At 45.6% G+C, this 472,513-nt stretch overlaps 10 protein-coding genes and 1 pseudogene across 27 annotated transcripts; 6 read left to right on the top strand and 5 right to left on the bottom strand.

Moving 5' to 3' along the window:
• Positions 1-28,320: 28,320 nt before the first annotated feature.
• CPLX3 (complexin 3) lies at positions 28,321-40,317 on the bottom strand. Its single transcript, XM_035114231.2, has 3 exons — positions 40,157-40,317; positions 34,954-35,041; positions 28,321-28,545 (listed from the first exon to the last, which is right to left on the bottom strand). The coding sequence occupies exons 1-3, from the start codon at positions 40,315-40,317 to the stop codon at positions 28,321-28,323; spliced, it is 474 nt and encodes a 157-aa protein (XP_034970122.1).
• A 27,462-nt stretch (positions 40,318-67,779) lies between these two features.
• On the bottom strand, positions 67,780-142,231 carry CSK (C-terminal Src kinase). 3 transcript variants are annotated; one of them, XM_035112428.2, is made up of 13 exons: positions 141,689-142,231; positions 93,044-93,121; positions 90,341-90,454; positions 88,064-88,176; positions 85,182-85,401; positions 80,754-80,847; positions 80,571-80,636; positions 78,998-79,097; positions 76,609-76,699; positions 73,853-73,926; positions 70,424-70,619; positions 69,463-69,549; positions 67,780-69,133 (listed from the first exon to the last, which is right to left on the bottom strand). In XM_035112428.2, the coding sequence occupies exons 2-13, from the start codon at positions 93,056-93,058 to the stop codon at positions 68,951-68,953; spliced, it is 1,353 nt and encodes a 450-aa protein (XP_034968319.1). In that variant the 5' UTR covers positions 93,059-93,121; positions 141,689-142,231; the 3' UTR covers positions 67,780-68,950. The 3 variants fall into 3 exon arrangements, with proteins under 3 accessions (XP_034968319.1, XP_034968322.1, XP_034968318.1); XM_035112431.2 differs by having other exon boundaries at positions 69,463-69,552; XM_035112427.2 differs by having other exon boundaries at positions 69,463-69,552; positions 141,637-142,231.
• A 17,934-nt stretch (positions 142,232-160,165) lies between these two features.
• Positions 160,166-161,632, top strand: LOC132592686 (ADP-ribosylation factor GTPase-activating protein 2-like; annotated as a pseudogene).
• Positions 161,633-170,712: 9,080 nt separating this feature from the next.
• FKBP4 (FKBP prolyl isomerase 4) lies at positions 170,713-189,919 on the top strand. The gene is made up of 10 exons (XM_060279019.1): positions 170,713-171,046; positions 178,585-178,729; positions 179,954-180,096; positions 181,027-181,147; positions 181,421-181,577; positions 181,796-181,886; positions 183,430-183,513; positions 186,064-186,249; positions 187,822-188,061; positions 189,001-189,919. The coding sequence occupies exons 1-10, from the start codon at positions 170,936-170,938 to the stop codon at positions 189,091-189,093; spliced, it is 1,371 nt and encodes a 456-aa protein (XP_060135002.1). The 5' UTR covers positions 170,713-170,935; the 3' UTR covers positions 189,094-189,919.
• A 6,856-nt stretch (positions 189,920-196,775) lies between these two features.
• On the top strand, positions 196,776-220,751 carry ITFG2 (integrin alpha FG-GAP repeat containing 2). Of its 6 annotated transcripts, none has more exons than XM_060279022.1 (13): positions 196,863-197,125; positions 199,213-199,308; positions 200,713-200,754; positions 203,187-203,361; positions 204,053-204,192; positions 205,267-205,403; positions 206,325-206,419; positions 207,083-207,136; positions 209,528-209,619; positions 211,985-212,102; positions 216,352-216,525; positions 217,877-217,988; positions 219,116-220,751. In XM_060279022.1, exons 1-13 carry the CDS (start codon positions 197,030-197,032, stop codon positions 219,135-219,137), a joined length of 1,353 nt encoding a protein of 450 aa, XP_060135005.1. In that variant the 5' UTR covers positions 196,863-197,029; the 3' UTR covers positions 219,138-220,751. The 6 variants fall into 6 exon arrangements, 5 of the variants coding, with proteins under 5 accessions (XP_060135008.1, XP_060135005.1, XP_060135004.1 ...); XR_009558190.1 differs by having other exon boundaries at positions 196,866-197,125; positions 217,877-218,271; XM_060279025.1 differs by lacking the exon at positions 219,116-220,751 and having other exon boundaries at positions 196,776-197,034; positions 217,877-218,283.
• On the bottom strand, positions 219,567-222,625 carry TEX52 (testis expressed 52). The gene is made up of 2 exons (XM_035113604.2): positions 222,111-222,625; positions 219,567-219,819 (listed from the first exon to the last, which is right to left on the bottom strand). Exons 1-2 carry the CDS (start codon positions 222,623-222,625, stop codon positions 219,567-219,569), a joined length of 768 nt encoding a protein of 255 aa, XP_034969495.2.
• Positions 222,626-225,362: 2,737 nt separating this feature from the next.
• FOXM1 (forkhead box M1) lies at positions 225,363-248,050 on the bottom strand. Of its 2 annotated transcripts, none has more exons than XM_060279020.1 (9): positions 247,868-248,050; positions 241,799-242,358; positions 239,755-239,903; positions 236,601-236,801; positions 235,104-235,232; positions 232,309-232,353; positions 231,250-231,328; positions 229,805-229,974; positions 225,363-227,971 (listed from the first exon to the last, which is right to left on the bottom strand). In XM_060279020.1, exons 2-9 carry the CDS (start codon positions 242,310-242,312, stop codon positions 226,910-226,912), a joined length of 2,349 nt encoding a protein of 782 aa, XP_060135003.1. In that variant the 5' UTR covers positions 242,313-242,358; positions 247,868-248,050; the 3' UTR covers positions 225,363-226,909. The 2 variants fall into 2 exon arrangements, with proteins under 2 accessions (XP_060135003.1, XP_034970054.2); XM_035114163.2 differs by lacking the exon at positions 247,868-248,050 and adding an exon at positions 244,744-244,890.
• Positions 248,051-253,183: 5,133 nt separating this feature from the next.
• Positions 253,184-276,820, top strand: TULP3 (TUB like protein 3). The gene is made up of 11 exons (XM_035113266.2): positions 253,184-253,363; positions 256,192-256,243; positions 256,605-256,767; positions 263,071-263,247; positions 264,096-264,226; positions 264,609-264,806; positions 267,550-267,662; positions 268,760-268,874; positions 271,197-271,295; positions 271,831-272,002; positions 273,667-276,820. The coding sequence occupies exons 1-11, from the start codon at positions 253,320-253,322 to the stop codon at positions 273,798-273,800; spliced, it is 1,398 nt and encodes a 465-aa protein (XP_034969157.2). The 5' UTR covers positions 253,184-253,319; the 3' UTR covers positions 273,801-276,820.
• A 544-nt stretch (positions 276,821-277,364) lies between these two features.
• TSPAN9 (tetraspanin 9) lies at positions 277,365-381,337 on the top strand. 3 transcript variants are annotated; one of them, XM_035113603.2, is made up of 8 exons: positions 277,365-277,495; positions 314,115-314,194; positions 364,414-364,605; positions 366,236-366,310; positions 367,726-367,827; positions 369,385-369,522; positions 372,150-372,233; positions 374,560-381,337. In XM_035113603.2, exons 2-8 carry the CDS (start codon positions 314,132-314,134, stop codon positions 374,629-374,631), a joined length of 726 nt encoding a protein of 241 aa, XP_034969494.2. In that variant the 5' UTR covers positions 277,365-277,495; positions 314,115-314,131; the 3' UTR covers positions 374,632-381,337. The 3 variants fall into 3 exon arrangements, with proteins under 3 accessions (XP_034969494.2, XP_060135016.1, XP_060135015.1); XM_060279033.1 differs by lacking the exon at positions 277,365-277,495 and adding an exon at positions 277,610-278,098; XM_060279032.1 differs by lacking the exon at positions 277,365-277,495 and having other exon boundaries at positions 311,214-314,194.
• Positions 381,338-384,242: 2,905 nt separating this feature from the next.
• PRMT8 (protein arginine methyltransferase 8) lies at positions 384,243-432,436 on the top strand. Of its 8 annotated transcripts, XR_009558191.1 has the most exons (11): positions 384,692-385,901; positions 390,903-391,070; positions 392,046-392,201; positions 404,445-404,508; positions 407,910-408,052; positions 408,424-408,511; positions 409,295-409,410; positions 412,984-413,134; positions 413,597-413,718; positions 418,004-418,192; positions 432,394-432,436. XR_009558191.1 is itself a non-coding variant. In XM_060279026.1 (10 exons), the coding sequence occupies exons 1-10, from the start codon at positions 384,409-384,411 to the stop codon at positions 415,132-415,134; spliced, it is 1,167 nt and encodes a 388-aa protein (XP_060135009.1). In that variant the 5' UTR covers positions 384,243-384,408; the 3' UTR covers positions 415,135-416,027. The 8 variants fall into 8 exon arrangements, 7 of the variants coding, with proteins under 7 accessions (XP_060135009.1, XP_060135014.1, XP_060135012.1 ...); XM_060279026.1 differs by lacking the exons at positions 384,692-385,901; positions 418,004-418,192; positions 432,394-432,436 and adding exons at positions 384,243-384,483; positions 415,051-416,027; XM_060279029.1 differs by lacking the exon at positions 432,394-432,436 and having other exon boundaries at positions 418,004-419,446.
• Positions 431,518-469,458, bottom strand: CRMP1 (collapsin response mediator protein 1). Its single transcript, XM_035112043.2, has 14 exons — positions 469,078-469,458; positions 460,956-461,044; positions 454,917-455,101; positions 450,996-451,160; positions 449,049-449,110; positions 448,030-448,110; positions 443,926-443,994; positions 443,170-443,290; positions 439,430-439,586; positions 438,482-438,623; positions 435,028-435,198; positions 434,361-434,540; positions 433,134-433,299; positions 431,518-432,486 (listed from the first exon to the last, which is right to left on the bottom strand). The coding sequence occupies exons 1-14, from the start codon at positions 469,456-469,458 to the stop codon at positions 432,395-432,397; spliced, it is 2,061 nt and encodes a 686-aa protein (XP_034967934.2). The 3' UTR covers positions 431,518-432,394.
• Between the last annotated feature and the right edge of the window lie 3,055 nt (positions 469,459-472,513).

The following is a 472,513-nucleotide window of genomic DNA, read 5'->3' on the forward strand; positions in this document are numbered from 1 at the left end:
GGAGAGACAGAAATGCCTTTGTTTTGCCTTGGCTGGGCCCACAAAGGCTGCTGTAGCAAAGGCTAGCCAGGCCCATCTGCCTTCTGTGCTCCCAGGGCGGTTGCGGGAGGCTATTAATAGAGCTCTGGGAGAACCTTGCCAAGACCCGGCTTGTCTTAGCCACAGATGATGGAACCCCCACTCCGCCCCTGTCATGGTTTGGGTCGGAGAAGCTTTTGATTTGTCTGCCTTCAGCTCTCCTCCTCCTTTCCCCACCCCCCTTGAAGGGGAGGGTGGGCATTTTCCCCTCCCCCTTAACATCTGGCTTGTGCTGCTTCCCAAGACCCTCGAGGTCTTTAGCGAGGCTGCGCTCTGTAGAGTCACAGCGCTGCCAGTTGAAGCCTCGCTCAAAGGAAGCAGAGCGACAGCAAAGATGATCCTGTATGAAATCCTCTCTGCAAAAATCTCTCCCAGGGTGGCGCCCAGCGTGAAGGGGAGCTTGCCGAGGTCTCCCTGCCTTAGTTCAGCACCGTCGTAAAGCATCATTTCAGCGGCACCGACCAATGAGCAGTTTACACCTTTCGTCCTGCGCAATTAGTCCCCTTGACTGCTGCCTTATTTTACACCATCAGCGATGCAGAAGTGCCACACCTGCAGTTCTCTCTGAAGCTTCTGCAACGGGGTTTGTGGCACCCTCCATCTCCTGAGGTCTCCTAAATGCTTCTTTACCTGTGACATAGCTTGCTCACTCCCTTTCTCTCGTGCAACATACGGCCTTGTTCTCTTCCCACCCAGCAGTTTCCCTTCCAAGAACACTATATGATTTAACCATTTCAGTCTTCAATTATGCATGGAAATGTGCAGAACTGAATTTAGGGCAGCAGGAAAACTGATCAGGATTCACAGATTCACTCATCCCTTCCTCTCTGCTAGTGCTCGGCTGCCCACTGCACCAACAAGCTGACCTGGTGACCGATGCCCGTTGCAGGCCGGGGGGGGGGGGGGCAACAAAAGAGGCAGCGGGTGGTCGAGCGAGCAAATTCTAGTTTTGTCCCATTCTGCTCCCTCCTGAGCCTTACCAGGGTCAGTGCTGAGCCTAAGAAATAGGAGAAAGCCGGCAGGCAGGCGGCCACCATGGCTAGTGACGGCACAGACGCTGTTATGGATTCCCACAATGCCCTAGAATCATAGAGTTGGAAGAGACCACAAGGGCCATCCAGTCCAACCCCCTGCCAAGCAGGAAACACCATCAAAGCATTCTTGAAATATGGCTGTCAAGCCTCTGCTTAAAGACCTCCAAAGAAGGAGACTCCACCACACTCCTTGGTAGCAAATTCCACTGCCGAACAGCTCTTACTGTCAGGAAGTTCTTCCTAATGTTTAGGTGGAATCTTCTTTCTTGAAGTTTGAATCCATTGCTCCGTGTCCGCTTCTCTGGAGCAGCAGAAAACAATCTTTCTCCCTCCTCCATATGACATCCTTTCATATATTTCAGCATGGCTATCATATCACCCCTTAACCTTCTCTTCTCCAGGCTAAACATACCCAGCTCCCTAAGCCATTCCTCATAAGGCATTGTTTCCAGGCCTTTGACCATTTTGGTTGCCCTCTTCTGGACACGTTCCAGCTTGTCAGTATCCTTCTTGAACTGTGGTGCCCAGAACTGGACACAGTACTCTGAGCTTGGTGCCTTTCCTAGCTGCCTGCCCTATGGGCACTTGTGAGACTTCAGCTCCCATGATCCATGGCCATTGGTCATCTTTGCTGGCGCTGCTGATGGCAGTTTCTGATTTGATCCCGGAATGTCCCGCTTTCCCTTAGGGTGTCCCTATTTTCATTGGTGCATAAAACTTATGAAAATAAAGAACAGTGAGCACCAGAATCTTAGTTTATTTTTAAGGGAAGGGCCACAGCACACTGGTTAGACTGAGCAACTGCTTTGCATGCAGTCCTGGGTTCATAAAATCAGAATGGTAGAGCTGGGAGGGACCCCCAGGGTTATCTAGTCCAACCCCCTACAATAGGGGTTCAGTAACCTCTCATCCTCTCTCCATGTCCTACATTGACTTTACAAACTTCTATCATGTCACCTTTTTCTGGCCTTTTCTCCCAACTAAAAAGTCCCAAATGCTGCAACCTTTCCTCATGGGGGGAGTCATTCCATCCCTTGGATTGTTTGGGTCTGCCCTTTTCTGAACTTTTTCCAACTACTGTATCCTTTTTGAGATGAGGCAATAACAAATCTATGTGCTTTGACTGTGTGAACTCAAGGCCAGATGTTTCTGGCTTTTGTCTAAGACCAGCTTTTGGGGTTCCTGTTAAATCATCCCTTTCTCTGCCACCATGAGAACTGAAATAGAGGAGACCTTGATGGCAGAAAGTGAGAAGGAATTAAAGAACCTTTTAATGAGGGTGAAAGAGGAGAGCGCAAAATATGGTCTGAAGCTCAACATCAAAAAAACCAAGATCATGGCCACTGGTCCCATCACCTCCTGGCAAATAGAAGGGGAGGAAATGGAGGCAGTGAGAGATTTTACTTTCCTAGGTTCCATGATCACTGCAGATGGTGACAGCAGTCACGAAATTAAAAGACGCCTGCTTCTTGGGAGAAAAGCAATGACAAACCTAGACAGCCTCTTAAAAAGCAGAGACATCGCCTTGCCGACAAAGGTCCGTATAGTTAAAGCTATGGTTTTCCCAGTAGTGATGTATGGAAGTGAGAGCTGGACCATAAAGAAGGCTGATCGCCGAAGAATTGATGCTTTTGAATTATGGTGCTGGAGGAGACTCTTGAGAGTCCCATGGACTGCAAGAAGATCAAACCTATCCATTCTGAAGGAAATCAGCCCTGAGTGCTCACTGGAAGGACAGATCGTGAAGCTGAGGCTCCAATACTTTGGCCACCTCATGAGAAGAGAAGACTCCCTGGAAAAGACCCTGATGTTGGGAAAGATTGAGGGCACTAGGAGAAGGGGACGACAGAGGACGAGATGGTTGGACAGTGTTCTCGAAGCTACCAACATGAGTCTTACCAAACTGCGGGAGGCAGTGGAAGACAGGAGTGCCTGGCATGCTATGGTCCATGGGGTCACGAAGAGTCGGACATGACTAAACGACTCAACAACAACAATTGAAATTAACATGCAATTGCAATGGATCTGCTGTCATTAAGACTAGCACCGAGTGCAGTCCCTTCTTTCTTCAAATATGGAAAGTAGTACTAGGTCCCCCAAAAAAGTGCAGGATAGCAAGGCTTTCTGTGTCTGGATCACAACCGCAAAGTGCATTGTGCACAACCCACTATTTGCTGCCCCTGCTATGCAGGCAGGTGGAAGATCGTGGCAAAGCACATGCAGTCTGTCAGTTCACAGGCTGCTCCCGGGATTCCAGTGCAGCAGAAACAGCCTGCAGATCCCACTTCAGGTGTGGCCTATAAAGGCTGTGAACAGGTGAGCAATGCCTGGAAGCAATTTCCTGCTCACTGGACAAGTCACTGGATATTTTATGGCAGCTGCTATTTTTGAACTGCTAACCTGCTGAGACTTAGCTGCACTCCAAGAGCTGTGGGGTCCGGAAATGTCCTTTGGTCTTAAGTAAAGTTTCTTGGCTTTAAATTCATTTATGGGCTGGCAAGTGAAGCCTCCCTGTTGCATCTGGGAGTTCTTTGGAAGGTCGTCAAGAGAAGATGTCAACCATCTCTTTATTAAGTCATCTGCCGCCGCCACCACTCTGGCCAGCATTTGGGATCTTGTCTTTCTAAATGGTGCTGGAGGAGACTCTTGAGAGACCCATGGAGTGCAAGAAGATCAAACCTATCCATTCTGAAGGAAATCAGCCCTGAGTGCTCACTGGAAGGACAGATCGTGAAGCTGAGGCTCCAATACTTTGGCCACCTCATGAGAAGAGAAGACTCCCTGGAAAAGACCCTGATGTTGGGAAAGATTGAGGGCACAAGGAGAAGGGGACGGCAGAGGACGAGATGGTTGGACAGTGTTCTCGAAGCTACGAACATGAGTCTGACCAAACTCCGGGAGGCAGTGGAAGACAGGAGTGCCTGGCGTGCTTTGGTCCATGGGGTCACGAAGAGTCAGACACGACTAAACGACTAAACAACAACAACTTTCTAAATTTGCATTGCTGCAGACCTCAGGTGCATGTACAGAAAAACGTTTTACTATGCATATTTTTGTATATAGAATGGCCTCAAAGGCATGAACATTTTGTTGCTGCTAAAGAGTCAAGTAGCATTAAGGACCAGGCTGTATGCGGATATCATGAAGGGTATCATTTAACATTCCACCTGCCTTTGGAAAATTGTTTATGCGTAGCAGCTGTTTTCTCACATGGTTACTGGGACATCAGGGGGTGGGAGGGATTTAGCCCTTCTCTCCCGTGCTACAGTCCCAACCCACACACAATTCACACCCACCCACAGCTCAGAACTGCTGCTCATCCCAGGTGAGAAACTTCCATCAGCACTAGCCTTATACTGTATATATAATCTCCAGTTGGTGCTAGCAGTTGACTACAAGGCACCAACCCAGTTAAAGGGAGAGGGAGGAAAAGATCACTCATTGGTTCTTGCCATGCTGGCCACTGTTGAGGCAACATGGAGTCCTGCCTGCCATAACCTCCCTGCTCCTCCACAAGAACCTTGGCTGGGTGTGCAAGACCACCCTCCCCCCGCAGTTGCCTTCAGGGTGAGCAATGTGCTCTCACTTCACCTTAGAGCTGTGGTAGGACATTGGAGATTTTTAAAGCAGAGGTTGGATGGCCATCTATCATGCTTTAGTTGAGATTCCTGCATTGCAGGGGGTTTCCCTAGATGACCCTGAGGATCCACCACAACTCTATGATCCTATGGCGGTTGAGGATATTAATGCAGAGGCAAAGTCAAAGCACTCTGCAAATGCACAGATACTCAGGGGCTCTCCTCTCTCTCCCCGCAGCAGTTAATGTAGGGGCTGGGTGGGTTGAGGAAAATACTGAATTGCACTTTGCAGCAAGGAAAGGTTGGTTGAAAATTGCTTAGAGTTGCCTTGGGTAAGGGAAAAAGTGACTAACAAATTTTAATAATAATAGTTATAATAATGGGCATATTTGCTTATCTTGCATTGTGTCATGCGAGGCGCTGGAGCCCTGCTGCTTCCTTTCTGATCTGGCTCAGCCCAGCCACATATTCCACAGCTTCTGAAAGTTCACTGGGCATTTTCTCTACCTTTCAAGCATCTTAACTTAATCAAATTGGGAAAGGAGTACGACAAGGTTGTATATTGTCTCCCTGCTTATTTAACTTATATGCAGAATTCATCATGTGAAAGGCAGGACTAGAGGAATCCCAAACCGGAATTAAGATTGCCGGAAGAAATATCAACAACCTCAGGTATGCAGATGACACAACCTTGATGGCAGAAAGTGGGGAGGAATTGAAGAACCTTTTAATGAGGGTGAAAGAGGAGAGCGCAAAATATGGTCTGAAGCTCAACATCAAAAAAACCAAGATCATGGCCACTGGTCCCATCACCTCCTGGCAAATAGAAGGGGAAGAAATGGAGGCAGTGAGAGATTTTACTTTCTTGGGCTCCTTGATCACTGCAGATGGTGACAGCAGTCCCGAAATTAAGTCGGGAGAAAAGCAATGACAAACCTAGGCAGCATCTTAAACAGCAGAGACATCACCTTGCCTACAAAGGTCCGTATAGTTAAAGCTATGGTTTTCCCAGTAGTGATGCATGGAAGTGAGAGCTGGACCATAAAGAAGGCTGATCGCCGGAGAATTGATGCTTTTGAATTATGGTGCTGGAGGAGACTCTTGAGAGTCCCATGGACTGCAAGAAGATCAAACCTATCCATTCTGAAGGAAATCAGCCCTGAGCGCTCCCTGGAAGGACAGATTGTGAAGCTGAGGCTCCAATACTTTGACCACCTCATGAGAAGAGAAGAATCCTTGGAAAAGACCCTGATGTTGGGAAAGATTGAGGGCACTAGGAGAAGGGGACGACAGAGGACAAGATGGTTGGACAGTGTTCTCGAAGCTACGAACATGAGTTTGACCAAACTGCGGGAGGCAGTGCAAGACAGGAGTGCCTGGCGTGCTATGGTCCATGGGGTCACGAAGAGTCGGACACGACTAAACGACCAACAACAACAACTTAATCAAGCTTAATCAAGCTTCTAAGGATACCAGTGTTTCTGCAATCAGCACCAAACCCCAGAATGTCGGAATGTAAACTTTGCCCAAGGCAGAGGTAGCTGACATGGTGTTGGGCAGATGTCTTTGACATCCCTGACCACTGGCCATACTGGTGGGAATGGTAGTACAACAATCTCCAGAGGACACCTTGTTGAATATCTCAGGTCTTGGAGCATGTCAACAAGAGAAACGCGGACAGCAGTGATGTCACTTTTGTCAAAAAAATTATAAAAGTTGCACCAAAACATTGCCCCTAAAGTTCTGCATCTTCTCTCCCACAAAGATGGTAAGTCAAAATGCATTAACATTATTTGGTTACCATTTAGTTCCTACAGGTCTCCTAACTTTCTCTATACAACATGTCCAAGTTTGTATATCGTACATACTGTATGCCCAAAAGGACAGCAGCTGATGCAGACTTTGGTCTACACACATGACAACTGAGCGACCCGTAGCCCAGCCGATTGTGCTCAAAACTGTCAAGGAAGAGCCCAGCCTGGCAAAACTCAGCCACTGGCCATAAGTACCACCTTGTATTACCACCACAGCCACCGCCTCAGACAGGATGAAGGCAACACCATCTGCTGGCTTCTCCATTCCTTAAAGGTAAAGGGACCCCTGACCATTAGGTCCGGTCGTGGACGTTTCTGGGGTTGCGGCGCTCATCTCGCTTTACTGGCTGAGGGAGCTGATGTTTGTCCACAGACAGCTTCCAGGTCATGTGGCCAGCATGACTAAGCCGCTTCTGGCGAACCAGAGCAGGCACACAGAAACGCAGTTTATATTCCCGCCAAAGCAGTACCTATTTATCTACTTGCACTCTGCCGTGCTTTCAAACTGCTAGGTTGGCAGGAGTCTCTATTCCTTAGGCACAGGTAAAAAGCCTCCACCAGGAAGAAGGTGGCTCCACTGCGCCTAAGGGAAGCTGCGCCCGTTTGATGTGTCTAAAAATACTGATGCAGCTTCTTAGTGGGAACCATCTGTGGGAGGTAACAAAAGGAAGTATTACTTTGCTGAAGTGCGGTGTAAATGCACTCTCTTGCAAGGCACTTAATTTTTCGTTTAGAAAACCGAAATCAGATTATTCTTATCGATTACATTCACAACTGCGTTGAGGCCATTCACACGTTCCCGGAGAAGCTAAGGGCCCAGATGGGGCCATCCAGATGGGGAAACGTTCTGGCCCTCGATCCATGTAGCCAAGGAAAACACGCGCCACCCTGCAGCCGCTAGCAACTCGAGGGGTGGGTGGGTCCTGTGAAGCGCCCACTGCCCTCGTCCCATTTTGAGCAGAGCCCGTCGGGGTGAAGGGCAGTGGTGCAGAGGGAAGGCTCTTCGGGTCATAGGCTCACAGGGCTGCAGAGTTGGGAGGGACCCAAAGGTCATCTAGTCCAGGCATCCCCAAACTGCGATCCTCCAGATGTTTTGGTCTACAACTCCCATGATACCCAGCTAACAGGACCAGTGGTCAGGGATGACGGGAATTGTAATCCACTCCAAAACATCTGGAGGGCCGTAGTTTGGGGATGCCTGATCTAGTCCAACCCACGCAATGCAGGAACCAGGGCCCAGAACGCCAGCGCCAAGGAGAGCCGCGCCCGCGCTCAAAGCTCCTCCGAGGGCCCCAGCCGGGCGCCCGTCCGCGCTCCTCGTCCTCGTGCCCGTCGTGGTCGTGCTGCTCTTGCTCCTGTCCGCCGAGAACCAGGCCGGACCCGAAGCAGAGCCGGTCCACGTTGGCCTGGAGGACCTGCCAGAAGGATCGCTCAGCGCTGTCGCGGCCGCAGTACTGCCAGAGCAACGGCGCCGTTGTAGAAGCCTAAGTTCAGGCGGAGGCAGCCCGCGTCCTGCCTGCACGCGTTGCGCCCCTGAGCCAGCCAGCTCCGACTCAGGTTTAGCCGCCCCGGCGATGCGGTGCACTGGCTCGGGCAAGCCGGGCCGCCGCTTCCTCCCAGGCCGAGCTCCTCCCCGGCGGCCACAACTGGCTGGCTGGCAGGCCGCCTGGGACTAGCTGTAGGCGGAGCCGCAGGCCGGCTTGTCGTGCTCTGCAGCGCTTCCCAGCACGGCTCTCCGGCGCCCCGGCTGGCGAGGGGCTCCTCAACACTGGCGGCGGCCAGCTCGGAGCGCGTCTCGAGAGGGCTTCCTTCCCGCCGCCCTCTCGGGCCCCCTCGTCGGTTCCGACGCGCCCGGGGGGGAGCCCCGCTTGCGGTTCCCACGCCATTCGGAGCCGCTCTCGCGGCGCCGTCCCCCCGTCTGGTGCAGCTGCTTTGCGCTACCGCGGGGTCAGTCCAAGGAGTCGCCCAGCGTTCTTGCAGGACTCCTCGGGGCCTCCGGCCGGCTTGCTTGGCCAGGGCACGCTCCTTCACTAGCTGCAGTTCAGTTTAGTTCCGTCGGTCTGGGCTCGGAGTCGGTTGCAAGTCTCCGGGCGCGTTGGTGGGCGAAGCGGAACCCGGGCGAGCGCTCCCCGCTCTCTCCCAGAGGTTTGGAGTTGCTCCGCAGAAGCGGCCTCTCCTTCGGGCACGAACAGAGCGGAGGGACGCGGGTTGGGGGCTCCTTCCCATTTATCTTCCTTGCAGGCTCTTTGTTCCCTCGAAGCACCCTCCCCCTCCCCTCCCCCTCCTCTTTCCCGGCCGACCTCTCCGCCTCGCTCCCCCCCACTCCCCGAAATTCCGGTGTGGTCTCTCTTCGGGTCTCGCCCTGAGCGGGCTGCAGCTTCCAAGCGGAGGGCGGAGCTGGAGAGAGAAAAAGACACTGTTTTATAGGGTCCCCTTATATATTGGCGAGGCGAGCATCGCCCCCGTGCTTAGACGGTGCGCTCGTCCGTCCAAACTGGAATAGCCACCTGTCTGAATAGAGAACACTGCATTAAAGCTCCTGAAATCTCGTGGGGTGGGATAGGGAACAGAGTGGGCTGGTGGGGGTGGGGGAGGCTGGGAGACCAACAGTAGGTGGCACTAGAGAGCCAAGGGCAGGCAGAGCCCGGCCCCCTAATCCTAGTTTGCCCCCCCCTTCCTCGTTTGCTGCGAGGGCAGTACTGAGATTAACGAGGAAGAGGCATCTGACAAGGGGTTGGCTTATAGAATTGCAGAGTTGGAAGGTACCCAAGGGTCATCTAGTCTAACCCCCTGCAATGCAGGAATGACACCAAAGCATCCCTGAGAGATGGCCGTCCAACCACTTTAAAACCTCCAGTGAAGGAGAGTCCTCTGCCTTATGAGGGAGGCAGCTGGCCAAGGGCAGAGCAAGCTGGTGGGGCAGGCTTCCATTTTCTCCAATGAACCAACCTCCGCTGGTGGAGGAGAGTTACTGATGTAGGATGGTGCCTCGTACCAAGTAAAAGCCAATGGTTCACCTGACTCAATGATGTCTACGCCATGGGTAGTCAACAGAATGAACTCCAGATGCTGCTGGACTACAGTTCCTATCAGCCATCAGGGACAATGGGAGCTGTAGTCCATTGACATCTGGACAGCACCACTTTGGCCACCGATGGCTACACAGACTGGCAGCAATGGCGTGCCAGGTTTTCGGACAGAGTGTCTTTTCCCCAGCACTACCTGGAAATGCTGCCAGGGTAACTTCTGCAGGCAAAGCAGGTTCTCTCCCAGTGCAAATGCCCCTGAACCTGCAGCCAGCTCTAAAACTGTCTGGAGTTCTTTGATAAATCAAAGTGCTAGACCAGCTTTCAGTCAGGGCCAGAGAGAAGGGAAATGAAGCTGGAGGTCCAGAAAATCCCACTGTCCCCCAAAAAAGAAAAGAAAAGAAAAAAGAAAATGGTGACAATCTGCACAAAACTTGGCCTCCAGCTATAGACCCCCCCTGCCCCCCACAATACCTGGTTCCTATGCTGGGAAGTGAATTAGATTGTGCTGAAATGTTTCAGGAAGTCATGGGCGTAGCCAATGGGGGCAGGGGGCAGCTGCCCCCATCAAGTAAATAAATAAAAATACTTAACTGACCCATCATGTTGCAGATAGCTCAGTCCCCGCCCCGTCCCCCAACATAAATGCTGGCTGTTGTTGTTTAGTTGTTTAGTCGTGTTCGACTCTTTGTGACCCCATGGACCAGAGCATGCCAGGCATTCCTGTCTTGCACTGCCTCCCGCAGTTTGGTCAGACTCATGTTGGTGGCTTTGAGAACCCTGTCCAACCATCTCATCCTCTGTCGTCCCCTTCTCCTTGTGCCCTCAATGCTGACTATGCCCATGCAAGCAGTCCCTTTTGTGATCAGCTTTGCATGCCCAAAGGCATGTGACACTCAATTGTTGTTTCTGTTGAGAACTCATGATAAATCCCTCCCCCCAAGTCAAGTCTTAGGCGGTGGTGCAGCTTGGTCATTTTAGATACTGGACTTCATGGTGTTATCAGAATGGGGGTGAGGCTCCTTTGGCGGATTGTGTGTTGCTTCACTTCAGAATGTGGCATCATGCACACAGAGAGAGCCACAGCAGGCCCAGGCTGCCTCCGAAGCCCAGCCACACCAAGAGGTGAGGCCAGATTCCAGATGACCTGGAAAAGCTGTGCTGGACGGTTACTTGGTATACATAATAAACCATCAAATAAGCTTCTTCGCTGCCCTGTTGCCACATGTAGCTGTGCTTATGTGCTCTATCTGGTGAGTTATTTGCCATCATCCAGCCTGCGTCATTGCATAGAGCTCCCTAGGACACCAGAGCCCTGCACAGGGTTCAGGAGAGATGATGTCAATAGTCTTCCACATCTAACCATTCCGCTCTGAGATGAAACCTTCCACAGGATCACCTGGTCTGTCCAGGAACCGCATCCAGGAACCCATCAAGATCAGTAGGCTTCTGGGGGCAGGCCATCTTAATCAGCCCCCCACCCCCACCCCTGCAGAGGACAATGGCTACTGTGAGTCCAAACTTCACCAGAACCAGAATGTCCCACCATGGCAACGGAGTCACAGACAAATACCCCACATCCCATTTCCAGACTACTCCTCACCACATTTGGAGCAAAAGTCAAGTCAAGGGTATGTCCTGCTCTGGGCATCAGGCCAATGAAAACAGTCCCACAGTCTCCATGGACGCCAGACGATCCTGGGCTATTTTAACCACAGCCTCAGTGTGGATGAAGAAGTCACCCAAAATTATTGCCCCGGATTCTTCCAACACCATGTTCGAGACTACCTGGATCAAGGAGGCTGTTGGGTAGTACACCAAGAGCATCTCTAACCTGTCTCCAAGGCGCAGTGTCAGATGCAGGCTGCCTGGACCCCACTCCAAGGCAGCAACCTCAGTTCCCCGGCCTTGTAGCCTGGGTTGGTGCTGCACTGAGCATTCTGTGGGACAAAGGTGGATAAGATCCAGCCCACCCATCTCTCCCACTCATGACTCGGCAATAAGTGCCAGGTCAGAATCCTCGCTCACAATTATATCATGAATGACTCTGGTCTTATTACATGCTGGCCTGGCATTTAGCCCCACTACCAAGGTATAGGGCACAGCAGTAGAGCACCCAAGGGGCTGTGGGGGAGTTGGATATAGGCACCAGATTCAAGCACCTGTTACCCTGTCTGTTGCTTTTCTGTCCTCCCCACCCCCAGCCATCCCTACCTCTCATCTCCATTACTGAGATACAGGATGCCACTGCCTCAATATCCTGGCCATGTGCAACTCTTCTCAATGCATGTTGCAAAAGGATTTCAACTATTCAGAAGATCAAGCCTGCCATGTAGATTGAGCTATTAGAGAAGGCTAAGTTCAGATGATGGTGGTGCATGGGTATGTGTGCTTCCTTATAAATTAAATACCTGCCCTAAACCACTACATTAAATCCAGAACTTTGTGTAGAAGACACCTTGGAGAGAAGCTGCTTTGGTGCACTTTAGCAGTGCCTTTTTCCTGCGTTGCGGTGGACTCAAACTTTCCACCCACCCGTGGGTCTCCAATTCCATTCCTGAAGCCAACTGGAGAGCAGATTGTGCGTCCACATGACAAAAACACAGCTCCTTTTCACACACAAGTGACAGTCTGGTTCATTTTGGAGGTGTTTTATCATGAAAGGAGAATGAACCAGCCAGCTAGTGGAGCACTCCATCAGACTGGCTGGGTTCAAATTCTTTGGATGCAATCCTGCATTTCTTATTGTAGAGGGTTTTAGGGGGGGCAGGAAGATAATGGGATTATTCTCCTTAAGCTACATAAGATGATGCATCCTTACAATGCATAATCCCTTGAGATTATTTTTTGTTGTTCTTGTTACATAACCCTTTGATCTAAGAATAATAAAATAGATGATGAGAGATTAAGTCTTTGTGAAAGCTGTCCTCTCTTTAGGGTTTTTTTTGGATTGAGGGTGGGGGCTCACAGTCTCTGTTGTTGTTTAGTCGTTTAGTCGTGTCCGACTCTTCGTGACCCCATGGACCATAGCACGCCAGGCACTCCTGTCTTGCACTGCCTCCCGCAGTTTGGTCAAACTCATGTTCGTAGCTTCGAGAACACTGTCCAACCATCTCATCCTCTGTCGTCCCCTTCTTCTAGTGCCCTCAATCTTTCCCAACATCAGGGTCTTTTCCAAGGATTCTTCTCTTCTCATGAGGTGGCCAAAATATTGGAGCCTCAGCTTCACGATCTGTCCTTCCAGTGAGCACTCAGGGCTGATTTCCTTCAGAATGGATAGGTTTGATCTTCTTGCAGTCCACGGGACTCTCAAGAGTCTCCTCCAGCACCATAATTCAAAAGCATCAATTCTTTGGCGATCAGCCTTCTTTATGGTCCAGCTCTTGCTTCCATACACCACTACTGGGAAAACCATAGCTTTAACTATACAGACCTTTGTAGGCAAGGTGATGTCTCTGCTTTTTAAGATGCTGTCTAGGTTTGTCATTGCTTTTCTCCCAAGAAGCAGACATCTTTTAATTTCGTGACTACTGTCACCATCTGCAGTGATCAAGGAGCCCAAGAAAGTAAAATATCTCACTGCCTCCATTTCTTCCCCTTCTATTTGCCAGGAGGTGATGGGACCAGTGGCCATGATCTTGGTTGTTTTGATGTTGAGCTTCAGACCATATTTTGCGCTCTCCTCTTTCACCCTCATTAAAAGGTTCTTTAATTCCTCCTCACTTTCTGCAATCAAGGTTGTGTCATCTGCATATCTGAGGTTGTTGATATTTCTTCCGGCAATCTTAATTCCGGTTTGGGATTCATCTAGTCCAGCCTTTCGCGTGATGAATTCTGCATATAAGTTAAATAAGCAGGGAGACAATATACAACCTTGTCGTACTCCTTTCCCAATTTTGAACCAATCAGTTGTTCCATATCCAGTTCTAACTGTAGCTTCTTGTCCCACATAGAGATTTCTCAGGAGACAGATGAGGTGATCAGGCACTCCCATTTCTTTAAGAACTTGCCATAGTTTGCTGTGGTCAACACAGTCAAAGGTCCCACTTTATTTCCACAGTCTCTAGTCCCACTTTATTTCCTTCCTCCAGTTACATTCAGCCAATAGATCTGACGCCTTGAGGGCAGTTCCCTGGCAAATCTGGCCATGGTGTGTTCCCAGCCCAGTGGCGGAAAGGCTAACGGGAACTGATATCTGAAGAAGTGTGCATGCACACGAAAGCTCATACCAATGACAAACTTAGTTGGTCTCTAAAGTGCTGCTGGAAGGAATTTTTAAATTTTGTTTCGACTACGTCAGACCAACACGGCTACCTACCTGTAACGGGAACTTAAACAGGCAGCGGTTTCTGCAATTGCAGTGCTCTGTCTGGCAGCTTGGTTGGAATGTGCTTGGTTGAGGATCGAAGTAAAAGAGAGAGAGATGACAGCCAGACCAGTGCTTTTGTGTACCTGCACACAGGTGAGGCCATGCACATCTCTAGTTACATGCCGAGGAAGTCTGTCCCAGCTCAGGAGAATCAGGAAGTTCCGACTGGCTGGTGCAGACATCCCCTTCTATGTCCACTCTAGGGATGTTGAACTTCACTGCTCTTGTGTTTCACATCCCACACTCCATGGCTTCCACCAGCCACCATGGCTGATCTACCTCCATGGTGGGAGGCAGTTTGCCTCTAAACACCAGTTGCTGTGAACCACAAGTTGTTACATTCAAGTCCTGCATGCAAGCTTCCCCTTGAGGCCCCTGCTTGGCCACTGTGAGGACCAGATGCAGAACCAGATGGACCTTTAGACTGATCCAACAAGGCTCTTTGTACACTTTTATGCTTACGGCAAAATTCTTGCAATCAGTCAGACTTCTACCTTCTGTGTGCACAAGTTTTCCTCCCTTGTGGAGTTGATAGCTGGTCCCAAAGCATAAATCTGAACACTACACTGGAGAGATGTTCCATAAACCACCCTCCAGTCCCATCTCATCCTAGAAGCTTTTTATTTCTTAGCTCCAAAAAAAGAATGCAGGTGGTATAATGCAACAGACCATCAGTGACAGGGAGATTTTCAACTCCCTCTTTGCTCTGAAGATGCCCTTTTGGGATTTTAAAATAAAAATACTCTCCTCCTTCTGACTCTCCTGGGCTCTGGCAAGTAGAAAAGTCAGCTTTGCCCCCTGTGCTGCGGGTGATGTGGCTGGCTTCTGTCCGAGTGAATCCTAGTCATTGTGCACTGGGGCCTGAATTTTTTTTTTATTATTTTTTTTAAAGCTTGCAAAATGTCACTGCACATACCGAAGCGCATGATGTGCCTTTTGCAGCAGCTGAGTGAGCATTTCACATCCAGCACTTGCCCTGGCAGTGTGGAATCAGCCTGGGTAGCAGGCATCCAGGACCCACACAGGGAAGTGGCTATAAAAACTTATAACTTTATATATATATATATATATATATAATGGGTGCTGAATAAAAACAGGCTGCCTAGAGCAGTGTTTCCCAATCAGTGTGCCTCCAGATGTTTTGGGACTACAACTCCCATCATCCCTAGCTAGCAAGACCAGTGGTCAGGAATGATGGGGGTTGTAGTCCCAAAACATCTGGAGGCACACTGGTTGGGAAACACTGGCCTAGAGGAGTCCAGAGCATGGCCAAATGTCAGAGGAAGACCAGAGAGATCCAGATTCAAATCCCTGCTCAGCCATGAATCTCACTGGGTGCCCTCTTGGGCCAGTTGCCTGACCTGTGAAGATAGTGATGGCTCTGGGCCAACATACAGGACGTGAGACTTTTTCTCTCCCGGATCAAATCGGATAGGGGACCTAGCATGCAATGACTGAACAGTCAGAACTATGATTTCTCCCCTAGAGATTTGTATGCAAGAGTGCAGGCCAAGACTCCTTTTTCATCTTTTCCCTGGGTGGTGAGTGAGATGGCTCAGCTGTGCTCGGCTGTGCAAGGCACAGAGCCGTGTAGAATAATGTGAGATCACATAGCTCACCTAGGAAATTCTGCTTGGGGTATCACACCCTACAGAATGCCACAGGGTGGTGACCAAAAAACTGGCACTTCCTGTGCTTGCCCCTGTGCTGTGATTACCCCCTCTTCCCTACATGAAGCAGAAACCATCAGTAGATCTAGATGACTAGCAAAGATGTAATTTTCTGCCCAGGCTTTCCCTGGACCCTGATCCATATGATTGGTCCCTGCAGAGCCCTCTTACCCATAGGCGCTAGGGGTGTGGGGCGCCGGGCTCTCAGGGGCACCAGGCCGAGAGTTCGTGGCCTGAGAGTTGAGTCCGGGGAAGAGCCCGCCCATCAGTCGGAGCTCCACGGTGGGCTCTTCTGCTGCGGGCGGCTCTGCACCGCACGTTTGGGAGCAACCGAGCCAGCAAGATGCTGAGGAGACCGGTCAGCTCCGCCCTCCTGCATGCCTGGGACTGGGCAACGGGGGGGGGGCAAACCAGGCGGATCTTTGCACCCTGGCACTGCATATGCTTGAGACAACCCTTGGGTGCCTGTTTTTATTTGTTTTTATACGTTTTCATGCTACTGTTCTAATGTTACTTTCTAGTTTTAATGACTTTGCTTACTGTTTTTATGTTGTGAACCACTTACAAGATTTCTAAACTATTGAGCAGTTTGTAAATGTTTTAAATAAATAAATTGTGGGTTAACCAGCCTCATATAAGCAACATAAAGGTAAAGGTACCGCTGACCGTTAGGTCCAGGCGCAGATGACTGGGGTTGTGGCACTCATCTTGTTTTACTGGCCGAGGGAGCCGGTGTTTGTCGCCAGTATGGCGAACCAGAGCAGTGCACGGAAACCCCGTTTACTTTCCTGCTGCCGGAGTGGTACCTATTTATCTACTTGCACTTCATGCTTTCGAACTGCTAGGTGGGCAGGAGCTGGGACCGAACAATGGGAGCTCACCCCGTCACAGGGATTCGAAACACCGACCTTCTGATCAGCAAACCCTAGGCTCTGTGGTTTAGACCACAGCTCCACCTGTGTCCCAAAAGCAACATACTTCTTTTTAATAAACATTTTTATTAGATTTTCCAATTTAAACATCTAATCCATTTACAAATTATACAAATATCAATTAAACAATTGATCCAAATCTTCTGCCAAATTATACTAATTTAAATTTGACTTCCCATGCTTCAGACTCAGAAAGCCTAGTCCTCTTACAGTCGCTGCTTTCTAATCAATAAAATCCAGATCTTATCCAATAATCTGTTAAAACCCTTCTATCTTCTTTCAAGCCCCTGAGTTTTTTCGAGCAAACAAGTTTAACCAAACCAATATGTTTCTGTGTGAATTTATGCCTATGATTCCTCTATAAATTAGCACTGTCTCTTCGCACGCTGGTATCTTGCCAAGTCCGTCCAAAAATCCAAAGATCCTTCTCACAGCCAGCAGCAGCCATCTTTCGAGCAGTCCCCATAAATCTTTAAGCTCCTGTGATGTTTCTCTCCAGATCGCTCCAGATCGCTACTCAATATAGTCTTTCAAGGGGAGATTTGCCAGACCAAAACTATAAACACTCATCTAATGTCTTATTTATGGCTCTCTCCCCCTTTGACTAATATCGTAGCTTGCTTTATTGCCAACATGGCAGACTCTAAATTATAGCTGCGTCATAACTCAAAAGTTTCTTGACAAGTTTCCAACCGCTAATGAGAAAGCTTCTCTTTGATGTCCATATCTCGAGGAATCCCCAACCACATTCCAAGCGAATCCAAGAATACGGCTTTGATTATTTATGTTTTCAATTCACACAGTTTAAATATTTAAGAAGACCATATTAATTCAGTAAATTTCCCACTTTCCAATCTCGCTTGCTTTATAAATGTTATTTACGGTTCTTCAGGCGAGAGTTTTGTTAAGTGAATTGTAAAGCACAATAAAGCAGAATTATAAAGTTCTCGCTCTCTCCTTCAGTCCGTCACATACCATTTTCTTGCTGATTGCATTCCTCTGTTATCTTTTGTTTTCTCAGCGGCTGAGCTTGGCAGTATAAACCTTCTTTTCTTGTCTGAAGCATGTCCACGGCTTATATCCAATCTTTCTCTTGTCGTGGAGCCTGTTTTTGCTCGTAGACTCCGGACTCCCATGGGGAGTTACCATCCAGAGCCCCCAGCTTCTCCCTCCTTCCGAAGTCGAAGCTGGTAGTGGGCAACTGCGGATGAAACTGCATCTCCCCATACCCCTGGGGAGACTTCGGGAGGCTGCATACTCCCCTCTACAGCCTCATAAATTTCCCCATGGGGGTTGGAGAGATGGAATTTTCAACCATCTTCTACGGCGATCCAAGCGGAAGTGCCAAAAGCAACATACTTAAGTCAAATCAATGCACAAAGGGTTAAGACCACAGAGTAATTTGTCTTACCAGGTTTAGTACACCTTGGGAGGAAATAGGTTATCAAGGCTTTGTTCCTCTAGTCTACCTGAGAGGCTCAGTGTTTAACGAGGTTTGAGCTGGTTGCTCCAAACTCAGGCCGCATGGCGCTTACAAGCCATTATTTTGTTCCTATATCAATAATTTGGGAACTTTCACCACTGTAACTAAGCCAAGTTTTTCTGCCTCAGTTTTCTGTCTCATGTATGGGGAAACACATGAATCTAACTTTTGAAGAGTTTATAAGTAAACCATTTTTAACTTAACAAATGTGTGGTCTTTTCTATGCTAAGGGAAGGGGGAAGTTTTGGAACTCACAAGGACATATTTTAAAGGTCTAATAGCCTATATCTTCATATATTTTGTGGTTTAAAATCTTTTCTGGGATTCTCTCCCCAAAGAGTACTTGCACCAAACTTGTATCTTGGCAACCAGGGAATTCTTTCTTTAAAGAAAAATACAAAAAACAACCAAACACCTATTTTTCCTTGCCACCAACATAAATAAGGTGCTGCAGCACATCTAGCTTAGAGAAGGGAATTTCAGCAAGTGCAATTTAAGAAGAGCGATCCTGCAAAGTCACCTCAGTCGTTATCACTCTGGATTATGAAGACTTTGGGGCTGGAGTATTATTTAGGGGTCCTTGTTGCTGTTATTGATATTTTCTTTTGTGTCTTTACTTTAGATCTTATTATGATTCATGTGAAAATTGTTCAATTTTTGCAGTTTTATTTCTTGTTTATGACTATTTTTGTTAAGTTGTAATTACTGTATTTATGTGAATCTAAAGCAACTTCAAATCTAATGTGCACCCTAATTTTCGCGATGTAAATTGGCCCAGTTTTATTTTTTTATTTACATTCAAGTACATACAGTATTCCCAACCCCCTTTTGTAAGGCATCTTGAGCATGGTTTGAACTGTGGGAAAGCGGCATATACAGTAAATAAAATGTATGTATGCATGTATGTATGTATGTATGTATGTATGTATGTATGTATGTAGCAGCAATCTGGAGTCTATGTGTCAGCTCCCTTTTGCTTTTGGGGCTTAGTTCATGGTGCAGATGCTGATTTCCAAAGCCCTCAGCAACTGAGGCCTCCAGCATGTCTGTGCTACAGCTGTGCCACATTTGGCCCCTTAGAGATTGACTACTGGAGCTGCTCTCTCAGGGATGTGCACAGCTGAGCCAAAAAATCATAGAACTTTAGAGGCGGAAGGGACCCTGAGGGTCATGTAGTCCAACCCCCTGCAATGCAGGAATCTCAACTAGAGCATCCAAGACAGATGGCCATCCAACCTCTGATTAAAAACCTCCCATGAAGGAGAGCCTACCTCTGCACAATCTTCCAGCTTGTCAATATCCTCCTTAAATTGTGGTGCCCAGAACTGGACATAGGACTCCAGGTGCGGTCTGACAAAGACAGGGAGTGGCTGTCCTCAGAAGAAGAAGAAGAAGAGTTTGGATTTGATATCCCGCTTTATCACTACCCGAAGGAGTCTCAAAGCGGCTAACATTCTCCTTTCCCTTCCTCCTCCACAACAAACACTCTGTGAGGTGAGTGGGGCTGAGAGACTTCAAAGAAGTATGACTAGCCCAAGGTCACCCAGCAGCCGCATGTGGAGGAGCGGAGACACGAGCCCGGTTCCCCAGATTACGAGTCTACTGCTCTTAACCACTACACCACACTGGCTCTCAAGCTCTGCAAGACTCAACTGAGCATCTTCTGTAACAGACGGGAGATTAAAGTTCAGTCTAGATTTGAGTGACAAGGGAGCAGGAAGAATGGGGAAGGGCAGGGGGGCAAATGAGTGACCTGGCAAGCTTTTGTGGCAGAGGTGAGTTTCACACTGAGTCAAGGAGCAGCATTATCTTCACTAGGCCACTCCCATGTACTCGTTCTGTTGAGTGGAGGGCTCGGATCCTGCCCTCCAAGCTGCAATGTTGGTTGACATCTCCAGCGTGAGTCAACGCCTGCCCTAGAAAAAAGGGCACTGCAAAAGCCATTGGATGGCTGCCCCCTCTCACTCTCTCTTGCTGCAAGCTGTGCATTAGGGAGGCCTGGGCAGGAAGGGACACATCCTCACGCTGCTACAGGAAGCATCTGATCATCTTGCCTGGCTTGAAAGGGCTCAGATTAGATTATAGACATTCCTGTGTGTAGCAGATTATTGCTCCAGACAGAATAAAATGCACTGTTTCCTTTTCTCACAACTGGAGGTCATATCGGCTCCTAAAATAAACCAAGGAAACATCACATGGTCTCATCAGAGATGAGGTTTCAGAGCTAGTTGTGAAAAGGGAAAAGGGAGAGAAACAGAGCCATGGTGCGGGGGAACACAACTTTAGAGGAAAAACAAAAAGGCTGGAAAGAAGACAAGAATAATTATTTTTCATTTGGGGTGGTTGCAGAAAAACACTCCGCTGGGGCATGTATACTGTATAGGCTTGCTTCATCAATAGATCAAGCAAGGCTTGCTCTTGGGAAGACCTACCACCTGTCAAAGCAATCATCCTGGCTGCTCAATGGTGCCAAAATGGCTCTTCCACAAATTTCTGAAGAATTGCCACCAATGAAGTGGGGATGGGCTTTGTGAGGTCTATTAGCAGCACTCTTTCCTTATGAATGAAGCATTTGGCACTGGAATTAGCTGTTGGGTGGAGGGAGGCCCACCCTTTAGCCTGGAGAGCACCATCACTTAGTTGTTGCTCTTCCAACCTCCCTGGTTTTTGGGATGCTGCTGAAGACACTTTGAATGGCCAGCTGAAGCCATGACCTTAACCTGAGAACTGGTTGGGGTGGTTTCACAGCCTCTTCCGTGAGATTCTATCCCTTACTGGCTAAAGGATCACAAGCCTGGAAGGGATCCAATGATATCATGCTGATGGACACCTGCCGCTGCCCCCCCCAAGCTCATAATATACCTTTAAAGTGTGGGAGATTTGCATTCAAAGCCGGTCTTCATGCTTCATGCTCGCTCTTCAACAGAGGTGTCTCATCTTAGCTCCTATGCCTGAGGCTGCTTTGCTATATTTCTAATACTGTAATATTTTTACCTACACTATTTTATTGCTGTTGCATAAGAAAATGCGAGTCTGAGACCTAGAAACTGTAAGTAAAACATTTTAAACTTACTTTGCGGTCTGTGGTCAATTTTATTGAAAAATAAAGGGGTCAGCAGCTTCACACAGCCAAATGTGTTACATAAGGCTTAATAGCCAGAGCCTATGCTTCATTAATCTGCTTAATTATACTCTGCTACTGGGGCTCTCTGTGTGCTAGACTTGAGGTTTTAAAAACAGGCTCCAGCTATTTTTTTTTGTGTCCAGCCACACAGGTGGATCTCTAGAGCATTAAACATAAATAATATAGCCTTATAATTGGCAAGACTGTGGTAATATTGGGTAAATATTGGAAAATTAATTTTAAAAAAATTAAAAACAACAACCCATAAATAATATATCCTCTTACCCATCATAAAGTGCTGTGATAACCAAACCACACCTGAATCCAAACCTCACCTGCAAACAGACAACCATCAGAGGGGCTTGCTGTGCTGTCAGTGAGTCCCACTTATCAAGGTGCCACAAAGGAGTGCTTTTGTCAGCTGCTAATTGTTCCTTTGCAGGCATGTCTTTGCCTCCCCCACACCTAATGTCACATATGATCTAAGGAAAAGGTGAGGAAGCTTTGGTCTCTTATAGAATCATAGAATCATAGAATTGTACAGTTAGAAGGTACCCCAGGGTCATCTAGTCCAACCCCCTGCCATGCAGGAATCTCAACTAAAGCATCCATGACGGATGGCCATCCAATCCCTGCTTAAAAACCTCTGATGAAGGAGAGTCCACAACCTCCAGAGCTGTCAAACAGCTATTACTGTAAGAAAGTTTCCCCTGATGTTTAGTCAGAATCTCCTTTCTTGTAACTTGAAGCTGTTGGTTTGAGTCCTACCCTCCAGAGCAAGAGAAAGCAAGCTTGCTTTATCTTCCATGTGACAGGCCTTGAGATTTTTGAAGATGGCTATGATATTTCCTCTGTCTCCTCTTTTCCTGGCTAAACATACCCAGCGCATTCAACAATTCCTCATAAGGCTCAGTTTCCAGACCCTTGATCATCTTGGTTGCCCTTCTCTGCACAAGTTCCATCTAGTTACCATACCTTCTTAAATGTGGTGCCCAGAATTGGATACAGTATTCCAGGTGTGGCCTGGCAAAGACGGAATAGAGTGGTACTATTACTTCCCTTGATCTGGACAAATAGACTTACGTTGATGCAGCCTAGAATAGCATTAGCCTTTTTGCCGTTGACTCATGTTCAGCTTGTGGTCCACCAAAACCCCTAGATCATTTTCACAGGTGTCACCCATCTTATATTTGCGCATCTGGTTCTTCCTGCCTAAGTGCAGAACCTTACATTTGTCCCTATTGAAATTCATTTTGTTAGCTTGTGCCCAGTTCTCCAATCTGTTATGGTCACTTCAAATTTTGATTCTGTCTTCTGTGGCATCAGCTACTCCTTCCAGTTTTGTGTCATCTGCTAATTTGATCATCATTCTCTCAATTCCTTCATCCAGGTCATTTATAAAGATGTTGAACAGCAATGGGCCCAGGACAGAACCATGTGGCAACCCACTTGTCACTTTTTTCCAGGATGACAGGGAACCATTAATGAACACTCTTTGTGTTCGGTCAGTCAACCAGCTACAAATCCACCTACCAGTTAGCTCATCCAGCCCACATTTTACCAGCTTCCTCACAAGAATATCATGGGGGCCTTTGTAAAAAGCCTTATTGCAATCAAGATACACTATATCCACAACATTCCCCTGGTGCACCAAGCCTGTAACTCCATCAAAAGAAAGAAAGAAATGAGATTCATCAGGCATGACTTGTTTTTGGGAAACCCCTGCTGGATCTTGGTAATCACACAGCATCATTTTCTAATCTAAATGCTCACAGACTGATTGTTGAATTTTCTGTTCTAGGACCTTTCCTGATATCGATGTCAAGTTCAGCGGTGAGTAGTTCCCCGTGTCTTCTTTTCCCCCTGTTCTGAAGAAGGGGACAACATTTGCCTGCTTCCATTCTGCAAGGACACCGCCTGTTCTCCAAGAATTCTCAAAGATTATAGACAGAGGCTCTGAGATTACATCTGCAAGCTCCTTCTGTACCCTTGGGTGCAGCTCATCAGGTCCTGGAGATTTGAATTCATTTAAAGTAGCCTGGTGTTCCCTTACCACCTCTTTTCCTATATTGGGCTGCAACTCCCTCCCTGCATCATTCATTCTGTTATCACTAGGTTGGGCATCCTTTCCTTTTGGGTGAAGACAGAGACAAAGTATGTGTTGAATAGTTCTGCCTTCTCTCTGTCACCCAATAACATTTGTCTTCTCCATGCAGAGGACCTACCACTTGCTTGTTCTTCCCATTGCTTCAAACATAGCTGAAGAACTACAGATCTCATTAGCCGCAGCAAGCAGGGCCAATGGCTAGGGATGGTGGGAGTTGCAGTTCATACCTTATGGGGCTGTTGGACATGATGCAGGGAAAACTATCTCATGGGCCAAATTAAGGTCTCCGCCGGGGTTAATCAGGACTGCAGACTGCAGGTGGTCCCTCACTGCTGCTCCACCCAACTCCTTTGGAGATGGTTCACCCCAGCCCATTCCCTCCTGAGCAGGGGACCCTGTGGCCTTCCAAATGTCATTTGACTTCAGCTGCCATCAGCCTCAACCACCTCGGGCAATTGTCAAGGGTGATGGGTCCTGGAGCCCAGTAATAGCAGGAAGGCCACATATTCCTCATTCCTCCTCTAGAGGCAGATCTTTAAAAACAGTAGAACCAAAAACAAACAAAATCACCTTCCTAGAATTATTCAGGAAAGAGCTATGGCCAGCATACTAGACTGTGGCCAACCCCTAGCCACATATCATCTCTTTTAAGTCCACATGGCTCTTTGGTCCCACAGCCGCCTTGTGCCTTAATGAGATGTGCACCCAAAAGCGTACCCCATGTTGGAAAATGTGATGTCAAAAGGCACTCGTAGTTAGATAACTGGCCTGCTCAAAAGAGATGGATTTTGCTCTGATGCTTGTTTATGGAATGATTCATGTTCAGAAGTGGTGCCACTGCTATTTTTAGAGCAGACAGTTCTCCAGTTCCCCAAAGGCCACTTTCTGCTGCTTGCACTAAACCAGAAAAAGCTACTCGGTGGAGGATGGCAAAGTGAGCCTCTCTCTGTGCGAAGCTAAAGAAGAGGCCCTTAGCCGCACCTTCTGCGTCAGGAGTGGGTAAGCTCAGGTGCCAGTGGCTGAATCTGGCCCTCCAGGACTCTCTGTAAGGCCCTTGGGGCTCTCCCTAGACTACATCCCTGCCCCATACCCTCCTCAAGTGCTTTGGCCTGGCTGGAAGGTGCCCTTGAAGCGTGGTCATGCCTCTTGCTTTTCTGGGCGGAGGAGTGTGGTCATGTATGTATGAGTCTCTGGCTTTTCTGTGGCTACAGTGCAGCCTAAAGGTAAAGGTAAAGGAACCCCTGCCCATTAGGTCCAGTCGTGACCGACTCTGGGGATGCGGCGCTCATCTCGTGTTATTGGCTGAGGGAGCCGGCGTACAGCTTCCAGGTCATGTGGCCAGCATGACAAAGCCGCTTCTGGCAAACCAGAGCAGCGCACGAAAACGCCGTTTACCTTCCCGCCGGAGCAGTACCTATTTATCTGCTTGCACTTTGAGGTGCTTTCAAACTGCTAGGTTGACAGGAGCAGGGACCGAGCAACGGGAGCTCACCCCATGGCGGGGATTCATACTGCCGACCTTCTGATCGGCAAGCCCTAGGCTCTGTGGTTTAACCCACAGTGCCACCTGCGTCCCAGTGCAGCCTACTAAGGGCCAAAGAGAAGAGCTGCACCTGTTGCTCTGGCCATGTGCACCATTTGCATCCCAAAAGGTTACCTGTGAGGGAATGTGGCCCTTGGGCAGGGAAGAGGGTCGCCATCCCTGCCGTGAACTGAAATCAGGGAGGCATGTTGGATGGGACTTGACCTCACAGCACCCCGTCCCGTGATGACATAGTGACTTCACAGGGGCAAACATGAGCCCTCTGGACCCAAGAGGTTCTAGACATTAAGGGCAGTGGTGGTGCTGGATGCGTACCCAAGTCTATGCACAGGCCCTGTGCGCTGCTGAGCCTGCCATTTCACGTGCTGGAGAGACTCATTCTGAGCTGCTGATAACAGATTGTTGGACAATGGTGCTTTTCTAGTGTCTCCCAAGCCAAAAGAACAAAGGCTGCCTTGGCTTTTGAAACCAAGTAAGCTGAGCAACCAAAGAGCATACGGGAACTGCAGGCAGCAGATGGAGAAGGGCCTTCCACAGTCTGCAGTGCGCTTTCTTGGGCACCAGTCAAGAATAGTGGAATTTCAAGAGTGTCCTTATTCTAATTTGTGGGAGGCTTGAAGGGATGGCACATAACACGGGCAGTGGCAGCTCGACAGCACTGAAGACACAAAGCTCTCCTGTGCTCTGCTCAGGCCATTGGCCCACCCAGCCCACGGCTGTCTACACCAGGGATGTGGAACCTGTGACCCTCCAGAAGTTGCTGGCCTCCAATTCTCATCAGCCCCAGCCAGCATGACCAGTGGCTACAGCAAATGGAGCTGTAGCCCAGCAACACCTGGAGAGCCAAAGCTTCCCCTTACCTGATCTAAGACCAACTGGCTGTACCTTGTCAGGGTCCAAGGCAGAAGACTTTCCAACCATCTGGCACATTTAATAGTTGGGGCTGGGAACTGAGCCAGAGGCCTCTCACATGCATAGCATGAGTTAGAGAAATCATGGAGCTATGGCTCCTCTAGATGGAAGTCCCATTGGCCCTACGGAAGGAGTGGGGGGCTTGGAGCCCTCCAGATGTTTGTGGGACTACACCTCCCATCAACTTTGGCTGGCTGGGGACATTGGGGCCATAGGTTCCCCTTCCCTGTTCTAAGAGGAAGAGTGGGGAAACTCATGCTTTGCCTGCAAAAGTTGTCCAGGTAGGGCTGGGAAGACTCCAGTCTGCAAACCTAGAGAGCCACCAGCAATCAGAGTGCACAGTCCGGAGCTAAATGGGTCAGTGGTCTGACTTGGTATAAGGCGGCTGCCTCTGCTTTGCCAGTGATGGAGCACATGCTCTCCCTTATGGAAGGTTCAGGTCCAGGCCTCTCCAGTCATGAAAGCAGAAAGCAGGGTTAGGAAGGACCATTCCGTGCCAGAGACCCTGGAGAGCTGCAGCCAGTCAGAGCAGGCAATGTATCTTCCTTCAGAGTAAATATGCACTGGATCCAGGCTAATAGGACCAGTTTTGACAGAGACTAGATGTCTCCTTGTGAGAAAGTGTTTGTACAACAGATCATAGTGCAAACCAGGCAGAGGGACCTCCTGGTCTGCCTCTGCCATTCTCCCCAAGCCACTTCCCTTCATTGGGCCCACTAGTACATCCAAAGAACTCCTAATGATGCCAGGTATTTTTCCTGTGCTTCTTGTAGCACAAGCAGTTCTAGCAGCAGCAGCAGCAGCAGCAGCAGCAGCAGCAGCCTGGGACCTTTGGCAACAACCTGAACTTCCTGTGCAGTTTCAGACGTCGGCTGCCCTCCTCAGCCCCGAGGAGCTTCCAGGAGTGCTCTTGCAAGCACTGGAGCCACTTTTCTCTTGACAAGGACGCTGGTGAAGCACCCAGCCCCATCCACAGCAACAGGTCTGCTAGGCACATTTCAAGGCTGGTGCGTCATTGTGTGTGTTTGTGTTTCATGAATCAGTTGGTAGATGAAGCGGTTGCATCTGTCTAAGCTTGTAAGAGAACAAAACAGCACCAGGTGCAGCATAAATGGAGAACCTCAGGTTTTTTGGGGGGGGCAAATGTGGCCCTTGAGGTCTCTCTGTCTGGCCCTTGGGACCCTTCCAAGGCCACACAGCTCACTGGCTGGGCTGGGTCCCTGCCTTTTTGCCAGGCCTACATATGCCCTTGAACACTGATCATGCCTTTTCCTTGTCTGGATGGAGGATTGAGAGCAGGTACAGCTTGCTGTACAAAGGTAAAATTCCCATTCCTGGCCCACCCACTTTTGCCTCTGGCCCCACCCACATGTGGCCTGCAGACAGTTGCTCAGAAGGGAAGGCGGCCCTTGATGGCTCCCCATTCCTGGCATGCACAACTGGGGAGCCATAGCAGGCAATCCAATCTTTTGCGTACAAAATGGCAAGACAAAGAAATGCATAGAGAACTCTTGTCATTTATTCCACCAGTTTTCAACAGTACCATGGGAAGAGGGCGTCACGGCAGGTAGAGGCTCATACAGGAGCACTGCATGGTCACGTCACAACATACAGACTGACTGCCACATTCATGACACGGAGGTGAATGTCCCCCTTCTCCTCTTGTTGGAAGCAAGGATGGTGAGAGGTCCCACGACAATGTAGCACTACACACGGAGTTGAAACAGGTCACACTCACAGGGCAGCCATTTCCTTCAGTGGATTGAGCACCAACCATCCTTGTCATACTGTATGGCCCGGGGCAAAGAGCTGGGCTGCATTGGGGCCTCAGCTTTCCTCACCTGTAAAATGGGGGCACAACTCTGCTTTCCTTTGTAAAGCATCTGTGGTGCCGTAAGTGCAAAGTATTGTCATTGTTTGATCCGTATTGCTATGGTTTAGTGTTGGAGGAAGGGATGGGAAGGAGGGTCTACCCCCTCCATGCCTTGTCCCTGGAAGACACAAAGGAGGCAAGAGCATCATTTTGATTGGTGGCAAGTTCTGTTCCTTGAAGCCGAAAGGAACGGAAACATCCACCTGCAGCCAAGCCCTTGCTTCGAATCTCCTTCATTTGAACTTGAGCAAAGGCCAAAAAATGGTTCTTCTACATAAGGTAGAGGGTTTTGTGGGGGGCAGTTTGCCCACATTCAGGCCCGTAGTCCTGAAACGGCAAATGGCTCTCTTCCTGCTCTGCTGAAAGGGCTTACGTCAGCCCTGGGAAAAGATGGAGAGAGAGAGAGAGAGAGAGAGAGAGAGAGAGAGAGAGAGAGAGAGAGAAGGCAGCACTTGGGCATCACCCTGCTGTGTGGGGAGGAGGAGGAGAGTCTTGTTCTAGAACTTGAGACTTCCAGACACACCTCACATTCACTTACAGGGGCGGGAAGGACTGAGACATCTTTCACAGGGAAGAGACGGTGGTTTAGAAAAAGGGTATCCAGCCCACACACACCTAGGTGGGGGAGACGAACTTGACAGGAGCCTGCTGGATAATTTTAATAAACCACCAGCACCCTCGCACTCCCCTTTTGTGCCCACAGCCCACCCCACAATGGGACACACTTTACAACTTGGGAGGGGGAGGGGTTTATTCTGCTGAAGAGCAACAGCTGGGTCACATGACGGCACACTTCTCGGCGGACTGCTTGATGTCGTCCAGCGTGGCCTGGGCCTTGTCCTTCAGGGAATCCAGGTCCAGGTTCTGGATGCTGGTCAGCTGTCCGATAACAGAGTCCTTTTCCTCCTCCTCTTCGTTGTCCTGCTCAATCATCTTGGCCAGCTCTTTGGGGAGCTCCACGTCACCCCCGACCAGCTGGATCTGGTTGTCATCTGTCTCATTCTAAAGGGAAGGGTGGGGATTAGAGAAGAGAGGGAGAGATTAGGCTCAGGGGTCATAATAGTCCATAATGGTCTAGGGCCCAAGCCCAGCGAGCTGAAGGCCCATGCCGGAGGTCCAATGCAATGGCCACTCAATGCCAAGTTGCTGAGGGAAATAGCAACTGCGTCTCCAGTTGCTATGGCGACAGTGGGACGAAACTGCAAAGCCAGCAGGAGGTAGCAATGGGGGTGTGAACATATCTCCTGGCTCACCTCCGAACAGGAAGACATGGGAGAGGCAGGACAAGAAGGTGAGTACTGCCAGGTTTGCTGGCAGGTATTTAAAGGCCAGCAAGCCCTCAAGAGGTTGAAGTGAAGGGAGGGGTTTGCCAATTGTATTATTGAGCTAAATCTGATCATATAGTTTGCATTGTATAATTCTGATTGTATGGCTTAGCCCCCCCCCCCCATATCCCTGGGATGCTTTCCTCCTAAAAATGCTTCTTAAAATGCTTTCCTCTTTGCCTCTCTGTGTGCCAAAGTGTAATGTAAGTGAGACAGCTTCCTATCAAGGCCGAATAAGCTGGCCTTGTCTGGAACACAGAGAAAGGCTTATCAGCGGATGAGCTTGACGGTGGAAGTTGCTAGCTTGACGCATAAACTAGTCTTACTGAAGGCTTTGTTGAGTCAGCATGTGTTTATGCACAGGACCGGACACGGATCTTCCTTATATGTACTTGTGACCCCCTTGCGTGCGCACATTTACAGAGGAGGGGGGAAGGAGCCCAAGAACTGTATAAGAAGCTTTGCAAATTTGTGTTTCTTTACTCTTGTCGTGAGCTGATCACCAAGAGTCTCTTAAATTTAAGAATTAAATTCTTTCTCTGAATTAAACCCTCGGTGTCATTGTTGACTGTCTCTGTCCCTGCCTGGGAGCAACTTAAGGACCCTTATCAGCTAAAAAGGCTACAGAAGCACAGAGAGTGGGAAGGGAGAACAGGGTAGATTGACCCCATTCTCCCTGGGGGTTGGGGAAGCAACTGCTGCGTCCTGGAGCTGGCAGCCATGACAGGTGGCCTCAAGAGTGGGAAGATCTGAATGATGCTGGAGAGGGAGAAAATATGTTTCCATTCAATTCTCAGTCCTGTTTTAACCCCTCATGCCTGACTGACTCAATCAGAACATAAATGGATGTGATGATCATACTCTGGAAGTTAAGAGCATGAAAACAGGCTTTGATTAAGTGGAACATGATGCTGATGTGTTGGAGGAGCCTGGGACAGATTGAAGTAGAGTGGCATTGGGCAATTGTGTTGGAAGGTTTATGGTTGGTGATGGGAATCAGCCATGGTCCAAAACATATGAGGGAGGCAGTGTGTGTGTGTGTGTGTGTGTGTGTGTGTGAGAGAGAGAGAGAGAGAGAGAGAGAGAGAGAGAGAGAGAGAGAGAGAGAGAGATCGGTGAAACTCAAATTCAATTCCCACTCAGCTATGAAGATGGCCTTGGGCCAGTCACCATCTCTCGTTCTAGCCAACCACATAAGGCTGTTGTGATGATGAAATGGAGAGGGGAGGAGAAGATCTGTGCATGGAGGAGAGCAGGGATAAAAAAATATATAACAAATAAATTCTCAACCACAAACTCATTGGGAAAACCAGAATCATTTGGTGTCCTCCCGTCTGTAAAAAGAAAGAGAGAATTATAATGACAGTCAAGAGCATTTTGATATTGATGGAAAAGATATTGAACAGTATGCTAGATTACTTCATTGGATACCATATGGGTAACACAGAGAGTAATGAATATAACTAAAAAAACTTAGCAATAGCACTTTAAAAGAAAGACGCGATTCTCAATTTTTGTGCAACCAATATTGCTATGCCGTAAAGCAAATAATTAATTTTTAAAAGCTAAAATTTCAGTGAACAACCAAACAGTTCTCTCTAGCTTTAACATTCACTCCTTCACCATTGGCAAGTGCCACGTGCCTGAAGGCCAGAATGTTCTCATTCTGCTCTGGTTCTCACATCACCAGTTGCTTGAGGTGTGAATGCAGCAAACCAGAATGATTTGGTATGCTAGAAGTGGCCCTTTTCTTTAAAGGATCATCTCGACAAACAATTATTCGCGTCTCCGCTCCTCCACATGCAGCTGCTGGGTGGCTTGCGCTAGTCACACTTCTCTGAAGTCTCTCAGCCCCATTCACCTCACAGAGTGTTTGTTGTGGGGGAGGAAGGGAAATGAGAAAGTTAGCTGCTTTGAGACTCCTTAGGGTAGTGATAAAGCGGGATATCAAATCCAAACTCTTCTTCTTCTTATGACATGCAAAACCAGAGCGAAATGAACATGAAGAAGGATGCAGGTTTTGGACAGATGGGTATGCCGGGTGCTAGTGGGGAGGGAGCACCCAAAATTCAGTGGTATAAGAGGAACATCATGTTAAAATAAGATGCCTTTATTGCCGAGATCTTTGCGTGGCTTGAATTGGATGGCCCTGGACCAAGACCACCTGAGAGCATCAGAGTTATCTTTGCCCATCTTTCACTGCCTGAAAGAGCAAAGATAACCAGGAGGCTAGAGGCTAGTAAGAGACCCATGAAAAAGATAATTAGGTGAACAACACCTAGGCAGCCCTTGACCATGTGGGACTTTTTCAGAGTGCTGGAGATGAGCATGCTCTAACCCTCTTGATAGAGCTCTGCTTTTGTCTGATGTTTAGAAAAACAAGAATATTAGATTACAATCTCAACACTAGAGCAGCTCTTGTAACATTTATGGAAAGATTCTAGAATGAATCTTTCCATGCTTTACTACAAAATCTGTATGATGATGATGGTGGTGGTGGTGGTGATGATGATGATGATGATGATGATTATCTTCTTTAAAGGTTTTTTCCAGCTCTCTTTCTATTCTGAAGTTGCTCAAGTATTTAAAAATACACAACAGTGCAAAACACACACACACACAGAGGCCCCAAATGAACTTGTAGCTTTAGGCCTGATGGAAGCTAACTGGACTAAACCAGCTTAAACCAAAACGATCAGCTGTCTAGGCATTTCTACAAGCAAGACCTCTGGAACTGGAATGATGTCATTCCTGGATCTAAGATCTGGAACTGGGCAGATCTGAGCCTGGAAAACACCTGGAGGGTCTACTCCAACCTAGGCCTCCATGATGGTAGATTGGCAGAATATAGGTCATATGTATCATCACACTATTAGATTTCTGACACTCCAAAGATCAGACATAAGTATAAAAAATAAGAAAAAGCATATATCTCATTAAAACTATGAAGAAATGTTTTTATATATAAAAAAATGCAATTTAAATATAATAATAATGGAGTCTTCCAAGATTATCTGTCTGGCTTTGGGGATTCCTCCCCCCCCCGACCAAACCCCCTTCTCAGCAACTCCCTGTACTGGCTATGTTTTGTGCCCTCCATTGCTGTATTGCCTAACTGAAATGTGTCTTTGAACTCCGATGATGCCTTTTGATTCCCTGGATGAGTGGACCCATCTGTACTATGCGAGTGTGTGCAGAAACGAATACAGTGGCAAAATTCACATTCATTGTCCAACCTACTTTTGCCTCTGGCCCTGTCCACCACTGGCATGTGGCCCCCAGAAAATCGCCCAGAAAGGGATGCAGCCCTTGGGCTGAACGAAGCCCTCCACCCCCGTCCTAGCCTTAGGGCACAATCCAACAGGTGTTAATCATGACAAAGTCCCACTGAAGGTAATGGGATGGAATTTAGTTGTACCTATTTTAAGTCCCACTGATTTCAATAGAACTTTAACTGATGCAAAATTTTGTTGGATTAACCTGATTATGTCTGATCTTAGAGCCAACTAAACCAGTAAACCAGCTGTTTCGATGGCAGGTAATGATACATTTAAAGTCCAGCGTCACTACTTGAGGTGACCCAGAAGATGGTGACGCTCACAAGTGGTTCTAATGCTGGGATGCCAGCATCAAATGCCAGCATCTCTACATTGAGCATAGCAATGCCTTGCGAAGCTATTTCATGGCACAGAAATGAAAGCATACAAATGGCGAGGAATTGAACACCTTTTTTGTTTTTAAAGGTGTTTTATCCATAAGAATATCTTATTATATACTACAATAGTCTGAACTTCCTATAACTTGATAATCATTTATATTTCATGTATTATATTTCTATCCTGGCAGACTTCTGCCAGGGAACTCAGGACCTGGAATGCCAAAGAGGCCTCCCGTCCAGACACTGACCAGATCCAGGCCATCTTAGATTTAGCAAGTTTGTTGTATCAGGTACCTTTAGAGTAGACCATGCCCAAGTTGTTCCCAGATTCCCAACACCTTCTTGCTCAACACATAGCCTTAAATCCTATTGGCTGTCAGTTTATTTCCATGCCAGCCAAGTGCTTAAAGCCCTGAATGACCCAGGCTGCCCCCTTCTCAACAGACCATCTTGAGTGACAAGACGGGCAGAGCAGAGGTGGCCTTCTTGGTAACTCCACTGCCCTCAGTCTGTCTGGGATAAGTGTGTTTTCAGGATCTATCCTATTCCTGTGACTGTAATCTGTTTTTAATTCTGAATTTTAAATTGAAACAACAACAACAACAACAACTTATTACTTATACCCGCCCATCTTGCCGGGCCTCCTCAGCCACTCTGAACAGATTCCAACAGGATATTAAAAACACAATCAAAGATCAAACATTAAAAACTTCCCTAAACAGGGCTGCCTTCAGGTGTCTCCTAAAAGTCTGGCAGTTGTTTCTTCCTTTGACATCTGGTGGGAGGACGTTCCACAGGGCGGGCGCCACCACCGAGAAGGCCCTCTACCTGGTTATCTATAACCTTACTTCTCACAGTGAGGGAACCGCCAGAAGACCCTCGGAGCTGGACCTCAGTGTCCGGGCTGAACAATAGGGGTGGAGATGCGCCTTCAGGTATACTGGGCCGAGGCCATAACCCACCCTGGGACCTGAAGGGCTGCTACTACACTTAAGTGTCAGTCCAGAGAAGTTTTATCTGAAATGCATCGCACAGGAAATAAGCTTTGGGCTGGAGACAATGTATGAAAGGTTTGCCATAGTCCTGCTCATTCATTTCAATAGTTCTACTCTGTGTAAAAATTAGTTGACTATCACCCACAATTTGGAGTGGCCCAGACCTTGACCCTAGATCCAGAGATGTGTCAACTTCAGTCTCATATTCAGACAGTTCAGGCAGTTCTGTGCCAAAGAAGAAACATAGGGCAGCTGCCCTTAAACCAGGCCAGGTGACTTGCCCATCTTACCTATAGATCCATCTACTCTGACTGGCAGCAGCTCTAAAAAGTCTTAGGCTTAGAAGGGGCTTCCCCATCACTTGAACCTTGATCTTTTTCATGGAAGATGTCAGGGATGGATCCTGGACTCACCTGCATGCATAGAGCTTGCTCAACTGCTGATCTACTGTGCCTCCCCAACAAGGAACTGCTGACTGGTTCCAGCCTCATTTTGGAGTGAACTTTAAAAGAGGGTCATGTTTTCCCATTAGCCATTTCCAAGCACAGGATGTCTCTGGCATTTTATCAGCACCAGCCACTCTGTGCATGGTGGCTTGTGACTCGTAAGGTCGACATACTGACTTCCACCCTTCTCTTCAGTCCTAATGCTCTGCCTCCATCAACAGTAGGGGTGGGGAAGAGCTGTGGTTCTCCAGATGTTGTTGGACTGTCCTGGATAGCAGAGCCAATGGTCATTGATAATGGGAGCTGTAGCAACATCTGGAGAGCCACAACTTCCCCACCCCTGCCCTACAGGAAAGAACAAAGAAGCTGTGAGCCTCAAAATATTGCCATCACCCTTGCCCATTGGTCAAGCAGGCTGGAGGCAATGGAAGTTGAAGTTTCAGCACCATCTGGGCAGTCGTGTTTCCCCACCCTGGCATCAAAGGTTCTGGTTATTTCTTCCTCCACCTCCTCTGGTATCTGGCTATTAAAAGGTAAAGGGACCCCTGACAATTAGGTCCAGTCGTGACCGACTCTGGGGTTGCACACTCATCTCGCATTATTCGCCGAGGGAGCCGGCGTATAGCTTCCAGGTCATGTGGCCAGCATGACAAAGACACTTCTGGTGAACCAGAGCAGCACACGGAAACGCCGTTTACCTTCCCGCTGTAGCGGTTCCTATTTATCTACTTGCATTTTGACGTGCTTTCAAACTGCTAGGTTGGCAGGAGCTGGGTCCGAGCAACGGGAGCTCACCCCGTCACAGGGATTCGAACCGCTGACCTTCTGATCAGCAAGCCCTAGGCTCAGGGGTTTAACCCACAGCGCCACCTGGGTCCCATCTGGCTATTGCTCAACCCTAATACAACCAGCAATATCCCTGTGGAAATCTGCCCTTCATCCTCCTACCTTCATCCTCCTACTGCAGCAAAGGCCTGATGGCTTACCTTGGGAAGTCTGTATTTATCCCGAAAGTGGGTCCTTAGGGTGGCTCGTTCTGCTTTGCGCTGTGCAAACTGGGCATCCCGCTCCATTCTGCAAACAACATTGGGAGAAGGTGTTGTTGATTAACTGCAATGTGTGTGCCCCACTTGGCATGGCGAGCAAATGTCTTGGTCACTAGGTCAGAGGAAGCCTTAGACGTTTCCCAGTACAGGCCATTAATCTCTGCTCCAAACCTCAGCATTTCACACAGCTGATAGGATGCTAGTCAGAGTGCATCCACAAGATCACACTCTGTTTAATCTTGCCTAATTAATTTGGAATAATTGCCAGTGCCCTTTCTCCACTCATACTCAGTAATGCTGCAGATAGATAACATGCACATCAGAGATAGATAGATAGATAGATTTTTTTTACACAGCCTTGCATGTAAAACTCATTCTATTATTTTATGTATTCATCCCCAACAGAAAGGGCCATAGCTCAGTGGCAGATCACCTGCCGTGCATGCAAAAGATCCCAGGTTTGGGTCTTGGTGGCACCTCCAGGAAAGACAGGGAGACTCACTGCCCGAAACCCTGGCAAGCCACTGTAGGTCATTGTGGGCAGTATTGAGCCAGATGGACCAAGGGTCTAATTCAGTGTAAGACTTCTTCTCATGTTCCTGTGTAAGTCGTAGTTGTTAAGCGCCATCCACACAACACTGAATCTCAGCCTCAACATTATACGATCCAGAACACTCACCACCTCAGGGTTTTATACTTACAATGGCTAAATCACACTGGGATGCCCATACTGGGACAAGCTGGAGGTGCGGAGAGAAAAATCCCTATTTTTATCAATTTTTTTATAAAAAAAACTGTGATGGAGAATAACAAACTATGTGGTATGGAATTAATTCAAATTGGAAGTAATTAATATGAAGAAATCCTGGGATATGGTCTCAGGGTGCTCATTTAACCAAATGACTGGAGTGTAGGATAGCTGTGACAGTTCTTTCACCCCAGGTATTCCCATCCCCAAATGAATCAAAGCCAGCCCATAATATCTAAGAACATAAGAGCCCTGGGGCTGCATAAGACCAAATGCCCATGCCATCCAGAATTCTGCTTCCACAGTGGCCAACCAGATGCCTATGGGGAGCCCACAAGCAGGACATCAGCACAAATAATATGGCCATAATGACTTATAGCCATAAACCTCCTCCTTATCTCCCTTCTATGACCACAGTAACATGGACAGGAGGGTTGTGTAGTTGGATAAGGACAGAGAAGCTTAACATTGGCCACAAGCAGACCCTTGTTTGTTAACTTCTAAGACAGGCTTCCCCATTTGGCCAGTGAGGCCATTTCCATCAAGCCATGCCCACTTGCCCTACATCTGATGTCATATATGATGGCAGGTGTGGGGCAGATTGGGGTGTGACCTGGACAAAAGCCTCTTGTGCCACCCTTCCTGAGTGCCTGACAACCAGCTGGTGCCCAGATGTGCAAAGGTGTCTTGCAAGTCTTGTGCGTGACTCACAGTAGCAAAGTTCTCGGGAGAGTTTTTTACTTCCACTAAAAATCAATGGGACAACTGAATACATTTCCTCTCTCCAGGTGCTTTGGCTAAATTCATTTGCAGCTCTGGAAATATCTAGTACCTCTGGCTGATTTTGGTACAGCTTCTGGGAGTCAGTAGTGATGGGGAGATCAAATGATACTGAGCAAAACAGGAGCTAACTCTGTTGTACTGGGGGTGGGGAACTTGTGCCCCCCCAGATGTTGCCTGGTTATCACTTTCATCACCCCCAAACCATGGTCCATACCAGGCACCCCCAAACTGTGGCCCTCCAGATGTTTTGGCCTACAACTCCCATGATCCCTAGCTAACAGGACCAGTGGTTGGGGAACATGGGAACTGTAGTCCAAAACATCTGGAGGGCCGAATTTGGGGGTGCCTGGTCCATACATTCTGGGGTTGATGGGAGTTGAAGTCCAGCAACATCTGGTGGGTCACAGGTTCTAAGACTTGAGTTAAATGGACTATATGAACAAAGCATGGAGGAAAAGAAGAATTTGCTCTTTTTGACACCTCATTTGTTCCTCAGCTAAAAAGGACCATTTCCAACCAGTTTAATCATTTTGTGAGCTCACTTTGCATATTAGTAGGGTTTAAATATATATATTTCTATGGAAACATTATGATCAGAATTGAATATATCCAATGTCTTTCAACAACCCAGCCCAGCCAATTAAAAAAAAACACTAGGAATTTGCTCATGAATGACTTTTCTAACTTTTTATGGTTTTATGTTTTAATCGTTGTAAACTCATCTGATATATATATATATTTATGTTACAGTGGTATACAATTTTTTAAAAAATAAGTAAATAAAACAATTCAAGAATAACTTTCCTGGATCACTAATGACATAATGCTTCTATCAATGTGCCCCTAAAGGGTTATGCCTTGCAGTGGTAGGTTGGTCTTCAGCAGGCACCCCCAAACTGCGGCCCTCCAGACGTTTTGGCCTACAACTCCCATGATCCCTAGCTAACAGGACCAGTGGTCAGGGATGATGGGAATTGTAGTCCAAAACATCTGGAGGGCCGAGGTTTGGGGATGCCTGGTCTTCAGTATGATTTAGATGTTTTATTCAAATCCAGGAGTAGATCTAAGTTCCCCAAAAGACCTGTGCTTGACCGTTCAGTAGGGCTTCCACCCAGACAAGCGTGCGTAGGATTGCTACCTAAGTGATAGTGCTGATGTTCTCTGTTCTCCAGAACATAAATTGCAGCATAGAATGTTTCTTTTTATTTTATTTATTTTTAAAAAGTAGATTACTTTGTCCTCTTTGCAAAGAGGAATGTAGTGATGTAGACAAGGGTAAAAGGTAAAGGGACACCTGACCATTAGGTCCAGTCGTGACCGACTCTGGGGTTGCGCACTCATCTCGCATTATTGGCCGAGGGAGCCGGCGTATAGCTTCCAGGTCATGTGGCCAGCATGACAAAGCTGCTTCTGGCAAACCAGAGCAGCACACGGAAACGCCGTTTACCTTCCCGCTGTAGCGGTTCCTATTTATCTACTTGCATTTTGATGTGCTTTTGAACTGCTAGGTTGGCAGGAGCTGGGACCGAGCAATGGGAGCTCACCCCGTCACAGGGATTCGAACCGCTGACCTTCTGCTCAGCAAGCCCCACCTGGGTCCCCCTGTAGACAAGGGTACACCAGGGTAATTGATGGGTTCTTTTTGCTCTCGCAAGTGAATGAGGTGATACTGAGGCTTTCAAATTTGTTTGTGGCAGATTAGCATGGCAGAAGGGTGAGGATGAAGAAAGTAATTGAGGAGTCTGGATACTTCTTTCCTTTTCCTCCATGGAGTTCCTACTAGACACAAGCAATTTAAATGGCAAGAGTGCTTTGCAAGATTTGTTTTCATTTACAGTTAAATGCTAAAGGTTATGTTTGAACTGGCTGGAAAATTTTTGTTAAAGCTCATTGTGTTTACCAGTCAAATTTATCCTGTGACTGCTGGCAGACTATAACAAACTGGGTATAGTGCTATTTATGCACTGCTGCTCTTCGGGAGGTGCAAGGACATATGTGCATATATGAATCAATACAGCTGCCTGTGCATTTGTAAAAAAAAAATCCTCAGGGGTGGAGTGACTACAGGGGCTGCCACAATCAGTTCTTGCACTTCAGAATTTTCTGGAATTCCACTTGATGCATTAAATGGACAGCAGGGGAAACTGCTCAGCACAAGGCTTCGAAGCAAACTGCAGGTGGGAGGGACAGGTGAAACACAGTGAAATTATGCATGCAAACTACTACAGGAAGCAAACGGTTGCTGCAGGAGCAAAACAGCATTTAAAAATTGTGTGTAAATGCAGCCTTAGATATTTTTTCCCCTTTTCAAAATCAGAAATGGTGAATAATCTAAACTCCAACTTCCAGGGGTGGGGGGTAGGGAGGCAGGGAGCTATAGTGAGATGTAGTTTTTCCTGAGAAAACAATCCCATCTCTTGAAGGCAAAAGCGGATTAAAAGATTAGGGGTTCATTAAAATGCATTACTAACATTCCCCGCCTTCCACAACAAATGTAAAGTCCTGGGTTCACTTCCTCTTTCCCTTCACCACTTATTTGGGAGGAACTAAGGCAGAGGATCTCTTTAACACAGTTTAGGTTTAAATGGAAAGATCAGCTTCCACAGGGTGCCTTCTGTAGCCCAGATTCATATGTCGACATCTAAAAAGGGGAGGATTTGGGTCTGAACTTTGCATAAAAACTGCTTAGAGCAAGGGATTTATTTTTGCACAGACACTGCTTAGCGCTATTTTAAATTTATTTTTAAAATTGCCCTATTTTTATTGTAGGCGTGGACTTTTTAACATCCTGCTAGAATCAATCCAGTGGAGCCAGCATGAGGTTTTCGGATGTCCTCTCTTTTGTATACCACTGTTTGATGCTCAAGGTACAATCCCAGGACAACAATACAAAAGCAGTTTCTTGGGAAATAAATTTTACTGTGTGTGTAGTATTGGATGTTGGTGGAGGGATCTTTATCATCTCTGTGTGTGAACTTGCATGCCCTTCCTAGATTCCCTTTAGCTTATTTCTCTCCTTTCTTAAAGATATAAACTGGAGTGATCAGTGAATAAGCTTAGACCCACACTTGTACTGTTGTTCAGATGTTGATTCACTGAACTTGCTCACAGCAGCCCAGACATCTCCTGATTCTGAGACCCTGATTCTAGACCTGGGAATAATAGTCATTTACCTCAACAGGGTTGATGGTGGGATGAGTCTGAGATGAGGCAAAGTTCAGAATCTCCATCTCAGATTTGCTTGCCTTGAGTCTTCTGGCCAGGGTCTACATTGAAATGCATAATACGTTGTGAGCTGCAATCAAATCACTCACATTTCCCTGGTCTGATCTTGATTTTGCTCAGGAGCTTCCTTAAAGGGGGTTATCAAGCAGTTTCTTTCTCCATCTCCTCTCCTTTGTTTGCATCTACTATGCAAACAAAGACCATAAAAGACGCGTGCAGCTAAGGTTTCTAAAAGTTACATACAGAAAGAGTCATGTGATATTCTCCAAAGGGGTAGCCATGGCGCTCATGAAGTGGGCTCTTCTCCATGAACACTTGTGCCAAGGCTCTTGGTTACAATATAACTGGACAGACACAAAAAGGAGCCCTTCATCACCCAATACTTACTTTTCTTCCACTAGCTGCTTCTGGTACTCTTCGTATTCTTCCTTCGTCATCCCCTGGGCTTCAGCCGGGGACTTCTCCCCTTCTCCTTTCTCTTCTCCTCCCAGGCCGCCGGTGAGGTTCTTCAGTTGCCCACCAACCATGGACTTCACCATGAAAGCCATGACTAGCTGTGTTCAGGAGGGGAGGAAGTTGCTGGAGGAAGAGTTAGGATCAAGGAAAGAAGAAAAGATGGGATAGCGATGGGGACTTGAGCTTGGCCGGCTTGTCAAAGCTCAGCGACCAGGTTTGCTCTAAATCAGCATCGTCTCCTGTTGGGGATCCCGTTGCACATTGGGAGATCTGGCTCTGCTGCAGAAGGAATGGCCCGGGATTCTGCTGGGCTTCAGCACCGGCGGGAGGCGAACAGTTCCGAAATTCCCAGCAGTGCCGAATGAATCCGCTCCCTTCCTTCGGACCACCGCGCAGCTTTGCGTTCAGCACCACGGAGCGCGGACAGCGACTGCTGCTTCCTCTGAGCGTCCGCGCGCGCCTGTGGCTGACGGAGCCGGCCGCGAGGAGGGTGCGCCCCCTTGCGGTGGGCAGTAGCTCACTTTCCAGGGACCCTCAAGCTCATCTGACCTCGCCTCCGATGGTGTGGCAGTTTGGCTCTGCTCGCCCACTCCCCCCCCCCCGCTCGCACTCCAGGACCGCCTTCTTCTTTGCCTTCGTAAAAAAAGATTAAAACGGTTGACTGGTGTGACGAACCTCGCGCATCTTCCAGAGGGGGTAGCTTTGTGTTTGTTGTTGTTTAGTCGTTTAGTCGTGTCCGACTCTTCGTGACCCCATGGACCATAGCACGCCAGGCACTCCTGTCTTGCACTGCCTCCCGCAGTTTGGTCAAACTCATGTTCGTAGCTTCAAGAACACTGTCCAACCATCTCATCCTCTGTCGTCCCCTTCTGCTAGTGCCCTCCATCTTTCCCAACATCAAGGTCTTTTCCAAGGATTCTTCTCTTCTCATGAGGTAGCCAAAGTACTGGAGCCTCAGCTTCAGGATCTGTCCTTCCAGTGAGCACTCGGGGTTGATTTCCTTCAGAATGGATAGGTTTGATCTTCTTGCAGTCACTGGGACTCTCAAGAGTCTCCTCCAGCACCATAATTCAAAAGCATCAATTCTTCAGCGATCAGCCTTCTTTATGGTCCAGCTCTCACTTCCATACATCACTACTGGGAAAACCATAGCTTTAACTATACGGACCTTTGTAGGCAAGGTGATGTCTCTGCTTTTTAAGATGTTGTCTAGGTTTGTCATTGCTTTTCTCCCAAGAAGCAGACATCTTTTAATTTCGTGACTGCTGTCACCATCTGCAGTGATCAAGGAGCCCAAGAAAGTAAAATCTCTCACTGCCTCCATTTCTTCCCCTTCTATTTGCCAGGAGGTGATGGGACCAGTAGCCATGATCTTGGTTGTTTTGATGTTGAGCTTCAGACCATATTTTGCGCTCTCCTCTTTCACCCTCATTAAAAGGTTCTTTAATTCCTCCTCACTTTCTGCCATCAAGGTTGTGTCATCTGCATACCTGAGGTTGTTGATATTTCTTCCGGCAATCTTAATTCCGGCTTGCAATAAAACCACAAAGTATCTCGTGGCCAAGACAGGTTTGTTGTGGAAGTAACTTGCACGGAGTACAACCCGCTTCGTTTGTTGCAAGAAGGGTTATGCTCAGTTGATAGATAACCTACACAGAGATCTGCGACAAACCTGTAGTGTAGCTTAAATGCATGCAAAATAAGCAGTGTGTGTGTGTGTGTGTGTGTGTGCAGGTGTGTATGTAATGCAAACATGCATTTAAGCTGTACATAGAAGTGTCATAAACTGTATATATTGTGAGATACCTCAATTTCCCAGCAGTTAGAGACTCCTGGGGCTTCAAGTGCTTGGTTTCCTTGGAATGAAGGTGAGCAGAGACTGTGGGGTCTTTAGAATATATAGATACACATGCACACACAGGGGGAGCAGAGGCTGGAGGTGCTCAGTGTTAACACCCCAACACAGTTTACTTCCCCATTCTGTTTTAGAGGGTGGCATGGCGGGCAAGCACAGAGCAATCTATGTGTCTCTTCCTCCAGCACTGAGCTTCCAGTTCACTCTTCACTCAACTCAGCCCATTGTTCTTCTACCTGCCAGGTGAGAGAGGTGGGCCCACCACTTTTTTCCTATGGCAACCTCTTTGGACTTCTAAATCACAGTACTTAAGTAGCCAGCAAAGTCTCTGTTTTTTTAAAAAAAATTTAATTTTCTTTTCTCTCATTACAAATATACTTATAACATACAGCTTATATAAACATCTCTCCCTCCCCCCTTTGGACTTCCCTTGACTTCCATTTCTGGTTTATTAACCTCATTGATATATTCTGCTATTTTCTACAAATATCATATTTTTCCTTTTATTGCATTACCCTTTAACAAATGAACTGGTTGTCTCCTAGATCAGGCATGTCCAAAGTCCATTTCAGGGGCCTAATCCGGCCCACTGGCTGGTTTAATCTGGCCCCCGTGGCAGTTTATTTCCTGGGGAAAAATCCTTTTAAAAAAAACTCAACAGCTCTCCAACCCTAAAAAAAGATCAACAACAACTTTGGTCGGCCCCTTGGTTGGCCCTCATGGCCCTTCACTTCATCAAATCTGGCCCTCTTTGAAAAAAGTTTCGGCACCACTGTCCTAGATCCTACGATGGCACTTTTGGAAGGTGTCATCCAGCCGGATCCCTCCCCACATAAACTCATAACACTATTGCAGTGGTTTTCAACCAGTGTGCCAGGGCACCCTGGGGTGCCTTGAGTGGTGGTCAGGGGTGCCGCAGGCCTCCCTCTGTCCCACTTTCCTCTGATGCCCTCTTGCGTCTCTGCCTCTCAAAGGCTTGTGCATCTGTTTGTTGCAGCAGCCCTGGCTACAAGCTCTCTGGACAAATGATGGCTCTGGGGTGGGCCAGGGGTGCTGGGTGCCAGGAGCTGAGGAAGCAAGTGGGTATGAGAGCCCAGTTGGGAATGGATAGACAACTGGGAGGCCAGGCAACCAAGTGCTGAAGCTATTGGGGGGAGAGGGGGCTGGCTTGTTTTTTTGCCCTGGGTGAAGCCTCCAGAGGGGTGCCATTGAGGCTCCCAGCCTGTGTGCGTGCGTGCGTGCACAAATGAGTGTGGGAGGGTGTGCCAAACTGGGTCTTGGACTCAAGTGAAATAAAGCCTAGTTTTGCCAGGGGTGGGGTTACATCTCACGAGGAATGGCCAGGGGCCTAACCCCACTCCCAGCACCACCTAATGGTAGGTCTGGTTTTGCTTTTGAACCTGCCAGGTGATGGTGTTGCAAATGCAGGATGTCATCACCGAATAAAGGTGGGGCACCCAGAGAAGATCAGTGTGCCCTCAGTTCTGCTGCTAGAATCAAATGAAGATCTCTTTGGCACCTTGAAATAACTGTAGCTCAGTGGGAAAGCATTAGCCTCTCATGTCTCCCAAGTTCAATTTCTGACATCTCCAGGTGGAACTGGGAAAGCACTCGGCATCTGAAACTCTGGAGAGCTGTTGCCAGTTAGAGCAGGCTATGCTAAACTAGATGGGCCTACACCAGTGATGGTGAACCTATGACACGCATGTCAGACGTGACATGCAGAGCCCTCACTGCTGGCACATGCCCCATCGGCCCATTCACGCTGTTGTTTCCCCTCCCCCATTTGTTCTCCCGCTTCTCCTCACGCTACAGCTTGTCTCCGCTGTTAAAACCCGCTGTTAAAACCCGGAACCTTTTTTGTTGCTGTTGTTGCTGGTAGCTAGAGATTGGTTTTTTAACCCTTTCTGTGCTGTTTTTCCTGGCGCTTTGGCAGACGATGATTGGGTGTAACAGCGTTTGTTTTTTAACCCGTTCTGTGCTGGGGTTTTTTGGCGCTTTGGCAGACTATGTCGGTGCTGCGTGTTAGTTCCAGCGAAGGTATTATTCGTCATTTATTTCTGTTCTCTTTCCCCCCAAAAAAGCTCAACAACTCTGGGCACTTTGTGATAAATAAGGGGTTTTTGATTTGGTTTGGTTAAATAATTAGTTTTTGGTTTATTAAATACAGTTATATATTACAATTATACATTTTTGTTTTTAAAACTATAAATATCGTGAAATTATGGTTTTTTCCCTCGAAGTGACACACCACCCGAGTTATGCTCGGTTTTTTTGGCAAATTTTGACACACCAAGCTCAAAAGGTTGCCCATCACTGGCCTACACACTGACCTGGTATAAGGCAGCTGCCCCTCATGTCACAGAACTGAAAGGAGGCTCACAACCAGAGATGATAGATAGATTAGATTGATAGATAGATGATAGATAGATAGATAATAAGATAGATAGATAGATTATAGATATAGATAGATCCTGTTTTCAACCATGTTTGGGTCCCAAGTATGGTTTCCAGCAATGGAAATCTAATACAATTGATACTGGAAGCAGCCTATTTGGGATCTTGGCAGTTGATGACATCGTCAAGGGTCCCAGCTCTCCACTCCATGAAGGAGGGGGACAAAGGGAGCCACATAAGGACTCACAGGGGGTGTTTGGGCACTGCTGAAAGGATGCCCACTGACAGAAGCTGGAGAGTTGGTGACATCATCCAGAGCAGAGCTGTGCTTTCCTGTTTTATTTATAGATGCTGTTATTATTTGCAAAATCCATGCAACACTTAAAATATATTTTTTTTATATCTCCAGCGCCACCAGGATGCTTCCTTTCACTGGCTGGGATGGCTGCTGCCTGGGCAAGCAAGGCGTCCTCTTCACTTGTTTGGAGGCCTCCACCAGGAACCTTGCTCAAAGCAAGAGGGAGATGGAGGTCCATGAAAATCCCATGTGATGGGCACAAGCTCAGCAGAGGACAGCCTTGGCGCTCTCCTATTTTCATCTGTGGATAGAAGCTGAAACCTATGGGGGGGGGGTGGAGGACGCCAAGCAGAACTCCAGACTACCCTTTGAAAACTAGATTCATCTCAAGGAGACAGGCCGATCTTCTCCCCCGCACCCCCCTTCCAATCGAGGCAGGGCAGCCTTCAGATTGAATCAGGGCTCCTTAGGAGAATGCACTCTCTCCGATGAGACTTACGCCGTTAAGTCACACAGAAGGCAGCACGCAGTTCAGCTGCCTCCAACAAGAGCCTCTGCAGGCATATGGGCATGTGGGAGAGAGGTGTCCCCCCTCCCCCCAAGTTTAACTGGGATCTGCAGTGGTGTTTTTGAGGGGCAGAGAGAAATGCAAAAAGGAAGGGCCCAGGGCCCTTGTCAAGGCAGGGGTGGGTAGCTCAGTACATTTTTGTACCACATGCATTTCTCACACAGTTATTTGTAAATTCATTCTGCCCTGTTTCCACATTAACAGGTGATTTCTTTTTAAAAACAACAACAAAAACTCTGTACAAAAACTAAATTTAAATATATATGTGTGTTTTTAAATCCCTGCTTAAATCCATTCTTCAATACACATTCTTTCAAAAAACACACATTGAAATGTGCATTTTATCCCCATGCATGCACTTCCAAAATAATGTTATCCTAAACCAGGCACTTAAAAAAAAATGTTGGTACATTTCTTGAGCCAAGAACTGTATTGCAAAAATCTGGAAAGCTGCAAAATTCCAAGTCTGTGCATTACTTCAGGTTCAGGAAGAAACATTCATTTCATATTTATTTCCTATTTTTTTATCCTGATTTTCAGAGTTATTGTCTTCTCAAGACAAGGCTAGGGAGATCTGGATTCAAGTCTCACCTGTGCCAAGGACTCACTTGGTAATGCTGGAGAAATTCCTTCTCTCCAGCTCAGCTCCCCCTTTGCAAAATGGTAGTACAGGGACCTAACTTGCATGACTGTTGAAAAGACGAACGTAATATTATAATTTTCAGAGCAATTATTGCAGATTACAAGCTGGCATGTCAATGGAAAATGGTAATAGCAAAATGCAGCACTTTCCAGATGGCAGCAGCGTCCTTGGAGTTCTCTCTCTCTCTCTTCCCGTTGAGTGATTTAGGTAGCAGCAGTGAAGAGGAATCCATTTATATCTGCTTTGATTTTTCAAGATTACAATGCACTATGTCTGAGGATTAAAATGTCCAAAGAGATGTAAATCTACAGAGCTAAGGCAGAATACCTATCTTTCAACAGAAGGGGGGGAGGGGGGAGTGTGTGTGCACCAAACTACAGTCATCTATACCTGCAGGACTGCCATAGGCAAAATTTCATTTACTTCCCTTTTCTTTCTTTGCTTGAGCAACAGTCTGGGATATGATGGCCGTTCCTTCACAAGGATTCAGTTAAAAGCAGAATGTGCTGCTTCTAACAAGCCCTGGTCTTTATTTTCTACAACAAAAAAGACTTGTAGTTTAAGCTTTGCAAATTCCATTGGGCTCAACATGCGATGCCCTTCTCATTTTTCCTAAACAGGCACTCTGCCACTGAGCTGCACCCTTACCCTAATTTGATTCTTACATACACCACCCTGGACTTCACAGTTTGGGTGATGGTGCAGTTTAGAACATTTCCAAATAAAAAAATTCCTCTCCCAGCCATTCATTCCCTTGCTTCTCCTGCCTTCCTCCCTGGTTTCGGTCATTCTTTGCCCACCCTTGGCTCTGTTCTGCTGCTGCTCTCACCTGCCCTGTTCAACTGTTGGCAAAGAACTGTATGCTCCTTGGGGCAAGGCCTTGTCTTTGGGGCTTATGTGTATTGATGGTGCTGCATTAAACAAGAACAGCAGCAACAAGGTCTTTCTTTTTTTAATGTCCTGAAACATCTCCAGAACCAGAAAAATGAAGCATTTGTATGTTTCTAACCCACCTGCTTCTTAAGTGCCTGCAAAATGCACAAAATGAATAGTCTCTAGTTTTTTGACAGGCTACCTATTAACATAATTCCCATTTCTTTCCTTACAGGTTTGGGCCCTGAGCTTAAGCATGACTCACGCTTGCTCAAGAATATGTCATGGATGGAGAACAGCTTAGTTCCCCAGCACAAGGGGGGTGAGGGTGAACGCATGTGCCTCTACCTTAAGCTTACATACTTAGAGTCAAAAGGGACATGGAAAGAGGATTTTGACAGTGCAGATGTGTGGATGTTGTAAAAGGAACAATTACAAAATGAAGAGGAAGCATTGAGTGTGGACATGAACTGAAGTCAACTTGTTGCATGAGCTTTATTGAATGTGTTGTTGCTGTTTAGTCGTTTAGTTGTGTCCGACTCTTCGTGACCCCATGGACCAAAGCACGCCAGGCACTCCTGTCTTCCACTGCCTCCCGCAGTTTGGTCAAACTCATGTTCGTAGCTTCGAGAACACTGTCCAACCATCTCGTCCTCTGTCGTCCCCTTCTCCTAGTGCCCTCAATCTTTCCCAACATCAGGGTCTTTTCCAAGGATTCTTCTCTTCTCATGAGGTGACCAAAGTATTGGAGCCTCAGTTTCAGGATCTGTCCTTACAGTGAGCACTTAGGGCTGATTTCCTTCAGAATGGATAGGTTTGATCTTCTTGCAGTTCATGGGACTCTCAAGAGTCTCCTCCAGCACCATAATTCAAAAGCATCAATTCTTTGGCGATCAGCCTTCTTTATGGTCCAGCTCTCACTTCCATACATCACCTTGTATGTATGTATTGAATGTGAGGCCTTTGCTAAAATGAGAAAAGTCTGAAAGCTCTGCAGATTGATGCCTGCCTGGTTCTGGTGCTTTGTTACCAAAAGGAAGACTTTTGTGCTTCTTTTGCTCTGAACTGGTTAAAAGTCTAGACCTGGATGTTGCTATCAGGTGGGCCTGTGTGCTTACTCCTCCAGCCCCTGAACTTCAGGCTAAGCTAAGCTTGTGAAGCACCTGCCCTGTGGACAGCTGCTGCCCTTTGTGACCAGACTGTGGTCTTCAGTGCCAAGAAGGTGAATTGCAGGCAACTGGAGCCAAGAGGCAGTGTGGCATAGTGGCTAGCAAGTGCCGTGCTTGAGCTGGGTGAGACCAGCTCCAGGGTTCAAATCCCCAGGAAGCCATGAAGCTCCCTGGAGAGGGTTTGGATGAGTTGCTGTTTCTCAACCTAGGCTACCTCATGAGTTGCTGTGATGCTAAAACGGATCCATCCATTGTGCGTGCAATGGTGCTTTTAAAGGTTTTGATAGGTGCCTCTATTCCAAGCGAGACTGTGGCCACATTGCCCTGCCTTGAGCTCCAGGGAATTTCGCTTTTGAATTATGGTGCTGGAGGAGACTCTTGAGAGTCCCATGGACTGCAAGAAGATCAAACCTATCCATTCTGAAGGAAATCAGGCCTGAGGGCTCACTGGAAGGACAGATCCTGAAGCTGAGGCTCCAATACTTTGGCCACCTCATGAGAAGAGAAGAATCCTTGGAAAAGACCCTGATGTTGGGAAAGATTGAGGGCACTAGGAGAAGGGGACGACAGAGGACGAGATGGTTGGACAGTGTTCTCGAAGCTACGAACATGAGTTTGACCAAACTGCGGGAGGCAGTGCAAGACAGGAGTGCCTGGCGTGCTATGGTCCATGGGGTCACGAAGAGTCGGACACGACTAAACGACTAAACAACAACAAGGGCAGGGAGCATATTTCAACTTGTGAAACTTTGCTCACAGGAGAGCCACTGTGTGCCAGTATGTGCCTTCTCTGCAATTTACTGGGCATGGCAGTTAATTCTGTCCCTGACTCCCAAAGGGTCCTGGCACTGTTTTCGGTAGCCCAGAGGTCCCTCCTGGTTGCCCAGGCACCTGCCCCTTCCTCCTCAAGAAGGCATCTGTTTAATCACAACAACTGCCTGAGCAGGCTCCCTCTCCTCACTGGCCTGTCTGTCACCCTTCATGTGCCAGGCCTTGTCCCCCCCCTGAACACTGACCCTCAGGGGCTCCCTGGGTGTGCACTGGGCAGGCTGTCAAAGGGAGGAGCAGAAAAACCCTCCAAGCAGGCAGGCAGGCATGACATCACGAAATGGCCCCATGTCACCCAGCCTTGGGAATATGCATGTGCTGCCGAGCGCTCATGGAGGGGAGGGGAGCGCATACACCCAGAATGACACAAACATGCATGGACAGACACATACTGTGGCAGAGCCAGCCATGTAAACAGGCACATGGGGGTGACATGTGCTGCCGAGATGCCCTGTGGCTGGGAGTGAACCCTGAGTAGGAACATGCACACTAATATATATATATATATACGTGTGCGCGCACACACACACACACTCTCCCAGGGCTTCCCCCAAAGGGGACATCTCTATCCTTGTGTAGTTTTCTTTGAGATGCAGGATGGGAGGTCAATGTCAGAGGATGGGGTGCCTTTCTGCACTGCTGTACCATAAGCACATGGCAAGGAAGCACTGGGGAATGTTGCAGGAAACGGCAGCCGTGCGTTTGCCCTGGGAGGGCTCCCCAGCTGGGCCACCGGGGATGCAGCAGACGGTTCCCCACTCTTGCCCTAACTGGCCCTAATTAGGAACTGCAAATAATTAGGCAGCCAGATGGCAAAGGGAAGCCGAGTGAAATTGACAAACACCATCCAGTCATCCCCTCTTCGCTGCTTCTAACTAGAGCAAGCCTCTCCATACAGTGATGAGGTAGTTGTGTCCGGATTCAGCTTCCTCTCAGCTTTGCAAATAGAATGGGAAAGTATCCCTTTCCAAAACAGAGAGGGTGTGATGCTCCGCACAAGAATTGGCTTTGCCAGACACCCAGCCAGCCACCCCAGCATTCGCACCTATCCAGAGTGTGCCTGGTGCTGCTCATATATGGGTGACATTGTTCCTGGGAAGAGGCAAAATCAACCTGGCTCTTTCTGCATTTAATACAGGATAGAATCATAGAATTCTAGTTGGAAGGGGCCCTGAGAGTCATCTAGTCCAACCCCCTGTAAAGCAGGAATCTCAACTGAAGAATCCCTGACAGATGGCCATCCAACCTCTGCTTTGTTGTTGTTTAGTCTCTTAGTCGTGTCCGACTCTTCGTGACCCCATGGACCAGAGTACGCCAGGCACTCCTGTCTTCCACTGCCTCCCGCAGTTTGGTCAAACTCATGTTCGTAGCTTCGAGAACACTGTCCAACCATCTTGTCCTCTGTCGTCCCCTTCTCCTAGTGCCCTCAATCTTTCCCAACATCAGGGTCAACCTCTGCTTAAAAAAAGAAAAAGAAAAGAAAACTCCATGGACAAAGACAACAGACCAACCTCTGCTTAAAAACCTCCAAAGAAGGGGAGTCCACCATCTTCCAAGGGAGTCCATTCCACCGTCCAACAGCTCTTGCCATCAGAAAGTTATCCCTGCTCTTGAGTCGGAATCCTACACTCCTACACTCTGGAGCAACAAAACACAGGCTTGCTCCATCTTCTTCTGACAGCCCTTTTGGCTCTCCTATCTCCTCTCAGCCTCCTCTTTTCCAGGCTAAACATACCCAACTCCCTCAACCATTCCACCTTAGGCTTGGTTTCCAGACCCTTGATCATCTCCATTGCCCTGCGCTCCCCACGTTCCAGTTTATCAATATCCTTCTGGATTGTGAAGCCGTGCACTGGATGTGGGAAATCCAGGTTCAAACTCCTGTCAAGATGGAGTTTGTGACACTCAATTGGGCATGAGAAGTCACAAATGCATTTTAAAAACCTAAAAAAAAATATTGTAAATTGAGTGGAGGTTGTTGTTGATTTTTTACAATCAAGTGGTGTATAAATTTTTATGAAATAAATAATGTAAAAATAAATGAAACCTTGAGCAAAATATTGACCTTTAGTGACCTTTAAATCATGAACCAATCCATGGTATTTTAATCATTTTTGCACCTCTATTTCTGTACTTTTCCTGCAAGTGAAACAAGGGCATGTGAGAGCCAAACTGTCTTTAATTCTCACAATATTTTAACGCCTTGGCACTAAGCCCTCTTCTGTTGCATGAACAAAACTTGCAAACTTGAGGACTATTAAGACTACAGAAACTATGAAGTGGTATAAATGTAAGCAAAAAAGGTATCCACTAAAACACCTGCGGATTTCAACTGAAATTTGGGGTGTCGGTTGTATATTGTAATAAAGCAGGGGGTGCAGGTGGTGCTGTGGTCTAAACCACTGAGCCTCTTGGGCTTGCCAATCGGAAGGTCAGCAGTTCAAATCCCCACAATGGAGTGGGCTCCCATTGCTCTGTCCCAGCTCCTACCAACCTAGCAGTTTGAAAGCACGCCAGTGCGAGTAGATAAATAGGTACCACTGCAGTGTGAAGGTAAACAGCGTTTCCGTGCGCTCTGATTTCTGTCACTGTGCCAGAAGCGGTTTGGTCCTGCTGGCCACATGACCCAGAAAGCTGTCTGTGGACAAACGTCAGCTCCCTCAGCCTGAAAACGAGATGAGCGCCACAACCCCATGGTCACCTTTGACTGGACTTAACTGTCCAGGGGTCCTTTACCTTTGCCGTTTACCTGTAATAATGGCAGGGCCAGCAGAATTAGCCCAAACTTGAACTTGCTGATGGATTTTCCATGGAAACCTCCTGCTTGGAGAGTAGCAAATGAACCCCAAACTGAAATTCCTCCTGCTCTAGACCTAGGCTCTGGTACCTCTCACTCCAGACACTGAAGTTTGGCCATGGGAGTTGGCAGAGAGCCACTATGGTGTAGTAACATCGAACCTTGAACAAAGACTAAGGGGACCCAGATTCAAAGCCCTACACAGCCAGGAAGTCATTGAGTGACCTCAAGCCAGTCACCATAGCCACATCCACTTCCTGCACTCAAAGCCCATTTATGGACATGTCTCTCTCCTCCCCCCCAAAGCATCCTGGGAACTGTAGTTTGCCTCACACAGAGTTACAATCCCCAGCACCCAAAACAAACAACAATCCCCCCCCCCGGATCATTTTGGGGAAGCCATGTGCTTTAAATTTATACTGTGGATGTGAAGAGGCAGGAAAGTGTGCTTCCTTGAGCTCCTTGGGATAAAAAGGTCATGAATAAAGAGGCTTGGGCAAAGAACTGTCTCTGAAGGGAAATAACTGGTGTGCATCCTCAAAAGCTTGGTGGCAAGTATACGCTCACTCTGCAGACAAACTCAGGTGTATCATCAGACACTTCACAGTCATCAGAGTAGGATGTCAAAGAGGTAAGATCCTGTGAAGGGTGAAAGACACACAGAGGTCACCAGGCATCTATTTGCACCTGGAATTTCCATAGGAACAAATTACCAGTTGATGGAAGCCATGGGAGGGCTCTCATGCTTGGGTTCTGCTTCCAGGTTTCCCATAATGGGCATCTGGTTGACCACTGTGAGAGCAGGATGCTGGGCCAGGTGAGCCCCCTTTGGCCTGGTCCAACAGGCTCTTCTCATTCAAAAGGGAGCCTGCAGCAGCTCTATTTAGCTGATTGTAGCCTCTGGGACCTCACAACCAGGACTTATAAACAAGGAATTTGTGAGGGCATTTTGAGGGGGATGTTCGTAGGACCAAGAGATGGCGAAGGAGCTACTGTAACTCTTAGTTACTCTTAGTTACAGTTGCATAAGCGGACTAAGGATTTGTAGCAAAGTAATTGTTACCCAACATGATAACACTATTTCCCCCAGATTTTGGTTTGCAAAGGGCTGGGGATGGAGCAGGGAGTTCCTCCTGTTTTACCAGCTTCCTAAACCTAGTTGAGAACTGAAACAGCATCTCCACAGACCATTTTCAATTCCTGAACCGAAAAATCATATTCCAAACACAGGAAATAAGAGCATCCTGGTTGAGGAGCAGGGTGGAACAGGACATGTTTCAAACATTTTGAATTTAGAGGGATAGATAAATAAATAGGACAATAGCTTAAATTTTGCTATACTTGACAATGATGTTGCACCAAGGTGTTGGGAATGAGAAGGCAAGCTAGAGATTGCAGAGCTGCGATGAACAGGCAGGGAATAATGAAGGGGCATGGAAGGAGAAGCTGGAAGCTGAAAATATAACCCAATTTTAGCCAGGGCGGATTTGGAAGGGGGCACATGGATTTCTCAGATGGGGATAGGAAAGCTGGCAACAGGGACGGCTGCACTCTACAGTCTCCAGCCCCAAGCTGTAGCAATTTCAGGGCTGCATTTGCAGGCTGAACTTCACGTGGAGGGTAAAAGGCCCGGTTGTTTTTTGTGATAATTTGGTTTATTTATAAGTAATACAGTTGGAGCAGGTGCTACGGGGGTGCAGAAGCAAGCACACAAACAGGCAGTGTTTGTGCCAAGGAAGCATCCTTGCTGTTCTCTCAAAAACTTCTGCTTTTTTTCTGTGACGTCTACAGCCGTGCTGCATGTTGAGCTACATTGGTAGTTTGCTGGTGAATGTTCTAATGCAGCAAGGTGGAAGTTGCAGGATATGGGTGGGTGTTGGGGGGGTAGCCTTCCACCCCAGTGGTTCAGGCTAGAGGGCTATTAAAGGTAGGGGTGGCCAAATCTGTCACTTTTGGTTTCTCTCTGTTTTAAATTTTTCTAGCCTTAAGTTCTATTCTCCATATGCCCACATCAGTTTGTGTTTTTTGTTAAAGTCCTCGTGAAAATTCATCCGCATTTTTCACCCCATATACACATTTTTGTTCGGAATTTCCCCCAATATGCACATTTTTGCAAAGCAATTCCTGCTAATATAATGCATTTTTGCATGTTGTTTTCACTAATATATGGGCACTTCGCCCTAGTACATGCGTTTTCTACACATTACTTGTCCAGAGGATTGCATTGCAAAATTTGGAGAAGTGCAAAGTTTGAAGGATGGGTGTGTTTCAGTTCAGGTCCTTTTTCAGAGAAAAGTGTGATCAGGTAGATTCTCCTTGAAATGCAAACTGAATCCTTATGTACTTCCATTTAAATTAGAACCACAATTTCTAAATTTGCATCTATGCATAAAAATTAGTGCATGCAAATGCTTTGTGAATCTGCAATCTCTTCTCCCCTCTTATTTGGGAGACGAGTAAGTGTACCCATGCTACTGGCACACCAACTGACTGAAGGGGGTCTACAGTCTTGCCTCAGTTTTCTCTTCACTTGTCACACCCTGGCTAGGCTACTGTAATGTGGTTTACACAGGGCTGCCTTTAAAGATGGCTCAGAAGCCTTGGCTGGTCGCCAGTGGCTTCCCAAGCCCAAACAACAGTTTGGGACCACCTTCAACCTGCCCTTCAGCAGAGGCCCTTCTCACATGGCTGCTCTGACAGCAGCTAGGCTGGTAAGGGCAAGCAAGAAGGCCTTTGGTGCAGTCACCCCGTGGCTGTGGGGTGCATGAATATCAGGCAGGCTCCATCACTCCAGCCGCTTGGGGAGAGTGCCAGGGACCAGGAGTCAGTTTCCTCTTCAGACAATAGAGCCATGGACAAGAAATCCTAGAGCACCCTCTTGTTTTCAGTTGCTTTTCCTTTTGCTTAATCACAGTGCCAATAATTTCTCACTGTTATCCTGTATTTTGGGTGTGGGGTGTAGATGTTTGTTATTGTTATGAGTTGGGGAGAGAAATAGACCGTGATGCTTGACTTCTGTTTGAATCCGAGGCTGAGACTATGGGGGAAGTGAGGCCTTCTTGGGGTGTAAATGCCGTGAACCCCTCCCTCTAGACTCAGGTTGTATATATGTGTAAATAAACCCTATATCTTAAAGACACCATAGTCTCTGCTGTGCCTCAGTTCCAAAGGAAACCCAAACCCTGGACAAATGTCTGTAATCCCTAGACTCCCACACCACTCACGAGACTGAGGTGGCATGCAACATTGTATTATCATTGCTGGCTTTTTAAAATGAATTTATGCTGTTGGTCCCATCACTGGTCCCATCACCTCCTGGCAAATAGAAGGGGAAGAAATGGAGGCAGTGAGAGATTTTACTTTCTTGGACTCCTTGATCACTGCAGATGGTGACAGCAGTCACGAAATTAAAAGACGCCTGCTTCTTGGGAGAAAAGCAATGACAAACCTAGACAGCATCTTAAAAAGCAGAGACATCACCTTGCTAACAAAGGTCTGTATAGTTAAAGCTATGGTTTTCCCAGTAGTGATGTATGGAAGTGAGAGCTGGGCCATAAAGAAGGCTGATTGCCGAAGAATTGATGCTTTTGAATTATGGTGCTGGAGCAGACTCTTGAGAGTCCCATGGACTGCAAGGAGATCAAACCTATCCATTCTTAAGGAAATCAGCCCTGAGTGCTCACTGGAAGGACAGATCCTGAAGCTGAGGCTCCAATACTTTGGCCACCTCATGAGAAGAGAAGACTCCCTGGAAAAGACCCTGATGTTGGGAAAGATTGAGGGCACTAGGAGAAGGGGACGACAGAGGACAAGATGGTTGGGCAGTGTTCTCGAAGCTACGAACATGAGTTTGACCAAGCTGCGGGAGGCAGTGCAAGACAGGAGTGCCTGGCGTACTCTGGTCCATGGGGTCACGAAGAGTCGGACACAACTAAACGACTAAACAACAGCATGCTGTTGGTTGTATTGTCTTTCATTTTGGAAGCCACCTTGGAAGGACTTCATCTTTGAAGGACTAAATCTTTGAATGGTGTAGCTGCGACCCTGACCCTCTCCACAATGCAAACATGCTGCTGGTCCTAGGGGCAGCATGGCATGTCCTGTTTCACCCCTTGAGAAAAGACAGGAAATGCCACCCCTCCGACCCTGGCACCTGAACTGCTGCCATGCCATCCGCCTCTGCCAACACCACCTCTGTGCCGCCTCTGCCACTGGCGGAGAAACAGCTATGGTACCAGCACTGACTGCCAGCGGGATCTTGTGAAGTTTCCCTGAAATGAAATGCTCTGTGAGACCTCGTAAGATTTCAGCGAGATCTCAGAATATCTTGCTGGAAATCGCAGAGGGGGCAGGGCAGGTGGTGCACCCGTGGGGCGCTGCCTTGGGAGCTCCCACTGCCTGAGACAGCTGTTTCACGCTGCCTCATCCTACCTGGACTGGCCACTTGTCTGCTATCAATCTGTATGTTGGTTTCCAGCACCCTGGCAGCCTCGCTTTGGATCAATTGTACTTTCCAAACTGTTTCAAAGGGAATCACCACACAAAGTGCATTGCTATACTCTCACCCTGCTGGTCTCTGATCTGCCATTTGGGCTAACAAGGAGCAGCAGGGAAACACCTGCAGTTCTTGGATGGCTTGTTCAGGTGATGGACCTGACACTCAGTTCACCACACTCTGCTCCGGGGGGGAAACCCCTGCGCAATATGACCAGAGAGACAGGAGGAGAAAAGAAAGGTTGGCCAAACAGCGAAAGGTTGCTACGGCATGTTTTTCTGCATTAGAATCACTTCTGACCTTGGCTTTGGCTTCTGCAGACCCCGAGGCAAGAGGTCAGAGGAACATTCGAGGTGCCGCATGCTATGATCTCATGGAACGGTTTGAGCCGTCTTGGTGCAGCTGGATCTGACAAGTCTGATGCGGGTGGGGGAGAAGACAAAGGAAGGAAATGCACCCCAAACTTCCTTCTGCTACCCCCCCCCAGCTGGATTTGTTACCAGGGGACACTCTTCTCAGCCCCCTGCACCCCCCCCCAAAAAACAGCTGGCACCCATGAGAATCTCTGCACCTTCTTCCAGTTCTGCCATGCAGCTGACAGCCTGATACACTCACCCCCTCACCTTTCAAAAAACCCGTGAATATAGGTATTTTGGGGGGGGTGACTTTAGGCAAATCACTCTTTCAGCCTTAGTTCCCTGGTCTGACAAATGGGAATATTATTATTATTATTATTATTATTATTATTATTATTATTATTATTATTTTATCGGAGACTGTCCATTGGAAACTACATTAGGTTATGCTCAAAAGAGCACCCAGGCCCCAACGTGGCAGCCTCTGCTTGCCCCCACCAGCATTGCATGTGAGCCATGGAGCTTGGCAGATGTAGGGTGGGCAGATGCCAGGACCCCATCACCCTGGCAGTGTTGATGGGTCTCTTTGAATCCACTGCCTGCCCCCTGCCCCCCTGCTGGCCTGGTGCTCTGAGCTGTGCTAAGTGGTGCTATCCTTTAGATTTCCCACAGGGCCCCTGACCTACCGTCACCCCAGGGCATTGCAGGGCATCTAAAGGGGTAGCTTGCCTGGTGCTGCTTGTGAGTTCTGCCCCCACAGCTAAGTAAGACTTCCAGGGCCCACAAAGCCCACTGGGGAACACTTTGCCCACGGGCCAGACCCTCTAAGGGTCCCTATTTTCCAGGGACAGGCCGTACACAGAAGCCGTCCCAGTTTCTGATTTGATCCCAGAATGTTCCGCTTTTCCTTAGGATGTCCCTATTTTCATCTGAGAAATATTGGAGGGTATGGTTGTTGTTGTTGTTTAGTCGTGTCCGACTCTTCGTGACCCCATGGACCATAGCACGCCAGGCACTCCTGTCTTCCACTGCCTCCCGCAGTTTGGTCAAACTCATGTCTGTAGCTTCGAGAACACTGTCCAACCATCTCGTCCTCTGCCGTCCCCTTCTCCTTGTGCCCTCCATCTTTCCCAACATCAGGGTCTTTTCCAGGGAGTCTTCTCTTCTCATAAGGTGGCCAAAGTATTGGAGCCTCAGCTTCAGGACCTGTCCTTCCAGTGAGCACTCAGGGCTGATTTCCTTCAGAATTGATAGGTTTGTTCTTCTTGCAGTCCATGGGACTCTCAAGAGTCTCCTCCAGCACCATTTAGAAAGACAAGCTCCCAAATGCTGGCCAGAGTGGTGGTGGCAGCAGATGACTTAATAAAGAGATGGTTGACTCTCAAGAGTCTCCTCCAGCACCATAATTCAAAAGCATCAATTCTTCGGCAATCAGCCTTCTTGATGGTCCAGCTCTCACTTCCATACATCACTACTGGGTATGGTAGGTTGTCCCTATTTTCGTCAGAGAAATGTTGGAGGGTATGGAGTTATTTGATCCCTGAGCCATCTGAAGGTAGCCCTGTATAGGGAAGTTTTTTTAATGTTTAATGGTTTATTATGGTTTTTATATATGTTGGAAACTACAGGAAGCTCACTGGGTTATCTTGAGCCACGTGCCATTCTTCTCAAGCGAACACAAGGTTGTCTTGAGGGTGAAATGGGGAGGAGGAGCTCAATAGAAGAAAGTTTGACTATAAATGTAACGAGTGAATAAGAAGTCCTGCTAGTCTACCTTCCATGGGATATATTTGTCCCTGAGTGGGTTGAACCAAGCCTTGTGCTAGTTTGCCTGCCTTCTCCATGGGAGACCATTGATCATCACAGGCATCCTCTCACTTGAGCAGCAGTGAGGTCACCTAGCCAACTGGAGCGCCCGGGGAATGGGCTGATCAGGGAGCAGAAACAATTGTGTCTGATTTAGTGACTGATGACAATAGCTGCTGAAGATTCCTGCAGGTGCTCTGAGAAGTGATTGTGAAGTTCACCCAGGGACTGCAGCTGCCGCAAGATGTTGCCATCCTCCGTTGTTGACAAAGGATTAAAAACAAAGATGGAAGAGCGGGAATTATTGGTCTTTCTGGAAAGAAGCTCAGTAGCTATCTGGCTAAACTGTCCTTTCTCAGTACTGTATTTCCAAACACGTACAGAGGTACCTCGGGTTAAGAACTTAATTCATTCTGGAGGTCCGTTCTTAACCTGAAACTGTTGTTAACCTGAGATACCACTTTAGCTAATGGGGCCTCCCACTGCTGCTGCACTGCCGCCGCACGATTTCTGTTCTCATCCTGAAGCAAAGTTCTTAACCCGAGGAACTATTTCTGGGTTAGCGGAGTCTGTAACCTGAAGCGTCTGTAATCCGAGGTACCACTGTACCTGCAAACGGCCACCCAAACTGCCAGGCCCATTGGGCAGCCCCCTCTGGCATTGCCACCAGCAAGGTCCCTCTGCTTCCCATGGGCTGACCTTGGGGGGAAAGCTCCTTCAGGTCCTTGGGTACCAAGCCATTGGGGGCTCTCTATGCTAGCTGTAACACCTTGAATGGGGACCAGTAGCTCCCTGGCAGCTCATGCAGTGCTTTCAAGATGGGTGACACATAGGTGAACTCAGGGAAACTCATAGCAGCCTGCTGCTAGAAGGGACCATGGAGGATCTACAGCACAGGGTGAATCCACAGCAGCTCTAAGAAAGATGTATCAAGGGTTTGCTGATATGGGCCAAGCCCTATTGAGGCCCCTGTGATGCCTTCATTTCTGTGTTGGCTGCCCTGCGTGGAAATGCATGAGAGGCTAGAAACTCACCACAGCACTCCTCACACCTAGGATCTTCCTGAGGGTTCGTTGCACCTGAATCCAGGGGGACACATCATAGTGGATGGAGATGGAAGTTGCAGCAGTTCGAAGGCCCGTGTTCCAAGGCTGCATTGGCAAGTTGACCACCTGTTGTTGCTCAATGATGATCTACCATGTAGCTTCATTCCCAGTCGGCGCAAGTTCTTTTATCCACCTGAAATCCTGTAAATTCTTACACTGCAAATGTTCTGGGGCTTTTATTTTTCACTCCACTTTTGTTGCACAGATTTGCCCCTTCAGATGACGCTGATGCAACAAGCGGGATGTGATGTGTGGACAGTCCTGTGTAAATCCGCCACTGGTGCTTTCTTATTGTGCCAACATTGCAGGATGCACCCATTTTGGTTCCCGCATTGTTTTGGAAAATGCAAACCAAGTACTGTAAGTTTGCTTTAGGATGCAAACTGAATCAAGATTCCTCCCTCATCCTTCGTTCCAAACTCCATGTGTGAATCTACCTGCTTGGGCAGCTGACATGCATATACTGTACTGTAAATTCCATTGGCCTTGTTTTCTTCCTCACTTACCTACGATAAGTGAGATGATCAGGATGGAGCAAGACAGGTGCAAAAAAATTATTTGAAGCAGAGAGAGAGAGAGAGGCAGCAGGTGAGATGTAGAGAAAGGGGGTGGGATGAGGGAGAGAGATGGGCTTGTTTTTATCTCAAAAGGGCAAAGCAGCCATTGCATATTCTGTGTCTTAAAACATTTCAAGCGTCGCTCATGTGGCTTTGACTGTAAATTATTTTAATCTTCATAATCCTCAAAAGGAAAGCTGCTTATGTGCCTGTGGTTGTTGGAGCAAAGAATATTTTTTTGGGGGGGTGAGGAGGGGCCTTGTGGCAGGCGCAGGAGGAGCTGCGAGGCCTAAGGAAGCCAGCAGAACCAAAGGGGGAGGAAAGGGTTAAGGAGCCCCACCCTCCCACCAACCCTCTGTGCTTTTCAAAATGAGAAAATAGGAAGCTACCCTGCACTGTCAAAGCATTGGTCCACCCAACTCATTATTGTCTGCAAAGGACTGACAGTGGCTCGTCAGGGTTTGGGTCAGAGAGGTCTCTCCCAGCCCCAGCCATTGGGGACTGAACTTAGGGCCTTCTGCATGCAAGACACATGACCTGCTCTCTCTCTCTCTCTCTCTCTCTCTCTCTCTCTCTCTCTCTCTCTCTCTCTCTCTCTCTGTGTGTGTGTGTGTGTGTGTGTGTGTGTGTGTGTGTGTGTGTGTGTGTGTGTAATGTCACATCACATCACTAAGCATCTAAATACATCAGGGATGGGGAACCTTGTCGTCCCCCCCACAATGCTGTTAGACTACAACTCCCATCAACCCCCAGACATCGTAGCTAATGGTCATGGATGATGGGGGTTATAGTTCCACAGCAACTGGAAGGCCATAGTGATCCCCCCTCCCCATCCCCACCCCTCCCCACCCCTTCTCTACATAAGTGCCTGGAAACTTCCATTTCACTGTATCTGAAGAAGTGTGCATGCACACGAAAGCTCATACCAAAATAAAAACTTAGTTGGTCTTTAAGGTGCTACTGAAGGAATTTTTTTATTTTACTTGGAAGGCCATAGGTTCCCCATAGCCACAAGACCATTTGAGCTTCCTATGAGCCTGCCATATGAGTCTCCTGAGTTTAGTGTGCTCTTTACCCCCATGCTGACCAGCCAGGTACCTTTGTGAAGCCCACAAGTTGGGCACGAAGGCTACAGCCACCCTCCTGCTGCTCTTCCCCAGCAGCAACTGGCATTCATTGATCCCATACTGGAAAATGCATGTCTGCACGCACAAGGGCACTTTTGCTAGTGGACAGGTGCACTTCAATATTCTGCGAGCAAGAAATCCAAAGCAGCTGTGCCAGTGGGAACATATTGCGCACAGTCTATTTATTGTTCAACAAAGTTACCAGCAACTTGCTTGTCCATTTCCTTACACCACAACATCCCACCTGCCCGTCACCACAGGATCTGAAGCTGAGTTTCAACATCACAGTATACAACCAGTAAAACCATTAGAAATAGGTTTGTGTTTTTTTTTAAAAAAAGTAAGGTGCCAAAGACTGCTCAAACCTAAACCACGTGTGTGCCCAAAACAGTGGTGTAGCGTGAAGGGTGGGGCCAGGGGGGTTGTAGCCCCGGATGCATAATCTGGGGGGGAAGCAAACCAGGTGTGCCCCCTGCAGAGATCTCCTTGGTGCCCTGCCTGGCTCCGGCAGCAAAGGCTGGGTGAGTGTGAAGGGCGAAGAGCATCCTTCACACTCTGACTCCACCTGGCAAACAGGGCAACGCCCCTGCCCACAAAACAAAACACACTTAATTGTCAAAGAACAGGATAAAGAGAGGCATCACCAGCAGCCTATGGTGAAAACTGTACAGCAAATATGCTATATGCACCTCTGGGGGGGGGATATCCACAATTCAAGGGAGACCCCAGAGAATGCCCTCCCCTGTCAATCTTAACACCTAAGGTTTCCGTAGTGTAGTGGTTATCACGTTCACCTGACAATCTTAACGCCCAAGATGGTCTGTAGGGAAGAAAGTGGAGTTTCAGATACTTGGGACTCAAGCCAGTTAGAGCTCTGTTGTTGTTGTTGTTGTTGTTGTTTAGTCGTTTAGTCGTGTCCGACTCTTCGTGACCCCATGGACCAGAGCACGCCAGGCACTTCTGTCTTCCACTGCCTCTCACAGTTTGGTCAGACTCATGTTGGTGGCTTCGAGAACACTGTCCAACCATCTCGTCCTCTGCCTTCCCCTTCTCCTAGTGCCCTCCATCTTTCCCAACATCAGGGTCTTTTCCAGGGAGTCTTCTCTTCTCATGAGGTGGCCAAAGTATTGGAGCCTCAGCTTCATGATCTGTCCTTCCAGTGAGCACTCAGGGCTGATTTCCTTAAGAATGGATAGGTTTGATCTTCTTGCAGTCCATGGGACTCTCAAGGACATATAGGATCAACTTATACAGTCCAGCCACGGCTGTTTACAGTTCTCCTCTAGAAGGATGCACACACAAACAAACAGATTTAAACTTAAATGTGCTAAAATGCCCTGAAATCTTCCCATCTGTACCCAGAGGAAGCCCACCCTCTATATGCATGAGTTATGTACAACAACGCCCGCCCGCCTGCCCTGCTAATCTGCCTCCTCTCTGACAGCTCAGATCCTGAAGCCATTGGCAAAGTAGGAAATGCAAAACCAAAGAGCTTTAGGTCATTGAATATTTGTTTAACACTGAATAATTCTTCCTGGTGGAAAGAAAACTATTTTAAACCTCTCCTTGCATGTGAGAGACGCTTCCTTGCAGAGGTGGATTAGAGCCCTGTTGTGGGGGAAGCATCCTACACGGAATCGCAGGCTCCATCAGTAGGGCACGAGACTCTTCATCTCAGGGTTGTGGGTTCAAGCCCCACGTTGGACAAAAGATTCCTTCATTGCAGGGAGTTGGACCAAAAGACCCTTGAGGACCCTTCAACCTCTATGATTCTATGAAATAAATGCCTCTGTGTCCCGCTCTCCTGTTTGCCATTTCGTATCTCTGCCTGCGCTCCTGCAAGCGCACCTTAAAGCAAGGACTTCATGCAATAAAGTCACACCTGCTCCCCTGTTTAGCCCTACCTCTACCTCTGGTCCCACCAGAATGGTGGAGCTTCTCTGCATGATAGTTTGCCCCATACTATCAATATTTATAGTCAATCAATATTTATAGTCAATCAATATATATGCAGGGACCCAGGTGGCGCTGTGGGTTAAACCACAGAGCCTAGGGCTTGCTGATCAGAAGGTTGGCGGTTCGAATCCCTGCAAAGGGGTGAGCTCCCGTTGCTCAGTCCCAGCTCCTGCCAACCTAGCAGTTCGAAAGCACAAAGTGCAAGTAGATCAATAGGTACCACTCCGGCGGGAAGGTAAACGGCGTTTCCGTGTGCTGCTCTGGTTCGCCAGAAGCAGCTTTGTCATGCTGGCCACATGACCCGGAAGCTGTCTACGGACAAACGCTGGCTCCCTCTGCCTATAGAGCGAGATGAGCGCCGCAACCCCAGAGTCGGACACAACAGGGGCCCCTTTACCTCTACCTATCAATATTTATAAACATTACTTGGCTGGAGAATTGCATTGCGAAATCTGGAGATGTGTTAATTTGGAAGGGTGGCTATTTGGGTTTCTGTGTTGTCTCAGATAAGGCAAATCAGGTAGACTCACCTATAAAGGCAGTGTGACTGGGATCCCTCCCCCTTCCCCACAGCACAAGAGAGAACCTGGACAAGAGAGAACCCCAGCCGTGCAGTTGATTCTGTTGGTAATTTCCTCTGCCTGAGACCCGAGCTCTTTTTCAGCCAGCCATGGGACTGTGCAGCCAGTTTATTGAGTAGCACTTGCACGATCACAAATACCCTCAGTCTATGAAAGCTATTCTGGGAACTAGGAACATGTTACGCCATTGATTTTCCTGCCAGGGGACTGGAAGCAACACATTTTCCACAGAAGCATAGTCCCAGGAGGCCCCCACTGCCTTTTTGGGCCTCGCTTGGGAGAGTTCTAGGGCGCCACAATAGTCCGTTGCCACAAAACCAGAAAGAGAAAAGGGGGGGAGAGAGAAAAGAAAAAGAAAGTCATTTTATGGCACCTTCAGGACTAGTGACTCTAATCTAGAAGCAGGTAGGTAGCCGTGCTGGTCTGAGTCGAAACAAAATAAAAAAATTCCTTCAGTAGCACCTTAAAGACCAACTAAATTTTTATTTTGGTATGAGCTTTCGTGTGCATGCACACTTCTTCAGATACACTACTGGTGAGTTTGGTCTCTCCCCCCAACCCCGCCAGATACAGAAAATATTAACAGCTGGGACAGGAAGGAAGGAAGGAAGGAAGGAAGGAAGGAAGGAAGGAAGGAAGGAAGGAAGGAAGGAAGGAAGGAAGGAAGGAAGGAAGGAAGGAAGGAAGGAAGGAAGGAAAGAAGAAAGCTGTTTTGGTCCTTAAGGGTGGGGGGGGCACCAAAATCCACAAATAGGCAATAAAGGCATTAGGAGCAACCCAAATACTGACAGGGGGAATGCAAGCTTTTGAGCTCCAGAACTCACCTGAAATTTTACACCAAGTGCAAGGTGTGAGGAGGTAAATAAATTACCGGTATCTTGGCTGGATCCTGTAGCCCCAATGTCTGCATTTAGATTCAGCCTAAAGATGGAGGCCACAGAGTGAGTCCGCCTCTGGTACTTGCAAGCATCAGGTTCCACCTAGAAGGACGAAGCAACAGTTGATCCCTGTTGTTGAAAACACAAAGCCTGGCGGTTACACAAAGCGCACACGAGACCTTATTAGTGCTTGTGCACAATTGGTCCTAATGAACACATGGAAGGGAAACAACAACAGCAGTGTGTGTGTGTGTGTGTAGCAACTATCCTACTATACAAAGCTCAATTTTACATTTCTTGCTCTGGCCACTTTTGTCTCTGGCCACCCCAGCCCCCCATGGCATGAGATCACCAGAAGGCTGCCCAGAAGGGAATGTGAACCTTAAGACTCTATTGACCCATAAGAGAAAAATAAAAGATTATCACCTTTACTAGGTAAAGGGGCCCCTGACCATCAGGTCCAGTCGTGTCAGACTCTGGGGTTACGGCACTCATATTGCTCTATAGGCCGAGGGAGCTGGTGTTTGTCCGCAGACAGCTTCCGGGTCATGTGGCCAGCATGACAAAGCTGCTTCTGGTGAACCAGAGCAGTACACCTTCCCGCCGGAGCGGTACCTATTTATCTACTTGCACTTTGATGTGCTTTTGAACTGCTAGGTTGGCAGGAGCTGGGACCGAGCAACAGGAGCTCACCCCATTGCAGGGATTCGAACTGCTGACCTTCTGATCAGCAAGCCCTAGACTCTGTGGTTTAACCCACAGCGCCACCTGGGTCCCTATCACCTTTACTAGGCCAACCAAAAGGCTGCACAATCGTGTGCAAGTTTTTAGGTTCTACAGAACTCTTCAGCAGATTAGGTGGGAGAGGTGCTCCTCAATGTGGATTTTGTTTTGGAGATTTGGGGGGGGGGCAAACATGGCTACCTTTGCTTCTCAGGCAAAGGAAGAAAACCTTTGGTAAGGGGGGCCATCTAGTGGCGAAAGATTGCAGACAGCTATGTGGGTCCATTAGAAAAAGGGACAATTAAAACAGTCCAAAAATGCACAAAAGCACATTTTCTGATAAATGTTTGGTTTTCCTTGTATACTGCTGAGGAATGTCCCTCTTTTGCTCCTCCTTCCAGTCTTTTCCTTTGATCCATCATCCACCTACAGACTTGAACAAAAGTGTTCTGTTTAACATTAAGTGAGCTGAAATTTCTCAGAAGTTTTCTAAGAAATGTTTGAGAACACTCATTTTTCTTTCCCCATCCAAACAGTTGAAGGAAAGTACATGCTGTGGCATTGCATTATTTTCCGTAAATGAACCAAAGTGAAAATTAAAATTGAATTCGGATTCTGATTCCTAGACGAAGCTGTGTAGTGTTGGACGTTGCATTTTGGGATGAGGTGAAATGATTTGGGGAGCAGAACATTATAAGATTGTCTCCAAGGATGTAGCACAGGTTGTTTGCAAGTGTAAGTGGCCTGATTCAGCAGGGCTGTTCTTCACAAAGCATAAGGCTATCAGAAGTATCTAGTGGGCCATTCCATCCATACGCTTGTTGACATTCTCAAAGAACCCTGAAAGCAAAGTTACACAAGGACATGTCCTTGCAGAAGCCATGCTGGCTCCTCTCCAGGAATGCTTGTTCTTCGCTCAGCTTGGTAAGTCTATCTTTAATCATGCTTTCCAGAAGTTTTTCCAGAAGAGACCAGCTAATTAGCCTGTAACTTCCTATTATTGTTATTATTATTTATTATTTATACCCCGCCCATCTGGCTGGGTTTCCCCGGCCACTCTGGGCGGCTTCTAACAAATATAAAAATACATGAAAATATCACAGATTAAAAACTTCCCTAAACAGGGCTGCCTTTAGGTGTTTTCGAAATGTCAGGTAGTTGTTCATCTCCCTGACCTCCGATGGCGCCACTACCGAGAAGGCCCTCTGCCTGGTTCCCTGTAGCTTTGCTTCTCGCAGTGAGGGAACCGCCAGAAGGCCCTTGGCACTGGATCTCAGTGTCTGGGCTGAACAATGGGGGTGGAGACGCTCCTTCAGGTATATAGGATTCCCTGGATCCCCGTTTCAAAAACAGTGATACATTGGCCATGTTCCCATCTTCAGGATGGAGGGAGATCTTAGGGACTAGCTACCTAATTCTGTTCAACGGCCAGCAGTTCCACAGCAGGCCTCTCGGGTGGGTGGCTCCGGACAAGAGGACTGGAGTAGAGGTGTGAAAGACGCATTGTCCTGGTGCACTCACTGTTTTTCTCTTGCCCGCATGCCTCTGTGAAAGTGCTTCCAGGTGATGCCTCCACACATGGAACCTGAGAAATTTGACAATGCAAACATCCATAGCCCCCCAAAGATGCAGGTATTATGGGAGGGAGCCTGAAGCAGGAGACAACAAAGGTTTTGTGCCAAGAGCTATCAACTCGCCGTTCACACTCCATTTCAGAAGTCAGCCCATTAGTTATAATCACACATCCATACAAAGTTTTCTCGCTGACTAACCACATTAAAAATCCTGATTGAAAACGTACCTACAATTAATCAGGCGTGTGTGTGTGTGTATATACGCACCTGATAGCATCCAATATAAGCACAAATATAAATCTATATTTATATATAAATCTATAATTATATTAGCACATTGCAGTCAATCACATGCTGAACACGAGCCAGCAGCATGATGCAGCTGTAGGAATGCCAACTTGACCCCGCAACCATGGGGGCCCGAGGCTGTGGCTGCCATGCAGTCTGCATGGCCCTGGCCCTCAAATCTGTGGGTGCCCGGTTCCTTCATGGGGAATTTTGTGGGTGCTCAGGCACCCAGGGAGTTGGCACCTATGTGCAGCTGGGTAGAGTTGTCGTGTTGCATTACTGATTGCGGGCAGAGCCACAAACAAGAGTGGGTGGCGTTTGTAGTGCTATATAGTCCCCCCCCCGTGCCACCCCATTCTCTGTGTGCCCCGCCTCGTGAGGTTCACAGGCTCCTCAACGCAGGCCGACCATTTGGAGCAGAAGTCGCCAATCTTTCCAGGCTCAGGACTCACCTTTAACCCACAAATGCATGTGGGGACCCGTTTCTTAATTCTTTCACCCTACATTTCCATGTTGGTGCTGCCTTGGATGACCCACTCGGGGGTCTTGACCTACCAGTCAAAGTCCAGTGGATTTAGAGCCCCGTCATTTGTAACCAGGCAGCCCCAGCCTCCTCCTCAAAACCACCCCCTGGAGCTTACAGACGCAGGGAAAAGATGACAAGCAAGGCAGGAGCTCATACGTGTTCATATGGAATGATCTTTATTACAGTTTAATCTCACAGTTGGCAGCATTATATGAGCATAAAGCACTAGACAGGACTGGAAAAAAGGCCTCTGGAGACAGCATGCAAACACTGTTTTTAAGCAAAGAAAACCCAAAAAACCCAACAGCCGTCCTTGGTGGCTTTGCGGTTTTAAACTTGCCCTGCCTTCATTTGGTTGGGGGTGGGGGGTGAGTTTGCTAAATTTCAGAGCGTGTGTTCTGTTTTCTTTTCTCTTTTTTTTAACCTTTTTTTTATTACTTTAAAAAATAAGATTTGCAACTTTAGTAAAACCCAGCAAAACGGCTGATTTCCGGTGCAGTTTGAAATAACATTAAAAGGAACAAAAAATAAAAATAGAAACTGAACAAAAAAATCTTTTTTTTAATTAAAAAAAGGTGTGTTGTGGGCTGCGGGGGTGGGGTAGAAGATACTGGATTGGTAATTTGGGTATTTCCAGCAGTCACAGAAATACTGGGGGAGGGAGAGGGAAATCCCGCCGTCTCCCCCACCTCATGGGGGCTCCCTCTCTCCTTCCCCCCATCTTCCCATTGTTTTGGTGCTATGTGAACATCTTACATCTCCCCATGGAAAAACGGGAGGCATGGAGGTCTAAGAGAAAGTCAGAGGGGGAAGGAAGGAGGCATGGTGGGGGGAGGGGGAGGGAGAGAGGCTCTTCTGTGAGGAAGGGGTCAAATGGGGAGGAAGTGTAGGGTACATGCTACAAACGAATAGTCAGGGTCTCTCCCCGCTATAAGAGAACCGGGATTCCTACAGGACCAGGAGAAGATGTTGGGGTCTCCCATATTTTCTCTCTTCCTCGTGCGTCTACTGGTGACCCCACTGAAAAAGATATGGGGGAGCCTTTTCCACAGAGGAGGGAAGAGGAGCTGGACCCCCCCAATCCACCCACCAGCTGTGGGGCACAGGGGTGGGGGGGTCAATATGCACACAGTCCAATATGTTTCTCTAAATACAGTCCCTTGAGTGGAGGAATTCTGCATTCCTGGAGGGGTGGGGAAGAACCGCTCCCTCAGCCCCCTCGCCCGTTATCCCCGACCCCCAGACGCATGTGCGTGGGAGGCGGGTCGCAGGAAGTGGTGGAGGAAGAGGTGTGTCCAAAGGAAACCCCGCCCTCCCGCCCACCTCACAGGTAAAGCTCGCTGGCTTTGATATGCTCTAGCTGTTCCCGTAGTTGGTGGAAGGAGGGCCGGTGTGTGGGGTCCAAGGTCCAGCACTTTTTCATCACCTCATAGACGATCTGAGGGCAGCCATCGGGGGACTCCATTTTGTACCCCTTCTCCACGCGAGGCACTACATCCTTCAGAGGCTGCAAGGGATGGGAGGAGAGGGAAACAAAAGCAAAGGGACTATATCAAATGGAAGCAATACTGTGCTGGGTTCAGGACCAGGGTCAAAACTCCCATCATCCCTAGCTAACAGGACCAGTGGTCAGGGATGATGGGAACTGTAGTCCCAAAACAGCTGGAGGGAAAGTTTGGCCATCACTGCCCTAAGGCAATCCAATTGCTATGAAAAGAGAAGGCAAAGCAAAAACGCAGTTGCTCCAAGAGTTGGCTGCAAAAAAACGGGGGGGTGGGACGACAGGGTCCCTGTCAAAACATCAAAAGCCAGCTAAGCTGAGCTTCCGTCACTTACAATTCTCGGATAAGGCACTCGCCCAAAGGAGTAGATTTCCCAGAGGAGGATCCCAAAGCTCCAGACGTCGGACTTGGTGGAAAATTTCTGCTAAGAGAAAGGAAGTCCATCGTTTAGAGAAATGGTCCCTGGGATGGCGAGATACTAACCAAGCCTGGAGATTATCACACAGCCTCTCACCACAGTGGTGGATTTGGGCTCTCAAATTTCAGGAGCGTCACCTCCTGCCTCTTGCGCTCTGCTCCATAGCCCCCCACAGCACAACAGCCAGTGCAACCAAACCAGTCATGCTGTGTCCTAAAACCACCTCTGCTCACCACCCTCTTTTTAGGGAACTGGATTTTAGCACTTTCCCAAAGCCACCAAATGCACCCCAAACTACACCCAGCCTCCTCTGCAATAATACGAACTATCGTAGCCAGGGCCGGCGCGTCCATTAAGGCGAACTAGGCAGTTGCCTAGGGCGCCCAAATGGAGGGGGCGCTGGCACTACGGGGAGCACTGCTGGTTTCGCAGGACTCGCTCTGCCGCGCAGCCGCTGCGCCCCAACACCACCTACCCGCGTCCAGCGGCCAGAGCAATCCAGCCGTCAACGTCACAGGTAAGCGGGAGGGGCACTGGGAAGGGAAGGGGGTGAAGGCTGGGCCAGGCCTTTAGGGAGGAGGCAGGTGCCCGGGGGTGTGGCCCAGGTGGTGATCTCGCCTAGGGCACACAAACCCCTAGCACCGGCCTTGATCGTAGCTCATGGCTGATTAAGTCCATTTTGCAAATCAAGCTCATGTCGGCCAGTAAGGGGTGGGGCCTGGGAAGGGGCACCCCCCCAGTCAGTCCCAAGGGCTGAAGAGAGGGGGCAGGAGGGCCCCACTTGCCCCCCAGGTTGAAGTTCCCCTGGACAGACCGTCATGCCTCTGTCTATGATGGCTCAGGGGCCCCCCAAGGTCACCCCCGTGTTGTGCTGCACCTTTTCTCTAAGTGCTTCTGGCGCTGTCCATTTTACTGGCAGCTTGCCCGTGTCCTGGGTTGACGAGGCTTCTTTCGTCAGCCCGAAGTCACTGACTTTGGCAATGTTGTCTTCCGAGACCAGGACATTCCGCGCTGCCAAGTCCCGATGGACGAAGTTGTTTGCCTCCAGGTACTCCATGGCTTCACAGACGTCTCTGTGCGGGGAGAACAGGCAGGCAAGACTCAGGAAAGGGAGCTGTTGCTCCAGGAGATGACGGCAGCGCAAAGCTGTCTCCCTGCACGAGCCTCTTGGCAGACAAGACCTGCAAGTGAGGCTCTGAATTGCAATTTGCAGCACAGGTTGGATTGCAAAGCAGGGCCTGTTTCTGTAGTGGCCCCCAGGATTTGGAATGCCCCGACCACATTCTCTTTCTTCGTATGTAGGACCAAAATACCCTTTACCTGGTTTTGCTGCTGTTGTATTCTGCACTGATTATTTGTGTTCACTAGAGCTTGCATCTGTTAAACCGTTGCATAATCCTATTTATTTTATTTTTTTACATGAAAAGCAGTGCAGGCATTTTAAGACTGAATGAATGAAACGTTATCATCACAGGCCGTAGTTTTGACACTGTGATGAATGAAAGGCCCATCAATCACCTGACATTCAAATCCTTCGCAGTAACTCCTTATCCATTTTCCTCTGTTTTAAGCTCCCATGAAAGGAGGCACACACTATCACCCCCAAGCAGATTCTCAAGTGCTTATAGATGCGTCCTCCAAATGGTTAGCTGGGAAGATAGAAAGTTCCCTTATACCAGGGGTGGCCAACTCCCAAGAGACTGTGATCTTTCAGAATCAAAATCTGGCGGTGATCTACCCCCATTTTTGGGGGTTCGGCTCAAAGTTGTTGAGCTTTTTCAGGGAGAAGGAAAGGGGGGTGACCAGATTTGGTAACCTTTTTGAGGGGAGCACTGCCCAAATACTTTTCTTACGGGGGACAACAGAAACTTTTAGAGATTTCTTGGGAGAGAATTGCATAAAAGCACTCACAAAACTGTACGCCGCACAAACTCCTTGACCCACTCCATTAACCTACCTATCAAGATTTCTTTAAAAATACATGCCTTCATCCATTGTTAGTGTGACACCTGCACCACCATTTTGGTAACCAACTGTTCAATATCAGACAAGTACTGTGTCAGGGTCAGCTTCAGGGAATCCTTAAGGTGCTCATCTGTCATGTTTAAACGTTGCTCTCTCTCTCTCTCTTTCTCCCCCTCCCCCTCAGCTAGGGGCACCCATCCACCCCCCTCTCTTTTTCTCCCCCCACCCTTCAGCTAGGGGCACCCATCCACCTCACTCCCTCTCTCTCTCTCTTTCTCCCCCACCGCCTCAGCTAGGGGCACCCATCCACCTGCCTCTCTCTTTCTCCCCCACCCCCTCAGCTAGGGGCACCCACTCCCCCCCCTCTCTCCCCCCACCCCACCCCCCAGCTAGGGGCACACACCCACCTCTCTCTTGCTAGCTGGCTCCCAGTGGCTCAAAGAGACAGGGGGGAAATCCCTCTGTGAGTCGCGGCTCCCGCTTTCCTCCCACGCACGCAAACTCACACACACCCCTCCCTCTCTGCCGGCATGAGGGAGGAGGAGCCAGGGAGCTCTAGGCAGGCAAGAGGGACAGGGAGCAATCCAGCACTTCTGTGCAATGCACTAACACAGTCACACACATACTGGTAAGCTCAGTATCGGGAAGAGGGAAGGAGCTCTCCCTGCAATTGCTCACAGTTATTGAGCTTTTTTGTGGGGGAGAGACAAGAGTTCTTGAGGTATTTTTTTAGGGGGAGAGCTCTTTCTTTTCTTTTAGGCTGGCGATCACTAAGGAACCCGCAATCTATCAGAAACGTCCTGGGGATCTACCGGTAGATCCCGATCTACCTGTTGGCCATGCCTGCCTTATACCAAAACAATAACAGTTGCTTATTTCTAACAACAACAGTTATAAGGTTGAAGCGACCTGTGCTTCAGAGTATCTGACGAAGTGTGTATTACACACAAAAGCTCATACCCTGAAAGCTTATATTTAGCTGATCTTTAAGATGCCACTGGAATTATTAAAAAAGATTTTTTCATCTTTCATCTTGTTATTTATTATACCAAAACAGCCCATTACTTCATCTAGGTTAGCTCTGGCCACACTGACTGGCAGCAGCTCCGCAGAGTTCCAGACAGGAGTCTGTCCCAGCTGCCATTGGGACTGAACCCGGTGGCTCTCTGCATGGAATACTTGCGCTTGATCACTGAGCTGTGGCTCTTCCCTGTAATTTTAAAACCAGGGTGTCTGGCATTGTATAATGCTGTAGGCAATGTATTAAAATGCATGTGATTTAAGCCTCGACAGGTATTAAAGGTGGGCCGCAGAATGCAATAAGACAATGCAGAGCGGCAAAACATTATCTGAAAAGTATAGTAACCATTTTTGGTCGCTGGCCGGTTGCCAAAAATGTACAACAGGGATGAGGAACAACCAGCCCACAAGCTAAAACTGCCTGGCCAGGGTTCTTATTTGGCCGGCAAGGCTGCTTCCCCCAAACCATGCTCATATCTGACGTTGCACATGGTGCCCAAGAAGCACTCAGCTGTCAGGCGCTTAGGGAAGTGTTGCGCAAGCGGCATTGGTGGGGGGACATGTCAACCCACCTGCCAACCATGTGATGTTATGAGGGCTCCATGTGATTGACAGGTGGGCTGCCCCATCCAGCTATCAAAGTTGTCCTGTGGGGGTGGGGCTAGGTAATGACCCGGCTGGCTAGGTCACTGAACAGTTTTCTTGAGGGTGTGGTTGAACATGCCTCCTCCAGCAGAGTTTTTAAGGGGGGTCTCAGTCCAAAACATAGCTGTCAAGTTCTCCCTTTTGTAAAGGGAAATTCCCTTATGCTGAATAGGCATCCTCGCGAAAAAAGGGAAAACTTGACAGCTATGGTCCAAAATCATGCATGTCCATGCGAAGACTGTAATACTGACACATGGTTTTATGCGTGGCCGATCTGCCCGCTGTACAGACATTTACATCATCAATCCACTGCCAACATCTCATCCAGAATGTGACTTTTTTCGTTGCGGATCAAGACAAACAGGTGACTGAAAAGACAGCAACAGTTCTAACAACTGCCATTAACATAAAACGGTTGACCCACAACGATCCTCTCTTGAATTTTAAACTGTGTGACTTTACATTTAGCTTTTGGCAATTTTATCTGCTTAGTGATGTTTGCATACGTTTGTACTTGGCACCCAAATTGCAAAGGTTGGTGGCTGTTGCAAACATCTCTCTATCTCTGCCTATTGATCCATCTGTCTACACACAAACAAGTTCTGATTGTTGTTTTGTACAGGCACAGATCCTGCCAGTTGGGTGTGTGGCCTTGTCTCCCCCGCACCATACTTACAAGGAGAACTTCAGCAGACATTCTCCCCCCAGCACAGACCTCCCTCGGGAGCGAAGGTAATCGACTAAACTTCCCTGCAGACAAAGAGAAATGGGAAGAGAAGGGTTAATGTCACAAACAGGGTCGGGGGTCAAGTATGGACCGCAACTCCCTCAGCCCATTACAAGTCTGGTCAGGGGTGTTTTTTTCCAGCTAAGCAGAGGCCTGCAAGGCACCTCCTGGCCTCATTGGCCAGCTCTCTCTCTCTCTCTCTCTCTCTCTCTCTCTCTCTCTCTCTCTCTCTCTCTCTCTCTCTCTCTCTCTCTCCTTAGACACCAAGGCCTCTTTTGTTACACAAATTTTAAGATGCATACATAGGAGACCCCCCCCCCCAAAAAACCCAATCCTTCACCCTTCAAAATGAGGAAATATTCGGGGGGGGGGGGGAAGACACTTCATCTTAGTACACAGAACCATCCCAAAACCATCTTGGCCTTCTTAATAGCCCCAGATATTTTCTTTTCAGAAGAAGGAAGCATCTTGGGAAACCCTTCCCAATAGTTCTTTTCACTTGCAAATCCTTTCCAATCCTGTAAACAGATAAACCTCTTGGAATGAATGGGCTTGTTATTGTTTAGTCTTGCCCAACTCTTCGTGACCCCATGCACTCCTGTCTTCCACTGCCTCCAATGAATGGGCTACCCCTCTGCAAAACTGTTATGGCAAGTATCTGTTACAAAGATCATCTTCTGAGTATGAAAGGGGTAGCCCTCTGAACTGGATTAAATAACAATGGTATATAACATTTCAAAAGAATGGCCCAGACTGGCAAATACAACACTGACAGACAGGAAACAAGCCCCATTCTCAACTTTCTGTTGTAGACAGCCTCTTTCTGTGACCTGGTATGATACTTTTGGGTGGTCTTTGGCTAAGGAGTTGGGCAATTACTAAAGCCTTTAGAAGTTGTTACACACCTTTGTTCTGGGGGGTGGGGCGGGCTCTGTTGCAACAGAAAAATAAAGGCATGGCTTGCTTTGATGGGTTCCTGCCATTATTCATTATTCTCTGACTATTGGGCTGCGAAAGCCAACCACAGCTTTTTCTCATATCACTCCGCAATGGTCAGTTTCCTTGGAATGAGGGGTGCGATCAAAGCGGCTAGTGGCAGTCTCCTCCATATTTGGTTTCCACGAGCTTCCTCAGCCAAACCTCTTCCTATATATATATATATATATATATATATATATATATATATATATGGACCCAGGTGGCGCTGTGGGTTAAACCACTGAGCCTAGGGCTTGCTGATCAGAAGGTCGGCAGTTCGAATCCCTGTGACGGGGTGAGCTCCCATTGCTTGGTCCCAGCTCCTGCCAACCTAGCAGTTCGAAAGCACGTCAAAATGCAAGTAGATAAATAGGAACCGCTACAGCGGGAAGGTAAACGGCGTTTCCATGTGCTGCTCTGGTTTGCCAGAAGCGGCTTTGTCATGCTGGCCACATGACCTGGAAGCTGTACGCCGGCTCCCTCGGCCAATAATGCGAGATGAGCGCGCAACCCCAGTCGGTCACAACTGGACCTAATGGTCAGGGGTCCCTTTACCTATATATAAATATAATCAAAATTATAGAGTCATAGAAGAGCAGAGTTGGAAGGGACCCCAAGGGTCCTCTAGTCCAGCCCCCTGTAATGCTAGAATCACCACTAAAATGGCAAAAAAGACAATCACGGGAATGTATAATCAAAGCAACAAAACAAAAACAAAACTATGCCGTGATAAATCCCTGAAACGAGATAGTGATAAAGTGAATAATACTAAAACTCAACTAATGATTACTCAAAGAAACATAATAGGTTTAAACTTCCCAAAAGAAACTTTAATATAGAAAAGACATGAATTTCTCAAAGTAACCTCTGAAACAAGCTTAGCTTGCTCCCTCTTCTTGTGAGACCCCTTCAGATCTCGGAGACGCCTCTCCTATCTCCTCTCAGCCTCCTCCACTCCAGGCAGAGGAGCATTCCCTGCTTCCCTCAGCGGCCTCAGGCAGCGCTTCCAAAAGAGCACTGTGAGGGGCCCTCAGCAGTAGGGGGCGCTCTCCTCTTTGGACCAGGGAGCACAGCCAGAAGGAAACAAGCGTAAGAACCACTGCCGTTTAAGAGGACAGGTGGGGAAACAACAGCAGTAAGGGGGGCTTGCAACAAGGCGCTGTTGCTTGGGGCACTCCCGTTTGCCGTGCCAGCCAGCCATGCCCACCCTCTGACTATTCCATTCCGTTTCCCCTCCCCTTTTCCATTCCACCCTCCTCATAGGTCAACTGGAGCACGTTTGCCCTCCCTGAGCTGCCTGGGGTTGAGAAGGAAACAGCTTGGGTTGCTGCTTCAGCTTTGGGAGACAAGGCTGAGGAAGAGGAGGAGGAGGAGGAGGAGGAGGAGGAGGAGGAGGAGGAACCGGGTGCTGGAGGAGAACAAGCCCCACGTTGAAGCCTCCCTGGCGAAGATGGAACAACCCCAGGAGACAACCTTGAAGAACTAACCCTACTTCATCAACTCAAGTGTTTTGAGATCTGAGACCTGCTTTTCACCCAAACATGCCCTTGGGGACCCATTTTTAAAAATTTAGTTCACCATGTCTTTATACAGCAGTCGTGCCCCCCCCCGCCGCCGCCTTTGCTCAGGCCACGGCCTGGCCGTGGGTCCTGCCCAGCCGCTGAAAACTGCCTGGTAGGGTGGCTCAGCCTTCTTAGCACCCCTGGCCAGCAGCACCAGCCCCTTACCTTTGCCATGTACTCTGTGACGAGGTAGAGGCCGCCCTTCTCCTCCACAATCACCCCCAGCATCTGAACCAGGTTGCTGTGCCTGAGCTGCCTGCAATGAGATTGGCCGGGGTGGGAGGGAAGAGAAGGGGTCATCCACAGGCCACTGGGTGGTATCAGAGGCAGCGCAGTGTAGTTGTTAAGAGTGCCAATCTAGGACCTGGAGAGACCGGGTTCAAATCCCCACCCCACCCAGCCATGAAGCTTACTAGGTGACATTGGCCCAGTCACCATCATTCGAGGAACGCTCTCCCAGGGGAGGTTTGGCTGGCACCTCCATTACACACCTTAAGGCGCCAGGTGAAAATGTTCCTCTTCAACCAGGCCTTGGGCTGACTGTTATTCTAACAGCCTTTTAAATGTGTTTGCGGGAGGGGGTTTATTGTTTTGTTTTGTTCTATTTATTTGGTGCTTTTATCCTGTATTTTTATCTTGTGAAACGCCCCGAGATCCTCAGATGAAGGGCGACATATAAATTTAATAGTGGTCCCTCGACTTACGAATTTAATCCATTCCGAATGCACATTCGTAGGTTGAAAAGCTCGTAAGTCGAAACGCAGCTTCCCATAGGGAAAAAAAATATTCGGAAAAATTCGCAAGTTGACGAAACCGCATATAAAAATTAGCAAGTCGAGGAAACCGCATTTAAAGCTGCCGACGGTTTCCTTTCGGATGTAGAAAAATTCGTAAGCGTGCGGCCATTTGTCCCGTTTGTAAGTCGAAACCTACGGGTGTCGAGTCGTTCGTAAGTCGAGGGACCACTGTAACTAAATAAATGACTGGTGACACAGCAGGGATACTGCTGACACCCAATGGCCCAAGGGAGGCTGTGACCCCCCCCCCACTTTGCAGATCCTGCTCCCAAGTGTTGGGAGGCCTTGGAGACCCCAGGGAGCCCTCCCTACACTCATCTCTCAGAAGAATGTCAGGAAGGACACAGGATGCTGCCCTAGACCAGAGTTGGACCCCTGGTCACCTAGCTCAGAGCTGCCAACAAGGGGGCATCAGGTGGGAGTCTTTTCCATCTCTACTTGGAGATGCCGTCGTGGGCTGAACCCGGGTTCTTCTTCAGGCAAAGCAAGTGCTGAGCTGTGGCCCCAGTTCAGGGTCTAAGTCAGGCATAGGCAACCTTGGCTCTCCATATGTTTTTGGAACTACAACTCCCATGATCCCTAGCTAACAGGGCCAGTGGTCAGGGATCATGGGAGTTGTAGTTCCAAAACATCTGGAGAGCCAAGGTTGCCTATGCTTGGTCTATGTCATGCCGAAGTCAGACTGGAGCCCTGGAGCCCCACCCGCCATGGCGCCCAGCACTCTCCTCCCAACTCTTAAGCAACCCGGGTGCTTGCTCTGGGAGAAATCCCAAGCAGACCTACTGACTGGCTCTTGCCTCCATCCTCAGTGCTATCAATCTCACTTCCTTGGGCAAATATCCGTCTCAAGCTGGCATCCTGCAGATGTTGTTGGACTCCAACTCCCGTTCATAGAATCCTAGAAACGCAGAGTTGGAAGGGACCCCCCAAGGGTCATCCAGCCCAACCCCCTGGAAGGCAGCAATCAGAGCTAGAGAATCCTTGACAGATGGCCAGCCAAGCTCTGCTTAAACTCAGCCAGCATGACCAATGGCCAGGGAGGAGAGCTGTTCCCAGCACCATGCCAGCCTCCCTTGGTCATATCTGTCCTTCAACTGATGATTCTGCCCTGCCTGTTTTTTTAAAGAGACGGACAGAGACAGAGAGAAGCTGGCCCAGAGGCAACGGCACCCTCATCTTTGAAGCCAGCTGACTCAAGGGAGAGAGACAGTGTGATGCAGTGGTTGGAGAGACCCTGCTCAGCCATGAAGCTCCCTGGGTGAATTTGGTTGCCAGTACTCTTTGCCTGTCACCCTAGCCTACCTCACGGGTTTGTTGTGAGGATAAAATGTGGAGGACTAGAAACTAGGTGCTACCATCCCGATCTGCTTGGAGGAAATAAGGTAGGGTGTAAATGTGATATATATATATATAAATAAACAGATCATCACCCGACATCTCAGGATCACCTGGGCATGGCTACACCAGGAGGATAGTTTGTGAGTGCTGCCCTCAAAGGACCTCCCTGCAGCCCCACAGCACCTCTGCTTCTTTCGGGAGGCCTCTGACCCCCCCCCCAGTGACATATTTTTCAGGACCCACCCTATACCCAAGACTGCAATTTGTTTTTAACGCTGGGTTTTTTAAAGGGCTGCCACCAGCGCTGGGACCTTACGGCGAAATAAAACAAATCCATGGAAATTCTCCCTTGAGCTTCTCCAACCTTTGCTCTCATGCTGGGCTCCCACCCCCCCACCCCACCCCCCGCTGGCACTCACGTCATCACCGAGGCCTCGGCCAGGAAGGCCTGCGCGGTGGCATCGTGTTTGATGCACTTCACGGCCACCTTGTTCCCATGGTAGTCGCCCAGCATCACATCTGGAAAGAAGAAGGGCAATCTGAAGGGGGGCACAGGGCTAGGAGACGCGAGCGCAGGTCAAGGGTCCCCTTGGACACAGCACCCTGCTTCCAGGGAACAGCAGCCAGGTGCCCTCAGGGAGACTCACAGCCCAGGCCATGAAGCCACCCCTCTCTTCTCCCTGAATCTGAGGTTTGGGCAGATAAAAAGGGCTTCTTCGCGCAGCACAGAGTTAAACAGTGGAACTCCCTCCCACAGGAGGCAGGGATGGCCACCAACCTAAAGGTAAAGGTAAAGGGACCCCTAACCATTAGGTCCAGTCGTGACCGACTCTGGGGTTGCACGCTCATCTCGCATTATTGGCCGAGGGAGCCGGCATATAGCTTCCAGGTCATGTGGCCAGCATGACAAAGACGCTTCTGGCAAACCAGAGCAGCACATGGAAACGCCGTTTACCTTCCCGCTGTAGCGGTTCCTATTTATCTACTTGCATTTTGACGTGCTTTCGAACTGCTAGGTTGGCAGGAGCTGGGACCAAGCAACGGGAGCTCACCCCGTCACAGGGATTCGAACCGCCGACCTTCTGATCAGCAAGCCCTAGGCTCAGTGGTTTAACCCACAGTGCCACCTGGGTCCCCTAGGCCACCAACCTAGATGACTTTAAAAGGGAATTGGACAAATTTGTGGTGGTGGTGAAGGCTGTCAATGGCTCCTGGCCAGCATGGCTGTGCTGTGCCCTCCACACTGCTTCTGAATAGCAGTTGCTGGAAACCACAGAAGGGGAGAGGGCCATTGGCTCTCACATAGCTTATGTCCAGGGAGAGAACACCAGTCCACAGCCTTTCTCTTAAGGGAGGAACACAGGAAGGGTGCCTTACACAGAGCCAAATCACCTTGGTTTTACCCTGACTAGACGCAGCTCTCCCAGGTTTCAGGAAGGGGACCTGCCCACCTGGAGATGCTAGTGTGGATCGAACAGGGGACCCTTTTACATCTGAAGTGGGCCCTCATGAGCTTCCAAGGTTCTTAGCTGAGCCTGGCTCAGGAAAACTTTAAAAACCTAACAGCCGGCTGGATCAGACCCATGGCCCCCTCTAGCATCATCTTCTCACAGTTGCCAACCAAATGCCTGTGGGAGACCAGCAAGCGGGATTCGAACACAAGCCCTCTTCTCTCCTGTGGCTTCCAGCAACTGGTATCCAGGAGCATTGCTGCCTCTGTCCGCAGAGGCAAAGCTAGCAGCCATCAATAGCCCTCTCCCCCATGAATATGCCTAATCCTCTTTTAACGCCACCTGGGTACGGCAGTTTAACTATGTGCTGCATAAAGAAGTCCTTTATTTTATCTGTCCCGAATCCTTGAGCATTCAGCCTCATGGGATATCCATAAACTTTGACCATGACCCTTAACAGAGTCGGGGGTGGGGTGGGGGGCTGACTTCCCAAGCCGCCAGGAGAAGAAAGATCTCCCTGCGCCACCACTGCCCAACTCACCTCCGAACTCCCCTTTCCCGATGATCTGCAGCAGTTTCAAGTCCTTCATGTTGAGGGACCACCCACCTGGAAGAGGGCAGAGATACAGAAAGGGAGAGGAAGTCAAATCAGCCATGCATGCGCCAACTCCCACGGAAGCCCAGCCCAACCCAAGGGCCTGCCCGGTCCTGGGGCAATGCTCACCGCGTGAGAACTCATCCTGAGCAGCCACTGTGCCCTCCATGACCTTTGGCTTGATGAGGCGAGTGCAGAGCCCGTCAGGGTCCGAGGTGTAGTGCTGCCAAGCAGACGGGGTGGGGGGTGGGAGAACGTCAGATCAATCCAGAGTCCAGCACCCGGATGCCCCTTCCCCACCCAAAGGAGCAGGCTGGCTTGGGTGCTGCTGCTCGAAGGCACCCTGAACGCCTTCTCATGGGGCGTCCACCAGGCCCTTACTGAGCACCAGCCCTGAGCACCTCTGCAAAGGAGGACCGGCCCCCTTGGCATGCTCGCCAGCAGGTGGGGGTGGACTCGCCACGGCGGATGGAACTACTGAAACCCAGGAAAGTGCCGCTCTGACTCTCTGAAAAGCACATGCTCCGCCACCCAGCTGCGGCCCATTCGTGCAACCTCCTCTCACAACCGCAGAGCTGCCACGTCGGAGTCGAGTGACTCCTGGCCCAGAAAATGACTGCCAGAGCAGCGGAGGCTGGCCCTTGAGGGCAAGCGGGCAGCAGCAGCAGCACCAACCTCTGCTGTCCCCGCTTGCCTTCTCACTTGCAGTCAGCGGTCCCTGCCTCTTGGCTGCCTTCCCCACTTTGCCTCAGTGCTGCTTTTGCAGAACTCATCCAGGAGGGCAGAGGAGGGGGGCAGAACTAGAACTGGCAGCTTGCCATTGTCCGCCCCCCCCTCCGCTGCTTTCCAGCAGCCACCACAGTCCCAAAGGGACAGCTCTGCAAGTTGCATGCGGGAAAATCAGCAAGCAATCTTGTGGCCAGATTTCTTGTGCTGGAAGTCTCTGAAGCAAACGCGGCCCTGGATGGGTTAGAACAGGCATCCCCAAAGTTCGGTCCTCCAGATGTTTTGGACTACAATTCCCATCTTCCCCAACCATTGATCCTGTTAGCTAGGGATCATGGGAGTTGTAGGCCAAAACATCTGGAGGGCCGCAGTTTGGGGATGCCTGGGTTAGAAGAGTTTGGGAGGCGTCACAAGGTTTTTTGGGATAGGAAAAGAGTGCGGGGGTAGAGAAAGATAAGGAAGTTGGGCAAGGTGGGAAGGAGGAGGAGGAGGAAGAAGAAGAAGAAGAAGAAGAAGAAGAAGAAGAAGAAGAAGAAGAAGAAGAAGAAGAAGAAGAAGAAGAAGAAGAGGAGGAGGAGTTTGGATTTGATATCCCGCTTTATCACTACCCGAAGGAGTCTCAAAGCGGCTAACATTCTCCTTTCCCTTCCTCCCCCACAACAAACACTCTGTGAGGTGATTGGGGCTGAGAGACTTCAAAGAAGTGTGACTAGCCCAAGGTCACCCAGCAGCTGCATGTGGAGGAGCGGAGACGCGAACCCGGTTCCCCAGATTACGAGTCTGCCGCTCTTATCCACTACACCACACTGGCTTGGGGTAGAATCTTTGTCTTTGGAACTCCTTCCTTAGAGAAGCCAAACTGGCTCCCTTCTTGCTGTGCTTCTGACAGAATCACTTTGAGACGGGGCTGCAGCTCAGCAGAGGAGCATTGCTTTGTGTGCAGATGGAGTCAGGAATTACTCTCCTCCAGCATTTCCATGGAGAGCTCGAGAAAGACACCTTCTTGGTCTTTTTATTTATTAACATTTATACACCACTTGATTGTAAAACAAAACAAAACAACCCTCAAAGAGTTTTGCAAAAAGATTTTTTAAAAAGAAAATCAAGAAAAAATTACAACAATATTTTTAAATATACCAAAGGTTAAAATACGAAAACGGATTAAAATTCACACCAGCATTTCTAAGCATCTGGGTGGGCTCATCTAAACAAGAATGTTTTCAGCAGGAGCCGAAAAGAGTCCAGGAAAGGCACCTGCTTGATCTCAAGAGGCAGGGAGTTCCAGAGTCTGGGTCCTGCAACACGAAACAACTGACTTTGTGCAAAGGCATAGCAGGCATCACACGGCCTTGAGCTTCTTTTGTTTTTAGAGTGCTGATTCTACTGATATTCTGTTTTATTATGACTTACATTACTGTAGTTTTATTATTGAAAGTTGATGTTACTCGTACTTTACAGTTACCCTAACTTTGGGCCCTGATAATAAAAATAATTAAGTCTATTCTATTTGAGAGAGGCTGAATGGAATACATACATATATATATATATATATATATATATATATATATATATATATATATATATATATATAGTGGTACCTTGGTTTACGAACTTAATCTGTTCCGGAAGTCCGTTCTTAAACCAAAACCATTCTTAAACCGAGGCACACTTTCCCTAAAGAGGCCTTCCACCACCGGTGCCCTTCCACCGTTTGGATTCCATTCTTAGACTGAGCTAAAATTCTCAAACCAAGATACTATTTCCGGTTTTGCGGAGTTTGTAAACCAAATCGTTCTTAAACCGAGGTACCACTGTATAGCCCAGCCAGATGGGTGGGGTAATATAATAATAATCATAATTAATTAATTAATAATATTCAAAGGTCTGTTGCACATCTAGCCTGGTTGCAGTGGCGGCATCACCCCACAAGGGGGCAGTAGGAGGTCGACTGTGGCGCCAGAGAGCTTGACAGTGGTTCACGGCCCTACATTCTGTGGGTTCTGCTGTATTATTACCCCAGAAGAGCAGCTGGTGGGGGTGTCTCCCTCTGTCGTGTGAGAGAGGGAAGAGGCGTTTCACAAGGGCTCACCTCCTATTTGGAAGAAGGGTCCCTGACTCCTCTGCTTCTTCCCGCCATCCCATTCATCACACAGTCCTCTCTCCACACACACACACACACACACACACTCCTGGCTGGGCCCCACACCTGCTTTGCAAGTAGGGCACTTTCGGAATTGCTCAGAGCATCTTCCTGCCTCTGCAAGAAACAGGAAACCCTCCACAAGTCTGAGCTTCGCAGGCCGTGACCGCTGAACAGCCCTAAGTGGGGGGGGGGGCTGCTGATCTGGCAACGCATCTAGCAGCAGCCCAGCTCCCTAGTGCTGGCAAGAAAGGGTGGCATCTCAGGAGCACAGCACTCTTGATTTCCTTCTGCTTAACAAAATGTGCGTGCCGCTTCCGAGTCAAGTGAACGCAGGTGGTCCTGCATTTGACTCCCAGCTGCACCTCTAGGTAGAGGGCCACAGCAGGGATCCCTGGACAGCTGCTGCTGCTGCCAGTCAGTGTGGGCAGCAGAAAGCGAGATGGCTCCACCGTCTGACTAGGCCCAAGGCAGCTTTGGTGCTTCTGAATGGCTTCAGCTCATGCAGAAGGTTCCCGGTTTACCCTTGGCGCAACCAGCTGGAGCTGGGAATGTCCCCCCTGCCCAAACCCTGCAGAGTCATTGCTGCCAGTCAGTGTAGACAATACTGAGCTACAGGGACCAAGGATCTGGCTCAACATAAGGGCAGTTCCTTACATCCCTATGGCCACCTGCCAAGGATTCTTACTCACTTACTTATTTATTTCTTAGCTGGCCTTCTTGTATTGCAGAGGGTTGGGTGATGACCCTGGGGGGGGTCCTTCCTAACCCTACAACTCTGTTTCCAGAAAGGCCTGCCAACCCACCAGTCTGTAAAAGTTTTCCGCCTCTAAGGAAAAACCAGAGATAAACCATATTCCTTGGCGCAACTAGGAAGAAGGTTTTGTCCCCACTGACACACACACACCCTGGGTGTGAGGGAGAGCCTGCCCTCTGTGGGCTTCCGATTCCCAGGGGTCCCAAGTCTAGGAGTGCCCCCCCTCAGGCCAGCATAAAACACACCACGAGTTAACAGGCAAATGAGCAGCTGAGGAGATTTGAAAGGGAGATTTCCTATCCAAATTTAGGCTCAGTTGCCGGGGAAGGGGCACAAACCCAGGAAGCCACCAAGCATCACAGGGATGCCTTGTGCCCCCCCCCCCCGAGTCTGGAAAAAAGGCATCGGAAGTGGGCTGCTGCCCCACACGCTCGCTCTCCTTAAGACAAGTGTGGGGAAGCATCGTTGAGCAGTGGTTTAGAGTGCTGGACTAAGACCTGGGAGACCTGGGTTCATAGAATCATAGAGTTGGAAGAGAGCACAAGGGCCATCCAGTGCAACCCCCTGCCAAGCAGGAAACACAATCAAAGCATTCTTGACATATGCCTGTCAAGCCTCTGCTTAAAGACCTCCAAAGAAGGAGACTCCACCACAATCCTTGGTAGCAAATTCCACTGCCGAACAGCTCTTACTGTCAGGAAGTTCTTCCTAATGTTTAGGTGGAATCTTCTTTCTTGAAGTTTGAATCCATTGCTCCGTGTCCGCTTCTCTGGGGTTCAAATCCCCACTTGGCCATGAAGCTCACCGGGTGGGACCTTGCGGGGTCAGCCGCTGCCTCTCAGCCTAACCTACCTCACAGGGTGGTTGTGGGGATTAAATAAGGAGCCCCCCCTAGTGATTCTGAAGCTCTGCCCCCCCCTCGCTGAAGCCTCACCTCCACCAGCTGCATGAGATTCTCAAAGTAGACTTCCTCGTCGATGCTGAGCTTGCTGGAGGAGTAGATGATTCGGTAGTGCTCCACCTTCCCCTCGCAGCTGACGCAGAGCGTGTAGTCCCCGGGGTAGTTGGTGCTCTCGCGCACCAGGAAGAGGCCCGTCTCCGGAGGGTAGAGGAGCCTCTCCGCTTGCTCCCGCGTAATCTTCCCGTGGAACCAGCTGGGGGTAGGAAAGGAGGAGGGAGTCGGAAGGGAAAGAGAGATGGAGAGAGAGGGGGAAAAGAAAGAGTGACCACGGCAGTCTCCATGAAGCCCACATAACTACAGGACCATAGCACTGTAGGTCTGGAAGGGACCCAAAGGGCCACTCAGTCTAACCCGCCCCCCGACAACACGGGAATCATGGCTACCCATTTTTCTAACACTTCCATGGGACAGCCAAGAGATTTAAAGCCAGTTGATTTATCTGTACACCCAGGCCAGGTATATTTGTTTGTTTATATCTACTATTTCTTTATTGCGTTTATATCCCTGCTTCTCCAAGGAGCTCAAGGGGGTGTGCATGGCCCTTCTCCCTGCTCCTTGTGGAATCCCCACAACAACCCTGTGAGGTAGGTTAAGCTGAGAGGCAGCGACTGGCCCAAGCTTGCCCAGGTGAGCGTCATGGCTGAGCGGGGGGGATTCGAACCCTGGTCTCTCCCATGTCCTAGTCCTGCACTCTAACCGCTGGCTCTCAGGGCTCAAAGTTCCCAGCACTGTGCTACCACCATTAGGAAGATGCAATGCCTTCTTGTCTGTAATGCCCACACTGAAGGAGCTAGGAATTGATCCCCAAGCTAATACCTTGTCATAACTGGAACTACATCTGTATCTGTATAGTTCTATTTATTGGCCTGTTGATTCTACACATGCGCAGAGAGCCTTCACAGAGAAAGAAGCAGCTGTATGTTTCCGAGGACAGTTCAAAGTGTTGGTGCTGACCTTTAAAGCCCTAAACGGCCTCGGTCATGTATACCTGAAGGAGCGTCTCCACCCCCATCATTCTGCCCGGACACTGAGGTGCAGCTCCGAGGGCCTTCTGGCGGTTCCCTCATTGCGAGAAGCCAAGTTGTAGGGAACAAGGCAGAGGGCCTTCTCGGTGGTGGCGCCTGCCCTGTGGAACGCCCTCCCATCATTTGTCAAAAAGGAAAACAGCTACCAGATTTTTAGAAGACATCTGAAGGCAGCCCTGTTCAGGGAGGCTTTTAATGTTTAAGAAATTAGTGTACAGTGGTGCCTCGCTAGACGAAATTAATTCGTTCCACGGGTCTTTTCTTATAGCGAAAAATTCGTCTAACGAATCCCATAGGAATGCACTGAATTTTTTTCGACTTTTTTTTTTTGCCTATAGGAACGCATTAATTGAATTTCAATGCATTCCTATGGGAAACCGCGATTCGCTAGACGAATTTTTCGTAAAACGCATTCGTCTAGTGAGGCAACCTCTGCTCGAAAAATCCTTTCGTTAAGTGGAAATTTCGTTAAGCAGGGCATTCGTTAAGCGAGGCACCACTGTATTTTAATGTTTCTGTTGGAAGCTGCCCAGAGTGGCTGGGGAAACCCAGCCAGATGGGTGGGGTATAAGTAATCTATTATTATTATTATTATTATTATTATTATTATTATTATTATTATTATTATTATAGCTCTGTTGTGTGCCAGCACCCCTTGTCACGGATCAGGTCTTGCGCGTCCTAAGAACATGCAAAGCACCTTCCGGATCATGCCATTAGCTCACCTAGCCCTGCATCCTTTGTTCTCACAGAAGCCACCCAGGAGCCCATCAGGGGAATCCTGCAAGCAGGACCCGAGTGCGAAAGCATTCGCCAAATGTTGTTCCCCATTATCTGGTATTCAGGGATAGACTGTTCCTGGACATGGAGGCTTTGCTATCACAATAGGCCTCAATTAAGAAGAGCCCTGCTGGATCAGGCCAAAGGCCCACCTAGTCCATCATCTTATTCTCACAGCGGTCACACAGATGCTGTTCTGCTAATTTAAATCCTGGAAAACGGCAGCCTTTCCCTTATTGCGGAATATACTGATCTGTGGACGACCTCGAGGGTACCCATGGCCCGCACAACTCAACCTTAAGGGCTGCATCCCCCGCGCCATGGCACTTCTCCTGCAAGCACAGGCCACTAGTCCATCTAGTGCAGTTATCTCCTGCACTGACTGGCAGCGACTCTGCAGATTTTCAGGCAGGATTCTCCCCAGCCCCACCTGGAGAGGTTGCTGAGGATTGAACCTGGCACCCCTTCCTCCTTGAGCTTTGAGGAGCATGGGCGAAAGAGGCAGAAAAGTGTGTGGGGTGCTTACCGAGGGGAGCTAAGGGCCGGCGCGATGTCACAGACTGAGACAGAGAACTAGACTAAGTATATCTGCATTCAGGTGCCCACTCAAGTCATGCTGCCCTCCGAGTGGACTTTGGGCTTTTGCATGCACTGAATGGGTGCTGGCTGGCACCCCCTTCCCCAAAGGCCCTTGTGTTCATCTAGGCCAGGCCTCTCCAACCAGGCGCCCTCCAGGCACTGCTGGATTCCAGCTCCCATGGTGCCTGTCTACTGGCTACACTGGCTGGAGTTGGTGGGAATTGGAGTCCAACAACATCTAGAAGGCCAGATGCCCCAATCAGATGCCCCCCCCAATAGCCTGATGCTCTCAAGATGTTGCTAGATTACAACTCCCATGACGCTGATGGGACTGTTGGGAGATGGGAGTCCACAACACCTGGAGGGCACAGGGTTGGGAAAGGCTGATCCAGACACCTGCCCATGCCCCCCCCTCCCAGAGCTGTGCGCAAAGCTCAGCTAAGCAGGCGTCTCCAGTCTGCCCAGACTCACGGCATCAGGCTGAGCTTGGTTCCGGCTTTCACCCCTTCCCGCTTCTGCACGTAGTTGGCCGGGATGATCCCCTCGCGGCCCACTTTGTTCTTCGCTTTGTACCAGTTGGGATCCTGGCAAAGGGAAAGCAATTGTGAGCGTAGAATTGTGGAGTTGGAAGGGACCCCCCAAGGGTCATCTAGACCAACCCCCTGCAAAGCGGCAATCACAGCAATCCTAGCGACCTTCCAACACCCCCCAAAGGTGGACTCCCCCCATCGTCTCCTCAGACGGGTGCACACAATGAATACATCCAGTGCTTTTCTCCTAGAAAAAAAGGTGTTGGTATTGTGTATCCTTGAGTACCCCCAGAAAAAAGCAATGAATATATCTATACTCTGTTGTTCATTTTAAAAAAGAAGATGAATTATACATACAGTGGTACCTCTACTTACGAATTTAATGCGTTCCGAACGCACATTTGTAAGTCGAAAAAAATTGTAAGCCGAATCCCATAGGAATGCATTGGGAGAAAAAATTCGTAAGTAGAAGCAACCCTATCTCAAGATTCGTAAGTAGAAAAAAATCCTATCTAAACCGCATCCAAGATGGCGGACGGAGCTCCATTCGTAAGTAGAGTTATTCGTAAGTAGAGGTACCACTGTAATACAATTAAAACCATATAAAAATCTAAGACCAGAAATCAGTGTGGTTTTTGTGGAACCCCCTTTTGTGCTGCCCTTGTGGAAAATGCACAGTATATAAACATGCAGAATCTCTTTCCTCCATCATGGGCTATAACCGACGATTTACAGGTTCGGCTTCTGCCTCTGACGGGATTCATCTCCAGCTCTGTGTCCTCTCAAAATTCAAAGCCACCAGGCAGCTTGACACTCTGCCAAGGTTGAGACTCTTCTCACAATTTGCTCAGCCTGCAAATTCTCTCCCTGGGACTATAGTGGCTTACTCTTGAAGAACTTTAAATAACGCTCACATCAATTAAAACATATTGCTTTCCCTGTCCTTTTTTCAGGTCACTAGGGAGGGAAGGAAGATCACAGCCACAGTAGGAAATGCCTGGATCTTGCGGCTAGTGCCACATGAGCATCATGTGAAGAGCTCTCTTGGAGCCAAACAAATACCTGCATCTCGTCCAGGATCTGGTTGTGACAGGGTCCAACCAGACACGTAGGAGAAGCCCACAAGCAAGAAATGAGGGCAGCAATGCTTTCCACCTGGGATCTCTGGCCACTGGAAGCAATTTATAGTGCTCATGAGTAGGGAGGGGCGATATCAGTTTTTTCAACAACGTGATGAATCACCAGCCATACACCGTGATATAGTGATACACTGCAAGGTTGAAAAGCAGAGGGAGCAACAAGCTGCACTGGGCTTGGAGCACACCAGGCGCTAGCCTTGGTCGCCAGCACCTGGTGTGCTGAGGGAAGAATGAGCTCTATTGGCCACGGCGCCTTCTGGCTCGTCCCTCCCTCGGTTTGAGGACCAGAGCACAATGAGTCAGGAGCAGCAGCAGTTTCACCTGCGATATACTGCCAGGTAAAGGCTCCATCGTGCTCTGGCCCTCAAACCAGTCCTGGGTGAATGTATTGATGCATCGCCCAAGCCTAAGTTTTATTGCTAGTGGGTAGACAAATGCTGCATTCGGTCAAAGACTTTCCATTTGGGCTCTCCTCTGCCCTATTCCTTAGAAGGGGCCGTATCCAGTCCAGAATTCTGTTGCCTTGGTGGCCAAGCAGATGCCCCAAGGGGGAGCCCGCAAGCAGGAACCTAGAGCAGGGGTAGGCAACCTAAGGCCCATGGGCCACAAGCAGCCCATAGGTGTTGTTTACTGGCCCACGAACTGCCCCCGAACCAAGCCACCTGCTCAGCGAGTCACCGTGTGCTGGACTAAACCAGTGTGGCACAGCGCGGTGCCGGGACTCACTTCCGTAGCGCTGGAAATCGCGTCTGCGCATGCGCAGGTGCCGGAAATCGCATCTGCGCAGATGCCAAAAAGCGCGTCTGCGCAGGCGGTGGAAATCGCAGGCGCAGGTGCTCATGCGTGAGTGCAATCCAGCCCACGGAGGGATCTCTGTTGGAGTGAACTGGCCCAGGCGAGGTAAACCTTGCCGACTCCTGCCCTAGATAGAACACAGCAACTCTCCCCACTTGTGATTCCCAGCAACCTATTTTCAGAGGTATACTGCCTCCAATAAAGGAACTAGTCGGCTTTGCTGATGAGCACCCCCACTCCCCCAACTTCTGATTTCTCCCTGGTACCCGAGACGGGTGGGTTACCTTGGTGACAGAGATAATGGTGAGGACATCGCCTTTGCTGAACGGGAGGTCCTGATCCGCCGTGCCATGGAAGTTGTACTTAGCAATACATTCCGTACCAGATGGCCAGACGGCCTGTGGGAGAGAAGAGGGACGGGGCTGACTCAACAGGGTCTTGGCACTTCACAGAACCACAGAATCGTAGAGCTGGTAGGAGGGGGCCCCCAGGGTCATCTAGTCCAACCCCCCGCAACTCAGGAATATCAACTAAAGCACCCCAGAGAACTATTGATCCCTCTTCACAGGGATTTCTGGGAATTGTAGCTCTGAGAAAGGGAAGAGGGGTCTTGGCACCTCTGCCAAACTACAGATCCCATAATTATTTGAATGCTTTTGACTATTTAAAGTGATATCATGGTGGTTCAAATGCATGGTGTGAATTTGGCCTTTGTGATTATGCTCAATTGTTTCCAAGAAACAAATCTGATTGACAGACAGACACTGGTCATCTAATTCTCTTTTGGAGGACTGGGGGGGGGGGGGAATAAGAGACCAGGGAACTAGGAGAAGAGGAGGACTTCAGAGCACAGCTATAACCTGGTAAAAGAAAGCCGAGTCTATTAAAATCAAATGAGTTTTGATTGTCTTTTTTCCTGAAACATAGCTGCAAAAGGATTGAAAGGATCATTTTGAATGAAAAACATGCTTTCTTTTTTTTTTAAGGGGAAAAAATACCAGGATGGAGATTCAGGGGCCCCCTAGATACTGTCCCATGGACTGCAAGGAAGATCAAACCTATCCATTCTGAAGGAAATCAGCCCTGAGCGCTCACTGAAAGGACAGATCCTGAAGCTGAGGCTCCAATACTTTGGCCACCTCATGAGAAGAGAAGACTCCCTGGAAAAGACCCTGATGTTGGGAAAGATGGAGGGCACAAGGAGAAGGGGACGGCAGAGGACGAGGTGGTTGGACAGTGTTCTCAAAGCTACCAACATGAGTTTGACCAAACTGCGGGAGGCAGTGCAAGACAGGAGTGCCTGGCGTGCTTCTGCTCCATGGGGTCACGAAGAGTCGGACACGACTAAACGACTAAACAACAAGAAGAAGATACTGTCAGACTACAACTCCCTGCACCTCTGACTGCTGGGCTTTGGACCAACTGAATTGTGCCCTTGAACTTTGGCAATGACCCCAATCTCATCCACCCAAAGGAGCATCATACCAGCCTCTGGAAGGCTGCCCACAAAGGAGAGATGTGGCACACCCCTTCCCACCAATCCAGCTAATTAAATGTTGCAGCCTAGATTCACGTTAGGGATGGCAAAGAGGGCAGGGGAGTTACACCTTTCTTTGGGCCCTTGCACCCGCCACGTTCAGGAAGCCACACACCCAGCTCTCAAAAATGATGCCTCTGCAAAAGCTGGAGACTTCTGTAGATTCAGGATGTTGTGCAAAACTCAGAACCTCTCAAAACCAGAGGAGGGGGGTGGGGAGGAAGAGCACAAGGGCTCCCACCTTTGCACAGCACTGAAACCAAGAGGTGCACACACCCTGCCCTGGTTCTCTAGCAGAGTAGACCAACATCTGGGTGCTTCCCAAAACTGTGCTTATTACAAATGCACCCAACGTTTTGATTCCTTACTTAGAGGGGTGCTAGCAAATCTCACAGCATTTGCTCTGCTGGGCGCATGGGAAGCTCTACTAAGAAATTGTTATTTGAGATCAAGAAAACCACACAGATTCCACGGGGCTGGAAACCTTTTTTAAAAAAAATTAGCTTCCTGGGTGGGAAGGGGAGATCGCTCGCTGGTGTACTGTGACACCCCAGTAATCGTTTCAGGAATGGATCACAAGCCCACCCGCTTTGTACTTTGAAATCTTGCCTGTCTCTTGCCCCTGCCCCCCACTATTCACTTGTCCCAATACAGTCCCCATGTAAAAGATGTGGGGGGGGGCTCTTAAGCACCAGGAAGCTGCCTTGTTTCGTCAGAGCACTGGTGCAACTAGTCCAGTTCTGTTGACTTTGACCGGCAGCAGCTGCCCAGAGTCTCAAGCAGAGAACTTCTCCCCATCATACCTGCCAAGTTCCGGCCTGAGAAATAAGGGACTGGACCGGAAGTAGCAGACCGGAAGTAGCGCTGCCAACATTTTGGAACTGGGCGGAGCATGCTCAGAAGCGACTTTTGATGCTGCTCTGCCCTGTTCCAAAATGGCCGCCGCACCAGAAGTTGCGCTGCAGCCATTTTGGAACTGGGCAAAGCAGCATCAAAAGTCGCTTCTGAGCATGCTCCGCCCAGTTCCAAACTGGCCGCCACGCCAGAATAAACCGGGAAAAAACAAAAAAAATCGTTTTTTCGGCTGGGGACAGCCGGAAAAATGGGGGTTTCCCGGGGAATACGGGAGACTTGGCAGCTATGCTCCCCATCCCTTGTGACCTGAGAGATGCTGCTTTGGGGTGGGGCCCCAGACCTCATGCGCCCATCTCCTCCACAGTGTCATTTTTAAACACACAGACAAAGCTACTGCTACTCAGAGCAGACTCGTTGAAATTAATGTAGCTACCTCCAGTTCATTCATGTCAATGGGCCTACTCTGAGTAGGACTAGCATTCATTGTAACTTGTTTTCTGGGAGACTTCTAACAACAATAATTGTAATAACATTACAACTTCTCCTAAAATCGACGCGTCTATGATTCTACATGGAGAGCCTTTTCCCGCCTTACCTGCACTCCTGACATTTTCTCGGGGGGTTCTGGGGACTGGATCTCACAAGAAGGACACGTCACTTGGTACCATGAGACCTGGGAAGGAAGAAGAAACCTGAAGTCAAGCTCCACTTCCTGCGACCAGAGAGCATTCATGCGCACAGACATGCACTACCACCCTCTCTCACAAAGGAGAATGAGAGGAGAGAGACCCATGGAAGCTTGGAAACCAGGGCAGCTCTTTCCTCCTGTAGTATCATTCTCTCATTCATATCATCTTTCTCTCTCTCTCTTCACATAATACTAAAAACATTGTGACGTCAAAACAGCAGTGGTTTGAAACAATGCAGAATATCACACATAAAAAAGCAGCGCTCAAAGTTTTCAGGGTTCATTTTGAAGCCAGTAAAGCAAATTCCACAGGTGTGGAGCCACCATCAAAAAGGCCCTGTCTCCTGTGCCCGCCAGTGTGATGGATCTCGACAGCCATTCTTAAAGCCCAGGGCAGGCTAAGGTGGGTTTAAAGTCCTTCAAATAACCTGGTTCCAAAAAGTCTAGGGCTTTAAAAAGTCATTACCAGCACTTGAAATTAGGTATGGCATCTTATTATTTGTGGTTGTGATATAGAAGTCTCCTGACACTCTCTCTCTCTCTCTCTCTCTCTCTCTCTCTCTCTCTCTCTCTCTCTCTCTCTCTCTCTCTCTTTGTGTGTGTGTGTGTGTGTGTCAGACATCTGGGCTTTAAATCCCTCCTCAAGCAAAATCAAGCCACACCCCTCACAAGAACTAAGAAGAGCCACCTGGATCCGGCCAGCGGCTCATCTAAGTCCAGCATCCTCTTCTCACAGCGGCCGTCCAGGTGCACCAAAGGGAAGAAGTCTGGATCTGAGCACAAGAGCAACTCTCCCATCTTGCGCTTTCCAGCAACTGGAATTCAGGAACATCATCGTGGCAAGGAGTCACGGACCTCACTCTCCCCATGAATATTTATCAATCATTGAAAACAACTGATGCTACACGAGCAATGAAGCTCCGTAACATGGTGGAAACGAGCAATATCACATCACATCGTATCATTTATGATATGAGGCAGGTTACACCGTTAAAAACCATTTAAAAAACTTTAAAAATAAGTAGCTCTCGCTGCTACAGAACACATATAAATATAATGCTATTTTCCCAGCTGAACAGCTGCCACCCTCCCCCCCCCAAAAGCAGGATGAAGTGACAGGCTGTCTTCCTTTGCAGTGGGAAAGGAAAGGTTTTACCTGCCCCTTGAACCCCAGGAGAGGCTGATGGGGACAGATCAGTGCAAGCAGCTGCCTCATTTTGGCTCCTTTCTCACACCCCACAGAGCAGACTCCCACAGGGTAGACCCAAGACCTGCCATTTACTTAAGAGAGAAAGACAAAACCCCAAATCTTCTTAGCACCCAAAGAGGTTTGGCAGATGACCGTCTTCAGAAAATGCCGAGGATCCATTAGAACACCACTGATGGTGAGGGCGAAAGCTGTCATGAATATTGAGCGAGGGGAGAGCACTGTTGGGGGGCATCTCTAAAGAGGTGTGAATTATCAGTCTGCAAAAAGGGGTGAGGACCCACAAACCCATCTTTTGCTCCAAAAGCAAGGGAACCAAGAAGCTCTGGACCTTCAAAGGTGGCTGAGCTCCAACTCCTCTCAACCTCAGCCAGCACAGCCAGTAGCCAGGGAGGACGGGAAACTGGAATTCACCCGCCCCTGGAGGGCTACAGGGTGCCCACTAGGGCAGGGGTGGCCAACTTCCAAGAGATAGCGATCTACTCACATAGTTAAAAATTGGCAGTGATCTACCCCCTTTTTGGGGGTTCAGGTCAAAGTTGATGAGCTTTTTTTTTTTAGGAAGGAGGAAGGCCCATTTGGGGGGGGGGTTCAGGTTGAAATTGTTGAACTTTTTATAGGGAGGGAGGGGAAAGCCACGTTTTTTAGGGGCAAAAATTTTGAGCTTTTGGGGGTGAAGCCAAACTTGTTGAGCTTCTTGGGGACCCCCAGTGATCTACCACAGATGTCCAGTGATCTACCGGTAGATCACGATCTACCTGTTGGACGTGCCTGCACTAGGGTGATGACTTTTTTACAACCTCATTTCCCTGTGTCATAATTTGATGAGCTTTCATTAAAGATTAGATAAAATCTTACTTTCAAAGAGATTTGATATAAAAAAACAACTCACGCACAAAACGATTTTAAAAAATTTATTTATCAGTTTTTTTACCATTTTTGAAGTCACTGTAAGCAGATATAAAATTGAACCCAAGCTTTAGAGTCACATATATACAACATTATATAGGGTCATCAAACACACAAGGAAGCTTTTTTTAGCTGCAGTAACAGTATAGACGCCGCTAGAGGACGATGTTTTGCTACCTCTCCTGTAGGTTCTATTCCCAGCATGTCCAGCAGGGTCTGCTGGCTGAGTTTTGAGGTCCCCAAAAGGGGCTTTTACGTCGCGCAGGTGTGACATTTGTATACCCTATGTTGCTAAGAACACTCCCCATTGTGGAACGTGGTGTTGTGTCCAAATCTGATACGAAATATATATAGAATTGTTAATAGAATTTTATGAAGTGGTAAAACGGCATACAAAAAAATTAAAAACGGTTTGTGCGTAACCTTTTTAAAAAATATTTCAATGGAATATACCTCATTTTAGTCATTAATAGGCAAAAGCTCATCCATTTGTGATACAGGAAATAATTTTTGAGGGGGAAAAATGAGAAAGTCATCACCCTAGTGCAGGCATCCCCAAACTTTGGCCGTCCAGATGTTTTGGACTACAATTCCCATCATCCCTGACCACTGGTCCTGTTAGCTAGGGATCATGGGAGTTGAAGGCCAAAACATCTGGAGGGCCGCAGTTTGGGGATGCCTGCCCTAGTGCTCACCTCTGCTTTGAAGTGCAAGGCTGGGTTTCCACAAAAGGTCCACATACCTTGAGAGCCCCCTTTCCTTTTCTTCTTGCCATGCCCCATCCCCTCCTCCAGAGGGGGGCAAAAGAACCTTCAGAAATGTCCCTGAACTTGAAATCCAGCCTAAGTGTGTGGGGCGCGAGCCTGTGGTCTCCTCCTCAGCTAAAGGAGCTTGGGGAGGGGGGGTGCAATTCTTCTTCTTTTTTAAGCGATGCATTGAAGTGAAAGTGCAGAAAAACCACAAGTGCCCAGCAGTGTCTTCTAGGAGAAATGTCGCCTTTAAGTGTGAAATAAATTGGATTGCTCTACCATTCTGTATCCTAACCCAAATTCACAGAATCCCTAAATATTCTGAAAGCTGCGGCTGCCCAGCTTTATGTAATATTGTTATCCAAGTTGCTCACAGCACTTGAAATGATACAAGCTGATGGGCTTTTAAAAAATTAATGCATTGTTCCATCATCACATTCACTCTCTGAGCATTTGCCCCCTTCAGTTGTCTAAAGTGGGGGGGGGGAGACCCCCAGAGAGTTGCTGCAGGAGAGCTTTCCCCATCCACTAGTCTTGCTGCCTGGGGCTGGCAGGAGTTGGGTTTAAATGAGGTGCTTTAAAAAAATAAAAAAAACCACAGTAACATAAACCCTTTACTCAACAGCCTTCCTTTCTTCGAAGTTTTAATTTTTTTGCCTCCCACACAAAATTGAATTAATTTCCACCTTCCAGCTGAAATCAGCAAAAGTGTTTCAAGTGAAAGCTTTGGAATACAGTGGTGCCTCGCTTAACAAATGCCCTGCTTAACGAAATTCCCACTTAACAAAAGGATTTTTCGAGCGGAGGTTGCCTCGCTAGACGAATGCGTTTTACAAAAAATTCGTCTAGCGAATCGCTGTTTCCCATAGGAATGCATTGAAATTCAATTAATGTGTTCCTATGGGCAAAAAAAAATTCAAAAAAAAATTCAATGCATTCCTATGGGATTCGCTAGACGAATTTTTCGCTATAAGAAAAGACCCGTGGAACGAATTAATTTCGTCTAGCGAGGCACCACTGTAGCTCTATTCTTTTCTAAAATGTGTGCCATCCTCTTTCCTTTGCAAGGATGTGCTCCATGCTTGTAAAGCACCATGACTGCGGCATGCTATTAAAAACACAGGAAAACATCACTGTCTCACAGCAAAAGGGGGGGGGGAGCTATTTATGCCCCAGTCACTCTAAGCTGCTTCCAACATAGTATAAAAGCACAACTGTACATCAAGCATTGAAAACTTCCCGATACCTTGAAGGAGACAGCTCAGATATGAAGTCCATAACATTTCTCAAAGTAAAAATGTGCTCAACATATTAATACGGTAGTAAAATTCAGAACCTGTTGGGCTTCGATTGCTGGTGGGCTTCCATTGCAAAGTATTTCCCCAGTTGCTGAGCACCCTTACAGCACACCTGCGGCAGGAGCTCCTACAAGTCATAGAATCATAGAGTTGGAAGAGACCACAAGGGCCATCCAGTCCAGTGCCCTGCCAAGCAGGAAACACCATCAAAGCATTCCTGACAGGTGGCTGTCAAGCCTCTGCTTAAAGACCTCCGAAGAAGGAGACACCGTCACACTCCTTGGCAGCAAATTCCAAACAGCTCTTACTGTCAGGAAGTTCTTCCTAATGTTTAGGTGGAATCTTCTCTCTTGTAGTTTGAATCCATTGCTCCGTGTCCGCTTCTCTGGAGCAGCAGAAAACAACCCTTCTCCCTCCTCTATATGACATCCTTTTTTATATTTGAACATGGCTATCATATCACCCCTTAACTTTCTCTTCTCCAGGCCAAACATACCCAGCTCCCTAAGCCGTTCCTCATAAGGCATCGTTTCCCGGCGTTTGACCATTTTGGTTGCCCTCCTCTGGACACGTTCCAGCTTGTCAGTATCCTTCTTGAACTGTGGTGCCCAGAACTGGACACAGTACTCCAGGTGAGGTCTGACCAGAGCAGAATACAGTGGTACTATTACTTCCCTTAGATGCTATACTCCTATTGATGCAGCCCAGAATTGCATTGGCTTTTTTAGCTGCTGCATGTTGACTCATGTCAAGTTTGGGGTCCTTTGCACATTCCTCACAGGTGAGCATGTTCAGGGGCAAACCCTCTGCTTTAAGATGCAATTGCAAATAATGATTACAACTTCCCTCAGCTCTGACTATTGGCCATGCTGGCTGCAGCTGATGGGACCTGGAATCCAAAACAGTCCGAATAAGACGCTCAAGACGCTCACAAGCACGTCCTCATTTTCCTCTGAGCCCAGTATCTTTCTTGCGCTGCGTTTTGCCTAAGCCTGAGGTGCTTATTCAGTTAATCAGTTAGATTTTTAACCAACTAAAACGGTATCCCCTTTCATTTGCCACCCCAAGAAAGATGACAAGCCACCGAATCACAGAACTGTAGAGCTGGAAGGGACAGCAAGAGTCATCTCATCTTGGTTGCTCCCTGCCTTGCAGGCTTTTGGTGGTTTGATAACGTTATGGTGCCCCCTCTGCAATGCTCAACCTTGGCCACCCCCTCTTTTATCCTGCTGAATCTAGAAGTCAGCTTGCCTTTCCCCTCTTGCTCCGCAGCTGCATGTGAAAAATCTCCGCCGCCCCCCCTCCGGGCCACACACCTGTTTGTCGCAGCGCCTGCTATATTTAGGATCGCGCTGTTCCACTCTCCAAGGGAAGCCCCCCTCAAGACCAGCAGCTGTTATTCATAGCAGCCAGCGCTCCAATGCATCTGCTTTGACAGGTGTGTGGTGGCACACTTGCCCATCAGGGCTGAAGACAGTGCCCAGAGGCTGGCTGGCAAAGATGCCTGCAAGGAAGGAGGAGCAGCAGCCCTCGGTAGGACAAGGCAGACCGCAAGACGCCCAGGGGGAGCTTCACAGCAGCTCAACTACATCAGCAGCTAGGTCTCTGGGGCTACCACTGTGTGGACCACGATGCCTTTCTGTTTGCCACCTGCCAGACTGGGCTTCACAAGTATGCACCAATGCAGGCTGGCAGAGGATTAAGAGGGACCTCATGGACCATCAAGTCACAAGAAGCCTAAACTGTTATTAACCTTATTTTTATGCTGGTTTCTATAGACCTAGCCAGTGGCATGCTAATGCAAAGCAACTGCTGGATTTGGCCAGTGGCCCATCCAGTCCAGTCCAGCATCCTGTTCTCACAGTGACCAACCAGATGCTTCTATGGGAAGCCCGCATGCAGGGCCTGGGAGCAACAGCCCTCTGTCCCTTTGTGATACCCAGCAGCTCATATTCAGGAAGCATTTACTGCCTCTGACAGTGAAGGTAGCGGTCACCGAAAGCCACAAACTCCACTCAACCGTTCCGCCTATTGCTGATGTCCAGGTTGCACATGCTCAGCGGGAAATCCTCACTTAAGATCTATACGTACAAGTGGTAAAGGTAAAGGGGCCCCTGACCATTAGGTCCAGTCGTGACCGACTCTGGGGTTGCGCGCTCATCTCGCATTATTGGCCGAGGGAGCTTGGCGTACAGCTTCCAGGTCATGTGGCCAGCATGACAAAGCCGCTTCTGGCAAACCAGAGCAGCACATGGAAATGCTGTTTACCCTCCCGCTTAGAGTAGTACCTATTTATCTACTTGCATTTTGACGTGCTTTCGAACTGCTTGGTTGGCAGGAGCTGGGACCAAGCAACGGGAGCTCACCCCGTCACAGGGATTTGAACCGCCGACCTTCTGATCAGCAAGCCCTAGGATCAGTGGTTTAACCACAGCGCCACCTGGGTCCCTGCAGGTACAAGTGGTACCTGCAACAAAATGTTGTTGTGTGGGGTGCTCCTGTTTGGGATTCAAGCAGACCACGCCCTTTCCCTGAATATCCCCCCTCCCCTACTCTTTCCTGCCCTTCACTACTCAAAAAAACCATCTGGCACCATTCCTTGCTAACTGAGAAAACTCATTGGGCTGCTTTATCTTTTGGGGGGGAGCGGAGAAAATATTCCCTCTTAAATATTCCTCTTCATTTCTGCAAAAAAAAACCAAACCTGCTAATGCCCCCCCAAAAAAATGCACACACTTTGCACGCAATGCAAGGACCTAGGCTTGGAGACTGAACAACATGCTAATAGCACTAGGATTCGGTCCACAAAGGGAACACCCAGACATGATTAACTGGGAAGCCCTTAAAACTCAGCCTTCGCAAGGGAGAGTGAGCAGCAGAGGCAGGCCAGCCGGGCTTGACAGACCCACCAGCTGGGTTACAGGCTCCTCCGAACAAACCCCACTTTGTCTGAACTGCCTTGAGCCATGCGGAAGGATGAGATCACTGGCAAGAGGCGTCCATCAGACAAGGGACCTTCTGACTCCCCTCAGTCTCCTTCTGAGATGGAGAAAGGCGTAGGTAGGTGATGAGGGAAGAAAATGGGCTGAGCCAGTGCCCAGGATTTGTGCAGGAGAGAAGCACTTCCTCCAGGGGGCAGTCACAGAATTGTAGAGTTTGGAGGGACCCCAAGCGCCACCCAATCCAACCCCCTGCATTGCAGGTATCTCAACTAAAGCATCCATGACAGAGGAAGTTGAGTCCGCAACTTCAACTGTTCCACTGCCAATCAGCTCTTACTATCAGAAAGTTCTTCCTGATGTTTAGTCATGAGCAGCAGAAAACAAACTTGCTCTATCTTCCCTCTGACAGCCCTTGAGACATTTGAAGATGGCTATTGTACTGATGCTTTTGAATTATGGTGCTGGAGGAGACTCTTGAGAGTCCCATGGACTGCAAAAAGATCAAACCTATCCATTCTGAAGGAAATCAGCCCTGAGCGCTCACTGGAAGGACAGATCGTGAAGCTGAGGCTCCAATACTTTGGCCACCTTATGAGAAGAGAAGACGCCCTGGAAAAGACCCTGATGTTGGGAAAGATTGAGGGCACTAGGAGAAGGGCACGACAGAGGAACCTCAGGCCCAAGGGCAGAATGCAGCTCTCCGAGCCTCTCTGCACAGCACTTGGGGTTTTTCCCAGGTCACCCCCCCAGTCTCCAGACCACAAAGCCCAACGGCCATGTTCTGCGCCCTCCTTGGAAGGTCCTTGATAATGCCTCTTGCTTGGAGGGCAGAGAGACATATGCAGGTGCATGTAGAAACCCCTTGACTTTTACCGCAGAATCATAGGATCAGAGTTGGAAGCAGTGCTTGAAACTCTGCAGGCGTTTTGCCAGGTGCGGGTCCAAATGTGACCACGTAGAGATCTCTGGGTGCCAGGTTGGCAACCATGCAGCGCTGCAACAAATGATGCACATCTTGTGCTTCTGTGTGTTGCGAGAGTCAGCTAGCTCACTTGGCAGCAATCCGAGGCGCACTTTCTTGAGGGTAAGAAAGTCTTATCTCATGCCCCTTTGGGACGTATCCCCTTGCCCCACGCGGGATGCTTTTTAGGAATAAGGGGAGGGTGTCCTCTGCCCCCCTCCAAACAGCCTCTTCGCCTTCTGCCCACCATGTAAGCCTCAAAACTGTCTTGTGTCTTCTGCAGACTCAAAGAAACAAGATGAGAGAGTTCTCAAGGTAGAAACCAGAAGTGTTTATTCACTTACAGCAGCACAGAGCAAACGGCTCCTGTTGGCTTCTTTTTGGTTCAAGGGGCTAAAAATAGCAGGGAAAGAGGAACAGAGATAAGGTAGAATCATGGGGCCAGCAGAACAAAAAGCAAGAGAGAAACCATATATTTAAAGTAGTACAACACCAAACAGGCATGGCTTTCCCCTCCCAAAGAATCCTGGTTCTGGTTTGTTAAGGGTTCTGAGTGCTGTCGGGAGACCGCCTTCTTCCCCTGCACAAAACTACAATTCCCAGAGGGGTTAAACCATAAATAATCCTCTTCACCATTTGTTAACCATACCTGTTTAAATTGTGCATACTTTTGCATCAGAAATTATTTATTACAAGCATAGGTTTTTAAAACAGGTACAGTTAATAAATTATTATTATTATTATTATTATTATTATTATTATTATTATTATTATTATTTACTAAATTTGTATAAAGCCCTATACCTACAGGTCTCAGGGCAGTTCATAGTATAAAATCACAATATAAAAACACAGCATACATAATCAAAATAAAAACAACTCAATAACTCACCCCCAACACAATTTAAATGTCAGTCAACCAAAGGCCTGGTTAAAGAGGAACTTTTTTGCCTGGCACCTAAAGGTATATTATGAAGGTGCCAGTGACTGGCCCAAGGTCACCCAGCTTCGTGACTGAGAAGGGATTTGAACTCTGGTCTCTCTCAGGTCCTAATGTGACACTCTAACCACTTCACCACCTGAGAGAGTCTGCTTGCTGCTGCTAAAAAATATAATAATGCTCAATAGGTTTTTAAAAGGGAACTGGGCAAATGTATGGAAGGCAGGTCTATCAACGACACTGCTAAATGAAACCTCCATGTTCAGAGGCAGTTTACCTCTGAACAGCAACCGCCAAACAGTGAGGGAGGAATGCCACCTTCATGGCGTCTCATTGACTCCTCTGAGAAAGCGAAAGAGGAGCTTGGTGGCCAGGCTTCATTTTACATTCTCACGAATATTCACATTAGGAAGTCACCTGGTTCTGCACTCTGCAGTGAAGAGCAGGTGAGCTGGGCAGGAAAAAGGATGGGGGAGGGCAAGCAGAGCTCAGACCCCCAAGGATCTGTGATTTGATTTTAAAAATTAAAAACAAGAGTGAAGTTCTCAGTGGCCTTTGGCAACACGATTGCAGCCAAGCAGGTTCCTAGGCTAGGTGCCCACGTCAACGGCCAAAGTCCAGGCTCTCCGCCTTTGGCTCTGGGGAAAGAGATGGATTCATGCTGGAGCAGAAGATGCAGAGAAAGTTCTCACTGCAGGATTTCATTACGAGCCCCCAAAGGCGTGCTGGTAACCTTGCACACCCCATTCATTTAAAGCACATCCACACACATTCAAAAATATTCCTGGGAACTACAATACCCAGCACCCTCAACTGTACATATAAGGCACAGAGCGCCCAGCTTCCCCCAAAGAATTCTGAGAGCTACAGTTTGCTGGGAATTGCATCTCCGTTGAGGCAAACGGACCCTTCCAGGATCCTTGGGGGGGAGGCTGTGTGTTTTCAGTGTGCTTTAAACACACTGTGCGGCTGTGACCCCAGCGAGAGGGAAGTTCCCCTGCTGCAGAGCATGCTTCCACAACACAATTTTTGAATGTGGTTGCCAGTCTGAACTCCTATACCAGGAAATGCAAAAACGTCCCCATGGTAGCCGCCCGGGAGTGACGGCAGCTCAAAAAGCACCGTTTGTTCGGAATTAATCCCGGGCTTGTCTTCTTCTTTGTCCAGTGGTTGATTTGTTTAAGAAATGCAGCTCAGTTTCACAAATTCAACACCACCTTTAAAAAGAAGTGTGTTTTTTTTACCCTCACCCCCGCCCAAATTCCTGCTTGTCCTCTGGAAGTCCAGGTTCCCTGTCCCTTGCACAATGTGGCCCCCAGGCTGTGGAACTAAAACTGGTTTCCGAACCCAGGTTTAAGGACACTCTTAACCAGGTAGCTAGTGCTACATGCACCAAACCATGGTTAAAGGGGAATGGGAGACATGGCTGCACCCAGTGTTCGAAATGAGCCAGGCAGCAAGCGCATTTTGCACCTGGCTTTCGATCATTTGCAACCAGCTGAAGATGCCTGGGCGCCAGGATGGAGCCTGACATCTTCACCATCTGGGGATCATGGTATCTTGACTGTTTTCACACACTAATTACCCATATTGTAGAATTCTACCAGTTATATCTTATCTGCACAATCGGAATGAATTTCTGGAACCAAATTGCTTTCCCTGGGCAGCCTGAGCAGGATTAAGTCACCATTAAGAAAGAGTTCAGAATAGCCCAATATATATGTGGTCTGTCCTTGGATCAAGTGACTTTTCTCTAAGTTCTCAAACCTAATTTCTAGACTGTCATCTGAACTGGCCAGTTGTTTAACAGAGAATCAATGAGTAGAATGTGTGCTTTTATTAAAAAATGCATCTCTGGGTTATTTGTGGGGCATAGGAACTCATTCATCCCCCCCCCAAAAAAATAGTCCGGCCCACAGCATGGTCAGAGGGACAGTAGACTGAAAAAGGTTGCTGACCCCTGGTTTAGAGCCATTTGACGCCTGGCTTATATTTCTGAGTTTTGAACACTGGCTGCACCGTGGCTGCAGGCCTGAAAGCATCACTTTTTTGCTGGACCACAGAGAAGGCATTCCTTATTCGGAAGGGCTGTAGCATAGCACAGTGGTTAGAACACATGTTTGGCATGCAGAAGGTCCCAGACTTGATCCCCAGCAACTCTAGATAGGGCACTTTAAGCAATCCTGGCTTCCCCCAAAGAATCATGGGAGCTATAGTTCATTATGGCCCCTATTACCCACAAACAGCTACAAATCCCAGAGTGGTTTAACAATCAGTTCCTCCTCCCAGGGAATTCTGGGAATTGCGGCTCTGGGAGGTGAATAGGAGCCTCCTAACAAACTCTCAGTGCCAATAACAAACTACAGCTCCCATAATTCTTTGGGGAGAAAGTGGTAACTGTTTAGAGTGGTATCATAGCACTTTGAATGCATGGTAATGATGAGGCCAGTATTTAAAATGCTAGGAAACTGCAGCCACTTGATATAGAGAAGACAACACTGAATGGGGTTTGACAATGGCCTGACTCTGCAGTGGGGCAGCTGTTTTGTGGTTCTGCTGGATCTCTCAGCGGCTTTTGATACCATCAACCATGGTATCTTTCTGGGCCCTCTAGGAGGGCTGGGAGTCGGAGACACTGTTATGCAGTGGTTCCACACCTTTTTCCCTGGGTCAAGTCCAGAAAGTAGTGTGGGGTGCTTAGACCCCTGGGTGCTGACTTGTGGGGTGCCTCAGGACTCTGTCCTCTCCCCCTTCCTTTCCACATCCATATGAAGCCACTGGGAGAGATCATCAGGGGGTTTGGGCTGGGTGTGTTCATCAATATGTAGCTCTGCCTCTCATTTAAATCGGAACCAGTGAAGGCAGTGATGGTCCTGTGTGGGTGTCTGGAGGCTGTTGGGGGTGGTGGTGGATGGCAGTCAACAGACTGAAGCTGAATCCTGACAAGACAAAAGTACTATTTGGGCAGGCAGGGTGGGGAGACTCTCTAGATCTGAATGGGGTAACTGTACCCTTGAAGGACCAGGTGCGCAGCCTGGGAGTCATTTTGGACTCACAGCTGTCCATGGAGGCGCAGGTCAATTCTGTGTCCAGGGCAGCTGTCTACCAGCTCCATCTGGTACGCAGGCTAAGACCCTACCTGCCCACAGAGTGTCTCACCAGAGTGGTGCATGCTCTGATTATCTCCCGCTTGGGCTACTACAATGCACTCTACGTGGGGCTACCTTTGAAGGTGACCTAGAAACTACAGTACAACTAATCCAGAATGCAGCGCTAGACTGGTAACCTGGAACAGCCACCAGGACGATATAACACCAGTCCTACAGGATCAACATTGGCTCTCAGTATATTTCCTAGCACAATTCAAAGTGTTGGTGCCAACCTTTAAAGTCCTAAAAGGCCTCGGCCAAGTATACCTGAAGGAGCGTCTCCACCCCCATTGTTCAGCCCGGACACTGAGGTCCAGCTCCAAGGACCTTCTGGCAGTTCCCCCACTGTGAGAAGCAAAGATACAAGGGAACCAGGCAAAGGGCCTTCTCAGCAGTGGCGCCCTTCCTGTGGAACACCCTCCCTTCACATGCCAAGGAAATAAATAACTATACAACGTTTAGAAGACATCTGAAGGCAGCCCTGTTTAGGGACGCTTGTAATGCGTGGTGTTCTGGTGTGCTATTGCTGAATTTTTGTATACCTTGTTGACAGATTGGCACCATTATTAATAATAATAATAATTCCAAAAATCCTTGGCAGGAGGCCATCTGAACTCTGTTTAGAAACCTCCAATGAAGGAGAGTTCACCACCACCTGCTATTTCAAGCAGAGGTCAATACCCCAGTAGAGGCGAGGTTAACACCGGGCAGAGATACTTCCTGCAGTCCTGAGGGCCCCACCCTTGATAGCACTGCTAACAAAAATAGAGAACCATACAGACTCATGAAATTATTGGAGTTTGGTTCACACCTCCCCCCCCCAAAGCACACTGCAAGTTTGGAAGCAGCGCAAAAAGGGGGGTGAGAATAATCCCCCTGCCTTAGCCAACGGAAACTCTCCGTCTGCTAGGGATTAGGATAAACTCTTCCAAAGCGAATGTGATTATTTCACATCTGGCTCCCAGGGAAGCCTTACATTTTCTGCCTGGGCATCTGGCACAGCCTGGAGAGGGAGGCTGAGAAGATGGGAGCTGTGCAAGGGGGGCACCTGACCAGCAGTGCTGGGAAGAGCCCGGGAATGAAGGCAGGAGACTGTCTGATTACACGCTGGACCAATGGGCCATCCATCTCAGTGTTGTCTACACTGACTGGCAGCAGCTCTCCATGGTTTCAGGCAGGAATCTTTCCCAGCACTGCCAAAATACGCCGCCAGGGATTGAATCTGGGACCTTCTGCATGTAGAACAGATGTTCTGCCACCGAGCTGCAGCCATTCCCCTAAAATTAAGTTTCTAGTCCTTGTGGTTCTAAAAGAGAGAGAGAGATGGATTAAATAGCTAGCTGCCTTATATTGAAGAGACCACTGGGTCAATCAAGCTCAATATTGCCTACACTGACTGGCAGCAGCTCTCCACATTTCAGCTGAGGGTCTCTCTCAACCCTTCCTGGAGGAGCCAGGGACTGAACCTGGGACCTTCTGTATGCAAAGCAGATGCTCCACTGCTGAGCTATGGCCTTTTCCTCATGGAGGGGGCCTGGCCCTTAAAAAAAGAAATCTAGGCCACAGAGTGCTTGTTTATAAATTTATATTTCATTCTTCCTCCCAGGGAGCCCAGGGCAGCAAACACAAACGTGACAAAACAATGCAATTAGAAATAAAATAAAAACGTATTTTAAACCAATTTTTAACATCTAAAAAAGATGTAAAACAGTAACAAGTCATAAAGACATGTAGATCAACAGTCTTTTAAAAATATATAAAGATACATAAAGGATAAATACAACTAAAGGTGTTAAATCAGGAATCTAGTGTGGTGCTTTAAATAGCCTCCTTATTATAGCCTACTGTAGAAAAGTGAGAGGGGATTCTTATTATGCTATTTTTATTATTTACAGCCCTGGCCCTAAGGTCCAGGAAGACGTTACACAAATTTAAAATGCAACATGAAAAACTGTTTTAAAGAAACACAAGAAACGCAATAAACAGGGGGGGGGCTCCAATTTACCCCCCTTGTTCTGTTCACATTTGCTCTGACCTCCCTCTGACCTATGTCAGAGCCTGGAAGGGGTTAGGGCCCTTGTGGTGGAAAAGGCCCCCAAACCCTGCCCTAGCCTCTAGGAGTTCGTTTTTTTCAATTTTCTCTTCCACTTTTCAAACTGCTCTTCCTTCCTTTGCCAGATCTATTTTTAGGCCCTGCAAGACAGTCAAAGATTCTCTGAGAATAGAGAGGGCAGCAGATGGAGCCCCAAAGCCTAGGATCATCACAGCAGAGGTTGGCCGGAACGAGGGACATGTCTGAACTGCGCTACCCCGCACCAGGGACCGTTCCTTACATCCAAGTACGCCGGTACTTCGGGTTAAGTACCCAATCCGTTCCGGGGTGCCGTTTGCACCCCAAAAAGTACTTAACCTTAGCGGCGCTTTAGCGCATGCGTGAAGCCCCAATAGAGCGCTTCTGCGCATGCGTGCATGGCGAAACCCAGAAGTAAACACTTCCGGGTCCACTGAGTACGCAACCTGAAAGTACGCAACCCGAGGTATGACTGTATAGCATTCTTGTTCCGGAACACAGTCTCCCTCCCCGCAGGACGAAAACCAGGCCCTGTAGCCACAAAATGAACACGTTTCCTCCCTCTCTCCAAGTACTCTAACTCTGGACCATGTCATAGAATCATAGAATCATAGAGTTGGAAGAGACCACAAGGGCCATCCAGTCCAACCCCCTGCCAAGCAGGAAACACCATCAAAGCATTCTTGACATATGGCTGTCAAGCCTCTGCTTAAAGACCTCCAAAGAAGGAGACTCAACCACACTCCTTGGTAGCAAATTCCACTGCCGAACAGCTCTTACTGTCAGGAAGTTCTTCCTAATGTTTAGGTGGAATCTTCTTTCTTGTAGCTTGAATCCATTGCTCCGTGTCCGCTTCTCTGGAGTCATGAAGTTGGATGTTGGGAGACTCAGGACAGACAAGACCTGCGGCTGGTGAGGGAGGATTTCAACCCTGGGTCCCAAAACACCACCCCAGCCTGCTGGAGGAGGCTGACGGCGGTGGATGGGAGTTGCAGATTTGTGGCCAAGAAGAGTAGGCTTCTCGCCAGTCAAACTCCTGGCCCACATCGCGCCATAGTTCCCCCCACTGACTGTCTGCAATGACCCTCCAGGATTTCAGGTGAGGGGCTCCCCCCACCTCCCCCTGGAGTTGCTACTGAGGATTGGGCCTAGGGCCTTCTACATGCAAGGCAGCTGCTCCACCACTGAGCCATAGCCCAACAGAGCATCTTATCGAAACAGAAGCAGGACTTGTGTGACTCAGGGAGGCCAGCCAGCTTTTGGAAGCATCTTAAATCAGGGGTAGGCAACCTAAGGCCCGGGAGCCGGATGCGGCCCAATCACCTACGGACGGTCCAGGAGTCAAATTGTTTTTACATGAGTAGAATGTGTGCTTTTATTTAAAATGCATTTCTGGGTTATTTGTGAGGCATAGGAATCCGTTCATATTTTTTTCCAAAATATAGTCCGGTCTACCACATGGTCTGAGGGACAGTGGACTGGCCCACGGCTGAAAAAGGTTGCTGTCCCCTGTCTTAAATGAACAAAGATTCATAAAGCTAAAGACTGAGGGAGAGAGAAATGGGCATAATCTGTGCCGGCAAGCCCTCTCTCTCTGCCTTTGAGGAAGGGAATCTGGTTCAGAATTGATCCTTCAACTCCTTTCTGATTCTCCCATGCTACGCCAAGTGGCCTAACGTGACAGGGAGAAATCCTGATATGAGGGAGAGGGGTGCCCGGGTGGGGGGAGGTAAACGCAAGAATGACTCATGGTCTTGGGAGCAAGGATGGAGGCAACTGCTATTGGGGAGAGGGATTCCATCCTAATGCTGGCACAACAAGTTGTGCAGTTCAACTTGGTGCTGAGGCCCTTGTGCAACCAACTTGCTTCCCCTGCCCCGTCAAACTTTTTGCAATAAAGGAAATTTACAGGGAGACGCACTGGAGAGTGTGGGATGACCCTTGTTTTGATGTAACGGAATCTAACTCCCCTGCAAACAATTTGGAAAGAAGGTGCAATAAAATGTCCAGAATCTTCCTAACACTGCAGTCACTCAATTTGTTGAATTCTGCATTGCGTCCTCTTCACTTTAAGGAGTAAGTCCGGGCACGTTGTTTTCAAAGGAGCATTTGGAGAGCTTCTTCCCATGTGGCACAGCAGACAGTACCTGGAGACCTCAGCACAAATCCCCACTCAGCGACAAAGCCCATTGGGCAACCTTGCAACAGTACTAACCCTCAAGCCTACCTTCCAGGGTTGCTGAGAGGAGGGAAAACGAGTGCAGTTGGGCTCCTTGGAGGAAGGCAAAATGTAAAAGGGGAAAATAATAAATGCTGCCTGTGAAATACAGTGCTTAAGAGCAGACTCTGCTCCTGGAACAGCAGACATGAAGCAACTGAGACGGGAGCATGTGCAGAGTGCCTCTATTTTATCACCGAACAACAGCTGGCTCCCTAATACTGGAGATTAGAATACCTTCCAGGCAAATAAGGGCTACCCCCCCACAAGCACCTCTTACACACAAATATACAAATAATGAAGAGTATCCAGCTGAATGAGAAGCTGGCACACAGCCAAGTTCCTTATTCCAGGTCAGGCTCCTTGGTCCATCTAGCCCAGTACAGTCTGCTCTGAATGGTAGCAGCTCTCCAGGGTTTCATGCACAGACCTTTCTGATTACTTGCTACCAAAGCATTTTAAGTCAGAGGTTGGGAGTCACTGGCCTGCGTGTGGCCCTTTGGGCCTCTTTCACCTGGCCCTCAGGACTCTTCCTAAGCCTTACCAGCCCTCCTTCACAATCTCTGCAAGTGTTGTTGCCCAGTAGGAATTTGCCCCCGAACTCTGAGAATGCCTATGACTTGCCTGGATGGAGGAGCATGTGTGTGCAAAGCAAGCCTATTGTCCAAAAAGGTAAAGGTTACATAGAATTGTAAAGTTGGAAGGGACTCCAAAGGGCCATCTAGTCCAACCCCCTGAAATGCAGGAATCGCAACTAAAGCATCCGAAATCTGGCATCCAACCAATGTCTTGTCACGACTCTCACCTCTGCCCCTGGTTGTGCCCACCGCTACCAGCAGATAGCCCCTGGGTGGCTGCCCATCAATGAATGTGGCCCTTGCGCTGTGGGGAGGCAGGGATCAAAGTGGGAACCCTTTGCATGCCAAGCAGGTGTTCTCTACCCACTACCATCTTTTCGACACAGCCCTGGCCCTGCCCAACCCCTTCCTCCTCCTCCGCTCTCTTCCAATTACCTGTCAAGGTGGACATGGCCAGCTGGAGGGCCAGCTGGGAAGGAAAAGTCTCACCTGCCACCACTCCCCATTGCCCTCCAGGCTGCACCTGCCCTTCTGCACAAGCGTCAAAGCGCCATGCAGCCGGCCAGCCGGCCTCCTCTCCCACTTTCTGCCAATTCAGAGCCTGCAGCCATCAAAGCAAAGAGCAACAGCGGCCCTGCCAAATCGCTCCCCGTTTGGACCTTCTGCTGCAACGGCGTAAGCGTAACGGGATTCACTGGGTCCATGCAGCGGTGGTGGAGGAGGAGGAGCGCTGCGTCGTGGGGCCCAGCCAGCAGCCTCTCGGGCAACTTGAATTACAGATGAAATTTTAAAGGAAGAAGGAGGTGGGCTGGGAAGGGTGGCGGCGGCAGCAGCAGGGACGGATCTTGCCAAAGAGGGGAGAAAAAGGAAGATGCACTTACAAGACCAGAACAGAAGCTGAGAAGCATCTTGTGTTATATAACAAGTGGAGCAAGGAACCAAGGATACATGACAACTGTCGGGGTGTACTTGGAAGACGTCCGCTTCACACACACACACACACACACACACACACACACACTCCTCTCTGGGGAGGAGGGGAGGTGGGGGAGGGAGAGCAGGCGGGAAGCAGCAGAGAGCCTGCAGCAGCCGTGGCAGAAAAGCTGAAACTGCAGTAACCCGGGATTCTCACGCCCGCCAGTTCTCCGGACACGCCACAGGGATCAGCTGCAAGGCAACTGCTCACGTCCGCCAGGGATGGCTTCAAGAGCCATTCACACCCGCCACAAGCATGCACACACCAGAATGGTAGAGTTGGAAGGGATCTCCAAGGGCCATCCAGTCCAACCCCCTGCAATGCATGAACCGGAGCTAAAGAATCCCTGGCAGAGGGCCACCCAACCTCTGCTTAAAAGCTCTCCAAGGAAGGAGGGAGTCCGCTCCACTGTCAAGCAGCTCTTTTACTGTCGGAAAGTTCTTCCCAATGTTTAGCTGGAATCTCCTTTCTTGTCATTTGAATTGGTTGGTTCGGTTCCTCCCCTCCGGAGCAGCAGAAAACAAGTTGGCTCAAACTTCAGCCCTTCGGACATTGGAAAGTGGTTCCCATATCTCACTCTCTCACACACACACTCTTCCGTGTTGCAAGAGGCCAGTTCACTCAGGCTGGGCTCTCACCCCCAGGCCCAGTGCAAAGAGATGCTCTTCCTCAATAGGGTGGGGAGGGGAGAATAGAACGAGAGCAATTTCACCTGCAAGCCTTTGATTCAACATCCATTGAAACTTGCCAAATTGCTAAGGATTAAGAGTGAATCAAATCTGCAAATTTATTTTTTTTGTGGTGGCGGGGGAGCCAGGATAGGGGAGTTGGCAATGGAAGGAAAAATACAGAGCACCAAAAGGGAAGAGAAACGGCGGCTTTTGCATAAAAAACCAACAACAGCCCAGTGTGCTTTCCTTGATTCCAAAGGAAAAAAAAATATGCATAGCTTGGCAGGAATTATTGTTCTTATTGTATTTCCTCAGTGCCGCAGCAAAAGGGGTCCAAGTTAAAAGGAGAGATTTTATTGTTCTAGACTAGAGGAGTGACTGAAGACCCCTGACAGAGGTTTGAAAAATGAACTCTGGCCATGATTTAAAAAAAGGTGCATAAACTCCTTGGGAGGGTCAAGTGGGGAGAACTGTTAGCCCAGAGGCAGAGTTGCTGCTTGGCATGCAGAAGAACCCGGGTTCAATCCATGGCAGCATCTCCAGGTGGAGCTGGAAGACACCTGTCAGAAACACTGAGGCCCCTGAAGAACTGCTGCCTGACAGTGTGGACAATACATCGTAACACCTTTTAAATGTGCTTGTAAAGGTAAAGGGACCCCTAACCATTAGGTCCAGTCGCGGACGACTCTGGGGTTGCAGCGCTCATCTCGCGTTATTGGCCGAGGGAGTCGGTGTACAGCTTCCAGGTCATGTGGCCAGCATGACTAAGCCGCTTCTGGCGAACCACAGCAGTGCACGGAAACGCAGTTTACCTTCCCGCCAGAGTGTTACCTATTTATCTACTTCCACTTTGATGTGCTTTCGAACTGCTAGGTTGTCAGGAGCTGGGACCGAACAACGGGAGCTCACCCCGTCATGGGGATTTGAACCGCCGACCTTCTGATCGGCAAGCCCTAGGCCAGGGGTCCCCAGACTTACCGTGCGGCGGGCCGGAGGGTAGGGGAGTGCGCGCGCAGCGGGCCGGAGGGCGGGGGAGTGCGCGCCCGTGCGCATGCGCACACGCACACGGGCGGGGGGGAAATCGCCGAAAATCGCTTGTGCGCATGCGTATGGGCCTCCCCCGACCCGGAAGTGCACCAGAAATGACCTCTTCCGGGTCGGGAGAGGCCCATACGCATGCGCACAAAGGATTTTCGGCGATTTTTCAGATCGTCGCTGCGCCGCGCGCCGTGAGAGCGGGCGGCAGCAGCGGGCGGCGGGGGTTGTCGCGGGCCGGATTGGAAGGCTGATTGGGCCGCATCCGGCCCGGGGGCCGTAGTTTGGGGCCCCTGCCCTAGGCTCTGTGGTTTAACCCACAGCGCCACCGCCGTCCCTAAATGTGCTTGTAGGAGGGGTGTTTTTTTGGTTTTGTTTCAATTTGGTTTTGTATTCGTTTTATTATGTATTTTGTGTTTTTATATTGTATTTTGACCTTGTGAACCGCCTTGTGATTAGCGGATGAAGGGTGGTATATAAATTTAATAAATAAATAAAATACAAATTTATATCCCACCTTCCCTACAAGGAGCTCAGATAAAATGCAGCGAACGTGTGACTGCTAGGGGAATCCAGGAGAGTGGGGTGGGGTGGAGGGGTCCAACCCTTCCCAACCCCAAACATACTTTTCATGTGCTAACTTGCTATGCACCCTGTGAGCTCTGTTTCAGAAACTGCAGGCACAGATCAGGACTCTTGGGATATTTTGTTCCAAATTTCCTGGTGTCAGTAGCAACCTTTAAGTCCTTTGCTTGCCTTAATAAGAAAATATCCATGTTTGCATGTGTGGCATTCACACAGAGATCTGCATGTGGTTCTGTTTAAAGCAGGCATCTCCAAACTGCGGCCCTCCAGATGTTTTGGCCTACAACTCCCATGATCCTTAGCTAAGAGGACCAGTAGTCAGGGATGATGGGAATTGTAGTCCAAAACATCTGGAGGGCCAAAGTTTGGGGATGCCCGGTTTAAAGCATGGGTAGGGCAAACTAAAGCCCACGGGCCGGATCAAGCCCAATTGCCTTCTGGATCCGACCGGCGGACAGTCCAGGAATCGCCAGCTCACACGTTCCTTCCCTCTCCCTCCCTCGGTGCTGCCTCCGCCTCCTCCCTCCCTCCTCCTGGCTTCTCCCTGCCCTGCCTAGAGGAGGAAGGGGGCTGGACTTTGTTGCTGCCAGCAGCAGCAGCGCTCGAGCGGCCGTCATTTTTAGCAGCCCCTCTCTGGAGCCCTTTCGCGTGCCCCTCATCGTTCCCCCGCTGTCGCCACCAGCTCCTGCTGCTCGCAAGAGACACAGGTAAACAGTCACCAGGGCTCGTGGTGCTCTTGCATTATCCTCCCCCAAAAAATAATAGTCCGGCCCCCCACAAGGTCTGAGGGTTTAGAGTATATCTGGAATGCTGTTAATGTGTACATTTGGCATGTGCTCCTCACAGAGGTGAATCGGGTGCCCACTCATGTGTCTTCCCCAATGCCAAGAAGAGGGCCTTTCCTTCCCATTTCCCCAGGCTGCCTCTCCTTTTAAATGTCAACTCTTACTTCATTCTGTCATGTACTTAATGCTACTTTCACCGATTTGCTATTTTAAGCTTATTTTCACACATTAAGTTTCATCCGCTTTCTGATGAACGTTTTGCCAACATGGGGGCGACGTTCATGTCTTTCCCCTGCCGCCCACAGTCTCTGAACCTTCTCTTTTTTCACTGCCCCCTCGGTATGAGTGGTTACCCTTACTTCCTTTGAGAAAAACCAAGGAACTGAAGGAGGAAGTTGGACACTCTCCTCTCCCACTTCCCTCTTCCAGCTCTAGGCACTTTCCAAGGCTTCAATTAACTCTACTCCAGCACCCAGAGGGCATGGCACCCACTCAGAAACCCAAATGGGCCTGAAGAGGTAGACAATTCCTGTTTATCATAAGCTACTGAGATAAATTCACTGAAGGGCAAAGTCTCAGTAATATAACTTGATGGAAGGGCAAAGTTAAAGTCTGAATAATAAATAACATTTATTTAATGAAATTATTTAACCGATATTTATCGTGCCTTTCTTCCGTATTAGTAACTCAAGGTTTCTTGCAACAAAATCCAATACATTTTTTAATAAAAAAAAATAGAAGCACTTGTCAACATTTTGGGTGTCGTTCATCCCATGCTCTGGAACACTATTCCAGCAGAGATTCAGCATACAGTACATCCTCGCTGTTGGCTTCGGAACTGACAAGCCTTTGCAGCTGTTTTATGCTTTTAGTTTTGATTAGGCAGCCATCTTAATGATAATCTGCATTTTTATTTTTTAAATGGTGTTTCACATTTTTAATTTGCCCTTATATTTTATGGTATGGCAGAACAGAAATATTTATGAACACACACACACGCACAATCAAAACCCAACAGATAATACCAATCAAAGTAACAAACGGAACAAGAAAATGTCAGGAAAAATATAATAAACTGGAATTTTTGTTTTATTTTAATTTAGCAATGTCCTTTTTTAAGTAAACAATTTAAGGCTGTAAAAAAGAGCGTGATAATCAACATTCCTTATGGTACAACTAGACAAATATTTTGTTTTTCAAAAAAGATGGCGCCTGCAACAGGATGTTGCAGTGTGGAGTGTTCCCGTCCAGGGCCAACCATGCCCTTTACCAAGGAACTCCATTCCATCCTCCCATCCAAATTTCCTGTTGTGGTTTTCCCCTTCCTAACCAACAATCAGTATTGCAAGCATGCGCAGTTCTAATTGGGGGAGAGGCTTCCCCTCCTTTAGGGTTTTCCCTAAATATTTTGCATTTCTGTAAACCTTGGGATTCCCCTCACCAAAGTCTGTTGACACCTACCTCTTGAGCATGGATGGCCCAGCTCTGGCCATATAAGCACATGTATTTAAAGGGTGAGTTCACTATTAAATAAGCTAGCAAGATGTTGTTTTTCTCAAGGGCAGATTTGCCAGTCCAGAACACTACAATGCCGATTTTGTGCACCTGGTAGCCTCCAGCCAACAACAAGGTTAAGGGGTGATATGATAGCCATGTTCAAATATATAAAAGGATGTCATATGGAGGAGGGAGAAAGCTTGTTTTCTGCTGCTCCAGAGAAGCGGACACAGAGCAATGGTTTCAAACTTCAAGAAAGAGGATTCCACCTAAACATTAGGAAGAACTTCCTGACAGTAAGAGCTGTTCGGCAGTGGAATTTGCTGCCAAGGAGTGTGGTGGAGTCTCCTTCTTTGGAGGTCTTTAAGCAGAGGCTTGACAGGCACATGTCAAGGATGCTTTGATGGTGTTTCCTGCTTGGCAGGGGGTTGGACTGGATGGCCCTTGTGGTCTCTTCCAACTCTATGATTCTATGATTCTAAGGTTGATGCTTTTGTTTCTGTGGCTGCTTTTACGCAGCCCAGCAACTTGCAAGGGGAGCAGAGTGCACTTGGTCCTCGTATCTCTGAGCCATTTCAAAATTAAATTTTGACCCAGTCTAATTGGCAAGTAATTTAATTGCCTGTAAACAAAATACAGAAAACTCACCCTCTAGTCAAGGAATAGAGTGCTCTGACGCTGAGTAGGAGACAGCGTATTCTTTGACATAAAATTAGTGCTTGGATGCTTATCTCACATGCAGTAAAGGGCCCAGGTTTTACTGCGCCACGAGCGTCTAGACCATAATCTAAAAATCTGCCAACTCTCAATCTCATGGCGCTGCAGGCTTCCTAGCACCAGCAGCACTCAAACGAGCATTAATCTCGTTCTGTCCTCCCTACTACTTAGTCAAATGTTCCAACGGAACGTAGAATTCTAGAGTTGAAGGGACTCCATCTAGTCCAAACCCCCTGCAATGCAGGAATCACAACTAAAGAATCCTTGGCAGATGGCCATCTAACCTCTGCTTAAACCCTCCAAGGAAGGAGAGTCCACAACCTTCCGGAGGAGTCCGTTCCACTGTTGAATGGTTCTTACCCTCAGAAAGTTCTTCCTGGAGTTTAGTCAGAAGAACTTCCCTTCTTGGAATGTGAACCCTCCGGAGCAGGAGAAAGCAAACTTGCTCCCTCTTCCATGTGACAGCCCTTAAGATACTTGAAGATGCCTATCTTATCTCCTCTCAGTCTCCTCTCCTTCAGGCTAAACATACCTAACTCTTTCCACTGTTCCTCACAAGGCTTGGTTTCCAGACCCTTGATCATCCAGCTTGTCAATATTCTCTGTAAATTGTGGTGCCCAGAACTGGACACAGGACTCCAAGTGGGGTATGAACAGGGCAGAATAGGGTAGGACTGTGGTTTCTCTTAATCTGGACACTATACTTTTATTGCCCCTTCATGGATCAATGCCTTGTCGTGGCGAAGGGGCTTGAATAACTCAGAGAAGCTATGAGCTATGCCATGCAGGGCCACCCAAGATGGACAGGTCATAGTGGAGAGTTTTGACTAAACGTGATCCACCTGGAGAAGGAACTGGCAAGCCACTCCAGTAACCCTGCCAAGAAAACTCCATGGACAAAGACAACAGGCATATAAAAGTTATGACGCTGGAAGATGAGCCCCTCAGGTCGGAAGGCGTCCAACATGCTACTGAGGAAGAGCGGAGGACAAGTACAAGTAGATTCAGAGCTGATGAAGCGGCTGGGCCAAAGCCGAAAGGACGCTCAGTTGCGGATATGCCTGGAAGCGAAAGGAAAGTCCGATGCTGTAAAGAAAAATATTGCATAGGAACCTGGAATGTAAGAACCATGAATGGAGGTAAGCTGGATGTGGTCAAAAATGAGATGACAAGAATAAATATCGACATCCTGGGCATCAGTGAACTAAAATGGAAGGGAATGGGCGAATTCAGTTCGGATGACTATCATATCTACTACTGTGGGCAAGAATCCCGTACTAGAAATGGAGTGGCCCTCATAGTCAACAAAAGAGTGGCAAAAGCTGTAATGGGATGCAATCTCAAAAATGACAGAATGATCTCGATACGAATCCAAGGCAGACCTTTTAACATCACAGTAATCCAAGTTTATGCACCAACTACCGGTGCTGAAGAAAGTGAAATTGACCAATTCTATGAAGACCTACAACACCTTCTAGAAATGACACCAAAGAAGGATGTTCTTCTCATTACAGGGGATTGGAATGCTAAAGTAGGGAATCAAGAGATAAAAGGAACAACTGGCAAGTTTGGCCTGGGAGTTCAAAATGAAGCAGGGCAAAGGCTAATAGAGTTCTGTCAAGAGAACAAGCTGGTCATCACAAACACTCTCTTCCAACAACACAAGAGACGACTCTACACATGGATATCACCAAATGGGCAGCATCGAAATCAGATTGATTATATTCTCTGCAGCCAAAGATGGAGAAGCTCTATACAGTCAGCAAAAACAAGACCTGGAGCTGACTGTAACTCAGATCATCAGCTTCTTATAGCAAAATTCCAGCTTAAACTGAAGAAAGTAGGAAAAACCACTGGGCCAGTAAGATACAATCTGAATCAAATCCCTTATGAATACACAGTGGAAGTGAGGAACAGGTTTAAGGATTTAGATTTGGTGGACAGAGTGCCTGAAGAACTATGGATGGAGGCTCGTAACATTATACAGGAGGCAGCAACGAAAACCATCCCAAGGAAAAGGAAATGCAAGAAAGCAAAATGGCTGTCCAACGAGGCCTTACAAATAGCGGAGGAGAGGAGGCAAGCAAAATGCAAGGGAGATAGGGAAAGATACAGGAAACTGAATGCAGATTTCCAAAAAACAGCAAGGAGAGACAAGAGGGTCTTCTTAAATGAGCAATGCAAAGAAATAGAGGAAAACAATAGAATGGGGAAAACCAGAGATCTGTTCAAGAAAATTGGAGATATGAAAGGAACATTTCGTACAAAGATTACCATAATCAAGGACAAAAGTGGTAAGGACCTAACAGAAGCAGAAGACATCAAGAAGAGGTGGCAAGAATACACAGAGGAATTATACCAGAAAGATATGGAGGTCTCGTACACCCCAGGTAGTGTGGTTGCTGACCTTGAGCCAGACATCTTGGAGAGTGAAGTCAAATGGGCCTTAGAAAGCACTGCTAATAACAAGGCCAGTGGAAGTGATGATATTCCAGCTGAACTATTTAAAATTTTAAAAGATGATGCTGTTAAGGTGCTACACCCAATATGCCAGCAAGTTTGGAAAACTCAGCAATGGCCAGAGGATTGGAGAAGATCAGTCTACATCCCAATTCCAAAGAAGGGCAGTGCCAAAGAATGCTCCAACTACCGCACAATTGCGCTCATTTCACACGCTAGCAAGGTTATGCTTAAAATTCTACAAGGCAGGCTTAGGCAGTATGTGGACCGAGAACTCCCAGAAGTGCAAGCTGGATTTCGAAAGGGCAGAGGAACCAGAGACCAAATAGCAAACATGCGCTGGATTATGGAGAAAGCTAGAGAGTTCCAGAAAAACGTCTACTTCTGCTTCATTGACTATGCAAAAGCCTTTGACTGTGTCGACCACAGCAAACTATGGCAAGTTCTTAAAGAAATGGGAGTGCCTGATCACCTCATCTGTCTCCTGAGAAATCTCTATGTGGGACAAGAAGCTACAGTTAGAACTGGATATGGAACAACTGAGTGGTTCAAAATTGGGAAAGGAGTACGACAAGGTTGTATATTGTCTCCCTGCTTATTTAACTTATATGCAGAATTCATCATGCGAAAGGCTGGACTACATGAATCCCAAGCCGGAATTAAGATTGCCGGAAGAAATATCAACAACCTCAGATATGCAGATGACACAACCTTGATGGCAGAAAGCGAGGAGGAATTAAAGAACCTTTTAATGAGGGTGAAAGAGGAGAGCGCAAAATATGGTCTGAAGCTCAACATCAAAAAAACCAAGATCATGGCCACTGGTCCCATCACCTCCTGGCAAATAGAAGGGGAAGAAATGGAGGCAGTGAGAGATTTTACTTTCTTGGGCTCCTTGATCACTGCAGATGGTGACAGCAGTCACGAAATTAAAAGACGCCTGCTTCTTGGGAGAAAAGCAATGACAAACCTAGACAGCATCTTAAAAAGCAGAGACATCACCTTGCCTACAAAGGTCCGTATAGTTAAAGCTATGGTTTTCCCAGTAGTGATGTATGGAAGTGAGAGCTGGACCATAAAGAAGGCTGATCGCCGAAGAATTGATGCTTTTGAATTATGGTGCTGGAGGAGACTCTTGAGAGTCCCATGGACTGCAAGAAGATCAAACCGATCCATTCTTAAGGAAATCAGCCCTGAGTGCTCCCTGGAAGGACAGATCGTGAAGCTGAGACTCCAATACTTTGGCCACCTCATGAGAAGAGAAGAATCCTTGGAAAAGACCCTGATGTTGGGAAAGATTGAGGGCACTAGGAGAAGGGGACGACAGAGGACGAGATGGTTGGACAGTGTTCTCGAAGCTACGAACATGAGTTTGACCAAATTGCGGGAGGCAGTGCAAGACAGGAGTGCCTGGCGTGCTACGGTCCATGGGGTCACGAAGAGTCGGACACGACTAAACGACTAAACAACAACAAACAACAACAATACTTTTATTGATGCAGCTTGGAATTGCATTAACTTTTTTTTGCTGGTGCATCACACTGCTGACTCGTGTCAAGCTTGTGGTCACCTAAGACCCCAAGATCCTTCCTAAACATCAGTGAAAGTTTGGCATGCTCTCCCTTAAAAGCAGGAATTGCCTCATTTTGCATTTCCTTAATGCCTTTCAGTTGTCTTGACTTCATGCTTCAACTTTGCCCATAGGAGAGGGGGAGGTTATCACTGGATACAAGTGCAGAAAACAAAAAATAAGGAAACAGGTAAAGACCAGTATTTTCACAGAAAGTTTTGCAACTATCCCAAGAAGCCAACAAGAATTTCTGCATTCTGTTTGCATGGATCATGGCGTAAGAATTTAGACTGCAACTTGTTTTGTTTTGTTGAAAAAAAGCAGCCATCATCACAACCTGTCCAAGTATTCTTCAATAAACTCCAATCAACATTTGGTGCCGGAAATGAGCATTTGACCTTCTGCAAGAACAGCCTCAGCTGTCCTGTTCTGTGCCTCCGTCATACTCATTGGCTGTAATTTCTCCCTATTTTGCTCTTAACCTGTGAAAAAGAGACCTCAGACCCCACCAATGCGAACACTGGAACATAGGATTGGACTGCATTACCCCAATACGCTCTATGTGCGGCTTCTGCAGTGAGTGCAGAATGCTGTAGCACAATTGACAGGAGCGAGGCCTTGTCAGCATATAACACCTGTACTCAGACATCTCCACTGGTTACTGATTTGCTCTGGGGCAGGTTCAAAGGGCTACTAAAAGCCCTTAGCACCTTGGGACCGGTGTACCAATAAAACCGCCTAACCCCATATGTGCCCACACATAATACCTGTTCCATATTTATAAGAACTTGATATTCTAGTGTGGCAGCACCGACACCAGGAAGCTACATTCCCTGTCCTCCTTTCGGCGCCTGCTAAAAACATTCCTGTTTAGAGAAGCCTACCCAGATGGTTAGAAAATTGATGTGAGTTCTAATTTGCTTTTAATCTATTGTTACTTTAAGTTGTAAGACGTTCTTGTTATTTTTTAATTCATTTTGTTTTGTAAGCTGCTTTGAGGGGTTGTTTTACAATCAAGCGGCATATACATATTTATTTATTATTGATCTAAGGTCAATGGGGTCACGAAGAGTCGGACACGACTCTTCAACTAAACAAACGACTAAACAACAACAACAAATAAATATGAAGGAAGCCTCCTTACGCTTAGTCAGACCACTAGGCCCACCTAGGCCAGTACTGTCTACGCTGAATGGCAGCAGCTCTCTAGGGTTACAGGCAAGCAGTGACAGGGTCAGATCCTGTCCGCTGAATCACGTGGAACCTACTGTGTGAACCGCACTGCAATTCACACCCCGAGGCACCTTCACACACATCATGCAGCGGTTGTGCTTGATGCAATCGATACGTCGGGTACTAGTGGGATTTCCACCACCTTTGGCTCCCTGGAACATGCCCATGAGATACCCCAAAGTGCTTAGAAACTCGGATCTCTCCATTTTCCAATTTACAGATTTAACCACAGCAGGCCCCAGGGGAAACACAGTCAAACATAACCAGCAAATTAAAGTGCAAATAGGCTCTTGTTGCTGGCTTATTTAGAAGCTTCAGAAATTAACTATTGCCCAATGAATATTCAACAAGACAGGCAGGGTTTTTGGGGGGGGTATGCCTAGTTGCAAGCAATTAAAAGCGTCACTGCTGGGAGATTCTCTGAATGGCTGGCCTAAAAATAATGTTTCCATTTTTAGCACCTACGACTTCCTTCCTTCACAGAGGCAGACTCGAGGGCTGAATGAGTCTGCCTGCAAGAGCCGCTCGGTCACAGCACCCCTAGAGCTGTGAGCCAAGAGGAGAGCTGCATGCCTATCAGCTGGCTTGCCCTTGCTGAGCCTGCTAAGAGGGCTGCTTCCCCTTTTCAGCTATTTTAGATACTTCCCACTTTAAAGAGCTGGGCAGGACTTCTGACAGCCATGTGATTTTTTGCTGCTGACAAAATACTGGGAAAGAGAGGCAGTAGGAGGGACAAAGCCTATCTTGAAATGCAGCTTCCCTCTTGGGTCGCAGTCGCACTGAGTGTTTAAAATTACTGTACTCTTGTTCCACTTCAAGAGCCATGGAAAATTGCGGGAACCATAGTCTGTGAAGGGCGCTGGCCTCACACAACTACAATTCCCAGCACCTTCCACAAACTAGTTCTTAGGATTCTCCTTGGCTGTTGGTAATACAGTGCTGTCAATGGAAGGTGAGGATGTGACCTTTGTTTTTTTCCCCTTTGCCTCCTGCAATGTAGGAAGCTGCCTTACAGCCTAAAATGCCATTTGCACATACACACACACACACACACACCCCTGTCACCAGCTCAGTGAGAGGGCAAGTGCTTTTCACGAAGAAGGCCTGAGACTCAGTCCCCAGTCTCTGTAGGAAGCAGTGGGGATTTCCCTGCCTGAATGCCTGGGCAGTAGCTGCCAGTCAGTGTAGAAGATAGACAATACTGAGCTAGATGAACCAGTAGCCTGAGTCAATATAAGGCAGCTTCCGAATTAACTCAGCTCTCTTGCACCAGCAGGCCCATAGATTTGCAGAACTGGAAAGGACCCGAAGAGTTTGAAGATTAATTTGCACGCTACAAATATAACCGGCGGCTGCGTTTGTGTTTATAGACGATCCCTCCAAGCAATGCATCAGGGACCAAGTGTAAAATCAATCTTTGAAGCCGCCTTATGATGGCCTAACACACTCTACTGCCCCAGGAAAAAATAACGTCACAAGTGACAGCACAAGGTGTGGCGATCTGAAGGGATGGAACCACAACTTCAGACAGCAAGCAGCTCCAATTGCCTTCAGTAGCCTAGCTTAAATAGATGAAGGAATGGCACATGCTAAGGCAATACATAATCCCATGATGGCAAAGATGGAAATCAGTAGCAGTATTAACAAATTAAGTAACTCCTCCTTCTCACTCTTATCACTACACTAACCTTCGAAATGCAGGTCTGGTGGAACATCTCTTGCTTTTAACATACCTGCCAACACAATTTCATTCTCTTCGAGCATTAAAGCTCACCCAACTGATGGGAAAATGCATCAACCCTATACTGTAGCCATTATCAATCTTTGCTCCCTCTCCTGGGGTGTTAATGCCAGCAGAATAATCTCTTTCTCTCCCAGTATTAAACCCGAGAGGAGGGGGAAGAGGACCAAGCACATCACGTTGAGCACTTCGGAGGAAAGGTGGGATATAAATGCCATAAACTAAAAATGACAGCGCATGAAACCGCTGGAAAAAGGCAACCGCTACCAATCTCCATTCTTCATGTTAATGTGAGCAGGGGGAAGCAAGACAAAGCAATCGCAGAGGCCCTGCAAAACTGTGTGCTACCTTCCCATCTGGCAAACCACAGTCCAGCTGCTAGGGCTGGATGATAACTGGTTTTCAATATCGTGATACATCACCAGGTAAACATTGTGATATATTGATATATCACAATATCTGAAATAAGGAAGGAACTATGCAGAGGCGAACGGGACAGTGTCCTGGCAACTGCTACCTAAGGGTCTAAAACTGATAAATGATTATATTATCAAGCATCTCGTGGTCACTTTCAGCAGCAGGCAAGCCAAGATGAATCCAAATGAGACTTTTGGTTTTGGGCTTGGCTACCAAACGGCAGTATTCAGAACAATCCAAAGTACGGTGTTGAGTCATAGTGAATACAAATAATCTGAGACTGCCAGACTGCCAGCAGGCCTGCTAGGTGGCAGAAGCGGTGGCAGCAGCCTACAAGGCCTTGTCATGGTGGCCTGCAAGGCCTTGTGGCAGTGACAAAGGCGGCAACAGCCTGCAAGGCCTTGTCACAGCGGTGCCAGTAGCGCCAGGAGATGGTGGCAGAAGCAGAGGTGGCCTGCAAGGCCTCGGGAGGCATGCTGCCACAGCTTCTGCCACCATCTCCCCTTACCACCAGGAGGACTTGCAGCCTGCCACCACTTCTTCCCACCATGGTGAGGCCTTGCAAGTCCCATTGCTTCTGTCACCACGAGGCCTTGCAGCCTGCCACTACTATTGCCACCATCTTCCGTCACCACCAGAAGGGCCTCGCAGGATGCCGCTACTGCAGTCACCTCCTGCCACTGCTGCGAGTCCCTGCAGGTCTCTGCTGTGAGGACTCACAGGCCACTGCCACTTCTGCTTCCAAATCCTGTCGCCACTGCAAGGCCTCACAGGCCAATGCCGTTACTGCTGCCATTTCTTGTCACTGCCACAAGGCCTTGCAGTCCACTGCCGTGAAGCCTCACAGACCACAGCCGCTGCTACTGCCACCTCCTGTCACTGCTGTGAGTCCTTGCAGGCCGCTGCTGCTGTCACCTCCCGTCACCTCAGATAAAATAGCCATGATCAAAATGATCACCCTCCCAAAATTAACCTACTTATTCCAAACCTTTCCAATCTGGATTCCGTCAATCCAACTCTGCAAATGCCAGGAAAAAATAACAGTCATTCATTTTCTCAAACAAAAAGTCAAGAATAAGCCCCAAATATTTGTACCTCCCTCCCTTCAGAAGGGGGTTGGGGAATTCCCAACATTACATCGCTAATCAAGTGTGCCACATAATCCAATGCATTTTGGAAGACGGGACCAAACAATAGGTACACTTGGAGATGATGCACACATTGGAAAACGCTCCCACTACTGCATTCCCATTCCTCCAACACGAGCTGAGAAAACTCCCCTCAACACTGAACAGATTCACACTATCCATGCTTAAGACCTGGAAACATAAAGAAGGTACCGTACTTTGTCACCAGCCCCACTATTGCCCTTGGCTCATCACCCGTTATTCCTCATGCAGCTCAAACCTTTCACATAGAAACATGGCAAACCAAAGGCTTATGCCGTTTAGCAGACATTTACATAAACAACAAACCAATATCAACACAGGAAATACAGGATAAAATAGGGGACATTCAAGTACCCTGACTAACACACCATCAACTACATGCTTTCCTACATGCTTCCAACAGTAAAAGCAGCGGCCACAAGGCCCTTGACCACCTTTGAAAGGTTTCTTTTGTTGGCAGATGGACATGGTAGGGGGGTGGTATCTGCAATATACTGCTTCACAACGCTGCAATCTTACTCAACACAATTAAAAAATAATGGGAACACGACATAGGTTACAAAATAAATTCTACCCAATGGACTACAATATGGTCCAAACCTCCCTTTAAATCCATCTCAGCCAAAAGAAGGGATCTCAGTTTGAAACTTATCTATTGATGGCATCCTACATTGAGGAAATTGGCATTAATACATCCAGGAACCTTACCAAAATGCTGGAAAGGCTGTACTTCTACAGGTAAATATCTCCACATGTGGTGGAAATGTCCCCAAATCCAACCCTTTTGAACAGCAGTCCTCTAATTTGTATAATAATCTTTGAAACAGCTATTAATATTACTCTGATCTGTAATCCATTTTTCCCCTACTTTGATTTTATGATACGTTGGTCTTTCCTTTCTTTCAATTGCCAGGCTAGAAGTCTGCCTGGCCTATTACCAGGCAGCTAAAAACCATACAAAAGCCTGAAAAATCTCGTAAATGACTGGTTTACCTACCATCAACTCTTTGAGAGATACAAAATTGACATTAAAACAGGTTTTGAGAATGAGCAGTCAAAATTTGAAATGGAAGTGATAAACTCCCAGGAGAAAACTCTCTCAAAGGCCTATCAGTTATTGCTAGATTGGTCAGTGATGGAAGAACAAACTAAATCCTCAATGATGCACTGGACACAAGACATAGGCCATAATATAACGATGACAAGGTGGGAGGGCTTATGGAAAATGAGCTGGAACTTCACGGCGTGCAACTCTATTAAAGAGAACTTAATAAAAAATGTTCTACAGATGGCATATTACACCATATAAGCTCTCGAAAATGTATAAGAACGTGAGCAATTTATGCTGGAGATGTGAGGAAGCTGGTATCACATCTAGTGGGAATGTGAGAAAGGGGCAAAATTCTGGAGTGAAATCCATGAAGAGGTAGAACAGATCTTTAAAATCACATTCCGAAAAACACCAAAAGCGTACCTTGTAGGTATAACCACTCCGTATATACCCCCCCAAAAAAATGCAAACAAATTTTCTATACGCTTCTGCTGCTGCAAGGACACTGATAAGCGTCTCACTGGAAAGATGTAATAGCACCTAACAAAAAAGAATGGTTCTGTAAAATCTTCGAATATACGGAACTGGCTTACCTGTCAGAAAAAATAAAAGACAATCCAAGAAATAGTTTCATTGAGGAATGGAACAGCTTTTTGTATTATCTAAAAAAGTGATGCAACACCAACACAACCTTTGCAATAGAATAACTCTCATTGTATAAGGAAAAACGATAGAAATATAAAAATCTAAAAAGATGATATTATGATGAATAGAATCAAAATGTCAGAAGTCTATGTCATGTTTTATATTTTGCTTATCTTCTTATCTGAGTTTAATGGAGAGATAAAATGGGGAAGTTAAAGAACCAACATTATGGTTAAGAAGTAGGAATTATTTGAGATGATATTTATATTGATTTTGTACTGTAATGGTATAGTTGTATGTTTGTATGTATGTTAATATGTTAGTATGTATTTTTGTTGTGATTCATGTGTGTTGGTGGTTGAAATAAAGATTATTTAATTTTTTAAAAAATGAACAGCAGTCCTACAAAAAATATATATACCATATCTAAACAGGTATTGAAACCCACCCTAGAATTGGCCCTATTAGGTATTTTCCAAGACAATAACGCTCACTTGCACCATAAAGAGCTTATGACCCACCTACTCTCAGCGGTCAGAAACGTTATAGTTAGACACTGGAGACTTTTCCGGAGTAAGTATGGACCATTGGTACCAAATTGTATGGGGAATGACCTTATTAGAAAAGTTAACCGACAAACTGAAACTGACACAAGGATACCTTCACCCCAGTATAGCTCCCTTTTATTACACACAGAGCTCAAACTGAAGACAAATCTCACTACGGTTCATCAAAGGCAATTAAAGGCAAATAAACATGCCCTGCCTCCCTAATCTTCTCTCATTGCCAATATAAACCAACAAACATACAGAAAGAAAACCTACTCAATTGACACTGACATGAAATACCAAGTTGACAAAACAACAAGATACGGTAGTTCACCACCCACCCTCTTCCCTCTTCCCCTGCCTTTGAAATCATTGTTTTACATTCGCATTGAATGTAAGGTAACCAAAAGACTTTATAATCAGGTCAAGAGAGAGAGACACTGCACATTCTTGGTAGTTCATGAAAATCTTCAATAAAAATTATTTCGGAAAGAAGGAAAGCAGGGAACAGACACCAGCACAACAGCTCTTTGCTGTGCTTTCACAAGATCCCCAAGGTGAAGCTACCTTCCAAGTCGGTGGCTCATGCCTGAGAAGAACTTTCCAGTGACTGCGCTCAGGCTCTCAAGGGACCAAGGCTGAGTATCGGAGCCTGCACTTTCCACACAGGAGGACTCAGCTTCAATCCCCAGCACCTCCAGAGGGGCACTGTAGAGCAGCATGGGGTCAAGCTGGGAGGGGTAAGGCCCAGGCTTGGTGGCAGCGCCTGCTCTGCATGCCCAAGGCTGCAGGTTTAATTCCCAATGGCACCGCCAGGAAGAGGCAGATAAGACTCTTGTTTTAAACCATAGGTGTAGGCAGGGGGGGCAGTTGCCCCCCCAAGAAGCAAAAGGCTGAGGCGCAGAGGAGGCAGCCACAGGCTCGCGCTCCCCGCGCGCCTCTGGAGCGGGAGCCTGGGGCCGCCTCCTCGGAACAGCTGGGAGGCGCGGAGGAGGCAGCAACAGGCTCACGCTCCCCGCGCGCCTCCGGAGCTTAGCCCCGCCCACATTCCCACTGTGGCCCCTCCCATGCCTTGGCCCCGCCCCTAATTTTGATCCTGGGTACGCCCGTTTTAAACCATAGAAAGGCAACTGCCTGGCAGTGGAGGCATCCCAGGAGCCAAACATCTGGCAGTGCACAAGGCAGCTCTTGGTGGAACTATCTCCCCAAGACCTGCAGCTGCTCTCCTTTCTCTTCTGTCCTCCAGCAGATGGATGGCAAAGATCCTTCAACTTCAAGAAGACTTTGGGCCGCGGGGGGGGGGGATGTCAAACGTCTGCCGATCAGGATATTTATTATGTGCTTGCTGCTATTGATCAATTGCTCCCACATCACCACGCTGCTGCTTTTAACACTATTTTGAGGATATGTTGTGATGATTTAAAACAATTAACTGACTGAGTGATGCTCGAGTGTTCCAATTAGGTGAGGCAACAATTTGGATACAGCAGAAACATTCGTAAGTAGAATAAAAAAATTCCTTCAGTAGCACCTTAAAGACCAACTAAGTTTTTATTTTGGTATGAGCTTTCGTGTGCATGCACACTTCTTCAGATACACTTGAAACAGAAGTCAGTCCCTTATGTATATACAGAGGGTGGGTGGGGGTGGGTGGGAATGGGTGATGGGCTGATGGGAGTGGTAAACCTGTAGATGGCTGTTAACGACTGCAATTGGTCCTGTGGGGGAAAAGCAAGGGCTGAGGCACTAAAGAAAGCTTGATCGTGCATAATGAGATAAGAATCCAATGTCTCTGTTCATCCCAGGTGGCTCCATGGTTTTAAGCTTGGTAATGAGTTCCAATTCAGCAACTTCTCTTTCCAGTCTGTTCCTGAAATTTTTCTGTAATAAAACAGCTGCTTTGAGATCTTGTATAGAATGTCCTGGGAGACTGAAGTGTTCTGCTACTGGTTTCTCTGTCTTGTGGTTCCTGATGTCAGATTTATGTCCATTTATCCTTTGGCGTAGGTAGAGTTATTCGTAAGTAGAGGTACTACTGTATTTTATATAAAAAAGCGGAATAAAACCCTTTTAATAAATCAAACTATTAAAATTAGAATGAATTGCTTAGCAGGATTTTTATGTTCATCCTGTTCTCAGAGCTAGGCAATTGCAAAAGTGTGCACTCCCTCTAGCAAGAGACCGCGTGTCACATACCCTTGAAATGTTGGTTCCCAAGAGTGTTTATCAGAGTCGGTTCCAGGAATCACAGGAAGATGGGGTTTTATCCCAACAAGTTTTACTCGGAGTGGACACATACAAATCAATGGACCTAGGTGGGTCATCTTCATTCATTGCAATAGGTCAGCTACGAGATGCCACTGGGGGTTGAACCTGGGACCTTCAGCATCAAGCAGCTGCTCTGCCATTGAGCTACAGCCCTTTTCTTCTCAGAAAAATTACTTCCAGTCTAGAAAGCAGACTAAGAACTTTGATATATTCTCCCGGGACTTAACCACAAGATCCTCTTCCTGCAGAGAGGGAGAGGGAGGAGAGGGGAGGTACTTCTGGACACAGCATGTGGGAAACTGTATTCCTAGACGGCCATGTTCTATGTTCGTGGGTGCAAGCTGCAATTCTGACCTGCTGAAAATTGCCAAGGGAATTAATTTGATCAGCACTGGTCATCTGCTCCGTTTAGGATTTTATAAACAAAATAAAAAAAATTCCTTCCAGCAGCACCTTAAAGACCAACTAAGTTTTTTATTTTGGTATGAGCTTTTGTCTGCATGCACACTTCTTCAGATAATTTAGATTTTATAATTTAATTATTGTACTATACACCACCATGAGACTTTTTTCTTAATGAGCTAGTGGTTTAGAAATACTCTCATAAATAAACTAACAGAACACACACACAGGAAGGAGCAACAGCACATCCTGATAAATGGAACAGCCATGCAAGGCGCCCCCATCTTCTGAGGTCAGGGCCTTTAACTGTCCTCCAGAAGACTCTCCCTGTTCCCACGTTGTTCTCTTTCTGATGCCAGGCAAAGAGCTGCTCATTCACCCAGGCTTTTAGGCCAGGCTTCCACAGCCCGGGGCCCTTCAAATGTTGGACCCCCATAATGAAATGTGGGGGGAAATGCCTAGAGTAACCTTTGCTTTAAAAAAAACCAGAAACCTTTTTATTAGGTATTGTAGGAGTAGAGATTCCAAATGACCAGAAAAATTTGTTTATGTATGCTACGACGGCCACCCGAATACTGTTAGCCCAAAGATGGAAAGAGGAAACCGTCCCGACCAAAGAAGATTGGCAAACCAATTTAATGGACTATGCTGAAATGGCGAAACTAACTGGAAAGCTCAGAAATCAAGATGATAAGAAATTTAAAAAAGAATCGAAAATGTTTATTATGTATTTGCAAAAGTATTGTAAACAGGTAAATACATTGGCAGGATTTTAAGAACACTTTTAATTTTAGAATTAATATAGGAAAGTTGAGATAGAAAAAATAATTTGGAGGAGAAATGACATGCAGTTGAAAAGGGAATTTAAAGAACGGGGGGGGGGGAGTTACGGGATTCAGAGAATCCCATTTTATGGATTTGATGTTGTTGTGTATAATTTTCCGTTTGTTGTTGTTTGTTATTTTTGTTGAAAATTTAGTAAAAATATTATAAAACAAAAACAAATGTTGGACCCCTAACTCCCATCAGCTCCAGACAGCATGACCAGCGCGGCCAGGCGTGATGGAAGCTGGGAGTCCAAAATATCAGGAAGTTGCTTTAGGTCACACTGAAAGTGTATTTGTGCTCCCTTTTTGTTTTGTTTTTAACTTTACTGGTCATGCTTTTTTCTGCTGTTTATCTTGTTAGGAACACAGAATCACAGAACTGTACAGTTGGGAGGAACTGAAAGGGTGATAGTCCAATGCTTGCAATGCAGGAATCTTAGTTAAATGAAGCACTTTGCCTGCCTAGCCCGCTTTGGCCGTTTCCGAGTGGCAAAAACTCTCCTGCGTCTCAGACTGGGCTCTGTCTCTCTTCAACTCTTCCTTTTAAAACCTGGAAGCACTTGTGGAGGCTTGCAGGAGAGATATTTAGCAGGCAAATCAGGCGTGAACAGAATGCTCCTGAACAGATTCTACAGAACCACCCTGCATGCCTTTGCACTCTTTCCAATAAATGCAGCATTTGGTGCTGAAATCTGTGAAGGTGCTACAACGCCACCACTTTACTAAACAGTTTACTTTTGGGTACACCCTTGTTAAATGCCCCAATGCTGCTATAAACCCAGCTTCATTTAGGGCTGCAATGATTTACTGGCTAATCAGCAACACCGATCAGCTCAAAGGCTGCAGACAACTTTTTAAAAGTGTCCTGATTAAACTGCAGATTTAAAAAAAATTGCATGAATTTACAGTAACTGTGGGTGATGGGCACACCATACCAGAATATTCTCATTCTCTCTCTCTCTCTCTCTCTCTCTCTCTCTCTCTCTCTCTCTCACACACACACACACACACACACACACATACACATTTATGCATGGCAATGCTCTTTCTTTCTTTCTTTCTTTCTTTCTTTCTTTGTTGCTGCGTGGAGTTCTCTAGTTCAAAAGTCCAGCCAGGCAGCCATGCTGTCTTTCAGGATACTCCATTTCAATCTATTCCTCCCCAGTTTTCTGTTATTTGGATTTGATATCCCGCTTTATCACTACCCGAAGGAGTCTCAAAGCAGCTAACATTCTCCTTTCCCTTCCTCCCCCACAACAAACACTGCAGCTGCATGTGGAGGAGCAGAGACGCGAACCCGGTTCCCCAGATTACGAGTCCACCGCTCTTAACCACTACACCACGCTGGCTCTCTATTTCTCCCATCACCAGCTGGTAAGTATTCTGCAGCTGCTGAGCATGCTCGTCTCATAGGGTCATTTTACCCCCAACCTTAGGAGTCTCTCTCTTTCTCTCTCATCAGTACTTTTGCAAACCCTGAAGTTCCCCCAGGCCTGGAGGTAACTTCTCCAAATTGGTGCCAACTGGGCCACATAAGGTCCCATGCTTAGAGAAGAGTTTGCTATTCATATACAGCAGGGATGAGGAACCTGCCATCCTCCAAGTCTTGTGGGACTACAACTTTACGATGGGAACTGTAGCCCAACAACATCTAGATGGCCCCATATCCCTGGTATATATGGGGTGCTTTCATTTTTCAGTAGTGTTGTTTTCATCTTTTGTACATTTATCAATCTTTTAACTGATCAATTGCCTAAGGTTGATTTGGTCATGTGACAGCCCTGATTTAAAGTACCTCCAAAAAGTGGTCCTGAGCACCAGTGAAGCAGGAAAACTACAGCCCTCTGGCCACTTTTGGCCCAAGGGATCTTTTCATTCATTCAGCCCTTGAGAAGCTCGAAAATCCTCCTCCTGGTCCTCTTCTTAGCAGGCAAGTGAGTCCATCTGCGTCCTCCATGGCCTCCCTTGTCTCCCTGTAAGGCAAGCCTGCCAATCTTCACAGGCATGGTGTGGGCACCAGAAGTCTCCTGAGAGATTTGCAGGGGGTAGGGAGAAATGTCATAGGACAGGCATCCCCAAACTGCGGCCCTCCGGATGTTTTGGCCTACAACTCCCATGATCCCTAGCTAACAGGACCAGTGGTCGGGGATGATGGGAATTGTAGTCCAGAACATCTGGAGGGCCGAAGTTTGGTGGTGCCTGTCATAGAATCTTAAGAGTTGTGGAGTTGAAAGGAACCCAAGGGTCATCTAGCCCAACCCCCTGCAATGTAGGGATCACAGCACCCTTGACAGATGGCCACCTAACCCGCTCAGAAACCTCCAACAAAGGCAAGTCCATCACCCTCCAAGGAAGTTCATTCCACTGTTAAACAGCTCTTCAGAAAGTTCTTCCCAAGGTTGAGTCAGAATCTCCTTCCCTGTAATTTGAATCCATTAATTCCCCCTAGAGCAGCAGAAAACAAGTTTGCTCCCTCTTCCATGTGACAGCCCTTCAGATATTTGAAAGTGGCTAACAGATCTCCTCTCAGTCTTCTTTTCTCTAGGCTAAACATCCCCATCTTACCATGGGGCTCATCACAACTCCATCATCTTGACAAGGGAGGCATGAGCAGTGGAGATCATAGAGGGCACCCCTATTGCAGACTCAAGCAGTTATGGATGGGCCATTGGTCCACCTAGCTCAGTCTTGTCTACACAGACTGCCAGTTGCTCCTCAGGAACTCAGAGCAGGTTCTCTCCCAGTCCTACCTGGAGATGCTGTTGGGGATTGAATCTGGGACCCTCTGCATATCACTGTCAAAATGAGATGGAAGAAGGAATAAAATGGGAAATAATTGCCATTGAAATTATGGCTGTTGACGCATTTAAGCCTTGTCACGTAGGCTTCTAAGCCAGGATTCGGCCACCCCCGCCAGCCAGAACAATTAGCCTGCTCCCAGTAGAGAACAGGGTGCAATGGCCTCTATTAATTTGGCGGCTAGCAATCCAAACAGAAGAACAAAGCTTGTCTCTTCCACTAACTCAGCAGGGCACAAACAAAAAAGCTTCCCACCAACAGCACAAAACAAACACCACAAGTGTGAAGCACCAAAGTGCTGTTTTAACAGAAATTGCTCTGTGGTTGCCTAGCTGCAGACAGCCTGGCTTGCATTTGCCACTAGCAACGTGCTTTATCGAGCCTTGATTACATGCAGAGTAATTGCAGCACTCACTCACAGCACAAGCAAATCACACGGACACTGGCTTCATCTCAGGAATAGCATGCAGGCAGCTATCCCTAACAGGAGGTGGGCAAGCACCAATGGACTCTTAGCTACGCAAGGGACTCACATCATCACAAAACAGTCACATGAACATCGTTTAAGGAGCACCACCAGGCCTCAGCTTCCATCAGGAATGGGGAACCTCCAGACGTTGCTGGACTACAACTCCCATCATCCTTGACAGCTGTGCACACAAGCAAGAGCTGATGGGAGTCAGGAATCCAGCAGCACCTGGAAAGTTGCAGGTTTCCCTGGTTTCCAGAGAGAGAGAGAGACATCTCAGGCCACAGCAAAGTGCCCTATGATCTCATTGCTGGACAAGGAAGTACTGCACACAGCTGAAGTAAAGATGGCTAATTGAGGAAATAGAGTAAAGGTAAAGGTAAAGGGACCCCTGACCATTACGTCCAGTCGACTCTGGGGTTGCAGCGCTCATCTCGCGTTATTGGCCGAGGGAGCCAGCGTACACTTTCCGGGTCATGTGGCCAGCATGACAAAGCTGCTTCTGGCGAACCAGAGCAGCACATGGAAACGCCGTTTACCTTCCCGCTGTAGTGGTACCTATTTATCTACTTGCACTTTGACGTGCTTTCGAACTGCTAGGTTGGCAGGAGCTGGGACCGAGCAACAGGAGCTCACCCTGTGGCAGGGATTCGAACCGCCGACCTTCTGATCAGCAAACCCTAGGCCCTGTGGTCTAACCCACAGCGCCACCCGCACACAACCTGATTCAGTTGGGGTGTGCAATGCAAGGACTGATACAGGCCGATGATAGATGATGGATAGATAGATGATAGACAGACAGACATAGATAATCCCTATCCTCATTCAAGTTTAACATCTCAACAGACAGCGCATATACTACTGACTCAGCAGAACACCTCTAAGCAGCTTGACAATCTAAAATGTAAATTAAAATATACCAAAGTATTTTTTTTTAAAGTTGATGCAAAAGTATTGGCCAAAATAAAAATAAAAACAGGAATTTTAATAAATTATGCACAATAAATTACATGGTAATTTCATGGGTATGCATGCTGGCAGTGGAGGAGGGTGAAAGCTTTTCAGCAGGCACCCAAAATAATGTGACGATACCACCTGGCAGAACAAACCTAACACATTTCCTCACACTATCAGAACAGCAACCCATCTGGACCAGCACTCTGCCTTCAACAGTGGACAGATGTCTAGCTGTTTGCCATAATACTGAAATAATTGTTTTAGGATAATGTTGGGGGGGGAATTTAGAAATCATTTGGTTGATTTAGCAGTCATATTTTTCTTTAGACCTTTTAGGATTTTGCTGTTTAGTTGTTTATTTTTATTGTTATGCACATATTTACTTACTATATTTCAAAGTATTTCATTTTTATATATTACTAGCTGACCCGGCCACACGTTGCTGTGGGGGTTTTGGGGGAGGGGGTATTGATGTAATTTTTGTTTTGAACGGTAATAGTTGCATAACCTGTTTTTGATTTTGATGTAATATGCTTTTCCGGATGTATGAACTTTGTCCTTGGATTTGTTGTTTTAATTATTTTTGTTTTCTTATGATTGTTTGCAGTGCCTGACTCAGGGTCCTTGTTTCCCGGGAAAGGGGGAGGATGTGTCCGTTCCCCCCTGGACTATGTATTTTTTCCTCCCACCCCCCATTGTTGTGTCTCATCCCTGTGATTACAGTAGTACCTCGGGTTATGAACAAGATCCGTTCCGGGTCGCAGTTCGTAACCCGAAAAGTTCGTAACCCGAACCGCCATTTTGCGCATGCGCAGAACGTCCGTGCGGCCGAAAATACTTTCGGGTTTGCGCAGTTCGTAACCCGAGGTGTTCGTAACCCGAGGTACAACTGTACTCCCATCCTGTAGCGACCCATGATGTATCCCGTCCCCCCTCCCCCCACCCTGTGGCTCCCCCCTCCCTACGTCAGCCCATGACCTATTCGGGCCCCTCCTCCCCCCACCCACGGCTCCACTCGGGATAGTATTTAAAGTAGAGTAGTGGCCTAGTTTGTAGCCTGTAGAGCTGAGGCCTCGTCTGTAAAGTGGAGCTGATGCCTAGTCTGTAGGCTGTAAAGTAGAGGCGAGGCCTAGTCTGTTGGCCTTGGCTTCGGCTAGTATTTAAATGCAAGCCGAGGCCTCCGCCCTGCATCTCGCATTCCTTGTCCCCGGCCTGACTCTGTGGGCTGTCTGGTAATGGCCGCCTTGGTGGTTTCAGTAGCTCGGTTGATGATGTCATTATTTGGCGCTGCCCTTCAGAGCTTCTGCTGGTGACAGCGTGAGATCTGTCTTTCTATTGGATGCTGCTGGAGTCTTCAGACCTTCTGCTGGTAATGTCTAATCTGGGCACCATTTTTTGTGTTTAATCATTATTTTAGGTGTGAAAGGTGTGGGTTTTGGGGGGGGAGGGATTGCGCCAGATCCCTCCCTGATGGGCAAGGTACGCTTTGCCCTAATTTGATGCAATTTGGTTCAGCAGTTACGGTGAAAAGCTGTTACCTCCACGCACACAGTGCATACATTTATATATACAGTATACATAGAAGAGCTGCTAACACAGCCCAACTAAATGAAAACTGCATTCATATTAGAGGAGACTCTTGAGAGTCCCATGGACTGCAAGAAGATCAAACCTATCCATTCTTAAGGAAATCAGCCCTGAGTGCTCACTGGAAGGACAGATCGTGAAGCTGAGACTCCAATACTTTGGCCACCTCATGAGAAGAGAAGAATCCTTGGAAAAGACCCTGATGTTGGGAAAGATGGAGGGCACAAGAAGGGGACGACAGAGGACAAGATGGTTGGACAGTGTTCTCGAAGCTACCAACTTGAGTCTGACCAAACTGCGGGAGGCGGTGCAAGACAGGAGTGCCTGGCGTGCTATGGTCCATGGGGTCACGAAGAGTCGGACACGACTAAACGACTAAACAACAACATTAGACCACATGGGAAACAGGAAACAGGGTTTTTTTACACACACACAAAAGAACACATCAACAGATCAACAATCTATAGATCAATAGATAGATATGGAAAGGGATGAGGCTCAGTGGTACATCTGCTTTGAATGCCAAAGATCTGAGTTGAACCCTCTGATTCTCCAGTGGGGCCAGGAGAGACCCCTGTCTGAAACATGGGAGAGCCACTGCTAGTCAGTGTACAGTACTGAGCTAGATGGCGTGACTCGGCATACTATATATGAACATATAGAGCTGTCAACCAAAGCCTCAAATGCCTGCTAAAATGAATAGTCTTGGTCATCCTGCAAGGTGCAAGCAACAATTGAGCCAGCCAGTTCTTCTCCTAGGAGGGGACTGTCAAATCTAGGTGTTCTCAAATACTGTTTATTGCATTCAAAGTTGGGCACAAACTGCACAATGAACCTCATTTCTTTTAAATCAGAGCCAGGGAATGTGTCTCCAACTCCCATCCGTCCCAGCCAGCCTGGTCAATGATCAGGGATGGTGGCAATTGGAGTCCAATAACGTCTGGAGGGCCACATTCCCACCCCCATTTTAATTCCAAATTACAAGGGCCAGCATCCAACAAATATCTCGTCAGAGCAAGGATTTCCAGTGCTTGCTGCTGTTGTTATTGGGAGTTGCTTTATTTATTTTTAATGAACGGCACATGTTTTGGAGATATGCGTTATAATATAAAATATCTTACATATAGTATAAAATATTTTAAAAGGTTCCAAATTCTTTTGAGATGTTTTGTGTAACAAGCGACTAACAAATTCAATAAATTAACAATTTGTTCCTTGTAACTAAAAACTTTAAAAAGTTACAAACCAAAAAATACTAGATCACTCAACATGTTTTTCCCTGAATAATTTTCAGGTGACTTCCTCTTAATCTGTTGAGCATCACATTTTTATTCAGATTCAGAGACCTGCAAAAGAAGGCTCCTCAAACACTGTGTGGTGACTAATGTCTTGCAAAAGGTCAAAATGATAATGCCTACATAATTTTGTGGCCTGCCACTGAAAAGTACAGCTAGTACTTCCATAACTCAGAAGTGCACACAGGTGTCTTGAAAAACACTCCTGATCTTATGTGGCCTTGTGTGAATCCACATTGGATTATGGTTACAGGTGTAGGTAGTTCCAGCCGAGAAGCTATTAAGAACATAAGAAGAGTCTGCTGGATCAGGCCAATGGCCCATCTAGTCCAGCATCCTCTTCTCACAGGGGCCAACCAGATGCCCTAATGAGAAACTCAAAAGCAGGATTCAACCACAAGAGCAAACTTTTCTCCTCCTCGGCTTCCAGCAACTGTTCTTCGAAAGCATTGCTGCCACTTGACTGTGGAGGCAGAAAATAAGCTGTTGAGGCTAGTAGCCATTGATAGCCTTCTCCTCTTCCATGAATTTGTTTAATCCTCTTTTAAAGCCATCTAGGTTGGTAGCTATCACTGCCTCCTGCAGGAGTGAGTTCCAGTTTAATTACCGGTATGCACTGCATGAAGAAGTACTTTCTTCTCTATGTCTTTCAACATTCAATTTCACAGGATGTTCAGGAGTTCTAGTGTTGGGATGGTTGGAGAAACTCTTCTCTTTAAATTACTTAATCCGGCTTTTGCCAACCTGGTGCCCTCCAGATGTTGTGGACTACAATGCCCATCAGCCAGCACAGCCATGGAGGGCACCAGGTTGGCACAGGCTGGATTAATCTGAAACAGATATCCAATACCTCAGTCACTCCCTCTCTAATCTATCTCCATTTGAATGAGGCAAGACAAGCCTTTGGCAAACAGACTTGAAAGCGAAAATACATGGCGGAGACTCGCAAGATCTGAGCCACGGAGTGTTCTTGACTTTGCCCTCTCAAAAGTTAGCTGCCTTCTGCTGCAGCCTAAGAGCTACGAGGCCGCGTGCCAACAAAGACAGGCAAATCAGCTGCACTTTCACTTTTCTTGCCATTATGCATTCACCCTCCAAAATCCCCACAATTCTTCCTCCTCACACACACACTCACAACAACCCTGTAAGGTAGGCTAGGCTGAGAAAATGTAATTGGCCCACAATTATTCCAGGAGCTCCCCAAGCACACTGAGATTTCAACAAGCAAGGCTATGACTTGGGAGGTCCAGGTTCAGCTCCCTGAGTATGGATGACCCTGAGTCTAACATACCCAACCAACCTCACAGGGGAGCTGCGAGGCTTAACTGAGAGGGTGAGAGAACAATCCAGGGTTTGTTAGAGGAATTAAGTAAAAATAAAAACCTAACAGTAGAATTCAACTTTGTGCATGAAAACCTTTGTTCCTGCATTGCAGGGGGTTGGACTGTTATCCTTGGGGTCCCTCCCAATTCTACACTTCTAGGATTATTCTGGAACCAAAAAAATATACATGTATCTCTCCATGCAGGTATTTAAAGCGTTGACTAAGGGCTGGTTTTGGATTTTAATCCATTGCTGCATTGTTTAATGGTTGAATTGTTTTTAGCCCCACTTGATTATATGTGTGTTATGGTTTCTTGGACACCACGCTGAGATCCCGTAGGAAGAAGGGGAATATAGAAAAATAGCAAAGAAACAAACTTTTCAGCCCACAATTTGACATGCATTTACCTGGGAGAAAGTTCCACTGAACAGAACGAGCATTATTTCTGAGTAAACATACCGTACTTTTGTGCTCTGAAAATGTCATACACACACCACAGAGTACACTTTAATAAACTAAAACCACAAATGATGAATTGTATGTAGTTAAAGAGGTGAAATAAGCTGAGGAAAGTCTTACACATATTTCAATCCTTCCTAAAATCTCTATTGCTCCCTCCCCCCTCCAAGGTGGCAAGAAACAGGCTTTTCCCATGGGGGGAGGGAGATCAGGATTTATTGAAATTCTACATCCCCATTTTGAACAGGAATAGCAGAGAACAACTTGTAGGCGATAGTCATAAAGGGCTGTGCATTATTTAAAAAGCAATGGAGTAAGTAAATCTCCTTCCTGATGCTCGGGGCATCTGAAAAACAGGAAGAATCTCACCTGGCCTCCTACCTTGAGCAATGCAGAGCTAGCGGGGACCAATCTTTGCCCTTCCTTTAATTTTTATGCACTCTTCTCAATCTCCAGTAAAAAACAACTCCTGCCTGGAAAACATGTAGCATGCAAACATGCATATATATGAAGAAGCCGCTCTCTGCCCACTAATCCTGAGCACCCAGCGCCACTGAGCCCTCACAGGGGCAGCTCTAATCAGATGTTGCCAAACCTTTAAATTAGCTGTGGTTAACAATAAGCTCCTACCCACCTGTCCCTGAGCCTTTTAAACCCTTTATCCCATCAAATGCCTATTGTGGCGGCCGGGGGGGGGGGGGTGTTTGCTGCATTGTGCCCCCGCCTGCCCCTAGGCCTGCTGCTGTGACAATGGCTGTTGTGAGGGCGGCAGGCAGCACAGATCCCTTCCCTGCTGGCCGGACAAGCCACTCCACACACAATATGACTCACGGATGGTGACAATGTGAGTCTGCAAAGGCCCAGCTGGGGAGGACTGTAGCACCACTGTCCGCGGGGATGGACGGCAGCCATACAAAGGCAACGTGGATCTCCAAGCAGCCAGCCATTCTTCACACCCGTGCAGGCTCCGGCTCTGTGAGGCGCCCAAAAGAACCTCACAAGCGGCATTTCTGCTTCCACACACAACCTCAAAAGAAAACTTCACTGAAAACCCCAGTGAAGTTAAGAGGGAGCTCTGCATAAGCAACACATAGTGGGAAGGGTCTGCCAGATGTGGGCAGAAAAGGGAGGGGTAACCAAGGGGTCAGACCTCTATAAGCGACAGGGAAGAAATGGGTAATCAGCATTCCAGGAAGCATCTATTTATTTAATTATGTTTTGCTGCTGCTTATGGGCCCCCATTGTTTCATGTATCGCCTTGGGCTCCATGAAATGCTCCCTTAAACCATGTCAGTTACCAAGAACCACTGAAGGGAAATTTCGTTAATTCTAGGAAAGAGGGGAGGGCGAAACCATCCAACATCCTAAAGACGGCCTTTCCCCATGGCACTGATTCTCGCCTCCTACACAGCTGAGGTCCCTCCAGGAAGACCAGGCCACTTTCTAAGGTGTGATTTGAAAATATCCCTCCGCCGCTGGTCCTGCATCAGGTCCATCACGAAGCCGGACATCAACATTCAAGGCACACACAGAGAGGACGCAGATCAAAAGACCTCAGAAGCGCAGCCCGGCGGATCTCGCCCACCCACGAGACCCCGACGGGTCTTACACCCAGAGAGAGAGAAGCAGCAAGGGGCCGAAGGGAAGTAGAAGGCCTCGTCCAAGTCGAAGGGAGAGCGACTCTCCCGGAGGCAGCGGCGCGAGACAGGAGCACGCCCCGCCGCCTCCTCGCACTCTGGGGCGGGCTAGGGGAGGCAGATCGGCCGGCCTGCCACTTCCCTTCGGCTTCTTTTCGGAAGCCTTACGTGGGAAAGAGCACTTTGGTGAGTGTGATGCACTCCCCCCCCCGCCGCGCAACGGCTCTTCCTAGTCACTTGAGTGGAATATCCTCCGAGTTCCCACCCACCTACAAAGCGCCAGAAAAAAGGCGTGAGGAAGGATGGGCAAGTCTCCCCTTTCCAGGCGGCCTGCGAGGAAGCGGGGGCACGAACCTTTAGTTCCTTCCAACGCACAGCAGGGCGGGAAGGAATCTGCGCTGCTCACCTCTCTCCAGGCTCCGTGTTGCCTCGGCGGCCCGGCTGGTCTCGGCGAGCCGCTGTGGGGTTATTCCATGCAGCGGGAGAGCCCCGGGGGACTCGGGGCCACAGGGCCGGCGGAGAATGCAGCTCCGAGGGCCGGAGGGTCCCAGGAGCGGGGGCGGAGTTCCAGAGATGCAGCAGGAGGAAGGCAGAGGGCGGGAGGGGCGCTCGGGCAACAGCGGCGGGTCCCGGGGGCGGGGAAACAATGTAGCCGCCGCCGCCGCCGCGAACGTTCCGATTTCGAACGCTGCCGGCTCCCTTTGGAACGTTGGCGCCGCCGGAGTTCCAGGCGCGTTGCTGCAGCCTCGGAAGCGGCGCGGTGGCTGCGAGAGAAGGAGCGGCGCCGGAGGCCCCTGGCGAGGAAGGCGCTCGTCCTTCGCGTCCCACGACCGCTTGTTCTCGTTCCGCGCCCGCGCCCCAGCTTCAGCGCCGCCGCCGCCGGGAACCTCGCAGGGCCTGGCTGCGGAGAGAGAGGGAGGAAGCCCGGAGCGATCCTACAGCGCCTGCGCCGCCCCAGCTCCTTCCTTCCCACCATCGCCCGCCCAACCCTCTCGGCAGCAGGTCCCTCCCAGCCGGCGGCGGAGAGAGCGCACCACCTGCTGGCCGCTAGGAGAAGCGGAGGTGCCAGACCGGCGCGCTCGCGCTCTCTCTCCTTGAGCCGCTACGGTGGTGGCTCGGGGAACAAGCTTTGCGGCGGGCTGCGACAAAGTGCGGGGTTGTTACTGGGAATAGAATATTTTGTGCTGCAACCGACTCCGTTGTGCTCAGAGTAGACCCGCTGAAATGAGTGGGCATGCATTGGTCCTGACCATTCATTTCATTGGGTGCGCTCTGAGTGTGGCTGACTCACGAGATACCTCTTGTAAGTGACTTGGAATAAATGGTTGATCAACAAGCCAAGGAGCTTCTATTTATTCAGTTATGTTTTGCTTATTATTATTTATTTCCTAAAATCTATACACCACTTGATTGTTAAAAAACAAAACAAAACTCAAAGCAAAATAAAAAAATTCCTTCAGTAGCAGCTTAAAGACCAACTAAGTTTTTATTTTGGTATGACCAACATGGCTACCTACCTGTAACTAAAACTCAAAGCAGTTTACAAAGAGAACAAAACAATAAAAATATCAGTGAAAAAACCTGTTTAAAACATTCAAATTCCCTGGCACAACAAATCCAGTTCTTCTTTTTTTAAAAGGGGATTTATTGTAGTTGGAAAAGTGACAAGCAACTTCACATTTATGTGTATTTGAGCCACGTGCAATTGTGCCTGAAGTAGCACAAAAAGGGGCAAAAGCAGCCCTAAAAGAGCATTTAAAAAGACATGTGAAAATAATATCTAGCAATCCCAGGAGCCTTAGCACCAAGCTTTGAGGCCTGTGGATACTTGGGAGTTTGAGCAAGGAGGTTTGGCTTGGTGGGGGGGGTTGTTTTGGGGTTTTTAATGATTTTTTGATGGTTTCCAGAGGTTTGGAGGGTGTTTGCAGACTTGTCCAGTGGTGTTCCCAATTTACGCAATTTCCCTTAAACTTGCGGTGCCTCAGAATGTAACCCCCAGATAATATGGGAGTTGCCTGAGCTGAGTGGGATGAAAGAAAACTTTATGGGAAGACCCGGAAGCACCTCTCATGCAGATATGAATGCTTGTTGTCATAGAACGCCCCTACAAACCGATCAGAGCAAATGCTCAATGAAAACTGTATGTATTCTGGTCTCCATGGAAGCTTCGAACAAGCATTGTCTTCTCTGGCTTTCCAGTGTCTCTGGTCCCTGTCCTGTCCCCCCGCAATTGCCTGCCACCTAATCCCTTCTTAACCAGACAGGCGTGGGGAGCTGGTATTAGGACCTTCTGAGCTTTTGCCTCTTTCCAATTGGAATTGGTGCTGCCTGTTGGGATACAAGCGCTGACTTCATCCTAGCCCAGGCCTTGCCCAGGGCTCGGAGAGTGGAGTATTGAGGCTGCTTCAGCCAGCTTTAGGCTAAGCCTTATGTAGGGGCTGTAAACTTTGCCTTTTACCGAAAGGCACCATTTCTCTTAGAGGGGCCCACCCCCTTTCAGCAGCTTTTTCCTCTCATAGAGCAGGGGAGACTTTAGATCAGGCATAGGCAAACTTGGCCCTCCATATGTTTTGGGACTACAATTCCCATTGTCCTTGACCACTGCTCCTGTTAGCTAGGGATCATGGGAGTTGTAGTCCCAAAACATCTGGAGGGCCGAATTTGCCTATGCCTGCTCTAGATGGACTGGGGCTCCTGAGACAGAGTCTTCCAAGTCAGAGGTAGGGATGTAAAATGCATTGTTTCCCACCCTGCCCTGTGTTTGACACACACAGCGATGTTTCCGTTCCACAGCAGTTTGTCATCTGCCAAAAAATACGTTGTTGTACTTTGCTGTCCATTGTGGCGAGATTATGTAGCTTACATAACTTGCGTTGTCATTACTTTGTTCCATCCCATTCATTTCAGCGCAAAGGAATCACAGTACAAATGGTGGTGGTTTGCGGTGGGGAACATTATTTCATTATCGTTTACAGACTGAAAGCAACAGCAGCAGCAAACATCAGGCGTTTTCACTGGGTTGACAGGAACTGCCTCAGGGGCGTAGCCAGGATCAAAACTAGGGGGGGGGCAGCCATGGTCGTTCAGGGGCGGGGCCAAGGCATGGGAGGGGCCACAAAGTGGGAATGTGGGCGGGGCTACAGGGCCAACGGGCCCGAGGACATTGTGGCGGCGGCGGCAGCGGCCATCTTGTGCTTCTGGGGCTGGCAGCGTTGGCGGCTACCCTGCTTGGCTGGAGAGGACGGGAGGGTCGGGCAGGCGAGAGGGGGTGGCAGGGCGGGCGAGGGCGAGGCAAGGCACGGCCGCAGCCACGACGGCTCCGAGGCATTGCTGCATATCAGCATAATATTTCAACTATATCGTGGGTTCAAGTCCCACCTTAGGAAAAATTCCTGCATTGCAGGGGGTTGGACTAGATGACCCTTGTGGGTCCCTTCCGACTACAATTCTATGATTCTATTGATATATTACCATAGCATATGCATCATTCTGCTTTCTTGAATTGTCCTACTCCTAGACATAGCAGTCAACTCCTACAGGCCTAGGTGCCTCCCCCCCCCAATTACTGGTAAATACCGTATTTGAAAGAGTCATCCCCCACCCATGTTGATGGGCTTTCTATGTGGGGCTTATCTGCCCCCGCGTATTTTATTAAGGATGGAAGAGGGAGGGAGGGAAGGAAGAAATAGAGAGAGGGATAACTCATATTTGTGGGTGTCTCTGGGTGATGCTGTGATGCTGGAACTCTGCAGCAAGAGGACGGGAGGGTCGGGCAGGCGAGAGGGGGTGGAAGGGCGGGCAAGGGCGAGGCAAGGCACGGCCGCAGTCACGACAGCTCCAAGGCGTTGCTGCATATCAGAATAATATTTCAACCATGTTGTGGGTTCAAGGAAACCCACAAAATGTCATGGGTTCAAGGAAACCTTAGGAAAAAATTCCTGCATTGCAGGGGGTTGGACTAGATGACCCTTGTGGTCCCTTCCGACTACAATTCTATGATTCTATCGATATATTACAGGGGTCCCCAGACTTACCGCGCGGCGGGCCGGTGCCCGCCGCGCCGACCGCGCGGTGGGCCGGAGGGTAGGGGAGTGCGCGCGCAGCGGGCCGGAGGGCGGGGGAGTGCACGCCCGTGCGCATGCGCACACGCACACGGGCGGTAAAAAAATCACCGAAAATCGCTTGTGCGCATGCGTATGGGCCTCCCCCGACCCGGAAGTGCACCAGAAATGACCTCTTCCGGGTCGGGAGAGGCCCGTACGCATGCGCACAAGCGATTTTTGGCGATTTTTTTGGCAATTTTTTAGATTGTCGCTGCGCCGCGCGCCGTGAGAGCGGGCGGCGGCAGCGGGCGGCGGGGGTCGTCGCGGGCCGGATTGGAAGGCCGATTGGGCCGCATCCGGCCCGGGGGCCGTAGTTTGGGGACCCCTGATATATTACCATAGCATATGCATCATTCTGCTTTCTTGAATTGTCCTACTCCTAGGCATAGCAGCCAACTCCTAGAGGCCTAGGTGCCCCCCCCCAATTACTGGTAATTACATGTTGATGGGCTTTCTATGTGGGGCTGATCTGCCCCCCTCCGGCAGTATTTTATTAAGGATGGAAGAGGGAGGGAAGGAAGGAAGAAATAGAGAGAGGGATAACTCATATTTGTGGGTGCCTCTGGTTGACGCTGTGATGCTGGAACTCTGCAGCAAGAGGAAGATACCGGTACGCCTGTACAGGAGCCTTGTAAGCAGCTTTCTCTCTGCTTGATTTACAGCAGGCACGTCCAACAGGTAGATTGTGATCTACCAGTAGATCACTGGGTGTCTGTGGTAGATCACTGGTAGGTCACTGGCACCCCTTAAAAAAGCTCACCCAAAATTTTCCTCCTCCCTAAAAAAAGTTGAACTATGACCTGAAGCCCTAAAAAAAATGGGCCTCCCTCCCTCCTAAAAGAAGCTCAACAAGTTTGACCTAAACCCCAAAAAACAGGGCTTCCCTTCCTTAAAAAAAACTAAACAGCTTTGACCTGAACCCCCCACAAGGGGGTAGATCACTCCCAGTTTTAAACTCTGAGAGTAGATCAGAGTCTCTTGGGAGGTGGCCACCCCTGATTTACAGTATACAGATGCAGGAGGAGGGGCAGACTGGAACACCACTGCTTTTTATAAACATCACTGTGTCTGTCAAAGCTACAGCCCCCCCTTTCTTATTCACTTCCTTTTAGCCTTGCAGAGCCACCTTAGTCAAATTGAATCCTCTGCACCCTCATTAAATCGCCAATAGAACTCTTAACATGATTCCTGAATGCTCATTAACAACTCCCACTGAAGAACAATAGGGTGAAGTGGTCAGCTATCAAATATTGCCTGGGGATATCTGCTCCATTGTCTTAACTGCTTAACTACTGGTAGCCACTTTGCTTTATTTATTTGATGTGTTTTTGTTACAGCTGTGTGCCCCCCCCCCTAGCAAGCGGAGACTTAGCTGCTCTTGCTAAAGCAAAGCCCTTTCCACTTCAGTTTTTGGAGGGGAAAAGTGCTGGTTATGGTCTGTAAAATACATTAATTTTTTGCTTTGGGGGGGGCAGCTGCCCTCTCCTGCCCCCCCTGCCTACGCGCATGACCAGTATTGGTCTTAATTCTTGTAGTGAGATGGCCGGCAAGATCCACCTTTACTTGTATCGATGTATCAGTATACAATGTTCTGATAATAAATAATAGACGGCGATCTATATTTGTCTTCCCCAATTTCTGCCACAATGCGTGTCTCGGAATCGTATCGAAAGCTGATTTTAGATCAATAAAAGCAACATACAGTTTTTGCTTCAAATTATGGATGTATTTACATAGCAGAAAGTTCATCACAAAGCACTGGTCCAATGTGGATTTCCCTCTTTGGAAACCTGCCTGGGCTTCAGATATCACCTTATTTGTATCTGCCCATTCTTCCAGTCTCCCAAGGAGCAGTGTGGCATATAATTTAGAAGCTACATCTAGCAAACTAATAGGTCTATAATTGGCGGGAATTTTCTTATCACCCTTTTTATATATTGGGGCAATTATGCTCAGCTTCCACCCTTCTGGTATGCCACCTGAGCTGTTAATATATGAGAACAGTTTTGCAAAAATGGGTGGCCAGAAATCCAGTCTTATCTTATAAATCTCCGCTGGGATCATGTCTTCTCCTGGGGCTTTATTGGCTAGTTGGCTTATGATTAGCCTCTTAATCTGGTTGGGCGTGACGTCTGGCCATTCTGGCAGTTCTGATAACTGAATGTGGTCAACTTGTGAGGGTGGGTTGGTTCGGGGGGCCATATATTCCTGTAAAATATGTAACCCAATCCTTTCCTTGGACTGATGCTTCTAGCGAGTAGCCCAGCCCATTTGTACCTTGGGCGACCAGATGCCCAAATTTCCGTGAATACTTTTGAAGTGCTGCATCTCCCAATGCTTTCCACTGTTGCTCATACTGTATTTGTTTCTTGCTTGTAAGTAGTAATTTATAATCATAACGTAATTGGGCTACCTCAGCTTGTATAACAAGATTGTGCTTATCATGTTTTAACTTCAATGTTCTGAGTTCCCTATATAAGCTTTTTTTACTATTCTGACACTCCTTATCAAACCAGGTATGTCTTTTAAACTTTTTATTTTTAGACATACTAGTTGTGGTCATCAAGGGGCGCATTCTGTTAATTATGTTCTCATACAGACCAATTACGTTTCCTGTTTCTAAAAACAATTCCCCCTTTGATGAAACAAATTCATGGGAATCCAGGATCTGAATCGTTTTTTCTTGGACCTGTGCATTCCATTTTCACCTCTTATTTCCAAGTATCAGATATTCTGTTTCATCCAATAATTTAGGAAAAACAGGAGAAACGAATGATATCAGAGATAACTCAAGTGGGAAGTGGCCACTTTCAGCTCTGGGAATTATCCTAAAGGTGTCTCGGTTGCTGTAGGGGAAATGCTTGGCCGTGCCTGACCCTACAATGCTGCTGCTGCGCGGGGAATTCCGTTAAAGGAATTCTGGGGCTGGCCATGCTTTCGTCTGTACCCCCTACAAGGGGCTAGGGCCACGGAAGAGCCCCTGGGAGCAGTTGAGGAGAGGAGAGTCTCTGACCCCCGTCTCCATTCTCTCCTCAATTTCTATTCCTCGCCCTGACTTCCACAGGCGGGCGGATGTCAGATAGTCGTAACCAATGCCTAAGCAACCACTCACATTTTGTATTTGAAATAAAGTTGTGGCCAAAATCATGCCAAAACCCTCAAACTTAAATTTCTGTGTGAAGTGTGATTTATTGGGGGGTGTTTTGGAGACCTCTACACGCAAAATCGATTTTAAATCACGGACACCTTGGTTCTGAAAATGGTGTTGCCTGTATTGGTGTGACTGATGGGGTCCCATGGCACAAATTTCATGTGGTCCCAGTGCAAAGGAAAAGAGCTAAGATCTTGTCCCTTACTATAATGTCCAAACAAGTTGTGATAGCCAAGAAGAATGATAGGTTTGTAAGGAGTCTTCAATAATTTTGCCAAGGAAATTATGATTGTTCAGGGCCTAATGCTATTAGCCTCTCTTGTAAATGGAGGTCCTTTATGAAATGCATGCAGGACCATCAAACAAATCTGTACTGAGATACACCAATCACCATTTTTACTCCTGGAACTGCTCTGAATCTGACTTCAGGAAGAACGTGTTTGAACTGCACAGTGTCCTGGAATAGACCCTCTACATTCGGAAAGAAGGGAACTGAGTTCCCTCCCATTTCCCACTTTCCTGCTGTTCCAAATGACCAGTACCCTGGAGTTATGATTTGTCTTGCTGTCAGGATTCTAACTGGACTGTAACTGACCTAAGAATTCTGCAGAGCAGTTGCTGCTGTGGCCGGCTGCTCAGGTGAACGTCAGCCCAGTGGCCAGCAGCTGAGTCTTTTTGAGGCTCAGGAGCACCTAGCAAATACCTGCTCTATTCCTGGCCCGCTAGACTCTAGCTGAGGAACACATTTCACGTAAGTGTAGGGATTAAACATTCCTCACTATGCCATCAGGTGTGTTTCTGCTCTGTGGGAAAGGATAGCTGCCGTAGCAGATAGCAAAACAGCGAAATCATGAGCAGATTCCCATCCACAACAGGTTGCTGTGGTTAGGGCCATTTTCACAGGAACAATGCAACAGTATATTCAATCAGGAGCAGTGTGCTGGAAGAAAGTATGTGTGTCGGCTTCTCTGGATCAGATGTCTATACCTAACCAGGGGGTGGGAGAGAGCAGGGGAACTCTTTCTTTTGCTGCTTCTTTCTGGCCAGGAGGGAGGATGTCCTTCAATGACTAGACATGCTTGTTATTCCCTCCCTCACTGTATGTTGTCTTCTCTTTTGTTTCCAGGATGTCTGCCAAAGTCTCCCTGGGTCCTCTATTCTCCAAACCCCCCCTGTGGGTGAGAGAAGGCTCCCTGGTGGAGAGATTGCTGAGCGTAGTTTCTTGCCTCCAGTTCTGTGGGTTCTTGATGAGTATTTTGGCCTGCATTCTGTGCATTGCAACCACAGCCAGTGTCAACTGGAGAGTGTGGCGTGGAGAGAACGGCTCTGGAAACGTCTGGATTGGAATCTGGAATGTCTGTTTTTGGAGAAACCCTTCTGACGACGGCAACTCTTTTTGGCATTGTGAAGGTCTCACTGAACGATATCCAACCCTCCCAAGGGAAATTTTTATTGCTCAGGACTTAATGGCCTTAGCTTCCACTATGAGTTCAGCCGCCCTAGTATTAATATCATTTGCCTTGTGCAATGTGTTCGAGCCCGGAAAACACGAGGATTTCCTCTTAACTTTTTTTAGGCTTGGAGCATTCCTGAACATACCTGCAGGGATCCTTGTCCTGATTTCTGTGATATGGAACATGTCTTCTGTCTTGCAGAATGGGAAAATTGACTTCCCAGAAACTTTTGAATTGCCTCCAATTTCCAGCGAGCAGCATATTGGACCTTCAATTTATCTTGGCTATATCGCTGCGGGTTTCCAGCTGCTGAGTGCAGCATTGCTTGGGATGGAGAGATTTTGCATCAGGACCACCACAACAGATCCATATCGAATAGACATTGCAGTGGTGATTACCCCAAGAAATTCGGTAAAACGCAAGAGACTAACTACTTGTTCAAAGTGTGGTTCTCTGCTGGATCTGATAATTAAAGAGAAATCCTCCACAGTTGAGATACAGGAAAGCCAGGCAGAAGATCTTGACACTCGAAACGAATCCTGCATCATAGAGATACCAGAAAGCCAGGCAGAAGATCTTGAAACTCGAAACGAATCCTGCATCGTAGAGATACCGGAAAGCCAGGCAGAAGCTTCCTCCTATTCTGGATATCTTTCCTGTGTCTACTCATAGATTTACATTTTTTTATCAGCTCTTTCATTTCCTAAGCCACCACTCACATTTTGTATTTTAAATAAAGTATTTTAAATAAAGTTGTGGCCAAAATTATGCCAAAAACCTCAAACTTTTCTGTGTGAAGTGTGATTTATTGGGGGGTGTTTTGGAGACCTCTAGACTCAAAAGCGATTTTAAATCACGGACACCTTGGTTCTGAAAATGGTGTTTCACTCCTTGCATTTATTTAATATATGGTTGATTCATCACCAGGGGGCTTGCAATTCCTGGGAACTCACTCCTTGCCTTTATTTAATATTTAAAGATGCCTTCTTGCTCCAGCTCTGGGTTTTTATTTAAGCTGTTGCGTTTGACCTTGCTATGCCTGCCATGGGGTCATCTGCTTTTGGGGCAGGGGCCTAGTAGGAATTTTTCCATTTGGCTGATTGGCTGGTGCCACTTGGTTTTCGCCTACTGCGCCTACAATTCGTCACAACTTGTAAGGTTGCAGTTAGGCATTGGTTAATAAATTGGTTGGTGGAGGGGCCAGGATTGGCTGTGCCGGCTCCTCCAATGGTTGCTGTAGGTATCAAGTTTATTGCTTATAGCCAAAGGCTGCTGCAATGTATACAATGTAATTCAGTAAAATATATACAAATTTGGTAGAAAACTTAGGACATTTACATTATCAAAACATGACCTAATCAGCACAAAGCTATGGAAACACTTTAATATACCAGTTGAAACATTAAATAATAAAAAATAGTTCTGTGGGGGTTCCAGACCAGAAACGTTTGAAGTGCCCCAAACCTCTGCACCATATAAAATCTGGGCCATTGATTTTGCTTTGTACACCGATAGAGCTGGATTGACTAGGTTTCCCCCATTGCAAGCAGCAAATTTCAAAATAGCTTTTACCGATTTAAAGGCTTGCAATTTAATATGAGCTTATTTTTGCGAGCAATCGCCTCAGGCCCAACTGGGTTTTAGATACAAGTACTAGGTCATTGGCGTACATTAAAACAGAGAGTTTCTGATCAAGAATAGTGGCAGGGGCAAACTGCAGGCCCTCCAGTTCTTTAACTATGTCATTAATATAAAAATTAAACAAGAAAGAGGCCAAAATGCATCCCTGTTTAACACCAGTAGCAGGGGCGTAGCCAGGATCAAAACTCAGGGGCGGGGCCAAGGCATGGGAGGGGAGGGGCCACAAAGTGGGAATGTGGGCGGGGCTACAGGGCCAGCGGGCCTAAGGACACTGTGGCGGCGGCGGCAGCGGCCATCTTGTGCTTCTGGGGCTGGCAGCGTTGGCGGCTACCCTGCTTGGCTGGAGAGGACGGGAGGGTCGGGCAGGCGAGAGGGGGTGGCAGGGCGGGCGAGGGCGAGGCAAGGCACGGCCGCAGCCACGACGGCTCCAAGGCGTTGCTACATATCAGCATAATATTTCAACTATGTCGTGGGTTCAAGCCCCACCTTAGGAAAAAAATCCTGCATTGCAGGGGGTTGGACTACATGACCCTTGTGGGTCCCTTCCGACTACAATTCTATGATTCTATTGATATATTACCATAGCATATGCATCATTCTGCTTTCTTGAATTGTCCTACTCCTAGACATAGCAGTCAACTCCTGCAGGCCTAGGTGCCTCCCCCCCCCCAATTACTGGTAAATACCGTATTTGAAAGAGTCATCCCCCACCCATGTTGATGGGCTTTCTATGTGGGGCTTATCTGCCCCCGCGTATTTTATTAAGGATGGAAGAGGGAGGGAGGGAAGGAAGAAATAGAGAGAGGGATAACTCATATTTGTGGGTGTCTCTGGGTGATGCTGTGATGCTGGAACTCTGCAGCAAGAGGACGGGAGGGTCGGGCAGGCGAGAGGGGGTGGCAGGGCGGGCGAGGGCAAGGCAAGGCACGGCCGCAGTCACGACAGCTCCAAGGCGTTGCTGCATATCAGCATAATATTTCAACCATGTCGTGGGTTCAAGGAAACCCACGAAATGCCGTGGGTTCAAGGAAACCTAGGAAAAAATTCCTGCATTGCAGGGGGTTGGACTAGATGACCCTTGTGGTCCCTTCCGGCTACAATTCTATGATTCTATTGATATATTACCATAGCATATGCATCATTCTACTTTTTTGAATTGTCCTACTCCTAGGCATAGCAGCCAACTCCTAGAGGCCTAGGTGCCACCCCCCCCCAATTGGTAACTGGTGAATACCGTATTTGAAAGAGTCATCCCCCCCATGTTGATGGGCTTTCTATGTGGGGCTGATCTGCCCCCCCCCGGCAGTATTTTATTACATCACTGTGTCTGTCAAAGCTACAGCCCCCCCCTTTCTTATTCACTTCCTTTTAGCCTTGCAGAGCCACCTTAGTCAAATTGAATCCTCTGCACCCTCATTAAATCGCCAATAGAACTCTTAATGCGATTCCTGAATGCTCATTAACAACTCCTACTGAAGAACAATAGGGTGAAGTGGTCAGCTATCGAATATTGCCTGGGGATATCTGCTCCATTGTCTTAACTGCTTAACTACTGGTAGCCACTTTGCTTTATTTATTTGATGTGTTTTTGTTACAGCTATGTGTGTCCCCCCCCCCCAGCAAGCGGAGACTTAGCTGCTCTTGCTAAAGCAAAGCCCTTTCCACTTCAGTTTTTGGAGGGGAAAAGTGCTGGTTATGGTCTGTAAAATACATTAATTCTTTGCTTCTGGGGGGGGCAGCTGCCCTCTCCTGCCCCCCCTGCCTACGCCCATGAACTGCCTTGAGTCAAAAATTTGGAACATATCTATGGAGTGGGCTGGATGGGACTTAAGTCTGGAGAGTTTGCAGCTTAGTGATTCTTTATTGATCTCCCTCTTGTGTTTAGACTATGAACTGATGGATTCCTTCTGGAGCCTTGGAACTCATTAATTTATTTTTCCCTCTGGACACCTTAGAATTATTCTTGGGGCTCAGCCACTGGGTTCAATGTTGACACCTTCGGGGGGGGGGCATCTTATCTCCTTTTCTCTTTGTTATCTTATAAGGCAGTGTTTAGGAAGTTTGATTTGGACAAGTCGGGGAGCATGAGTGTCTACGAGATGCAGATTGATCTGGAAGCTGCAGGTGATCTGCCCCTTTTTAATTGCATTCCGTTTTCTAGGCAGCCTCTCAACTGAACTAGTCCTCAAGGTGGAATTAAAACCAACTCATCATTCAGAATCAAGAAGCCCAGCTAACACCTGGGGATCGTGGGTGGTTGGCCACTGTAGGAACAGGATGTTGGACTAAGATGAGCCTTTGGTCTGATCTAGCAGGGCCCTTCTTGTCTTCTTTAACACATCCAGTTCCTTTGCCCTTTCCTCATTAATTGTAACTGGAAGCTGTGCATGAACGATGTAGACAAATGGGCAGTTCAGGTCCTGTGAGAAAGGAGTAGCAGGGGACAGCAGTGTTGGCCTTGGAGTTTAGAAAGCTGTTGGCTCTGCATCCCCCAAATGTTCTACTCCAGGGCTAGAGGGATTCTTTAGGCGTGCCTCAAAGGCTTTGCAAACCACCAGCAACATTTTAAATCCCCATGCAATGTTGCAAAATGTTCCCCACACTGTTCCTAAAGTCTTTCCAAAGCAGCTTGAAATGGGTAAGGAGGAAACAGGCCAGCAGCCTGGTGCATCTTTGAGCGTGCCAAACTGCCAACCACCTGGCACAGTTCTTTGGACCCTGTCCCTGGAGTCAACAGGGTTGATCTGGGTTTGTTTCCCACCCAGAGAAGTCCTGCAGTGAAATATATTGATTTAATTCCCACCCTCAATTCTCCCACCCACCCAACAATCTCTCTCTCCAGGGTTTTTCCAAGCACTGGACTTGGACAAGGATGGAATCGTCACCTTTGACTTGGTTACGGTAATGCATCTCTGATCGTTGAAAATAAAACTGCCGGTGTCATAACGCTGTGACACAAATGTCTGGTGAGATCACACTCAGGATACCGTGTGCCATTCTGGTCCTGGAACTTCAAAAAGGATATTGTAAATCTGGAAAAGGTGCAGTGAACGGGAACTAAAGTGATCAAGGTGGTGGAACACATTTTCCTATGAGGAATGATTATGACATTTGGGGTTTCTGAATTACTATGTTTTTAATCCTCCTGAAACCCCACTAGCATTTTGGTGACAATTTATCCTAATATACACATTTATTTGCATGCACTTTTTGCCTGCTGTTCACATTTTTGCAAAGCAGTGTTCCCCAATGTGATTGCACATTGTATCACAGCCTATGATACTCTGGAGATCCCGAGCCATAAGGTGGCTAGATTGGTCTCTAGGGCCTTTTCAGTATTGGCCCCAACTTGGTGGAACGCTCTTTCACAGGAGACCAGGGCCCTGCGGGATTTGTCATCTTTCTGCAGGGCCTGCAAGACAGAGCTGTTCCGCCTGGCCTTTGGGTTGGACTTAGTCTGACCCCTGTGTTTTCCTCCCTCATGGCTTGGATTTATGGACTACTTAAAATCAGGCTGCATTTTAAATTTTAATACTGTATTTTAATCTGTATTTTAATCAATTGCTTTTTATGTTTTATTGTAATTTTATTGGTGTGAGCCAGCCTGAGCCTGGTTTTGACTGGGGAGGGTGGGGTATAAATAAAAATCTATTATTATTATTATTATTATTATTATTAATGCAATTTTCTACAGGTTACTTGCAAAATTTGGAGAGGTGCAGATTTTGAAGGATGGGTCTATGTTTCAGGTTATGCATTGTTTCAGGAAGCGTGAATTGCGTGTCAAGGACCCCCAGGACACCCTCAAATAAAGACACAATTCACACCAAACTTTTGTTTTGGTTTTTGGCATAATTTTGTCCACAACTTTATTGAATTACAGTATGTGAGTGGTTGCTTAGGCATTGGTTGCGCCCGGGGACAGAACTGACATCCGCAAGCCTGCCACGTCAGTAAGGGTAAACATATGGGGAGAGAATAGAACTGGGTGTCAGGCTCTCACCTCTCCCCAGATGCTCCCAAGGGCTCTTGCGTGGCCCTAGCCCCTTGCCAGGGGTTCAGACAAGAGCATGGCGAGCCCCTGGATTCCTTTAATGGAATATCCTTGCAGCAGCAGCAGCAGCAGCATTGGAGGGGCAGGCACAGCCTATCCATACCCCTCCACCAACTAACCACAACCTTACAAGTTGTGATGATTTGCTACGCAGTAGGCAAAAACCAAATGGCACCAGCCAATCAGCCAAATGGTGAAAATTCCTACCAGGCCCCTGCCCCCAAAGCAGACAACGCCATGACAGGCATAGCAAGGCCAGCATGAACAACCCTAAATATAGGGAGGGTGGGAGGGTGATCCGATGCGTGCAGCGAAAAGAGGAAGCTCAACGCTGCACGCAGGGATGAAAAAGCACCCCAACCTCAATCAATTTTTGCAACATAAACTTTCCCCCAGCAACAATTGAAGGTGCCCAATCGGATTAGTGGCCAACCATACTAACCCGCCCAGCAACAGGGGATGTCATGGTTCCCCCCCCCCCCGCAACACATGCTCTCCATGAAGGAGAACCCGCTTTGCTTTTGACTGCGAACTGAGCTGAATTTCTCCTCTATCCATATTTTTATCTCTCTCTCCCGCACTGCAATGGATACAACTAGCCATGTTTGCCTAAAGAAGAAACGGCAACACCCTGCATGGCTATCTGGCCCTTCTCCTCAGACATCTTTTCCCAGAATACACTGCGCACTCAGTGCTGTTCCACAGAGCTGCCATTGCTGCTCAAGCTGGTGCTGTGATAAGCCCCCATTTTGAAGACAAGGATCCTGAGGTAAAGCCAGGAAGGCCTCTTCTGTGCCAAGCTGTGCGGCAAAAGTCTCACTATGGATCGGTATTCAAAGCAAGAAGCAGCTTTGGAGGCAGTGCAGGATCCGAAGGGCTTCCGAGGTCACAGGTCATGATGACCAGGCACAGCGGCAGGGAGCCAAGAGAGTCCACCTTGGCAGGTGAGAAGTTGCTTGTGCCAGCCTTGCTAATCTCTGATGTTGTTCTGCCTAGAGGGTGCCTTTCTCGAGTGGGAAATTGAGAACCCTGCAACGCCTGGAGGGCTACGGGTCCTCCATCCCCGGGATAAGGAACTGACACTTGGAAATCAAATAGGGTCCGGCACAAAATGATCAGCAATCCTGTTTTGCCAACAGTTGGGCAGGCTGCTTCCGGTCTCTGGAAGCTTCTATGAGCATTCCAGTGCCTGACCTCAATACCTGAGGGGCAGAATTCTCCTCAACCAGAGGCCGGTTTGGGGTGAATTCGTGGCCTCCAGTCTGCAGCAGCTGAATGCCCCATACCCGTCACCCCACCCACTTTGCACTTGCTCCCAGAAAGCCTTCTGAGGTGGTGCAGAACCCCCCTCGCTCCCCTCGGAGGCTGTTTCACGTCTCCCTTGAGGTGCCCAAATGGGACACTTCTGAGGTGATGAGTTTGCTTCTATAATGGTGCTGGAAGATTCTGTTATCGGGGATTATTTTACACTCCTATGAAGCAACTGGGTACTACTGTTTAAACTTTTTGTTTTTGCTTTGTATTGTAGAAACAGACTTGATTTATTGCCCCCCCCCCCCAAAAAATAAAGTGTCATTATTAAAACAAGATGTTTAAGTCCCTATTGATTTTGGCTGGTTTTTGTTAAATTTATTTTTCTTTAAAAAAAAACAAAAAACATTTATTTATTTATTTATTTACATACAAACAAAGATAAACACACAAACGCTACATACCAAGAAAAAAAATAGAAACATTGAACAACCTACTTAAACATACAAAGAAATTAAAATTACCTACACCCATGTGACTTCCCTCTACCAGTGCTTGTCTTCACTTAGCCTATAATTTTGTTATTCGCATTGCAATTTCTATCTCTGATCCTTAAACCTCTCGTTTTACTATTGTTTTTTTCTAAATCAACTTTACAAACTCCGTTCAGCTCCATGTCCTCCTAAGGAAAGGGAATCGGGAGTCCTTTGGCTGTTTGGCAGGCGCACAGCGCGGCTGTCTGACGGGCGCTGCACAGCTGCCGTGGGCGCAGCAGTCTTGCGCCCCTGGCGGCCCGGCGCCCTGGTGCAATGCATCACCCAGCCTTGCCTTAGAGCCAGCCCTGCTGAGGTTCTTGATATTTCTTCCGGCAATCTTAATTCCGGCTTGGGATTCATCTAGTCCAGCCTTTCGCATGATGAATTCTGCATATAAGTTAAATAAGCAGGGAGACAATATACAACCTTGTCGTACTCCTTTCCCAATTTTGAACCAATCAGTTGTTCCATATCCAGTTCTAACTGTAGCTTCTTGTCCCACATAGAGATTTCTCGGGAGACAGATGAGGTGATCAGGCACTCCCATTTCTTTAAGAACTTGCCATAGTTTGCTGTGGTCGACACAGTCAAAGGCTTTTGCATAGTTAATGAAGCAGAAGTAGATGTTTTTCTGGAACTCTCTAGCTTTCTCCATAATCCAGCGCATGTTTGCTATTTGGTCTCTGGTTCCTCTGCCCCTTCAAAATCCAGCTTGCACTTCTGGGAGTTCTCGGTCCACATACTGCCTAAGCCTGCCTTGCAGAATTTTAAGCATAACCTTGCTAGTGTGTGAAATGACATTCTTTGGCACTGCCCTTCTTTGGAATTGGGATGTAGACTGATCTTCTCCAATCCTCTGGCCATTGCTGAGTTTTCCAAACTTGCTGGCATATTGGGTGTAGCACCTTAACAGCATCATCTTTTAAAATTTTAAATAGTTCAGCTGGAATATCATCACTTCCACTGGCCTTGTTATTAGCAGTGCTTTCTAAGGCCCATTTGACTTCACTCTCCAAGATGTCTGGCTCAAGGTCAGCAACCACACTACCTGGGGTGTACGAGACCTCCATATCTTTCTGGTATAATTCCTCTGTGTATTCTTGCCACCTCTTCTTGATGTCTTCTGCTTCTGTTAGGTCCTTTCCACTTTTGTCCTTTATTATGGTAATCTTTGTACGAAATTTTCCTTTCATGTCTCCAATTTTCTTGAACAGATCTCTGGTTTTTCCCTTTCTGTTGTTTTCCTCTATTTCTTTGCATTGCTCATTTAAGAAGGCCCTCTTGTCTCTCCTTGCAATTTTTATTTTAAATCTGCATTCAATTTCCTGTATCTTTCACTATTATGTTTAGGATTAAAAATATAGTATTGGATATATGTTGGAGTTTAATAACAGGAACATTCACAGCTCCTACCCATGTTCCATAATCAAAAGGTTTTTTTTATTTGTTCTGTTTTCACAGGAAAATGCTGAAGCTCATTGCCAGCACCTCCCACCCCTCACCCCTAAACCCCACCCCGAATCTGCCCCCCTCGCCCCTCTCCTCTGCTCCCCATCCCTGCCCGTCCCGGAATTTGCCCCCTACCCACCAATGATCATCCCCCAATATGCTCCCCCGCCCCCAGACATCCGCCCTGAAGCCATCCCCCTCCCCCCTAACACCCCCTAGTTGCCTCCCTGAAAATACCCCCTCCCCCTGAGTCCCCCTCTGAATTTGCCCCTCCCCCTGCTCCCTCTCCCCTCAACCCATCCCCGAATATGCCCCCTACCCAACAATCATCATCCCCCAGTATGCTCCCCCGCCCCCATACATCTTCCCTGAAGAGATCCCCCCTCCCCCCTGACACCCACCCCCCTGAATGCCTCCCTGAAAATACCCCCTCCCCCTCCGAAATTGTCCCACTCCTCTGCTCCCTCTCCCTTCAACCCACCCCTGAAAATGCCCCTTCCCCCCTTACATTTTCCCAAGATATGCCCCCTACCCTCCTGATCCCCTCCCTAAATATACCCCCTTGCCCCTGACACCATCCTATATGTCCCCTCCCCCTTAAACTCTCCCTAAATATGCCCCCCTTAATCCTTCCATGACTATGCCCCCTCCACCCCTTCCCTCCTCCCTCACCTTGCCCCCTCCACCCCTTCCCTCCACCCTCACCTTGCCCCCTCCACCCCTTCCCTCCTCCCTCACCTTGCCCCCTCCACCCCTTAGCCCCACCCTCACCATGCCCCCTCCACCCCTTCCCTCCTCCCTCACCTTGCCCCCCCCACCGCTTAACCCATTCTCCCTCAATTTGCCCCCTCCACCCTTTAATCCCTCCCACATGCCCCGTCACCCCCTGAAATGCCCCCTTTACATGTCCCCTTGCCCCCTGAGCCCTCCCTTCAAGAGACCCTTTATTTCCCTTTTAACCCCTGCCCCCATCCCAGCTCTGTCCCCTCCCCCCCTTAATACCTCCCTCAACCTGCCCCCTCCCTCCCTGGTACCTTCCCACAACGTGCCCTGTCCCTCCCTTAAACGGCCCCATGCCATGCCCCCTTGCCCTCTGAGCCCTCCCTTCAAAATACCCTCCCTGAACCTGCCCCCTCCCCCCTTATACCCTCCCTGAACCTGCCCCCTCCCCCTAAACCCCTCCCTAAACCTGCCCCATGGGTATACCCCTGAAATGTGGCACGAGTACGATGAAGATTGACTGCGGTATGAAGAACCCGAGCTGGGCCAGCATCACCTATGGAGTGTTTCTCTGCATTGACTGCTCTGGGGTTCACCGGTCGCTGGGTGTGCATCTCAGCTTGATTTCAACTGGAGCTGGTTTCAGCTGAGGTGTATGCAAGTGGGTAGCAATGCCAATGTGACTGCCTTTTCCCGCCAGTATGGTTGCACCACCACAGATACCAGTGCCAAGTATATTAGCCACGCAGCCCAGATGTACGGGAGAAGATCCGGCAGCTGGCAGCTGCTGCAATAGCAAAGTATGGGAATGATCTCCTGATTGGTGGGATGAGTGGAGCTCCAGGCCACTCTCCAGAAAAGAGTGATGCCGATTTCTTCTTGGAACATACACAGGGCTTGTAATACCTGGGATGTCACTGAAACAGGCCAGAGCACAGTGGAGCCTTCACTAGAATTGGAGAGAACAGCAAAGTCTACTGAGAAGAATGAAACTCAACAGCCTGACCAGGGTCCATCCATCGACCTGCTGAGCACTTCTCCTAAAGGGTCTCTTGAAATAAAACCTTCACTCATTGGAAAGAAGAAGCCAGGTGCTACAAAGAAAGGGCTGGGGGCCAAAAAGGATCTTGGAGCTGAAATTCACTGAAATTGAACGACAGGCCCAGATGGCTGAAAAGATGAGGGAACAACAGGCTGCAGAGTGCAAGAAGCAAGCTGAGGAGTCCCTAGTTGCCTCAATGAGACTGGCATACCAGGAGTTGCAGATTGATTGGAAGGAGAAGAAACTCCAGAACCTGGAAGGAAAAGAGCGTGAACAAGCTGAGAGGCTGGGCATGGGATTGGTGTCCAGGAGTTCCATCTCACACTCTGTCCTTTCCAAGATGCAAAAGATAAAATAAGAAACACCAGTGACTGCAAAGTCCTCTCGGTCCCAGCTGGATATGTTTGAAGACACTGGAAGTTTTACATCCGGACCACCCAAGTACAAAAATAATCCCTTCTCGTTAGGAGATGCTTTTGGCTCGCAGTGGGAAACAGACAACACCTGGAGGATTGACAAAGGGGAAGAGGAGACAGACATCACTATCTCCAGTATTCGGCCCATTGGTGAAAGACCCACTAACAGAAGAGAGACAGAGAGCAAGATCTCAGTAGTAGTCCAGTGAAGCTCGACAGAAGTTTGCTGGGGCCAAAGCCATCTCTGGGGCCAAGCCGATGCTGAGTATGAGGCCGCATCCCGACTCCAACAACTCTCTGGCACCAATGCCATCAGCTCTGCTGATCTGTTTGGAGAGTCTGAGACAGGGAACTCAGGTGGTGTTTCAATTGGAAATGTACTGCCTGCTGCTGATATTGCCCAGTTCAAGCAAGGGGTGAAGTCTGTTGCTGGCAAGATGGCTGTTCTAGCCAATGGTGTGATGAACTCCCTTCAGGATCGCTATGGCTCCTATTGAGGATTCAGGAGAGACTTTGCAGCTTGTGGCCATCAGCAAAACACCAAGTGCACCTTGAGTCTACCTGGAAGAATTGAACAGGGTTACTTTTTAGTCGAGCATGGCTGGGGGCTGCTTGAGGAGAGAAGGAGAAATGGACATGCCTGGCACTTGCTCAAAACTCTCTGAACATTATTTTCTGTTTGGAAATGACCCCAACCTTCACCTAATGGAATATTGGCCCTTCCAATATATGACTCAGGTTGGAGTGATAATATTTTTTGGTATATTTGGTTTATATTAGGCCTTCCAAACAATTTTGCTAAAGATAAGATGAAGGACAAGAAAACCTATAGATTAAAGCCAAAATGAGAATTCTAGGTATGAATGTCAAGGGGTTAAAAGAAAATAAAAAAACAAATCCTAACACTCAAATATCTACAGTCATTAAAGGCTGATATAGGTCTATTACAGGAAACACATTTGACAGAACAAGGGGCTCAAACTTTGAAATGTCAATGGGTAAAAGAAGTTCTTTCAACAAACTTAGATGAAAATGCTTGGGGAGTCACAATTTTATTTAGGAAAGGCTGGCCTTATGAAATACAAGATATAATAAGAGAGGAAGATGGTCGATGCTTAATAATTGTAATTAAAACAGAAGGGACAGAAATAGCAATAGTAAATGTCTATGCCCCAAACACTGGTGACCATAAGTTTATTCACAACTTCTTTAAGAGATTAAGCTTTCTATCGTATCAGCACTTACTTGATAATGGGTGGAGACTTTAATGAAATTTTAGATCCACAGATGGACACCACCTCAGTTAGGTGGAAATATGGGAAAGTTTGGAAGGAAACGGCAAATAGGTTTCTTCATCATCACACCTGCCCTAGAAAAGGGCTGGGTTAGAACCGCAAATGTTTAATGGTTTTTGTATTTGTATTTATTAAAAAAAACCAATACAAACTTGTTTTTTTAAATAACAAAAAGCAAGGAGAGTACTTACATGCTGCCCCCATGCTCCTGAGCTGGATGACTGAGGAACTGTTGGTGGGCTGAATGATCCCTTAAATCCAAGCAGGCTGTTTTCATGCCCTGCTTAGGGAGTATTGATGGTGTTGGCTCAGGACAGCGTATGCTGCAACACCAAATGTCTAATTAAAAGTTGCAAACTGAACATTCTCTTGACTGTATCCATTACACAAAGGTACTAGAGGATATGGCTCTTCATAGATTTAATCTGACAAATGGCAGCCTGCTTCCTACAACAACCACAGAACATGTAACTTTAAAATCGCAGGTGAGATCTGCGGATCCTCCCTACTAAATACAGCCTGCCAGCTATACCTTGGCAGGGACTCGGCCAACCCTTCAGATTTTGCTGTCTGCTTCATCCAGTTTGGTGGGTCACAAGTTATGGCGGCTTGACGTATTCACTCAGCAGTCCTTGTTGCACTCAGTAAGGAGAGAAGGGAATATGAAGAGATAGACCAGGCTTCCCCAACCTCGGCCCTCCAGATGTTTTGAGACTACAATTCCCATCATCCCTGACCACTGGTCATGCTAGCTAGGGATCATGGGAGTTGTAGGCCAAAAACATCTGGAGGGCCGAGGTTGGGGAAGCCTGAGATTAGACCCTTGTCCCAGTTGGAGGATCAGAAGGAGTGACTTATCAGTACCACTATTTCTTTTTTTAACCATCCTCAATCATCATTTCACCATACCCTCCAACATTTCTCTCTTGAAAATAGGTATGTCCTCGCTCCCAGCTGGACCTGTTTGAAGACACTGGAAGTTTCATATCCGGACCACCCAAGTACAAAAATAATCCCTTCTCATTAGGAGATGCTTTTGGCTCGCAGTGGGAAACAGACAACACCTGGAGGATTGACAAAGGGGAAGAGGAGACAGACATCACTATCTCCCTCCAGTATTCGGCCCATTGGTGAAAGACCCACCAACAGAAGAGAGACAGAGAGCAAGATCTCAGTACAGTAGTAGAGTCCACTGAAGCTCGACAGAAGTTTAGAAAATAAGGCACTCATTTCAGTCTGCACATCCAATATTTTAACCATAAATTTTCTTCCAAAGTAACTGACCATATTTCATTCATTTTAAGTCTATTGCAGAAACTTATATAATTGTTTAATAATAAAGTATATGTGTCTATGTCATTTTCCCTTTTTTCAGAAATTATTTACAGAAGTTGTTAAAAGGCTGCTACAGAGTTTAAGTTATGAAATACTGTAGGAGTAAATTTGTGGCCCCTGAAAGGGGTTCAGCTCCTTAAGGAAGGCTGGACCTTTGAAGCTCAAACCGGTTGGTAAACAGAGACCAGACCTGGATTTTAAGAAAGCAAAGTGGCTGGAAGCCTGATCCTTTATTAAAATTATATGCAAAACATGGAGGGGGGTGTAGTCTCTTTTTGATTTCTTTGAATCACAAGGCCTAATTTGGAAAACAATATGACAATAAAATCATGTTAAAGTTGGAGATCCAGTCAAGGTCAGGGCATCCCATGCCAAAACACCAGCACTAACCTGGTCCTCCATTAACCCACCGAAACAAGGAAGGAAGCATAACCAGTGAAAACTACAGACTCAAGACTTCAACGGAAACAAATCATTTGGTTTATTGGGATGCAAAGTTGAACGGTATGATGACAATCATGACGCCAGAGTCAGAAACTAGTTTATAAGGTGGCTGTTGTCAAAAAGCCCACTGTTCCTTAGGCTGATCCCATATATATCTATGCTGATACGTTCTACGTGATGAGACCAGAAGCCTTTCTCATTCTGTTGGTGTCAGGGTCTCAAATACACTTGTGCCAAAACTCAAAAAAGGGTTATTCAATCCCAAAAGATAAAACCAGCAATAAAGCAAGCACACACAAACATACATATACACACATTTGATGTGTCTTCATAGGTTTGTATAAACAAACATGTTCTTATATTCCATCTTTCCTACTAGGAGCTCTCGCATTTTACCCTCCCAGCAACTCTGCAAAGTAGGTTAAGCTGAGAGAAGTGACTGAGCCAGCAAGCATCCTGGCTGAGTGAAGATTGGAACCCTGGTCTCTTCCAGGTCCTAGTCCAACATCCTAATCACTGCACCACACTGGCTCTCAGTTGGTGGTGCATGGATGGCCCTTCCGGTGTTGCTGGATAAACTCCTATGACCCCGGCCCTGACCACTGGTTATGCTGGCTGGGGCTGATGAGAGTTACAGTCCCACCTGGGTTAGAGTCCTCCCCATCTCTGATTTACCATTGAAGGTTTTACCATTGCCATCACTCAGATGTAATACAGAGATGCAGAGCAGAAGTCAAGCTGCAACATCGCTGAGACGGCTAGAGCGCCAGTGGCGGAAAACTCATTCTGAATCAGACCAGACACAGGTTAAAGCTCAACATCGAGCCTACCAAGTTGCAATGGTGACAGCGAAGAGGACCTTCTTCACCGTTTCTATCACATCTGCAGAAAACAGCAGCAGGAGACTGTTCCAGGTGGTTCGCAATCTATCCGAACAACCTTTGTCATCGGGGCCTGGTAGGGACCTCAATATCTCCTGCAATGCTTTTGCAAAGTTTTTTACAGATAAAGTCGCTCAGATTCAGAAGGAGGTAGACTCCACCGTGGGAGCAGGGCCAGGGCGGGAGAGTGCTAGAGCCCTGTCTAGCCATGTTATATGGGATCAATTTCAATATGTTACCTCCGAGGATGTGGACAGGCTGCTTGGACGAGTGAAACCGACCACCTGTCTCCTTGATCCTTGCCCATCCTGGCTAATAAAAGTGAGCCGGGAAGGACTGGGCGATGGGCTTCGCGGGGTGGTGAATGCTTCCCTCTACGAGGGAGCCTTCCCAGACCCACTGAAAGAGGCGGTCATTAAACCACTTCTTAAAAAAACATATTTAGACCCGGCCAATATGGCCAACTACCGACCAGTCTCAAATCTACCGTTCTTGGGCAAGGTGATTGAGCAGGTGGTTGCTGAACAACTCCAAGCACGCCTGGAAGAAGCGGACCATTTGGATCCCTTCCAACCAGAATTCAGGCCTCACCATGGGACTGAAACTGCCTTGGTTGTGCTGGTCAATCTCCGGCGAGCTAGGGACAAAGGTGAGAGCTGTTTCCTTGTTCTGCTGGATCTCTCAGCGGTCTTTAACACCATCGACCATAACATCCTTCTGGACCGTCTAGAGGGGCTGGGAGCTGGGGGCACTGTCATACAGTGGTTCCGCTCCTTCCTCCTGGGCCGTGTTCAGAAAGTGGTATTGGGGGATGAGTGTTCAGACCCCTGGGCACTCACTTGTGGGGTGCCTCAGGGTTCCATTCTCTCCCCCATGCTTTTTAATATCTATATGAAACCACTGGGAGAGATCATCAGGGGGTTTGGGCTGGGTGTTCATCAGTATGCAAATGACACCCAGCTCTACCTCTCTTTTAAATCAGAACCGGTGAAGGTCCTGTGTGAGTGCCTGGAGGCGGTTGGAGGATGGATGGCAGCCAACGGATTGAGGTTGAATCCTGACAAGACAGAAGTACTGTTTTGGGGGGACAGGAGGCGGGCAGGTGTGGAGGACTCCCTGGTCCTGAATGGGGTCACTGTGCCCCTGAAGGAGCAGGTGTGCAGCCTGGGAGTCATTTTGGACTCACAGCTGTCCATGGAGGCACAGGTTAATTCTGTGTCCAGGCCAGCTGTCTACCAGCTCCATCTGGTACGCAGGCTGAGACCCTACCTGCCCGCGGACTGTCTTGCCTGTGTGGTGCATGCTGTGGTTATCTCCCGCTTGGACTACTCCAATGCGCTCTACATAGGGCTACCTTTGATGGTGACCCAGAAACTGCAATTAATCCAGAATGCGGCAGCTAGACTAGTGACTGGGAGTGGCTGCCGGGACCACATAACACCGGTCCTGAGAGATCTACACTGGCTCCCAGTACGTTTCCGAGCATAATTCAAAGTGTTGATACTAATCTTTAAAGCCCTAAATGGCCTCGGTCCTGTATACCTGAAGGAGCGTCTCCACCCCCATCATTCAGGCCGGACACTGAGATCCAGCACTGAGGGCCTTCTGGCGGTTCCCTCATTGCGAGAAGTGAGGTTACAGGGAACCAGGCAGAGGGCCTTCTCGGTAGTGGCACCCACCCTGTGGAACACCCTCCCAGCAGATGTCTCCCAGCAACTATTTTACTTTTAGAAGACAACTGAAGGCGGCCCTGTATAGGGAAGTTTTTAATGTTTGACGCTATACTGTTTTTAATATTTGGTTGGAAGCCGCCCAGAGTGTCTGGGGAAACCTAGCCAGATGGGTGGGATATAAATAATACCGGTAAATAATAATCATTATTATTATTAGATCAATGAATCAGTTAAAATTAATTGCTATAAAAAACAGAAACAATGAACTTTCAATTGACTAAAATAGTGTGTCCTGATTTATCAACCCAGTGACACTACCTGCCTACCTACCTACCTACCTACCTACCGGTACCTACAACAAGAGAGTCATGTGGCACGTTAAAGCCTAATATTTATTATGGCATAAGCTTTTATGGACCACACATGAGCAGTGACATTCCACTAAATAATAATAATAATAATAATAATAATAATAATAATATATTATTTATACCCTGCCCATCTGGCTGGGTTTCCCCAGCCACTCTGGGCGGCTTACAACAGAAAAATGAAATAAAATAATCTATTAAACATTAAAAGCCTCCCTAAACAGGGCTGCCTTCAGATGTCTTCTAAAAATCTGGTAGCTGTTTTTTTCTTTGACATCTGATGGGAAGGCATTCCACAGGGCGGGCGCCACCACCGAGAAGGCCCTCTGCCTGGTTCCCTGCAACTTGGCTTCTCGCAACGAGGGAACCGCCAGAAGGCCCTCGGTACTGGACCTCAGTGTCCAGGCAGAACGATGGGGGTGGAGACGCTCCTTCTGTGTCCTTATAAGTAAGCTCCTTTAAGTGACTTAGGTAAGTGTTATATAGGATTGCAGCCTTGGATATATTTAATTTCATGGCAGGCCTAAGTATATGTCAAGGCGAGTGCTGCAATTCCTGGGTCCTGTGCAGCTCTACAACTCTACTATTCTAAGCCAGTTAATGTATGAATTATCTGCAGATGGTGCACAGGAGTCCAACCCAATTGAATAGAGACCCTATGGCCTTTCCAGAGACTGCTGTACTCCAACTCCCATCACCCCCAGCTAGCATAGCCCACTAGTCAGGGATGATGGGAGCTGTAGTTCAGCATCGTGAGGGCCATGTGCTCTTATGCAGATCGGGAATAGTTACAAACCTGAAACTGTTCTTAACTAGAGGCATGCTTTCGGTAATGGGACCTCTTGCTGCCGCTGCGCCGCGGGCACACGATTTCCGTTCTCAGCCTGGGGCAAAGTTCTCAACTCGAGGTAACTCTTTCAGGCTAGTGGGGTTTGTAACCTGAAGCGTTGATTATAGTGCATAAGCCAACATGCAAAACAGGATCTAGAAAGAGCAGCAGCTCTGTTGGCACTAAGTGCCACTGAGGATCCATGGAGGAATAAACATTGCTAAAATGTACTGTAGATGAGGTTAGGATTTGTATGAGTTGCTCTAAACTTTTTGCAAAAGTACAGTAGGTGGTATCAGAGCTGAATGCTGCTAAGCAGGCCCACATGTTCACCCACCCTGGGACAGGGAGAGGGGCCCCCAAATGGATCTTCTAAATTGTGTACCATCTACACCACCCTAATTCAGTGCTGCAGTTGATGCTGAACTACAACTCCCAACAGTTGGTGTGACATGTCCTGATGCTGGGTGACAGGGTCAAATATCGTGTGGCAGGTCACATTTACAGATTGCAGTGCACCTCCACCCTGAATTCTAGACAGTGTCATTCAACACAGAGAAGGCCATGTTGAGCAGGCATGGTGCACCCCGCCCTGTATTGCTCAGAGACTGGTCCAATATTGTGTCTGTGTCATGCCCCACCCTGCGAGCTAGGTGATAAGGTCCAATATTGCTCAGCAGGCCGCATTTGATGGTGGAATATGGTTAGAAATGTGCATTTCTGTGTTTGGCCATTCTTCACTTCTTCTGACCATTTGCGTTTTTCAGACCACCTTTTATATTTTCTATGACATAAAGATTGTTCTGAGCATTCCTCACCATTTGTGGGATTTGGCTTGTTTCTCAGTGTGTTCTGCTTTCTTGGACATTTTGCTTCTCAGCATTCTGCACTGGTTGGAATCTGGGGGTTTCTGAGGGGGGGGTTCCTTTTATGTTGTTTTTTGGCATTTCAGGTTTTTCTGACCCATCTTTCACCTTTTCTAGGACCTTATGCTCCATCTGTGCATTGACAGGATTTTGCTTGTTTCTGAGTGGTTCTCCCCCTTTTAGGGTGAATTGCCAGAGAACAGCATTTGGTATACAAAGTACTCACACCCCATTCTCGCTTTCCTGTGTGCAGCGTGAGGTGGTAGACAATTCTCTCTACCTGGGTCTCAGCATAACCAGCAATCTATCCACCATTGCTGAGCCGGACAAGCGTATTGGTAAGGCAGCTGTGGCAATCGCCTCTTCAAAAGGGTATGAGAAAATGTGGTGCCAAATGCCAATACCAAGATGAAGGTCTACTAGGCTCATGCGTTGAACACACTGCTTTATGGGAGTTGTGGGCAACTTACAACCGTCATTAGCGACGCCTCAACGCCTTCCACGTGCACTGTGTCAGAAGGATTCTAAGAATCACATGGCAGGGCAGAATTCTTTTTTAAATTTAAAATAATCTTTATTGAATTTTAAATCAAAACATACAAATCAAAACCAAACATATACAAATAAAGCCAAATAAAGAAAAACTAGCAAACAAACAAATATGCTACAAAGATGGCTGCAACCACGACATGAAGGCTGGCAATATCAACCCTGCAATGTGGGAATCCTTTGCAGATGACCACAGTGCCTAGAGATAGGCAGTCATGTATCCCTAGCAGTGACCAGAGGAGAAATGACCACTGGAAGGAGTGCGGAGATGAAACACCATGGTGCATCTGCAGCAAAAGAACTGGGCATTTTCATCTGCCTCATCTGCACAAAACATGTCTCTCCCAAATTGGTCTGTACAACCACAGCAGGTATTGCAATCTTCCAACAGCCTGACCTCACCTGCGCAAAGACACACTCTTCCACTGTGTCCCGCAACAGATGAATGCCAACAATGCAATGTAAATAAACTTCTTACATGAATACGGGAGGTGAGGGACAATAGATTCAAAAACGGAAGTATTTTACCATTTCATAAGATGGTTGTCTGTCCAGTATAAGGCAATCAGCAAGCTATCCGGTATCCTGACAGACGCCAGACAAGCCACACTCTCAAATTTATGTTGTAGACCTCCTCTTTCTGTGACCTGGTTATGATGCTTAGGTGGTCTTTGGGTTGGCGGTTGGGCAATTTCTAAAACAGAGCTTTCCAAATTGTGTGTCGCGACATGTTCGTGTGCTGGCTGCAGGATGTAGGTGTCATGCGAGCACCGAGTAAAACTGAATTACACAAACACACATAGCTTTATTGTGGTCCGCAGACCTAAAATACACAGTACAGTAAATGTAATATATCGAATTATTATTGAGGTATAAAAGCGGCCTTGCTAGCCAAACAGAGGGGCTTTACCCCGTACATACTGTACTGATTTCTGATTCTTGCTGCCTCCCAGTAATTCTCGTGTCGCGAAATGGTGCATGTCTCAAAAGTGCCACCGACGTGGAAAGTTCTGCTTTTAAAGTTCTTACACACCTTTGTTGTGAGTCCGGGGGAGGGGAGGGTCTCTGTCGCCGCAGAAAAACAACAACAAAAGACCTACTACTCCGTCTCCTGTGACCCATCATGAACTTGGGGCCCTAAGGGGCAACCCCAAATGTTTCAGATAGAACACTCCAGCGGCACATAAATTTCATGAGATAAATAAACGAGCAGACTGCGGCGGATCCCTCAGACACGCAGCGCTTCCCTAGCGGAGGGGCGGACGAGGGGAAGAGGCAGGCAGCCCCTCGCGGCGCTTCCCCGCCTCCCGCCGCGGCCTCCGCTCCTTCAGGCGCCGCCTCCCTTTCTGGAAACTTCTCCGCCTCCTCCGCTCGGCCCGCCCGTTCTAGGAGGCGCTCGAGAGGTGAGCGCGGGCCCGGCTGCCGAGCGGAGAGCCGAGAGGAAGCAGGCCCAGCGCCTCGACGGAGGAGGAGCCGCCGCTGTTGCCGTCAAGGGCCGCCTGGCGAGCCCCGCTACTGCTGCTGCCGGATCGCCGAGGGAGAGAAGCGGCCCGTGCTTGCCCGCCAGCCCGTCGGGGAGGAGCCGCGGAGGCCGCCATGACCGCCGAGGAGGGCAAGGCCGAGGCGATGAGCGCCGCGCCGCCGCCGCAGGAGGCAGAAGCGGCGGCCGTGGACGTCACCCCCGGCCTCGACGGCGGAGTCCTCAAGGTAAGCGGTACCGGCGGGCGGGGGTGGCCGCTGCGGTTTGAACCCCGAGGCCTGCGGTGGGGAAAGCCTGACAAGAGGCCCGCGGAGTAGGACAAGCCGTGGTGACGCCTCCCGCCCCGCGCGCGAGAGCGGGAGAGGCCTTGGAAGCACACGCGCCGCCCTCGCCCGCAAGGATCCCGGGGAGCTGCGAGAGGCGAGGCCCAGGGAATTCCCGGGAAGGGGCGCGCGGGTCGGTGTGCCCTGGCTGTAGGGTAGAAGATGGTCTGGAAGGTGCCCGAGACTTGAGGAGGAGGAGGGAGGCGCTGCTCAGTTTGCACCCGGGAGGGAAGGGTCAAACTCGGGCTTCAAATCCATTTCAGTGTTCAGGCTCAAGAACTTGTGGAGTAGCAGCAGAGTGCCTCTGAGCATGTGCAGAATGCCCTTCTGGTCCCCGATTTATATCCCCGCAAGTTTTCTTGGTCTGCCTTCTGCGCTTTTAACAACATGAGAATGAGGGTACGGTGTGCGTCTCCCCAGTCCTACACAGTCACTTCACAGTCACTGTTGATTTTATTCATCCTACATACATACATTTTTCCTGGAATGCCAGGATCACTTCAGACCACTGAGTGTGGATGGATGAGGGGGTAGTGACACCTAAATTAAGACATGACTTGCAAAGGAATGAAGTGCATATTGAAGAGGGTAGGTGTAATTGCTTCTCTTGGTGGTACCTTATGTTTCTTTAACATCCACTTAACTGTGTGTTGCACACAGGTAGGCCCTGCCATGACCAACTACAAGTTTTCTACAACACTACTTTCCGGAGGGGTAGGCAGTTACCAGATCACATCTTGCACAAGAGGCTTGATTCTTCTCAGTGGTTACATATCGGATTCTGTGTTAGAATAAAATAGTCAGACCACAGAGAAGCCTTTTCTTTGCTGTGCAGAATACAGTCCCTTGTGAGCAGGCAGGAGAGTTGCATATGCATTACTGAACCACTTTTGGTGGTAGCAAAGGGATGCTGTGTTTTGCTTTAGCTTTTATTTAAACTTATATTTTATAGGTTCCTTTAAATTAGTAGAAATCAAAAAACAAAATGCGGATGGACGATTGATGTATTTCTGTTTACAATTATTGTAAAGTGTTTGCAATCTATTGTAAGCCACTCTGTGATCTTCAGATGCTGGGCAGTATAGAAATATCACCATTATCTTTATTGTAAGAAGATGTTTATATTACTGTTCTTTAGATAGAAATTGAAGTTGATGCACCCAAAATTTACAGAGGTTGGGATTTGATCTAGTTCAGATCCAAGTCTGATTTTTTCACCAGTGTGCCTCTTGTAGTGATATTACCACACCTGACAAGTACAGTATGAACCTTTGTGAATCACAATTTGAAAATGAAACTAAAAGTTAACCATTGCAGTCTTTTGTGGAATGACATAAACTAAGACGCATGTGCCTTAAACTGAAATTATAGGCCTTAAAACTGCAGACATCAAAATAAACCCACAGCTTGCAAGGCATCCAACAGTTTCTTGGGAATATGGACTGTGCCTTTTTTATTGCAGTTGTTTTAGATTAGTATGTTAAAGGGCAGCACCAGTACCTGGAACTGGGGTCAGAAACAGATGGGCAGCCAGTAAAAAAAAGTACTGACAAGATGCTCCCAGTAAACTGTCCTAATTAAAAGTTGCACAGCTACTTTCTGTACTAGCTGCAGTCTCTGATCTGTCTTCAAGGGAAGCGCCATCATACAGTGCATTGCAGTACTGTAGTCTTAACTCAGAAGTTACCTAATTATTGATAACTGTTTGGTCACTCTATCCCTTGATTAAAAGTCACTTTTTTCTGAAAATTGACCAACTGAGGTCAATTGAGGAGTCACAGAGACCACAGAGGCATGAACAGGTAAGAAGGGGCAAGAGAGAAGCTACTAATTAAGGAACAATAGCTCTGAAAAGCCTCTAGCACCAATCTTCATTATGTAGGCTGGTGCGGCAATTGTGTTTTAAGACAAAAATTGCCACAAATGTTTAAAAAAGGATGGGAAAATAACATGGCAATCACCGAGATATGAAACGCTGATGTCATCAAGATTTCCTGTAAAAACATAATGATTAAAGCATGGAAGCAGTCTTATTTTGCAAAACTAAATTCTGGATTTCTAAAGATTATACTCCCCCCAAAAGGGGGTTAGGGAGCAAAAAGTCAAAAAAGGCCTAGGATTTTGTTCTGTGACAACAGAACAGATCAAATGGTAAAGGAATGGGATGCAATACAGAATCATTGTGGAGTTGAAAGGGATCCTAAGGGTCACTGTTGGTTCCACCAGTTGCAGCAAACCCCCCTCCGTAGACCCCATAACCACCAAAATGTAGCAGATCCCACCTCTCTGTGTAACACCATGCCCAAAAACCTCCACGGGCTATCTAAGGTAAAACTTTGAGACTCAGGCAGAAGTTGAACAAATAAGAAAGATTTGTTTTACAGAACAAAGTTGGCAAAACAAATGATGTGTCAGGAAATGATTAACTTAATAATTATGCTAAATATCGTGGTTGCTACAGGGTTCTAAACAAAGTAGTAAACGCACAACTTCTTTTAAACTTCAGTTGCTTATTTTCAGTTACTACTCTTCAGTTAGGTGTTACAGGTTTCTAGACTAGAAGGTAAAAGTTCAACTTATTTCTAGTTAGGTTACGGTACTTCAGTTTCTTAAAACGTAATGGCATAGATGTTAAATGCTTTGGTTCTTAAACAAGGTAGTACTTTCTGTCAAGTTTCCCAACCTTCTACCAATCACACCCATGAGGTACTTCTGGCAGTATAACAAACCCAGGGGGGTCACCACACCCCTCTTAACTTCTCCTTCTAGAATATATCTCCCCTCCTGACTGAAACGAGACTCCTTGTATGGAGGAACAGTGGTACCTTGGTTCTCAAACTTAATTCGTTCCAGAAGTCCATTCCAAAACCAAAGTGTTCAAACCAAGGTGCGCTTTCCCATAGAAAGTAATGCAAAACGGATTAATATGTTCTAGGCTTTTAAAGACAACCCCTAAAACAGCAATTTAACATAAATTTTACTATCTAACGAGACCATTGATTCATAAAATGAAAGCAATAAACAATATACTATAAAATAAATAAGACAGTATTGTAGATGATAATAATTAAATTTATTTATTTTTCTTACCTGCACTGATGATAGTCATTGTTTGGATCAGGGGCTTTTATCCATTTCCACAGTCACACAGTCAATCAGTAGCTGAACTGTGATCAGAAAGCCTCAAAAACAAAAACGCAAAATAAATAGTAGCAAAAACAAAAGCACCAAACTTAATCCGTTCCGGAAATCTGTTTGACTTCCAAAATGTTCGAAAACCAAGGCGCAGCTTCTGATTGGTGCAGGCGCCCAGGAAACAATAGCCGACAGCCTTATTGGATTTTCGGCTTCCGAAAAGCATTCAAAAACCGGAACACTTATTTCTGGGTTTTTGGCGTTTGGGAACCAAGGCGTTTGAATGCCAATGCATTTGAGAACCAAGATACCACTATAATTTCCATTTCCACGTGGCCATCTGTTTCCTTCAATTTGGTCTGGGGCCTCTGCATGTTTTCCATTTCCATTTTCTACCTCATTTTCCTCTGGCTCATTTTCTTTGTCATTGGTTCATTTTCTTCATCTTCATCAAACATTGATCTGATCATTTTTAGTTGTTCTGCCATCAACTGCTGAACAATAGTATACCATACTGGATGCTTTTAATGTTTTGATTATTATTAGCCACTCAATCCACCTTAATGTTTTTTCCTTAAAATCACAGTCTTGGACTTCTGCAGCTGTAACTTATCTCAAAACATTTTTTCCCTCTCATGGCTAACAATCTTTTTTCCACTTTCAGTTTCTCGAGTTCTTTAGTGGCAGGGAACAAGAAAAAAAGGATATCAGAATATATTCCATATATATATATATATTCATATATTCGTATATAGGATATAGCAGGCATCGCCAAACTGCAGCCCTCCAGATGTTTTGGCCTACAACTCCCATGATCCCTAGCTATGAGAACCAGTGGTCAGGGATGATGGGAATTGTAGTCCAAAACATCTGGAGGGCCGAAGTTTGGGGATGCCTGGGATATAGGGATTCATTTCCTACTGTCCATTGTGATCTTTATTGTTTTTTCCACAACAGACGGTGGTACTCACAGATTTTCAAATTATAGATTTTCCCCAGCAGATGGAGGGGGCTGGTCTCTCATTACAGTTTCCTGTCCCTAACATATTTTGAAGGGTTTTTAAATGAGAGGGTGCCGTTCTTTTCTTTTCTTATACTGTAAGGTGATTATGTGGTGTTCTTATACTGTAAGGTGATTATGTGGTGGGCATGAGGGCATTCTCCTTGACTTGCCAGCTCATTATAACTTCTATGCAAACTGCAGGGCATAGACAGCAGAAAAATGGCTTTGATCCAAGTGTCTTGAGGTTAACGTCCAGATCAGTCTTATCTCCAGATTGATTTAAGAGCCAGACTATTTGTCTGGCTATTAGCAATCACCATGTGATTATCTTCTGTCAGTTGGAGCTAGCGGAACAATTTCCAAACCCCTATGCCTCTCTCCCAGAAACCAGTGTCCCTTTTTGATGAGTGGTTCCCAGTTTTGGAGATTGGCAAGTTCTGGATGGGGTTGCACTCCCTCTGAAGGATACTCCTGGATTCATCTTTGTCAATGGAGGCCCAGGTGTCCTCTGGGGCTAGGAAGGCCTTTTACCAGCCTCATCTGGTTTGACAGCTAGCGCCATTCCTGGACGAGGATAGCCTGGTCACTGTTGTCCAAGCTTTGGCTGGATATAAAAGGTAAAGGTAAAAGACCCCTGACCATTAAGTCCAGTCACGGACGACTCTGGGGTTGCGGCGCGCATCTCGCTTTACTAGCCGAGGGTGCTGACGTTTGTCCGCAGACAGTTTTTCCGGGTCATGTAGCCAGCATGACTAAGCCGCTTCTGGCGAAACTAGAGCAACCCATGGAAAGGCCGTTTTACCTTCCCGCCGGAGCGGTACCAGTTATCTACTTGCACTTTGACGTGCTTTCGAACTGCTAGGTGGACAGGAGGAGGGACCAAGCAACGGGAGCTCACCCCGATGCAGGGATTCGAACCACCGACCTTCTGATCAGCAAGCCCAAGACTCAGTGGTTTACACCACAGCGCCACCCACGTCCCCCTGGCTGGATATAATTGTGCTCTTATGTGGGGCTGCCCTGGGATATGGTTTGGAAGCTCCCGCTGGTGCAAAACGTGGTTGTCAGATGGCTGCTGGGAGCTGCTGGTTGGTAACATGTGACACCATTGTTAAAAGAGCTGCCCTGGTTGCCTATCTGCAACTGAGTCGGCCGTTTTTACATTTATATATATATATATATATAGATGTACAGTGGCATACAAGTATTTTTTAAAGCAAACAAACAAACCCTTCAAGCAAGCAAGTGCATTCTCTGTGGGTTATTTATTCCTTACTATATTTTCTTTGCCATAAAACATGTTTAAAGAACAGTTGGTTGAGTGAGTCTGAATCATAGCTGTCAAGTTCTCCCTTTTTTTTAAGGGAAATTTCCTTATGCTGAATAGGCTTCCTCGCAAGAAAAGGGAAAACTTGACGGGTATGCTCTGAATACCTTAAAAATTCCCAGAAAGCACGACATTTGTAGATACCAGAGTGAATGGCACCTGCTGTTTCCCAAACTCTTACCTGTGTTAATGAATGTGAGCACAAACACAGGTAAGAGGGTAAGAGTCCTGCTTTTGTTAATATGGCTTGTGGAAACAGAACATAGTACAGTGGTACCTTGCAAGACGAAAATAATTCGTTTTGGGGTCACTTTGTCTAGCGAGATTTTCGTCGTGCGGAAACAAACGGCAGATGGCAAAAAACCCAAAAACGTCTTGCGAGACGCGGCTATAGAAAGCTTCGTCTTGCAAGGCAACAAAGAATCACTAGACGCTTTCGTCTAGCGAGTTTTCCGTTGCGCAAGGCATTCGTCTAGCGAGGTACCACTGTATGCTTAGTATAATTGCAGGACAGGGAATTGGAAGTCCTCCCAATTTCTTTCTTTTCAGCCTCTTTTATATCTTACTTTCTTATGGTTCCTTTTTCTTTTTCCTCCTTCTTGTTATACTTACGTTTTGTTCTGTAATTTGAAGTTCCCTATCTCAAGATGAAGGGCCCTCTGTGAGGGACAAGGCAAAGAGGATCTCCCAGAGTGAGAGGCTGGGGGAAGAGTGGGAAGCTCCCAGGTGAGAGCTGGGAGGGCTCACTTTTTTGTGTGTGGAATAAGGGTTAAGACTGAATTTTGATAGAGGACATTGTAAGTTCCTTTTCTTTTTTTTCTCTTCCTTTGCTCATCTTTCCCCCGATCTTTTTCTTGTTTAAATTAGTGTGATTTTTATTGTATCTTATGTGGAAAACTTCCAATAAAATTGATTTAAAAAAAAGAACTTAGTATGCTCATTCTAATTGATAAATACTAAACTTAAGGAGCACACTGTAAAAATCCAGCAGTTCTGGCTGCTGGCACGTCTTTAGTGCTGAAGCTGGTGATGACAGAGTGGTCCTTTTGTACATGCATTCCTTCTCTGTGCACACCTGTCAGTCTGGAGATAAGTCAGTGAAGAATAACTTTTTTTGGAGCTGATGAACCTGTGTAATAGTAATCATCCTCATCAAACCTTTTATTGGCATCGCATACAAACATCCATAACAAATCAATACAGAATTACCACCTCCCCAGTGGCACAAAACATTAGCCAAAAGAAAAGAGGCAAAGCAGTCGATCGTCACATCTCTAGGTCTCCAGGGAGATCAGACGTCTGCAATGTGTTTTGACGACAGAAAACCAAATAGAGATATTTAGCGACTAACTTGGTGAGCTCCTGATCATTCCCTAGTAATAGAAAATGTATGACCTCCAACTCTGGTTTTCATTTGGGGATGCAGAGTTGGTCTAGGAATTGCTGGAGGAGATCAGCATACAGCATATAGTTTACATTTAAGAACCATATGTGTAAGGGTTTCCACCAGGTGGTCTTCACATGGGCAAATTCTTTCTCCTTCCACCATGCCGAGAACCTTCCCCAAAGGAGGTTTGATGGATTTGAGTTTGATGGATTAGAGGTAATAGTAATCATGAGTTGCTTAAGTTTGCAAGGGGAGGGGATTAGCTGCTATAGAAAATCTCATTTTATAGCGAGGGTTTGTGAACTGAAGCCTTGTAACTTAGAGGTCCCATTAGCTGCAGTCAAGATGTCTTAAATCTTTAACAGCAGGAAATGGAATTTTGCAGTGTTGATTACATTCAAGAACAGTGAAGTACAACCCTTTAACACTTGTTGAATGAATAAAATTCTGTAAGTGGTAAAATGAGTATCAGATGGCATTGCCACCCACAGCAAGCTGTAAAATCTTTCTTAACAAACTTGGTTTACTTCTTAGGGTAGCATGGCTTCCTAGTAGTTCATATAAATATTGTTTTGTTCTCCCTACTACAGATTATCAAGAAAGAAGGAATAGGGACAGAATCACCCATGATAGGTGATAAAGTGACTGTTCACTATAGTGGGTGGCTTCTAGATGGCACAAAGTTTGACTCAAGCCGGGACAGAAAGGACAAGTTCTCGTTTGACTTCGGCAAAGGTAGTGTGTTCTATGCCTGGTACACAATAACATGATCTCTTCAATAGCATTAAAAAAAAAAGATGCATTGCATATTCCATATTGAACGATGATCCTCTTCTTAACTTGCAGTGTAAAATGTTCGTTGTCCTATGCTTTTGTAGAGAATTGTCTTCTCATTATGGGAACAGAATTTAATTGTTATGTGGTTTCATAAATACAGTTGAATAGAAGCCACAATAACATATGCAAGTTCACTTTCACCCTTGTTGTTTGTCGGGAATGCCACACAGGCTATTTTCACTTGTTGCTCTGTTACATAGAAATGTAGCAAGCTAATGCGTTGAGTATAAATTGTTAGGCACAACTACAGTTTGCACAAATATAAGTGTTAAAGATAAAGGTAAAGGTACCCCTGACCATTAGGTCCAGTCGCAGATGACTTTGGGGTTGCGGCGCTCATCTCGCTCTATAGGCAGAGGGAGCCGGTGTTTGTCCGCAGACAGCTTCCGGGTTATGTGGCCAGCATGATGTAAGCCGCTTCTGGCGAACGAGAGCAGCGCACAGAAATGCCATTTACCTTCCTGCCAAAGCGGTACCTATTTATCTACTAGCACTTTGATGTGCTTTCGAACTGTTGGTGGGCAGGAGTTGGGACTGAACAATGGGAGCTCACCCCGTCGCGGGGATTCAAACCGCCGACCTTCTGATCAGCAAGCCCTAGGCTCTGGTTTAGACCACAGCGCCACCTGCCACAAATATAAGTGTAATGAAGTACAATATGTACAAAAAGCTGCTTTGGCTAGGGACAGTTTTGAGCATAGAAGTGATGAGGTTCTTAAGGTGAACCCAAGTACTTTCCCTCAGCAGAGTTCCATTTTTTATGTTTACTGCCTCAAATACATGTCTGGATCTCTGCAGAGGTAAAAGCGGCTTGGATGGAGGATGGTTAATTGGGGCAGGAAAAACAGCTTTCTGGGACAGAGTTAAGTACCTATTCCACCCTGCTGCCATGGAGATGAGGTTCCATTGATGGAGAAAGGAAGTATTCAGCCGTACAAGTGTCAAAGAGGTTTCCTGGTTCTTTAGTTCAGTTGGAGTTTGTGACCTGCTTTGGGGCTTATTCCTGCAATGTCTTTGCTTTTTGCTAGCAGAGAGAATGTGAATAAATGACTACTGGTGAATAAATGACTACTGATTACAGGTGCTTGCTTTTTAGTAACGTGGCCAAATTTTTCTTTTTAGGTGAAGTCATCAAAGCTTGGGACATTACTGTGGGAACTATGAAAGTTGGAGAACTTTGTCAAATAACTTGCAAACCAGAATATGCCTATGGCTCTGCTGGCAGTCCCCCTAAAATACCTCCCAATGCCACACTGATTTTTGAGGTAAGTCAGAGAGGCTATTCTTTCATCTGTAGCAGAAGCAGGACAACTGCTGTCCCCAGTGGCTGTACATGTTTGCCAAGGCTAAAAGCTGAGCAGCTTGCGCCAAAGGCAGCAGAATCAATGAGTCCCTGTAGATATGGAACTTGGTTGGCGAAAGCAGAACAATATTTGAAGAGTACAGGCCCTGTATTTCTTACCTTTGTTGTAAGAAATGAAATAATAGATTTATTCATTCAACTTTACTGCTTTAGGTATAAAACCAAATTCAGAAATAAAACAGAAAAGATGACCAATTGATAGAGTAAAAGACCTCAATGTAATTAAAACATAGAACCTTAGAGTTGGAAGGGACCCAAGGGTCATCAAGTCCAACCCCCTGCAATACAGGAATCTCAGCTTTGGTTTAAGAAATGTCTTCAAAATGTCTTTCCAGTAAAAATGGTTTAGTCAGTCATACAAACTGCAAGAGAAGCTGCTGGAAAGAGAATTCAGTTTGAGGGCGCTGCCTTCCTACACCTGCACATGAAGCAGAACTGATGGTCTTAGCATGTGGTAATGGAAAGGGACTCAAGTGGGAAGAGGCATTCTCCTAGGTACCCATTCCAAAATTGTGGTAGCTGAATACTCCTTTCATAGTTCTGATCAGTGGACTGGCTTTTCAAGAATTCATTGGTTTTTTTTCTTGTTCATTTTTATTTTAACTTCATTTGGTATCGTACCTGTTCAAATTATCTGTTTCAATTCCCCACCCCACCCCCCACCCCGGTTTTAAAGGAGAGTTAGTTAAATCTTTACTACTACTACTACTACTACTACTACTGCCTCTTCAGTTAATGCTACTTTTCCTCCTACTTTTGTGTGATAAAGTCAACCCTTCCGAATTTCACCATGGGCTAAATCTGAATTTGCATTATTTTTTCATTCCTCTAGATAGAGCTGTTTGAGTTCAAGGGTAAAGACCTCACAGATGATGAAGATGGTGGAATAATCCGAAGAATTCGTAAGAAGGGAGAAGGCTACTCCAAACCTAACGAGGGAGCTATGGTGGAGAGTAAGTACCGTAGCAGTAAAAAGATGATGGATGGGGATGTTGATCTGGAATTTTAGTGTACTGTTACTTCTTGTTGACTGTATTGCAAGCCATCTTGTGAATGCATCCTAAAAGTCATGGTATGGCTCTATTAAGTAACTATACCCCCCGTCTCCTCTCATACCATGCTAGATAATCATGCTTAGTATTGATATAGTGCTTTAAACTGTTGAGAGAGGATAATATATAATATCCCAGTAATCCCGTCTAAACATGCCATTTTTTTTGTATCAGTTGAGGTGGAAGGTCGGCATGGAGACAGACTATTTGACAAACGGGAGCTGCGGTTTGAAGTAGGAGAGGGAGAAAACTATGACCTTCCTCCTGGCGTGGACAAAGCACTTCAGAAAATGGATAAGTTGGAAGAGTCCGTGGTGTATCTCAAGCCCAGGTATACGCCTTGCTTTGAAGCAGTCCTGACACACCACTTTCTTTTGTGCATGAGGCACACTCTATTATTGCCACTGCAAATGGACTCAGCTTTGGGGATTGGGTATATCTGTCAGCACTCTTATGAGGTTGCTTATCTAGAGGTGGGTGATGTGATGCCTTTCAAAGGAGGAAAAACAAGCAGATCTGGATCTTAGAAGCGTCTCATTTCTTTCACAGCTATGGTTTTGGAAGTGCTGGGAAACCAAAATTTCAGATCCCTCCAGATGCAGAGCTACAGTATGAAATCAAACTTAAAAGCTTTGAAAAGGTAAGTAAAGGAGGGGTTTCTTTTAATGAAAAGGAGATAGAGGGTTCACATTCATCCATCCATGACAGGATGTGCATGGTGAAAGAAATAGAAATGTATTACAATAACTTGCATAAAATGAAGCTACAATATATTTTCCCAACTTTTATTATTTTTACTGATTTAAACTTGTTTGTTCCATGTGAAATTACTATTGCTTTTTGTTGTAATATTATACCTGGAGAGGGTTAGGGTGGGGATGGTTTTAAAAATCCGCTGCTACAACCTTTGGAATCCCTGGTGAAGGGTGGGAATGGCCTCATCCTGTTTGGGGGGTGGGTTTTTGATACTGCCAGCTATGCACATCGTTCCACAATGGAAAGCCACAGCACATCAAAAGGCTTCATGGAGAGTAGCATTGAAAGGGAATGCCAGAATCTCAATAGCGGGTAACAGCTTTTCAGCTTTTGTAGTCAGTCAGGAACGTTTCCCTCACTCTCTCTCCCGCAGTGTTTTCACCAGGGTGAAGTATGTCATTAAACTGTGATCATGCCTCTTGCTTGCCTGCATTGTTGAATGGAAGGGTATGTTGTGTGTGTGGGGTGCTATTGTGTGGTTGGAATGTATTCTGCTGTACAAAAGGCAAGAGTCACATTTCAGAATTTGTCTAAAAACTGGAAGAAAGGGAGATTGGTAGATCTCCCTGGGAAAGGAATTCCACAACTGCCTTATCTATCACACATAAAATTAAATTGTATGATATGACAGTTGTCAAATTTAGGCTGCAATCCTGTAGTTGTATATCTTGGAGCAACTGCTATTGAACTCGGTAGGACTTCTGAGTAAACATGGTTGCAATTGCACTGTTAAGTAATAATATATCTGTCAGAGATGGCTGCGGCTACTCTTGAGTAAAGACGTTCCACTCCGTCTTGTCTTTCGGAGTTTTATTGTGCATACTATTTACAGTGCAAGAACATCAGCAAACATGACTGCTCAGTCCGTGTCAGAACCCCGCAATGGCTTCTTGCGGGTTTTCGCCCAGCATAAAAGCCTGGGCACCCCAAAGCGCCGCCCCCTGGCCCTACGGGTGGGCATGAGCCTCAATTTGGGCGTCGGAGGGAATGGTCACCTTCCTGACTGCCCTATGTCTGAAAGCTCTCAGTGCTCTTCCTCCCTCTCTCCACTCCACTAACTTCCTCATTCCTTTCTCCTGACTCGCTGCTTGTGCTGACGCTGGGCGAGGAGCTGGTGAAGATGATTGGTGGGGGCTCTCTGTAGAGAGACCCCGCTGACAAAATCCTTGAAATATTATCATCTCACATTTCAAATCAGTAGTTTCTGATTTGAGCTTTCAATTTTATCTTGCTTGCTGTTTCCATTTTCTTTTGCCGCATCGTCAGTGTGTGCTTTATGCCCAGCAGTAGAGGCAGTAAACTGACGTGTGTATCTGCTTGCCTGGTGTCTCCACTTTACGCTTCTATACAGTTACATGCCATTCTTCCATAGACGCCTTGTCTTCAAAAAAGCACCCTGTTGATTGGTTTCTTTTTTATCTGGACAGGCTAAGGAGTCGTGGGAAATGAACACCAGTGAAAAGCTGGAACAAGGGTCCATTGCAAAGGAAAAGGGTACTCAGTATTTCAAAGTGAGTGTAATAGGGGATTTCAAACACCCCTGGCAGATACTGAAGTAATGTTGAGTGTGCCATATCTTTTGATTTGCATTCCTCTGAAATTGTGGTATGGGTATATGATTGGAATTAGGATTATTCATGATTAAAAGAACAGTATGTTGGAGTAGAGGGAAACTGTTTACAATGCTGAAACTCGCTTATAGCTACCATAGTCATAAAAGTGAGGCCCATAGTTTCACTAGCTTGTTCTAGTGCCCCCAAACCTACCTGAGTGTGACGTACAACAAAGTTTTCAAAGGTTTATTAATCTATATTGTACTTTGCCTACAGCCAGGGCCGTCTTACCCATAGGTGCTAGGGGTGCGGGGCACCCAGGCGCCGGGCTCTCAGTGGCACCAGGCCAAGAGTCCAGGGCTCGAGAGTTGAGGCAGGGGAAGAGTCGCCCGTCGGTTGGAGTGCCGCAATGGGTTCTTCTGCGCTGTGAGTTCGGGGGCGACCGAGCCATTGAGACGCTGAGGTGGCCGGCCAGTTCCGCCCTCCTGCGCGCCTGGGACTGGGCAACCTGGGGGGGGGGGCACCGGGCAGATCTTTGCACCCCGGCGCCGCATTTGCTTAAGACAGCCCTGCCTATGGCAGTGAAATTTCTGGCACCTGTTGGATAGGCTGAGATGATAGCATAAAATATAAATACTACAACTTCAAAAGGAATACAGTGGTGCCTCGCTTAACGAATGCCCTGCTTAACTAAATTTCCGCTTATTGAAAGGATTTTTTGAGCGGAGGTTGCCTCGCTAGACGAATTCGTTTTATGAAAAATTCGTCTAGCGAATCGCGGTTTCCCATAGGAATGCATTGAAATTCAATTAATGCATTCCTATGGGCAAAAAAAATAAAAAAAATCAATGCATTCCTATGGGATTCGCTAGACGAATTTTTCGTTATAAGAAAAGACCCGTGGAACGAATTAATTTCGTCTAGCGAGGCACTACTGTAAAGCTGTCAACATTTGTACTCCATTGAGGGAAGACAGGTTAACTCCTGTGCCCCTACAGCAGAAGGCAGGGCTTAAAATCTTCTGATATTAAGAGACAAGGAATAGTCCTCTCCCACTCAGCTAATTCTTGCCTTCTAGATAGAAGCTTTTGTGGCCTTATAGGCCATATACTCCCTCCACTGTCTTTTTAACTAGAGGCCACTCTAAATAGATACAAGTCCCTCATTCAGCATAGGTAGCAAGGATTTCCCCATGGTACAAGGAGTGATACAGTTAGTTGTCCTAGGGGGGGGGGCATCCAGCCAGATGGTATGGCAGCCCAAGTAGCCATCATCTTCATTTTTATAAGGTGAGAGAGGACCAGGATCAGAACAGGGAGCCCCTTTAATGGGCCTTGAGCATTCTGTTTCCTCATCTTCTCTGACCCCATGGAATCATATGGAATCACCATAGGTGAATCTAGGGTGCTTTTGATCTTACTCAGAATTGGGCATAAAGGTGGGAGATCCCACAAAGCAGTATGAGATTCCCTTGAATTCTCTTCTTATAGCCTGTAAATTCCTACTGGCATCAGGTCAGTCTGAAACAGTGTGGGAATCTGTCTAAGCATTGGGACTCCTGGCAAACTCACAGCTATCCAGCAAGAATGTAAAAGATGCATGTACTGACAAGAGGCCATCCCAGTAGGGGAGCCACTACTAAGCAATACTACCCCATCTGGTTTTTTTTAAAAAAATAATGTTTTAATTCATTGATGCAAAAATGTTTTGGAGAGCAATGATAGCCCTTTCCCTTACACCCCTATGCTGTGTGTCAGGGACCTATTCACTTTGGTCTTCTGTGCCAGAGCCTAGAAGTGTGTCATTTAAGGTCCCGAACATTGCCAACAAGGCTGAACAGTTGAGGAACGTACACTACTCTGCTTCTGTGGCAATTATTTTTTTAGTTGGTCAACGCAACCAAATGTTAAGCAGTTGGAAGTCAGAAATCCTTGCTGACTTACTGCAAATGATCCAGAGATCTACTAGTAAATCCTAATGTACCTTTTATCTACCCTGATCTACACTGTAAGGTGGGTTAGCGTTAAGTGCCACTCTGTCCATTATGCAATGAGAAACTAAGGAGTCAAGGAATATATCATAAAATAATTGCCATGAGTGCTAGGGAAGAGGTGGGTGCAACAAGAGATAGATAAGCAATATGTTGAGCTGAGCTACTCATTATAGCAGGGATGGGGGGAAAATGTGTCCCTCCAGATGTTGGATTCCAACCTCTGTCAGCCAGTTGTCAGAGATGATAAGTGTGATAGTCTAGCTTTCCTGAGACACCTGTTAATGCTTCCTTTCCATAATCACAGTTGAGGTAGAATCCACGTTCTGCCCAACTAACCATGCGCGGCTACCTGCAACTAAAGCTACATTAGAATTTTTGCCCTATTTTAGCTTCAGTTGAACATAATGGGGCATTTTGTCAGCCTGCCTGCTGGGGGTGGGGTGGGGGGATCTTCTGGGTAGGGAATATGGCCCTCTAATCCATTTGAGTCTGATGCCATACTGATTGCATTCCAGGAGGGAAAATACAAACGGGCAGCATTACAATACAAGAAGATAGTGTCATGGCTGGAACATGAAACAGGACTCTCAGATGCAGAGGAAGCAAAGGCCGAGAGCTTGAGACTTGCTGCCCATCTTAACCTGGCCATGTGCCATCTGAAGCTGAAGGAGTATTCCCAGGCCTTGGAGAACTGCAACAAGGTAAGCAGCACTTTAGATATCCAGGAACGCAGGCAGGAGTGTCAGCCAGTAATAACAAGCTTTCAGGGCTGTGCTGTGCTTGAAGATGTGCAAAGGGTACCCGAATGGTACCCTTTATTGGACTGGTGATATGGTGTGTATATGGGTTTAAAATGATTAAATCCTTTTATTTGTGAAGGGTTTATTGTGAAAAATTCAAACCAGTTGGTTTTCCAGCTAACACAGCAGCTGCTGCACTCCTGTGACATGAAAAACTGAGTTGCAGAAGCTGGAAATGGGAATACTATTCCATAAAACTTTTATTAATTGTAAATCCATGGCCTGTGCCAAGTTGGGGGACTTGAGAAGAACTCACTAGCTTAGCCTTTGCCTCCTTTCTCTTCTCTTATTGCATCCCCAGTATGTGCAAATACCTCCATGCTGATATAGAAGAGGATAAACAAACTAGTGTCATATGTGAACAGCTTTCCAAAGCTTGATTGAGCCCCTAAAACTGCCCTAACCCCATCAGTTACAGAATGGATGCCCAGGCAGATTGTTTCAGCCTGCATGCTGTCTGCCTCAGAACACCCCTTCCCCCAACATATTCCCACTCTCCCAACTGCTGTAAAACTAAATGAAGGGGAGGGGGAAGCTAAGAACAGCCTTTGTAATCTGGGCATTTGTGTGGGAAAATGGCTGAAAGTCGCTCAGTGAACACCTTTTCCAACCTGACCTGTTTCAAGTGGGAAAGGGTGGTGAGCCGAAAAACAGAGATGGAAAGTTAAGCAGCCACTTTCTCCCCCAAACTCTTGCTTCAACTGTTCAATTCTCGGCATCCAAAAGCTGCTTTTTAAAGCTGCTTTTGCTTTAAAATGGTTCGGGAGAAGATGCTTGCAACTGTGCACTGTACCCAGTTTAGGCCCCTGCCTCCCATTAACCATTGATAAACCACTTCTCCATGAATTTGACTAATCTTTTTTACCTTGAAGCTATCTAAGCTAATGGCCATTGTACCTTGTGAGTGAGTTGTGAATAGCGTAGATGGAGTCAAATAATGAGAAGGCAGCTTGACAGAGGAGAGGTCTATCCATCCGTACTAACCATAATGGCAGAACCTATAGAAGCAGCAGGGGAAGAGATTCATGCTGATCATCTGGCTGGTCACTGCTGAGAACAGAATGCTAAAGTAGCCTCATGCAGCAGAACAGTTCTTTTTCTGTATCAATACTTTTCTTCCCAGCCCCGCAAGCAAGCACATGCTTCCTCTTTTCTCTTTGCTGCTGCTCCCTCCCTCCCTCTTCCTTTTGATAAGTGAGGCTGCTGCTGCATCTCATCCCCTCTCTAAGGCTGCTGAGCTGTATCTGTCACACACAAACCTTTAAGAAGTTTTAGGTCTCTTACTAGGAGATCTTCACATTTTGAGAGCCTAGGTTATAACAAGTACATTATAGTCCATTTTGTGTTGAAACACAACATTTCCTTTAAGTGCATGCTTCAAAAGCACCAGAGATGTCTAGCTGTATGTTCTCATGATGATGTTTGGATGTTTTTCCTAAAAAAATTATTTACCTTGTCTCACCTGCCTGCCAGGCTCTGGAGCTAGACAGCAGCAACGAGAAAGGCCTCTTCCGCCGTGGGGAGGCTGAGTTGGCTGTCAATGACTATGAACTAGCCAGAGGAGATTTCCAGAAGGTGCTGCAGCTCTACCCAAGCAACAAAGCAGCCAAAGCGCAGCTAATAATTTGTCAGCAAAAGATCCGTGAGCAGCATGAGAGAGAAAAAAAGCTGTATGCCAACATGTTTCAAAGACTTGCAGGCAAGGAAGCAAAGGTAAGCAGGAGTGTTCTGCAGAATCACACCTATGTTTTCACTAGTAAACAAAATACTCTTGTCTTCACCCAAACTGTTGTATACTATAAGAGGACGATTTTATTTTTTTCTCTATGGACTATCAGTGTTTCAGCAGTTTTCCTAAAATACATTCCTCTTGCTAAGGGGTCAGCAAACTTTTTTAGCAGGGGGCCGGTGCCCAGTCCCTCAGACCTTGTGAGGGGCTGGACCGAATTCCTATGCCCCACAAATAACCCAGAGATGCATTTTAAATAAAAGGACACATTCTACTCATGTAAAAACACGCGGATTCCCGGACCGTCTGTTGGCTGGATTTAGAAGGCGACTGGGCCGGATCTGACCCCCGGGCCTTAGTTTGCCTACCCATGCTCTTGCTTCTTGGAACATATTTAGGGGCTCCCAAGCCATTTCTTACTTTTAAACCCTCTAAAGTCCCCAACACCCTGGGTGGCCATGAGATGAGGGTGGTTACCTTTTCCTATCTTGAAAAAGTACCTTGAGGGACAGGAAGAATTTGGAAGAGGGAAACTCTTTCTCACTCCATCTTTCAGCTCTACGTGCTGAACATCTACTGGATACAACTTCTATCCAGATCCCTTCAAAAAGTGAAGTGTGTGACCCACTTTCTCTTTTTGAGTGGGGAAGCTCATCCAAGGGGTGGGGGGAAGTGATAATAAGAGATGGTACTTGCCGCACTTGCTCAAAAATTAAAATGTGCTCTCAGGCCACACAAGGTTGACAGCTCCTGATTTAAGCCCCCTGTTAGTTGTTTCATAACTCTTCAACTTGGATTATATTCCTTTGGTTTAGAAGATTACTGTATCAGAAACTGGGAAACCCTGCTTTAATAACACTCAAGCAGCTTAAGAGGTGTGATTCCTTCTTACCGTATTTTCCTCTGCCATATCTTTTCCGTAGGTGGAAGCTGATGCAGTCTGCAGAGAAGAGACAGAAATGAAAGATGATAAACAGAATGGAGTTGAAGAAAAAGCAGATGGTGTAGAAGCTTGAAGCTGAAATGCAGTTCTGTTAGTTTTGTAAAACTGAAGAATTTCCAGTGAACTAGACCTTTATTTTTCTATCTGATTGAATAAGAGGCAGGGGCTGGGGCTATGGTGCTGCTTTATGTCTGTCTGCATAGGAAATGTGAGTGGCAGAGCAGACCTGGAGTAATCTTAGGGATGTTATTTATTCAATCATGCATTCTGACTTGGTTGCTCTTGATCTTGGGAATTCTATCAGGATCATTTCCTCCTTAGTTCCATTTTGTTTTTTCACTGACATCTCTCTTGGGTTCCACTTTAATCTAATCCCAAATCCCACTCTTCACTTTGTTTCTTTGGCCTTTTTTTAAAAGTAATCATCTTACCCACAATAAGGTAAATGTATGGGAGACTTATGAACAAACAAAACCACTATGTCCCTTTCTACTATAGCCTCATCCTGTCTTATTTCCTCTGTCAACACAAGCATCCTTCTCCCATGGGCAAGTGTTGTCACCTTTCTTGTAATGCCTCCCCTTTTGCACATTGCTGAAGATTAAGACTGTGAGGTCCAAAGCTTGAGCAATAAAGTACCAAAAGAAAAGAAAAGGTTGAGGAAGTTTTGAGTAGATGCCATGTTCTGTGAAACTTTGAATTAAACTACCACGAGGTGTTCACCCAGCATCTATAAAAACAGTGCTGAAACACACCAGCCAAAGAGTGATGCCTGCATACTAGCCATGAATGGAAAGATGCAATCCATGCACATCAGGAGCAGCCAACGCCCACCCCCAGTGTCCTTGGAAAGGATGGTAAATTGCAATACGATGTCCTGTGGAGGCATTTGCTGGGAAATGGCTACAAACCAGGCTAGGAACACCACCAGCCAGTAGTATTTAAAGAAAATTGAGGAAGGAAACCTGTGTTGCCAACCCCACCCTACATAATTATACTGGTCATCCCTTAAAAAATGTTTAAAAAAATCATTACACTTACAGAGCTGTGTAATGGGGCTGTGAGGGAAGGAGGCATCTTCAGCACAATACTGGACTATATGAAGAAGAAGAGTTTGGATTTGATAGCCCACTTTATCACTACCCTAAGGAGTCTCAAAGCTGCTAACAATCTCCTTTCCCTTCCTCCCCCACAACAGACACCCTTGTGTGGTGGGTGGGGCTGAGAGACTTCAGAGAAGTGTGACTAGCCCAAGGTCACCCAGCAGTTGCATGTGGAGGAGCGGAGACGCGAACCCGGTTCACCAGATTACGAGTCTACCGCTCTTAACTACTACACCACACTGGCTGGTGGTGTGCCATAATTTACTGTGGAATCAATTGAAATATTGGGGTCCATTCAGTTTTGAGTGGGGAAAATGGGATGGCGGGGGTGGGGGTGGGAAACTCCCCTGGGTTAAATTGGAGTGTGTTAATTTATACTAGCTCCTCCTTAATCTTTGTCAAAGGTAGGAACAACATCTGAAGAAGATTATGTCTCACTTGTTCCCCATGTGTATTAGGTCTGGCCTAATACACATGGGTCTAGCACACATTTTCAGTCAAACAGGCCTGCCATCCTGTTTTAACATAATAAGCTCAAATTAAATATTAACATTTATTGAACCCAAGCATTTAGCACGCACACACCTAAGAAGCAGCAGATGGGAATTCAAGTGCCACCAGGAGGAAGAGAGACACATGCCTCCACTTAACTCCCCCCCCCAAATGTCAGGAACAAAAGATCCTGGAACTCAACCCCATATTACAAGCTTTACAGAACAGCTCCCTTACCACCAGTCAGAGCTGCAGACAGGTATCAGACATGGAGCAGTTGTGAATACGCCCAGCTCCAACACCCAGTCATCACCAGGCACCAAGGGCTGCTTATTTGTTATGCGTAAGGGGTGCCTGGCTCAAATCTAGGGCCAAAGGCCCTTCTGCCTGTTAGGCTAGCCCTGCACAGCTCATTGCCCAGATCCCTCATGACTAAACAAAAGCAGTGCTCACCCCACATCTGACCCCTAAAAGCCTGGTCCCCTGACCATACGGCTCCATACAACTCATCTGACTGAAGAAAGAAGCCCTGAGCCCACTGGGCTGCTGCCTCCTGGGTTCAGCTGAAGCCACTATTAGGGCACCACATGTGGTCCACTATATGTTGTGGGGCTCAAACTCCCATCAGCTCCCCAGGCAGCATGGCCAACGGAATGAGTTGCAGTCCAGCAACCTCTGACCAGCTGCTGATTCCCCACCCACATGCCAAGGTGCAGGGGGCAACCCCTGTCTATCACTATCCTACAATAAAGCTTAGTTTGTGGTGTTTTTTCAAATTTTATTTTTAAATTTCAAACTCGGATTGAAATTTAGATAGAAGAAGGGGTAGGATATCTGAACTTTTATGTTTTAAGTCCTAGCTTTATAAGCTTGCTGTACCCAGTCACAGATGCACACTTCTTTGGCAATTCCTTGCAGCCGAGTAAGGTTGTCTTCCATGAACACGGTTTTAACAGTGAGTCCGTAAGTGGCTGCAGAGGCCAATTCTGGATCCACATCCTTTCATAGTGGGGACATAGGTTTCTGGGCGGGTGTTGATCGCGGTGAGGGTTTGCTAAACATGCCTTCCTCTTAGCATGTTTATCCATTTCGTGCTGAGTTCGATTGTCTTCAAAGCATATGACACCTTTGGTAAAGGCTGTTCTCCAACTGGAGTGCTCTCAGGCCAGTGTTTCACAGTTGTCTGTGTTTATACATTTTTTTTTAAATTTGCCTTGAGATTTACCTCTTGTTGACCACCAGCATTATGCTTTCCATTTTTAAGTGCGGAATAGAGTAGTTGCTTTGGAAGACGATCATCAGGCATCCGCACAACATGACCAGTCCAACAAAGCTGATGTTGAAGAAACATTGCTTCAACAGTACATGGGTATTACTTCGCCTGTCTTCCCAAGTATGTGTAAAATGTTTCAGAGACACCATTGATGAAATCTTTTGAGGAGATGGAGATGGTGTTTATATGTGGTCCATGTTTTCCAAGCATACAGTAAGGTTGGTAGTACCTTACTGGTAGTAAGGTAGTTGGTAGTAAGGTTGGTAGCTTTGTAAACAAGCATTTTGGTTTCCTTGAGAATGTCCCGGACCTCAAACACTCTGCACTTCAATCGGGAGAAAGCTGCACTCTCAGAGCTCAGGCGATGCTAGATTTCAGCATCAGCAGCCCTTGTGGAAAGATAACTGCCCAGGTAGGAGAAGTGATCAACACTTTCCAACGTTACATCATTGAATTGGATTTGTGGTGCTGCAGAGGGCTTGTTTTGTGCTTGTTGGCAAGGGCGTACCCACCATGGGGCAAGTTAGGGCAGCTGCCCTACTCTAGAAGCCAGCTGGCAGCTGCCCCTCTCTAGAAGCAAAAGGACGCAGCGAGGGAGAGGAGGGGAGAGAGCGCAACACCCTCCTGCTGGAGCTCGCCCGGGCTGCCTCCCCACAGCCTTCGCTCGTTCAGCTCATTCTGCTGCTGCTCTTACTGGAGCAAACAAGGAGGGGGGAATGGAGAACCAGAATTGGAAGAGCTGGGGTGTGGATTAAAACACTGTACGTAAAACACCACACTCACTCTGATGTTCCTCCCAGGGATCGCGGTGGGAGGGAGGGGGGAAGAGAGCGCGCGCGCGCGAGAGAGAGAGAGAGAGAGAGAGAGAGAACTTGAAGCTGGCTCCTGAAGGATTGAAGTCTCTCTCTCGCGCGCGCGCGCAAAAAGAGGAAGCTGGACAGGGCGAGCCTTCCAAAGCTCCTGTGCCAGTATTTAAGATACAATTTGTTTCCTTGTTTCAGGGCACCACAGCTTTTACTCTTGTCCTTGGGGAGGGGGGATCTTTATCAGTTTAATGAAACCTCCAGCGATAATGAGGTGTGAAAGGAGTTCCGTTTTAACTGGGTGGTTTTGCATAAGGAGGCTTGGAAGGCATGGGAATGCAATGGTGTTATATCTTTCCCAATTGTCCTCCCTCCTTTGTGTCTTTTATCATCCAAGCTGTTTGGGCAGCCACTGTGTGATGTGATCTTAAAAGATGTGTGTTAGAAAGGGTGGGCATGGATGTCTCAGTTTTCTCTTTCAGCCTTAAAGGGCCAGCACCCCTTTATTGCTATAAAGCAGGCATGTCCAACAGGTAGATCATGATCTACTAATAGATCACTGGACGTCTGTGGTAGATCACTGGCTCCCCCCAAAGAAGCTCAGCAACTTTGGCTCCCCTAAAAAAAGCTCTACATCTTTGCCCTGAAGCCCGCAAAACAGGGCTTTCCTTCCTAAATAAAGCTAAACTTTGACCTGAACCCCCTAAAACATGGATGGCTTTCCTTCCTAAAAAAAAGCTCAACAACCTCAACCTGAACCCCCAAAAGGGGGTAGATCAATCACTGCCAGTTTTTAACTCTTGGAAGTTGGCCACACCTGCTATAAAGAGTCTGCATGTAGCTTCATTTGAAGCGATGGTATGTTGGCATTGACAACAGATATTTTTTATGTTGTTATGTATTACGGTTTTTAGTTTCTTTGCTGTCTCACCAATAGAAAAACCTGGGTGGTCACTGTTAGGGAATTTTATAGGGGGGGGGGCACCCAAACGAGGCTTCATTTGGGAATCAAGATTGGCACAAATGCCCTCAAGGGGACCCCATTTGATCCTACAACACCACTCTAGTATCGCACCAACACGAACCCCCTCAAGATCAAGCCCTGTGTAATAAAGGCTCCCTTTCCTACCCTTTCTCTGTTGCCTGAGACTCTATGTAACCATATTTCTTTATGAATGAATACCGTGTATCTGTATTTCTAAATGAAACCCCCCTTTTGCGACTCTGGCCAAGGGCTCTCAGGGATGCAGGGAACAGCCATAATCCTTTAAGCAAGAGTTCAGGTAGCCAGGGTGGTGCTCCTCTGCATATCCATAATGCATTCAGGTACCATCTCCTGCCATTCCCAACCCTCCGAAGCCAGAGGCAATACTCACACCTGGACCCATTGTCCCCCCCCCCCCCCGCCAGGTACTCAAGGATCCCCTCCCAGATACTTACTGGTACTTGCTTAACAATGTCCTGGGACATCGTGCATTGTTACCGTATGTTAATCCTGTTTACCTCCTGTTTACCTGTATGCTAATGCCCCTTGCCCCTTCCCCTTTTCTGACGTTTTACCCTGTCACAAGTGATGTATGTATGATGCTTTCGATGTACATTATGGGATGGTGGTGGGAACTTTTAAAAGTTCTTGCAGCCCTGTTCATGGTGTTCAGTCTGGCATTGAACCTGCTGCGCAGTAATAAACCTTGCTGTTTGCTCCGGATCGTGGCTGGACTCCTTCCTTTTATACTCTGCAACGACCACAGGCCCTTGCCTGATGAGCTGGGTGGCTGAGCATTCTCGCACCCAGAATTTTGCCCTAACAGTCACTTTTTATCTTTGGGCAATGCTCAGAACAAAACAGGAAGAAAGCAGGTGGTGGACTTTTGGGGGAATTGGAGTCCTTTTACTTCTTCTTCTCTCCTTTAGGAGGAATATAACTTTCCATCTCCCTCTCATAACGAACTTTGCCACTGTTTGCCATGTCTTCAAACTTGCCTATTTGTTTTGCTGACATTGTCCACCATTCAGACGATTGGGTTGCATTTCGCAGGGCAGAAGAGTCCGGACCTTGGTGTATTCAGCTTGCTAGGCTTACAGGAATCCGGACGTATGAAAGGGGTCGGTCTTGCTGTGGGCAGGATTCCTGCATTACCGGGGGGGGGGTTGGACTAGATGACCCTGGGGGTCCCTTTCAGGCCAGCTCTACAGGATTTCTGTGAGGGGTTCAAGTGAAAGGAGTGGCTGTAGATAGTGTCTGTGCTTCAGGCTGCTATCCTATACAGACTTACCTAGGCATAGACTGATTTCTTAAGATGGTTGTGTGAAAATTATTATGGACAAAGTATAATTATGTAGCGCCTGTATTGTAGGCTCAGCTTATAAATATGTGTAAATAAGCAATACATCATAAAGACACCACTATCTCCACTGTGGAAATATGAACCCTGGGTAAGTGCCTGGGCCCCTGGAATCTCACTGTTGTGGATATTGGGGTGGCATGGAACAATATTAAAACTTACAGTTTGCCCCCCCTCCTCCATTCCCTCAATACTTTTCATATAATCATAGAATCACAGTACTCCAGGTGAGGTCTGACCAGGGCAGAATACAGTGGTACTATTACTTCCCTTGATCTAGATGCTATACTCCTATTGATGCAGCCCAGAATGGGATAAGGCAAAAAGATGGGATAAGGCAAAAGCAGGCAAACTTTAATTTATTTCTGTACAGCAGGCTTTGCTAAGCTGATTCCCCTCCGTGTGCTTTGGACTACAACTCCCCTCTGCCTCTGGCAGCGCAGTTGTGGTCCAAAGCACGTGGAAGGTGCCAGGCTGGCAAAGGATGCTGTTCATTCATAATACGAGTGCCCATGTGCGTAGTATGGGATATGCCTTGTCCTTGCTCTTGCGTAACCACAGCTGGTCCTCAGCAGGCTCATTGAGAATGTCCCTTTTTATAGCTGCTTGTCCTGACCTTTCTCTGATCCTCCTTATTATTTCCCTGGATTTCCCCCCTTTTGGTGTTATTAGACTGGAGTCAGTTTCACCTGGGCTCTGTAGCCCCACCCACGTCCCCACTTTGTGGCACCTCCCCTCCTGTGCCTTGGCCCCTCCCCTTGCCCCTCCCCTCCCGTGCCTTGGGCCCCCCTTGCCCCCCCCTAGTTTTGATCCTGGGTACGCCCCTGCTTGTTGGTACAGCACTTTGGGTTTTTTTTGATGTTTAGTGATAGGCCAAGCTTTTTGTAAGCTTCTGCAAATATATTTAGGATGGTTTGTATTTAGGATGGTTTGGAGGTCATCCTCTGAGCGTTCGCACACTACATTGTCATCAGCATATTGAAGTTCTATGAAGGAAGTTACAGTAACCTTTCTCTTTGCTTTCAGCCTGCTCAGGTTAAAGAGCTTTCCTTCTGTTTGATAAATGATTTCTACTTCGGTGGGGAGTTTCCCTTTGACAAAGTGTAGGATCCTGGCAATGAAAATAACGAATAGAGTTGGGGTGATAACACAATCTTGTTTAACACCTGATCCCACTGTGAATAGTTCACTTAGAGCCATTGTTATCTGCGATTGTTGCTGTCATATTATCATGGACAAGCCAAATGATGTTCACAAATTTATCTGGGCAACCAATTTTCCGAAGGACAGTCCACAGGGCATTACTACCGGTATTTGCAGTGTCAAAAGCCTTAGTGAAGGTCAATAAACACCTTATACAGGGGTTGGTTTTGCTCTCTGCATTTTTCTTGGAGCTGTCAAGCTGTGAAAATAATGTCCATTGTCCCCCTAGCTAGAAGGACTAAAACCATTTTGGATTCAGGAAGGATATCCTTGGATATTGTTAGGAGACGATATACTAAGATCCTTGCAAGAATTTTGCAGGCCGCAGCTAATAAAGAGATGCCTCGATAGTTTCCGCAATCCGTTCTGTCACCTTTTTTAAAAGAGATTGATAATTTTGGCACCCCCAAAGTCTGCTGGGATCTCCTCTCTCTCCCAGATTTCATCGATGAGCTTGTGTGAGGCTGCTGCCCTTTTTACACCAATTCCCTGTGATCTTGGAAGGGTTTTTATCTGAGGAAGGGCAGAGGCAGCCCTGCGAAAGCACAGCCGTTCCGCGAGGCACAAAAATGGCGGAAGGAACCAGGAAGCTTTGCCTTCACGCATGAGTTGGGCGACTCTTCCATCGCCGTATCTCTACGCGCGTTCCCTCCGCGGACCTTTCTGAGCCAACGACGCTCCCTTACGGCGGTCTCGCTTGTCCACCGCGTCCTAGAGCGGCTCCCCCCACCACCACCCACGCTTCCGCTCTGGCCAGAAGGACTCGGGCCTCTGTGGTGGACGGCGCGCCATGAGGTCGGTCAGCTACGTGCGGCGGGTGACGCTGGAGTTCGGCGGGAACCTCTTCCCACGCGCTGTGTGCCTGGGCGACGCCGACAACGACGCGGTAGGAGCGCGCGCGGGTCAGGCCGAAGCGCCGCCGCCGCCCCTCCTCAGCCCGGAGCCCCGCGAGCTCCAGTCGCGAGCCGCTCCTCTAAGCGGAGTGACTCAAATGGGCAGAGAAAGTAAACAACCTAGCGAGGCGAGAGCGGGATTGGGAAGGGGCGAAGGAGACGCCCTGAGGATCCTCCAGGATTATGGCCCCGCGGACGGCAGCAGCCGGAGGGGTTTCCAGAGCAGGCCAAGGGCTTCGTAATGGGACGCGTTCAGACTGACACGCAGAGAAAGGGAAAATAATAAGAGCGCCTCATCTGAAATCCTATGGAAAGTTAGATGCGGTACTACTGACACGAATAGGAGTCGCCCAAAATGCAGCTGTTGTCCGAATGATTAATATACCAACTGAAATGCAATTAGAAGTGTATGTGTGTATATATAAACCGCAGCAATGTAAGAACGACAAAAACAATGATCAAGGAGCGTGGGAAACCACTTTGATATTTGTATAAATTTGGAACTATTTTGATATTAAGTGGTATCTATAATTGGCAAAAAATGTAATATTGGGGATTAAAAAATAAAAAAATAAAGGCTTCCTTTAGCCTGCAGTGCATTCCACCCCTAAAGGGACGATTCTCTTTGCTGTTGCCCTTTGCTTGGCAGCCCCACTAGCGTAGGCAGTTTCAGAAAATGTCAGACAGACCAGGCTTAGGAACGGGGGCATACCCAGGATCAAAACTAGGGGGGGAAGCCATGGTCGTTCAGGGGCGGGGCCAAGGCACGGGAGGGGAGGGGCCACAAAGTGGGAACATGGGCAGGGCTACAGGGCCAGCGGGCCCGATGACATTGTGGCGGCAGCGGCCACCTTGTGCTTCTGGGGCTGGCAGCGTCGGCGGCTACCCTGCTTGGCTGGAGAGGACGGGAGGGTCGGGCAGGTGAGAGGGGGTGGTAGGGCGGGTGAGGACGAGGCAAGGCACGGCCGCAGTCACGATGGCTCCAAGGCGTTGCTGCATATCAGCATAATATTTCAACCATGTCGTGGGTTCAAGCCCCACCTTGGGGAAAATTCCTGCATTGCAGGGGGTTGGACTAGATGACCCTTGTGGTCCCTTCCGACTACAATTATATGATTCTATTGATATATTACTATAGGATATGCATCATTCTGCTTTCTTGAATTGTCCTAGGCATAGCAGCCAACTCCTAGAGGCCTAGGTGCTCCCCCCATTACTGCTAAATACCATATTTGAAAGAGTCATCCCCCCCATGTTGATGGGCTTTCTATATGGGGCTTATCTGTGCCCCCCCCCCAGTATTTTATTAAGGATGGAAGAGGCAGGGAAGGAAGGAAGAAATAGAGAGAGGGATAACTCAAATTTGTGGGTGCCTCTGGGTGACGCTGTGATGCTGGAACTCTGCAGCAAGAGGAAGATACCGGTACGCCTGTACAGGAGCCTTGCAAGCAGCTTTCTCTGCTTGATTTACAGCAGGCATGTCCAACAGATAGATTGTGATCTACCAGTAGATCACTGGATGTCTGTAGTAGATCACTGCTAGATCACTGGCACCCCTTAAAAAAGCTCACCCAAAATTTTCCTCCTCCCTAAAAAAGCTGAACTATGACCTGAAGTCCTAAACAAAAATGGGCCTCCCTTCCTCCTAAAAGAAGCTCAACAAGTTTGACCTAACCCCCCCAAAACAGGGCTTCCCTTCCGTAAAAAAACTCAACAGCTTTGACCTGATCACTCCCAGTTTTTAACTCTGTGAGTAGATCAGAGTCTCTGGTTATGGTCTGTAAAATACGGTAATTTTTCGCTTCTGGGGGGGTGCAGGTGCCCCCCCGGGGACGCCTATGCTTAGGAATACTGCCCCCTTTTTTTGTTTCTGCTTCTGCCTTTTATTAGAAAGTGGTCATGAAGTGGGGTCATCCTATGGAGATCATTTTGATCATAAAATTGGCTTGCAGGGAAAGGGTTCATCGCCTTCTATTCTAGCACCATTGTTCTTGTTTATTATTTTTTATAAAAATGCAATAAAACTATATTAAAAACCAAAGGAGGGAAACTCCTCTTTAATATCTGTTCTTCTTTCCAGCTAAATGAGCTAGTGGTGGGAGACACTAGTGGAAAACTATTCATATACAAGAGTGATGAAAGCAAGCCTTGGAATGTGCGCTTATGTCAAGGAATGGTAAGTAGAGATTTAAGTTTGTAGTCCTCTGAATTCTTCCACCTCTGGCGATCTTCGTGCAGTTTCTAAGTAGATGCCGTACATAGGCCTGCTAGATAGAATCATAGAATTTTTGAGAGTTGCAAGGGGCCCTAAGGATCATCTAGTCACAGCTAAACAATCCCTTGCAGATGGTCTTCTAACCTGTTTAAAATCCTCTAATGAAGGAGAGTCCACCACACTTGAGGCAGTCCACAGACACCAACAAACTCAAATCCAGCTTTTTTCAGATTAAGGCTCTGAATTACCACAACAGTTTATAGCGATTTTATCTAACGCCTTTTTCCCGAAACCCCCCCCCCCGCTAGTTCATTGAGGGCCCACTTTGGCATGTTACAAAGCTATTATCATCACTCAGAAGAAACCAAACAATTTCTGCCAATGTGTGCCTGCTTGCTTGTGTGAAGAAAGGTTTCAGAAAGTCATCTCTTGGATCTCTATATAAGGGGCAGGCTAATAGATAATGAGTGATGTCTCCCACCTGAAATTGACCACAAATACAATGACTGACTGCATATGGTGGGCATGACTTGGAGACACAGCCCGATAATAGCATTTTTTAAGGAAACTGGTGAGAGTTTGGTCACGTAACTAGTCCTAAAAGGCTTTGTTCTCAAGAGTGGATACCAAGGGGAAAATTTGATGTTTCTAATTAGTGGTAGATCCCTTCTGGATCCTATTCAGAACAGTCTCTTAGTTGACACTTATTCAAGGTCAAAGCAGGGCTCAGCTCTGGAAAATAATAGTTCAAAACATCTTTCCAGAGTAGGCATAGGCATTGATACTGCTTCTCTACTCACAATTAGACAGGTATTTACACTGTAAACCATTTATCAGCATACTTACCCACCATCAGTAGCTGTGGGTCTGAAGGGGTTAAGTTGAGTATGGAAAATGACTCCACCAAGTACATCTCTTGAGCATTCATATTGGTGTAAAAACAGGTTTCTCAGTTCAAGTTTCAATCTTGATATATGTCATTTAATTGTTTGCTTACTGGATCTGATAGGGACTTAGCAAACTCAGGTCTGTCTCCATCTTGATGTACCTTCAGACCATCACTAACTTGATTTTAGTAAGGTTTTGACAAAGTCCCCCATGATATTCCTGCAGAGAAATTCTGGTTAGATAATGTTACCATTAGGTGGATTTGTAGCTGATTGACTGTCCCAAAGAGGATTTCCAGGTAAAAATGGCAGAGAGTAAGGCTGCTTCTCCTTGAGCTCCATTAGAATTTAGTGCTTATAGTTTTATTTATTTGCTTTGATTATCTGTCTTTATCACCCTTCCCTTCTTGTTGTTAAGGATTTTTATACTGAAAATTGTTATACTTATTTTTTAAACTGCTTTCTGTCTTTCTTCCAGCTCACTTGTGTTGGTGTTGGGGATGTATGTAATAAAGGAAAGGTAACCATTTTTTTTAAAAAATATATTCACAGTTTCTATTTATGTGCTATGTCTTTGCTGATATACTACTAAATAACCTCAAACTCTTCTTGCAATTCTGGGAGAGAAGAAGGATAATGAGTTCCTCAACATTGGGCTCAAACATTGAAAAAGTTGGCCTCTGTCAAATGGCAAGAAAAGTGATATATTTCATATTGTTGTGAAAATATTGGGAATAAACACTGAAATCTTATGTACATGTCCATAGAAATATTGGGAATTACTTCCCAGTAACAATGCTGAGGGACCCAGGTGGCGCTGTGGGTTAAACCACAGAGCCTAGAGCTTGCTGATCAGAAGTTCGGCGGTTCGAATCCCTGCAATGGGGTGAGCTCCCATTGCTTGGTCCCAGCTCCTGCCAACCTAGCAGTTTGAAAGCACATCAAAGTGCAAGTAGATAAAGAGGGGCCGCTCCGGCGGGAAGGTAAACGGCGTTTCCGTGCGCTGCTCTGGTTCGCCAGAATCAGCTTTGTCATGCTGGCCACATGACCTGGAAGCTATACGCCGGCTCCCTCGGCCAATAATGCAAGATGAGCGCGCAACCCCAGAGTCAGTCACGACTGGACCTAATGGTCAGGGGTCCCTTTACCTTTACCTAACAATGCTGAACCTTAGAATGAGACTGAAATAAGGGTTGCATATTGATGATAATGATGAATTTATATCCCACCTTTTTTCCCTGACAGGGACTCGAGGTGGCTTACAGAAAATAAGAACAGCTAAAAACAAAGAAAAACCCCAACCATTAAAACACACACACACACACACACACACACACACACACACACACACACACACAGAGAGAGAGAGAGAGAGAGAGAGAGAGAGAGAGAGAGAGAGGAGATCTGTTAAAAACACAATTACAATAAGAACAGCACAGCAACAACCTCTTCATTAAAAGCAATCAGTTGTTGGGAATTTGATATAAGATGTACACACAGTGGAAGTGTTCACAGTACCAGTCACCACACAAAAGCAGAGTAAGGTTCAAATCTTTTACTGTTGTAGAAGTAATATGCTCAGCAAACAGCTCTGGACAAAGCTATACATGGAAAAGTTGGAGGCTTTTCAGATACAGATATTTTCTGATACATACAGATATAGAATATCACTGTTGCTCTAACCCACACCCACTAAACAAGACAACTAGCTGACATAGATCAATCACTGATATAGTCAGGGCTCTTGAGCCGTTACTACAGCAACTGGCTCGTTTGACCTTGCATCTATGATTACCTCACCCATTGGGTGATTTATGCTCATGAAGGAAATTAGCTCTTTCCAAAGTCCAGCTACTCCCAACAGTTCCCAAAAGGCTGTTGGAATAAGAAGGTCTTCAGTTGGCCTTTGGTGGAAGGCCAACAAGGGAGCCAATCTAACTTCTCTAGGGAGGGAGTTCCAAAGTCTGGGAGCAGCCACAGCAGATACGGCATTATATAAATAACAAGGCACTTTAGAAGATGAGTGCCTTTCTTGAGGGTCTTATAATTGAAAATAGACACAAAGGAGTTGGCACAGAAAGCGGGGAGAAATGAAGGCTAGGTAGAAAGGGGGGGGGAAAGGCAATTATGTCAGTTAAATTAATTGCAGTAGGGAATGGGGATGAGGAGGGTGTTCCAGTGGTGTAGTTAGAAGGGGAACTTGGAGGACGTGAGATGTGAGATGCAGTTTGAGGCATAGGGAAGAAAGGATGGGGTGGCGGGGGAACAGGAGAGCTTTGGATGACAGCGTGTTGGAGCAGGATGAGCAGCCCTGTGGTTTTAAGGGCAGATTATAAATGATTTATGAAACGAGAGGCTACTAAAGCACACGCTACCGTAAATTCTATACATGCTTTGTCACTGATAAACTTGGAAGGGAATTGCGTATAGTAAATATGCAATAAATATTTTCCGCTTTAACTAATAATGACTGTTTCATATGTTTTCATATTATTTTAAAAAAAGTTTTCATATTATTTTGTGTCTTTTTATATTGCTGTTTTACTGGTTCTAGGTTGTGTTTTTGTTATTTTTAGACTGTACACTTCTTGGAGATACTTAAAATATTAAGTGGTATGTTAGTGACTATGAATGAATACTTAAATAAGCACTATTACCTGGAAGGTTGAACCCTAAAGCCTGTCCACAATTAGGTCTTGCTGTTTCTCTGCCGCCTAATTTGATGTTGTCTTTTTTTTTTAATAGTATTTTAACATTTTTATTGTAAGCAGTCCAGAGAACTCCAGTTATGGGGTGTCATTAAAAATCATTAATAAATTTGTTCTCTGTCACTGCCAGTGGGGTTGCCCAATACTTTTAAAATGCATGCTTATAGTTATGAGTGTTAGTTATCTCATTGCTCATACTGTCCTCTCTTACCACCTCTTATTTATCCATACATTTCCCTGTCAGAATGTGGTTGTTGCTGTGAGTGCTGAAGGGTGGTTTCATCTCTTTGATCTCACTCCGTCCTCCAAGCACCTTGATGCCTCAGGCCACCATGAGCTCCCAACAGCAGAAGACCAGAAGCTTGGATTCAAGCAGCACATTCCTGCCAACACCAAAGTTATGCTGATTAGTGACATTGGTGAGCAATGGCAACATGGAGTACAAGGGCTTCATAGAGCATAGGAAATTCAGTGTGAGTGCGTGGGAAAAGTGACACAAGCCAATGGGGGAAGCAGAAGAAGAAAAAACCTCAAAGAACTTCTCTGTCTTTCTGAAGCCGTGAGTGTTCTTCTGCAACTTGAGACAGAGAAAGAACAAATATAAGAGCAAATCTCAGCCAGCAGAAATAATCATGCAAATTAAGCACTTGTACTAGGGGTTTTTAAGGAAAGATTTTTTTATTTTTAGTTGAACTTGGTAGTGAGGGCTTTTTTTCTTTCAGTGTTGCACTCATGATCAAACCGTCCCTTAAAACTAGAAAAGTTAGACTGTGGCTCCCCAGTGTTTTAAACTGTTGGAGAGGTTCTTCAGCTCATTTATGAGTAAATCATAGATAGCTAAGATGCTATGGTTTAGGCCTTCTGTAAAATGTAAGGAGCAGATTTCATGAAAGTGGTTGGTATTCAGCAGCCGAGAGACCTATCCACGTACTGGTGAGTTGTTAGTGTCCACCCTTTAAAAGGTACCAAAGGAGAAAATGGCAGGATCTCATCTCCCACTCCCACTTTTTATTTTCACTGTCTCTCTCCACCCCACCCATCTTATCAACATATGCACATTGCGGCATTCTGCCAACTCACAAGCCTTAAGCTGTATTTTGCTTTCTGCAGATGGAGATGGGAAGAGTGAATTGGTGGTGGGATATACAGACCGTGTGGTGCGAGCCTTTCGCTGGGAAGACTCATCTGAGAGTTCAGAGAATATCACGGGACAGTTGGTGCTACTCAAAAAGTGGTTGCTGGAGGGACAGGTAAGAAATGCAGTGTGTGGACACCTCTGTTAGGACAACAGGCTTCGGAAACAAGGAGCCAACTTCAGAAGAAAACCTCCTTCATGTAGGTGGTTGAGACTATAACCACTTGCTTGATGGATCCTTGTTCTTCTAGTAAAATCTCTCAGGGCTGGTCTGCCCATATGGATATTTGAGGTATTAAATGCTTTACGAAGGACTGGTGTAGTCCGTGTAACATAGAGTTGTGTGTCACCAGCATACTGATATCAGTGCATTCCAAAAGTCCAGATGACTCCACTCAGCAGTTTCATGTAGATATTAAATAGCATGGAGGACAAAATTGAACTTTAATGAACCTCACGTTGGAGGGTCCACTGGGCCAAGCCATATTCCCCAAGCACCACCTTCTGGAGACAACTACCCAAGTAGGAGCAGAATCACTGTGAAAATAGGTCATCTACTTCCAGCTTGGACAGTCTCTCCAGAAAGATGCTATAGTTAGCAGTCCTGGAGAATCAACCATGGAGAACAGACATGCTGTCCCTGTCCCTTGCCCAACACAAGTTGTCACACAGGGCGACTAAGGCAATCTTAGTGTCAAAACTGGGCCTGAGCCCTGATTGAAATGGCTTTTGAAAATCTGTTTCATCCAAGAGTGCCTTGCCCAGGAAGGGGCCATTTACAATAGGCCTATAGTTCAAATCTTTAGGATCTAATGAGGGTTTCTTAAGGAATGGGCTCCTGCCTCTTTCAGATACCTTGGGACCATCCTTTTAGAAAAGCATTCATTACCTCCTTGGTCCAGTGCTGTGGAGGGAGTAGAAACCAGACTGGACAGGACTGAGGGTAGAGTTGGAGGAGAGAGCTGAGAGAGCAGGTGTGAGCAGCATGTTGCAGGAGTTGGGAGCTTAAAGGTAGAAAGAAGGGAATTGGGGTGGTACTTGGAGAAGAAAGATGGGTTAAGGGGTGGCTTTTTGAGAATAGAGGAGACAGTCACATGTTTGAATGCATGGCAGTCGGCTCATTCAGCAAAGGCAAGTGGTGGTTTAACCAGTTACTTGGGTTCCATTTTCTCTCTCTTGGCTAAAATAGGTGGATAGTCTATCTGTAAATCCAGGCTCAGACTGTTCTCCTGAGATGATGGTGTCCCAGCCTGGGTGTGGTTATGCAGTCTTACTGTGTACTTGGAAAGCAGAGCAGCAGAGGATAGACAGTTCGGCAGCAAGCAGGTGAGACTACTGGAATCCAGTGGGGCAGAGCAAGACAGTCTAACCATCTCTATTTATATTATGGAGGTGCAGGAACAGCTTCATGATTAAAATGGCTTGGAGCAGTATCCAGCTAAAGAGTTCTGCTAATGCAAGCACTTTGGATGTTCAGGGGAACTTCCTCTCTCCCTGTTCTCCTCACATTTCCCCTCAGTTATGTTCTGGATTCCCCCCAACTTTCTGGAACAGATCGGGAAAGGCATACAGGGAGAGGAGGGGGCAGGAAATTGTGTAGCGCAGATATAATAAATAATAAATGCTTGAGCTAACAGAACTATTTAGCTGAATGCATCCTTTGGTGTTCTGTTACAAAGCCTGAACATTTTTTTCGCCATCAAAATCATGGCTATGTGGCTATGTATTATTCAGTCAGAAGTTTGATAGGAAAATCTACTTGTGGGGATTCCCCTGTTTCACTTTTTACTAGTGTTTGCCAAACTAAAGAATCTTTCCATATTGCTGTGTTTTAAATTTAAGCATGAGACCCGGGTGCAAGAATTCTGGAAGTGGAAGGAATAAAATAGCAGGCAATGTTAGGCCCAAACAGACATCAGTTGGCCATAATTGGTTTTTCGAAGCTCAATGATAGATGAACATCAGCACAAAAGTTTGCTAACCTAACACTTACATTTTGGGGATTTGGTAGAAAGAAGGTTATCATACCTATAACCCAGGGAAAGAATTCTGTGTCTCTGCTAAGACTTGCCACTCGTCCACTTTAAATGTTATTTCTATTTACCCAACTACCCCTTTACAGATATGCAGGAGACCCACATTTTGACAAGAGTCACTTAACAACATCAAATCTAGTTAAGAGTATGAGACTCCAAGATGTTACTGCTATCACAACCAGATATCTCTTCAGGTTTTGCTTTCTTCTAGGGAAGCCCCAATCCGGGATGTCATTCTCCATCAGACATCAGGAAGAATTCACAACAAGAATGTTTCCACTCACCTCATTGGCAGCATTGGCAGAGGTAAGTGGAAGAAATTCTGGCCTTAGTAAAAATGAGGAAATCGAGTGGATTTGTGTGGAGAAGAGTTCAAGGCTGCATGGTCTAATTAGGTTCCATTTTTTCACCTAAGGCAGGTTGCCCACCTAGAACTTTTCTGTGCAGCTGCTGTTCCTCTTTCCAAACCTGCTGTCACAGAGACATACTTGTGTTCTACTAGATTCTCATTCTAACCCATGCACAATTGCAGCCTCATTCCTCCTGTGACTAGCACTCCTCCTCCTCTCAACTTTGGCCCAGCAAAGTCAGCATGTCACAGGGTGAAAACGGATTGTAGTGAGGATGACTTAAAATTTACATAGCATTCTTGGAATGTTCAGAGCACTTCACATACAGTATTTTGCTTCCACCACATCTTTTACTCAATCTAAACAACTAATGGAGCACCTTCCTCCATTAGTTTGCATAAGGGTGGGTAGAAAGAGGCTCCTGTTTCTTCAGAGATGGGGTGGAAGGGGGGGTGGGTTTCCAGGCTTTTGACTCAGTAAAAAATACAAGAGTTATATCATATGTTTTCTGCTTTGTAATTTTGAGGGATGAAAACACTTAGAGAGGCAGTAATCGAAACAAAATGCTGCACTCAAGTTTGGCTCTATTGCTTTCCCAACTTGGGTCCTGTCTTTGCAGGAACTTCCAAGAAGCACGCTGGCTCGGGTCTGTTTGCACTCTGCACCTTGGATGGTAAGCCCTCTTGCTTTCCTGGAAAGGAATCTCTACAAAGGATTTGGGGCCTGAGCTGAAATAGCTTTCATGGTTAAGAAGCTGCAAATTAGCAATCAATCCCCAAATAGAAACTGTTTCAAAACATTTTAATTCTGGAGACTACTTCAGGTACTTCCAGATTATCACTATTTTGCAGGAGAGATTCGAGTACGTGCATGCCAGAAATCTTGATTTGCACAATTAAAGTAGGTTAAAGGGCTCTGTTGCCCTAATGCAACAAATTCACTTTTTTAAAAACAGGAAAGTGATGGAGAAATGCATTGGAAAGTGTGGAATAAACAAATGATTAACAAGAAGACATGTAAACATCCCACAAACAAAACAGAATGATTTCTCATTGTTGTGCAACCACCCCATTAAGAAATTGGAACAAACGTTCAGTAAAGACTGGAGATAGTCTAACCACTGTATAAACTTCATGCAAGCAAATCAGAATGAAAGCCAAATAAATAGGTTGTCTGAAGGAGCCCTTAGAAATAATTTCCTCTAGTGCAACCATCACATCCAGAAATATTGGAAGGAATATAGACTGAAAAACTTAACATCCCAGTTTGGAATACAGTATTTAATTTCTATCTAGCATTTCAATTTATTTTGTCAAAGCTATCTTGCACATGCCATACCACTTAGAATTATTCTATTGTGTGCAGTCTGAAAACTCTCATCTTGGCTCACTTTGAAATAAGAGCTATGTTACTAAGGAAGGTTGAAGTCAATTTGCTTCAGTTGTTTCATCATTCATATGTCACAGTTACCCTACTTGAAGATGAAGGAAAGAGAGTGGATACAATCTTGAGGCTACTGAAGAATGCCCTGGAAATAAAAGGCAATGCCTACATAGCATTATTGCCTCATTCTAGGTCAGGGGTGAGGAGCCTTTTTCGGCCTGAAAGCTGCATTGCCTCATCAATAATCTTCTAGGGGCCAGAGGCAAAAGCAGGTGGCATGACAGCTGGTGGTAAAGGAACAAAAGTCCAAAACGCTGAACCTCCCCGGCCAGTGACGAGGGACAAAGGGTAGAAAGGTAGAAAAGTTTATTTCTAAGCAAACGATGCACAAAGCTTTTATACAATTGTAGCAAACTCACAAACCACAGAAATGTGTGATCTCTTACATCACTATTGGCTAGGAAAGCGCATGGACGAAGCATGCTTAAGTCAAGTATTTTTCTTCTTGGCTACAGGACAGTTTCTTATTGACCCTTGATTGAGCTCAGACCAGGCTAGGCGTAGCTGGCCCTGCAGTTGCAACTGTAGGTAGATCTTGCGGTCTAAGCAACTGTGAAATGGAGGAACTTCATTTCTTTATACTCACAGCGGTGGTAGCTTAGGCACTCTCAACAGTGATGCTTAATGAATGTCTTAACACTTCAGCCCCTCCTGATCTTCTCCTCAGGTAGACTGAACCTTGTCTATCTAGGCAGTCCCTCAATGACTTGACAGCCACTTCACAATCTGTTCACTCGAACAGATAGCCACCATCTTAATTGTTCAGACAGAAAGTCCCTAGTTTAACCTAGGTCCTTGTCTAACCCACAGACAATCCCTGCCTCCTCTAAGACATCCCTTACTCCTATCTGACTTAACTGTCAGCTTTCAACTTAAATTCCACCCTCTCTCTCATGATTAGCTGATCTGCTTGCCAACCCCCACGGGTTGTTAGATCACAAGGAGGCAGACCCAAGGCTTGTCCCTCTTAGACTGCTATAGTTTTATCTAAATCAGAATGGATGTGAGTGGATTGGTCACAGTGATCTATTGAAGGCTCATCTGGGCCAGATTATAAAAGGCCACTCATCACTTTGGAAAGCTGGCTGACATTGTGCAGATGTACACTTTGTATAGAAAAGGTGTTTTGTCATGAGCTCAACACCTGTGATTGGTTGAAGGCATCACAAGTCTTCTACCACTTGTGCTCTAGCCTTTTACCCAGCTGTTTCCTTGCCTCAATAGATGAACGATTTCTATGTTTTGGGTGAGGGTGCCTAGGTCATCTTCCATTTTCAGAGAGAGACAGAGGCCCAACAAGACCACCAGCCGTATGGGGGGGAGACATCCATTTGAGACTTAAGTAAATCTTAATGATCTCCAAGGCAAACCATCTTAATGCCTCTTCTTCATTGCATTGAAAAGGAAGTCAAAACAGGCTTCCCCACTCACAGAGTACAGTACTAACATGAAATCAAGTGCACGTCAAGCCAAATATAATGAAAGACATTGGAATGGGAATCTGCTGGACCCAAAATAATGTTTCTAATATAAACTCTGTGGCACAGCATAGGGATGGAAGAAAATGGTTGTTTTTTTATGCTTGTTTAGAACTCTGCCTAACTTTCTCTTTCCCCTGTAGGGACACTGAAACTGATGGAGGGAGCTGACAAGCTACTGTGGTCAGTACAGGTTGACCACCAACTTTTTGCTCTAGAAAAACTGGATGTTACTGTGAGTTCTGTTCTAGCTTACAATAACCAGGTCATTTGTAGTACAAAGTCAAACAAATTCTCCAGGTTCATGCTACTGCCATAACTCCTTTGGAGGAGAGATTGTTACCACCCTTGCCACTGTAAGAAGAGCTTATTTCTCTAAACTAAAAAGTCCCAAATGCTGCAACTTTTCCTCATAGGGGAGTTGGTCCATCCTCTTCATCACCACTAGATGAGGTCTATGAGTGGTACTATGAAATTAATTTCTTTTTGTCCTGACATGAATCACTTTGCACGTTTTGTAGTGATTTGACTTTTCTTTGCTTTACTAATCCTAGTTTGTTTGACAACACCTACAAGTCACACAAATTCCTGGGCACCACTCAAGATTTAAGTTCAGGGTTGCTGCACCTCTGGTTGATTCGATGACACAATCACTTAGGGTATCTAATAAATGTGCCTCTTTTTCATGACTGGAACTCATATGTCTATGTGAGAGTAGCTGAAGTCATCCATTACTACAGTTCCTCTTTTGGATGCTTCCTTGAATTCATTCTTCCTCTCAATATGTCCTTGAGCAATTTGACCAGGACAACAACAGAATGTCCTCAGTACTAAATTATTTTTTGAGCCCAATATCACACCTGTGGAGGGCGCTGCCTCTTGTGGGATTTCTAGCTTGCTGGACTCAATGCCCTCTTTGACATATAGAGTGACACCACCTCTGGTACATCCTTCTATGTCCTTTCTATAAAGTTTATAACCAGAGAGATAACTCTGCCCACTGGTTCTCTCTGTTCCACCAGGTTTGTGTTATGCCCACTATATCAATGCTGTCCCCTAAGATCAAGCACCCCAGTTCTCCCATCTTGGCTCAGAGGCTTCTAGCATTAAACACATGTACAGTGGTACCTTGGCTTACAGACGCTTCAGGTTACAGACTCCGCTAACCCAGAAATAGTACTTCGGGTTAAGAACTTTGCTTCAGGATGAGAACAGAAATCATGTGGTGGCAGCGGGAGGCCCCATTAGCTAAAGTGGTACCTCAGGTTAAGAACAGTTTCAGGTTAAGAACGGACCTCCAGAACGAATTAAGTTCTTAACCTGAGGTCTCTCTCTTCAAGTGTCTTTGGCAGTTTTGTTTTGACTTGTGGTGTTTTCGCTTCTCTGACTTAACTATCCTGTGCTCTAAGCCTCCCTCTTTAAAATTTTCATAATTTAAAATTTCATGTTTTTTAATCCCAGGGGTGGGATTTGTTGCAAACTGGACCTACTCAGCTACCAGCTTTCTGGCTCCCACTTCATTTTTCTCGCTAGATTCAGGGGAGAAGGAACTGATGCCCCAGAAAGGGGGTGGGGAAGCAAGATTGTTATTAGAATGAGGTGAATGAGCAGCAGAGGCAGTTGTATTGTTCTAAACAAGATGGTGCAAAGGAAGGTTGAAAGGAGATATTTTAGCAACTTGTACCTGGAGAACTTGTTTGAATAAGTAACACTTACAGGAAACAGAGATTTCTGTTATTCTGATGGCTTATGAGAAGACAAATGTCTAAGCTGAGATTCTGTATTCCTTTGTTTATGACACTTACGTACAGCGGTGCCTCGCTTAATGAATGCCCTGCTTAACGAAATTCCCACTTAACGAAAGGATTTTTCAAGCGGAGGTTGCCTCGCTAGATGAATGCGTTTTACGAAAAATTCATCTAGCGAATCACGGTTTCCCATAGGAATGCATTGAAATTCAATTAATGCGTTCCTATGGGCAAAAAAAATAAAAAAAATCCAATGCATTCCTATGGGATTCGCTAGACGAATTTTTCGCTATAAGAAAAGACCCGTGGAACGAATTAATTTCGTCTAGCGAGGCACCACTGTACCACTTTTCCTTCAGAAAGTTCAGAGCATCTTTACAAAGCTCCAAGGAATGTCTCACACTCACTGAACAAGCTGAGAGTTACTTTGTTTTAACACTGTTAACAACACAGTGTACTTCCGAATCCATTCCCTGGGCTCCAGCAAAAGAGCCGGTTGCATGAATATCTGGTGTTGATGCAGGGAGCTATAAAGTTGACTGTTCTATTTTCGCTTCCCATAATGTTTTGCAGCCACCATATCCTTTGGAAATCTATTTTTATCTTGTGAACAACCCTTAGATCTTATGATGAAGGGCGGTATATAAGCCTAATATATATTAAAAACGGGAATCTAGACTGGCTATATTCATTAGGCTAGTTTCTTGTCTTGTTGCATCAACCTCCCTTATTTAATGTTAGTGACAAGCTGGGGCCAGATGAAAACATGTATTACTATTGCGCACAAAGGTTGATGGGATTTCTACCCTACCACAAGGAACTTCTGCTAATCAGAAAATTTTGAACTCTTAGGGAAATGGCCATGAGGAGGTGATTGCCTGTGCTTGGGATGGACAGACGTACATCATAGACCATGGACGCACTGTGGCTAGGTTCCAAGTAGATGAAAATGTGAGTGCCTTCTGTGCAGGTGAGCTGCTTTCCTATCAGCAGATCCCCAGGGGTGGGAAATAACTGATGATTGTATGTGATAAAGTGTTCCTACCTCATTGGTAGAGCACTTTTTTTCTTACAAAAGGTCCCAGCTTCATTCCCTATCATCTCCAGTGAAGGGGTCTCAGGTAGTGGGACTTGGAAAGACCACTAAGACTTTGGGGAGTCACTGCAAGGTAGAGTAGACTGCTGGGCTAGATCAGGCACAGGCAAACTGCGGCCCTCCAGATGTTTTGGGACTACAACTCCCATCATCCCTAGCTAACAGGACCAGTGGTCAGGGATGATGGGAGTTGTAGTCCCCAAACAACTGGAGGGCCGAGTTTGCCTGTGCCCTGGGCTAGATGAATCAATAGCCTGACTCGCTATTAGGCACTTTCGTACGTTCATGAGAAAAGCTTTCTGCTGAACTCTTCTACATTCAGTTAGGTAGACATAGCTCAGTGATAGAGTTTCACATCCAACTTTCATAAGAACATAAGAAGAACCCTTTTGGATCAGACTAAAAGCCTATCTAGTCCAGCACTGGCTTCTCTCGTGGCCAACCAGATGCCTATGGGGAGCTCACTACAGGAGCTCAGCAGCACTCTCTCTAGTTCAACCTCTCATATTCCTTGTTAAAAAGGATCTCCAGAGTTAGAAGGACTGAAAAGACACCTGCCAAGACATTTGAGAGCTACTGCCAGTGAAAATAGACTGTTATGGGCTAGATGGATGCAAACGTCCCTCCATGTGCCCATTAGGCCTGGCAGAGCATCCTAATTTGTCCTGTGAGGCTTTCCCCCCTTGCACTCTTTTTATTCCTGTAGTTGTTAGACTCCTCCATTTATCATGGCCAAGGGTCAGGGATGACATAAACTGTAGTCTAGCAAGGTCTCAGGACCGAAGATTGGGAAAGACTGCTATAGATGAAAGGAAGGGAATTTATCTAGGTAGACCACAAGCTTAACAAATCTAATGCTATTCTAGGCTGCATCAACAGAAGTATAGTGTCCAGATCAAGGGAGGTAATGGTCCCACTCTATTCTGCCTTGGTCAGACCCCACCTGGAATACTGTGTCCAATTCTGGGCACCACAATTTAAGAAGGATATTGACAAGCTGGAATGTGTGCAGAGGAAGGCAATCAAGATGATCCAGGGTGTGGAAACCAGGCCTAAGGAGGAATGGTTGAGGGCATTGGGTATGTTTAGTCTGGAGAAGAGACTGAGAGGAGATAGGAATAGCTATCTTCAAATATCTAAGGGGCTGTCCAATGAAAAATGGGCAAGCTTGTTTTCTTGTGCTCCAGATTCATGTTACAAGAAAGGAAGTTGGGATGTTGGGATGGAGAGGATTTAATTATCTAAGAAGTGATGCTCCAAATTAGATCTGCTGGAGATATGGAATATGCAAAAGGCTCTTCTGTATCTCCAGCAGATCTACCACAAAGCCAGAGCCAAGGTGAATACATTGCTGACAAGGCATTTTTCAGCCAGACTGACACCAAATAATATGATACTTCAACTCGCAAGGAGAATAATCAAATAATGAAACACTGCTAAATAAATTTATGGACGCTCTACACATCAAACACAGGCATTTTGTTTTGTTTTAAAAAAATATATTTATTGATTTTATAAAACTGAAAAGAAAAACACATAGAGCACAAAAATACAAAAAATCACATACAACACAAAAATACATGGAAAAAAATCATATTTATCATTCATCTATCCTAACATTGACTTCCTCTTGTCCCTCCTGACTGCGTTTCATTGCATAACATCCTTAGTAATTTCTATATCATACTTCAACCATCTTGTTTCTTTACCTTATCTAACACATTTCAAACAGATCCTCCTCTACAACCTCCCTGTACTTCCAGATCTTATATTATACATTTCCAAAATTGCAATGATTTCTTAAATAATCTTTAAATTTCTTCCAATCTTCTTCCACCGACTCTTCCCTCTGGTTACGAATTCTCCCAGTCAGTTCAGCCAGTTCCATAAATTCTATCATCTTCATCTGTAGGTAGATTTTCATTCTTCCAATTCTTAGCCAGTAAAATTCTCGCTGCTGTTGTGGCATACAGAAAAAACGTAATATCTTTTTTTGGTAATTCCTCTCTAACTATCCCAAGTAAGAAAGCTTCTGGTTTCTTAATAAAGGTGTTTTTCAACACTTTTTTTCATTTCATTATAAATCTTTTCCCAGAAGTTCTTTACTTGGGGGCAAGTCCACCACATATGGTAAAAGGTTCCTTCTACATTCTTACATTTATACTTTAACCACTTGGTTTCCGTATTCAATTTTTTATGTGCCTTAGCCTCTAAAGGTGAAATCCACCTGGGTGTTCTCCTTTCTAACAGATCCTTATATCTATTCCACACATTATATAATGATTTCCTGATAATATGACATTTGAAACCTTTGTGAACCTTAATCTTATCATACCACAAATATGCATGCCAACCAAATGCATTGTCATGACCTTCCAAATCTAATACATCGGTATTATCGAGTAGAAGCCATTCTTTCATCCAGCAAAAGGCTGCTTCTTCAAAATATAACTTTAAGTCTGGTAGGGAAAAACCTCTATCTTTAGTGTCCATTAACAATTTGTATTTAATTCTTGTTTTTTTCCCCTGCCAGAGAAATCTTGATAACACCTTATGCCATTCTTTAAAACATCCTAGATTATCAACAATAGGTAATGCTTGAAACAAAAACAACATTTTTGGCAATACATTCATTTTTATCACAGATATTCAGCCCATCAAAGATAATTTCAAATTTGACCATGTCTCCAAATCCCTCTTGATTTCATTCCACAATTTTTCATAATTATTTTTAAACAAATTTATATTCTTCACGGTCATATTTACTCCCAGGTATTTCACCTTTTTAACAAACATCAAAGCTGCAAACACAGGCATTTTGCTACCTGCTATTCAAGATTTGATTAGGGAGTATGGTGCAGTAGCAGGGTTTAAAACAGGGTGGATAAAAATCAATGATTTTTTAAAAAAAATCAAAAAAATCGGATTTTTTTTATTTAAATCGGATTTTTTTGATTTAAATCGATTTTTTTGATTTAAATTGGATTTTTTTAAATAAAATGCTTTTTGAGGAAAATATATTACCATCCAAAGGTTATTCCATCATGAAATAAAGATTAGTTTTTTAATTATGTAGAATAAGGTTGTATATGTTTAATTTTTTTGGTAAATAAATTCCATTAATCCATTCACAATGTCATGCTCTTCCAGAGGTTTTTGTAAGATTATTGGGCATTTTCTAACCCTAACCCTAACCCTACAAGATATTATCACAGATGCTTGGTTTACTTTTGCAGTTCTCAAAACTGAATTTGACTCAACAGAGATCACATGCCTCTTCTTCACAGCAAAAATGTTATAACATGAACAGAGTTGAGAAAAAGACCTTAATCCTATTGTTCTACAAACCTACGAATACAGAAACAACCCCTTCAGTGCTAAGTTTCAAGAAGTTCAGTGAATAGAATAGAAACAATATTTTTCTGATTGTTTGGAGTAGACAGTATTTAAGTTTTTCATGTGTAGGCTGGGCTGACAGTCTTAAGTTTCTTAAAATATATTATTTTGTTTAGCCAAATTAGTTAAAAACATGGATGTTTGTTTAAGCAAATAACATATGCTGTAATGTTATTGTTTCAGTTGAATAAATCTATTTAAATTGTTATTATTAAGGTAATGATTATTTTTAAGTTGTCCAAATATGAATAACCCATTAAACTGGGGATAAAAAACTAATATGAAAAGTTGTTATTCTAAAAATCTTCATCTACTTGCATATTAAAGTTATACCAGGAATAATTAGTCTTTATGTAGAAAACTATGATTTAAATCAAGCCTTACTGACTAGTGATTTAAATCGTGATTTAAATCGTGATTTAAATCAGATTGATTTAAATCAAATCCACCCTGGTTTAAAATAAATTGTGGTAAATCTGAATTAAATCATAAACTTTAATGGAAATCAACATATTAAGGCATTGTAGAGATTTAAATCTGGAGGCATGTGGACATGCACTTCACTGCATCTCACACAAACCTTAATGAGAATTATGGGGAATTGTTTGACTCAATAAAACGAGATCTTAAGGTTTGGAGAGTGCTGAATCTTAGCTGGGTGGTGCCTCATCTCACTAATGCACTTCTGGAGTTTCCTCTCCTTTGATGGCTGCTTTCACTTCTCTAGGTCTCTATGCCTGCAAAGGAGGCTGCAATAGCCCTTGTCTGGTATACGTCAGTTTCAACCAAAAGATCTACATCTATTGGGATGTGCAATTGGAGAGAATGGAATCTACCAGTTTGCTGAAGATGCTAGAGAGTAACTCCGAATACAAAGATCTCCTACTCCAGCTGGGTGTGGGTATGTCCCAAGCCTCATATAACCTGAAGATGGTGAAAGTGTTCCTTGTAATAAATAGGACAGAAAGAGATGAAAGAAAGGGAAAAGAACCATAAGCAGAAAATTTAGAATTCCACCCTAAAATTGCAAAATTCTATGATTATATTTATGCAAAGCATTTAAAACACACATTGGTAACTCTCCCCCCCCTTTACAGACATTTCAGTATTTTTCAAAACTAGGTTAGTGGGCTAAATTAACGAAGCAGAATGCATATGTATTGTTAGTTCCTTGGTTGAATATTGAGCCATCTACATATGGGTTATGTTCCACTATTCACCCAAGGCAGGGACAAATGACTATTAGAGTTAATTAGGCTTCCTCATTCCAATTTCGGTCCCTCTCTTCATCCGTTGTAGACATGTCTCTTCCTCAATCCTCCATTCTGCCTTGGGCTCAGGGTGCTTTGTGTAGGTACAGATTCAGAGATGGGCATGGATTTGGATTTGGAGGAGAAGAGCCCTAGCACTGTGGTAGAACATGATTTGCACGCAGAATATCCCTAATTCAGTCCATGGCATCTCCAGGTAGGACTGGGAATGGCCACTATCTGAAGCATTGGAGAGCTGCTGCCAGTCAGTGCAGACATTACTGGTCTGACTCTGTAAAAGGCAGCTTTCTAGGTTTCGTCCCCTGAAAACAAGAACACCTCTTTCTTCTAAACTGAGGACAGGTGTTGTCTGTACACTTAAAAACATTTCTCTGCAACTGAAATAAATGGAGCACAATAATTGCCTTGCTGGGAGCTCAGCAGTCTTTTTGTGATACTAGTGAGCCAGATGCCTCTAGGAATTCATGAAGCAGGGCACGAGGAAATAGCTTTCCCCTGCTTTTTGTTCCAAACATCTGGTTATTCAGAGACTGTGTCCTCTGTGCAGATTTCATGGGCAGCAATCTATGAAATACCAATTTTCCATGAAGCTTTTAGATATGGATGCCAAGACTGTACTGAGTGCACAGTGACCAACTTTTGCTGTCATATCATAGAACCAATATTGTGAATAGATTGAGCATGCATTTGGATGTCTAGCAAAGATCAATGGTTGAATCTGTTCACAATATAAATTCTAGATCGGGTGGCTGCACAAAAGCCAGCTCTTGAATGCAAGATAATCTTGTGAATACAGCCTGAGATTCCCACAAACCACTCTCATACTTCTGAAGGGCAGAATATGAATTACAAGAGGTAATTCCTATATTCATTTTTATATGTTATGTTGATAGGAGAGCCAGTCACATACTGATTCTTAAGTACCTTGCTAAGACTCCAGTACTTCTCATCAGTATCTCTCTCTTTCTCTTTCTTTCATAGCTGGAGATGATGTTTCTGCGGTCAAAGATTTGATTCACAAGACACTCTACTTTCCAGAGGAGCAGCTAAATAGCCCTTCTCAGTTCATGCCCACAGCCAGATCCTCTTCCAGGTGCTATCCTATTTCCCAAGAAATCTTATGAGCAGATGACATATACTTACACAGTGAACAGCTCTGCTTCTCATTCTGCTACCCCTCATTTGTGCAAATTAAGCATTGTTAAGAACCAGGACTTTGAATGAAGGGGTTGGAGGTAGCAGCATGAATCTTCAAGTGAAGCTGCTGACTGAAGTCAACGTAATAGGAAATGCCCTTTTCACATTTGTCTCAAGGTCCTCATTGCTTGTTGTTACTTTCTCATCAGTCACTTTATCTTCTGAAAACTTTAATAAAGGTAATTTTAAAAGATCCAGGGGAAAACAGATGTGTTTGATAATGTGTCTAGTTTGGATCGGTATTAGGATTGTTGGAATGAGCAATCTTTTGCCTTTTTTAATTAAAAAATGGTCCCACCAGTTAGATCAGGCATCCCCAAACTGCGGCCCTCCAGATGTTTTGGCCTACAACTCCCATGATCCCTAGCTAACAGGACCAGTGGTCAGGAATGATGGGAATTGTAGTCCAAAACACCTGGAGGGCTGAAGTTTGGGGATGCCTGAGAATCATAGAGTTGGAAGAGACCACAAGGGCCATCCAGTCCAACCCCCTGCCAAGCAGGAAACACCATCAAAGCATTCTTGACATATGGCTGTCAAGCCTCTGCTTAAAGACCTCCAAAGAAGTTAAATCTTCAGATGTTAACAGAGATGTGCAGGAGCTCATCACAGCTGCTCCCATAGCCATGCCTCCGCTGTGGCTATAAGAAACAAAAAAAGGCATTTCTCTAAAAAAAGACACACACCCCAATCTATGAAATTCTAAGAATTCTGTGTAAGAGAGTATGTGGGTGGCCCTACCTACTTTTTTATTTGGTCCTGCCCACTGCTGTCATGCGGCCCCTAGAAGGCTAGCATCAAAGTAATGTGGTCCTTGGGCTGAAAAATGTAAACCCACTAATCAGTTCTGTGTACAGGAACACCAGCAAAGAGCAAGGCAAAAGTTGGCAGTAACAACTGATTGCTGCTTATACAGCTTCTTTTAACATTTTTTTGATAAGCCACTAAACAGTTGCCCTCTATTCTAAAACTGGATGGTGTTTCTCTTGTGTTGTTTATCTCTGCTTCTTTTCCCTTGTAAAGGCAACACAATTCATGTCTCTAGAATCACCTTCCCAGCCCAGTGGAAGCTCCCCTCTTCCGCAGACGGATACAAGTACTCTCTTCTCCAAGACCCTCCTTCATGAAAACAGAAAAATTGTCACCCTGGCAGTGAGACATCTTTATCAGCTCTCAGCTTCTCAAGGCCAGCCCTTGGCATTCAGGACATCAAATTTGTAGCCTGAGATGCAGAACCTCATTACACTGAACACCCGCATACAGTTCTGTCCAGCAGGTAAATCGCCATACATGTGACACTAGGTACAATCCAAAAGTTAGCCCCCGCACCCCTGTTATGGCCAATGGTGATCATTATGCAACAATTGTTTCGCCTCCATTTAGATTTTAGAAAAATTGTTTTACTGATAGCAGGATTGAACTTCCGACATACTCTTCAGTAGCCCTGTGAATTTCAGGCTTCACCCCCTTCCATTTATTCAGTGACAGGTGTACATGGCCTTACTTTGCTGATTTTGCTCCCAGAAAGAGCCAGTTCCTGATATTTTTCTACCAACTCTGGGTAGATGGGGCTGCTGTTCTTCAGGGCAAACTTGACAGCAGCCTCCTGGTAATGGGGTTGGGGGTTTGGGCAAGGGTAAGCCCAGCAGTCCCTAGAAGGAGGTGTGACAGGCTGCAGTTGGACACAAAGCGAGGCTGGGCTTTTCCTTGGAAGCAGGCGCTTGTATCTGTACAAAATTAAGAAAGCAACATAAATGATAATGCTTATGTGGAAGGTTTTGAGAACTTGAAATGTATAAACAGTGCATGATTTCACTTTGCTGATGGGCATAGAAGCTCAAAAAAGAAGAAGCCCAAAACTACCTAGGTGGGTCTACACACCGGGGGGGGGGGAGCTATTAATAAGTCAGAAATCATAATAACAAAGGGGGGGGAGCGCTATGGAAAATTGCATTGATTTTTTTTTTAAAAAAACACTCCAACACCATTTGGTGTTGCATGTTTGTAACACATTCAGAACACTCTTTTTTGACTAATGTAGCTGAGTCCCTTGTGTGTTTGAGGCCGAGGCGAGATTTGAACTGGGGATTTCCCATTAAGTAGAAGGGTAATATTTTGTGAGACTGCAGCTTAGTTGGGGATGAGGCTAGAGAACAACCATGTGGGTGTTCTGGGAGTTGCTTGCTGGTGGGGGCAAAGCCACAGCAATAGCCCTCTGGCAGTGGTGCCACTAACCAGGATGGACGTGGGCTTGGGGCTCTGTGGGAGCACAGGATTGGCTCCATTTGTGCATCATAGTATAGTTCAAAATTACTCTGAGGGTCATCGAGTCCAAGCCCCTGCAATGCAGGAATCTCAACTAAAACATCCACGACAGATGCCCATCCAATCTCTGCCTGAAAACCTCCAAGGAGAGTCCACCACTTTCCAGGGGATTCAGCACCTCCCAAAACATTACGTGAACCAAATGGCAGCTATCCTTTGAACTTTGCACTTTCCAAGTTCTGCAGTGCTATTCTCTAATCAAAAAATGTATACAGCAATATATTTTAGAAAATGTGCATAAAAAGGTATATGTGTGAAAATAACATACAAAAGTGCACATTATTCCTGGCCCAATATGTATATTAGGAGAAGTGTGCCCTAAAACACTCACAATATATATATATATATATATATATATATATATATATATATATATATATATATATATATAATTTTTATTAAAGATTTTCCTTGTTTATAAAAGCTAGTGGACTGTCTCTTTTTTCAGGTTGCATTTTCTACAGATCAGTTACATTTGTCGTGAGACATTGGTGTTATATGCAGCATAAGGTTGGGAAGAAAAGGGGGAGGGACGGGAGAGAGGGGGTGGGGTGGTGAAGATTATATTATTTTGCTTAGTACATGGGTAGGCAAACTAAGGCCCGGGTGCCGGATCAGGCCCAATCGCCTTCTAAATCAGGCCCACAGACGGTCCAGGAATCAGCGTGCTTTTACATGAGTAGAATGTGTGCTTTTATTTAAAATGTGTCTCGGTTATTTGTGGGGCATAGGAATTCGTTCATTTATTTATTTTTTCCAAAATATAGTCCGTCCGCCCCCCCCCCCAGGTCTGAGGGACAGTGGACCGGCCCCCTGCTGAAAAGGTTTGTTGACCCCTGACTTAGTATATTTGGGGGGGGGGTTGTGTCAGCGTCACTTGGGTAGGTTCTCTTTTTATTCGCTTGTTAGGTTTCCTTGGTGAGAGAGGTTGGGTGGGGTGGCCTAGGGTGTGGTTGATTGTCTTTGGTTGACTGCAGTGAGATTTGTTTGTGCGTTGGGGGGGGGGGGGTTGTTGGGTCAAGATAGCCATAATGAATCGTATGCTGTCAGTCAGTGGGTTCATGTTGTTGTCTTGTTGGGCTGTGTATTTGATAAAGGGGAGCCATACCAGGGTGAAGGCATCCTGTTTCTCCCCATGTCAGTTTCAGTCTATTGGTTAGCTTTTCTAGTAAGGCTGTTTCCCATACTACATGATACCAGTGTTCCATGTTTATCCCTCCAGTGTCTAGCTACGATGTTTCTGGCTGCTGAGAGTAGGTGGGTTATGAGCTCCAGGTCCCGGAGCTTTGTTGGGGTGCATTCGGTCCTGGTGGGATCGAGATCATTGGGTGGTGGTGGTGGGGGGCTCCGTGTGGCCTCTTTGCTTGTCGTTTTGGACTCGCCTAAAAAGAAATCTTTTTAAAATCGTAAACTGATGTGGAAATGTGGCAAATTGAATTTAAGATTGGAAAAACTGAAACTGGTGGTTTTGCCCTATCCCTACCCATTGATCTTCCACCTGAGGAGGGATACTTTACCTTTTCCTAATTATATGGGAAAAGACCCACAGCGTTGCCCCCACCCATATGATAGCATTATCGCAGCACTTAGCCATGTAGGATCCAGTCGAGGAAAAGCTGCTCTCATGTGGTTGGGGCTTCATCTAAAGGGCACCTGCAACAGTTGGTAGAACAAAGAGAGGAGTATATCTTACCGTATGAAACCTTTCGGAGGCAGGATATTTCCTTCAGCGTCCAAAGGAGGAGCTCGGCACTCGCTCCTCAGTTTGAGTTGATCACACCGTTTCATTTCGTTCTTTGTTCGGGTCAGAACTCTCTCTTTAAATCTCCGATCCACAAACAAGGCGTCCCCTTCAATGAACTTAACGTAGGTGTTCCCATCCAACTGTGAAGGAGGTGGGACTGGTGGCACAGCCATGAATTCTTTCCTGGGAGCGGTGATCCATCGCCATGTGTTGCTATCAAAAGGCTTATCCGGTCTTGGGCGATAGATTGCTGGCAACCTCCCTACATCCAGCCATGTATGGTATCCCCAGACGTGCCATAGGCCATCCTCCACTGGGCAACGTGTTTTGTGGCTAACACTTATTTTGGCATCTGTGTGGGGTGGTCTTTTAACAGCCAGTTTATGGTAGGGTCTTGGAGAAAACCCTGGCCATGACACATACTTGTCTTTACAGAGGAAGTGCCTCTCTTTCCATGTGGTCATCTTGAACAGGGATTCAGATTAACCCTAGGCAGGGGGAAAGAAGGGGCATTCAGAGACATCAGAAGCCCCAGTATTGGCCTACAAGATGATGCCCTACTGCAATACCCAGCTTCAGTTTGTTGAAGATCCTAAGGCACAAGAAATGTAAAATACCCATCATAACATAGCCCTAGCTATGGAATCCTGCTTCCACATGTCCCAGTCCCATGTTCTCTTCCTTCAATCCTTGGCAACCATATAAGACAAGTTGCAGTTAACAAGGTGGTCTACAATTTAGGAATCCTTTACAAGAAAAACACTTTGCTACCCTTTCCTGCATTTCATTTGCTGTCTCCCCAACAGTCAAACTTCAGATTGTAAGCTCTTTGGAGCAGTTTTTCTTTTATGACTCTGTTTAGTGCTGTCACAAAATGCATCTGCTCCTGGTATGTGTTCTCTCCTCAACAAAGATGAAGTGCATGTGATCATTTACTGTGCATAGGCCAAGAAACCGAGAATAAAGTGTTCCCTAAAATGGGGAACAGCTGCTTCCCCCGTCCCCTTGACTATTTCCCAAGTAAAACGGACAACTGAGGTTTTGCGAAGAGCGAAGAGAGATGAGCAGTAAGGCTGCACAGGTAAGCAAGCTATTTGATAATAATTGCAGCCACAATATTTACATTTTTTAAAAAGAGAGTTTAATTAAGAGGCTGACTTTTACAGTGCTTACGGAGAAAGACAAAGAGAGGTTTAAACACATTTCTAACTCATTATGTAGCTGCAGGAATAGGGCAGACATTAAGAGGAACGGAAGCTGAGGAAGTTACCAGCCACTGTGCACGCTCACCAGGCATAATGGAAAATGTGCACCTAATTCTTCTACAAAGAGGGACTTGTGCAAATTTCCCAGTTGGTATACAGAATCCAGGGGTGGAACTAGGCTTTATTTTACCTGGGTTAAAGATCCAATCTGGCACCCTCCCACATGCAGTTGAGTCCACACACATACAGGGTGGGAAGCCTCTGGAGGCTTCGCCTGGGGCAAAGAACCCGGCTGGCACCCCTGCATAATCTCCAGCAGGCTTTGGAAAATGTGCATTTACCGGTACTTCACTTTGGCCCTGTCAAGGATCCTTGATCCTTAATCCTTGATCCATAATGAGGTTTGTCATACCTTACAGTGGCGAATTTGCTGTCCTTCCCACAGCAGGAACGCAGAGCAAAAGAGGTACATGAACTGCCACCTGAGACTCCTGTATATCTTGGAACATAACATTTCCAGAGAGATATCAAAGCAAGTATTGGGTCACCTTGAAGACTAAGCAATCCATTATGGCCATAGCTTTCCTGGATTCAGCAGTTGAGAGGTATATAAAGAAGTTGAGAGAAAACATTTAAGTGATAATCAGAGCTTAAATATACCGTATGCTAAATAGGCATATATATATATATACCAGATTGGTGATAATTTACTCGGCATTACTAAAATGATTTTATTAACAGAGAACCATTCAAAAGAAACATTGACAACAGATTTATCCTGCAATTGGTCAGCTCATTAACATGTGCAGTGTGGTGAAAATGATGGAAAGGATTTGTCTCACGTGTCAGGTAGGGGTGGCAACTTGAATAAAATATTGGGGGGGCAGGTAAGCTCCACCCTGCAGAATTGGTGACATGATATGGCACACACACACCATTTTATGGCAATGCACATCAACGGGGGTGGGGGGGCTGGCCCCCTCAAATATTTTATTTTATGGGGGGGGCACAAAGGGACTTCTGCCCCTAGGAGTTGGCTCCTATGGTGACAGCACTGAACCTTTTGGTGAATTGAGATCAGTTACAGAATATCCCAATAGGATGAATTGTTCTCCCACTGATTTATGGTTATTGCCATTTTTAATTTCACATTTGTTCATTTATTCTTTTGTATGGAAACTGACCAGTTGCCCTGGGTACAATTGTAGAATGCAGTAGAATGCATTGTACATTGAATCTATGTAGAATGCAGAAGGGAATTGGCGGCATATGATGGGATAAATCATATTGGAAGACTAGCAGGTGATTGTGGTTGGTTTTATACCATGCCCTTCCCCCCCCCAAATAACTGTAGTTTAGTGAGGCTGCTGAGAACGTTCACCTTGAGATTCTTTGCTCTCTTTCACTTACTATTTCCCATGGCTCCCTGGGAAGATGGAGTGTCTGGAGTACACCAGTTTAAGTCTATGCTGAACGTGACCAAATCACTCGGAGCTCCTCAGACGGATGTTCCCTATGCTATGCTGCCATTGAGATGGGAATATCACATTTGCCCCTGGAGAAGATGCTGGGGATTTGCTTGCCTTTATTCTTCTGAACGGCTCCTTTTCCTTCTGTCTGCAGCTGTGTTCTATTCCATTGTGTGCTTTGACGTTTCCAAGCTGGCTTCCTGGCTCGCATAAATTCCCACAGCAACTAGTTGTGATGTCATGTACCAAGAACTGTGACTTCAGGCAAAGTTTGAAGGTGAGGGTGGCATATAGAAGGGAATTAAGAAAACATCCCAGGCTCTTGATGAACAGCTTCTGCTTCTGAATGAATGGCTTGGTGATCCTAAAATCCTCATAGCAATTATTGAGAACAATCCATAGGAAGGAAAATTAATCTCTTAAGAATAGAGGAATGGGGACATCAATTCACAAAGGTTAATGATGGCCCCTTGCAGACTCATGAAAGATGCTAAGGAAACACACTGCTCAGAATCACACTTCTACTCTGGCTTTATTGCATAGGTTGTTAGAAGAAACACAAACACGGACTGTGGCTGAAGTACTTCTATGCAGGGCTTATTGATTCATTTATTTTTTAAGGCCAGACTAGGCAATGCATAAGACAAATCACATTTCACACAATTGCTTTCTTTTCTTTTCACCCATATGATATAAGAGAAGGGGAACAAGTTTTAAAAATGTGTGTTTGAAGTTTGATCTCCTGCTTAAAGCGCTCCCTTTCCCCAAATGAAGATTGCGGGATCAATTTTTGAAGCTCTTCCCCATTTCTCTAATTGCTGAAGGTTACATCAAGTGCTCAAGTTGGGAAGCTAAGTGGTGCCTGGGATGGATGGCTTGGATCTGGTTCGGCCCTCCAGATGTTGCTGGACTCCCCTCACCCCTCAGCCATGCTGAGGCTGATGAAAGCTGGGTCCAACAACAGTTTAGCCAACCATTCTCAAACTTTGAATGGCATGTCCCCATAAAGGAAGCAGCCCCTGACCTGGTTTGACTACAGCGGCAGGCATTCCTACCTGGTAGTGGCCATGTTTTTGCCAACCCTGCTTGCACGAATCACTACTCGGAAGTGGTACCTGTCAGTGTGGCTGTGCTGGGTTAGAAGTTACTTTTGCCCTACTGGGAGGATTTTAGAGCATCTAAGCCAAACTACTGCTCTGCTGGGCATTTAAGCACCAGGCGTTTCAGGAAAAGTGACATCAGCAGTGACAGTGAGATTTAAAACGCAGCAGCTCCAAATCCCACCCAAGCATATTTATAAATCGTCTCTATGGCAATCAAAATCTCCCTTTTCTGATTGATTGGAGACATTTCAATCTGCTTGCATATGAATTCTGAATAGGGTTGCCAGTGTATTTTTTTCTGGTCCTACTCCTGTTCCTTTAACAGGAGCCTGGAATAAAAACTTGCGCAGCTAAAGCTTTCTCTTCATATGGACGTAGAAATGGGAAATGCTTTGGCTGCTAAATTCCTTCATGCTAGGTTCCTATTAAAGGCACAAAACAATGTGGCGGTCCTCAAAGAATAGTTATTTCCACTTATGGAAATAAGTGACCGAAGGCCACATAGGATTTCAGAGCACTTGCATTTAATGTGTAGTGTAACAGAGAAAACCTTTGGCGGATGCATGTCTTTTCTTTACAAACAGAACCAGCTGATGTTCCCTCTGCAGTTATTAAACATACAAGAATCTCTCATCTTCTTTTACATTTACTTTAAAAGACATTAACATATACAAATATATACAAAGACCAACATATGTACATTAGATGCTCTAGCAAATGGGAGGGCTATTAAAAGGGATTTTCACTATGTTTTGTAAGGAACTGACCTAGATTTCATTGATTGTCCAGTGGATCAGCCTTGTCCACTCAATAGCAATATCCATTAGGACTCCAAGCAGCTTCTGGATCATTCTGTGATCAGCTATATGATAGGATCATCCTAATGTGATAATAGCTTGGGAGTCAGTTTAACCCACAAACTGCATCCCTTGGTTGTTTGCACTTAAACAGAATCTATAAACCAAATGTGGTCATTTCAGTTCAGGAATTAACTGTGACCAACTGAGATCAGTACCCAAGTTGTCATCCTCAAGGCCAGGAAAACTGACATCTAGTAGGATTTTGCTCAAACTGTCATTCATGGTGTCCAGGACCAGGCCTTCCAAGAATGAATGGTTTTCAGGAAGAGCAGAAGATTGAAGCTCTGGGGACGACTGTTTGCTGGATGCAGGAGAGCTCGTCAAGGGCCCAGAGACCATGTCATTGGTTTCTGCATTTAGGAGTGGCAGCTGTGGAGAATCACATAACGATGGCCTTAAGGGAGTGCTTCCAAGTCCCAGGATGTCCACGTTCCCCTGAAGGGATATTAATGAGGTTGGAGGGGTTCTCACAGGACTGCAAAGCAGATCACTAGTTTCCTTGACAAAAGGTGCCAATCTCCAGGGGTCAGCAGTTGTCAGGAATGGTGCTGGGGTGGTTATGGGGGCTTTACTAGGTACAGAAGAAATGGGCATCTTGCAGAACATCTCTTTTATTACAGATTTAAAAGGATTGACTTCTCCCTGAGAGCAACTAAATTGAGATGTATTTTCCAGAAGATGAGTATCCGTTTCAAATGGAGGGTCACATGACTCTGACCTACTGGTGGGTTGCAGGAGGAGGAGGACTGGTTCTTCAGAGGAAGGCAGGGCTAAGTGCTGTTTCCTTCTGGATCTGCCCACTTCTTGCCTCTCTTGTCTCTTGATAACCAGTGTGTCCAACTTGCTCCGGGATGGTGACTTGAGAGCTGTAAATGGTCTCTTCTGCTTTGCAGGTGGTGCTGGAAGGACTATGTCTGGCTGTTCACCCAGTTGCACTGGCTCTACCTTTGTGGACACTGTGGGGAGGAATTGGGGGGCCCATGTATTGGAATGAAAGTTGTCGCTCTCCTCTTTTATATGCAGGGCTGCGGTGAAGGATTCTTTGCTGATCCAACAGGCGTCCTGCTTTATGGACTGCTGGGATGTAAATGGAGATAACTCTCCATCACAAGTCTCCTCCTTTATGGGGATGGGCGCTGGGAGCAGGGCTGGCTCCTCATTGGACGGCAACCCCTACAATAGGAAGAGACAGCAAAGTATATTGCACGGCAAGATACTGGTAAAAAAAAAGCCTCACAAATCAAGGAAGTGACAGAAAAGTTAAGGACATTACAATAAGATACAGATGTGTGTGTATGTGTGTCTTGATGGGTGCTCTGCTTAATATCATTTAACCATTTGTAATGAGCTTTCTACAAATGTTCACTGTTAGTGAGGAGAAATCTCTTCCTGGCAATTGACATAGGAAGATGAGGGCAAAGCAAGAGGTTGCTCTCTCTCTCTCTCCGTATTGGGGAGTGGTGTCAATCTCATCCCCTGAAACACTCCAGTACTTGGGGGACCACATGCCAGAGGCAGGTATAGCCACAAGCAGCACATATTCATCAGGAATTGACTGTAAAAGAAATGCTGCCTTTTACCCCCAAGTCTGATCAGCCCTCGTAGGCAGCTGGTAACTGGAAGCTATTCAGCTCCTTATTTCAAGCTCTCTGAATTCTGTAGGACTGGTTCAGAGCGCTGGGCTTTTTTAAAATGCTCATCCTTTTGCCTGGCTCACTTGATCTTCCCTGGGTGACTCCAAACACTGACAGATATAATCTCTCCTTTAAAAATTGCCAAGAAGAGCCAAAAGCTTCTGAGAGCTGTAGAAGGGCCTGTCACTGAAGCACAGGCAGCGGCAGGGGATGTGCAATGCTCAGCCAACATAGCACTGAGCAGGAGCCATTGGAGGGGGGGGGATCACAGGATTAAGGACCTAGAATTGCCCTCCGATTATTCCAGGCTACACTGCAGAAGGCAATTCAACATCTGGAGGGACAAATGTTAGCTGCCTCTAATCTAGAGCTCCTTCTCCCACACTGTGGAACTCCCTCCTCAGACAGGTTTCATTTTAACCCTTTAGGCCCCAAAATTCATCCTTTTCCGTTAATCATATTTGGGATCCCTATATGCTGGCTTTAGGTTTTCAATCCTACCTGGGAGTAAGCCCCATGAATCCAATGGGACTGCCTTTTGAGTAGATAATGCATAGGGTTGTGCAGTAAATGTCTTTTATTTTTATTCTTTACTAATTAAATTTGTATATCACCCTTCATCCAAAGATCCCAGGGTGGTTCACAACAGAAAAATACAAAATGGGAATATAAAATACAACTTTTTTTTGCTCTTCCTCTTCTACTGGTATATACTGGTAATTAATTTGTTTTGTAAGCTGCTTTGAGAGCTTTTAAAACCATTTAAATAATTTCATAATTTTGGAGGGCTTCTTTATGGGTCATTGAAGTGGCTTTAATGTATTTATTTTATTTTATGCTATGCCTTTTTGGTTCTTAATCTTTTGTAAGTTGCTTAAAGGTGTGATGCATAGTATACAATAAGTGACACATACATTTGATGATGATAGTTACAGGTAGGTAGCCGTGTTGGTCTGCCATAGACTTACAGCAGATGAACACGGCTACCTACCTGTAACTAGAACTATGGAAGGCACCACATTGAGCCGCATGAAATGGAACTCCATCAACAAGGTATCTGAAGAAGTGTGCATGCACACGAAAGCTCATTCCAATAACAAACTTAGTTGGTCTCTAAGGTGCTACTGGAAGGATTTTTTTTATTTTATCTGATGTTGATGATGATGATGATGTTTTGGGTGATTGTGGCAATTATACCCAACGAGTGCAAAATCCTTTACAAAACAGCACTATCAAATCAAGGCCTCAGTAGAAATGTGGAACGAGGGGAACCACCCTGGAAGTGGGAAATGCATGCCCCGACAGCCAGGCTGCAAATTTATTCTCATTCTCAGGCACATGCATGGAGTTGGGTACTGATACACAGTCTGACCTTTGGAGCAATGCACACCGGTTTGCTGCTCTGCATGGTCTCTGAGGCTCCCTGGGCTGCAGGAAGAGGCATCTTTGAAGAAGGTTGAAGGATGACGGACTGACTCAAAGGAAACTGAATTGGAACTAGGTAGGAGTTGACACGTGGCAGCAAGGGTTTCATTTTTCGGCCTAGCAAGGAAAAAAGAAGTCTTAGCCCAGTATCTATAAAAGGTACTTCCTCACTTTTAATTGATCAGCCACCAGAGCCTTCCCAGTTTTGCACTGGGAAATCTCTGCTTTCATCTCAGTTGCATCTGAGATGATTCCTCCGAATCAAAACTGCACACAAGATCAAATTCTTGCTGCTTTTCTGGGAATGGAAGCACTAGACCAGGGGTCCCTAAACTACAGCCCGCGGGCCAGATGCGGCCCAATTAGCCTCCCAATCCGGCCTGCGAAGACCCCTGCCGGCCGCTCTTACGGCGTGCAGCGCGGCGGCGCACTTCCAGATCGGAAAAAAGCACCGAAAATCGTTTGTGCACATGCGTATGGGCCTCTCCCGACCCAGAAGAGGTCATTTCCGGTGCACTTCCGGGTCGGGTCCGGGGGGGGCACTTCCGGGTTTGGGGGGGGGGAGGCCCATACGCATGCGCACAAATGATTTTCAGCGATTTTTCCGACCTGGAAGCACGCTACCGCGCCAGTAAGTGTGTGTGCGCATGTGCACGGGCGCGCACTCCCCCGCCCTCCAGCCCGCTGCGCACGCACTCCCCTGCCCTCCGCGCGATCGGCGCGGCGGGCACCGGCCCAAAGCCGGGTAAGTCTGGGGTCCCCTGCACAAGACTGACTTGTGAGTATTCTACTGACAACTTGTTGTGGCTTGCGAAGCAGATCACTAGCACTGTGTTTTATGGTTGTACATAGACCATTTATTTCAAACCTGGGAATTTTTCAGTGTCTCCACATACACGGAAAGTCCCAGTCCTTAGCCAGTTAATGGGTATAATACAGACAAACGCTGGGGAAGAAGCTTGAAAAGATCTTAAATAATGAAGCTGCCTTCTGTAGAGTTAAACCCAGGATCCTGCCAGACCAGTGCTACTCTGACGGGCAACAGAGGCCTTTCACTGTACTTTAACTGGAGAAGTAAGGATTGAACTTGGGACTGTCTGCAAGTAAGCGTATGTGCTCATGTAGCAGGTACTGTCAGGTATTCTGCCTGGCCCTTACGGAGGACTGACATTTACCCCCTGAACTTTGCTTTGCTGGTCTCTGCTTCCTGCCTTGCTTTGCCTTTTCCATTACAGCCCTCCAGCCCTCCCATGCACATCACGTGAATATCTCCAACATATGTAGAAAACACCCTTGTCACAGTTCCCATTAAATCAACTGCTGGGGTTTTGTTAGGGAGAAGAATCATGCCACTTTCTCTGGGATTGGTAGAGATGTAGAGTATAGACTCACGTGCAGTCTGTGGCTCATTTTTACGACCACTAGTGCCTCTCATATTCTTCTGTAGATCCGGAATGTGCCGTTTTTGCTGCTACATTAGTTTTAGATTAAGAGAGACAAGAAAACAAAAGTTAGAGAAGCTGCAGTTGCCCAACTGCTTTGTATGGATCCGGAGGGCAGCGCTGAACTAATATAAGGAATTTAACTGGCACAGTCCTGCAGAGCTATGGGGCGATATGTGTCACCTCCTGCTGCAAGCAGACACCATTGTCTTTGCTGACTGTCACCCCATAGAACCCCATAGAGCCTGACAGAGGTGGCACAACAGAACTCCTTCCACAGCTGTTCTTCAGGCAGGAGGGGGGGTGAAGAGAGAAAGGAGCTGAGTTTGATAACTCTCACTGCCTGAAGAAATAAAGATAAAAAGATTAATTGTGCAGTGTGTTTCGTTCTACCCAAGTTCAACATGCTTGAGCACAATGGCAGAAAAAAAGGAGCAGCAGCAGCAAGCAGAGAGAGCACCACTTGATACACGGAGTCAGTCAAACTAGCTATTTGCAAACTAGCTATTTCCATCACATGGAAAACAGTTTTTAGTTTCAGTTCTATCAGCATTGTTTGCTGCTGTCAGGATGCAAGCGATGATGCCATGAGTCTGCCCTCCACTCATCCACCCCATTGTGCTCTCCTCTCTCACCGTGTTCTAGAAAGATATATTAAGAGGTTTCATTTGCCCATTTAAACCAAGCATTACAACAGAAGTAATCTAAAAATGCACTTGCAGTTTGTTTATTTTTTATGTACTGAAAACCCACCATTTGACCAAATATTTGCTTGTGCCCCCAAATTAATAGGCGGTGAATAAACTTAAGTATCCACTCATTGGTCCAAATAGCATGACTGCAGGTAGCCAAGGCTGCCCCATCCATTTCCCACACACTTGAAGGAGGCACAGAAGGGGAAGCTGCTGGAGGATCTCAACTCTTGACTAGTAAAGCAACCTCTATACATCTGCAGGCACCGAAAGAGGGAAGAAAGAAACCCAAGCCCAACCAGGAGGGAAGGTCTTACTGATTCCAAGAGCCCGGGTGATGCTGGTGACTGCACATCCAGTGGCTGGTGGTGGCCAAGTATACAAAAGGAATGAAAAGGAAATCGTCAGCTAAACCGGAGAACAAAGGAACATTTGGGCACAGCAGGCAGTACAGAACAATCTGTCAGTCCTCAGCGAGAAAGTAAGCTGAAAATTTTGTACAATACCATACGCTTCCAGTGATCAGAAGGTTAGCCCTGTCTGAGGCTAGATTGGGGGAGAACAAGGAGCAGACTCTTTTCAACAAAAACTTTTACAATAACCAGGCCAAACCACAAAGCGGGGTTCCAGGTTCATGTAACCCGCTGCCCCCAAACACAACTTTCTCTTAGCAAGGGAAGAAGTGTGGGTTGTCCATAGCAATCCATGGAGAAATGCAAAAATTAGCCCCTTCTGTTCCTGACTTAGGGTCTTGGGGTGTGTGTTATTTTTAAAATTTTGCCAACCTTTATACACACAACCCATTTCCATCTACACGGCACTGGAGTGCAAGGCTTCTATAGGCAAATAAGCTGTGGATTTTGGCTTAGAAGAAACCCAAGAAATATTTTGTACAGAGGAAATTTGGTGGGGAATCCAAACCTCCAGCCTGAAGCATTAACAGGGGACTACATCACATGGCTGCCGTAAGTAAGACACTGTCAGCCAAAGCCCTTTACAAACGGCAATGGGGGATAACATTCTGGATTTGACATTTTTTTGAACATTTGTGAAAAACAAACTTTTCGGATGAACACCTTTTGCTTGAGGGTAGACAATGGCTACCCAATGGCTACTGTGTTAATATATCGGATTTCTCCATTAATTCCTGGGAGCAATTTTCATCCAAATGTTTAAAAATGACTTCTCAATGGCAACCAGGAATTCATGTGTCTAGATTAGAGGTGGGGACCATAGAATCGTGGTAGAGTTGGAAAGGACCCAAAGAATCACCTGGTCCTATCCTGCAATGCAGGAATCACAGCTAAAGAATTCCGGGCAGATGGCCATCCAAGATGTTTAAAAACCTCCAATAAAGGAGAGTCCACTACCTTCCAAGGCAGTCAGTTCCACTGTCAAACAGCCCTGTCAGATAGTTCTCCTGCACATATTCTAGCTTGTCATTATCCTTCTTAAATTGTGGTGCTCAGAACTGGTCGCAGTATTCCATGTGGGGTCTGACCAAGGCAGAATAGAGTGGGACTCTTACTTCCCTTGATCTGGACACTAGACATCTGTTGATCCAGCCTAGAATAGCATTAGCTCTTTGCTGCTGAGTCATGTTAAGCTTGTGGATCCTTTTCACATGTACCACTGGCAAACCAGTTGTCCCCAATCTTATATTTGTGCATCTGATTCTTCCTGCCTACGTGTAGAAACCTTTTATTTGTCCTATTGAAATTCCTGTTGTTACTTTTGGCTCAGCTCTCCAATCTGTTAAAAGTCACATTGAATCCTGATTCTGTCTTCCAGAGCACTAGCTACTCTCCCAGTTTGGTGTCATCTGCTAATTTGATAAACATCTCTTCAATTCCTTCATCCAAGGAGACCTACATTGGCTCCTAGTACGTTTCTGAGCACAGTTCAAAGTGTTGGTGCTGACCTTTAAAGCCCTAAACAGCCTCGGTCCAGTATACCTGAAGGAGCGTCTCCACCCCCATCGTTCTGCCCGGACACTGAGGTCCAGCGCCGAGGGCCTTCTGGCGGTTCCCTCATTGCGAGGAGCCAAGTTACAGGGAACCAGACAGAGGGCCTTCTCGGTAGTGGCACCCGCCCTCTCGCCAGATGTCAAAGAGAACAACAACTACCAGACTTTTAGAAGACATCTGAAGGCAGCCCTGTTTAGGGAAGCTTTTAATGTTTAATAGATTATTGTATTTTAATATCCTTCTGGAAGCCGCCCAGAGTGGCTGGGGAAACCCAGCCAGATGGGCGGGGTATAAATAATAAATTATCATTATCATTATCATCATCATCATCATACAGTGCTACCTCGTGTTATGTACCAGCCCCTTATGAATGCTTCGGGTTACGTGCTGCTAACCCAGAAGTAGACACCTCTTGTTGCGAACTTTGCCCCGGGATGCAAGCGGAAGTCGCGCTCCGGCGGCATGGCAGCAGCAGGAAGTGCCATTAGCGAAAACGCGCCTTATGTTACGAGCGGTTTCCGGTTACAAACGGACCTCCGGAACCAATTAAGTTCATAATCGGAGGTACCACTGTATAAAGACTGAGAACAACAACGGGCCCAGGACAGAACCCTGTGGCACCCATTTTTTCTAGGATGATGAGGAAACATTAGTGAGCACTCTTGGGGTTCGGTCAGTCAACCAAATCCACCTAACAGTACGGTAATTTTCTGCAGCCCAAATTTTACCAGCTTTTCTGCAAGATTTTCATGGAGGACTTTGTCAAAAGGCTTACTGAAATCAAAGTACCAGTATGTTAGTTCCATGTGGTCCTCCGGATATTCCTGGACTACAATTCCCATCACCCCTAACCATTGGCCATGGGAGTTGAAGTCCAGTAACATTTGGAGGGCCACATGTTCCCCACGCTTATCTAGACAATGAGATAGCATTCCTTAACCCTTTTACAAGTTTATAGCCACACTATTACTTAAGAATTTCCTTTCTGTGAATTCAAGTGATCCATTTCCCTTTAAATACCAAACTTAGGTGATCCAGTGCTCACCAGCACATCTTCATCTGCCTCCTCAGAATGGGAATAGTCAGGTGCTTGAGAAATCAGGAATTGGTAGGGCAACCTCCTTTTCTGCATGAAAGGTACTCACTTTGAACACCTGGTCCAATGTCAAATAGCGGTTGGCTTCAGGGTGAATGGTCCAGAATGAGATTTTGCCATTGGCAGATGTCTCTCGAACAAACATGTCATGAAGAGAAAGATTGTGCCTTATAGAGTTCTGGATGGGAAAGGAGAAATGCTTGTTGTTGTTTTGTTATCAGTGGATTCTTCAGATGAAATCTTGATAATTCATAATTTGAATCCTCTGTATCTACAGGGGCTGTGCTCCAGCCATATTCCCCACTTTAACCCCCTAGGGTTTCCTCTTCCCGCCCCATGCAACGGCTAAGATCACTTTTGACCTTTCCAACCCCATTTTGCAAGCCACTTCTCTTCTGTAGCCCTACTTTGCACCCATTTTCACCTTCACCCCCATGTCCATGACTCCTCCTCCTCCTCTTGTGCAAGCTCCTTTGCACACAAACCAGCTCCATGCTAACCTGATGCATCTTGCTCCTCCCACACATTGTACGTAACTACTAATCACCCTTTTTGCCTTCTGCTCAATTTTGAAGCGACCATCCCATTATTCTTCAGACCATTTCATGCCCCTGCTTTCATCTTCACTCCCATTCCCATTCCTCCTACTCCCTCTGCTCCCATATTTTCATCTTCACTCCTCTTTTCCATTCACTCTCCTTACTTTTCTCAACTCTCCCTTGCACTGATCACTCCCCATTTCCATGCCTTATCCTCTCCCCATTGGTGCAGCCCCAATGCTGATATCTGTTACTGTACCTTTAAGACAAATGGCTTCTTAAGATCAAGCCTCTGAGTTGGCTTGTTCGGTGAGAGAAGATTAAATTCAGTTGGTGGATGTTGTGTTTATATGGAACTTTGCTTGTTAATAAAATACCTCTTCTAAATTACTGTACTGAATCTGGAACTGGTACCAGGAGTAAAATACATTATGAGAAGGTACTGTGAAATATTTGAGGGCTCTGCATCTTTTATCTCTCTTGCAGAAGGCAGTTGAGCAGCAGGGCGAAGTTTAAAAGAGCCCTCATTTTCTGTTCAGTGCTTCTCCCTCCTTGCTTTATTCAGACAAGATCTCCCCTTCCAGCTTCTGTTCTACCTGCCTTTTTCTTCCCCTTGACCTCAGTCAGCATTACATGGCTACTGAGAAACTCCCCCCACCACGCCTGTAGTTCCCCCCCCCAATGTTTTTTGTACTTCTCCAACCTTGTGGTGCCCCCAAACCTGCTACAGACTGAACATAAGAAACAGGGGGAAATCCTATCCAAAACAAGAAAAACAGAATTATGCAAAAGCAGGTGAATTATGTTAATGTGCTTAATTTCTATGGTTAATGTAGGTTGCAGGATTCTGCTATTCTTGGTAGAGCATTTTAATTTCTTTCCCGCAGAATACACATAGCCCTGGTAACATTTGCACCTGAAGGGAGAAAACTGATAGTTATTTGCATAGTGCACTTTCTTCCCTAGCTTTTCCTCACGCAAGCTTTACAGGTCATAGTATTTGTTACCTTCCAGCCTGGCTTGGCTACATGCTTGAAATAAGGGAAATGATCCTCAATCCAGGTGTAGATATCTTTCAGCATCATGCGCTTCTTCTCAGTACTGTTGATGGCAAACTGGATCATGGCCATATAGGAGTAGGGGGGACGTTCAGAGAAGGACTCCTGCCATGAGGTAGTAGAGGAAGAAGCTGCAGAACCTTCCTCGGCCTGACAAGAAGACAATATGAAGGGTGCAGGGCCTGTAGAATGTTAGTTATATGAAGAGCTTCTGGATTTTGATGTACCAAGCAGTGAACCTCTGAATAGTTTAGGGTTAGCCATTTTATTGGGCAAATATTTAGAGTCCATGGGGCTGCATCCCTGCTTGCTAATCCCCACTCATGAAGCCCTCACCTACTCCTCAGAGAGGGGAAACATTTTTGGCTCCATGAGTGAGATACTTACTTTGATTGGCCAAATTTGACAGGTGGGTGGGGCCAAAACAACAGGAGTGGGCAGGGGATGCAAACCCTTCTTGAATCGGAAGCGGGCTTGGATGGAATCCTAGCAAACTGAGCAGGATTAAACCTCCATTCATCAAAGGATAAGCAGAGGTGAAATCCTGCTCAGTCTGACTGTGAACCCATGTTCTTCCTGTGCATCTCACCCAGACAACACTTCCGCCTCAGGAGCAGGGAGGTGCAAGGCGGTGGCAGAACAGGATGGTTTGGGGGAAGCTGCCCCAGCCTGCTGTAATAGTTCTTCTGCAAATTATCTCTTAAGCCTCTTTAAGCGGAGGCTTGACAGCCATCTGTCAGTAATGCTGTGATGGTGTTTCCTGCTTGGCAAGGGGTTGGACTGGATGGCCCTTGTGGTCTCTTCCAACTCTATGACTCTATGATTCTATCTGGGTTGCCCACCTGCATGCATCTCCCTAGCCCGTTAGCAAAATGCTTTGCTAATGGACCTTCTCAAGGTCCATTAGCAAAGCATTTCACAGAAGTTTGTTGCAATACTGTAATTCGCAGACCTACCTGTGGCCACCAGCCAAACTGCAGCATGGCAACGGACTTACCTTCTTATGCTATGTATGGTTAATTTAGCAGAAACATAACATTGAGACTTACATTAGGAAAACCCAGGTTTCCTTACTGTGTTTGTGAAACTACATAGTCAGTGTGCTGCAGTGAAGAGAATGTGGGACATGAGTCAGGTTTAAATTCCTCCCAAGCAACAAAGCTGCTCACCGCATGACCCTGTACCAACTGTTCTCTCCCTGGTGAACGTAAAGGTGGGATTACAATGTAATACAGTGGTACCTCGGTTTACGAACACCTCGGTTTACGAACTTTCGGTTTACGAACTATCCTAACCCGGAAGTTAGTAAACCGAGGTGCCGGAGGTCTACTGAGTGTCCGATGCCTTCGGGAAGGCCGGGCCTTCGCTCCGATGCCTCCTGGAGGCCCGCAGCGAAGGCCCGGCCTCCCCGAAGGCATCGGAGCGAAGGCCAAACCTCCCCAAAGGCATCGGAGCGTCAGATACCTTCGGGGAGGCTGGGCTTCGCTCCGATGCCTTTGCGGAGGCTGGGGAGCCGCGAAAGCGGTCCCCGGCCTCCGCAAAGGCATCAGAGCAAAGCCCCAGCCTCCGGAAGGCATCGGAGCCGGGACTTCGCTCCGATGCCTTTGCAGAGGCCGGGGACCGCTTTCGCGGCTCCCAAGCCTCCGCAAAGGCATCGGAGCGAAGTCCCGGCTCCGATGCCTTCCGGAGGCCGGGGAGCGTTTCCGCGACTGGGCTGTGCAGCCGCGAAAGCAGTCCCCGGCTACCGGAAGCCGGGGACCGCTTTCGCGGCTGCACAGCCCAATCGCGGAAACGCTCCCCGGCCTCCGGAAGGCATCGGAGCGGCTTCGCTACGATGCCTTTGCGGAGGCCGGGGAGCACTTTCGCGACTCTCCCCGGCCTCCGCAAAGGCATCGGAGCGAAGTCCCGGCTCTGATGCCTTCCGGAGGCCGGGGAGCGTTTCCGCGACTGGGCTGTGCAGCCGCGAAAGCGGTCCCCGGCAACCGGAAGCCAGGGACCGCTTTCGCAGCTGCACAGCCCAGTCGCGAAAGTGCTCCCCGGCCTCCGCAAAGGCATCGGAGCGACTTCACTCCGATGTCTTTGCGGAGGCCGGGGAGCACTTTCGCGACGCTCCCCAGCCTCCGGAAGGCATCGGAGCCGGGACTTCGCTCCGATGCCTTCCAGAGGCCGGGGAGCGTTTCCGCGACTGGGCTGTGCAGCCGCGAAAGCGGTCCCCGGCTTCCGGTAGCCGGGGACTGCTTTCGCGGCTGCACAGCCCAGTCGCGGAAACGCTCCCCGGCCTCCGGAAGGCATCGGAGCCGGGACTTCGCTCAGATGCCTTTGCGGAGGCCGGGGACCACTTTCGCGGCTGCAGCCCAGTCGCGGAAACGCTCCCCAACCTCCGCGAAGGCATCGGAGCAAAGCGGTTAATCCGTTCTAGGGGGTGTTTTTCCTCGTCTAGAACGGATTAATCAACTTCCCATTACTTTCAATGGGAAAGTTCACTTCGGTTTACGAACACTTCGGTTTATGAACAGACTTCTGGAACCAATTGTGTTCGTAAACCGAGGTTCCACTGTAATTGCAATCAATTATTATTTATAGCATTATGCAAATATGAATTAAAGCAACCCATACGCTGGGAACAAGTAGCCTGCCATTGCTATCAGGTGAAAGAAAGGTGCACTTAAGAATGAAGGTTCCCATCTAAGCAAGGATATTTCATGGAATATTTGGCACCGTAAATATCAATATCTGCAGTGTTAAGCCAGTTTGCAGTGAGCCTCCTTGCCCATACAGGTTGCAGTTACCAATCCAGAGACCTCCCCTGCACTTTAAATTGTGAAAGTGCCTAAAGATAAAAAGTCAACAGCAGTCTTTCCCACACTAGAAGCACTGCTGGTCCTTCTGTCTACCTCCTTCCCTCCCTCCCCTTAAGTCCTGCTCACTACAGTGGGTAGAAGGGGGCAGAGCAACACTGGGAAATCAACAGATGAGAGGGGTCTCTGCAGCCTGGTCTCACAAGAGCGCAGGTACAAAAGGAGTCTCTGAATTGCAGTCTGGCCCTATGCACAGACACCTGGCTCGGCTTCTCTTTCCTTGGGCTTTTATTTGGCTTGCTTACCTTAATAGCTTTCTGCTTGGGGGTCTGGTTCTCCTTCTCCGTTTCTTTTTTCACACTGCAAGGGCTCAGTCCACTAGAGCTCATGTTGCCCAGCCACTGAATGTTAGTCAGACTGTTGTCCAAGACACTGCTTGTTGTTTCCGCACTGCCTAGATAAATACAAACTCTTAAGTTCTCATTCTGTAATCCTAGATTCGCAAAAGAAGGCTTCAAGCTTGTTCTTTCAGCAGACAGAGTTTTCAGTATCTTAGAAAGAGAGGCCTACAATGGAGTTTGGGCAGAAGCACTTGAAATAAATTGAGCTTCACATACTCTCTCTGCTCAGTCCTATGCACAGTTATGGTTGCCAACATGTTATTGGCCCTGCTTCTGTGCCCTGAAGTACAGTTTGACAGGCAGAAATTTAAGAATGTAGATATTATTGTTGAAGGAGAACAGTCAATCTCGGTTGCCAAATGTAATCCATTCTGGAACACCATTCAACTTCCGACTGGTTGCAAGAGCTTCTTGCACTCAAGGGGAAGCTGCGTTGGACGTTTGGGTTCCAAAAAAATTCGAAAAATTGAGCATTTACTTCCAGGTTTTCAGCGTTCGGGAGCTGAAACGTTGGAAAATGGAGCCGTTTGAGAATCAAGGTTTGACTGTACTAGATTCTATTCCCATTACTATACGTTGTAATTCCTAGAATGCAAGGGGTTGGACTAGATGACCCTTGGGGTCCCTTCCAATTCTATGGTGCTATGATTTTACCAGTCTTTCATGAAGCTTTAGTAAAAGACTATAATTTAAAGATTGGAAACTGGCACCTGCAGATTTAAACAATAAGCTCCCCCACTTTTGCTACGTTATCCTTAAGGCTGCCTCATCCCTTGCCTGAAACAATTGGTTCTAGTTCCACCACAATTTTTCCTGCCTACCACATTCAAAGTAGCAGAATTGTGACCTCCTCCATTTCCTATACTCGTACCATAGACATGCCCCTATCAAAGGAACTACTTTGCTCTGAACCCGGTGCAAGGAAATCCATTTCCCCTGGTGGGGAAATGTAACAAACAACTTCCCCTGTACCTCTGCCTTTCCTACTCATGCTGTCACAACAGATTATTTAATACATGGTGCAAAGCACCATCCAGTCACAGCCTGCTATCACATAAAGACACTTCCACTCCAATTGCCAATTACAGGGTACATTGAATGGGGCTATATATCTCTGGCCTCATGCTCTGCACACTTGCCACTCTCAAGTGGCAACCTTAGAGATGGGAGACTGTGAGGAAAGTGCACTTTGCACACAAAAAGAGCACTTTGTACAGAATAGCAATCTGTTGTGAGGACAGGGTAACACCTCTCTGCTCGAGGTAGGGAACCTGTTCTAAGACTCCAGGGCACAAGCACCCAACAGCATCCTCCACTCCACCAACTGGGGGCGCCAGGACAGAGCATGGCACGCAGGTAAACAAGGGAACGGATAATACCTGGTACACTTTCCACCACCACCCCCTTTGCCATTTTGGAATACAGTGGTGCCTCGCTTAACGAATGCCCTGCTTAACGAAATTTCCGCTTAACGAAAGGATTTTTCGAGCGGAGGTTGCCTCGCTAGACGAATTCATTTTATGAAAAATTCGTCTAGTGAATCGCGGTTTCCCATAGGAATGCATTGAAATTCAATTAATGCGTTCCTATGGGCAAAAAAAAATTCAAAAGAAAAATTAAATGCATTCCTATGGGATTTGCTAGACAAATTTTTCGTTATAAGAAAAGACCCATGGAACGAATTAAATTCGTCTAGCGAGGCACCACTGTACTGTATTTTGCACCAACTCCTCTCTCCTAAAAGCAGTCTTAATATATGTGTTGCGGGTGCCAGCACAAAAGAGGTGACTGTACTCCATACTGGTGAGCAAACACAAAATGCACTGCCTAAAAGCCTCCCTCCCTTCCCCACACCCAGAAGAGGCCCTGTCCCTCCCCCCCCACCAACTAGTAGCAATCCAGTAAAGAGAGGGCTGCCCCATGTTTCATAAGGAGAAGAACTACATACTGTTTTCTTCCTGTTCTCGTCCATCCATAGACAGCAGCTCTTCCATTAATGCAGAGCTTTGCCCAATGTACTTTTCATCCTCTTCTGCCTTGTTGTGGGCAGTGCTGTGCTCCTCATCAGGTTTGAAAAGATTATTGAACTCTCTTCTCTCCATTCTAGGAGAGCTGCTCCTGATGAGAATAAATTTGCTAGGCCCATTACTGCCAGATTCTTTCCCCCTGGCAGTTAGAGCATCAATGATACTTTGGACATCTGTGTTAGCAGGAATAGCTACCACCTGTGCATCTGACAAGGTCGGGTGGTCTATTATCTTAATCCCCCCCACAGGGGCTTCTCGATTTCCAGGTTCCGTTTTGTTTGTGCCATGCTCCTTAGGTTTTGCTTCTTCCTGCTTAGGAGACCCAACATTCTGGCCACTTGGCTCATCTCCTGCTAATGTGCTAGCCGCATCGCTATGTGGGAAAGACAGCTTCCGTCTCTTGAGAATCAGGGGCCTGTGAGGGCTGCTCTTCATCCTTGACCTGTGCAGTCAGTCTCCATTGAGGACAGAATGAAGGAACCTGAAAAACACAAAGAACATTTCTGTCCAGTTGAGAACATGTGACAAATTGCAAGGGAGTGTCTTGAAATCAGCTGCTAGGTTTCCTGAAATATATATATATTAAATAAATGAATTGTGTTCTATAGTAGGAATCTTCAACCTTTTCAAACCTTGGGTCCACTTTTAACCCAAACATGTTTCTGAGGATCCATTTCTTACTATTGTGCCCCACCTTAGACCAGTGGGTCCCGCTCTGCTACTCTGCCTCAGGATCAAATAGTGCTCTACAGTAAATGCAGGTATGTAAAATAAGAGCTGATTAATGATACACATGCAACCTCTAAGTTTCAGAAACAATATCATTTGATGGGGAGCAAGACAAACGCTACTGCCACCCAGGCCCTGTTGGTGGCTTCCCAAAAGTTTGCCACTGTTGTTATGCATTGACTGGGTTGCCTATGGTATGTTAGCTGGACCAGGAAGGAAGGTTTTCTAAACTGGAATTTAGAACTGGATTCCCCTCTCCCTTTGGGAACATTAATGTGCTAGAAATGACCAACCCAGATATGAACAGTTAGGCAGCTACTAACTTTTTATTTGGGCCAGTAACTTTTGTGGTTTGTGTGCAAGGTTTAGCAAAATTAGGGAAATAAAGAAATTAAAGCTCAGAATAAGACTGCTGTGGGTTAAACCACAGAGCCTAGAGCTTGCCGATCAGAAGATCAGCAGTTCGAATCCCCGCGACAAGGGTGAGCTCCCGTTGCTCGGACCCTGCTCCTGACAACCTAGCAGTTCGAAAGCATGTCAAAATGCAAGTAGATAAATAGGTACCGCTACAGCGGGAAGGTAAACGCCGTTTCCATGTGCTGCTCTGGTTCGCCAGAAGCGGCTTGGTCATGCTGGCCACATGACCTGGAAGCTGTATGCCGGCTCCCTCGGCCAATAATGCGAGATGAGCGCCGCAACCCCAGAGTCGGTCATGACTGGACCTAATGGTCAGGGGTCCCTTTACCTGTACCATAAGACTTTAATTTCCTTATTCCTGGAGGGAATTTGTTATCTGGCTTTCTCATTACCATAAAAAATATGCTGCTAGCTATAAAAGTTTGGATGGGATGTGAGCAAATAAACTGCAGCTGAATTCAGAAAAGATGGAGGTACAGTTAGTGCATAATTGCTTCCTACCCTTTCAGACTAGTACATCAAGTGCAATTCCTCATGGACAACCTAGAGGGCCCCTTCTGCTTGCCCTCCTGAGGTCCCAGACCGCTGGAAAAGCATGCAGCAAAGTGCAGGAGATGGTCCTTGGAAGCGCTACCGGTAGTTCAGTTACACCCAAGTGACTTACACTTTTGTCTTTGAGCACTAAGATTTTAATCCTATTGCCAATGTGTTTTCACTGCTCTACTATTTTAAACTGTTTCTGAATTGTTTTATTTTGATTTTTTTTAAAACAATATTTCTTTAAGCTGCTCTACGTCTGCGAGAACTAATACTGAGGGGTAGGATATCAATCTCATATCTAACTCATTAACCAACTAAAATATTTTCATGATCAACTCCCAGTATGCAGCGTTAGAAACTGGGATAGAAAAGCTAGGAGCCAAATGGCTCCTGGGACCTGGGTGGTGGGCACCAAATCAGAAAGTCTAGTTGCCATTTCTGGGGAGGGTCAGGAACACTTTTTATTTATTATTTTGATAAGCATGAACAAATATGCAATTCACAAAAGTGACACATTGTTAGTATTACACAAATTAAACAAGTAAGAACGGAAATTGTTAATACTTATTTAATTTGGTGTTTACAATAAAAGTACTGGTACCATACTTCAGTTTTCAAAACACTCTACTCTTTATTGTTAAACTCCTTAACATATTGCCTATCCTTAACATACGCTTTGAGGCTTCAAAGAGCATACATTTCAGTAATCCTTGAGAGTCAGCCAGGCGCTGAAAATGTCACCTAGACCTTTTGAGGTGCTCACAAATGGATTATTTCTAGGTGCGAAATGCGCCTGGCACCCTGCTAATTTCAAACCCTGCCAGTGTGGTAGGCTCTGCTTTCATTGATGGTAAGCCTCAAGGCAAGCACAGAAGCTTGCAAACCTTGATTTTTGCACCATGTGTTTGATCATTTGTAAGACAGCACTGATTCTCACCTAAACTGGGGGAGAAGGCTCCAGCCTCTTTCCAGATTCAGAAGCTGAAGTCATTCTTGCCTTCATAATTTTGAGTCTAGATTACTGAAATGTTGTTAACATAGGGCTACACTTAATGATAGTTCAGAAGCTTCAACTAGTACGAATGGAGCAGTCCGCCTTCTGATGAGAATGGGTTAGCAAGTGTCTTTTAAACCGGGGGCTCCTGCTCTGGGCACAATGCAAGGCACTGGTTATTATTACCTTTAAAGCCATAAATAGATGGGACTAAGAGTTTCATTGATTTTTACTAGTGTATTATTTGAGTTTTCCCCATTTCCTCCCGTAAGTACTGGAAACAGCTGGCAATGTCCTGGCAACTACTTTTTCCCTGGAAAAAAGCTGATCCTGCAAGGAAATGAGATAAAATGCTTCACAATCCCGGTATTTATTTTAAATTAAATTTCTTCATTTCACTTTGCAATATATAATAAACAAGAACTGTTACAAATGTCTTTGCATTACTCACCAATCAGAGCATTCATAATATAATGAATGAAAGGGAAATACTTTGTCACACCATACAAATTACAACACCAGAATATACACTAATCAATAAGTCCTTCTCTGTTCTTCCTGTCTCATGTAAGATAAAAACTCTTGTCCCCATTTCATCCCGTAAGTACTGGAAACAGCTGGCAATGGCTTTGTCACTACTTTTTCCCTGGAAAAAAAGCTGATCCTTCAAGGAAATGAGATAAAATCCTTCATAATCCCGGTATCACCCAAAGAAAATTGTACTGGCTGCCTCCATAAGAAGGTCTTTGCACCTCAGAACACGACCAGCTCTTGGTTCATGTAAGGCTTTGGCCAAACTCATCCTGCTTTGCCAGAAGACATCCCAAACACTCCTGCAACCATACATACAAAACAAGGGAAGAGCAGCAGTGATGAGCAAACTCTGACATTATGGGTCCTCCCCAGTTCAATTTTGAAAACCACTGCCCCAGAAGAATAGACGGAAAAGTCCCACATTGAAATAACAAATAGAGGAAAAGGGGAAACATGTTCCTGAGCTGAATGACAAACATTTAAGAAAGCCACAAGCCATTCTTCAAAAATCTATCCAACTGTCGTTTCTTGAAATCAGAAATCTTTGCTCCTGTGGCTATTCTGTTGAACATAGAAGTAACTGATCAGATTTAATGGAGAACAAGAGGGACGTACAGTATACATTTGCCTTATCCCCATGGTAATGAGGCCCAAATGTTCAGGAATAACTAAACTGGAAGGTATTCCCCAAGGGAGCTAGCTTAGCAAGCTGCTAGTGATAGAGTAATTAATAACAACTTTCTCTCACCAAATGGAGCACAAAAATAAGATGAACTCAACTCATCAAGGTCCTATGTGACAGACCTGCCCAGCCACAGTCTCCATGTAGCCGTTAACAGAGGCCAACCAGTAGGAATGCCCAACATTCCATGGAGGTTATTATTACTCTCCCTCCGGCATCAAGCACATAGGAGCTACACAAGCTTTTCCCAGCATCACAATGAACAGTCTTCAAAATATGGCTAACATTCATCCCCTTAAAAATCTTAGCTATTATAATCACCCCATGTGAAGGACTTGATAACTTTGTAAACTCTTGTTGCAATTGACATTGATGATTGAGCAAAGGACTGGGTAGTAATGACCTTCTTTGCCCATCCATTTGTTTACACATGAACAGTTTATTCAAAGTTGCCTGTTCATGTAGCTGATCAATATACATCATTGTCTGAAGTTCATTAGAGCATACTTCCAGGTAGGTTTATGTAGAATTGCAACCCCAAAGTGTTGCATTTATTTATTTTTTAGTACTAACTCCAGAACTGCTCAAGACTTAGCACTTCTTCCCAGAAATTAAGCATGGCTGATATTTATTCTACTTATTATACAAGTGGTGCTGATTCTTTCTTTTTTGGCCAGTTTAAGAGAATGTTAGTTGGTATCCATTTGTCTCAGGAGACAATGGAAGACTGCTCTTTTGGAGGTAAAGTCAAATCATTGGAGAGTACAGCACATGGTGTGTCTCTAGAGACCAGTATGGGAAAGACATGTTTTGGATGCAGTTAGGGCAGATGAAGGTGTCCGATTGTGCTGCTGCATGTGTACTATGTAGTCTCTGCCAATTTTGGACAAATTGCTGTAATTTCCTGCCTTCATGAATACTGGTCCATAGGAAGCACCTCAATCTTGCTTTGCAGAATGCTTGCATTATTTTATAAGAAAACTGTGGGATAACTAGCCTCATATAACCAACATGCTTAAGTCTAATCAATGCACAGAATAAGCTGTCTGGCTAGGCTTTTCTCACCTTGGGAGGGACTAAGTAATCAAGCCTTTGCTCCCCTTCAGTCTACCAGAGAAGTTCAAAGTGTGAAAAGGTTTTGAGCTGGTTGCTACAGCTCAGACTGCATGGCTCTTACAAGCCATTACTGTGTTCCTATACCAATAATTTAGGAACTTCCACTATTGCAACTAAATCAGGTTTTACTGCCTATGCAACATTTTCTGACTGCTGTATTGAAAAGCATATGAACTTGGTATTTGGAGTTTATAAATAAACCATTATTACCTTACTTTTTTTCTATGCTAGCGGAAAAGGGGAACTTTGGAAGGAATTTAGAAGGACATTTTTAAAGGTCTAACAGCTTATATTTCCATGCTTTGCTGCACATTCTGTGATTTAAAATCTGTGCTGGGGTTCTTGCACCAAAGAGTACTTGCCCCAAACCTGGATCTTGACATCCAGGAATTCTCCTATTTACATACCATTTTTTCCTTGCCACCAACAAAAACAATAGTAAGCAATAATTTCACCTCACTGCTGCTGCCCATAAAACACCCTCATATTCCCAGCCAGTAGGCCGCCTTGCCCAAGGGGTGTGTGAAACAAGCAAGGGACAGTCAGGCAAAAGCTGGAGATTTCATAGCAATTACTGTTAAGCTTCTCTCTCTCTCTCTTTGCTGTTGTAGGAAAACCATATACTTATATGAAAGGGCTGGTGCTGTCTGTGCAGTTTTTATTGTAATTACCGGTATGTTTTAGACAGATTTTATACATTTATCTAGTTTTAATTCTATCAGTGTTTAGGTGTTTTTAATGATTGGTTTTCCTATGTTTTTAGCAGCGGAAAAGGTGGGGTATGAATATAATAATAGTAGTAGTAGTAACAGTAACAACAACACCACCAGCAGCGGCAGCAGCAGCACCCTTCAAGGGCCTTTCTGGGGCTCCTTCCCCCGTGGCCTTCCTGCAGAGGCCCCTCCTCGCCGCGGGGCGAGTTCGCGCAGGACTAGCGCCTTAACTGAAAGCGCCGTTGAGACGCCGAGCTTACGTCACCTTCGGCAGCGCCGCCTCGCTCGCTCCCTGCCGGGAATCTCCTCCTCAGGCTTCGCCGCTCGGCTCCGGTTCGGGAGAGGGACCCCGCGCCTGGCTCTTCGTGGCTGCCGGGGCGCGCGTGCGCGTGTATTTGGCAAGCGCCGCCTGGCTCTTCGGGCCGGGCCGCGGCCTCTTCGCCCTTCGCCCGGCTCCGCCGCCGCCGCCGCCGCCTTTTCCTTCGTCCGTCCCGGTTGTTTGAATTTGGCGCCCGGAGAGCTCGGTTCGCGTCACGTGACACGCCGGGACCAATCGGCATCGGGGCAGAAGACCGGAAAACGTCTGCGTGCCCAGAACGGAGGCGGGGCCTCGAGGGGCTGTGGGCGGAGAGAGGGCCGGGCTCCGGATCGGGGGCTTCGGCGGGATCCCTCCGAGAAGATCTCGGTGCGTCTGGCGGCGCTGCCCCCAAGCCCCGGGGAGGGGGGACTCGGAGATGGGAGGGGAGGGGGGCTGCGGCAGGACCCTCTCAAGGAGGCTCAGCCGAAACAAGGAAAGGGGCAGGGCTGCCAGGGAACAGGGGGGGCCGATGGCGGGTTGGAGAGGGGCCCCCCTCGGTTTCTTAAAAAAAAAGAGTTAAGAATCGGGAGCGTCAGAAGGCACCCAAGGGAGGGGGGGCACCGTATTAAAGATAAATTCATTTTTGTGGAGATCGTTGTTGTCTTTGAGCTAGAGCGCAAGAAGATATCAAGCAATCGATGGCAGAAACACATTGAATTTCTCTCTGCAGGTCTAGAAGCAGATTGTCATATTTCTAAGGAGTGCCATTCGGTTTCCTCCCCATTGACATCGGGGGACATCATGAAGCTGAACATTTTATTCAAAGCTGTTGATGCCTCCAAAGAAGAGGCGTGTAAGCAAAGGATGGAAAGGAGAGCTCTTGTTCACTGAGGCCCCCAAAGAGGGGCTTGTGTACCCCTATGGAACGCCACTTCATCCAGGGGGAAGTCCAAGATGTGTACCCACCAAACCACTAAATCAGACTGGGAGTACTTGGGTATGGTTTTGTCTTTTCCTTTATATTGTGCGAATGTACTGTTAATGCACAATTGTAGCACATGCTTGGTGTCCTCACTGTTTTCTGTGCTCTGTGTTCAAAAGCTCACTGTCCTGCCCTTGCCTTGCAAAATAAGACCACAAGTTATTATTTTTCTTTCTTTTTTTTAAGCTTGCCTGCCCATTTTTCCTTGGAAAACTCAGCTCTTGTTAATTATTCTTATCTCTCTTTACTTACAACTATCACTTTAGATTATTTTGGCCTAAAAAAATAGTTGAAAACTGTTTCATACCCCCAAATTCTCTTTCCACTCTGGAGACAGTTATTTCAGTGGAATTCTGTTCATAGAACATTTCAAACTTGACTCTGTTTCAACATTTGTATCAGAAGTATGTTCTTGACCACTAAGCATATGCCATAAAAAACCGTTTTGAGTATTTTATGGTGCTGTGGGACACTGTTTTTGTTGCAACAGACTTAACATAACTGTCTGTCTGGAAATTGCCAACAGAAGACAAGGCAGAGCTCGGCTTGCAGCTATGAAACCATTACAGTGCTTATTTTGCTCATAATTATGGCGGTTTGGTGCCTTCTCTTCATGAGAGGGAAATAATAAATAAAATAATAAGGTAACAATTCCATGCACATTTACTTGGATGAAACCTCTTGAACCCAGTGAGTCTTGCTTTTGAGAAAATAGGCATAGGATTACTGTAAATCACATGCAGGAGATTTGGTTTTGGTTTTAAAAATCTGGATATTTAGAAAATGAATATAAATACAATATAATGTTTGCACAACCCTTTCTGGCAATTTCCGAAGAGGGATTGGATATCAATGAGAAGCTGATTAAGCCAATCCCTACCTCTGCCCATTTATTAATGGCTCCACTCTTGTACTTCCATTTTGCGACTGAGTAATTTTTAGTCCTCTTACATGGGCCCTGGGGCTAGAAAGTTTGGGAGCCCTTGATTTAGAATATGCATAGCAAAGGGGTAAATGAAGCATTTATCCATCATTTGCTAATTTCTTACACTGCCTTCAACTGTAATATGGGGATAATACAGACTTATGTTGTAGAACTATTGCAAGGATTACTAAGAGTGTGCATTAAGGTATTTGAAATAGGGATGCTTGTGTTAGCTTATTATTATTGCTTATTTTTCTCAGATAATTCCAGAGTTTGAGAGTGAGAGTGCCAGGTCACTGGGTCTCCAGAGGTCATGCCATGGTTCCTCAAACGTGAAAATAAAGGATACCAGCCATGCCATCCCTGTGGTGGCAGGAAGGCGTTGGAGGCCTGCAGCTTACAAGTTTTCTCCACTAATGTTTGAGAATGCAAAAACAGAATCCTGTGCCGTGGGGACTTCAGAACACCCTTTGGACTTCGGTGGCCAAGCAGGAAACTTTGAGACATGCTGTAACCAGCCACGGGCAGCTTCCATCAACCCTACAAGCAGTTCTAGGGCTGGGATGGAAAATCCTTGTCACTGTTCCTTATCTCCTTATGCTGACCCAGTTGCATTCAGCCCACCAGAGATATGCACTCCAGAACAGCCCTCCATTGAGGCCCATAATTATTGTCTGCCCCAGATGGATAGCTTTACTCCTGGTCCATTTAGTAATCATGTTGGTGAGGATATTTCTAATGACTTTGAGGCTACAACTGTGCTGGTCAAGGACACTCCTGAGCACGAATATGGAGTTAAGGTAACATGGCGGAGTCGATCTCTCTTAATGAAATACCTCAGAGAAAAAGGAATGCTGAGCACCAGGGACATCTTAGTAAAGACACAAATGAGTGCAGTGCTTACTGAGGCTGGAGATAGCCAATAGTTTTGAAAGATCAATCTCTATTTGTGGTGTGTTCATCCAATCCAAACAGATTTTGCAGGTTTTTATAGTTAAAAAAATGCAAACGTGTTTGACTAGAAGTGACAGCTGGGATACCAAAAGAAGCAATGCCTCTGCCAAAAACTGCTTTCAGTACTTCTAAACCTGGAGTGGAAAAATAGCTTGAACAAAACGTTTTTGTGTATGGTAAACCGTCTAAATAATTTGAGAAGGTGGTATACTTGCTAGATAAAGCACAGGAGCATTTAATAAATAAATTAAAGCAAAAGGGTCTGGTGTTTCTGGAAAGACATCCCTTATCGTACCTCCCCAATAAATGAATACAGTACCAAGTTATTTCTGTATTCAATGACTTCACTACTGATCTCTGCCATGACTTCAAGTATGGATATAGCCAGCAGTATTGTACGGTCTCTACTGCCTATTATGCTTCATGTTGTAGGATCTTGATTACCTGATTCACTTAGAGCAATGCTGGAAGGAATTACTTGTTTTGGGTTTTTTAAAAAAAATCCTAATAAAAGCATTGTTCTGTCCGTGTGGCTATTAAAAAATGCAGTGACAAACATTTTATTAATAAAGCAGTTTGCTTTATTTTTATGGCCTTTTAAATCACAAAATCCTAAATTATTTCCTCAGGCCAAGTGTTTAGCATGCTGCTTTATGGTGGTGAGTCATGGATAACTTACATCCACCAGAAGCACCACCTCAGTGCCTTCCACATGCACTGCATCAGGAAGATTTTGGGCATCACGTGGTAGGACAGAGTCTCAAAGAAAGATGTGCTCTCCTGAGCCCACATTCCCAGTATGTTTGCACTTCTGTCTCAGCGATGTCTATGCTGGCTCAGTCATGTCCACAGAATAGATGGCAGGATCCTGAAGGATGTGCTCTTTGGGGAGCTGGCTTCATGCACCAGGCCAGCTGGATTTGTACAGTAACTATTACAAAGATGTCTGCAAATGTGACATGAAGGCTGGCAACATTCACCTTGCCATGTGGGAATTCCTTGCAGGCAATTGTAGTTCCTGGAGACAGCCAGCTAAGGTTGTTGGCAGGATTAAGAAGGCATCTACTGAATCCTCAAGGTTGCCACACTTTATGTGAAGGGGTGGTTTCGAGAAAGTGTAGAAACCAAGAGCAGGCCGCAAATTTTGTGTAAATCAAATTTGATGTATGTGGGTTCATATTTAAATAATTAACTTGGGGAGGATCATGTAGAAAATCCTAGGTACAATCCCTGACGTTGCCAGGTAGAGTTGGGGATGAATCCTGCCTGAAACCCCAGATAGCCACTGCCTTCTAGTGTCAATTACAGTCGTACCTTTGTTTTCAAACAGCTTAGTTCATGAGCAATATGGAATTTGAACGCCGCAAACCTGGAAGGTGGTGTTCCAGTTTGCGAATTTTGCCTCGGAAGCCACACTCCTGCAGCCAATTGGAAGCTGTGCCTTGGTTTCTGAACATTTCTGAATGCATTTTGTTAGAAAACCAAGGTATGACTATACTGAATTAGACAGGCCAGGAAGATCCAGTCTTGGGACTTTATGTTGAAGGGTGGGTAAGAAATTGAATTCATGACGTTGGCAGTGATAGCTGGTGTTTGGTGTACCTGGTGGGGTGGGGGTGGGGTTCGTGGGTCACAGGGGTGTGGTAAGTTCTGGTTTTCTCGCTTGCAGAGTTGCTGTAGACATTATAAATAAACACCTTGCTAGAGTTTCACGTGTGGATTCTTACCAAAGAAACCCTGTTACTCGGAAGTAAGCCCTGCTGAATTCAATGAAGGTTGTTCCCTAATAAGCACATACAGCCTCAATCAGTCTTAAAAGTGTCACAGAGGGCTGTTGGGATGGGTGCCGAAAATTATTCCCCTCCAGTTTATTCGCTACATCTTTCCAGTATGTAGAGTAAGGCATCCTCGGATCTTTCGGTTTACCGAGAAGCAAAATGCCATCAGGATTAGGAATAATGAACTCCAAAGATACAGTATATGGTCCGAGCTTGCACGAAGTGCAGCTTTCTAGCTTGGCATTGGCCTCACGTGGGGAGAGGGGTGTGAGGAAATGGTCTGTGCTACAGCGACCCTGCAGTGTAGTCCACCATTCGGGCTGAAGCTTCGCACGGCCAATACGGAAGCGAAGGGCCCGTCTCTTCCGAATGCTCCCCGGGACCACCACTGAGGCGCCTCCGAACGTGGGCAAGCGAAGGGCGTTTTGCAGCCGAAGGCAGGATTTTGTTCGGAAGCGGAAGCAGAGGCAGCAGCAGCGCCACCGCGGACGCCCCACTCCCGGCTGCCTGCCACGAAACCCCGCCCGCTCCCGCCCAGCAGCCAAACCAGAACACGCGCCCCTCAAGAGAAACGCGCGGCCTGCGCGGGTTTTACGGCGCCTGCGTGGCCTCAGCGCCCACCTCCCCTCCCGCGGCTGCCAATGATAGCGCGCGGTACTCGGGGTCCTCTTCCAATGGCGCGAAGTTTCAGTGCCGCGCTGGGTTGCTAAGGAAGAAGGAGGGCGGTTGCTGGGGAGCGGCGGCGGCCTCACCTCTTGGGGTTCCCATGGTGATGACAGGATGGCGAGCGGCAGCGGGCTGATTTGCCCCAGCGCAGGGGCCAGGTAAGGCGGCCGCCCTTGCTGCCACCCTCCGCCCTCCTCGCCACGTATCCCCGAGGGAAGGCGGCCGGCTCAGGCGTCGGCATCGGGCTCGCTTCCCGCCCCTCCCCCCATCCCCCTGGGTCGGGCTTGACTCCCCGACTGCTTCAGGGCCGCCCGCCCGCCCTGACTGCGTCCCTGCCGCTTTTTGGCTGTTGCACCTATTTGTTCGATTTAAGGGGAAGTCTCTGAATGGATGGGGTGGTTGTTCCCCATAAGGATTTTGGGAGGGTACGTAAACATCACGAGGCGTTATTTTATTTTTCAGCCTCTCGTAACGGCGAAAGTAAGTAAGCCTCGAAAATGAAAACGTGGGCCACTAACTCTCAGCGCGCAACTGGTCCCTCGGGAAGTTAAAAGCGTCCGGACCCGGCGCGGAAAGCGGCCCAACTGCCCACCCCTCCGCGCTGCCTCCGATTAACCCTTCTTTCAGCGGCTTTCTCCCCGCGAAACCCGGAGATTCCCCGTGCTTTGAAAATCCGAACAGGGGAACTGCATCAATTGCACGGGGAATTTCCAGGTTCAGGGAGTGGGAAATGTGCGGCAAGAGAAGGAAGGGCGCAAGGACGAGGGGGAGTTAGGGGAGGCGCAAGCAGGGGTCATAGCCCCACTTAAACCGAGGGTGGAGATATGGGGGTAGCTAGGATTAATTTTAAGGGGGGCAGGCATTATCTTGGGGGCCAGAACCCAGTTATTTGTGACACATTTGGTCAGTTAAGTATTTTTATCTATTTACTTGATTTAGGGGGGCAACTGCCCCCCTGCAGCCTCCTGGCTACACCCATGTGTAAAACAAGCCCTTGCTTGTAGCCCTAATCAGGGCTGGCCCAACACATTTTGGCATTTGAGGCAAAACACAAAATGGTGCTCCCCTCCTAATTTACATTAGGAACACGAAGGAATAAAGATCTACATTGGGATCTGCTGTCCTGAAGTCTTGCTGCCTGAGGCAGTCACCTCACTTTGCCTCATGGGTAGCCTGTCCCTGTCCCTAATTTTCTCTTTGTATAATCCCAGTTCCCAACATTCTGCTGTGCCTGGACGGGACCAAACACCAGAATTCAGGATAGAAATATAAATGTGGGATCAGGCTAGATTCTTTTTGGTTGTTGCTGCCTGGGAGCAGCTTTAACCATTGACCTAACAGTGTTCCTCTTTTTGGCTCATTTTCTCCCATACATGTGGTGATAGCTTATTTCTCCGTCACCATTGGTTCCTCTCGTAGCTATGCTGCAATGCTGTTTTCTGTAGTGAATGGGCTTTTGCACTCTCAAAGGCATGCTGTGACAGTTTTGCCAGGCATTTCAAAGCTAGAATCCCACAGATCAGACAGAATTTAGAGGCCACAGTTAGACTTGTTCTAATAATGAGATGCCCAGAGCAATTTCTAGTGCAGCTGTAATGGATCTGTTCCAGTTGTTATGGCCTCAGGGTGTGCATAAGCTGCTTGGAGGAGTTTGGCTGATTGCTTGCTCACTGGACCACTGCCCCACTTTGGAACTAGCTGAGAGGGAATGACTGGATGGATCGTTGTGGAAGAGTGGGGGGAGGTACCACTTGCCTTGAAGGAGGCAGGGATATGCCTTCTCAAGCAGCCCTCCCTAGACCCAAAAGTGCTGAACAACTGTTACCAAGTTGCAAATATAAATTTCTTGTGAAAGGTTCTGACAAGGCTGGTGGCATGCAGGCTGCAGGCATGCTTATAGGAAAGTGATTAGAGAAGTTTCAGTCTGTCTTCAGGTGTGGTCATGGCACTGAAACATTTGTTGGGAATGGGATGAGGGAGTGCGACCCTACTCCAGGCATCCCCAAACTTCGGCCCTCCAGATGTTTTGGCCTACAATTCCCATGATCCCTAGCTAACAGGACCAGTGGTCAGGGATGATGGGAATTGTAGTCCAAAACATCTGGAGGGCTGAAGTTTGGGGATGCCTGCCCTACTCATTCTGCATGTTTTCCTGTGGCTTTTTAAACCATTGACCACTGTATTTTCCTGGGGCAGCTCTCTGACTTAGGGTTTGGGGGCACTGCTTTACGTTGACAGAAACTGAGTGCTATGGGGGGTTTGCTGAAAGCAGTAAATTTGATATAATTTGGATGCTTTATTATGTAAACACAGGTGGTAATTTGATGCAACCTCTTTTGGTTGCATCAAAACACTCGGTTCTAGAATTTAAGCAACTCACCAGAGATAGTATTATTTGGCTGTAGTATATTTATTTGCCATGCAAGTATGGTATTGCTGTATCCTGTTTGTATTGTCCTATGTGTTATTTAAAAGAGTTAAGTGAAAGAGTTTCAAAAGTTGTGCATAATGGTGAAAACATTAGGTCTTAGATACTAGAACAAAAACTTGGGTTATTCATCCTACACTTGCATTAGTATGTTTGTGCTTGTTTCTGGAGAAACATGAAAAGAATAAGAATAATTCTTATCATTTTTAAGCACATGCTTTGCAATCTTATAGGGTAGGTTAGTGTCATCTCCATATTGAATGTGGGGTTGGGTGAGCAGAAGGAAAGTGGCTTAAGTAAGGTCATGGCTAAGATGAAATTTGATCTAATACTGTTGAGGTTTTCAGACTAATTACTGTATTTTATTTTTACTGCTGGTGCTCAAACCCTGGTGAAGGGTGGACGTGGAAATATAATTAGTCAAAAATCTGATATATATGCTACATAAGTTTACAGATTTTGACTCACTTTCCTGAACTATTTGTTACAACCACATTACTGCATGATGAGAGTTATATTTAACAGAAATGCTAATACTTCATTTCTCATCTTTCTCAGTGGCTTTGAGGATGAAGCTTTGAAACTACGTCAGCTGAAACTGGAGAACCAGGTAATCAATACCACAAGGCAGTGCCTGACAGGTATTGTAGTAGTGAAAATGAGTAATTGATTATCTCATGAATTTGGATCTTGCAAGAAGCTCATCTAGTTACACCATGTTTTTTATTTTTGTAAATTCAGACAATTTGAGCAGGGTAAGATAGAGTAAAAATGTTTGTTTAAAGTCAAAAGACTTTATTATATGGCTGTTTGTAAATTAAATAATTTATAGCCCCAGTTGAAATTGTTTGTTTAAACTTGCATGATTAGTCAAAAGTACTTTAAAGTACCGCATTGGGCATTACATATAATATTGCAGGAATTCCTAAGATCTATTGTTGAGGTTAATAAATGAGTGTATTCCTTGACAGAGAGCTCTTCTGGAAAAGAAACAGAGGAAGAAGCGTCTTGAACCCTTGATGGTGCAGCCAAATCCAGAAGCAAAGTTGCCTAAGGTGAAGCTCAAAGGGTGCGAGGAGCAGAGCCCTTTAGTAGGACCCCATGTGCCTGTTTGCAGTGATGTTCACCTCCATGGTGAGTGAAGTCTTTGTAATTATTAAACGTTCTTTTACTTTCTGTAATCCCTTGAGATAAGCACTATCAAATTCATGAGAATCTGGTACTCTAAAGTATTAAGTACTGTATTCACAGATGTGCTTGTCAATACTGTAGCAAAATGTATAGCTAACTATTTGTCATGACAGACATGTTGAAACAAACTAAGCTGCTTCACAAAATGCAACTGTCCCTGGAGTTTACAGCAGGTGTTATGTGAGGAATTCCAATTGTATACAGTGGTACCTTGGTTTACGAACTTAATCCGTTCCGGAAGTCCGTTCTTAAACCAAGGCGTGCTTTCATAGCAGTGGGGGGACTCAATTTACAAATGGAACACACTCAACAGGAAGCGGAACATGTTCCTATTCCAAGGCAAAGTTCACAAACCAAAATACCTACTTCCGGGTTTGCAGCGTTCTTAATTCAAGTTGTTCATAAACTAAGCTGTTCTTAAACCAAGGTACCACTGTATTCTGTTTTAAAAGCATTCAAAATGGTGCATCATCATTAGTGTTCTGTGTCATTATTATTATTTACTTCAAACAGTATGGCTGAAATTAAGTTATACAAACACCAGCCATTATGTGCTGTTGTGTCCATGTTTTCCATAGAATAATTAAATGTAGAATCAATAATTTTTGTAATCAAAGTATACAAATGTGATAACAGTTGATGAATGATTCTTCTTCCCCTTACTACTTATATGCTATAGATAATGCTTCTCTGTTGACAGACAAGACAACAGAAGGGGGTAGAGGAACATATAGTAGATCGTACCAGTGTGCGTCATGGACATCACACTGGACACATGATTATGAGTGTAGTCAGGTAAGAGACATATGTAGGCAAGTTATCTACACTGTAGGGCAAGGTGATATTTAGGGAGGGGAATAATAATAATATTAATTAATTAATTAATTAATTAATAATGTATTTGTACCCCACCCATCTGGCTGGGTTTCCCCAGCCACTCTGGGTGGCTCCCAACAGAATATTAAACAGAATAAAATTTAAAACATTAAAAACTTCCCTAAACAGGGCTGCCTTCAGATGTATAGTTATTTATCTCCTTGACATCTGATGGGAGGGTGTTCCACAGGGCGGGCACCACCACCTAGAAGGCCCTCTGTCTGGTTCCCTGTAACCTCATTTCTTGCAGTTAGGGAACTGCCAGAAGACCCTCGGAGCTGGACCTCAGTGTCCAGGCTGAACGATGGGAGTGGAGATGCTCCTTCAGGTATATTGGGCCGAGGCTAGTAAATATATCGGTAGATTATATTTCTATAACACAGCATATGGATTGCTCTTAACCAGTCATTGCTTGAGAAGTCATTGGTTCACAAATGTTAATGACTGTGTACTTTGGATAGCTTGAGTTCTGTTTTTTAGAGGACTATCTGGACAAGATCAGTTGCAGTAACTTTAGGTGATTTTGCATTCTAACAACATGGTTTCCTTTTGGAGATTCCAGTGCTCCAACAGGGAAGGTATGATAGGATACAGTAACCTCTGAAAAGCATGGCAAGTAAGAAATATTTATGTTGTTGGTGGGCAGGATTCAGTGAAGCTGAAGGGACTTAAAACATTTGTCATTGTATTCTTTTGTCACCATGGTGGTAGAGCCAAGTGGCCATCTGGACTAGGGGAAACAAAGAGTGTATTAATCAATTTAGTACAGTCAATAGACCAAAAATAAAAAAGCTTACAGTGCACAAGAATCTTAGAGCAAAACAGTGCAGTGTAAAAACAATCATATAAAACTGCAATACTCTTGAGTGCAAGCCCAGAGAACATTATGGGGTGATAGTATATAGTAAATCTAACTGAGGAACCTTTGTGTGCTTTTGAATAACCTCCAAGTTTCCCAGAGAGATTTTAAAAAAATCATTTTTTATTAAATTTTCCATTTTAACAATCCAATCAAATCACACCAAATATTCCACATTATACATATTCATATCAAATAGTCCAAATATTCTGCCAAATCATACTTTTGGGAGGACTCCCCATGCTTTGAAACTTTGGAGGGCTCTAATCCACATTGTAATCAAACTGCATTTCATATCTTCCAATAGTTCTTATTTCTCTTTCTGTTGTCATCCTTCTTTCACAGCCTCTGAGTTTTCCCCACAAGCGAGTTAAGACAAACAATAATATGCTTCTGTGTGGATTTTATATCTTTCGTTCCCCAATTAGTTTACAACGCTGGTATTCTGCCAAATCATTCTAACGGTCTTTTCACAACAAGCAGACGCTCCTGCCGTCTAATGCCATCTTCGCACCGATGAATCTAGGCGTCTGCTCAATAATTTTCCAAACCTGTTGCATCAATGTAGTTTTTCCAGGGGGGGATTTACCACATTAGACTGGAGGTACAAATATTAAAGCATATTAAGGGTCTTCCCCCCCTATAACTTTCACTTTTGCAACTCGGTTGGTTTCCAAGATGGCAAATTTCCAATTTCAGCTGCGTCATTGTTAATAAAATATGATTTCTGGGAATCCATCCAGGAATTTTTATCCCAACTCCAGCAATTAAGAGAGATCTGTATCTGTCTGTTGTTAGCGAAATAGAGGAGCCTTTGATCCCTATTCCAAGCGAGCCGCAAATCAAAGTTTTAATTATGTTGTATTTTCATTTCCACACAGTATATACTTTTCGTCCTCAATTGCTATAGATATTAAAATGGATCTTCTGATGGGATTTTGTTAGGTAAATATTAAGGCATGGTAATAAAATAAATGGAGGCAGTGAGAAATGGAGGCAGTGAGAGATTTTACTTTCTTGGGCTCCTTGATCACTGCAGATGGTGACAGCAGTCACAAAATTAAAAGACGCCTGCTTCTTGGGAGAAAAGCAATGACAAACCTAGACAGCATCTTAAAAAGCAGAGACATCACCTTGCCGACAAAGGTCCGTATAGTTAAAGCTATGGTTTTCCCAGTAGTGATGTATGGAAGTGAGAGCTGGACCATAAAGAAGGCTGATCGCCGAAGAATTGATGCTTTTGAATTATGGTGCTGGAGGAGACTCTTGAGAGTCCCATGGACTGCAAGAAGATCAAACCTATCCATTCTGAAGGAAATCAGCCCTGAGTGCTCACTGGAAGGACAGATCTTGAAGCTGAGGCTCCAATACTTTGGCCACCTCATGAGAAGAGAAGAATCCTTGGAAAAGACCCTGATGTTGGGAAAGATTGAAGGCACTAGGAGAAGGGGACGACAGAGGACAAGATGGTTGGACAGTGTTCTCAAAGCTATGAACATGAGTTTGACCAAACTGCGGGAGGCAGTGCAAGACAGGAGTGCCTGGCGTGCTATGGTCCATGGGGTCACAAAGAGTCGGAAACGACTAAACAACAACAATAAAATAAAAAAAGTATTGCCCCACCATCGGTTCCGTTCACATACCAGTCTGTCTTTGATGTTCCAGTAATCTTTCCTCAACTGCCTTCGTCAGTGGCTGGGCTGTTTAGCAGATTAAATTCTCCCTCCTCATCTGAAGCATGTCCAACACTTAAATCTAATTATTGAACTTAAGTAATGGAACTTGATGCGTTGCAGGGATAGCGTCCACGAGTGCGGCCATCTCGGGTGCTTTCCATCCAGTGCCCCGCAGCCCCTCCTTCCTTCTGAATTTGGGAGTGGGTTGAGTGGACATCTGTGGATGAGACTGCATCTTCCCTCCGGGAAGAATTTGTGAAGCTGCTTTACTCCCATAACAGCCTCTAATTAGCCCTTGATAGTCGGAGCGATGGAATGTTTGGCCATCCTCCGTCGCACCTCAAGCGGAAGTGTTTCCCAGAGAGATTTGACCCACTTGACTTTTCCTTTTTTTATGCCACCCCCCACAGTTACTGGAAGTTTACTTCCACTTTTCAAGTAAAATGTGACTGTGTTAGATTTTCATTGCAACTGCCTTTCCACGTATATCTCAAATTTGATGGTTTTATCAATGTGCATGATTTTTGAAGAGAGACAAATAGCTCAGTGTAAAGGTAACAGAATAGGCAATATCCTCTTAAAATAAATTTACATTTTTTTAAAAAAACAACAACCATGAATAGAACAACACTTCTGAAACCTGTTTGAGGCAACAGGCTTAGAATCACATAATTGTAAAGTTGGAAGGGACCCCCCCAAAAGTCATCTACTGCAATCCTCCATAATGCAGGAATCACAGCTAAAGAATCCCTGGCAAATGGCGATCCAAGCTCTCTTAAAATTTTTCCAGTGAAATAAAATTACTGTGAAATAAACCAGAGAAGGAGGTTGAGGGAAGTCCAGGGGGAATGAGGAAATTTTGAAATTGTGAATAATAATAATTGTTATGATGTAATATTGTAAAAAATGGAAAATTGAATAAAATTTATATATATATTTTTAAAACCTCTAGTATAGTCCACCACCTTCCAAGATAGTCTATTGAAGAGTTCTTACTGTCAGAAAGTTCTTCCTAATGTTTAGTCGGAATCTCCCTTCTTGTAACATGAATCCATTGGTTTGGGTCCTACCCTCCGGAGCAAGAGAAAGCAAGCTTTATCTCTCTTTCATGTGACAGGCCTTGAGATATTTGAAGATGGCTAACATATCTCCTCTCAGTCTCCTGTTTTACAGACTACATATACCCTGCTTCTTCAACCGTTCATCTTGGTCGCCTGCCTCTGCACATGTTCCAGCTTGTCAATATTCTTCTTAGATGCTGGTGCCCAGAACTAGACACAGTTCTCTAGGTGTGGTCTGACCAAGGCAGAATAGGGCTAGACTATTGCTGCCCTTCATCAGGACACTATACTTCTTTTGATGCAACCTACAATTGAATTAGCTCTTTTTGTTGCTGCATCACACTATTGACTCATGTTAAGCTCATCTGCTCAATGTCATTGAAGACGTTCAAGCATTCTAAGTTCTCTTTCATGGTCAGGCTGTTCATGTGTTCACCAACAATATGGCTACCCTTTGTCTTCATCTATATACAAGGTTGAAGACCTTGCAGCCCTCACACTGCATTTGTGAAATGGGTGCATGCTCAGATGCATAGTTCTGATGGTGGTGCATCTTGCTAGCATCAATTCTGTGGCAGACGTTATTGCCCAGTTGCTTGTTCTCACAAGTGGGTACCTTCCCTCTGGGTGGTCTGTGGCATGCTCCACCCTTGGGATACACAATGTTTGGCAACCTCCAGGAACAGGCACTGCTGGTTGGTGAGATGTTTTTTGAAGCATTTTTTAACACCCCGTTTCTTTCTGATCCCCTGAAAATTTGAAGCCTGTTGGGAGGCCTTGCTCTCTTAATGACTCAGCTCCTACTTGCCAACTTACAAGGTAGCTTTCCTTATTGCCATCACCCCTGTAAGAAGGACTAGTGAACTTTCTGTGCTACAGTTGAACTGCTGTTGGAGATGTCTTTGGATATCTGGCAAACCCTTGCCTTCTATGTGGGCAGGACTGCAAGCTGTAAGAAAAAAATCATGGCTATTTCTCTGTTATGAAGGTCCTAGGAATTGGCTTCCAGTCTCCCTCCAGATCCTTCCCTCCTAGATTTCATCAACCATGAGCTCTACTCTAAACTGACTCAACTCCTAGTTCCTTTGGTTGTGCGCACATGCTCAAGGGAATTCATGTTTTCCACAGCTTTTTTCAGGGGATTCTCTGGGCACAACTCTTGTGGCATCACTGTCTGATTGCAGCCCTCAGCACTACAGGGTTGATGTTTAAGCATAGGTGGAGACCTGTTTCAGACAGGTTGCAATGAGCTCTGTGGCTTTCTGAAGTACCTTTCTCACTTGCCTGGTTAGTCAGCCTGTCATTCCACCCCTATGTAGGGTTGTGCAGAGGCCACACATACACACAAGGTTGCTTACAGATCACTGTGGTTCTTTAAAGTGATAATGCGTCCAGTTGCTCAACCCACCCTCCTTGCCCGCTGCAGGTCCTGTCATCCTGCTCTTGCTCTACTGCTGCTTCCTCTTGCTGCTGTCCTTCAGAAGTGGTTGGCAAGATAGGAGCCACATCCTCTTGAGTGTGCCCTGTGGGCATGGGCTGCCCAACCAAACTCTTGCTGTCCTCTGGAAAAATTCTGAATTTAGCTGCAGAACTCCATAGATGTGACTAAACAAATGACCACTTGGCAAACCACAATGTTGGTTATCCATCCTGTTTTTTCTTGCTTGCATCTAGAATAATCCAGTAGGCTTCCATAATGACATCTAGTCTACTTGTGTAATTAGAAAATGACTACACCACATGCTTGAACAATGCATTTCACCCTGGTTTGTAGGCTTTGATGGTCCAGCTATCTTCCTGAAACCAGGGATTCAGGAGTTGGGGGCTAAACTCCAGATAATTTCACTTGGATCATCCTCAACAGAAGATGACAGTGAGCCAAAAAAGACTGAGGGAAGTACAATAGATAAAGCTTCCAATGTGAATCTGCAAGACATTCTGCAGAAACGAGGTAAGAAATTAATCAAGAGCTGGTTCATGAACACTAAGCCCAAGGTATGGCTTAGCACAAATGACTTTTTTTTCCAGAGAGGTGAGAGTTTAGTTCAGTATTTATGTTGTGAAGCACCCTGTGATCTTTGGATGAAGATTGGTGTACAAATTTAATAAATAAAAACAAATAATTATATTGTATCAAGCAAATTCATAACTCCATGCACATCTAAGATATTTTAAGGAGCAAGGCAAAAGGTTTTTTAAATTACACACAAAATGCAATAGGTACTTAAAATGTAAGGAACAGCCATGCAATGATCGGTTGCTTCTCTCCCCACAGCATCTCCTTCAGGCTGCTCTTCTGCTGCTGATGCCTATCACTGCTGCATGCTTAGGTTCCTTCCATACCCTAACTTCCAAAATTACAAAAACTTCCTTAAAAAATTGCATGAACCATGATGGAAATTGGAAGGGTTAAACAATTTATGGACAATGAAAGTGTGTTAAGAGTGTTAGGCAAGGAGAAGATGAATGTGTGACTACTGTATTTACTTTCAATTTATGGCTCCAGCAGAGTAGTTCCCATTTTGTATTCAAATTCTGAAAATTTATTCTAAAAAGCTCCCCAGCCCACTTTTCCACTTTCTCCCACTTATTTTACTTTCTCATTATGGAAAAGATTGGTAGTAAGTGGGTTTGTTTGCCTCATAATGTAATATTTTTTATTGTCAGATTAGTCATGCTGCTATTTTATATAAGAACCTATTGCAATTTAAATTTAGGGACAATAGTGGGAGAGATATCTGCTATATGGTTCCTTCTACATTAACATAAAATAACCTGCTTGTTCTGGCATTTTGATAGGTATCTCTGGCAGTATGAATTTTGATGAGGAAGACACCGAGGAAGATGAAACCAAGGAACAGTCAGGATCTCACTCGCCCTGTTTAGAATCTCAGAGGCCTGCTTCTGCAAACAGCCAGAAGTCTGCTACGGTATGCAGTCTATTCTCCCAGTGAAAAATGTAAAAAAGAAAGCTTGTGACTACTAGAGTCTGCATCAGCACCATCATTGCCAGAGTCAACCTGTGAAGTCTTCCCAGACTCATTACCCTCATGTTTTAAAAGGGAAATTAACTGGAGACTTTATCTTGGATGCCATTATCATTATTGCTCTTATGTTTACTCCTGAAGTTGTTATTATTGCAAGTCTTGCACTTTCCTCCTCTGCTCCTGTTCCCATGTTAAACCATTATAAATTCATTATAAATTCCGGAAGGTGCCTTGTTGACTGCCCAGTACTGGACAATATACCTTTATTCTCCTTAAATTTGTGTGTTGTGGTAGCACTCTGACCTGACCTTGTTTTATCTTACAGGAAATGGGTGCTTCCTGCGTGGCACTTTCTCAGACAGATGCAGAGCTGGGAGAAGTGGGAGACCTAGAGGAGTTTGTACTACGCCCAGCACCTCGTGGCATTACCGTGAAATGTCGTATTACTAGAGATAAGAAGGGAATGGATCGAGGCCTCTTTCCTACTTACTACATGCACCTAGAGCGGGATGACAACAGAAAGGTACTGCATTTAACCAGATAATGTTGTAATGAATGTATTTGGATCTATTGTAAAACCAAAAAAGTTCAACCTCCCCCCCCCCCACAGCCCCCATAAGAATTAAAGCCATACAGAGTGTATGGTATATTTTTACTTTTTTGTTTTATGTAATGCTTACAAAGGACCTAAATTGTTCTCAACACTTATGCATTAGAAAGTTAAGAGAGTCCCTGCATGAAGGCTCCCAATTTAATAGACACAATTTTTAAAAGGGGCAAAGGGAATGAGAGGGAGGTGGGCAGCAAACATGGGAGCAAATGCTCCTTCAGTAGCCAGCTGATAGGGCCAAGCTGGTCTCCATCCCCCATGATCTCCCTGCAAGACTGAGGGCACAGCTTCCCAGTGGCTCGCAGTGCCTTGTCTAGTGGCAGTGTGTGCCTCCATCTGGTTCTGCAGTCCTAGGGCAACCATCCAACTACTATTTATAAATGCTATCTAAATGATCAACAAAAGTGATAAAACATCACAAAAAAGCACACACCTTTGTATTTAAGTGCACAACACACATGAAACATATTGAAAGAAATGAAAGGTCCAGAGAGCTCATTTCCTAGTTGAAATAAATTCATCAACTAAACATCAGATGTCAAGGAAATAAGCAGCTATCCTATTTTTAAAAGACACCTGAAGGCAGCCCTGTTTAGGGAAGTTTTTAATATTTAATGCTGTATTGTTTTTAACACTCGATTGGGAGCCGCCCAGAGTGGTTGGGGAAACTCAGCCAGATGGGTGGGGTATAAATAAATCACTTATTATTATTATTATTATTTATTATTACATGATACTTGTCAACAATATCTGACAGATACTTATCAGAATCTCAGTAGCAAGCTTGTCTGTTAGCATGATTTTCACTGGACATTTACTTGTATGACACCCATCAACAGGACAAATTAGCATTCATAAAATTAATAGAGAGGTTGACTATATCCTTCAAGAAACAAATAACAAATTCCCTGTTAATAAATAGCAACCAACAATGCTAACACAGACTTATTGTGACAATAAAAAATAATAAATAGATTTCTAGTTAGCAGCAGTAACAAGTTTTCAAAGTTCTGCTGCTGGCATGCATTGCACACCTCTCATAACTTATTAAATTAATTTGGTTTGCATTAAACCAGGGGCTCTCAGGCTTTGTACCTCCAGGGTCCACTGGAAAGGGCTGTTACAAAAAAGCAGCTGGTAGGGACAGAGCCAATCACAAAATGGTGGTGTGGGTTTTATGATCCCCAGATTCTGTGTTCTTTACAGAACCTGTTTCACTCTCCCTGGCAGTAAAGGTACAAGAATAATAAATTAAACCAATCATATGCTGCCTTCTATGACACCCCCGATCAGCTGCCTCACCCTATCTAATGGTGGACCCCTTGCATCAGTTTGTTTTAACACAACACTGGAAATTCCACCGCAGTTCTTCTGCATTCTTTGTGGCTTGGTTCTTTAGGTAGTTTCAGTTTGTTTGTTTTTAAAGTCCAGTGAATAGTGTATTCTGCTGACAACTTCAGGAAGTTGGTGGGTGGCGTTTTTTAGAAACAAAACCCAAAGGGCTTAAGCTGCTGACTGCTTTGCATCGACATTGACACTACAACCTGCCAAGCAAAGAAGACAGCCCAAGCAGGGCAGTCTCGAGCAGGTCGCACGCCCTGGTGCTGAGGGGCGGAGATCGCTCCGGCGCCCCCGCCCTCGCAGGGCGCAGCATGGTTTCCGCGCGGCTTTGCCGCACAACGCCCTGCCTACCAGCCCGGCGCCCTGGCACACCGCGCCACCAGGGGTCTACCTAGAGCCGGCCCTGAGCCCAAGCTACTGTTTTATGTGGAAGCCCTTCCTTGCTGTCAGATCCCTTGTTGATCCAAATCCTAGTCCAAATCCTAGCTAGCTGCCTTTGCTTGTGTAGTTCCTTGAGCCGAAGAACAAGGAGGATTTTCATCAACAGGGTAGCTGCAACCTGTCTGACATCCAGCATGGAGCAGGACAATCCATTATCCCTCACTATCTTCTCTTCACTGTCCTCTTCACCGTTTCCCTCAGCCGCCACTGGAACATTCCTCCTGAAGGTTTTTCAACAACTGCTGGCTTCAGGAACCACTAGAAACAGCATGTTCCCCAACGTCAGTATTACTAACATTTCCATCACCAGTGGCACCAATCATGTGATTCAGCAGATGCTAACGTCTACTTCCGTTCCCCCGTAGCACAAATTTTCCGCAATGGCAAATTCTGCAGGAACAGCAGGCAATAGTGAAGAGATGACAAGGGGTCATGGCTTGTCCTCCTCCATAATGTCCTCAGGGCTGGGCTAACAGAAGCAAGCAGTAGCTGAGGCTGGCGGGGGCTGTGTGATTGGTAAGGATGCTTGATGAGTCTAATCTGGCCACTTGCTGTCCTCCGTCTCCTTTCCCCCTTCCACTCATTTCAGCTTCTCCCTCTTCAGCTGCCTCCTCCTTCTCTTCATCTGCTTCAGCTGCAGAGGCAAGAGGACAGAGGAAAAAGCCAGCTTGTATGAGGGGACATGCCCAACCTTCCTGAAGGAAGGAGTGGGTAGGTAGACGGAGGCTGGGGACTGCCAAGCCCATCTCAAAGCAGGGCATGGCCCACCATGTGAGAAGTGGTGCTCTAGAGAGATTGTTTTAAAATACATAATTACTTGAAATATTCTCTCTCCTTTCACACCTTACCTTCTTTAAAATGTTTATATGTCTAGATCTTCCTTCTTGCGGGGAGAAAAAGGAAAAAGAGCAAAACATCGAATTACCTCATTTCAATTGATCCAACAGATCTGTCCAGGGAAGGAGAAAGCTTTATTGGAAAACTCAGGTGAGACTTTCAAAGTGATGTGACTTATACTGTGTTCATCTCGCCCCGTAGTGTCTACTTTAACTAGTACAAGCTCTCCAAGGTCAGGCCTTTTTCATCCTTGCTACTTAAGATCTGTTTGAACTTGAGATGCCTGGGATTGAACCTAGAATCTTCCATACGAAAAGCTTTGTCATTGAGAGCTATGGCCTCTTCCCCAATGTTCAGTGATGTAGTGGGGGCTTGCTATGACATGTTTTGTATCTTGCTTCCACAACAAAACACCTTGGCCGATCTCAAGGATACTTGTGTGCTTTTCCTTTGTTGTGTGACTTTCTCTGTTATAATAATATAATAATAATATCATTCTCTGTTATGGCTTTTTGTGGCATAATTCCTTAATATAGTGAGAATCATAACCTGGTGCTTAGGCAATACTGGGATGGATGGATCAATTACGTATGTTCATGTATGTCAGGGCTGGGTAATGTGCAACCCTTTAGTCATTGCCAGGCTATAAATCCCATCACCCTTGAACTTTGGAAGTTGGGAGCCCAAGTGCACGTGGCCCTGTAGATGTAGTCAAGGATGATGGGAGTTGTAGTCCAACAGCAACATCCAGAGGGCCAAAAGATCTCCCAGTGCTGGCTGATTCCCATGGGGGCCAGACACCACTGGTCTGGAGGCTAGGACCCAAACCAATGGCTTCAAGATGCAAGAAAGGAGATTCTGACTAAACATCAGGAATAACTTTATGAAGGTAAGAGCTGTTAAAACAGTGAACTGGCCCAACTCAGGAGGTTGTGGACTCTCCTTCCTTGGGGGTTTTTAAGCAGAGGTTGGATGGCCAGGGATGCTTTAGTTAAGATTCATGCATTGCAGGAGGTTGGACTAGATGACCTTTGAAGTCCTTTCCAACTCTACAGTTCTATGATATAGCTGAAGAAGGGCACTGAAAACCAAAGAGCTCAGAATCCAGAAAAATGTGGTGGATTTGCATAGTCTTTTCATTTCCTGGGCAAACTAAGGCAAGCTTTGGGTAAAGAGGATGATATAGTGTCAGATGTGTTTTAAGGAGAAAGGAAATTTTCCAACTCACTTGTATTATCTAATCCTAGATCCAATCTTATGGGGACTAAATTTACTGTTTACGATCATGGGGTTAGTCCAATCAAAGCACAGGGGCTGGTGGAAAAAGCCCACACCCGGCATGAGCTGGCTGCAATCTGTTATGTAAGTAACTTACTACTGGGGGCAGAGTGAGGGAGAAGAATTGTCTGTTTCTTTTTTATATATATAAATGATTTTTATTGGTTTTACATATACAGTGGTACCTCAGTTTATGAACACAATTGGTTCCGGAAGTCTGTTCATAAACTGAAGCGTTCATAAACTGAAGCAAACTTTCCCATTGAAAGTAATGGAAAGTGGATTATTCTGTTCCAGATGGTCCGCGGAGTACTTAAACTGAAGTGTTCATAAACTGAAGCTAACTTTCTCATTGAAAGTAATGGAAAGTGGGTTAATCTGTTCCAGGCGGTCCGTGGAGTACTTAAACTGAAGTGTTCATAAACTGAAGCTAACTTTCTCATTGAAAGTAATGGAAAGTGGATTAATCCAATCCAGACGGTCCGTGGAGTACTTAAACTGAAGCGTTCATAAACTGAAGCGAACTTTCCCATTGAAAGTAATGGAAAGTGGATTATTCTGTTCCAGACGGTCCGTGGAATACTTAAACTGAAGTGTTCATAAACTGAAGCTAACTTTCCCATTGAAAGTAATGGAAAATGGGTTAATCTGTTCCAGACGGTCCGTGGAGTACTTAAACTGAAGTGTTCATAAACTGAAGCTAACTTTCTCATTGAAAGTAATGGAAAGTGGATTAATCCATTCCAGACGGGTCTGGGGAGTACTCAACCTGAAGCGTACTTAACCCGAAGCATGGGTGTAATTGGTTCCGGAAGTCTGTTCATAAACTGAAGTGTTCATAAACTGAAGCGAACTTTCCCATTGAAAGTAATGGAAAGTGAATTAATCCGTTCCAGATGGGTCCACAGCGTTCGTAAACCGAAAATTCATAAACCAAGGTGTTCATAAACCAAGGTTCCACTGTATAGTGGTACCTTTGGTTGCGGACGGGATCCTTTCCAGAGGTCCGGTCAGATCCCGAGGTTTCCAAGGTTTCCTGAGGAATGGGTGATTGGCTGATAGGAGTGGTAAACCTTTAGCCATCTCACCGCTTGTTTTCCCCTGCAAGACCAATTGCAGTCGTTAACAGTTATTAACAATCATCAACAGGTTTACTACTATCAGCCAATCACCCATTCCCACCACCCTTCTGAGTAATACGCCTCCCCACCTTCTGACTATACATAAATGTCTGGTGACTTCTGTTTCAGTGTATCTGAAGAAGTGTGCATGCACACGAAAGCTCATACCTATGACAAACTTAGCTGGTCTCTAAGGTGCTACTGGAAGGATTTTTTTAAAATCTCTGGTAGGATTTATGCAGTACTGTATATTTCAACATTTGCTAAGCCTATTTCAACACAAATGTCACCAGTGACCTAATCAAAGAAAATATGACAAATCTGTTAAAAAATAATAAAATTAAACATTAACAGGCTCAGCACTTCTATAATAAAAAGCAGCTATAAAATTTAAAAACCAAGCTAATACTCACCAATAGATTTTGACTCCAGCATATAAAATTTCAAAGGAGGAAGAGGACCAAACTTGCCAAATCTACATTGTTAACAACTGTTCTGAATAAATGGACTATTTTTCAATCATCACTAATGAAAGTTATATGAACTTCTACCTTCACAAATCCCGGACCTCAAAATTGACCTGCACAAGATTTTTTTAAAATAAGCTTTGATACAAAGTTGACTGTGCACCTGCGATTAACTCATCCATGGGATGAAGAATGCTCATTTAGCCCATTCTCGGGTCCATTTACTAAAACAAGGTAGATAAGATCACACAGAAGGCAGAGGTGAGTAATGGGAGAGACACAGTAGCTACTTGCTGTGGGGTATAAGGAACTGGACCAAACCTTTGGACTAGTTGCTGTGTTGAGATTCACTGCTAGGCCTGGATACTTCAGTGGGAAAGGGGTAAGGTTAAAATAGTACTTTCACCTGCCAAAATGGTGGCAGGATCCTGGCTTTAAACTAGAACAGCTGGTTTTCTGACCCCAAGGCAACACAAATTCCACAACTGTAGGTTCCCTGCATTTTTGTGAACCCACTAAATCTTGGTTCGGAAATAGAAATAGGCAAGCTGTTTTCACTCATGTGGGTAAAAATAATGGTGTGCACTCGGGGACACTGTTAGCAGTGAGGACTAAGCCTACCCCTTCGTCTCCATCACTCCATCCTGCTTTGTTTTTTTCTGAGCAATGCTAGAGTGAAGTGGAATGTTGGGAGCTGGTTTCCCTTTTCCAAGCAAGCATGGCCAGTGTATTTGTCAGACATCATTCTAATCCAATAAAAATTGTATGTTTAGGGTCAGTCTTTTTGTCCTTAAATTTCTACCTCTTTTTTTCAACAGGAAACCAATGTGCTCGGATTCAAGGGACCCAGGAAAATGTCAGTCATTATTCCAGGAATGAATCTCAATCACCAACGGATTCCAATCAGGCCACGAAATGCAAGTTTCTAATTGGATCATATTCACACTATAGTGGGAAAATGGGAGTTTCAGATTTTAGTGATGATAGGAGCAGTCAATAGGCATGCCTCTGAATAATTGAGGATGATGCAGTTCAGGACACTTAAGAGAATTCTACTATTCCCCTTAAGAGTTTTGACATTGTAGTAGAGGGGTGTGTGTAGCTTATTCTTGAATCCAAAATATTCAGCTAGGTTGTCATAGCCTCTAAGGAATCTTGAGTGTTGTTGCCCATCTGCAGAAGAGCACTGCAGCTGAAAGAGGGAGGGTAGCCACAGTATTGTATACAATAGAGCATGTTCATGACTTATATGTTCTGTTTACATGATGCAATAGTGATCTTCAGATTTTCTAAACATAAGCTCAATTGGAGTGGAAGGGTAACAGCCTTGGGAAAAAGAAGTCAGGACTGTGAAGTTGAAGAGCTATCAGCAGTTTTGCAGACCAAGCCTGATGGAAAGGGGATGCAAAAGGAAACCTGAGATCTTGTCTTCTTGCTTATTTTGTTGCACAGGAGCATGAGAGTTTGCTGTCAAAATGGCAAAATAAAAACATGGAGAACCTAATTGAATTGCACAACAAAGCTCCAGTATGGAATGATGACACCCAGTCATATGTCTTGAACTTCCATGGGAGAGTCACCCAGGCCTCAGTGAAGAACTTCCAGATTGTCCATGAAAATGACCGTAAGTCTTATGACATAATAGCTGCAACAGAAGTTGGAGGGTCTCAGTCCAGGACATTAGAAGGTTCAGGGCTGAGAATGGATCCAGAATCTTTCACTAAAGATTGCTGGATTTGATGGAGAGAAGACAAATCCCAGAAGTCACATGTTGCTTTCCAAAATGCTTTGCTAGCAGCACTGCCATGCTGAATAGGTAGATCCCTGCACCAGCTCCCTCCCCTCTAAGCCCCCTTCTCTTGTGCCAATGTTTTCCTTCCAGAAGTCTTACATGCCAAAACAGATGTTGCTCACCCAACGTAAACACCCCTTTCATCAAAGTCTTGCACTTTTAATTGGCTGCAAGCCATTGTTACCATCATCTGTTGCTTGGTTTGAATACATTTGAATAGAATGGGGAGATGCTGAAATATTGATGGCCCCAATATTACATTGGTACCTCTGGTTACAAACTTAATTTGTGCAGGAGTTCCGTTCTTAAGCTGAAACCGTTATCCTGAGGGGCACTTTCGCTAATGGGGCCTCCCGCTGCATGCGCGCCACTGGCACGCGATTTCTGTTCGCATCCTGGGGCAAAGTTTGCAACCAGGAGCAGCTACTTCCGGGTTAGCGGTGCTCATAACCTGAAGCGTTCGTAACCAGAGGTACCACTGTAGTTGTTTTCAATACAAATCTTTAAAATATATTTTTATATCAACCTGTATTTTATTAAATTTAGCCCACTCTTTCTCACAAAGGAACCCAGGGTGGCAAATACAAAGGTAGGGAAACAATACAATTAAAAATTAAGTTTATTTATTTTAAAAACATGTAAAACAGTCACATACCTTCAATGCTTTTCAGTATTCAAATGCCATGGTATAGTGTGTTGCTGTCCATTTAAAAAGGGTAGAGTGGGTTTAATTTGATGTTTTATATTTTAGGATTTCTATTTAGTTTTGTTCACTGAAGAAGGGAGTACCATGTTGGGGTTATCAGAAATTGGACTGAGACGATCCTAGTCTTCCTGCCTTCCAGGCAATAGGACTAGGAATACTGTCCACCAATTTACCCCAGCCCTGCCAAGTCCGCAAAGAAAACAGTGAGGCTACTTCCTGCCTCTTTTCTGACTGAGGGCCCACCCATTCTGGCCTTGAGGCCTAGCAACTGGCCGCCAGCCCAATATGGGCTAACTAACCTGAGCAGCACTGGCTTTCTGCAGGGGTGCACTGGGGGTGATTCACCCTGTCTTCTCCAGATCTCATCTAGATAATTGTCAGCTCCATGAGGTCATCATGAGGTGATGGGCATTGCACCAAATTGAAGCACTCAATATCAGTCATTTGTGTACCAGCTACCTGCCCTGCTCCGTTATCTAGCCCTCAGGATGCCTGATAAGATGTTTTGTCAGCTTTGACGTAATGGCCAGGAAGAGAAGGGGTCATTCTGCTATGAGACAAGAAGGTTCCTTTTGGGCTTAAAAATAAAGGAATGGTGTCTTAAAAATAAGGGAGTGTGAACCCTAACCACCAATTATGAGAAACAATATCTGCCTCAGGGTTTGGTATGTGCAGATTGGGCAAATAGCAGGCAGGGAATTGCTATGGATAAATGTAATGATTCCATTCATTACTGTCTCCATATGATGCATCTAGATTATGATTTCTTTCTCTTTCTCCCTTTCTCTAGTTGACTACATTGTAATGCAATTTGGCCGTGTGGCAGAAGATGTGTTCACTTTGGACTTTAACTACCCCCTGTGCGCCCTTCAGGCATTTGCTGTTGGACTCTCCAGTTTTGATAGCAAACTGGCATGTGAATGACAGATGTAGTGCAACAAGACCGCCTCTTGTTTTTCTTCCTGTGCTAACATCTGAGAAGAAAATTGTACTTGGTAATCCTGGGGTGTGTGGGGCAGAAACTAACAGTGCTTACCTAGAAGGAAAATGGAGCCCTGATGGCTGACTACATAGAATGCTGCCTTTCGAAGATGTCTTCATTCTTAGAGAAGAATAAGGAAAATGTAATTCTGAGAGGGAGGCTTTTTAGAAAAGAGCCCTGCCCCCCTAGAGCAGCTGAGCATCACTGTGTCTAGGAATTCCTGTTGTTAGAATCACATTAATGACTTTGCTGCCTGTTTTCCTCATGACATTACTCGTGTCCTGGATGCTAATGCCACTGATACATCTGTGCTCCTGTAACAAGAGATGTCTTGCTGCTCTTGGTATTTGCCAGTCCTGTTTTCCAGTAAAGTTGGTTGGTTTCCATTTGTTGCTCTGCCGCTTTGCATCTGCTGAAGAGTACCTATTGTAGAGGTATGTTCTCCAATAAGGTGAAGTTTATTGATCAGCTTGAATAAGGCAAAATTCACCTGTCAGTGTCTTTCCACAAGGTAATTTTTCATGAAAAGTGAAGAGATGACAACCTTGACATGCCATGCTGATACTACTGGTAGTAATTGACTGGTTGACATGCCATGCTAGTTTCAAGAGCCATATAAGGATTTCCAGTTTTCTTGTTTCATTCAGTGATAAGCCTTCTTTCTTTTTTTCATTATTAATTGATCTGTTTGTTTTTGAGAAATTATTTTAAAAACACAGCACTCCTGTTGGTAGGCAAGGAAAGCATTTTTGTGTTGAAGGCAATCTTCCCTGTCTCATATGAAACTACATTCTAAATGTTCAGTTGGGTGAGATGTTTTTTGCTTTTTGGACATATTTGCTTGAATATGAACATTAAAACCTGAATAAGTGCATGTATATTCTAAGGCAGAAGGAAAGCTGCTATCTCTGCTAGATTAAGCCAAATCTTTATATTCCATGGTTGCCTACAGATTATTGGAACAGATAAGGCATTAGTGCTTCTTGGCCCAAGGGACCTTGATTGCATCTTGGCTCTCAAGGGATCCTTGGGCTGAGCACCTTCTTAACTACAGTTCATAGAATTGTAGAGTTGGAAGGGGTCCTGAGGGTCATCTAGTCCAACCCCCTGCAATGCATTCATTATGCATCTTGTAGAATTTCTTCTGTAAATTGCCTTCAGGTGTTATGCCCTGTATTTCCAAAGAACATTGACAGCTGAATAACCCCTGCTGTCTGAAGCTGTTCCTTCCTTTTCTGGTTACCAATTCTGGACTTTAATAGAATCGTAGAGTTGGAAGCGACCCCAGGGTCATCTATTCCAACCCCCTGCAATGCAGGAATATCAGCTAAAGCATCCATGACAGCTGGCCATCCAACCTCTGCTTGAAAACCTCCAAGGAAGGAGAGTCCACAACCTCCCAAGGGAGACCTTTTCATTAAAATGCAGTTGTGTCTGGTTTGTGTGCCATTAAAATCCCTGTATTAGTAAATACCGTGTTGTCTTCTTTCAAAGCAATGCAGGTTTGCTGAAATGTTTTCTTATAGGCGGAATAAAAATCATTTATCATTATCAATTGTAAATTCTGCACTTTGCCTTAAGTCAGCGATTACTCATCACTTTTAGAAAAAGCTGGTGAATTGCAATTGCCTAAAAGGAAATGTTGCCACTGATAGCATTGTGCACTTGTGTGGAACTGAAGGAAGGGATGAGAGAGCCATTTCCCAAGAGATCCAGGGCCATGCTCCTCGTTTCCATCTTTATGCATCTTGTTTGTCCTTGGAAGCACAAGACCCTGCAAGATGGCATTGGCTGCATTCTGTGCTGATGACTCTGGATTGTTGCGTCTCCTCCGACGTTTGACTAGAAGGCAGGTCCCTTGGTTGATTCCCCAACTGCCAGCTTATAAAGAACATCACTTTTTTAAGGTTTTCACCTTTATCTGTACCACAGCTCAATAATGTTTTTCTGGTGCCAGAAATAGATTTTGTCTAGAGGCACATGATCTTGCTACTTGTTTTTAGCCATTTGAATCTTTGGAATACAAACACTACAGACTTAAACTGGCTTTAACAGTCACTTCGCCTCCTCATGAATTAGTTCTGTGGGTGAAATAGGAAGAATTATCATACCATCACTAGAAAACAAAATTCTTCCTCTAATTCGTGATACAGGTACTGTATGTAGTTTCTGCTATTTATTTTGGAGCACTTTAAAGTAAGAGACTGTCCCTACCACCACATAAAATGGGGCTGGCTTCATGTGGCCAAACCTGGCTCCTGTTTCTAGCAGTCAAGACTTCTCTGACTTAACCCTGTTATGATTTCATGCTGTAGTTTGCCTATGGAATTAGGCTAAAATCCTGATTTTAAACACAAATTCTGTGTATTTGCCTGCTTGGAAAATGCTATAAAATCTCGTATGCTGGAATTGGCTGACTTGGGTTTTAACCTGGCTGTGGATTTTAATACCTTTGTGTTTGAACAAGGAGAACAATGCAAAGCGTAGGAATTTACACCTTGGTTGCTGTTGCAAATGTAGTGATATGCTGCACTTTCATTTTTCCTCTGCCTGCTTTTACATATAAATGCTTCTCTGCAAAATCAGTGCAGACCATCAAGACATAAGGGATCTCATATTGCTTTGGAACTGTATTTGTTTTGTAGAAGCCTCCACTATGCCTAATCCAAAACTGTATGGTATTGATTATATTTATATTTTTTGTATTCCAATAAAATAATTTATATATTTAAAAATGTGATGCCAGTATGTCTCTTTTGAATGTTTTGCACTGACAGTTTTGTACTCTGATTCCACACTACATGCACCTATGACACTTGTGCCTGTGATCTCCTTGTTTTCGAAGCCTCCTCCTCCTCCGAAGCCTTCCCGTCCTTCCTAACAGTTTCTAGCAACATTTTCCTAACAGTTTCTAGCAACTGCCTGACTTACAGGAGGCTGCTTTAGGCTGTGTAGCCCCATCTTTAGCCCCGTTAGTGGGCAGTGTTCTAATAGCTGATTCAAAAGACCCTCTTGCATACAATCAGTCCAGGATACCTCAGGGACCACCTGATTCCATATAGGAACCCTGCTTGTGATGCAGCGATGAAAACGCTAGCACATTTGCAAAGCTAAGTAGGGTCTGGTCTGGTTTCAAGCTGATCCTCGCGGGCCGCGCACAACCGCGCTGCCCTTGTTCTGGCAGGGGACCATCCCCAGCTCAGCTTTCAGCAGAGACACCTCTGCCGGCATCGGGGAAGAGGAGGCCGGAGCAGCCGCTCGCAGGAGCGCCGTGGCCTCGCTCGCCCGGCGATCGCGGGACGAGGGGCTCGAAGCAGCGGCCGCCTCTTCGCCGCTCCGAGCCTCGCTGCACCCCAGGGCGCCCTCCGTCCCCGGCCAGGGACCCCTTCTCCTCCTTCCCCCTCCAGTTCCATCTCCCGGAGCCCAAGGGCGACGCGCTTGGGGAGCGGGCGAAGCCTGTCAGGCGGGCGGCGCAGGGCGGAGGGCGGCCGCGCGGCCTCGGCCGGCTCCTCCCCGCTCCCTCCCCTGGTTTCCGCTGGCAGCCGAGGAGAGCGCGAGGCGGAGCCGCCGCCAGCGGAGCGCTGCCCTTCCTCGCCGCCCGCTGCCCGGGTTCGCTTCCGACGGCACAGCGAAGACGGTGAGTGCGGCGCGGCGTCGCGCGGGTCCCGCCGCCGCTTCCCGGGGGGCGGCGGGCGAGGCTGGGCCGGACGATAGCCGGGCAGGCCTGCCTGCAGGGGAAGCCGGACTTGGCCCAGGAGCCGCTTTTGCGCCGCGGACAAAGGGGAGGCGGCCGAGGGCGGCCCCGCGCCCTCGAGTCAGGCTGCGGGGTCCCGGCGCGACTGGGAAGGAGGGTCGCCCGCCCGTGCTGCTCCGGGAGGGCGGCGAGGCGCCAGGATGCGCGCAGCCGAGGAAGCGGAGGGGGCGGAGCGGACCGCCCTCGAGGGGGCGCGCCGGGGAAGGAATGTGCGGCTTCGGCTCCCAGATGTGGTGCAGCGACTACAACGCCCCCCATCCCCGGCCCTCAGGACCAGCGGTGAGGGATGACGGGAGTTGTAGTCGCCGAGCATCTGGGGCCCGAGGGGGAGAAGCGCGGGGCGGAGTTCAATCCGAGGGAGCGAGAGTGAGCCCTTGGTCCGGAGCGAGGAGGCTCGCGAGGGATGGAGAGAGCGCCTGAGGGAAAGTCCGAGCAGACGGGCGAGGGAGACCGTGCTTCTGCACAACTGCGCCGAAGTTGGAGGAGGTAGGAGGCTGGGCGTCGAGGCAGCTCGCGCGGGCGGAGCCTTTCAGGGAAGCCTCTCGCTCCCTTTTCCCGTGGAGCTGCAGTTGGCGTGTTTACGGTCCACGGCTCCAAAACGGAGCGGACAAAGCGGGAAGCAGGCAGGGAGAGAAGCGGGCGAGGGGCGTGGAAACCAGCCCGATATAGGACCCTGGAAGGCAAGAGCAAAGTTTGCTCTTTGAGATCTAACACCGCAAAATATGCAGCAAAGAAAAGCGTGGGGGTAGGGGCTGTCAAACCTTGAAAATGTGCCCTTCCAATGAATCCCAAAATGTCCTCTTTGAAAAGCTCTTTCCCAAGCTACCCCACTTCCCTAGCACAGAGACAGACCACACATTTGAGAAGTCATAAAATGGCTTACCTACACAGAACTCTTCAAAGGTCAAAGTCATGTGCTTTTCCATGCAGAAGTCAGAAAAGATGCACAGGCAGTCAAAACTTTGCTTAGTTACAAAAGGTGTAAGTAACTATTGGTACAGAAAAACACTTGTTTCAGACTCCGTTCTGGACTGAAACAAAGGAGGCTGGTTAAAGCCATTCTCAGATCTCCTTATATACCAAAATTCACATGAAGAGTGAGAGATAACAGGCTTGGTGAGCTGGTGGGAAGTGATGGCACAGGCTAAGCCTGGCAGGACAGCTTACTCTGTGGTTTTAACACCTTCATGCACTAATTAGATTCAAACCTGCTAAGTTTATATGACGCTGGAACCCTACACCTGATACATTGGGTGCTTCTTATCTAATGCTTCCTGGTTGTTTTGTTCATTTTAATCCCTGTTTACTGCACTTCACAGGAAATGCATATTTGAAGGGAAGTCCTTTGGCCTCATAAAGAAAGGGAATGCAGGCAGCAAGGGCGTACCCACCATGCGGCAAGTTAGGGCAGCTGCCCTACTCTAGAAGCAGGGCTGGTGGGCAGAGGCGGAGCACAGCCCGGCGGAGCGCGAGTTCGCCATTCCCGCCGCACCGCGCCGCACCCTCCCTCCAGCTCCCCGGCGCGCCCTCAGGCAAGGCCAAGCGCGGCGGGGAACCAGAGAGCGCGGCGCGGCGGGCGGGAACGCTGAACTCGCGCTCCGCTGGGCTGGGCTCCGCCTCCGCCCACCAGCCCTGCTTCTAGGGAGGGGCACAGCCCGGCGGAGCGCGAGTTCGCCGTTCCCACCCACTTTGTGCCCCCTCCCCTTCCGTGCCTTGGCCCCTCCCCTTGCCCCCCCCTAGTTTTGATCCTGGGTACGCCCATGGCAGGCAGCAACCGATTTAGCCTTGTCCAGTGCTGGTTTTCTAGAAAAAGAGGTCTTCTTCTTAGAATGGCAATGGTGCCCACCTGAGAGGTGCCGTAATTGAGTTCTGGTGAATTCCGTCTGAAAAAAAGCCCTGTGCCTGTCCACGTATGTGTGTAACCACGCATGAGCACATCTGCCTGAACCTGGAAGTGACCTGAAAAGTCACAGAAAGGGGCAGAACAGTGTGGGGCAGCCTTACAAATGCCCCACCGATGCTCACAGGGGTCTGGAATGTAACCTCCATGCAAATCGGCCGTTGCCTGTATGGACTTATTGTTCCTCTCCTGCAGGAGTTCAGAGAAGTGTATGAACCTCAATAACATGTTGGTTATGGAAAGCGGCATAAAATCAAGTGTATTCTTTTAATGCTTGTTTAATTCAGGTGAACGACAGAAATGCACAGTCAACCATTCTGTATTCTGTAGCTTTGCAACACCTGGGAGAAATTTGCGAGTAAAAGAGCTGAGCTAGTGACATAGATGAGGGCTCACCACACAGTTACAGTGAATTGTCTTTGTCTATGAACAATCATTGTTTGGCCAATGTTAATAATAGGGTCCTAAACATGCAAGGATATTTTCTGCCTTAAAAATTCTTTCATTTTCAAGCAATTTGCCCAGGAGAATGAAGAAATTCTCAATAGAAAGGCATGGGACAGAAATGTAATAAATAGACTATTCACAGGTCTTCATTTTTTAACAAATGTACCACATATATTCTAATAATGCTCAGTATATATTCTACCTAGAAAGGCGTGGCTGTATATATAATTTTCCTCATGGGTGTATGTACTAACTAATTGTCTCAGGATAAAAGAAATATGTGTGATCTTGTTCTTAGAGTTTTAAATGCTGCAAACTTTTTGCCCCATTGTCCACCTAGGAAAATGATTGAATTCATTCCATATATACAGTTGGGATAGAGACTCTCACAACTTGTAACTCTTCCTACGGCTCCAGTTCATCCTGTGTTGTTTTCAAGTTAATAAATCCTTCCAGGGTCAGAGATAAGCCTCATAGTATTAGTTAAATACTAAACAGTCTTGGAAACGTTAAGAAATGTTTCCATTCAGCAAATATGTCCCAGTCTCCCTCTGGATTCATATTTGAACTTGGAAAACACAGGCTGTGGTTGTAGACCCACTTGCTCAGCTGGACTTTTCTTCTGTGTAGACATGCATGTGATGGTGCTATTAGCTGTTCTAAACATTTAGAAGTAAACCCTAAGTGGAAAATATTGCGGGATTAAATGAGGAGCAGGAGAACTATGTAAGCCACCTTGAGCTCCATGGAGAAAAAGGTGACTTATAATGCCATTAATACAGTTTTAATTGGGTTCCCCCCCCCCCAACTGGGATACACAAAGGCACATAAAGAAATTCATAACCATGGTTGAGACAAGAGCCTTTAATTGCTACCCCTTCACTGATTTTAACTGGTCAAAAGCCAAATGAAAACAATATTTTTTTGCCCATATTGATATCTCTTTACAAGAGAACCATACAAGGGTTTGCAGGTGAACAGTCCTATCTCTCAGTCCTCCCACTTGAAGCAGCAGGGGTTGCTAGAACTTGGACTCTAACTGTATTGGAGCATGTGAAGGAATAGATGGGTTCTCCTTCCTTCATCAAGTAACTATAAGAAGTCTTGCATAGCTCTCCTTACTATGCAAAATTGTTTTTCTCGACTGTTTTGTTTTAAGGCAGCTGCATATTCTGCAACCAATACAAACAGCCAGTTCAAGTTCATTTCACAACTTTATTCAGTCTCAGGACAAGGAAAAAATAATTCGAGGGAGAAATGAGCTGCTTCCAAACATAGATTACATTCACACAATGCTGATAACCTGATGATGCAGAGTTCTCTTACGATATTAAATGCATATTTTGCCATCACATGTTATCTTTTTACAATTGCATACCCTCCAATATCCCAGTGATAAACTTTGGGGCACGAGCTCAACATCTCCCCCATCAAATTTTCCCCTTGAAGGGGCAAATTTGTGTTTTTTCTCTCCGACACACACATACACGCTCCGCCCGATCTGGACCAACCACCACCAGCCCATTTTCTCCCTTTCCCTTTACACCTACCTTTGCAGGATTGCTAAACCCTGAGCCAAGTCCCCTTTGCCAGCACTGCTCGCCTGCTCGCCCACTCCCCTTTCCAAGCTGCCAAGGACCCCGCTTGGCTCCAGCCCTGTCTACCTCCCAAATTCATTTTTAAAATGATTTTTTTAAAAAAAGGGAGGGGGAGGTGCTTTGAGCTACTACAGGTTTTTCCCAGTGCATTCCTATACATGCCCTCTGAAGTCGTGCTGTGCTTTATGTATGACCTGTTTTGCTATGGCTGATTACAACTCTCCAAATATCACAAATTGCAAAAAGAACAACATGGATTCTCTACGCAAAGTTGTTCACAAATTGATAAAGATACCTCCTCTAATTGTGTAAAAGAGGTTTGATTTGGTTTCTACATTTGTTAGCGCGAAACTGCAGCCACACCTCTTCTCAACTGCTTTTCCACTTGATTCCTTTTGTGCACAACATTTATTCCCTCTTCACATAAATCCCCCATCTTGTCTTCATTTGCTTTACAAAGCAAGGTGTCAGCAATCCTCAGTGGAAAGAAAGCCCTCGTCCCCATAGACTGGCTGGCACCAGATGACCAGCCAGATGGTGGAGATGTCAGTTGCCAAATCTGGCGACAATTGACAATTGCTATTCAAAACATTATATTTAAAATGTGTCTACTGATATGAATTGTGTATTGGCTCATGTGATTTGGGAGGCGGAAGATTACTATCATTGGTAAAATATCATTGGTAAAATTGTTAAATGTATTAGCATTAATGATACACACAATACGTTTGTGGCAGGGGGGCACCTGGGGGGGCACCTGGCGTGGCTGTAACAGTATGTTTCTGTATCTACAAATGGCTTCATATCTGCCTGTTGTCATCCAATGCTTCTTCCCTCCAGGTTTCCCTCAGTTAAATCATCCTTTGTCTTAGAAGCCCCCTGCCCCTGTTTGGTACACATTTATTACATATCTAAGACTTTAAAATTCTTATAACAACATCTATTGAGCTAATCCATTTCACTATTTGGACATCTTTCTTGTGGTGCTTTTAGCCACCTTGCTTTACGTGCAACGGAAACGGCACTGAAGTCACATATGGAATCATACAGGCAATACAGGAGCGCAGTGTCAATCCGAGCTCTTGAAGGTAGCAGCCTGCCAACATTTTGGTCCTTGGAGGTGATGCAACTAAAAACACGCTTTTTAGCACTGAAATATATCACACCAAGGCTGTGTTTGCCAGGCGCTGCATTGACAATGAGTTAATCTTGGACAATAGGCCTCAAGACACATTAGCAGAATTGCAAATGTTTGGAGAAGAAGAAGTTCATTCAGTTGACCATTAGTATGTATTAACTGCAGCCCAACAGTCTAGCTGAAATATATGTGGACATAATCAAACCGGTGCCAGGAAATCTTGGCTTACATACTGTATTTTTCAGAATATACCACTGGAATATACCACTGGAATCAGTGTTCCCAGCTGCCCAGATGCAGATACAATTGCAAATTCTTGAGAATAAAGGTAAAGGGACCCCTGACCGTTAGGTTCAATCGCAGACGACTCTGGGGTTGCAGCGCTCATCTCGCATTATTGGCCGAGGGAGCCGGCGTACAGCTTCCAGGTCATGTAAGCCAGCATGACTAAGCCACTTCTGGTGAACCAGAGCAGCACATGGAAACACCGTTTACCTTCCCGCCAGAGCGGTACCTATTTATCTACCTGCACTTTGATGTGCTTTCGAACTGCTAGGTGGGCAGGAGCTGGGACCGAGCAACGGGTGCTCACCCCGTCACGGGGTTTTGAACTGCCGACCTTCCTATCGGCAAGCTCTAGGCTCAGTGGTTTAGACCACAGCACCACCCGCATCCCAATTGTCAAATACTTCTCATTTAAAAAAACAACAATCTGGTTTAACTGGATTGTTTCACCACAATATCAGATTATTAAAGGGATTTTTGCAACTATAGGAGAATTAAAATGCTATGCATTGTTTATAGACTGGGGCCATTTTCTATGAAAATCCCAGTCAGCACATTTTCTTGGCAAATCTGCATGTGTTTTTAGTTATGCTTCCTGCTTTTATATTTCTGTGAGTGTTTCCTTTGATAGCGACTGAGAACAGTGGATTGACTAAATGCCTTACATTAGTATTTTAACAATAGATGTTTGTCCAGGGACAGTGGCCTAGAGTTGGCTGGTACCAGCCATCTACAACCAGTGGATGTGGGGGTCAGGTTCAGGGAACCCAGCCAGTGGAAATAAGCTCATTTGTTGGGACTTCTATTGCTTTCCCAACTGAGAAACGGCTGAATGTAATTTAGGAATAATTATGTGAACATGGGGAGAGGCCAGAGGGAAAAGTGGGTAAGTTAGCAAAATCTGTGTGAGCAGGTAAGTGTCTCTTTTTTGTTTAGGAAGGAAGATTTATCATCATTGTGATCCTGTGTTCTAATTCTGATTCAAGTCTTTGCATACCATAACTTACGTTTCAAAAATAGGAAGAGTTATGATAACCCTGAGGTTTGCAGAAGTACAAAAACAGTATGAAGAAGAAGAAGAAGAAGAAGAAGAAGAAGAAGAAGAAGAAGAAGAAGAAGAAGAAGAAGACATTAAGGGGCGGGGGCTGAAAGTCCCCATAGATATCAGTGGAGATGGACTAGGCACACCAGTGTTCATCCCCGTCTCTCCCAACACGGCCTAAAGAGAACTGTGCATGCTCAGTGGGCATGGCTGACTGGTGACTGAGGGTGGGGTATGGGAACAGAACAGGAGAGGGGGAATGGAGGGACTTGAGCCACGAAAAGGACTCTCCCCTGTAATGTTTGGTTGCTGGGGCCCATTTGTTTCTCCTGTTCCTGGTTCAAATCCAGTGTTGGAAACTCAAGATATAGAAACTAGGTGCCAAAGGCACATTAAACCAGGGGTAGGCAACCTAAGGGCCTGTGGGCCGGATGCGGCCCAATTGCCTTCTCAATCCAGCCCACGGACGGTCTGGGAATCAGCATGTTTTTAGATGAGTAGAATGTGTCCTTTTATTTAAAATGCATCTCTGGGTTATTTGTGGGGCCTGCCTGGTGTTTTTTCATGAGTAGAATGTGTCCTTTTATTTAAAATACATCTCTGGGTTAATTGTGGGGCATAGGAATTCGTTCATCCCCCCCCCAAAAAAATAGTCTGACCCACCACATGGTCTGGGGGACAGTGGACCAGCCCACGGCTGAAAAAGGTTACTGACCCCTGCATTAAACCATGGTTGCGGTCACCAGAACCAGAAGAGGAACGAAGAAGGCAGAGCAAAGACAGACAAGGAGACTCAGATTGCCTACCTGAGGTAGGAGGAGACTTGGGAAGCTGTAGGGAGGCGAGGACCTTTGGTCCTTGCAACAACCTCATTGGGGCACGATCTACTGGGAAGAGATGCTGTGCTCACTAGGCCTGAGCTGTTTCGTTTCTTTGAATAAGGAATTATTGCTGACCTGCACCCTACTCTCACCTTGACAACATATTCCTGCAGGGCAGATATTTCATTTATTCACTTGCATGTACAGTACAGGCAACTCGCCGTTGGTGTGTGTGTGTGTGGGAGGGGTTGTGTTCCAGGTTATCTTGTGCATTGGCATCCACCCCACCCCTACCTTGCCTTCTTCCAGGACCAAAAAATGAGTGTGCATTGGCAGCCACCAACCAATCAAATATGCGCAGAATGGTTGCCCCTTGTATTTCCCTCCAAGGAGTTCAAGGTGCCAGACATAGTTCCCTGTCTCCCCATTTTATCCTCACAACAACCCTGTGAGATAAATAGGGACCGCTCTGGCGGGAAGGTAAACGGCGTTTCCGTGCGCTGCTCTGGTTTGTCAGAAGCGGTTTTGTCATGCTGGCCACATGACCCGGAAGCTGTCTGCGGACAAACGCCGGCTCCCTTGGCCTATAGAGCGAGATGAGCGCCGCAACCCCAGAGTCGGACACGACTGGACCTGATGGTCAGGGGCCCCTTTACCTTTTTAATAATATAATATAATATAATATAATATAATATAATATAATATAATATAATATAATAATAATAATAATAATATATAATATAATATAATATAATATAATATAATATAATAATATTTGCAGTTGTGTGTGTCCCATCCGCACTTAGATTCAATGTACTTCACAGGCATGGCTTTGTGTGAATGGATTTATGAGGACAGGAGACAGTTAACAGAGAGTTTCTGATAAACAAGGTTTGATAAGCTTTTCCTGCCTTGTTGTTTAAATCTAAAATTATACATGGCACTTCCTTTGTCCTTGAACTTTTGGAAGTTGATAAACAAATGTATGGATAAAAATGTATCATGAGCCAGACTTAACTAGAATATGTTTAAGAAAAAGTACAGTATGAATAAATAAATTTGTTTGGGAGGAACATAATTACTATGTCTGGTAATTATGACCAAGCCTATAATTACCATGCCAGCTTATATATGCTTGTTGGTGTCTGTTGCTTGCTTAAATGCTTAGTGGCTTTTTGCCACTAGGTGGTGCTTGCAACACTTGGTTAACTCATAAAGCAGAGGTTTTCAACCTTTTTGAGTCCCAAGGCTCCCTTGACCAACTACATTATTTCTGTGGCACCCCATGGGGCTCAGGAACCCAGTTATGTCACCACTTGCCTGCAGAGCTGGCAGCCCCTCACCCCTTTTTGAACACCCGCCCTTGTGGAGTGTTCCCTCAGCTTCCTCTCTCCTCTCCTTGGGAATCCTCTGAGCAGCCGCTGCTACCACCCCTGGTCTCTGAGCTGCCCCCACCCCACCCCAAAGAGAGGTGCCTCCTCACACTGCCCCACAGGGGCCTGGGAAGCACCCCCTGGCCAGCCCCAGAGGCACCATTCACCTGGGGAGCTTGTAGCCAGGGCTGCTGCTACAAACGTTAATGCATTTCTTTAAAATGAGAGCCATGCTTTGCATAAAAATGAGCAATGTTACAAATGAGCCAATTTCACTATTTCTCAAGTTTCAACCTAACTTACTTTCAAAGAGTTGTACGGGTAAAATGCTGGTACGAATTACAAGGAAGGAGAGATACAACTAGCAAATTAATAATAATAATTAATTATTATTATTATTAATATTATTATTGCAGCACTCATCTCGCGTTATTGGCCGAGGGAGCCGGCGTACACCTTCCGGGTCATGTGGCCAGCATGACTAAGCTGCTTCTGGCGAACCAGAGCAGCGCACGGAAACGCCGTTTACTTTCCTGCCGGAGCGGTACCTAGTTATCTACTTGTACTTTGATGTGCTTTCGAACTGCTAGGTGGGCAGGAGCTGGGACCGAGCAACGGGAGCTCACCCTGTCGCGGGGATTCAAACCACCGACCTTCTGATCAGCAAGCCCTAGGCTTAAGTGCCCAGTATATCATAGGAGAGCACTTTCAGAATGCTGGTTTCAGAGAATAGGACAAATTTGAAGTGAACAATATGATTTCTGCCAAAACAGTTTTGAAAGCCTGATGCCTAATGAGTTGAGGAACCTGTGGAAAGAGTTTCTTACACCATCTCCATGAAGGGAATGGAGAGCTGTCGCCTTTTGGAAGTTTTGTGTTCCATAGTGGAGGATGCTCTGCCTACATCACTTATGAATTATATCTGCCAGCATACTCTGCGCAAATCACCAACCTTGCAGGGGAACATCCTGGTGTCTGGGAAGCATTCAAGGATGGCAACTATTCTGGTCAGATCTCTTGCAATTACCCGCCTGTGTCAGTCCCCATAGATCAAGGCACTGAAGTTATGGTAAACAAGGGCATTTAGACTCCAGGGGGCACAGCATCCTTCTGCCTCAAGTCTGGTTCAGTTGAAAGGCAATACAGTACAGCATCTCAGGGGCGTGACAATAGGGGGGCGATGGGGGCAGGGTGCCCCGGGCTCCATTCCTGTGGGGGGCAGCAGAGGCTGTTGCTACTGCGGCAGTGGTGCAACCGCCATCACGGAGGCCCCAATGTTGCTGGCCTCGCCCCTTGCTTCTTCCTGGTGGGGCGGAGGCAAGGGGTGGGCCAGAGAGCAGTGTCAGCGGCGGCCGCTGACATCCCTCGCCACTCCGCCTGAGTAGGAAGAAGCACAAAGCGCGCAGCAACCCCCTCCGCCACTCTAGCATCAGGATCCTCAGATCCGGGCGCTGGAGCACTGCCCCCGGCAACCCGCTCTGTAGTGCGCACGAGCGAGCAACCCGCTCCATTGTGCGCCCCGGGCAGCAGAGATGCTCTTTATGTGCCTGCAGCATCTCATAACTTTGGAGTGCTTTCCTTGAACAATCATGAAATATGACGCAAGGTAGCATTATCACTGCAGGCTTGTGTGCATGGCCTGCTACATGTGCAAAAGGGATACAGTGGTGCCTCGACTTACGAATTTAATCCGTTCCGAAGGCACCTTTGTAGGTCGAAAAATTCATGAGTCGAAAAGCGCCATTGGAAATGCAATTTCCCATAGGAATGCATTGGAAACGGAAAAATTCGTAAGTTGAAGCAACCCTATCTAAAAATTCATAAATCGAAAAATCCCTATCTAAAACCGCCACGGTTTCCTTTCAGATGTTGAGACATTTGTAAGTGCGCGGCCATTTGCCCCATTCACAAGTTTAAAAATTCGGTTGTCGAGTCGTTCGTAAGTCGAGGTATCACTGTACTATCTCATAAGGCAATACTATCTGCTGTGTGCCTTATGAGAATCAGCAACAGAGGCTCCCCAGGACATTGATTGATACCTTTGCCATTGGGAGGGCTTCCGCAAGGTGGAGGGCTGCTTATAGGCTCTGGGAAAGTCATGCAAGGTCTAGCATGTTGCCAGAGCCCTCCCGCTGCCTTCCCAAACAGCTGTGTGTGTGTGTGTGTGTGTGTGTGTGTGTGTGTGTGTGTGTGTGTGTGTAGAAATAAATGGAGAGCATTTCTTTATTCCAGGCACCCCACTCATGTGAGTATAACAAGTGTAAGCTGCAAATTACCAGTACTGTTTAAGGTTTTATTAGGGGGAAAGAATGATGTAAGCCTGCAGTTTTAATTTAGAAATAAGAGTGCTTTTGCTATCATATATTTGAGGAAACCCAATACATTTTTTGTAGGAAAAAATAGGTGCTGGTACTTAGGACCTTGGGCTAGTCACACTTCTCTGAAGTCTCTCAGCCTCACTCACCTCACAGAGTGTTTGTTGTGGGGGAGGAAGGGAAAGGAGAATGTTAGCCGCTTTGAGACTCCTTAGGGTAGTGATAAAGTGGGGTATCAAATCCAAACTCCTCCTCCTCCCTCCTAAGCTGGGCAGAAGTTTCCCAGGCTTGGGGAAGGTGGTGTTGGTGTGTGTGTGTGTGCTGGTACTGCCTGCTGGCTTGTCCTGCCAGGAAAAAAACTGAGGAAACCTATGCTAAAGGAACTTTGCAACTTATTTTGGTGCATTCTGTATCTTCTTCCATGTAAACAGAAGTGGCAATTTAGTTAAACGGGCCTTCTATAACCTGCACCATAGCTTGTGTTGGTGTGTGTGTGGACTATTTTGAGTTCCGCAGGAATGTAGATTTAAGTCTTTATGTTTAGTGGTGGGAAACCTGTGCCCCCCCCCCCCAGATACTGCTGTGGTCCCCACCCTGACCATTGTTGATACTGTACTGGGTTGGGTTAATGGGAGCTGGTGTCAGTGTTCAGCCTAATAAGCCATTTTGTTGCAAAGTATATCTTGGTCCTGGGAAGAAGCACTGTGGAAGCATTCTCATCTGCACTAGCATTCTCTCTCTGACTTGATCCCCAGGGGAGCAGCATCTGGTACAGCCTTTTGTGGTCTATAAATCCTGCTACATCACCAAGCAGCATAATATTACATTTTTATGAAGCTCCCACCCCCCTTTCTTTTTTTCTTTTTTGAAAGCAAGCTGTGAGTGGAAGGGATGACAATGGTTTTACTAGTTTTGCATCATAATGCCACTCATTAAAAAAAGCATTGCTATCTAAGGTACTTTTTATGCTGAGATCAGCTTGAGTTATCATTAGTTTCTTTTCCAGCAGTCAAGGTTTTAGCTTTCGTTTTGATGTTGAATCAGTACGAAATCTGATTAGTAAGAATGCATACACAATGACACACACTGTACTCCACGGAGCTCAGTGACGGAATTTAGGTACAAATTCACACACATACTCTTGATCTTCCCTCCTGCTGACCTAAAAGTAAGTGTGCGTGTGTGTCAGAGTCCGTCCCTCCCCCCCCTTCCCTCTCTTTCTCTCTCACACATACATACATACACACATACATATCTTGTGACTCTCAAATTTCACCCTAGGTTGAAATCCTTCAGCTAGCTTGGGGAGGGGGAGGTGACACAGACTTTATAGTGAGACGTTTCTATACATGAAGACTACATGTATGAGCTTCCCTGAAAATGAGGGTGGCTCTTTGTTGTTGTTGTTTAGTCGTTTAGTTGTGTCCGACTCTTCGTGACCCTATGGACCATAGCACGCCAGGCACTCCTGTCTTCCACTGCCTCCCGCAGTTTGGTCAAACTCATGTTCGTAGCTTCGAGAACACTGTCCAACCATCTTGTCCTCTGTCGTCCCCTTCTCCTAGTGCCCTCAATCTTTCCCAGCATCAGGGCCTTTCCATCAGGGTCTTCTCTTCTCATGAGGTGGCCAAAGTATTGGAGCCTCAGCTTCAGGATCTGTCCTTCCAGTGAGCACTCAGGGCTGATTTCCTTCAGAATGGAGAGGTTTGATCTTCTTGCAGTCCATGGGACTCCCAAGAGTCTCCTCCAGCACCATAATTCAAAAGCATCAATTCTTCGGCGACCCGCCTTCTTTATGGTCCAGCTCTCACTTCCATACATCACTACTGGGAAAACCATAGCTTTAACTATACGGACCTCTAGTGAGAGGTAATTAACTGGAGACCCACAGTTGACCCATGAGCCACAAATTACTGAAAAGTTCTCCTGCACAAGTGCAACTGAAATGAACAGGAGCTGTGCAAGAGCAATAGCAAATCCTATTTGTTTCAATAAGGCTTGCAGCAGAGAACTTCACTGGATTGTACCCATGCCAATGAGTGTTGGAAGGGAGTGCAAATTAGCATTCTCCGTCTCCAGCACCAAAAGGTGTTTGTCTTTCCTTGCCCATCTGCACTATACATTTAAAGTGGCACCATGCCAATCAAACCGTCACAGCTCCACCAAAGGAATCCTGGGAACTGTAGTTTGCTGCAGGTGCTGGGAGAGACTCTGATGGCCCTCACAGAGCTACAGTTCTCAGAGCAGTTTAACAGTTAGTCCCTCTTCACAGAGAACTCGTGAGATTTGTCACTGGGGGAGGGAGGGGTATATTAGCTGCTTGCTCCTCTGTCACTTGGAGTCTCCCTGTTTCATGCACACATGGGTGCTGTTGCCACTGCCTCCACGTTGGGAAATCTATAACGACACCGAGATGGGAGTTTGCTGTTCTTGCCTCAGTATGTTTGCATGTGGGCCGAGACACGAGAGTCGGGGCTTGGGCACAGTCCCGGGGACATGGGACTGGGGGGATACTGCTTCACAATGTGGAGTGTTTGTCTGCTGCTGCCACCATCCCTCCTTGCAAGAGATGGGTGTGGGCGGGGGTTCTCCTCAGGGAGGTCCCTGACTTTTCTGGAGTGCCCTTGTAGGGGGCCCTCTTCCCTCCTGCTGGTGGTTCCTGTAGGTAGGAGATTGAAGCTTGGGGGAGAACTGTTAGCGTTACTGTATTTGCATTGTTTGCAAAATTCCCTCCCAGAGTGCCTAAAGGCAGTGTTTCTGGAAACGGGAGTCATCTACCTCTCAGGCCCCACGGCTGACACATGTCGGGTTGCACATGCATGCTGTTGTCCTGTTGTCTCGAGACATTCTCAACTGAGAACAACTTGTCAGCCTACTGGGTCACGGAGGCAAACAAAACTTAGCAAATTCCCCCTTCCCTTCCCCTCCCCATCTCCTTTGGTGTTGAGGTGGGATAGATGGAGGGAGGTGAGAGGGAGCCTCCCCTCCCCCAAGGGAGCACATCTTCAAGGCCAATTTCCCCTTCACTATAGGGTCCATTTAATTTGTGAGCAGGGAGTGCTCCTTCTCAGTGCAGTGGACTAGGGTAGGGGAGCAGAGAAGGCTTGGCCCATGAGCTCAGTTCCCCACGTTGAAGGAGGGTGGTAGTGACTGTCCCTATATAGACAGCCAAACCGAGAAAGAGATGCCTCAGCTCCATCAACTGGACTGTAAAGCAAGGACTTGAAATGGCAGTGTCTCAACCCAGCTTATTGGTACAGGGAAGCCTGGGTGGGGAATGGGCAGGGAAGGTAGAAAGAAAAAAGCCACACTTCTTATTTTATCTTGGTCTTATAAATTAGAAGACATCTGAAGGCAGCCCAGTTTAGGGAAGCTTTTAATGTTTAACAGACCATTGTATTTTAATATTTTGTTGGGAGCCACCCAGAGTGGCTGGGGATACCTAGCTAGATGGGTGGGGTATAAATAAATTATTATTATTATTATTATTATTATTATTATTATTATTATTATTATTATTATTATATGACTGGCAGGATTTTAAAAAAGAATTCTAGACTATTATATGTCTATATCTATATACCTGTCCCCTACTTTTTTGTAACTAAAATTAACTGTTGAGGAATGGTATACAACTTCCTAGGCAGTTATAAAATGCTTCATGAAATAGGACAGCTTCAGCTTAAATGAAGAAGAAGAAGAAAAAGAATCAGGTTTCAAGGAAGAAATTCTTCATGTACATGATTTTGCCATCTTCCCTTCTCAGAAACCAGACTTCTAAAGTACAAGCACCTGATGGCCTAATTAATGCCATATGAAAAGTCAGGAAACAGTTGGATCCTAGATATGGAGGTGGTGGATTCATGGAGGAGCAGAATGATTTCTCTTGTAAGACTAGACCTCAAGGTCACCTGATGAAATGGGTCGTCATTTAACCTACTGACACCTGCCTCTAATATTGGAAGTAATATACTGTAGTCATCTGATTGATGGACTTCTCCATATAAATTCCATTTCCTCCTCTTAGAGGAATTGCTCCAGCCTCTTGATAATTTAGGTTGTCCTTTTTGGCACCTCCTACAATGTGCTTTCTGAGGTGTGGTGACCAGAACTTTACACAGAATTCAAATTATGGTCCCGCAATAGGTTTGTATAGAGGTGGCATTCTGATACAGTGGTACCTCGGTTTAAATACACAATTGGTTCCGGAAGTAAATACTGTAGATACTTTATTGTCATTGTACTTTAAATAGTACAATGAAATTGAATGCCCTCCCTTAAAAAGAAAACAAAAACACAATTACAGTCATACACATACATACACACACCCCTATTCTGTTACACTGTCTTTGTTTAAAGTTGTGGCTTCCAAAGTTTTTACAGTGTTGGAGAAGAAAGTCGCTTATGTTTCCTTTTCCTTTTGTGTTGCATGTTAGCTCTGCTTTCCTTCTGAGGCAGGTTGCTTTGTATATCTTGGTTGGTTTAAGTTTTGCACATTTCACAGTAGTGTGGTAGTCTGCAAGTGTAGGTTAGTGAAGAGCAGTACTGTAGTTGGGAGATGGAGGATTGGAGTGGTGTTCAGCTTGTTTTTTTAAAAAGTAGGCGCAGTCCTTGTTTCAGAACTTCATCCCTCACTCAAGAGATCCAGTGGTGTTCTGGGTTAAAATGTATGCTGGAGAACAGGTTACAAGCCGGGACTCTCTGAAAGAGGAACTTGCGTGCATAGCTGGGTGAAATGGAATCAAAGAAGGTGGAATTTCCTTGTTTCTTTGGTATGTGAGAGTGGGAACAATTGATGAGCTTGGGGGCTTCATATCAGCATGCTGGCCCTACAGCCCTGCCCCTGCCTTCTCTCTCTGCATCGCCCTCGCAGAGGGGGTACTTAAAGCGTACTTAACCTGAAGTAAACTTTCCCATTGAAAGTAATGGAAAGTGGATTAATCTGTTCCAGACGGTCTGCAGAGTACTTAAACTGAAGCGAACTTTCCCATTGAAAGTAATGGAAAGTGGATTAATCCGTTCCAGACGGGTCCGCGGAGTACTCAACCTGAAGCGTACTTAACCCGAAGTATGAGTTTAATTGGTTCTGGAAGTCCGTACTCAACCTGAAGCGAACTTCCCCATTGAAAGTAATGGAAAGTGGATTAATCCATTCTAGGACGGGTCCGCGGAGTACTTAAACTGAAAGTACTCAAACCGAGGCGTACTTAAACCGAGGTATGACTGTATTGGCAGTTTTTATTTTCAATGCCTTTTCTGATGATTCGTATCATGGAATTTGCCCTTTCACATTTGCCACACACTGTGTCAAAATTTTCATTGAGTTATCCCCTACGACTCCAAAATCTCATTGCTGGTCATTCACTGCCAGTTCAAACCCCTCTAGTATATATGAGAAACTTTATGTTGGCTTACATCAAACTACATTTGCCATTTTAATGTCATTTCCCTCTGTTCCCCCCCCTGCAATCCCTTTTTTGTTTTTACCACCCTGAAGATTGGGTGTCGTCAACAAAGTTGGTGGTCTCACTGCTCACTTCTAACTCCAGATCATTTATGAACAAGTTAATCACTAGTCCCCGTCCAGATTCTTGGGGAAGGCTTCTCCTTACATCTTTCCATTGTGAAACCTATCAGTTTATTCCAGCAGTGAAGATCCTTCAGCCGGTGGGCTTATTTAGGCCTAACAGGGAACCCAATTTGACCCACAAGGCTGTTTTCCCCAAGCCATGCCAACCTGCCCCACACATGACAACAATATGTGTGCAGGTAAAGATGCAGTTGCAGGGGAGGAATTGTGACTCTTAGAATGTCCTCCTGATAGTTCCTTGGCAAGCAGGGCTTGTATTCAGTGATTTTCAAATTTGGCACCAAATGCAACCCCACTGGGATTTGTTCCCCTCAAGTGCTTCTAGCTGAAACTTCAGAGTGGAGCCAGTCCCTGCCAAAAGTGGGGTTCGCAGCTGGTACTGGTCAGCTGATTGATGGTGGTTGCAAACTCTGCCTTTGGCAGGGGATCTTCCTTAGCTGCACTCCTGAAACTTTTCTTTAAAGTTTGGTCAGCTGATGTTGTGGCCATTTACATGGGACTCCCAGCAGTCTTCCATCCATGTACTCAATCACATCCTTACATTCTTAGTTTCAAGAATGCTATACTATAGCACTTTCCAGAGGCAAAAAAGATAGGCAGACATGTGTCCTTGTTGTGTGGAGACAATAGGAGGAGAACAAAGGATAGGAGCAACGGATGAGTCAAAAGCATGCACATCAGCTTTCTTTTGCCTGAGGATGAGTATGAAGGGTTTCATTGAATACATAAGTTTGAAGGAATTCCAGGAATCAGGAGTAACAAGGGAGAATAAAATGAATTTGCCGCCAAAAGTTTCTTAGGTTTTTTTTTTTTAGCATGTTGTACCCACATTCCAAGCATGTGCTTCTGACAAACTTGCCCCCTAGTTTCAAGCCCTGTTTTCTTTTCAAGGAAGTTTTGTCTGGAATAAATTATCTGCCAAACCTTAGTTCTAACTTTCTACACCCTAATAACCACTTGCTAATAACTCAGTCAGTCCTAGAATACTCTGTGTGTTCTGACTTAAACTAGGATGTGTACTGATCATTGGGTCCTGTGGGTAGAGCTCAGCAGCCCATCTACAGTTATGCATGCCCAGATGTACAAAATAGTAACAACAATAGGAATAGTAATAAAACTTTTTATTATTTGTGCCCAGCCTCTCTGGGCAGCTTCCAAGAAAATATAAAAACGCCCCCACAGATACTTGAAGTGGTGGTGGCGGGGGGGCGATGGGAAGTGCCAAAGCATTTTGGTCATGGGAACTTTTGTGAACCCCCCCCCCTTTGCTTTAGCTCCAGCTGTTACAATGGCTCCAGCTATCCCTCCCCCCTGCAGCTGTTGCTATTTCATCACCTCTTCAAACACCACATTTTCCATTAGTGCCGGTGGAGCCCATTCTGCTCTAGAGGGAATGTTGCATGTGTGCTATTGCTAGGTGACCTATACCAACAGAGGTGCTTCTTTCTCTGGATGTCAGGAAGCTGGATCCTCGCTGTGACATGTGTGTGTAATGCAGACATGCAGATGGTGTGATTTGTGGACTGGTGGACAGTAATTCCCTCCCCTCTCTTAAACATTTTTGAACCTCTCCTCTCTCTTCTAATGCTGCTGTACTTAAGCTGTGCCTGCTTTATGTCTGACCAGGCTATAGGCCAGGCATCCCCAAACTTCGGCCCTCCAGATGTTTTGGACTACAATTCCCATCATCCCTGACCACTGGTCCTCTTAGCTAGGGATCATGGGAGTTGTAGGGCAAAACATCTGGAGGGCCGCAGTTTGGGGATGCCTGCTATAGGCTGATCATTATCAGTGGCTATCTCACTCCTGTATTCTCCAACCTCTTCTCAAAAGTTAGCAGTCAAATCATTGGCAAGTAGCGGAACCTAAATGGTCTGGTGTGGGATCTTTATAGAACTACAAAAACTTATTCAGATTGAACCATTAAGTCTTTTGTTTGTAAATTATCTTTGATTGCAAATTCCAGTTGGCAAATCCCTTTAATAATTCTGTATTATTTTGTTGGGAGTATTTTGTGTAGAACCACATTAAGTACCACTTTAGATAATTGTTGGTACTGCAGGTTTTTCTAATTTCCAAAACCGAGGGCTGGATGTGTCATTAATCCTAATTATGCTATATAGGACAGGCCACAGCTGAACAGGCCCAGTGCTGCAAGTGTTTGGAAAAGGCTGGCTTGGTTTCATCACTTGATAAAGAGATGGGCTATTTTTGTAGGAGTGAGAAAATGTAAACTGGAGAAATGCATCATGCTCCTGTCTACATCTGAAACTTGCCATTCATAGTATCATATAATTGTAGAGTTGGGTCATCTAGTCCAACCCCCTGCAGCACAGCAAAATGTTATTTTTTATTATTATTAGCTTATTGTGATTTTATTATTGTCTTTTGATTTTCCTTGCAAACTGCCTTGGAAAGCTTTGTATCCTGAATGGCAGCATATCAATGATTAAAACTACAATCCCATAGCAGTTCAGGTAGCTACAGGTCACCCTGTTGTATCTGAACAAGTAAGGAGGAGTTTGCTTACCTCCGCTGTGTCCGCCTATTGCCCACACAGCATTTTTTGCTTCAGCTCTGTTTCCACTCTAAAGTCTGTTTTAGTTAAGTAGGATATTTCACATTAGTGGCCATAGTCATTCCTTGTTCTCAGGGAGTGTGTAATTTGGGAAGGTTCTATTAGTGTGTCACATCCTTCCAGCTGCTAGCTCAGATTTCTAAGGAAATATTTTTCTGACTTACCAACTAAAGTTTAGATTCCTTTCCCCTCCACAGACCTCTTGTGGTACAGCTAAGTGTAATGTCTAGATTTGATTAGCAGTTTTCTCACTGAGTAAGCTGCATTCTTCCCATTCTTTTCTCATAGGAAAAGAAAGTGTAAATCACTTGCTGGCTAAAATGTCAAACTCCAAGAGAGAGAGAGAGAGAGAGAGAACCTTTAAGCATAACAATAAACTGCTGTTTGGCCATTTTTGCTTACATGAGGAAACTGAAATGTGGATTTTGTTTCGTTCACCATTTTTAATTAATCACACAGCTTGGGTGTCTTTAATAATAATCTCAACCACTTTTAGCTTCAGTGTTGGTCAGTAGGAGAGAGTTCATTGTTTAAATGCTGCTATCTCAGTGCATGACACTTTATGGCAGAGGTAGTCAATCTGGTGCCCCCAGATGTTAGACTGCAGTTCCCGTCACCTCTGACCATTGGCCATACTGCAGAGACTTATGGGAGTTGTAGTCCAAAAGCATCTGGAGGACATCCTGCTGGCTACCCCAGCTTTACCTAATTCAAGAGGACAGATCTTCAACCCAAGAAGCCTACCTAAAATTAACACATGGGGAGCAGAAAACAGGAAGGAAGTGGAGGGAGGAATAGGACTGGGCAATTCTTTCTGTTGTTGTTGTTTAGTCGTTTAGTCATGTCTGACTCTTCGTGACCTCATGGACCAGAGCACGCCAGGCACTCCTGTCTTCCACTGGCTTAAATTCCAGTAGGACATGGGAATTTAGGGACTGGGCTAAAGCCTTCCCAGAAAAAGTGGGCTTTGAGAACAGATTTGAAAGAAGGAAGAAAGGTGTTCTTGGAGGCAGTTTCAAGCATAATGGGGGGTCAGGGGGTCTAAGGAAACAGGTGACATTTGCATGGTGAAGGGCAGTGAAGCTCAAGGAACAAAGAACATGGGCAGGAAAGTTCCTTGAAGTTCAAGGAGGGAGAGATGAGATGGAGGTCTTTAACAGGTTGGCAGTTACATATACTGCATTGGGCTGATGTGAGTATGGTATGTATGTTAAGCTTTTTAATTAACCCCTTTTGATGTTGCAAATATGGGTTTGTGTTAGGGTTTTAAAGCACTGCAAGGCTTTGAACTTGAAGACACTGCAACAGACTCTGGAGCTTTTGTGTGTGTGTTGTCCAACTGAGTTCAGTTGTACCTGAGCTGTACGGTAGGCATGTTGCCTATATTAATCCCATTCTAGTATGTCAGTGGCAGAGTATAATCCAATGGCGTGTGGGGTGCTCCCCCAAGGGGGGCAGGTTCTGCCGTGGCCAGGCACCTCACGTGTCACAGCCTTTCTCCATCCCCACGTCAGGCTTGCTTGACCCAGGAGAGGAGCTGCTGTTGGTGGCATTGGGTTATTGCATGCGGAAGCTGTCTCTGCAGCTCCCTCGTGCACCATAGCCAGTGCAGAGGGTACCTTGAGCATATAGACCAGACTTTTCTTTTTAGTGTTGGTGTCCCATTAACAGATGTGTGACAGGCAGAACTCAGCAGGTCAAAAACACCATTATGAGTACTATGCTTTGGAAGCCTGTTGTTGTTGTTGTTGTTTAATCGTGGGATTGACTCTTTGTGACCCCATGGACCAGAGCCTTCCAGGCACTCCTGTCTTCCACTGCCTCCCGCAGTTTGCTCAGACTCAAGTTGGTAGCTTCGAGAACACTGTACAACCATCTCGTCCTCTGTCGTTCCCTTCTCTTTGTGCCCTCCATCTTTCCCAACATCTTTTCCAGGGAGTCTTCTCTTCTCATGAGGTGGCCAAAGTATTGGAGCCTCAGCTTCAGGATCTGTCCTTCCAGTGAGCACTCAGGGCTGATTTCCTTCAGAATGGATAGGTTTGATCTTCTTGCAGTCCATGGGACTCTCAAGAGTCTCCTCCAGCACCATAATTCAAAAGCATCAATTCTTCAGCGATCAGCCTTCTTTGTGCTCCACTCACCAGCTCTCACTTCCATACATCACTACTGGGAAAACTGGAACCCTGTGGGGTTTGAATTCTCACTTTTAATATTTTTAAAGGGTTGTGGATCCCTTTGTGTGCTCTCACTGTCTTGAATGGGACAGCATGTGTATAAGATTGCAGACTTGAACTAGTATTTGAACTTGGTGGAGCTTGTAGTTTGCTTAAAAGCAAGTCCCACTGGGGCAGCTCAGCCATGTTCCATTGTCAGCCTGCGTATATAGGGGGCCTGGGGTGGACGGGCACTGGTGGAAAATAGAATGTCCCTATTTTCAGCTGAGGAATGTTGGAGGGTAAGTAGTTGGGATGTGAACCCCGTTTTCCAGGTCATAGTCCAACACTGTAAGCACCAAAGCACTCTGGCTGTGGTGGCTGTTGTTGAATGGGATGGTGTCATGGAAGCACTTCCCTGTTGCCATACAGAAATTGGCTGCTTCCGTACATGGCTTATTTTGAAGCATTATTGGCGTCTCACGATAATTAATATGTGTTGCTTGCTTGAAGAGTATTTGGCTGCATTTCTGCTGCCTGTGTAGTAATTTAAAATAATGATGTTTTGCTTTTGACTTTGCTGTTGGGAATACTTAGGACACCTCTGACAATCTATTGGTGTGAAATAAATTTAGAAAATATATAGGCATTTAGGCTACAATATAAGCAAGGGCTGGAAAACTGCAGTATTTCTAAATCATATTATCATGCAGAATATCCAAGTAGCACCTGAATTATTATGGTGCCGTAGCACAGAATAAATTAATGTCTTTTATTTTTAACCAAGTGCCTATGTATATTAAATGGATTATAGGGTGCTGACTACGACGCACAATTTAATATCATGAATGACTGAATATTAGTGCTGTCTTTGTTCAAGAGAGCTTTGCTTCTTCTTTTTTAAAAAAAGAGGAAGAGACCAAGACAATGGGAAGTGTCACAATTGATGGATCACAACAGAGGCGCTGAGAGCAGCTGCTAGTCAGGCTGGGAGCATTTTACTTAAGTTCAGCAATAATGGTTTCTGGAAGGCCAGAGAAAGCAAAGTAGAATGAAGAGTGATTGTAAAATTCCTGCTCCTAATTTTTTATATACTGTACCCAAGTCAAAGAATGATTTTGTGTTCTAAAAACAATGCATTGGAATAGCTTTGTAAATTTCAAGAGAACATGCTGGGAAGTGTAGCCAATTAAATGTCCACTTCATGTAGGCACTGATGGAACCCAAATGCTCCGTAAAAATGTTCAGTAGCTCTGAGGCTACTTAATGCTGTCCATTGAAAGGATTTATATAACTATACTTTGCTGACCAAATAGTTCCTCCCAATACATGTTACTATGATAAAGTACTTTAAAGGTGCTCCTATTAGGAGAGCAGTACATGTGAAAAGGATCTAGGAGTCTTGGTAGACCACAAACTTGACATGAGTCAACAGTGTGATGCAGCAGCTAAAAAAGCCAATGCAATTCTGGGCTGAATCAATAGGAGTATAGCGTCTAGCTCAAGGGAAGTAATAGTACCACTGTATTCTGCTCTGGTCAGACCTCACCTGGAATACTGTGAATGTTCTGGGCACCACAGTTCAAGAAGGACACTGAAAAGCTGGAACGTGTCCAGAAGAGGGCAACCAAAATGGTCAAAGGCCTGGAAACGATGCCTTACGAGGAACGGCTTAGGGAGCTGGGTATGTTAAGCCTGGAGAAGAGAAGGTTAAGGGGTGATATGATAGCCATGTTCAAATATATAAAAGGATGTCATATAGAAGAGGATGGAAGGTTGTTTTCTGCTGCTCCAGAGAAGCGGACACGGAGCAATGGATTCAAACTACAAGAAAGAAGATTCCACCTAAACATTAGGAAGAACTTCCTGACAGTAAGAGCTGTTCGACAGTGGAATTTGCTGCCAAGGAGTGTGGTGGAGTCTCCTTCTTTGGAGGTCTTTAAGCGGAGGCTTGACAGCCATCTGTCAGTAATGCTTTGATGGTGTTTCCTGCTTGGCAGGGGGTTGGACTGGATGGCCCTTGTGGTCTCTTCCATCTCTATGATTCTATGATTCTATAGGTAAGGTTTGGACTGCATACTGCTCCGAATCTCCACCAGATTACAAGTCTCATGGGAATCCACATCCCAAGATTCAGGCTCTTGGAGGTTCATCGTGGATCTGGAAGGTTTCCTGATGCTCTAGTGAGTAGGTGTGACTGGTGGTCCTGATAAGACTCTGGCCTGTCTTTGGAGTGGGGGGGGGGGATGGCCCAGGCCATCAGTACTCCTTAATGTCCTCATCCAAACCACAGCAAGGTTTCCAAGCTGTGGTACAATCTTTCTTCAGGTGGTTCCTGCCATACCTGTGGGTTTGTTGTAAAATGTGGGAGATTGCTCCACATCTTGCATTGTGTTTTATTGCAATTTGAATTCTATAAAATGCAATATATAAGATGTAAAAAGATGCAATCAAAAATCATACAGCACCTAGCACAGCAGTTTTATAATTGGTGTATAATAATTGGTGTATAATTATTATTATAATAATTATTATTATTCAGTTATTTAGATCTGGCGAAATTAACAAATTCAATCAGAGGTGGTAGTAAACAGAAATTTCATCAAAGCTGGGAGAAATTTGGAGATTATATGAAGAGGCATTGTCCCACACTAAAAACCTGCTACACCTCTCCTGTGCTGATTTACTCATTGGCAGGGAGTAGCAGGATTCTTCCCCTTTGCTTCTTTCCTACTGCTCAGCTGTGTGAATGGATAGATTAATGTGCATATACACATGCATGTGTATATACATGTGTATATGTATATGTACGTGTCCACATTCTGGAAAGAAGGCATAGAAGTAAAAACAGTTGGGGTGGGGTGGCGTAATCTTTTGCAGCAGGCTGAAAGTTAACAGTTCTGTGGGGCATCTTTGAGACAAACTAGTCCTATCTAGGATCCACCCCCATCAGATTTAGTGGGACTTACTACTGCATGAATCCCTGCGATGGGGTGAGCTCCCGTTGCTCAGTCCCAGCTCCTGCGCAAGTAGATAAATAGGTACCTCTCTGGCGAGAAGGTAAACAGCGTTTCCGTGCGCTGCTCTGGTTTCGCCAGAAGTGGCTTAGTCATGCTGGCCACATGACCTGGAAAAACTGTCTGCAGACAAACGCCGGCTCCCCTTGGCCTGTAAAGCGGGATGAGTGCCTTAACTGGACTTAACTGTCAGGGGTCCTTTACCTTTACCTTATTACTGCATGATGTAGGGTTATTGCGACATTAGCCCACGCTAGAAATTGTGACAGCAGGCACCCCTTCTAGACCAAGGTTAGACACTTTTCAAGTACTTGCACACCTGTAGCGCATTTGTCTCCACACCTTTGCAAGGATGGAAAGGAAACCAGAACAACTTGGTCCAGCTCATGTGACCTCCTTGGCCTACCTACAAGCCCACCTTGGCCATAGACACACACACCCTGCCAGGTCCAGGGGCTACTACTCCCCCCCCCCGGTTCATTCCTGTGAACAGAGTGCAAAGCACCCTAAATTAGTCCTTACAAACCAATTCTCTGCTCCTTATCCTTACTCTCCACTCCCAATAATAATGGATGGGGTTTTACTAAAGATTAAAGATGTGCAACTTAGGGAAACAAAGCTTGTGTATCAGTTTGAGGGGAAATCACTGTGCAGAATTCCAACTTATATTTACTATAGTTAGAAAGGTCAAACTCAGTAAAGATAAGTTTTATAAAAGTAGAATAAATTGCTTAGAGCAATTATCTGAAATGTACCATGAAGTTGTTTGAATGTTATTAAGCTGCTTTGGGCAAGTTCTTCCCTCTCACCCCAAGAACAGAGGCCAAAAATCTATATTTAGGTACCCTGCCTAGATTTCAAATGCTCTGGATCTCCCAAAACTCCCTTATATCCAAATATGGGCTTCAGAGCAAGTGTTCATGTTCCTTAAGTTAAAAAAAGAAAAATGGGGGGGGGGAACCACCTTTGAAGATTGCTGACATGAAAGGTAACTGAAATCCATATTTATGCAACAGAATGTAAAAAGCAAAAATGTTGAGGACAGCTTTGTTATAGGTGATAGGCTGCAAACAAGATAAAATCCTTAATACTTGGTCAAAGGTAAAGCATAGTTTATTAAACCATCATTTAATTAAACAAACCACACTTAAACTACAAGTTGACCCACAGAAGGGTCAAACAAGTGAGTCATGGAAGCAGAGTTTGGCTTGTTTCTCCCTTGCCTTCCTTATACTCTCCCCATCCCTGATATCCCAGAGCCTTTGCAGTACTATAATACTATATACAGTGGTTTACGAACTTAATCTGTTTTAGAAGTCAGTTCTTAAACCGAAACTGTTCTTAAACCGAGGCACACTTTCCCCCTGAGGCCCCCCGCCGCTGGTGCCCTTCTACCATTCGGATTCTGTTCTTAGACCGAGGTGAAGTTTGCAAACCAGGGCACTACTGGTTTTGCGGAGTTTGTAAACTGAATCATTTGTAAACAGGACTATTCTTAAACCGAGGTACTCTCCCTCCCTCTCTCTCTCTATATATATAGTATAACGTACTATACATAACGGTGGGATGCAGGTGGTGCTATGGTCTAAACCACTGAGCCTCTTGGGCTTGCCAATCGGAAGGTTGGCAGTTCGAATGTGTGTGATGGGGTGAGCTCCTGTTACTCTGTCCCAGCTTCTGCCAACCTACCAGTTCGAAAGCACACCAGTGCAAGTAGATAAATAGGTACCACTGTGGCAGGAAGGTAAATGGCGTTTCCATGCACTCTGGTTTCAGTCACGGTGTTCTGTTGTGCCAGAAGCGGTTTAATCCTGCTGGCCACATGACCCAGAAAGCTGTCTCTGGACAAACGCCAGCTCCCTCGGCCAGAAAGCAAGATGAGCACCACATCCCATATCCGCCTTTGACTGGACTTAACCATCCATGGCTCCTTTACCTTTAACTACCTGCTATAATACTGGTGTTGCTTCACCCCTTCCCGTTGGTTGACTGTAAGTGAGGCTGTAGAAGTCTTCTTGGAGTCCTTTGTCTCCTCTCATCAGCATTTCCTCCATTAATGGAACACCCAAAGTTCCCAGCAGTATAGAGTTTTCAACCCTTCCCTTCCATCGCTGTGCCCAACCCTTCCATTTTCCTAGGCACCAGTCATGTAGCATTACTTTGAACATAGTGCCACCATTCCCCCCTTTGGGTGATACTGCTGGTACCAAGACTGGACCCTCTCCAATGAAGATGTGCTGTGTGGCTATATCTTAGTTAGAAGACACATTCCAAACTGTTGCAAATGCTCTGAAAAGGTTGGATAAGAGGACCTCATGTTCTTTCCAGGCAAAATTCCACACCTCAGAACCTGGCCGTGGTTTCCTGAGATAAGGAGATGAAAGGGTGACACTACAGTCTCCCTGCCACCATTTCTGTAGTTTTGGAAGGGCAAACAGAGGGTGCAGAATATAGAACAAGGAGAGCCACAACGACACATGGGCAGCACCTTCTTCTTCTCCTTTGGCGATCATTCGTAGCCGAGTAAGAGTGTCTTCCATAAACACGATTTTAACAATGGGTCCGTAAGTGACTGTGGAGGCCAATTCTGGATCCACACGTCCTTCCACAGTGGGACATTGGTTTCCATGTGGGAGTTGATCACGGTGTAGATTTGCCAAACGTGCCTTCCTCTTTGCACATTTCTCCCTTGCGTCCTGAGAGCGAGTTTCTTCAAAGCCCATGACACCTTTGGTAAAGGCTGTTCTCCAACTGGAGCGCTCGCAGGCCAGTGTTTCCGAGTTGTCAGTGTTTATACTACATTTTTAAAGATTTGCCTTGAGACAGTCTTTAAACCTCTTTTGTTGACCACCAGCATTACGCTTTCCATTTTTAAGTTCGGAATACAGTCATACCTCAGTTTAAGTACGCTTCGGTTTGAGTACTTTCAGTTTAAGTACTCCATTGACCCGTCTGGAACGGATTAATCCACTTTCCATTACTTTCAATGGGAAAGTTAGCTTCAGATTAAGTACGCTTCAGGTTAAGTACAGACTTCCAGAACCAATTGTGTACTTAAACCGAGGTACCACTGTAGAGTAGTTGCTTTGGAAGACGATCAACAGGCATCCACACAACATGACCAGTCCAACGAAGTTGATGTTGAAGAATCATTGCTTCAACACTGGTGATCTTTGCTTCTTCCAGTACACTGATATTAGTTCACCTGCCTTTCCAAGTTATATGTAAAATTTTTCGGAGACACCGTTGATGGAATCTTTTGAGGAGTTGGAGATGGCGTTTATAAGTGGTCCATGTTTAACAAGCATATAGTAAGGTTGGTAGTACAATAGCTTTGTAAACAAGCATTTTGGTTTTCCTGCGAATGTCCCGGTCCTCAAACGCTCTGCACTTCAATCGGGAGAAAGCCGCGATTTTGGATTTTGCTGTTAATAAAAGTACTAAACCTCTCTCCATCAGTGTTACTATTGCCACTGAATCCAAAAGTACAGTCGTACCTCTGGCTCCTGAAAACCGAAAGTGACTGTTCCGGTTTTCAAACGTTCTTATGGAAGCTGAACGTCCAACAGGGCGATGCTGGATTTTGGCATCAATGTTGGCCCTTGTGGAAAGGTAACTGCCTAGGTAGGAGAAGTGATCAACATTTTCCAACGTTACACTACTGAGTTGGATTTGTGGCGCTGCAGAGGGGTTATTTTGTACTTGTTGATGCAGCACTTTGGTTTTTTGGATGTTGAGTGATAGGCCAAGCTTTTCGTAAGCTTCTGCGAAGATATTTAGGATGGTTTGGTGGTCATCCTCTGAGCGTGCGCACACTACGTTGTCATCAGCATATTGAAGCTCTATGATGGAAGTTACCTTACTTTTTGCTTTCAGCCTGTTCAGATTGAAGAGCTTTCTATCTGTTCAATATATGATTTCTACTCCGGTGGGTTTCCCGTCGAAAGTGTAGGATCATGGCAATGAAAATAATGAATAGAGTTGGGGCAATAACACAACCCTATTTAACACCTGCTCCCACTGTGAATGGTTCACTTTGACCTCCTGTGCACAGAGTACGGCACAAGGTTAGGAAGCAGCAAATAGAGGCTGAAGCCCGACCAGCGCCAGCATTGCAAGTCAGAGCAGTCACAGGCAGAATGTGGGATAGCTCTCTTTCCCCAGACCAGTAATAGATGCCAATAGCACAGTGGCCGAAGGAGAAGCCCTAGCAGGGTGAAAGAGCTTGCATTTCGCATGAAGCTCCTGCAGCCAAGTGGAAGCAGCGGAAACCCTGTCGGACGTTCGGCTTCCATAAGAACGTTTGAAAACCGGAACAGTCACTTTCAGTTTTCAGTCGTTCAGGAGCCAGAGGTACGACTGTACTTTTGGATTCAGTGGCAATAGTAACACTGATGGAGAGAGGTTTAGTACTTTTATTAACAGCAGAAGTCAATACAGAATAAAAACCAGCAAAACAGTCTTTAAGCGGAATGATCTAGCGTAAGCAAAATAAAATACTTCTGTTATCCAGAACTCCAGGGACCACTGACAGAGAGGCTCCAGCTGGCCAATATGCCATGCCCAACCAGTCAAGGGCTACATTGAAGCTCGAAGGTCAGGCCCCATCAGGGAGATTTATATAGCCTCAGTGGCTACATGCTGGCTGGCCTGATCTCTAAATTCCTCCCACCTGTTAAGTTAGGCAAGATACAGGGGCCAGCAGAGTTAATTAATCCTGCAGCTGCACTCCTCCAGCAGGCATTCTGCCTTCAGATGGCCTAAGAGTAGATCTTTCCACATCCTGTTGATGCCTATCCCTGGAGCACACAGCGAATCAAGGCAACAAAGCAAACCCAAAAAACCCATTTGGGACTTTGTTGTATTTTAATATTTTGTTGGAAACCGCCCAGAGTGGCTGGGAAGCCCAGCCAGATGGGCGGGGTATAAATAATTTACTATTATTATTATTATTATTATTATTATTATTATTATTATTATGCCAATATGCAAGGAGGAAGAATCGTGCAAACCAGTTAACCTATCTCCTCAAAATACGGGATGCTTCTGCAATAGTTAGTACAGTACAATTTTATTTTGTGAACTGAGACCCCCGGCCCGGGTACAATTTTCCTGCAGTGGCCAATAGTGTAACAGCATCATCTGGCAACAGGTACTTTTGAGGATAAAACCCCAGATAGTTTCCTTAATCAGCTCTCGGAACAGTGGGCAGCCAAAGTCTCTGCAACTGTGTGAAAGCTCAAGCATGCTCCAATGGCTTGGAGATTGTCTTAGCATTATGTGTGAACCTAATTATGGCTTAGTGTGAATGCCTGAGCTTACAGGCGCCCATGAGACTGCCGCCGCTTTGCTCTTTCAGTCGTCTTGTTGCTGTGATTCCGTGAACTAATCCATGGTTACCTTAGTGTGTTGTCAGAACCCACATGTGTGGTTTTATCTCCTCAAGACAAACTATGAGCAGTAAGCCATAGGGCAAACGTACGTTATAGCACATGGCTTGTCTGGAGTGGGGCAAACTATCGTACAAGCCCAGGTTCAGACAAAAAGCTAAGCCAAACAGATTGCAGGTGCAGCAGTGCCAGAGAAGCAAAACAGCTACAACCACCTCGTTATCTGGATAGGTGTTTTATTTAATATGTTAATAAAAAATAATTGCAGTAGAGTGGGAAAAAGAAAATGCATTTTTTTTTGCGCCAACAAGGGAGGGAACAAACAAACAAACAAACAAACACTGAAGCTATATCACTTAACCAAAGTTAGCTTTTAAAATAAAATGTAATTTGCACATGAGAGAACAGAGTGCAAAAGAGTGTTGTTGAATCATCTTATATGAACTTATCTTGTATTTTTATGATATGAACCACACTGTGATCTACAGATGAAGGGCTGTATACAAATAAAAAACAACCAAACAAACTCATCCAAAAAACTTGGGGAATCTGCAGTCCTGCCATTTCCTCTTCCTCAATACTCGCCACTATTCACTGGGTGGCTTCAGTGTTTTTATCACATTCATCTCAAAAATCTTTTGTATATTGAGCATGCTTTATAAGGCTTAGAAAGTACAGGACTTTATTTAGGAGTTTATTATGGCGGGATGGATTTGCCTGTGGCGTTCCCCTAGGATCACTGAGAAGTGTTTCGTATCAGGGAAGTAGAATCTGAGACAGATTTTTCCCGGAGAAAGTTGTGTGCACAAAATATTTTGTTGAATTCATATAGAATTCGTATAGAATTAGGATGCAGATGTGGTGTGGACAGCATCAGGCTCTGTTCACTTGCATTTATTATGTCATCATTTTGTCCAGTCATGGTCCTTCTGAGTTTTTGCTGTGGTTCTTTCTTTTCTCGTAAGACAGTGGAACAGCAGGGCTTTCCAGGGCTACCCTTACCATTAATACTGCTTTCCCATCTTCTTAAAGAAGCATGGCTTTAGCTTGTACCCTATTACCTTTCTGGAGGGTGTCATGTTATCATTCCTATTTTATAAATCAATTTGTTTTATTAGTACTTTAAATCAGGGGTCAGCAACCGTTTTCAGCCATGGGCCGGTCTACTCATGTAAAAACACGCTGATTCCCAGACTGTCCGTGGGCCGGATTTAGAAGGTGCTTGGGCCGCATCCGGCCCCCGGGCCTTAGTTTGCCTACCCCTGCTTTAAATCAACCTTTCAATTAACACCATGATTTTTTAAAACAACAACAACAACAACCCTGCTGTTGTTTTGGTTACTGCCATTTTAGTAACTCCCCCCCCATATTAAAGTGCTTCTGATTTAAAACAGATACAAAAAAGTCCCAGAATTGTGGAATTGGAATGGAACCCAAGTCATCTAGTCTAAAGCCTCCCCCAATGCAGGAATCTCAACTAAAGCATCCATGACAGATGACCACCCAATCTCTGCTTAAAAACCTCAAATGAAGGAGAATCCAACAACCTCTGAAGGGAGTCTGTTCCACTGTCAAATGGCTCTTAATCACCAGAAAGTTCTTTGTGATGTTGAGTTGGAATCTCCTTTCTTGTAACTTGAAGCCATTGGTTTGAGTCCTACCCCTACCCCCACCCCCCAAAGCAGGAGAAAGCAAATTTGCTCCATCTTCCATGGGACAGTCCTTGAGGTATTTGAAGATGGCCATCATATCTCCTCTGTGTCTCCTTTTTTCCAGGCATATTATCCACTCTTCATGGAAATGCCCCATTTCTTCTCTTCTCTTTAAACCCTCTTCCACCTCCTCTCCAGTTCAAAATGAGCACCTGCAGTTATTGTTCCCACCTCCTCTTCTTCAAAGCCTATTAGGGGAGGTGAGCAGCAGAATGGGGCAGCGGTAGTACATGCCTGTGTGCCATTTGGAACAGGAGTTTCAACATGTTACCTTGTGCTCTGACTTGCCCACTTACAACCCCATCCATATTGTGCCAGAACTTCCTGGCACCCAGAGATCTCCATGAGGTCGCAATTGGACTCACATTGGGCCCAAAATGTGCATGGCACCCAGGGAATGTTGAACACCGTGCGAGTGAGTGAAAAGAAGAACTGTGGCTATGCAGAGCAATCTTATTCAGACAGTAGCCTCACTGAGTCCAATGGAACTTACTCCCAAGTAAATATGCTTTGATCTGCAGTAGCCTTATAAATCCGATTAGCAGTCTGAATAGTTTAACAAGAGACTTAAAGCAAAAACAAAAACCCAGAGAGGACTTCTTTACTTTTCATAGTTACTTCAGAGGAAATTTCCACAGATTCTGTTTGTCCTGCAAGCTACGTACATCTGCTGAAATTCTCTCTTCTACGCAGCTATTAAAGGTGCAGGAGCCTTATCCTCTATCTCTCTCTCTCCCCCCCCCCCCTTCATCTGGTCACTCCATTTAAATTCGTTTTTGAAGAAACGTATTGGGCTACAAAATGCCTTTGGGTTTTCAAGTTGTCAGAATTGGAGGTTACAAAGCAAATGTGGTAGTTTTCTTCAGGTGGTCAAAGTAAATGCAAGAGCTGTAAGACCTGTTCCCACTATGTAAAGCTCTGAAGGAGGTATCTGACTGCATTCATACAAGAGACCAGACCCTGCAAATCCTGTTGATGTGCCAAACACTATCCTCTTAAGCCCCAACTTTACTCCTTCACTCACTTGCAAGAGCTTCTGTTGCAAGGCGTCACCAGACTGTGGCTCTCTACTTAAGAAATGCTACCTTACAATCATCGTGATGACGGCGACATTGGATTCATATCACCTTTTAAATCTTACATACATTACATGAACACCCAGCATTATGCCTGCAAGCAATTACTTAAGTAGCCTGGTTCATCCATGCATGTACATCACTTGAATTCTGTCAGTTGAATGACTGCCAGTTGAATGCGTGAGCAGCTCCCATTGGAAAGCATTGTGTAAGGGAACGTGAGGGGATATGAAAGTTCAATTTGTGTTATGGCTGTGGTAACTCACTAAATACATAGAACCATGTAATTGTAGAGTTGGAAGTGACCCTGCGGGTCATCTAGTCCAACCCCCTGCAAGTCATGACTTTATACTACAGTATACTCATCCAGTGATGATCATGTGAACCAGCTGCATACGTTGTTGGACAGGCATCCCCAAACTTCGACCCTCCAGATGTTTTGGACTACAATTCCCATCTTCCTCAACCACTGGTCCTGTTAGCTAGGGATCATGGGAGTTGTAGGCCAAAACATCTGGAGGGCCGCAGTTTGGGGATGCCTGTTGTTGGATAATATGAATTTGAGGTGACCAGTATGCCCCTGCTTGTTTTTCATACTTAAACTGTTTTAAACCTTTATTAACATTTATTTTTTCTCTTAATTATGTTAGTGTTTAAATTGATCTTTGTATTTCCTTCTTTTGGCTGAAAGTTGGCATAAAATGTTTAAATGAGTACAGTAAATGAATAAAACATACTGGGCTAAAACCTATAAAAAGTAATGTGTTACTTGGTCATTGAAACATTCCTCTTCTCCCAGGCCTTTGGCTGATTAAATAATATATGTCTTTTATTGTTTGTTATTCTGGCATGTATTTTTGTGTTTTTATATTGTAAACTCACCTGTGATATTTGGATGAAGGGTGCTATAGAAATTTAATTAATAATAATACTGTATGAAGTAGTGCAATTGTGGTGGTTTTTTTAAAAAATAATAATTTTCTTTTCTCTTATTGCAAATATACTGTACTTATAACAAACAGCTTACATAAACATCTCTCCCTCCTCCCTTTTGACTCCCCTCAACTTCCACTTGATTTATTAACCTCATTGATATATTCTGTTATTTTATACAAATATATATTTTCCTTTTATTACCTCTTCCCCATTCATAAAATTGCAAATGTTTATTTTGAAGTAGTGCAATTGATTCATCTGTTCAACGGTATGTGCTCAGGTGATTGTTGGATACTTTTAACATTCACATGTAAAAGAAAGTGTCCCTAGGTTGCAACCACAAGGTCCCCTTTCCCTGTGCAAAGACTCTTTCCACTGGAGTCTTTGGAGAACCTTCGGATTCGAAGCAAGATGCAGACCAAGCAAGTAGTAGGTCCTCTGCGTACAGAAGGCAGAGAAATGCTGCTGGGTGACAAAGAGAACGTGGACCTGCTCATTCAGAGCTCTGGCCCACCTTACCTTCTCCCTGCTGCACCTGTTGGCTACTTGTGTATAGTCTTCTTGATTTCCCATTTATTATACATGCCCTTCTTACATCTCAGCTCACCTGTAAACTCCTTATGCAGCCACCCCAATTTCTTTAGAAGCCTCTCACTTTTCTTTCTTGTTGGGATGGTCTGCATTTGTGCCTTCAGTATTTCACATTTAAGAATCTCTCATCCACCTCGGACTCCCTTCTCTTTGAGCATTTCTGACTATGGGATTTCCCCTTAAGCTTTTTGGAACTGGCCTTCTAAAAGTCCAGAGTGCTCTGGGAAGGCATCCTCCAGGTCTTCAGTCTGGTAGATTAGTCTGAGACACAGTGACCAGGCCGAGGTTGAAAAATGCATGCTGGAAAGACTTTGTGTGTATGTATGTGTCTTATTTATTTAAATCCAGATAATGTTTACAAAGTACCCCTAACCAGCAAAATGCTGTCACTAAATTCGGCCTAATACAATCTCATACTTTATACAGCTTGCCTTTTAGGAGAAAAAGAAATCAAATAAAACTACCAACATGTTACATAGGTTTACGTTCTAATTTCAGATCATCATGTAATAAAAAATATTTCCAACTCAATATCCCATTTTGCTCATAGTGTTTATTACAAATAATAATTGGATGTAAAACCTATATGATTAGAAATGTTATTTATACTGTGAAGTAACACTACTGAGTTAATTGGGATTTACTCCCACGTAAGTGGATAGAGGGTGTCTTTTTTTCTTGTGTTGCGTTTTGGAGTTTAAGCTCCACAGATCAGGGATCTGTCATGTTGTGCAACTATATGCATAGCTTCTTAGAAGTAGTTGTCATTGAATTGAGTGAGACTTCCTTCCATATAAGCGAGTATAGGATTTGAAGCTCGTAGATTCCAGTGAGAAATATTGGCATGCACTTAATTCCACGGAAACCAATGAGACTTTGAGAGAGGTGTGGCTAACCTGCGGCTCTCCAAATGTTGCTGAGCAAAAGCTTCCGTAATTGAGCATACTGGCTGGAGTTCATGGGAGTCAAGGCTCAGCCATGCCCTTAGCCATGGTTCTACAACCTCCTTGGCTGTACCTCCTTACCAGGTCCAGGAGCTACGAGCCATCATTGATGGTTAACACCGTCCCATTGCGTGGTGTCATGCAGCGAAAATGGCAACCTGAGAACTGTGTGAGTTCCACAGCACAGACAAACTGCTTCCCATTATGCTTGTTTTTAAGCTGCAAGAAATCCAAAAGCATATAGTTACTATCAATTTAATTGGGAAGTGGAGCGGGCAAATGCCACAGTATCCAGTTCCAACTTCTTACAGTTGTTACTTGCATTATAGGAATATCATTGCCTGCCCCCCCTGCCTTGCATTCCAGTCTCACGAACAGCTATAGAGTATTTGACGTTAAAAAAATGATTTTCTTGTTTTGCACTTGTATAGTCAAAAGCGTAACGATAATCCTATTAAAGATCTTGTGTCATGGAGGAGGGGGGTCGGCTCAGCGTGTGCAGGGCTGGAAGCTTGCTGCCATTGGCTGGATGTGAAACAGAATAGGAGGGGCTTTGGGCCGGGGCAGGATTTATTACTTGTTATAGTTAGAGCAGGGATTTCTTCTGTGGGAAATGCCCAGTGGTTGCGGCTGCTGATGATCTCACATCGACAGCAGTGCAGTGCTGAGTGAGAAAGGGTGACCCAGGAATTGAGGACTGAGAAAAATACAGCAAGCAGATGAAGAGAGGGAGCAGAGGAGGGGAAGCGTTTGCCAGAGCAGCAGGCAGAGCATTGAAGGGAAGGGAAGGCAGGAGCTGAAAGAGAGAGGACGGCTCATGCCGAATGCCTACCAGATGCACTGAAACCACCAACCAGCCTTTGGAAATTGATACAAGGACTGCTTGCTGCCTATAGAGCAAGGGTTGTGGACTGACTCTGTGTGTGTGTGTGTGTGAGTGTGTGTGTGTGTGTGTGTGTGTGTGTGTGTGTGTGGCAGGGGGAGAGAAAGAGAGAACTTCACAGTACTCTTGATGAAAATGTTAAGTTGTGCATAACAGATTTGGCAAGACAGGCTGAGAAATGCTGCTGCAAGAGACTCTGGCGTGCAAATCCTAGCCATTGATGCATACAGGACGGCCTGCTCTGGCATAAGGGTGGGGAATAAAGGAACGGAGGCAATGCAGAGAATATTGGAATAAAGGTCTGCATTGGGTCGTTGGATTTAATAAGGAGGAGGTGGCGCTGAAAGAAGTCAGCCTCACACGAATGGTGGACTTGACACGAGGTGCTGTGCTGAATTCTGAGAGATGCTAGACATTAAATCTGACAACTGTGCAAAGAGAGACCATGGAGAAATCAAGTAGTGAGGATTCCTCAATTCACCGGAGTCCATCTTTGGATAGCAAGGATTCAGACTTTGCTAAACCTTCTACCTCAGGCAGGCAGTTTGGCCGAGGCTTCACTGCCGGAGCTTTCTATGGCACCACAGGATCGGACAAACAGAGCCATACCGCAGCTGCAGCTGGAACTGGTGTCAAAAGTGACAAATACAATGCACCCAAAGGCAGCAAATATGTGGTTTTTTATCTGGATCTATCATTTGTTTTCCTTTTAGAATTTAAGAAGTGCAGCATGGCGAGGGGCTGCTTGTGTTGTTTGAAATACATGATGTTCCTTTTCAATTTAATATTTTGGGTGAGTACTGCTTTTTTATATTCTTAATTAAGAGCTCCATTTCCCTACTGCATCATGAGCACAGTATATTTTAAGCTTGAACGTTAAGATTTCCCCCTCCTTTCTTTTACCTGCATGAAATATTTATGGAGCTGAATCCATGTCGTACGCTAGAGTGGAAAATGCAAAATTCTCATATCTTTTGGGTTTCATTTTGACAAGATTTATTTGTAGTAAACTGTGTGTTGAGCAGGCTGTATTAAAGAAAACAGAACCTTTCTCTTAGCCAAATTATTCATACCGACATGGTGGCATCTGTTTTAATATTACCTCAAGCTGCTGTAAGTATTTCTAAGCCGTTCCTATTAATCTGGCTCACTTTCCTAACAGAGAAAAAAAGTGGGTTGTTTTTTTTAGTATGAATGAGATTTAGTCTCTGTCACTTTTTTAAAAACCAAGATTCTTAATATGGTCAGTGAAAATGACGAACAATAAGGACTTTTGAGCCACTGTTACTCACATTGGCAAATTGGAGGGCCTGCTTTTTTATGGGACGAAAATTGATTTTCCTTGGTTAGCAAGCCAGGAGGCGTGAGGAATGGCAGCAATGCTTCAGTAAGCAAATTTGAGAACTCCTAGCAGCTACTATGATCAAAATGATGTCATGTGCACTTGGAAAATCAGGCTGTTGATGCCAGTCAGCAAATAATTTTTGTTTAGAACTAATTCACAATTTATGATCTGTCTTGGTTTTCTTGACCAAAACCAAAGTTTATCAGGTTTGAATGATTAGGAAAAGCAGTTATGAGCATTCTAATGGTAAACTCATGCATGTGAGCTTGAGGGACAATTATTCAAGGCAGTCATCTAGATAAAAAAAATGGTACCAGTGCATTATTATCCTTTTTTGAGTTTTATAGTAAACTAGCATTGTTTGAGTTAAACTAGAGTTTGTTTCTTGGCAGCTGGTTTTCCTGTGTGATTGACTCAGTTTATCTTTGGAAGGCCAGGTGCACTGTGAGAACTGGGCAGGTATTCCTGAATAATTGCATTTCAATAGTTAATGGATTGGAGGCAAGTGCAGGAATCTGCTTTAAAGAGAACTATCTAAGTAAAATACTTAACCACATGTAAATGCCTTATATTCAAACGCCTTCATTATTTGTGTTTGCTTTACCCCATAAATAGCAGAAATTCGCCCACTCACTTCTAGATTTATTTTATAGGAAAATTTTGAACCTAAAATTCCTGAATCATGTGTTTGAAGTTACATTTAAAATTCCATGTATTGCTAGGGAGTGTGTGTTATCTAGTCTGCTTGATGTTTGTGGACCATTGCATTTTGTTAAATTACAGTCACTATGAGACGAATTAGGGATGTGGGTGGCGCTGTGGGTTAAACCACAGAGCCTAGGGCTTGCCGATCAGAAGGTCGGTGGTTCAAATCCACGTGACGGGGTGAGCGCCCGTTGTTCGGTCCCTGCTTCTGCCCACCTAGCAGTTCAAAAGCACCTCAAAGTGCAAGTAGATAAATAGGTACCGCTCCGGCGGGAAGGTAAATGGCGTTTCCATGTGCTGCTCTGGTTTGCCAGAAGCGGCTTAGTCATGCTGGCCACATGACCCGGAAGCTGTATGCCGGCTCCCTCAGCCACAACCCCAGAGTCATCCGCAACGGTCAGGGGTCTCTTTACCTTTACCTTTATGAGATGAATTGCTTGAAAGGCATCTAAATTAAAACTCAGGTATTTATAGCTATGGCACATTAAATCTATATGCACACAAGTTGGGGTGAGGGGCTGAACTCATGGCTGGTAGAATTGTTTGAAGTTTCCTCTTAAACCACTTTCCCCGTTGAAGAGGGAAAGTGATTTTCAGTTTAAATTTTACAACCAAAATGTAGTGCAACCCAGGCACGGATGGAGGGAGGTAGCCAAGGGGTGACCCCAGCGCGGTCCAGCCCAGCGCTCCTTTCCGCGGGCATCAGGAGAACTCACTGGCCAAGCACCATGTTGCCCAGCAGGGCTCCCCACTGTGTGGGTGGGCAGGCGGTCCCACTTGGCTCAGGGGTGCGTGTGTGCTTCGGTGGCACCTGTGGCTTTCCCACCCCGGACACTGGCAATCCACGCTATGCTGCTGTGCTTAAGCGATCAGCAGCTCTTCTTGAGCTCCCATGAAACTTATGAAAAGTAAGCAGGCTGGCATGCAACAAAACTTGCTTATCTCTGGGGTTGCCTGGTTCATTACCCCTGCAATGCTTCTGGGCCTTCACTTTAGCACCCACTCCAGTAGGAGTGTAGGCCTTTCCTTTCTCCCACATGAATGGATGCCTGTCATTCTCTGCAAGGGAAGAGAGTACAGAGCTGTATTCAGGAACAGAGTTGCAGCAGGGGCAAAGCCTGACCTGATGGTCAGTGGCCCAGCATATGGATTGCAGTGGTTCTCCTCTCCCGCCTGAAGGCACCACGGGGAGTCACAGCATGCTTCTGGCACTCCTTCGTTCCATAGCAAAAAGGTAGGTGTTAGGTGGAGAGGGGGCAATGCAATTTCAGTCGGTCCAAAGACTTGTAGGATTGCTGTGGTGAATAGGCTGACCCAAGAGCTAGTAAAAATGTGGACTAGAAATGTTGCAAGACCATCTGGCATAGAAGTTCCAGCAGAGAAATGATATCCACCTTTCACATCACTCTGATCATTTGATACCCCTCCTAAACTTTTTTGTATACTCTCAGATCCAATTAAAAACTCCTCATGCTTACCTCAAAGTCTATGCGCTCCCCCACTTTTATAATGATGCCTTCGATCTTCCACTTCTATCACTTTCCAGGTACCCCAAGATCTCTTGCTCCCTCAAAGAGCTCTGCAGTTCTTTATGCCTGGAACTGCTTTCCAGAACACCTGCGTGGTGGCACCTCTCTCATGCTTCAAATTCAACCTCAAATTGTACCTTTTCTGTGAAGCTTTGGCACAACACACAATCCCCATGACTTAGTGTAACTAAGCATAACTTTCTCCCTGGGTTGGCTCAGACCGGGAAGGGGATGGAGAGTGCAGCTGCTGGCTACACCTGCTTTACTCCCTTTTGCAAAAATTCTCATCTGTGGGGAGGTTTCAAAAATTATTCAGTTTACTGCTAGGACTGAGAGGAGTTGTAGTTCAGTAACATCTGGAGGCCCAACGGCTTCCCCCATCAGGTTTAATTCAATACCAAATGTCTTAACCAGAATCCTAGTGTTGTATCTTCCTTTCCCTGTGCAAAGAACTTTTAGGAGAGCATTGTATCAGAGTGAAAAAACATACGTAGATGAGATCCCCAGGGAAGTAAATGGGGGCTGGACTAAATTTTGCTGGAGGACTTATCAGGGGTGACGGTGAAGGAACAAGGCAGTTGCCCAGGGCCCCACACTTTGAGGGGTGGGGAAGTCTTGTACAAAATCCTGCCTGCATCCTTATAGTCAGTCATTCTCAGTCTACCTTGTATTTATTTTAGGATTATTGCAAGCAAGCCCCTCCCTACAGAAACACTTGCAGAAGACCAGCCCATCTCCAGGCCCACCTTCACCAGTAGTACACTAGTAGTTCATTTGCCAGGATCCACCCTCATGCTTTTTTTCTGCATGTGCCCAGTTCACTCAGGGCAGCAGGAGGAGGCAGCTGTCAATTTGTTTTAGTAAGAGTGGAAAGGAGAAGACAACTTAGATCTTCTGAAATTTCAGAATAGAATAGGATAGAGTCTGGTCAGACATATCTCACGAAACACGCTCAACAAGAATAAAAGAAAGAAGAGAAGAAGAAGAAGAGTTTGGATTTGATATCCCGCTTTAACACTACCCGAAGGAGTCTCAAAGCGGCTAACATTCTCCTTTCCCTTCCTCCCCCACAACAAACACTCTGTGAGGTGGGTGGGGCTGAGAGATTTCAGAGAAGTGTGACTAGCCCAAGGTCACCCAGCAGCTGCATGTGGAGGAGCGGAGACGCAAACCCGGTTCCCCAGATTATGAGTCTACCGCTCTTAACCACTACTACACCACACTGGCTCTCATTTAAACTTGTTAAAGGTGGTATCTCTACTAGCCAGAATAATAAAAACAGGTGAAACCAAATGTTAGAGAGGATGTAATGTGATTGGAACATATTATCACATGTAGTGGTCATGTGATAATGTGTATTCATTCTGGAAAAAACAATCTCAATAATTCAATTTGAACTGCCACTATGTCCTAAACTTCCTCTTCTTTTGGTTTTTGACCTGAATCTTCCTTTTAGGGTTTCCAGAGAACTCATTCATCTTTTTTCTGTCACCAGATTAGTAGATCTCAAAACATACAGACATAGCCAGCAGTTGCAGGGAGAAGGTCAGGTGGGTTAAAGCTCAGAATGAGCTCAGGGTTGCAAGTAAAGCTACAAATAATAAAAAAGGGTTTCTTCTGTGATGTTTTCAAAGCAAGAAGAAGAACAAGCAAGTTCTGAGTGCAAAAGACGGAAATGCTATTGGTTGACAAAGAGGAAGTGGAACTACTCAACACCTACTTTGCCCAGGAAAGCAGTACCCATCTTGGTGATAACAGAATAAATGATGCAAGGAAGGAACTGCAGCTCAAGACAGAAAAAGAGGAAAGGGAACACCTAGCTACTTCAAATGAATTCAAATCTTCAGGGCCCAATAAGCTGCACCCAAGGGTACTAAAGGAACTTGCAAATGTAATCTTAGAGCCTCTGTCTATAATCTCTGAGAATTCTTGGAGAACAGGTGAGGTCCCTGCAGACTGGAGGTGACCAAATGTTGTCCCCATCTTCAAGAAGCGGAAAGAAGAAGACACAGGTAGCTACTGACCTGTCAGCTTGATGTTGATACTGAGTAGACGTAGCGTATCTCGATTTCAGTAAGGCTTTTGATAGAGTCCACCATGATATTTTTGCAGAGAAGCTGGTAAAATGTGGACTGCACAAGAATACTGTGAGGTGGATTTGTAGCTGGTTGACTGACTAAACCCAATAAATGGTTCCTCGTCATCCCGGGGAAAAGTGACAAGTGAGGTGCCACAGGGTTCTGACAGGCGCAGTGGAGGCGGCCCCAGGCTCCCACTCCCCGCGCAAAGCTCTGGAGGTGCGTGGGGACCGCGAGCCTGGGGCTGCCTCCTCCGCGCCTGTCACTGTTGAGCGGCTTCAGGCTATGCCGAGGCGTGCACATGCCTCCGGAGAGCGGCCTGAAGCTGCTCAACAGGCACAGCTGACATGTGCAGTGGAGGCGCCCCCAAGCTCGTGCTCCCCACGCGAAGCTCCTGAGGCGTGCTGGGAGCACAAGCCTGGGGCCACCTTGCCGCGTCTCTCAGCTGTTTTTTATTTTATTTTTATTTTTATTTTTCTACTTTTTATTTTTTTCTATTTTCTATTTTCTATTTTTTCTACTTTTTTCCTATTTCTTATTTTTATTTTTCCTATTATTTATTTTTATTTTTCCTATTATTTATTTTTATTTTTCTATTATTTATTTATATATTTTTTTCTATTATTTATTTATATATTTTATTATTTATTTATATATTTTTCTATTATTTATTTATTTTTCTTTTTTCTGTTAATTGGGGGGGAGGGTGCCAGAAGGTGATCTCGCCTGGGGCGCAAAAAACCCCTAGCACCGGCCCTGATTGCAGGGGGTTGGACTAGATAACCCCCGAGGTCCCTTTGAACCCTGTAATTCTCTGATTCTCCTTTCAAAAAAACTGTGCCACGCAAAGCAGCCAATTAGGGCTGTGAATGAAGACACTCAGAAGCACTGCTCCATCTGCCACTACCTGCATGCCTGGTATTGGAGAGGATAGCCTGAAATATGTGGAGAACATGGTTGTGTGGCAGCTTCACCCTATTTTTATACTTCTCAAGGACTGGGAAATCTTTGAATTTGAGGCAGTAAAGTTGGGGATCTTTTTCTTTTTTAAAGTACCACAGGGCTTTAGCATTTTTATGCTGCTCCGTGTGGTTCTTAGCAGTTGTTCTTTGGCCATCTGGTATTGCTTTCTTTAAGAGATTAGAAAAGTCTGAGCTGAGGGATAAGAAAGCTTATGGTATTTAATTGTGTGGTCGTGGTGGTGATTTACACTGTGTTCATCTTAAGTGCATAATATGTTTGGCTAAAAAACAACAACCCCAAAAAACAAAATCTATTCAACACTGTTCTGCTTTAATTTGCCTTTAACGAGCAAAACTGCAAACTCCCCAATGCAATCCCACGGTTGCCATAATGAAGTATTGCTTTTAGTTTATATAGATAACAGTGTTAGCCTGACAAAAGGTAATGGATAAACATGTCCTACTTTCAATGTTAGAGCTAGTGCGGTGCACCAGGTTGATTCGGAGCTTAATTCAACGCTTTGGAAAACAGTCCAATTCATAATTTATTTTGTTTTATTTATTTATTTGGAGACAAAAACACCACTTTGGCTCTCACCGTCGGAAGCCATAGCGGGGGGTGGGGGAAGAATATGATAGAAGGTTGGAAAACTTACAGAATTTTTTTAAAACAAGAGGGAGAAGAGTTTAAATTAAAAGAATTTAAGGATTTATCAGGTAAGTTAACAACATGGATACAATATTTGAATGAAGTATTTAAGAAAGAGAGGATACGAATATTTGAGGAACAAATATCACAATTGGAGAGATATCTGTTGGAATGTAATGTTAAAGTGCTGTCTAAAATGTATAAGATATTACTAGAATGGGAGACAAAGGATGAGTAAGTAAAACTTTCAATGATACATTGGGCAATAGAAATTGGTTATACGTAATATAAATATGGAAGCGTGGGACTGATTGTGGAATACTGATATAAAATTTACAGCATGCTATGTTTTAAGAGAAACCTACATGAAAATGTTATATGGATGGTATCTAACACCGAGTAAATTGGCAAAACTGTATAAATCAAAATCAAATAAGTGTTGGAAATGCAAAGAGAAAGAAGGTACTTTCCATCATATGTGGTGGTCTTATAAGTTAAGTTAATTTAGAATATGCAAGAAATGATAAAAATAAATTTAAGGAACTGCAGAAAAAGGAGGAAGGAAGTTGAGTTTTGAAATTTTAAAATGACTGTAAAACTATTGAAATGTATATAACTGAAAATCATTTTTTTAAAAATGGAAAACAGTCCAGTTCGTATTGGACCAATTCACAGGTTGCTTGATTTGGTTTTGTGCCTCCTCATCAGTTACCATAGGAGCATTTTAAAATGGCTATTGCTTCTTTGCTTTTTGACAGAATTGATGAAATTTGCAGGGATAGTAGTTACTTCTGAGTGGTAGAAAAAATACTTGCCTTACTGGTTTCACATGGATTTTTGATACAGAAGTTTTTTTAGCATGGCAACATAGAGAGGCTTGGATGGGTATTTTGCTGGAAAGACATCAAATATGGTAATTGCTATACAGTATAGTACATATCTGTGGTCCAAGAAGCAAAGTCTCTTTTAAGACAATTTGCATCATCCTCTTCTCCAGATCTCTCGCAAAATATGTATTAAATATGAATTGAATAACTTACGTTCTCCTAAAGCTAAATTCATGTGTGCAAGTGTAGGAAAGTGGTGAGACACTAGGTAAGATTTTTGTGTTTCATTTAAAAATAGAAATTATAGAAATAGAAATAGAAGAACACAATACAGTGTATACAACACCAAATAAATATTTTCAAAGTTTCAGAAATATTATTCTTCACATATAATCTAAAATAATGTCTGAATTTGAATCCTTTTCCTTGAAGTTGGATCTCCCACTGCTAGATATGCAGCGAGAGGAAATTGTTTCAAAATAGTTGCAGCTGGAAGAAGTTAAGAGTGTAATTCACAAAATGAAGATTGGGAAAGTGCTAGGGCCTGATTGTTCTCCTATGGAATGGTACAAAATATATTCAGATTTACTAGTCCCTAAGGTGCTTTGGTTTCATCAACTTTAGTGTGTGATACATATATCTCTGTTATACCTAACTCTGGCAAAGACCATACTAATTGTGCAAATGGTAAGCCAATTTCTTTAATTCACATACATTTTAATATATTAACAGCAATTTTGGTTAATATGAAGCCGTGATTTTTTGGAATTAATTGGTATCTGTATAATTAGCAAAACTGTGGTAATATTGGGCAAATATTGGAAAATTAGTAAAAAATGTTTGTGTGTGTGGTTTTTTTTAAAAAAAAATGCAAGTAGTGATATCCACAGTAGCGCATTCAGATCAAGTGGTTTTTATTTGACATAAAGAATGAGCAGGTCACCTAAAATCAGTCGCCAACCTAGTGGCCTGGAATAGTCCTAGAACATATCCAGCTGCATTTGTTTCTTCGGGTGCTGAAAAAGCATTTGACAAAGTATATTGACAGTATATGTTTGTTACTTTGGAAAAGTTTGGATTTCCTCAATAATTTATGAAGTGGATTAGAATTTTATACTTCCTAAATTGCAAGTAAAAGCACATTGAAGTCTTTCAGATCCAGTGGGTTTGGAGCAGGGTGCAAGACATAGCTGTCATTTGTCTCCATTGATGTTTGTTTTATGTTGGAACCACCGGCATGTGAAATCAGATGGAAAAGGGAGAGATCTGGTTCTGTTCATGTACAAGCGGAATTTAAAATACAGTCGTACCTTTTCTTGCGACTAGGATCTGTTCCGGAGCCCGGGCTGCTAGCCGAAAAGGACGCAGGGCAAAGCGCAAATTCTGTGCATGCGCAAAGCACGATTTAGCGCTACTGTGCATGCACAAGCAGCAAACCCAGAAGTAACCCATTCTGGTACTTCCGGGCTTGCTGCAGACATTCACCAGAACAGATGCAGACATTCGCAGAGCTATTACTGTGGGTTTATTACTCTTTATTAGTTGACCAAAATTACGGTAATAAAAACAATAGTTTTTGTAGAATTTCAGGATATACAATTAATTGGTCAAAATCTGAATTAATCCCAGCGGGCAATTGTAGGTTACTTGTTTTATATACAAACAGGTGATTTTGTTTTTCACATATATAGACATATTATAAATAAATAAATAAATAAATAAATAAATGGCATTTTGGTTCTGAGAGATATTTGCAAAAGGATTAAACTGAATTTCAATAGGTTGAGAAAGCAGGTTTTTTTTAACCTTCCTCATTATTTACTTTCCGTTGTGCATTTAATCTCTGGTAACACAATTTGCCAGAACCTAGAATACCAAAGGTTAATTGATTGAGCTTTCTGGGTTCTTCAAACTATTGCTGTTATTAAATGAGCTGTCACTAGTTTTAAAAAATTAATTAAATATTATGCAAAAGATTATATGTTTGTCATAGCAAAGTTTGATCATAATACTAGTGTTGGATTCATAATTACAGTATGCCCTGTGATTACACTTACTGTATTTCCTCCATTACCATAGGCCAAAATCCCTTGAGTATCCCACAGCTCCACTACTTATGATAAAATGAGCCAATCTCCTGGTATAATAATAATAATAATAATAATAATAATAATAATAATAATAATAATAAATTATTTATACCCCGCCCATCTGGCCGGGTTCTCCCAGCCACTCTGAGCGGCTTCCAACGAATTATTAAAATACAGAAATCCATCAAACATTAAAAGCCTCCCTAAACAGGGCTGCCTTGAGATGCCTTCTAAGGTCTGGTAATTGTTATTCTCATTGACCTCTGGTGGGAGGGCATTCCACAGGGTGGGCGCCACTACTGAGAAGGCCCTCTGCCTGGTTCCCTGCAACTTGGCTTCTCGTAGCGATGGAAACGCCAGAAGGCCCTCGGCGCTGGACCTCAGTGTCCGGGCAGAATGATTGGGGAGGAGACGCTCCTTTAGGTATACTGGACCGAGGCCGTTCAGGGCTTAAAGGTCAGCACCAACACTTTGAATTGTGCTCGGAAACGTACTGGGAGCCAGTGTAGGTCTTTCAGGACCGGTGTTATGTGGTCTCGGCGGCCGCTCCCAGTCCAGCTGCCGCATTCTGGGTTAGTTGTAGTTTCCGGGTCACCTTCAAAGGTAGCCCCACGTAGAGCGCATTGCTGTAGTCCAAGCGAGAGATAACTAGAGCATGCACCACTCTGGCAAGACAGTCCGCGGGCAGGTAGGGTCTCAGCCTGCGTACCAGATTGAGTTGATAAACAGCTGCCCTGGACACAGAATTGACCTGTGCCTCCATGGACAGCTGTGAGTCCAAAATGACTCCCTGGCTGCGCACCTGGTCCTTCAGGGGCACAGTTACCCTGATTCAACCAGTTGTGGTGGAACAAGTGTGGACATACCTGGATGAGACTGATGATCTGGATCCATTCCAGCAAGCCCTAGGCTCAATGGTTTAACCACAGCACCACCTGGGTCCCACGTGTCTTTTGTTTTGTCAGCCCAAATACCAAAGTTAGAAACCTGCCTTCTCCATGTTACATAAGGAGTTTGGAGGAAGAAGGAAGTATACCTTCTCCCTTTTCCAGTCTCCCTATGGTAGCTTTAAATCTCAATTTCTTTGTGACCAAAATGGGAGGGAGAGAAATGTATGAGCTCAAGATTTGCTCAGGTGCTTCGTTGTCAGGTCCAATTCTATCTTGAGTCATTGTGTTTCCAAATTTATCTTGACAGCCTCAGGAGCTGGAACCTTAAAAACACAGCCCTGGTGCCCTCTAGATTTTAACAAGATTATAGGGCTGTGCATGTCAGGTTTTTTGTGTTGCCTTCTCCCTTTTTAGGATAAATCAAGAGATTTAAATGATTTGTTAATATATTTTAAACTGCAAGCTATACAATGAAATGATATGAAAAAATGGCCTGCTTTTGCTGCATGAAATATGAGGCTTTCATTTTAATACCTTTGAGCAGTTCACATTTTGTAATCTGCGTGCAGCAGAGATGGCTTTTGGCATTTCAGTACATGGCTCCTTATAATTGCAGGCATTATTTTCTTCACATTGTCCTCTTAAAATTCACTCACTTCAGCAAAAATATTTAAAATCATTTGACATGCATTGTGCTTTTTGTAGCAGTTTTGTGTCTTGACTTACAGTATATTTTAGGTTTCGAACTTCCATCTTGGATGCTGGTCAGCTCAAGAGCACTGGACAGGGAAACACTGATTCTTTCTTTTGCTTGCCTTGTGGAGAAGCTGGAGTATATAGATTGTTTTCTCCAGTGGAGCTTATTGATTTCACACATTACTGTATTTGTCGTCATATTTACTGGAGCTGCTACTTGCTAGTCTGCCTGCCTCAGTTATGTGTTTGTTTCTAGCCTTAAGAGAAACCATGCAGATCACATGCTGCTTAGTTTCTGACTTATGGGTTGTGAGTAGCTCTGCCCACTAATTCACCTCCCCAATTTAGCCAACCTTCCCAATTTAGGTTCAGCAATAACAAACGAAACAAGACCCTCCCAGTTTAAAAGACTGTGTATTGTTTAATCAGCCAAAGGCCTGGGAGAAGAGGAACGCTCTTGCCTGGCGCCTAAAGATATGGAATGATGGAACAAGGTGAGTCTCTCTGGGGAAAGCATTCCACAAGCGGGGAGCCACCACAGAAAAGGGCATGAAGACGGGCCTCAGATGATGATTGCAGGGTCTGGGTCAGTTCGTATAGGGAGAGGTGGTCCATGAGGTACTGTGGTCCTGAACCATTTAAGCGATGCGTTTTTCTGGCGGTACCCTCCCCCATGTCAAGTGTGGCACTTACAGTAACAACATAATGGTGAGAACTGGCACCTTTTTTTCTTTAAAAGAAAGCACTGTGTTTAAGCCTTTATAGGTCAAAACCAGCACTTTGAATTGGGCTCAGAAACTTCATTGGCAGACAATGCAATTGGGCCAGAATTGGCGTTATATGCTCAAACCGTCTCACCCTGGTGAGCAGTCTGGTCACTGAATTCTGCACCAACTGAAGTTTCTGAACCATCTTCGGAGGCAGCCCCGTGTAAAATGCATTGCAGTAATCAAAGCTAGAGGTTACCAGAGCATAGACGACAGAAGTTAGACTCTCCCTGTCCAGATAGGGGTACAGCTGATGGAAGGCACTCCATGCCACTGGGACCACCTGAGTCTCAAGTGACCGCAAAGGATGTAGAAGTATCCCCAAGCTACATACCCGCTCCTTCAGAGGGTATGTAACCCCAACAAGAGCAGGCCACCTCCCATCCATGTGGTCTAGAGCAGTGTTTCCCAACCTTGGGTCTCCAGCTGTTTTTGGACTACAACTCCCATCATCCCTAGCTAGCAAGACCAGTGGTCAGGGATGATGGGATTTGTAGTCTGAAAACAGCTGGAGACCAAAGGTTGGGAAATACTGGTCTAGAGAACCACCCACCAGCAGCATGAGGGATAAAGCTGAAACCTGTGACACCCCAAATTGCAACAAGCCTGCCAGGTAGGTCAGCTGAGAGCCTTGTGAGATGCTTATGATCACACAGATCATAAAGGCATGCTTCAAAGGAGGGCTTCTTGATTTGCCACTGACAGCCAAACTAAACATGATGCTAATGTATTTTTGCATTTAATAACCACCTTTTTAAAAAGTGCAGCTAGTGGCCACTGGGCCCACCTGATAATCATCAAGATTAAAAGAGGTGGGGAAGAGAGTTTTGACCTCACCAGCCATGATCCTGATGAAAATTACTCAGTGGAAGCTTCTGTTTCCTCCCAATGCCAGTAGCAGGTTCTCATGATTGATTCACATTAGAACTGCAGAGGAAAGGGTTAACAGGCCCCTTCTAACCTGGTTCTTAGAATGACAGAATTGTATAGTTGGAAGGGACTCTGAGGGTCATCTAATTCAACCACCTGCAATCCTGATTTTTTTTTTTTACTTTTACTGTAATTTTATTCATTTTAATTTATGTAATAGAACTTCTCCCAGAGAACTTTGAGTTATAAGATGGCCTATAAATAAATAACCCCCAGCTTCTATTTCCATTTTTAAAATATGCATGTTGTAAAGGGACATTTATCATTTAATTTGGCTGTCATCTTCTAATAACTCTGTAATATGAGAAGGTTGGCAGAATCAAAAAGGTGAATGAATGTCAAAGTTTCAAGTAGGGGTAAGTTGGGGGCATGGCTAACGGCAAAGCTAAATAAATGGCAGCATATTCTTATGTCTCTGAACACAACAGTGTGAACATTGCATTGAGGGACAACCATAGACTTTGGAACAGCAAAACACTGAGATCGGTAATGATTCCCGGATTTTGAGGATCTTAAAAGCAAGTTTGGATCTAAAAGAACAAATTGAAGGCTCAATTTATGAGGCTTCAGACAAGGCCTCAGACACTGATACAGTGGTACCTTGACATCCGAACGATTTGACTTCCAAAGGTTTCGACTTCCGAAGTCGGCAACCCCGGAAGTCTTTTCGCCGTGCGCGCCCTGCACGTGAGTTCTGCGCCTGCGCAAAGCGCCGCAGGCGCAGGAGCAGCGCTTCGACAACTGAAAACGTTGACTTACGAAGACGGCCGCGGAACGGATCGTCTTACGAAGACGGCCGCGGAACGGATCGTCTTCGTAAGTCGAGGTACCACTGTATATATATCTAAAGGCAATGCTTACTTGTAAAAAGACAGGAAAGTGACAGCAGTTATGGAGGCAATGTCTACATTGACAGAATTTGCCAAGCCCTAATGTGTGACTCCATGGTCCATGGGGTCCATGGACCATGGGGTCATGAAGAGTCGGACAGGACTAAACGACTAAACAACAACAACAAAATGTGTGACTGGACCAATCACATTGGCACCACTTGCATACAAATTTGAAAACCTTTCTAATCACCTAACATACATATCTCAAACCAGAAATGAAGCACTGAATCTTGTCAGCACTAATAAATCTGAAATGCAATTATTACATAATGCCACAAAGGATCTTGCCCTGAAGCTTGAGGAACAATTGGACACAGAGGTAAAAAAATTCAAATCAAAGGCCTCCCAGAGATCAGGAAGAGGGAGATATGGCCCAATTGTTGGTGGACTGGATACTTACCTTGAATATAAATAACTCAACAGCAAATGTAGAGAGGGCACAAAGAGTCCCTGGAGGATGAAGCAGAATGGGTGAAGCCCTGCATTACAGGCTCAAAGATACTCAGGGACTTAAAACATGAACGATCCAGCGTTGACATATTTTAAAACATTAGTCCAGCCGCAACTGCCTGGCAATGTGATTTTCGCCCTTATACATCTGACTCGAAGGAGGTCAGCATTGCCTACCACAGGGGCTTTACTTTCAAATCATAGCCCAGCATAGAGGGAGACACTGAAGGAGAGCAACAAGCAACAAGCTGAAAAATGTGGTAAAAGATCCCCAACTTTGAACATCAGTGCACTTGGCTGACAGTGCCCTTCTGCAGCTTAGAAAAGAGAATCCCCCCGGAACATCAAGAAATAAGAAAGAAAAGATTCCACACACTTGATCACTGTTGGCGTATGGCATGTGCCAGATGTGTGCAGCTCCCCAAGCTTGTAGGTTCGTGGCAGTGCTGGCAGGGCACAATGAGGAGATCTGCAAGGGGAGCCTGGTTTGCGCCCCCCCCCAATCATGTGATGCGAGGCTCCCTCAATGTGGGGCGCAAGTGGGCAACCCTGCCCATTTCAGATGGAAAACTCTCTAGCAACCCAAATGGCAGGTTTCTTTTTGTTTCAGGCTGAATTGGTACTACAAATCTCACACTGTTCTGCATATATGTACCAAATTCTGGGCAACAAACAAGACCAAACTGGCTTCATTGTTTATAGGAATAGAGCTCCATGCACAGAACTACTCCGGTGCTTCAATTTCTCTTGATGCATTCAAGGTCTTTGACATAATTCAATACGCCCTTTATTATCTAAATTTGGTAAGCATTTCCTGCATATGATTAGTCCAATTTATTCCCAGTCTAACATCATCATCACAATAAATGGGTCTGGCCCCAAACGCATCCACCTCAATGGGGCACTTGTCAAAGGTGCTCCTGTCGCCGCTGCTTTTTGCAGTGGTCAGAAAGGTGCTTGCCATTCAATTGCGGGCAGATGCAACTATCGAGGGGGTGAAAATCAGAAATATTGAGCACAAAATTAATACTTTTGCTGACAACACTCTGGTTACAGTATTCTCCAAGACCCTCTTAATGCACTCCAACCACTTAAAACACAATGGAATGCATTTCATGCAGTTGAGGGACGGGAAATAAATTATGCAAAATCTGCCATTCTTCCAATTTACCTACTGTCAGGGATGAGGTGACTACTCTTGAGTAACGACCTTCCACATGCTTGTCTTTCAAACGTTTTTATTGGTGCACATTATTTACAGTGTAATGAACTACTGATTACATGTCTACCCGCTCGAGTCAGATTCCTGCACTGCCCCCCTCCGCGTTCTGGACCAACATAAAAGCCTCGGAACTGAGAAGCGCCTCCCTTTCCTCCTCCTCCTCAATTCTGGCGTCGGGGGGGGGGGGGGGTAAACGGGTCTTCTGTCTGACCGATTCCTGTCCTCTCTGTCCTCCCTTTCTTCCTGCCTAGGGAGCAGGGGCTCTTGGATGCTGCCAGAGCCCTGCCCCCCCCTCCGTTCCCTGACTCCCTCCATCAGACCCTTTGCTCTCATGACTGCTGGGAGACGGGCTGCTTCGGATGGAGGGGGGTTTCTCTATAAGCCCTCCCCCTTACACCTACCCACAATGACTTGCAAGCGACTAATATTACAATCAGAATTTAGCATTGCCCATGGTGCTTTTAAATATATTGGCATAAACTTTACACCAGATCTTAAGCAGCTTTGTTGCAGAAACTATGAAAACCTGCTCAAAGATATTTCTGAAGAATTGGCATAATGGAAACATTTAAATCTCAGTTGACTTCACAGGATAGTTGTGATTAAAATGTTCTTTCTTCCAAAGTTCTATTTTTTCAGGTTTTGCCCATCTATATTTCCCCCTCTCTGCTTAAAAAATGGCAATGAAAGCTAATTCTATTTGTTTCATCTGGGGAGGGGGGAATCTAGAATAAATTATAAAATGTTATTTAGGCATAGATCTAAGGGAGGTATTGGAATGCCCAACCTACAGCTCTATTATGCATTCTACTGTTAGATCATCCATCTATTTATCCAGGAGGATAAATACGGACCTAAATCACCATTTCTTTCAGGAAGCCTAAGCCTCTGGAAAGCCTAGCTCTCTTTGGCATTATCAGACAACCCAGCATTCAGAGCAAACGTGGTTGTGGTTCTGGTGCTCATTTGTCCCTGCAAGTTTGTACCTGAGCCATGCCAGACAATTTGATGCAAGCTTCTGTGGGCACAATAAAATTGATGGAGCACCCCTTGTTTCAGCATTCATAGTAATGTGTTTTTTTCTTTGTTAATCGAATGCTGTGTTAGTGACAGCTTGTCAGTCTGATTAATACGTGCTCTAGAGAATAGCTCTTTCGTGTCTGATGGATTCATTTTGCCAGTCTAATTCAGCATTCCTATGGTGTAAATAATAAAAGTGATTTGATGAAAGAACTCCCCCCCCCCCGGTTCCAAACTCATTCTAAACTTTGCATTCTGATTGCAGTAGGCTATGCCTTTAATGATACTGAACCACTAGGCAAGTACAGGGCAGAAGAAGCAAACTGTTATGTGACTGCCCTTAAGTGAGTGCTTTTTGCTCTCCCCCCCCCATGCCGCAAACAGAGCCTGATTTGTTGAGTGTGGTTAGGGGGCTTTAACCCCTCCCCACTCCAGTGGGCCCCATCTAAACCATGCCTTCCACTCCTGCAATTGCATTGCCAAAAAAAGGTCTAATTGAAAGGGGCTTTCTGTTTCTCTCTTTTATTCTGTCTCCTCTTAAAAATGCGTATAGGTAACAAGGGAAAAAAAATGCTGGCATGGAAGGCTGCTGGTACTGGGCAAGGTGTGTGCCACCCACCCTGTAATTTTTCTGAACCCCAAGTCGCCGCAAACTGTAGCCCAGTCCTTTCTCTGTTTCCCACACTCGTATTCAATACATTTCAATACATTTCTTCACATTTAGAGAAACTCTGGGTTCCCTTCTGGCTGTCTTCTGTGAGCTGGCAAATCATCTCCAGGCAGCACAGAGAGTCACAACCACCCCTGTTGCCCTGCCCTTTTCTCCAGGGGTTGGGGTGGTTGTAATCGTAGTAATCGTAGTGGTGATGATGGTGGTAGTAGTAGTAGTAGTAGTAGTAGTAGTAGTAAGAACCCATCCATAATGGCAATAATAGTAGTAGACAACCCATCCATGACTATATCTACTCAGAAGTAATTTCTGTTAAATTCATTGAGGCTTTCTCCCAAGTACCGGTAAGGAGGAGGAGTATAGCCTATATGGTGCATGCTGTCGGGCAGCTCTTAGGCCCTGCTCACTGGCCTTTCATAAAGATATTTCTGTGCCCATGCAACATGCTGGAAACAGTTGACAAAGCAGCCATAAATAGACTAGACTTAGTTCGTGTTGGATTTTATTGAACCTGTGCAGTCTGAATTTTCTGCTATCTGCTAACGTCATTGTTTCAAGTAATGTGGCAGTGGGCAACTCCTATGAACCACTTTTTATTGTTATTGTGGCACTGTTGGTTTTCTAGGCTTTCTTAAACAAAAGGTACCAGCAGTATTGGGATGGGAAAAGGTAGGACAATTAACAATCGTCAAATGAATAAAATTTAGGAAGAGCTCTTTGACGTAGAAAACATGTTATTCCCAAATTTTGGAACTCGATCAGGTAAAACAATGGCATTAATGAATTCTCTTACAAGCATGAACCCTGATGTAACCAACAGGAGAACACCTGGCCAGGCTGCGGGGGGGGGTCGGTGTGGGGGCACCTGCTTTGCACACCTACCAAGTGCTGCGCCAGCTGCCTGGCTTCCTCCTGTATAGGCAGGCACTGTGCACTCATTGATCCCAGGCTCACCTTTGCTGACAAGGGTGGGATCGAGGGGCATGTGGCTGTTGCTCTCCTCTTGTGCCACCCTCTCAGGATACGAAACTTGCAAGGCCACTCGGGGGGGGGCGTTATGGGGACACGGCAACCATGTGCCCTTCAATCCCAGCCTCATGGCTGCCTGTTTGTCCTCTGTCTCCCGGTATGGCTGCACACACACACCCATCTCGGGCAGCATGGAGACACGTTCTGCTGACTGGCTGGTCCTTTAGTGCATAGGGCTCTTGAACATCTAATAGTTGCTTAGAAGCAGGGATTTTGGTTGCTGCAGCTTCACATGTCATCATGCAGTGGCAGTGAAAAGCCTGGGAGGGAAACAGCCATCCTGCAAAACTTACCCTTGCCTCTTGTAGCTCCCATGCTAAGCCCAGAGAGACACCTGGACTACCTTGCGAGTGGGAGAGGCCACTCATAGGAGTTTCAAAATATCTGCAGGATATTTTGACTTTGGAGGGAGATGGATATATGCTAGGATGAGTTGAGGGTGGTTCTCCTGCTGCTGGAAACTGCAATGGAGGGGAATATTTCTTGGTGTGTGCCCCTTAAAGGGTGATAGGAGTGCAGGGAGCAACCTATTATTTCTGCAGATGGGAGCAAGATACTGTGAATTTTAATTTTGCAGGTCTGGTGGCCCTAGCACAGGCTGCGGAGAAGAAGTGTGGCCCCCGTTACTGGGGAAGGGGGAACTCCCAGGCACATTTCGCCTCCTTAGATCATGACTGATGCAATGTTACCAGTCTCATTTTAAGCACTTCAGTGCAATTAAACAGGGACCCAGAATTATCCCTAATTAGGCAGGAGCAAGAGATGTGGCAGATTTGCATTTTTCTCTGCATGCAAACTGCGTTTAATGATTCAAAGCTAAACCTGAATCAACAGTCAGTGACACAAAATCAAAAAAATCAAGCGAACAAGCTGCAATAAGCCATTAGGATTTGGTGGGGGTTTAGTAACCTTTTGTTAAAACTGTTCATTTATGCAGTCTTAAAATGTATAGCTCTGCTGACATGGCTGTCAGTTTCATCATAGCCAATAATATGTGGGAAGGCAAATTAATTAGATGGCTCACTTGTTCAAAGAAGTGCATTACTTTTTCAAGCATCTGCCTTTGTGTATTCAACTGAATGTTAATAGGTGTGCCAAAGCTGTAATTGTACCTCTGTTTAGATGCAGAATTCCACAACGATATTTACTGTTTTTTTTACCATTTAAGCATGGAGTGCCGTCACAAACATTTCCTAAAAGACTGCAGCCAGGAGTGGGGTCTGTAGGGACCTTGCTACCCAAAAACTATTTTCAGCTGTGTGTATGTTAAAGCAAAATACAAGGTGGAGCAAGCTTGTCTCCTGCTCTAGAGGGTTGGACCCAAATGAATGGATTCAAGTTACAAGAAAGGAGATTCCGATTAAACATCAGGAAGAACCTCTGACAAGTAAGAGCAGTTTGACAGTGGAATGGGCTCCCTCAGGAGGTGGTGGACTCTCCTTCCTTGGAGGTTTTTAAGCAGAGGTTGGATGGCCATCAGTTAGGGGTGCTTTAGTTGAGATTCCTGCACTAGATGACCCTTGGGGTCCCTTCTTCCAACTCTACGTTTCTGTACAAGGGAAACCTACCCATTGCTCAGTATGAATTAGACCTGCTCTTGTCTTTTTGTAGTAGTTTTTTTTTAAGTCTTTGAAATACTGTGAGAACATTTGGAATATTTTGTACACTATTGGTCTCCTCACCTCAAAAAGAATATGATAATATGGAAAAGGTTCAAAAAAGGGCAACTAAAATGATCAAGGGTATGCAATATTTGTGACTTTCTGGTGTATAAAAAAAGGTGAGTTAAGAGGTGACCTGACAGGTTTGTAAAATTATGCATGGCATGGAGGAAGTGGACAGAGGAAAGTCTCTCTCTCAAAAAACAACAACAACAACAACAACAACAAACAACAACAACAACACAAAAAACACTAGAACTCATGATGCAGCAGCTAAAAAAGCCAATGCAATTCTGGGCTGCATCAATAGGAGTATAGCTCAAGTCTAGATCAAGGGAAGTAATAGTACCACTGTATTCTGCTCTGGTCAGACCTCACCTGAAGTACTGTGTCCAGTTCTGGGCACCACAGTTCAAGAAGGATACTGACAAGCTGGAACGTGTCCAGAAGAGGGCAACCAAAATGGTCAAAGGCCTGGAAATGATGCCTTATGAGGAACGGCTTAGGGAGCTGGGTATGTTTAGCCTGGAGAAGAGAAGGTTAAGGGGTGAAAGGTTAAGAGGGAGAAAGGTTGTTTTCTGCTGCTCCAGAGAAGCGGACACGGAGCAATGGATTCAAACTACAAGAAAGAAGTAAGAGCTGTTCGCCAGTGGAATTTGCTACCAAGGAGTGTGGTGGAGTCTTCTTCTTTGGAGGTCTTTAAGCAGAGGCTTGACAGCCATCTGTCAGGAAACCTTTATGGTGTTTCCTGCTTGGCAGGGGGTTGGACTGGATGGCCCTTGTGGTTTCTTCCAACTCTATGATTCTATGATTCTATCCACTGAAGCTGAATGGTAGAAGATTCAGGACAGAGATTCCTGCAGCACGTAAACTATGGAACTTGCTCCCAAGGGAAGCAGGGATGGCCATGAACCTGGACAGCTTTAAAAGATGATTAGACATATTCATAGAGGATAATAAAGCTTTCTTTCAGTGCCTACTAACCCTGAGGACTATGTTCTACTGTCGGAGGCAGTACGCTTCTGAATACCAGTTGCTGGAAACCACAGGATGGGACAGTAGCCTTGTCATTGGGTCCAGCTTGCAGGCTTCTCACAAGCATCTGGTTTGCCACTGTGGGAGCAGGATGCTGGATTAGCTGGGCTGGGGCATTGGCTCTTATGTCCATATGTGCATGTTTTAAGGGTTGAGTTAGCACCTTCCTACCCAATTTGCCTTTCAACTGCTAAGACCCTAAAACAGCTTGCTGTGGGGAAGCAGGACAGATTGTGAGACAGCACAAGTCCATTCTAAGTTTAGTCAAAGCTAATAACAAGTAACATGTCATTCTTCTTTGTGGCCCCCAAACAGCGCATCCTTGAATACCAGTTCTGGAACAACAGCAGGAGAGGGTGATCGCTATTCCCAGACACATTTGGTTGGTCACTATAGGAAACAAGATGCTTGTTCAAACAGTCCTTTGGTCTGTTCTGTCAAAGTTACCGGTATCTATGTTCCTCTAGATTGCTGGAAAAACATTGCTGGAATGAAGGTTTTTTTTGAGGAATATTTTGCAGTCTGGAACACTGCAAATCAAATGAATAGGGACAGAATCCTTGACCCACTTAATCTAGAATGATCTTAGTAGCAGTTACTCCAGATTTAAGTGGATTTGAACTATTTGTGTTCTGATTGTGTTTGCTATTAATTTCCAGTGACAACTTACAGGAGCACCAGCATTACAGCGAGCAGAGCAGGGGCTTTTCACTCTAAGCTTTTAATAAGCTTCTACATGAGGCTTACATCTGTGCTGCTTTCACACTACTGGATCTCAGTAGGGCTGACCTTGTTTTGTGACGGTGTAAATGAAGGGAAGACCTCCATGTGGTCAGAGTAGACAGGTTGCAAACGGAACAGTTATAAAGAAAATTGAGCAAGAAGTTCAAATGAGACAGATGTTATTTGTGATTGGGGGGTTGTTTTTTTGCTTAGATGGAAATCTTGTGATCACTTGTTTAGGAGTAAGTCCTGTTGAACACTGGAGCTTCTGAATGAATAGGATTGCACTGACAATTATTTCCCTTCTAATAGTGTGTGTGTGTGTGTGTGTGTGTGTGTGTGTGTGTGAGAGAGAGAGAGAGAGAGAGAGAGAGAGAGAGAGAGAGAGAGAGAGAGAGAGAGAGAGAGGTAGGTTGAAAAAATATAGATAGCTTTATTTAGTTAAATTTTAGTATCTTCCTTTGCCAGTAATACAACTGAATTTCAAACTAAGAAGATAATATGACAGTTTAAGAATGCCAAATAGGGAGAGAATTTTAAGGAAAAGTAAATCACACGATCGATTAAATCTTAGGTCGGAATCAGAATATTTCAAACACTGAATTTTAGATAGTCCTCCCAGTTTGGTGTCGTCTGCAAATTTGATGAGCATCCCTTCAACTCCTTCATCCAAGTCATTTATAAAGATATTGAACAACAACAGGCCCAGGACAGAACCCTGTGGCACCCCATTTGTCACTTTTTTCCAGGATGATGAGGAAACATTAGTGAGCATTCTTTGGGTTCAGTCAGTCAAATAACTACAAATTCAACCAGCTACAAATCCACCTATAAATACAAACACATACAGACATATACGAAAATTTACAAACAGCTTGATCAAATACATTTCCAAACTGTGTAGAGATAAAACTATAGATAAAACCTGGCTTGGAGTACTACAGCTATTAGGCATATCACACAAAATTATGACCCTCCTTCAATACAGTGGTACCTCAGGTTACACTTTGATTTACAGACTTTGCTAACCTGAAAGTAGTACCTTGGGTTAAGAACTTTACCTCGGAATGAGAACAGAAATAGTGCACCGGCGACACCAGGAGGCCCCATTAGCTAAAGTGGTACCTCAGGTTAAGAATGGTTTCAGGTTAAGAACGGACCTCCGGAACGAATTAAGTTCGTAACCAGAGGTACCACTGTACATAAAGGGATATATCCCAACAGAATTGTTTATGGGTTTTCTTGAAAAACCTACATCTTGTCATCACACTTATGGTCCATTCATTTTCAAACTTTTCTGCATTGAGTTGTAGAATAGAGCCATGTAACATGGAACCCCTCCATATTTTAGAAGATGCTGAGATTTTATTTTGTGGCAGTGGTGAGACTTATTGGGACCCACCATTGCTTGGAATGAACTGAATGTGGGTCTTAAAACTCCCACTAAACTCTCATGGCTGCATATTTTGGGGGGATATTGTTAGTGGTGAACAGTTGCCAACTTGCACCGCCCAGAGGCCAGTGTCACGCCTGTGTAAGACGCACAACACACGTGTGTGATGTTATACTCACAGCATCAATGTCAGGAGGATCCAGGGCCTGGAACAAATCTTGGAAATCACTTCTCTTATCAATCGAATCATACCTTTCCCAATGCTGCAATCGGAAGTAAGCCCCACTGAGTTAAATGGAATTTACTCCCAAACAGGGCCTTCGTAAGCATATCCGGTGCCGTGGTGCAAAGCTCCCTCCGGCGCCTCCTCCCCCTGTTTCCCAGAGTTTTTTAGGGAGGACGGCGCTGCCGGCGGGGTTGGGGGTTGATGCTGGTAGCGGCTGGAGGGCGTCTCCTCCAGCGGGGAAGAGGCAGAGGCTAGATGCGGCGCCTCCCAGCTCAGCTGGCCACTTCGTGCCGTGGTGGCCATGGCAGACGGAGGCTCTGGGCGCAGCGCTGCTTCAGCGCAGCATGGCGGAGGCGGGCGAGGGTGGCGAGCTGATGCCGGGAGGCGCCGCGTCCAGCCTCCGCCTCTTCCCTGGCGCCCTCCAGAACTTGGCGCCCCACACACCACTACCCTTTGTGGGTAAGATGCCCCTGCTCCCAACATAGCAGGTATAAGCCTCTTGTAAATGCCTTTCATTTTGCAGTGTTTTCCCAATGCAGTAGTTACTTTGACTTGAGTCCACAGTTCTCTTCAGCCCTTTTAAGACTGCATAAATATCTGAAATGAACAATGTGCAAAACCTGCTGAAAATTATCAGAAAAGATTATTGGGATTTGATTGTAGATGTCACAAAAGGTTGTGTTTTCTTTGCTGTTCTACATTCTGGGGGAGATGATCACTGATGCATGGCATACAAGGAGTGACAGCTGTCCCAGAGTTTTTAATTTTAAGTTTGGATCTGTTCCAAAATCAAACTGCCAACTATCCTTCTAAGCTGATTGTTCCAGTAATTATATTTATTGCTTTTAAAAAAACAACCCCTTCTATTCATAAACATTGTAATTTAGCTAGTTACGTTTTGTAGGTATGTACTATTACTCTAGCAATATTTGATTTTACATCAAAATATAAATTATTTTTCATAATACATATTAGGGCAAATAAATGCTGACCCACTTTTGAAGTAGACAGATGGGAAATTAGGAAACAATGAAAGCCTTCCCCCCTTTTTGGTAAAAAGGATTAGCATAGAGCTGAATCCAGATGTCAGCATTTTAATTTGTTAATATATTTAAACAGTTGGAATTATCTATTCCTCCCAGCAGAATAAAAATTAAAGAGGACGGGAAGCATTCTGCTGATATAAGATTGAAAGCTACAATGAATTCACCTCTAGATTGGAGATAGAAAACAGTTGTTTCCAGAGAGTTGAAGGAGGTTTGAAAAAGTTATAGCTGCTTGTGGGTTTTTGTAGTCACCAGTCTCACACAGATATGATTTTTCCAGCTTGGAAATGCATTTGATCAAGCTGTTTGTAAATTTACATGTGTATGCAGGAGATTTGTTTATCTGTGGACACAGCCAATTTCCCCCCACAAAAAATAGATACAGGTTTGTATCCAAATAAGCATAGAGCCACTGAAATTATGGCAATACAGTATCTGACTTGCACAAAACAATGTGTAACATTTTTAAATACAGTGTGTGTGTGTATATATATATATATATATATATATATATATATATATATATATAGTGTTGTGCCCAGCCATACCTGCACCCCCACAAAGGAGCACTGCACTAGTGTAAGTAGTGGCACCCACTAGAAGTGGTAGATGGCCAGAAAAATGTTGCCACATACTTTAAAAACAGCATCCACACAGTGTGCTTCAGTATGTCCGCAGTTGGTTAACATGCGGTTTTAAATTGGAATCGCTTTTCGGTAGCATATTATCCGCAGATCAGGAAAACCCAAATTAAATGGGGGGAAGTGTCCCTTGAATGAGGATGTCATAAAGGTAAAATATATGCACACATGAAATCCTTGTGTACACAATCATGGTGTGTGTGTATGCTTTTAATTTTTTGCCTTTGATAAATTTGGCAAGTTCAAACACTCTGCAAAACCTGTTTGGTCTGCAGCAATGGTAGACTAAATGAATTGTGTGCCTTGCACATGGTAAAGTGGTGTCACTCTCAAACCTTTTCAGCTCTCTTAAAGAAACATACTCCAGCCCTAGATTACTTGTTAACATTTAAGAAGCTTAGCTCAGGGTCTAAGGCTGCAACGCTCAGCTCACTTGTTAATGGGGGAAGTATCATTAAACTCAGCTGAATTTAGTTCCAAGTAAATAAATTTTGGATTGCAGGGCATGTGATTGAGCTGTGAGCTGGGAAGTCCATAAGTAAAATCTCACCTTACCTGTGAGCTTACTGGTGACCTTCAGCAAGCCACTATTCAAAGACTCGATTCAATAAACCACCTTATTGGGACTGCTATGGCGTGTCCAGCTTGGTACTTCATGGCTGCTATGACAATCACGGACCATCTCAGCATATAACTGGCCCAACACATTGTACGCCACACACTCCTGAACTTGTCTTCTTGCCTGAGAAGGGGGTATGGTATTAATTAAAAAGGTATTACAGTGGTACCTCTACTTACAAATTTAATGCGTTCTGAATGCACATCCGTAAGTCGGAAAAATTTGTAAGTCGAATCCCATAGGAATGCATTGGGAGAAAAAATTCATAAGTCGAAGCAGCCCTATCTAAAAATTTGTAAGTAGAAAAAATCCTATCTAAACTGCATCCAAGATGGCAGATGGAGCTCCATTCGTAAGTAGAAACATTCGTAAGTAGAGTTATTCGTAAGTAGAGGTACCACTGTAATTTTAAAAGGGGGGATTTTTATTTTTTTGCATTACAGAAATAGCCAGGAATACAAACTAGCTCTTATCATATTGGATCAGAGGCAACATAGAATTCAGAGGGGAATCAAACAGCTAGAGAGGCAAGGCAAAGAATTGTTGCCAGTCCATTGCCCCGGCCTAACCCAGCAGCTCGATATAGCTTTAATTGCCAGGTGAAAGAAGACAAAAGGGACCTAGGAGGATACCAGAGATGGTTTTAGGGGAGCATGACCGATTCAGTGCCATTGGCGTGGAGCCTGGGGGTGCCTCAGGGGCGCCATAACTATGAGGTAGAATGGAAGGCAACAGGTGGCAGGTGCTGAATTTTGGAATCACACATGGTGCCGCTGAAATTTGAGACCCCAACTCCACCAGTGCAATCAGGAATCAGGAATCCTAGTTTTTCACAAGAGACAGTTCCAAAGTTCCTCAGCTGTAACCCTACCGGTAGTTGCTCTCAGTAGTGGATGTTGGGAGATAAACATTCAGATCTAATGCTTCTGGCTTTTCTTGACTATGTTGACAAAGTTTGTTTTCTATTCATTACCTCATGGCCGGCTCTAGGTAGAGTCCCGGTGGCGCTGGGGGCCGGGCCGGGCGCTGCGCGGCAAAGCCGCGCAGAAGCCATACTACACCCTGCGAGGGCTGGGGTGCCAGAGTGATCTCCGCCCCTCAGCACCAGGGCACCCGACCTTCTCGAGACTGCCCTGCATTACCCGCTTCTGGATGGGGTGCACTCCCTCTGAAGGAGCCATCTTTGTCACTGAGTGCTCAGGTGGTTGGTATATCAACTATGCCCTTTCCTGGACAGGGTTAGCTTAATCACTGTGATTCATGTGTTTGTTGGTAACATCACAATTTGACTACTATAATGCGCTTTATATGGGGCTTCCCTTGGGATTGATTGCAGCACACGTGTGTTACCTATTCTGATGGAGCTGCCTTGGTTGCAGACCAACTACAGTAGGCCCACAACTTATGCATGGGTTCCATTTTCAGGGTCCACGTGCAAACCCAGAATCACATGAAGCCAGGAAGACCAGTAAGAAAGAGTAACCTACCATGTAAAATGCAGCACTTACCAGTCAATTATGACTGCTTTGCTTATTCTTCCTCTTCTGAGCTTGATGTTGATGTAGAGCAGTGGTTCTCTAACTTTTGTCTCTGACTGAGCCACACTTTCAAAATAAAAAATTGTTCGTGGCACACCAAAAAATTTTATTGATAAGAACTACATTGGGAAACAAAAAGAAACAACTCCTAGCAATGCTTGATTCATAACATAGAACACAAATACTTTATAATATGATCATGGAAGCATAGAACAATGCAGCTACATAAGAACATGACTCATTCCCAAAATATAATTATAATTTCATCCTTCCTTCCTTCAGCTGGAAATAATCACCTTTGCCCAAAACGTCCTTCAGCTTCCTATGCAGAGTCTCATAGTTTCATAGTCACTTGCAATACAATGCAGCACAATGCAGCGCAACACATATACATTGTTTATATTTGCACCATAACAATATTTTTACAACTGATTTAACTGCCATGGATCCCCCTACCACTCTTGCAATTCTAGTGGGGTTTCATTTTTGGGGGGGGTCAGAACTCTCTGTTAGAGATTTAAGGTCTATTTTATTTATTTGGATAATTTCTAAGCTGATCATTGGTGTAAAACTCCTTCTGTAGTTCCTCCAAGGACAGGGAATGACTGTTAAAGCAGTTTTCCTTTTGTATGAATACATTCAGAATCAGATCTGGGCTATGCAGCCAGTTTTGAGGATTGTTGCAGTTATTAATTTCACACTAAAAAGGTGCACCAACTAAACACTCTCCTGGGACTGAAGATTTTCTAATATGACTTCTTTGTTGTATATTTTGATGCCAGTATTTTATTTTTTGAACAACACTCTGTCCATGTGGCATTTCCTTGGCAGTGCTTGTTTTATCTAGGAAAAATAAATTCAGCACAGTTCAGCTGGCAACCCAGCTATGATTTTCTGTCATTGACAGATGTCTTTCCAGTATTTGAATTAAGTGAGAGATGCATCACATCCTTGAGATGAATTTCCAGTTATTTTTAGCATAGCTGTTCTCCCCCTTTTTAAGGGAAATTCCCTTAAGCTGAATAGGCTTCCTCATGAGAAAAGGGAAAACTGCCAAGTACCCCGTTTTCCCCGGGAAACCCCCGTTTTTACTTACCTTTTCCCGGTGGTCCCCCATATCACTTCGCCTCCCGTTTTTCTCCGTTATTTTCTCTTGCCGGCGGCCATTTTTTTCTTTCCGATTTGCCCTTCTTTGGGCACCAAAAATGGCCGCCGCCGGCTTCAAAAGTCGCATCTACGCATGTCTGGAAGTGCATAAACGCGACTTTCGGTGTCGGCGGCGGCCATTTTTAGTGCCCGTAGATGGGCGGAGCGACACCGTAAGTTGCGTTGACGCACTTCCTGACATGTGTACAAGCGACTTTCGAAGCCGGCGGCGGCCATTTTTGGTACCCATAGAAGGGCAAAGCGACACCGGAAGTTATGTGGACGCAACTTCCGGTGTCACACGGCTGCCGGTCCCGGATTCTGCAGTCCGGGACTTGGAAGGTAAGTTAAGAGCTCATGTTCATGGCAAGTGTTGTGTCCCCGTGGCCATTCTCATGAGCCTCCAAATCAAAGATGGTGAGCTTCTAAATTAGGAAGCCTTCTGTACTTTCCATTAGTAAATATTAGTACATGTTTAGGTCAAATAACATGCTGTGAGCAAGGCAGTGGAGGCTGTTCTGCTGGGCGAAGTGGGGCATAATGCAGGCATGGCCAAACTTGGCCCTCCAGATGTTTTGGGACTACAACTCCCATCATCCCTAGCTAACAGGACCAGTGGTCAGGGATGTTGGGAATTGTAGTCCCAAAACAGCTAGAGGGCCAAGTTTGGCCATGCCTGCTCTAGAGCCATAGCCCAGACTTTGAGGTACAGGGAGTGATTTAAATTTAGGAAAAAGTTACAGGTTTGCAGGGGAGGCAGGGGTGCCAACTTGGATAAAATATTGGGGGGACCCAGGTAGGCTTCACTCCACATAATCAATCACATAATGCAGTGCATGCACACTATTTGAATGGCAATGCCCATCAATTTTGGGGGGGTGGGCCCCTCAAGTTTTTTATACAGAGGGCCAAAGACCTCTTGGCCCCTAGGAGTTGGCTACTATGAGGGGAGTGGAATATCTAAGCCTTCCCTGTGCTGATTCGCTCATTGGCAGGGAGTAGCAGGACTTGCCCCTTTGCCTTCTCTGCTGCTCGGCTGTGTGAATGGAGAGATCGGTGTGCATGTGATTGTGCCCATTTGTACACCTCATCCATCCATCCATCCATTAGCAGGGTCTGAACTCACTTTGTTAAGAAGTGATCATGGAGAACTGTGGCAAACAGTGGTGACAAAGGACAAAGTTCTAGGCTTTGTTGAAAAATTGAAACCAAACAAACCACTGTCAAATGCGAAATTGCAGATCTTCTAACAACAACAACAGATAGGCCTTGTACCCAAGGACTGGAAAGTAGCCCGGGTAACATCCGTTTGTAAAAAGTGATTCTCGAGATCAGAATCACGTAAACTCAGGAAGACCCAGGAAACAGCCCCCAGCGCAACCATCCCTGCCTGTTCAAAGCTGACATGCTGCAAGGGCAAGGTATTGCGTGAGCCTCCCTAGCCTCCCAGAGCCTGCCTTTGAATGGGCCTTGCCCAGCAAGCAAGAAAGGGAGCCACATGGGTGATTACAAGGATTTGGGTATAGGGCCTTTCCCCGCATATTCAATGGTCCCTTTCTTTGGATCTCAACCGCCCCACCCCCAACTCCATGTTGTCCTGGATTAAAGTCCACGCATATTATATTTGCATACAACTACTGTGTGCTAAAGTGTATAGTACTGTATATTCCTGGGAAAGTATTGCCCTGAAGTATACACTTTTAATAGTGTTTTAAATTGCATATCATGTGTGGATAATTAACTTTTTTTAACTGTTTGCATTCCTTTCCTTTCCTTTCACTTTGTTTTGGGAGACACCCAGAGAACTCCTGTTTTAATAAATTAAAGATGTTTAATAAATTAAACCCACTTCTATTAAGCAATAAACTAGTCAGAAAGTAGGAAAGAAGCACATTAGAGTGTTTTTCCCCCCTCTTCCCTTTTCCTTTCTATATTGTATTTTTTTCAAATACAACAAACACCAACAATATCAGCTAGTCTGTCATTTCTTGGGAAAAGGCATAACAGCAGCCTAAAGTTAGAACCACTAGTTAGAACCATTTTATAATTCCTTTTTTTAAAAAAAAAAAAACCTCTAATCTGGTAGGCCAGTGGGAGAGGAATGGAAGCCAGGGGTCGTAGAAGGAAATTTTTAAGGCCCAATATTTCCCTGTTGTGCAGTTTTGTAATATTGTTCTTATTTCTGTCTTTAACTTCTTTGTACTCAGAAGGGTACTTGAAGGGCTGTTACTTGAAAAGCAGCCTATAAATAGTAACATGATATGTGTCAGATCTCTTCCCTCCTGTTAGAGCTTCATGATATTTTTGAGGGATAAATAATAATAATAATAATAATAATAATAATAATAATAATAATAAATTATTTATACCCCACCCTCCCCGGCCAGGATATGTCAATAGATGGCTAGAACTTGGGTATTTTGGGGTGGCGGGGGGTGGCGGCAAGGTTGTCTTCTGAAGGGTTGGTAAGGAGAGAGATCTTAGCCAAAATTGCAAGGCTATTAATTTCTGCACCCTTTTAAAACATCTTGACAGTGTTGCTTTCACTTCGTCATGATTTTAAATTGGGCACCATCTCAGATTTCTTGTTGGCATCAATCCGTTCCTTTCATTTCTGGGTTGGCATGCCTCCCAGATGTTATTTCGAATAAACAGATTCTTGTAGCTCATACCCACAAACCAGAGTCATTATAATTTCTCTCTGTTGCTGGGGGGGGCACTATGCAGTTGACTGTAACAAACAAATATATCTATGAATACTAATTAAATATTAAATATGGTTACATTTTACTTGATATGGATACTTTCGGGTTAACATGTGTTTGCCTTTGGCAAAGTGCACTTTCCTATTTTACTTCATTACCCATGGTTACAGTTAGCTTCTGTTTTGCCCAGTCTTCTGAAATTTAACCTTTTACGCTTCCGTATGTTTTCTTGCTCCCAGAGACACAAGCTGTTTGCCTTTTATCAGGCATTGCAATTCTGTTTTTGGATCAACAGCACCTTTGATGGGAATCTTGGCATCACTTACAAAACAACAATGTCCATAATATTATTGAAAAGTTGTTACAAAAAAAGCCCCAAAAAAACCCTCCACAAAAACTATGGAGTTCAAAACTTGACGAGAAACCATTTATCACAGCTTGTGCCTAGTGTATGGTATGTCTTGTGTCAGTATATCTGCAGTCATTAATTTTGAACAGAATCAGTATTTGACACATGGTGGTGTATTACAGTATGCCTACGCATGGGTGCTCTGTTGCCTGAACCTTTTGTAGCCAAAGTAAAATGGAAACAAAATCAAGGCCTACAAGGCTAAACTAAACTAAACTAGATCTTGTGGATGTCTCATCATAAGGAGCTTGTAATATGAGATTTGAGGCAAGATGTGTCAGGCATGAGCTCACTAGATGTAGTTTCCCTAGGGAAACCACTATTAGTTCTTTATTCATATGGATGGATGGATATCCTTGATAGGTTTTGTTTTTTTATATAACTCAAAACTGTGTCTCAACCACAACTCCAACCTCCCTCGTTTGCAATAGGTAGATAATGATTAGCAGGTCAACCTTATAGGGTTGTCATAAGGATAACCCAGATAACATATGAAGCATTATAAACACTAAGGTTCTAGATAATTTCCCTTTCTGGTCTTTTAATTGCTCTGCTGTTCATCACGTTTGTGCAGCTTCTTTTCATCTTGTTTATAGCAAATGAGATAAGGCATTTTCTGTGACCATAATGTATCAAAGCACTTATTCTACCATTAATTGAGCCTGCTATTCTCATCCTCAGTATGGAGTAAATGTATTGAACAACTCTTAGCGTCTTTCCCTCACACCTTCCATACCCATCTTATCAGGAGGTCCATTCTGCACAATCACACCTTTAGTTCTGTGACACTTGCCTGTTGGCATTCCCTCCCATTAAATATTAGACAGGCCCTGCTTCAGTTGTCTTTTTGGCACCTACTGAAGACTTCTTCCCATAAGATTTTTGAATAGAATGGACTTACCTCCTCCACAAACCTCACCGCTCCGGAGACTGACACACCGCTGGAGAACCACGTCCACAATGGATCGGGACCCTACACAAACCTCCCACACACACGATAACTACGTACTCCACTCACCCCTCCTTACAAAACCCAAACCCCACTCAGAATGGACTTCCCCCTCCACAAACCTCTCTCCCCCCACTCACATTTCAGAGGTTGCCACTCATATTCACTGATAGAATAAATTTTCAGTTAAAATCCAGTTAAATATTATTTGGGCAGTGTCACAATTTCTCATTGTTTGTGAATGAGGGGGGGATTTGTGAGGGTACGTGGTTACAGTATTTGATCAGTTAACACCACTATCTGTCTAGAGGAAGAAACTCTTCCATATGTTAGAATCAGCAGAATGGAAGTAATGTAGAAAACTGAATTATATTAGGGGACATTGCCTGCAAAAATGCAAATACTAATCCATTATACATTATACAATAATGTATAATTTGGAGAAACGTACATGAACATTTGTGTGCATGTCTTGGGGGAAAATGCAAATAGATGCAGACATGAAGCATGCTAAATTTAATGTTGGGTAAGCGAGAAGGTGAGAAACTAAAGTTTACAGATTCAGCCATCCTCATCAGATAGTGTTACTGTGCTAAGACACCGTTCTAAGAATGTGAACAAATACATGAAATTTATTGAATTAGTCTGCAGACGATATCAAGATAAAAACACAATAAAATACATTTAAAACTCTCATTACACACACACACACACACACACACACACACACACACACACACACACAATAAGTCAGGTAAAAATAAATAATGCAAAAGTCTCTACAAATACAAAAGTAAAAATACAGTTGTACCTCGGAAGTCGAACGGAATCCGTTCCGGAAGTCCATTTGACTTCCAAAATGTTCAGAAACCAAAGTGCGGCTTCTGGTTGGTTGCAGGAAGCTCCTGCAGCCAAGTGGAAGCCGCAGAAGCCCCGTCGGACATTCGGCTTCCAAAAATAGTTCGCAAACCAGAACACTCACTTCTGGGTTTGCGGGGTTCAGGAGCCAAAACGTTCGAGAACTAAGCTGTTCGAAAACCAAGGTACGACTGTAATAGAAGAAATATGCATCAGAATAAGTTTATACACTCAAAACTCAGAATCTCCACATTAGTTAACTGAAATGAGACTGGAGTACAGTGGTACCTCGGTTTAAATACACAATTGGTTCCAGAAGTCTGTACTTAACCTGAAGCGTACTTAACCTGAAGTGAACTTTCCCACTGAAAGTAATGGAAAGTGGATCAATGCGTTCCAGACGGGTCCGCGGAGTACTTAAACTGAAAGTACTCAAACCGAGGCATACTTAAACCGAGGTATGACTGTAGATAAATAGGTATCGCTACAGCGGGAAGGTAAACGGCATTTCCGTGTGCTGCTCTGGTTCGCCAGAAGCGGCTTTGTCATGCTGGCCACATGACCTGGAAGCTGTATGCCGGCTCCCTTGGCCAATAACGCGAGATGAGCACCGCAACCCCAGAGTCGGGCACGACTGGACCTAATGGTCAGGGGTCCCTTTACCTTTAACTACTGAAAACTTATATAAACAAGCAATATTTTGCTGTCCTTTCAGTGAGCCAACCTCTTGGACTAAGACACCTGAGCAAATCCTTATTTTCATGATTTAGGTGCCTGTAGTCCATAGTCACTATGCCAAGGGCAGCCCACACATGGAAATGGCATTACTGGGTTCTGCAGTCCAAAGAGCAATCTCAAACCATCACCATGCAGCAGTATAGGAGGTATAGATAAAATAGATGATGGAGGAAAAGGAAGGAAAGAAAAAGACTGAGAAGTCCTGAAGTGGAGTCTGGCAAAGGAGAAGAACAGGAAAGAATCAGAGAGCTTTGCTGGCAAACTGCTCCCAATCTTCAAATGGCCTTTCTCAATAGTTTCTTGTAGACATTGAGCCACATACCTGGGGAAATCCTGGGGGACCCTGCAGGACAGCTTTTACCCAGGGTAGCAATAGCTGCCAGCACCTTCCAGACCTTCCAGAGTCTTCTAGCAAAGTTGGGGAGGGGCCACCACAATTTTGTGACCCCCAACCACAAATCCTACTGCTATGGAAGGGGATGTCAGAAGCTATTGACATCCAGGAGAATGAATTGCTAACATCATACACCTACATCTTTGGAAGGTTTGGGACCATCTGTAGTTTGCAGGGATACTTTTTGCTGTGTTCTTCATGAATAAAATTGTTTACATCCTCTCCTCGCAAGATTCCATTACATCTATAGTCTGGAGTTGTTAGATGAGTTTCAGTTACTGCCCCCCAAGCGTGGGAATATGGAGTACCAGGATGTGTGGTGGGAATATGGAGTACCAGGATGTGTGGTGGGAATATGGAGTACCAGGATGTGTGGTGGGAATATGGAGTACCAGGATGTGTTGTGCAGTAACACAGAAAGTTCTCTATATACGCAGTTGCAGGAATGTGGTCCTTTTTCACATGGTTCTTCCCCCCTAAATGGGGTGAGCAGAATTACTCACCCATTTGTTGCAGTGCATTTGAGTCACTGCATTGCAATTTTCAGTTATAGAAATGCTACAGAGCCGACTCCTACACCACGCAAACAGGATTTGCTAAAATGATTACCCAACCTAGTGAATTCCATCCAGCTGCTGTTAGTTTAAATAGCCTACTGTGCTAGTGCTGAAGGGTAGAACAGTTTCCATCTGTAGCTCTTTCCACAGTTATAATTTTTAGTAACAACCTCATTTGAATCAAGTTGATGAACTATTATACTCATTGTAGGTATAAATGCGAAGAATGTGGGAAGAAGGGATCGAATGCAATCAAATATTTTTAAATGGACCGTTTGGTTCTTTTTTGCACCTTTTTCTTAGCTGGTACATTTTTGTTTACACTCAGCTCGTGAGATTCTCAAGTTCTGATGGAGAACAAAACTGCATAAAGTGGCGGTTATCAAACCTGAGGAAAAACTGCTAATATTAGCCTGTTTGCAAATGACACATCATACTTCATTAAAGAAAAGAGCCAGCAGTAGCCTTTTAAAACTTTTGTGCATTCCGTAGATATTTTAGAAATGTTGGGACATTTTATGGACAGTGGTAAGAGATTTTTAGACTCAGTTCCCCAATTCCTTGACAGAGGCAAATGGAAAATCAGTATCTTAAAGGAAGAAGTCTATGAAGTGTACATTCATCAGAAATTCTGGCATTAAAGGATTTTACTACCTACTGGAAAAATTATATGATAATCTTAGTCTTTTGCACCAGGGGCCCGGGGGCACTCTTGACACCAAGAGAAACATCTCTTCCTTGTTGTGAGGCGTGCTAACTCAGGGCTGAAAAACCTGTGGTGACTTTCCAGATGTTACTGGACAATGGATCCCCTCATCTGACCATTGACCATGTTAGCTCAGCCTGATAAGAGTTGGGAATCGAACAATTGGGGGGGCAGGTTAACAACCACTGGTCTAACCACCAAAGTTAGGAAATCCACATTTTCTCTGGTACAGGGTTCTGAAAAATATCCTCCCAGCATTCTAATTATCAGATTAGGATTTCTTTCTCCTCTCCCCTGACCCATGGAGCCTCAACACATTGGATAGTTATGAGGGCACTGTTTGCTCCAACAAAAACTGGAGATTGGTTGAGGTCTAACTTGCTCCTCTTAAGCTTCACCCCTTGCCTATAAAAGGGCCAGTCCCCTGGCCTAACAGAGAGATCTCTCCTTTTGTGAGAGTTCCACATTCTTTTTGTGGTTTCTCAACTGGCATGCTCCTTGCACCATTGGGCAAGTCTTGAGGACCCAGAGTTGCTGGATTCTGCAGGTGAATCAGGCTCAAGGGAAGGCATTTGTGAAGACTCAGAATCAGGACCACCACCTGACCACCACGCCAAGCATGTGCATTAAAGATGTCAGGACACCTAACTCAGAAGCTTTTGATAAACTCAGAAAAGTGGAGGGACCAAAAAGTCTAAATGTGTCTTATACTTAAGTCTACAGAAAAATTATCTCGCTCTCAAGCTCTCCTGGTGTTCATAATTTGAATAACATTCTTGATTTCTTCCATCAGTAATGGCTTTGCAAGAAATTCCTTTTGTTAAAAATCTAACTGCAGGAGAACCGACTGTGAGAAAAAAAAATTTCAGATCCAAAGCCTATAGGTTCCTTATCCTTCCTGCATAGCTTAGAATTGTATGTTTGGAATTCTCATTTCTTTTAATGTTGTGTATGCTGTGTTGCGTTCATGTTAATTTTCTGTTGTTTTCAACAAGAAGTCAAAATCTTACTCAGCATCTCTGCACTCTCCCGATATCTCTTGCACAAATATGTCAATGCAAATTCAGCTCTAGCAGAAAATAAATCATACAATTTGTATTTGTCATTTTGCAGACTTTGATAAAGAACCAGAGAAGGGGGATGCTGCAAATTGACTTATAGGTGACTTTACTATTTTACACAAATTTTCCTCTCGCAGAGTTTTAATCCATTTCTTATGAGAAATAGATGCTACGATCCTTCCTCAAATATAAGCCTTACATCTGCTACATGGTATTTCTTTATATATTCTCCAAGCATGTTTTCAAAAGATTAATGTGATACTTTGGAAGTTTATCTGGGGTAATACTCCATCTCATTTTTCTGCTTTAAAAATGCACTTGGCAATGTTGGAGGGAGGATTTAATTTTCCAGACATTAGTTTTATATCCTGGTTAGTGGCAGCAGCTGGTAGCCCCTAGACCTGTGGGATGGCCTGTGGTCAAGCAGGACATGTATTTGGGACCAGTAAGGTCACACAGGGGACCAAAGTCATCACATGTTCTGGTTTCCTTTTAATCCTCCTCCCTTGCAAAGGTGTGGACACAAAAGCACTACAGCAAAAGTACAGTGGTACCTCGCAAGACGGAAATAATTCGTTCCGCGGGTTGTGCCATCTCACGAAAATTTTCGTCTTGCGGAAACAAACGGCAGACGACCAAAAAGAAAAGCGGCAAAAAAAATTCATCTTGCGAGACGCGGCCATAGAAAGCTTCATCTTGCAAGGAAACAAATAATCGCTAGACACTTTTGTCTAGCGAGTTTTTCGTTGCGCGAGGCATTCGTCTTGCGAGGTACCACTGTACTTGGAATCCAACTAAACCAAAAAGTGTCTAACCTCGGTCTAGAAGCGGTCCCTGCTGTCGCATTTTCTAGTGTGGGCCAATGTTACAAGAACCACACATTGTGCAGAAGTAAGCCACACTAAATCCCATGGGGATGGATCCCAGAGAGGACGGGAGCCTAAATTGGTTAGTCTTAAAGGTGCCACACAGAACTGTTTGCAAGGTACCTCCTAAACTTTCAGCCTGATGGAAAAAAAGATTATTACCACCCAAACTGATTTACTTCTATGCTTGCTTATCAGAATATGGAGGGATATTAAATGGACTAAGGTGTAGGATATGCTATATACCACCACAACAGCCATTCCTCCACAAAGGGCCACGCTGGGATCCTGCCCCCAGCCACCCATGTCCCACCGTCAGAGACAGGTCAAAAACCAAGCCACGCCCCACCGTTGCCATCCCCTTCCCTCTCCAAAACACCTCACCTCAGGTTTGCAGGGAGCGGAGGTGGGGACTCGCCTGCGTTGCGGATGAGGGCAGGATGGGGTCGGGATGGGTCATGGGTCAGGACAGGTTAGGGGGAGTCACAGGAATGAGCCACAGCAACGCATGGCCAGGCCAGCTAGTCTCTTATAAAATACGAGGACATTTGGGTTAAAATAAAATTTAACTTAAAAATGTTTTCATTATCCTCTCTGCATCTGTCCAAGTACAGCACTCTCCCTAGTATATCACACCAACTCTCTAAAAAGGTCAAAACGTGGAGAATTTTTAACGTCAGGCAACATGTCAGCACAATATGCCCACAAATGTTCCAGGAGCAAACATTTGGAAAATGTATGCTGCAATGGAGCATTTTATTTTGGTGTCTAATCGGCTTAGCTTTCTCACAGTTTCTGACAACTTATAAATTGAGCTATTGATGACACTGAGTCCAGCTTTTTTAAAAAAATTAGATAGGTGGCCCCTATGTAGGCAAACACGATGCAGATACCCTCTCAAGATAAGTGTGGAGTCCATTGCACTGTCATGTGTCTTAATATAGAACAGAATTCTGGCTTGCATAGACCCATGTGTGAAAATAGAGGCGGCATTCTTGGCTCAGCTGAGTGGCTGCTTTGATACAGGGATTGCAGCTGGCATGTATTTGCATGGCCTTGACCCCAAAATGTCCGGAATCAGGGAGAAGATCCCCTGATTTCCGTCTCTAGCTGGGGAAACCTTTGTCAGGAGCACAGCTGGCCACCTTGAAGCAACTCTGCATGGAAAACTCCACATCATTGGACAGCTAGCAATAGTTCAACAACACAAGTAAGACCTGGAGAAATTAAGAGATGTTTAAAATTGATTTGCAGCACCTTCCACGTCAAAGGTAGCCAACATGGTTCCCTCCGAATGTTCTTGAGCTGCAACTCCCATCAGCCCCAGCCAGCAGGGCCAATGGTCAGGAATGGGAATTTTAGTCAAGCAGCACTTGGAGGGCATCACATTAGCTACCCCTGAGCAGCAATGTCATGTGCTGGATCACCCCTCTCTCACCGTCACTTGGTGAGGGGGGGAGTTCGGCAATGGCAGAAGCAGCAGGACACCACCTCTTGAGCTCCTGCCACTTCAAGCAGCTGCTTCATATCACCTCATCTGGATACTGACAAACTGGAACGTGTCCAGAGGAGGGCAACCAAAATGGTCAAAGGCCTGGAAACGATGCCTTATGAGGAACGGCTTAGGGAGCTGGGTATGTTTAGCCTGGAGAAGAGAAGGTTAAGGGGTGATATGATAGCCATGTTCAAATATATTAAAGGATGTCATATGGAGGAGGGAGAAAGATTGTTTTCTGCTGCTTCAGAGAAGCGGACACGGAGCAATAGATTCAAATTACAAGAAAGAAGATTCCACCTAAACATTAGGAAGAACTTCCTGACAGTAAGAGCTGTTCGGCAGTGGAATTTGCCGCCAAGGAGTGTGGTGGAGTCTCCTTCTTTGGAGGTCTTTAAGCAGAGGCTTGACAGGCATATGTCAAGAATGCTTTGATGGTGTTTCCTGCTTGGCAGGGGGTTGGACTGGATGACCCTTGTGGTCTCTTCCAACTCTATGATTCTATGAGTGAACACGACTGAGAAGTGTTAACTTTGTTTCTCTGTTTCTGCAGCCTGTGACATGTTTGGAGGAAACAAACCATAGCACTTACTTATCCCCAGTACTTGGCTTTTGCTTGTGCTTCATTTGAAAAGGAAAAAGCACCATGAACACTGGTTTGTTCTATGGTTTGCTTTCTCCAAACGTGGCAAGGGAAGAGCAAAGTGGGGCTTTTGAGAAGCAGGCCACACTGCTGCAGTATGCTGTCCATTCACATAAAACTATAGTTTATTTTAAATTATTGTTTAATGTAATCAATAGGAGTATAAGTAAAATCAATTAAAATCAATAGGAGTATAGCATCTAGATCAAGGGAAGTAATAGTACCACTGTATTCTGCTCTGGTCAGACCTCACCTGGAGTACTGTGTCCAGTTCTGGGCACCACAGTTCAAGAAGGATACTGACAAGCTGGAACGTGTCCAGAGGAGGGCAACCAAAATGGTCAAAGGCCTGGAAACGATGCCTTATGAGGAACGGCTTAGGGAGCTGGGTATGTTTAGCCTGGAGAAGAGAAGGTTAAGGGGTGATATGATAGCCATGTTCAAATATATAAAAGGATGTCATATAGAGGAGGGTGAAAGGTTGTTTTCTGCTGCTGCAGAGAAGCGGACACTGAGCAATGGATTCAAACTACAAGAAAGAAGATTCCACCTAAACATTAGGAAGAACTTCCTGACAGTAAGAGCTATGATTCTATGTAATGTGTCAACTAGGCCAAAGAGGTATTCTTCATGGATAAATGAATTTCATCCCATCTTTCCTCTGAGATTAGATACATAAACCTCTCTTCTGAGGAAGGACATGCTGCCATCAGTTTTCACCCTCTTTACCTAGCCCAACAACCAACTTCTATAGAAGGTCTTACCCTTTGGAGCAGGAGAAAACAAGCACGCTCTTTCTTCAGTGTGACAATCCTCCCTTTCCCCTTTGCTGCAAGTATTTTAGTTCACTCTTGATACCCGTGTAGCAGTTGCAGAGTAACTGAGTAGAAGGTGCGCACTGCACCCCTTGAGGGGAAATGAATGCTTCTGGTCAGACACAGAATCCCTCTACTTGTCTGCACATATGACCACTCAAAGAGCCATTGTTATGGTATAATAACAGAAATCCCTGTGTGAAAAATCTTGCTGTGTGAATCTCCCCTAATTGTGCTCTGTCCTAGTGAAGGGGCTGGTAAAGCTATTACTGTGTGAACACAGCATGAAAGAGTGCAAAATTCACATCCATGGATGCATTCTACATTCCCTGCCTGCTCTCTTCCTTTTAGCTAGAATATTACCGGTCTGATGAAATAATGCATTTTATATGTACCTATGAAGGGTTCAGGCTCCCTCACTCTTACGCCAGCTAAGGAGGAATGATCAGGTCATCAGTTTTGGTAACTTCTATGCATTCTAGCTATAGCCTCATTGTTTTCCTTTACTAGCGTTACTGTCTTAAAGTATCAGCTTACTCTGCTGTATAGACTTTGTCTAATCTGATCTTCTTATACTACATATTATCCATGCACATCAAAAACAGATGGTGTTTCCATCCAGCTGGAGTTGTGCTAGTGATGGACATTTGTACATCTGAGCGGAATTAAGGAAGAAAAGCTTCCCAAAGAAGGGCAACGTGTGTACATGTCCTTTTCCATCAACCAAGGAAAGGATTCCAGAGGGTGTCTCTTGGCTAGGGGATACAAAGCCTTCCTCCACTTTACCATGGGCTCCTGATTCTAATCCAGTCACAAGAAAACTGCTGCCAATTATAGTTTATCTGGTCTCTGTGTGATTAGGGTGGGAGGTAGGATAGAGAGAGGACTTCCAAAATAGGATTTGGGTTGTTTTTGTAGCTTTTCACTCTACAGGACAGAACAATTTCATTATAAGGTAACATTCAACCAAAAAAATCTAATTTAGAAACTAAAGAACTTGATAATCATGAGCATGGTGGCATTGCCTGGACTTTTGACTCATGTTTGTCTGTCTGTCTGTCTATCTATCATCTACCGTATCTATCTATCTATCTTGATCCACCACTTGATTGTAAAAAGAAAAAGCCCTAAAAAAAACCCAAAACAGTAAAATAATACATCAAAACATGCAAAAAAAAAAACAGATGAAAATTCCCATCAGCATTTATTCATACCCCTACTTTTGGAAAAGACAGGCACACACAGTTGCTCACTGAGCCTTCCACCCTTAAGTAATGGTGGCCTGGAGGATTGGTGCTGATGAGTTTTCTGCGACATAATTATGTCCGGGTCTCTTGCCATAGTGCCACCTCAGCTCCAGCTCTTTCTACTGCTGAGCTCAGGCCTCCAACATGGAATGAGAGGGTTTTTAAGGAGCACTGGGTAGTTGTTGTCTTTGTCCATGGAGTTTTCTTGGCAGGGATACTGGAGTGGCTTGCCAGTTCCTTCTCCAGGTGGATCACGTTTAATCAAAACTCTCCACTATGACCTGTCCATCTTGGGTGGCCCTGCACGGCATAGCTCATAGCTTCTCTGAGTTATTCAAGCCCCTTCGCCACGACAAGGCATTGATCCAAGAAGGGTAGTTGTTGGGATATAAGCAAATGGTTTTGTGACTTTGATAAAGCCTGAAGCAGCCTTCCTGGCTTGCAAACCTGGGCCTTCCTGGAGGCTTTTGTTTAACACTGGACTAACGGAATTGGTAACTATAAAAATGTAAGGCAGAACCAGCCTTGCCAAACAAGCCACCTTTAACTGCCTTGGGAGCAGAAAACCGCACTTGTGCGGAATCATATTGGGGAGGGGGGGTTGCATCATCAGCCAGCTTCACTGATGTTGAAAGTTAAGGATCTTTTATCATATTTTCAGCTTGTTGGTTGTCTCTCACCACCCACAGTCTCTCTCTGTGCTGGGAGGCACCTGCTAGATCTCAATAGGCAGGAGATCCAAAGGGCAAGTTCTGCCACACGAAACAATTGTGTTCTTACAAATGCAGTTGTGTGGCCAACTTCACTGATTGAAATGGTTGCTGGGGCACAGGTGGGGCAAGGTGACCTCATAGGAAAGCTGGTCGCAAGCTCTTAAGGGTTTTGTACAATCATAGCAACACTTTGAATCCTGGCCCAGTAAAATCACTTTTCTGTTTCTTTGCAAGGAAGCTTTGCTGAGTAGCAGGAGAAGCCCTATTTTGCCCAGCCAGCATGTGAGCAAAGCAATATTTCTTTTGCTACTACTGTATTGATTTTGACACATGATGGATCTTTGGTGCTTGTGATGCACAAAGTGTTAGTCTGTCTTTTCTTTTATACTTATATTGCTTATATTGGGGAATACTCATTTGCTTCTGTTGCCATTTTCTGGAGGGAGGGGTGAAAGCTCTGATGGGTTAGCATGCATCCTTGATTGAGGACACTTTTTTATTTTTGATGGACAGGGTTTTGTTTTAATTAGGGCAAGATGGGGGTGGGGAATGTGCTTTAGCCTCTCCTAAGACCATCTTTCAAATGTATGGTGCTTATTTTATATATATATATAATGTGGTGTTGCATATGTGTAAATATTCTTTTTATTATGTTTTATGCCACTTCTTTTGTGTGGTGTGGTGGTGCTTGTGTTCCTCCTCCTGTTTTTAAAAGAGTAGTGTGTGTTGAGGATAAGGACTTTTGGAAAGGACGGTGCTGCAGCCATGGATCTTGGAAGTCGTAAGGAGGCCTCTCCACCTGAAAAATACAGGACACAAAGTGTAGCCCAGAGAGGCCTTTAAAAAAATCTCTTTTGAAGAAGAGCAAGTACTGAAAAGGGCTGCATTAAAGGTAGCAAATACTTGCAAAATATGTACAATCTTAAATAGCAATGCATTGGACTCAGGTTCGCAGGTTTGCTGTGCTCCTGGACTCTGCCCTGAGCATGGATGCCCAAGTCTCTGTGGTAGCCAGGAGTGCATTTGCACAATTAAAGCTGGTGCGCCAGCTTCACCCATTCCTTGAGATGCCTGGCAGAACCTCCACCATTTCTCAGGTGAAAATAGGGACTGTCTCTTCTACATCAAGAAGCTTCTTCTGCGTTTGATCTCATCATATACACCATGGGTAGGCAAACTAAGGCCCAGGGGCCAGGTGCGGCCCAATCGCCTTCTCAGTCAGGCCCGTGGACGGTCCGGGAATCAGTGTGTTTTTACATTAGTAGAATGTGTGCTCTTATTTCAAATGCATCTCTGGGTTATTTGTGGGGCATAGGACTTTGTTCACACACACCCCAATATAGTCTGGCCCCCCACAAGGTCTGAGGGACAGTGGACCGGCCCCCTGCTGGAAAAGTTGGCTGACCCCTGATATGCACATACATCTGTCACCTTGAGCCAATCACAGCCTGTCTGCTGAATCTACCTCACTGGATTGTTGTAAAATGGAATGAAATTAAATTTTAGCTGTAAGCTGCCTCAAGTCCCTGTCAGGGGAAAAGCTGGGAAAAGAAGAGGAAGAGGAAGAGGAAGAGGAAGAGGAAGAAGAAGAAGAAGAAGAAGAAGAAGAAGAAGAAGAAGAAGAAGAAGAAGAAGAAGAAGAAGAAGAAGAAAGAGGTAGTAGTGTGGGAATGATCATGAACATAGCAGAGAGTAAATCCTATTAAACTCAATGAGACTTACTTCTGAGTAAAAATGCTTAGGCTTGCCAGGTAAGTCTTTATTCAGTTACATGGGTGTAAGCTTCACTGAATACAGTTGGACTTACATCTGAGTAGTCATGTAAAGGCTCAATTTACAATAAGAAGAATAAACACTCCATTTGTTTCCTTGAAAATGGCTGGCTACTGAAGCATTGCAATTAAAGAATATAAAGAGGATTGGTTACATTCTGTTTCAGAATTATAGAAAGGGCGTCATATTAGGGTTGCCATATTTCAAAAAGTGAAAATCCAGACAGAAAAGTTGTTGAACTTTTTTAAAAAAAGTTTTGGCCAAAACTTTTTGAGTCTTTCTTTTCTTTTTTTGCAAAATCTAAAAAAAAATTGAACTTTTTGAGCTATTTTAAAGGAAATTGCAGGTATGTGGCAACTCTACTTCATATGCCATCAAATTACAGTGGTAGCTCTGGTTAAGAACTTAATTCGTTCCGGAGGTCCGTTCTTAACCTGAGACACCACTTTAGCTAATGGGGCCTCCTGCTGCCGCCGTTCTGCCAGAACACGATTTCTGTTCTCATCCTGAAGCAAAGTTCTTAACCTGAGGTACTATTTCTGGGTTAGCGGAGTCTGTAACCTGAAGCACTTGTAACCTGAAGCGTTTGTAACCCGAGGTACCACTGTGTAATTATCCACAATTTATAAGTTGCAATTGAAGGATACTACTGACCTAGAGTTGGATCCTTTGCAATTTGCTTATCGAGCTAATAGGTCAGTAGATGATACGGTCAACATGGCAATGCATTCCATCTTGCAACATCTGGACTCCCTGGGGGGTTACGTGCGAGTTTTGTTTGTGGATTTTAGCTCAGCTTTCAATACCATTGTCCCATCCAAATTTGTTTCTAAATTACTCCAGCTTAATGTACCTGCTTCTGTTTGTCAATGGATATGCAGCTTTCTAATTGACAGGAGGCAGCAGGTGAGGCTGGGGGAAATTACATCAAGTAATAACCATCAGTACAGGTGCTCCCCAGGGGTGTGCTTTCCCCCTGCTGTTTTCTCTATACACAAATGACTGCACCTCAACTGATCCATCGGTTAAGATCTTGAAATTTGCGGATGATGCTACAGCCATTGGGCTCATCCAGGAGGATGACGAATCTGCATATAGGCAGGAAGTAGATCATCTTGTCTCGTGGTGCAGCAGGAATAACTTGGTGCTAAATGCCCAAAAGACAGTGGGAATGATCAATGATTTTTAGAAGGCATCCTCCCATCTCGCTGCCAATCTCCATTCTTGGTAACATGGTTGTAGTGGTAGAGTCCTTTAAGTTCTTGGGCTCTATGATCTCTCAAAAATTGAACTGGTCAGATAACATCAATATTATTATTTAAAAGGTACACCAGAGATTGTATTTCTTTCGACAACTAAGGAAATTTAACCTGCCCCAAGAATCGCTGGTCCAATTTTATAGAGGTACTATTGAAACTGTTCTCTGTAATTCCATTACTGTCTGGTATGGTGCAGCCTCTAAGATGGATAGGAAGAGGCTCCAACGAGCAGTAAGAACTGCAGAGAGGGTAAAGGGTAATTGGTGTTAGTTTGCCTCCAATAGAGACACTTTATGCCGCTCAAGTCAGGAAGAGAGCAGAGAGAATTGCTGTAGACCCTTCACATCCTGGTCATCACTTGTTTGATTTACTCCCATCCGGACGTCGGTACAGGACTCTATATACAAAAACGTCTAGGCCATGGGTCAGCAAACTCTCTCAGCAGGGGGCCGGTCCACTGTCCCTCAGACCTTGTGGGGGGCCGGACTATATTTTTTTTGGGGGGGAAATGAATGAATTTCTATGCCCCACAAATAACCCAGAGATGCATTTTAAATAAAAGGACACATTCTACTCATGTAGAAACACCAGGCAGGCCCCACAAATAACCCAGAGATGCATTTTAAATAAAAGAACACATTCTACTCATGTAAAAACATGCTGATTCCTGGACCGTCCGCGGGCCGGATTTAGAAGGCAATTGGGCCGCATCCGGCCCCCGGGCCTTAGTTTGGGAACCCCTGGTCTAGGCACAGGAATAGCTTTTTTCCTTGTGCCATCAAATTGTTGAATCTGCAGTTGTGGGCGAAAGGGAGGCCAGTTGGTGGTATGGGGTCTTTTCGCTGTGCTGTTGTATTGTGAGGGGAACAGTGATTGTATGAGGTACTTCCCCCCCCTTTTTTTCTTTTCTTTACATTGCAATGTAGTCGAAGCAAAATTCCAAGTATGGTTGATACTTGGCCAATAAATTATTCTATCTATTATCTAACTATCTGTCTATATTTGGTGAATATTTTCGTGCCCCTTTTGTGTTTTTTCAAGGGTTTTTTTAGACATTAGTCGAAATAAAACTTGTTCTCCTAGAAGTTAAGATTGTGCCAGTTCAATCCCAAATTTGCATCGGGTGAATCTGAGAGAACAGACTGCCCCCTAGCTTGCCAAGCTACCTTTGGCCCATATATAGCAGTTCCTTACAATCAGATGTGAGCTTGGCTGGACTCATGCTGACCTTCTTCTTGGTGGGTGTACAGAAACTAGATAGATAACTTTACTGTATGAGCAGTTTGAAGAGGCCTGCATGGACTGCTTAATGAAGGGATATTGCAGAGGCTCAGCTGAGACAGACATTTGGCAAGAGGGGCAGTATTAATAATGTCATTGCAGTGAAAGTCAGCTGTTCCCTAGCTACAACGCCAAGCATTACAGACACCATCCAGAAATATTTCATCCACCTGCCAGGAGTTTCAGAGCAACTTGGCAAGTTTCTAATTTTAAACCCGGCAAAATGAAATTGCTCCCTCATTTTATTGTAACAATATACATGCATGTGGAGAACATTAAAGAATGCATGCTCTCTCTCTCTCTCTCTCTCTCCCAGTGAAATAAGTGCAGGCTGATGTTCTGCTGTGTTTGTGGGTCAAGCCTGCTAGCTTTAGCACCTCTCAAGCACTGCCCATTTTGGCATCCTGGTTTTGAAAAAGCATGCTTGCCATGTGAATCTCTCAAACTGGATAAGAGGATGAGGTTGAACAGATCATTCTGTAACCTTTTGAAATCTTCCTTGAGCTATGGCACTAGGTGCCGTAAGACAGAATATTACTTAAGTTTTTAAGAGGTGGTTTGATTTTATATCAATGTTTGGAAGTCGGACATGACTAAACGACTAAACAACAACAAGAATGTGTCCTTTTATTTAAACTGCATCTCTGGGTTATTTGTGGGGCATAGGAATTCATTCATATTTTTTTTCAAAATATAATCTGGCCCCCACATGGTCTGAGGGACGGTGGACCGGCCCACGGCTGAAAAAGGTTGCTGACCCCTGCTCTAGTGTATTTAATACTACATCATGTTTTGTTATGAAGATGTTTTGTTCATCAGATCCATAGGCACATTGACAATGGTAAAGAAGGATCATGCGCTGGTAATCATTTTAAAAAATGCTTGAGCTCTGTGACATGTCCACTACATGAGGAAGTCTGCAGTACCGTACTCTGTTTTTGGCATAGTGCCCGCAATGACTATTCTCAGCTTTATAGGTAATTTCAGAGGTATTAAATGGTATTGTATTGTCATTTTTATACAGTTCTCTCTCAATCATGAGGTCACAGTAAATTAATTTATAGGTCTGAAAAGGAAAGGCCAAGCCTTGTGAGAAATTTTCCTCTGAGATCTTTTTTTCATCTTCATTTATAATGTGTTACAGTTGTAGTGTTCATGTATACCAATATACAATATATATATTTAAAAGAACTTTGTGCCTGGCCACAATTTATTTCAAAATCCATCAGATTATTTTTTGAAGTCTAGGTAACAATATGTTTTATTCAATAAATCAGAACTTCCAGCTTGTTCATGGGGACTGGAGTCTGGATCTCTAAAAACTGGAGCAAATTGTGAGATTGAGGGTGAAATCCTACTGTGATCATTGTCCCATGTGGACAGTATTGTATTAAGTATAACATTTTGAAACTTTTTAAAAGAAAGGGTTGTATTTTCCTCTTTGTGCTCTAAAGAATGGAATGTAGAGGAATTTTACAGTCGGGGTGTTCAATATTTTTAGTTTCTGAATTACCTTTATCTGTTATGCATGCAATTTTGTAGTGGTAAATTAAGAATTTTGCGTCCTTCATGAGACTTGTGTTGTTTTAGATTCACTCTAGGTTTTCTAACTGGCCATATAAACCTGTCATTGTTGGGGAATTACAATGACAGGTGCCAGCAGTAGCACTTCCCAGCACTTCCCAGCAAGACAAGGCTTTGTCAAGCTTCAACAATTTCTCAAAATATTGTTTTGAGTTTGAGGGGTTAGTCGGCATGATGCCCGAGTCTCTTGAAATTCTTGGAGTCCTGGTTCCAGCAAGGGTTAAAATCTAATGTAGAATTCCATTGTTGAATTAGCCAAGCAAGGGCCATGGATACCACCTGAGTATTTTCCTTAGACTGACAAAGGAAGCGCAGGTGGGTGGGCCGGTAGTGAGGAAGACATATGCCAGAGTGGTGAGAGCCATGCTTGCTTCTGCTGTAGTCCAAGTATGTGACTGTGGGAGAAGCAAGACCTTCTGGGCTGTAAATGTTGTGAGCTCCTCCATCGTAGGTGCAGGTTGTATATACAGTGGTACCTCGGTTTGAGTACACAATTGGTTCCGGAAGTCTGTACTTAACCTGAAGCGTATTTAACCTGAAGCGAACTTTCCCATTGAAAGTAATGGAAAGTGAATTAATCCGTTCCAGACGGTCCGCGGAGTACTTAACCTGAAGCGTACTTAACCTGAAGTGAACTTTCCCATTGAAAGTAATGGAAAGTGGATTAATCCGTTCCAGACAGTCCGCGGAGTACTTAACCTGAAGCGTACTTAACCTGAAGCGAACTTTCCCATTGAAAGTAATGGAAAGTGGAGTGATCCGTTCCAGACGGGTCCGTGGAGTGCTTAAACTGAAGCGTACTTAACCTGAAGCAAACTTTCCCATTGAAAGTAATGGAAAGTGGAGTAATCCGTTCCAGACGGGTCCGTGGAGTACTTAAACTGAAGCGTACTTAACCTGAAGCGAACTTTCCCATTGAAAGTAATGGAAAGTGGATTAATCTGTTCCAGACAAGTCCGCGGAGTACTCAACCTGAAGCGTACTTAACCCGAAGTATGAGCAGGGCAGTCTCGAGGAGGTCGGGTGCCCTGGTACGACTAGGCCAATATTCTAATTCTACTCTTTAGATTATCAGTAAATACTAAACACACACTACATATTCATATTGATGGCCTCCTGTGCTGTGGGATTAAAAATAGTGTTTTTCCCCCATCCACAGATGGTCCTTTAAGCAGATTAATGTCATTTGTAATGGAATATCACAGTACAATTTGCACATGGAGAGGTGTTTTCGAACCCTCTGAAGTTTGGGACTTTTGCTTTGAGCCTGAACAAATGCCTGACCTTCTCATTTAACAACCAGGGCAGGTGGGCTATCAGACAGATTCTCGGGGGGTGATAGAATCATTCTAACTGTGGGGATTCAAGGATAGGTTATACCGGATTCAACGGGAGCTGAACAAAGTGAGGCAGGAATGCCAAGCATTTGGACACAGCGCAGTCCAGCAAGGCTGATGGCAACAGAACTGCTCTAACAAGGTACTATATACCCGGCAACAGGAACAGAGGTCAAGAGGCAGGAAGCATGACCATGGATGGGCTGAAGGTCTCATGTCAGACTGAAGAAGAGACACGAGGCACAGGGAGAGAGAGAGAGAGAAAGAGAGAGAGAATGGGACAAGTTGCTCAGTCTGCTGGACCTTCCCAGAAAGATGGGGCTTTATAGAGCTCAAGTTTATTCTGTGCTGTGTGCAGAAGTAATTTCTTTGGCTGTCCTGAACCTCCTTCAATCAATTTCATTGGGTACCCCAAATTCTATTCTTCAAAACTTTGCAGTTTCCCATCCGTTTCCTTCTTCTTTGTCAAGGCAGGACTCGATTTCCCCCACTCATCTTGCTGACAATTTATCCCTATTACTCTATAAATTAGTGTTAGATGATGGTCTGTGTTTGGTGTTCAATAATATGCCTCCTTTTTTTTAGTCTGATGGAAAAGAATGGGGGAGGGGGTTCTTTGGAAAAAGTTGTTTTCATGTGTTCAGAATCCTTATCCTTAATAGAACTTACAGGAGAAAACCTGAAAAGGTGGTCAGTAGATCAGTAAGTTCTTAAATAAAAACCCCTAAAATCAAAGACCCACATCTAAACAGCTTTAATTGCAGCTGCTGTCCAGGAGATTCAACATATAGCGTTTTGGGTTGGCTTTTTAAAAATTGCGTCTTTTGTTTTTGTCTTTTCAGTTATGTGGCTGCGGTCTCTTGGGTGTGGGAATATGGCTGTCAGTGTCACAAGGAAACTTTGCCACCTTTTCTCCCAGCTTCCCTTCACTGTCGGCAGCAAACCTGGTCATTGCCATTGGTACTATCATCATGGTGACCGGCTTCCTAGGCTGTTTGGGTGCTATCAAGGAAAACAAGTGCCTCCTCCTAAGCGTAAGTTAGCAAGCGAGATAAACCACGAGTCTGGGTCTGGACTAGGGCTGGTGGGCGAGACCAGCTTTTCAACATCGAGGTTTGGCAATACAATGCGATGTTGAAAAAACAAGATGCATTGGCCTCTGCCCGCGAGGCACCAGGTGAAAATGCCCCAGCTCTCACCTTGGGAGCTGAGGCAGTTTCACCCAGGCACTCATGGGCTGGAACAATGCAGCTTGTTTCCCCTCCCCAGCTGAGGCAGCCCCAGGGCTCTTTCCACTCACGTGCGGACGGCAGGAACATCGGAGCTCCTTAAACTGCTCAGCTGAGGCAAAGGCAGCTGCACACTCCTCAGTCGAGCAGTTTAAAGATGCAGAGGGAGGAACAAGCTGTATCAACACCTCCCCGATACAACTTATTTCTTCCTCTGCGTTGTATTGTCAGGAGTATGGGAAGGAGTCAGGCTCTGGGGCCTGTAGTGCTTTGCAGGACTGGGGCCTGCCTCAGCTTGTGCTGGAGAAGCAGGGAGTGGCCACTCAGGTGAGGCCTCAGCTTGTGCTGGAGAGGCAAGGAGTGAGCACTCAGGTGAGACCACTTGATATCTCACTGCACCTGGTGGCAGGAGCTGGGAAGGATAAAAGCTCAGCATTTCCCTTCAGCTCTTTGCCACAGCAACGCTATTCCTGCCTGGTTGCCTCTGGCCTCTCGCTCCTTGGACCCTTGCCTTGCCAACGCTTTGATCCTCGACCCTTGGACCCTTGCCTTGCCGACGCCTTGCTCCTTGACTCCCAGACCTTCGCCTCTGCCTTGCTCCTTGACCCTGCGACTGCCTGCTGCTGGACCCTCAACCCTGCACCTGTTCCTGCTTCTACACCACCATCTTGCCTCTGGTCCTGACGTCCTCAGCCAGGGCTTAAACCGCCCGCCGACCGGACCGCGACATGTATGAGGAGCAGACCGCGATGTCAGGTTCATTCAGTGGTATAGCACCTGCTGGAGGAAGGAACTCTTGACACACCCTCCAGCGGACGGTGCTAGCAGAGCGACTCCGGAGCGGTGGCAGTTTCCCTAGCGATATACCGCTGAGTGAGCCCAACGTCGCGGTCTACTCCTCATACTGGTCCTGGGCGATATATCAGTATATCACCCAGGCCTAGTCTAGACACAACTGTCAAGTAAACCATGGCTTAGCTCAGCAGCATGGCGGCGGCAGGAGGAGGAGGTGTAAAATGGCCAATCGTCTCTCCAGGAACCTGCATGTTTGCACTAAGTCATGATCATGCCCTGTAGAAAAGGTGAATGAACTTTGGAATGGTTCATGCATCAATGCAAGCAAATGTACAGTACATTCACAATACACAAGGTTTTTGTTTTTTGTGCAATACACACTTTCCTGATAAAATTAAAACAAAAATGTTCACAAGGTGGTCTGAGAATAACCTTAAGAATTTCCACTTAAGAATTTCAAAGAACATAAGAAAATGGTGATACAAGACATGAATTTACAACAAATACATTTCAATGTTACTTTCATTGCAATATTTAATTATGTTAATAAGTATGTTGCTATTTCCCACACTGCCATTTACATAAGGTATATTAAAGCTTCAAGTGATTGTAACATTCTTCTTGTCTTTTGCTTTCCCAGTTTTTTATTGTTTTGCTGATCATTCTCCTGGCTGAGCTGATACTACTCATTTTGTTCTTCGTTTATATGGACAAGGTAGGCATTCACAGAGCTCTGTTATCTCGGAAGCTGAGCTACTTTCTTATGAGTATTCCTCCCTGAGCCTCCTCCCCCAATAACTGGCATTAAAATAGACATATCAAAGAAGGTCCTGCAGAAAGGTGACAATCAGAACATTAGAGAGCTGCCGCAAGAACCAGCCAAAAGGGAAATTTAGAAGTCTGGCTGGCACCCTTAGCATTCCCCCAACTGCTTGGCTCCTGCGGAAGCCACAGTGCTTTGAGAAGCACAAAGGAAATGGAAACTACACTAGGCAACTTCTTCTTCTTCTTCTTCTTCTTCTTCTTCTTCTTCTTCTTCTTCTTCTTCTTCTTCTTCTTCTTCTTCTTCTTCTTCTTCTTCTTCTTCTTCTTCTTCTTCTTCTTCTTCTTCTTCTTCTTCTTCTTCTTCTTCTTCTTCTTCTTCTTCTTCTTCTTCTTCTTCTTCTTCTTCTTCTTCTTCTTCTTCTTCTTCTTCTTCTTCTTCTTCTTCTTCTTCTTCTTCTTCTTCTTGTTTGTTGCTTTATCTTGTCCAGGGCAACCCAAAGTGACACAGCCAAAACAAACAAACAAACAGCAGCAGCAACAACAACAACCCATATATACATTAAAACCAAGAGGATAAAGCAATACATTAAGAACATCTTGCCCACTTCTAAAAGGCCACAGATAGTTATAAAGGAAGGTTTTCGCATGATGCCTAAAGATATATAGTGAAGGTGCCAGCAGATCTCCTTGGGGAGAACATTCCACAAATGGGGAGCCACTGCAGGGAAGGCCCCATTTTCGTGTTGCCACCCCCTGGACCTCTTGTGGAGGAGGCACACAAAGAAGAACCTCAGGTGATGATCTCAGGGTCTGGGCCGGTTCATATGGGGGAGAGGCAGACCTTGAGCTATTGTGGACCTGAGCTATTTAAGGCTTTATAGGTCAACACCAGCACTTTGAATTGTGTCCAGAATCCTGATTGGCAAGCAGTCCAACAATATAATAATTGCACTGGTCCCAGACACATGTCTGTTGGAAAAAGACAAAACTTCCTTTTACTGAAATATATACTGACATATTTGTTATCTTGAGTAGGACATCTATGCATACTGCATACAGTGTTAAATTTATGTGGCAACAACACACCCCCCCCAAAAAAAACCACACCCCTTGACCAGATGTGCTTTCCATTCAGCCTACTCTTCACATACCTTGGAGGATATTTTAACGTGTCTTTTAATCTGGAATTGTCAGCATGTGGTAGGTATTTTAATTCTGCAAATCGCTTTCAGTCTCAGCTTGTAAGACTCTGGTATGATAGGAAGAGAGTGTTGTTTCCCACACATATACATTCCTAATCAGATCATACCAAAAGGTTGCACTATTTATGTAATGACCTTGTTGATGTTTGTTTATACGAAATAGGTTAATGAAAATGCGAAGCAGGATTTGAAAGAAGGGCTCAAGCTGTACAACACAGACAATAATGTGGGGCTAAAGAATGCTTGGAATATCATTCAGGCAGAGGTAATGACATGAGCTTTCCCCTCCCCCCAAATGACCCCCCCCCAACGCTGCCCTGTTAATAATGGGTTCATCTGCATCTCATGGGACAATCCTATTGTCTGAGGGTACATGATTTGATTGCCTTGCTGAAGTTAAGCAATTTTGGGTCTGGTTAATTTAAGCCGGGAGACCTGGGGACTTTCCATGTATGCTGCTTTGAGTTCCATGCTGCAAAAGAAGGTAAGATATAAATGTACTCAGAGGTGTCAGTCTTTCTAAGATGCAGATAAGTCACAATTTATAATGAATTGCTATGTGTTAGTTTGTGCATTGACTCACATTGTTTATAACATTATCAAACATCCCAAAAGCAGAAAACGTTTTTTATATAAAAAAATTATATTGTTTTTCATATAATACAAGAACAACATGTAACTGCAACGACTTGACCAGTTTTTACAGTCTTAAGCAGTTTCATATGCAGTACATAGTATACAAGCCATACGTTTATTTATGTATTATCAATTCAAGTATCCTCCCCACAGAGATTCTTGTGTTGAGGGTGGAATAAAAGTATATTCTGTCCCATTTATAAAGGAAAAGAAAGGAAGATAAGTCTGACCCAAAGTGAAGTGGCGAGTAAGGCATTCTGATAGAGCCATTCCAAATAGTATTTAAACAGATTTCAAATGGGGTTTCTATGGATTGTTTCCAATATTGGACTATTGTTAATCAGGCTGCTGCTATCAGGAAAAAATATGAAATCTCTGCATATAAGTTTACTGTTTAAATTTGAGTCTAACCATCGCCATAACAAGGAGGGAGCCAAATAGGGTGGGAAGGTTCGCTGCATAATTTTGGAATTAATGTGAAACACATTTTCCCAAAACGAGTATACCAACATGCAAGTCCATCATGGATGAAAATATGAGCCAATCTCTCCACAGCCTTTCCAGCACAGGGGAGAGATGCTAGTGTTTATTTTTGCTAGATGTGATGGATTCCAGTGCCAGCAAAATATAATTTTGGGAGAAGCCTCCTGCAGATGAGCAGAGATTGTTTTGTAGGGATGGGTTGTGCCAAACTGATTGTCATTTATGATATTCAGTTATGACCCCTAAGTCTTTTTTCCGATACTGTCCAGAGACCTCCTGCATCGCCTGCATATTGTTCTAAAAGAATGCTATAAACTGAAGATGCAGCTCCATTTATGTCATATTTTGATTTGTTAAATAACATAAGAGAACCAAGGCCCTTGTGTTCCAAATACCTTGCAAATGTGCATAATTGAAGAGATTGATACCGAGTTAACTGGGTATCATCCAACTTTTCTATTGGCTCATGCTCAGATAAGAAAGTCACTTATGTGATAGATTCCTCTCTTTTCAAGTTTTTAAAATTATCCCTATTTATCTTAAAATATACAGTAGTGGTGTTTTCAAGAGGCTAATTCTTTGCAGTTATCACTCAGACTTACACTTGCTCTAGTGCCCAAGGTAACATAGCCTTTTCAAAAATCCTAAAATGTTCTTTCAGTTCCAGGCTGCATTATGTCTCATCTTGTCCTTTTCTCTCTAGATGCATTGCTGTGGGGTTACTGATTACAAAGACTGGTACCTTGTACTGGGTGAAAACACTGTCCCTGACAGATGTTGCATAGAGAATTCTGAAGACTGTGGCCGGAATTCCACTAATATGAATTTAGTGTGGAAAACGGTAATTTTAGCTTGCATTAGTAATCTGAATTTTTTCTTTAGTTTAACTTAATTTCTTTCCTTGTGGAAAAGATCTCCTTGCATGAACACCATTCAAGTGCCAGGTGTTAAGTACAGAGATATTTCAATTTAAGAGACATATTTTACAACCATTGTTCAGTCACCACTGTGACCCATTACACGTCCTGAAGGTAAGCAATGCAAAAATCTTGCAGAAAGTAAGCAGGGTCTGTGACCTCCAAGGGCTCCATCCTCTGAGGCCCCTCTGGGATGTAATACAAAAATAGTAATAAAAAAACACACCCTAAAAGTAATAATGCAAGTCAAATATATTCCCAACTGCATTGGTTAAACAAATCAGATAAATTGAAATTGATTTTTCTGCATATTTTGTTGTCAGTTAACCCTTCTGCTTTTGTATTATCGGATCGGTGCCTATTTCTTGGTCTCTTTTATTTATTTGAGTACTTGAAACATTTTTCCCAGAGTGGCTTCCAAATAAGTCTTGCTCTCAGGCTTGCAACCTAAAAGACGTGACTCACAAGGAGAAGGGAGGGAGGCAAAATTGAGCACCGTCTCTTAGTTATGGCTTTCGTATAATGACCAGTCAAAACGGGATGGAATTTGGGGGGGGGGGCTCCATATAAATTAAGAGGAAGGGCCAAAAGTTGCTCGTCATTGAGCAGTGGTCTATTGTAGCCTCTCTTATAGCAGGGTGGAATGGCTGGTGATGATGATGGCAGCTGAGGGAGAAGCCTGATGCAGCTGATCATCATCTAGCAGAGCAGATGGAGGAGACGCTTCGCAGCCCCATATTCTCCCTCACACCTCCGGAAGCCCCGTCAGTGGCAGAGAATGGTGCCGCCTCTAGTTTCTGTATACAGTACTGCCAAGTATACCAATACTTGTGTTTAAAAGTCTTCAGAAACATAGGAAAACAAAGAATTGCAGGGTGTACAGTGGGAATAAAAAATGAATTGTGCCCTGAAAAAACTCACTGAAAAAATACCCTTTATACCAGGCATCCCCAAACTTCGGCCCTCCAAATGTTTTGGACTACAATTCCCATCTTCCCCGACCACTGGTCCTGTTAGCTAGGCATCATGGGAGTTGTAGGCCAAAACATCTGGAGGGCCACAGTTTGGGGATGCCTGCTTTATACAGAGCTGCAAATTCAGGCATATTCTCTGCAAGCAACAAAATGGCTTAAGTCTGCCTTCTTGTCCTCTTGCCTAGTTTCCAATGAGATTCTTCTATTTAGCCAACAGATCAAATGTACGTCACTGACTGAGCTTATAGTTTCTCAGTGAGAGGAAAATGTCCAGTAACACTCCTACTTTGTCCCTGAGTTATTTCATTTGAAGCATTTGGCTCTTGAGCCAAAACAGGTTGTCATGGTGTTTCCCTTCTTCTTCTTTTTTGCCTGGTGTAAGATTTGGGGGGGGGGGGCAGGTGTGTCCCTTGGGGTAAGAGAAGCAGGACATGGTAGCAGTGGAGATAGCAGAGGCTGCTCAAAGCACATGTGAAATAGGCTGCTGCTCAACTTGTACCTCCTTACGAGTAACAGAAAAGCTCGAGCTCCCCTGGGGCAGCTGTTTTGCCGCTCTCACAACGTTTTGGTGCACCTGCTGCTACAGCCAGGGTCTGAAGAGCTATAAGGGACAGCTAAGTCGAGTCAAAGGAAATTATTTATTCTGCCTTTGACTTTCCGCCTCCCCTCCCTGCAAGATTCATAGATGCTAGTAAGAGTCTGCTTGAAAAGCAATGGTGTGCAATGGCTGTGTTTGCAAATGTGCCTGTTTGCTGTGCCTGTTCATGTGTGCAACTATGATTTCCAAATGCTGTGTATGTGGTTCATGTCAACTTAAGCTGACAGAGCATATATGGCAGAAAGAAGCATGAGTGCATGTGGCTCCCGACAAGTGTGTGGATGTGTGGGCATGTGGAGAAATAAGGGAGAAGGAGTGAGTGAAAAGGAAGCTGAAAGAGAGGGATGAAAAATCTCTGCCTCTGTCCATCCATTAGATCACAGGGCCCCATTTATACTGATTATTCTTGCCATTATGCCTTGTCAGACTAATATGAAGTTCAGCATATCAGACATGGAATTGAGAGACCAGAGCTCAGTGGGTGACCTGTCAACATCTCACAGAGATATTCTGAGGATAACATGGTCATGGGGACAGTCCCACAAAAAATAATATTATCATATTCTTTTCTAACATTCCAAACTGACAGCAAGTAGCAATGTAGAAAGGAGGCACCCATTTTTTGGCACAAGCCAGCCAAAGTTTCCTTCTGAATAAAAACATTTTGAGGCATTCTGCCATGGCCTTACAATCTGCTTTTTCAACATATAAAACAAACACTGGTGTTATCTTTAACTTGCACATTTTTTTTTAATGAACAATACCCATTTGGTCAACATGAATGTGTTTAAATATATTCATATTTAATATGAGAAGCCAAAACAGGCTTCATCACGATGGAGCAGGACAAAGAATATGTATGACGCTTTCAGGTTTTGTTGTTGATACAACTTGAACTTCCCATCATTTTGGGATGCTTCTATCAAAATGATGGTTTTTATTTATATATTTTCAAATCCTTTTTCACTTCCCCTTTCAGGGCTGCTATGAAAAAGTCAAGATGTGGTTTGATGATAATAAGCATATACTCGGGACAGTTGGGATGTGTATCCTCATAATGCAGGTAGGTGGCTCATAGGATGCTTCTTTGGGCCTCATTTTTGCTATGGTCCATGGAATAATGCAATAAATGTGACAACAGAGAAGCAGAAGTTACTATTGTTTAATTTTATTTTGGGGATTGTAATTTATTTTAGTGGGTATTGTATGATTTGGGCGTTGTTGTGTGTTTTGTGGTTTGTTTGTTTGTTTTGGTTATTTGGATTTTCTAATTTTGGAGTAGGTGTTTTGAATGTGGGATGTGGTGTTGGTTTGAGGACTTAAACTTGTGAGAAAAGGTGCATGGTTTTTGTTTTTTTTAAAGACGCAGAGGCTGGCAATCCTTCATAGTATAAAGCCTAGGTTAAAAGGGGCACGACTGCCCTTACTTAAAATGGCCGCCGTAGCCTTGCATGTGACACAATGCCCACTAAATTAAAAAGCAAAAACCCCTTGCCATGCCCCCAAGTGCATGTTAGGGAAAATGATTAACGACTGTCTAATGCTGCCAGGCGTTTATTAATGCAGCTGCCGAGAGAGGCTTTGGGCTTGGGCTTTGGAGGTGGAATGGCCGTTTTGGTGGTCGGCCTACTCATTTTTCCCTGTCCCAACCCATCCCCCACTGCTTTGGCTGACTCAGGGTCCTCCCTGCCCCCCATGGCTATGTGTCCCCCCCCTCCCTTTGTTGTGCCTCATCCCTGTGCCCCCTGTGAAAGGCCCTATTCTGTTTGTTTTCCCCTGCTTGGCAATGCTGCAGCCTATTGAAAAAGCTGGGCCTTGTTGCTGCAAAAGGACTGTTTTCAGTTGGTTGCTGTGGAATTTTATGATGTCATCTGGCGGCGCAGCTGCTGGAGTCTTCAGAGCTTCTGGTGGTGACGTCTAATTTGGGCGCCATTTTTTGTGTTTAATCATTATTTTAGGTGTGAAAGGTGTGGGTTTTTTGGGGGGGGAATTATGCCAGATCCCTCCCTGATGGGCATGGAACGTTGTGGCCAAATTTGTTACATTACGGTTCAGCAGTTACAGAGAAAGGCTGTTTCATCCGCGTGCGCAATGCCTGCATTTATATATATATATAGATCCTAGCTTTCTGCAATGTGCTCTCTTTGCCTTACAACAACCCTATGAGAAAGCCTAAATTCCAATATAGTGACTGACCTAAGGGAGCAGGGATTTGAACCCAGGACTCCCTGAGTAATAAAACATCGCTGAATCACACCCACCCTCTGACATCAGGATCAAGGCAATGCAATATTCACTTCGGTACAGCAGATAACATACAGCAGTACAGTATTCTTCTTCTGCCCTGCCCCTATGCTACTGCAGTCATGCCTAGTGAAGGAGTAAGAGAAATGCAGCATTCCTACAGCAGGGTCCTCTTTCACTGTAGTTCCACATTACACACCACATAGCAAAACATAAAGGGAAGAACTCAACAAAGATATATTGAAATTGGCTATTAAAACAGCAGAAAACTGGAGGGGAAAATCTTAACATCACATACATGCTATCTGTACTGATATTGATCAGGAGATAGCTAAATGCAAACACCAGCCCAATTATTTAATTTTATTTATTTATTTAATTTAATTTATAAATCATATATGGCAGCTGTGAAAAGGGCAAATTCCATTAGGAAAAGGATCATCAATATAGGTGCCTATAAAATAAATATATATAGGGCAACCACATTTGGATTACTTTGGTCACCACTTCTCAAAAATGATATAATAGAGCTGAAAGAACAACCAGAATGAGCAGGGTATTTTAAAGGCTTTTCACCACACTGCAAACATATTACGGTAGAGGGGTATAATCCATGTATACCTAGAATGTGTTTGTGAGGAGCAGGACTGTCCCTGCTGGCCAACCCCAGCCCCAAAATCTAACTCATCTACCAGTTGCATGTTAAACATTACTGGGGAAGCATCCTATGTGTTTTCCTTGTGGCTGGAAATCTTCCTTGCGCAAGATGTCCCGATTATGCAGAAGAACCCCGTGTGCTTACAGTCCTCTATTTCTAAAGCTGCACAGGAGGCACGTGAGGAACGGAGCTCTCTTCAGATGTGTGAAGTGGGGAAATATTCTGGGGGATTTTATCAAAAACACTTTGAGCCTTCTTTGAAGTGTTTCAGTTTGAGAAAATGGTCTGAAATTGCTTTCAGTTTGCTTTGAATTTCACTTGCCTCCGACAGTTTCTCCTCTGTACAGCCAACCCGTCCTGATAGTCTTACAATAGCCTTATGGGATTATTGTAAAGATTGCTGAGATATGTGTGGTGTGCTAGTCGAACCATTAAAAAGTGCCATTGAAATTCTAGTTCTTCAATCATTCTCTCTGTTCTCTTTCAGATACTTGGCATGGCTTTTTCCATGACTCTCTTCCAGCAGATTCACAGGACTGGTAAAAAATACGATGCCTAAGGAACACTACATTGTTAACTGCATCAGCACTTCTCTCTTGGCACTGCGGGTGCAGGAGGAAGAGAAAACAACTCTGACAAAGAAAATCAAGCTATATCTGCTTGGGACCTCCCTCCTACCATCCATCACATGTCTAAGCACAATGTATTACTGGACTTCCTTTTTGTTTCTGTTCATTTACCATTTTTGCCAAAGAAGAAAGGAAATTTACTGAGAGCAAATCAGCTTACTGCACTACTTTCTGCACTCTCGAACATTATTTAAGGAACAACCTTTACACTGCTCTCTGTATTAGACCATTGAGGATAACCCGACTGGTGTGTGTTTAACTTCTAGGGAAAAAAAATCGTTTCGATCTCATGGGTCACAAGCAGCTTTTGCCGAACATAATACTGGGAGACTTGAAAAAGCCATGCAAATGGAGATCCTGTGAATTTGAGCTGCTTGGGGTGTAGGGTTTTTTGTTTTTGAAGGGGAATATCTTATTATTATCTTACTGTGTATACTAGAATTTAGTACCCTGGTTTATACATTTTTACCGTTTCTCTCCTTTTTTTATGCTTTTTTCCCCAGAGTTCTACTGTGCAGTCTTTGATGGATGCCATTTTTAGTGTTTGCAATTTATAACCAGAAAGAAAGGTTGCAGCTGGAGCTAAATGACTCACAGTCATTGTGTTACTCTCAGCTCAGCCCTGATGTCATGATGGGGCCTGGGTCACTTTTTAAGATACATGCCTAAGATTTTTTAAAACGTACATCTAATGTGAGAATGAAGCAAAGCACGTTTGTGAGAGAGTGGCTGTGATCCCTTTCAGGCCAATACTTTTGATAATTCTGTTAGTATGCATTTAAAAATACCACACCAGGGGTTTCATCTGTGAGACAGAAAGGAAATATGACCTATGGTTCTCCATAACAAGAAACATCGGACCTTAAAAGAGCAACTCCCAAACTTTGTGTGAAGGTAACTGCTACTATACCACAATATGTAAAGATTCCTATGAGTTCCAGTTACCCAACCAGAGGAAGCCCACTATACTTCTGAATGATTCCGTGGTTTTGCTTTTCCTCCTTTCATTCAGACACCATATGGGCCACAGTTGCTGCAGGGCATGTGGCTGGATTATTTGCTCACTCACTCCCAGCCACAGAGACACAGCAGAATTACCTGCTGCTTAAGAGAGATGCTGAAGGTGCTTCTCTGAAGGGAGTGAATTCTAACATATTCAGGCTTTTGTGGTTTAAGAATGAACTTTTTCCAGAAAAATTGTGCTTCCGCTATCAGAGTTTGGGGAATTGTGTACATTTTTAATGCAGATTGTCAGCCCTCTCCATCCTTCTAAGCCCTGGAGTCCTGTGAGTTGACAGGTAAGCGCTGAGGTCCAGCCTAGGTTATTTTTTGACAAAACCTTCAGCAAGGCCTGAAAAATCTTCAGCATAAAAACCGAACCTATGCGTTGTTCCGAATCCTAATGCACCTTGTGAGTGTAGTAGTAAATTTGACAAGCTCATCATTACATTCCCAGGCAGAATTCAAAAAAGCAAACAGTGTTTTGGTCCATTTTACCCAATTTATATGTTTCCAGACAGTGAGCTGCATTGCATCGGTTCAACTGGTAAAATATATTGAGCTTTAACAGTCAGCTGATATGCAACCTTTTAATTGGAAATGTAGGCATCTTGCAAATCAGTATTAACCATTTGAACTGCTGTTGTGAAGTAGAAACTGATCAAAAGAAATGAAAGAAATATCTAAGCTCTACTTTACTATTTTTCTCATTCTCCAATTCCTTCAATGCAGAACTGTCATAAACGAACTTGAAATCCTCATGCCCATCACACAGATGACATCTTTGGCAAGTCCTGGAGAAGCTCCCCCCCTACACTCTCCTCCGCCCCCCCCCCCTTCTAAAAGAGTGGTGAATTGTGGAAAATTAAAATTTACATTACCCCTGCTATTTAAAAGCCCTCTTACGTTTTTCCTATTAATAACAGTTCCTCCCATAGTTCTGACACATTCACACAGGGGTTTTTGCTTCACATCTTACAACTTAGAAATGGACCTCCATGTTAAAAAATAATCTGTGGGATGGCCCTTTACAAAATGCCTGCCTTATCAAGCTAATCAAGTGATAAAGATTTTCCAGGACTGTGCCATTTAGGCTGCAGATGGGGAGGAGATGGCATGCTCAAATACTCCCCTCTTCTAAAAGAACCAAAACCAATCATTCATGCACATATAAAATAGAATATCAGAAATGAAGCCTTTGTCTTGGTACACAATTCCCTACCTGCGGCCCAGAGTCAGGGAAATTATTTGCCACTTAATTATATAAGTGGGTCCTAAAGTGATCTGCATGAGAATCACTAGTGCACAAATTTAAAGTCCCAAGCTGGGCTGTTCATTCTAATTCCATGAGTTTTGTAAAGCTTGAAATAAGGATGGCACCATCTTGCCCTTCAAGGATCATAATTGTTAGTTTTTCTGGGAAACAGTTTCATAATATTTGCAATTATTCCAAACTTTGAATGTCAACAAAAGAGATGAAGGGGATGAGAAGCAAGTAAAGTGTGTGGCAGATCCAAATAGAAATGACTGGAAGAGGATGAATTTGGTGTTTTGCTCAATATTTTTTACCAGGGTTAGCTTTTGTTCATTTCAAATGTGTCTGGATCTTTGCACACAAGACTGCTGCTCTGCCTTTCATTTTCAACGATTGTTCAGAATTGCATCTCACACTGCACACTTTTTTGTCAACATTCCTGCATGTCCTTAAACATACACTTCTGTCTGTTGCTGTTTCTTGCGATAATGCCCTCTCTTTGAGCTCAGTTTCACAAGGGGATTTCTGTTTATTTTGCTGCTCCATATAAAGAAGATGTGAATGGAAATGAAAGCGGAACCATTTTGGTCGACTTGCTTATAGTGTTGCTTCAGTTAGGTGTTGTCCGTTCAACTGTGCTTATTGGCCCCAAAGTAGCTGTGTAGCTTTCCCTTATTTCTGACATTTGCCAGAACTGACAACATTCTCTTATACTCACCCAGTCCAGAAGTGGATTGGACTAACCATCAGAGGGTACAGCTATAGGGTACAAGGACACTCACCATAAAAGCAATCACCACTCATATCAGGGGGTATGTATGGAGTATGGCATATGTATGGAGTATAGCATACTTGCTCCCTTTCTGGCTTGGTTACTGAAATCCAGGTTGGGGAACCTCCAGGCCAGTCTTGGCCCAACAATGCTATTTCCTCCAAAGCGCACACTCCTGTCAATCACCTGGCATCACTTGTGATGTCAACTGATGGGCAGGAGGGCAGGGTTCAAGTCTGGCAGGACATAATGGAGCAGGATGTAACCCTCCCTCATCAGCTGATGAGTGGGGGTTAAATTATGCTCCGTTTGGTTACAGGTACCTTCCAAAGGAAGGAAGAAATAAAGGCCTTCTGGTGAGCACCAACCATAGGGCTGGCAAAGTGCTAATTTCTGCTCTCCGTGTGGGGGGATATAACAGAATGAAGCCTACATTTAAAAGAACCTGCGGGGAATAGGTGTGCACAGCAAAACTGAGCAACATTAAAAACCCCATCCAGTGCTCCTTGTGCACAGCCAAGGAAAAGCTCTTAAGTGCAGGCTTTGAGAAACTTGTATGATCCACACATTCCAAAACACTGTCGGGTGCTTGGGAACACCATGCAAGGGATTTTGACAAGCAAGTGAGACAACCTGCCTGTCAATCATGAAATGTCATGTTAACATCATGTGATTGAAAGGTTGGCTTCCCCAATCTGTCGAATTTTCCTTGAGCAGCCAAGCCTGATAATGAGCTGACCCATGGAATCAAAAAGGTCCCCACTCTTGAAATTCTAAAAGTTTGGCACAGACTTACACAGTGAGTGCTTTTGGCACCTGTGCTGTCCACACTTGCTGCTCCCCCCCTCCTTTTTTGCTTTCTCATTTCTGCTGTCTCTGCCCCTGTATTGAGGCTCCTAACGTGTACAGTTGTGCTTTGTGTACAGCAGCCTCAGAATGGTAGGCATTTATAGTGCATTTACATACTGTAAGGACTTACTGGATCTCAGATAAAGGTGTAAGTGCTTGCAGTAATGCCCTGCTGATTATCTCCTACTAGCCATTTTGGGAAATATTTTTTCATTCGTACTTTTTAAGATCTGAGATATTCAGATGAGGTTGCAAGAAGATGGCTTAATTTTAAATTGGGGAAAATGGGACCATGTGTATTGAGAGTTATGGTATGTCTGATTTGTTACGAATGGACAGGTGCCCAAAGTTGTGTGTGTGTGTGTGTGTGTGTGTGTGTGTGTGTGAATGAATGAATGCTTTTAAAAATTGTTTCCATTATTAAATATTACGCCACATCTCTACCTCTTTCTCATTTTTACCATAGATTTTCCCTCATCCAGTTAAGTTTAACTACAGTATTCCCATTCTCTCCCAAATCACAAATTCTTATGTCAATTAAACAGGCATTAGAATAATAATAATAAAAACAAGAGGTGAAAAATCCAGCTTGTATCTCTGCAGCCCCAATGAGTACATCACTCCCCCATGCAATTTGCTGAGGCTTGACTTCACATATATATATCAGTATGTCACTTACCAGTGGCTCAATTACATGTTGCCATTGGCTGGGGGGGACGACTAAATTGGCACTTGTATACAGGACAAATGCTTCAAGTCTAAGACAAATGCTTCGTAGTGTAAGATTAAACCGATGTCATCTTACAACTCTCTTCCCGTATCCAAGATAGAACTAGATCTGCCAAGGAACATGAAGCTTCTGCTAAAAAGGGCAAGCCCCCCCCCTCTTTCTCATTCACAACATAAGTCATGGAGATGTAGAGCACAACTGTGCTTGCTGTTCCATCACACTCCATGTATGATACAAAGGTCTGAAGTGGGGAGTCTGCTCTCCACACCTCTGCCCTCCATGTGATTTAGATAGCTGCACAATGAGGGTCTCTGAGAAGGGGCCATGGAGGGAGGTACCACTCTTCCCTCCCGACATAATTCTAATCATTTTCCTTCTCCCATTTCGAACCACTGGCACTGCCTGTATGGGGTGGAATGTGCAATGTGATCACAGTGTGATATGTTTCATTACTAAACTGTACATGGCTCACTTGTTCTATGATGGAAGTAAGGGGATATAAATGTAAGAAAATAAGTAAAGAGATGTTGCTGGGGCAGAAGGGAGAACTTAGTTTTACTGGGTTGGGCAGAAAGTTCCATGTTCTTCATTCAAGCTAATTCTGTCTTCATGTGCTTTAAGTTCATCTTCATTTATCCCCTAATATGGCATTCATGCTCGTGAAGTTGTGAACACCTTTCTCTAGAATGTTAGAGGAATTAATTGACACAACTGTTATCCTTGAACCACCTCTTGCTACCGATACCTCTTCATCACAGAAAAGCAAGCAGCAATATGAATTGAAAATCCTTTCAAAGTTGCACAGTGGTATCTGTTGAATGTTAACCTCTGGTTATTGTTCCCCACCCCCAGGGTTTCCATTTTTTAAACAGACAAAAACGTTAACTATATGGCAGAAAAAGCCTAATTCACTGATAACCAACAGCAGTTCCACATGTTGTGCATTGGTACACTTAGGTTTCTTCCAGCAAATATGTAAACGTGTTAACAAGTATCTATACTTAAACACCTGTCTCTGTATATCTAAATTGTGAAGCACCTCTGTACCCTGTTCCTAATGGATAATCAGATTATCTGATTGCAATCCCTGGATTATGTCTTGGTCTCTGACAGTGCACTAGGACACCCTGCTAATTTTCACCGAGGTGGCTAAAGCTGTATCAGAGCTGTTCCATTTCAGGCAGCATATGGTTTACACCATATATAGAAATTAGGTGCCAGGGAAAGGGGTTCTAGACCAGCCGCCTCCCTGACATGCTAATGTTTTCCATGCAGGAAAAAACTGCACGGAGGAGCATTTGCCCAGGAATGCACAGTGGTATAGCCCAGATACTGCCTTACCTCCTCACTAACAAGAAGGCCTAGGATCAGGTAGCCGGCCATTTTGCCTTCTTTTAAACCTTATTTTTGTAGAGCGCTCACTTACATTTTATGAATGCGTAGCAAGCACATAGATATTTCCTGTAGTCTTTTAAGCATTATCCAGACCATGCTGCCGAGAATGAAACAAACCATGGATAGCCCTAGATAGCACTATGGTTCAAGGCTGGTGTTGGGCATTCTGGAGCCTTGGGCTCACCAGAGTCCCCTGTGCTCATGCCCCGGGGGAGGAACAAGATGACTCAGTTGGCATGTGGGAGGTGTATGTGAGTCCCCCATTGCAGGTAATGTATTTCTGGGACAAAAGGAAAACAGCTCCACTTAGCATGGGAGTGGATGGAACTGTACCCCACATAGGGCAGGGCAGATTGCTGCATAGACAACACAAAAGCAATACTGTTCATAAGTCAAGAAAACTACTTATTTTGAGGAAAATCATTGGATTATACTCTTAATGAATACTAATTGCCCTGTAACTGTTTGGCAAAAGGGATGCTGGCTGACTTTATTTTAAAACTACGTTTTTGGTGGGTGGGTGTGCATCTGGGGGGTGGGTATGCATTTCCTCAAAAAGAAAACAAATGTTGCTTTGATTATTTAATGACACACTTTTAGCATGTTTTAAATAAAATTTCATATTGAGCAAAAACATTTTAAGCATATACAACTGTTGATTTGCATTTATATTAAAGGTTGAAGCAAAGCTTCTTGTTTTGTTCATTTTTAATAACCATGTTCAGAGTTTTATATGCATTTTCTTTTGCCTTTTATACATATATAAATTTGTGACACTCCTCAGCTACTTACTGCAAAAGGTTTGTGGTTCTGGCTGTGGCCTATGTGTGGCTGCCGGCCTGCATCAGGAAGCGGTTATGTATCTGGCATAGGGACTTGACCTGTGGCTGGTCTAACCTGGGCCACACATACCAAAAAGGGCTGGGCACCACTATGTGGGCATTTTTGCCTTTCTGATACATGTATCATATTCTTATGGTGAAGGAACAGAGCTACTAAAAGCTACTGCTTTTAGAGGTCTGTGCATATGAATGTGTCTAATTCTACTGAGAATTCTCCTGAGTACAATTGGACACAATGACAAATATGGACAGCCTGGGAGGTTGGCATTTATTTATCTATTTCATAAAGTGTAGATGCCACTTGACTGCAGGAAAAACCCCAAAACGGTTTACAAGAAGATTTTTTTAAAAAAAAACATGAAAAAAGTTACAACCATAGTTTAAAAACCATACAGAAAGTTCAGACAATAGAATAGACTAAAACAAATCAGAACTCATACAAACTTCCTAAACACCTGAATAGGCTTGTCTAAATAGCAGTGTATTTAGCAGGCACTGAAAAGAATACAGGGAAGGTGCCTGCCTGACATCAATAGGCAGGGAGTTCCAAAGTATTGGTGCTGCCACGTAAAAAGATCTAGTCATTACAGATAGTGTGGGTATTATGCGGCACCTGTAAAAATGCCAGTTCTGGTTATTGAAGCAGTCGAATGGGCATCATGAAACCTATGAGAAGATGGGACTTTGGAGGGCCTCAAAAGCTATTGGAATCCCAGTATTCCAGCAGGGGCCCACATGAGAAGCAAACAAAAACAATTTTCAAAGTAGATTGTTTGAAAAACAAATATTTTCAAACTTTAAAATGCAAGACCATAAGGGCCCTTGCAACCTTTCAGAATATCTAAGTATTCAGTGTAAGAAGGAAGGAAGAGAGAGAGAGAGAGAGAGAGAGAGAGAGAGAGAGAAATTATACCCTGCTCAGCATGGCTGGGCAGCTTCCAGCACGTATAAATACATAATAAAACATCAAACATTTAAAAACTATTAAACATTAAAATGCTATTCTAGGCTGAATCAACAGAAGTCTAGTGTCCAGAGCAAGGGAAGTAATAGTTCCACTCTATTCTGCCTTGGTCAGACCACACCTGGAATACTGAGTCCAGTTTTGGGCGCCACAATTTAAAAAGGATGTTGACAAGCTGGATTGTGTGCAGCAGAGGAGAGTCTAGAAGCAAAGCCTGATGAGGAGTGGTTGAAGGAGTTGGGTATGTAATGTATGAAGATTTCATGTAACAGAAGGTGTTGAAATGTTGCACATTGTTGTTAATGATTTTTTTTGTAAACTACATCCAAAGTTGTTAAGTTTGTGATTTATCTCTCTGCATTCCCATGGTGTGGTATTGAACTTAGCTGAGATTCCTGCATTGCAAAGGGTTGGACTATATGCCCCTCAGCAGTTACTATTTAGTTGCCACCCATCTGATTTGAAAGGCAATGGAAAAGTGTGCCATTGGGGGTAAAGTAAAACTGTTGCGAGTTAGTGATTTGCTATGGGAATACCACTAAAGATGTGTGTGTGTGGGGTCCTCAGTATGCTTTCATTGGGGGGGGGTGGATCTGCATGGAAGCCATCTGTGCAATCTTGCCTTGCAAGGAAGCACAACTCCCCAGTTCTGACTGTGCAGAGAAGCTGCAGTTGCCCAGTGATAATCGAAAGATACTCTGCACATGCTTAGATGTACTGCTAAATGGGTGTAGTTGGAGGAGGTGGGGTAATGTACCTTCAATACCCTTCCCCTTTCTGCTTACACTCCTGGAGAGCTGAGGCTCAATATGTGCTTGAGGCAGAAAAGCCAAACCGATCAATCCATATAGAACAGTGATCGATTGGTTGCCCTTTCATTATATAGTACTGTACCCTCAAATCCGTTTGCGGTGCCTAATGGTCGCCTCTGCTCGGGAATGTAGGAAGGGAGCTTTTGACACTGTTCCCTAAGCTGCCTTTCAATGGAGCTGGCGGTCTCCTCTGCGCCCTCACCCAACGGGAGCCTGCGCGCTTCTGCTGCACTGCCTGCCAAAGAGGTCTTTTGAGGACAGAGCAGAACTGGAGTGTCAGGTGCTTTCACTTTCAACGGGGGGGGGGGCTCTATTGTTTTCTATTTTTATCTTCCCCTCTCAGCCCAAGATGCTGCAACAAGTGCAACGCAAGGTAATGTAGCCCCGCCGGCAGCAGCCCCACACTGCTCGGGTCGGAGCCGGGGACTCTGCAGCGCAGCTCCAGCAAAAGAGCCCAGCGGGGAAGCCGGGGAGTTGCCATAGAGACTCACAGCGCAAGCAAGACGTGAGATACCTTCTGCGGAGGAGCCGGAGTGAGAGGAGTTAATGGGCTGACCCACAAAATCTTCTCGGGAGAGGCTCGAGTGGCGAACGGACCGAGAGCGAGTTCCGAGCGGAGCCGCATCGAGGGCGCCTTCGAGACCCGGCGCGCCGCTAAGGCGACCAGTTCCGGGCAGGAGCGGCGGGCCATGTCGACCGCCGGCCCCCCTCGCGCTCCCCGTCGCCTCCGGATCCCGAGACGGGGCAGCTGATCCATGTCCGCCCAAGTTCCGCGGCGTCGGGTCTTCGCTTTTCCTCGGCGGAGCCAGAGGGCGCCGCGGCCGAGGGGCCTCCGGAGACGGCTGAAGCGCCTGTTGCTCGCCCCGGGCGGCGGCGGCGGCAGTTCGAGGCAGGCAAAGTCGGCCGGGCTGGAGAGGGAGCCCGGGGAGACTGGATGCGGAGCCGACGGGCGCCGGAGCCTTGGCGGGGCAGCCGAAAGGAACGAGCGGACGGACCGCCGGCGCCCTCTCGCTCCGCGGAGCGCGCCAGCCTTGCGGAGGGCTGAGGAAGCGAGCCAGCTGCCACCCCCGGACCCCTCGGCCGGCTCCTATGGGCACGAAACATTCTTCCCGCTGCCTGCTCCTCAGGAGGAAAATGGCGGAAAGCGCGGCGGAGAACACCGAGGTGAGAAAGCGGGCGGCGCCCCCCCCCCAGCCCCGTAGGCAAGCGCCCACCTGAGCGCGCCCAAGAGCCGGGCGTCGCCAGCGCCCTCGCCCGGCCTCGGGCTGGCGGAGATCCCTCGCCGGCGCCTCGGCTCCCCGGCCGGCGAAGAAAGGGCAGCGCCGCGGAGACGGGCCCTGCCGCCCCTCGTCTTCCCCGGCCCCTCGCCAAGGTGTCCGCCGGGGCTTCTCCCTGCCCGGGGGCGCGGGGCTGACTCCTTTCCGCGGCGTCTTGTGGTTGGGTTTGCTGCGGAGTGGTAGCAGAGGGTCTCCCGGCCGGCAGAACCACCTTCTCCGAGCCCGGCCGGGGCTCCCTCCTCTCCGGCTGCCGCAGATCGGCTCCTTCCCGGGCGGGACACCTCGAGCTGCTCTCAAGCGCCTCCGGCAGGGCGGCTGCCTAGAGCGTGGGGAGCAGCGAGGGCGGGATCCAGCCCGCAGTGCCCGGCGAAGCTGGTCCGGGCGCTGCAGAGGAAGGGAGCGAGCGGCGGGGGGCGCGATCGTTTCGGCTTGGTCGGCTCCACGTGGCGAAGCAGCTTCGCCGCGGAGTCGGAAACTATTTGGGGCGGGGAGGGCCTTTCTCCGGACTCGGGGCTGCGCGCAGGTGGGCGCCGGAGGAGCCCGCGTCCCTTTCCGTCGGCAGGTTGCGCGCCGCGCTCTCCTTCCCGAAGACTTTCGACTAGGAGCAGGAAGCGGCAGCGGACGCTGCATGGCCGTCCATTTGCAAAGGCTCTCGCAGGATGCTGACCTACATTGTCCGGGTCCTGGCGCTTAAGGAGGGAGGAGGATGTCCTGGAAATGTTTGGCTATTCCCCCCGCAACGCAATCTGCCTCCAATCTGAGCTCCACAACTCTTCGCCTACGCGCAAGAAAGGTTTCTAAATGCGCCTGAACGCAAGGCGGCTGGAATGATCTCAAAAGGAGAATGATTGAAGCAAAAAAATCGAAACGGGAGCCATGGCAGGTGCTGCATGGAAGCGCCTGCCTGCAAACACTTTGTGAGGGAGACGATTCTAAAAACAGCACCAGGCGGGCGGAGCATCTGCAAAGTGCCGGAGGAGCAGCGCGCCGCGTAGCGTGCAATTGGGGTTCGAATGAAGGTCACAGGCAGAGTTCCTGGCTGGTTTGATTTGTTTTACCTAAGATGAGATGCTTGAAGGTGGGGGAGCATATTAGCTGAGACCTTAAACTTTAATTATTTGAACAACGTTATGGTCTCGCCTCCTCCTCCTCACCCTGAGTTATGGCTCGGCTGTGAAGGCATCTAGAAATTTTTCAGCTTGGAAACGGAAAGCAATGAGTTTGCCCTCCTTAGGCTGCATGCATATAACCTGTGGTAGCCAGGTAGAACCTCCATGTTCAAAACAACATGCCCTAGAATACCAGGTGATGATTGTGATCTGTTTGGCTGCAAAGATTTTTGCTTAGAAATTAAATGTTTGCTAAAGGGAGAGTAACACATAGCTGCCAAGTTTTCCCTTTTCTCGCGAGGAAGCCTATTCAGCATAAGAGAAAATCCCTTAAAATAAGGGATAACTTGGCAGCTATGGTAACATTAAAACTAATTAAAAATGGGTAGCTATTATCTACTGAAGATAGAGATAACAAGATAACGGTAAGTTTATCTCTTACAACAGTTCTTACCTTACTAACTCTATGCTATCCAGGGGTCCCCAAACTAAGGCCCGGGGGCCGGATGCGGCCCAATCGCCTTCTAAACCCAGCCCACGGATGGTCCGGGAATCAGCATGTTTTTACATGAGTAGAATGTGTCCTTTTATTTAAAATGCATCTCTGGGTTATTTGTGGGGCCTGCCTGGTGTTTTTACATGAGTAGAATGTGTCTTTTTATTTAAAATGCATCTCTGGGTTATTTGTGGGGCATAGAAATTCGTTCATATTTTTTTTCAAAATACAGTCCGGCCCCCCACAAGGTCTGAGGGACAGTGGACCCGGCCCCCTGCTGAAAAAGTTTGCTGACCCCTGTAATAACCCACCCTCTTCTGTTGTGAAGTTAAGGTGTTCAAGGGTGCTTTTGCAAGTATCAAATCCCACCTTAACCATAAACTCACTGATGACTGATACCCTTTATTACTTCAGTCCAGTGCCATGCCATGCGGTCATTGGACTAAGGGACTAGCCTAGTCCCCTAAATGTTCCCCTGGTTGCTCCTTCCCAATCCCGGGAAGCTTCTGCCCTGCTTAGGGAGGGAAGTGTGATTCTCATGTGTGCGGCGTTAGGGCGTTGCAATGTCACATGCATGACACCGAGCCCCCCCCCCCCCCCCATGCCTCTCTCAAGCTAGCACCTCTGGCCCTAACTGTTCCCTATGAAAAATTTCACCACACACCACTGCTTCAGTCATTGTTTAGTATAAGATGTTTGAAGAAACTTCAAACATCTCTGGTTGAATAAATATTGTTTAAGAATGAGTAAGAAATTATGGCGGGACTATCAAGCCTATATTTGTTAACTTGGACCTAACACCTACATTTAATATTATCTTCAAATAATTATCTACTAATGTAGTCTACTATTGACCTCTGTCAGATGATACTGCTTCTTTCCAATTAAGACTACAGAATCTGTTTTCTGACTGCTTAAATTTTAACTGCATGCTGAATCAACTTACTGTCTTTTATAACCGATCTTTTCAGTGACCAACAATCTACTAACCACCTGGCATTAATTAGTCATAGGCAAGATATAAGAGGCATATTGTACCAAGGAATTCCGTTAATTAACAAACTTGATAATACCCTGGTTCAACTTCATAGATTCGATTTCTTCTGGTGACTAGCAAGTTGACAACTAACAGCCCTGTACTGTCTATTATCTAAAAGCTACCCTGTAAACAAGAACTAATGAACTGATGACTTAATCATAGAATCATAGAGTTGGAAGAGACCACAAGGGCCATCCAGTCCAACCCCCTGCCAAGCAGGAAACACCATCAAAGCATTCTTGACATATGCCTGTCAAGCCTCTGCTTAAAGACCTCCAAAGAAGGAGACTCCACCACACTCCTTGGTAGCAAATTCCACTGCCGAACAGCTCTTACTGTCAGGAAGTTCTTCCTAATGTTTAGGTGGAATCTTCTTTCTTGAAGTTTGAATCCATTGCTCCGTGTCCGCTTCTCTGGAGCAGCAGAAAACAATCTTTCTCCCTCCTCCATATGACATCCTTTCATATATTTGAACATGGCTATCATATCATGATAAGCATTAGCAATTGATTTCCTGAATAACTGATAACCAATGACTGATGACTATTTTGAAAGTGATTACTAACTATTAACAAGAGCAGATGGGTATCATTGATGTTTGGTCTCATTAGACCAGGGGTCCTGTAACAGGAGGTAACACCCTGAGGTAGATGTGACAGCCAGATGTAGCGGCGAAGGAGGTAGCAGCAAGGCCTGTTACAAGCGGCGGGCTCTCATGAAGACACGACAGACAACTGATAGAGTCAACCAGTTGTGGGACGAGAGCCCCGAGCTCTCTCGTGACCACATATTTATTAGGTATAGAGAATGCATATTCACAAGCCACAAACCAATCGTTACAGCACACCTATCTAGCAGTATCCAATAATATCAGCAGAACACTCTTATGCCCATATATGCTCAGACCTATTGTTCTCCATAGTATACATGTTTCTCATGGGGAGTTGAGCTCCTGGGGAATGAATAACTAAAGATGGATGGAGATGTTCCCCATGACTGGCATGACCTCAATAACTAAAGATGGATGAAGAAGTTCCCCATGACTGGCATGACCTCTGAGGAATGGATAACTTGTGATGTATGTGAGATGTTCCTCATGGCTGGCCTGGCCTCTGGGGATCATCAATCTTGTGTGGCATGTGGAGACGTACAGACTCTACATCCCTGGCTCGTTACGCCTAGCCGATGTTGCCATGGTGCCCACATACCTCTTGAGAGAGGAGCGTGGAAGCACCATTTGATGGCTTTATTTGATGGCTTTGGGATGTGGCTGCATTATTCCCACAGGGTCCCCAAACTAAGTCCCGGGGTCTGGATGCGGCCCAATCGCCTTCTAAATCCGGCCCGCGGATGGTCCGGGAATCAGCATGTTTTTACATGAGTAGAATGTGTCCTTGTATTTAAAACTAGCTGGCCCTGCACACGTTGTTGTGCGTTAGCCTGTGAAATGGAGGGTAATAGCCCCCCTTCAGATACCCCTGAGCCTCAGAGTCCCCCTGAGTCGAGGCGAGACACTGTGGAGAGCAGGTTTCATCCCTGTGTCTCCCCCCACCCTGTTCTGACCAATTACATATCCCTGCCCTCTATTCGGACACCCCATCCCCCCCCCCCAGGCAGGCCCCTACCTCCACTTGGCCTAGTTTGGAAAGCGGCCTAGTCTGCAAAGCCGAGGTGAGATACTGTGGAAAGGGCAGGTTTCATCCCTGTGTCTCCCCCCACCCTGTTCTGACCCATTACATATCCCTGCTCCCTATTTCCCCCCCCCCCCGCATCCCCTCCAGGCAGGCCCCTACCTCCACTTGGCAATGTTGGTTATTTGGTGGGGGCCTAGGGGTGTGATAATGGCCGCCTTGGGGGTTTCAGTTGCTTGGTTGATGATTATGTCATTTGGTTTGTGGGTGTGGCTTAGATTTCACAGGAAGGGAGGGGGTGGAGTATTACGCCACTTGAGGGCTCTGTTTGAGTTGGTGGAAAAGCAGGTCTGTACCTACGCAGGAGTGTGATTTGAGGGATTTTGCCCCCAACAACGCTCTGGGAGTGGCCTGGATCATTGTGTCAAAATTTCAGGACGATCAGTCAAGCGGTTACGGAGAAAAGTGTCAAACGCAGTTTCACGATTTTTACATTTTTATATATATATAGATGCATCTCTGGGTTATTTGTGGGGCATAGGCATTTGTTCATTCCCCCCCCCTTTCAAAATATAGTCTGGCCCCCCACAGGGTCTGAGGGACAGTAGACCGGCCCACTGCTGAAAAGGTTTGCTGACCCCTGCGTTAGACAGTAGACAGACCTGCTCCTTCAAGGGAAGATGTCCTTCGCACCTCTTGGACCCCCCATGAAGCCACCCTCCTGTCTGGATTCACATCCAGGCACTGGTCTTCTTTTCCTGATTCTGATGGTAAAGCTGGTGTCATCAGCCTGGTGTGCCACGTCAGTCCAAGTCCCCTGATTTGGCATCATCTCATAATGGCTTCATATAAGTAGCATGGGGAACAATAACATTGCTCTGCTGGCCAGATGAAGCCATTGACTACATGAAATAATTGCTAGAGGATGCATGGTGGTGGAGAACTAAGTTTCCTTTATCATTGCTTCCACAATAATACACCCATGTTCAGTCAGACTCGGCTTTGTACCACCTGCATTCCCGTAGTCACCCTTCCTGCTTCATCACATACACGTCTCCGAATGCTTCGTGGTGTTGACAAGGATACTCAGGAACAATTGCATTGAAGGCTTACACATCTCATGATTCCCACAGTAAGAGAACGGCCTCAACAGGAGTGCCAGCCCTATCAGCTAGAAAATTCTGCAGAGCATTCAGGAAACAATCTGATTCAGGGCAGACTGTCTCAATGGGTCTCCTACCTCTGCAGAGGCAGAGAGGCACATCCAGCCCAGACCTCACCAGGGAATCATTTGTCCATGACCGTGTGCTCAAATCAGCTTTGTTGCAAAAGCCAGGTCATGTTCTGCCATATTGGGACAGCCTTGTGGTTCTCGTGGAGGCCATTAAGTCTTGAGCCAGAGTACTGAGGCCACCTTGAGATGAATGTAGAATTCTCCCAACACATTTAAAATGGCCTATACCAGGGGTCAGCAAACTTTTTCAGCAGGGGGCTGGTACACTGTCCCTCAGACCTTGTGGGGGGGCGGCGGACTATATTTCGGAAAAAAATATATGAACGAATTCCTATGCCCCACAAATAACCCAGAGATACATTTTAAATAAAAGGAACCTTCTACTCATGTAAAAACAGCAGGCAGAAACCACAAATAACCCAGAGATGCATTTTAAATAAAAGGACACATTCTACTCATGTAAAACATGCTGATTCCTGGACCATCCGCAGGCCGGATTTAGAAGACGATTGGGCCGCATCCGGCCCCCAGACCTTAGTTTGGGGGCCCCTGGTCTATACCATCAGTGGATGGCTCTCATCCACTGAAATTCTGGGGAATATACTAAATCTAAATTATATCTATTCCAGATAAAGATGAGTTTTCTTTTCTGATGCGTGTGCAGAAGAGTGGCCAGGACTCTGGGGTGTTTTACAGCCTATATTTCCATACTTGGATGCTGCGTATTTTGTGATTTTAAATCTCTGCTGTTCTCTCACGACAGAGTGAGAATTTCCATAATTCTTATGCCTTTCTAGGTTGGCAATGGTCCTTCCCAGCCCATTCAGCCTCCAGCTGTTCCAAAGCCTGTCCAATCCACCGTTCCTGCTCCAGGCAGAGGAAAAATAGCAAAACTCCTGAATCCAGAAGAGATGACATCAAGGGATTATTACTTTGATTCATATGCCCACTTTGGAATTCATGAGGTAATCCCTTAAAAAAAACATTACCCTATTGGCTCGAATATAAGACACACCCACAAATAAGCCACACCTTAAAAATCCAAGGCTTATTTGTGGCTGTGGCCCACCTCCTGGCACTACCGCCTCCTGGCACTCCCCCCCCCCCAAGCCAGCACCAGGGGAGGCTTGGGAGCAGCAGGCGGGCTGTTTGCTGCTACCCCATGCTCCCACGCTGCTCTGGGGGGGGGGGAGGCTTTGCCACTTATATGTAGTTATATGTAGTAAATATTACAGTGATCAAAATCAAGAAGGGTCAAGGACTTGTATAAAAAAAATGGAATTCCCAAGATCTAGTTGTACCTCAGTCCCTCATACATGAATTTATCTGTGTGTATAATACTTTGATTAAATCAAATAACACTTTGATTAAAATTTGGTGGAGATTTCAGGCAGCATCACCTTTGATGTAGTGGCTGAGAGATCTAGCCTGCAGGCCACCAGCTCGCCATCACCAATAGCCATTTTAAAATGTGACACATATTTGAAGCAGATCCTCAGGTGCAGGGAAGTAGTTGAGCAGGTGGAACTCGCCCTGCCTTATCTTTAAAATGGATTAACCATCAGCTCCACCGTCTAACCAACTGAACTATCTACAGCAGCACTGTTTGCTGCTTTAACTATATAGCTAAAATGGCTGCAAAAGTTTGCTCAGAAACTTCCACTTGTCTAATTCCATGTTAGATCAAACAAAAGGTAGTATGGATAATTGAACAGCGACTTTACTGATGTTGTTCGTGTTACTGTGGAACATGAGCAAGGGATGGACTAAACGACCTCCAAGATACAACTGCGAAATCCACGAATCTAAAAAGTTCCAGGTGTTTTCTCCCCAAATTTGAGAACATTTTTGCTAGCTAAAACATATGATTTTTAAAAAAAATGGAACATAAGTAAGTCATGTATTTTCAAGCAAACATATGGTGCCTTTTTCTAACACAGGAGATGTTGAAGGATGAGGTGCGCACATTAACGTACAGGAACTCCATGTATCACAATAAACATGTTTTTAAGGATAAGATTGTATTGGATGTTGGAAGTGGCACAGGGATCCTTTCAATGTTTGCAGCAAAGGCAGGAGCCAAGAAAGTTTATGGGGTAAGAACAGCATTTCCTGAAAAATCCTGTCATATTTGCGTGTATATTTTTGCAACTTTGTAGCAGCGTTGCCAACTTTTGATTTAAAAAATTTAGATGCCCGCAGTGAAGTTTAATGGACTCTGACTAGTCAGGATATGGAGCCAGGCAGAGATGCTGATATGAGAATAATCTCTGAGACTCTGTCCCCACTTTTTCTTCTTGTCTTCTTCTGCTTTCGAGAACTTTAGGAACATTGGAATCGCACAAATCACACATGCTGAAATCTCTTTCGCATATGTGTACATGTGCAGGGGCATAGGAAGGGGGGCAATGGGGGCGCTCTGCCCCGGGCAGCGTGATCCCGAGGGTGCCATGGCGGCTGCCCCCAGAATGCGCGCCAGCCCCGCCCCCGCCTGCTCTCCGCCCCCCGGTGTTGGAGAATGAAGCTCCGCCAGTGTACATGTGTGAATGCACCGTTGAAGCAGACACATTAAGTGGAAATGCTGCTGGTGCCGCCTTATATAAAAAAACAAATGCCAGTTGTCAGAGGGCCTGATATGGCTACTCTAGAGTAACGACTCCAGCATGGTCTTTTAAGGCTTTTATTAAGTGCTGATTATTTACAGTGTTCAGAGCAGTAAAAATGCATCCTTAAGGTGAGGTGTCAGAACCTCCGAATGGCGATTGGCGCGTTTTCTTCCAGCACCAAAGCTTTGGCAGACCCAACCTCTTCCCCCTACGTTTGCGTCGCAATTCGGGAGTTGGGGGGATTGGCCTCCCCCCCGTGCGTCCAACTTCCTGTCCCACCTGCGGCATGGGCTCCACAACCTTGCCTGAGCCTCGGACACCACTTCCTGACTCTCCGCTGGAGGCAGAGCTCTCCTTACTCTCTCCAGCGCTTGGGGATGGGCTGGAACTTAAGATGGGAGGGACTTCCCTGTATCCCTTGTCCCTCACATCCACCCCCCTCCCAGGCTCCTCTCCCCCCCTCCCTAGAGGCTCTCTGCTTGCTGGGGACGAGTGAAACCCCAAGAAGTCTGTGGCATCTGAGCCTGTGGGTGTAAAAATTTCCCCCCAATCCTGCGATCTTTCTCCTTCCCCCTGAGAAGACGGGAATCCCAAGAAGTCAGTGGCGTCAGAGCTGGTGGGAGTAAAAATGTTCTGCCAGTCCTCTCCTGCCTCTGACGTAGTCGACCTCGGTGAAACCCACACCTCTTCTTCCGTATCCTCAAATTCCGCTTCCCATCTCCATGGAGAGCTGCTGCCTGCGATCCCTTCCTCCCGCCCCTCCCCCTCTCCCTCCCTTTCCATGTGCCAGGGCTTGGGCCTGTGGGGGAACAGGGCGTGGAACTCTTCCACTAAAAATTCCTCAGGTACTTCCGTGGCCGGTATCCACTCATTGTGGGACGGCGGAGTGTCCTCCCATGCTATCAGGTACTCCAGCCCTCTCACCCCTCTCCTTGAGTCTAAAATCTCAGTTGCCTCATTGAGCTGTCGGGCGTCTCCCGTCTCCCCCCCTCCCTCTGGAGGCTGATCGCTGTCCCTGAACCTGGTACTTTCTCTGTACAGCGACAGCAGCGATCTATGAAACACTGGGTGCACTCTCATGTCCTCAGGCAGTGCTAGCCTGAAGGCTACCGGGTTGACCTGTTGCGTGGCCGTGAAGGGGACCAGCCTCCTGGGTGCTAACTTCTTGCATCGCCCCCTGGTGGGAAGACCTTCCGAGGATAACCAAACCTTGTCCCCCACCCTGATGACCTCTCCCGGTCGCCTGTGGCGATCTGCCCCCTTCTTGTACGCTTCCTTGGCCCTCTCCAAGTGTTCTCTGAGCTGCTGGTGCACCGTCTCCAGGTCCTCTGCCCAATCCTCTGCCTGTGGGCCCTCTTCCTCCTCCTCCCCCTCCCTCTCCGGGAAAGATCTGAGGTCGCGCCCGTAGTTGGCCTTACAGGGCGACACCCCTGTGGAGACGTGCACCGCATTGTTGTAGGCAAATTCTGCCAGTGGCAGGCGATCCACCCAGTCCGTTTGCCTCTGGCTGACGTAACATCTCAGGTACTGCTGCAGAATGGCGTTGACCCGCTCCGCCTGTCCATTGGTCTGCGGGTGCCGAGCCGTAGACAAACTGACCTCCACCTGCAGGAGGTTCATTAGCCGCCGCCAGAACCTGGAAACAAATTGGCGGCCACGATCCGAAATAACTCTTAAAGGCAATCCATGCAGTCTGAATACGTGGTCAACAAACAGTTTGGCCGTCTCTTCTGCCGAGACCGCCCTGGCACACGGTATAAAGTGGCACATTTTGGACATGAGGTCCACCACCACCAACACTGCGGTCTTGCCCCTGGACGACGGCAGGTCTGTGATGAAGTCCATGGACACTACTTCCCACGGCCTGTGCGGTGTGGCTAATGGCTCCAGCAAACCTGCTGGTGGCGCTCTGACCACCTTTGCTCGCTGGCAGGTGTCACATCCCCTTACATAATCCCGAACATCCTCCCGCACCCCTGGCCACCAGAAGTGTCTCATGACTAGGTGAGTGGTTTTGTCCCTTCCGAAATGACCCGCCGTTGGGTTGTCGTGCATCTGCTTGAGGACCTTACCTCTCAGCTGTTTGGTGGGTAGGTACAGGGCTCCCCTGTAAAAAAGCAAACCCCTCCTTTCCTCAAAGTCTTTAGCTTGCTCCCTCCCCCCTCGCAGCTCTCTGAAGATGCGGGAGGCAAACTCATCTGCTGCCGTCAGTGCTGTGAGTTCTGCCTCGCTCACCACTGCTGCTCCGCAGGACCATGCTGATGGGGGGAAAATGTGCCTGGGCGCTGGTGGCAACTCCTGCTCCATGTACTCTGGTTTGCGGGAGAGGGCATCCGCCCTGACATTCTGCTCCCCCGGGATGTAGTGGATGGAGAAGTTGAAGTTCGAGAAGAACTCTGCCCACCGTATCTGTCGCTGGTTGAGCACCCTGGCCGTTCTCCAGAACTCCAGGTTCTTGTGGTCTGTGCACACCTGGATGGGGTGCTTGGCGCCCACCAGGAAGTGTCGCCAGTGCTGGAAAGCAGCGTGGATCGCAAGAAGTTCCCTATCAAACACCGTGTAGTTGCGTTCAGGCTGTGTCAGCTTCCTGGAGAAGAAGGCACAAGGTCTCCACTCTCTGTTGGTGTCCAGTTGCAACAGGATCGCTCCCAACGCCCGGTCTGAAGCGTCTTTCTCCACGCGTAGGGGCGCATCCTGCACCACATGGAACAGGTTCTGGTCGGACGCGAACACCCTCTTGAGGCTTTCGAACGCTGCTTGCGCCTCTGGCGTCCACCTGAACTTCTGCTTGCCTCTCAGGCAGTCCGTGATGGGAGCCGTAACCCGCGAGAAGTTCTTGATGAATTTCCTGTAGAAATTGGCGAATCCTAGGAGGCGTTGGGCATCTTTGCGCGTCCTGGGGCTGTGCCAGTCCAGGATGGCCTGCACCTTGTCCTTGTCCATCGCCAGTCCCTTGTCTGACAGTTTGTAGCCCAGGAAGTCCACTTCCCTGGTGTGAAACTTGCACTTCTCCAGCTTCACATACAGGTGGTTTTCCTTCAGGCGTTGCAATACCTCCCTGACATCCTTCACATGTTGCACTGGGTCAGCGGAATAGATAAGGATGTCATCCAGGAAGACTAAGCAGTTCTTGAAGAGAAGGGACCCCAGGACGTGGTGCATGAAGGCCTGGAAGCATGCTGAGCCCCCTTGCAACCCGAAGGGCATCACCAGATATTCAAAAGAGCCCAGAGGCGTGAACATCGTGGTTTTCCACTCATCGCCTTCCCGAATCCTGATCAAGTTGTACGCCCCCCTCAGGTCTAGCTTGGTGAAAATCTTGCCCCTGCGTGCCGCTGTCAGGAGATCGTCCACTCTGGGCATGGGGAAAGCCACTGGCTCTGTCACTGAATTGAGCCGTCTGAAATCCACCACAAGACGGCGCTGTTGCGTGTCTTTCTTGTCCACCCAGAAGACCGGGCTGCCCCCTGCTGCCTTGCTTTCTCTGATGAACCCCCGTTTGAGGTTCTTGTCTATGAACGCACGCAAATCCTCGAGTTCCTGATCTGACATGGCGTACAGCTTGGCTGGGGGTATCGTTGCCCCTGGCACCAGGTTGATCTGGCAGTCGAAAGACCTGTGTGGGGGTAGGTGGTCGGACTCCGCTTCGCTGAAGACCTCCTGCAGGTCCCAGTACTGCTTGGGTATCGCCTCACCCCCTTTGACATGCATGGTGGCCACCGTGGCTATTGGAGGCCCCTCCCCTGGTTGGTGCTGCATGCAATGTTCCAGACAAAAGTCCGACCCAAACGTGATGCATCTCTGGTGCCAACTTATGGAGGGGTCGTGGCGTGCCAGCCAGCTCATTCCCAAAACGATGGGGGGGTCTGAGATGGTTGTGACGTTGAAAGCCAGTGTCTCTGAGTGCCTTCCCACCGTCATTCTCATGGGGGGGGGGGGTTTGATGAGTGATGGCCCCTCCCAGCAACTCTCTGCCGTCAATGGTGGCTACGTGCAGGGGAAAATCCAGCTGCAGAAGCTGGATCTGGTGCTCTTCTGCAAAGTTTCTCGAGAAGAAGTTGGCTGAGGCACCACTGTCAATTAAGGCGAGGACTGTCAGGGGATAGCCATTTGGGAGCGTTAGCGTGACTTCTAGAACCACTCCTGCTCTGGGAGGGGTGGGCTGGCTCTGCTCCTCTCTGTGCGGGTGGGCGGGCTGGGGCTGTTGTCTGCTGACTGTGCCTGGCTGCTGCCCCTTGTCTCCTGCAGCCAGGCTGTCTCGTTTCCCTGCTGTGGTGCTGCTTCAGTGGGGGAAGGTACAACCGTTCCCGCCTTTCCTTGCCACTCTCTGCGATGAGGGCAGTCTCTGACGCGATGCCGGGGGGAGTTGCAGAGAAAGCGATTCCCGCCTCTTCCCTCCTTGCGTCTTGGCGCCGCCGGGGTTTGAAAAGCCCGCGCGCGCGCTCCTCCGATCTCCATCGGTTCCGGCTCTGGGCTTGGTCTGGGCGGGTCTGGGGGCGGGCCCTGGGGTGGGGTTTGGTGATGTGGTCTGTCCTGGGAGCGTGGGAACCAAGGTTTTGCTGCGCGCGTCGCTTGTTTGTCATACCATCTGGATTCCTGTCTCACCCCCACCGCTAGCGCCACTTTGCTTAACTCATCCATAGTCCGCGGTCTAGGACCTCTTGCCAGCTCATCCTTAACGTCTGCGTGCAAACCCAGGTAGAAGGCTGATTTCACTGGCTCACTTTGCAGATCCCACCCCAGTTTGTGCACCAGCATGGTGAATCTCGCCCAGTAGTCCCTAACTGTCGATTTTCCTTGTGTTAAGTTATGAAGCTCCTGTTTAGTGGCCTCCATTTCACTGTCACTAGCGTACATTATTTTTAAAGCTTCTAGAAATAATTTTGCGTTCTTCATGCAAGGATTTTTTTGCGCGATGAGCGGTCTTACCCATTCTCGGGCGGCCCCCGTCAAATGCTCTATGATAAAGGAGACTCTGTGCGCGTCATCTGGGAATTCTGCTGCATGCAATTCCAGCGCATAATTTATTTCTGTCTCGAATCCTAGGTACTCCCTAGGGTCGCCGCTAAACTTGGTGACTAGGCTCTGTCCCCTTCTCACTTGGACTAGCTGCGGCTGGGGCGCCCCCCCACCTCTAGCGGCTTTCTCCTCTTCCAACTTTTTCTGCAGGTCCAATACCATCACCCTTAGCTGTTTCTCAGTCTCCTCTTTTGTCCTCACCTGGTCCACCAGCTTGTTCAGCTCCTCCTGCGCCCCTCGCGCTTCCTCCTGAGCGGCATGCAATTGCTGCTGTGCCTGCGCTGTGAGGTTCCGTAGCTCCTGCTTCGCTGCTTCGGCCTCCAGCCTCCAATGCTCAGCCTCTTGAGCGCTCATCGCTGCACTCCAAAGTAGCCAAAAAAAGATTCGGAGGTTGCTGTCAGAGGGCCTGATATGGCTACTCTAGAGTAACGACTCCAGCATGGTCTTTTAAGGCTTTTATTAAGTGCTGATTATTTACAGTGTTCAGAGCAGTAAAAATGCATCCTTAAGGTGAGGTGTCAGAACCTCCGAATGGCGATTGGCGCGTTTTCTTCCAGCACCAAAGCTTTGGCAGACCCAACCTCTTCCCCCTACGTTTGCGTCGCAATTCGGGAGTTGGGGGGATTGGCCTCCCCCCCGTGCGTCCAACTTCCTGTCCCACCTGCGGCATGGGCTCCACAACCTTGCCTGAGCCTCGGACACCACTTCCTGACTCTCCGCTGGAGGCAGAGCTCTCCTTACTCTCTCCAGCGCTTGGGGATGGGCTGGAACTTAAGATGGGAGGGACTTCCCTGTATCCCTTGTCCCTCACACCAGTTTTACTCAGAATGTTCTGACAATTAATCAAAATGTCTGGCTTTTACATTAAAAATTCTAGCAATTGGCCAAAAAATCAGCTAGGTCTCCCCCAACCAAGTTGGCAACCCTACTTAGAAAGGATCTGCACTAGATATTCTTTCCATCTTGGTGTCAGTCTCATCCATTTCTTTTCTTGCTACCCTGTTTCTCCTAAAATAAGACATACCCATAAAATAAGCCATAGCAGGATTTCTAAGCATTTGCGCAATATAAGCCATACCCCGAAAATAAGACCTAGTGATAGGCGCAGTTCTGGAGGGCCCCAAGGAAGAGGCAAGGCTGGACGCGTAATTAAAAAATAAGACATCCCCTGAAAATAAGCCAGTGTGGGGGTTTTAAAGGAAAAATAAATATAAGACGGTGTCTTATTTTCGGAGAAACGCGGCACATGTCACTTAGTGCAATCTTTTGTGTGTTTTCTCCAAGTCCCCCAATTTGCAACAGGGCCTGCTGACAAGGAAATGTGCATAGGATTGTACCTACAGAGAATTCCTTTGCCTCTTTTCAGCCAGATTGTGTCCTGATACCTGTGAGGTTGGAGTCAGACATTTGTTTGGTGATGGTGGTAAACAAGGTGACTCAAGTTGAATAGGTTCCCCCCACAATGTGACTGAGTAATTTCTAACATGGCAGCTGCACAGTATTGAGATTGTGGCTCTGCACTTCCTGGTTCAGATTCCTTTGAAAGATTTTCTGGAAATTGATGAGAATTAGATCTGCCACGTAGGCTGGAAGGGGGTGGGGTTTCAGTGTGGGAAAGGGTGTCAGTAACTCTAGTGGGGGAATCTTGGGGAAGATTCCAACCCCTCAGCAGAACTTTATCACAACCAGCCACTCTGCCCCCACACTTTGCACTTTATTTATTTGCCTCTCTTCCAGACATTTTGTATTTCCTCCTGTCACTAACATACACTGCCAAAGCACTAATTTTAAAGAAGTTCACATAATTAAAAAAAACAAACAAAAAGGGATAAATATACAATTATCTATGTTATGAAAATACAGTAATAGTAATAGTATTTTAGCGTGTTGGAAGCCACCCAGAGTGGTGGTATTAATGATAGAATAGCGGTATATAGTAATAGTATCAATAATAGTAATAATCCTATATAATAAAGTGCAAGTGTCTCTGCGTCCAGTATTCCCTGTGTCCCTGGGTTTGCGCTACTGCGCATGTGCCCCACGGACACAGGGATTGGACACAAGGATTGGACGCACACACGTGCGCTCTCCCCACCGATGAAGAGAACCAGAACCCAGTAAACGAGCCACTGGCAGCTTCTCCTCACGCCTCCTGCTCGAGAGCGGCTGCTGCTGCTGTGGGACAGCGAGATGTTTGACGAAGCCGCCGGCGCCCTGCCGGCGCCGCCATCTTCCCGCACCCCATTCTCCCACCTGCTCAGCGCTCGGCCTCTTCAGCTGCTCGGTGGTCTGTCGGGGGAGCCTGGGGCCCTCGGCGCACATCCCCGCCAGTGGAGGCGGCGACGGAGGTGGCGCCTGCGCGGTCCCAGGGCTTCCCCTCCGTTCCCACCCGCCCGTTGTGCCCGCCTTTCCGGGCGGCGCGGCATGAGGCGGCGGCGGCCCCGGCTTCTCCTATAGCCGAGCGCCAGGGTTGCGATCCGGCCTTGCCGCTTCCACGGCCGCTACCGAGACATGCGCTCTAGCACCCGTTATTTTAACGGGCTTCAAGATACTAGTCAATCAATAATATGACAGTAAGTAAGTAGTAAGTAAATTTTTATTTATACCCCGCCCTCCCCGGCCAAGACCAGGCTCAGGGTGGCTAACATCAAATGTCAAATACATTAAAACACAATCAAACAATTGATTAAAATACAGTTTAAAAATTAGAATCAGGATAAAATTAAATAACTGCCCACAAATTACATCAGGGCCAGCTATCCATGTTGGTCCCACATGAGCCAATAAAAGGGCCAAAGAGATAACTTACAGGGTCCCATAGAGGGGGTTCAAACAGGCCCAGACTGAAGGCCAGGCGGAACAGCTCCATCTTGCAGGCCCTGCGGAAGGATGTCAAGTCCTGCAAGGCCCTGGTCTCCTGTAATAGAGCGTTCCACCAGGCTGGGGCCAAAGCCAAAAAGGCCTTGGCACTGGTTGAGGCCAGTTTAACCTCCTTGAGGCCCGGGACCTCCAAGATATTATTTGAGGACTGTAAGGTCCTCCACGGGGGATACCAGGAGAGGCGGTCCTGTAAGTACGAGGGTCCTAGGCTGTATAGGGCTTTAAAGGTTAAAACCAGCACCTTAAACTTGACCCTGTACTCTACCGGGAGCCAGTGCAGCTGGTATAGCACTGGGTGAATGTGGTCCTGTGGCAAAGCACCCGCTGGAGTTTCTGAGTCAGCTTCAAGGGCAGCCCCGCGTAGAGCGAGTTACAATAACTGAGCCTGGAGGTAACTGTTGTATGGATCACAGTGACTGGTTTTGTTCCAGGTTGAATAATTACTGATCCAATAAGAAAATGATTAAACATTCTTCATTTTAGTACACAAAGGGAATATCATCAGCTTTATCAAGTGCTTCACTTGATATTTTTTAAGCATTTGAATGTGTAGATTCAAATTATCTAATGGAAGTAGTTAAAAAAATGGATTTGTAAAAAAATTGTAAAAACTTCTGAAAGGCATATATGATAGAAGACAGGCTGCAATTAGAATAAATAATTCAGATTCTCCAAAATGTGTTCTTAGTTGTGGAATGAAACTAGACTGCTCTCTGTTGCCCCTGTTATTTGTCTTAATTTTAAAACCATTAGCAATTAAATTATATAATGGCCTCTCTGGTACGGGAGTGGTTATAAGTGGAAATGGTTATAAATGGAAAAGAACAAAATTTAGGCCTCTATGCACATAATATAATTTTATGCACCTTTGACCCTATTACAGCAGGCAACATATTATGTACGGAATTGGAGCAGTTCTCCAGGGTCTCCAGATTGCAAGTTAATTTTCAAAAATCAGAGGTAATGTCTTTTCATACACCCCTCCATATACAACAAACACTTACAACTATGTTGAAGAGTCCAATAGCTAGGAAAAGTTTTAGATAGCTGGGGGTACAAATTACCTATAATTTGAATGTTAGTATAATTATAGCACTGTTTGAAAAAAACATATGTACAGATATAATACATTGGAATAAATTGAGACTCCCCATTGTAGACAGACTGGCTACATCTAAAACTCTGATTGCACCTTAATTGTTCTTTTTCTTTCAAATGCTGCAAGGTTGAATACCCTGTTTCTCATATTTTAAGGCATCCCCATAAAATAAGCCATAGCAGGATTTTTAAGCATTCAAGGAATATAAGCCATACCCCGAAAATAAGACATAGTGATAGGAGCAGCAGCAATGCCGGCCGCGGCAGGAGGAGGAGGAAAAAAATAAGACATCCCTTGAAAATAAGCCATAGTGTGTTTTTTTGAGGAAAAAATAAATATAAGACGTGTCTTATAATATGAGAAACACGGTACCAATAGCTCATCTGAACAACCAGCAGAAAAAAACTTAATAAGTTTCTATTCAGTTGGACCAACCACATTTTTTAAAAAAAATCTTTATTGTATCTCCACCCATTGGTTGCCAGTTGGGGCATTCCAAACTTAAGTAGCTAAGTAGCTATGATGAAGCAATCCAACTTAACGCATTATACAATCTATCCGTGTGAGGAAGCCCTTTGGTTTCGGGTAGTTGACAAATACAAGTTTTTGAAGGATTAGTATCAGGATCCAAAACCATATGGAATTGAGGTCATCCAGTAAGAGAACCCAGTTTTCAACACTGAAAGATATAGAAAATGGATGGTGTTCCTACATTGCATTAATGAAAAATACGTTTTGGTAGTTGAGTTGGCTTGCTAATCCCTATACTCATACGTCATTTTGAATATGGGAAAAATGGGCAAAAGTTTTAGTCCCAGGACTGTCACTGTCACCTATAAGTTCAGTACAACATCTTCCTTTATCTCAAAATAAAAAATAGATCATAAAATGTGAATGTATGGAAAGAACACCAGTTATATTATTTGAAAGGTTTTTATAGCAAGGGACAACCTCTTACAGCAGCAGAGATTACGTTTAGAAAATAATCAAAAGTTATGGTTGTTAGGATATCAGTTTCTTACACATATACAAATTAAAAAGGAAGCTATGAGGAAACTAACAGAATTTGAAAAGATAAGAGGAAGCATAATGACTAAGGAATTAATTTCCCTTCTATACAAAACCTTGATTGAGAACCAATTTTGCCTTCAACAAAATCTAATAAACTGGTGAGAACTAAATTGGGATATAAATATTGATAAGGATGAATGCAACTGTCTGTGAACAAAAGCAGCATATACATTTCTGTCAGCAACTACTAGGAAATGTTCACTAAAAATTGTCATGGATGGTGTTTAACACCAAGGCACCTATTTTATGTAAAGGCCAATAGCTTCCCATTGTGTTGGAGAGGATACCAAATTATAGGTACATATCAACACATGTGATGGGAATGTCCACAAATAGGGGGAAAATGGAAATGTCTTTTAAGAGCTATCTCAGATTACAGCTCAGACAATCCCAATAACCCCAGCATTAGCCTTGCTTGATTTATATACTTCAGATATGCACCAATTAAGAAGGAATTAATTATACATTTATTAACAGCAACCAGAATGGTAATAGCCAGAACTTGGAAAACATTGTGATTACTGAATATAGATCACTGGTATAATATATTCTGGCAAACAGACATAATGGAAAAGTCACAAAAAATGAACGTGGCAAGGGCTCAGCAAAATAAAATAATATTTACACTGTATGGTATGATTTTATTAACTATACAAATGAAATAGCACATGGATGTGAAACACCTACAACATATACTGTATTATCGCATGCATAAGCAGGCAATATTCTTTAGTTCCAATTTGGTTTACTGAAGAATCTATTGATTTTTTTTGTAATCGCCTCATTATTATGTTTTGTATTCACCCTCCTAGTGATTCATTTCTTTGTAAGTTTTGTCATGGTTTATTATTTATGTTTGTACAAAGAAATTACAATACAGTGGTACCTTGGTTTAAGAACAGTCCTGTTTACGAACGATTCGGTTTATGAACTCCGCAAAACTGGAAGTAGTGTCCCGGTTTGCAAACTTTACCTCGGTCTAAGAATGGAATCCGAATGGTGGAAGGGCACCAGCGACGGGAGGCCTCATTAGGGAAAGCGCGCCTCGGATTGAAAACAGTTTTGGTTTAAGAACGGACTTCCGGAACAGATTAAGTTTATAAATCAATGTACCACTGTAATTGTTTTGTGAATGCTTTGTTACTGATTTTGCAACAAAAATTAATTAAAATATTAAAAAGAAAAAACGAAAGAAGCATATTACATTATTTACTAAAACACAGTTGGTCTGTGTTTGCACTACAGACTAAAAGAAGGTCCTCTAACAGATTATTCACTTCCCTAACCACTCAGCAATTGCCGGAAGTCATGTAGGAAGTCATGATATGAAACCAATTTATCATTTTGGGGGTCTCAAAGGGTTGAACTGGGGTTCTTAAAGGGATGAAATGGAGAATCATTACTTCAATGGCCCCAGATCTGGAAAGAAGGTGGTTCAGTATTTTGTCCAAAATGGGAGAAAAGAAAATGGAGACTATGCCTCATTGAGCACATATACACTAAAAGCTTAAATTTGTAACTCCCTGTTCTTTTAGTTATATGTTTTCATATTCTATGTTTTTTTCTCTCCGTACAGTTTCTGTCAGGATTCGAATAAAATGCCTCTCATTGGTTCTGCAATACTTAATGCAAAGCACTTTCTCTTTCTCTCCTGCATCCTTTAGATTGAATGTTCCAGTATATCTGACTATTCCGAAAAAATTGTCAAGGCAAATCACTTGGACCACAGTAAGACATATTTAAGGAAATTACCGGTAGTTGTGCCTACTGTTTCTGACGTATTAACATTCCCATGTTTTATTTTGGTTTATGGATTTATTGTGATTAATTTTTTTAAGAAAATACACAAACACACACAAACACCTCTCTAGATTACAGTCCTTCTATTCACTAAAAAGAACCAGAGTATTCACACATGTGAAAACATCTAAGAAAAAAAGTAGAGTCCTGTTGGATCAGACCAATAATTTATCTAGTCCCATGGTTGGGAATCTCTGGCTTATTAGGCCCAGCAGACTCCAAATCATGCCCACCTGTCATCAGGTGTGAGCATCATGCACAGGAGGACAAGTAAAAACATACCACTAAATTCAAAAGGAAGAATTGGGAGTGTGCCCTAAGTATGTGCCTAGTTCTTCCTTTGCAGCCGTTGGCTTAAAGTCAAATCCTCTAACAGCACCAGGTGTTTCACAGGTGGGTGATGTTGGTGAAATATGGAAACACGGGTGAAATTGCACTAACTGCACGGTCTGGGTCTTGAGTTGCTCATCCTCCATGTCCGATTTCTGCTGAGCGTAGGACACCAGCTGCAGTGGGTTGCTGGAAACAGCTCAAGGTTAGAGGCCACTGGCAATGTTCATACAACCTCCCTTTCTCTAAAGTAATGTTTGTATGTGCATTGGCAGTATAAAACCAAGGCTGCAGTGTGGGGCGGCCTGGAACTTAACATTGCTCTCCCAGGCCTTTGGCTAATTTAACAATATATAGTCCATACCTGCCAAGTTGCTGTCAGAGAAATAAGGGACCGGGCCGGAAATAGCAGACCGGAAGTAGCGCTGCCGCCGTTTTTGGAACTGGGCGGAGCATGCTCAGAAGTGACTTTTGATGCTGCTTTGCCCAGTTCCAAAATGGCCGCCGCACCAGAAGTCGCACTGCAGCCATTTTGGAACTGGGCAGAGCAGCATCAAAAGTCGCTTCTGAGCATGCTCCGCCCAGTTCCAAAATGGCCACTGCACCAGAATAAACCGGGGAAAAACAAAAAAAATCTGTTTTTTCAGCTAGGAACAGCTGGAAAAACGGGGATTTCCCGGAGAAAACGGGAGACTTGGCAGCTATGATATAGTCTTTTTTAATGGGGGGAGCATTGTTTTTGTTTGCTACTATATTGGGGTTTTTTTGTTGCTCTTTGGAATTCATTTATTATGTATTTTATTACATTTTATATATTTTTATGTTGTTCCAAGATCTGGGTATGATTTTCATGAATACCAGATCATAAATTTCCAAAATAAACTGATAAAACTTTGTTCGATAAAAAGTAAACCCCAGGCACTTTCCAGATCTTAGAGGTGTTCATTGGCCACAAGACTCACCTCATATCTGTATCTGTCACTTTGGAAAGCAGCACAATCTGCTCCAAGTTCCTCTGCTGAGTTCAAGTTGTGTTTTGCGTCTAAAGCTGTTTTGCTGGAAAGTAAATTGCCCCATTCGCCATTATGGAGAAGCAAGAAATTGCTCTTATGTTTTCCCTCCTGACAGAATTTGCAGTTGCAGAAGGCCCTGTAGAGTGGCTGCGAGGTTACAAGAAGAGTTGGGGGGGGGGCTGGATGCCTGGATTTGTTTAGAAAAAAAGAAACCTTTTTTCATTTTATTGTGGATGAGAATTGGATAGAATTTGTAGTAAAGGGCACCCCTTTTTGTTTCAGGCTAAACCAAATTCCCAAATACTTAAAATCCTTAACTCACTATATTTTAATGTTTTCCATTTTTCCCTTATGTGAGCTTGATCTTTTAAAAGACAGAATAGTCTTAGTTTAAGTATAATAAGAAATTCCCTTTTATCAAACAGTGCAAGATATCTGAGAAGATGCCTCATAGCTATCATAATATAGAACAATAAGCTTACGATCCAGAACTCTATGAGAAAAAAACTCAGGCCCTTGCAGAGGGTTGGACTAGCTGACCGTAATGGTCCCCTCCAACTCTACAATTATATGAAATCCTGGACATTTTTTTTTAAAAAAAATACACAACACACACACACACACACACACACACACAAAATAAACACAAAAAATCAGGGTTCCAAAACATGCAGAAGCCTTCACAGTTACAGGAGACTTCCCAGTTGCCCTGGAACTTGTGAAGGGTGATGTTTTCTTAAACTCAAAACCCTTAACAAGACAATCTGTCAATCAGTGCTTTGAATAAAGACTGATGAACAATAGTCCAGTATCAGGAAACAATGTATATCATCTTGTGAAATAGCAGACAGTAATATATATATATATAGAGAGAGAGAGAGAGAGAGAGAGAGAGAGAGAGAGAGAGAGAGAGAGAGAGAGAGAGAAAATACAGTGGTGCCTCGCAAGACAAATTTAATTCGTTCCACAAGTCAATTCGTTTTGCGAAAAATTCATCTTGCAAATCGCGGTTTCCCATAGGAATGCATTGAATTTCCTTTTTTTGCCCATAGGAACGCATTAATTAAATTTCAATGCATTCCTATGGGAAACCGCAATTCACAAGACGAATTTTTCGCAAAACGAATTCGTCTTGCAAGTCACCATCAGATCACCATCAGATAGCAAAACGCATTAGTCTTGCAGGGCATTCGTCTTGTGAGGTACCACAGTAGATGTTTGCAGATATGCATGTGCACATAGGTGCCTATCTAAAAATAAAAATAAGCCAGGTCTCTGTAATCTATAAAGTGGGGTTAATGAACAATAGTACTAAGTTCTAAATGAATAAATAAAATAATAGGTGAACTAAAGTAAAGGTAAAGGGACCCCTGACTGTTAAGTCCAGTCACGGACAACTCTGGGGTTGCGGCGCTCATCTCGCTCTATAGGCCGAGGGAGCCGGCGTTTGTTCGCAGACAGCTTCCGGGTCATGCGGCCAGCATGCCTAAGCCGCTTCTGGCGAACCAGAGCAGTGCACGGAAACGCCGTTTACCTTCCTGCCAGAGTGGTACCTATTTATCTACTTGCACTTTGACGTACTTTCGAACTGCTAGGTTGGGAGGAGCAGGGACCAAGCAACGGGAGCTCAGCCCGTCGCAGGGATTCGAACCGCCGACCTTCTGATCAACAAGCCCTAGGTTCTGTGGTTCAGACCACAGTGTGAACTAGCAATTTGTAAAATCTTACCCCTTGACTCCAGTTATGAATATTGTTCCAAACATAAAACACTTTCACTTTTGGGTAAGGTAGAAATAAAGAAGATTCCGTTCATCCCTGCCAAATATGTGGGATCCTACATCCTGTTGCTGTTTGCAGGGAATGGATTTATTTTCACTAAGATCAAATTTTAATATGTAAATGAAATTAGAAGAGACAGAATACTATGTTTCACCAATAGTTTCCTGAGTACGGTATATGAAACCTGTTCTTTTTTGCTTCTTCCAGTAATCACAATATTTAAGGGTAAAGTAGAAGAAGTTGAATTGCCTGTGGACAAAGTAGACATCATTGTCAGTGAATGGATGGGTTACTCACTTTTCTATGAGTCCATGCTTAACACTGTCATCTTCGCTAGAGACAAGTGGCTGGTAGGTGCTTCATATATCACACTTGTTGCTGGAATGAATGGCCATTAGTTTGCCAGTCATTATCCTCCCCCCATCAATACCCAAAGTTAACTTGTTGGAATGGGAGTCATTTTGAGACTCTCTAAAAGATCTGTAAAGAGGGTGAAATAAACAGAGAAATAGATCTGTTTGATTTTTGGAATCAAAGGTTCATTTTGGAGTGACACCCTGCAGTTCTCTAGAAGTGATTCATGTAACAACCTCATGACTTAGTGACATGAAGTATTTCAAAGAAAGCAAAGGTGGGTGTTTTGGAAGGAGCAGTTCAAAAATATGATGTCTTTCTCAATTGATTAGCTTATAAGATCTATTCCCCCATAATTCATCAACAGAAACCTGGGGGACTTATGTTTCCAGACCGGGCTGCATTGTATGTGGTAGCAATTGAAGATAGGCAGTACAAAGACTTCAAAATCCACTGTAAGTATGTAGATATTACAATTCTCCTTTGCATTTCATACAAACTGTTTGTTAGCTGATGTTGCTATGGAGAGGATTATTGTATTCATCCACCAATTGCAGCCTGTATGCAAGTCCAAGGAGGTCAAGGCCTAACACACACAATTGGAAAGGGCCAAGCATCCCTATGGTAGGCCAAACAACTTCAAGAGACTTGCATCACAGTCTGTCTGGATGTGAGCAACTTTGCCTTCAATGTGCCTTGTAACCTTGCCACAGCAGGTTCCTGAGGTCTCCGGACTCAAAATTCTGCTTTTGACTTCCATTGTCAAAAAGCTTTTCTATTACAGTGGTACCTCTACTTACGAATGTTTCTACTTACGAATGGAGCTCCGTCCGCCATCTTGGATGCGGTTTAGATAGGATTTTTTCTACTGATGAATTTTTAGATAGGGTTGCTTCTACTTACGAATTTTTTCTCCCAATGCATTCCTATGGGATTCAACTTACAATTTTTTTCAACTTACAAATGTGTGTTCGGAACGCATTAAATTCGTAAGTAAAGGTACCACTGTACATTTCTCCTCATGTTTAACAAAATCTGCTTCTTAGAAACTCCCAACCTTTAGTCCTGCTGTCTGGAGCAAAGGAACGTCTGCTTCATCTACTGTGTGACAGCCCCTTAGAGATTTGAAAACAGCAATTATCCCTTAATCGTCTCTTCCCTAGGCTAAACTTGCACGAATTGCAAATGTTTCCCTTTTATTTGTACTGACCTTTGACCCTCTCCATTTGTTTTGACAGGGTGGGAGAATGTATATGGCTTTGATATGACCTGTATCAGGGATGTTGCCATGAAGGAACCCTTGGTGGACATTGTAGACCCAAAGCAGGTGGTGACCAATGCCTGTTTAATAAAGGTTTGGCGTTTCTAAAAGTATAATTTTAAAACAGTGTTACTTTAAAAAAGATTTCTGTGATATTCTTCAGGGACCCAGTACTTTTGTCTTTGTCCTTTCGCTCTGACTTTTCATGCTGCTAATCAGCTTCAAATGCTGATCCTTCTATATAAAAGACGGCATTCCATTGCACTATAATAGCACAGTCTATAATTCTGGTGGCTCTGCTTCAGTCCCCTCTGGCCTAAAGTTGCAGCTAGTAAATGTCACTAACTAATGGAAAGGATAATTACTATGCATGATCTAGTCCAGGAAAAATGGATTAAGGGGAAGTTGTAAATGTGCACCCTGGATGACAGGTACACTGCCAGGTACACTGCCCTTGGTGGTGGAGAGGGGCAGTGGCTGCTTCATGACACAAGCCTTGCCTAATAGCTTGCCATCTCTGAATATCTATAGCCAGCTTCCCCTTCATTCTGATGAGCCTTTGGCTTACTGGGAAGCTTACTATTAATGTATATAAAGTCTTAAGAGATGTTGCTCTTAGAGGTGCTCATAATTGAATCCTTGGTATGTGTGAAGAATTGTTAAGTATTCAAATTACTGAAAAAGGTACCCCTGACCATTAGGTCCAGTCACGGACAACTCTGGGGTTGCGGCGCTCATCTCGCTTTACTGGCCGAGGTACCCTGCATACAGCTTCTGGGTCATGTGGCCAGCATGACTAAGCCGCTTCTGGAATGGAATGGAAACGCCATTTACCTTCCCACCGGAGTGGTACCTATTTATCTACTTGCACTTCGTGCTTTCGAACTGCTAGGTTGGCAGGAGCTGGGACCAAGCAATGGGAGCTCACCCCGTCACGGGGATTTAAACCGCCAACCCACAGCGCCACCTGCGTCCCCAAATTACTGTAGCTGTATGTTAAGTAAAAACCAGTTTGTAGTGTTTTTTGAAGTGGTGATATATTTTAATCTGATACCAACAATAATTCATTTTAGCATGGTTTTTCTTTTCTTTTGTAGAGATTTGTAATTATAGCATTGCAAAAGCACCAGTGAGAAATTTGTGGGTTTTACAGTTATGGCGAAACATCCACGTGCTGTTTCTGTCATCCCACCCACTTGGGAACGGCAGGGGTTGGGATGTGATGTAACTCAACACCCAAAAACAGCACACTATGATGCACACACAGATGTTGTCCATGTACCTAGCTCCCAAGAGGGAGCTCTGGTGTTGGAGAACTGTGGAGAAAGAGCAGTTTACACAAGAGCACAAAGGGGGGGGCTTTGCAAGCAATTTGCCTCTTGATCACTCCTAAGAACTTGCTTACATTGCTAAAACTCAAGAGTTTTTTTATTTAACATGTACTCTGCCTCAGTACTCAGGCATAAAGAGCCGATAGCAACTATCACTTCACTATACCAAGTCTTGAATGCCAGGGCCCAGCAACCTACACTGGTAAGCATGGGAAGAGAGGAACACTTGCTGTAATGGATCATTGCTACAACTGTCCCCCCACCCCTTTGCCTTATGGGAATACTATATCTTTGCTCAATATTCTTCCTCCACAACAGTGGGATGAAACTCATCCCATATGTAGGCAAGTTCCTTGTTGGTGAAGGCCAGGCCCTCAGTTCTCTTAACTGCAACAAAGAACCTTCCCCACTCTGTTTCTTGACTTGCCATTTGTGTGGGTTCTGTGACAAATTGCGCGTGGAGACCCTCTATCCCAGGCCTAGAAATAAATTCAGACACGACTCATATTTTTGATTTGGTTTTTGGCAGAATTTAGGCCACAACTTTATTGATTACAAACCAAGTGAGTGGTTGCATAGGCTCTAGTTCGACTAGCTAACTAGGGGTAGCACTGACTCAGTGCACACCATGAATCAGCAGCCAGGTACTCACCTGGAACGAGGTTACCTGACTGGTGCACGCCAGCCAGGCCCTGATTCCCCCACATGTGCCCAGAACACTGGATTAGGGCAACCCCGCTTGGGGGAATACCAACCATCGGACCAATGGATTCCCTTAAGAGGAATACCTGAATAGTATATATATAGGGTGGTAAGCGATCATACCCCCCTATCAGCGTGAACCAGAGCCTATCCGCCACAAAGAGTGTGCACACACAGGCTCCCGCCAACCACTCACCGCTGTAACCAATCCCTTAATCCCCTAGCAACAGAGGACAGCCATAGATCATTTCCCTCATCAGACAAGTGGACCCCATCAAGTCTGTACAGGGATGCATTGCGTGTGGTGATGTCCAGGTGTTGGATAACAATCCCACCCGTCGATAAAACCCATCTGGCCATGGCACACTGGATGCGCCTCCTGGCTCTCTCGGTGGCAGCTGGGGAACGACTTTCTCTCCAAATGCGCCGCGGAAGTAACTGCGACCAAAATAATTGAATTCTGGACAAAAAAAGAAAGCAGTTTGTGCAAGTCCTCTTGTATGCAGGATCGCAGATGTAAACCCGGGGTACTTGGCATGTCGTTCTCACTGAGCTGGATCACCATAGCAGTGGGCGGTCCCAGCTGGGATACTTTAGCCCTCAACATCGGGAGTTCTCCCCAAAGCAAGCCTTGCCTGAAAATCCAGGATAGCCCGAGCCTCCATCCCAGTCCAGACACGTGGCTGCCGCTATGAGGAAGGAATGAGGTGCAAAATCGTTAGCAGGTAGGCCGCAGGCTGCAATTGACTTATGCATCACTGCAGCAAATTGGTGGCAGCTCAAACGTTCATCCTCATGGATGAACAGTTCATCCTCATGGATGAACAGGGGGCCCACCCCCGATGGGCAAAAGGCGAAGTATTTCCTGACATCTTTAACTGGATAGGGGCCGGGACTAAAGGTAGTAGGAAGGCGCATCAATGCTCCTCTACCCAGCTGATCGGTTTTTGAATTACACACTTTCATGACCAGCTTGGAGTCAGCCAATTGGATGTCCTGCAAAAGTAAACCCCTGGAAATGACATCTTTAAAAGACTCAACAACCACCTCGCCCGCACGCAATGCACCAAAATAAGTGACAGGAAATGCTGCTGCAAAAAGATAAGCCTCGAAAGAGGACCAGCAAATGAGCCTCAGCTGCTTGCGCATGGCGCAGAGCAGTTCAAAAGTGACCGGCTGTCTACCTGGCGCTGTGGAGGATCGCGATCGACCCCAGCCCCCTAAGGCTTTACGGACTACAAATTTAGCACAAGGGTCCCTTTCGTATAGGGACTTAACAGAAAAAGGCAATCGCCAAAGCTTGAATTCGAATAGACTTAATTGCCCATCCCAATGTATGCAAATGAGCTAAATATTGCAACATTTGCTGTGTCGTAGGCCAACTGGCTGTGGGACTGCCAACAGGCTGGGCAGTAAAGGACAGGTACAAAAGGTACAAAGGACAGGTACAAAAGGTACAAAACAGGCAGAAAATAATATATTAAATCTGAGGCAACGCAGCACAAACGTGTGCAGCAGTGCGCAAACAAGCAGACTTGTTTACCTAGGTAATATAAACTGCCTAGCCTTGGTATTTTATATTGATGTTTTCTATGGCTTCTTTCTTCTCCTTCTGCAACCCCCAACAATACAGGAAGTGGATATTTATACAGTAAAGACTGAGGACCTGGTGTTTACCTCTGCCTTTTGCCTCCAAATTCAGCGCAATGACTACGTTCACGCCTTGGTTACTTACTTTAATATAGAATTTACAAAGTGCCACAAGAAAATAGGGTTTTCTACAGGTAAGTTCTTTCTTTGGCTTCATGCTGAGTCAAGGTGTGGGTTCAGTCTCCGATTACAGACATCAGGGTCAGAAACGTGATAACACTGAGTGGGGTTTTAAGGGATAAATTCTTGAGTTTAGAAAACGATCACATTAGTAACATATTTTAAAATACAATAAAAGGAAAGCATTATCGTGTGCTTCTTGATTATTTTTGTAGGGAAGAACAAGGCAATTAACAAATATTTCAATAACATTAAGTGACATTAATAGCATAGAAGTTAAATAATATTAGCTAAAAGACAAAATATTATGTAAAAAAACTTACAAATGTTACATTGCTCACCCTGGAATCATCCGACAATAGTGCCAGTGTGAAGATACTTTGTTAAATCATTTCCATTTCATTGGTGTAAATATAAACAATATTAGATTGGTGGGGAATTTCTTACATACCTGTATAATCTGTCTCCTTTTATAGGACCAGATGCCCCTTACACCCACTGGAAGCAAACCGTCTTCTACCTGGAGGACTACCTAACTGTGAGAAGGGGTGAAGAACTCTATGGAAGTATATCCATAAAGCCAAATGAAAATAATGTGGTAAGTTGGGCTCACGTAACTGAATTTAGATGATCAGCTTAGGAACCTATGGGTGTCTGGGACGGGTATTTCTGAAACATTTGTTCAAGGACATTTGTTAGAAAGTACCTGAAACTACCCCTGGACGCAATCATTTTTGATCGTCTGTTTTGACTTTTGACACTTTAGTAAAGGTAAAGGTACCCCTGACCGTTAGGTCCAGTCACGGACGACTCTGGGGTTGCGGCGCTCATCTCTCTGTATAGGCCGAGGGAGCCGGCATTTGTCCACAGACAATTTCCGGGTCATGTGGTCAGCATGACTAAGCAGCTTCTGGTGAACCAGAGCAGCACAAACGCTGCTTACCTTCCCGCCAGAGTGGTACCTATTTATCTACTTGCTCTTTGATGTGCTTTCGAACTGCTAGGTGGGCAGGAGCAGGGACCGAACAACGGGAGGTCACCCTGTGGTGGGGATTCGAAAGTATTGCTCCAAACCAAATGCCATTTTATATAAAGGGCAACAAATAGGATAACAATTATTACATTTATCTGATTGAATAAATGTCTTATCATTTAGAATAAGCATTTATTCCTTCTTTGGAAAACTGTTTAACTTTGGTAGAAGAGAAAGTGGATTACCGTAACTTCCATATTAATCCCATAAGCATACAGGGTGGTTCAAACAGAGTTTACAGAAGAGTTTGGGGCTGAAGTCTGGGGTTCTAGAAAGTGTTGGGGGCAGGGGGAGCAGACGAGAACCATTCATACATACCGACTTCAGCCAGTGCAAAGCAAGTATAACACAAGCAAAGGTTTCTGTAGAAAGCAATCCTGTTTCTGCCTTTAAAAGAGGTGCAGAGGTGCCTTGAAGGATAGCGAATAGGAATCCCATGAAAGAATTCTGCACCACCTCCAAAACAGAAACATTAGTCTGCCCCAATACACCTGTACCTTACATTAGTTGTGAGATAATATTTGTATGATGGTGTATCTTAGTATGTACTGTTCATTGTATGATTTGGTCAGCTGCTTTTATATTAAGTTACATTCCCACACTATTTTTTTTTTTAGATCATGGGGGGCGTAAATATTTTCACAACTCTGCATAAATTGTTCCTGCTAAGTACTTGATGGATGGATGTGGGGGAGCACAAACTGAGTCATATGCTGAAGATCCCCAGATATGTTCCCCTGTATTCAGAAAAGGGCTAGGATTTTGTTTTTTGTCTTTGTTTTTTTTGGCTAAGCCACCTACTGAATTTAAGAAAGGAGGAAGCTTTGAAGCAGAACCTTCCAAGTGCTAAAATATAGTCATATGCCACAAAAAAATAATTCTTAATCTGCATTACAGCGTGACTTGGATTTCACAGTAGATTTGGATTTCAAAGGGCAGCTCTGTGAAATTTCTGTATCTAATTCCTATAAAATGCGCTAGTAAGCAACTGTCTTCACAAGAGAAGAAGAGAGCAGCAATTCCTGATCTGCACATCTCAAGCTGGGAACAATCGCTTCCAGGTTTTCAAACTACCTGAAATGAAAAGCTGACAAGTCCTTGCAGCACAAAGCACTAGCTGTGGATCGCTAACATGAATGTATGGGTATAGTTTCTGTCTAGACTACAGTAAACAACCCTCTCTGTCAAAACAAAAAGAACCCACAGCCCGCTAGGAATATAACTTACTATGAGTAAGATTCTTCCAAGCTTTGCATGCTATATGTATTTTTTCTTACTGAAAATATCTTTTACGACATCGTTGTGCATAGATTTATATTATATTAATAAAGTATAGAACATGTTATATTAATAAAGTTATGTTAATAAAGTATAGAACATTAGTCTCTGAATTGGCTTTGTTTCTGTTCCAGCTAGCTGAGAAACCATTGAGATTGCAATCCTGAACACACATTCTGCTGGAACCAGCAGGGTGGACATGAGCAAAATATTTTAATGAAGCGAGCAATCTTTCTTACCTGTTTACTGTACTTTATGAAAAATGCTTGAACTTGTTAGTATAACCTTGGAGTTGATTTAAAACAAATAAGCTCCATTATTTTATGAATACAGTGTTTGTTCTATTTCTCTGTCTGTAAAAGTGGATTTTGGTTCCTGGTTCAACTGCGCCAGTGGCAATGAGGGACGTTGGAATTGTGATTTCCATTGTGATGAGTTGTATGGAACCGTCCCAAAATTCACCACCTGGCATTTAAGTATGAAACATACAGACTGAAGCTTTATGAAATGGTGTGTTCCTTTCTTGCTGTAAACAAGAAAAAAACAAAGCATAAGAATAAAAATAAATAAATAAACAAAAGCTTTTTATTTATTCATCAACTTCTTTTTAATTTTCCCCTTGCCTGATTGATATAGAATGCAGAATTCTGCTTTCCTTGGTGCAGGTTGAATCGCCTGGATGGAAAAACTTACTTTAACCACAAATAGCAGTCTGTTTACCCATAAACAGATCCACTGCTGAAAGGCCCTGTGCTTCCAATTTAGATAGATTTCTGTGCTGGAGGTGGGCAGGGCCAGTGCAAAAGAGAGCTGGTGTTCTTCAGTCTTCATGCACACACCCACACTTTCATTCATACACAACCACACAAGTGCATAGGAAGCTACAAGTTGCATATTGTCAGAGCCTTGCTTTATCAGTGTTGCCTGTGAGGAGCATCAGAGCTGCTAAAGGGTTAAGCAGTCTGCTGTGATGTCTGGCCGCTGGGAGGAAGGAGGGAGGAGTACATACGGGGATCTTTCTTTGTTCTCTGTATGTTGTGTTCGGTTTCGTTTTCCACCGGCAACATGGAGTGCTGTTCGCCGGGAGCCACTGATTTATTGCTGTGTAAATAAAGGACTTAGCTTAGAAGAAAGAAGCTCCTCTGTGATTTATTTGTGTGTTGCCCTTTGTGGCAACTCTGCAATTTATGCCGAGAGGAGCCCTGAAAGGGGGGGGGGCAGACTCGACTATGCAGGAAGGAAGCCTGCTGGACGTTTTGGACTTTCGGCAATTGTTATGAATATTTCTTTTTTTTATAATCTATTTTTATTAATTTTCCAATTAAAACACGATTATATCACATTCATTATTTCGAATTATACAAATACATATCAATTAAACCGAATATTATGCCAAATCATATAATATTTTCTGGAGTTCCCATGCTTCAAAAATTTGGGGATTCCTCGCACCCGTCTACTGCCGTCTTTTTCTAAAGTCCAAATCTTCTCTCAAAATCCAAAATAAGCCCGATCATTCCCCACCAGTCACTAAAATATTTTCTTCTTTCATCCGATTTTTCCACAGCTGCTGAAATAAGTATCAAACGAGAGTTCACATATATTCTTTCTCCTGTGTGAGTTTTAATCGTCCTTGCCCCCCCCATAAATCTTCTGTCTGTAATGTCCTGTTACGTCAGCCTTTCAACACGGAGCAGCGCCATCTTAAAAAGCTTAGATCACTTTCGTTTTCTTAAGCTTTTTATTTTTTAAACCACCGATCTTTGTAAAATTTACAGCTTTTCCAGGCAAAGAAACAGCAGTCACTTTATGCATAGACTCTTGATAAGTTTGTAGGTCTCCTTGCCCTGTAGCTGAACTTAGCTTCAGATCGCTGTTCAAATTCAAAGTGCGTCACAACCATAAATCCACCAAGCGCATTCCAGAGACTCCGACCATCCAGTTAAAGGGGGGCTTCTCTCTTCAGTAGTTTTCCAACTTCAAAGGATATGCTCAATAAAATAGTTTATAAAGTTCATTACTCACTCAGGTATTCTTTATCTCTCATTTGTTCCAAACAAACAAGGACGTCCCGTCCGGGAAGGTATGGAGTAACTCGTGGAGTATATGAAAAAAAATAAAAAAGTTCGCTTCCCTTCTCGTTACGTCCCCATCAATCTTTCTTCCAGATAAAATACAGCTTTGACTTCTCACCCTCAGCAGCACAAATTCCTTGGCAGTAAACAGAGCTTCTTCCCCTCCTTCCGAAGCATGTCCATGAATACACCTAATTATCTTCTTTAATCATGGAGATCCCGCCATGCAGGTTAGCGTCCGGGAGTGCCGACATTTCATGAGTGCTCTCAGCCCAAGCCCCCCCCCACTCCTTAAACAGTCGGAGTGGGTTTGGGGGCATCGCGGGCCCACGGCCCCTCTCCGTAACCCCCGGAGAGGTAGGGGGGTTGCCTTTAACTCCCCTGGCAACCGCCGAATTCCTCATGAAGGTCGGAGAGATGGAACAAGGGTCAGCCATTCCTGCAGGCGGAAGCGGAACTCCAATTGTTATGAATATTTCTATCTCATTATTTCACAGGTTATGGATCCGAAGAGGTCACCCAGACACTAAGGGTGATCTGAAGCATGGTGTGGGCTACAGAGAGCACACATCCAGCCAGTTAGAGAGACCTGTTCTACCTGCAGCCGGCAGGAAAACAGATGAACTCACTGGCAGAAGATGGCGATCATCGTTCCAGCCCTGGAGGGAAGCTGCGCAGCAACATGTGTGAGTATGCTGGAGCCCCAGGGGGTGTGGAAGATGGAAGAGCCAATGCAGGAGGATTTAGGTACATTGGTAAGGCACCTGAATGCACAGAGGGGTGCAAGTTCAAATCCTGCAACAAGTTTCTTGATTGTAGGGCGTGTTCTTATCCTAGGACATGTTCTTATCCTAGGTCGGAAAGAAGAAGCATGCGTCCTTTTGAGCTGGTTCACTTGGACCTTTCAGGGCCCGTGGCTACCCCAAACCTGGGTGGAGCCCACTATGAGTTCACTTTGATAGATTACCATTCCAGAATGGGTTGGCTGATTGAAGGAGAAAGGAGAGGCAGCCACTGTAATTCAGGAATGGGTTGCTGAGGTTGAGCTACATGATCCCTGATGGTGTGCGCATTTCAGAGTGATCGCGAAGAAGAATTCATGGGGGTGGAGTTACAGGGGTTCTTCTAGAGTAAGGGGATAAAAGTCAGTCCTCAGGAAAACGGAATTGCTGAACGTCGTTTTCGCACATTATCTGAGGCTGGGGAGGCTCTACTCTTTGATTCAGGGCTGCCCCAGAAGTTTTGGGGGGAGGCCTGGCGCTGTGCAAATTTTTGTTTGAATCGCTCTTACAATTCTGTTGTTGATGCCATGCCCTATTCTTTGCTGTATGGCAAGAAACCCAAGGTCCATTTTCTGCGCTTGTTTGGCTGCGAAGCCTGAGTTGTTCTTCCATGCAACAGGCGTAGAAAGGGCAGACCAAGGTCAAGGAAGATCATTTTCTGTGGCTATGAGCCAAACTCCAAGGGGTGGAGGTTTGTGTCCCCGAAGGGGGATCAAACACGTGTCCACATCAGCAGGAGTGCTGAGTTCTGTGTGCAGGATGGGTGGAAGTGTCTTCATGGGAATCTTGAGGTCCTCCATGACGGTCTGTTTGTTCCTGCCGAGGAGGATGAAGCTCAGGTACCTGCTGGGGGTCCAGGCCAAGGCCCAGATCAGGGGGCAGGACCAAGTGGAGAAACTCCTAGAGAGGTGAAGCAGGAAACCAAGAGTGCACCTACATCTCAGGCAAGGCCTGGGAGACATAGCAAGCGTAGCAGGTCACCCACGTCACCCAAACCTAGCCCGGAGGGTGCTAGCAAGCGCAGTAGGTCACTTGGGAGTGTTCCAGGCACAAGAGGGTCTCTTTTTTTTCATAATAATCTTTATTTACTTTACATATTTACAGCCGAATACATTTCACTTATGTCAAATTTTCTGTAACATTATTTTCCAGCAGTAAATAAAAGGAGAAAAAGGGGGAAAGGGAAAAGGGAAAAGAAAAGGAAAAAAAGAAAAAAAAATAGGAGAGAAAAAAAAAGGAAAAAATTCATTAACTGTAAATCACATAATAATGCATAAATTAAAATATGGCTTCCACTCTACCTTTGTTTGCCTTTTTATATACTACTTTACATTTGCGCGGTTTGTCTTTCTTTATGTTTATGATCCTGGTTTCATTATTATTAATCTCTTCACATATGTACTCAATTTTCTTTCCATGTTTGTGTCAATCCAATTTATACACTCTATGCATTTGTAAACTTGTCTTATTATCTAATACATTGTATTTGTTATTCTGCCTGAGTGCCAATAAAGAAATTTAAGCCATGGTTATGAGATTGTGTTCGTTTTGCTGAGCTCCTTATGATGTTAATATCCTATCCATATATTTCAAAAAATTTCCCCATTCTCTTTCATACGTTTCGTTATCTTGATGTCTTATTTTTGAAGTTAGTCTAGCTACTTGCATGTACTCCACCATCTTTTTACGCCAAACTTCTATTGTGGGGATTTTGTCCTGCTTCCATACCTGGGCTAAAATCATTCTCGCTCCAGTTGTTGCGTAGAGGAAAAGTTTTATGTCATTTTTCTCTACATCTTCTCCCACCATTCCTAAGAGAAAGGCCTCTGGCTTTTTCTTTATTGTATATCTTAAGATCTTTTTTATTTCGTTATATATGTTCTCCCAATAATTCTTTACCTTTTGGCATTTCCACCACATATGTATGAAATCGCCCTCTTGGGTACCACACTTCCAGCATTTTTTATCCCCAGTTTTAAACAGTTTGAACAATTTCATTGGTGTGAAGTACCACCTGTACATCATTTTATATAGGTTTTCTTTCAATGATGTACAGGCTGTAAATTTCATTCTCACGTTCCATAATTTCTGCCATTCTACATAGTTGATGTTGTATCCTAAGTCTATAGCCCATTTAATCATTACGGATTTGGTTTGTTCATCCTTGGTCTTCCACTCAAGTAAAAATTCGTAGATTTTTAATAGTTTTTTCGTATTATTATCCATTGCTAATTCCTCCAATATTGTCTTTGATTGCTCAAACCCTTTTACTCTTCTATCCTTTACAAATGAGCTATAGATCTGTTGGTATTCCCACCATCCTTGTAGTTTGTCTTTTAACTCTTCATATGTCCTCATCTTAAAAGTATTGTCCTCTGCTGTTATTATGTCCCTGTACTTCAACCAAGTCCTCTCCATATTTAACTTCTTCACCGATAGGGCCTCTTGCATCGATAACCACCCTGGAGTCTTCCTTTCAAACCACTCCCTATACCTCAGCCAGACTTCCAGCAGTGGTTTCTTTATGGTATGTTGTGAAAAACCTCTATGAACTTGTGCCTTGTCGCACCACAAGTATGCGTGCCAGCCAAATCGGTTTTGAAAGCCTTCAAGATCGAGTAGTTCTACATTCTCTAATTTTATCCAGTCCATTAACCATAAAATACAGGCAGATTCATGATACAGGCCAAGATCGGGTAAGGAGAAGCCGCCCCTTTCTTTTTTGTCCGTTAGTATTTTAAATTTTACCCTGGGCTTCTTCCCCTGCCATATGAACCTTGAGATTATCCTTTGCCATTCCTTAAATTGTATTGTGCCTGTGATAATGGGGATTGTTTGGAACAAGAAAAGTAATTTTGGCAAGATTGACATCTTTACGGCTGCCATTCTGCCACACCATGATAGATTCAACTTATTCCACGTTTCCAAACTAGATTTCACTTCCTTCCATGTTGGTATATAATTGTCTTTAAAAAGAGTTGAGTTTTTTGGTGACAACCAGACACCTAGATATTTTGCTTTTTTAACTGCCGTTATTCCTGTTTCTAGTTGCAACTGGTCTATTTGTGTACTACTCAGATTTTTTACCATCATTTTTGTCTTGTTTCTATTCAGTTTCAAACCCGCTAACGCCCCATACTCTTCTATTACTCTTAAGGCCTCCTTTAGTGAAGTTTGTGGATCTTGCAACGTTAAGACTATATCGTCAGCGAAGGCCTTTAGTTTGTATTCTCTTATTCCGTGCTTAATTCCTATTATATTTTCTGTTTTTCTTATTTTCTGTAATAGAACTTCTAGTGTGGCTATAAACAGTAGGGGCGAAAGCGGGCAGCCCTGCCTCGTACCTTTCGAGATACAGAAGGCTTCAGTCAAATCGTTATTTATGATAATTTTGGCTTGTTGTTCTTTGTATATTGCCTCCACACAGTTCATAAAACTCTTTCCTATCCCCATCACCTCCAAATTCTTTTTCATAAAACACCATATGACATTATCGAATGCCTTCTCGGCATCGATGAAAATAAGGGCTGCGTGTTTGTTAATTTTGACGTCCAAATAATCTATTATGTTTAGGACGTTTCTCATGTTTTCTCTAAGTTGTCGTCCGGGTAGAAAACCTTGTTGGTCTAAGTGGATTTGTTGGTTCAATATTCTTTTAAGTCTCTGTGCCAATATATTTGCAAAAATTTTATAGTCTGTGTTCAACAGAGATATTGGCCTGTAATTTTTTACGTTGGATGGATCTGTCCCTTCTTTATGAATTAGTGTAATATAGGCATCTTGCCATGTTTTAGGTAATTGGCTCTCTTTCATTATGTTATTCATTATTTCTTTCATAGGTGGTACAATTTGTTGTTGGAGTTTTTTATAGTATTTTATTGTCAAGCCATCGGGCCCTGGGGCCTTCCCCTCCTTACCTTTTTTAATAGCTTCTAAAATTTCCTCTTCATCTATTGGTTTTTCTAGTTGAGCTGCCAATTCCTGCGGGATCTTATTTAATTTATGATCTTCTAAATATGCTGTGATCCTTCCCATGTCTGGTTTCGGTGCTTTATATAATTCCTTGTAGAATTTAAGGAATGCCTTTTTTATCTCCTTCTGACTGTCTATTGTTTTGTCATTTTGGGTAATTTTGTTTATGATGTTTTGCGATCTTCTTTTTTTCAGTTGCCAGGCGAGCCACTTTCCAGTCTTGTTGCCAAATTCAAAACTCTTCTGTTTTAAAATGTTTATTTTCCATTCTATCTCTTGACTAATTAGCCCCTCAAATTGTGTTTGCAGCATATTATATGTTTCTTTTAATTTCTTATCCTGCGGTTTTTTTGCCAGTTTCTTCTCAGTCTCCTTGATTTTTGTTAGGATGATTTCTTTATTCCTTTCTTTTTCTCTCTTACGGATACAATTTTGTTGTATTAGGAGACCCCTCATGAACGCCTTACTGGCGTCCCACACTACTTTAATGTCTGTACCTTTGTTCAAGTTCATCTCGAAATACATTTTTAGTTGTTCTTTCATTTTTCCTAAGATCTTACCATCATCCATTAGATTGTCGTTCATTTTCCATCTAAATGCTTTTATTTCTTTAATCTTCCATTCTAACAGTACTGCTCTATGGTCAGATATAGTTTTTGGCATTATTTCCGTTTTAATTACCTTAGTAGTTAACTCTTTTGATACCCAAATGTGATCTATCCTGCTCCAACTCTGAAACTGTTGCGAGAAGAATGTAAAGTCTTTTTCTTTCGGATTTTTCCACCTCCATATGTCCACCAGCTCATTATTTTTTGTTAGTGAATCAAATGAGGTTGGCAATTTCCCCTGTCTGATATTTGTTTTCTTTTTGGTTGATTTATCCAACTCTATGGATGTTACTCCATTAAAGTCTCCGGCTAAAATGATCTTATGTTCCATATATTCCTCCAAGATTTTATCTAGTTTCTTATAAAATTCTAATTTTGCGTCGTTAGGGGCATACACCCCCACAACCATCAGTTTCTGCCCTTCTATTTCAATCTGAACACCTAGGATTCTGCCTTCATTGTCTTTAAAAATTTGTTTTGCTTCATACTTGTCTTTTACGTAGATAACTACCCCTCTCTTTTTCTGGGTGTCTGAGGATGTAAATTCTTTCCCCAACTTCTTGTTTTTCAATACCCTATTATGTCTTTTAACTATGTGTGTTTCTTGTAGGCAGATTATGTCTACATTTTGTTTCTCTAATATATGGGCGATTTTATGTCTTTTAGATTTCTCATTCATACCGTTAATGTTCCACGAAATTAATTTAAGAGTCATTTTGTTTGTTGAATTAAATATCTTTATTATATATCCTCAAATCTAATATTCCTCCTGGTTTAACTCCTGATCCTGTTCTTGCTCCTGGTTTTCTTCCTCTGATTCCTCTTCCGCTCCTGTGATCTTCCCCAGTTCCTTATATTTCCTCCCAAATTTTAACATTTCATGTGCTGTCTCAATAGTAAACTTCTTCTCTTTATAGTAAAAGGTCACCCCCACTGGATATTCCCATCTAAACCTAATATTATTTTCTGTCAGGTTTCTCGTCAGTTCCTTAAAGGCATTCCTTTTGCACAACAACCGGTTTGGGATGTCTCTAAAGACGATTACTGGTTTTCCCTCTATGTTCCATTTACTCTCTCTACTTTTTCTCATTATTTCATCTCTAGCCTGTATCGAGTTCACAGTGATCAAACAGTTCACAGTGATCAAACAGACTTTCCTTGCATTTGCTTGTTTCTAATTCTAAAAGCATTTGTTATCAAGTATTCTGCCTCTTCTTCTTCCTTAATGTCTAGTAATGCAGTCTGAGACAAGCACGTCAGAATCAGAGGGGGAACCTGCAGTGGTGCCAAGGCATTCAAAACGCACCACAAAAGGTAAACCACCTGACAGGTTCACCGCCATCAGTGTATGGGTGAATCTAGCATTGTTTGAACCTGAAAGCTTTGAGGAAGTTCAGAAGTTGCCTCAAGAGGAGGCTAGTAAGTGGGTTGCAATGGAGAAGGAGTTAAACTCCATGCAGTCTCTAGGTGTGTATAGTCTCACACAGTTGCCAGAAGGCAAGAAGGCAGTGAGCAGTTGGTGGGTTTACAGACTGAAACCCACAGTGACTGGTGAGTCACAGTACAAGGCTAGGCTAGTGGCAAGAGGTTTCACGCAGCGGAAAGGGTTACACTTCACGGAAGTTTACTCTCCTACCACTCACTGTGAATCTTGTAGGACGCTCTTAGCGTCAGCAGCCCAGAGGGGGCTGGCTGTCAATCACTTTGATGTGGACGTCGCTTATCTGATCTCAGATCTTGAGGAGGAACTGTACATGTTGCCTCCATCAGGGTTTGAGGGTGATGTGCCAGGTCAGGTGTAGAGTTCTAATTGTAGATACACCAAAAATAAGGGGGGGGGGGTTGCACCAAGAACTCTGGCCAGAAATTTCAATGTTAGGAATAAATCCTACTCGTGAGACACAGTCAAATAAGGTATGTATTCTGGTAAGGCTAACAGTCTTGAACAAAACAAATGAATACAAACAAGAAATGAGCTTCAAGACCACTAGAGTATATATAGTTTAAAGTGCTACAACTTATAAAACAATAGTACATTACAGTGTAAAGTCAAAAAGCTATCAACTAATAATATCTGTAAATGTCAGTCTGATTCCAAAAGTGTTCAAAAGGGTTGTTTTATATAGAGTCAGAATGCCGAGTCGATTCAGTAAAAGAACCCAGGACAGGGCCCTGTTTCGATATGGACGTCGTCGTCAGCTGGTAATATAAAAAATATCAAATAATAACAAATAATACATAGATTACATAAAAATTCTCAATTGGCAAGGCTTAAGTTTTATAGTATCACATAGCATTATATAGCATTTGGTTCCTTATCTAATTTATGAGGTCGTGTTGACTTGTGAAATATAAATCTATGTTTTTCCAATATCGTGACTGAAAATAACAATAATGCATGTTTTAAGTCTAAATAAAAGTTGTTAATTATTAATTGTAAGGCAACCAAATAGTTGTATGTTTCCTCGCCTGAGTTTGTGGAGATCAACGTGTATCTAAATATTTCTATGCATTTTCAATTTGGAGGTAAGCTAATTGTCTTGTATGTGTGTCTCTAGGGGGCGAGGGGAACAGGCTTCTCAATCTTCTTAAAGGTATAGGTTTGGTTGGCGGAAAATTCTAAAGTTCAGAGAGACAGCTATAATGGTTCGGATTTCTTATAAAAAGGAAGTATAGTCCTGGAAGCTATTCAGACCTTTAGGAAACACTGTTTCAAATAGATGTATGAATTGAGCTTCCTGTTGAAGGACTAGTCTGTCGATATCCCTCCGATTGTATAGATCTGGTATTGGTTTCCAAATAATAAAGTGAAATCATCTTCCAGGTGCTTATGTTGTATATAGTGTTCCACCAATGGGGCTTCCAATATCCTGCTTCGGATCCATGAGCGGTTTTCATTTATACGTACTTTTATTTGTCTGGTGCTTTTGCCTATATATATCTTTTTGCATGGACATATCCATGCATATACACTATTCTTGGTGTTGCAGTTGCTGAAGTGTTCGATCCAAAACTTGAAGCCAGTTGTAGATTGACAAATTCCTTCACTTGGAGTGCATATTTGCAGACACTGCAATGGCCACACATAAAATGTCCCTTAATTGTTTCCATCGGATATGTTAGCAAGTCTGACTTAACCAAGTAGTTTCGAAATGATTTAGTTTTTCTCAGTCCAAACAATGGTGGTTTTTGGCAACCTGGGATGTTAGATAAGAGGTGCCAATGTTTATAGAAAAGCTTCTTATTAGTGGATGTGTAAGGTGTGAATTGTAGTGCTGTATGTATGCGGTCTTCTTTAGGTTTATCCAAAGTTTTTACGGAAAGGAGGTCATTTCTACTTTGAGCTGCAAAAAGAGTGTGTGGTGTATATCCTCATCTTAATAGAGATTGTGTAAGTTGGTTAGCCACTATTTTGTAATCTTGTTGTCAGGTGTGGAAGCTGCACAAGTCCATCTATGGTCTGAAACAGTCGGCCAGGAATTGGAACTTGTGTCTGAAAGATGCCTTGGAAAGCATGGGTTTCCAGAAGAGTCTGGCTGATAGCTGCATGTATCTCAAAGGTGCAGAAGAGCAGCAGGAGCTGTTGCTGGTCTTTGTAGATGACATCATCTATCTGGCTAAGAGCCAGAAGCAGGTGCAGAAGTTTGCAAAGGAGCTTGGTAAGCGTTTTAAGCTCAAGAACCTAGGTGCAGTGAAAGTTTACCTAGAAGTGCAGGTCGACAGGTCTGAAGATGGTAGTTTATTGTTCAGCCAGAAAGGCAAGATTGAGCAGTTGCTTGAGAAGTTCAGGATGTCTGACTGCAAGGGTGTCAGAATAGCCATGGAGGCAAGCTTTGTGAAAGACTCACAGGTAGGGGACAAAGTAGCGTTTGAGAGTCCCGAGGTCTTTTAGTCTGCTCTAGGGAGTCTGTTGTATTTGTCACAGTGGAGTAGGCCAGACATTGCTTTTGCAGTCAATTTCCTCAGCCGAAAGGCTACAAAGCCTAGTGTGCATGCCTGGAATGGCATCAAGAGAGTGCTGAGGTACTTGCAGGACACCAAGGATTTCTGTCTGAAGCTGTCAGCACAAGGTGAGCCACAACTCATGTGCTACGCAGATGCTGATTGGGCCAATCTGGCAGACAGGAAACCAGTGTCTGATTTGGTAATAAGGTTCGGAGATCCTCTGATTGGTTGGCATTCGCGTAAGCAAAGCTTAATAGCTCTTTCTTCCACGGAGGCAGAGTTCTGTGCATTGTCGGAGGTTTGTAGACAACTGGAACACTACAGATGTTTGGTCTGGGAGATCTGTGGTGATTGTAACTTGCCCATCACGGTTTGGGAAGACAATCAGCCATGTATGAAACTGGCAGAGTCTGCGCAATTTAAGGCCAGAACCAAACATTTGGACATCTGTTTCCAAAACGTATGCCAGAGTATTCAGACAGGCTTGGTGAAGCTGAAGTACTGTCCAAGCCAGGAGAACCTAGCAGATGGGTTTCATGAGGAGTTCTGTGAGGGGTTGTGTTTGGGGTAAGTTGAGATACCCACTGTTCCCCAGCGATCCAGGCGAGAGGGGGTGTGAGGAGCATCAGAGCTGCTAAAGGGTTAAGCAGTCTGCTGTGATGTCTGGCCGCTGGGAGGAAGGAGGGAGGTGTACATTCGGGGGTCTTTCTTTTTTCTCTGTATGTTGTGTTTGGTTTCGTTTTCCACCGGCAACATGGAGTGCTGTTCGCCGGGAGCCGCTGATTTATTGCTGTGTAAATAAAGGACTTAGCTTTGTGATTTATTTGTGTGTTGCCCTCTGTGGCCAACACAGCTGCCGCTGTGCAAGGGGAAAACTCTGCAATTTACGCCAAGAAGAGCCCTGAAAGGGGGGGGGCAGACTCAACTATGCAGGAAGGAAGCCTGCTGGACGTTTTGGACTTTCAGCAATCGTTATGAAGATTTCCATCTCATAATATCACATTGCCTTCATGGAGTCTTTCCTAGCCATGCCTGGATTTGTAGGTTTGAACCTGGGACATTTGCAAGTGTATGTTGAGCTCTGGCCAGCCATAAAACATTCAGTTCCAAGACATAAAATATACTCGTGCGCAGATGCGCCCACAGTTTGCAAGGAAGGGTGATGCGTCTGGAGTCTGGCTTTTTTCATCACGTGTTAAGATTTTGCAGGAGGCAAGGCTGTGGTGCAGGGTAAAGGGAATGTGGAGTCTCAGTGAGGATTGTTATGGGGGCTGATGTGCATGACCTGCCTTGTAATTTAGAAGTGGGAATTTGCCTCTAATACTTCAGCCACACAGGTTCTCTGTGATGATGGTTCTAGGCCCATTTCCTCTCCCTCAACCCGTCTCCTCCAACCTGGCATCTCTCATGGTTGCTGTTGTAAAGGAAACTTGGAATGTAGAGGTGGAGGAACACCGCTCTGTTAATGGCAACCAGAGCTGGTCTGAGGAGTTAGGACCTCCCTAGTCTCCTCCCACCTCCTGTTATGCCGCATCCTTTCTGGTTGCCCCCCTTGGTTGAAATTTAGAGGGTCCGCCCCTTGGGGGCAGGGGCCCTGTTATAATGATGGTGATAACAATGGGGTCTAGATGGACCCAGCGGTCTGTCAATGCAAGGTGGGTGCTTCCCCCCACCCCATAGGATGTGTTGGGGGCACAGAAGCTTCTGTGGCTCAGGCTGGGGGCAAAGGAGGTAAGCTTCTGCCTCCTCTAAGCCTGCCTCCCTGCCTTCCAGGCTGAAAGGGATGAGGTGGAGGTATGTGACCCAGATTTTTTGGACCAGAGTCCTGGTAATGATGAGGCCTCCACCACTGAGGGAGCAGCTTCGTGGCATGGTAAGGCCTTGGGGAATTTGCCTGCTAGTAGATGTAGAATATAAAATCAGATTGATTATATTCTCTGCAGCCAAAGATGGAGAAGCTCTATACAGTCAGCAAAAACAAGACCTGGCGCTGACTGTGGCTCAGATCACCAGCTTCTTATAGCAAAATTCCAGCTTAAACTGAAGAAAGTAGGGAAATCCACTGGGCCAGTAAGACACAATCTAGATCAAATCCCCTATTAATACACAGTGGAAGTGAGGAACAGGTTTAAGGATTTAGGTTTGGTGGACAGAGTGCCTGAAGAACTATGGATGGAGGCTCGTAACATTATACAGGAGGCAGCAATGATAACCATCCCAATGAAAAGGAAATCCAAGAAAGCAAAGTGGCTGCCCAACGAGGCCTTACAAATAGGGGAGAGAAGGCAAGCAAAATGCGAGTGAGATAGTGAAAGATACAGGAAATTGAATGCAGATTTCAAAAAAATAGCAAGGAGAGACAAGAGGGCCTTCTTAAACGTGCAATGCAAAGAAATAGAGGATAACAACAGAATGGGGAAAACCAGAGATTTGTTCAAGAAAATTGGAGATATGAAAGGAACCTTTCATACAAAGAATACCATAATAAAGGACAAAAGTGAAAAGGACCTAACAGAAGCGGAAGACATCAAGAAGAGGTGGCAAGAATATGCAGAGGAATTATACCAAGATATGGAGGTCTCGTACACCCCAGGTAGTGTGGTTGCTGACCCTGAGCCAGACATCCTGGAGAGTGAAGTCAAATGGACCTTAGAAAGCACTGCTAATAACAAGGCCAGTGGAAGTGATGATATTCCAGCTGAACTATTTAAATTTGTAAAAGATGATGCTGTCAAGGTGCTACACTCAATATGCCAGCAAGTTTGGAAAACTCGGCAGTGACCAGAGGATTGGAGAAGATCAGTCTACATCTCAATCCCAAAGAAGGGCAGTGCCAAAGAATGCTCCAACTACCGCACAATTGCACTCATTTCACACGCTGGCAAGGTTATGCTTAAAATTCTACAAGGCAGGCTTAAGCAATATGTGGACTGAGAACTCCCAGAAGTGCAAGCTGGATTTCGGGGGGCAGAGGAACCAGAGACCAAATTGCAAACATGCGCTGGGTTATGGAGAAAGTGAGAGAGTTCCAGAAAAAACATCTACTTCTGCTTCATTGACTACGCAAAAGCATTTGACTGTGTCGACCACAGCAAACTATGGCAAGTTCTTAAAGAAATGGGAGTGCCTGATCACCTCATCTGTCTCCTGAAGCTACAGTTAGAACTAGATACAGAATAACTGATTGGTTCAAAATTGGGAAGGGAGTACAACAAGGCTGTACAGTATATTGTCTCCCTGCTTATTTAACTTATATGCAGAATTCATCATGCGAAAGGCTGGATTGGATGAATCCCAAAACGGAATTAAGATTGCCGGAAGAAATATCAACATCCTCAGATATGCTGATGACACAACCTTGATGGCAGAAAGTGAGGAGGAATTAAAGAACCTTTTAATGAGGGTGAAAGAGGAGAGCGCAAAATATGGTCTGAAGCTCAATGTCAAAAAACTAAGATCATGGCCACTGGTCCCATCACCTCCTGGCAAATAGAAGGGGAAGAAATGGAGGCAGTGAGAGATTTTACCTTCTTGGGCTCCTTGATCACTGCAGATGGTGACAGCAGTCACGAAATTAAAAGACGCCTGCTTCTTGGGAGAAAAGCAATGACAAACCTAGACAGCATCTTAAAAAGCAGAGACACCACCTTGCCGACAAAGGTCCGTATAGTTAAAGCTATGGTTTTCCCAGTAGTGATGTATGGAAGTGAGAGCTGGACCATAAAGAAGGCTGATTGCCGAAGAATTGATGCTTTTGAATTATGGTGCTGGAGGAGACTCTTGAGAGTCCCATGGACTGCAAGAAGATCAAACCTATCCATTCTGAAGGAAATCAGCCCTGAGTGCTCACTGGAAGGACAGATCCTGAAGCTGAGGCTCCAATACTTTGGCCACCTCATGAGAAGAGAAGACTCCCTGGAAAAGACCCTGATGCTGGGAAAGATTGAGGGCACAAGGAGAAGGGGATGACAGAGGACGAGATGGTTGGACAGTGTTCTCGAAGCTACCAACATGAGTCTGACCAAACTGCGGGAGGCAGTGGAAGACAGGAGTGCCTGGCGTGCTGTGGTCCATGGGGTCACGAAGAGTCGGACACGACTAAACAACAACAGATGTAGAATGTGCGAGGAAGCCTATTCAGCATAAGGGAATTTCCCTTTAAAAAAGGGAGAACTTGGCAGCTATGGCACCAGTCCACACCAGCCCCTTGTGGCGCTGGTGGATGTTTGGCCCCCTGGGAGAACAGGACCTGGGTCCCTTTCCCTCATCAGTCTCCGCTCCATGCATGTTGGGCTGGCAACACTTAAAAGTGAGCTTGCAAGGTGGAAGAATCGGGCCTCTTTACCTGCCCCCCCCTTCCATTCTGAGTGCTGCCATGCTGTGTCCGCCTCAGGAGCACCCAGTGCCTGTGACCCTCCTCTACTGCTTCCCGTTTTCCTCAGTCCTGCAGCGAATGAGTGTTTTGGTGAATATCTTGGGCCTTCACAGATGTACATTACGGGGTCTTTGGAGATGGTGGCTAGCCTCTGCAATGAGGAACCAGGTCAGTCTAAGTGTCCTTTCACCTTCTGGTATTGGATAAAGTGGTTCTTCCTTCCCACCCATCTCCCCACACTGTGGCTCCCAACCTGCTCTCCGCTTACCCCCTGAATGAGAAGCTTGTTTATGAACTGGAAGCAAAAAGAGGCAAAGCATTTCATTTCATCTTCTTTTATTTCACAAGCCTTCAATTCAAAAAAATGAACCACAACTAGTAGATCTGACACATTATAATAAGTAAAAATGAACGTGATTTATAAAGGAGAAGAAAAAAACTTTGTACAAAAACATTAAAAATCCAACAGCAAATTGAATTCTTTATAAGTACCAAATATTTCATGCAAAAGGTGAGCGCTACTGGCCAGTTGTAGAAATCCCCTGAACAAAATGGCAACAGCGTCACTATGTGGAAATTATGGCTCTTTCTAAAATCAAAGACACAGACTTGGAATGTACTAAGTGGGTCAGAGCCACTAGGCCCTCCTCTATTGAGGTTTCTTGGGATTTAATAAATTAAAAAATAACATTAAAAGAAAGACTCCTGTCCTATTCTGCATATTTTAAAAATGACCAGTCTTCCTTCTTACCTTGGCATCATGATAATTATTGGCAAAGTGTTCTTTCTAAAGTGGACTCACTCACAAACTGCAGCTTGCATCAATAACTTAGTAACATGCATCAACTACTCTAGCACGGCTAACGGGTGGGAGGTGCAAAGGAACTATCAGATCATTACGAGACAAAGCTACGTAAAAGCATCCATCACTAATGGAGAAATGGAAGCACCATGCTTTAAAAGGTGGCAAAGGTATGAAAGCACAATTGTGAGGCAATTTATTCCAAGCAAACACACTACACAATGATGACTTCTTTCTATTCACTTTTCTTGGGGAGGAGGGGAGATTCCCTGCCACACGCACACACGCACACACACACACACACAAGTACCGAATAAAAGTGTGGGATCAACAACACAGACATAGAAAGGAAATAATAATTGTTCCTATGAGCCTTTATTCTTGGTTTCTGTTTCCATCTGAGTTCATCCAAGACTAGTAATATTGGAGCGGCCACCAGGAGGTGCAACAATGCGATGCCCAGTGCGACGTGGGTTGTGATCATCTACCTGAGCACCTGTGCAACAGCAATCCAGAAACAAGGTGAGAGTTAATAGCTTCTCCAGAATTTCATTTACTCAGAAATCAACGGCACAAGTAATTGCAAATGCTTAATATGAGCTAAACATCTTACCCTTTAAAACTGAAAATGAGGCCTGACCACACAAAAACTGATTTTACAAAGTACACCCCTGCGACACAATGTTTAGGAGATGGCACTCTGAAGAGACAGTGCTCAAACTTTCATCGAACACTGGATCCTAAGTCTCTGCTGTAACTTTTCATCAAGGCTAATGGGTATTTGCCTACTGCACTAGTAGAAACATGGGTCCATCTATAGAAAACCAATGTGGATTCCTCTGTGCAGTTGTCTTTGAGCTACACTTGCACACAAGGCTGCTGGGAGTGGGCATCCTTCATCCAGACCTGAGCATGCAGGTGTAGCACTGAAAATGCCAAGAGACATGTACAGCACATCACAAGGCCGCAGTTACTCTGGGCTTCCCCTTACACTGAAAACCACCTCCTTTCTTCTGCCAGTAAGTCATCAATGCTGGTCCTTACTAAATTACTGATGGATGGATATGTACTAAGCAATTCTCTGCAGTGGACCCTGTTGTTGTTGTTTTTTAAAAGGTTGCTGATACTGATAGTTTGTCACACCTGATAAGCTAAAGTTAGATTGATGGAGGTTCCTGATTGGTGGAGGCTGGTTTTTGGCAGGAGACGATTTAGTGGAAGGTGCTGGAGTTGCATATTTTGGTGTTGCTGGAACTTCATAGACTGGCCCATCATACATTCCTCTGGAGACACCTTGCAGTTCTGTTACCTGCATATCACAAACAGAAATGCAATTACATTTCAGTGGCCTGGCACTTGACCCACCCATCTCACGCATAAGATCAATGCAAAAATGTATGCAACAGAGCAAAGTTATTGAGTCCCACTTCCTCCACCATCATTTCCATCTTCTGTTCCCAAAGTGGGGAGGTGTGCACATCGTAAGGTTTAGTATTTTCTAAGCATGTGGTCATGCTGGCCACATGACCCAGAAGCTGTACGCCGGCTCCCTCGGCCAATAAAGCGAGATGAGCACCCCAGAGTCGTCCGCGACTGGACCTAATGGCCAGGGGTCCCTTTACCTTTACCTAAGCACCTAAAAGTGAGGTGCCATGCAATCTAAGAAAGGGTTACCAGCCTAAATGGGCCAGAAGGCCCCTTTGGCATTTTGAAAAGGTGCAGTGGGTGCTAGTCACAAAATGACTGCCATGGGAGCACGGCATAGCACAAAATGGCTGCCACATCTCAAAAAGGACCAGAAAGTGGTGAAAGCCTGCCCCTCTCCCCTATTGCGATTGGTCACAGAGAGAAGCTCTTTCCATCTTCTGCTAAGAATGGAAGACAGAGGGGGCACTGACAATAATGCCAGTCACTGGGTATGCCAACGTGAAATTCCCCGAGGGCCCACAAATGATCAATGGATCGTTTTCAATATGTCCCCCATCCCTATAGAATGACAAAGCTTCAGCCAGCATTCTCATGCTGCAATACCTTTTATTTAACTTTTATTCACATGTACAATGGCAAAACCCATGTCTCAAAATTGACTGGAACTGGGCAGTGGATCTCAGGAATGATACAGCCACTGTGTATTTCCTCAGGCACAATTGCTCTCTCTGAATTACAGAACTGGAGAAATGGAAGGGACCCCATCTAGTCCAATTCCCTGTAATGCAGAAATCCTGCCCACAGCCATCCCTGGGTGGGCTCAAACAGCCAGATGAAAGGATCCATTGTTCTACAAAAATATATATATTAAAGCATTTGTACATTCTAACATGTTATAGAAATGATTAGCAACAAGAAGTTTGGATATCTATGCAAACCCACCTTATTCCTAATTTTGATGCGTTGATAAAGGTATTCGGGGAAGGGCTTCCGGGGAATGAAACGGCCCATTCCTTTACTTACATGGAGATTTCCATCTTCAAACACAATCTTCCCTTGGCTAATGACTATGAGGGGAGCACCGTGACATTCCATGCCTTCAAATATATTATATTCAACAGCCTGCAAAGGGGGAGACCAGAACATGCAGCTAATTCTCATTTATTGATAGGCATGAATGATTTATACTGCATTAAATTGTAGAAGGTGTTAAACATGATAGTTAATTTTCTTTAATAAGCAGGGAGTCAAAACCATTAAAGCATCACGTTGTGGTGGCACAAAGCGGCAGCAATGATGGCAGGTTTCACCAAAGTCTCACCGGAAATTGGCACAGAAGCTGGTGCTGCTTTTCTGCCAGTGGGTGCTGCCTTGGAAGCTTCTGCCATCCAAGGTGGGTGCTTCACCCCACCCCACCTGCTGCCTGCGTATCTTTGGTGGTAGCAGCACTGACGCCATTCTCTAGACACAATTGGGTGACGCGCACGTGCAGTAAGGAGCAATTCCGCACATGTTGTGCTGCCGTGGTTCAGGGTATTTTTTGACAGCCTGCCGCAATAGTGCCTTAAGTAGTTCTCAAAAAAAAAATTGGAAGAGCTTTTCCTCTTACCGACTTATGGCTTTTGGCTGTGATGGTCTTCGCCTTCTCTGGGTCCCAGATCACAATGTCAGCATCCGAACCCACCGCAATTCTACCCTTTCGCGGATAGAGGTTAAAGATTTTGGCTGCATTGGTACTAGTAATGGCAACAAACTGGTTTTCATCCATTTTACCTGAAGACTAAGATAAATTTTCCATGAGTAACGTATCTTAAGAATAGTGGTATATGTGTACATACAACAGAGATTAGAGGTGGTGGTCAACAAAGTTTTACTCAGAGTACATCTAAGTCGCTGGAAACAAATGTACAAGATCTGCTGTGAAATCATCAGTATTCTTTCCTGCAGCAGATTAAGAGCCACCAGTAATATGTATGCAGATGTAGACAGGTATTAGATTTAGTGGCTCTTCCTGGAATTAGTTCTGGATTTATTTATTTTTTAAAAAGGTAAAGGTAAAGGGACCCCTGACCATTAGGTCCAGTCGTGACCGACTCTGGGGTTGCGCGCTCATCTCGCATTATTGGCCGAGGGAGCCGGCATACAGCTTCCAGGTCATGTGGCCAGCATGACAAAGCTGCTTCTGGCGAACCAGAGCAGCACACGGAAACGCCATTTACCTTCCCGCTGTAGCGGTTCCTATTTATCTACTTGCATTTTGACGTGCTTTCGAACTGCTAGGTTGGCAGGAGCTGGGACCAAGCAACGGGAGCTCACCCCGTCACAGGGATTCGAACCGCCGACCTTCTGATCAGCAAGCCCTAGGCTCAGTGGTTTAACCACAGCACCACCTGGGTCCTTTTTAAAAATTAAAATTAAAAATTAAAAAAAGGTAATTGAGTCTAAAAAAATAATTCTTAACATACCAGCAGATGGCAACTGAAACTAGCAGTTGAGACTTGGAATTCAGAGGGGCAAAATGCCATAAAAATTGCATGGCAGGTGGAAGAAGCCTGTTGATTTGCTTAGTTATAGTGGCTGTTGTGGGTAAAATGACTGTTTGGCCCTGTTAGAATAAAAGATGATGAACCTGGTAGGTTGACTGGGCTATTTGTCCTTGATGCAAATCTCTAGGAGAGCCTCCCCCAACCTGGTGCACTCTACTAAATCTGGAGCACAACTGCCATAAGCTTCAGCTAGCCTGGCCAGTGGCCTGGATGATGTGAGTTGTAGCTCAATACAACCGGAGCGCACTGGAGATGTTAAGCTCTGAAGGAGGCTGCCACCAGAACAAGGAGTGGAGCAAGTAGAGATTGCAAGGGAAGGTAAAAGCAAAGGACCCCTGGGCGGTTAAGTCCAGTCAAAGGCGATTATGGCGTGCGGCACTCATCTCGCTTTCAGACCAAGGGAGCCGGCGTTTGTCCACAGACAGCTTTCCGGGTCATGTGGTCAGCATGACTAAACCGCTTCTGGCACAATGGGACACCGTGACAGAAAGCAGTGCGCACAGAAACGCCGTTTCCTTTCCTGCCACAGCAGTAAAGGTAAAGGGACCCCTGACCATTAGGTCCAGTCGTGACCGACTCTGGGGTTGCGCGCTCATCTCGCATTATGGCCGAGGGAGCCGGCGTATAGCTTCCAGGTCATGTGGCCAGCATGACAAAGCCGCTTCTGGCAAACCAGAGCAGCACATGGAAACGCCGTTTACCTTCCCGCTGTAGCGGTTCCTATTTATCTACTTGCACTTTGACGTACTTTCGAACTGCTAGGTTGGGAGGAGCAGGGACCAAGCAACGGGAGCTCACCCCGTCACAGGGATTTGAACCGCCAACCTTCTGATCAGCAAGCCCTAGGCTCAGTGGTTTTACCCACAGCGCCACCTGGGTCCCGCCACACCTCTTTATCTACTTGCACTGGCGTGCTTTCGAACCGCTAGGTTGGCAGGAGCTGGGACAGAGCAACAAGAGTTCATCCCGTTGCGGGGATTCGAACTGCCGACCTTCTGTTTGGCAAGTCCAAGAGGCTCAGTGGTTTAGACCACAGCGCCACCAGCATCCCTTTTAAGCAGAGATGAAGCATGGGGGAGGGGCGAGATGATGGTGCTGATGGGTACAAAAGAGATGGCTGGGAGGAGATGGGGGAAGCATCACTTAAGATCTCAGGACTATGTGAGTATGCAGCTCCCAGAAGCTGCCACAATATTCATGGGGCATACAGGTAGTACTTGGGGAGAGGGGCAATGAGATAGGCTTGGTTTCAAATGAAAAAAGAGAACAATGTGCCCTCAGTGATCAAGAGAATAGGATAACCAAGCTGCAGAGGCAAGGGGAGAAAACCACTGAGAACTTGACACTGGCCCCAGCACCTCGTTTCGGGGAGGTCTCACCACGTGCATTAACTTGGTGCAAAGGACCCAGGGGGTCCACAGATAATTTCAACAACTGGGGTCCAAGTACTTTAGGAACTGCCTGAGTCCCTATGCTCCACCACAATCGCTCAGATCAGGGTGGTCCAATATGTGGCCCACGAGGCCGTTTGTGGCGGCTCCAGGCAGGGCCTAGCAAGTGCTTTCCCAGCTTTGGAAAGGTGGTGGGAGGGCTCTAGGACCCTGCCAGAGCCCATATGCCCCATTCCCAAAGCCAGCCAAATGTTTACTGGGCTTTGAGAAGGCGCCACAGTGGCTTGGTGCCCAGTGTGGGAGAACTGGTTGCGCTGCCCTAAACTCAATGCTGCCGCCCCCCCTATAACCATGGGTAGGCAACCTAAGGCCCGTGGGCCAGATGCGGCCCAATCGCCTTCTCAATCTGGCCCGCGGACGGTCCAGGAATCAGCATGTTTTTACATGAGTAGAATGTGTCCTTTTATTTAAAAGGCATCTCTGGATTATTTGTGGGGCCTGCCTGGTGTTTTTACATGAGTAGAATGTGTACTTTTATTTAAAATGCATCTCTTGGTTATTTGTGGGGCATAGGAATTCGTTCATTTTTTCTTTCAAAATATAGTCCGGCCCACCACATGATCTGAGGAACGGTGGACCAGCCCACAACTGAAAAAGGTTGCTGACCCCTGCCCTATACTGTACTTCTGCAAACCTTGGGCTTATCCCAAGCCTGCTGATAGTGTGTGTGTGTGTGTTTTGGCAATGCAAGTGACACCACTGACAGAACTGAATTGGGAGTTGAATAATGATAATATCAGCATTTTAACTGAGTCCAGAAGCAGACTGGCAACTAGTGCCACTGATGTGAGGTGGCGCAAAGCTTCTGTCTCCCAGAAACATTTTGGCAGCCACATTTTGTACAAAAATGAAGCTTCCCGATTGCCTTTAAATGCAGTTTCATCATCATTGTAGAGCATTACAGCAGCCCAGGCTGGCGAAATTGTGTGCCCTGAGGCCTTGGTGTGTGAGTGCAAATAAAAGCCCCTGGGTGTTGGCCCGCTGACCCCAGCCCCCTCCAGCTAAGAGTTAGTTTTGGAAATCTCTGGGCAGCTCCTGGTGTGAAGCAGCGGTTGCCTTTGCTTACCACACACTTATCCCAGACCACGGTCATTCTTTCTTCAATTCCATTCACTCCTTCTGGAATCAGAGTGAAGTTGTCCTTTCCAACCGCTTTCTGGGCTGTGCTATAGGTGCAGTGGGCACTTCCAGTCACTTGCAGGTCACCACTGAAGGAACAGAGAGGAGACAGAAATATTTTTCAAGGTTGGAGGGAAGGTTGATTACCATTTGTGTTTCTAGCTATTGGTGCCACATATTCATTCAGGAATGTATATTCTACGGTTAACTACTGCTTTTCAATTCTGTTAACTTCTCCTGTCTCTGCTTCCACATTCACATCAATAATATTCTTCAAAGTATTGTTCTCTGGGTATCTTTCCTAGTATTTTTCAGGTCTCTGTAACAGCATCAGTAAGGCAAACCAAAGTGAAACTGAACAGCAATTTTGTTTACAGATTATTATTTTTAAAAAAACTTGACCCTATACAATCATCCCACTAAGGACCTAGTTAGACGTTCCATGGGAGGCCTGTGACCCGTCTGATGACGGACTGATTGATTGATTTGTACTGAAAAGCAGTCACAGAAGACTGCCAGTTTGAGTGGATGGGGATGAGGCTAATTAATCCTTTTCCTTCCTGTCACTTAAAACCATCCTTTCCGAGCCAATTTTCTTGTCAAAGGGGAAGTGGGTAAGCTGCCTGGGGTAATTCTGAACAGGGAAAGGTTAGGAAGGGAAAGGGCTAAGCAGACTCCTCCCCCTGTGGTCACATGCATAATGTCTGATTTCACTCTGAGCTAAATACAGTATTTGCTGTTCCCTTACAAACAAGAACAAATTTGACAATAATCAAACCACATCAAAATACTAGTCTATTATTACATGTTACTTCTGCACTTTAGCTCATATCCAAGAGGCTCAAGGACTTCCCTTGGCTGAATTGGTGGTTGACAAGCAGTTCCAATTTAATACCATGCTAAAAGTGAGGTCAAATGCTGAGGTGTTGTAGGATCCAGACTCAGAGGCGGTGAGGTCACAAACGCTGCAGCCTTAGCCCAATTTTTGCTCCAATAATGTGTCCCGTCTGTCCCCAGGCTGGCAGTGATTGGTTCCCCGAAAACAAGAGCACCTTGGGGAATGGAAACACACAACTGGTTATACCATCCTTTTAATTTATTTTATTTATCAAACTTGTATACCACCCTTCATCCGAAGATCACAGGGTGGTTCAAAACATAAAAATGCAAAATGAGAACACAAAATAGATAAAAACAAACCAACCACCCCACCTCCCACAAACACATTTAAAAGGACAGAGTATGTTAATCAACCAAAGGACTGATTAAAGAGAAAAGTTTTTGCCCGGTGCCTAAAGATAAAGAAGGAGGGCACCAGGCAAGGCTCCCTGGGACAGCATTCCACAAACAGGGAGCCACCACAGAAAAGGCATGTTCTCATGTTGCCACCCTCCATATCTCTCGTGGGGGAGGCACATGAAGGAAGGCCTTAGATGATGATCGCAGGGTCCGAACTGGTTCACATGGGAAGAGACAGTCCTTGAGGTATTGTAGTTGTGAGCCATTTAAGATTTTATGGGTCAAAACCAGCACTTTGAATTGGGCCCAGAAACTAATCAGCAGCCAGTACAGTCAGGCCAGGATTGGTGTAATATGCTTAAACTGTCTTGCCCTGGTGAACAACCTGGAGACCATATTCTGAACCAGCTGAAGTTTTCAAACTATCTTCAGGTAGCCCTACATATAATGCGTTGTAGCAATCTTACCTAGAGATCACCAGAGCATAGACGACAGAAGCTTACCTTCCAAGTTCCGGACTGCAGAATCCAGGACCGGCAGCCATTTGACACCGGAAGTTGCGTCGATGTAACTTCCGGTGTCGCTTTGCCCTTCTATGGGCACCCAAAATGGCCGCCGCCGGCTTCGAAAGTCGCTTGTACGCAAGTCAGGAAGTGCGCCGACGCAACTTCCGGTGTCGCTCCACCCATCTATGGGCACCAAAATGGCCGCCGCCAACACCAGAAGTCACGTCTATGCACTTCCAGACATGTGTAGATGCGACTTTTGAAGCTGGCGGCGGCCATTTTTGGTGCCCATAGAAGGGCAAATCGGAAAGAAAAAATGGCTGCCGGCAGGAGAAAATAACGGAGAAAAACGGGAGACGAAGTGATACGGGGGACCACCGGGAAAAGGTAAGTAAAAAAGGGGTTTTCCCGGGGAAAACGGGAGACTTGGCAGCTATGGACAGAAGCTGGGTTTTCTGGTCTAAGGAACTGCCCACATCCTAATAAACAAGCCACATTCCCCTAACTTTTGTAAACAAACATTGGAGACAACGTAAAGACCAGTCAAAGGCGAGTATCTGAAGAAGTGTGCAAGGACATGAAAACTCATACCAATGACAAACTTAGTTGGTCTCTAAGGTGCTATTGGAAGGAATTTTGTTTAATTTGTTTAAATTAAACTAACGTTATTGTAAAATGAATCAACTAACAATTATTGTCTACTTCATCAAATGTCAGCTGAGGGTAACACTTTGTGTATGCTGAGGCACGGACTCTAGTCCGCAAAAGGTGCCACAAATCTCTTTGTAACAACAAAAACAACAAGTAAATGCATATCTGAATAAACTGAGTGTACAGCAAGAATGTGATATACAGGTGAAACTCGGAAAATTAGAATATCGTTGAAAAGTGCATCTATTTCAGTAATGCAACTTATTTTTTTATTTTTATTTTATTTTTTACAAATGCTTTTGTCAGGGGGACTCCCTACAGGGAGCCTCCCCCCATCATCCTGACCAGCATTTCGCCCAGCGAGAGAGAGAGAGCAGCGGGTCAGACGGGGGGGGGGGTGAGGAGTGGAGCGGAATGGAGGAGGGAAGGCTCAGTGAGGTATCAGAGCCCCTGCACTGCCCTAGCCAACAAGTGAGGGAGCACAGCTGCTTCCGGCGCCCGAATTGAGGCGCGCGCCCAAACACAGGTTTAGGGGGCGGCGTTTCGGGGTCCCAAGCTATTATGCTGGCCCCGGAGCAGAAGGGCGCCATTGCCGAATTCTGCGAGTGACTTGGAGGTCATGTTTCCTGCTATCTCTGCACTGTAAATAGAATGCACGATGAAACCCTTAAAGATAGAACGGACTGGAGCGTCTTTACTCGGGAGTAGCCGCAACAAACCCCTGACAGCTTTCTTTTGGAAATTCCACAGTAGTAAAACAAATAGTTACAATAATACAAAAATAAACATCGCTATTACATTTCATTAATTACATTCCATTTATAATTGACCTGCCTAACGACAAATAATTACAATTACAACAAATAAAGGCTGCTTGACATATCTTGCTTTGCATGTCATGCAGCTATCTCATATATTGGTTTCACCTTTTAAGTTGCATTACTGAAATAAATGCACTTTTCGAGGATATTCTAATTTTCCGAGTTTCACCTGTATAACATTGCTTGATAACGTCAATAAAGACTTTCTTAGTGGTCTGGTCAGAGCTAGTTGGTTTGCTTAAAAAAGGTAAAGCAACACTGCCAGAGAGGCCACGGGGGGGGGGGGGACACCCCATATTGGGATTTTGGTGGCCCCTTTCTCCATCTCACCCAGTTCCCTGGTGACCAGACACTATGGCCAGACTGTGCGCCAAATGGTTCTCATGTGCAAAGCCAAGAGGTGAGGTCTATGAGCTATGGATTGATTTAATGCAGGAGGCTATGAACCAGTTCAGAAGGAGAACCAATGTGCAGAGAAGGGGTGGTCCAAAAGAACCAGAAAGAAAGGAGCACTGCAAAAAGGGGACGTGAAACAGCACAGAGCCAGCTCAGAGCATTCAACAAAGTTCAAGTCCTCCCCTTTAGCTTCTCTGTCATTACCATTAGTGATTCCTGCTGTTTCACACATAGATATTCATCACTTGATGACTCACTGCAGTAAAGGTAAAGGGGCCCCTGACCATCAGGTCCAGTCGTGGTAACGCTGGAAACACCGTTTACCTTCCCGCCGGAAACACCGTTTACCTTCCCGCTGGAGCGGTCCCTATTTATCTACTTGCACTTTGATGAGCTTTCGAACTGCTAGGTTGGCAGGAGCTGGGACCGAGCAATGGGAGCTCACCCCGTTGCAGGGATTCGAACCTCTGACCTTCTGATCAGCAAGCCCTAGACTCTGTGGTTTAACCCACAGCGCCACCTGGGTCCCCATACTGACTCACTGCAGTACCAAGTAGCAATTTGCAATTTGCAAGGATAAATGAGGCAGCGCTCATCCAGCACCACAGACAGAATGTTTACATAGTCTCCCCACAATATACAATAGAGTCACTTCATACATTGAGCCACAAGATGTCAAGTGGTGAGAAAGCAAGCCATGGATATGCAGGTGCGGTCAAGACCTTTGTGCTGTGGCTTGGGAGTTCAAGACGGAGTACCGGTAATTTGTTCTTTCTACTTGAAAAGAAGCGACATTGTTTGGTGTCTCAAAGCAATGGATAAAGGTACTTCTGTTTGTATTGAGATGAGAACAGTCCTCTCTTCAGTGTGCTCATTCACGGAATTGCTACTGAAGCAAGTCCAAATAGCCTGATCCTATAGCCTCTCACCTTTGCCCCAAGAGCCCAGAGTCCCCCAGACAAGGACCCATGTCTAGAAGTCCAACATTTCAGATACATGATATGAAAGGCTGCATTCTGTACCTTTCTTTCTAGCCAGTGAAATGATGTCAGCTGCACTCTTGCTCATGACCTTGGTGATATACAACGGACAGTTGATGCGACGAGCTATGGTGATGGCTCGGAAAACAGCTTCTGCTTCAAGCTGAAAGAAGGAAACAAATTCAGTAAAAGTAACCTCATCGTTACCTTGCAAAATTTTCACACAGGTATTCCCCAGATTCCAGCCACCTTCCTCTTCTGCTTTATGAACAGTTCCTCATCCCTCAACCCCCTTTCCTATTTTAACTGACATACAAACGTATAACCCTTCCTGCTACTTCATGCTTTTGCTTTTTCTCCAAGCAGAATTAATTTTAAGCTATACACATATTTCAGAATACTGCTTACAGAAAAAAGATTTCTCACCCCTGATCTAAATGGCATGAATGGCTCAAGGTAGTACCTGAAAAAACTCCTACAACTTCAAAAACATTAAAAACTGAATGTAATCCGCTTGCCACATTGCAAGCAACTGCTGTAGGAAGCAACCCCTTTCTTCTTTAATATTCTCATAGAAGTCAATGGAGCATTTGCAGGCAATCAGCTTCAAGACCACAGCTTAAAATTTTGTTATCAAGGTGTTCTGTATTAAGGCATTATTATCACAGAATCATAAAGTGGTGTGAAGTGCTTATGGATTTCTCTCGGTTTGGTTAGTTCTGCTAGAAAAAAATTGTAGACACTTTAACACATAGCTCCTCCTGCAGCCCTTAGACTGAACTTAAACACAGCTCTCACCTCCTCTGGCCTGCTCAAGGCATGGCCCTCTGGTCCAGTGATGCCCATCCCCAGCATACGCTTTTGTTCCTAAGACAAAAGATGATGGCCAATAGGTTACAAATATATCAATTGATATGTATCAAAAGTCTCTTGTATACACTGTATTCAGTCATGTCTGTTGGTTAAGGAACGATATTTATTGTTAGCATTTAAATACCATCCAATCAACTATGCATTCTGCGTAGTTTACAGATTTTGGGTATTCCAATCTACTTTTACTGCATAATGTTCCTGGTTTATAATTTTAACTGCTGCTGTTTGAACTATGTATTGTAGACTATAGGCATGTCTGGAGGATGTGGACTATTTGGATCCCTTCCGATCGGGATTCAGGCTCCACCACAGGACAGAAACCACCCTGGTTGACTGGTCAATGATCTCTGGAAGGTTAGGGACAGAGGTGAAAGCTGTTTCCTGGTTCTGCTGGCTCTCTCAGCAGCTTTTGATACCATCAACCATGGTATCCTTCTGGACCACCTAGGAAGGTTGGGGGGGGGGCACTGTTACGCAATGGTTCCACTCCTTCCTGGGTCATGTCCAGGAAGTCGCGTGGGGAGATGAGTGCTCAGACCCCTCAACACTCACTTGTGGAGGGCCTCATGACTCCCCCCTCTCTCTCATGCTTTGTAACATCTATATGAAACTGCTGGGAAAGGTCATCAGGCGGTTTGGGCTGGGTGTTCACCAATATGCAGGTGACACTCAGCTCTACCTCTCATTTAAATCAGAAACAGTGAAAGTGATGAACCTGGTCCTGTGTGTCTGGAAGTGTCCGGATGATGGATGGCAATCAATGGATTCAGGTTGAATTCTGACAAGACAGAGGTACTGCCTCTGGGGGACGGGGGGGGCAGTCAGGTGTGAAGGACTCTCTGGCCTTGAATGAGGTAACTGTGCCCCTAAAGCAGTGTTTTTCAACCACTGTTCCGCGGCACACTAGTGTGCCGCGAGATGTTGCCTGGTGTGCCGTGGGGAAAAGACGGCAGTGGGGCGGCGAGCCGCCGCGTCGCGCCTGCAGGATCCCTGGCTGGCTGGCTGGCTGAGCACGTGTGGTTCCTTCCAAGAGGAGCCTGGCAGGCGCCAGCAGGGGGAAGCGCTTCTGCGGGGAAAGAAGGCAGAGTCAGCCTTCCGGGGCTTCCGGTTTCCTCGTGCCTGCTACGGACACGCTTTGCCAGAGCTCTGAAGAAGCTCCGTGAAAAAAGCGGCCGCCTAAAGGGGTTTTGGGGGCAACGCAGAGGCTAGGCGACCCCGAGAATCCTGGGGTGACCAGGATGAAACTGAAGCCTGCAGTGCCAGTAAAAGGGAGACCACCGAAGCCTACATCTCCGACGAGGTGAGATGACGGCGGGAACTCGTGGCGCAAGGCGGAGAGCAACCCAAGGCGAGCAAGCCTTAGAGTCCGAGGGGGCAAGGCGGGGGAATATCCATTAACACAACCCCAAAATAATAAAACATAGAAAAAGTCATTAGAACCATCGAAAGAGAGGGGAACCGGAAAAAAGACTGACGCTGAGCGCGGAAGCGACCAGCTTATTAAGGAAAAAAGGACTCTTTCCCCTTTAAATGAAATAGACGCCAGTGAAGTATTTCGCGGGAAAAAGAAGGGAAAATACGAAGGAAGCCCTTCTAATATTACAAAACTGTTAACACTGGATTTCTTACGAGGCAAACGTTAGTTAAAAAGGGAGAAAAAGAACAAGAGAGACTGCGGTGTGTTTTACATTAAAGACAGAGACTTTGTTAAAAGGAGAACTGAGCAGCTAAGAGCGCCGGTTCTAAGGAGCAAAAGCAACGCTAATTAGGAGACTCTGAACGCCAACACAAAGCCAAAAAAAAAAGAAGTAATTTTTTAAACATTTTCTAATGGTGGTGTGCCTCGTGATTTTTTTCATGAAACAAGTGTGCCTTTGCCCAAAAAAGGTTGAAAAACACTTCCCTAAAGGACCGGGTGTGCAGCCTTGGGGTCATTTTGGACTCACAGCTCTTCATGGAAGCACAGCTTAATTCTGTGTCCAGGGTGGCTGTCTACCAGCTCCATCTGGTATGGTGGCTGAGACCCTGCCTGCCTGCACACTGTCTCACAGAGTGGGACATGCACCAGTTATTTCCTGCTTGGGACTACTGCAATGTGTGCTATGTGGGGCTACCTTTGAAGGTGACTCAGAAACTACAGGTAATCCAGAATGCGGTAGCTAGACTGGTGACTTGGAGGGTCACTGGGACCATATAACACCTGTCCTAAAGGATCTACGTTGGCTCCCAGAACATTTCTGAGCACAACTCAAAGTGTTGGTACTGACGTTTCAAGCCCTAAATGGCCTCGACCCTGTATAACTGAAGGAGCATCTCCACCCCCATCGTTCAGCCCAGACACTGAGGTCCAGCTCTGAGGGCCTTCTAGTGGTTCCCTCACTGTGAGAAGCAAAGTTACAAGGAACCAGGCAGAAGGCCTTCTCAGTAGTTGTCCCTGCCCTGTGGAATAGCCTCCCATCAGATGTCAAAAGGCAGCCCTCTAAGTCTACAGGGAAGTTTTTAATGTTTAATATTTTATTGTGTTTTTTATATTTTGTTGGAAGCTGCCCATAGTGGCTGGAGCAACCCAGTCATTTGGGCAGCTTGTTGTTGTTGTTGTTGTTGTTGTTGTTGTTGTTGTTGTTGTTGTTTGCTTTTAGCTGTTTCTGGCTATGAATAGCACCACAAAAACTCAAAAATAAAATGAAATACATTAAATGTCTGGCAAACTCAGAGGCCCATTCACTTCTTCCACCACAACTAAAATGCATTAGTAATTACAGTACAGTGGAACCTCGGTTTATGAATTTTCGGTTTACAAACGCCGCGGACCCATCTGGAACAGATTAATCCACTTTCCATTACTTTCAATGGGAAAGTTCGCTTCAGTTTATGAACAGACGTCCGGAACCAATTGTGTTCATAAACCGAGGTACCACTGTATTACAAATTCTATATTCTGCCTGAGAGAATTTTGAAAATGTCCACCTGTTCCAAGGCCTCCCTTCTTGACTGTTTCATCAGTTAAGATCTACCTGGTTCTAAGCATGGACATCTAAGGCCAGGTGGCACTTGAATTGGTACCAAAACCAACTGTTTGTCACATAGATCTTCCTGGGGCACTTATGCAATAAAGCAGTGGTCCTCAACCTTGGGCCTGCAGATGTTTTTGGCATACAACTCCCATGATCCCTAGCTAGCAGGACCAGTGGTCAGGGATGATGGGAACTGTAGTCTCAAAACATCTGGAGGCCCAAGGTTGAGGACCACTGCAATAAAGAACCTCTTTTTGATACTAGCATCATCATCATCATCATCTGCACCCAGTACAGTACTGAACTTTGTGCCATATAATAATGTCTGCACGTCTGGGGTACCTTTCTGCAATCACAGCATGGCTTAAACACAGCCCAGTGTAAGCAGTCCAGTCCAGAGAAAGGCTAGTATCCATTAAGTCCTGGTGAAGCACACAATTAAGCACATCTGTCCAATTGATATCAGTAGATTTTTCTATGTTCAAGATTAACGAGAACCAATAAATTACTTTACAGTGGTACCTCTACTTACGAATTTAATGTGTTCCAAACGCACGTTCGTAAGTCGAAAAAAATTGTAAGTTGAATCCCATAGGAATGCATCGGGAGAAAAAATTCGTAAGTAGAAGCAACCCTATCTAAAAATTCGTAAGTAGAAAAAATCCTATCTAAACCGCATCCAAGATGGCGGACGGAGCTCCGTTCGTAAGTAGAAACATTCGTAAGTAGAGTTATTCGTAAGTAGAGGTACCACTGTACTCTTATTTTAAATTTTCATGGCGCCAAGTAGGGCTCATTTTCAATCACTCCCTGTCACAACCATGACATCCAGCACTCATTACATTTTGTGAGGGCCTGATCACCATTGCTTCATAATGGGGGTCCACACTGCAGTACTAATCTACAACCAAATGAGATGGGTGGATAAGATGGCAAGCATCTGTGCCCAACGAATCTACCTATCAAGGGTATCAGGCAGTTCAAAGAATAAATGTACAAGAAAAGTTCTTCTCACCTGAGCTATCAAATCTCCATTTTCAGCATGGACCATGATTACAGCTCCAAGACTTTTCAGAAAAGTAAAGGCTTCATAGAGCTACATACAGTACCAAGGGAGGGGGGAACAGTCAGCAATGACAGGTTATTGTATATCCCAATTCTTTTATTCCCTTCTTTAAAACACACATGCATACACACATTTCCTTTCATTTTAGGGTAGCATAACAGCCAAAAAGAGGTAAAACTTTATTTCACTCTGTTTCTTCATCTCGCCCCTTCTCATCAGCAAACTTGCTTAAGTCACTTATGGAAGTAGGAGGTGCCCATTCCCCATTCCCCGCCTGATGCAGATGTACTAAGTGGTGCTAGCAAGAGGAAAACACAGTGCTTGACACCAATGGGGAATTGGTTCCCCCTCCCTGTCTGCTGAAATCCTAAGAATTAACCCCACCCAGATATGCTTTGGAGTAATCCATTTAGCACCACATTTACTTTAGCTCTAATTCCACCATGTTCTAGAATCTAGATAAACGTTGTCAATAAAAGTATGACAGGAACCTGAACATAAAGTAAAAATAAAAATCTGTAGATGCTTTCTGGTTTATGATTTCATGAAGAGCTCACATTTAACTCAGATTCCCACAATTAGAAGGCAAGAACTTCTAAAACAATTCCAAAGCTTTTTATCTTGGAGAAACAAAAACTAAGCCAACTCTTGATTAGATGCTAAATGCATGTATTAAATGTGCGTAATTCTTGTTCTCTAAAGAGCTGGGAGCACAGCACACAGGGAGAGGGGCCCTCACAGCTACATGTTAAATAACAAAAAGTGCACATTAAACATTTACAAGCAGAGGGTGCATTTACAGAGAGGGTTTTCGATACCTTTCATTTCAGAGGAAGGAGAGGGTTACATTTCAACTGGTTACATTTCAACACACACCCATCCCAAACTTAAGCTTAATTCAAAAGCATGGATCTCAATGAGGAGAGCTCCTGGAATTCAGAGATCTCATATGAAAATACACAGATTACCTGGCTGTCAGTCATTTGGTAGAGATCTTTGTAGACCATGTAGACTTGAAAAGAATTAACACCTATTTACAGGGGGGGAAAGTATTCAGAATAAAGCAAATGTGCTTTTTATTTTTTTAGCATTCTGACATAAATATTCATAAATATTCACATATATACCACAAGTATTCATATTAATACTGTTTATGTTAACAACAGTTTTGATTTATTTTTTATTATTTGTTTAAAATCTTTCTCTGTTACCTCCCATATCATCTCAAAGTTGTATACAGGATTAAAAAATATATCAAACATTAAAACACGGAAAGATAATTCAAATGAAAATATAGGGCAGAGTTAAAAGTAAGATATATTCAGGTCAAGCACCAATGAAAGCCTGGGAGCACAGCTGTTTTTTGGGTTTTTAAAAGACAGGGAAGGTGGACGCACTGTGCAGATGCCGCCACAGAAAATACAATGACAGACGCAAGCATGGCTACTTTTATTTTAAGCTTAATAGTCCAACTAGTTCACTTTCTGCTTGCAAAGTCAAGTCAATGATCAGATCCGGTTAAGAGTGCAAGCTTCTGGCAGAGAATAAAAATGCTAGTTGTGTGTAGCTGTCTTTTAAGAAAGTGTTGTCTCCGCTTTTATTTCACAGTTCTTTTTCCTGATTCACAAAGTGTTCACTGTATCACATATGGCCTAGCCCAGGCATGGAGCACCACAAGCTACATTAAGCCTGCCAGGAGTCCTATTTTGGCCCACGAGTCCTTTCCTCCCTGCAGGGGCAAAGGAAGGAAAACCAGCACCTGTTGCAGGGTGTCGGAGGGTGGGGCAAATCACCCAGCGGCATATGCATGTGTGTCATACATACATAGGGCACATGTGCCGCTATGTAGGGCACATGTGCAGAATCATTCAGATCGCTGTCGTGCCTGCACTACTGGGCAGTTTGCCACTGCCACCACTCGAGCGCCGTACGGCTGTGGTGGTGTGATGGTGGCGGGGCGAGCCCCCGCGGGATGCCCTCTTGTCACCCCTCTCAGAGATGGCACCTGGGGTTGACCTTCCACCGCCACTGCCTCCCTGCCCTGCCCACTTGACCCTCGTCTGATGGCAGAAGGTATCAGGTGCATGTCAGGTAAAGCTGTAACTACAAAGGAACAATCCCAACCCTTGCAATGCACTCTCAAGTGTTCCTTTGCAAGTGCGGCTTGTGCTCAGCACTGCTCATATTTGGCTACACCGGCAGGTTAACAATATTAAAAGAAAGGAACCTATGGGATGTTCCTTTTTATTATTGTTGCAGAAAACTATTCATATATGCTAACAATGGAAGAGCTGTCAGACACCAGCCTTAAGAGGATGGTATACTGAGTTATGGAGAGAAGCAGTGTTAAGTGAAAGAACTTGGGTTTTATGAGGGCAACAAGCTATTTGTAAAAATACCATGTTTGAGAATGAATGGAATTTTTAAATAAGTTTTTGAAATGCAAAAACTGTATAGTTGGTGATACAGAGAGCACAGAGAGGTGTATCCAAGGGTACTAAAGGAGCTTGCAGGTGTGATCTTTGAGAATTCTTGGAGAACAGGTGAGGTCCCTGAGGACTGGAAGAGGACAAATGTTGTCTTCATCTCCAAAAAGGGGGGGGGGGGAGAAGATACAGGTAACTAATGACTGGTCAATTTGACATTGATACCAGGAATGTCCTAGAACAGATAATTAAACAGTCTGCAAGAACTTAGAAAAGGATGCTGTGATTACTAAGACCCAGCATGGGTTTCTCAAAAACAATCATGCCAGGAAAAAAATCTCATTCATTTATTTATTTTATAGAATTGCAAGCTTGGTAGATCAGGGGAATGCTATGGATGTTGTGTATCATGATTTCAGTAAGGGTTTTGACCATGTCCCCCATTCCCCCCCCCTCTTCATCTCACTATTCTGCTAGACTGTTACTAACCTTTATCCTGTACCAGGATATCCAGTTCTTCCCTGATTCCATCATACCAGTTGGTGATATCCACATGGAGAGAGTAATCACAACAGGATTTGGTGTCTGCTGCCTCGTGCCACTTTTCAAAACAGGTTAATAGACTGGAGCTGGGTTCAGGAAGTACATGGTCAACTGCAATGTGGATGAAGTGTTTGTTAGTAGGCAAATAAAGTCCAGTCCACATTTTATCTACAGATGCAATAGTACATGAACCAAAACAGGTTCTGAAACCTTTTATTTCATTGCCACGCTGTTTTTGAAGGGCTCAAACTAGTCGTTTCTCTATGCAAGGAAGAACTATTTCAATTAACTTAAGTTTCATCTTGCCTATTTATTCCAAAAAGCAGGGCACTGAGCTGACTAAAAGCCAGTAGGAATAGGTCATCCCCTAAGAAATATGTGCAACCTTGGCCAATGCACACTTAGGAGTAAGCACCAAAGTGGCCCACGTTTGAAGTAACACCAAGCCATAGGGTTGTTGTTGTTTTTAGCATAACCCCAGCCTGTCTGCATGCCTGAACCCCAGCAGGCGCACTAACCATACTATGCTTGAGACAGCAAACTAGGATCATAAATCACCAGTTGTTGTTGTTATGCCCATACTGACATCCTGGCTTGATCATAGCTTTGTTGTCTTGCTCTGCCCCTGCTGCAGAGAATAAAATAGCTTGAAAATGAAGCCACTCTCAATGGCACTTTCACACACTGCTCTCTTCTCTCTTCCTAGAAACAGGCTCCTTTTCCCACCTAGCTCCTCACTGACAAATTCTCTCACCCAGCTTCACTGTTTAGCTCCACTGCAGTCCTTCAAATTTATTTAAATAGACTACATGCATCTAACAATGCTAAAAGAACACCTTTTGCCAATCATTCTCAACAGTTTTGTTTATTTTATTTATTACCTGATTTATATGTTACTTTTTAGGGTGCAATGGCCACTTCAAGACTGTGCCGAAAATGTATGACTTAACAACAACAACAACAACAACAAGGCATTATACCTGCTTAAAACTGAACAATAGCCACTAAAGCATTAGAATATTTTTTTAAGCAACAGCAGCTAATAAAAAGACAGAAACAAAACGTTTTAGTAGTTTCTTAGACATTTCCAAAGATGTGGTCACTCATACTTTCCAAGGGAGAGCATTCATAACTACAGGGCTACCACTTGAAAGGCCCTGTACCTGGTACCCATCGGACTAATGCAGGGCCTCAGAAGCAGATCTGAAAGCCCAGGAAAGCTCATATAGATGCAGGTGGCCCTTCAGATAACTTGGTACTGAATCACTTAGGGCTCTAAAGGCCAAATCCAGAACTTTAAACTGGGCCCAGAAACAAACAGGCAACTGCAGTAACCTGTGCAGAGGTGGCACAATATGTTCTGAACCCTTGGCCCGTATCAGCCTTCTTGTTGCTATCTTCTGTACCAACTGGTTTCCTAACAGTCTTTAAAAAACAGTCCCATAAGGAGCATACAGGTGAAACTCAGAAAATTAGAATATCATCGAAAAGTGCATTTATTTCAGTAATACAACTTAAAAGGTGAAACCAATATATGAGACAGATGCATGACATGCAAAGCAAGATATGTCAAGCCTTTATTTGTTGTAATTGTAATTATTTGTCATTAGGTGGGTCAATTATAAATGGAATGTAATTAATGAAATGTAATAGCAATGTTTATTTTTGCATTATTGTTTCTATTTGTTTTATTACTGTGGAATTTCCAAAAGAAAGCATTTGTAAAAATTAAAATTAAAATAAAAAATAAGTTGCATTCCTGAAATAGAAGCACTTTTCGATGATATTCTAATTTTCCGAGTTTCACCTGTATTACAGTGATACAGAGGATGTAGCACTGAGCTAAGCTCAAATTTTCTGTACAGGGCCACAAGTAAACCAGCCAAAGCCGGTGTGATCACACACTAAGATGAAATGTAAAGTGTTTTACTGACGTTATGACACTAAAACTGCTAAGTGGGGGTCATACTCAGTTTTGGAGCGTATTGTTAGCAGTATCTTGAGGACAGCCAGCTCTGTTTCTCATTTTCATCTTCTGCAGGTGAGGCAGCGGATGTGCTGAACTGTTGCCTGGTCACAAGGGACTGAATGAGGACCAGTGGATTGAAGTTTAATCTAGACAAGACTGAGATGCTGCTAGAGGATGGCTCTCCTGTCCAGTTGAGTGGCATGCAGGATGCTCTACTAGACAGCGTCCCTCTGGATTACTGCTATGTGCTTTACACAGGGGTGCCTCTGAAGATGATTCGGAAACTAGGCAGCATCGAATGCACCCACCTGATTGCTAAGAGGTTTAGGGCAAACGGATCACGTGGCACCGGCCCTTGACTCAGCCGCAGGGGCTGCCAGTTCATTTCCAAGCTACATTCAAAGTGGTGATTTAACCTTAAATCTCTATATGGCTCACAGCCCAAATATCTTTTCAAACCCCTCTCATGATTTGAACCTAGCCAGACCCTCTGGTTTTTGCCCAGGGCCCTTCTCTGGGTGCTCCTCTCATCATAGCTGTCAAGTTCTCCCCCTTTTAAAGGGAAATTTCCCTATGCTGACTAGGCTTCCTCACAAGAAAAGGGAAAACTTGACAGCTATGCCTCTCATGGAAGTTTGGAAAGCTCTCCCCAGTGAGGTCCACCCTGCTCCATCACTTAACTGCTAACGCCATCCCTATGCTAAGTAAAAACTTATCTATTCTCCCAGGCATTCGATGGATAATGATTATTATTATTATTACTACTACAACTACTACCAGTGGCGACCATTTTCGGCGTTTCCAATTGACTCATGATCACTGATGTGCGGGTCCTTTCAGAGACTCAGAACGGGGAAAGGGGTGGGGCACTCTTATACGCTCTCTGCCAACACATGCGGGGGCTGGGAATGGAAACTCCGTGCAAAATGGTCGCTGCCTGTTTTATTTTGCTGTCTTTTAATAGAGTGTTTTTGCTGCTGATTCGATAGATTTCTTTTATAGATTTTATTTATTCCTTCCTTCCTTCCCCTTCACCCTATGGTCCCAGGGCAGGTATGGTTACTATTGTACTACATTGTTCTTTTTCGGGGGTGTAAGAGAGAGGGCTTGCAGAGAGCAGCCCACTCTGCTTACTTCCATCAGATGGGAGAGCAGCAGCAAGTCGGGGAGTTCAAATCAGGAACAGGAAGGGTTAAGACGGGTCCAGGGCTCTGCAGAGTCCTGGTGGCTCAGCTCCAGGTTGGTAGCAGGGAAGCAGGGGAGGAGCTAGCTTCAGCAGGGGCTGGAAAGGAGGGAGGAGGGAGAACGGCACCTCAGGAGCCTGGTTTGGGACCACGGAGGACCCATAGAGCAAGGAGGAGGGGCGTTTGGATGCCCAGTCTTAAAAGGGGGGTCAAAGCCCACGAGACGCCATTGTGGGCTTCTGCCCCATGCAGAGCAGACATGATTTGAGACATCTCACCACTGTATATAGCATGCACAATAAAACTATGAAAATCCAGAGGATGTGTGGAGTGCTTACTCGGGAGTAGCCAACACCCCATCTGTGACAGGGGTTTTTTTGCATTCTTTAAGCTTTCAATTTTTTGAAGTCACTTGGAGAGTTACAGTATGTGGCAAGGGACTAATAAATTGAAACAACAACAACAACAACAACATATCCAGTTAAATATCTAATGTTTTCATTCATCAGCAGTTTGTTTTCCTTCAGTCTAGATAACCCATTTGCACGTATCATTACAGCCACTGAAGCTTCAGCTATTACCATCTTTTATAGGGAGAGGAGTCTGGACTTGCTTGTTTGCTCTCCTGTGCCATATGAAACTAAAGCTTTCTCTAATGCTTCTGTGAATGGGAAACGTCCTCATTATGAAGTGCTGGGCATTTCCAGTACTTACTGATCGTGGTAGTGCCTCCTCCTAGAGCTGCCTTTGTGCCATGATAGAAATCATCAATAGCCACCATGCCTCGAGAGGGCTTCTGCAGGTAAGTATTGACATCGATGCCTCCAGGAATAACCATAAGCCCATTAGTCTCAATGGTCTTCACTCCACCAGGAACAATCAAATTCTCTCCTATTTGTCTGACGAAAAGGGAGAAGGGCTATTTTGGTTCTATTGTCTAGAAACATTGACAACAATCTTGAAGGTTTCAAATATAAACCCCAACTCCAGTTGAATCATGTACATATTAGGGTCTAACAAGTGATCATACAGCATCCTGCATCCCAATAGATCTCACTGCATTTTGCATGCATTTTGCAATCACAGATCCTGCAAATGGAAGTGTAGCCACAGTATCTCATGGGCTGGTCTTTACGCTGCTTAGAATTCCTGCAAACTGCTTGTGTCATATACTGTACCTTTCCTTACACCACAGTGAAGCTATTTCTATGTCCACTACGAGAAAGAATATCACAGCCAGCCCAAACCTGAGATGCAGTTCCAAAATATTCGAATCATAACACAAATGTTGGCAATGGAAGAATGGTGCAAATTGACCATGCCTTTGTGAAGTTTGAAGAGCTATTTGGGTTGTATAGTTCTTGTGATAATATAATTGATTAAAGTTGTCAGTTGCTTCTTGCAAACCTCTCTCCCACTGTCCCTCTCATACATTTCCCCAAATTGGCTCTTATGGTACCATAGAAGAATCACAGAATCACAGGATTGTAGAGTCTGAAGGGATCTCGAGGGTCATGTAGTCCAACCCTCTGCAATGCAGGAATCATGAACATTTTAAAGATGTATCAGAACTTAGAATCTAGAGCTAAAGGTACACCCTGGAACCCCATGGAAACGGTTGCCTGTAGGCAGTGCTACAGTGAAACAAGAGCTATGCAGATGTGGGGTGGCTGAACAAGCTTCAGCCATGCCAATTAAACATTTAGATGTGGTTCCCGATTGGTGGCCTGTGAACCTCAGGGATTCCGTGTAACCCACCCAGGGAGCCTGTGGCACCATTCACATAACAAAAACTGCCATAGAGATATCACAAATTTCTAAAGGAGGGGGCTTGAAAAACAGTGAGTGCACAGTACTTAGCTAATTGTGAACCACTGATTTAGAGAACAAAGAAATGAAATTTCATTTATCTTATCTAACAGAATTTTATATACTGCTTGATTTTAAGAAAACATCTAAAAGGTTTACAAGAATCCAGCTCAGTCATTCCACACACATGAAACACTCTCCACATTCTTTTGAGCATCACTGCATCACTGTGGTTTACAAAAAAATTGGGTCAATATCAAATACTGCAAATTTTGCTAAGTGGAAGGCTAGTTTGGCTGGAGATCTCACACTAAAGCACTAAAGGATTTTCTCTGGAAAAAATCCATACTGAAAAGTTTTCTAGAAAATTACACTAATCTGCAGAAACGAAACGAAACAGTTTTGCATCAGAAAATTTACTGGTGCCTTAGAGGGTGATTTAATTTAGTATGTTTATTTGTTTCTGTTCACTAACAACCTTGAAGCTTCCAAGCTTGCCTAAGACTGTATCTGCAACTGGCATTATTTACTAATGAACATATGAAACGGAAAACTTTCCACAGAATCCAGGACTGTGGCTTGTATCACTCCAGACACCCCATGAGCTGCAACCAAAACTCATTTTTGGGTTTACAGCTCATCCTTTACCTGGAGCAAGACAAACTATGAGCCTCAATTCAGACAACAACCTAAACAAATCATGGCTTAGCTCCCAGTGGTGCAGCAGGAGCAGCAGCAAAGGCCTTATATATGAATCTGCTCATAGTATACTTCCTAAGGGGAAGAGCTATGACCAACCACGAATACTAGAAACATCAGCGGATTGATTTGCCCCCCTGCAGTTAACTTACGTTTAGAAAATGCAAGAGCTTCCTCAGTTTAAGATAAAGTGAATGAGAAATTCTAATATCAAAGCATATGAATGCCATGTCCTTCAAATTCTGTATTAGCCTGTTGCAGAAAAAACACGAGCCAGCACTCGCAAATTTATGTGGCATAAGCTTTCATGGGCTGAAGCTGCTTCAGCAGAGCTACATAAAAGTGTTAATCCTCAAGAGGATTAACACCCAATTCAGGGTGGATTTGATTTAAATCAAACTGATTTAAATCACGATTTAAATCACGATTTAAATCACTAGTCAGTAAGGCTTGATTTAAATCATAGTTTTCTACATAAAGACTAATTCTTGCTGGTATAACTTTAATATGCAAGTAGATGAAGATTTTTAGAATAACAACTTTTCATATTAGTTTTTTATCCCCAGTTTAATAGGTTAATCATTCATATTTGGACAATTTTACTGTTGTACTTAGGAAGGAGAAAAATAATCATTACCTTAATAATAACAATTTAAATAGATTTATTCAACTGAAACAATGACATTACAGCATATGTTATTTGCTTAAACAAACATCCATGTTTGTTAACTAATTTGGCTAAACAAAAACAAAATATATACAGTATATTTTAAGAAACTGTCAGCCCAGCCTACACATGAAAAACTTAAATACTGTCCACTCCAAACAATCAGAAAAATATTGTTTCTATTCTATTCACTGAACTTCTTGAAACTTAGCACTGAAGGGGTTGTTTCTGTATTCATAGGTTTGTAGAACAATAGGATTAAGGTTTTTTCTCAACTCTGTTCATGTTATAACATTTTTGCTGTGAAGAAGAGGCATGTAATCTCTGTTGAGTCAAATTCAGTTTTGAGAACTGCAAAAGTAAACCAAGCATATGTGATAATATCTTGTAGGCAGAGAAACTGCCCAATAATCTTACAAAAACCTCTGGAAGAGCATGACATTGTGAATGGATTAATGGAACTTATTTACCCAAAAATTTAAACATATACTTTTACCCAAAAAATTAAACATTCTACATAATTAAAAAAACTAATCTTTATTTCATGATGGAATAACCTTTGGATGGTAATATATTTTCCTCAAAAAGCATTTTATTTAAAAAAATCCAATTTAAATTTTAAAAAATCTGATTTTTTAAATAATTTTTTAAAAAATCATTGATTTTTATCCACCCTGACCCAATTATACATAAAGCACACACATGTGCAGATAGAAGAAATATGAAGGGAATGGGCTTGAGGGTGGCAGGCAATTGTTGTTACAAAACCAGTCCAAGAGGCCCAGCAATGTGTGTGTCACATTACTATGCAGAGCACAAAAACAAGATCCATTCAGAAGATTGCAGGAGAGCTTCATTTGCGGATTTCCAAATTACTATATGTGTTAATGCGAATTAAAGTTAATCATTGTAGCTGTGGTATAAGGGATTTTTTCAAGAATGGCTTGTATTTGGTATGAGCAACAGTTTGGAGGCAGAATTAAAGGGAATCAGACCCTGAAGTACAGCACTTGGGAAGCCACACCAAATTGGTCAGTGATGGCCAAAGTTGGCCCTCCGGCTGTTTTGGGACTACAACTCCCATCATCCCTAGCTAACAGGACCAGTGGTCAGGGATTATGGGAAGTGTAGTCCCAAAACAGCTGGAGGGCCAACTTCGGCCATCCCTGGGCTATGTCATTGATTTGTATCTGAATTGGGTTATTTGGTATTAATATAATTTGGCGCATACTGGATTTCTGTAATTGAAAATTAATAAAATTTATTTTACAAAAAAGAAGATTGCAACCCACTCCCAACCAGTAATAAACTGGACCACAGCAAATAAGATATTTTTTTAAAAAAAAATCTATACCTCTTGCAATTTCTTACTTTATTTTCTGCTATTTCTCTGATAAACATCCCCTCCCCCAACACACACCAAGGCATGTCTAGTTTGGCCATCATAGTGTCAAATTTACATCCAAATCAGTAGTTTCCCATGGGGACATCCTTTTAAAACAGCTAAGCCCCTTCTATGCATCATGGAAATTCTTTGACTGGAAGTACACAGCTTTTATGCTGTGATTTCTACACTATACTAAGGGCATGTGTCCCCCACCAGAGGTTGTGCTACTTCTGGGTAGTTTGTCCATCTTTGGTCCTCACACTGCACCCTTTCATGTGTGTCTGCTGTAAGCTGTTAGCATGTGACAGTGGCCACACCCCGGGAAACAGCTTTGACTAGCCAGCTAAACCAGGGCAGCCGGTGGGGCTCAAATCCATTGAGTTAGGGGCTTCCCCTTGCATGCGAAGACAGGCTCCAGTGGATGGGGTGGACAAGACCAATGGTGGGTTTCAATGGTCAAGGTGGTGGTTTTTGCATGCATTGTAGGGGGAAATGGGGGGGACGGGACAGATGGGGCTCATCAACCTGGGAAGGTAGCCCACTTAGGAGAAGGAAAACTCTGATCCTAAACCTCTGGTGCCTTGTGGGAAATCTTCAGGAGAAGAAAAGCCTAAGGAGCAAACCCTAGACAAATGCAGAAGGGAGTCCCCAAGATGGTTGGGTGGCGCCTTGAACTCCTCCTTCCAGAAACTCCTGCAGCCCAACTTGAGCCAAATATATTGTTCTGCTTTCCTTAGGACCACATTAGCAAGGCTGAAAAGGGGGTCTTGTCCTCTGGGCAGCCCAGGACTTCAATACACACTGCCCAGGCTTGCATCCCAGGGAGGTCACTTTGGTGCTTGCTAACACAGCGTTTTACACACTCCAATGTCTCTCAAGACAGATGGATGCCTATAACTAAGGGCATGTTCACTTACCACTTACCACTCTGCTCCCACTGAAAGTTTTTTTTAAGTCACATTCACATGGCATCTTGCTCAAGCCAGCTTCAATCTAACTAAAAAACTGGATGCAGAAGAAGTGGTTAATGTGAACAAATCCTAACACCCATCATACATGCACAGGTGAGTTTGGGAGGGCAGATGTTGCAGGGGCAGAGAAACCAAAAAGTTATCGCGAAATAATATTGGGGAACACTGGGTATTAAGAGTGCTAACATAAATCATATACCCCGGTTTCCCAGTGGCCCTTCAAAGTACGCTTCACGCAGAGTTTATAGAAAAACAAAATATGCAAACAGAAGTTGACTTGGCTAAAATACACCACCAAGAGTTTATAGACCAACCTAGCATGAAACCCCTGACTAGCAGTATACCGTTTAAAGTATACAGAAGAAAAAGAAAAGGTTGGCTTTCTTTAACAGAAAAACAAACTGACTCGAAAGAGACTTTAAACTAAAGATAAACGCGCTCTCTCCCAGCAACTTTACATACCCATATTCCAAACCTCCCACACAACTACCACACAAAATGCTTTCCAACAGAGCCTTATATACATGGAGTACAGCCCACGCCTGTGAGCAATTAAACAGAAATTACCGGCACCTGTTTTTCTTAAACAGACAGTATTGACATTAGACTGGCTCAAAAGCAACTTTGATTATTCAAAAAACCCAACAAAAGTTCATGTCTGTTGGGTGAAGACAACTCCCCCCCCCCAAAAAATGTTAACAACGCTGTGAAATGCAGTTTGAAACACAGAAGGGGTGCATGTTTGACCTTGCAGAGGGCCTTCTCAGTAGTGGCGCCCGCCCTGTGGAATGCCCTCCCATCAGATGTCAAAGAGATAAACAACTACCTGACATTTAGAAAACATCTGAAGGCAGCCCTGTTTAGGGAAGTTTTTAATGTGTGATATTTTAATGTATCTTAATCTCTGTTGGAAACCGCCCAGAGTGGCTGGGCAAACCCAACCGGATGGGCGGGGTACAAATAAATATATTATTATTATTTTTTATTTTTATTATTATTATTATTATTATTATTATTATTATTATTATTATTATTATGTGAACATACCCCCAAACAGAAACTTTGGGCTGGAATCAATCCAGTCTACTGATATCAGAAAAGACCGGATGGGGAGTCTGTAGCTTTGACTATAGATGTTAAATAGGCTAGTACATCATAATGTTGCTAGCAGCTCTTACATCACCAAACGTACACAGAAAGTTCAAAGTTTTAAAACTAACTTTATCAGCCCATCTTCCAGGTAAACATCTGCATAGAAGGAGTGGTCATCATTAATAATCCGTCCACCTTTAATGAGCAGGCGTTCACTCTGAAGGGGGGAAAGGAGAAAAAGAATTAGGTCTAATAGCTTACTTAAAAAACATGTACAGTACCGGTAGTTAACCATCAACAGCACATGGTCTTAAGACAAGTGCAGTATGATCTTCATGTACAATATCACCGCTGTACTTCCTAGATTAGAATAAAAAAATTCCTTCAGTAGCACCTTAAAGACCAACTAAGTTTATATTTTGGTATGAGCTTTCGTGTGCATGCACACTTCTTCAGATATCTGAAGAAGGTATCTGAAGAAGTGTGCATGCACACGAAAGCTCATACCAAAATATAAACTTAGTTGGTCTTTAAGGTGCTACTGAAGGAATTTTTTTATTTTGCTTCGACTCAGACCAACACGGCTACCTACCTGTTCCTAGATTAGGATAGCTGTTCTCAGGTCACATTTCCTGGGTGGAAAACTACATCATTGCTACTTAAAGTCAACTTCTTTACAGCTAAACACTCCAAAGTTTTAGCCACCTAATGTGTCTCTGGTAACTTGTGAGAAATAAATTCTGAAATGTTCAACATTATTTCCAACCAAGCATATACCAACACAATTAGCACCCCTTTCTCAACACCAAAGTGTGCCAGGAGCCTTCACAGACTGGCTTTTTTAGCAGGACCAGCACCAGTTCATCACCAAAGGAGATATAGTGCAGAGCAGGGCTGTGGGGGTTATATGATTGTGGGTGGCCCTGACTAAATCCTCTTCTTTGCCCAATTCCACCTTCAAGCTAACACTTATTTTTTATTCCAGAAAACATTCTCCCAGTACAGATCTTTTAGAACCCATTACCAAACCCCAAAGTGGCCAGTATATTTGCTGAATGTATTAATTTTTCTTATTCTGTATCCAAGAGGTATGACCCCCTAGCCTCTGTAATGGATTCTTCTGACAAATGGGTGATTATAAGACACCATGTTTTCCTTTAATAGTGAAAAACTCCTGCTCAGTTAAAAACATTTCTTTGATATCCTTTTTATTTTCCAAAAGTTAGTTTGGTCAGAGGGGCTATTTATAGAGTCTACTACATTTTTCCGACTGTCCAACCAGAAACACTTTCAGTATTTGATTATTATGAGTTTTTAACCAGGTTATGTGTGAGCATCTCTACAACAGATAATCCTGTCCTGCAAATACTTTTTTTTTCTTCCTGAATTTTGTTATTGGGAGTTCAAATAGGCAAGATAAGCTTTGCAATCACTGAGTTGCTAAATCAAAGTACAACTCTGCAAGAATTTGGCTCCAATTTGTAACTGGGCAACAACAAAAAATTCCAGCACACCTTTAAACTTAAAATAAGTCTTGATCATTTTGCTTATAATGTGTGCTAGAAATATGGTATGTTAACAAGTTTCGTGTATTTACATTTAGCATTGGACAGGATAAAGGACCTCTGTTTAAATTTTCAGATACTGATGAAGCTAACCATTATAAGAAAGCTATATGAATTTGTTGGTTCTATTCTAAAATGGGTAATAGAAACAGTTCACCTAATTGTCCTGTTTGTATCTGATGAAGTGTGCATGCACACGAAAGCTCATACCAAAATAAAAACTTAGTTGGTCTTGAAGGTGCTACTGAAGGAATTTTTTTATTTTGTTTCGACTCAGACCAACACGAGTACCTACCTGCAACTGTCCTGTTTGAGTTAGCCTTTTCCCTTTTCCCTGAAGAACTCCAACCACCCTGTGGCTCAAAATAAACCTCATACTTAATAAATACCCACAGATGTGTGTTGTAATGTAGCTTTTGAAGGCGCGGGGAACCTGGCAGGAAAAATAGGGCAACTCTATTTCCCTGACTCCTAGACTGCAGCAGCAGAGAAACAGTAGTGAAGGCTGAGGAGCAGTTAAACTCAGAGAGTCCACAAGCTTTGGCAAGTCTGGGTGGCGCAGGGCGCCCGGCTGCCAAGGGGCGCTGTGTAGCTGCGCCTGCGGCAGCCGCGCTTCACACAACACCCGCCCGCCTGCCGCGCAGCTGTGCTCACGGCAGCTGTGCTGCGCCCGCCCACCCGCTCACTGCACTGGGAAACGGGGCGGGGGGCACCGGAGGCATCCATCGCACCACGGCGCCAGATATACTTAAGACAGCCCTGTCAGTGTGGGCACCCAAGGACCCTCCAGATCAGGCATCCCCAAACTTCGGCCCTCCAGATGTTTTGGACTACAATTCCCATCTTCACCGACCACTGGTCCTGTTAGCTAGGGATCATGGGAGTTGTAGGCCAAAACATCTGGAGGGCTGCGGTTTGGGGATGCCTGCTCCAGATGATCTTGGACTTCTCACTGGTGTAACACCTTGGTTCCTGGACCTGCTCCTGCATCTTGACTGGCTGTCTAGTGTGCAGAGTTTTAGCTGGTGAAGGCTTTCTTGACACAGAAATAAACAGCAGGGGAAAGTTTGCCGACTAAAAGCTTGTGCATTAAAAAGACATGAGCAGGTGCATTAAAATAAACCAAGCTGCTCCAGTGACCCTGCCTTTCCCCCTGTGCTTCAAATTCACATGTTTTATCAAGAGGATGTGATTAGAACCTCTTCGTTTGTCTCACCTCTCTTTCCACCTAATTGGTTTGTTCAAAACAATTATTCAAATGCTGTTTTTCTGTCAGTGAAAAGTAGCTGTCATATAAACAGTTGGTGTTTTTTTGAGTGGCTGCTAGGAGTTAGCACTAACCCGGTTCCCTGCTCTATACTGTATTCACTCCTTCTGGTGCCTTGGGGGGGGGGGATGTCATCTCCAAAAGCCCCACAAGGAACGAGTCTGTTCAATGGCCAGAAAATGCCAAATGTCTGTTGGGGGCAAGAGGGGGAGGGTTGAAATATTGCCCAGTTTGGTGCTGGTGGGGTTGAATGTCCTCCAAATACTGAAAATTGCTGCCTTAATATTGTTGGACAGTTCTAAGATTCTTGCATCTTCCTTATGCAATTAAGCTCCTGGCAACTTGTTGGACTAACTCCTAATCAAATTTGTCCCTGGACCCAACTATCCCTTACTTAATGTTGTGATCAGGGTTGCAATCAAGAATTTCACCTAACATGCAATTTGAAACAAGTTTGGAGGTTCTTCAGATTTCAGAGGGGAAACTTATCAATGTTTTGGGGAAATAGACAATCCACACTTCTGCACATTAAAACCAGTTACTGCCACAAGGAAATTTAAAGCAAACGTTAAGGTTTTTTCTTAAGCTATAAATCTGATAAGTTTTAATGAAACATGGAGAAGTCTAGCAAGATCCTTAACAAAATAGGTTTGCACAACCCTGTGTGTCTGGATAAACAGGTGGAGTCTCAAGGAGAAACAAGTACTGTACATTCTTTATTGCTTAAAATACAAACTGTGAAGCGCCCTGAGACCTGCAGGTATAGGGCGGTATATAAATTTTATAATAATAATATCCGGATGGATTCCTGGTTGCTCCCAGCAATACAGTACCTGGATTTTCAGAGGGAAACTTGTGGGCAGCCACAGCTTCTCCGTTTCCATTTCCACGTGGTGCTACAGCGACATCGCGCTGTATCACACATCCCTGTTTCTATCGGGGAATAGCAGGCCCTACACAATGCGCCGCCTCCCACCCTAGAGCAGCAGGCAGCCTTTTGTGTGTCTGCAAATGGCACTTCAGAATTTCCTATGCCGCAGAATTTCTTCCTTCTCTGTGTTGTCCTTTAAAAGAAATCCAAACATGCGACCCTAATCACACTTACAGGGAGTGAGTCCCATTGATTGAACACAATGGGAATGACTTCCAAGTAAGCATGTGGCAGGATTATGCCGCGCAGCAGGAGCGCTCCCGCCCACCTTTTGACAGCCTCGTGGCGCTCCGTGGGAATCCGCCGAGGCCTGCGCCGGCGCTGCGCGAGGAAGCACATAGCTCCCGTTTTCCTTTAAAGGGGTTGACTCCAGCCCGCCGGGGGTGGGCACAGAAGGAAGCGCCCCAAATGCCTTTTGCAGGGGGTGATGTCGGGCTGGCTGCTTCGGAAAACCAAGGGCGCCTCCACGATGGACAATCCAAGCTCCCTCGGAGCTCTTAGCCGCGCTGCTTCTATCATTAAGGCCCCTTTGGAAACCCCGCCATCGTGGGATCCTATTCGGGAGACACACACTCCACCCCGCCCCGCCCCCCGGCCCGGCAGGTGCTCAGCCTCGCGGGGGCGGCTTGCCCTCTTGCCCGGGCGCCCTGCACGCGCGCGCCCGGCTCCCCGCGCTCTTTTGTTCTGCTTCGCCCGCCTGGCTCCGCGCCTCTGCAGCCAGGAAGGGGCGCTGCTGTCCCGTCGCGTCCCTAGAGCCCGCTCGCCCTCTCCACGCCGAGCCCTCAGGGCTCGCTCAAGCGGCGGCGGCACACGCGGCGTTGGCCCCCAAGTGACTACCTACCTAGCCCCCCCCCCGCCCCCCAGCGGACAAAGGGAAACTGCCGCGCGCGGAGTTGGCCGCGCCTGCGCTGCTCACCGTGATGCGCGGGATGCTCTTTTTGCCTTGGTGGCCAGACATGCCGCCGGCTGCGGAGAGGGGCGCGCCCGGCGGCGGCACAACAAAGCGCAGCGGCCCCGGCCGAGGAGGCAGGCAGGCAGGCGGGGAGGGGCGCGGCGGATCGACTGAGCGGCTCCCCCCGCGGGACTGGAGGAGGACGAGCTCCGTCTAGAGGCGGCTGCGGTGGCTGCAGGTGCCCGGGTCCGCTTCACCACCCAGGAAGCGCTTCCTCGGACCCGGCCTGCCTCTCGCGCCGGAAAACGCCGCCTCCCGCTCGGCCCCCGGCCGGCGAAAAGGGCCCCTCGGACCCGCCGCCTCTGCTCTCCTGGCGCGCCGCCTTTCCAGGAGGGAGCGCGCCAGGCCCGCGCCTTCCCTCCGCCTTCCCCGGGAGGGCCTGGCCGAGAGTGGGCGCTGCCATTGTGTCCCGGCCACTAAAGAGTCCTGGCAGGTGTAGGACGGCGCCCGCCCAGAATTCTTCCGCTGCTCGTTCTGGCTGCAGAAAGGGGGAAATGGTCAGGGCCGGCTCAAGATATGGGGGCCCCTGAGGCGAACCCCAAAATGGCGCCTCCCCCCCCCCGGGAAGAAGAGCTGCCCCAAAAGCTTCATCAGGAACAAGCAGGGGAGAGGGAGAAAAGAAAGATCAACTTCAGGATCTGCTAGATCTGACTTAGGGGTGGGCCAGCCCTGAAAGGTGTGGAAGAGGCTGGTGATATTATTATCTTCTATCATCATCACCCGATATTGTTCACATCCCTGCGAAACCAGTTTGACCAGACATTAGACTGGAGGGGAAATCAGAGGCAGATATGCCCCCTTCAACCCTCTTCAACTGTCTCTAGGGGCATCCGAAGGAACAGGACAGCCTCCCGCCTTTTCAGCTAAAAGATAACTAAACAGGCCATCCTCTGTCGGCAAGAGCTTTTAAGCTGCCCTTTTGAACACACAGAACCAAGTTACTGGAATGCATATACCAGTACTGTACACACAAATAAAATTAGTTATAACTATAATAACCAAATAAACCACCACATGTTTTCTGCAAAACCATTTCAAATGATGGGCCACAACAATGGGGCTGAGGAGACACATGTAGCTAGCGTGTATGTGTCATGATGGTTGCAGCTAAACATCAGTTGAGGACTGCTACTCTATGACTTTTCTAGCAATATGATGCTCACTGATGACAATTTCATGCTATGAATATAGGAGGGAGACAAACTCTCTCCCATGCCATTCATTCACTTCTTAAAACACAGTTCTGTAATATCCAGCTTCAAGACATATCTGAAAATTAGTACTTTGGCCGCAGTATTAACTCAGTTCACTTTTTATTCCTCCCATATTTTAATAGCACCAGGTTGGTTATCTTAAATTTAGAACCCTGATTTTTCTAGGGTTCTAAATCAGGAGAGGTAAGCATATATGGATAGAGTCCTGATCCTGAAATTATTGCTCCAACTTGTGGAAGGCAACAAGGGGCCAGAGCTAACATTCCCATCCCTGCTTTCCCTTACTGCCTGAGGGATGTGGAATGCCCAGAATTACATTCTTTATTATCCTACGCAAAGGATTGTATCCAGTGCTAGTCCTACTCAGATTAGACCCATTCAAGTTGGTGGACATGATTAATTTAGGTCCATTAATTTCAGTGGGTCTGTAATATTGGGAAGAACAGATCCTGGATATTTAGATGGTGGATCATTGTGCATGGCAATGGCAGGCAAGTCCAACCAGCCTATTTGGTGAGCAGATTATGGGATGTTTTGACTGTTATAAGCTTGGCTAACTGCAGTCACAATGGGTTCCAGTAGGGATAGTGGGGAACATCTTTCCCTTTAATTCCCCACATGCCAAGAAGAACAAATTGTGGGCTTGAAAAAGTGATATATTTTTGAAGGCTTCAATATCTGTAAGAATTCCAATAATGACCTTGCTCAAAAGGTTTTGCTACAATTTTACAGTCTTCCCTTGCCAGTGCTCATTGCAATGCACAGCTGAAGACATACAGGTGTCAGCAGGTCACAAATCACTAGCAAGTTTTCTTGTACAATAATAAAACAATGCCATTATTTCAATAACTTCCATTTCTAATCAAATCCTTGAAAGACACTTGATTTTTCATTTGGGGGAGGAGATAACTGTAAATATCTGGATGTATATGAATGATAGTAGGGTATGTGAACTAACCTTCCCAAGTCTTGCATGCCATGACAACTAAAAGCTAGATGTTCTTCCTTAACAAAAGGTTACTGGGCAGCCAATCAAGACGGGTTTCTTGATCAGCTCATTAGTTGTTGTCCCCCCCCCCGCCTTTAACCCCCATAACCAAACTTGACCGAGTGTTTCGATGCTCCAGTGACTCCAAATAGAAATTAGCTAACTGCTCAGCTATTCTGAAAGAAAGGTCAAGCAGAGCGCAGAGAAGCCATTGCCCATTGATGAGCTCAGAAAAGCTGGAACTGGACAACCAGAGCTCCAGATGAAAACTGTCTGACTTTACAGAATTCAAAACTTCTTGAATTTGCAGGGCCTGCAACTGCTTGAGCTACTCCCTAAAAACTGTTAGCCACAGAGGTAAGATACAGTGTTTTAAAAGAGACAGTTCCCCAACACACATGTATGGCAGCGGTGCAGGCATAAGTTGATGTAAGCAAACAAGGGGAAAGAAACTGATACTGACACATTTCAGTCATAGGGCATTCACATTCAGAGCATTTGCAAATGAGTTCTTAGTACCTGACTGCCCCAGCTGAGCAGCCTCCACTGAATAGCTTTCTTCCAGAATTGCAAAGGAAGGGGAGTGTTGGCTATCCTTGGCTGTTGGCCTCCTATCTTGAGAGAGAATGGACTGCAGCTCCGTGGGTGAAGTCAAAACCCTGCATTAGCAGCATGGAAGCGTCCTCCCAGTGATACAAGCCTGGGCAGTGTGTGTAGGGAGGTCCTGGGCTGTCCAGATGGCAAGATCCCCCTCTGGACCTCTCTGATGTGGTCCATCATTACGATATGGCTGTTTTGTATTAGTGGGCACTGTGGGTATTATTGAATTCGCATTTTAAATTGCTTTGACTGTCACTCGGAGACCTTTGCTTATGAGACGACAGCAAGATAGAGAAGCAAATAAAATCAGATTTCAGCGGGGACACACTTTTTGCAGTATATTCATGACATGCTAGCTAAAGGCCAGGTTACATTTGATGAGCGAGAGAGAGCGCGATGACCGCATTTCCCACTGCATTCCTCCTCTAGAGACATTATTTGCCCCAGAGAACTAAACTGCAGACCCGGAGAACCCAGCCCGCCGCTCTCCGCTCTCCATCTCGGGCGCTGCCTTCGAGGCAGATCCTCCTGGCCTTCGAGCGCAAAGGCAGGCCGTTGGGTGTTGGGCTGGCTGCTGCCGGCGCTGCCAGGCCTCGTGCGGGTCTCCTCCCCAATTCCGCGAGCGAGAAAGCCGCAGCGAGCCCTGCAGGGGGAGCCGCGACGAGGGCGGGAGGTGTGGAGCGGCGAGGAGGCCGGGCGGCGCCTCCTCGGGCCTGGGGAGCCCCGCGCTTACCTTGCCATTGTCGGCGCTCCGCAGCAGCTCCTTGCTGGGAGGGTAGCGGATCTCCACGCCGGAAGCCCGGGCCTCCCTGTCGCCGCTGGGCGAGCTGACCACGGAGCCCGAGATCTCGCTGACGTCGCTGGCCGTCTCGCTGTAGTTGTCGCCGCCGGCGCCGTCGAGCAGGTCGTGGCGGCTGCCGCTGCGCGGGGTACGCGAGCCCTTGCGGCCCACGCTGTAGGCGTCGAAGTCGATGGTCTTGTTCTCGTAGGCGCCCTCGACCGAGGCGAACATGCCGCCGTACTTCTGCCGGGGCGTCTGTGCCGTGGTGCCCGGCCGGGCCAGGTAAACGGGCAGGTCGTCCTCCGTGTTCCATATCCTCTTCCTCTCGGCCATCCTCTCGCCCAGCAAGCGCACCAAGGGGCGAGGGCTGCACGCACGGCCCGCGGGGCCCTTCGCGCCTTCCCAGGAGAAGCCGCCCGCCTCCCGAGCGTTTCTCTCCCCCTACCCGGGACCGACACTCGCCCGCTCGCCCGGAACACGTGAAATAAAGTACAAAGGACGAGGCGGCGGGGAGGGGGCTGGAGAAGCCGCGGACGAATGGGAAGAGGCGAGCCGAGGCGGCGTCGGCGTCAGCAGGGATTGCAGCGACGCAGCCCGGCCCGCATCGGAGACGGAAGGTCGCGCGCAGAAGCGCACGCCGAGGGCCGCGCAGCCGGACGCCGGGGTCCCCAACCCTCGGCGTCTGTCTCTCCGGGGGAGTGGCTTTCCGGAGCGCCAAGGCGAGGCAACAGGGAGGCGGCGCAGCCTGTGCGCAGAGGCCCGGCGAGGCCGGCGCGCTTACAGCCTCCAAGCGGCTGCCAGGCTCCAGGGAGCGGCAGAAGCGGCGCGGCAGCGACCGCTTCTTGTCCCGCTGCGGCTGCTCCGGGCAGGAGGGCCTGGCTCGCCGTGGGGAGGAAGGGAGAATGAGGCCGGGGGTCGCCGGGAGGGGGCGGTGTCGGCCCCGCCCCGCCCCTGCGCGCCAAGGGAGCTGTCCGTTCAGCACCACGGAGCAGCCGCAGCAGGCGCAGGCAGGGGGGCGAAGCGGCGGCAGAGAACGATCTCTGGGTTGCCCAAAGGCAAAGGCGCGCTTCGGGGGTGGGCAGCTTGGCCCCCACCAAGGGCGCAAAAGTCACGCCTCTGCAGTCCGGCTCGCAGTGGCTGGCAGCCCGCGGTCTCTCCGCGTCCCCCAGGCCGCTCCTCCGCTCTTCTATTAGAAGTGTTATCAGAACGCCCAGTAGGGCTTGGAGGGGAGAAAGACGGAGAGAGCCTGCGAGAGTTGCAGGATGAAAGAGGGGGGCAACGGAGGAGGGAGGGAGGAGGAGGCAGAAGGGAAAGCAACCAGCGCTGGAAGGAAGGCAGACGGACTGATCGAGAAGAAAGCGGGGAGGCAAGGCAGAGTAGACCCGACGTTGATGGCCCCGCGACCATGGGTGCCAGGGGCAATGGGTGCCATGCAGCGTGCATGGTTTTGACACCGAAATTTGTGGGTGCCCAGCCCCTTCATGGGGAATGTTGTGGGTGCTCGGGCACCCAGGGCCCCAGGGCGCTGGCACCTATGCTGCAGAGGAAGTCACTAGCGGAGAACAAGACGCGAACTGTTCGAGTTTCTGGTCTATGCTCTCCCGGCTTTGGAGGCACGGATACAGATTCTTGCCAATCTGCTTTCTAAACGTGACTATTGACAGTTTTCCAGACTGTATTCCGCAGTCAGAGCTACCGGTAGCTTCGGGTAGGTGGGAATAGCCAATTTTCTTTCAGGTCTTGATAACCATGCAAAAAATGCAGGCATGTGGAAGCAACAAAAATGAGGGTCAAAACGATGTCTTCAAATATTAAATTATTAGTATCTGTTGAAAAATTACTTCATGTCAGCCATTCTTTTGTATTCACAGCAGAAACCAATGCATGCTTACTCATAAGTCAATCTCATTATGTTCAGTGGCGTTGCAACCGGGGGGGGGGCGGTGCACTCCCGGTGCCACGTCTCTGGGGTGACAAGGCGGTGCCCCACCGAGGCGGCGCAAGAAGCCATCATGCACGCTACATAGCGACACCCCGCCCCTGGGTGCACATCATGTTTGCCACTCTGGGTGGCAGCTTCCTCCACCACTGGGGCTTAGCTGCCTTCCCAGGGTCTCTATAAAATTAACCTAAAGATTGGGTATTGGAGGCAACTTATCTTTGTGGGTATGTATGTGTGGACACTGTAAGGCAGCACACAATGCATACTAGTGTAGGATGGCTTGCTTTGAACTATAATTGTTAAGACAACAATGTTTTCCCCCAACTATATATATTTTACATTTTATTTCATTCCATTAATCTGTTGGAGATAAATGTGTTGTACATGATCCTTTTCCCCAAGCATTTTTTCCTCACAACAATCCTGCGAGGTAGGCTAGACTATGACGCTCTGGTTACAAACTCTCTCACCAGGAAGAAAGCCATTCTATTATCTTTCATCTTGCCCCAAATTCTTGCCCTCTAGTACAACCACACCATAGGTCAGAGGTTCCCAAACCTTTTTCAAAGAGGGCCAGATTTGATGATGTGAACATACGTGAAGGCCGACCAAAGTTGAGCTGTTTTTTTAGGATTGAAGTTTGTCCCGAAGTTGTTGAGCTTTGGACATGCCTGCCATAGGTGGACATACGATCCAATTTCTAAACATCTCCATCAACACCTTGGGGAAGCATATATTATATTATCTTTTGGGTATTTGATTCGGAGGTGCTCCCATGTTTGAGGCGGCCCTGAACCAGGTGCCTTCTGGGGGCCCCTCTGCCCCTGCCATCCCACTGCTCTCCCTCCTGCTAGCTGGATGGGTGGCAGGCAAGCAAATGACGGCAGGGAGGTTGGCTGGCAGATGCTACACTGGGCTAGCTAGCTCCCCTGAAGTTCCAGTAGCCTGTCTTTTTATTTATTTTTAAATTGCTAATCCCAAGGGAAGAGAGGCAAGGAGACCTGCCTATCAGATGCCAGCTCTGCATGGGGCCCCTTGAACAGGGTGCCAGGTGTCTGGCCCTAGCAGTGCCCCTGATTCAGTTAAGGCATTTTCATTTACTCAGGGATTTTAATGATTTGCATTTTATGTATTAGAACAATGCTCTGCTTTAAAAACACTGGGAATAAGTAATACCTGTGTTTCTTAATAGTTCCAACATCATTACTGTTCCTTGTTTTAATTTGCATTGTAAACTGTTCTGGAATACTGTAAATACTTTCTTTATTGATGTTTGACATTTATATCCTGCCTCTCCTCCATCATGGAACCCAAGTGCCATACATATGACTTCCAGGCAGTCACTCATAAGATGAAGAGCCGTACATACTTACCTATAAAAAATTGCCTACCTGGTATGAAAGTTGTACATTGTGCAACAGGAGGATAGCCAGGTACTATTAAGGA

This window comes from Zootoca vivipara, chromosome 9 (assembly GCF_963506605.1).
Source record: "Zootoca vivipara chromosome 9, rZooViv1.1, whole genome shotgun sequence".
NCBI lineage: Eukaryota > Metazoa > Chordata > Lepidosauria > Squamata > Lacertidae > Zootoca > Zootoca vivipara.

What these genes read in the sequence shown, in the direction of transcription:
- CPLX3 (XM_035114231.2), bottom strand. Translation starts at nt 40,317, where the DNA reads ATGGCTTTCATGGTGAAGTCCATGGTTGGTGGGCAACTGAAGAACCTC. An exon ending in AAGCAGCTAGTGGAAGAAAA is followed by an intron (nt 35,042 to 40,156) that starts GTAAGTATTGGG and finishes TGTTGTTTGCAG; the next exon opens with AATGGAGCGGGATGCCCAGT. An exon ending in ATAAATACAGACTTCCCAAG is followed by an intron (nt 28,546 to 34,953) that starts GTAAGCCATCAG and finishes CCTTCCCTTTAG; the next exon opens with AATGAGACAGATGACAACCA.
- CSK (XM_035112431.2), bottom strand. An exon ending in CAGAAGCACTTAGAGAAAAG is followed by an intron (nt 69,553 to 70,423) that starts GTGCAGCACAAC and finishes CCTTTCTCTTAG; the next exon opens with CAGAAATTTTCCACCAAGTC. An exon ending in GAGTGCCTTATCCGAGAATT is followed by an intron (nt 69,134 to 69,462) that starts GTAAGTGACGGA and finishes CATCCCTTGCAG; the next exon opens with CCTCTGAAGGATGTAGTGCC.
- FKBP4 (XM_060279019.1), top strand. Translation starts at nt 170,936, where the DNA reads ATGACCGCCGAGGAGGGCAAGGCCGAGGCGATGAGCGCCGCGCCGCCG. An exon ending in TCGACGGCGGAGTCCTCAAG is followed by an intron (nt 171,047 to 178,584) that starts GTAAGCGGTACC and finishes TCCCTACTACAG; the next exon opens with ATTATCAAGAAAGAAGGAAT. An exon ending in AGGGTACTCAGTATTTCAAA is followed by an intron (nt 183,514 to 186,063) that starts GTGAGTGTAATA and finishes ATTGCATTCCAG; the next exon opens with GAGGGAAAATACAAACGGGC.
- ITFG2 (XM_060279021.1), top strand. Translation starts at nt 197,030, where the DNA reads ATGAGGTCGGTCAGCTACGTGCGGCGGGTGACGCTGGAGTTCGGCGGG. An exon ending in GACAGTTCGGCAGCAAGCAG is followed by an intron (nt 205,404 to 206,324) that starts GTGAGACTACTG and finishes GCTTTCTTCTAG; the next exon opens with GGAAGCCCCAATCCGGGATG. An exon ending in TGCACTCTGCACCTTGGATG is followed by an intron (nt 207,137 to 209,527) that starts GTAAGCCCTCTT and finishes TTTCCCCTGTAG; the next exon opens with GGACACTGAAACTGATGGAG.
- TEX52 (XM_035113604.2), bottom strand. Translation starts at nt 222,625, where the DNA reads ATGACCACATGGAAAGAGAGGCACTTCCTCTGTAAAGACAAGTATGTG. An exon ending in CCTCCGAAAGGTTTCATACG is followed by an intron (nt 219,820 to 222,110) that starts GTAAGATATACT and finishes AATTTTGTACAG; the next exon opens with ATACAAGCGCCTGCTTCCAA.
- FOXM1 (XM_060279020.1), bottom strand. Translation starts at nt 242,312, where the DNA reads ATGAAGAGCAGCCCTCACAGGCCCCTGATTCTCAAGAGACGGAAGCTG. An exon ending in CCAAGCAGAAAGCTATTAAG is followed by an intron (nt 236,802 to 239,754) that starts GTAAGCAAGCCA and finishes TCTTCTTGTCAG; the next exon opens with GCCGAGGAAGGTTCTGCAGC. An exon ending in AAATGAGCCACAGACTGCAC is followed by an intron (nt 229,975 to 231,249) that starts GTGAGTCTATAC and finishes TTTCCTTGCTAG; the next exon opens with GCCGAAAAATGAAACCCTTG.
- TULP3 (XM_035113266.2), top strand. Translation starts at nt 253,320, where the DNA reads ATGGCGAGCGGCAGCGGGCTGATTTGCCCCAGCGCAGGGGCCAG. An exon ending in TGCCCCAGCGCAGGGGCCAG is followed by an intron (nt 253,364 to 256,191) that starts GTAAGGCGGCCG and finishes CATCTTTCTCAG; the next exon opens with TGGCTTTGAGGATGAAGCTT. An exon ending in AGCTGAAACTGGAGAACCAG is followed by an intron (nt 256,244 to 256,604) that starts GTAATCAATACC and finishes ATTCCTTGACAG; the next exon opens with AGAGCTCTTCTGGAAAAGAA.
- TSPAN9 (XM_060279032.1), top strand. Translation starts at nt 313,847, where the DNA reads ATGGAGAAATCAAGTAGTGAGGATTCCTCAATTCACCGGAGTCCATCT. An exon ending in ACAAGTGCCTCCTCCTAAGC is followed by an intron (nt 364,606 to 366,235) that starts GTAAGTTAGCAA and finishes TTGCTTTCCCAG; the next exon opens with TTTTTTATTGTTTTGCTGAT. An exon ending in TGTGTATCCTCATAATGCAG is followed by an intron (nt 372,234 to 374,559) that starts GTAGGTGGCTCA and finishes GTTCTCTTTCAG; the next exon opens with ATACTTGGCATGGCTTTTTC.
- PRMT8 (XM_035113587.2), top strand. Translation starts at nt 385,812, where the DNA reads ATGAGTTTGCCCTCCTTAGGCTGCATGCATATAACCTGTGGTAGCCAG. An exon ending in TCGCTAGAGACAAGTGGCTG is followed by an intron (nt 408,053 to 408,423) that starts GTAGGTGCTTCA and finishes ATTCATCAACAG; the next exon opens with AAACCTGGGGGACTTATGTT. An exon ending in GAAAATAGGGTTTTCTACAG is followed by an intron (nt 413,135 to 413,596) that starts GTAAGTTCTTTC and finishes CTCCTTTTATAG; the next exon opens with GACCAGATGCCCCTTACACC.
- CRMP1 (XM_035112043.2), bottom strand. Translation starts at nt 469,458, where the DNA reads ATGGCCGAGAGGAAGAGGATATGGAACACGGAGGACGACCTGCCCGTT. An exon ending in AGGAGGCACTACCACGATCA is followed by an intron (nt 451,161 to 454,916) that starts GTAAGTACTGGA and finishes TCCACATTGCAG; the next exon opens with TTGACCATGTACTTCCTGAA. An exon ending in TGGTCTGGGATAAGTGTGTG is followed by an intron (nt 435,199 to 438,481) that starts GTAAGCAAAGGC and finishes AATTTATCTTAG; the next exon opens with TCTTCAGGTAAAATGGATGA.